Source organism: Lepisma saccharinum, chromosome 20 (assembly GCF_977018435.1).
Source record: "Lepisma saccharinum chromosome 20, izLepSacc3.1, whole genome shotgun sequence".
Classification (NCBI taxonomy): Eukaryota; Metazoa; Arthropoda; class Insecta; order Zygentoma; family Lepismatidae; genus Lepisma; species Lepisma saccharinum.
The window spans coordinates 9,334,360-9,911,075 of record NC_139248.1 but is presented as its reverse complement, the minus strand read 5'-3'; the positions used below and the strand labels follow the sequence as shown (position 1 = coordinate 9,911,075).

Below are 576,716 nucleotides of genomic sequence, written 5' to 3'. Positions count from 1 at the left end.
GTTTTAATAAACCACTCCAATATCCGGTACTGCTGAAATGTTCACTTTAGAGAGAGAAAACCAAACTAGCACTACACTGAGGCCCCGGAAGTTCTACTGTCGTCAATGTCTTCATTTTCGAATCACTATATCTTATAAAGCAACCAGAGGACGCTGACTGATCTGATCACCAATCGACTGTATGAATTGTCACACTTACCTCTGAAATCTCATTAACCGATTCTTTGTACAGATCAACCGAAAAAATTGAATCCGTGTATTTATATCCTCATTATATTCTAGAACGTTCCGCAGATAAAATGATTCGTTAATATTGCCAGTAGTTGACTCCTTCTCTCATTCAAGAACGTACCCTCTCCCGCCTTCCAGAGATTAGAAAATACAACGAATCACCCTACGTGTGGCGCTACCTTTGTTGTGCAGCTTCCAAATGCTGACAAGTCTACATAGTGCTCAAGTGTGCTGCGACAACACTGAAAGCGCAAGAAAAGTTTACGTGCAATATTATCAACAACAGGGTTATAGAACATTCTGTCTTGCCTCAATAATTGTCTATCTCCTTAAATCATGGTCACATTATTCAAAAAGCCAAAAACCTAATTTTATCTAGTGTAAAATAAAAAAAAAATCATGGCGGTGGGGGGCTCGAGCCACCTCAACCCCACCTTGGATACGTGCTATTAACAATAACAGGGTTATAGAACATTCTCAGTCTTGTCTCGATAATTATTTTTCCCAAATTATCATCGCATTATTCAAGAACCCAAAATCCTAATTTTATCTAGTGTAAACAGAAAAAAATCCTGAAAGGGGGGGCCTCGAGCCTCCTGATTCCCACATTGGATACGTGCTATTGACAATAATAGGGTTATAGAACACTCTCAGTCTTGTCTCGATAATTATTTCTCTCCTTACATTATCTTCACATTATTCAAGATGCCAAAAATCTAATTTTATCTAATGTAAATTGAAAAATTTCCTGAGGGGGGTGGGGAACTAGAGCCACCTCATCCCCACCTTGGATACATCCTATTAACAATAACAGGGGCATAAAACATGCTCAGTCATGCCTCAATAATTATTTCTCTTCTTACATTATTTTCCCATTATTCAAGAAGCCAAAAACCTAATTTTATCTAGTGTAAACCTAAAACTTTCGTGGGGGGCCTTGAGCCCTCCCCCCTCTCTGGATACGTGCCTGATCCATGAGTAAGATAAATGAATTATACAGTAGGGTTTGCAACTCTTGCAGATACCCAGTCAGGAAGGCAAAAGATATTTCTTGACCATATCTCATCGACAGAGCCCTGTGTCAACTTATGAGGCAAAAACATGGAAAAACAGCATAAGTCCATGAAGGGTAGGCTACAAGAATAGACAAGGAGCAAACACAAACAGTGAATCGCTTCTCTCTGACTGAGAATCAGCGAAGTTGAAAAAGAAGCATAATCATGGCTTCAGATTTTAAAAACAAGTTATACTTTCTTAGAACATGCAGAAAGCAAGAAATATGCCAGGAAGACTTCGGAAAATTCTACACAAGCGCCACTTATCCTGCCTGCCTATCTTAGCACACACACTACTGAAAATTGCATAATAAAATTCGGAGCTTTAGTATTACCATATTTGGAAATATACCTGTGTGAACTGCAGTGAATAATCGATAACGAAAGGTAAGAATTATAAATGAAACATGTACAAATAAAAACAAATATTCAAAGTCAGTAACTAAAATTTATTTGCAACTTAATAATCTGAATGGAAATTTCACCATGACAATCACAAATATCAAATAACATTTTTTTTTACTTACTACAAAATATGAAAACACCATCGTTCAATATTTTTTGTCAAGTTTGCATTGCAAAAAGATATTTGTCTTTGATTGCCATATAAAGTCAACAAGTAAATATGCCAATTTTTACATCTTATTAAAAGTTTAAACTTAGCTTCTTTCTTCCAAAATTTAAAAAACAAAATGTGTATTCTAATCATGTTTGTAACTATCAGTATGCTTTACCCCTACAATATTTTGAAAATATACTTTCTGCATTAAGTACTGTCTTGAATTTTCTGCAAACCACAATCTAATGTTGGGGAAACACTGATACATGGACAAGAAAGGGGCAAAAATATAAAATAATAAAGTACATGCACCCAGCAAGCTTGGCTTCGACATCAAAGCTTCAAAAAATACTCCCCCCTCACTTTCCACTTTTTGTTACTTGCCTAACACACACACACATACAAAAGCACACGCTTCAAGACACTCATATGAGAAGCTCCATAGCCATTGATAGTGAATATCACCATCAAAGGCATTGAACTATCAAGTTAAAACATATAACAGTGAGAAAATGCATTTATACCCAAATGCCAATCTTTATTTATATCAAAATTGCTGACACTAGGGAGCTTGCACACTCAAGTAGCAAGCTACATTTTCATTAAAACTTGCGGAAACAAACAAAACATTCAGACCAAAGTCCTTACGGACTTCAATGTAAATACTTTCATTTGTTTCTACACGTTTCAAACGTTCAGAAAGACAGCATTGCACCATGATGTTAAAGCTCCCTAAAAACGAAAAAAAACTTGAGAAATAATTTTATAATAAAAAACAGTTGATATATAAATATGACAGTATTGTTTGCACCCGTCTTATTACATTATCTGTATTATATATTACGCCAATATTCGTGGTATTGGTTTTAATAATTTATTTCAGTTCCACAGTATTATGCATATAAATGAAATCTGAGCTACCTTCAATCTTGTTTTATTAATGCTACAGATTTCACACTTTTTTAGTAAGAAATTTGAAAAAAATGTGAAAATTATGTTGATAACCCTGTGAAAAGTTACTGGGCAGATTAAAAAAGAATAAGAAAGAAAATTAAATGTTACAACAAAAAAAAAATAAAGCTATCGTGCATATGAAGAGGGCAATGCATTTCTTTTCCAAAAGATAATTTTGCTGAATTTTTCAAAGTTTAACAGCACTATCTCTTTTTAAAGTTTTAAATTACAAACATTCGGAACTTGTAACACATTAAATTGTGCATGGCTGGTATTAATGTTAATGAAAATAATAGAAATATGTTTGCACAACACATTAAGTCACACATTTCAACAAGTTACTTCCCAAAGGGGAAAAAATACAAATGTAACATTCTTTTACCTCCAATAACATTTGTGTAAGAAACATTTCTATATATAATGGATTTTATGTATACATAGTTAAACATTGTAAAACATAGGCAAAATAAGTTCACTGAACCAATCTGGACCTGTATCTTCAGATCAAAGAAAAATAAATATTTGAGGTGAAAGTAAAAATAGTCTCACTGAACCAAACCATAAGTACATCCTAAATGTCTCAATTAGCCAGTAACATTGACATGTAAGGAATATCTTTTGCATGTGTATGTGACATTTAAAAAAATTACTGCATATGTTACAATGATGTAACCGGTCACTTATAAAACTTTTGCACTGCTACAAAGTCACATAAACATATTTGAATTTCGGAAAACTCATGTATTAAAAAAAATATAAGTCTTTGTATTTAATAATATATGTTTTAGAGAATTAATATTCCCACATATACTGATGTTCTCCATAAAAAAACCTTCAGCTTTTGCATATTGTTAAGAAACAAATTGCACTACTTAATGAAACTAAAAATATATATATGTACATTTTTAAATATGTCTTTTATGAGAAGTTATGTCTCTTGGCATTTCTCAGAATCATCATACTTTTCCTAAAGTTACATACTCATCTTGTGATGCAAGAAAAATAGTTGAGGTAAGCTACAACACATCACCTCTTACCAAAGCGACCACAGTCATGTCGTTTAACATGAACAATCTACAATGTACTAAAAATGATTCCAGAAAGCCAGCTGGAATCCTATCTACCGCAGCAAAGGAATGTTAGAACGAGAGAGAGCATGAAATATTCAACCCTCAAAATAAAATATCACCTCTTCTTTTATTTATTAAAATAAAATTAAGCCAAACACAAACGCTGTGTGTAAGTAGGATGTGTTGAATGATGGTTCTACTCCTAACGATAATTAAATTAATATTTAATTAACATATTACCATAACTTATCATCTGCAATAAGATGAGAAGATGCAATGTGTGCCAGACACCCCAATCCACAGTCTTCTGCGGACCAATATACATCTGTATTCTTCTAATACAAACATGCCCATATGTACGGAACACACATTCCAACAGACAAGCAGAACATGTACTAACATTTAATACATATACAGTTATTATAAGTATTTATATATATTTATATATTTGCATGCTAACAGCAGCCACTTCATGTTTCTTTTCAGAATACTTTTCTTCTCTGAGTGATCAGAGATTTTAAAAATATATTTACAAATAAACATGTTAGTTTGTTTCAAAGGGGATGTTTTGGCAAGTCACTCCGAGTGACAATTACAAATATGTACAGAACCTCACTTGAAACAAATTAACATTTTTTGTTACCTATATACAAGAGCTGGATAAAAAGTGGTGGCAACACTGCTGTCACATGTGAGTCTGTGAGCTACGGAATTGTTGTAGCTGATAACAGAAGGTGGCCAATGTGTGGGACAATTACATTGAAGCAATGTAACTGGTGTTCCCGCTGCCAATAAAGCTTGGTGTATGAATTGAAGCAGTGTTGCCACTAATTTTTATCCAACCTATGTAGGTTCCAACATTAAGATTTTGAGAACATTCCAAGGATTGCAGCACAGATCTTCTGAGGGTTTGTTTCATCTGGATAGAGCTGCATCGCAGCTTGTACTTGTTCTGCAGGGAACAAAGACGAAAGATGGTAATACAAGCGGTTGCGTGCCTCATCCGACGTTGACCTTGCTGTCGGGAACGGTGGCTGAGGCCAAGCAGGAGCTCTGCTAGGTACAACTGGCGGAGGAACGGGGGGCCAAGGGCTATTCTCAAATGGGTCTGACACCAGATGCGCATCCGGCATGCCAGCCCCGTACAGATTCAACTGAGGATCCGACGTGCTGCTCAATCTCTGCATATGACGAGGATTTTGAGTCGGCCACTGACGGAAGGAGTCTGGATCAGATGATATTCGAGTTACATTTGGATGATGTGGAGCAGGAAGGTGGTCCCATCCAGGTGGCAACCCAGTGTACTGCGGTCCCGCGCTGTCGTGGCGAACTAACGGTTGACGCTCTGTAAACTCTGCACCACCATCGGGCCTTGGCCCCGAGGAATCATGCATGGGCGGTGGTCCATAAGGTGGTATAAACCCACGCATCTGATACAGCCGTGGATCGTACGAGGGATTTAGAGTCAGCTGTCGTTGTAGTTTGCGATGCAAGTTAACACCTCCCATGGCATCCATACCAGAGTTATTGTCAGAATCAGATATACACTTGGCGACAGCGACATGTCCACTCTGGTCACCGTACACGAGTCCCGTGCCTTGATTTTTGTAGGCCGCATGTTGAGGCCAACGCTCGGAATGACTCCAGAACTGCTGTTGGTTGTATTCCGGGACCGGTTGCGCTGACGAATACGTAAAAGGACCAATATCAACGGAAGCAGAGAGCTTGCCTTCTCCGGCAACATTCTCAACACTTTTACTCTTCGAAACTTGCATGCTAGGCACTGAGAGGTGGCTACTCTCCGGCACATTTGACTTGGTCCGTGACAGTGGTGTCTTTTTAATAGCTGGTCTACCTCCATCCTTGTCTGTCGACGTGCAAGGAAGAGGCAGACTTAGAGATTTTCCCTTTAGATGTTCTCCTGTTAGTTAAAAAAAAATAATATCGAGTTAAGAGTTTGTAGAAAGAAGAAATTTTTAGTTTTACAGGGGCACCAAGATGAAATCTTGAAATGTGAGAAAACTTAAAATACAGGAAAATTTTATAACATGATATATTGCAATACATATGGTACAGTAGATTGCTTTTTAAAAATATATAAACTCTTGTGAGCATGTGTAGCCTATGTAATTCAGGACTTCAACATCGAATAAATATCACAATATAACACTAGTCCACAGGTAATTATAGTATTCATAAACTCTAAAATTTACTGAATTGTGATTCAATTTTTGTAATTGTTTTTCGGCTCTTTTGTCTAACTGCAACAATGAGGATGAGTGATGATATGAAGAAGCGACATTCACAAAAAACACCTACGCTTAGGCATGGATTCGAATCCAGGACCTCTTGTATTGTGCCACGCTGTGCTAAGAACTGCACCACAGAGATCGGCACTTAGTAATTAAAAAATAATAAATAAAAAGTGTGTACAAAGATTGAAAGTATAATGTACAAAAATGTAAAATCCACGTTCAACTGTATGCAATATTTCAGGAGTTCGAGACTACATAACAAACTGCAGGAAAATGTAAAACTTAAATGCTTTGCATAATTAGAAAGTTCAGTTATCTAAGAATAACAGAACAATTTTTCTTGTATGTACGTATTGCTTGCATTCTATAATAATTTCTCTTGTAGTCTACGGTTGTTACAAGCATAAAAAAAACAGTTTTTTGTTGTGACGTTTCAGAACACATGCTCCCCTTCATCAGACATTTATTTTTAGTTTCATTAAATATATACTAGTTATAACAATGGTTACAAATTTTTAACAAAACAGAATAATTCATGATGGATGTGGTAAACGTGGTTTAAAATTACTTACGTGGAATTTAGAAATTTCACGTAAGTTAAAAGAATGAGTTTACAATGGATATTGTCATTATGTAACATAGTAACTTAACTGTGAAACAAGCAGTCTGTTTTATTATTATTTTAGATGAAAATTTTTTACATTTTTAAAATTATAAATCCCAAATATCATCAGGCAATTCAAAATCACCTTCTATTGTACGAAGATTCTTGACGTGTTCTGTTCTCCTGAAACGTAACAAGTAGTAAAGTTTTTTCTTCTAATAATAGTAACAACCGTAGGTTACAAGAGAAATTCTAACAGAACAGTTGCATTGTAATGTACTGTTCAAGAACTATGCCAATTCGTATGCAATTATGGAATAAGAATTTACTCTTTTTTAAATATATATATTAGGGATGGGACCAATTAATCGGTACTCTATCGGTATCGGCCGATATAGGCATATCGGTGTATCGGTAAAATTACCGATTATTTTACCGATCCGATATATCGATAAATATCTTATAACTTATAATTTAGTGCAAAATTCTAACATTTTGTTGTTTTTTTTATGGATAATCTCCATGCCCTTCTTTCTAAAAAGGTAAATGTCTAAATATTCAACTTCTTTTGCACTGCAGTCACCTTGAAAACACGCATTTATTAAGGAGGTCAATGAACCTTTCAGGTTCTTCAAGGACCATTTCTAATTTTATATCGGATCGGTAGAATATCGGTATCGGTAAATTTTATATCGGTACTTTATCGGTATCGGCCAAAATTTCATATCGGCCCATCCCTAATATATATGTACGATTATATCAAAATATGAACGTACCTGGACTTGAATCCCTGCTTCGGATCCCTCTTGCTTTGACTTCTTGGATTTGTTTCTGTGCGTGTTCTACAAGACGTTCCGTGACCGATTTGTGTGGAAGAGGACCCCGCTCCGGATGGTGGAACTTGCATTTGTTACCATACGTGCACTTCTTACCATACGGGCAGGGAGCTAAGGGTTCTGTGCGTTTAGGTTGCTTGCGGAGAAAATTTTCTAGCGTTGGACCTGAACGCCCAAGCGGATCATCAGGAGGCATAAACCTAGGGGGAAAAGAACAAAAAAATATAATTTTTCACAGCCATAACAAGGGGTAGACAAAACTAAAAATAATTCACGTGCCAGTCCCTTACAAGTGATATGTAATTAGACATGAGTACAAGTACAATTCAGCAACGACGAAGAAAGGTGACATATGGTATAACAGTTGGAATATGAAAAAGGGGGTTACAACTCATGGGTACAAGCACTGCAGCCAGTGGTTGTTCATTCAAAATAGAATTTCATAGTGAATAACGGTATATGCCTGTTGCCCATCTTGCTAGACAGAATTTCTTTTTTAATTTGATTTTAAAATGTAGGGTGAGCCCCTTACCATTACAAATAACAACTCTAACGTTGCATAACTAAAATCTTAAAATATTCTCACTTCCGTTAAAAGCTGAGGATGTAAACGGGCACTCAGCACATGTAAGAACAAAAGAACAGGACAACACACAGAATTATACTGGCCACAGGGCCAGTCGCCAGAGCGTTGTTTGTCTGCAAAATGCAGTCCAGGGTGTGCTACATGGAAGATCACCCCTTACACCCCACTAGACAGAAATTGTACAATGGGCTATGCTCATTGCTCACACAGATATATAAAATATACTCTCATAATCCAATGTCGCAAATCATGGAGGAACACACAGAATTGCACTCTCAGTGCACACTGACTATTGGAAACTCGATTTTACATTTTTCAGGCGACTAAGCTGAAGGAATGTGGTAAATGCGGGAAAATGTAAAAATCGAGGACAATTTTACCTCTCTCTTTCTTCCTATAAAAGGAAGAAGAAAAAAGAGGAAACAACATCTTGCTATACGTTGGGACCATCAAGAATGAATGTATAATGCAGGAAAATGTAAAATCCAGGGATGTAAAATCGGGGTTCCACTGTAGTTACGTGAACGTGCAAAACCTTGATACAGTTGACTACAAAACATTCAAAACTACTATCAGTGACAAAAATATTGAGCCCTCGGTTTGCATGCTTGTAAAACTGTACTCCTTGGGAAGTAAAAAGTCAAATATACCTCATTGGAAAGTTACAAGTGTCTGCTTTTGGACAAAAGAAAGACAAAGTGATTGTAACTCTGTTTTCTATTCAGACAAAAATGTTTGTAAAAGTGTAGTTTTTTAGTGTAATTTTTATATTAGTCGAATTCAATTGTGTGTAGCTTCATGTAAAGTGTCGTAAAAATATGACTTTTTTTTTGGAAGCTTGGTTATGTGGAAATATCTCAGCCAAATATAATGGTACTATCAGCTGTAGAACAGCCACAATTAATGATTAATTATGATGTTGCAATCTTGGAAATGGTCAGTGCAATGGTCATGAAATGCATATCAAAATGATGGCATGGAATAAAAATCAAATTTCCATATCTCATTCTTTCACACTGTGTGAATTGAAATCAACAGAGCGAATTGTTTTTCTTGGCAGCCATAACCCGTGCGATTCACATTGTTGATATGAATGCATGTAGAGCAAGTGAGTTTTGTTGCCAAGCGTTTCCATTGCCCTTTACTCCTCGTCCAAGCAGCTTTGACACGGCAAATGAGCCGAAACAATGTGTTACGCAAAGGAAAGCATTGTAGAGATGCCGAAAGTTTCTTTTGTCACTTCTATGTTCACATTCCTGCCATTTAGAGAGAGAGAGAAAGAATGTGTGTTGCGACGTATTTCTCTACGGAGTATTAAAAGCAGATTAAAATATTAATTTATAGCCGCGGAAAATACCTCACAACTTTCCGTATCTTACGATTTGGTACGCAGCATGTCATTTCTTTATTTGCGTGCTTTAATGCTGGAAATTTCCACCAGGTGTATACTTTGCATGTTCGTTGTTTTTCCTCTGAGTGCAGAACACAGCTGATTGCAGTACATACGAGAAGTGTGACAGTAGCAGTACACGCACGAGGAGGTATTGGGTGAGGAACACGGCAACCGCTTCAGTTGCAAGAACAAATGGAAGAACACGTCTCTGATAGCATTGCCAGAATTCTCGCATGAATGTTTGGTGAAACAAGTGTATTGAGATTGCGAAAATGGACAAGTACGTGTTGGTTGAATTGTGGTTGAAATGGTTGTGCACTCATGAAAGTACTCTTTAGATCGTCAAGGAAAGAGTCTGAACATTTTTGAATTGATTTGACTTGTGCCACGTTTTCCACGCTTTGCCTGTGTAGCGTTGGAGAAGCATCAGTTATCTCCAAGTCTGGTGAAACCACGTGGAATCACTGATAGATGAGAAATTATTTCTGCGATTTTGACGAAATTCAACGATGTTTTTGATTGTGCCCTATTAGAAGAATTTCTATTGAAACCACTGGAACTTACGCTTGCAGCTTTCGGACTCACTTCATGTGCATGTATGGCAGGGTATGCACGAGTGCCGTAGATTAGAAGAAAAGTTCCTTTTTGACATCATGAAGTGTTATGACAGGATGATGTTTGTGGGTTAAATGACAATCGACGAGTCTTTCGTGAAGAAATCGACGAGTCTTTCGTGAAGAAATGGTACCTTGGTAAGTAGTAGACGAATCAAGAGATTTTCCATCGCATCACAGAGTCAACCACCTGTAACTAAACGGAAGAAGTTACATGGATTTTGGAAGTGACGCGTCCATTTGATGTTGAAGTCCGAAGTCCATTCCAGAGTGTGTTGCCACGAGGAAGTTTTACATGTTGTCACACATGATTGATAGAAGACGAAGTATTTGGACGAAAATAGTAATTCCGTTTATCTTCCAAGAAGAACGAATTTAGGTATGTACCGTGAATAATAGTTTAATTATTCTTGGGATTTAGTGAAGTGAGGAAATATATTGACATAGAAGAATGAACAAGTTATTGTGTGCGACTAACCTCTTTTGGCTAGAAAAAGGTTGGCTACGTTAAAACGTTGTCTTTCGAGAATTATCTACGTACGTGCAAGCCGTCACGGGTCATCTAATTGTAAAGAGAGCATACAGCGTGTAACGATAAAGCTGGATCTTGAGTCGTTTCTAGCTTTCGTTCAGCGGGAAACAATTCCTTTTCAGGTTTTATTAATACTCTCAAGTTGCGTATCCAATAAAAATTACATTTATTAAAGAATAACCTTTAGTAAACAATTATACAATTTAAAGTGAAAAGCCGCTGAGTTCCCGCTTGTCCTCGGTTTATAAAAGTCAACTTAATACGAGGATTGAAGTGGCACTTTGGATTGTATTTGAAAAAAAAAAAAATTTCTGCAGCTACACACTTTTGTAATGATTGAGTTAAAAATAATTACTGAATATTACTACATTTACTTACATAACCAAAGGCTAGTCTGTTTTGAGATATCTACCTTTGTTCTGAATATAGCACTTTTCCTTCCCCGTTTTGTGACAACCACTTTAATCACTGAAACTCTCTGAACAGCTGACAAAATCCCTTCGAGATGATCACGTCATCAGCTCAGACCCATGCTTCTGGGCACACGTTTCCATATTCCTCACTGCAGCTTCCGGGCCGACCAAATTAGACCCTACAGTTTTCGTGGATATTGAAAACTAACGACTGACAGTCACTGATTCAGAGTTTTGATTTCTTCTTAACGTGATCGCGAACTACCGTTCAGTCGACAAGACTACATTTTCAGACTTAACACGATTCTCTTTCCCACGAGACATATTCCACTTTCAGGAGGGGTGTTTATAGTTCTTTTCGGATATCTCAACAATCTGTTACAAGCGTTGCCAATTTGCACTAATAATATGGATTAAAATGCCACTATGAGAGTTTGTTGAAAGCGAGCTTCCCACTTATCTATGCCATACCCTAATCTTACAGACTTCAAATCATAAGTATTAAGTTAAAATGACACTCCTTAAGAGCACCATTTGCCTAAATGTAAAAAGGTTAATCGTGTTTTAGGTCATGAGGGCATTTTTTTAATACATTCTTGTTCGCAGTCTATGTTTAATCAACATGTTGAGTTAATGACGTGCTCGTATTCTTGGCTTACGTCAGAGCTGTTAATCATTGTTAATGCTTCATACAAGAGTTACCTGATACCTTGGTTGTTCTGTTGTTTGTTCAAAATGAAATTATAATATTGGATGCAGGTCGTTCACTATTCATATATTGTTAACATATTTGTTGGAAACAATAGTCACCTCTTCATTGCATACGACTGTTGTAATAAAAATTGGCAACGAAACTCAAAATTAAGTGCAATGTTTAACCTATATTCCTTATAGTATTTATATTTTATTTTAAAGACCAGCAACACATTAAAGGATAGTTTGTGTGTAGATCGTAAATTTAAGATGACAACGCTGTTTCGGCGATTGAAGTGTTGTTGACGTAATTGTATGAGAGTTCTGCGCTCATTTGACAATGACACGTGCCGTACGATTATCTGGAAAACTAGGGTTCCTGATTGTGAGTGTTCTTAAATACATTTGAGGATACACAGTTTAGATTTATTTGATATCAGAGATTTGAATATCTGGTTGACTGTTCTAATCAAGAGGTGATGCGTAAAACAACATGTCATAGGCCTCACACACAAGAGACTTGTAATTGGTTGGGTATAGGGCATATTCATTCAATATATGACCTCTGGCCACACCTTCCTAATATTATTATTTTGATTGCCCGCCTACAACCATTACAGTGTGTGTGTGTGTATGTGTCAGGCACATATCTACAGATATATTTCAAACCACGTGTCTTGGGAATAATAATAATATAGTCTTACATGTGATAAAACAACCTCTTATTCTAAGGCATAAGTTATTGTCATTCATTATTAATTACCTGTCATTGACGAAGGAATACATGAGTATCCTTTCCTCAACAACTTTCCTAAACTCCGGATTCTCTTGCGCCAGATCTCTGTAGTTGTCATTGGAAACAACAATTCCATCCACATCCGCAGCGAGTCGCAGTATGTACCTATCATCGTAGCACACCATCCGCTTTCCCTTTGTTGATACACGTGAAGGGGTGAATACAAGAAGCCTGTCACGCTCCAGTTCTCGTAGAATTTCAGGATCTGAAAAAATTAAGTTTCAAACAATTACTATCGATAACTCGTTACTGACCAATATACAATGGAGTGTTTCAAGGACCACAGTGTAAATTTATGACTTTTTACTTGCATTTACCTAGAATCAAGTCATACTATGACGTCCAGCATCTATTGGACAGAGCAAGAGTGGTGATCCTCCCACCAACCCACTGGACAGCTGTCCCTTACTGCTCCCACGCAGACAGAAGAAAATGATAATTCAATGCATTTCACATGTAATATTCAGAGGCTTATCAAATTTGTCTGCCCCTCTGAAAATTGATTTCCTCCCCCCTCCCACTTGTTTCGAGCACTGTGAATGTGGGTTGTTGAATGCATAAAAGGGGGCTAAAAGTTGACCTCGATGTTTGATATCCCATTCCTGCGCACCACTTCATAAGGACCTCTTTAAAAATAAACATCCGACATATTTATTGCATCATATCAACAGTTCAACAAACAAACATTTGTCAATCAAGGCAACATTCCCCAACTTCTTTTGGCCTCTGAAATCCCCTGACTGTAACTGGTTTTCCAGATTTGTCACTCCCCAAAATGTATATCTAAAGTGGGGATCATAGAACTTAAGACCTTCTGTAAACAAAAGCACGTGTACCTTAACTGTATTGCAGACTTATGAAAATAAAATACTCCACTTAGCCTCAAGCCACAAGGTGCAAAGACATTCCATTTGTTAAACAACACGGAATAAACAGTGTTTCACTGATGACCTGTTGGGAGTTAAATGTACGTATGTAAAAAATGAAATATCAAAATGTACATCTTACCTGGTGGCAGACTTTTGGACTCGCCACCGAAGTTCCCTGGTTCGAATCCGGGCATGGGTGTTATTTGTGAGTGTCCCTTCATCAATTTCATCTCACAATCACTCATCCTCATCATTGGAATTAGCCAAAATTGGAAGAATAGCGACGCTAAATAATAATAATCAAATACAAAATACAACTAATGACAAATATGCACGTCACAATGATTACATCTCAATGCCACACGTTCCAGTATCCTCCAGAGAGTACCTCAACGTCTCTAAAGTTACAGCATCCAAACGCACACTCGTATGTCCTTGTCACCCCGTTCGAAAATGCTGCTTTATGCAATAAAAACACCAAGGGAAACTAAAACAGCAACTTAGTAAAGCATTTCCCTGGCAAAGAAAAGTGGTGAAAGAAGTCTGTAAGATACACAAATATTTTGAGGTAGTCACATTGTCTTGTACCCTACATACAAAGGAAAATTCATATTTGGGGGTGAATTCTTAAATATTGTCACTTTTTTCTCTCCCTTGTTGAGGGGTGTTTCTTTTCATTCAACCTCCCCCACCCTGTTGGCCTGCCTCACCCTCATCGTCACGACTCACCCTCCTTCACCCACAAAAGTATTCCGGAGTGTGAACACCTTTGGATTATAGATCGGCTCCTCTGCTGAATCAAGGTAAGAAAATACATTACTTGCATGAGAAAGAGAAAGAAATATAAACAATATCTTTTTAATCCTCGGCTTATCTTTGTTTAGCTTCCGCTAAAACTGGTGGTATATTTGTTGCACAAAGGAGCAAACAATATTCTGTATGTCAACAATGTTTGGCAATAACTTGGTGGAAGGGGCAGCAAAAAAACCAAAAGCCTTGAATTTACTGAAACTATTCTCTCACTCTCTTGAAAGTTGTACTTTGGTGCTGTCATCATACTGAGAGAGGAGGGGGAAGGGGTATCTGTTAGCCCAGTGTCAGATAAATGGGACTTTTGGCGTAGAAAAATATGTTCATTCTTGAACAAGAACACGTATTTAATCACTTCTCGAAAATTTCTTATACTTCAATGTGTAGATCTATCAGTTAAAATAAAAATACGTTTTTCCATGTTACGTAAAATTAAAGGTCAGGTGAAGTCCAGTGAACAGCATATGATGGCCACGGCATTCACGAACAGCTGACGCAGAGTGATACGTTACTCAAAGTGAGACGGTTTGTTTACAGAGGGTCGTAAGGTTCGTGATTCCGACTTTACAGCCCTATGTAGTTTGCTGCACTCTCTTTGCATTCACGTGTCTAGTTGGTTACAAAGTATAACACTTGAGTAGTCTAGTTAGTTATGAACCTCTAAACTCTCAATTGAAACTGCAAATGGAATAGATTAACTGCAATTGGAATAAGGAAAGAAAGATAAAAGGGGAAAAATCCACTTCTGAAAAGCCAACTTTTCCTCATGAAAATCCATTGAAAAACCAGCTTTTTCACATCTCTAGCATAACGTGACCTTAAAATAAAACTCCCAAGAAACGAAATATCTTCTAATTGTCTAATCACACAATATTTTCTTGAGGAAAAGAACAATTACTACAGAAACTGAAAAAAATGATTTATCATCCAATGAATAATGTATTTCACTGTATAATTATCACATTCTGTTTTCCAGACCCAAATCAGATTATGAAACCAGTGCTAGTAGCTTAGAAGAAGATTAAAGTCCATACTTTGCAACCTGGTAATAATGTTATATTTTAACTGCACTGCACAAATCAATAACCAATGTGTTAACTGTTTTCTCAGACCGGAAAATATTTGCTAAAATGCACGAAGTAAAAAGGTGCATCGATTTGGACTATTCAATTTTAATGTATATTCACAAGTATTCCATTCATCCTAATCTTGCACCAAAGACAATTTATTACAATTACAAGAAGACACAAAAAACCTTCTACTACATGTCAGTTAAGTTTCACAATGCTCTCCCTCTGTCTTTAAGGCAACTGCCCTTTTTAGAATTCAAAAGAAAAGTACAAAAAATATTAACCGATAACTGTATATATAGGGTAGAAGAATTCTTTGAAATTAATTGTATTAGGTAAAATAGTTATGATTGTAAAACAATAATGTTAGCAACTAAATTTATGTAAGTGGTGTTACGTTTCTAAAATGCTTTTTGGATGTTGTTTTTTTTTGTAAGATCTATAGATACTTTATTTGTACATTTCTGACGATTGTAATACAAGTGATGTTCTCACATGTTTCTACAATAAAAATTATTATTATCTAGTAATAGATGATTTATGAGTACCAGTAATGCTGGCAGTTTTTTTGCACAAAAAATTACATCAAATCTGCAACAATTATACAGTGAAATACGGTGTTCAATGATAAATAAAATATACAAGAATGTAAATTGCCTCACCTGTGACACGGTTATCAGATCGTGAAGACTCCTTCCTCCATTTTGGCACAAACACAGTGATCTCTTTGTGACCTCGGGACCTGAACCAATCGACACACAACTTAATGCCCCGACATGAAAATGTTTCCTTGTTTCCATGACTGGGAAAAAAAAGAACGTAAAAGGTTAATAGTTAAGGGAAACAAATTAAATTCACATAAAAAAACTTTACAACTAGTTTACATGTCTTGCAGTTACGGAAATTCCGTAAGAAATTATTATATTTTGAAAACTGGCTTGTGATTATGCATCTAAGTCACTGTCGTCTGAAGCCTTTTTCTCACTTGAAACACTTATTAGTGAGGAAGGAAAATATGCACGTACAAAGGCGATCAAAACTAACCTGTTAGTGACATAACAATAACAACACACTAAGCATGTACTTAAACGTTGCCTAAGCTATTCATATTCACATGAAAAAATATTTCACATTGAAGATACTGTAAGTACATGGAAAACCTGTTCAGCATGTGCATATAGACATGGATGGAATTTGATTAATGTACAAAATGGAAATATAAAATGATATTTGAATTCCACAATCAGAAATTTCAAATTATAAGAAAAATGTAACATGACTGAAATAAACAATACAGAAAATCTCTGATATCAATAAACTAACCTTGAATTTATATTTAAAAATGAATAAAACCAACAGAAATCTAAAACTTTCAAAATTACATGTTCTTGGCAAAATTATATAAACATGTGACAGAATTATACACGTGCTTACCTCATGGCTACATTACTCCCATCTATCACAATAAGACGAAGATTCGAAGAATCGTCCTGAGTCGTTTGAAGCTGATCCGTCTCTTCATCATCAGCAGGAAAGTCAACAGTACGAGATTGAGCACCTAATTTTATCAACTCCTCCAACAATTCATTTTGTCCTGGATTTGGTCCTAGTTTCTGCAATGCTGCTTGCACCAGAGGTACAGTGTAACCCAATTTCAATGCAAACTCTACCCTGGCATTATAACTTGATACATACTCCGCATACTCTTCACCCAAAGTGTCTGAAACTGTTCGACTGACATCGTTGTGACTCTCCACTTCAGGATTGTCGCAGTCAGAATCATAGCTGGAATCTTCCCCTCCACAGGATGTTCTATCATCCTCACAGAGAGATTCTATGTAATTCTGTAATGAAAACAGATTTACAGACTCAAAACAGAAGCAATCAAATCAAACTAAAGAATAAATATATCACTGTCTTGCGCTTCAGTATGTTGGAAGTTGAATAGAGGACAAGGTAACAGTTAGAAAATAAGTGAATGCAACTTAAATGCTGGATCTACAAGAGGAGAGAAATATAAAATCAAAGCTACTTATATCGGAAATGCCATGGCAAAGCAAAATAATATAGCATTTGTTATATGCACGAACGATAGTTAGTTACTCCTTGGTTGCTTGCATTTGCAACCTGTAATTTCAATTTTGAAATTTCACACATTATGGCCTCTGCCTGAAATACCAGTAATGCATCATTCATCATTTTTTTTCTGTACACATCAAACTAACACAAATTCAAAGAGTAACATTTTTCTGCAGCACTGAAATTACATTTACTTACAATAAAACATTAACTGTCTAAAATTCTCCAATGTTTCCCATATTTACATTCTTTGACTTTCTAATTTCAAGGGCACACTATTCTTAAGTTCTCCAAAATTTTGACAACCTATATCCAATCAATTCATCATAGATCTATCAAACATAAATACACATATTCGTATTAAATCTTATTAAAAACATGGAACTTTCATTCAATATCGAACTTTCCATTCAAACTCCTGTAATACTGGATGTAAAAATTTGGTTTGACAGTTTAATATGTCTGGTCACGATTTGAGTCAATCTTATAACGGCTTATTTGCGTATTGAGTTGAACATCTTTTGCTTTTTGATGGAAATAATACTGAATCGAGAGAAAAATTACGAGAATGTCACAGACTTTCACAGCCCACTCGACCTCGATCCGAAATCCTGTTTGCCCTAGACCTACTATTGAACTTCAGTACATAACAATTTCTCGTTTGAAAATACGTAATTAAAATTAACAACTGACAAGTCACCAAGCACTATGAGATGAAAACTCACCTTAACTTTCTGAATTATCTCGTCTGGAGCTTCATTTCGATCTGATTGTTCTCGTTCCACATTTAGGAACACGTAATCGGAACCAGACACATCCTGTTTCTCACTTGCTGGTTTTTCGGTCAATCGCACAGCAAATAATGAATGTATTTTATCCGCATTTTCCTTAATAACCCGAAGATTCTTCCGTTTCATACGTATCCTTAAACGTTCAGATTCATCCATGTCTTGAGGAGGTAACCTCCGATCTTCAAATTACTTCATACTGGACATCTTCTTGAAAGATTTTCACTTCAACCTGCACCTCCGTTCATCCATATTGCTTTCTTGCTACAGTGCTGCCGCTGTGGGCTGCCCTCAAACGAATAACGGCAATAATTAACCTTGTCCGTCCAGCTGCTTTCTGCGAATGAGGATGATACCTTCCAGGCAAAAATTAAATTTACCCATTCATTGGGTTTTTCCATGAAGGTACATTTTTTTCCCCTTTATGAATACGACTTAACAGTTGATTCTACCCAGAGAAATCAAAGTCATACATATATATTTTAAATAGACTCCACCAGTAGCTTAAACATCCAAGCATCGTTTGATTCCTTGTTTTTTATGTAAGGTTATTGTGACAACCAGGATACAAGAAGTCATTAATATGCAAAGATAATATGATGCGGCCTCTTGTTATCACAGATAAGGAATACTTATATTACTTATAACTGAGGAACTCCTTCAGCAGGGGTGGGGGAGTTGCATAGAATTGTAAAAGATAATGAATGAAATGCGAGGTTCGCTTATCGCTTTTAATGTGAACCGGATCCAGTGATTTTCAGTTTCTTGGAAATCCCCGGCAGTGATCTTACGCGTCGAATACAGAAAAAACGCAGAGGCAAGTAAACGTGCGTTCACTGAAAAAACATTATTTTTGTAATTAAATAATCCAGGTTCGATTCATGACAATAGCGAAACGTCAATATACATAGACAAGGCGGGCAGTAAAACGCATTTTGTAATCATTTTACTGTAAGTGAGAGATAAGATAATGCAATTCACTTATGGCAAAGGTTCTTGAGCGACCTCCGCGGCGGAATCATTAGCACAGCGCGCTACAACGCCACTGCTACGGGGTTCGAATCCTGGCCTGAGCATAGGCGTTCTCTGTGATACCCCTTCATACATTTCACCACATCATGGTTAATCCTCGTCTTGCGGCTAGCCAAAGTGGAGGAAAAGCTACGCAAAATAACAAGTGTCAAACCAAATTATATTTATGCAGATAACCTGATCGGTACTCTACCAACAGTCATGGCCGGCTCTACACTGGGTGGCAAGCTCAAGGGGGCGGCAAAATGTATATAAAATGGAAGTTGCATTATTTGAGGCAGTTTCGTCTTCTTGGGCGGAGAAAATTCAAATTAAATCCATTTGCATATGCAGTATAAAGCAGAAACGGATAACAAAAGCAAAGAGTAACTGCGAAAGAAAGCGGTGCCGAAAGTTTATATTAGTTGTCCTCTTACAAAAGCAGCTATTATTGTTTTGTCTGTGAAAATGGTAAGCAACGTCTACTATGCGTGTGCGGTGCCAAGTTACAACGCTATCTGTTTCATCGCGCACCAGTCCGCCAGTCCTTCGCCCGTCGCATTCAGTGGTCGGAAATAGAGCTGCATTGATCTTTGACGTGTTAATAGCGAAAGGTGGTGATGATAGGTATTGCCGAATCGCGCAAGACGCAATAGTAAGGCCGAATATCTCCTGTTTTTGTTGCTGGTTGCACCTCATTTACGATCTTGACGTTGTAAGGATATTGCAGTTAGTGTATGTCGTGCGTGAGAACGCTCGCGCGTTTGAGTGTGACAATGTATTGAGAGACTTGTCTATTTGTGCTGTCATTAAAACAACTGGTTTGTCAAGTCGTCGTAAGAGATTTAAAAATTATTTGTTGCATTTGTAATTTTAAACTAAGGTATGCCTGATAAAAGGAAAAAAAGTGGATTTTTTTCTTTTTCATTATTGATGTTGCAGTAAATTCTGTTCAAGAAAGATTTGAACAACTGAAAGCTCACAGTTCACTTTTTCATTTTTATATAATATAGCTAAATTAAAAACTATGGACACAAGTGAGATTTTAAGAAAATGTGAAAATTTGGAGAAACGTTTAACACATGAAGAACACCGAAACATTGATGCCACTCAGTTATGCGATGAACTGAAGGTACTTCAGTGTTGCACAACATTATTGACAATTGTTTCGCTCCGAATGTAGCTGTAGCTTTGAAAATACTGCTTACTCTGCCGGTAACAGTTGCAAGTGGTGAACGTAGTTTTTCCAAACTGAATCTTATTAAAACTTATTTACGTTCCACAATGGGCGAATCGCGGTTAGAAGGACTTGCCATGATCTCAATTGAACATGAAATTGGTCCAAAATTAGACTACGGTTCTGTTATTCGCGACTTTACAAATAGAAAAGCTAGAAAAGTTCATTTGTAAGCGTTCCAACTTAAGGGGGGAAGTAGTATTACACCCTCCTTGGAGTCGATAAATCAATTTATTGGAAAAGATCGATCAAAGATCAATTGATGATGTAGGTGTGGGTGTTGGGGGTATTGTTTTTTTTTGTAAGGAGGATTTTGATTGGTTGGAGGAGGAAAAGTTGGTGAATGCGGTGACGGTTGGGTTTCTCGGAATTGTGGAGCCGTTTTAAAAGCTCGTAACGGTGATGGATGTCTGTTGGTTCCGGGAATTGTCGGTAGATGGTGTTAAGGTCGGCGTGGTTGGATGAATGGAAGGTTTCTGTGTGTGTGTCTGTTGGCTGTGAATGGCTGCATTGTTTGCGTAGACAATGTTGAGGTCTGTGATATGTTGGAGTGTGAAAGGAGGAGCAGATGTCCGGTTGAATTTCTGGAACAGTTGTGTGAGACGTTGAAGTGTTTCGTGGAAATTAAATATCATGTAGAGTGCAACACACATATCTTTGCCGTTGCGCACATACCAATTTTCGTTTCGTCTCCCTTTCTCTTAGCATCACGTGTTCTACGCTGCTCGACAACCTTCGCCATTGTTGCCATATTGTCATTCCATTCCTGGACACACTCGCGCAAACATCATTGAAAACAATTGAATAGCGCTCAAGCTCGCGGTTCACACCGTTCGGCAGGGACGGTAATGTGGCAATATAGCATGACGAAGTGGTTGCTTCTTTTATGCAGTGCATGTTCACTGGCTAGCTAGTAACTAGTGTTGCCGACTGTAATATTGAAGCAGTATTTCTGTCACGGAAGGAGAAAGGCAGTTAAAGTGACGGTGAGTTTTGTTGGATTGGAAGCACTTTATTTTTATTTTATACTAAGTATTTGACCGGTTTGACGTTGTGTGCGTGTATTGCGTGTGTGTATGTGAAAGTGTTTGTTTGTTAATGAACGTTAAATTCCATAATGCTTCCAGTTCTGTCAAAGTTGAAATCAAAAACCTTGCATAGCCAAGCTCGCGAAATTCACAAATTATTCATATTTCATAATTTTGGAATTGTTCAAAAGAAATAAATTATGTGGCTCCATGAGCATTTCAACTCTTGGCTCCGGCACGTGTTCTTGTAGAAATTGCATAGAGGAGGCTGTAATTTTTGCTGCTTAATGCGATGCATATTGTTTTCTGTGTTAAAATTGCCATGCTTTGATGGATGACAAGTTCATATATATAAAAAAAGAAAAAAAGCCGCGCAGCTTATCGTCTAGTGGCAGTAATGTACTTGTTATTGTTGTAGAAGCCGGCATCGTTTGTAAATGTACAACAAAGGCAACCGACTGTCATCGATCTCAGAGAGGCAATAATACTGCTTGAGGAGGAGTGTTGTGGTCCAATTGTCGCGGTTTAACACATTCGCATGTTATTAGTTCTCACAGCAGTGGTAGTGTCGGTCATATATTATCTGTCGTTGCAGTTCCGTACCAGGGTAGACGGGTTTTGGGAGTGAACAGTTAGAACGCCACCACTGCATTAATGCAATGGAAAATAATAAAGTGTTTATTATGTTTGAAATCACTCAAATAAGGAATCACTATGAAGAAGTCTTCTTTGCAGCATTTTTGCTAATTTTACGTATGTGTTAGTCCATATGTATGTAGCTACATACAAAGCCACTTGTTAGTACATATTAATCCTAGTTCAGGTACAATCCATGACGTTTAAAACTCAACGTTAGATAGACCTGAATTCTCTAATTTTCTTGTTGTACGTAACAGCTGTGCATCGGCGCACTGCAGCGATATTTCTATCTGCTCCATTAGCAACACTGCTTCTTGAGTTGTGTCGCGCATCGCACGGCAGAAATATATGTGTTGGGCTCTAGTTGGATGAATGGAAGGTTTTTGTGAGTGTGTCTGTTGTCTGTGAACGGTTGCATTGTTTGAAGGTGACGACAGTGAAGGATAAAAAGAGAAGATACAAGACGAACGTTTTAATGTGCATGCTACGATGGAAGAAAAGCAAAAGGAGAAAAATGTGTCGGGTGTAAAGAAAGAAAATAGAGTAAAAAAAGTACATTTCTCGGAAAAGAGAACAGTGTACAGTGTACGGGGAAGGGATGAAGATAGGAGAGGCACGTGGGCTTTGGATGCTCTGCGCGAACGAATGCGCGCAGAATAGATCGATGACGTAGATGGTAGGAGAGTATATAAAGTGGGTGCTGGTAGTACCGTTACCAGAATCACCAACTTTGTCGCCAGCAAAGTCACCTTGCACAGAGACGAGCAGCAATTCTTCCCGACGCAGAAAGACTGTCGAGATCACCATTTCGGAAGTGGAAACAGCAGAGTAAAAGATGAGAAAAGAAAAAAAAATATTACCTGTATTTATTTATTGATGCGGTATATGTTATATTACACATCATCTTCTTCGTCAGCAATATCGATGGCGGGAGGTGAACCAGGAGGGGGCGGAGGTGTAGCAGCAAGAGGGGCCGGTGCAGCAACAGGAGGGGGCGGCACAGCAGCGCCATTTCTGGCGAGTTCCAGGAGGGGCTCCGGTAGTAACCCGAAGAATTTTGTGGCTTGTTAGCCGTGGCTACGACAGAACCTGCAAAAAAGCGATGTAGTTACAATAATACTATATTATAGTTACATATAAGTCTGAAATAACTACGGAATTAGTACAGATGGGGGTAATGGTTTTAATAGATATAATTGAGAAAAGAATAATAATCACGTTTCCTGGATCTCGCCGATCTCCGCCTCCAATTCCCGTTCAGCCTGACTACGCCTGTCGATAAATTGGTTGTGTTCCGCGAACATACGGCGGAATATCTTTACCATATGTTGCGCAACGGCACCCAATTCATCGACCAGGCGATCGTTAGCTGCCCGATGCTCCACGTCGATCCACTCTGTTGTTTCCGTGAAACGCCAGAGGGCTGCCTTCAGCCTTCCGAAGGCGTCCCGCATTTCGGCGCTAGCCTGATATTGCAGGAAGGCCTCGAAAAGAGCCATCCCCCGGTTCTGAAACAGAAAATCTATAACTGTAATTATGGATTGCGTGCAAAATACATCTAACATAATTTTTGTATATTTTCAGATGACGACACTCCCCCTCGGATTCAGTTTGGTGTGTGACGATATTAAGGAGAAGACAGCAGGTCCGGAAGAAGGAAGGTGCTTATAGAGTAAAATACACGGAAGACAGGTTGAAAAACACATTGCCAACTATTGTGAATTTCTGTGAAGAAAATGGATTGGCGGAAGAGTTATTGGCGAAAATAGAAGAGACATGTAAAGATATCGAGGTATCGGTGGACTGTCTGGTTAAAATATTTACTTACATTGTTGACAAAAACAAGATGCGCCAGTGTTTGGTGATTTTATAGAAAATATACAAAAAGCGCAATATGTACCCTCCCATTTATCTTTAAAAATTTCTTTCGAATTGATGGAGTTGTTTAAAGGTGTGAGAAATGAGAAGGCTGGAAATAAGAAGACGGGAGAAACAGGGGAAGATATGCATGAACGAATGATAGAAATGTTGAAGAAAGGAAAACTGGACGAGTAACTAACACATACTAATACACTAACATCCAACATGGACTAACATGCTGTATATATAAAATAATTATAGGGCATATTGCGGACATTTTTGTAAAATCAACTTGTAACACTTCTTCAATGTGTTAATAAACAGACATCTGTATGTATGGTAACCATTTTTTGTAAAATAAAACCTGCGATGTTTCTATAGATTTTCAATGCGTTAATAAAAGTTGTTGCACAGAGAAAAATGTTGTGTTTGTATGTAACTAGTATTGTGTTAGGATGCCGAAGACGCAGGGTACGAATCCCGAAAGTAACTACATTTTTATGAAAGAGGTACCGGATTCGAAACCCTGCCAGGCATGTTTGCTACTTCTGCCTGAGACCCCTGGCTCGAATCTCGGAATTGGCTATGTTTTCATAAAGAGGACCCGGATTCGAATCCCGCTCAGGCATGGTTGCGAATTTTGGCGGAGACCCAGGGTTCGAATCCCGGAATTAACTATGTTTTCATAAAATAGGTCCCTGATTCGAATCCCACTCAGCTATGGTTGTGAATGTCTATATATCAATTTTCTATCTTCGCAAATTAGTCAAAAGACGCAGAATACAAAGTAAAATATATTAAATACACATTGGGTACTTAAAACACGGAAGAAATCTTCGTTGTTCATGCTGCTGCAAAAAATTAAGAGGAAATGAACTGGAGCGAAGAGTTCTGCAAAAGGAATCTATCCGCTTTCTTATAGGGACGCACATCAGCAATCATATTTATTATTTCTTGCAAAGTGATTTCTGCATATGAGATCATAACGCTCTCTTGTGTGAGTCACAACAGTTCCTTGTCTGATTTTCACAGGCCGTCCTTGACCCACTTGGTACAGATTCTTCAGCGAGGCCTTTTTGAGGGGTCCGATCGAGTGACTGATTGAACTGATGTTTCAAATTCGTTTTATGCACTGAGGCTAATCGGAACAGAAATATACGAGGGCATGGTAGAAAAGGCGCATCCATCATGTCAGTCCGGTCCTGGTCCAGGCACGGTCGTCCGGACACTAGGGCCGGCATCCATCATGTCAGTCCGGACACGACTTGGACACAACCGTACACTGTCCGGACACGACCAGAGGTTACCGAGTTTCCTTATTTCTGACCCTAGAGCGGTGGTACAAGGTGGTTATAATTAAAGTGACGGTGTTCAGAGTGGTACAGCACGGGCTGTAATGAGAGTAGCAGTCTACTCTCATTACAGCCCGTGCTGTACCACTCTGAACACCGTCACTTTAATTATAACCACCTGGTATATGGCTTGTTGGAAAGCCCTTGACGCACAGATTCTAAATATGTAATTATATTCGCTCTACGTCGATTAGGAGCGGAGTTATAGCGATTTGAAAATGTGGTGTTTTTCTTTCGTTATTTTTAAATCGCTATATCTCCGTTTCTAATTGAGCTAGTAGGATGGTTCGAACGTCATCGGACTCAGAATAAAGTCCTCTTTCCATTGAAAGTGGTTTCATTGTTCTAGGACCAACGGTTTCCTAAAAGTAAAGTAAAAAAACAACAACTTTACTTTACTTTTAGAAAACCGTTGGTCCTAGAACAATGAAACCACTTTCAACGGTTTCCTACTTCCTTTATTTTTGATCGTAGAGCCCCATTCCGACCACTCTATTGAAAGGTCTCGTTTGCAGATCAGACAGTAGAACCGTTAGGAACAGAAATAATTGTCATGCCTGCGTATATATAGAACGGTGTTCTCTCCACAAGACAGTCTTCGTGAAATAGTCATCATACAATCATGGATGTACAGTTATCCGCTGACGATCTGTTAGTACTATATCGTGATTGATATTACACAGCACCTAGACAGTTGCGGGAAGTGTTGATGAACATTGCGCAGAAAATCATCGCGGGAGAAAGTATCTCCTTAGTCGAGGAATATGACCGATTACTATGGGCCGTGACATCATCCGTACCCGATCTTTCCGGAGAAGGATGGGAACATATTTCCGAAGAGTCCCCAGGCCAGTCATCGACACCCGATCCTGTATCCAGAGTTACCAAGGAGAAGCGATATCCATCGCATCCTACTCCGTCACATCACCAGGAACTTCTAAGAACACCGCATCCGGATCATACCCAGAACCTTTACCAGGACCGTCATGGAGACCGGATCCGTTACCAGCAGCAGAAGAATCATCCCAGAATGGTTCTGTATCAGATGGGAAAAGTAAGAAAAGAAAAGGTGTTACAGTGTCTCGTGAACAGATAGGAAATATAATATTACACAACATTCAAGAACGTGAATATCCCAAATTCCGTTTCAAAGGACGACGTGTGGGATTCAGTTTCTCGCACCCTCCAGAAAATGTCGATCCTCGCACGTGGATCCGTGAAGGTGTTGAAAATCTTCTCACCTATGTTAAGAAAGACACCAAAGACGAAGACCAAATAGGTTTAACTCTGTCTAACATATCTGACCCAACTGTGAAAGATAGTTACATCGGGTGGCATCGATGTGATCAGTTGCAGAGTGATATGGTGTGGAACATTATGTAAAAAATATTGCAGAGTGCTAAAACATTCACAGCTACAGACCATTTAATTATCCGAGCAGACCATGTCAACATATCTGTCGGAGGTGGGGGTAAGCGAACATATTGTTTATCTAATTACATGTTAAGCACGCAGAAATGAAGCATGGTCGGTGTGCCAAATAGAAAGAAACCACTCTGATAGGTTAAGCTTTGGTCATAGGGAAATCCCATGCTGATAACGACCCGTCCTATACTCAATATAGAAGAAATATAAATCTTCTTAAACCTGTTTTCGAACTTATGCGGAAAGCAGATGTAGATCTGACAGACAATACGTGTGCCGGAAGTAGAATTCCAGATCTGAGAAAATTTCAGCAAGTTCTCACAGAATATAAAATTATTGTGTGCAACAATCTTCGTGATGTTAAAGATGCTTTGTTTGAAGGACAGGTTGAAAATGCTTCAAAATCTATATACCTTCTGTATGATAATACCAGACAGCACTATGATGTGATAGTGAACCGGGTTGGAGCATTTGCGGCAAAACAAGAATGCCATGAACATGTCAGACCTGCCACCGAAATTTCAGAAATGAACACTGTTTCACAAATCATGTTTCTACACCATTCCAAAACGGTACTGTCTGTAGCGAAATCCAACAGTGTCCCCGATGTTTCAGAATTATTCTCACAAACAATAGATATGAGAAAGTACATAAATGCAACATGAAATATTGTACTGTATGCAATTGTGTGAAACCTGTAAATCATTTCTGTTACATGCCTATACCGAAACCCAAACAGAACTCAAAATTTCTATTTGTGTTTTGCGATTTTGAATTCTACACTGATATTCCTTATCTTCAGAAAGAAAAAACTTTTCTTCGTGTTCCGAATCTTATTGTGGTGCAGACAACATGTCACGCATGTTACAAAAGAGAGGATTTAACAGTTTCATGTTCTGTTTGTGGAGCAAGACAGTTTATATTCTGGGATGACACTGTAGACACATTTCTATTACGAAGAATGCTGGATAGAGAAATGAAACCTCGTGTCATCTTAGACGGAACCTAAATTGTCAGTTTGACATACCAAAATCTTCATTTTGTGGACAGTCTCAACTACGTTCAGTCAAATCTTGCAGGATTTTCAAAACTGTTTGGTTTACCTGTGCAGAAAGGATATTATCTGCATTTGTGGAACACTTACAAGAATAGAAATTACATAGGACCGACACCTTCTCCTTCTGCATACGGATATGAGTATATGAAAACGGTTAAAGATCAACACCATTTCATGCCTTGGTACAACATTGAATGTGAGAAGAATATACCTTTCAACAACAGAAACGAACTTCTCCAATATTGCGTCAAGGATGTCTAAAGTTGATACAGAATTTTCTAGACATATGCAAAATAGATGTTTTCAGGAATTGTATCACAATAGCATCTGCCTGTCCACTAATTTACAGACAGAAATTTATGCCGCCTAACACTATAGGGATAATTGCTAAAGGAGATTACCATCATGCAGATCAGATGTCGAAGTTTGCATTGAAATGGTTAACCTATGTTGAAGAACAGAATCATGTAATAGTTCTTCATGGTGGACGTACTCGTGAAAAATATGTCATAGGAGGACGTTACAAAGTGGACGGTTATCACAAAGAGACGCTGACAGTGTATGAGGCGCTTGGATGCTACTATCACGTTTGTCAACGCTGCATATCAATTAACAGAGATATCTATCCGAAAGATGACGAAGAAGATGAAACCGATCAGGAGAGTAAGAGCCAGACACATAGTGACATGTTGAACACTGCAGCCTTCAGATACGAGACAACATGTCGTAAACTTGCAGCTTTACGTTCTGAAGGATACAATGTCGTCACAATGTGGGAATGCGATTTCAATAAAATATTGAAAACAGATCCTGAACTCGATAGATATCTATCGACACATCCTATCGTTTGCTGAATTCCTTTAAATCCGCGAGACGCCTTATGTGGAGGAAGAGTTGAAACTGTCAGAACTTATTACAAGATCAAGGAAAATGAGAAATTACAGTACAACGATTTTATATGTGTGTACCCCTTATGTGAACAAATACTGTGCCTATCCTGTCGGACATCCTACCATACTTCTAGGAACTTCCATTCCTTCGGTAAATGAGGTTTTGCACATAGAGCGACTCATCAAATGTACTATTCTGCCACCAAAAACAATTTTACATCCTGTTTTGCCTACAAAAATGTATGGAAAACTCATGTTCGTATTGTGCAAGGAGTGTACTATCAAATTGAAATGTGAAGGCACATGCCACCATTCCGATGAACAACGCGCACTTTCGTGGAGTTGGGTCATCGCCGAGGTGCGTAAAGCTTAGTTTAGGCTACAGAATACTGTCAGTGTCGGAAGTGTGGAAGTATGAATCATCGATGTACGACCCTGTCACAAAAACTGGAGGACATTTTGCTGGTTATGTCAACACCTTCTTGAAAATAAAACAGGAAGCGAGCGGCTGGCCTTCATGGTGTCAGAACGACAAGGATGAGAAGAAGTACATACAGGAATATTTCGATAAGGAGAGTATTCTATTGGAAGAAAACAGTATTGAAGTCAATCCTGGAAAACCTACTCTGACTAAACTCTGTCTGCCTTAATTCTTTATTAGGCAAGTTCTGCCAACGGGACAACCTTTTCCAGGCAACCATCATGAAGCAATCGAAAGATTTTCTCGATAAAATTCCTGACCCAAATATAATGATCGGAGGAGTCGTACTCATCAATCAGGACACCGGTTTAGTAAACTGGAAATATGTTGAAGAGGCTGTCAATCTGAACAGGAGAGTAAATGTTCCTATCGCAGCCTTCACAACATGCCATGACGTATTGAAATCTATTTATTCTACGCACGCTGTGTGCAATAACGTCGTGGATAAAAAAACCTATATATTCAAATACTCCAATCTCATGAAACAGCAATTGGTCGGAGGAGAAGTGGTACGTCTTTTACGTCTTACCCGAAAACGGTGTTTGGAAACAGATACATCTTGCACAGTACCCGTAGCCCATCATACATTCAACTCGATACCTTACGTTTCTCTGGATAAATGTTCTTTCGAAACAATAGAAATTGCGTTGTACGATAGAAAAGGACATTTCTTGCCTTTGAGAAACGGCTCCGTACCCACAATTGCTGTTTGACATTTTGGTAGAAAAGCAAAGTCCTTTTAAAAAACAGTAGACAACTATTTTTCTCAGTCTATGCCAAAGAGAGTATGAATCACCATGAATTCGCAGACCGAATATTACAGTAATCAAATCCTTGGAGGAATTGGACCCATATACCGTTCAACTAGAATTCAAAAAGGGAGAGGATTGGGGGTCTCTTTTCGCAGGACTGTTTAGAATGGTAAAACCTCTAATCTGGAGCGGTGCAAAAGCAATTGAAAAAGAAGCTTTAAAAAGAGGCGCTAACATTATCACCGATATTGCAACAAGCCAACAAACCCCGAAAACTATCGTTCGTCAACGGGTACGTGAAGCCGGTCAAAATCTTCAAAGTAGAGCACAACGGAAAATCGACTCAGGTGGGTTCCGGCATAAGAACAAGACCTGCAAATAAAATTGCTCAGTTGATGTTAAAACGCTCATCCACCCGTATTAGAACATCGGCAATCCGTAAAAAACGCGCATGCAAAAAACGAAGGAAAACATCTACAAAATCTAGAACACGTAAAAGAAGCACCATAGAGAAGACTGCAGGAAAAGATATTTTTGGATAATGATGGAGGGTAACACGTGTATGATCTCGCAGTTCGGGCTCTTCCAGAAAAAAAACTATTCAGCAAAATGTCGAAAAAACTTACACGGTCGCCTACAAATCTATTGCTTCCATCTATAATTAGAGTATCAAAATATAGTTTATCATACCGGGGGCAGGAACTGATTTTCTCGATCTTGCATCTGCCTATCTCCGTCTGCAAACGCAGATGGTCAAACAGGATGGAAGTCCCATGAGTGCCTCCAAAACAGAAAATGCCCTCACAAAAAACTGTGGGGTCGCAAATTATCCTCTCCATTCACTATTTTCGCAATGTACAACGACTCTCAACGGCATTGCTGTAAGGACTGCCGATAACAATTACGCATATAAATCATACTCGAAGCAACTATCAATTACGGTAGCGATGCTGCGAACACGCATCTTACAAATGCCTTGTGATACTTGGACACACCTCAACACCAAGATATAATCACAGCCGACAACAAAGGTTTCACCACCAGAAAATACTTTTTCCAGTACGTCCCGACAACCGGAAATCCTACGGAAGTGACAGCCGTAGTCGAACTTATGGGAAAACTCCCACCAGTCTAAATACCTGATCAACGGCGTTGAAGTACGTATCGATCTAGCCAGACGCTTTTTACATCTGGGGAGACCAGACATCACCTACCACCAGAATAAAAATTTTAAAGGCTGTTCTTGAAATAAACCACATCATTCCTACTCCTACCACCAGTTTGGCCATAGACAGAGCATTCTCTTACGCTCCTGCTCATTATCCGTTCACCAGAAGCGTTATCAAAGCTTATTTTTACGTTGCCGGTACGCAGCAGATTTCGATCGATAATGCTTTTCAAGGTCCTTTTCCGAATGTTGTTATTTTTGCTATGGTATCCACCGCCAACTTTCTAGGAGACAGTAAGAAAAATCGAGTTCGACTTTAGAAGTTATAATCTATCTTCTTTCCATCTTGTGAAAAATGGAGAACTCGTACCTTCCGAACCCTTGCGGATCACCACAGGAAGAAACAGCGGATTGATAACACGTGCCTATCAAACTCTATTTTCCGGTACAGGCATTCAGCAAACCAATTACGGATACCAGATCACACGAAAAATGTTCGAGAACGGATCCTTTTTCCTGATTTACGACATAACGCCAGACTCTTCAGGAAACGACACGCACACCAATCTCCAGGAACAAGGTATCATCGGAACCTAGATGCAATTTTCTCCCCAGCTGTCGGAAAATATAATATGCCTTTTGTATGCTGAATTCGAATCTGCAGGAGATATAACAAAAAACAGAAGTGTTATCGTTCATCAGTGAGTCCGAATTCTCTATAAATATGTGCGCTTGTTTCTGCCTCGCAGTGTTATCGAGACAGTTCTGAGGCAGATATTACACTACCTATGATGGAAAAACCCACCAAACTGATAACCCGTACTATTAATCATAATAGAAGATTTTACCCAGGGACTGTAGAAATAACCAAAGACATACACATTATTATACATTATTGAAAACATATGCAACATGAACACGTCGCAGAACAGACAGATTCTATCTCGTAACTGTTCCACCAAAAACATTTTCTACTGTTTACCCGAGAGATCTTCTACCTCGGACGTTTCCTACTCCTGCCTTGATAACCGCAAACACTGACACTTCCGACTTCCGGGGTACACACTGGGTGGTCTTCTATTTTGACAAAAACAATGTGGCTGAATATTTCGATTCATACAGATTTCATCCTTTCTATCAAGAATTCGTAACTTTCCTGTACCGTCATTCCTCGGTTTGGTGTTGCAACAACATTCTCTTCCAGGAAGTATTTGCCACAACATGCGGACATTACTGTTGCGTGTATGCTTGTTACAAAGCACGCCATGTTACAACCAAGGATTTCATTCAAACATTTCCACCCGGTGTCAGTAAAGATGGATATATCCTACACCGTTTTCGTCAGATCTTCAAATGTTTACCACATTCCAAGTGCCCCAGAGGGGAACAAGTGTGTTGTTCTATCCACGCAATCCGGTGTCGTGTCATGAAAAAAGCTATATAAAATGTGTGCTGCTGTATCTTTCTCTCAGTGTCATCAAAAGAGCTCTAGTGAAAACATCATGGAACCTACTGGCGATTCTACAATGGAAAAACACGATAAACTAGTGAAACGTATGACCGATCAGAATGTTGCTTCCAAACGTAAAACTTGCAAACGTGTGCAACCCATCAAAATCGAAACTATGGACGAGGGAATAGATGTGACTACGGACTGTGATTTCATAAAAAGACGTACAGAAATAGAATTTTCCACAGATACAATCGAATGTCCTGAACTACACGACGTAGAGGCATGTTTAGATCTCTATATTGCTAACACATATTTTCTGAACAAGGAAAAAAACAAGTACGTAGCAATAGGATTCGAAAAACAATCCCCTTTTAATTTGGTGTGGGAATTTTCTCAACAGGGGAGATCACCCGTACGCATAGATTCTAAGCAAATTAGAGAACTGTGTGCTTTGTAATCTGACTTACTAAATTACGTCGAAAACGGTCGACGATTCTCTTATATGGTTAGAGGAAATACCACCGTCAGTGGTGTAAATTTTTTTCGGGAAACGTTGTATTTCTATGTATCATCATTATTCACCGGATGCTTTTCTGTTCACAGCATTTAAACTACACTTATTTTTGTGTAAACCTTTTAGACCTCAGCCAAACTTAATGAATGAATGGTATCATAAATTGCAACCCGAAATGCTGGCTTTTGTTTATTGTATATATATATAAAAAAGAAAAGTACCGATTTAATGAGATATTTGTATGCTCTTTGGTACAACGAATTGATGATTGAAATATATCTTCAGAACCATCTTTGTCACACATTGACATTGTAAAAAAGTTCTGTTACTTTTATGTATTTAATGTTGTAAATTATCCATTTGTATTTCATAAAGAAGATGAATCATTGTTATTTTATGTATTGTAATATAACCCTTCAGGTATTGTATACCTTCCATATTATCAATTGTAAATAAAACATTTGTATTATTTTTTATGTATTGTTATATAACCATTCAGGCATTGTAAACCTATATTATCGATTGTAAATAAAACATTTGTACATTTTTTAAATATTTTATTTCTTATAATTATTACAATAGAAACTGTACATCTTCCAGACATTTTCAACAGCATAGGTTTTTTTACATTTTCATATTTGCTATGTTCTTTGCATCTTCCCGAAGTCTTTTTCACACTATCCAATTTTGGACACTCAAGTTCTTCGATGTTACGTACGGATATTTTACCCATAGGTTTTTCTCCAAGTAATCTTTTGAGCCATTTTACTTTCTCCGTACCTTTGACGTACACTTCCTGATTCACAAGCACAAAATATAAAAAGCCTCCTAATTTCTCATACGGCACCAACCCATCGCCCCAGTTGAGACCGTGTTTGTTGGCACGGAGCCAGTAATTCACTCAGCGATACTTTTCACTCAAAAGTGTAAACCATATGGGGATTTCACTAAACAGCCAAATGTATTGTCAAAAGGAAATTTTAAAATTCCGACTTCTTTCCACACAAATTCTCCTTCTGCTCCTCGAAGACCTTGAACGTCCAAAAAACAAACATCCATTTTGTTCAACAGGTGAAAACAGTCAATATATTTTCAATGCTGCCCCGGCATAAGGCAGATGGCACACTTATGCAATTGAGAAGCACAGAATCCGCAGGAAACAAAATGTCGACACGGAAGCATTAAAACACAGCAGGGATTCTCAAAACATATTTTGCATACTGTCACAGAATCCACACTAGGTTTATCGGAGGTGTTCTCAGGCGTTTCTACACTGTCGCAATACTTGCAACTCTTTGAGTTACGATGTAACGTCGCAACACTCTGCATAAAGGGACATCGCCCTGTCTCTTTTTGAGGAGCATTTAGGGGTTCACGTAAGCAACGGTGATTTGTGCCGTACGCACAGGGTAGGTCCGAAGTCTCCCGGGTCGCACAGAGGCATCATCGTGAAATTTACTAATTACAGGGCAAGGTCGCTAGTTTTCAGGAACAAAAGAAAACTAAAAAAAATTTGGAATCTCCATAAGAGAAGATCTCTGCAGTGCACGGCTGCAGCTTCTCAGGAAGGACATCGAGAAGTTCGGTCTCAAACAGGTGTACACGGAAGATGGGAAAATAGTGATCAGGAAAGGTAACACGAAACACTATGTCACATCGTGTAGACAACTATCAAACCTGTAAAACGATCTAGCCGTAATACGCGAAAAAAAAGAAGAAAAAAACTCTGGGACAGCAGCAAGTGCCTCCTATATCGCTCGTAGGAAGTGTATTCTACAAGAGCCATGAAAACTAATAATCTAAATATGTTTAACTCTATTTTGCCATTAAAATATTATGTGTTTGTGTCTTCGTCTCAAGCAATAGTGTGTGTGTAAATGTGTGAGTGATTGTGTGTCGAAGTTTGTGTACTCGTTTCCACCCGATGAAGACCAGAAATAACCTGGATGCGTGTCTTAGAAAATTTCGTGTAAGTCAGGTAAGTGCTTGCCTTGATATATTGTTCGCTTTTTCGATCAAAGAATCTCCCCACAGCTACGTATTCCGATCGGTCGCAGAGAGAGGGGAGGGAAGGAGAAACAGTAGCGACTTTTTCTTTCAAGAAGGGGTGAAAGCGTCATGAGAGAGAGCCACCCCTACCCGCCTGACCATCAAACAGTTTCAACTCCCGTTACTCGGACAAAGACTCACGACGACCATGGTTCAGAACCAGAGGTTGCCAAATTTATACGACCTCAGCATAGCACACGCAAACGTTCGTTCTTTAATCCCGAAAATAGACGAACTGAGGTTCGTGGTACGCCAACGTGCTTTCGATATCGTAAAAATAACGGAAACGTGGCTCTGTAGCGCAGACGGGACGAACGAAATCAACATCCCCGGTTACTCTGTTTTCCGTAACGACAGAAACAAGAAAGAAGGCGGGGGCATATTTATCCGCTCGGCGCTGGCAGTAAAATTCGTAGACTTCTGACCATCCGAAGCCAATGATATTGAATATATTAGCATGATAGTTAGTGTAAGTGACTTAAAACTTGGTATTTGCGCGTTTTACCGTCCACCAAATGTACCCTATACAAATCTCGCCATCATGGAAGAACTTATTTCAGATAACTATGCCAGTGTAGACACTTTCCGTATGCTAGGCGATTTTAATTGCGACATGCTCAGCACACAAAATGCGGAGACCCTGTTTCTTAAAGATATTATAAAATCGTATAGTTTAACACAATTGATTGATAAACCCACTAGAATAACAGAGTCTTCCGAAACATTGTTAGATTTAATAATTGTTGACAACCCCAACATTGTATCTTCTTTCGAAATCGCGAGTCCAATCGGAACCTCAGACCACTGCTTGACGAGCGTGTCACTGCATTGCGCAAAACCCAGGGATAAAGCCAAGTACGTTACGTACCGAGATTTTAAGAAATTTGAATATGAAAATGTTTGTCTAGATGCTGTAAACATCAATTGCAATGAAACGTTTAAACTTGGAAACATCGATTCTAAAATAGAATTTCTTGAGAAAAATCTCGTCGAACTGTTTAACGTTCACGCCCCATTACGAACGGTTAGGGTGAAGAAAGAGCCAGCGCCGTGGCTAACGGATAATCTTAAGCTGCTCATGAAACTGAGGGATGGTGCGCTGCGTAAATACAAGCGAAGCAGATTAATTTTACATTGGGACGAATATAAAAGATTAAGAAATTTTACCACCTCTGTTATGAGGCAAGAGAAAAAAGCTTATTTTTCTTTTATTGTAAATAACAATAAGAGAATTTCAAAGAATATGTGGAATACCCTGAAAACAATTGGTATCGGTAGCAAACGGAACGCGGGAGAAATTCCGCCTCACCTGAGCAGTCCCTCTGAAATTAATAAACATTTTGCAAATGTCTACGACAGTGTTCCTCGAGACAACGCCATTATTGCAAAGGAGTGCAAGTATTTCTTGGGGAACTGCTTTCGAAACGATGCAAAAGAATTATCCTTTCGCCAGGTTCAAGATTCTGAGGTTGAGAAGGCAGTATACAGCATTCGATCAAATGCTGCAGGAGTGGACAACATTACGTGCAAAATGCTTAAACTGGCCCTTCCCTTCATACTTCCGGCACTCACGCATACTATAATTTTTTCTCTGAAAACCAGCCGATTTCCAAATGCATGGAAAGAAGCTCGAGTTATTCCGCTCCCCAAAAAGCAGACGTTGACCTCTCTAAACAATTTAAGACCAATCAATATATTTAAAAGTTACAGAAAAGATAGTATCTATACAATTAAAAGAGTACATTGCAAAATATAAAATCTTACCTGGTTCTCAATCAGGTTTCCGTACTTCTCGTAGTACAACCATGGCATTATTATCTGTCACGGACAATATTTTACGTTCGATTAACGATAAAAAAACTAACTATGCTAGTATTATTAGACCTTTCTAAAGCTTTCGATCTTGTCAATCATAACCTTCTCCTAGCAAAAATGAAATACTACAGTTTTTCGAAGCCTGCAATAAACTGGTTTCATTCATATCTACACGAAAGAAGACAAAAGGTTTTTTACCCTGCCGACACCGGATCATCACCGATAACATTAAATGGAGGAGTCCGCAAGGTTCTATTCTGGCCCGCCTTTTATACACCTTATACGTCGCTGATATATCAAACACCATCTGCCATTGTAATATTCATTGTTACGCGGATGATATGCAGTTGATGATATCGTCATCACCATCGGATTTGTTAAACAAGATAGATAATCTAAACAATGATGTACATACCCTTAACAAGTGGCTCACTGGAAATGGGCTCGCAATTAACCAGAATAAATGCGTATACACAATTTTAGGCTCTAACTATTATCTTGAAAAAGTAAATTATGATACAATTAACATAAAAATTAAAAACCAAAACATAATTTATGCATCAACGGTTAAAAATCTAGGCCTTACTTTTTATCCCAAATTTTCCTGGGCAGGGCATATCTCAGCGCAATGCACAAAACACTAACAATAATGAGCTCACTCTAAAGGAGGAAAGACTTTTTCACTAGAGAAACGAAATTATACCTCATCGAAACTCTAATATATCCTATTTTCGATTACTGTGATGTGGTGTACGGATTTACAACGTAAAATATCGAACAGAATACAAAAAATAGAGAATTCTTACATTCGTTACGCTCTCTCGATCAGCACATCCTACCCTTGCTCAATATATACAAAATCCTTAACATGTCTAGGCGACGCCTTCTGCATCAGTGTTCTACAATATATAAGGTATTAAAATTGCAAACACCTAGCTATCTCCACGAGAAACTGGTATTTAGAAATTCCATACATCCATACAATACTAGAGGTAGGCGAAAAATCGGCATTCCCCGCCACTGTGCTGTCAGTTTCGAAGGCTCCTTCTCCCTCTGGTCTGCAAAGGTTTGGAATGCTCTTCCCGATTATGTTTCTTTTGCTACAACACCCAAAAACTTCAAAGAAGAAGTCGTATTATTTTTATTGCAAAGACAACAATTGAGCATTAGCTCGTACGGCTAAGCAACAGGAGTCAAGTAAAGTAAATCTATGTATTTTGCAAACACTTATCTGACACAACGAATATTTCAACCTGTGTGCATGCTATTTTAAAATCGATTTGGAAATTGCGTATGTACACGTGTGTATGTGTGTGTGTGTGTGTTAATGTATGTCATTGTATTTTCTTATAATTTTATTATTTTTCATTTATGTCAAATTCATTCATGTTATGTCATATATTTGATTTCAGTATTATAAATATATGCATTGTAACTTTTATTCGCCAGAATTAGGTGGTAGAGCAGCCCAAGGCTGAATCTCGCACTGTAGTAAATAAAAAGACTTTTCAATTCAATTCAATTCAATCAACAGGTAATGTCCTAGAATCGGACAATCTTTGGATGTTCAATCGCAAAGTCCGTACGAACAATGAAAACACAATGCTCTGTCGCTAAAACTGAAATAGTAAAAATCCTGCAGTCACTAATTCTTCAGGAGTCTGACGTAATTCTATAGGCCACTTTCTGTACGTTCTGTATCTCGAATTCACTGATACGTAATGGATACCATACGGCTCGGCGCGAATCCAGCAGTCGTGGTAAGTTAATACTCTCATATGTCATAAAAGGTAAAGTAATCGGATACTGTAGGTGATGGCGTCCCTGGGATCGGCGATAAAGGTACAGCCAGAATATCCTCAGGATCGTCGGGGAACAGTCGTCTGCGAACACCAAAACCTTCTGGAGGAACCACAGGGGAACAGGGATGTCCTTCTAATTTACGTAACAAAGGACGATCACAGCCAGAACAGCACAAGGAATTTCTGTCTGCCAGCAATGAAAGCCACTCTTTCACTCTCTCCTTCAAATCTTCGCCGATCTTGTCATCTTCCTTCCTGCGATGTAGTTCGAACATACACCTGTAACTTGGAAATCCTGTTCTCTCGTCCGCTCTTCTTTTTCTCTCTTCTATCTCCTTCAACGTCTCGCAGTGATGATGAACTTCTTTTCCTAATTCGTTGAACAGGTAACATCCACACCAGGGAGATTCAGGTATCGCTACATACATAAACGGGAAATAACTCAGCACCCAATGCAGGTCGTTGTCCAGGTCGCCTCAAGATCTAACAAGTTCCCAGAACTCCTCGTAACTAACCTCGTAGAAATTCACGCCATTATCAGACAGCCCTGTACCGCACACATCCATCCTCACATGATACTCTTATCTTGTATCCCTTCTATTTATACCTTCTTTTTCCCTACGTCACGATTTCCGTGAAACATACATCAAACAGTCCTCCTCCGTAGCCGAGCGGGTTAAGGCGTTCACTCATCTTGAGATCGTTCGCTGCGGGACGGCGTAGGTTCGAATCCGGCTCTGGTCGGAATTTATTCGGCCTACGTATAGGGCCGGTGGCAACCCACCATCGTGAGGAAATTGGGGAGCTCCGAGTGAGTGAGCGCAATCCGGTCACGGAGACCTACTATAACGGCTGGGGATACGTCGGGCTGACCCCCCGACTATTCCAATACTGGTTGAAGATCTTCACGCTTAGAGGTGACGAAGGAAAGCGTGGGATGGAGACCGGCAGTCGTTAGGTGTGCCTAGGCCGTTCATGGGCGGTTGCGCGACGGATTTTTTATTATTATTATTATACTTCAAACAGTCACCGTAGAAGGCTACGCCCAAAACATGTTCGGACACGTTCCTTTCAGACAGAGAAACCGTCACACCCAATTACTGGAATTTCAAACTCATAAACGGCAGCTCCTCAAACCGGAAACGCATATCACAATTCAAAGAAAACCAACCGTCATGGAAAAACACCCACCTCCTCCCCCAGAATGACTCATCAACGCCATCTCTCCTCAAACACCGGAAACACGTATTACAATTCCGAGATTTTCAGACTCATAAAGCCATCTCTCCTCAGACATCGGAAACACGTATCACAATTCCGAGAAACCCACCGGCCACTTTTCCTCCTCCAACCAATCAAACTCCTCCTCACAAACCAAACCCCGCTCATTTTATGACGTCACACCCATCAAAATCAGCCTTACAAAATAAGCCACGCCCATTTTATGACGAAAAAACAATACCCCCAACCCCCACACCTACATCATCAATTGATCTTTGATCGATCTTTTCCAATCAATTGATTTATCGACTCCAAAGAGGGTGCAATACTACTGGGGAAAAGGTACAAAGTGAATAGTGTAATCATGAAGAAATCGTAGTTTACGAGGCGTACATAATTGTACAGTCACGGACACTTCTGGGTTGTAACAATTTCATTGAAAGTCAATGTGATTATTACAACCCAGAAGTGTCCGTGACTGTACATACATAGTTTATTGCAAATAGTGATGAAGTGAAGATATGTTACTTCATTACAAGTTCTGGAAAATGTACATCATTATGTATAGTATAAATAAATAGTCATGAATAGAGTTCTGCACGTCGGCAGAAACTATGGTGAGTAAATGCAACAGATGTTTTATTGTTATTATGCTTAAATATATATATATATATATATATATATATATATATATATAATTTATTAATAACTTATCTTCTCACATTATTATATTATTTCATTTTATTATGTTAAGAATTGGTTATACCATGTGAAATTGCCTCGGATAACAAACTTAGTTGTTCATACATTACGTTTTCTTTGTACATATTTTGGGGAGGGGGTGGCAAGAAGTAAAATTGTGCGGGGCGGCAAAAGTTGTGTGCGAATCACTGCAAATTCTGAGATGGGGTGCCGGCGGGTAACAGAGAACACAGTGCCCCAATGTTTTAAGGAAAAATATACTATATTCCGTATTAGCTGTCAAAGCGTCAGATAATTCTTGTGCACATCTACATGTCACTCGAGCCCCTTGGATCATATATATATATATATACATATATACAGGGTGATTCTAAAGGTATAGTACAAACGAAAACCACAGATACCTCCCATGAAATAGAGACGAAAGTTCCCCTTCCACTTTGCCGAGAGATGCCTCCGTGAGGAGCTAGACAACGCCGAACACGTGTGAAAATGAACTTCACACCTCTGTACACCCAGTACCAGTGAAGATATAAAGGCGGAACAAACGAAGTCAAAAGGAACACTAAAGTCGCCCATCCGAAAAACACTAGGCGGCAGCTGCGCAACGCATGCGCATGGGGTTCCACAAAGGTTTGATTGATTGATTGATTTGGTGTTTTAAGTCCACTTTATGCACAGTAAGGCTAATCAGGACTGGACCTACAGTTTAAAGTGGGATCCGAACCACTATGTGCCTCCACCGGGTATCGAACCCGGGACCCCTTCATTACAAGGCGAAGACGCTACCACTGCGCCATCGGGGAGGCACCACAAAGGAAATTGGAGTGTCCCGCAAGACAAGTGAAGGGAAAGGGTAGCGATCGACAACGGTAGGGACAAAAGAAGCAATGAAGCATGAAGTAACAATTGCACAGCGGGAAACAAACACATGCAGCGCGTGGGGAGTCCCCAAACACAGTGGGGAGACACCGCAGCAAGAACAAAGCACGGTTCAACAAAAGAGAAAGAGGACCGGACGGGGAATGGTACCTGTCAAGGAGACAACAAATGCGGGACGAGGGATTCCCCGTAGCAGCACCGAGGGGATGTCACACAGAGGTCGTGCGCCAGGAGGACAAACACAGCAACTACGGGCACAGGAGGTTTATTGCCACGCAAAGGTGCACTTACAGATAGGAATAGTACGTAGTACGTAGTCGTACCCCGGACTGACGTTGTTACAAAAGTTGCTCAAATTGACAACCACCACATTCAATGCAGGCATTGCAGCGTCGCAGGAAATTCTGGCGAACCCTATCAAAAATCCCTGGCATGGTACACACCTCGGCCGATGCTGCAAGTATCCGCGCTACCAATGTTTCCTTGTCAGGCACCGGGGTCTCGTAGACGAGTGTTTTCACATGGCCCCACAAGAAGAAATCCATTGGTGTGAGGTCAGGCGAACTGGCGGGCCGGGGGACGGGGCCCTCTCTGCCGATCCAGCGCTGTGGGTAGGTACGGTTCAAAAGGGTTCGCACTGTGCCATCAAAATGTGCAGGCGCTCCATCCAATTGAAACCACATACGATGTCGCACGTTGAGGGGTACATCTTCTAGCAGCTCTGGAAGGACTGATGCAAGAAAGGTGCGATAGAGGCGGCCATTTAAACGTGGTGGCAGCAGGTATGGACCGATAATCTGTTCATCGATGATACCTGCCCAGATATTCAATGCAAACTGGGTCTGATGGTGCACCTCGACTGCTGCATGTGGATTTTCATAATCCCACACGTGGCTGTTTCGGCAATTGAAGATGCCCTCACGGGTGAATGTTGCCTCGTCCGTGAAAAGCACATGGCGCAAAAAACGGGGATCGTCGGTACAAAACTGCAACAGTCGTTGACAGAATTCCACACGTCGTGGGTAATCCCCAGCCTGCAACGCGTGGACTCGCTGTGGATGATAGGGATACAGAAGATCATCATGAAGGACACGCCACACTGTCGACTGTGATACTCCCATTGCACGTGCAATGCTACGGGTGCTAGTGGACGGTGTGTCGTCCACGCGAGCAAGTACGTCCTCCTCGACCGCCGCGGTGTGCACATGTCTTGGGTGACCGACATGATGGCCTGCACGTAACACACCCGATTCACCAAGGGTACGATGCACGTTCGAAAACAACCTGCTGTCGGGTTGTCGCCTCTCCGGATACCGTCCGCGATAAAGGCGTGCAGCTGCTCGGCCATTGCCATCTGCATCATTACACGATTGTCCCCACGCAGTTTATCTGTCCAGCCTTGCTCGGCCCGGTCTCAAACCCACGCGGCAGTGTGCGGCTGCGGTGGTGTGAGGCCACGCTTGGTTTCGGAGCGGAAGGCTGCGGCCGAGGAGGGACTCGAGTTGTTCGGCTGGGGTTGCGCTCGGAAGCAAGCAGCCGCGTCAGGTCTGGGAACGGTGGACCTGGTGATCGGCATGGAAACATTCCGACCTCGTCCATTAGTGTCGTCCACCGTACGGAGTGGTGGGGTCCGTACGACACTCCAGCAGCCTTTCGCCCGCTCCCACCCAGCAATGTGCCTCCGGCTTCATTTCTAAGAGGCTGATTGGGCCCCCATCACGACGTTTGTTACAACGTCAGTACGGGGTACGTGGTCCTATCTGTACGTGCACCTTTCATTAGCTTAACCTCCTGTGGCCCGTAGTTGCTGTGTTTGTCCTGCTGGCGCACGACCTCTGTGTGACATCCCCTCGGTGCTGCTACGGGGAATCCCTCGTCCCGCATTTGTTGTCTCCTTGGCAGGTACCATTCCCCGTCCGGTCCTCTTTCTCTTTTGTTGCACCGTGCTTTGTTCTTGCTGCGGTGTCTCCCCACTGTGTTTTGGGGACTCCCCTTGCGATGCACCGCCAGCGCCGCCATTTCTGCCCCGAACCATGTACGCGTCTGTTGCCTGTCGAGTGTCACGGACCACTTTTCTTGCATTCTCGGTGTGTTTATACATCCTACGTCGTCCTCCCGTGGTTCTGCAACCCCGCACTACTTTTCTCGACTGCACTGCTTCAGTCATGGTGTTTGTTTCCCGCTGTGCAATTGTTACTTCATGCTTCATAGCTTCATTTCTCCCTACCGTTGTCGATCGCTACCCTTTCCCTTCACTTGTCTTGCGGGACACTCCTATTTCCTTTGTGGAACCCCATGCGCATGCGTTGCGCAGCTGCCGCCTAATGTTTTTCGGATGGGCGACTTTGGTGTTCCTTTTGACTTCGTTTGTTCCGCCTTTATATATTCACTGGTACTGGGTGTACAGAGGTGTGAAGTTCATTTTTCACACGTGTTCGGCGTTGTCTAGCTCCTCACGGAGGCATCTCTCGGCAAAGTGGAAGGGGAAACTTTCGTCTCTATTTCATGGGAGGTATCTGTGGTTTTCGTTTGTACTATACCTTTAGAATCACCCTGTATATATATATATATATATATATATATATATATATAATATATATATATATATTATATATATAATATATATATATAATATATATATATATATAACCTTTTTACTGTGTCTGTCGGGGAGAGGGTGTGGGAGAGCAAAATAGAGTTTATGGCTCCAAAAATACAGGTTTCCTTTTCTTCTTGAGAGACGAAAACAACCTGATCGGAAGGGTTTAATGATTTCTTTGCCCCGTCTATCTTATTTGCTCCCGTAACAAATAATCAACATTTCTGTGTGGAATAGACAAGTGAAGTGTGTGTACAGCTCCACCGCCTGGCCTGTCAATTAGTTAGTATTGTTTGAGAATTTAATGGATCAGGATTCAGTTTCGTGTGAATTAAGAGAGCCTGGGACTCGTGGTGAATACAAGTTTCCAAATTTGAACCAAACCAGACCACTTGAAACTGATATCGAGGCTGTATGATCGTGATATACGGCAAGCGATTGCCACGTATTTTAATTACTTCTACTTTTCCTCATGGGATGTACCCAGTGCCTTGCAATAAGTGGATTACAGACAATGCAAGGTAGGCGAATATCATGTGTTTCATTATTTAAAGTAAACAGTTCTAAGATACCATGACCTCCTCCATCTTAAAAGGACATCTGATAGAATTTGATTGACCTAAAATCTTTACAAAATTGAATTTTTCTACATAATTGTCTGCCCTATATTTGGAGCTTATCTGAGCAAGTGGGTGGGTGTTAAAATTATAGATTCGTATTTTGCAAAAGTTATCAAGACCTGCCAAGCACCTTTCATTGGATGTTCAGATAGTATCGTGACGAGGCGAGACGAGACTTGGCAGACTTGGTCTCGGAGTGGCGGTGTCAGACTTGCTGATCTCTTGTAAAAGGCGGATGCCATTATGACGTCCCGCTTTTAACCTAAGGGGAAAACTACAATAATCCCCATTGTTCATTCAGTGCCTCGATATTTTATTTCTGCCTCGGTCTTGATTCCAGTTTGAATGATAGGTAGCCATCGACCAGGGGTGCTCATCCTATTCAAAGCCAATGCCGCACTACCCCGAAAATCATGTAATGCGTCCCCCCAAATCATATCATTCGCGCCCTAAAACGGCTCCGTTACTTTGTAACCCCACATTTTTGTACCATCAAAACCTCATTTGTTAAATTTTGTACTATTTTTGTACTACTCAAAAATGCTAAAAATAATTTTTGTACCACTCAATTTACCGTCGAAAAACAATAATCAATTTTGGGGTTACAGAGTAACGTCTCAACCTCATCATCAGTTTCCGCTAAGTTATCCACATCAAAATATTGTACTATTTATGTACCATTTTGTACCACTATTTAAAAATTTTGTACCCATCAGAAACAGCCAGAAAAAGGGCGGGAAAATTTGTACCTTACAACCATATATTTTTGTACCGTCTCGAGTTGCTTCAAATAATATTATGCTATTTTGTACTAATTTTTAAAATTAAACGTTATACACACTACTTTACAACAAGTGGATATCCGATTTTTATACCGTTCTTAAAAATCCCCCCCAAAATTTTGAAATTTGTATTTATTTCTTAGAGGCAGCAATTCACGGAAAAAAATGGACAAAATGTTATCTAATGTGTGAGGTTTTTGCCTGCTTAATATTTTAATAAAATCTCTAGAATGAGTACTTTCCAAAAAGCCCCTCTATTATTTTTGTACCGTTACGAAAAACCCGAAAATAATTTTCAAATTTTGGATTTTTCACATCAATGTACTAATTCATATGAATACATGGACAAAATATTATTATATTGGTGAGGTTCGGAGCTCCCCAGTACATTATAGATATGTACTTTGTATCAAGTCCCTTTCCAGTTTTCGTAAAGTCACGAAAAACCCGGGAAATATTTTATAAATTTCACCTTCCTCGCATAGACCCGCACTTCACAAGAAAATATGAACAAAATATTAACGAATGTGTGAGGTCTATATCTGTTTAACGATTAAATAAATGTTCTAAATGAATACTTTCTATTAGGCCCCTTTTTCATTTTTGTACCGTCACGGAAAAACCCAAAATAATTCTCATATTTTGATTTTTTCACATCGATGAACAAATTCTATCGAACCCATGGACAAAATGTTATTATATTAGTGAGGGTTAGAGCTCTTTAATCCTTCAAAATAACGATATGGACTCGAACTTTGTATCATGTCCCTTTTTTATTTTTGTACCGTCACTGAACACCCGGGAAATATTTTTCTTATTCTTACTTCTTCGCTAAGGCACGAAGTTCAAAAGAAACTATAAACCAAATTCTATCGAATGTGTGATGTTTGTATCTAACTATTCTGTAAATACAATTTTCTATGTGATTACTTTCTATTAAGCCCTTTTTAAATTTTTGTACCGTCACGGGAAACCCAGGAAATATTTTTGAATTCTTACTTAATCATTCAGACACGAAGTTCACAAGAAACTATGGACAAAATATTAAAAAGTGTGTTAGGTTTGTATCTAAGTAATCTCTAAATAAAATATTCTATATGATTACTTTCTACTAAGACCGTTTTTGACTTAAGTACCGCCACGAAAAACCCGGGAAATATTTTTGAATTCTTACTTCTTCGCTGAGACACGAAGTTCACAAAAAAAATATAGACCAAATAGTATCTTTTCTCTGAGGTTTCTATCTAGGATATCTTTCTATAAAGTCACCTATATAATTACTTTCAATTAAGCACGCTTTCGATTTTTGTACAGGCACGAAAAATCCGGGAAAGAATTTTTAAATTTTACTTCTTTGCAGAGAAACGAAATTCACAAGAAATTCTAAACCAAATATTATCGAGAGTGTGAGGTTTGAATCTAAGTAATCTCTAAATAAAATATTCTATGTGATAACTTTCTATTAAGCCTATTTTTGATTATTGTACCGTCCCGGAAAACCCGGGAATAATTTTTCAATTTTTACTTCTTCTCTGAGACACGAAGATCACAAGAAATTATAGACCAAATTTTATCGAATGTGTGAGGCTTGTATCTAAGTAATTTTTAAACAAGTTCTCCTATATAATTACTTTAAATTGAGCCCGTTTTTTGTTTTTGTACCGTAACGAGAAAAACCCGGAAATATTTTTTAATACTGATTTTCTTCCCTAACACACGAAGTTCAAAATAAACTATGGATCAAATATTATCGAGTGTGTGAGGTTTGTATTTAAGTAATCTTTTTATAAAGTCATCTATACAATTACTTTCTATTAATGCTGTTTATTATGTTTGTACCGTCACAAAAAATCCGGGAAAAATTTTCTACTCCTTCCTTCTTCGCTGAGACATAGAACATACAAGAAGCTATATACCAAATTTTATTGAATGTGTGAGGTTTGTATCTATCTAATATTTATTTAAAGTCATCTTTAGAAACACCTTCCATTAAGCCCGATTTTCATTTTTGTAAAGTCACGAAAAATTCGGGAGAGATTTTTTAAATCTTACGTCTTCGCTGAGACACGAATTTCACAAGAAACTATGGACCAAATATTATCGAGTGTGTGAGGTTTGTGTCTAAGTAATTTTTATACAAAGTCATCTATATAATTACTTTCTAATAAGCCTGCTTTTGATTTTTGTACCGTCACAAAAAATCCGGGAAAGATTTTCTAATACTTACTTCTTTGCTGCGACATGAAATACACAAGAAACTGTAGACTAAATATTATCGAGTGTGTAAGGATTGTATCTATCTAATATTTATATAAAGTTATCTAAGTAAATACTATCTATTAAGACCGTTTCTTTTTTTGTACCGTCACGAAAATCGGGAAAAGATTTTTAAAATTTTACTTCTTCATAGACACGAAATTCAAAAGAAATTGTAAACCAAATATTATCGAGTGTGTGAGGTTTGTATCTAAGTATTCTGTAAATAAAATATTCTATGTGATAACTTTCTATTAACTCCGTTTTTTATTTTTGTAGCGTACGGAAAACCCGGGAATATTTTTTGAAATCTTACTTTTTCGATGAGAAACGAATTTCGCAAGAAATTATATACCAAATTTTATCTTGGGTGTGAGGTTTGTATCTATCTAATATTTATATAAAGTCATCTATGTAAATACTTTCTATTAAGCCCGTTTTTAATTTTTTTACCGTCAAGAAAAATCCGGGAAATATTTTATTAATTTTCTTTCTTTGCTGAGACACGAAGTTAACAAGAAACTATGGACCAAATATTATCCACTGTGTGAGGTTTCTATCAAAATAATTTTTATACGAAATCATCTTTATAATTACTTTCTAATAAACATGTTTTTGATTTTTGTACCGTCACAAAAAATCCGGGAAAGATTTTCCAAACCTTACTTCTTTGCTGCGACAAGAAATAAACAAGAAACTTTAGACCAAATATTATCGAGTGTGTGAGGTTTGTATATATCTAATATTTATATAAAGTCATCTACATAAATACTTTCTATTAAGCCCGTTTTTGATTTTTGTACCGTCACGAAAATCCGGGAAAGATTTTTTAAATCTTACTTCTTCGCTGAGAAACGAAATTCATAAGAAATTCTAAACCAAATATTATCGAGTGTGTGAGGATTGTACCTAAGTATTCTGTAAATAAAATAATCTATGTGATACCTTTCTATTAAATTCGTTTCTTATTTTTGTGGCGTCGCGGAAAACCCGGGAATAATTCTTGAATTCTTACTTCTTCGCTGAGACACGAATTTCACAAGAAATAATTGACCAAATTTTATCCAGTGTGTGAGGTTTGTATTTATCTAATATTTATATAAAATCATCTATGAAAATACTTTCTATTAAGCTCCCTTTTTATTTTTGTACCGTCACGAAAGATCAGGACAATATTTTATTAATCTTACTTCTTTGCTGAGACACGAATTTCACAAGAAACTATGGACCAAATATTATCTAGTGTTTGAGGTTTATAACAAAGTAATTTTTTAAAAAAAGTCATCTATATAAATACTTTCTAATAAGCCTGTTTTTTATTTTTTACCGTCACAAAAAATCCGGGAAAGATTTTCTAATCCTTACTTTTCTGTTGAGCCATGAAATACACAAGAAACTGTAGACCAAATTTTATCGAGTGTGTGAGGTTTGTATATATCTAATATTTATATAAAGTCATCTATGTAAATACTATCTATTATGCCCGTTTTCGATTTTTGTACAGTCACGAGAATACGGGAATTTTTTTTTTTAAATCTTACTTCTTCGCTGAGACACGAAATTCACAAGAAATTCTAAACCAAATATTATCGAGTGTGTGAGGTTTGTATCTAATTATTCTGTAAATAAAATAATCTATGTGATACCTTTCTATTAGTCCGTTTTCGATTTTTGTAGCGTCGCGGAAAACCCGGGAAAAATTCTTGAATTCTTACTTCTTCGCTGAGACACGAATTTCACAAGACATTATTGACCCAATTTTAACGAGTGCGTGAGGTGTGTATCTATCTAATATTTATATAAGATCATCTATGTAAATACTTTCTATTAAGCCCGTTTTTTATTTTTGTACCGTCATGAAAAATCAGGGAAATATATTATTAATCTTCCATCTTTGATGAGACACGAAGTTCACAAGAAACTATGAACCAAATATTATCGTGTGTGTGAGGTTTGTATCAAAGAAATTTTTATACAAAATCATCTATATAATTACTTTCTAATAGGCCTGCTTTTGATTTTTGTACCGTCACAAAAAAATCCGGGAAAGATTTTCTAATCCTTACTTCTTTGCTGCGACATGAAATACACAAGAAACTTTGGACCAAATATTATCGAATGTGTGAGGTTTGTGTCTATCTAATATTTATATAAAGTCATGTATGTAAATACTTTCTATTAAGGCCATTTTTTATTTTTGTACCGTCACGGAAAATTGGGAAAGATATTTTAAATCTTACTTCTTCGCAGAGACAAGAAATTCACACGAAATTCAAAACCAAATATTATCGAGTGTGTGAGGTTTGTACCTAAGTATTCTGTAAATAAAATATCCTATCTGATACCTTTCTATTAAGTCCGTTTTTTTATTTTTGTAGCCTCGCGGAAAACCCGGGACTAATTTTTGAATTCTTACTTCTTCGCTGAGACACGAATTTCACAAAAAATTGTTGACCAAATTTTATCGAGTGTGTGAGGTTTGTATCTATCTAATATTTATATAAGATCATCTATGTAAATACTTTCTATGAAGCCCTTTTTTGATTTTTGTACCTTCACGAAAAATCAGGGAAATATTTTATTAATCTTACTTCTTTTCTGAGACACGAATTTCACAAGAAACTTTGGACCTAATATTATCGAGCGTTTGAATTTTGTATCAAAGTAATTTCTTTACAAAGCCATCTATCTAATTACTTTCTAATAAGCCTGTTTTTTATTTCTGTACGGTCACAAAGAATCCGGGAAAGATCTTCTAATCCTTACTTTTCTGATGAGCCATGAAATCCACAAGAAACTGTAGACCAAATTTTATCAAGTGTGTGACGTTTGTAACCATCTAATATCTACCTATATAAAGTCAGCTATGTAAAAACTTTCTATTAAGCTTGTTTTTTATTTTTGTACCATTACTGAAAATCCTTGAGAGATTTTTTCAATCTTACTTCTTCGCTGAGACACGAAGTTCACAAGAAACTCTGGACCAAATATTATCCACTGTGTGAGGTTTGTGTCTAAGTAATTTTTATACAAAGTCATCTATATAATTACTTTCTAATAGGCCTGTTTTTGATTTTTGATTTATGTACCATCACTGAAAATCCGGGAGAGATTTTTTCAATCTTACTTCTTTGCTGCGACATGAAATACACAAGAAACTGTAGACCAAATATTATCGACTGTGTGAGGTTTGTATATATCTAATATTTATATATAGTCATCTATTTAAATACTATCTATTAAGCTCATTTTTTATTTTTGTATCGTCACGAGAATCCGGGAAAGTTTTTTTAAAATCTTACTTCTTCGCTGAGACACAAAATTCACAAGAAATTCTAAACCAAATATTATCGAGTGTGAGAGGTTTGTATCTAATTATTCTGTAAATAAAATATTCTATGTGATTGCCTTCTATGAAGTCCGTTTTTAATTTTGGTAGAGTCTGCGGAAAACCCGGGAATATTTTTGAAATCTTACTTCTTCGCTAAGACACGAATTTCACAAGATATTATAGACCAAATTTTATTGAGTGTGTGAGGTTTGTATATATCGAATATCTATATAAAGTCACCTATGTAAATACTTTCTATTAAGCCCGTTTTTAATTTTTGTACCGTCACGAAAAATCCAGGAAATATTTAATTAATCTTCCTTCTTTGATGAGACACGAAATTCACAAGAAATTATGGACCAAATATTTTCGTGTGTGTGAGGCTTGAATCAAAGTAATTTTAATTCAAAATCATCTATATAATTACTTTCGAATTAGCTTGTTTTGGATTTTTGTACCGTCACAAGAAATCCGGGAAAGATTTACTAATCCTTACTTCTTTGCTGCAACATGAAATAAACCAGAAACTTTGGACCAAATATTATCGAGTGTGTGAGGTTTGTGTCTATCTATAATTTTTATGAAGTCATCTATGTAAATACTTACTATTAAGCCCGTTTTCGATTTTTGTACCGTCACGGAAATCCGGGAAAGATATTTTATATCTTACTTCTTCGCTGAGACACGAAGTTCACAAGAAGCTATGGACCAAATATTATCGAGTGTGTGAGGTTTGTGTCTAAGTAATTTTTATACAAAGTCATCTATATCATTACTTTCTAATAGGCCTGTTTTTTATTTTTTATTTTTGTACCATCACTGAAAATCCGGGAGAGATTTTTCAATCTTACTTCTTTGATGCGACATGAAATACACAAGAAACTGTAGACCAAATATTTTCGAGTGTGTGAGGTTTGTATATATCTAATATTTATATATAGTCATCTATTTAAATACTATCTATTAAGCTCATTTTTTATTTTTGTATCGTCACGAGAATCCGGGAAAATTTATTTAAAATCTTACTTCTTCGCTGAGACACCAAATTCACAAGAAATTCTAAACCAAATATTATCGAGTGTGTGAGGTTTGTATCTAATTATTCTGTAAATAAAATATTCTATGTGATTACTTATTATTAAGTCCGTTTTTAATTTTGGTAGAGTCTGCGGAAAACCCGGGAATATTTTTTGAAAACTTACTTCTTCGCTGACACGAATTTCACAAGAAATTATAGACCAAATTTTATCGAGTGTGTGAGTTTTGTATATATCGAATATCTATATAAAGTCATCTATGTAAATACTTTCTATTAAGCCCGTTTTTAATTTTTGTACCGTCACGAAAAATCCGGGAAATATTTTATTAATCTTCCTTCTTTGATGAGACACGAAGTTCACAAGAAACTATGGGTCAAATATTATTGTGTGTGTGAGGTTTGAATGAAAGTAATTTTAATTCAAAATCATCTATATAATTACTTTCGAATAAGCCTGTTTTTGATTTTTGTACCGTCACAAAAAATCCGGGAAAGATTTTCTAATCCTTACTTCTTTGCTGCGACATGAAATAAACCAGAAACTTTGGACCAAATATTATCGAGTGTGTGAGGTTTGTGTCTATCAAATATTTATATAAAGTCATCTATGTAAATACTTTCTATTAAGCACCTTTATGATTTTTGTGCCGTCACGAAAAATCAGGAAAATATTTTATTAATCTTTCATCTTTGCTGAGACACGAATTTCACAAGAAACTATGGACAAAATATTATCTAGTGTTTGAGGTTTGTATCTAATTATTCTGTAAATAAAATATTCTATGTGATTACTTTCTATTAAGTCCGTTTTTAATTTTGGTAGAGTCTGCGGAAAACCCGGGAATAATTTTTGAAATCTTACTTCTTCGCTAAGACATGAATTTCACAAGAAATTATAGACCAAATTTTATCGAGTGTGTAACGTTTGTATATATCGAATATCTATATAAAGTCATCTATGTAAATACTTTCTATTAAGTTCGTTTTTAATTTTTGTACCCTCACGAAAAATCCGGGAAATATTTTATTAATCTTCCTTTTTGATGAGACACGATGTTCACAAGAATCTATGGACCAAATATTATCGTGTGTGTGAGGTTTGAATGAAAGTAATTTTAATTCAAAATCATCTATATAATTACTTTCGAATAAGCCTGTTTTTGATTTTTGTACCGTCACAAAAAGTCCGGGAAAGATTTTCTAATCCTTAATTCTTTGCTGCGACATGAAATAAACCGGAAACTTTGGACCAAATATTGTCGAGTGTGTGAGGTTTGTGTCTATCTATTATTTATATAAAGTCATCTACGTAAATACTTTCTATTAAGCCCGTTTTTTATTTTTGTACCGTCACGAAAAATCAGGGAAATATTTTATTAATCTTACTTCTTTGATGAGACACGAATTTCACAAGAAACTATGGACAAAATATTATCGAGTGTGTGAGGTTTGTATGAACGTAATTTTTATAGAAAGTCATCTATGAAATTACTTTCTAATAAGCCTGTTTTTGATTTTTGTACCATCACAAAAAATCTGAGAAAGATTTTCGAATCCTTACTTCTTCGCTGAGACACGAAATTCACAAGAAATTCTAAACCAAATTTTATCGAGTGTGTGAGGTTCGTATCTAAGTATTCTGTAAATAAAATAATCTATGTGATACCTTTCTATTAAGTCCGTTTTTGATTTTTGTAGCTTCGCGGAAAAGCCAGTAATAATTCTTGAATTCTTACTTCTTCGCTGAGACACGAACTTCACAAGAAATTATAGACCAAATTTTGGCGAGTGTGTGGGGTTTCTATCAAAGTAATTTTTTTACAAAGTCATCTATATAATTACTTTCTAATAAGCCTGTTTCTGATTTTTGTACCGACAAAAAAAATCTGAGAAAGATTTTTTAATCCTTACTTTTCTGCTGAGCCTAGAAATACACAAGAAACTGAAGACCAAATTTTATCGAGTGTGTTAGGTTTGTATCTATCTAATATTTATATAAAATCATCTATGTAAATACTTTCTATTAAGCCCGTTTTTTATTTTTGTACCGTCACGAAAAATCAGGGAAATATTTTATTCATCTTACTTCTTTGCTGAGACATGAATTTCACAAGAAACTATGGACCAAATATTATCGAGTGTTTGAGGTTTGTTTCAAATTAATTCTTTTACAAAGTCATCTATATAATTACTTACTAATAAGCCTGTTTTTGATTTCTGTACCGTCACAAAAGATCCGGGAAAATTTTTTTAATCCTTACTTTTCTACTGAGCCTTGAAATACGAATGAAATTGTAGGTCAAATTTTATTGAGTGTGTGAGGTTTGAATCTATCTAATATCTATCTATATAAAATCACCTATTTATGTAAAAACTTTCTATTAATCCCCTTTTTTATTTTTGTACCATCACTGAAAATCCGGGAGATATTTTTACAATCTTACTTCTTCGCTGAGACACGAAATTCACAAGAAACGATGGACCAAATATTATCGAGTGTATGAGGTTTGTGTCTAGGTAATTTTTATACAAAGTCATCTATATAATTACTTTCAAATAGGCCTGTTTTTGATTTTAGTACCATCACTGAAAATCCGGGAGAATTTTTTTCAATCTTACTTCTTTGCTGCGACATGAAATACACAAGAAACTGTAGACCAAATATTATCGAGTGTGTGAAGTGTGTATACATCTAATATTTATATAATGTCATCTATGTAAATACTATCTATTAAGCCCGTTTTTGATTTTTGTACCGTCACGACAATATGGTTTCTTGTGTATTTCATGTCGCAGCAAAGAAGTAAGATTGAAAAAATCTCTCCCGGATTTTCAGTGATGGTACAAAAATGAAACACAGGCCTATTAGAAAGTAATTATATAGATGACTTTGTAAAAAAATTACTTAGACACAAACCTCACACACTCGATAATATTTGGTCCATAGTTTCTTGTGAACTTCGTGTCTCAGCGAAGAAGAATAAGATCAATAAAATATTTCCCTGATTTTTCGTGACGGTACAAAAATCAAAAATGGGGTTAATAGAAAGTATTTACATGGATGATCTTATATAAATATTAGATAGATACAAACCTCACACACTCGATAAAATTTGGTCAACAATTTTTTGTGAAATTCTTGTCTCAGCGAAGAAGTAAGAATTCAAAAATTAGTCCCGGGTTTTCCGAGAGGCTACAAAAACAAAAAACGGACTTTATAAAAAGGTATCAGATAGGATATTTTATTTACAGAATACTTAGGTACAAACCTCACACACTCGATAATATTTGGTTTTGAATTTCTTGTGAATTTCGTGTCTCTGCGAAGAAGTAAGATTTAAAATATCTTCCCGGATTTCCGTGACGGTACAAAAATAAAAAAACGGGCTTAATAGAAAGAATTTACATAGATGACTCTATACAAATATTTGATAGACACAAATCTCAAACACTCGATAATATTTGGTCTAAAGTTTCTTGTTTATTTCATGTCGCCGCAAAGAAGTAATGATTTGAAAATCTTTCGCAGGTTTATTAGAAAGTAATTATATAGATGATTTCGTATGAAAATTATTTTGATACAAACCTCACAGAGTCGATAATATTTGGTCCATAGTTTCTTGTGAACTTCGTGTCTCAGCAAAGAAGGAAGATTAATAAAATATTTCCCGAATTTTTCGGGACGGTACAAAAATTAAAAACGGGCTTAATAGAAAGTATTTACATAGATGACTTTATATAAATATTAGATACATACAAACCTCACACACAAGATAAAATTTGGTATATAATTTCTTGCGAGATTCGTGTCTCAGCGAAGAAGTAAGATTTCAAAAAATATTCCCGGGTTTTCCGCAACGCTACAAAAATCAAAAACGGAGTTAATAGAAAGTTATCACATAGAATATTTTATTTGCAGAATACTTAGATACAAATTTCACACACTCGATAATATTTGGTTTACAATTTCTTTTGAATTTCGTGTCTCAGCGAAGAAGTCAAATTTTAAAAATCTTTCCCGGATTTTCGTGACGGTACAAAAAACGGGCTTAATACATAGTATTTACTTATATGACTTTATATAAATATTAGATAGATACAAACCTTACACACTCGATAATATTTAGTCTACAGTTTCTTGTGTATTTCATGTCGCAGCAAATAAGTAAGGAGTAGAAAATCTTTCCCGGATTTTTTGTGACGGTACAAATATCAAAAACAGGCTTATTAGAATGTAATTATATAGGTGATTTTGTATAAAAATTACTTTGATACAAACCTCACACACTCGATAATATTTGGTCCACAGTTTTTTGTGAACTTCGTGTCTCAGAAAAGAAGGAAGATTAATAAAATATTTCCCTGATTTTTCGTGATAGTACAAAAATCAAAAACAGGATTAATAGAAAGTATTTACATAGATTATTTTATATAAATATTAGATAGATACAAACCTCAATCACTCGATAACATTTAGTCAACAATTTCTTGTGAAATTCGTGTCTCAGCGAAGAAGTAAGAATTCAAGAATTATTCCCGGGTTTTCCGTGACGCTACAAAAATTGAAAATGGACTTAATAGAAAGGTATCACATAGATTATTTTATTTACAGAATAATTAGATACAAACCTCACACACTCGATAATATTTGGTTTAGAATTTCTTGTGAATTTCGTGTCTCAGCGAAGAAGTAAGAATTAAAAAAAACTTTCCCGTATTCTCGTGACGGTACAAAAATCAAAAACGGGCATAATAGATAGTATTTACATAGATGACTTTATATAAATATTAGATATATACAAACCTCACACACTCGATAAAATATGGTCTACAGTTTCTTGTGTATTTCATGGCTCAGCAGAAAAGTAAGGATTAGAAAATCTTTCCCGGATTTTTAGTGACGGTAAAAAGAAAAACAGGCTTATTAGAAAGTAATTATATAGATGACTTTGTAAAAAATTACTTTGATACAAACCTCAAACACTAGATAATATTTGGTCCATAGTTTCTTGTGAAATTCGTGTCTCAGCAAAGAAGTAAGATTAATAAAATATTTTCCTGATTTTTAATGACGGTACAAAAAATCAAAAAGGAGCTAAATAGAAAGTATTTACATAGATGACTATATATAAATATTAGATAGACACAAACCTCACACACTCGATAATATTTGGTCCAAAGTTTCTGGTTAATTTCATGTCGCAGCAAAGAAGTAAGGATTAGAAAATCTTTCCCGGATTTTTTGTGACGGTACAAAAATCAAAAACAGGCTTATTCGAAAGTAATTATATAGATGATTTTGAATTAAAATTACTTTGATTCAAACCTCACACACACGATAATATTTGGTTCATAGTTTCTTGTGAACTTCGTGTCTCATCAAAGAAGGAAGATTAATAAAATATTTCCCGGATTTTTCGTGACGGTACAAAAATTAAAAACGGCTTTATAGAAAGTATTTACATAGATGACTTTATATAGATATTCGATATATACAAACCTCACACACTCGATAAAATTTGGTCTATAATTTCTTGTGAAATTCGTGTCTCAGCGAAGAAGTAAGTTTTCAAACATTTTTCCAGGGTTTTCCGCACACTCTTCCAAAATTAAAAACGGACTTAATAGTAAGTAATCACATAGAATATTTTATTTACAGAATAATTAGATACAAACCTCACACACTCGATAATATTTGGTTTTTAGAATTTCTTGTGAATTTTGTGTCTCAGCGAAGAAGTAAGATTTTAAAAAAAACTTTCCCGGATTTTCGTGACGGTACAAAAATCAAAAATGGGCTTAATAGATAGTATTTACATATATGACTTTATATAAATATTAGATATATATACAAACCTCACACACTTGATAATATTTGATCTAAAGTTTCTTGTGTATTTCATGTCGCAGCAAAGAAGTAAGATTGAAAAAATCTCTCCCGGATTTTCAGTGATGGTACAAAAATCAAAAACAGGCCTATTAGAAAGTAATTATATACGTAGATGACTTAGTATAAAAATTACATAGACACAAACCTCACACAGTCGATAATATTTGGTCCATAGTTTCTTGTGAACTTCGTGTCTCAGCAAAGAAGGAAGATTAATAAAATATTTCCCGGATTTTTCGGGACGGTACAAAAATAAAAAACGGGCTTAATAGAAAGTATTTACATAGATGACTTTATATAAATATTAGATACATACAAACCTCACACACAAGATAAAATTTGGTATATAATTTCTTGCGAGATTCGTGTCTCAGCGAAGAAGTAAGATTTCAAAAAATATTCCCGGGTTTTCCGCAACGCTACAAAAATCAAAAACGGAGTTAATAGAAAGTTATCACATAGAATATTTTATTTGCAGAATACTTAGATACAAATTTCACACACTCGATAATATTTGGTTTACAATTTCTTTTGAATTTCGTGTCTCAGCGAAGAAGTCAAATTTTAAAAATCTTTCCCGGATTTTCGTGACGGTACAAAAAAACGGGCTTAATACATAGTATTTACTTAGATGACTTTATATAAATATTAGATAGATACAAACCTTACACACTCGATAATATTTAGTCTACAGTTTCTTGTGTATTTCATGTCGCAGCAAATAAGTAAGGAGTAGAAAATCTTTCCCGGATTTTTTGTGACGGTACAAATATCAAAAACAGGCTTATTAGAATGTAATTATATAGGTGATTTTGTATAAAAATTGCTTTGATACAAACCTCACACACTCGATAATATTTGGTCCACAGTTTTTTGTGAACTTCGTGTCTCAGAAAAGAAGGAAGATTAATAAAATATTTCCCTGATTTTTCGTGATAGTACAAAAAGCAAAAACGGCATTAATAGAAAGTATTTACATAGATGATTTTATATAAATATTAGATAGATACAAACCTCAATCTCTCGATAACATTTAGTCAACAATTTTTTGTGAAATTCGTGTCTCAGCGAAGAAGTAAGAATTCAAAAAATATTCCCGGGTTTTCCGCGACGCTACAAAAATCAAAAACTGATTTAATAGAAAGGTATCAGATAGGATATTTTATTTACAGAATACTTAGTTACAAACCTCACTCACTCGATAATATTTGGTTTTGAATTTGTTGTGAATTTCGTGTCTCACCGAAGAAGAAAGATTTAAAATATTTTTCACGGATTTCCGTGACGGTACAAAAATAAAAAACGGGCTTAATAGAAAGTATTTACATAGATGACTTTATATAAATATTAAATAGACACAAACCTCACACACTCGATAAAATTTGGTCAATAATTTCTTGTGAAATTCGTGTCTCAGCGAAGAAGTAAGAATTCAAGAATTATTCCCAGATTTTCCCCGACGCTACAAAAATCGAAAACGGACTTAATAGAAAGGTATCACATAGATTATTTTATTTACAGAATAATTAGATACAAACCTCACACACTCGATAATATTTGGTTTAGAATTTCTTGTGAATTTCGTGCCTTAGCGAAAAAGTAAGATTTAAAAAAAAACTTTCCCGTATTCTCGTGACGGTACAAAAATCAAAAACGGGCATAATAGATAGTATTTACATAGATGACATTATATAAATATTAGATATATACAAACTTCACACACTCGATATAATTTGGTCTACAGTTTCTTTTGTATTTCATGGCTCAGCAGAAAAGTAAGGATTAGAAAATCTTTCCCGGATTTTTAGTGACGGTAAAAAAATCAAAAACAGGCTTATTAGAAAGTAATTATATAGATGACTTTGTAAAAAAATTACTTTGATACAAACCTCAAACACTAGATAATATTTGGTCCATAGTTTCTTGTGAAATTCGTGTCTCAGCAAAGAAGTAAGATTAATAAAATATTTTCCTGATTTTTCGTGACGGTACAAAAATAAAAAAGGAGCTTAATAGAAAGTATTTACATAAATGATTTTATATAAATATTAGATAAATACAAAGCTCACACACTCGATAAAATTTGGTCAATAATTTCTTGTGAAATTCGTGTCTCAGCGAAGAAGTAAGAATTCAAGAATTATTCCCGGGTTTTCCGCGACGCTACAAAAAACAAAAACGGACTTAATAGAAAGGTATCACATAGTTTATTTTATTTACATAATACTTAGGTACAATCCTCACACACTCGATAATATTTGGTTTAGAATTTCTTGTGAATTTCGTGTCTCAGCGAAGAAGTAAGATTTAAAAAATCTTTCCCGAATATTCGTAATGGTACAAAAATCAAAAACGGGCTTAATAGAAAGTATTTACATAGATGACTTTATATAAATATTAGATATATACAAACCTCACACACTCGATAATATTTGGTCTACAGTTTCTTGTTTATTTCATGTCGCAGCAAAGAAGTAAGGATTTGAAAATCTTTCCCCGATTTTTTGAGACGGTACAAACATAATAAACAGAATTAATAGAAAGTAATTGTATAGATGACTTTATAAAAAGATTACTTAAATACAAACCTCACACAGTCGATAATATTTGATCCATAGTTTCTTTTGTACTTCGTGTGTTAAGAAAATCAGTATTAAAAATATTTCCGGGTTTTTCTCGTGACGGTACAAAAACAAAAAACGGGCTCAATTGAGAGTAATTATTTAGATGACTTTATATAAAAATTACTTAGATACAAACCTTACACATTCGATAAAATTTGGTCTATAATTTCTTGTGATGTTCGTGTCTCAGCGAAGAAGTAAGAATTCAGAAATTATTCCTGGGTTTTCCACGACGGTACAAAAATCGAGAACCTGCTCAATAGAAAGTTATCAGTTAGGATATTTTATTTACAGATTACTTAGTTACAAACCTCACACACTCGATAATATTTGGTTTAGAATTTCTTGTGAATTTCGTGTCTCAGGGAAGTTGTAGGATTTAAAAAATCATTCCCCCATATTTAGTAACGGTACAAAAATCAGAAACAGGCTTAATGCAAAGTATTTATATAGATGACTTTATAAAAATTTTAGAAAGATACAAACCTAAGAGACTATAATATTTGGTCTATAGTTACTTGTGTATTGCATGTGTCATCGAAGAAGTAAGATTTAAAAAATCTTTCCCGGTTTTCCGTGTTGATACTTAAGTCAAAAACGTTCTTAATAGATGGTAATCATATAGAATATTTTATTTAGAGATTACTTAGATACAAACCTTACACAGTTGATAATATTTGGTTCAAATTTTCTTGTGAATTTCGTGTCTTGGCGAAGAAGTAGGAATTCATAAAATATTTCCCACATTTTTCGTGATGGTACAAAAATATAAAACGGGCTCAATTGAAAGTAATTATATAGATGACTTTATATAAAAATTACTTAGATACAAACCTCACACATTCGATAAAATGTGGTCTATAATTTCTTTTGAACCTCGTGTCTCAGCGAAGAAGTAAGAATTCAAAAATTATTCCCGGGTTTTTCGTGACGGTACAAAAATCAAAAACATGTTTAATATAAAGTAATTATGTAGATGACTTTATATAAAGAATACTTAAATACAAACCTCACACACTCGATAATATTTGGTCCATAGTTTCATGGGAATTTCCTGTATCAGCAAAGAAGTAAGAATTTGAAAATATTTTTTAGATTTTTCGTGACGGTACAAAAATAAAAAAAACGTGCATAGTAGAAAATTATCACATAGCATATTTTATTTAGAGATTACTTAGATACAAACCTCACACACCCGATAATATTTGGTTTATAATTTTTTGTGAATTTCGTGTCTTAGCGAAGAAATAAGAATAAATAAAATATTTCCCGGATATTTCGTGACGGTGCAAAAATGTAAAACGGACTCAATTTAAAGTAATTATATAGGAGAACTTGTTTAAAAATTACTTAGATACAAGCCTCACACATTCGATAAAATTTGGTCTATAATTTCTTGTGATCTTCGTGTCTCAGAGAAGAAGTAAAAATTGAAAAATTATTCCCGGGTTTTCCGCGACGGTACAAAAATCAAAAATAGGCTTAATAGAAAGTTATCACATAGAATATTTTATTTAGAGATTACTTAAATTCAAACCTCACACTCTCGATAATATTTGGTTTAGAATTTCTTGTGAATTTCGTTTCTCTGCAAAGAAGTAAAATTTAAAAATTCTTTCCCGGATTTTTCGTGCCTGTACAAAAATCGAAAGCGTGCTTAATTGAAAGTAATTATATAGGTGACTTTATAAAACGATTTCCTAGATAGAAACCTCAGAGACTAGATACTATTTGGTCTATAGTTTTTTTGTGAACTTCGTGTCTCAGCGAAGAAGTAAGAATTCAAAAAATTTTCCCGGGTTTTTCGTGGCGGTACTTAAGTCAAAAACGGTCTTAGTAGAAAGTAATCATATAGAATATTTTATTTAGAGATTACTTAGATACAAACCTAACACACTTTTTAATATTTTGTCCATAGTTTCTTGTGAACTTCGTGTCTGAATGATTAAGTAAGAATTCAAAAATATTTCCTGGGTTTCCCGTGACGGTACAAAAATTTAAAAAGGGCTTAATAGAAAGTAATCACATAGAAAATTGTATTTACAGAATAGTTAGATACAAACATCACACATTCGATAGAATTTGGTTTATAGTTTCTTTTGAACTTCGTGCCTTAGCGAAGAAGTAAGAATAAGAAAAATATTTCCCGGGTGTTCAGTGACGGTACAAAAATAAAAAAGGGACATGATACAAAGTTCGAGTCCATATCGTTATTTTGAAGGATTAAAGAGCTCTAACCCTCACTAATATAATAACATTTTGTCCATGGGTTCGATAGAATTTGTTCATCGATGTGAAAAAATCAAAATATGAGAATTATTTTGGGTTTCTCCGTGACGGTACAAAAATGAAAAATGGGCCTAATAGAAAGTATTCATTTAGAACATTTATTTAATCGTTAAACAGATATAGACCTCACACATTCGTTAATATTTTGTTCATATTTTCTTGTGAAGTGCGGGTCTATGCGAGGAAGGTGAAATTTATAAAATATTTCCCGGGTTTTTCGTGACTTTACGAAAACTGGAAAGGGACTTGATACAAAGTACATATCTATAATGTACTGGGGAGCTCCGAACCTCACCAATATAATAATATTTTGTCCATGTATTCATATGAATTAGTACATTGATGTGAAAAATCCAAAATTTGAAAATTATTTTCGGGTTTTTCGTAACGGTACAAAAATAATAGAGGGGCTTTTTGGAAAGTACTCATTCTAGAGATTTTATTAAAATATTAAGCAGGCAAAAACCTCACACATTAGATAACATTTTGTCCATTTTTTTCCGTGAATTGCTGCCTCTAAGAAATAAATACAAATTTCAAAATTTTGGGGGGGATTTTTAAGAACGGTATAAAAATCGGATATCCACTTGTTGTAAAGTAGTGTGTATAACGTTTAATTTTAAAAATTAGTACAAAATAGCATAATATTATTTGAAGCAACTCGAGACGGTACAAAAATATATGGTTGTAAGGTACAAATTTTCCCGCCCTTTTTCTGGCTGTTTCTGATGGGTACAAAATTTTTAAATAGTGGTACAAAATGGTACATAAATAGTACAATATTTTGATGTGGATAACTTAGCGGAAACTGATGATGAGGTTGAGACGTTACTCTGTAACCCCAAAATTGATTATTGTTTTTCGACGGTAAATTGAGTGGTACAAAAATTATTTTTAGCATTTTTGAGTAGTACAAAAATAGTACAAAATTTAACAAATGAGGTTTTGATGGTACAAAAATGTGGGGTTACAAAGTAACGGAGCCCCCTAAAACTATATCGTAATCCCCACAAAGTGGGGAAAGTAACTTTTTTCTTAGCTTCACTGAACAATATACTTGATCTGCCCCTCCTCCCTAAACAGGTGTGGACCCGTCACTCAAGTTGGGCCCCTAAAATCGTTCATCGTAATCCCCCAAAATAGTTTGGATGAATACGTAATAATTGATGTGTCTATTTGAATTAAATACCATGTCAAACTGTCCATATTTTTTAATTGTTCGATGTTCGAAAAAACTTGAAGCTAGCACGTTGATTGGTTAATGTAGTAAATTAAATTAGGTAAACATGCATATAAATAGTGTTTGTGAGTGGGTTTATAAAATTCACAATTTGAGTATTTAACGCAAATTTTTACCCAACTTAAGATAAAGGTAGAAAATTCAACCATGGCAAACCAAATAACATACTCCAGTCGAATTCAATTATTGTTTCACCAGACCTTACAGAACCCTAGCTAGAAATTCTTAAGCTCAGGGCGATAATATAATACGGTTCCTCTTTTAAAGAAATCACCTCTCCCCCACCCCCGTTTTCTTGGAATTATTTTAATAATCATAACAATAATTAGGTGGATTTTATCTTTAGTGCAAATTTAACGGTTAAAGTAAAGATTTCCTGTGACAAGAAGTTAGATATGGGGATTCGATATATTTTTGTTCGAAATGATGCACCTGCTTTAAATTAAGCAGTATACCAACACTATGCATTATATTTTAAGAGGCGATGTTATTAATGAATATTGAGAATATCGCTTATGTCTTGTAATGCAGCTGTAGCAGGGTGCGAAATCACTGCAGATTGGTGGGAGGGGGGGGAGGAACAGACAGACACTTTATATATATATCAGTGACGTGCACTGAGGAGTAGCTAGTCTATAGTGGAACCACAAGGAAAGAAACCTGCGCAGACCCCATCGCGCTGGCGGGTGGGGGAAAAAGACAGGAGGAAGGAGCCTCCAGAGCGGCCAAAGTCAGTGTTGCCAGACCTATTGATTTCTCGGTAGGATTCCATAATAAACTATTGCTATGGCACCTCCGACGGCCTGCTCAAAAACAAGTTTCCTTGTCACCTTACTTGAACATGGAGGGGAGAGTGGAACTCCACTCAGCCATGAAAAGTGCTGTTTGAACTGTGAAATTATGCCAAACGATGTGCTAGGACATTATTATTGTTTTATTACTATTACTACATTACCATGGGCGTCCGGAAGGGGGTGGGGGCGTGGCCCCCCTGGAAAATGAAAGTCAACCAAAAATTATATATTTTTCACATATAATTTCATTTCAGCTGCAATAATGTGTGTTAATTATTGCATGAATATGATACATTGAAATTTAAGCAATGTTTTTTGAGAGAACAACACTATTATTTGAGAAAATGTGCCTTCTTTGCCCCCCCCCTGGAAAAAAATACCTTTCTTGCCCCTGCCTGGAAAAAATCCTGCGGACGTCCATGTACATTACTATTTTTAGATGGTTGTATTTTATCCCTCCCGAAAATCTATTTCTATTTTAGTTATTTTACGTCGCTTTTGTGCCTCTACGGGTAAGTACGACAACAAGGATGAATGAAAAACTGATGAAATGAATGACGTGGCACAAATACAGTGAAACGTCCTTGCCTTACGTTAGAAATACTCACTGCGTAGCGTGGGCAAATTATTTTATATTTGTATGTGTGTGTGTCTATTATATATTAAATGCAGCAACATAGAGGCAGCATAACTGACGAATAAAACATGGGAGTGTTAATAACAAGAAATTTGCTAGAGAACGAAGCGGCATAGTTCAATTACAAAGGAAATAATGCACTCCCTCCCCCGTAGTTGCTTCCAACTTTCATCGGCTTGAAAATACTTAATTTTCTATCCTTAATACACTATTCTATACTTAAATACTTAATTTTCTACAAAATTATAAAGTGGCATGGACGTCCAGAAGGAAGTGCAAGGATGGTCGCCACCCCCTCCCCTTCTGGAAAATGAATGTTGATATAAAAGTACTTATTATTTCAGAAATATGAGTTGATTTCAGTTACAGTAATTTACATCCATTATTATAATAGGGATATAGGAACGTGATAATTTCAAACTCAAGTAGTGTTTTCTGAGAGGGCAACATTATACGGGGTAATATGCCTCGTTTACCCGCCTGATAAAAATACATTGTTTCCGACTCGCTGGAAAAAATCTGCAGACATCCTCTTGTCCCCCAGTGTGCACGCATATGCCGCCCCCGAGAAGGTCGTTCATCTGCTACTATTAGATCATCGGATTTTGTAGCAGATCTTCTGGTTTCCCAAGGAACAATCTCCCGATTTTTTCAAGTCTGACCTGGCAACACTGCCCCGAGCACCGATAACGGCAGGGAAGATGCGCGAACGCTTTTGAGGGAAGGTTTTTTTCCTTGTGGTCGAGCTATAGCAGAGATAGATTAATCAATCTCTCATCTATAATTATTTTCAAATCACAATATTTATTGTCTTGTTAAAGCCACAGTTCACATTCAATACTTTCTTTCTCACGCGCTTCTCGTCCCTCGGTGTGATCCGCGGGCAAAACTGGCCTAGCTTGCTCTTCTTCTGCCTTAGCAGTTCCAGGTAGAAACGGCCGCCCGAAGAAAAAGGGAAGATTTCTGCCTCTACTTCCCTTGTCCCCTTGCCCCCGCTGCAATGGTTGAAAGCCCGTGCTTTCAGGTACCCCAGTCTATCTCCTATAGGACAGATAGGGGATTGGTTTCCCTTGATTCTTTGTAAATCCTCTAAAGAACTCAAGTGAAAATTTTCTGCAGTACTTACGTATGTTCTCTGTATTTACAGAATTTTATGGGATGTAGTTTTATTATTTATGAAATGGGAACGTGTTATGTGCAGACAATAATGTTATGCTTGCTTTCTTTTATTTTTTTTTTCAAATATGGAATATATAATGATTAAATTACAAATATTTGCTCAGGCTCTCTCTCGCTCTCGTTTTAGTAGTGTTATTTAAATATACTAATCTTTTGGCCTCCAACGGATGTATTTATTTGGGCAAGCGAACGCACGTTCATATTGTTGTTGGGTTGGTTTATTTTACTTTGCTTTTCTGCCACATTTGGTTATCGCGAAAATGAGGATCAGTGATGATATGATGAAATTGATGAAGGGACCTCGAACAATCCAAGCCGGGATTCGAACGTGTGATGAGCGCGCATTCTTGTTCCTGTGTTGTACTCTGAAGTGAATAATGAAATAATTTGAAATGTATCTCAGAACTCAAGAAGCCAAATGAATATTATTGAAGAAACTACAAAAAAGTGTGTTTTGTTATCTGTTTTGTTTCTGTGCATAAAGTGGACTTAAAACACCAAATCAACCAACCGTGGGGGAGTGGTTATCACAGCGTTCCGGGTTCGAACCCCGACCTGGGCAGGGGTGTTCTTTGTGTTTGTCCCTTCATTAATTTTTCGTATCATCTTCGCAATTAAACAAATATGAGAAAAAAGCGGCGCTAAGTAACAAAAATCAAGTCAAATCATTGATTGATTGCTTGCTTGATTTGGTTTATTTTACTTCGCTTTTCCGCCACTTTTGGCTAATCGCGAAGATGTTACAATATAATTGATGAAGAGACACACTCAAAGAATACCCATGGTCAAGCCGAGATTCGAACCCAGGATCTCTGGCTTAGTAGTCAAATGAAATCTTTTTTATTTTCGAATGGGGGTGGAGGTTACGTGTACTTTTTTAGTACTCATTCATCATTTTGCAATATTTTCCTTTTATTGACGTTCTATTTTTAAAAATACTGTGTCCTAAAGGGGGGAGGGGTACACACCAACCCGACCCCCTTGAGCACGCCTCTGATTGGTACCCCAAGTGTCGACATCACCGCACGTCACTGATATATATATATATATATATATGCGTCAATTATTAAATAATCAAATTATATGATAAAATATACAATATATTATATCGACTGACTTTCGTTCAAAATGTAATTGCAAATTGAAGATTTTGATGTACCACTGATGCTATGAAATGATTTGCGTAAGAGAGGAGGGACAAAAATTAAAAGACATTAAGATAAGATAATAGTTTCCTGTATAAAATTCACATATAAGTGCTATTACGTGTTTTAGTAATATATTTATATCGTGGTTGCTAACGAAAGGCGATGAGAGAAGGAATAACAAGTCGGTCTAATTTCTGTTCTGAGGATTGCTGGGTTCAGTGTCCTAAGAGATGAGGCTCTTTGTTGTCCGTTCTTTTTGTATGTTATCGATATTATTCCAGTCAAGTATATTCGAAACCCAAACTAATTGTTTATGTTCGTTGTTAAATCAAAAACTCTCCCCCCCGGAAGAGTTCTTTTTGCATCCATATCTTTGCGGCTTTCAACAATATTAATTTAATGGGGTGTCAATACTTTCTTAGAATCCTGAGATATTTAGTCTTTTCCAGCTTCTTTTTCTTGGCACTTTCGGGGTCGAGAACGTGTCGATACCATATCGCTAAATACAGTTTCCAAAGTTTAATGTTCGAACTCTCTCTCTCCACTACAGAAATCCCTTGACAATCTAATATTTAAAACTTTATCAAGAGCTTCCCATCTCGCCCTTTAAATTTAATACTCAGTCCTACCACCAAGATTTTCATGCCAATTTTATACTTACTGTTGATATTGAAGAGTGGATATTGCCTCCTCCAAAAAATTAATTCTCAGTCTCCACACCAGAATTTCCGCAACAGTCTAAGACAAGAATAATACATACTGGATATCTCCCTCAATTTAATGCTCAATCCCCTCTAACTAAAATACCTGTCATAATCTAACACCTAGAGTTGGATATTGTCCCCCCAACTTTTAATTCAGAATCCCCCCCCCCAGAACCCACGTATCAATTAAGACCTCATATGTAAGAGTTGCGTGACCGTGCGTTCTAAGGCACCATGCTTTGGACGGCAGCAGCTTCGGGACGGCATGGGTTCGATCCCGGGTTCAATCTCCGGGAATTTTCGGCCTGTGTATAGGCCTGGTGGCAACCTACCATCGTGAGGAAAATTAGGGAGCTATGCTTAAATTATTATTATTTTTTTATCTAAAGTAATTTTTTTTTCTAATTTCATCTATCATCGGCGTCACAATCAGCCCAAAGAACAGAAAAGTGCGTCTTCATATCATTGTGGTGCCCATTTGCCTACTTATTTTAGGAGTTTTAGTTCCTACAAATCCGCACACATGCTCATTACTTTCTAAAACGAGAGCGTTACGTGCTTTGCACTACTGGAGTATAAACACTTGAAGACAGTTTCATATTAGCGGCAGAGAAACCTTGCTGCGGTTGTAAACACGGTGGCTTGAAAAGAGGCCAAGGACTCTTATTTTCATCTTTTCTCAAATTGGCCAGATCGTAAATTCCAAACGCGGGGCGGCAGACCCTCAAATGTGTTGTCCCTCAGCTTGAAGAGTAGGCAAATAACCATTTTATGGTGCCTGTCCTCTATCGAGCAATAATATATGACAGTAAATCGAGGAAAGTTCGATTCACAAATACATCTCTGTCCCTTGTCTGCGAATTGTGACTGATGGCTTGTCAAAAATGGACACTGTTGTCCGTTACGAGATATTCAACTTTGTTATGGTAACATTTTTCGTTTCAAAGGAATTATGTTTTTCTTCCTTCTCTTCCCTCTATTCAAATGCAATCTCGCTTGCACGCACAAGAAATTAAAGAATTACTGATTTAGAAGCGCGAGGCCCCTCAAACCGCGAGGCGTTGTGCAGTGGCACGCGTCGCACACCCCCAACGGCGGCTCTGATTATTATGTAAGTGTTGGATATTTCTCCCCTCCTCTTTCGATAATACCCTTAAATACTTTCTTTTCTTCATATAATTGATAAAATATGGTGCATTTAAGGTGTAAAGCTTTTATATATATTTTGGAAATATATATATATGTTAAATTTTATATTATTTCAAGGGAAAAATCCCCCCGAAAATGTAAATGACGCAGCCTGCGCCATAACCCCCCACACCCACCCCCCGCCTGTGGGCACCCCTGCCAACGATGCTCATCGCGTTGCTGTTTTAGAGTTATTGTTTTAAGTCTACTTTATGCACAGATAGACTAATCGGGACTGAACCACAGTTTAAACTGGGATCCGAACCACTATATGCCTCCATCGGGTCTTGGTAAACAAGGGTTAGCGAAGACCTATATTCCTTTCCCGGATTCTCTGGAGTAAGAGAACGCGAACTCGTTCTGGGCGCATGTTGAAGGGTGTGCGCCTCGTCCAATGAACGCGCGGAGGGGAGGGGCATCCACGGGAGGGGGCGACTCGACTGCTCATTCGTGGTCCAGTAGTTCCGTAGTAAACATGTCAGCTCGCAAGTCTAGGAGAACTCTGCATTCAGGAGAGCGCCGCATAGTGTTGAATGTGTTCGAGAACAACTTGTTTGAAAAGTTTAAAACACATGGCTTTGTTTTTTTTACAAATGTTTAAAACAAAGTGTTTTAAACATGTTTTTCAGACTTATTTAAAACACTTTTTGATACATGATGTTGCATAGTTTTTGGTTATTTGCATGTTTTTTTGAAAATGTATGTTTAAATTTGTTTTAATTTTTTTCTGTTCTTCGTAGCATCAAGAGACAAATAAACGTGCAATATTGTTTGTTATTTGTGTAAAACAATACACTGGCCATTGTTAAGAATAAAATAAGAAATTGGCAGCAGAAAGAGTTTTGCTTTACGGCCATTACACCGCGCAGGCGCAGCACTTCGTTGCTTTCATCCCGCAAATTTTCCACACCTAGTCTGGCCCCGTCCACAAGCTTTCCCCTCTGCGCGTCGCTACTCCAGAGAATCCGGAAAAGAAGTATAGTGCAGATGCAAAAGTGGAGAAAAGGGGAGGTAACTGTCTCTCATGACCCCTAATCGCTGCCACTGCTGGTAGTCCTGCATCAATGGTTATAAAACTAACTCTGCCCAATATTGCAGATTGCAGACTTCTGGAGCCTACCTCTCTACTTAACATATACATTCATTTATGCAAGGGCAAAACTGATTTTTTTTTACAAATTTGTATGTTTTCATAACTTTTTATATAAAGATTTCATGGCTCCAGGGGAGGATGCCCCTTGGCTCCTCCCATGGGTACGGGGCTGGTTACAATGCAACGAGCTTACCACTACGCCATCTAGCCATCCATCTCTGCCGTTATCTAGCTTTCTTGGAGTAGCTACGTTACGATTTCTTCACCTCAATTTCCTTTTCTTTGTTGCAAATTCGTGGATCACATCGTCGTAGTCTAGTTACTGGATAATGTCAAAGAATTATACAATAATAAGACGTACAGTGGGATCCATGAGTATTACCGTGCAAATTGTCCATCACCATGTTCGTGCACTTTATTTGGCCCAATAAGAGCTTCAAGAATTAAGAGAAATCAAAACAAGCTATTGACAACTTCTGCACCAGCATACATAAAAATCCATCGCATAAAAACACATAGGATGTAAAGGAAAAATAATGAAAATAGTCATGGACAATTTGCACGGTAATACTCATGGATCGCACTGTACAGTGGGATGCATGAGTATTACCAAGCAAATTGTCCATCATCGTGTTTATTCTCTTTGCTTTACGCAATAAGAGCTTAAAGACATAAAACAAAATGCTAAAGAAGCTATTTGTTACCTCTGAACCAGTCTACATACAAATACACTCCTTAAAAACACGCAGGATGCAAGAGAAAGAAAATCATGAAAATAGTCATGGACAATTTGCCAAGCAATACTTATGCATTCCACTGTACTTGCTTTAAAAGCCCCATAGGAGTCTAGGCCTAAATACGCCCCTGAACAACAGAAACTTTAGAGTTTCCCTCAGATATCGAACCAAGGACCTCTCATATGAAAGGCAAGAGCCCTAACCGAGAATTGGTTACATTGGAACACGTGATCAGACCACCGTACCCATTTACATCCTGAAATGCAGTTAACAATAAAACACCAATCAATTCTCATTGTGAGAAAAGTCAACCTTTTAGCCAGAACCGAACCTGTTTACTTCATATTGATTCTACACTGTTTCCATTTTCATTTGCCACCGCCGGAGTACTTTTTACATGCACTTTCATGTGTTGATGAATAATAACCAACTCCATTAGCTATACTTCTAATGCGATTCTTAATCGAGATATAATGCAAGGGAGGTGCCACAATGCACGTCACGTTGGAGGTTCTCTGCTTGTATTGTGTGTTTGACGCGACACGATGACGTCTGCCAAAATTTTAAGAACGAGAAGAATTTTCAGAACCATACAAGGTTAGCAAGATTGCTTGGTTCATGAATCAGATTTCGTTACTTTTGAGAGTAAATCATACTTAGGAAATTTAAATAAGCGTCAGGTACGTATTCACCATAACATTTTTTTAAATGAATTTCATGCTTTTCATTTCTTAATGGTTATTGTTTTCGTGTAATATTGGGCATTTAAACTAATTTCAGTCATTTATTTTTCCATTACGTGTTACCCTTTTAAAAAACTCATGTATAAACCGAGTCAGAATCACATCTGATTTTGATTTGATTTGGTTTATTTTACTTCGCTTTTCTGCTAATTTTTGCTAATCGCGCAGATGAGGATGAATGATGTTCGTTTGATTTGCTGTTTTCGAAATTGAAACAAACAGCAAAAATAAAAATATCAGAGATTTATATAAAGGTGTAAATGAATTTAGAAAAGGGTGGCAACCTAAAGTAAACTTGATAAAAGATAAAGACGGTGATTTTCTAGCTGACCCAAGCGATATTCTAAATAGATGGAAGAACTACTTTAATGACCTTTTAAATGTCCATGTAGGAGATAAATCAGAAGTAAATGAAGTCTACACAGCAGAACCTTTAGTTCCAGAACCTAACTTGACTGAAGTTAAAGATGCTATTAAAAGGCTAAAGAATAACAAAGCACCTGGCATTGATTTAATACCAGCTGAGTTAATTAAATATGGTGGAAATTCATTAATATGTCAAATTCATAAATTAATTTGTTTAATATGGAATAAAGAAGAAATCCCTCAACAGTGGAAAGAATCCATAATTGTTCCTGTGTTTAAAAAAGGTGATAAAATGAACTGCAGTAATTACCGTGGAATTTCTCTACTCTCAACAACATACAAAATATTGTCTAACATTCTTTTAACAAGACTAACCCCATATGCTAATGAAATTATAGGTGATTATCAATGTGGATTTAAACGTAACCGATCAACTACAGATCAAATTTTTCACATCAGACAGACACTTGAAAAAAAGTGGGAATATAATCAAAATGTCCATCAGCTATTCATTGATTTCAAAAAAGCATATGATTCGGTCAAAAGAGATAAATTATATAATATATTAGTAGAGTTTGGAATACCTAAGAAGCTTGTTAGTATGATAAAAATATGCACCAGTGAAACAGAAAGTAAAATTCGTGTGGGTAATAATGTGTCTGACAAATTTACAATTCATGATGGGTTAAAACAAGGAGATGCATTATCTCCATTGCTCTTTAATTTTGCCTTAGAATATGCTGTAAGGAAGGTAAGAGAAACTAAAGAAGGACTAAAATTAAATGGTGTGACTCAGTTGTTAGCATATGCAGATGATGTAGACTTACTGGGAGATGATGTGAATACAATTAAGAATAATGCTAAAATATTTTTCAAAACTGCTAAAGAGATAGGTTTGGAAGTTAACAAAGAGAAAACTAAATATATGCTTACAGGCCGAAACCAAGTGTTAGGTAATAATCAAAATCTAATTATTGATAACAACTCGTTTGAACCAGTTTCCAAATTCAAATACTTAGGAGTAATATTAACAAATGAAAATTATATTAAAGAGGAAATAAAAAGTAGACTTAATTCAGGAAATGCATGTTACTTCTCTCTTCATAAACTATTGTCTTCTCGTTTAATATCTAAGAAACTAAAAGTTAAAATATACAAAACAGTAATTTTGCCTGTAGTATTATATGGGTGTGAAACTTGGTCCCTTACATTGAAAGAGGAACATAAATTGAGAGTATTTGAAAATAAGATCCTTAGGAAAATCTTTGGACCTAAAAGGGATGAGGAGACAGGTGAGTGGAGAAGGTTACATAATTTAGAACTACATAATTTGTACTCGTGTCCAGATATTATTAAAATAATTAAATCAAGAAGACTTAGGTGGGCAGGCCATGTGGCACGAATGGGAGAGGAAAGAGGAGTTTACAGGATTCTTGTTGGGAAACCAGATGGTAAGAGACCTGTAGGAAGGCCAAGACGAAGATGGAGGGACAACGTTGAGATGGACCCAAGGGAAATCGGTAGGGATGGGAAAGAGTATATAGATCTTGCTCAAGATAGGGACAGATGGAAGGCCTGTGTTGCTGCAGCCATGAACCTTCGGGTTTAAGAAGGCTAGAGAGTTAGTTAGTTAGTTATGTCCATTTTATGCACAGATAGGCTAATCGGAACTGGACCTACAGTCTTAAAGTGGGATCCGAACCACTGTGCAATGTGCCTCCACCAGGTATCGAACCCGGAACACTTGATTACAAAGCGACCACGTTACCATTACCCCATCGGGGAGACCCAAGGGATGAGTGATGATATGACGAAATTGATCAAGGGCCACTCACAAAGAACGCGGGTTCCCTGCCGTCGTAGCGCGTTGTGCTAACCACTCCGTCACCGGGGTCGGCAGAATCAGATTTGGAAGTTAAAAATTAAACGAAGAATTTCTTTGATTTTCAGGGGTTTTATCCAGAATTTTGGAGTTACATTTTAGAGGCGGTATGAGGGATGGTCAATACATTTAATTCCATTGCCACTATTCTCTGGGTATTTTTGAACCTTTGGAATAAAATCATAATAGCTTTATTATGCTATACCATTTAAGAAATGCTAATTTTAAATGCAATGCACTGGCAGAGAGAAAGATTACCACGTCTTTAATACGTAACTCTAATCGAACGTCTGTCTCCCCTATATTACATAGTGTTGCCCACGAGACGAGACTTTGGCCTGTCTCGTCTCGTGGAAGTCTCGTGGAAATGCTGTCTCGTCTCGAAAATATTCGTTTGTCTCATGACACATGGTCAATCTCGCCTCGTCTCGAATTTTTAAAAGCCTGTCCCGTCTCGTCCCGTGGACAACACTAATATTACAATAATTACAATACTTATGGTGTAATTATTTGATTGTATTTGGTTTATTTGTATTTCTGGTTTTATGTTTGTCCGTGTAGTTCGTCGTGGCGATGAGGATGAATGTGAAAGAACAGATAGAATCGAAACCGGACAGAACCGGGACCGGGAGTTACAGGATTACATTGTACATACCCCTTTGATCCTTTATGTACCCCTTGTATCCGCGCTCAAATAATTTGAAAGACACAATATGCTGTGTTTACTTTTTCGTAACAAAACGTAAAAAGTGTATTTTGTCCACATTATCTCATTATCCAAAAGAAGGTGAATCACTGTGGACCTTTTATGGCGCAGTGGTAATGCCGATCTATTCTAATCAAGTTCGATGCAATTATATTCAGGGCTCGGAACGAAAATTTTCACGAAACGAAATTCCTTTTTCATTAACACCCTTTTCTCTCTTTTCGTCTCTGGTTATTGGTTAATACTTAGAGCACGAGATAACGACTAGTGAAAACGTGCACTGTATTACAATTAATAATACAAGTTAATATTATAATATTTTTAAAACACAAATATTATGAAGAACGTTTGACACGAGTCTTCTGGAATTTTCTTAACTTTTTAATATTTAAACGGACGGAAATCGTGAATGGTAGTCAGTTCGCCAAACTGGGGAAAATAATCTGAAATAAATGTACAATTTTACATTTTTTAATGATTTTTCTAGCATAAAACATGGTAATATTTTGTATTTTCCTTTCCTTCTTCCAGGTTGAGAATGCAGTTCGTGAAAACTTTACGTATGTTTTACATAATTGGCACTCTCGTATGCAGTACAAAAGAATCTTTCACTTTTCATGAATCTAATAATAGTTTACCAATCACTAGATGCATGCGAAACTTTGTTGGACGGTTTTCAAGAAAAGAAAGCGTCCTTCTAGTTGCTCAGAGTAATGTGAATATGGAATCAATCCTTATCGACTTGAAGAATCTTATCTCAGGGTCATTGATCTTGATAAGGGACTTGAGCTTCTATAAAAGCAATGAAAGAATTTATCATCATGCAAAGTTGATTTTGTTCGTATATTCGGAATCCAAAGTGTTAATCAATGATATGGGCGCAATAAAGCAAACCACACTTTCGAATCCGAAATCCGAAATAGTTGTTCTGCTTCCCAATAGTGCAACCTCTGTGGAATCGTTGAGATCACTGCTCATTCACATGAATACAATGCAAGTTATCAATATAGTGATTGGTCTCTATTCCAACGATGAAGTCTCGATATTCACGAATTTGCCATACACAAATGTTAGTTGCAGTAACGGTGGTGACATAATTCTACTAGATACATGTAACGAACAGAAGAATTGGGGAAATACTATCCTATTTCCAGAAAAAGTCGTGAATTTATATAACTGTCCTCTGCGTGTTAGCACATTTAACGTTATGCCGAATGTGATATTGTTACCTGACAATAGTAAGCTCGGTGGTGTTGAGGGTAAGCTAGTTGAAACTTTGGCAGATGAAATGAACTTTACTATTATCGTAAGGCCTCCTGAAGATGGCATAGGATGGGGGCATAAAGTCGACAATGGAACGTACGTGGGAACTGTTGGAGACGTAGTGTACAAGAAGGCAGATATTGCAGTAGGAGCTTTCATGCCAACAGTAGACAGGTATGAAGCTGTTGATATGGTGATTCAATACGAGTGCCAACATCTAGTGTGGGCCATTCCGAAAGCTTTGAGATTACCGCTGTGGAAAAATATATATTTGCCGTTTGAGACCTGTACGTGGATCGTAGTTGTCTGCACTCAGTTATATTTCGTCACGTTTCTGTATATCACAAGAAGAATTTCAGTGAAGAAGGATGATTTCCTACTCAAAACACCTTTCATGTATTCCTTATGCATTCTTCTTGACATATCAGTTCCGAGACAACCTAAATCTACTCTGCTACGAGCTGTTTTCATTGTTTGGGCTTTCTACTCACTTGTGGTAAGCACGGCGTATGAAACATTATGGTTTAGTTTCTTAACTTCACCCGTTTATGGACAAGACATTGACACAATGGAAGAAATGCTAGCATCAGGTATCAAGTTCGGAGGTACTGCAGTTCCTCGAGATCTTTTCAAGTATTCGAACAGTTCACGTTCAAAATCAATTTTCAATAAATACATTGTGATATCGCACGACGAACTTGGTTTGCGACGAGTTGCGACTAAGAGAGATTTTGCAGCTCTGTTAAACTCCTATGTCCTTAAGTATAATGTAAACGCCAGATATATTGATTCAGATGGTACCTCAATGGTTCACGTTGTGGATGAAACAGTGCTTACTTTTTACAGAGTGATCCTTTTACAGAAATATTCTGTGTTTCATTACAGAATTAAGTTGGTAGTCGGGCGAATTTTTGAGTCAGGTATTACACGTTATTGGGAGAGCATGTTTTTCTTTAAGGTGGCTCTTCGAAGAAGAGTGTCCGATCACGAGGCATTATCTGTGATGCATTTAATAGGGGCTTTCCTTGTTTGGCTTCTTGGATTTTTTATAAGTTCACTTGTTTTTTGTGCTGAAGTGTTCTACTCAAAACATCTAAAATTATTTTTGAAGTAACGATTTCGTGGCCTTCGCTGAAGGTATTGTATGAGCATTCACCTGTGATGACTGAGGCAAACTCCATGGAAGAAAGGACTTTAAGTAGTGAATTTATATCTGAAGTATTTGTATTTTTAATAAATAAATAAATTACTACTTACTATACTCTTGACAATAACCATACTTATTAAGATCATCGAGCACCATACCTAGATATTTTGGCACCCTAGGCAGGATTGTGGTTTGTGCCCCGCCTGCCACACACATACCACCAAACACCGATATTCTTCTTATGGCATAGGTTCGAATCCTGACCTGGGCATGGATGTTTGTGAGTGTCTATTCATCAATTTCATCATATCGTCATCACTCATCTCCATCTTTGCAAATTAGACAAAATGTGCCACAAAAAGCGAATTAAAATAAAGCAAGTAAATAAATAAATAAAATAAATTCTTATGGCATGGTTTGTGACATTTACATCCTACAAATTTTGTAATGAGGAAGCTCATTAAAGGAAAGACTCCTAACGAAAAACTCTAAAAATAATATAGGTTATTTTTGAAGATCGTAGTTGGCATTTCTGATTTTAAAATAATTTGGCATATTTAAGATTTTGATTGATTGATTGATTGCGTTCGTGTTTTAAGTCCACTTTATGCACACTAAGGCTAATTGGGACTGGACCTACAGTTTGAAGTGGGATCCGAACCACTATGTGCCTTCACCGTGTATCGAACACGGGACCCCTTGATTACAAGGCGACGGCGCTTTTAGGAGGTGCAGTCTTTCAGTTATATTTTAGTGTGTGAAGAAGATCTTTAGAAACGTATTATTGTTACTACTACTATATTGCGAATCAAAATTCCAGCAGTGTGTTAGAACATAAGCCTACAACAAGTATCGTACAGTGGGATCCACGAGTATTATTGTGCAAATTGTCCATGACTATTTTCATTATTTTTTATCTCACATCCTATGTGTTTTTAAGCGATGGATTTTTATTTATGCTTGTGCAGAAGTTGTCAACAGCTTGTTTTCAGTTTTTCCCTTAATTCTTGAAGCTCTTATTGGGTCAAATAAAGTGCACGAACATGGTGATGGACAATTTGAAAGGTAATACTCATGGATCCCACTGTACCAGGCTCATAAATTGAATAGGATTTCGTGATGGGCTCGAACGGGAAACGTCATGTACCGAGTTGAATAATGACATCTATTTTCACGTGGTGACCCTCCAAGGAAGTATCTAGGGCCACTTCATCAAAATATTTAATGGAAACAAGGGTTGAGTAACAAGTGTAAATTTCTCCGTTGGATATTCTGAAATAAATGAAAAGAAAAAGAAAAAAATGAATGACGTCCTCTGTACATGGCGCCCTAGTATTCACCCCCCCCCCCCCTTGCCTACCCCTCGCTATGAGCCTGCCATCATATTCATCACTGGCCAAGCAAGTTAGAATGGTTGTATCATGATCTCGTCACTTAAGGTACTGTGTTCAAGTTTCCGCAGGGCTCGAAATGGAAATTTTCGACAAAACGGAACGCTTTATTTTCAACACGGTGTTGTTTACCCCTCCCCCCACTCCAACACTCTTTTCAATATGATTACTACAGCGACGAGATTAACGACTAGTGAAATGGCGCGCTGTATTACATTTAATAATAATAATAATAATATATTTACATAGACATCAAATAATATAAAATACATTGGACATAAGTCTTCTGGAATTTTCTTCCCTTTTTAAAATTTAATTTCATTTAGGATGTCCAGCTCACATTATACTTTTAGGTTAATCAGGGAAAATATAAAATTTGAAAGTATGAAAGAAAAAGTAAAGTCCATGAAAAGAGAACACGAATTTGTGTAAAGATATTGTGCAAAAGTCCCCATACATAGGGAATGTCACTTTAGAATTGCAATGTCACATAATGTGCTCGATGTGGCGACCTTCGAGAGCCAGGCGCAAGTCGATGCATTCCTGCCATTAATTTTTTTAAGGTGGATGCGCTCGGTATGAGTCAGTGGCATTTTTGCGTCTCACTTGCAAAGAAATAATGTCATTCCCAAGTATGGAGACTTTTGAGATATCCTGTATGTGTGTGTGTGTTTGTGTGTGTTTATGAGTGGTCGGAAGTAGCGCCCTACTTGTAGCGAGCTACAAAATTTGTAGCTGTAGCTGTAGCGAATCTACAAAATTCCTGTAGTTGTAGCGAAAATTTCGCTACAGCCTCATTTCTTCTCAGCATTTTGAGCCTTTGAGGTAAATTTTGAATGTGGCAACATCGTCCAAAAAAAATCGATAATAACTCGTTTACTTTTGCAGGAGGTTCATAATGTCAGTCTATAACATGGAAACACAGATCGTCTAGATTATCAATATATTGATATCGCAGATTATAGATATCCACGTAATTTATTTCACTAGTATCTGAATACTAATTCTAATATTCAGAGAACTAACTGACAAATTTTAATATATTCCGGGTAACAGCTACGTTTTGTTGAGCACATACAGTGCAAAAACGAGCTATCCATTTTCAACTAAATGCAATAGTGCTAGCAATCAATGGCTCAATACGTTAACAGCATTGGTCATTGTCAGTATGTAGGATCTCACTAGCAAGACATTATTGTTACAAGAACGATAACCATGCACTTTCTGGAATTACAATTATTTTCATCATAATATTTGTTCACAAATTTTAAAATTACAACACGCTTAACACACTCGGGTTTACACATCACTTTCCTGAATATATTTTATGATACTGTACAAAGTACGTAGGAGTTATTGACTTTCCTGCAGAAGAGACAATTTTCTTTAGTTAAGAGACAGTAAAGTTTCCAAATTTATGTATTTCCCTACATTTATGTCGCTTTTCTGTAACTTTTGCTAATCATGACAATGAGGATGAATTATTTATTTCGTATCTCTCTTATCTAAGAGTCGCTTTCTGTCACTTTTGGCCAATTGTGAGAGTTAGGAACAATGATGAATGATGATGACCAGTATGGGGAATGGAGGAGCAGGATGTTCCCATCCTCCCAACTAGGCGTCTTTCTTAGTTTTTGTTTGGAGTCCACTTTATGCACAGATAAGCTAATTGAGACTGGATCCGAACCTCCATGTGCCTCCGCCGGGTATCGAACCTGGGGGGCCCTTTGGTTACAAGGTGAGTAGATTTCCACTGTGTCTTCATGGAAGCATTCCCAACAGGAAAACTTACGTAAAGCATCACTCCATCCGTTTCTCATTTACAGAAAACATAGAAGCATGCCCCAGCTATCCCCAAGGTTCGAGCAAACACCTTCCCTTTCCTTCCAAACTAACATTTCGTTTAAGGACTAAAAAGAACAAATTGACAAATATCACGTTTTTATCTTATTCACCTTTTGCACAACACGTGGGCAGCAGGAATATTTAAAAAGAAAATGATAATTACAATGCATAGGTCACCCTCCAATTCATGCTCCTTTTCTCATTATTTCATTATTTAATTCTGCACAGATGGTAAAACTGCTCCACACGTTGTCTTTCAGTAGTCATAGTAAAATGCAAGGTTATTAGAAGTATAGGTTGGGCCAATCCGTTTTACTCGTGATGACGAAACGACGGTAAGAGGTGAATTTATCCATGAAATGAATTCCAAATCTATGCGCTAGTGTTGCACTATGCAGATAGGAAACCATGCCAGAAATAGAACACACGAAATCGAGTACACAAACGAGCAATATCACCCATTTACATTTTGTGGCTTCAGACAAATTGAAAATAAATGTCGATAGGTAGCGAGACCGAATATTATTGATCGGAACGGGAATTTTTTTAAATCCCGACATTCGGGAAAGGAAATATTCGCAATTTCTCGACTAGTCGGGAAATTTTCAGGACGGGAAATTTCCCGAGGCTCTGGAAATCTCAAATTCTACACGTCATTTTCACCATAAGTGATTGTCTTTGCATTTCTGGAATGAAAACTAACAATTTCCGATAAGTTCCAGACACTTGCAATGTAGTAAACGTCAAGAATTAATCCCGACTGCTCGGGATCAAGAAAAGTAGGAAAGTCATTTGCTGAAGTTGTGTTGTTATGTTATTTTACGTTGTGATATTTCTTTAGTTTAGAGTGAGTGAGTGATACTAAGGACAAAACACAGGACAGCACACACAGAGTCCTACGAGGATTATACTGGCCGTAGGTCCAGACACCAGAGCCTCGTTAGTCTGCAAAATGCAGTCCAGCATGTACTCCGTGGACGTGAGGTTGAGAATTGGGTGTACTATGTGGAAGGGCTATCCCTTCTTTAGTTTACGCTCGACGATAAGGATGAACGATGATTTGGTTAAATACATTTCACAGCAAATACAAATTCACTGTGCCATGTTTGTTTGTTTTTATTTTAACAAATGATGATACTTGCATTGCACTTACGTTTCTGACAAACTGTTGATTGTTATAAAATGTAAAATATATTCACATTCTCATCCGCTAATCATATATTTATGCCGTGCAAATAAGCAATACATTTCATATTTCATATTTCATAACTTGAAAACATAACTTGAACATTTGAAGTAATGATAGTATCATTCATTTGCATGTCAGAAGTTAAGTTTAAGATGATACAAGGTATATTTATTTAAACTCATCCTCATACCTATGTGGGAATTATGTAGAAATTAATGAAAATGAACAGTAATATTAATCGTGACAATAGATAGAGTGAATAATTTGCGATATCAAGCCTCGCAGCAGTGGTCCTTAACAATCATATGAAATATTATTTGCTTGTGGTTCCACTATAATAGTAATGTAAAATTGTACACTCACCTCACTTATTTCTCCGGCAGTTTGTTTCTTTATACATCATATTTGGAGAACATACAATTTAATCTATAGGTGTACACTATATATAACACACCTTATTACTGACTTCCTTGACCCTGGATGTACAGGGTCAAGGAAAACAAAGAGATGAGCATAATTTTTTCTTCGGAGAAGATGTTGAACGTAAATGTAAATTGATGAGATTTAGTAAATCATTTGATGAAGTGAACTAATTCTGAGTGGACTAATTACAAAGGACATAATCAGCTCAGATCCTATTACTTCTTCATGGTATGTGACGTAAAGTTCCCGCCAAACCGTTTGACGGCGTTAGTGGCTAACGTGTAACGAGTGCACTCACGGTCCCCGAAATGACGTGTCAATCATACCCCGGCACGGGGCCAAACGTCGTTATGTGTACGGGAGACCGGTCGTGACTCTCGGTCCAGGTTTTGAAGTTCGGTACTGAGACGGTCGTTTATTGTCATACTATTGCGAGGCGGAGATTAATACCTTGAAAAGTTACACTGTTTTGTTTACCTTTGATATGTAGATTCGAACAGTCATAAAACACTAATAGCATAATATCTGGTACCTGAAAAAACGTCAAATAACAACACTGACGAACGGTAAAAAAAAGTGAATATATATTGTAACAACAAAAAAATATTGCAATCAACAACTGTTTACAAAGCCTCCTCACTCTCACAACATTCACTCTATCTCTCTTTCACACACATGAGGTATTTTTACATGTGAAGTATGGATACAAATCATGGATCTCATTAACATATCATTCCTTTTAATTTTTAAACCTTTATGTGAATTTAGGGCATTTGTCTGCCAGCTCCTGTGCTCTTTTAAATTAACTTAAGTGCCAGCCCTCGGAAAGCGGTTAACTAAGACAATTGGGTCGGCGTGGTTAAATCTTTCGTTCGAATGAACGTATGCATCGAGTCGTAATCACGACATTATACAAGTTTCTCGGACGGGGGTATTACCTATAAGCCTCTCTCGTCCAATGAGAACAACTACTCAATTACATAGTGATGCAAAAACTTAATTGGCTCCAGCTGCCGGAAATACACTAATCAATCGTCGGCGCGAGCAAAATTTACATCAAAAACCACTATGCAACAAATAATACTACTTCATGCGCACGACCTTGCAATAAAAACAACTACGCTTTCCACAATTAAAAAGGACTCATCAGTCAAGTATTGACAAATTAAATGGGGCGACGGGGCGGTCGGTTACACAAGAAATGGAGCACACTTTGACAATTTACACTAAATATTAAAGAAATGAAATGGAGCTTCTAACCTTGAATGCAGACAATTAAATTAGCACATCAGAACATGAAATGACTCTTTTTTATAACAATACCAAAAATTATCAGATGCGGGGATTAGGTTCGGGGTTTCCTGAGTAACTTTGCGAATAAGTGAGACTTCGGCGTTAACTGTACGGTGTTGATACTAACGACGCACGTTTACATGTACATGAGACCCTCTGAAGTATACTGTACCAGACTCTGCTACATGGCGTGGTTATTCATCTCTCCTGGACGCGGGACTTGCACACGGTTCCTTTGTGGCGAAATTGTCCTCCGAGGTCGATCGCGACGAGGAATAATTGCGACGACATGGTGTACTTGCATCTCCTCAGTACTTCGGGCGTTCCTCTTGTCACTAGCGTCGGGTGTACGTGGTCACGCGCCGGTTCGGAATATCTCTAGTGTCGGGCATCAATTGGACGTCGATCTGCAATCATCTCTCTCTGGTGCCGGGCTTCGTTTGGGCGTCGTTCTGGTATCATCCTTCCCTCTCTTTCTCTGGTAACTAGCTTCGGTTGGAACGTCGATCTGGAAACGTCCTTCGGGCTTTGGTTGGGACGTCGATCTGAAAGCGTCCTTCGGGCTTTGGGCAGTGTTTGGTTTTGGCGTCGTCTGACTGGCTTCGGCGTCGTTGCAGGCGTCAGGGAAGCGACGCCCCCCCTTCTCTATCTTCTTTAGCCCTCCATCCTTATGTGGTCCACGCTTGGCAAAAACAAATCACCGCGTAATCTTCACCAAAATAAGGCGCACACTGGTAACTCCCTATCCGCAAGTCGCTCACAGTACGTAAGGAAACAAAGTTCACGGACACAAAACAATAATCACGCGAGAGTGTAGCGCGGAGATGCTCTCTCGGTGAAATCCGGGTAAAAACTGTGTCTGGAATCATAGTACTGCCTATATATAAGAGATTCGAATTTTTCCGTTGAACAGGACGCTCTAGTGGCTTGGCTTCGCTTTCTCAGGGAATGGAAATGACCTCTGTCCATTGTCTTGAAAGGCGCGGTCAGCGACGCGTCCTGGATCCTTGCAGAGTTGGGCTCCAGCTGGTTCTCCTGGTCATCCGTGAACATGGGTTCGAACGCCTGCTGCGACTCAAGCCCGGTAGCGGCGAAAATAATCTTTCCTTATCTCCGCGTTGGTGCAAACATGTCATGTTCTAGGCGGCGGCTGTCACTCAAGAAAAACTCGTCCCCAACTCCCGACGTCTGGCTCGGATACAAGTTTATTCACAAAATAAATCAAACCTCACACTTTCATGTTTGTGCATAAAATGAATCAATATATATATAAAAAAAAATATATCGAACTGCGTTTCACATGTCACTAGATACCGTGACATATCGCCCTCCTTCCGATCAAAAAATTCTGTAGGCGAATAAAATTTTTTACTACCCTGGGGCATGAAATTTTGACTACAAATTTTTTTAACACCCTGAACAAAAAAAGTCAACCAGTTCGATAACACAAAACACATGATATAAATGATACCTCCAATTTACATAATAAATATACATTTTATACACTCTGGGTATGGCACAATGTTATTTTATACTTCTAAAATGGCGCGACGTCGCTTAACCATGTTTCGCCATCCCATTCCTCTCTTCGGCGCTGACGACCTGACGGCCCCGGCTGTGGAGATGTGTTGCTGGGATTCGGCCCGTTCGCGTTTCGCGTCGGGCTCCTTTGAACCCTCGGCGGGCTGCGCCTTGTGGGCCCATTGTCAGAACGCGGGCTCTCTGGTCTACTGTCGGGGTGACGCTGATAATAACCATTGTTCACTCGGCCGTTGGAAAAGTTGCTGTCGTTGCTGTTGCCATGGTGACCCGGCGAACCGCGAGTCTGACCACCTCGACGTCTCTGTCCCCGATACTGGCGTCTCTGTCGTGGCGAAGGCGGAACATCTCGAAACTGGCGAACTTCGGCTCCTGGAGCGCGTTGCTGCCCATCGTACCTCCTATGGACGAAATGGACGCGTGGGTGCTTGTTTCCCCGGTTTCCTTCATCCTCCGGTCGCCTCCTTTTGTTCCATCTGTCACTCCGTGTCCTCTCGCGTTCCTCTTCGCACTGGTTTAGGTTCTCGAGCGTGAGCGACATGGCCTCTGCATCGAAAACGCACGCCCCGTTGAGATGCCGTCTTATCTCTTGCGGGTAATGATAAATTAGGGCCGCAATTATCTCCGACGTGGACATCTGTGGCTGGAGAGCTTGGAACTCATTGAACTTACGCCAGAAATTTTGCGAAAAAGTAAGTCCCCCGTTCCTGTCGTACCTCTCGTTCCTCAGTTGGATAAGCATCCTTTCCACTTGCATGGGGCGCTGAAAGTGTGTCAAGAACGCTTCCCTAAACGCCGAGTATGAATGAAAGTGTCTTTCATTCCGATCCAGCCAGTTCTTTGCCCGATCTTGCATTAGGCCTTTCAGCACGAGTAATCGCTCCCCATCCGCAAGTCCTAACTCCCGGGCTGTTGCTTCAAATTCCTCGATGAAGGCAGACGGCAATATCCTGACGTCCCCGGAGAACTTCTTGAAGTTTTTCTCATATTCGGGCGGGAACAAAGCTCTCCCCGCGGACGGTGGTTCAGGCCGTATGTCGTCCTGGCTTGAAGTTTGGGCTTCGAACGGTCGCGGCGATGGAAGATGTAGTCCCGATTCCACTTCGCTTCCTCGGCTGACACATTTAGTCGGTCTTACGTCACTCGTGCTCCATGAAGGCGAAGGAACTTCAGCTGGCTGCGATGACGTCATAGCTGTCGGCTCTCGCGGTGATCCCGGAACGTCGGCTACGTTCAATTGTTGTAGTTTTTCCTCGATTCCCTTTATCTTCTCGGGATTCCCTTCCGCTGGGTTCGCTGCTCGCCGCACTTGTCGCTCGAGGGCATCGTTGCTCCGATTGCAAAGGAACTCCAGCTGTGCACCTTGCTGGCCGATGTGTTGCAAGGTTCCTTCTCGTTCACGTACGCTCTGCGCCAGTGTTGCCACATTGGCTCCTTGATCCATGATGCGAGCGTCAGTCTCCTCGGTCCTGGGTTTGATTTGAGCCTCGGATTCTTGGATCGTGGGGAGAAGTTGTTGCGTCATTTCCTCTCCGGAGGCGCGAACTGTTCCTTGGAGGCATTCTTCCATTCTTCGTACGTCGGTCTGCATCTCGGTCTGCAGCATCCCCTCGACGATGGTTTGTACTTCTCGAAGCGCCTGGAGGATTAGCTGGAAGTGGTTGGCACCACTGCCACTTCCTACGTCATCTTGTTCCTTGTTGTGGTCGCTGTCCGCACGTGACGATGTACCCCCCTGGGCACTTGGTATCTCCATTTCGCTTTCTAACGGGCCCTTGCACTGGAGACAAACCGGTCCGGCTCCCTCGCTGTAGACTTCGAAATCGGAAAATTCCTGTCCACAAACTTTGCAAACCATCATGACGTCACTCTTGTTCAAACAGTCTATACGACGATTTCTTAATCTCATGAAGGCCTTTCGCTAATTATCTGCTCAATCTTCTGTCGCACTTAGGAACAGTTACGCAAACTTACGCGAGCTCACACAAAATGTGAATTACAAATCGATACATAAAAAGAAAAAGGAGGTCCGTCGGGAATCCCTTATCCCGCAACTCAGCCTGATGCCATAAATTACGCCAAAAACCAAAAAAAAGTACACAAAAAGTACATAAAAAATGCCCTATGCAGCTGCCCTTGCTGCTTTCGCCGAAAAAATATCTGCCCTATTGTTACCAATTACGCCCAATAACGTGTCCTTACACGTGAACCTACGACAAATACATCAAAATAACCCTCGAAATACAATATGAAAAACACACAAATAACCAGGAACCTAACACAAGAATTTTATGCGTGACGTATACAACAATGAAATTTCTACCGCTCTCGCAACCTGGCTTTCCTGGAAAGACATGACAAAAGTTGCCGTCCCATGTTCGCGGCGCCAAATGTAACGAGTGCACTCACGGTCCCCGAAATGACGTGTCAATCATACCCCGGCACGGGGCCAAACGTCGTTATGTGTACGGGAGACCGGTCGTGACTCTCGGTCCAGGTTTTGAAGTTCGGTACTGAGACGGTCGTTTATTGTCATACTATTGCGAGGCGGAGATTAATACCTTGAAAAGTTACACTGTTTTGTTTACCTTTGATATGTAGATTCGAACAATCATAAAACACTAATAGCATAATATCTGGTACCTGAAAAAACGTCAAATAACAACACTGACGAACGGTAAAAAAAAGTGAATATATATTGTAACAACAAAAAAATATTGCAATCAACAACTGTTTACAAAGCCTCCTCACTCTCACAACATTCACTCTATCTCTCTTTCACACACATGAGGTATTTTTACATGTGAAGTATGGATACAAATCATGGATCTCATTAACATATCATTCCTTTTAATTTTTAAACCTTTATGTGAATTTAGGGCATTTGTCTGCCAGCTCCTGTGCTCTTTTAAATTAACTTAAGTGCCAGCCCTCGGAAAGCGGTTAACTAAGACAATTGGGTCGGCGTGGTTAAATCTTTCGTTCGAATGAACGTATGCATCGAGTCGTAATCACGACATTATACAAGTTTCTCGGACGGGGGTATTACCTATAAGCCTCTCTCGTCCAATGAGAACAACTACTCAATTACATAGTGATGCAAAAACTTAATTGGCTCCAGCTGCCGGAAATACACTAATCAATCGTCGGCGCGAGCAAAATTTACATCAAAAACCACTATGCAACAAATAATACTACTTCATGCGCACGACCTTGCAATAAAAACAACTACGCTTTCCACAATTAAAAAGGACTCATCAGTCAAGTATTGACAAATTAAATGGGGCGACGGGGCGGTCGGTTACACAAGAAATGGAGCACACTTTGACAATTTACACTAAATATTAAAGAAATGAAATGGAGCTTCTAACCTTGAATGCAGACAATTAAATTAGCACATCAGAACATGAAATGACTCTTTTTTATAACAATACCAAAAATTATCAGATGCGGGGATTAGGTTCGGGGTTTCCTGAGTAACTTTGCGAATAAGTGAGACTTCGGCGTTAACTGTACGGTGTTGATACTAACGACGCACGTTTACATGTACATGAGACCCTCTGAAGTATACTGTACCAGACTCTGCTACATGGCGTGGTTATTCATCTCTCCTGGACGCGGGACTTGCACACGGTTCCTTTGTGGCGAAATTGTCCTCCGAGGTCGATCGCGACGAGGAATAATTGCGACGACATGGTGTACTTGCATCTCCTCAGTACTTCGGGCGTTCCTCTTGTCACTAGCGTCGGGTGTACGTGGTCACGCGCCGGTTCGGAATATCTCTAGTGTCGGGCATCAATTGGACGTCGATCTGCAATCATCTCTCTCTGGTGCCGGGCTTCGTTTGGGCGTCGTTCTGGTATCATCCTTCCCTCTCTTTCTCTGGTAACTAGCTTCGGTTGGAACGTCGATCTGGAAACGTCCTTCGGGCTTTGGTTGGGACGTCGATCTGAAAGCGTCCTTCGGGCTTTGGGCAGTGTTTGGTTTTGGCGTCGTCTGACTGGCTTCGGCGTCGTTGCAGGCGTCAGGGAAGCGACGCCCCCCCTTCTCTATCTTCTTTAGCCCTCCATCCTTATGTGGTCCACGCTTGGCAAAAACAAATCACCGCGTAATCTTCACCAAAATAAGGCGCACACTGGTAACTCCCTATCCGCAAGTCGCTCACAGTACGTAAGGAAACAAAGTTCACGGACACAAAACAATAATCACGCGAGAGTGTAGCGCGGAGATGCTCTCTCGGTGAAATCCGGGTAAAAACTGTGTCTGGAATCATAGTACTGCCTATATATAAGAGATTCGAATTCTTCCGTTGAACAGGACGCTCTAGTGGCTTGGCTTCGCTTTCTCAGGGAATGGAAATGACCTCTGTCCATTGTCTTGAAAGGCGCGGTCAGCGACGCGTCCTGGATCCTTGCAGAGTTGGGCTCCAGCTGGTTCTCCTGGTCATCCGTGAACATGGGTTCGAACGCCTGCTGCGACTCAAGCCCGGTAGCGGCGAAAATAATCTTTCCTTATCTCCGCGTTGGTGCAAATATGTCATGTTCTAGGCGGCGGCTGTCACTCAAGAAAAACTCGTCCCCAACTCCCGACGTCTGGCTCGGATACAAGTTTATTCACAAAATAAATCAAACCTCACACTTTCATGTTTGTGCATAAAATGAATCAATATATATAAAAAAAAATTATATCGAACTGCGTTTCACATGTCACTAGATACCGTGACAAACGTATCTCCTTTTCCACAGCCTGTAGTGCACATCCTCATCTAGACATTGTTCTTGTTCTGGTGTTTAATATCTGCATACTGCAACACTGTCGTTCTGTCATTTCACGTGCATTTACATTGAAGTGATGCATTCACTTGGCCGGTTACACGTCATCGCATGCAAAAACTTCAACCGTTACCATGGATATGGGCCAGGGCTGGTAAAATGGACTCTCGAAGAGCAAACGAAAAAACAGCCACGGACCAGCGGCGTATCTACATGGTGGATTGTGATTTGAGTGTCCTACTGGCCTCACAACTTTGGATGTCTCGTTTTTTACTGTAAATTGAACGGACAGAAACCGAGAATGCACAGGGGTCGTGTTTCTATGATGTAGTTTTTAAAATTGTTGACCATAAACTTTTAGTGGAAATGTGAGTTATACTGCCTTCATATCAGTCTATTAAAGAAAATGAAATATTTATTCTCAAGAAAAATAAATAATCATACAAAATTGTATTTGTGTGTAGTTGTAATCATTATGAGAATTATGATTATAAATAACAGATTATATTTTCCAGTAAGTGCAACTATCATACTAGGGGTTTGTTTTGCATATCCATATGGTTGTTTTAAGTTTCTTATGCAGAAGTAGCGAAAAAGTAGCGAACAGGAGTGACGTAGCGAGCTACTTTTTGGTAAATGTAGTTGTAGCTGTAACGAAGCTACATTTTGGAAGAGCTGTAACGAAGCTACTTTAAAATGTAACGTTCTGATCACTGGTGTTTATACACGCACGCACGCATATACGTATATAGTTCATTTGTGGGTATTCTTTTGTGCGTGTGTTTGTGTCTGCCAACTTAATCCTATCATCAATCCTATTCATCTTTATTGTTGTAATTGGCTAAGTGGCAGAAAGCAGCATAAAATAAGAAAAAATCGATAATGACATAATACATTTACAAGCAGTTTTAAAAATATATTACATACTTACTATACTCTTGGAATACTCATATTCATGAAGATAGTCACTATGACCATCTCGCCGTCGCCGTCTCGGTGATTCAATTATCTCAACTCAACTCAACAAAGATTTATTGGACTTACAGCTTTACAGGTGGCTGTTTATGCCCAGCATACATCAATTATCTCACCAACGATTACTCAGTTCAGACTAGTTTTGGCTGGCGCAGGGATGTTCATTTGCGTGTGTGAGAGAGTGTGGGTGCTCACATTACTTTAGCAATGTCCTATTATCATCATTGATCTTCTTCGTCGAGACAGATGACAGAAATACCAGTAATTACAAAATGAAATTATTAACAATATTATTAGTAATGGCGGCGGCGGTGGTAGTAGTAGCAGTAGCAACAGCAGAAGTAGTATGATATAGCTTAAGTTGAACGGTTCGAGTGCTGAAGTCACGTTCTGGAAATGCTACACACGACGTGGACGTCATGTTGTGCATAACTTCGTATATATTGAACAGAAATACTAGTTTGCGGTGAAATAATTTATCAACTTCGGGGTAAGTGAAACGCGAGCTGCAAGTGAACAGTGTCTTTGCTTGGTGATTTTCCTCCATGGTAAGCGCAACGGATTTGTAGTAAAATCATAGATCTATCGTAAGGTTCGATCTCCACCACCGGCAAAAATAAATTGTTCACCTGAAGTCTGAAGACATGAGAGGCGCTCTTTCGAAACGTAATAACATGGTAATAAGTATAGACACAGACTAAACAATGGATATATCTAATGAACATTGCATCCTGATGAAGAACCATTGTTACTAACATTCAGATAAATTCAAACTATGTTGATTGGGGGCCAGAATTGTTTTGGGAAAATAATTTCATGTTTATCCCTCCCTGGAAAAAAATAATCCTTTGCGCCTATGATCATTAACATGAAATGTAAAATATAGGACAAATAATACGGAATACTTGAATCGCCAGTAATAGAGGGAATAATATTTCTTTGGAAGTTGAATGAGAGATCCACCTCATTGCCCCTCACTTGGATGTGTACCACGACTACCGATTATGCCATGGAGGTAAGAAGGGGGATTATACCCTCAGGAATGCGAAAATGTTGTACAAAGTATAAGACATCAGAGTTGGAAAAGTAAAATATGTTGCTGTATGTATGTAATTGACCTAGGTGAGAGTGAAAACGGCAAGATAACTTTTCTAGAGATAGCTGATTAGATTTTAGTTAAAAATACAGAAACTTGCACAAAATATTAATAACATGGAATGTAAAACAAAATTGGGAAAGGAAACCGTACCGCAACTTGGTAGGAATTATGTGTAAATTTTAGTTTTCTATAGTACTTGACAACTCGTTGACCACATTGGCAATATGGTATGCGTACAATATGGCAGATAAGTGGGTCACGCTGTCGCACCAACTTATATGTAGTTGACACTTAAAGTTGCTGTTCCTGTAATATCGTAGTGACTAAATGAAGTACTTCTAGCTGTACTACAAGTGGTGAGTATCATTAACTTCACACAGTTATGGGAATGCTTAATTTCACTGCGGATTTTATTGAACCTGTCACGTCATCTGCAATGCATGCTTGGACGTAAATTCCAGAAATTCCCTTTGGGAGCATAATGTTCAGTGTTAAAGTTAGAAGCATGTACGTACGGCAAGAAGTGTTGTTCCTTATGAGGTAAGTGGTTTTCATTATATATATTCTGTTGTAGGAACAAATAAAGTTCTACAAACAAAATAGAAATTCTAATTACCTGTAGGTGTAAAGGCCATTACCAAACGCCAGAACATACCATTAAGAATAACCTTGAAATCATAAATATCACACTACAAATTACAAAGATTACTGAGAAATTTTGTAAGCTTTTATGTATTTTTATTCTTACCAACAGTTCTTTGTAACAGTATGGTATAGGGAAAACACATTTCACTCGTTCAGTTCGTCATTTTTTTACATTCGTACTTACCTATTATACATTGCGAAACATTGTTTGAGATGGGATTTCGCTTTTTTCACGAAAATAGCTTCAATTTTCCACATATAGAGTAATTATTGTTCGTTCCTCTCTCTCTCACAATATGGCGGAGAAATCTTGACTAGCGTTGATCAGTGGGTTTGCAGTGTTGCAACCTTCTTCACCGAAAAATCCTACTTTAGTGTTATTCATTTTGTATTTTTTCTGGGTTCGAAAACCCCACGAACCATGCACGTATAGACCACACACCATTTTACAATACCGGGAATTTCTCCATTTTCTTTGAAATTCGGCATACTCACTAATAATGGTCCCCTAATCACGAATCTGCAGTTAAAATTTGGCGTTCACGTCTCAAACTTGCAAAATTTAACTATGTTTCCTAACCTAACCACGTGCCAATGGTGCGTGGGGCTAGCACCAATGGTGTGTGGGGCTAGCGCCAATGGTCCGTGGGGCTAGCGCCAATGGTGCGTGGGGCTACGAATATTTTTTTCGAAACCAATTTAACTATTGTAACCATTGCGTGGCCCTACCTAACCTAACCTTACCGGAAATGGTTCGTGGGGCTATGTACGAAATCTCTCCGAAGGATAGTAAACAAGTACCCAAATTTCAACTGCACAGTCATGATTACCAGAACAAAATTAAAGTACACCGAATTTCAAACAAATTGCATATATTTCACTTATTCTAAGTAACGTAACCTATCCTTACCGTCAATGAATCGTGGAAGAAACATGTAATCCACACTTTTCAAGACACCATTTTCTCACATGCAAATGAACGCTCCATGCAATTCACAGATTACATGCAATTGGTATAACTATTCGTACAACACTCTAGGAACCGCACCGTTGCCAAACTTACCTCTATTGGAAGCCGCAATCCACAACATCTTCTCCCTCCACACTGTCATCGTCACTATCGCCATTCTCCTCAGAGCTTATTGGATTATACAAAATTCCAGCAAGTTTAAAAAATTCCAAAGTCCGATCCGTTCGTAATTCAAGGCACATTTTCATAAACATGTATTTGGCAAGATATCCAGCGAAAAAAATTTTCTTCGTTCCAAATGCATTCAAGGTTACTTTGGCTTTCCTCCACGTGGACTCTATAGTATTCGTGTGCGCTCCAGTGGCTTCATCAACGAAGTTGATGCTGTGGTTAACCTGTAGGTGTTGGTAACCCTCATTCTTTAGCTGGTCATACGCTTTCCAACAGTCCGAAATTATGGTCGTTCCGGGCAAAATCCAGTCCTTAATAACTGATATTAAAGTTTCAGCATCTCTCTTTTCTACAGGCACCAAAAAACATCGCCCACTTCCTCTTTCCACGCCTCCAAATACCCATTGTCCTTCCACTCGATGTCCACAATGGTATTTTCTTTTTCCGAACTTAGATTCATCTATCTCTACAATCTTCCCCACACCTCCAATCTTTTCACGTTCCTTATAAAAGTAATGTTCCACCACTTCCCTACAGAACGATGCCCAATCAACACCTGTTTTCTCGGACATTTCTGCCTCCTCGAATATGACATTCAAGGCACAATTAGCAACCCATAGCCTTACAAAAATGCATATTTGCAACAAGGTCAACTTCGACCTTGCAAAAAAAGTTCCTTTTCGTATTGAAACAGAGTAATTGCATGGCGTGGATTTCTTCTTCCTGCACTAAACCTTCGTGCTGCACTTCCATTTGTACTTGTCAATTGTCGTACTGTCTTTATATAATTGCAGAACGTGTCCCCTTGGACACTTGTAACTCCCTTCTTTCGGAAGAACCCCAAAACCCATTAATTTCTTTATCAATCCACATCCATCATCTTCCGTACTCCATTTCAATAATTGAACCACATTGACGATCTTTTCACTCCTTTCCGCCTCCATTCTGCTACGATCAATGATCCCCAAATGAGAAAGTTACAATGCGGCAACGCTGTAGACACAGCAACAAGTATGCAACGAATTCCGAACCTCACTTGTCAACATCAAACATGGCTACCACAGGAGTGTATTGACAATCATACCGGTGTTAATTCCACATAATTCAGGAATTTCTATACGTGAGCACCAAATTTTAAGTGCAGATTCGTGATTAGGATACCCAAATTAGTAAGTATCCGAAATTTCAAACACATAGGAGAAATTCCCTGTATTGTTAAATTATACCGTGGGTTTGCAGTGTTACAACCTTCTTCACCGAAAAATCCTACTTTAGTGTTATTCATTTTGTATTTTTTCTGGGTTCGAAAACCCCACGAACCATGCACGTGTAGACCACACACCATTCACGGATAGCCTCATGAACCATGCACAGATAGCCCAAAAAACATATTGTACTCTTTACTTAAAAAGAAGGTAATATAAATTTTTGGAAAAAAGAAACCCTCAATTTAAAGTTTCTGGTGCCCAGTGGAAATTTTCAGGCAACCAGGTACCCTGTATTTTCCACTCCTGTACAAACTAAATAATGTTCACAAACTCGCAGTAGAGTTTTGTTTCTTTCTACTTGCCGTTTCATATTTTTAAATTTTCCCAGTAGGGCTAGGTACATCTTCTGGGGTAGAATGGTATTATTTTCTATAATATTTTATGATGTTCTTTGTCAATGTGATGGAAAGTTCTATGAGGCAACTCCTTGGAAACACTTTGATCTACTTTTCGCTCACTTGGTAGAAATAGCAATGTTCTTTTTGTACATGCAAAATAATCAAACACAGTTATTTTTAGTGCTTTTTATTGATTTTATCTGCGACGTCTCGTTCTAGTTTCCGAGAACTTTCTCAAGCTACACTAAGATATACAAACAAAACACAACCTCACATGGCTAGTCAGTCATTCTAGGTAACGGTTCCGTGAGTTTTATGATTTCTCCTAGCACAAAGACTAATTATCGTACAATTTTGGAAATCATTGTCACACGAAATTTGAACCTTCCTTAAAGTAATAAGCACTGTTTGGGCTCGAAAAAAGTTATTTATGTTGAAAAAAACAACTTGAAAATTACCTTACGCACTTCTCATGGACAAGATTTTCTCCATCGACAAGTGACAGTAAATATCGTAGAAGCGTTGGAATGAATGTAGAAGTAAATCAGTACCTTAGTTTAATGCATTTAAGGTCTTTATTTTAATGCTAAGGGAACCAAACCTAACCTGTGTGGTGTTTGCTTATAACGAGTATAATTTTAAAACCTCCACCACATTCTCCTCGTTAAATTAACAAGGAGTTTTGCGTCAGTGTGTTCCTGATGCTCGGCTCTAGACGTCGAACAAAGTAAATCTGGCAACGCTGTTTCCCCTAGCGGGAGAACCTTGTAACTCAAGGGAGAAAGCCACGGCTACGGGCGAGGTTTTCTCCCGAGAGAACAGCAGTTGCAGCTGAGGCATTCGTACGATAAGGAGCTTGCTTCTTCTTCCTTGAACACTGGCGAGGGTGATCGGATCCACGTCGACACATGAATTTGACTGTGCCTTTTGACTGATGGCTGGACATGGAACTAGGTATACTAATTTAACTCATTTCGGTTTATGTTAAAGTTAATTGACCGGTCATTTTAAGTTCATTATGATTTTCAGAAATAGTTTTGAATTATCCATTTTGTGCATTGAATCTTAGTTCGTTTATTCCATGCCAAGCTCAGTACAGTTAAAAATTTGTCAGATTGATTTTTGAGACTCGTCTAGAAGCTGGCAAGGGGAGTGGGAAATTCGCCACAGACCAACCAGACAACAGGGATGGCTCCGAGAGACATGTGGTGGAAATAAGTACTACGTGAACCTCGTTCTACAGGCTGCTGCATTCCTTATCGTGCTGGATTGGTCACTTCTCCATTTCCCTTGTTAGCTTCTAGAGCGCCCGCCGTAAGAACTGAAATCTCCATCAGAGATTTATTTTTAAGATTGTTTAAAGAAAATAGTGCTGGAAAGTGAATGATTTTAAAGTTGTGACCTCCATTTTTTCCCCCCAGGTAATTGATCTCAACAGTAAAAATGGCAAAGAAGAAGCGACATCAGCAACAACCTGTCAACAATGGCGGGGAATCCTCTGAATCGTGTGATGAAAATCAAGCTGTTGGAACAGGTATTTGAATTGTATTGTAGACTGTGGAAAGGGCTGGTATACAGGATGTTTCAAAATAAAGGTAACTGAAACAACACTCAAAACAACATGTTCAGTCACCTTTTTTTTAAACACCTGTATTTGTATTTACATCAGATTACCTTAAGTGAACTCATGTCTGAACTCAGGATCCCATAATAACAGAAACTTAATTGAAATCATTTATCATGGGAGATCTTTAACTAGTATTGATGCTCCAATACAGTTCTTCAGATGTAATTCATTTTACTACATTTTGATGGTATTTCACTGCAGATTTAGTAATAAAATTGCTCTCTCTTTCTCAAGCAACATACAGTAAGATAAATATAATACCTATGGTTTTATGAAGAATAAAGTAGTGTAGATGTCTAGGGATGCGGGTGCAGAACGTTTGCTTCTTGGTATGTACTTCACATCCAGTTTCCTCCGTCTCCTGGATTGCTCCAGCTTGCTTAGGAGAATTCCACAGGAAACGGAGGTTGAAAAGTACAGCGGAACTGGCTACTATATAAGCTAAGCATGGCCTGTAGCAAGCCCTTTTTAGTTACGAATTAGTTGGTGCATCATTGATAGTGGCAGCCAGTACCGCCGCCAGGAAGCAGAGGTAAGTGCTGCTTCTTCCCTCAGCCACCTACTCGTATTTTGCCCAGTAAACAGTAAACATCAATCGATAATAGTAAAATAGACTATTAAAGGTAGTATAAGTAAGGCATTTTTTCCTTTACATGAGTTTATTTAATTGCTTCACTTGTTTGCTTTCGTGAGAATAGTCTCAACTTTACTGTGCCAAAACATGTAAATGCATCCATATATATGTACATACTTGAACATGAATACATTAAAAGCCTACTTGCAAGAGAAGTTGAAAAAAAATATGCTATAGGATAACTATGATACATAATATATAAAAAGTACAAAAAGGAATTTATATAAATATAACTGATTATGTCAGACTGATTCCAAATCGAATCACCCAGAAAAAATTTCAGAATGACACGCACTGATTCAGATTTCAATGACACTTGGGGTATTTGGTAATACTACAAGGTATGAACACATGCAAGAATTTTCTTCTCTAGACCTTACAGTTACTGAGAAACAAAAAGGCAATAAAGTTTCAGAATTTGGCACTGATTGGGCCTTGCCGAGACCATGGAGATAGCCTGCAGTGGTTAACAGAGAAAAATATATATCTGTGTCAAATCGACATATCACTTCGAAACATTCTTCTTAAGTTCATAAACATATATATGCTTCGTAAAGAAAGTTGTCACCAAGATTCCTTCGCATTGTGCGTCAGACAAAATTCTTGTAATGTACATAATGTTGTATTTTTTGTGTCAAAGTCTCACATTACTAAATTTGCCATCTGCCTATGAGGCACTGCAGTTATAATGCAAATGCTTTTTATATATATTATACCGTGCGTTCATTTCGATCTGCAGCCGAGAGATCGGGAGAAGCGTGGCGGGCGGCGCTGACGGAGATGCCGACATTTGCGGCCTGTAATGCCCGCTTATTTTTATAGACATATGCAGACATTTATATAAATATTGCAAAACGATCACTAACCTGTGTTATAACACGCAAAAGTTCTTCTGTAATTCATCCAAGTTCTGCTCTTATATACACAAAAAAATACGCTTTAGAAATGATGTTAAGAGCCACAGATAATAAAACATTTTAATCATAGTTTTGATCAGTAACGTCCTGCTTAAGTTTATATCCTTGAAAGAGTTTTGTGCCGATGGGGATCGTTTGGAGGTTTTGAATGTGCAACACTGTATCAAGATTACGCTGCAGACGAAACCGATAAAAGTGAATGGTTTTCATGAGCTTCCTTGCAATCCGAAATCTCCGAGCTCGAGTTTTTTGTTCCTTCGCGACTAGATGAAGACAGAGTTGTAAATATAGTGGCGAGCAATGTAAACCAAGAGCGTGTTAAATTCGTACTGTGCGCAAGAGTGTTATTCTTGGTTACTTGCAGTTACTTGTTTGTGTTATTGTAGTGTGTATGTGTGACGTGTCAGTGAGACGATTGGAATGCCAGCCGTGAGATTCACGTTAGAACAAAGATTTTTTTATGTATGACACGTACCTACGTGAAAACAAACTCGTGTCGAGACGTGTGTAGGTAATTTGTACAGAAATTCCCATGCGTTTCAACTCCACACAGAGATACGGTTAGACATCTTGTCCTTAAATTACGAGAAACTGTATCGTTAAATTTTAAAACACCTAAGCAAAAATGACGGATTCTAACCGAAGCAAAACTCGATGATATTGGTGCAGCGTTAGAACGTTCTCCAAACAAACCTCTACGCCGTGTTTCACAAGAGGTGGGCGTGTCAAAATCATCGGCACATACAGTCACTAAGCTACTAAAATTAAAACCATACTCTAACACAGGTTAGTGCTCGTTTTGCAATATTTATATAAATGTCTGCATATGTCCATAAAAATAAGCGGGCATTACAGGCCGCAAATGTCGGCATCTCCGTCAGCGCCGCCCGCCACGCTTCTCCCGATCTCTCGGCTGCAGATCGAAATGGACGCACGGTATATATATATATAATTGAAGCTTAAATTATGTTCTGAAAGCCTTTGAAGTAAAAGTAGTGGCATTTGCTGGAAATATTCTTCAATGAAGTTTTATGTACAGTCGCGGACATTTCTGGGTTGTTACAAACCTATTGACTCCATGGAATTATTGAGTCAATAGGGAATTAGGGTTGCCAGATTTCTAAAATAAAAAGACGAGACATACAGATTATATAGGCATGGATATAGTTAAATTTATTTTTTATAACATTTTTACAAAATATATGAGTGTTTGACTGAACTCTTGGCATCCTTTAAGAGGACATTTTTTTCCAATACATTACTATAAAATTCAGAACATGACTTATTCTCATTCACTTATTATTTCTTTAGGTAAATACAGGACAAATGGGCATCCCGAGAACATTTTCCGGGATACCCCGGGACATTTCTTTAAAAAGGGGGACAATCCCGTATATGCGAGACATCTGGCAACCCTACTGTACATGCATATCGTGTCATTCCATGCCAAATAACAACCAGAAAATGAACTTTTAACCCTACCATTTTCATGAAATTTGGTTGGATGCTAGAGGGCATGAATTACATGTGTAAAGTTTTAACCCTCGGTGATACACGGTATTCATACATCAGGGTTGCCAACATTATCAAAAATTGTAAAAAAATTTCTTGCAAGGTCAAGTTAAACAGTTCATAACTTTGCTTCTAATTATGGGCTTGTTTTGAAGCTAAAGGAGGATAGTTTTCATAAAAAAATACTTTGCATGATACTTATACATGTGATATGATAACAAATACTTGAGTGTTTTTCCGAGGGTCACAAAGTGTTTTACCGAGGGTCCAGTCCCTTTCTTTTCTAACCTTCCTGTCTTCATCCCTCTCCCATGTACAAGCTGCTGAACAATGCAGTGACCGTACCCAGAGGAAGGTTGGCTGCTGATAGACGAGAAGAAGGAAAAGATGTGGCAACACCTAGTTTCACCCTGCATAGAGCTGTAAATTGCCGTAAGATTTGGCACACAACGGATGTGTATATTTTCAGTTACATTGTACATCACATTTTTGTATTGGGTAATCTTGCGATTGAATTTTTACATAATATGACTACTTATTTGTAAGTTGTCTAAAGGAGTGAATTTAACTTTATACCAAATGAAGTCTGTGTCTTTTCTTGCAGGGAAGCACTGTCCTCATATTGTGAAGTCTGTGGATATTTCTCGTGTGCGAAAAGCTCTGAAATTAAGTGGACTAATTCAGGTTTGTGCCTCCTGCAAAAAGGTGAAGAACACTGATGCATCAGAGGAAAATGTGAGTTTATTATATTTTATGAATTGTTTTATATATTTTTTTCATGTGATTTTTACTGAATTTAGTCAAGGTTCAATTGTTGAATTCCGAATTAATCATTGTACATTTTATGTTGTTTGATTTCTATTTATATCTATTAACACATACTTCAGAGACTTGGAGATTACTTACTGCATGTTTCTGGAGAACTATTTTTCTTTGCGTGGACTCATATGATTAATTGTTTGCAGTGGCCATTCGTTTACTGTTGCCTTGGACAAAGACTACTACTGTCATCTACTTTATGTGCATGGGGTGCTTTGAGGTATTACATCACGAACTGCTTTCATTGTTAGCGTAGTAGAGGAAAATTCCTTGTTACGCTAGGTGGTTGGGTTTGCATGTCCGATTGGACTCCCAATTAAAAATTAACCAGGAGACCTACATAAAAACTAGTTACATCAAAATTTAGCTTTTTCAATTCTGCGTTAATCTATACTAACCATTTTTTCTTTCGCAATTTTTAATTGTGAGAACAAAGAAAGTGCCAGTTTTTTTAGTTTTGCAAATGATCGCTTTCTCTGAAATTCTATAAATATAAAACTGATTTGTCCAATCGTGATGAAATTTTTGTACAGTGCAGGCAGAAAGGTTTTTAAATACAATTCTCAATTTTCATATATTTTTTAAAATCGGTCAAAAAACTGTTCTTATCAGTTGTGCAAAACAGCTTTTTCGTAGCATTGGGTAGCTACAAGTACGACATTTTTCTTGTTTTGAAGCTGTTTACATCTGTTTTTAAAATTCATTATCATTGTCAAATCACATTGCGAAACCGATTTTATACAGATTTTTATTCAACGGAATCGAGATGTACACGGAACGTGGGAACACCTCACGCACTGGCTTGCTGTGACAGCCCACGGTTTCCATGGTTCAACGGACATTGCTGTGTGTTGTGTCTCATGATACATAAACTGCAAGTGTTTATAACTCATCTAACTACCTTTCAACACTCTTTGTCATGTTTTTAGCTTGAATCTTGTCCAGTTTCCGGAGTGACAAGCCAAAAGTGTACATTACGTGTGTGAAAATGTTTTTATAAGGTACTTTTAGTACATTTTGTATCATCATGGTTGCTGTTTGTGTTTGAATGCTTTTGTCATAGTATCGTTTCATTCCAGCTATTGGGTGAGGATGAACTTATGCTGTGTCTTCAGTGTGGTGACCAGTCGTGCGGTGCAAGTCAAAGAAACCATGCTTTGAAGCACTATGAGACTCCTAGATCAGATAAACACTCATTGGCAGTCAACACACAATCCTGGAATGTTTGGTGAGAAGTTCTCTTAATTGCTTACCATTTGTTAGTATTGCACATTTTGCAGCATAGGTGAATATAATCTGTGAAGAGTGGTGAAAATGAATATTCATATTATATGTAATTGAAAAACACAAGCTTCAAAAGCAAAAATCGTGATAATAAACATGTCTTGAAAAAAATCATTTTTGGACTGAAAAACCTGCAAATGTCAGGGAATTTGATAATCAAAAATTCGTTGCAACCCTGCATTAGTTTTCCATTGCAAGTATAGCTCAGTCGACCAAAATTTTGCTTTTAATTTCCCAAAGTATTGAATAAATACTTCAAAATATTAAAATATCTATGATTTAATTTTGTAATTCACTTTTGTCAATTTAATGATCATTAATTTCAAACCAGTATGTCCTGATAGCAATACATCAGTATTGGCTCAGTGTATGTAAAATCTAAGCCTGTATTTTTTTTGTTAAATGTTTCATTATATGAAGGCATATTGATGGTCAGGCATGTTGAGTGTTCAGCTCATTTGTATTTGTTGTATTATTTTTGAACTTCTATTGGTTAATTGCTATGATGAGATGAATGATGATTGTTGATGCCCGAGTCGTGCCTCTCCGAGACTCAAACATGGAACCTTCGTTGGCGAGATTGAGATGACCACTCACAGGATCTTGTTACCATCCAGTAATAATATTAGTCCCAAGCAGAGCACATTGTGCTTGTTCCACCGCCAATTTCATCTATGTAATAAATTGTGAAATACATTCATGATGGATGCAGTAAACACTGTTTAAGTATTACGTATATGAAGTTTTGTGTTTCCGCATTGCAGAATTCGGTAGGTTTTTTTTTCTGATTAATTTTGAAGGCTCATGAAGGCTCACTGTCTTCATTCACTAAGGGTATGGCATCTGGAACGGAGAAGGAAAAGAAAAAATGCATTCTCACTGCTCCACCTTTCTTCACCAACCGAAAGAACAGGAACTTTACCACACTGAGCAACACAACGCAGCAGATGGCCCAACCCCTCAACCACCACCTGGCAATGCCACCTGACGAAAAGGGGGAGCACAGCAGACGACACAAGCACACCAGCACCACCAGATGGGAGAAAATGCAACTACCGCCGCCTGGGAACAAAGAAAGAAGTGATGTGCTACCATCTCCGTCCCAGATGCCCTATCCTTAGTGAATGATGGCAGTGAGCCTCCAAATTAATCTGAAAAAACTATCCAATTTTACAATGCGGAAATCTGGAACGTCACATTTGTAATACGAAATACATGTCTAAACAATTGGGCCGGCCCCCGTGGTGGAGTGGTTAGCTCATTGCACTATGATGCAAAGGGTCCTGCGTTCAAACCCTGGCTTGGGCATGGATGTTTGTGTGTCCATTCATCAATTTCATCATCTAATCACTCATCCCCATCTTTGCAAATTAGCCAAAAGTGGCACAAGAAGGAAAGTAAAATAAAGCAAATCAATCAATCTAAACTATCGTTTCACAACCTATGGGCTGGGTCGTGATGGAGCTTTTGGTGGGTCGCGAAGTCGGGCTCACAAATTTATTTAGTGTTTATTGAAAACGTATTACATTTAAATTACTAAGATATATTGTTTTAACATTTTAAATTCAACCCGTGTTGTACGCAGTCTAAACTCTACATTTCTGTTATTCGTGTTGTATCATTACTTTTTACCAGCATATCTCTGATGTTTAACTCGAGGGGATCCGATATGTGTTGAGCCTTCCCGAATGGCACAGTGGTAGCGTCGCCGCCTTATAATCACCCAGTAAAGGCACATAGTAGTTCGGACTCCACTTTAAACTGTAGGTCCAGTCCCAATTAGCCTTACAGTGCATAAAGTGGACTTAAAACATCAAATCAATCAAATGGATATTTGTCATTTTTGTTTCGGTCGCAGCAGTGAGTTCTTAATTATCTGTGTGTCATACGTGTGGACTTAAGTTGCTTGATATTTCGAACTGTCTGTGTGTGTGTGTGTGTGTGTGTGTGTGTGTGTGTGTGAGTATGCAGTTGCCGAGAGGTGTCAACTGTCATCAGTTCACATTTCTATCACATTGTGTTTAGTTAGATGTTAGACTTGAGAAAATTAGTGTTTTAAATCACATATTTACTTTTCTAGAATGAAGTATGTGTAATTTGTCTAAGCAAGCATAAAAGAGGGCTTCTTAAAGTACTCCATGTTAGCAAAAATATGATTATAAACTGGGTGCACACCCCTACAAGTAATTCTCTCGGTGTCCATGCTAATGGGTCCCATGAAGTGTAATATCCTTCAAGGTGGGTCCCGGACTGAAATATGTTGAGAACCACTGATCTGAACAATAGGGTTCTATCATTTATGATGTTAAGGACAGGTGTCATGACTTGCCTACAATTTCATCAAATCATTCATCCTTGTCTTCACAATTTACTGCTAGGGGCAGTGGTTAAAATTCAACTTTAAATTGTTAGACCAGTCTTGATTGTACTTGGATGCATAAAGTCACTTAAAGCAAACTTCGAATCTTCTTGTTACAGGTGTTATGAATGCAGCAGCGAAATAGAGGCAGTCAACAAGAAGTTGAGAGAGTGTGTGGACTTTGCAAAACGACAGGGAAATTATGTTCCATCTCCAAAAGCACAGAATGTTGGCAAGTATTTTGTTTTGTGTGTAATTTTTTTCTTTTCATTGTCATTTTATTTGTAATTGACACGTAACTTCTATACAAGGTGAATTTATTTAAATATCTATTTTTTAAAAAAAAATTGCTGATTTAAATCACAAGAAATAATTTATAGAATAGTATACATGGGGATATGGTAGATATAAGAATCATTTTTCTTGTAAGTACATTAATCTCATAATCATTTAATGGTGTTTTTTAGGCTGTTAGAAAGGAAACAAAATATATGTACTGATGCTCATACAAAATGATGTGTAATATGTAAACTGTAAAGACACTTAACATTTCTCTTGATTTGAAATTCAATAGTTTTTATAGGCTAAGGTAGCGAAAATTTTGTGTTGAATATTATAGAAAATACCAATCATGTTAAACCTTAAATAGTGTCATTATCATTGAACTGTAGATAAACATGACAGCTCATATTTTCCAAACTATCATCAAAAAATTTGCCAAAATTCATCTACAAAGGCTGTAAGAAATAAGTTACAATTATATAGTACTTGTACATCCAGAATGTTTTGTTTTCACCGGAATAAAAGTTTATTTATTTATTTAATAAGAGATTCCAAATACAGCGTTAGTTACTGAAATTATTACAGTTTCATTAACACACTCAACGAATATTTCCATAGTAGGTTCTTATACACAGTATCTGAAACCGAAATATGTATGTTTTCATATAATTTTTATTTGCTTTAATCAAACTGTTGAAATATTTTACAGGGCTCTGTCCGGGTAAACAAAATAAGGTGGCGAATAATGAAGAACAATGCTTGATATCTATTTGTCTCTCTTCCATGCACTTTCATAGGAACGTTTTAGTCACCTGCTTAGTTGACATGGGCTCTAATAGAGACTTTTGTTCCTTAGTTTGAAGTACAAGTGTTCTGTGTGATCACAGATTAAATATTATTACTAGGGCCCAGAACTTTATGTCCTATAAAACTGTAAAATATGTATGTAATTATGTCAGAGAAAGGTAGAAATATTCCCGGCAAATCCAAAAATATGCACAACAGTACTTTCGAATTTCTCATAATACGGGATTCAGTATCTTCCAGGGAAGATCGACTAGGGTGGGGGTGGAGTATTAAATGAAGTCAGAATCCTGCACAACAATGAGATAACATTTTCCCTCAATAATGTTTGCATGGCTTTTAATTGTCGGCGGGAAAAAAAGGGGGTATTATTGTTTTATTTTTAGTTGTTAAGAAAATACTTCATCTGCTTTTACATTCTTCATTTGTAATTTGCTTATCCTAGCATCGATAATATGAACTATCAGTTGCGCTAAATATATGAAGAAAAATTATAAAATAACAGAGTATATGCAAGACATTGCGAAATTATACAGAAATATGTCTTATTACGAGAAAATTGAAGAAATATGTTGTAAAAACGTGAAATTGGTAAAATATATATGCTTTATCAAGTTGGTCTATTTAGGCTGATTTTCATCAGATATGTAAAGATCTCACCCCAGTACACGATCGGATGCCAAATAAAAAATATGTTATAACATAAAGTCCCAGGCCCTAATTATTACAAATGATCAATATGCAGAATATTTAAAGGTTTAAACCAATAATTATGGGAGGCTAATCAAAGTTTCTAAATTAGTTTTTTTTTTAAAAAAAATTTTTTGATGTACCAATGGTACATCATTCATTACTTTTATTAGGGATTGGCATATATGAAATTTTAGCCGATACCGATAAAGTACCGATGTAAAATTTACCGATACCAATAACCAATATTCTACCGATCCAATATGAAATTACAAATGGTTCTTAAAGAACCTGAATAATTCATTAAACTCCTTAATAAATCTTTGTTTCCAGGCGACTGCAGTTCAAAACAAGTTGCATATCTAGACATTTAGTTTTTTAAAACGTAGGGCATAGAGGTTGTCCATAAAAATTAAACAAAATGGCAGAATTTTGCACTAAATTATAAGATATTTATAGATATGTTGGATTGGTAATTTTACTGATAAACCAATACACAGATATAGTACTGATTAATGTGTGCCGTATCTAATATTTATATTTAATTACAAAACTCTGTATCTATCAAAGTGGCAATTTTAAATTTTTAATCATATCCAATATATATTTTCACTTCATAATTTCATTCTATAATTAAACATAACTAATTTTGACTGAAATGTTTTAAATCTATTTTATGTAGCACTTTGTAATTTGATATTTTTAAGTGTGTCAAATCAATTCATGAAGTCAAGAAAAATCGAATTAGTTGCTTAATCGGAACCCCCAGTGTCATATAAATTGGTACAGGCATGCATATTTCGTTTTTGATGAAAACACGAAATGTGAAATAACATAGTGTAATATTAATTTTTTCATGTTTGTGAAAGGTGTGAAGTGCATTTTTCTACCATCTTTTGTCATGAAAATGACAAAATGCAAAATAGACCCTTAAACACAAAATTTAGAGTTTATTCACCGACACGATACCTTTTGATTTATGCAATTCACGGGGAAAATGATTAATTCTGCTGTAAATATTTGAAAAGCAAAAAGGGACCCTTTGTACAGGAATAAACTTATACTCTGGTAACTACATAATTAAGCTATTCGATGGGATATCTTTATTTTGTGTAATATGAGCAGTTTTGAAATCAAATTTAGGATTATATTCACAATTTTAAAGACAAAATGTCATTTGATGTACCACTTTTGATCCAATTATTCACTGCTATAACACCGAAATTTTATTTTATTTACCAAGAATATGTGCCTCTATAAACTGATAATGAACCGTACAGAAACAATTGTTCTCATCTGCCTCAGGGTCTCTAAACCATGGGGCCTCGGGCAGGTGCCCCTCCCTAGTCCTAATCTTCTATCGCTTTAAATTCAGAACCAAACATATTCTATCAGTTATTAAGAAGTTGAAAATAGGTTTACTGTGACACAAGGGAATTCTGAGTAGATGTGACATTTTAGAATTGGTAATATCACAGTGCTTTTTTAAACAGGAATTTTCAAAAATTATTATTTTCTACTGCAAACCAAAGGTTTAGTATGGTCGTTTCTCATGTGAACTTTTATCTCCGCACAGAGAAAGTGAGAATAGTTCAGAAAGAGACACAAGAAGACGATAAATCACCAGAGAGAGGTACAAATGCAACAAGTGAAGGACTCAAAGTGAAGGAGCAAGGAGAGCAGAAGATGCTGCCTCGGGTCAGGGTGAGTGAAGATTTTACAGGACTTGTTATACAGGGTGGGGCCAAATTAGGTAACCTCTTTTGGGATGCTGTAAGTTTTTTATAAATTTAAATATGTACCGTTTGTTTTGTTTAAGCTTGAAAATACTTGTTGACAAGATATCAATTCAAGATGATTACCAAATTCGAAAGGGAACATCGTGTGTTCGTTGCAGAAAAGTGTTTTGAGTATTTCTGGGGGAGGGGAAGGCCAGATGACCATCTTGAGATCTCTTTGCAATCACCAAAGGCTACTCTTTGGTGTGGATTTTGCACTGACATGCTCTTCTCCAAGAATGATGATGGAGACTGTCATTGTCGCATTGCAACAATACATGACTATGCTGCAAGGCTTTGTCATCCCAACAATCCAGCAGAATTCGGATACACACACGATCTGGTTCCAGCAGGACAGGGCCACTGTCTCCACAGCTAAGAGCAACGTTTCTGGGGAAGCTAATCTCCCTTAAACGAGACATCAAATGGCTGTCGAGGTTCCCTGATCTTATTCCACTTTACCTCTTCTTACAGTATTTCATTAAGGAAGGCATTGTCAATACAGCAGCAGTGTGTCCCGGAATTGAAGAGCGAGATAACTGACAGTGTAAACAACATACCGATCAATGTTCTCTCAGCACTAAATGCCGCAGTGCACATTGGCAAGTGTGTGGAAAAGGAAAGTTCCGAATTTCAAGCACATATTTTACTCGAGCCATTGAGCAGCTTAAGTGAACTAAAAAAATTTTGAGTTATTGTTCATTACTAAACCAATAGTTTAGTAATATGGATTTTAAGATTTAAAGTGTTTACTTAATTCACCCCACCCTGTCGATCCATAGTTTCGTGTTTCATACGAATACAGCGTCTACAATTTCACATTTTCTTTCCCTTTAACAATCCATTTATTCCTTGGATTTCAGAATCCGTTATTGATTTTGCACATAGCAACCACACATTTAACAGTAGCACTTTCTCATCACATCACAATTCTTGCCACACTGCCCTTGCAGTGCGAGTCTCTTGATATGCACCAAATACAAGTACACAGTGTTATTTCTTTTTTTGTTTCCCTGACTGAAGAATACAGTGAAAAGATGACAGCAGGAATGATTGAGCATACTGAAATGATATTTCTCCAGCTGCTTCAAAAACCTTCAGAAAAAGGAGGTGCCCACTTTGAAGTGGACTATGTTCATTAATTGTTAAGTTTAGTTCATTTTAGTGTGTATTACCTAGAGAGAACGAGTGTCTCTGCTTAGTAATAACTGGGGCTCGGAAGTTGATGGAAAATCATATTAATTTCTGAGCCTTGAAAACAATGCTAATCAGTCAGTTTCCCATAAATTAGAACCTAAAAACATTGTTTTTATTTTGAATTTTTCAGTATCTTTTGCCATCTTTATTGCATTTTTCTTCATTTTTGAGGTTTATATTTCTTCTCCCCTGTTGTTTCATGAATTTTATATGCATTTCCTATCATAATTTATGTATTTAAATTTTTGGACGTGCTCTTTGTATCAAGTTTGCCATACAGTCAATGGAAATTGCACAATATTATTTTTAACTGCAAGTTTGGCAATGGTTTAAATAGTTAATTGTGGTACATTTATTTTTCCTCCAGCGCTTAAAATACTTTGTGCAAAGCCTTCTTTGAGGTTTCTTGTTGGCCACTAGGATTGCTTTAATCTTGGGTTTTAGTAACAATGTGAAAAAAATTACGAAAAACACATCTCTATTTTCAGATGCTGAACGACTACTGTGCAAGACCCACTATGAAAGGAAGTGAATAACTTGCACAGAAAAAACTTGAAGTAAAAATAAAGAAAATCTCATTAGCACTTAATTGCTTTTCTCCCTTTGCTTCATTAGTTTAAAACACCAAAGAACGGGATTTGTCAAATTATTCAACTATAGAGCGACCACAAGGAAGAAAACCTTGGACGAAAAGTCCCCGTGAAGCTTTCCCTTCTTCCGCTCAGCTCGGGCCATAAGGAAGCACTCTCCCCCCCCCCCCCCCCCCAATCGTCACAGGTCTGTGCAGGTTGTTTTGCTTGTGGTTCCACTATACTCTGTTGTAATTTATGAAAAAATCAAGCTATCATTTCAAGAGCAAAAATAAATTATTTTTAGATAATTTTTTTTACGTAATAATTCTCAGGTCATTCTGCAGGTCATCAACTTCCGAGCCAAACCTAGCCAAATTGGATTATTCTTTGGACAGTGTTCCTAGTAATAACAGGGCCCAGTTTTGATGACATGTTATCTTTCATCTTTTTCCTTGTGTAGTGTGCATTAAGTATTAAAATCCTGAATACAAACCTCTGCTTATAAAAATCAAGTTTTATGTAATTTTTTTGGTCAATTTTCACGTTTTACGTCCTTTTTTTTTTTTCGTGTAATTGCAAGAAAAGTAATGTTTGCATCTGATTTGAAAAGTGACTGGGAAGAAGTTGTAAGAAAGGTATCAAAGAAAGTGGAAAGCGCTCTTGACAAAAACTCTGGATACAAAACTTTGTGTCGCATTTCTTAAGTTCTAACCAGTGAACCATTTCAAGTATGCTCCAGTCATGTCGGCAGATGTGGAAAGGACTTTCTCCAAGTACAAAAATGTGTTGTCCACCAACAGGCGTTCCTCACTTTCGAGAACCTTCGCCTGCTGATTGTACCTAATGCAAAAATCCTAAATTTTAAAGATTTTTATGCCTAATATTCACATACACACCTTGTAATTTCAGGTGTAATCTTACAGAAGTAAGAACTGTCGTACTAACTGTCCTACCCTGAAATAAAGACAAAATTTGTCATTCTTAGGTCACGAAAATCCGGGCTCTGGTAATAACACGTTTTTCTTGTTGCAGGGATTGTCCAATCTTGGCAACACGTGCTTCTTTAATGCTGTTCTGCAGTGCTTAGCCCAGACTCCGTACTTGACAACAGTTTTGGAAGAAGAAAAGGAACCAGGCAAAACAATTCATCTTCCTGGCGTAGAGCATGAGGATCCTGAGCAAGCTCTTGTGAGTGGTGGTTTCAACTAATTTAAGTTTAGGGTGTGTAAGGGGAGAACTTTGGGTAAGGCACCCAAATGACAATCTGGCACACCCTGTAACTTCTCCTTGCAGGCCAACGAGGCCTGTATCTGAAATTAAACCAGTCTAATCCTCTGTAGGTATGTGTGTGTTCTCCTGGAATTTGTACTTGTGTGTGCTGAGAGCCCATTTACAACCTCAGCTTTTAACACTAGAAATCGGAGACAATGTTGATTTAATACTATTCTCACTGATACCAATGCGTGAATATTGTAGCAATTAAAAGTTGTTGAAAAGTTTTTTCTTCAAAATATTAAATATTTGTTATATTTAAGTCCGAGTCTGAAGAAGACCTTGCTAGAAGGTTGAAACGTTACGTTTAGTTTATGTTTTATAATAAAAGAAATTTCTGCCTTGGTCAGCATATTGAGTTTTTGTTATTAATGTCACTAATATTTGATTTGATACAAATGTTTTAAGGAACTACTTATTAAATTAATTTATAAACTTTACCTTCTGCCTGTTTATCGCATACTTGCCATATATTTTTGCCAGAAAGTTTCTGGTCTGCTTATTTGTTTACTTACCCTCCATGGCAGAGTGGTTAGCACATGATGCTATGATGCCAGGGGTCCCAGGTTAGAATTACAGCCTGGACAATAACGATCTTTGTGAGTAGCTCTTCATCATATCATCACTCATCCTCATCTTCATTAGCCAGAACTGGAAGAAAAGCAACTTAAAATAACCAAGTCAATCAATCAGATATTTACCTTGACATAAGAAATTATATCCTTTATTCATGTTTGGTGAATAAAACATGCAGTTGATAATAATTAGACGTAAGCAAGTTACTAACTTTTTCCGCGAATCTTAGTTGTAGAGGTTCTATTAAATTCGGTGGTCTCTGCACCATCTGCTTGGGAACTCGTTGCTTCCCCGTGTGCTGCCAGGAGTGCTAGTGTAGCCAGTACGTCTGCTGCGTGTGATGGGCTTAAGGCTTGCCTGGACTTTTGGCTGATGCCAGGGAAGTTTTTGTTTTCTGAATTTTCATCTTGGAAATAAACATTATGATGTTCCAAAATGTGAAAAATTGCATCCTTCTAAAACATTCACGTGAATTTTTGTATGGTTTGCTTTTGGTGTTGTTTAGGTATTATCAATAGTTTTGTGGCTGTGTAAGTCTATTAAATTATTGATAATATGTAGATAACAGCAAAGCAAACCACATGAAGATTCTTGACGGAAATCGAAGCAGATGTAATTTTTCATATTTTGGAATGTCAAGGAGACGATTATTCTAAAGAAACTGCCCTGGCGTCAGCCAAAGGTCCAGCCAAGCCTTAACCTTTTGAGTCCCGAGGCCATTTTCACATGTAAGCCTCTCGGTCCCGAGCCGATTTTGAGCAAAATGCAGAGTTTCAATGAAATGAGTGTAGATCGGAGACTAATTGCCCTAGAGAGATGAGTGATATACCGTTGTACGCGGAATGAACCAGAGATTCAGACTATATGAAATTTATGCAAATTCGGCGTATATGTGGTGGGGGTGGGGGGGGGCTAACTCTTAAAATTCCAAAATTTCTGAAAAAAAAGTTTGGTTCCCCCACCCTCTTCCCAAGAAAAAAGTACATGACAGTGTCGACATGCACATGGAAATGATCGCTGACATGTAAGGAACACAAAAATATTTGCATTATTATCATATGACCAATGTAACTTGAGTTGTACCCCCAAAAGGAATGGCCACTGATTCAATCTTCAAAATGCAGCGGTACCTTGAAATGACTTTAGCTCAGAGACTATTTGCCCTGGAGATATGAACAATGTACAGTTGTACGCAGAATGAATCACAGATTCAGACGATATATAATTTATGCACATTCGGCGTATATATGGAGGGGGAAAGGGGGGAAATCCCCTGAAAATACTTTTTTTTTAAAAAAAATGGGGTTTCTCTCCCCCGAAAAAAAGTATATGAAAAGTTCAAAATGCACATAGAAATTATCGCTGATATGTAAGGAACACAAAAATATTTGCATTATTATCATATGACCAATGTAACTTGAGTAGTACCCCCAAAAGGAATGGTGGGCACGCCACTGATTCAAGCTTCAAAATGCAGTTACATTGAAATGACTATAGCTCAGAAACTAAATGCCCTAGAGATATGAAAGATATACCATTGTACGCAGAATGAATCACAGATTCAGACGATATATAATTTATGCACATTTGGCGTACATATGGGGGGGAAAGGGGGGGAATACCCTCAAAAATACTTTTCTTTAAAAAATAGGGTCCAGGGGCCTCCCCCATGGCGCAGTGGTAGCGTCATTGCCTTGTAATCAAGGGGTCCCGGGTTCGATACCCGGTGGAGGCACAAGTGGTTCGGATCCCACTTTAAACTGTAGGTCCAGTCTCGATTAGCCTTACTGCGCATAAAGTGGACTTAAAACACCAAATCAAACCAAACCAAAAAATAGGGTCCCCCCGAAAAATGTCAAAATGCAAAATTTATGCAAATTTGGCGTATATATGGAGGGGGAAGGGAGAAAAACCCCAAAAATTATTTTAAAAAATTGTCACCATCCAAAAAATGTCCTCGCACTTGGGCACAAAACGACACCTACGCACAACATTCACGGACGAAAAGCTAGAACGCAGTGAAAAATGAGCGCCGATTCTTGCAGCTGCTTGAAATTCTATTTTTAGACAATGCAGGGTAACCCCTGTTGCAACTTGTGCTAAAAAAACAAAGGTTTCCTTCAATGCACTTCGAAATTCCATTCTCACAACGCAGATTCAATAACCTGTCTTCCCCCTCCCCTGCTTGCGCCCTTACGGAAAACTTTCATTTTGACATCGGATACTGATAAACAAGCATCCTTCAAATGCAGTTAACAGGAGGGAGTGAAAAAGCATTGCTTTAGAACAACAAAGCCGGTCTTCCTTTGCCGGCAAAAATTTGACCTTGAAAAGAGAAGCAAAAGAGAAGTCCCCTTTCCCGCCTTTTCCCCTCCATTTTCATGAAGACAAACAAAAATGCAAAAAAACATGTGTTAGGAACAATTAAAAAAAATCGAAATTCTAGCCAAAAATAGAAAAGTTATAACGTAAAAACTACGACCTTGACACAGCGTCTCGATTGATATGTTTGGGACCGTGAGGGTTACATTTGGGTATCTCGATCAAGACGCTTGGGACACAAAAGGTTAAACCCGGTGCATGCAGGGAAACGACCGAAACTGGAAGCCAGCCCAGCAGTGAAGCAATGAGTTCCCAAGTGGATGGTGCAGAGGCTACCAAATTTAATAGAACCTTTACAATTAAGTTTCATGGAAAAATTTAGTAACTTGCTTACATATAGTTATGTCCTTTTTGTCCTGGCTCCTGTGATGGAGTGGTTAGCACATAGCGCTACGACGCTAGGGGTCACGAGTTCAAATCCCAGCCTGGGTGTGTATGTTTGTGTGTGTGTCCATTCGTCAATTTCATCATGTCATCACTTAACTCAATCTTCGCAAATTAGTCAAAAGTGGCACAAAAGGCAAAGTAAAATAAAGCAACTGAAAATAATAAAAAATAATGTCATTTATGTAAATAATATGTCCTATTTTTACTCTAGCCACCAATTACTGGCGATTTAGGAAAGGGAGGAAGCTTCATGGAGACCGTGTATTGTATGTTACGGGAGCTGCAAACCGGAAAAGCTGGTGTGCTGAATCCAAAGCCTCTTCTAGGAGCGTTACGACAGCGGAATGCTCAGTTCACGTGCGGCGAACAGCATGACTCACATGAGCTACTCAGACATCTTTTGGAGTGTGTTCGTGGTGAAGATCTCAGGGTAAGTTTCTTATGGGGAAAGAAATAAGTGTAGCTTCAAATGATAATATTATTGTGGAAATCCCCAGAAAATCGCATAGCTTATGGGTTTCAGTTACAGTTTAGTCATCAAAAAGTTACGTAGAATTTTCAGCGAAAAGTACAGGCTCGACCGCGACTCGAACTCGGGGTCTCTGGCATACTGTGCCATTGCTCTGACAATGAGCTACTCAGCAAGCCTGGCTTCGCCTGACTTTTCACTGCCGCTGTTTTACCTGTGCGGAATCGTCTCTGTCAGTGCTACCACAACGGGATCTGTTGCCTTTGAAACACTGTAGACGTCGATGTTGCCTGGTTCTGTGTGTACAGGAGATATACTATGTAGAATTGGCAAAGGCCCAGTATGTCAGAGACCCGGGTCCAAGTTCTAATCAAGCCTGCATTTTTCACTGAAAGTTGTATGTAGTTCCTCTCCTGTGTGTGCCAATTCTTCATGTCCTCAAAAAGTTTTCATAATTGGGAGAAGAGAGACGTGGTAGTAGATAAATATGGATAAACTAGTACTCACTTTATCCGCGAAATTGTTTTTTTCTTCTTTATTCTTTTAATTTCAGTGGCCACTGCCACCATCCTCTGAACTTGTTGCACTGAGGCTAGATGTTGAGTACAACAAGTTCAAATGAGGATGGTGGTAGTGGCCACTAAAATTAATAGAACAAAGAAGAAGAAAACAGTTTGGTGGATAAAGTGAGTACTAGTTTCTCCGTATTTATCGAAAAGTTGTCAAAATTTGTTTCGGGTTCACTTTATGCGAAAGAAGGGTAATTGGGACGAAGGACACCTGAAAGTTGTGGTGTTCGGGGGAGGGGGGGGGGGGGGCTTGAGATATCTGGAAGTGTTAATGTGGTTCAAGTGGTGAAATTATAGCAATATTTTATTGCCAATAATATTGTTTTCTAGGAGCTAGAGATGTCCGGAATGGAAAATATTTATAATCCTGGCATTTGGAATGTGAAATGTTTTCAAGATTTCCCAACATTATGGAAATTTCAAATTCTACATACAATTACCAAATATTAACTAACTCTCTAGCCTTCTTATAATCTAAAGTTTATGGCTGTAGCAATGCAAGCCTTCCATCTGTCCCTATCCTGGGCAAGATCAATCCAATGTTTTCCATCCTTACTGATTTCCTGTAGACATCTCTCAACGTTATCCCTCCATCTTCGTCTTGGCCTTCCTACAGGTCTCTTACCATAAAGTTCCTCAACAAGAATCCTGTAAACTCTTCTTTCCTCTCCCATTTGTGCAACATGGCCTGCCCATCTAAAGTCTCCTTGATTTTATTATTTTAATACATGCAATTACCCTCTCAAGTAATTGTTTTTGCTTTTCTGGAATGAAAATTGGCATTTTGCATGAATTTTGACACTTAATAGTGCGGAAAGAATAAAAAAGTAACCACTTTTAAAAGATTATAATTTGCAATCTTTCAGAGGGCTTTAATTTAATTTTAGGTAAAGGGGGAGGGAGAAGTGTGACACATTTACCCTCCCCCTTTATCCGCCCATTCTGCAAAAGAGAAACTGTCAAAGTGGCTTTTGGTTGTAGGACACAAAGATGGCATAAATATAATTGATTCTTCTCTTTCTTTTTTCCAGCGCTATCACAGGGTGATTCTCCATTCTCTTGGCTTGAGCGAAAAAACTGATCCAAACCAGGTGGAGACTGACCTGAAATTCAAAGTTAAAACTTACGGAAGACAAGCCTCGGAATTGCCTCTGTGTCCGGATCAAGTTTTCAAGGGGTACTTAGTGAGCACCCTGGTGTGCCAGGATTGCCAACACACGTCTCGAGTGTCTGAGAGTTTTCTTGATCTGAGCTTACCGGTTTCTCCCGACAAGGTGAGGTTCTTTTCGTAATGACCTGTGAATTTATCACTGGCCTTATTTTGTTCATGTTTAGTGTGCACCAGGGTCACCACTCAACAAAAATAATATTCTGCAATATACACCTTGGCATGTTGTAAGCCACACTTCCACAGGAACATAATTTGAACCTGCATGTTTTACATTTTGTGCTACAACTAGGGCTGAGCCGATATCACTTGAAACTGATACCGATTCCCATGGAAACCGAAGCTTGAAAATTGGAACAGTTAAAAGTTGTTCTGATACCTTCTTGTAAAGAGTAAGACCAATCCATATTAGTGTTATGTGGCCCTAGAGTGTTTTTAGGCATTGTTAGTGAACTGTACAGTTAGTAAGAAATATATATGATGTCAGGCATGCTCTGATTGGTGCTACAAGTTATGAACTAGAGTGTTCAAGACTGATCTAGAAGCATCGTCCACTCGAGTTCTGGGTAGCACGCCGTACACATACACTGCTCGAATACACTTCAGGTTTTGGGTTGGTCTTTTGGTAAATAAGGGGCAAAATTTCTGTTAGTGACGCACACATTTCATAGTTATTGCACGTTCACACATGCCTTAAATTTGTTGTTATTGAGTTCGCTAGATACAATTGGTAAAACTGTTTAAGGTGAAGATGATGTATGTTTTGTTTGTGTATTAAGGTTAAAGCATGTAAATTTATAATGGAACTGCATAGAATGGTTTAAAGGGACTTTATTATATTTAATGGACAATGAATATACTTCAGGTGAAAATATTTATCTGTTTAATTGAAAGAAATGCTGGTATTAATATTAAGATCTTCATTTACAAGGAACGTCCTCGAGGTGCATAGGGTACTCTCTGGGATGTTTCCACTACGTGGTCACATCAGCCTTGATTCCGCATGGGAGTGTTTCCTTCAAGGAATCGAGGGTGCTGATAAGAACAATAACTCATCCAATGGGGAAGGAGAAAATGACTTTGTTCTGCATCCTCTGATAAGCAATGCTGTAACTTTTTTATTTTGCAGCTGACACAATAATAAACATGATGAACACTCAAGAGCAGATCTGGATGCAAATGCACACAAAGTTCATTAAAATATGATTTGTGCTTTTCTTCAAAACCATTCTCGTGCTACAAATAAGTAATTCACATAATGCTCAATGTGGGAATGGATGCTGAGACAGACTAAGAAAAAAGAAAGAAAAAAAGTTATTCAAGGTGAATCGGGTGTTTCATCAGAGTACTCCTAAATCTAACTTAACATTAAATCATCGATTAACCTGAGCGTGTGTAAGGATCCCTTATTTTGGTATCTAAAAATGTGCAAGTTCATAAAGCGTGTTTTGAGTTCATTTTAAACTGATGGGCTGATTGGGACTGAACATACAGTTTAAAGTGGAATCCAAACGATTGCGTTTCGCTATTGAAAACTGAATTACACACGCTTTGATTGCGGTACATCACATCTTGTCGTTTCAATAAGCAATGTGTAGAGAGGCATGCATATTTCGTTTTTGACAAAACACGAAATTTGAAATAACACATTGTAATGTTAATTTTTCATGTTTATGAAAGATGTGAGGTGCATTTTCCTACCCTGTCTTGTCACGAAATAATGCGAAATTGACTTAAACACGAAATATAGAATTTATTTACCGACGTGACACTTTCTGAAGTCAGAATTATCCTGCGAGCTATGCAATTCACAGAAAATTGATTAATTCTGCTGTAAATATTTGATACCTTTATACAGGAATAAACTTAATATTATGGTAACGACATAAATGTGCTAGTTTGTGTAGTAAGTCAAGTTTTTAAATCAAATTTAGGATTATAATCACATTTTTAAAAACAAAATGTCATTTTATATACCACTTTTTCATCGCTATAACAGCGAAATTTTATTTTATTTACCGCTATTGAACCCGAAATTGACTCTGTTTTTGTACCGAAATTTTGCTTTTATATTTACCAAAAATATGTGCCTCTAGCGATGTGGTGCAATAAAAGATACACAAGGCTGCCTACATTGTAAACAAATGGGTGGGGAACCACTTGGAGATGGGGACAGTTCTACTGCATTTCTTTCATATAAAAAAATGAATGTTTTGTTTTATTTCCTTTGTATGTTTAAGCTAGACCAGCAGCAGTCTTAATTGAGTGTATATCGAGTGCGGCACTGTTAATGTGTCCTCAGATCCATATTCAGTGCAAGTTGCCTCCTTCCTTTTTCAGGATGGATTACAGTGCAAGTTTATGAAGGGTTACATTTAACTTTGACTACTCACTGGAAAGGTGGAGGAATATGAAGTTGGTTGAGGCAAAGAAAACATGACTTTTTTAATGATGAATTATAGACGGCCGAACCAGAATAAAAATTTACAGCCAACGAATGTGTGGAGATGGGAGAAGGAATTAAAAAGCTTTATTGTCCACTTGACCCTTTCCCCAATTTTATGTTTGTCTGATGCCGAGAGAGGTTGTATCTCATAAGATATATTATCTCACCAGTTAATCCTTTAAGGAACAGTGATATCCCTCCATCGTCATCTTGGCCTTCCTACAGGTCTCTTACCAACAGGTTTCCCAAAAAGATTCCGTAAACCAGTGGTTCCCAAAGTGCCCTGGGGGTGTTGTGGCTGGCTTACACTGCGAAATTTTTGAATGCTTTCACTGAAATGACACAAATATGCACTTATTTAGTACTTTTTACATATAGAATGTTTCCGAATTTGAAATATGTGTTTATTTTTTAAGTTGAGGCAAGCAACGTAATCACACTAACAGCATTTGTAAGTGTTAGATAGGTTTATATTCTGACTTGGGCAACGTGGAAAAATCTTGAAACACTAAGGGTGCTGTTAAGGGTGCAAAAATGTTTGGGAACCTCTGCTGTAAACTCTTCTTTCCTCTTGCCGGACCCTGTGGCCGAGTGGTTTGCACATCTCGCTGCGACGCCAAGGGTCCTGGGTTCGAAACCTGCTCGGGCTTGGTTGTTTGTGAATGTCCATTCATCACTCATCCCCATCTTTGCAAATTAGCCAAGAGGCACAAAACGCGAAGTAAAATAAACTAAATCAATCAATCAATCTTCTTTCCTCTTCCATTCGTGCCACATGGCCTGTCCATGTAAGTCATCTTGCTTTAAATTGAACAGAATGCAAGATTGTAATTCAATTTTCTCTCTCTCTCTCTCTGTAGCCTCAGCCACCTGCAATGAGACGAAAGGCTTCCAGTGATGGAACGTTCGATATGCATGGCAACAGTGTCGAGAGCCCGCCGTCAAAATATCAGCTGAAGAAGGAGAGGCGGATGGCAAAGAAAGGGAAGAAGAATGTAAGGATGGTGTCTCAGATCAGAGCTACCATGGAAACGTCGAAGAACGAATGTGAATCAGGTAATTTCAAATTTCGGAGTATGGATGGAATTGATAAATTTGTTGATATAATGGCAGTTTGGGCCTCCCTGATGGTGTAATGGTAAGGTTATCACCCTGTAATCGAGGACTCCCAGGTTTGATACCCGGTGGAGGCACATTGCACAGTGGTTCATATCCCACTTTAAACTGTAGGTCCAGCCCCGATTGTTCTGTGGACTTGAAACAATTTTTTTAAAAAAATTGTGTTTTTATCAGAAAATTTTCAAGCAATCGAATTGTTACGTTTAGGTCATTTGCCTGAGCCAGATTTGAACTACTAAACACTGATACTTAAATTATTAGTGTCATCACTGTACCTGCTCTGATCCGACGGCTGGGTTGCATTGCGGCACCATGTGGTCCGCTGACAGTGTGTACTTTGGACACTGCCCAATTTTCACACAGGCACACTAGACCAACCGCTCGCCTTGCCCACGTGCTTCACTCTCTCCTTGGTGACCTCTCGTCAACAGGGATTTGGCTGGTGTTTGCTGATTTAGCATTTAATACCGGCTTGTGACACAATATTGTTATAAATTAGTGATGTAACAAGACACGAAACATTTTTATTAAAATGTACTCGCTGATCATTGGATATGTTCAGGGTAAGTCAAAAATAATGCAACAACTTTACATGGTTATTACGATGTAACTATTTGATAGAAAATCAAACAAGGCGTGAATATCGTAACGACCTGCAAGGTTCGTGGGATCTTACCAAGAATCTTAACCATTTTGCTTGGGTGATGTAGCTTTGTCATTCATTCATCCTCAGCTGGTGATCACTCGCCCTTGGCAGATAACTTGATGGTAATGGGCGAGAGGTTACTTTTCACACATGAAATGGCACAACACTAAGAATTTGGGTTTATATCTTCTAGTTTAGATCTACATGGTTAGAGAAGGATGTTACCTGTCTACTCGATGATGAAGAGTTCCTCGGAGAAGGCTCTTAGAATTGTGCTATGCAGGCTCGCTCAAGCTCCCCGATGTTTCTCGTTCCTCGATCCAAAGCAAAAGACCCCACGTTGCCCGTTACACTCTAACTTATCCTTTCTTCCACCACCTGGTTATTGCTCCCTAATACAATTTTATCAGCAACTTAATTCCAATCAACCAGGAGGCTTGATTTAATACTGACCTAGCATTTTTTGAATGCTTGAGAGAGTAACGGCCGACGATGAAGGTTATTGCTTTTGGCTTGCTACTTTTCTCTAATCAGGGGAACCTGTTACGATATAAAAACTGTGGATTTTTTTCCCCATATAGTGCACTTATGCTGCTTTACTGCCATTTCGCCAGGATCGATTTCACACCAAAATGACAAGTCTTCACTCGATTGATGAAATCCTCAAGTAATATGTCTTGCTTTGGTGTGGAGTCACCCTAAATTTTTTTGGAATTGATTTAAACAGTAGACTGATAGCAGCTCCGGTATTCCAATTTGAGCTAATATTCATGAATATGCATCATTGTATCCCTAGTTCATTTATTTTTGTCGTCATTTCAGAACACAGCGATGCTGACGTTGAGGACAATGTTGAACAAGAGAGCAAACTCAACGAAGCATCTGAATCAGGATACGGCTCAATGAACGGTTCTAGTCCCGCAGCGAATGCATCCCCAGGTGTTGAAGACGTGGACGCGGAGACGGTCAACAACTCGTCTTCAATGGAACTAGCATCAAGAATATCAGAGTTGAGTTTAATGCGAGAAGACAGTGCTGAGGAAGACGTGGAAACTGTCGTGACGAATGGTGATGCAGGTGTTGGAACATCCAGGGATAGCGATTGTGCTGGGGGCAGTGGTAATAGTGGTGAAATTGATAAGGAGTTATGTACAGATGGGGAGGTTGATAGTCAAGTCAGTAATGTTGTAGTTAATGGTGTCGATAGCAATAATGAAGAACAGGATGATGGAACTAATGCTGTAATTAATTCCGAAGAGGAAACTAGAATAAATGCAGCAGAATGTGACAACACTAATGTCGTGATTGAGAAGAGCGATACGGGTGAAGTTTGTGATAATGTGAATGGGGTTGGAAATAGCTCACTTGTCAACGATGTGGTTCACTGTGAAGGGGAGGCCAACAGAAAATGGAACATGAAAGCATTTTCTCCAAGATACCAGTGTGAACCTGGAGAATATTCCGTTCTTTCTTGCCTCAACCAGTTTGCGGCTATTGAACTTCTGGCTGGAAACAATCGAGTTGGGTGTGAAAACTGTACGAAGCTGCAGAATTCTTCTCTCGGGCCTGGTATGTACATTAAACTCTCAAAAAGAATAATGCATAATACTCATGGTGGATGCGACAAATGCGGTTTTATATTGTGTATATGTAAATTTTCATCTTTCCATGGTGCGAATTGGATAGTTTCTTTCCGATTAATTATGAGGGCTCACTGCCTTTGTTCACTGAGGATACGGCATCGGTGATGGTGATTAATCGAAAAAAAAAAACTACCCCATTCGCAACACAGAAACACAAAATTTCATGTATACAATACGTAATATAGTTTTGATGGAAAGTCAGCTTCTACCTTTTTTTTTTTTTTCAACTTAAGTATTTTGGGAGTCAGGATATGCACAAATGTCAAATTTTGCTATTTCCTCTTTTCACTTTACTTTCAAGATGAGTAAAAATTTATGATGGAATCTTATAATTGATTAAAGACATTTTTTATGTAGCTTTTGCATAAATGTGAAATAGATTTTTCAGTCATGGTTCTGATTGTGTAATAATATTTACAAGTTGTAAAGAAGTATCTGCAATGCAATTAGAATACCAGATATCATAGTGGAAGTTAGTTTGATGTTCAGAGAAACAACTTTGTTTGTCTTAAGATACATAAAGTATTAACATATAAGTAGAGGCATGCAATGTTCATTTTTCATGTTTTTGAAAAGTGTGAGGTACCGTGTTTTGTCACGAAATGATGAAAAATGAAGTTCAAAATGTGAAATAATCTCGTAAACACGAAATTTAGAGTTTATTTATCAACATGACACTTTCTGAAGTCTAGAATATTCTGAGAGTTTTGCAATTAAAGGAATATGGATTTATTCTGCTGTAAATGTTTGAGAAGCAAAAATTAACTTCTTGACACTGAAATCAGCTTAATACTCCGACAACAACATGAATGTGCTATTAAAAGAGCATTAAGCATTGCTATTAAGTCCTCCTCCTCATCCATCACCGTTTCCTGCCTCTGGCTGGGTTGGCATAGAAGACAAGCCTCTCCATTTTCTTCTGGCCTTCCACCATTCCTCTCTTCTCATGGTGTTCCAATCCTGTCATCTTCTCCTAACACTCTCCACTATCTGCTCTTTCCACCGACATCTTGGTCTCATCCTTGGCCTTATTCGCACTCCTTGTACATTATAAGTTCTTACTGGTAGTCTTTCTGCATCCATCCTATTCCCGTGTCCAAATCATTTCTGTCCTGGAACTTCATGTGTAATAAGTATAGTTTTTAAATCAAATCTAGGGTTGTATTCACGATTCAACCACCGAAATGCATTTTACTAAATACCACATTTGATCCTGAAGTGAGGGCAGTTTTTGTACCGAAATCATGATCTTTTATTCACCATAAATAAGTGGCTCTACTTACAAGTAATTATGTTGTGAGAATTACTAAACACACAGCCATGAAATTAGAAGTTGTTCTGTTGCCACATCGGAGCTCAACCCCATGTGTTTGGAGGATCAAGAGCAGTCCGATGTGTATAGGACTCCATTTCCGGGGCCTGTAAGGAACTTTAAGTTCACACACACTCACCAGCTCTGTATTGAATGGGACTCAAAAGTGCCCAGAGAGAGAGGTCGGTCCGACGCTCGAACTAGGCAACGCAGCCCGGTTGACATTGTCAGACAGTGCGTGGAATCAGCGACTGTTGTTCTGCTCTTGCTTTGCTTTTCTCATAATTGGCACCAGTGCAATTCTGCCCAGCTGCTTATTTTCATATCCGTGCGTTTAGATTGTGCAAGTAATCGTGCTTGTAATTCGCTTCATTCAGAAGATATCTTTTCACATGGAAAGAGACGTGCAGAAATGAATGGAAGTCTGGGAATACTAAGACAATCATAACTTACTTAAAATGCATAGTAACGTGGTCAGCATGGAGGAGCGTAATTATAAGACCTGCCTAATCTACTAAAGTTGACATATGGGAGCACGATGGGAAAACATTTGTTCACGGAAAATGTTTATGCTTATAGCCATGTCTAGAATCTGATTCATGTCGAAGATGCATGTGCATCACAATATATCAAAATGACGCAGTCAGAACTTAGGCCAAGTTTCCACAAGCCAAAAGAACTATTTGGTATTCTATTGTAATGCATTAATTTGCTAGTATCATATTTGCTGACATATAAAACACACTTTTTACCTTTAAAATTAGGTCTGAAAAACAGAATGCATCTTACATGCCGATAGCCAATTTTTGATTACCTTCATTTCTGGAAAGTTTCTGTTCTGAATTAGATGATTTCTTTCTTGCTTTCTTGCATGTGACGAATATGATTAAAATGCATTCTTTCCTAGTTATATTAGGTAAGTTATTTGTTGAAAGTAGATCTTCATATTACTTTGTATTTGAAATACTGTAAATTAATTATAAATTCAGTGATAAAGCTTTTTCCTCAAAAATGTGTACGAAAAATGGGATGAGTCTTTTTTCTATTGCTATTCTTATTACACACACTTGCTCACGTAACTCGCTCATCTGTTGCAAGCTTTCTCACATTACAGGTGACAGACAGAGTTTGGCATTTCAGAGACTGCATTAGTTGTAGAAAACATAATTCTTACATTTAAAGATTGTTGAGAAGATTTTCTTATTCTTTCAGAAGAAAAGAAGAAATTAGTGTACACAAATTCCACCAAGCAACTCCTGCTCAGCTGTCCACCGGCAATATTGACACTTCATTTGAAGAGGTTTGAGGTGATGGGGTCGAGGTTTCGTAAAGTTTCTCGTCATGTCACCTTCCCATTTCTCTTGGATCTGGCTCCTATTTGTGCAGCTATGACTCAGGTAAGGCTAAATTATTATTATTATTAGTTCATATTGAAAAATTTACAAATACATACATAGTCCAGGCATTTGTTTAATTGGTATTCTGTTACTTTTTGATCAGACCCATCGAAGTAAATCAAATTCCAAATAAACCAATGTACAGCTAATGTAAATATGTTAGGGATGTGACGGAGCTGAAAATTTGCCGATGCCGATATTTAACCGATTCTGATACATAAGACTATTTAACGAAAATAGAATGTTATTTTGAGCATGACAAAAATAAATTTCCTTTAAACAATTATATTTGCATATTATACACATACATATGTATTTTCAAAGATTTAGCATTAGTACAAAAGCAGTTCTTATTAGGCAAAGGACTTCCTGTTCTTAATAATGGAAGTTCAATTCTGGAAGATTCAACTTTAAAAACACGAGTTTTTGCAGCACTTATGGAAGTAACCTATTTCTTTTCTTGTCACAAATCTGCCCAGCAACACTAAACACTCTTTCACTAAACACTGATGCAGCAGGTATGCTCAAATATTTCCTTGCCACTTGCTTGAGGTTCGGATACTCATATTTCAATTTCCAGTACAATAGCGGATCCTGGTCACGTGGAATGGTGGGTTCAGCAATGTACTTCTCAATTTCCGACTTTGATGTAGGTTGCGCATCTGGATGCGAGTTTGCAATAATCTTGTCGCAAAAACTCCACAGTGATGAAGTTTCAGCTGGTGTACTTGTATTTACGGTTTCTGCTTCTATGCTAGGCTGCTTTTCAGTGGAACCTTCAATTTCATTTATCAGGCAACGCACTGCCCTGTTGGCGGCTACTGGAGATGAAAACAGCCTGAAATAATAAAATAGGATTACTCTTCTGATGATTAAAAATATATGTATGCAAACGTTAATAGCATTAAACTGATTTTACTGAATGTAAATTATATTCAGAATTTTTCTTTTAAATTCACTTTGTGCACAAATGGACTAATCAGAAAATTTATCTTTGAATTTAATATATAGATTTCAATGTTTTACAAAGACTGAAACTTGAATCAAGATGTGGAAGCTACACATAAGCTGCATATTTAGCCACAAAATGTGATAAGTTAGCATCAAATTCCACGTATTCCAGACCACTTTCTCCACTTTTTAAAATATGATTTAAAAAATATGTAAAATGTAAATAAACGCAGGTATTGCTTACAAAATTAAATTTATAATGAAGAGACAGCAGAAAAATCACACCTACCTTGTTTTGTATTTAGGATTCAAGCATGTTGCAACCAAATAATGGTCTGTTTCTTCCAAGTGGGAAAACCGAGAATTCATTGAATTCATCATTTCACTCATCATGACCTTCATGTTTCTGCACTGTTTGAATGCTTCAAGTGCTTGGCTAATTGATGTTGTCATGGGAATAACATCAGCAATCGAAGCTTTTTCAGAGCTTAAGAAAAGTGTAGCCTCATGAAAGTAGCGCAAAACTGACACCACGTTTTCAGCTAGTGTCCATTCCTGTGAAGTCAATTCTGCAGGTGAATTTCGTATTTTGCTTTGCCCTACAGTAATGGCAAGTCTTTGTTCAAGTTGGCGTTCCAACATCAAAAATGTGGAATCCCAGAGAGTTGGTTCGTCTTGAATAAGTTTATGTTTTGTAGACCCAGGCTCTCTTGCACTTCTTGCAATATTTTTGAGTCCTTGACTGAGGAATGATAATGGCTTACAATCCTCCTGGCAACTTTGCACATATTTGAAACTGCAGTTTGTTTTAGACACGTTTCGTTTACTACCAGCTGAAGAGTGTGCTGTAAGCAAGGGACGGACTCTATCTCTAGTTTGTGAACAGCGCTGATCATGTTTGGTGCATTATCTGTTACAAGATACTCAACATCTATGTCCCATGCATGAAATGCATCATTCAGATTACTCGCAATTGCACTACCAGTATGAGAGATGCCATGGAATGGCAAAACTTCAAGGATTACATGGTTAATTTTCCAGTAATTATCAATAAAATGAGAAGTTACACTTAAAAAATCACTCCCTGAGCAACTACTCCACAAGTCTGCTGTAGCAGAAATATGCATTCCATCTTTGAGAATTGTTTTGACTTTCTCTTTGACTCTTGTCATAGTCTCTTGGAAGATGGGTGTACCGAAGTGATTGTCTTGACACCATCTGATATCTGTGGTCCAAATGATTAATAAGTCTATTGAAACCAATGTCCTCTACAACTGTGAAAGGTTGCCCATCAACACAAATAAATTCTAGTATTTTCCGATCAATTTCCACAGATCGTGGGTCTGATGTAGCGTATGGCTTGGTGTTGTGTACATACTCCTTGAGTGTGATCTGTTTTGATTTACTCGTGCTTGGGGCACTTGAACTGCATAAAACACTGTCACTGCACACGATATTTTCCTCACTACATGTTGAAGCAGAAGATTCCTCAGGACATGCAGAACTTTGATCGGTAGTTTCATTTGGAGATGATCTTTGCGATGTTGTTGTGTCCTTGCTTGAAGATACGAATTTCTTAAGCGTAGTAAATTTTTCAGGCTCAGACACACTATGCATTGGTTTACTTGTGCATCTTTTTATGTGCTGCAATAAATTTGTTGTGCTGTAAGTTCTAGTTGATTTGACGCCACGTGAAATTACTTTATGGCAATTTATGCAGATAGCTTTACTACGATCATCTTCTTTTATTTTGAAGTATTTCCACACGTCACTTTGCCGACTCATCGTTTTCGTGGATTATTACCTTTTTTACAAACTATTTGCAGGTGTAAATCTTCAAAAAAAACACAACCAACAAAGAAAACGTTATCGCTTACGTCGTTGTTTCATGCACAGATTACTACTTACTTTAATGTGCATCAATAAGAACAAGAAGGTAAAAGTAAAACAATTTTCACTTTCTTTTCGGAATGAGGATCGATTAGGGATAATAATTTTCCAACACATCGGAATTTTTTTTTCAACGCGCAATATCTTCCTGTCGCTGATATAATTGTCATTTTTTTCCCTCATATACCAACAAAAACTTGCACATTTAAAATATTCCTTACTTCTGATTTCCCGACCATTCGTTAATATGAAGTGTGTGCGAGACAATTTTTTTAATAGCGATGGAAAATGTTTTTTTAAGTCACCGCTTTCGAAAAGAGAAAAACTCATAATTTCCCAAATAAAATGCCGAAAACATCGATAATTAGCTACTTTCAATCATGACTATCTGGTATTATTCCGAAGTTCTTCCCGGTTCCTATTTATCAGGATCCCGCATATCCCTAGCTTCTGATATAAAAACTAATTTGTAGGACTGTGCGGGATCCGGAAAAGTTGATACCGGGATCGGAGAAAATATTGCCCATTTTGATATCGTCTTCCCAGGATCGTGAGCTGTGAGCAAATTCGAATTTGTCATGTTTAACTCTGATTAATTCTCCATTTTTTTCCTTGGTATGTGTTTGAAACATTCCAGAAATGCAAAAAGAATCACTTCACAGGAAAAAGGCACCTACAATTTGAGATTCCTAGTCAGGATAAAAAAAAAAAAAAGTCCTAGTGCCATTCCGATCAAAACATTTCTATCCCACACATCCGTACTAATTTAAGGAAATTTCCGATAGTCAAAGTGAAGAAAGCATCGAGAATTAACCCCTTTTAATTCGACAATTTCACACTCCGGGATCCCAAAATGTTGGGAAATTATTTCCCGAAATCGTGATCGGGATCTCTTTTCAAATCAATTAACCGATTTTTCGGAATCACACAACTGAATGCTGATTAGGGATCACATGAAGCATGTGAGAATAGTAGGGGAGTAGAGGCGTGCCGGACAATTTTATTTTTTTGTCGGGACGGGAAAAATTCGTAATTTCCTGACTAAGTGGGAAAATGTACGAAATTTTGTGAACCTCTGGAAATCTCGAATTCTACACGTCATTTTCACCTTAAGTGATTATTTTTGCATTTCTGAAATAATTAAAAACTAACAACTTCCGATAAGTTCCAGACATTTCCAATGCAGAAAATGTCGAGAATTGACGACTTTTTAAAACAACCTTTCGGTATTTTCTGACTGCTCAGGATCCCGAAGTCGAGATCGGAAGGGAAATGTTTTTTCCGGATCCTGCACACACCAAGAAGAGGGGCGATATTACACTTTATCTGGCACCAATGACAACTTGACTCGAGTTAGTAACACTGGTTACATACACAGGTTCATACTTCATTTTATAACCTGTGTATTAACCTTTTTCTTCTTACGGCGTACGTGCTGTTGCAATGTATGTTAAAATGAGATTATATCATTCAAATAATAATAAATATATTTTAGTTGTCGATGCAAATATAATTTGGCTTAACATTTGCTGATTATCCAACCTAAAACACATTAATCATAATAAAATGGAAGAAAGAACTGTACACAGAAGCTCTCGGAAGCAAGTCGGTATGTTTTTTTTTTTAATTCGTTCATCACCGGTATTGTACTTCAGTTGGTTTTCTGTTGTTTATGTGAACATTATAACTACAGTCTTGGATTTATCTCAATTTAACCTAATTTTTAATAAATCTTACAAAATTAAAATATAAAACTTATTTGAAGGTAAAACTCTAGTATAATCGGTACCGGTTTAAATATCGGACTTTTGCCGATGCCGAAGCCGATGTGTCAATTTCGGCCGATATTCGTACATCGGTAATCGGCTTCGGTACATCCCTAAAATATGTGATACTCTTTATCGCTGTCAACTGATATAGGTTCATTGTTGAATTTTGTTATTTTTTAATGAATATGATGACACGCACCTTCTGCCTTTAGGGCTTTATGTTAGTCTTGTTATAACCCTTTTATCGGACTTCTCAGAGGCTTCTAAGGGTTAGTAGGACCAAGCCCTTGCGAGGTCTGTGGTGTAGGATTTAATTTTAATTATCACCTATACAGGTTGAAATGAAAGATCCTTAAGATCTTTTACTCGAAGATTTATTTGAACTTTCGATGTTATACAAATACTTTTCCAAACAGACAATTCACCAGGTATAACTTGTAGGCCTAAACCTATTAGTTATACCGAAGTTTATAACCCTGGTCTTTTGATGATGCAGGAGAACACCTTATTCAGAGTTGGGTTTGTGAATATCCGCCAAAATGGAGTACAAGTACACCAGCCAATCCGAAGATTGAAGCAAGATATTCCCCAACGTCCCCTGAACCATCAACCTTTCGGCAACCAGGAGAATGTCCAGTAGACCTACAAAAGTCTAGCTCTTTTATATCATATTGTTGTTTACAATTTACCATGGTTATTACATAGTTGTTTAATATTTCTATAGTTTCAACATTTAAGTTAAACAATTCATTACCCATTAACAATAACACATTTTTAAAGAAAAGATTCCAACATAGATTAATATAATACAGATTGAATAGTTTTTTGCTTGAAAAATCATGTGTTGACAGGGGCGACACATAGCGTTCCCCCAGAAGAAAATAAAATTAAATATAAGTGAACGTTATTTAATTTTGTTTTATAACTTTTTCTCCTTTTTGTATATTTTCATTTTTCTTTCACTTCTTCTTCTTCATGATGTGAGGCGATGTTTCATTTGGGATCGTCTTCTTGGACTTCATTCTTCATTTGCATGTAGCTTCTGGAGAAAACAGGAAATGGTTTTACATATTGTTTAACACACTCCTTCGTAAAACTTCTTGACGTCAATTAGCCAGGTCTTCCATCCATTTAGGTCTTCTTCTAGATTCTTCTCTTTTGGAATGGGAGATGGATTTTGTAAAGGAAATACAGGTTGTTCTGCACTTATCTTGCAGATTGAAGTATTTACAAGTCCCTGTTTGTCAGAAAATAATGGGCAGTGTAGTTTCTCCTCATCTTCTTGATTCAGCAACCCTGGAGCGAAAACCTTCTTTCTTATATCTTCCTCGGCGGCAGACCTATTGTCTGAATGCGATTCCCTTTCAGCCATCGATAGTTTAACACGCGAAGTCTTACCATTAATTGCTTCAAAACTATCTTCTTGGTCATCTGGAATCAAACTTTCTTCAACGACTTGTCCCTTCACCGTTAAATATAATTTATTGGCACCTGCATCCAAATTGACTCTATATCTCTTGAAGAAGGGATATCCAAATAACAAATCTGCCTCTAAATTCTTCACTACGTAGACTTGATCTTCAAACATGTGTCCTGCAATTTCAAAAAGAATGGTTCGGCATCCTACAATACGGGACCTCTCATGTCCAACAAAATCCTTTAACCTTATTCCTGGACATCTTTGCAGTTTCAAGCCTGGTAATATCTCTCGGAGCTTTACCCAAACATTATAATTCATTACTGTGCATTCACTTCCTGTATCCAAAGTACATCTTATTTTTAATCCCAAAACTTCTATTTGAATTTCTGGCTTCTTGCTGCAATTCCCAGTTACTTCGAAAACATTAAACAAATTCTCCTCTTTAGAATTTGAACAAGAATTTAGATCCAGATACAAAACATCTAATTTTTCATTGGTAATAAATTTATCCTCTTCGCTCTCACAAACATCAAGATTGTGTCGCGTTGTAGAAGGGAGAGCTTCATCTACAACGACCTCAGGTTTAAATTTGTTCGACTGGTAGAGGGGATTTCCCAAGAAGGTGCTTTAATAGTGGAAGGAATTTCCCATACAGATGCTCTAGGGTTCAAAACACAGTCTTCTGGACTTTCGTCAGTCTGTGTTCCACATTCTTTCTTACGAGACTGGTTCCAGTTTCTTTGATTCTGATTCTTATTGCAGAACGTCCTTCTATCGGCATCCTTCCTTTGGAACCTTAGATTTCCATTCAACCTTTGGTTGATCGGTGTGGGCCTCTTATCTTCTTCTCCTCCATTCCTCCTGGATAGCTCTAGATTCCTTATTCGAGGTTGAGGATTTCTCCGTTCATCAGTTCGTTGGTGATCGGCTTTCCATCCTTCCATTTGTTCAGACGCTTCGAACTTTCCCAGGAAATTCGTGAGTTGGTCTATGTTGGCGGGATCTCGAGTTAGTACCAGTTGTCGCACTCGTGAAGGTAATTGGCCAATGATTAAGTTCAGCACTTCTGATTGGTTGATGGTTTCCGTCAGATTGCAGTATGCTGCATATACCTTCCAGCAATATTCTTCCAATGATAACCCTGCACCTTTGCTATAATGTTTATTCCTCAGGGTATTCATTTCCCTCTGTTTTGCTTCAGGCGATGCGTATTGCTTCCTAAATGCAGAGCGGAAATGTTCAAAAGTTTTCCATCTTTTTTCGTTTGCCATAAACCAAGCCTTGGCTTTACCCACCATCAGCGAAGGGAGGACTTTTAGTCGATACATCATGGGCATTTTCATTAAATCCATATAAGTATTTATCTCTTCCAGGTACCTCTCAGCAGATACTGAATTTATTTCTCCATTAAACTTGGTGAGGGAATTGACGTCAGACATTCGGAGAATCCGATTGGATGAATGGTTTAAGTAGGAATTATCTTCAACCATTTTTTCCGTAGCGTAGTCTCTAGTTCGTCTCGTTCCGCCACTCCTTTTTCGTTTCTTTCTTTGGCATGGCTCAGAATGTTCGGGAGATTCGGAACTGGAAGAATGAGAGGAGCAAGAGGTTCTTACACATATCTTCTTTGGCAGAGTTTCCATCTCTTCATTCCTATTCTCTTTGCCTAGCTGTAAGTTCTCCAACTTTGAGTTTATCGTTTTTATAATTTCCACTTGTTGTGTTTGGACCTCATTCGTTTTTCTTATTTCACTTTCCAAATTTACGGATATTTCCCTCTGACTTTCCTTCAGCTCGGTTAGTAAACCGCAGTTTTCATTATCCTTGTCCTCTCGATTCTTTATTTCTTGGTTGAGACTTTCTTGTAGCTGTTTAAAACGGTCATCATCTATCTGCCTATCTTCTCTCCTTCTTTCCACTAGTTCTTCATATTTTTCGTCTCTCTCTTTTCTGATTTCAGCTATCGCTTCGGATATTTCTTTTCCTAGATTTATTTTAAAATCTTCAAACATTTTCTTACTCATTTCTCGTTCCTTTTCTCTTTCTGCTTTCTGTTCGGTATCTCTTTCACCCAAGGTTTCAATCAAACGTGCGAACTTTTGGTCACTTATTTCTCGTTCTCTTTCTCTTTCTGCTTTCTGTTCAGCATCTCTTTCACCCAAGGTTTCAACCAAACGTGCGAACTTTTGGTCACTCATTTCTCTTTCTGCTTTCTGTTCAGCATCTCTTTCACCCAAGGTTTCAACCAAACATGCGAACTTTTGGTCACTCATTTCTCTTTCTGCTTTCTGTTCAGCATCTCTTTCACCCAAGGTTTCAACCAAACGTGCGAACTTTTGGTCATTTTCTTCCTTGAAATCAGTCATAAAGGAGATCATCATTTCCTTCCAACTATCATCTGTTGGGGTTGGCGTAACTTGTTTTTCCACACACTGTCTACATTTAACGTCTACCTTCGCTGCTACGTCAGATCCTGGGGTTTTATGTGCGCAACTTTCATGAACGTATCTGTTGCAGCCGGAGCATGGCAATAAGGTTTCCTCCTTCTTTTCTTCATTCGTACAGCAAACAAGCCTCTCCTTTTGCTGTCTGGTCAAAGGTCTCTGGGAACCTATCATCTTTGCTTCTTTTGTTTCTGGAATAGGCTTCTTCTTCTGTTTCTGGAACAGACTTCTTCTGTTTCTGGAACAGGCTTCTTCTTCTGTTTCTGGAACAGGCTTCTTCTTCTTCTGCTGGGCCACGAAGATCCACAGGTGGTTGCTTCGATGGTCCTGGTCACGGTCGCCAAAAATCACTGACACGCACCTTCTGCCTTTAGGGCTTTATGTTAGTCTTGTTATAACCCTTTTATCGGACTTCTCAAAGGCTTCTAAGGGTTAGTAGGACCAAGCCCTTGCGAGGTCTGTGGTGTAGGATTTAATTTTAATTATCACCTATACAGGTTGAAATGAAAGATCCTTAAGATCTTTTACTCGAAGATTTATTTGAACTTTCGATGTTATACAAATACTTTTCCAAACAGACAATTCACCAGGTATAACTTGTAGGCCTAAACCTATTAGTTATACCGAAGTTTATAACCCTGGTCTTTTGATGATGCAGGAGAACACCTTATTCAGAGTTGGGTTTGTGAATATCCGCCAAAATGGAGTACAAGTACACCAGCCAATCCGAAGATTGAAGCAAGATATTCCCCAACGTCCCCTGAACCATCAACCTTTCGGCAACCAGGAGAATGTCCCGTAGACCTACAAAAGTCTAGCTCTTTTATATCATATTGTTGTTTACAATTTACCATGGTTATTACATAGTTGTTTAATATTTCTATAGTTTCAACATTTAAGTTAAACAATTCATTACCCATTAACAATAACACATTTTTAAAGAAAAGATTCCAACATAGATTAATATAATACAGATTGAATAGTTTTTTGCTTGAAAAATCATGTGTTGACAGGGGCGACACAATGAACATATTCATGTATCATATTTTGTAAATTACTAAATATGCAGTTTTTCCAAACTAAAAACCAGAGTTGGAAATGATTTAATCGCTGATTAAATCATAAAAAAAATTATAATTTTTTGATTAATTTGATATTTTAAGAACTTTTTTTTGTGAAAGATCAAACTTTTTAATGATCCAACATGTCAAGTATTAAAAATATACCAATGCAGCAGGTAGTCTTAATTTCATTATTTTGTTGAAATGTGGAGGGTCTGTAACATTTATGTCACTAAGTACACATTAAAACTTATTGAGTACCTTATATTATATTTGCACCATTCCAAATTATTGTTTTAAAAAGTAGGTTTTACAACACAGACATTGAGTTTTAAACATTTGTAAAATACTTTTATTTACTTTGCATGTTGTAACTAAAGACTACGGTATATTTTTTTAAAATTGCTCCAGATCAACAGCTTCAATAAATTTTAAATTATGTTTGCACCAATCCAAATCCATTTAATAAAAAGTAAAGTTATCTCCTGTGCTTGCACTGAAGTGTGAAGGCACATAGGGGGTGAAGGGATAGGGATCTGCACATTCTTGATATCAGCTCTAGTGGAGGTGATGTGATTGGCACTGCACTCTGGGTGCTTTTACTCCCCAGGGTTATTTATTGATGAGAGGATAGGTGAGCCCCAGAGCTGCTTATGCATGGAGATCCCTTGGGAAATTCCAACCTGGAATCCAATTTAATAGCAACTAGAATTTAATACTTTGACTCAAGTCACCCAACAAACAAAAAAAATCTTAATTTTCTTTTTCTACATTCTATCCACTTCATAAGAATTTTTCTTTTTAATGCCAAGAGATATGCCTACTTTTTTCACTGACCAAACCATAAATGGATACACCCATTAAGCGTTGTACTGAAGAAATGTTACAGAACCTGACGAATATAGGTCTAGCCTTAAAAAAATTGCAAAGTGACTTGCAATATTTGGATATGCCACTGTGTATTTGGAAAAAATTCAATGGAAACTGGTGGAAGAAGGTTTGGGAAAAGAAGCAAACTTCCATAAACGTATGGCTCTCGCTAGAACTCCAATTCGCATCCTGACAAACATTATTAATGAATCCTGTGTACTTCAGGAATATTTTAACAGATGACAAAGTTCATCTGGGCATAAGAAGCACAAATATGAAATATTCTTCTTCTGAACCTGTACTCCCAATTTCAGCACAATTTCAGCTGTTGCCCCCCCCCCCCCCCCTAATCACGGATATTCGCATATTTTTTCCACGAAGGGTCAAACAAGGTATTTTTCCATGGGGCATATTACCCTGATAATAGTGTTGTCCCCTCAAAAAGCACCTCTTCAATTTGAAATTATCACATAATAATTATAATTACTGTAAATTACTATGGCTGAAATCAAAATATATATATACTTTTAGGTTGACATTCGTTTTCGAAGGGGGAGATGTGGTCTTCCTTGCTCCCCCTTCCAGACATTCCATTTAACTTTCACTTAGAAATTTAGTGTAGAGTAATATCATTGCTGTTATTAACAATATTATACTCTTAATGAAATTGAAGTATTTTCAAGCCGATGAAAGTTCGAAGCAACTACGGGAGAAGGGCGTTCAGTGGCACAACCACAAGGGGGCAGGGGGGCATTGCATTTCCAACCTTGGATGGAAATCATTTCTAGGGGTGGGGCAAACATTGAAGTAAAAGAATGCAAGTCTAGCAGAATGTAAGAGTAGAAAAACAAAAGAATACTGAAGATGAAATTAGTTTTCACGTCTTTCTTGCATTATTCCTTCCAGATGGCCAGGAGCACCTGCAGGGGAGCACAGAGGGGCAATTTTTTACAAATAAAAATTCATTTCGTAATTCGCTTCGCTCGCAATATCTGCTCTTCTTACATTCTTGTCAAGTTCAGAGCAGTAGTAGCTAGGGGGCTGCGAGAGTTGTCCATCTATGTCGAACGATCTGAATGAGGAAAGTTGTAAACAAGAATGCCATGGCATCCCATGATTTCTTTCGCGTGCTATTAAATCAATACGGTTTTCAATTTATATAAATTTGGATTAAAAAATTTTCTAGATCGCTTCGCTCGCATTTTCTTCCTTTTCTGTAATGCATTGTGAATTACCAGGTGAACAAGTAAGAACAACTAAGTACTTCAGACAGTTCCTGCTATAACAGTTTCGTTTAGAGGAAAAGCAGCATGCACTTTTTACAAAAGACAATTTATATAATTTTTGCATTAGGTTTGTTATGGGGCGGATGAATTGATTATGTAATGTAATTAAATAATATGTTCTATATAAACACACACATACCCATGAATGTATTTAAAACTAAAAGAGTGAGATAAAATGAGATTTTTCTTTCCCGACCGAACTTTCATCAAGGCTTTGCCCCCCCCCCCCTAATCACAGTGTTTGCGCATGCCTATGTGTACTCAACCAATTAATTTGCAGTTCAGGACTTGTAAAGGAGCATTTGCTTCAAACTGTGAAATTTCTAATTACATATGTACAGACACATTTACTTATAACTAAACAGTTAGTCAGATTTCATATAACTATTAAACTTCATTTTCTAAAGTTGTTACCTTTTACTGATGCCCATTCATTGAACTTTGTTTTAGAATATGGCAGTCTAGGTGAGATTTCTTGTAAAGGACATTACGTAGTACATGACAAGTTTTAAATTTTATATGATCATTATATATTGAAAATGTGATAAATATAATGAAATAGTAGTTTTGGTAAAAAAAAATCATGATTTATTAAAATAAATCAACAACACTGCTAAAATCCCATTCTGGTCATCCAGTTACAACCATTCCTGTTCCTCAAGGAACATGCACAACTTCTTATTGTGAGTTTTTAATATTTTTTTGCACAGATAGGGTAATCACAACTGGACTAGTGGCATCGAACCAGGTATCAAACCCTTGACTCTGTGATTACAACATTGTGAAGGTCCACAACCTCGCATTGTATTGGTAGAATATCATCTATTTGTATCAGTACTATTGTCAACAATTTCATTCCTATCTTTTACACATGAGACCTCCCCGATGGCACAGTGGTAGCATCGTTGACTTGTAATAAAGGAATCCCGGGTTCGATACCTGGTGGAGGCACATAGTGGTTTGGAACCGACTTTAAACTGTATGTCCAGTCCCGATTATCCTTACTGTGCATAAAGTGGACTTAAAACACCAAATCAATCAATCAAAATATGTATCTTATCTATCTTTTACACATGGAATTGAAAGAAATTCCCACTTACTGTTACGCTAATTAGTAGCTTAGTTATAATAGTTTTAGACAAGTTGGAAGAGGGAATATTCTCCCATCCACCCCTCCTCCTTGATCTCCCGTGCATGACTGTAATAATTGCTTGACCATGTTAATTATAATTTATTTGTTTGCTGAGGAATAGTGCTTGTCTTGTAGCCTTACAATTCATATAAGCAATAATAAAATCATAGTATTCATAAAATTATCAACAAGGCACTGTTCTATTATCTGCTATTAATAATCATCTTTTGCCTACATGCATGGACTTTTTTCGTAGATATGCTCAATTTAATTACAGAATCACATATTTTTTCACACATGTGCCATTGTAACATATTTCAAATATGAATGCTTGTGTCATTGACAGGAGGAGAGTACTGAAGGAGTGAAGATCCTATACTCATTGTATGGTGTGGTGGAGCATAGTGGAAATTTATATGGTGGACACTACGTTGCTTATGTTAAGGTGAGAGTAAAGCTTTGGATGTTAAGGTGAGAGTAAAGCTTTGGATTTGTTACCCTAACATTGATATATGATAGTGTGTGTTTCGTTTGATTAAGCATATACACCATAAAAGTTATCACTTAGCTTGCAATGTTAATTGGACATTGTCTAGTGGTTTTAACTAATTCTAACACTAAGTTTCAAGATAGCACCTCTTCTCTCAACTTCAGATAAAGAAATTTCTATTTGATAAGGCATTACATCACATGCCAGCTGCACACCAGATCCAACACAATATGACACGACGAGTCATTTTTGTTGCAAACTGTCTCGGTGAAGGTTTAGCGTTAGTCTCTTATGGATGGCCGCACACTGGAAGAAGCATTTGACTGGAGTCATGTTGCGATGATTTGCAAAAAAAACAACGAAGGTCTGTTGAATTTGATATGTAGAGCGGCTTGCGACAAAACAGCATGAGTCCATTCACTTCAGCCACAAAACATAAACGGGGGAGAAAAAATCCTATTAGAATTTTGAATAGTTCCTGTGGCCACTGCAATAGACAATGCCGCAGTGCAAGGGTAGTAGCAGTATTACATAGATTCAATTCAAATCATATAAATGGATACGTTAATTCTACATGCATCATTACCTGCTTCCAAAATTATAAAAGACCTATTGCATACATGGGCAAAATTTGTAATCAGATTTAAGCTAAGAAACAAAATGACTCATTGTGTCCCGTCATGTTGCTTCGCATTATGTCATGTCGGAACCAGCGTGGTGCTTGCCTAAGTAACTAAAGTCTAGTTTTGGCATGCACTTACTGTTTTACTCTAGTTTTCTCCACATCGTGTGGCTTCTGCAGGAGTTCAGTTTAAAAACATGGGAAGGTAATTTGGTTTAAAAATTGAAGGTAAAAGCAAAGCAGTGCGCCCTGTCACTGCTTCCTACTCCATCTCACGCTGGCAGCTGGTACTAGCTCTATTTTCTGAGGAGGCTTGCTTGAATTGTACTCTGGGATGATTTATAGGGTTTTCGACCTTGACTACTAAGACTTTTTCTTTGATTCTCCATAATCTCCAACTTGGTTTGTGTAGGACTGTTACGCTGATCCACGGAATTTATTCCATGCATGTTTGGCCATTTTCGACTTATACAGGGTGAACAGAAACTGTAGGGACAAACTTCAGGAGGTGATTCCTGACAGGTAAAGGAAGAAAAAGTTCATATCAACATATGTCCGGAAATGTATATTTGACATGGTAGATGGCACTGAAGAATGACATCATCCTCTCATAACAACACTCACAGTGTGGTTTTTTGTGTTGGAGATTGTGTGATTGGAGCTACGTCGAAGCACCATGGTCAGTTATTCATACCAGGAACAAGCCGAGATGGTCTTCGTATACGGTCAAGCAGATGGAAACTGTCGAGAGGCCCGCCCGCATGATGTAAGTTAAGCAACGGTGTTGTGTATCCTATATGAAAACTGCTACTATCCCTATCACCTGCAACGTGTGCAGGGATTATCAAGCGGATTTTCCTCCAAGGGAACGGTTTTGTCGCTGGTTTTTGCAACAGGCCATCACCATATTGGGATTTCTGTCGTCAGTCCTTTTCAACGATGAAGCGGCCTTTGGTAGAGATGGTATCGTCAACCTACACAATCGTCATCTGTGGGCTACAGCCAATCCTCGGGAAATGTCATCAGCAACGGTTCAGCATCAATGTATGTGCAGGGATTATTGGCGACAACCTACTTTGAACATTTGTTGTTCTTCCCCAACACCTTAACGGACAGATGTATCTGGATTTCCTGCAGAACACTCTGCCTCATTTGCTTCAGAATGTGCCTCTGGCAATACAACAAGTAATGTGGCTGATGCATGATGGAGCTCCAGCCCACTTTCGCATTATTGTTTGTCAACAACTCGACAACATCTTTCCCAGAAGATGGATCGGACGAGAAGGCCCTGTGGCATGGCCCGCTCCATCACCGAACTTAACCCCCTTCATTTTTATACTGTGGGGGCATCTGAAAAGTGTTGTGTATTTGTGTACACTGAACAACTTCCTCATGTGCAGACCCTTGAACAGCGTGTCCGTGTAGCCTGTGATGCTATTCGGATAAAGACTGGAACATTCGAAAGAGTGAGGCAATCCATGATTCGACGTGTTGACGCTTGCATTTCATCCCATGGAGGCCACTTTGAGCACCTGTTGTAACATGGATGAAAGTCGTGCCATGTAATGTGTACCAGTACTAATTGCTTTATTACAGACTCACCGTCCATTTCCGGACATATGTTGATATGAATTTTTTTGTTCCTTTACCTGTCAGGAATCACCTCCTGAAGTTTGTCCATATAGTTTCTGTTCACCCTGTATATTTCACTTTTGCCTGTGTTCTGCATTTGTCCGTCTATCTGCTTCTCTTTAGACCATCCATATTCTCCTATGAACAAAACCTAGCTCTAAAGATAGATAATTCATTCTAATGAGATCATGTTTCATTTTTTGTGTGCAGCTTTTGTTGGCGGTCGATTTTACCGCCTGTCCGGTGGCTTCATCAGGCAATCTAAAGATACAATGAAACATCTGACACTACCTGGTATACAACATTTCTCCGACAGTTTGTGTAAGGTTTGAAAATGGTTAGAGTGAGTCCCAATTCAGTCAACCACAAAGTTAGAAAGACCGTAAAAGAGGATGGGGAAGAAGACAACTTCCTTGAAAGGAGGGGGGTGAAACATAACATTTTTGAGCTTAGTTCCGCTTCTCTCAAAGTCTATATATCACAGCCTACATCCTGTGCAGCAGTAATGAAATAAGCAATTAAAAGATAGCCACTTCCTGCTGCAATGATGCAACACAAAGGAAGCCACCCCTTTTCATATTTAAGCAATTTCATATTAAAATACGTACAGAAATTGAGGACAATTGCAGAGCTACTCGAAGTAAAGAAGTAGCAGGTTCCGATCTCAGAAAACAGCAGCAATGGGACACTAATGCACTGCTAATGCACCACACACTGAAAAGCCGCGTGGCACGCCTTTACTCTCAAAGGGCTGATCCACCGTAGGGTTTAGTTAATTTAGTAATTTGACATTTTTATCGTTATTGTTTTTTATCCCTATTTTGAATTGTAAATATGTTATAAATTAAAGGTATTGATTCCCTTTTTCAGGTAAGAGAGCCATTAACAAAAGATAGTCCAAGGTGGCAGTTTCTGCTGTCTGAGGATAAGAAGGCAAAACTCAACTTTTGCGTTGACGGAGCAGCTCAAGTAGAAGTTCCCTCTGGCAAATGGTACTACGTAAGTGATTCACAGGTGTCTGAAGTGTCGGAAGATCGTGTTTTAAGAAGTCAAGCATACTTGTTATTTTACGAAAGAATTTTGTAAATTGTAAATGTTGGGTTGAAACATAAAAAAAATATTGTGAAAGCAATTGTGTGTTGTATAATGTAACAAGTAAGGAATTGTAAATAAATTTCAAGATTATGATATTTGAATTGTTTTACATAGCCTTGTTTATTTCTGTGAAGTCCTTTTCATGATGCATATGAAGTACACCTCTTCGACACAAATGGTCGTTGTTTTGAAATATGACACTCAAGTTATGTGCCAACAACATACTTGTTAAAAACATCTAAGAGTTTGTCCAAGCTTTTGATTCCATCTCGAAATCTTCATCAAGGCTGGTCGAGAGATGGCGAAAGGGACGCAATTGTAAAAAACAAAATAATCTCAGACAATTTATCAGGTAATCTTTATTTATCAATGTATAACACAGTCAAACTTTGAGACCCATCTTCCTCAGCCATAAATCTCAACAAACAAGAGCTTACCAACACTGCAAGACCGCAACAACATCTTCTGGCAGACACAGTGAGTAGCATCAGCGAAACCTCAACCGTGTCCCCTTCGCTCTCTGAACAAGCCCTGATGATTATTCCAAGATGGAATCAAAAGTTTGGACAAACTCTTAGTGTTTTTTATCATGATGTTTGTGTTGTTTTTAACAAGATTGTTTTGAAATGTTGAATAGTAAATAAAGGAAAAGGTATAGTTTTAATTAACGTTGAATTCCATGGAACAAACAGTTGCAAGTATGATGAAAATGGTATTACAGTGAAACCTCGATTTTACGTTTTTCAGGGGACCAAGCTGAAAAAGACTTAAAATGTGGGAAAATGTAAAATCGAGGAAAATTTTGTAACATTTTGCTATGTTGGGAACATCAAGATTGAATGTATAATGCAGGAAAATGTAAAATATGGGAACTTAAAATCGGGGTTTCACTGTATATTTCAGCATACACTTTACAGCAAGAGTATAATTCAACAAAGTGAAGGTAGAAGTCATAAAGTATCCAGTGTCGTCGTTTTTCCATGAAAGTAATTTCTTCATTAAATTTGGATAAATAAAAGTCTGATGGGGGAAACATTTCCTGTCATGAAAATTTAACTTATTCAGCAAACTGCTAAGTTTTCCCTGTCCAGAAAGTTGGGATTTTCCAAATTCCATGTCCTGCACACCCCTATTTTTTGTGCCTCCATGCAACAAATCGGAAATTGGATTAAGAAACTAGGGAGGAATTTTAGGATTCTATATGTTCGATTTGAAATTGTTAGGTTTTCTCCACTTGGAGGAAAGTACCATCAAATTTCAAAAGGAAACAGTAAATTTATGAGGAATTTAGGCCACATTTGATTTACAGTACCTTGCACAATGTTGAGCAGCTCTCTGTGTTGGATACACAGGCAGATGAGTGTTTTCACAAACATCATTTTTTTTTTGCAAGAAGGTATTATAAAGCAATTGGAAAGTGGCTGGCATCCTTATCCTTTCTCTCTCATTAGCTGAGCAGACTGTTGATATTTAGGAGGTACCAGGGAAATATCTAAGAGCACTAAAATTATGATTCAAGGGAATCTCCTGTGCAATTGATATTTAGCTATTGTAATGAGGTGGTTTATTTTTATTTTAAATGTTAAACACCTCAAAGTGGCCAATAAAACTTATCAGGGAACAATTGTCCTTGTTTTCTGGACATTTCTGTTGAACAAGTTACACTGTATTTTCCAATGTATTATGAGTGTTTTTTTTTTCTCTAATGTGGTGCTTAAGAAAGGGAAGATAGAACCATGAATTCGTGTGCTCCCTCCTCAGGCTAAACCGTGGGAAGTAGACAAAAATCGCAATCTGCATTCGGTCTATGAAGTATTCCCATTGTCCCATGGGATATTCCGATTGCTGATTTTTGTCCAGTTTTCCATGGGGATGATTTCAAAATGGCCGATTGTCGCTTGATTGTGATGTATTCTTTAAAAAAATGCCTTGTGTCATTTAAATGTGTGAGAAAAATATGTTCAATGGTACACTGAAAAGACAGGGCATTGTATAAATTGTGATTAAGAACATCAAGATCCACTAACATTTAATAAAAGTGAATTGCGTGTCCGTGAGGCAAAAAGCTTTTGAAGGTCAAATCGAGTCTCATCGCTGCTCTACTTCTAGAAGATGTCAGTTAATCTTTTGATAGTGGCTCAACACAGACTATCTGTAGGTCGATTCCAATCCCAAGAATTGAAATGGTAAATTTGCTTCAATATATTAGTCACTACAGTGTCCTGTAAGCTAATGTGATGGTGATTTTCCATTAAATCTTGGACTGGAGCAGTCACCCACCGCAAAGTCCAAAAGAGGAGTGTTGACTATCCTTTAACAATTCTCCAAAGTAGTATTTTTTTGTCTGCATATGTATATATGTAACCTTATTGTTTTTTAAATGTATTAAGCAAAAAATACAAAAGATCATACCCTAAATATTTGGTTGCATGAAGCCTCCCTCCTTTTTCAAGAATGAATCCTGGTTGTGCTACTGAGTTGAAGTAAAAATAATATATCCAGTTCTTGCGGGAGGTAAATAGTGTACATCCATCCACCCTCCTGGCATCTTCAATGCATATTATTCTCTATTTTTTTTTTTTTTTCATTAATGGACCCAAGTATTGTACTTGTCGAGCACAGAAAACTGCGCTATGCCACTGATATCCACTATGAAAATAGTAATGTAGTCTTGGACACTTCTGTGTTGTAGTGAATACATTGACTTTCAATGGAATTGTTACAACTCGGAAGTGTCCGTGACTGTAAATCATGGGGGAAACAATCACCCCTTGGAGGCTTCTCTATGGGGTGATGAACAAGCCAGGGTTGAACATCATGCTTCCTAGGGCTGATTGAACTTCATGTTGCTGTTGCACCATCCTATGTGAAAAGATTGTGTGGTATGGTTGTCTCTCCATTTAATGATGTCCCCTCAAAGCCATTACCGGAACCCGGTCGTCCAGATTCAGGAACCAGGGAGGGGGGGATACGCTTCATCCAGAGGCCAAGATGCTTCCTAAAGAAAGATCATCTCATGAATCACCCTCTCTTGGTTTGGTAGCATTTTGCCTAAGCCAAGGGTTCCCAAACTTTTCCTTTCATGATGCCCTTAGTGTTTCAAGGTTTCTTCGCAGCACCCAAGTCAGAATGTTTGCCTATATGATACTTGCAACGCTCAGTACATATATTTCAAATTTAGAAACATTTTGTAAAATTTTTTAAATCTCAAATTTGGAACAATCATATTCATAACAATCACTGTCATTTCAGTGAAAAATATTGGAACATTTTGTGGCTCCCCTGTAAGCTAGCCACTTTGGGAACCACTGGCCTAAGCTTTTGAGCATTTTGCCTCTTTTTGCACAAATGTGAAGGCAATCTCTCTCAGATGGAGCAAAATAAGTTCAGTGTTTCAAATTTCCCATAAATTATCTTTTTTTTCAATTTCTGGATCGGTGAAGATTTGTGATTATTCTCCAACATTGTTAATTCGATTTGCAATTTGTATTATCTTATCTAATAATTTCATATTTTGTTGGGCATGACGATTAACTGCTGCAACTGACAGCCTGTAAAATGCAGAAAACAATGTTCTTTGTAATACAATATCGCTATAATTTCACCATTTGAATTACATTGAGGTGAGCTTTCTCTAGATATCTGAGGATGGCAATGACGTCGAATGACATGGGTACTTGGGGGAAACCCTAGGGGGTAAAGGCGGTCAGGGGCATGATGCTGATCACATCACCCCCACTCACGACCGGATCAAGAAAGTGTGGGGTGTTACCCCCACACCCCCTATACGCATTCATGGCATGGTGCTAAGCACAGGGGTGGGTAAAATGTCTATTGGAGACATATTAAAATCGGATATTTTGTGTTTCGGATGGTTCCAATTGTGTATTGCGGAACATAGTTGAAGGTGCCATTATGCTTTTTACACGAAAATAACTTCGATTTTTCACATTATGAGTAATTCTTTTGGTTCCTTTCTTCCGTTATGGAACATACAATATGGCGCGCACAGCTGTGGATCGTCGTGCTTGTGTTTTGTCGATTTGGAGTGGGAATGCAGTGTTTCCAACTTTCTCAACTGAAAAATACCTACTTTTGTGTTCCTTGTCATCACAAACCATTGACGGATAGCCCCAAAATCCATTCACGATAGCCCCACAAACCATTGACGGATAGCCCCAAAAAACATTCACGATAGCCCCACAAACCATTGACGGATAGCCACAAAAACCGTTCACAATAGCCCCACGGACAATTTCCGGCAAGGTTAGGTTAGGTAAGCATAGTTTTAAAAAAAAATCGTGAAAAAAAGGCGTTTGGAAACACTGGCGAGACCGCGTGACTATCGACACTCGCGCCATCTGCAGGTACATAATGGAAACAACGACATAATGTTGTCGCTTTGCACAAAATGCAAATTTATTATATCAAAAGTGCTTATTTCTTGTTGTGCAGCATTCTACGGTGAGAAAATACTTCCATGAACTTTCAAAATGCTGCAGAAATTCATTTCCGTAAGTAGTTCCTTCTGTAATAATGAAGAAATGTGTCTCCGATATAACAGACATTTACCCCGCGGAGCACGGAAAGTTTGTCACCACAGCTTTTTTCATGTAGCTGTTCTTCGACTTGTGACGTCACAAAAATTGAAGAGGACTAAACGAAGGCCGAGGCTTGACCAAAAGGTGTTTGAGATTTTAGCGATTAGTTATACGACTACATAAAAATTGTAAGTACTCTCTGGTTATACCCTTTCCGATGCGATGTTTACGTTCACCCTCACTTACGACGCCCGACCCTGACCTGACACACTGCACATGAATCTGTGCACACATGAAACAAGCTGTAAACTATCAACTAGGTAGCACACCTTGACCTACTAAACATCGGACCTTCTTTCTTTTGAAATCTGAGGCCCTCTCCCATACTTTCCAGTTTCCTCAAAAATTCGAAATTCGAAAACTTGAAACGCGCCACCTTTTTTGGAGATTATACAGTGTTGTGATTTTTTCTTAATTATTACCATAAATTGATAAACATTCTCAGCAGTTTTCTTGTATGAAACTTGAGTACGCAATGATTTATTAAGAATTTTTCATCAGGGACAGTGTAACTTCATTTATTTCAAGTACGAGTCAATGTATTACCATTACTACAACTTCGCTTTTCTTACTACCTGATTGGCGGAAAATTGCTAACAACACTGATATTTTACATGTTAAAATTCACAACCATGTCAGTTACAGTCAATTGTCTGTCAAGTTTGAGATGGAAAAATGGACGAGTGAGAGAATGTTTGTTGCATTTCGTACAACTTAAAACAGGTTCATGCGAGAGTATATTTTTTTCCGTTAAAGAAAACCGCGGTACGTTAATAGTTTGGTCTAGTCAGGTGCATTCGCAACTTTTTCATTACAGAACACACTATTTTACCCGAAACAGGTGGACCGCGATGAGTGTGGTGTCCAGAACGCCAGGTCCTCCTGGCCCTTGTTTTTCGCAAATAATGTGCCGACTTTGTGCTAAAGACGAAAAATTCTGTGTGCAAATATTTGGAGATGAAGGTCGACGCCAGCAGTTAGAAATGAAGATCAGAAAATGCCTTCCGATAATAGTGAGTATTGTAGATGGTCGGCCAGTAAAAGAATGGTAACCGGTTGAATTGTAGCTATTTGTAGGTAGTAAATTAATGTAGGCCAAATTCTAAGATAGGTAATCTGAATAATAAAGAATGTGTTTAGTGGTATAATTTAACAGTTTACTTCTTTAACTGGTTGGATATATATAAACACTGTTTTAAAGGCATGCAAAAATTAACACACTTTCGTGATAACAGCTCGCCAAAACGTCCCTAGTAACCTAAATTTCATATTTTAAGTAATAAAGTTCGCTAGCCATCGATATGTACCCTTCCTATTCCTCTTATGTACAGAGAAAAATGTTAAAAGTATCGCTCGAACACCTCGCTCATATAGTGCTGAGGTTGCAAAATACAGACCAGTTGTGTAATTCAGGTAGTTATCATCATGATACACATAATCAACATTAATATAATTCAATGCATGCCTATAAGCTTATACTAAACAGGTTTTCTGATTTCTCATTTTGTTTTTTGGGCAGAACTATTTTTTCCATCTCCCTCCTATGTTTTTGTGATGTACGTTAGGTGGTTAGGTTTGGGGTAACAATTCCAGTACTACTTTACTATACCGGAGACACATATCAATGATTTATTTCGCAATTTTTTACATTGCTAACGTGCTATTCTGCATTGCGGAACATTTCTTTAGGTGAAATAATGAATTTCTAACGAAAATAATGTCTATTTCTTACATTAACGAGTACTTACTGTTGTTCCTTATTTCCAACAAACCATCCACGGGTAGCCCCAAAAACCATTGACGTTAGCCCAAAAATTCACGATAGCCCCACGAACCATCACGGGGATGAGGTATGCCTACTAGGTTCGGTTAGGCCTGTTAGGTTAGGTTCCATTAGCACTCCTTTCGTTCAATTTAGCATATATGGACAATACGAGAGCGTATTGTGCTCTCGAGCAGAAAGCAAATGGCGGCACCAGCAATAGCGCGTCGGAAATAGATTTTCGTAGAAAACCACATGCATTCGCATTAAAATGGATCAAAACTACATTACCGAACATCAACAACGCTACAGAAAATGATTTTTCGTAAGTACTTTCTTGTGTAAATTTGAAGAAATCCGTCTCCAGTATAGTAAAGTGTTACCACAATTCCGAATGTTGGGACGACTTAAGATGAGCAGACCCCTCTCCGATTTTCTTCATATTTGGCATACTGACTAATTGAGGCCTCCTAATCACGAATCTGAAGTTAAAAGTTGTCAGAAACGTCTAGAAATTGTAAAATGGTTTTTTGTACATGGCTTGTATTGTAATCAAAATAGAGCACTATTTTTCAATTGCATTCGCTGTAATACAACATGGGTAATTATGCGATATCACCCGAACACCTCTCACTCGTTTATTACGTTAATTTCAGCATTGATACTTGCCTATTCTGCATTGCAGAAGATTCTTTAAGGTGAAGTTATGCCTTTTTTCATAAAATAGTGTCAACTTTTCATATTACGAGTCATTATTTGTCTTCCTTGTTCCGCTTGGGTAACAGACAATATGGCGTGCATTCGTCATGGATCATCGTGCGTTGTGCTTGTGTTTTGTCGATTTGGAGTGGATATGCAGTGTTTCAACCTTCTTCACTGAAAAATACCTACTTCCGTGTTCATTATGTCATCACAAACCATTGACAGATAGCCTCAAAAAACCATTCACTGTAGCCCCACAAACCATTGATGGGTAGCCCCAAAAATTATTCACGATAGCCCCACGAACCATTTATGGATAGCCCCAAAAACCATTCACGATAGCCCCACGGACCATTTCCGGCAAGGTTAGGTAAGCATAGTTAAAAGGAAAAAAAAAATCTTAAGAAAAAGGCACGTTTGGAAACACTGACGAGACCGCATGACTTTCGACGCTCGCACCATCTGCAGGTACATAATGGAAACAACGGCATAATGTTGTCAGAAAATGCAAGTTCCTTACATAAAATCTGATTATTTCTTGTTCTGCAGCATTCTATGGTGAAGGTTTCAGTTTCTGCGAAAGAAAATACCTTGAAGAACTTCGACAATGCTACAGAAACTGATTTCAGTAAATAGTTTCTCTTTTAAATTTGAAGAAATCCGTTCGGGTTATAGTATTAACATTTATATGCTTGTTATGACAAAGTATGTCTAATGACTAATAAAGTATTCTATTCTAAAATAAGCGAAAATAAGTCGTTAGTTTTCGGAATGGAAACCGTCGATTTTCGCGAAATTTTTTGTTTCACAAGCAAATATATATATTCCTGATACTACCACGATACCAAGTTTTAACTATGTTTGCCTAACCTAACCACACGTCAATGGTTTGTTTTGCTAGCGTCAATGGTTCGCAATTATTTTGCAATTTCTAGACATTTGTGACAAATTTTAACTTCAGATTCGTCATTAGCAGGCCTCAATTAGTAAGTATGTCAAATATGAAGAAAATCGGAGAGGGGTCCGGTCATCTTAAGTCATAACCGAATGTTTAATGTTTTTTTTTTTTTGCAAGTGTTATATGACTATCTGGAAGTGCTTTAAAATACTGGAAACGATCGTGGAAAAATCAAAGTGTGGAGAAACTAATTAGCACAATTAAAAGCTTCATTAAGTATTATTTACCAAAGAAATGATTTGAAAGTAGCTGACACGAGCATCTGTGGTTTGCAGCAAGCTGCAATTCTTGGTTTACGGCCATCTCAGACACATTGTTTTAGCAGATTTTCATGTGGGGATTGAAGGTTGTTTTGTGCTCGAAGCCAGATATGACTGTATTTTATCACATAATCGTCGCAGATTTTATGCAAAGGTTTTTGCACTAGAGGAAACCGTGTGTGACAATTATGTCAAGCTTTTATTTTTAAGAAAACTGTGCTCGTGTTAGTGGTACTTAAAAATCATTTATTACTAAACTGTGTTTGGTGCAAGATTAGGATGGGCCCAAGTTCCTTTTGTTTTATTGTGATTTCGTCATGTTACGTATGCAATTTTTACATGGTTCTATTTCGATTTGCGTCTGTTAACACATACTGCAGAGTTTTAGTGATTACTTACTGCATGTTTCCTTGACACAGGTTTTTCACTTCTCAATACGTGCTTTCGTAGTTAGGTTAAGGGGGTCAGTTTTAGTTACCTTAGCATTTTAATAATAACCCTAAATGCTTTCCTTGTTAGGTGGGTCAGGTTCAGTTCTCTTAGTATTAAAATATGATCCCTAAATGCTTTCTACTGCTGATTGCGACTAGGGCTGAGCTGATACCAATGCCGATACTCTCACCCGTACCGATATTTGTAAAATTCGATTTTAAAATAACAAAGGCTATTTACCGTTTCATACTAACTCATCACATTCCTTTAATGACATTAAATAACTCCCAAATTCTTGTCATGTAGAATTATAAAACTTTAAAACGTCTTGTGGCATTTGGTATTTTTTTCGTGTGAACTTCTCTGTATATCCAGAGAATGCAAAGAAAGAGTTTTTTTTTATTTTTTATGTTCAAGGCTTTCTAAGGTTTGATTTTGATGTAAGTCTGTTAACACATACTGCGGAGTTTTAGCGATTACTTAAGATTTTGTTCAATATATGCTTTTCTAGTTAGGTTAGGCAGGTCAGGTTTGGTTCTCTTAGCATTAAAATAAAGTCCCTAAATGCCTTCTACTAAGGTTGCGATTTACTTCTACATTTATTCCCACTCTTCTACGATACTTACTGTCGCTTGTCAACGGAGAATACCTTGTCCATGGGAAGCAAAAATACTTGCGTAATGTCATTTTGAAGTTGTTTTTTAAACATAAATAACTTCTTTTTTTCAAATCCAAGCAGTGTTCATTGCTTTAAGGAAGGTTCAAATTTCATGTGACAATGATTTCCAAAGTTCTACTGTAATTAGTCTTTCTGCTGGAGAATTTGAAAACAATCATAAAACAATCTGAACCGTTGCCCTTTGTAACGTGTTGCAGTTACAAGAAAAATAATTAAAAATCTGTGGATTGTATCCCTTCTTCAGTTTCATGTAAACATTATTCATTCTTGTGGTTTGGGTTAACATGGAGAAGGAGAAGAGCAACATAAAAATGTATGCAAATACAGTTATTAAAATAATGCCTCTTTATGATGTGCTGCCGATCATTCTCTGTCATATGCAATAAAAACAAATCGCTGCGGTATCGGTTGATACCAATAGTCACGTGGGAGACTTACACAGATGGGAAGAGTACAGAAGAAATTGTTGAATCCACAACCCTTCCTCCCTGCTTGAATGTAGATAAAATAAAACAAATTCCACAGCAACCTTCACCCGTCTTGCCAAGAACTCTGCAATCATCTGGTCTGGAAACAGCCCAGCATGGTAGTAATGCTGGTTTTAGAAACATCCACCTTTCTTACCCGAGTTTGTGAGCAGGAATTGGAAATGTGTGATGCCTTCCAGAAGTTTGGTCTCAGCTTTCCCTTTATGCCTTTGATCTTGTCAATCATCTGCTTCCAAGGAGGGTTGGAGTTTGTTCAGCATTTCTCCGAAAAACTACACGTGGAACTTCTTCCAATATGGCAAGGAAGGTTGAACGAACTTTTAAAAAGGACAAATAATATTGCTCTTGGTCCTGGTTCCAGCGACTCAAAAACAATGATATCGGTGGGAAAATTTCAACCGATATTTACCGATCCCAATACATGAGTATCGTCTCAGCCCTAATCGCGACCAAGAGGTTTTAGCTCTCGCTTCTATCAGTGGAGAATGCCTTGTCTATGGGAAGAATGCATGCTTGCGTAAGTTTTTTTTTTTTTCCCCCGAACACAAATAACTTTTTTTGAAATCCAAACAGTGCTCATTACTTTAAGGAAGGTTCAAATTTTGTGGGACAATGATTGTCAAAATTTTACGATAATTAGTCTTTCTGGTAGGAGAATTTGAAAAAAATCATAATTCAGTCGGAACCGCTACCTTAGTATGCACGGAATACTTGTGAATGTTCGTTAAAACTGAATAGTTAAAATCAACTGACACCCTTTCTTCATGTCAGTTTAGCAAGCACTTTTCTGGTCTGAAAAATTTGTTGTTACTGATTTGTGTGTTATTGTCGAAATATTACACTTGAGAAAATTTACTACAGTGTTGTGAACTACAAAATTTAATCTTCTGTGTCCGAAGATTCTGTGTCGCTATCACCTGTTTTGTCATGTGACATGTCGATGCGACGATTACTCAATGAAAGGTTATAAACCAATTTTTGAACTAAAAGAAACAGGTACAATGCTTATGCAGTGAAATACAGTGTGTGATCAGGTGTTAGAAGCATTTAGGGGTGTTATTTTAATGTTAAGAGTCCAAAAACTGACCCACCTAACTTAGCAATGAAAGCATATTGGGATATTTTATTCATTCTGAGAGCCGTAAACCTGACCCATCTACCCTAACAACGGAAGCATTTAGTGATGTAATATCTCTTTGTACCCCACCCATGTGCAGTACGTAGATGACAGCAACACTTCATATCCAAGACTACAGTAAACAAATGATTAGGGGTAGAAAAATACATGGCGATGGAATTTTTAAATCCAGTCCTAAATAAATATATTTAGTATTTCAAGTTTAATTAGGAAAAATGTGTTTTGTGAAGGCCACTGCCACATGAATTAATTACATTTAATCCAATCTTGTATTAATTAATAAATTTAATATTGTAAGATTACATTTTGTAGTTTATCTTACAGTAGTTAGATTCATGGCTTTCTTAGCTTGTATTTGAGGGGGGGAAATGGCTCCTGAATTATTTGAAGGGCTCGGGTGTAAAACATGGTAAGTAACATTTTGGTAATTTTTGAGTTACAATGTAGAATGTACCATCCTTCAATCTCCAAGTGAAATTGGTAAACACAGCATGAAAACAATTTATCTACAGCTATAGCTATAGATTCTAATAACTTTTTTTATTAATGAACTCAGAAATGATCAAAATGTCACTTACCAGAGCCCTTCATTTCTAGATATAGTCTAGAAACACATAAACATAAAGAAAACACATATTATGCTCATTATTTTTTAAAGAAGGCAATGAAAAAATTTCATAAGTGACCTCGGAATATTTTTTTTAGGAACTGAATTTGAAAATGCAGGTGCATGGTGACCTGCTGCACTATATTTTTCCCCCTACTGATCCTCATTACATGTTTTTTTTAAACAGATTAAGGTAAAATATTTGCAGTCCAACATGGATTTTCTCCCTGATTACTGATTGGAATCAAATGTTGTAAGTATATTTTATTGATCCAATCATGATTTTCATTTAAAATATCTTCTTTTTGTTGTTTATTTTAGGTTCGAGAAGAGGATAATTTACCAAAACAAGTATGCCTAACATGCCTAAGTAAATTGGATGTTTCTTATGATCTGTTCGATACCAGCCTGCAAGCTGAGTTTAAGATGAATCAAATCATGGAGGCAGCTAGGAAAAAGAATATGGTAGATACAGAGAGGAAAAGACCGTCTACAGCAAGCATGGTATGTTACATTATTAGATCCTAAGTAGGCATGGTTGTTTTGAAATACATATGAACACGTGTATCAGGCATGTATTTGGAAGTATATGTCGGGGCTCTTCGAACCAAGTGTCTGAGAAATAATAATAATAATAATTAGATAAAAGTAATTATATTATAATTAATTTAAAATATGTAAATGAATTAATTTTCTATTGTTATTACTAGGGAGCGGAAGTTGATGAAATGTCATCTTTTTTCTGACATCTCGGACACGATGCCCATTAAATATACACAATATTACACTTCATCTAGAACCCAAAAAAGGTAATTTTAAAGTGCATTTTTTTTTTTGCATTCTTTTGCCAATTTTCAGGTTTCAGGTCTTTTTCCCCGATTTTCGGCATTTTCCATCATTTTTTGCAATATTCGGTGTATTGTTTCGTCATATTTTGTCACTTCTTTCATTTTGGTAATATTCTTGAGTCTTTTCACCAAGGTGAACATAGGCCTGTATAGTATATCTCACAGGATTGCAATTTACGAGCAAAAGAAATGCTGAACTGGTGACAGTCCTTGTTGTGTCCAGGGAAACCACCAGGTGCCCGTCTGGGGCAAACTCAGATATTTCAAACAATTTCTGATGTTAAGAATTACTTTTCCAATGTACTTTTAACTTGGGGTGGGGGGTGCGTGTCTATGAACACTTTCCCGGATGCGTCCCCGATTTTGGATCCCCTATTTTTTATACAATTTGTTAAATTTCTAAACAAAAATTGTCTTACGTGGATCGTGATAATTTCTTTTTCTTTACAGTGCCACAGAAACACACCACACTCAATCACCAGGCAAAGATGTGGGAAATTAATGCTTTATACACCAATTCATTTAGTCTATATGACTTTTTCATTAAATTGTTTTAAAATTATTCGGTTGATTCCATTGGAAATCTTCGTTTCATATGTTAATTGAATGTGTATGTGGTATCATTTTGTCCTTTTTTTAAAAAAAAACAACAAGATTGCATCCTTTTCATTTCAATTTTTAACCTGAAACTAACAAATTTAATGGTAATTTTTGCATTTTTTACGTCATTTTTTTCCTATTTTTTAGGACATTCTATAGGTCATATACCTATAATTTTTAGGTCATCAACTTCCACTCCTTAGTTATTACATGAATAGGCAAAGATACATTATAATAATAGAGATATAACAGCACGTATTCATTATCTCGCTTACATGTAGTTGAGGCTGGACTGGACCTTTGGCAGCCGTAAGGGCAATTTTTTTCAAATTTTCCCCTCCACTCAAAAAACCTCATTGATATTCCAAAATATGAGAAAGTACATATGTTTAGAATTCTTTCTAGAGCATTGACGTGAATTTTCGTGTACTTTGCTTTCACTGTTATCTAGATATTGTCAATAATTTAATAGACTTACGTAATCGCAAAAGTTTGGAGAATATCTAGATAACAGCAAAAGCAAACTACACCAAAATTTTCGTCGGTGTTCTAGAAAGAATTCTAAGCGTATGTAATTTCTCATTTTGGAATATCAAAGCGGTTTTTCGAATTGAGAGGAAAATTTGAAAAAAAATTCGCCCTTACGGTTGCCAAAGCCTTAAGATCGCTAAAATTTGTATAAAAGCAGCTGCCCTGTCAAGGAAATAATGTCAAATAGATAAAGGTAAAAAAGGTAAAGTGCTCCCCTGTGCATAGCACTACGCCATGAAGGCGTATAGGGGGTGTGGGGGTAACGCCCCACACTTTCTTGATCCGGTCATGAGTGGGGGTGATGTGATCAGCATCATGCCCCTGACCGTCTTTACCCCCCAGGGTTTCCCCCAGGTACCCATGTTATTCGACGCTGGGTGGGCGGCGGGGCCGCTTCCATCGTTAGAAAATTTCCCGGATTTGAACCGGCCGGGGATCGAACCCGGGACCTTTAGCATGGTAGTCAGACGCGTTACCGACTGAGCCACCGCGGCCATATGTCAAATAGATAAAGAAGTGAATAATTATTGAATTACCAAATTAGGATGTTAGGTTGAGTTGACTAAAAGTAAAATTCCTGATTAATATATGATGCATATTATCATAAGTAGTAGTGATAAATTTTCTTCGGGGCTGTCCTTCAAAGACGTATGATCCCAATATAATTCTTGCTTTCCATTAAGTTCAGAGGAGCTAAGTAAGCATCGATTATGCAACACATGCTATTGAAAGTATATTTTCAGTATTTAATTTAAGCACTTGGTAAGTTTTTCCAGACCCCCTGGACCCCTCCCCTAAATACACCCTTGACGAGTGTGTGTGTGTGTGTGTGTGTGCACGTGCCACACACACTCGTTTGTTTTAAGTTCACTTTATGCACAGGTAAACTAATTGTGACTGGACCTACAGTTGAAAATGGGATCAGAATGACTACAATGTGCCTCCGACAGGGATCTAATCTGGCACCACTTGATTACAAGGCAACAGCATCACCACTGTCTAGTCTGGAAATCCTGAAATAGTAACAAAAGTTACATTTTTGATGGAAATGTCAGGGAAATTCACTGTTTTTATGTAAAATTTGACATATTTGTGGGTAATGCACTAGAAGTATATTTTTCAACATAGGAAAAAGAACAAGCAATTTTTTTATTTGGACAAACTATACTTCAGTTTAGTATACGGATTATTATGTGAAATTACCGGAAGTTGCATATGAAATACTCTAGCAAAAGGGAGTCATTGTTTAAATATATTTTCAACTAGAAATCTACTACAGTAAGTTAAGCGCTATTGAAGGAGCTTTCAGACTGAAGTCTCAGATGCCAAGCGAGTAGCGGCACATCTCTTCTTCAATATAAAGTTGGGATGGGACCGATTAATCGGTACTCGATCGGTATCGGCCGATATTGGTGTATCGGTTTATCGGTAAAATTACCGATTATTTTACCGATCCGATATATCCATAAATATCTGATAATTTAGTGCAAAATTCTGCCATTTTGTTGTAATTTTTATGGATAATCTCCATGCCCTACTTTTTTAAAAAGTAAATGTCTAAATATGCAATTTCTCTTGCACTGCAGTCACTTTGAAACACACATTTTTTAAGGAGGTCAATGAACCTTTCAGGTTTTTCCAGGACCATTTCTAATTTTATATCGGATCGGTAGAATATCGGTTATCGGTATCCGTAAATTTTATATCGGTATCGGCCAAAATTCATATCGTCCCATCCCTAGTATAAAGTAAACATTCACAGTGCATGCATGAATAACAGACTGAAGCGGCAAGATGCAAGTGACATGTTTAGCTCATTGTCGCACTTCAGATCAAAAGATTGAATGGATTGCTAAGGGTCTGCTTCCAAGTGACACATGTCACTCAAAAGGTTGCAATTACTTCTAAGGGTTGGTTTCCAAGAGCCACGTGTTGCTTTCGTCTCAAAGCTCCGTTAAACAGGATATATATATACACACATTCACGTAATATGTATACTTCTGCATGTGTGTTACGAACAGTAAAGATTTTTAATTGTCCCAAAATGCCGAAAGTTTTGATATTATCATCTGTTTCAGATTTAATGATATCAACATTTAAATTGAGACACAAACATGTAAAAGTTTGTTTTATGTCCATTTCATGGTCAGGTGTGCTGATCAAGACTACATTTTTTGTTAGCATTAAAATTTGAGAAACTGTTTTATTATTGAATCACTGGTTCTTTTTCTGATTATATATGTGCAGTTATTTATTAATTATAATAATTACAAAAATTACTATCATTCACTAAAACTAAAAAAATCCATAATAATTTTTATTGATGCTCTTTTGTTTGTTGAGGTGCAGTTGTTTATTAAATGTAATAATTACAATCATTACACTGTCACTGGCATGAGTGTCTGAAATGAGACACATTCAAGGATGGCACCTGATATGCACACCAAGTGCATTTTGCCTCCTAATTACATACATTTATGTTTTCATGAACAAAAGTAATACATAAATATTGGGAACACCCTAGGGAACAATGTAATTTATTTTTAAAACAGTTGAAAAATCTAAAAAATAGGGATGGTGTGCCTGGAAGCCCCACCCTCTGTAAGCTAGGATTAAAATTGTATTTGCAATATCTGTCCACTGGGATTGGCCAATATCCGTTTCTTGGCTGCTACATTATGTGAATTTTGTTAGCTTGTTGTGAAATATGTCACTTCAAACCTGTAAACTCATAACAGTAACTTCAAGTGAAATAGGTTAGCTGTAATTGATAAAAAGCCAGAATTTCCAGTTTTTATTAAAAAAAAAGCTAGCTTTTATAAAAAGAAATATGCCCATTCAAAAAACCCAGTTTTTTTGCAACTCTACGTAAATATAATAATAACCTTCACGCACATGTTTTAAAACATGAAATGCCATAATGCTTTGGTCTGGAAAATGTTCGTTCTTGGTGTGCAAAAACCAGGAAAAGTCAGGGAATTTTGTTTTTACAAATTTGTAGAGACCCTGACTGTGCCATTAGGGATACCACGTGCGTGGGTGTGCCAATGGACCATATTAGTGGTGATGTCAGCAGACGACGGACCAAGATTTGAGTCTAAACAAATGTGGCACGCGTTTCTCTCCTATTCAAAAGCAAATAATTTTTCATCCGAAGGGGTAGCTTTATTGATTGTGACATCAGTTATGAAACAAACATTGTGATGTGTGTAGTACATCCATGTAGAGATGAGATTTCAGACAATACGTCTATCTCAGGAGAAAAGTTCTTACGCTTCCCCCAGGAGACTTGAACCTGCATGCATCCTGTAGATGGAGCCGAAAGCATGATGCCTTAGATCTCACAGCCACGGTGCGAGACAATATTTTGTTCCCATCTTCAATCTTGAAGTTGCTACATTGACTATAGACGGTGAGGTCAGATTTCAGTTTTCATGAAAAGGAATACCGTGTGAAATTTCTTTTTCTTCACTTATGAACATACATGTAATTTATGAGCATGGTTTTATAACCTAATCCATACTGATGAAAACAAGGCATTATTCAGAATTCTACCATTCTTAGCTTCTGAGATATTAAATTTGATTTAGAATAGCACTTAACATTCTGGCAAGTTTGAAAAGTTTCCATCCTAGAGGCTACACACATGGCAGAATCTCCCGTCCACTAAGGGCTAATTAGGTGTGTCTGTTTAGCGTACAGTTTGACTAAAATAACTAGCAAAATCAAGAACATCATTTTGATTTACCCTGTATGTCATACTGCGCAAGTTATGCTTTTTTTTATTATGGATAAATCTTGCATGCAGGTGAATTGTTTCAAAGTATGACGTATATTTCATTTTTGCAGGTCACCATACCATCGTTCGAAGCGACACCACCACCTCCCAAACCCCCTTCACAACACCCTCCACCACAGGTACTGCCCCAGAGTCTCCCAGTCAAGAAAGAACCACAAGACATTGTTGAATTGACTGACGAACCCAGTTACGATACTGCCAAAAGAGCAAGACTTGATCAAACGTACGCAAACAATGAGCAGTTTCCGGTACACCAGAGAAATGTGGAAACATTCTACAAACCTGTTTCTCAGCCGCTTAGGACGTACGGAAAAATGAATTCCCAGCGGATGCCAAACGTGGCGACTAGTCAGCAACAGTCTTTCACAAATTCCTCGCCAGTTGACAGAAATCACACAGCGCAGAATTTTCATGTGAATAACAATATGTCGCAGGATAGACAAATGATGCAGACACAACCACCTTCAAATTTGGGCAGGGGTAGAGTGTCTGCGATGGAACATTCTTCAGTGCCTCCTAATTCGAACAGTGCAATGGTCAATCACGAGTCGAATCCCCAACCAGTATTGCAAGCAAGTTCAATGATGCAGAGGACAGTGTCATATCAACATAGAGAACCCCAGCTGGACAGAAGGTAAGAATTTCATGTGTGGAATTTGATGTATCCTAAATTGTCGCAGGGTGTTGACTTTTAATGTAATATTTGATCTATTAATCTATTCCTACCTTTAGGCCAAGTCCAGTTTTTGAGCCTGATCACTTTCGATACTTAACAGGGCCACTCCACTCAATCTCACTTTTGTTGTTGTGCTTCTCAATAATTTTTGTCCAGGTAGGGAATGGTACTAGCCAGAATTTTGATTTCTACCAAGATGAATTCTGCAAGTCAGTGGGCCATAGAAAGGTGAAGCTTTCTTTCATTTGTTTCATACTCTGAAATCTATTGTTTACTTGATTTATTAAAATATCAAGCACGGTAGAAACTCTTTACTTTAAAACAATTCAATGTGTTGAGAAAGCCAACATCTTTTGTCAGTTTGTCAAAAAAGTTTTTCACTTTTCTTTTCTGTTTAGTAGAAATTGACGTTTCTATTTGTCTGGTCATTTCTCAAGCTTCATTTTCTAACACTCCAAAATTATAACACCATTAAGCCTTGTTTCCATGATTATCAAAAAATATAAATATGCTGACCAAGGCAGTAATTTATTTTATTAAAAAACATAAACTAAACGTAACGTTTCAACCTTCTAGCAAGGTCTTCTTCAGACTCTGTATCAAGTACAAAAGTAACAAGATACAAAAACAGGGTATTATATATACACAAACATTACTCCCTCCAGACTATTTAGAAAGTTGTTTGGAACTTTCTAGCAGGTGACTTTCACTTGCCAACTTTACTTTCACCTAAAAGGCTAAACACAATTACTTCCATATAGAATGTGGTTGGACTTTTAATCTCACGCTCTTTTCACTTCATTTTTCTTCCTTCTCCTTCCTTTTCTCTTTCTCTCTTGTCCTTTCCACTCTTTCTAACATCTTCTTCCATTCTTTGTTTAACTTCAGTCCCCCATTCCAGTTCATTGTGTCTTCTTCACCTTTCTTCTCTATTACCTTGGCTTCCTTCCATTTTCTCACTAGCATTCTCTTCTCCCTTCCTATCTGCTTAGCCTCATCCCACTCTATGTCATGTCCTGTTTCTCTCGTGTGTTTAAATATCGCATTTCTCTCTCTCTCTTAAGTCATACATGATCCCTATGTTGTTTCAACAAGAGAGAAAGAGGAGAGGAGAAGGAAGAAAAATGAAGGAAAAAGAGTGTGAGATATAAAGCCCAACCACATTCTAGATGGAAGAAAATATGTTTAGCATTTTAGGTGAAAGTACAGTTGACAAGGGAAAGCCACCTGCTAGAAAGTTCCAGAACAAATTTCTAATAGTCTAGAGGGAGTAATGTTTGTGTGTATATATAATGCCCTGTTTTTGTATCTTGTTACTTTTGTACTTGATACAGAGTCTGAAGAAGACCTTGCTAGAAGGTTGAAACATTACGTTTAGTTTATGTTTTGTAATAAAATACATAAATTACTGCCTTGGTCAGCATATTTATATTTTTTCTCAAAATTATTTGGAAGTTCATTAAGACAACATGCAGACTTTTCTAGAAGGTTGCATATCTCTTCAAGGAATATGCTGGATTTTGTAAAGTTTTAGAAACAACATTTACGAGTTCCAAGATTTTACTTTGGAATACAAGCATTAAGGTGAGGAATTACAGTTACACACCACGTGTGCATCTATTTCCATATCGTCGAAATGGGCAATGCTACTAAAAAAAAATCTGAGTATGAGTTTCTTCCTATGTTGCAAGTGGAAGTGTTTTTTTATGTCTGTTATTAAGCTAGACACAATACTTGAAAATATGACGAGTGAGAATTTCCAGAATCCCATGTATTCCTTTTGTTGAAAAAAAAAACAAAACAACTCAGCAACAAGTTGCAGCTAATCAAATGGAAGTTTAGACTTTTCCGCTGGTCAAAAGCTTCATCAAACTGCCCTCTTTCTGTTGATATATTTTTCTATGCAATCGGAAGTTTGATATTCTGAAGCGAACAAATCAAATAATACTCGCATATGTGCAAAGCATGTCTCCTTGCCTCCTACAGCCATCCTGGCAGTCTTGCCAAACCTGATGCGCATAAAAGATCTAAATTTCACATAAAATTGAATTAAAACTGACTATCAGGGTGCTAGATTTACGAAGGCTGGATAAAGTGCCTCCTAGGCCAATTATGATTTTAGGTGTCAAAACAGTGGGGCGCTGCTATAACTTGACAAGTTTAAAAACAAGACGCTGCAAATAGTTGTTGCACATCTCACGCCACATTTCCCCACTCCATTCTCTGCAGCGACGTTGGTTTGCAGTGTTGCAACCTGGAGGGAGCAGAATGGTCTGAGGATTTTCAATGAACTTTGTATTAGCTTTTTCCTGGGCTGTTTTCTACCTGTTGGAGTACAGAAATTCTGCTCACCTTTCGCCAACAACTCTTTTCCTTCTTTTAAAACTTGGCCTCCCCGATGGCGCAGTGGTAGCGTTGTCGCCTTGTAATCAAGGGGTCCCAGGTTCGATTCCCGGTGGAGGCACATAGTGGTTCAGATCCCACTTTAAACTGTAGGTCCAGTCCCGATTAGCCTTCCTGCGCATCCTTTTAAAACTTGAGAAACCATCCATTTAGATACTCCCGTGGAGCTTGTGGACTCGACAACATTATACTTAAGTTTATGTAACTCCTTCTGATTTCGCAAATATGCAACATTGTAAACAATTTATCTGGCCTGTCCTCTAAGGAGCTTTCCAGAGCAGATTGTGGATTTCGTTGGACCCGGCATGATTTGATTTTTGCATTTCAAAAATATGCAGCCAAGAGTAAAGAGCGAGAACATTTCAATGCTTTAAAAAAGAACACAGGCAAGCATGTTATCAAATTGCCTTCTCGTAGGGATTGTTGTACGATAAACAAAAGAACCCCCACCCCACTCGGCTTTAAAAAAACAGTCCACTGCTCGATGTCATATTCAGAAAATGAAGTCATTCGCCCAGTAGTTTCTCTTCGTTATAAACCTTAACGCACGTGCGTAATACTACAGTTTATGATCCGCACACCGCATGCATTTTCAAAGACCGGATTAAATCAAATGAACCACTGATAAACTGATATGAGCCGGCATCGTCAATCTACACAGTAAAAATCGTTTGTCATATTTGTTTTAGCTTAATTTTGCTGAGTTGGCACCACTCTTACTCTAAAGTCCAGAGTAGTACGTAGTGAGTGTAGTAGGGAGGATGACATACTAGGAAGTGCTCCGCAGCGATCTGCGCATATCGGGACTTAACTTGTCAGGCTATATTATTTACCGTTTAAAGCAATAACAATTTCTTCTAAGTTTTCCGGTGGCATCACCCATCTCAATAATCCACCGATGGTCATATGAAATCAAAAATAAAGGATTCCCGGATAACAGTATTATGTCATCTCCACGGCGCTATAAAAAACTAGCTGGGAAGGCAAGAGGGAGTGGTTCGACGCAGCCAATATAACAATATCACGTCACATGCAAAATGTATTCTCATAGCAAAGTTGGAGCATCATAGTGAGGCATGAGGGTGGGTAACCCAGTTCACAGCCAAACGAGTGCACAAAAGAGCCAGATATGGTCACAAAAGTGCTAAGTTGGCAACACTGACTCAGAGGGAAGAGCCTGGCGGAAACTCTTTCCGCATGCCCTTAAGACAAAATGCAATGAAAATATTTTCTTTCGTAATGCAGATGCTTCGAAAGGAAAACTTTTGTGGCGGGTCTTTCTTAATTTATCATTCTTACTGTACCCCCCTTCTTGCGCCGTTGGAGTTGTGGGGGTATTGTTTACACCCCTGTATGCAAGGTAAAATGTCAAATCGGCAATCACGGGCTGGCAAAGATGTACAGCACATTCAAAATAATTCTGATCCCATAGAAACTCGCAAACAAGAAATATTCAAAAATCCAAGCTACCTTAAAATCAGGAACAAAGAAAGGCAATGAAAACATAGGGCCATTCCATGTGAAGAGGCAATTTTTAACCTGACATATTTTGATTCATTTAAAAGTTGCCATACTGAAAGGACCACCTGAAGTACGAAAATATGCAAAGTTACAGATCCATATCTTGCGTATTTCCAAAATTACAGTGTTGCAAACTGCGATTTTGACCATTTTTTCATCTTGTTAACTTTAAATTGCAATATTTTGACAATCAGGGCACCTATGGAAGTGAATCGAATGGCATAGGAAAGGTCTTAAAAGGCTCTTTCACACGTGATAGCATGCCTATGTCAGGGTAAAAAAAACAATTGAAGGTGGTGTAAAGAAAACTTTGGTAGCCAGTTTCTCAAAAAGTGTATTTTTTTACATATGTGTCATACATACACTATTACTCAATAACTATACAAAATTTCAAAATGGGATGCCAATTGGATCTGGAGTTATGTCAGATGTAGGTTAGTTTAGGGTGTGTATAGTATGTTAGGTAATGCATGATTATTTTGATAGACAAATTCCTATAATTTAAAAGTAAGAGTCAAACAGAAATGAAATACAATATCGTTTGAATTAACATACATGAATATGATGTTTAAATTCGCAGTTATTAGAGCCGGCCCTGTGGCGGAGTGGTTAGCACATCGTGCTACGATGCCAGGGATTCCGGGTTCAAATCCTGGCCTGGGCATGGATGTTTGTGAGTGTCCATTCATCTATTTCGTCATCCCCATCTTCACAAATTAGCCAAAAGTGGCACAAGAAGCGAAGTAAAATAAAGCAAATCTTTCTCTTTCCCAGTTATTAGAAATACAGGGTGCCAAAAATTCTGGTCCCATAGGCAACTCTTTTATTGGTGCACATAGCGGAAAATGGAAAGAGGAGAAAGTTGTAAGTGAGTTTCAATCTAAACTGCTGCAATTTTCATTTCCGTTTGACTTTTACTTTTGAATTGTAGGATTTTGTCTATCAAAATATGTTATCATGCATTACCTAACCTAACCTATAGAAGACCCATTTTTGAGAAACTGGCTACCAGAGTTTTTTAACACCACCTTCAATTGTTTTCCCCCTTCCCTGACAGAGGCATGCTATATTTCTTGTTAAAGAGCCCTTTGAGATCTTTCCTACGCCATCCGAATCACTTCCATAAGCATCATGATTGCCGAAATATTGCAATTGAAAGTTAAGAAAATGTTGGGGAAAATGCTCAAACTCGCACAGTTTACAACACTGTAATTTCGGAAATACAAAAGATATGGATCTGATGGCCCTTCCACTGTGCCAAATTTCAAATGAATCAAAAAATGTAAGGTTGAAGACCTTGTTAATTTCACATGAAATGACCCCATGAGTAAACTCTAGCTAGACCGATTAACAATGTGTTAACAGCAAATGTTCATGTACTCGTGATCTTCAAGTAATAATGGGTGAGTTTTGACTTAAAATTTTGTGGAAAATATATATTATTTTTTACCTCCACAGAAGGGAACAACAGCCACAGCCACAGCAGCAGCAGCAGCAAGTACAACAACAAACCCCAGATCAAAGCAGCACTTGTGGATATTGTGGAAAGTCCTTTCCAGAGGATATAGTAGATCATCATAGAGCACTCCACCTCAGAGAAACTTTCTATTCATGTTTAGACTGTGGAAAGAACTTCCGGACTCAAGTCGGCTTAGAGACCCACAGAAACTGTACAGGAAGTACAACTTCTAGGAATGCAAGGACGTGATTTTAGTTTTAACATTCATATCACCAGATTGAAATTTATATGTGACTATTTTGTTGCATGTGACAGTGTGTATAATGCAAATATTTTTACTTTTCTAAATTCACATGCTTTACTATTAAAGGAATGATTTTGGTACTCGGCATTGACTGGTAGAAAGCCTTAGCACTACTCAGTCGAAAATAATGAACATTGTTCTGTCCTTCAAATAGTATTATTACTGATTAAAGCCATCAAATGTTAAGAAAGGCTTGACAATGGCAATACTTTTTTTTCAGGTTTCAGTGATGTATGATTTTTACAAGAGTTGGGTTATAAAATTAAAACAATTCTGGTTCAGACAGCATTCAGATTGATACAATGTTATAACATGACCTAATTCTCCACTTGTGCTCTCTCGTAATGTTTTTTTTTTTTTTTTTATTCCTGATCATTGTGTAGGGTGGTAGAGACAGAACTGAAACCAAATTCTTCACTTTCTCTGTACGTTTTCCTGATATTTACTTCTAAAACATTCTGTAGTAATGAGATTTTGGTTTTTAATGCCTGGTTTTATTACTGTATTTCTCTTACCATTCTCTGACCACTTTCGTTGTTGATGTAACAAAATATGCTTTTTCTTATGTATCAATCAATTCGTGTGCATGATCAAAGAACTTCGAATTGTAACTAATTCATATCATGTCTCTTCAATATTTGTGATCGATGGGAACAACAAAATCATTCCATTAATGATATCCTATCAGCATACATGCAGCTTTTAAATTAATGATGTGCACACATTTTCTACAGGGTGTCCCAAAAGTTCCCATACATAGAGAATATCGCTTCAAAATAGAAATATCACATAACAGCAGCCTTCAAGAACCAGACATGGTCGATGCGGTCCTGCCATTAAATTAGTTCAGTTCGATGCATTTGTTACGAGTAAATGGCATTTTGCAAAGAAGAACATTATTTCTTTGTGCGGGGACTTTTCGTAACACCCTGTAGATTGTAACACCGAACTTTTCAAATGCACTGCTTGAAATGTGACAAAATACTTTAGCTTGAGAGTTGATAGTGTTACTTGAATACAATTCAGGATTAAAAAAATGTGAACAACGCAGTGATGTTCATTTTTTGGTGTTTTTCCATCTTCAGCAATAGAAATGTAATAAAGGAGATAACTGCAGTGGAAGTTCATATTTATGTTTTTCGGGTGCCAAGATAAAAAAAAACAAAATGCAGGAAAATGAGACGTTCGGAAAAATTAAATCAGTGAACAGCTGACGAAATTCAGATTTTTCAAAATTAAGGGGAGAACTGTTGCGTACCCCCTTTTGCTTGTTATTATTGGTGCTGTTAAAAGCAGTGCGAGCTCTGGAAAATGTTGGTAACTTCCTGCAGCTTTCGTTTGCTTGTGTGCATGTGTGTGTGTGCTATTCACTTCACAAAACAAGTCAACAAAAGTTGAATGTTGCCACTGCTGTTTTCTTGAAATGACTTTGGTCAGTTTGCGTATATTAATTTTGCAAAGAAGCAATTATTCCATACATTGTACAGGTAAGCGTTTATGTGATTTTTAAATTTGTCATCTTCATGTTAAAAGAGATACACAGTAGTGAAATGCTCTTGTACCTTATTATTATACCAAAGGATGTACATTAGAGTACTGCATACGACCACTTTTGCTCGCTTGTACTCATTCAAGTTCCCACCCTTGAGCATGCTACGCTTGAGCCCATGCAACATTTATCTGTGACAATAATCGTAGACACGTGTAAAATGTTCATCCTGGTAGTTTCAGCCCACAATTATCTGTTTCATTTTCATTTATCACTGAGTATTATTGGTAAGATTGACTAAACTACATTTTAACATGGAGGTGATGACTCTGTTCATTTAAGTTTCAATTTCATTGCGTCTTTCACGTCACGATCCATATTTGAGGGCCTGCTACCACAGACAAATTACTGTTCCACGTGTCCTACAGGGCTTCGAGTGTAGACCACTTTTTGCCTGATCGAGCGAAGAAGCTCTCAATTCCGTACACTATCTAGTGTCGCCCGTGCAAACTATTTGCCACTCAAGTGAAATCCCCTCCCTGCAACACTCTAATGTACATTTTCATTACTATGATAGTGCCACAGATGTAGCAAGAAACTATATCATTCCGTTCCCAATGTTCTTTGATATGTCATGTCTCTTGTAATTATGAACTGAGTTTATTCTTTGAACTCCACATCCTATAAATGTTCTTTGTTAATGTGTGACTGCAGATCGCATGTAAATAATTATCTCAATCATTTGCACGGAAGTAATTAAATAAATATCATTTGAATGTAATTTTTTAATGTATTGGCCAGTTGAAGTAAAGACTTTACCTTCATACAGTTTTTTCCGTGGTTTTTGATGAACGCTGTGCATATTAAAGACTTTATGGAATGAAATTTCGGTCCAGCCAACAGTAAACTAGTTTAAAAGTGTGATATCTAGTGGCAAAGTTATGAGAGAAAAAGGAAGTTTCAGGATCTGTGTCATCCATTGCTCATTCGTGATTGTCTTTGGAAGAACTATTGCTTTGTGATTACGATGTGATTGTAATCATTAGATTGAACTTCTGATATATTCTTGTTAATGCTTACACGATATAAATGATTGTCAAGGTGATAAGTGACTGAAGTGTTAATGACTTATTTTACTGAATATGTGAAGTATTAGAGAGCAAATATGATATAATGCACGACTTTTTTGTTATTTTCAATCATTGCCAGTTGTGAGTGTGTGACATTCATTTGTTTCGTGTTGAAACAATTGTGGATGAGTGTCTTTGATTAAAGAAATTATAAGACAAGGAATGTGCTGTAATTATTTCATTTATCCTTGCACGTCTTTAACAGGAGCGGCGCCAAATTTTTGACCGGGTGGGCAGAAGCTGTATGTTGATAGATTAAGGTGGGCAGGTATAAATGTAAGGCCGTGTAAGTGTAAGTGAGTGTAAGACACATACGACATACGGACATATGTATCCCCTTCTCTCTTACACTCCCAATTTCTTTCATTTATTTTCCCTTTCCTTTTCATATTTTCTGTTTTACTCCCTAATGCCTTCTTATATCTTTCTTTCTTAGCTTGTTACCTTTCTCCCTCTCTCGTTCCATTCTTCACATGTTTCTCTTTAACTGCCATGCACACACACACATCACATGTACGTGTGTGTTGGTGTCTTTCCTCTTTCTTTTCTAATCTATTCTCGCATCTTCTTCCACTTCTTTGTCTCCAATGGACACAATTATTTCAAGGATGTGTTTGTGTGTGCGCAGCCATACATTCTAATCACATTCTTTCCTTCATGTCAATGTAGTGAAATAAATGTTAATTGGCTGCATCACATTTTATCCTTGAAGTGCAAAAATACAAGGCACATACCTATTCCACTTTATATATTAGGCGACAGTGAAAGAAGTTGTGATGGTAGACAATTGATTAGCTTTATTTTACTTCGCTTCTTGTGCCACTTTTGGCTAATTTGCGAAGATGGGGATGAGTGATGATCTGATGAAATTGATGAATGGACACTCACAACATCGATGCCCAAGCCAGGATTCGAGCCCGGGACCCCTGATGTCATAGGGCGATGTACTAACCACTGGAAGACAATGGTGAAGGTTTAAATTTAAATGCATGTTCCCGATCATAAGTGGCCGCGGTGACTCAGTCGATAACGCATCTCGACTACCATGCTAAAGGTCCCGGGTTCGATTCCCGGCCGGTTCAAAACTGGGAACTTTTCTAACATTGGAAGTGGCCCCTACACCCACCCAGCGTCGAATGACATGGGTACCTGGGGGAAACCCTGGGGGGTAAAGGCAGTCAGGGCATAATGCTGATCACATCACCCCCACTCACGACCGGATCAAAAAAGTGCGGGCATTACCCCCACACCCCCTATACACTTTCATGGCATGGTGCTAAGCACAGGGGAACACTTTACCTTTTTTTTTACCTTTGTTCTGATCATATAATTTTAATCATATGAGTTTTTGACTGAAACTTGGGGGTTAATGATCACTTTTCTTGGCTTACAAGGTTATTACAACTGACAAACGTACGAGTATCTGGATGTTTGCAGTAACCGCTATCGAGTGCCAAAACTTGGGGCCAAGGGGAATTTACTTTTTTGGTAGAAAAGTCTTAGCATTAGGAGGCCATAGTGGGGTGCTCCTCCTAATCGCCGCCACTGGATATTTGGATTAAAATTAATGTCTTATTGGGAATGTAAACAAACAAACACGTAAAAACCAATTCTTTGTTCATTCTGCATAAAGTATCCCCAGGTTTATGAAAGGCTATTTTGACAAAATATCATCCAAAAATCTGTTAGCTAAGTTGTTATTCGCTTTCTGAAGTAAGCCTTCGTTACTCATGCGGGAGATGTGATGCACGTATGGTTTGCATTGAGGTAACAAATAGTTTACATTTTGTAGAATGTGATTTTGGACACAAGGAATTCTTCGAAATTGATCACTATACCCAGTAATTCATCTCTTTTTCACAGAAGACTTGGGTTGTATGGCGCGACCTTTTCGAAAGCGCTCAAATGTCAACCTCTATCCTGCGCAGTATACCCTGGAAACTTTAATCTTGCAGGTGAACCACAGTAAAAATAATAATTTGTAGGGGGTTGTATTTTCAATGTCTGCGTGTATTTGTTTTCCCCCCTTCGTCACTTTCATCTAATCACCATTGAACTTCATTGTCACCATTAGCCAAAATTAGCAGAAAAGTGACTTCACATAGAACAAATCAGTCGAATCAGCAACAACTTACTCTTCCAAAAATGGAGTTTCATTAGTTCATACCACTTCGAAAATTCAGGTGGTAGTTTCAATTTCACAGTGTTTCATTGTTGGATCAAGGCAACTCCGTGATCATGGTGATAATATAACACGTTCCCTGTGAGTTCTCCCTGTATATATGTTTTCTCCAATGGCATAACGTAGTCGCCTTATAATGAAGAAATTCTGGTCTCGACTGCCCCATCCCCTGGTGGAAGCACAATCCACATTGGTTCGGACTCCTTTAAACTGTAGGTTTAGTACCAATTAGCCTATCTGAGCATAAAATTCAACTTAAAAACAAATAAATAAAAATTTCTTATGGATACTTCATGACATACCTTTTCTTCTTTACTTCATCTGCATGTACAGATTCTGTAGACCTTTTTGGCTGAACCTCTGATGCTTCTAAAGTTTAAACCATTCTTATCGTGATTAGTTCTCTGATGCCCTCAAAACAAAGCTCTCCTTCCAACCCCTTTCTTCTTTTAATTCTACGGAAGTTATTCACAAGAAAAGTCGCATGATTACGTAACTGATTTCTAAATAGAATTAGCCACCCTTTATCAATGCAGTAATTCTGTTGCTTTTTCCAAACCCACAAAACTGTTACATCAAAATTAATATACCTCGGTATTGTAGTGGTTATTGTGATTGCTTCTTATTAGTATTGAATAGTAGAACGAATACAAAGTTGTTATTTTGTATACCATGTCGATATTTGAAAATGACAGGTATGTAAAATATAAACATAAATATAAAAATTATAATGAAATAAAGAAAGAGACACTTCTGGAATTTCAATGTAGACCTAATTAAAAAGTCGAAATAATTTATTGTGTTGCTTGAGGAAGCAACGCTGAGGTTTTTATTTATTTATTTGGAGATTACTTTAATAATATGCAGGCTGGGATTTATATATGTGAAGACCCGGAGCTTACAACACCAAGACCTCACCCCAATCTCCCTCCTCAGTTTCAGTTATAACTTTTCGCCAAGCTACATGAGGTGGTTTGTTATATGTATTTCTACATTTTTCATCACATCTGAAGTACCTAATTATTTCTTTATGTAGTACTTTTCAAAGCAGTTTTTTTTTTCCCCTGGTGAAGGCCTGGAGCTGCAGCCCTCAAGCTCACCCTAAATCGTGATCTCATCTTGACCATACGCTGCATAATTTTGTGCCTCCTAAGCCCACTAGCTGCTTCTAATCATAGAAGTATTCAATTGGTCACAGTTTTCTTGTTTCAAGAGCTCTAGTAATTCCTTTTGCTTTCTAATGACAAAGTTAAACCAGTTTTTTTTATGGGATGATGATATGTGAACATTTCTAGTACAGATAATATTCATTAGTAAAATTGCTGACAATATCTACACCATAATTCAATTTAAAAAATATGTAAGAAGGTAGCAGAATGAACGAAAATCGTGATGGGCAATTGGACTGGCAATATTTTGGGGGATTTTTCTTAAGTTTCATTGCAACACTGCATGACATGCACAACATTTCTCTTTCAACTGCATTTTGGTAAGGTAGCCTACTTCAGTTCCGTACTTTGATTCATAAACGTGTCATTAATATGCGTTACGTTATCACTATATATCCACGACTTTTCATTTCACTCCAAAACACTACTTCAAATACGTAATTTTAGACTGAGATGCATTTTCCAAGAGGGGACACGGCAGATTTATCCACACACCCCAACACCCTCCCAAATTTTGACAAACACCCCCAAGCACAAAAGTGGAACATCCCCCCTGCAGGGGGTGTAAATATGGATTTTTATATCAACAATAGAATGACAATACTTCAATATAAAGGAACCATTTGTAGATCTACAAGAAACGAAGTCCAATGTACCTTTCGATCAACTACAACCAAAGTGTCAAAGAAGGAGGGTGGAATGTTCAGCATGGTCATTTCCTGTAAACACCAGCTCCCTTGACAAGGCTTCGCTAGGAAAGGGACACTGCCATCTGGAAAATGTCAAACTGGCCTCTAGCCCTCCTTCTAGGGAGCACATACCGCACACAGTGTTGATATTTCTTAAATACGTTATAGGTTTGTAAATTCAACCCCTGAGTCAATGAAATTTACATTTCGTTTCATTTTCTTTTCAATTCTTTCCATGGGCGTCCGGAAGGCCCCCCGGAAAATCAAAGTCAACCAAAAATTATATATTTTTCACATATAATTTCATTTCAGCCATAATAATATGCGTTAATTATTGCAAGAATGTGATAAATTCAAATTTAAGCAATGTTTTTTGAGGGAACAATACTATTATTGGGGAAAATGTGCCTTGTTTGCCCCCCCTGAAAAAATACCCTCCTTGACCCTTCCTGAAAAAAATCCTGCGGACGTCCATGATTCTTTCATGTGAAAAATGTACGATAAAAGTAAGGGAAGAAATTCAAAGATACAGGTTTGACTCCTTATAGTGAATTGTGTTACTATGGTTAGCAACACTATTTTCTGTAACTTGGGCGAGATGGATGATTTTGAAGTGGTAGAGAAGAGAACAGTCAAATGCCTTAGGTCAGTCTCAGTGTAGCATCTCAGTTCGTGTGTTGTCGTTCTGCTTATGAAACAATGTCTAAAACTTTACTGCAAAATTGGCTGAAGAAGATAAAGAAATTGAAACCAGACAGAAAGAAACCGAAAGTGGCGAGTAGAAAAGCAGTGACACTATATGTAGGTATAATTTCTTCCAACGGATATTCATAAAGTACCAATATAAAATTTACTGACTGAGTATTCGATATAAAACGGCAAGTATTTCATGAAGAACCTAAGTGATTCATTCGTCTATAGTTGATGTATGTGACCAATTTTGTGGCTCTAAGAGTTCTTACCTTTGTAATAGAAATTACATTTTATAAGGAATTAGAAAGAGAGTGGTAAAAGGGGGGGGGGGTCGCGCGGGGTTTGTCTGGACGCAAAGGACAAAACAGATATAAATAGAAAAGCGTTAACGTCGTAGCGCCCTGTGAAATTACTGGCACCCTATTAAAGTTATTGCCAGTTTGCAAAGATATAGATTTAGTAAAAATTGTCTTCCTCTTTTTATCTAGTCTGTTCCCTGACATAATGACATATTTAATTTCTTTCCAACTTTTCAGAGAAAGCAAAGGAAGTAGAAGGAATTAAACATAAAAAGAAATGTTATTTACATTAAGTCCCTAATTTATATCTGACCATAGGCGCACCAGTAGGGGCACGACGGTGCTTGCCACTGCCTGCTGGAAACCGTGGAGAGAAAAAAAAATGCTTGTTTCATTGTGCTATTTGTGTTGGAAAGTGAAATAAATGCTATTCAATTTTTAAATAATTGAAAATAAAGCATTACCTCAAATTAGAAGTGAAAATTCCTTGCCTTCCCTTTGCAGCTAACATGCCATGCGTTTATTTGCACATGTTATTTCGTTTTCTTTTAAGGCAATGAGGCACAATTCCCTAGAGTCTCTTGTTCAGTATTTGAAAGATAAACTCTCAACAGCGCCAAGCATATTTTCCAAAGTTTTGTAAGGGTATAAGACTTCAATATGACATTTCTTGACCGATTTCATTCAAAAGCAATACCAGATGTCTATCAAACGTGCATCTCAACTTCCCACTATATTTTAAAGCCTTCATGACCATGCTCTATATAGAGTTCCATTATTTTATTTCAGTTTGTGAATCATTGTTTAAACAGAGATTTGAAAACACCAGCAGCATTTGGAACACACTTCCAACATAGAACTATTAAAATTATATCTATATATATGTCTATCTATCTATCTATCTATCTATCTATATATATATATGCATATTTTCTAACTGAAGCTAGAACAGGAGGAGGCAGGGGGCATGTGCTGAGGTAAAGAGGACACCGAACGAGCAATGCAAGATTGTAAAGAGTACACATGGTGGGATACTGTGAAATGAAAGTGTCGTCGCTATGTTTAATTAATAATATGCATTATCAGTTTGCAAATAAATAGATCTAAAAATGTTCTTGCTCACTTCGCTCGCAGTGGGGTCGTTTATTTAAGACTCATATTATGTCTGCAGATACATGTAGCTACTTATTACTACTACTTCAGACAGACAAGAGCACACGCACCCACCCATGCAATGCATTCTCACCGATATTTCATCAATTAATTGGGAACCCCCTCCCCAAGATAACATTAATATCTGAGTTACACCTACGATAAGAACCATACAAATACAGTAAAAAAAATATTCCGCAAGTGTTCCTAATTTCTTCATAACTAGCTTAAGAATTGCATTAAGTCGCCCTGGTAATAATATGTTATTTTTTTTTTCAATGTCATCTCTTGTGTTTGTCTAACGATTGATTAAATCAAGTACTGAACTGTAGACTGAAATGTTAACATTATCACAAAAATATATTTTCCATGTTTTTCCCTCTGAAATGTTACTTGAAGGGAAGGGGGGTTAATCTCTGGAAACATATATGAACAAATTGAATTAGGGCAAACATTTTAAAACGATCTAAAATATGCACTTAACATTCCCAACACCTCCCCAAGGGAAAAATCCTCGATCGCTTCTCACTCCGGCTGTGGTAATGGATGAAGCTGTCAAAAAAAAAAAGTGTTATCTATGACCTTTAATGGACCTGTTTTTTACGACGTCTGTGTCTAGGTTGAAACTTTTGCTATTTCGCGTGTTGCGTCACGGTGACCTTGGCTATTTCATACGATACAGTCATGGCCGTATTTAGAGGGGGGGTTTCGAGGGTTCAACCCCCCCCGAAACTTCTGACATGTTGGATTAATGGATGTTCAGAAACCAAAATCTGTAACAAATTTTAAATTTTTTTTCGAAGCATCACAAACATACAAGGAGACAATGTTGAAACGATCGAGCTAGAATTTTCATACATTTGGAATTCTGAAAGTTGAGTGAAACAGGATTTATTCTCGGAATCGCAGCCCACTGGCGACCCGTCCATTATCACTTCTGCTGTCATCTTTCCAGTGTTGTTCCTGCGTCACAAGGAATATAGACTGAAGATTCCCTTATGATTGTTCCAAAATTCCCTTTCCAGCTTTTAAATTCCCCGTCCGATAAAGTCGAAAATAAATCCCCCTTGATAGGAGTTCAAACCTAGTACCTCCAGATTCGTAGCGCATTACGTTCGCGATTGAGGTTACAATCCATGCACCAGGCTAAGCTTTTAAAAAGAATTACTGGTTCCACACTTTTCAAAATCCCAAAAATTTAATTTTAAAGTCAAACAACAAAAACTTTATGACTAAAATTTCCATCTAACTTTTTAAGTTTTTCTTGAAGGTTCTCACTGTATGAAACGTAAAAAAAAAAGAAACTTATGCTGGATATTCACTCATCTGCTGGATTGAGTAAGCCCCCTCAAGGATATAACAATAATATAATAATAATAATTATTAGTATTATTATTATGGAATAAAATTGTTTTATTATTATGACATTTTAATTATTATTGTACAATTATTATTTCTATTATTCAAATTTCTGGCGACGCCCTGGGAACAATTATGAATGAACCCCCCCCCCCGAAATTTTTTCCTGCCTACGGCCATGGATACAGTACAATATGTGTAAAAGGTTGGGGAGAGGGGGCAAAGTAACGCGGCGAAGGGAATAGTGCGTTTTTCCCTGTTGGGTAGATGGCCTCGTTTTCAACGCGTGAGACAAAGGTGAGCTGGTCACGGATGGCTGATAGTGGGTTCGCCAAGCAGGTGGTTCCCTCACGGTTGGTTCATTGTGAAGCCGACTGTCGCTAGTTGTGGACCGGGTTCAGTGTTCTCCCGAAGCTCGAATTTCGAGTCGAGAATTAACGGGCGTGTTTCGGAACTTGCAGTTCGCGTGAGTGAGTGATTGCAATGGACGGTTTTTAAAGTTTATCTAAGAAGACGTTTCTACAGGCTTCCTGCCAAACGGTAAGTTTGACAGTCATTTAAGCTTGTTTTCATCGTCTGTACTTTTAGTAACATTTGACAAGTGTCAATACGATAGACTACAATCATACAATGTTTTGCGCACAAAATCTACGGAATGTGATTAAAACAACGAGATTTTTTAAGGTTTACAAGTGGAAAATACGAAAATAAGTAGTATAACAAATGTTTGTTTTGGCTAAAAGTGATTAATTCAGTTTCAATATGTATTATGCAGGTGATAAGGCAAAGGCAACTTCCTTTATGTAAAATTTTAGGTGAGTTCTGCACAGGCACGTAGCTAGGGGGCTGAAGCCCCCGAAATCCTACAAATATCTAATTTAAATAGTGCATAGTGGTAATTAATTTTACTTGTTTAGCAGGATTAAACATCTTGTAAAATAAGTTTTAATATAATGAGAAATTAATCTTCAGGAATTCAGCCACCCCAAATAAAATTCTAGTTCTGCAGGAAAATTGAGGAGAGCGGCTAATAGAAGGTGCAGATAAATCATGGAATATATTGAATAACAGTGTAGCAGAGGGATAATCTTCTCCTCCCATAAATAATAGTAGCATTTGCAAATATTTCCCCATAAACTTGATTGATTGATTTGGTTTATTTTACTTCGCCTTTCTGCCACCTTCGGCTAATCGCGAAGATGAGGGTCAGATGATATGGTGAAATTGTTGAACGGTCACTCACAAGAAACACCAATGCCCAGTCCGAAATTCGAACCTGGTCCCCTGGCATCGTAGCGCGCTCTGATCGGCCCCAATATAAACTTCATACGTTTAAAGTCGTTTCATAAGAGAACACGATTGATGACAACTCATCTAAGAAAAGCGATATTGATGGATTTGCCCATCTACTAATAAAGAAATGATTAACAATATAATAAACTTGCGTTATTTTTGACAGAAAACAGTATTAATTGATATAAATATAATTCAAGACATTTATGAGACTGGGATATCTACACCATTACAAGAGGGCGAAGTTGATGTACTAATAATAATAATAATAAAATTTTATTGTCATTAGGCCAAGTACAGCCAAAAGACAAAGTCAATAGTTAAGATATGAACATAATAGTGTGAAATCTATAGGCTATGCAAAGCTAATTAAATTATGAACCAAAAACTAAATCATATATCTACTAAACATTCAAAACACTCATTAATATCATAAAATGGGTGTAAAACTAACCAGTTGTACAATTTGTTTTTAAACCCCTGTAACGATTCATTATGCAAGTAGAATGGAATTTTGTTGAAAAGTTTTTGGCCAATTACTTCAAAACTATTTAACGACTTAGACAATGTATGATGAGACAAGTAAAGTTCTCAGTTATACCGTGTATTGTAATTATGTACATTTGTTTATATTTCAATTCAGGCAACTCTTCTCTAAAAATGTATTGTACATCAAGAAGACAACTATAAATGTTTTGCAAAATTAAGTAATTCGGGGAAATTAAAAAAAAATAGTGTAACATTCGGCAGGAGTTGTTACATACTGCCTCATATAATATTAATAATTTTTATTAATACATAATAAGAATTTAGTAATAACTGGAATTAAATAATAATCATGCATTTTTTATCAAGAATAATATAATATTATTATTACATGAAAAAGTAAACAGACTATGTAAAATATGTTAAAATACGCCTAAAGTCATGAACGTCCTAGCGCTTGTAATCAAAAGGCTGAGTTAGTTCACTTCCAATTGTCCTATGGGTATAAAGCGAATGTGAAGTTGAGAATGAAATAATATAGGTTCAACACTGTGGCAACAAGAGCTATTGGGACTTTCCGGGGAGAAGAACCGGGATTTTTTTCTCCTGGCCAAGCGGCTCCGGCGCCCACCTAGCGTCGTGTAAAGTGGGTGGGTACCTGGTGAAAACTCTGGCGGTTAAAGGCAACCAGGAATGTGGTGCTGATCACATCACCCCCACCTTCGGCCGTGATCAAGAAGGTGTAGGGCCATAACACCAACTCCCCCCTATATGTCTTCATGGCGTGGTGCACTTTACTTTTTTTACTGGAACTTCTCGGAGATACTGTATTATAACAGATCAATAAAAACAGAATAGACGTAAATACTCGATACCAACCGTTCGTATTTTGAATGTACAGGGTGTACCAAAAGTCCCATTACCGCCCTTTGAATTGTAGACAAACCTGCAAAATGTTATTGTAACAGCATGCGTATGATGAGAGGATGGTATACCATTAAATCAGACCAATGACCACCATTTACTCCAGATGATCTGTGTGCACACCGCCACTTTCATGGCACAGTATTATTCACCTCCAGATGGGATATGAAATCCTCCGTAGCATAAGATGTCAGATCTGGATTTCAGGTGGCCATTTTAAGAGAATACCTCAATCGCACCAGAGACAAATGGATTGGACGAGGATCGCCAAATTTACCAGCACCTCTAAAATGGCCACCTCAAAGTCCAAATCTGAGATCTTGTAATAATGCGCTCTGGGGACACATCAAACAGAAAGTCGCCCATAATCGTTATCAGACAACTGGGGAACTTCAAGAAGCTGTTCGCAATGCGTTTGCTTCCCTCACGCCAGCCATGTTATGGAGGATTTCACATCGCACCTGGAGGCGAATAATACTGTGCCATGAAAATGGCGGTGTGCACACACATCCTCTGTAGTAAATGGTGGTCATTGGTCTGATTTAATGGTATACCATCCTCTCATCATACGCATGCTGTTAAAATAACATTTTGCAGGTTTGTCTTCAATTCAAGGGGGGGGGGGGTAATGGGACTTTTGGTACACCCTGTAGATTCAAGAATGCTTCCAACGTTTTGTCAGGGATTTACACTCCACCACCTAATATGGTTCTGATAAAATCAATATTTTGATTGTCTTTTGCTTGAATATTCCAGGCAGTAAAAGTAGCGATTACACGGGGCTTTGGCAAGTAGACTGTTATTGGAAGCATGAATGGACCAGTGTATGCATATTACCTCATTAAAAACTCCAGCACGCACGCTTTCACACTTGGTCGGCAGATATGGATATTCGCAGTATGTGTTCACTGCAAACACTCTCTCCGCAGTCCGCACCTATATTACAATTAATATTCCGTTCCAGAGATTTGCATATTATATCTATCTGTTAATGACCTTGCACATTAACCTGTTTTCGATTTCTTTCAACGCTGGTGTTATTCAATGCGTTCACCCTATGATTTTCAAAAGTAGTTTTCGAATGGGGAGATTATACTCGTATTTCAATACAATGAGAAATAGTCTGAGACTGGTTGGTGGTTGTACGGGGGAATAGGAATATGAAGAATCATCCCCCCCCCCCCGAATACTGCATTTCCTCTCGTTTCAAAATTTTAACTTCTGGCGGATACTACAGAGAAAAAGTTTGCTTGGAAAACCAAATATGAATTTAAATAGGCAACAAACACATGCTTGTTTAACTGCAACAAATGACTTAGAAATAGTGTTTAGAGTTACCAAATAATTTATCAAAATTACCAAAGTTCGTAGATTACCAACTTCTTCTTTGTATAAAGAAATCGGTTTTTTCTGTGTATACCTAACTACCTAAACACACACATGTATACACTCACCGGCAATAAAAAATGGGACACCTATATCCTGAAACACTCACTTCCCTGCAAGGCGTTATGTGTGTTGCATAACTCTACGGCGGTGTTAGAAGCTGCCATTGAAAATTTTCCTATCAAAATCCACTTATCGCCGTACAGTTAGACAACACATTACGCTTTGCAGGAAAGCGAGAATTCAGGATCTATTGTCCCATTTTTATTGTCGGTGACGATACATGCCGCCTTGTACTCAAGGAGTATCGGGTTCGAGCCCCGGTGGAGGCACATTACACAGTGGTTCGGAAACCCACTTTAAACTGTAGGTCCAGTCCCACTTAGGCTACCTGAGCATAAAGTTGATTTAGCTTTCACTTAAATATTATAATAACGTAAAAAACACTTCTTAAATTGTTTTCCTGTGCACGCTCGTAATAAATGCTATTGAAAACATCTGATGTAAGCTACTTCGGGGGCAAGAGGTGTACTAGACTCGCCCCTGGCTACGCTGCGGCTGTAAAATTATGTTGCTTGATAACAAGAAGCGAAAAGGTGAAGAAATAAGGCAACAAAACAAACTTACTGGACAGGTTTTTCGTCTTTTCATTACTTTTTTTAAACAGCTGACAGTTGACCAGCTTGGACTTCACGCGAAGTGCTTTGCAGGTGCAGGGAGCTTGTTCACTTTCCAGCACAATAATATGAGCGTGTTGTGTTTATTATACCGGTCATAATATAGGTGTTGACATGATGTACATTTAGACAAACTTTTCAAAATGCAATTTCAGTGTGTTCAAATGTCCTTTTAAAAAATGACTGTCCTTTAAAACTGTGACTGTTGTTTATCTATAATTTATTTTCAGTTCTGTTCTTTTTTTTTTTTTTGCTTCATTTATGAACACTGCTAAAAGCTTCCCTAAAAATTAAACTCGATGAATTGTCCACATGCTGCAGAATGTTGATGGCACAAAGCGCATTGATGAATACTTGGTAGAAGTACTAGTCAAACCTTCAGAGATATACAATACAACTCTTCAATGCTTGGTCATGGCATGTTTGACTTATACGTCATGGTAACAGTGATGTGGAACGAAGTTTTTCAGTTGCCAGATATTTTGATTTATAAAACAATTCTGTATACCTATAACGTATATTATTTTATGTATAAGTCAGTTATAAGTGTAGATAATAAGATTTTAAAAATGTAAAAACAGAATAAAAACTGTGAGAAAAACGGAATGGCTATGAGGGGGGAAGAGGAGACCATTTTGAAAACATCTGTCACAGTTTCATCTACTTCTGAAATTAACTAGTTACATTTACAATTCCTAAAAAAAGAGAATAACTGTTACTTTAAGTAGTTACTTCCAAACACTGACATAGTAAACATGCAACAAGTTGTATTTATTTATTTTGGGATTATCGCTTTTCGCATTTCTCCCATGGCTATTTTTGTACGTACAATACATAATGTTTCATAGTCCTTTGTTTCTTGTTTACATTATTTATAACAAAAACATATTCTATTATTGCCAAATTTTGCTACACTGAAATTCCATATTTTCTAATAAATGATAGCAATATATATATCCCACAGTAAGGTTAGGTTCGAATATCAACGATTGTAAACATTGTGAGAAAGGAATTGTGCAGTAGAATGTCTCTCTATCTTGTATATATCTATCGCACTCAATTATAATACGAGGGTCACTATTTATATTTTGAGCCTTGGCAACACTGATTCAAGTTAGACGCGATTTGACGTTTGCATGGAATCGTCTGGCATTATTGACCATAACGCACTTCAAATGTTTTGTCAATAGCTTGATTTGTGTTGTTTATGTTGCCTTGGAGATTGCGGGACAACAATAAAATGGAATTAACTCGTGAACATTTTCGTGCGATGATTTTTTTACGATTTTCGACGTGGATTATCAAGACAAAAGTGCATCGATCAACTTACTTCCACATTTGGCGATGAAGCCCCATCCTTTGCCACTGTGAAACGCTGGTATAAAGAATTTAATCGTGGCCGCCATTCGCTCACCGACGAGATTCGCGAAGGTCGTCCAAAATCAGTTGTTGTTCAAGAAAACATTGATGCTGTGCAAAACCTAATACTGCAAGATCGTCATGTGACATACTGTGAGATTGAGGCAACCATAGGCATTAGTTCCACCAGCATATATAAAATATTACATCATCATTTAGGTGTGAGAAAGGTATGTTCTCGTTGGATCCCACACAATTTGACAAAAACTCAAAAAGACGCTCGCGTCAATTGGTACAAACAAATGCTCAATAAATACAATCGTGGTGCTTCAAAAGACGTATATAAGATTGTAACAGGTGACGAATCATGGATATATGCATATGAGCCGGAACGTAAACAGCAGTCGACTGTATGGGTGTTTCAAGATGAACCCAATCCAACAAAAGTTGTTCGCGCTCGAAGCACATCGAAACAAATGGTCACCTGTTTTTTCGGGAAAACTGGTCATGTGGCAACTGTGCCTTTAGAGGAACGTAGAACGGTCAACTCTGAATGGTACACAACAATTTGTTTGCCAGAGGTCTTCGGTCAAATACGGAAAACAAACAAACGCCGTCGGATCATTCTTCATCAAGACAATGCCAGCTGTCACACATCTCGTCTAACAACCGACTTTATGAACAGTCAAAAAATCGAATTGATGGGTCATCCGCCGTACAGTCCTGATTTGGCACCCAATGACTTCTTCTTTTTCCAGAATGTCAAGAATAAATTGCGTGGACAACGATCTTCGTCGGCGGAAGACGCCGTTGATGCGTTCAAAAACCATATTATGGAGGTGTCTCAAGAAGATTGGAAAAACTGCTTTGACAAATGGTTCGAACGAATGCAAAAGTGTATTGACCATAAAGGAGAATACTTCGAAAAACAATAAAGCAGATTTCAATGCCAAATTCCTGTTTTTTCATTGTTAGGCTCAAAATATAAATAGTGACCCTCGTATATGCCTTCTTTATTTCCGCACATACAAAGTGCAGAAAGTACATGGTATGAGAACTTCTTCATTGCACCATATTCTAAGTTGCCTTACATGGTGTGGATTCGCTTCCAAAGGCGTTCTGCCTCACACCTATTTCTATTAATGGCGGCTGTTACAAATGGTTATCGTGTAACAGTCGTAAGTGCAGTGTAAGCTGCTGATTTCCGTTCCTTGAACTCTCATTTTTCCACATTGTTTAACGAAACACTGGCTGCACACACCGGTCTCTCGCTCAGGCGAATCTCGCGACGTTGCAAGAACGAGGGGTGCAGCGAAGACTGGCTACGTTGCAAGTTGCATTGGAAATTCCGGCTGAAAGTTTTGTAGCAGGGAGAAAATCAGTTTTAGAAGGGTATTCATGTCTGCTAGACTTGTCTTTCTTCTCTATTTCCATTTCCCATATTTCTCTTTCCGTCTTTCTTTCCACGTTTCTATATTTCTTGCTATATCTCTTCTTTCTTCATGTTTCCATCTTTCTTCGTTTTCCATCTTCCTTTCTCTGCCTTTCTATATTTCTTTCTTTCTTTCCAGGTTTTTTTCTTTTTTATTGTTCCTCTCTCTCTCACTTTTCTTCCACTGTTCCTTTCTCCTTTTCTCTCTTTCTTGCAGTCTTTCTCTCTCTATCTGTTCAAGTTTCTATATTTCTTACTCTATCTCCTTGTGTCTTTCTTTTATCCTTTTTCTTTTTTTTCCCTTATTGTCTCTTTCTTTACACTTTTCCATATTCTTACTATTTTTCCTTCTTTCTTTTATTTTTCCTCTCTTTCTCGTACACTGTTTCTTTCTCCTTTTCTCTCTTTGCACATTTCTATCTCTCTTGTGCTCTTTCTTTCTCTCTCTCTCTCCTTCTTTTCAAGTTTCTATATTTCTTACTATCTCTCCGTCTTTTTTACATTGTTTCTCTTTCTCTACCTTCCTCTGCCTCTATTTCCCTTTACTCGTCTTTACTTCTCTTCCTACCTTTCTCCCCACGCAGGGGCGTAGCGAGACTCATGGGGGCTTCGGGGTGACTACTCAAGTGGGGCCCTCCAGTTAGTGCTATAGCAGTGACTGGATGCCGGCATCCGTGGCGGAGTGGTTAGCACATCGCGCTACGACGCCAGGGGTCCCGGGTTCGAATCCTGGCCTGGGTGTTTGTGAGTGTCAATTCATCATATCACTCACCCCCCATCTTCGCAAATTAGCCAAAAGTGGCACAAAAAACGAAGTAAAATAATGCAAATCAATCGAACAGTGGCTGGATTTATGACTTCAAATAATGCATAATTTTAGCATTGGGGGGTGAACAAATAAGCTGTGATTGTGCTTAAAGATGTCTTAATTTGATTTTGACACATTCTAGAAACTAATATAATAAGAATGTGTACAAAATAACTAATAAAATAGATATTGTAAAATACAATAAATTCTTTACTCTTTAACAAATTAAGATTACTGATATGTTACAATGCTTATCGTATTGATTGATTGATAATAATTTACAGTGTTGGTCTGGAATGACGTTTTCCTAATTTTGACTGCATAAGCATTGATTGCTTTGTTAAAATTGATTTTCTTCACTCGGTCATTTTCAATTGAAAGTGTTGCTTACTCATATAGTGCTGAGTAAGTATGTTTTTATAATTTTCAGTTTAGAAAACTACCTCTCTGTCTTTGCTACTGTGACAGGCACATGTAACAAGCTGTGCAAAGCGACATTGCCAGAGGGAAGGCAGGTACCCCCAGTCAGATCACCCCCCCCCCCCAATAACTTACGTTACCGAAACATCGAATAGAGTATGGCGATTTCGCTTGCGAATAATACGTACTTGCACCAATAAATAGTATCCGATAGTGACTCTTGGCTACACTGTGTACAAAACAAATATTGTCTCCAATAGTTACCCTATGGAGAAAAGGTTGTTTTTTCATTGGGTGAACTTATCTAATCTTTCTTTGCAATTAGAAGGAAAGGAAAGAAGCAACATTGTTTTGTAAGCACTCGAGCGTTAGAAACTCATAAACACGTCCGCCTTGGCTCAATTGCTTTCACATCAGCTTTAATTTGTCCTGATAATGTTTCGTATTCGTTCGGAAGCAACCAAGCGATTGAAACTAGCGTAGCTGGAAGTAGAACCAATTTAGAACCTCAAACTGGCACAATTAAACCGTACAATACTGAAAATGAATTTTTGAAACTGCTCCAACTCATGATAAAAGCGTCTATTAAGAACTTCTATGGTCCTATGTTGCCAGAACCAGAAATCATAATTTCCCTTTCAAAGGTACAAATTACCCCTTTTCATCCAATTTTCATTTCATATTATAAAAATTGAAATTGCAATTATAAAACTCCATTAACAATTATTATTATTATTAGTAGTAGTAGTACAGGGGTATTAACTTTGTCTACGTAGGTTTTAAAAGAGAAAAACATTCAACAAGAAAACGATTCTCACATAAATGTTCAGTATGGAGAAAAAGTGACATTTCGGACATCTGTAGTTGTCATGGCTGTCAATTTACCCACGAAACATGTTATATGACTTATACAGGGTGAATCAAAGTTACCATACATAGCATACAAAGCAGTTTTATAGTTACACGTGTTCAATATGACCCTCCGTTGTTGTGAATGCACATGTCAATGCGTTTGACCTACTCAGCTTGCACTGCGTGCAGTGTCTTGTCAGAGATCTTAGAACTTTACCTGATATAAAAGAACAGTGAATGTGTTGTGTATGTATGGCGACTTTTGAATCACCGTGTATTTTCTCTGGAGTAAAGTAACTGTAAAAGTAACAATGCTACTTTTGAAGTAGTCATAACTAACTGCGAGTTACTTTTCAAACTGAGTATATTTACTTATGACGGAGTTACTTGTTGAGTGGTATAACTGTAATGCAGTAATTTTAAAGTCTGGCTTGGTTGCTTAGTGCGTTAAGTGATCTCGCCACCAAGGTTCCTGGATTCGAGTCCCGGTTTAGGCATGGGTGTTCTTTGTGGATGTCCCTTCATCAGGAGCGTATATTCTAGGCTAGCTAGGCTATCTGAGAAGCCTTAAGTCTAGAGAATAAAATACAGGAGAAAAATCGATCAGAAATTGTAAATGAAATTATTCATATCAGTGAGATGATGATGGTGATTTCTTGTGGGTTGGCAACGTGATTTCGTATGAGTTGGCAACGTGATTTCGTATGAGTTGGCAACGTGATTTCCTATGAGTTGGCAACGTGATTTCGTATGAGTTGGCAACCTGATTTCCTATGAGTTGGCAACCTGATTTCCTATGAGTTGGCAACCTGATATCCTATGAGTTGGCAACCTGATTTCCTATGAGTTGGCAACCTGATTTCCTATGAGTTGGCAACCTGATTTCCTATGAGTTGGCAACCTGATTTCTTAGGAGTTGGAAAACTTATTTCTATTCATAGCCTAGGACCATGTGACATACTGAGATAGCACATACCTTGGACTCAGTATAAGCCACTGCCCTTCATCATTTCATCTAAAATCACTCGCTCCCATCGTCGCGATTAGCCAAAAGCGAGGTAAAATAACGTAAAAAACAATTACAGTTACATTTAAAAAAAGGAAGTTTCTGAAGGTTGAGCCTTCTCTGAAGCATTTTACTGTTGGACTCGGTCTGCGTCAGTTCCGGTAACATCCGCCGTATGTGTGTATTCCCTGTGCCTTACAATAGCTTGTTAATCCTCCCCTCTCCTAATTTTTTCCTTTTTGTTCCGTTTATCCTTTCCGCTACTTTTTGTTCACACAGGAAGGAGAGGGTTTATGCAAAGTCCGTCATACGGCTTTGCTTTGCATTTACCATTCTCCTTTCTTTCTTTAAGTCAAATTTGAACACACGTCATCTTCTCTCGCATGTAGACTATAGCGTGCGTGTGCTATGCTAGAGTGACTCCCATGAAAGTGGAACCTCTCAAGTTCTGATTTAATTCAAGAGGGTACAAAGGTTGTGTGAATATAGTTTTGTGCATATGCATCTACGTAACACAAAATTCCCGAACACACACACACACAAAAGCGTCAGGCAAACTCACCTGTTATGTATCTATTGGTTTTGATTGATTGATGAATTGTTTTATTTTACTTCGCTTTTTGTGCCACTTTTGGCTAATTTGCGAAGTTGGTGATGAGTGGTGATGTGATGAAATTGATGAATGGGCACTCACAAACATCCATGACTAATCCGGGATTCGAACCCAGAACCCCTGGCGTCGTAGGTACCTGTTGGTGATGTATTAATAGGGATCTGGTGCGGGGCATCCAACTGCTAGAAGTCAACTCATGAGTTGGCAACCTGATTTCCATATTGATAGACACAAAGAACTAAGAAGGTCTAAAATTAGACAAGAACGCATTATGAAATAAAAAGGCTTAAAACAGATTGAACATGAACCTATTATTTCAATTTTCTATATGTGAATTATATTATCATTGGATATTTCTCTAAATTTTATACAGTACTAGACAGTGGCGTATACATAGTCCAATATCTGGGCTAGCTCACTATGTCACTTGTTCTAGGCTATGAATAGAAATAAATTTACCAACTCCTAAGAAATCAGGTTGCCAACTCATAAGAAATCAGGTTGCAAACTCATGAGAAATCAGGCTGCCAACTCATAGGAAATCAGGTTGCCAACTCATAGGAAATCAGGTTGCCAACTCATGAGAAATCAGGTTGCCAACTCATGAGAAATCAGGTTGCCAACTCCAGAATCAGCATCATCGTCTCTCTGATATGAATTAATATTTACAATTTGTGATCGATTTTTCTCCTGTATTTTATTCTCTAGACTTAAGGCTTCAGAGATAGACTAGCTAGCCTACAATATACGCTCCTGGTACATGAGTATAGGCTATATTGCTATTTTGTGAGAAAGATAGTTTTACTTCACAGGAAGTTGAGGTACATTACTTGAACGTACAGTACAGGACACAGGGGCGTAACCAAAGAAAGAATTCAGTTGGTATTTTGAGAAGGTAATTTTCATGAACGGTACGGTACACACACACACACATTGTTAATAATTCAGAATTGACAATTCCTAACATACACATGTAGAAATACTGCCACATACTATTTCTGCCTCACGTGACTGTTTTTTACATTTCTGGAATAAAGGACTGATATTTGGAAGACACTTTCGACACTGATGCACTTATAAATAGAACCATTTGAAATTTATCTACTGTTCAGGATCCAGAAAAATCAGAAAACTATCGACTTTCGATTTCGACACCCAAGTTCTCGAGTTACAAAGCTGGCCTGTGACTCTGTGAGTGTCCCTTCATCCGTATCATCTAATCATCCCTCATCCTCAGCAATGCGATAAGACAAAAGTGTCACTAAGACACTATTTAAATTAGATTGATTGATTGATTTGGTTTATTTTACTTCGTTTCTCTGCCACTTTTTGGCTAATCGCAAAGATGAGGATGAGTGATGATATGATGAAATTGGTGAAGGGACGCTCAGAAACAAACATCCCCAGGCCGGGATTCCAACCCAGAACCCCTAGCGTCGTTGCGCCCTTTTAAATTAGATATTTGTAGGATTTCTGGGGGGCTTCAGCAGAATCAAAAAGTTTCTATCCAATAATAATAGCGCCCAGAACTGTATTTTGCTAAATAACTGTTACATTTGTGTAATCCTAAAATATACTCATTATTTGGGGGCCCTTTAAGCCGGGAGGTTAACAAAAGTGACATTAACTTGTAAATTGTAATAATTATAAATTTTGAGAGGGCAATTGCCCCGTTACGCCTATTAACACAGTCAGTCATGGGGGAAACAAATGTGCATATCCCGAGGCAGGGGTGCCGCCCCCCCTTCCCCCCACCGCTGTGGACACTTTCCCCAAAAGTCGTTCATCAAAATATCCCCAAAAGAATTGTTCATCATACAAATATAGTTCGGATAAACACGCAGTTATTGATTTTTGCTTGAATGTGGATAATTTGATTTGATTTTTTAAAAATTAAATTTTCTAAATACGTAAGCTTTAGACAACGAAAACTGACAGTATTTTACAATTATCCAGCCAGTCGTAGCACAGAAACACTACAAGCAAAACTAATCGTGCCTGAGATCATCCAACAAACTGAAAGAAAACACCAGGAATTGTTTACCACTGGCCGAGATGCCAACAATCGAAAGGCGCATGACATTTGAAACATAAAGTAAAGAAGTACGGTTCACATTCATGTTTCCTATAGGAAATAGTATTCTTGTGGAAGTTGTTAATTCATGAAGTAGATGCTGAACATCTAATAACCATAACTAAAAATCAATAACAAGTCAATCAAACGAAACGATTCCCCCATTTTTTGTGTAAAGATATGTAGAACTGGTAGGTAAACTATGAAATGTTGTCCCCCCACCAAAATTCCCACGACGCAGGAGCGTCATGAATCTCCCCTGTGTGCACCCCTGCCCCGAGGGGCATCTAGTTTGCAGCACCTGCCCGTTTGACGAATGGGTTCACGTTCTTGAGGAAGTCAAAGCTTGCCCGGGTCCCTTTGTAAGTATGTGCCTCCGAGTGGAATATGTGGTCTGATAAGTGACTGCTTTCATACAGCAATTAATCAGCGGCTTCTCTACACGGCCTCAAAGATTTCACGGATGGAGAATCAGTGAGAATAAGGACGCCCGACAAGGACGCGACGAGTGCCTTCGTGGAAACTGGCACAGGATTCCCAGCCTCTTCCTACCCGACCTCCCATGTTCCCCGTTCAGATAGACATCTGACGATTTCCAGGTGCGAGGTGTTGCAAAGTTGTGTACACCTTGAGAACGCATCAGAGGCTGGGTACATCCTCTTACTTCCTTTTCAAGGACAAGCTGTCTCGCGAATCTTCTTTTCTCGAAGGTAAAAGTGACGATAACGAAAAACTCACGTATGCAAGGGGGCCCGTACAGGAGGGGACTTGCCCCTTCTCCCCCCTACCAGATATATCTGAACGTTCTTCATGTAACTGTAATGGTGGAATTGTAGCGTGAAAATATTGACGAGGAGCGCCATGAAAGACAGCAGATTGTGGTCTCTCATAGGCATAACTAGGTGGGGGCAGGGGCGACCTGTCCCCCAAATTTGCAAGTTTATTAAAATTTACAAGTTAATTGTAGTTTTGTTAACCCCCTCGGACCTGAGAAGCAATGTGATGAGTAGTTTTTATAATTTCGTAAATTTAACAGTTATTTAGCTAAATAGTCCTGGGCGCTATTTTCATTGGATAGAACTGCCCCTTCTCAAAGTTAAGACCCAAATTCGATCGCCTCACCCCCGTTAGGTTTACAGAAGACTAAGACCTGTTCATCAACAAAGTGATAGATGTTAATGGAAAGGAAGCAAGTCAAATCTGGACTCGATTCTGAACTTGTCAATAACGCCACGGTATTTTCAATTCAGTTTCAGTTTAATGATTTGTAAAATAATAATAATAAGTAAAATGTGAGTTTTTATGACTGAAGGGGAAGATATGAAATCTTACTCTGTCCCCCAGTGCTCGAATTGGAAATTCCTCTCTGGTGGATGCTTTGCCCAGTTTGATAGAAGGTGGGGGGGGGGTTGCTTGTGTGGGTCACCATGAAGTAAATGCAGTGGGTGGATAGATGTCTATTCAAATTATCCTAGTGGTGGGATACTTTATGACAATTTTCTTAATTGGGGGGCATCACCCCACGTCTCCCCACCCCCCGAGAAAAAGCCCTGCGGACGGCATTGATTGTACGTTGTATCCTTAAGGAATACTGAAAGTAATAATTGGAAGATGAATAGTAGGAAAGAATTAATCATACGATGGAGTACATTAAAAAAATTACTATAGATTTAAATTGTGAAAGTTACGTAGAAATGAAGACTATGGTAAAAGGCATTTCCAAAATTAAGAAAATGCAACAAATAAGAACAGAATGTACACCAGCATGCTGGTAGCTCCAGCAGTAAGGTCTGCCTTCCTCAAAGGGCACTGGAAAGAAGGGAAGAAACAATTAAAACGAGAAAAGATTAAAGGACAAGAGAAGATACGGAAAAGAAAAGATGACAATAAAAGACCTAGGCAAATATGTAAATTAACTTTCCGTCATTCGGAAGAAACTAAAATATGCAAACCTATCTTAGGTTTGACCACTCAAAAACAGGATACGTGATTGAAACTGCATTGAACAAGTAACATTTATACATAAACACTTACTCTTGAAGAATTACATTAAAAGATAGATATGTTGTGTCATGAAGAAAATTATGGCATGCAGTTTGCTTGTCCACATACAGCCACGACTCATTCACATCTGAAAAGGACCACCTTTATGTTGTCGTTATATCCTTGAGTATTACAAGAAATATTAATTTGAAAATATGCGCTACCAGTGCAGAGATTCTGTTATTTATATATCTACCCAACTTCTTGTGGGGAGAGGGGATAGGACAAAGTTAATCTCCCTTGTTTCGTTATCGTCCACAGTGGTGAGCCCAGAAAATGAGCCTAGTTTTAAAGGTTCAATTAAAGATAAAGTAAATTCAGATATAATTATAGATATAAAAGGAGCAGCCAATTATTAACTTATTGCTATTTAATAAATTTACAATTATTACATCAATATAAAAGTAAAATAACTGTTCTCTTTTCTTCCATTGTCTCATACTCGCACCAACGCTATTGTTACCTTCCTAGTTTTGTACAGTGAAGAGTTAGTCATTTTGTCCCGTACCGTGTAAGATGTCCTTCATATACCACCTTGAATTTACTGTTCTATGTAATTTTTGCAACTTCCTGACGAAAGCGAAAACAAATGGCCACAATGACATCATCTGCATGCAGAGAATGCTAAATATGACACAAACTTATTACTATTAGTCCCTTTATATGCATAAGTTACATATAAATGTACATTCTGGGTTCTTCAAATGAAGAAGACGTCAGGTGGGAGATAGTCTGTGAAATGGTCGTGAGAAAAAATGACTTGTTTCATGTTTTAACTTTCTGCAGCAACTGTTTGGGGCTTTTCAGCGAGTGAGCAAGGCCATGGGATTCGTTCCAGAAATATTACCTCGTTCCACTCACTAACATCTTCATTTCCTTCCTTCCTCTTCAGAAAATGGGCGGAAGAAGGGAAGAGTAAAGGACAAGATTTGTAATGATTTATGTATCGGACCTTGAAGATACTTCTTACCTTTCCGTTGCAGGTAACCTCAAAAACATAATAGCTCCTTAGAACGATCTGTCTTCAGCCTTTCCACCGAGAACTGAGCCTGATGGTAATGGTGTTAGGGTTTATTACTCTTTCTTACCGTCGTTATCAGATTTGAACGTTGAGCGAACAGTGTTCCATGCGTACGAATCCTTGGGAACTTTTTCCTCTTTCACAAGATACGTAAAGTTGCATTTTTAGTTTGTTTGTTATGCTTTCATGGCCGCGACCATGCAGTTGAAGTCCACTCAACGAATATTATTAATAAATTAATTTTCGGGAGTGATTCCCCGGAACTAACAGCATCGTGAGGTACTTTTTAATATTATTTCAGATATGAATTTTATGTCACGTGGGTATGTATTTATATTTTTGCCAAAATTAAAGTACCTTTTCTTTTTTATTTTGTGGCCCTTTTCAAAGCAATGAACGCCCTCTCTGCATGTGGAGGTTCGGGGCTGTAGTCTCTCAAGACCCCCCCCCCAAATCATGTCCTGGGTTAAACTTCTCTTAATATAGAATTGAAAAATCCAGGGGGAAACCTGACAAGTCGCATTTTTCTGTTTGTACAGAACTAATAGAATATCCAATACTTCCCTGGGTTGGCCACTTTTGCCCCAGCACTATGCTCAACCTTATCGGTAAACTGTCCTTGCTGCCCCAACCCCCCCCCCCCAGTTTTGTTACCTTGCCCCCTAGTTTTGGAACCCAATCGCCGCCTCCGTTCCCTTGTATACCATCTTTAAACTTTCACATTTCTCAGGACTTTCCGAGTTTTTCGTCTGTACAGATACGACATACAAAAGTATACTCGGATAAAGCAGGTTTCTCCCCTGTGCTCTTCAATTGTTATCCTACTAAGAAATTACTGTGATTAAATTTATCGAATTTACTCATATTCTCATGAGTTGATAACCGGATATTCATTTTCATTGCCAAAGTGAATCCAATTACTTCATTCATGTACAATGAAAATTTATTTTGCCTCTATTCTCATATTTATAATCATGCATAGGCAAATTTAAAAGTGGTACAGGTGTAACTGTTCCCTTGACGTTTGTCTATTTATGCCATAGAGTGGAATGAGTTTTGGGCGAAAGAAAGTTATTGATGTTACAATAAAATCTTCTGAACCGTCCAATAATTTCTCGATATCGGACAATACTTCGAGTAACAATGACATTCTCATTTGGTTTTAGGGTTTTTATTGAAACTAATGAACTATAGTCTTCAGTAGCGTATGCTGATTCAAAGACCTGGACTAGCTTACTATGACACCTGGTTCTAGGCTATGGAAGAAGGGAGTCTTGACGTCTTCAAAGAAGTCACGTTGCAATCCCAACGGCAGTCAGGTTGCAAAATTATAAAAATTCAGGTTGCCAACTTCTAAGAATTGAGGTTGCCAACTCATAAGAATTGAGGTTGCCAACTCATAAGAATTGAGGTTGCCAACTCCTAAGAATTGAGGTTGCCAACTCCTAAGAATTGAGGTTGCCAACTCCTAAGAATTGAGGTTGCCAACTCATAAGAATTGAGGTTGCCAACTCCAAAGAATTGAGGTTGCCAACTCCAAAGAATTGAGGTTGCCAACTCCAAAGAATTCAGGTTGCCAACTCCAAAGAATTCAGTTTGCCAACTTCAGAATCGCCATTACCTTCCTTCTTAAATCAGGTTAATTCACAGTTTCTAATCGATTTTTCTTAGGTACTTTACTTTCTAGGCTTCAGCCTTGCCTAGCTAGCCTGCAATATACGCTCCTGATAGTCTTCCAAGAAAACTATATTGGATTCTTGCCGTCTCCAATGCAGTTTTTTTGTTTTTTTTTTAGATTTGTTTAGGTTTTGCTGAGTCTGGTTGTACAGAACATCGGATTATCGAGGCTCTGTCATTCAATCTTGCCGCTTCGGTGAACGATGGCGTAGTGTTCTACTTTTGATCTTGCCGCCGAATGTTCTGGACATGGGTGCTTCATGGTGTTTGCTCTTTCATCCCTTACTGTTCACCCTCATATTTGCGATTACTGTAAAGTGGTACGGAAGAGGGTTAAACAAATACAAACAAACCGTTATAAACCTCTCATATTGCCGGAAGTATCTTGTAAGCATGTAACTTAACGGAAGGAAAATCACTTCCTCATGCGTGAGAAGGAATTTACTTACTTTGTTTAATAAAACAATATTGCAATAAAACTCTTATCTGGGAAAGCGTCGTTTATAATCTTTCACATAATTCGCGGCAGATTTACATATCTTTTCTCTTAACGTCATCACCGAAACTTAAAGCAAGTGAAAAACTGGTGAGACTTTCGTAACCAGAGATGCTATACGTATGCTGCTGATATCATCTCGTCAAATTGCTTGAAAGTATTCACGAATGGGGATATGGAACACTGTCTCCAAGAAGCTGTTAACACCGAATAATCTCTGAATCATTAAAAGGTGAGATATGCTTGAATGAGATTTATTATCCGAAAGAGAACTGTGTGTATGGATCACAGACCTCCAGGTACACGACCGGAAACGTGTGTCAACTTGAAGCCAGAAGTTTCGAAGCTGGGGAGACGGCGGCGAGCATACTTTCATATTTCCACTTGTAACAACTATTTTGAAGATTGTGAGTCATTGTGCCACACACTATTGCAATTTTTAAGTTTATTAAGAAGGATATAACTCTACATATTCCTCTCCACAAGTCAGTACCAAAATTCCTTCATAAAAATAAAAACCATAACAAGCATATTTCACCTTTACTTTTGACGAAACACGCGACTCCTATGTGATTCTAATTGTGCAAGTGACTGTTCATGCAGTTATACAGGGAGTCCATAAAGTCCTGCAAAAAACTAAAACTCTATAACTTTTTAGCTGTTGCGTTTAACAATACACATTTCTTAGGTGAGAAGGGTGGAAGTTTAAGGTTTTGTTCTGGCCACACTGCTCAGTGACGCTTGCACTGGTAATCACGTGATCATGTGACTTAAGATGGCGTCCATCCAGGAAAAGGCACAGTGTGTTCTGTGGTTTGCAGAGTTAAAATCTTGTGTTTCAGTGCAGAGAAAGTTCCAGACAACATATGGGAAACCACCCCCAGCAAATTCAAGTATCAAGAGATGATATGAAAAGTCCAAGGCAACGGGAAGTGTGTCAGATTTGCCACGCAGTGGAAGGCCAGGATCGAGTGACGATGTGATTCAGTCAGTGCAGGACAGCGTGCATCGGAGTCCAATGAAATGGCTGAAACGAAGATCACTGGAACTGGGAATACTTAACAGAACTTAATAGGTTAGGCAACATCAATGACGTCCACATGCAACAAGATGGAGCGCCGCCGAATTTTGCCCTTGAAGTTCGGCAGTTTCTTAACGAACAATTTCAAGGTAGATGGATTGGCCGAAGAGGGCCCACACCTTGGCCTGCAAGATCACCAGACTTGTAACCTTGCGATTATTGGTTGTGGGGACATGTAAAGACCGAGGTGTATTCACAGAAACCAGCTAATCTGGATGACCTAAAAGAAAAAATAAGAGATGTGATTCTGAATATCCCAGGAGAGCACCGTCAGCACGCAATTCTCGGTTTCACAAAAAGACTGCAACAGTGTTTCGACGTGATAGGTGCACAATTGGAGGTTTGGCGATGAACCTAACAAGCAGGAAATAAACTTTGAACCTTGCTGTAAGTACACACAAAATATTTTGTTAATAAACTTAACAGTTTTCAAGTTATAGAGTTTTAGTTTTTTGCAGGACTTTATGGACTCTCTGTACGTGTGTAATACGTACATTAACGATTACCATAAGGACAATAACTAAATCGAAAGAGAAGTTTTATTATTCAATATAGAATGAAGAATAGCAGGCTTAAGTCCGCATGACACGGAACTGGAAAACCAGTAGGTATGCCCTAGTTGGCGCTGGACTGGCTACCCATTTGCTACTTTTCGCCTCACACGATACTTATCAGCGTACTTGTCGATATACTTTTGTTCCCATCTAGGTCATGAGTGAAGTCGCAATGGCGGCCGCGTGAGATGTAAACAATGTATCACTTCACATTTTTAAAAGCCGATAACTATTCAACCAAGAGGAATAACGTTTCGTATATAACGTTATTAGGTACAAAACAATGGCGCTGCTTAAATACATACTCTACAACGTTTACTGTACACGTATGGAAGCATATTTTAGTTGTCTCAAATGTAAACACAGTGCACTCACAACAGATGGTGTAACTCGACGTGCCTTTCGTGTTGTATACGTTATACATTGCAATCACAAAAGCTAGCCGGGAAGCCTTTATGCTAGCAAAAATGCTAAAGGAAATGCTTTCGTCTTAAAGCCGGCTTAAAGATGGAGGAGCAATTTGAAGAATATCGTAGGAGAAATACTGCTTTGTGCTTTTATTAAAAAATTTTTAAAAAAAAGTATGGACTAGAAATTTGTTCGAAAAAAATATGGTAATCAATGCATACTGAACAAGCTTTTTGATAAACTGTGGTATGCATGGGCGTCCGGAAGGGGGGCAAGGGGAGGGGGGCCGTGGCCCCCGCTGGAAAATGAAAGTCAACCAAAAAATATGTATTTCACACATATAATTTCATTTTAGCCACAATAATATGTGTTAATTATTGTATGAACACCATAAATTCAAATTTAAGCAATGTTTTTTTTTTAGGGAACAACACTATTTTCGAGGAAAATTTACCTTCGTTTGCCCCCACCCTGGAAAAAAATACCTTCCTTGCCCCTCCCTGGAAAAAATCCTGCGGACGCCCATGCTGGTATGCATATTCGTACATGAGATTCGCACGATTCATTCACACACAAAAAAGGTCAAACATTTATTAACTAGTCTGTGTTTATTACATTTGAATGGCTTATTGCAGAAAGGGACCTGAGTCACTTTTGCACAATTCTGAGAAAAAAACAAGAAAAATCGTATAAAATTGATAGTGTAAGAAAGAAATGTGCCGTTGTTGGCTCACATTTTCAGCATAATGAATAGTTAATTTTGCAACCCTCAATGCGCCCCCCTGCAGTATGCTGCTAGCGACAGTGGAGATGAAAAGGTTGTAACTCCGATACCTCAAAAATGTGACTCAGGTCCCTTTCTGCAATAAGCCATTCATTTGTAATAATAAGGATTTTAATTTTTAGCTAATCATATTTGTCATGTACACATCTCATCGCTTTGCATGCATAAATACCTGTGGCGCTAGTGAAGCCTGTGGTTCGCATATTTTCAGAGATTTACGAGATCATGGCGCTAAGCCTCGCGTCATTTAAGTTTGCAGCAGGTTTTTGCACATGTAGATCCAAACAAAATGATACATCCATTAGCAGGTATGGACTTGGTCGGTTCACTGGTCCAGACGAACTTGAATCCGCAGATTCGCCAACTGGGCAGTCGGTAGCGCTGAAAGAACACAAAAGCTCAAGAGCGAGTCGAGTGAGACTGATTACGTTACGTTATCGTGGTTCATTGCTATTCGTGCTGTACAGCGGCGAGAATTGCTGAATCGAGGTCTCCTGTTCAGTGTCCGGCTTTGCCCGAGTGTTATTTTGAGCATCATCCAAAGGAAAAAGCTCTTCAAAGTCAAAAAAGTTGTTTCAAATACATATTCCTCCTTACGGCAACAATACCAAAATAAAACAGGGCGTGAGGTGATTTGCCGTCAATGTGCGGACGAACTGTCTCGGATGTTGAATGATTTGCGGTTGAGTTTAGGAGTAGAAAACGACTGTTTGTTGTTTGACGACAAAGGAATCTCCGCGGTATTAAAAGATATCGCCGTGAAAAAAAAGTTAATTATTTGGAGGAGGCATGCGTCAACGCGGGTCTTACATTGATTCAACCGAGGGAGCGTGCAAAACCACCGCCAGGGCTGAAGCGACGGGGGAGGCTTATTGTTTCATGCACTGGCGGCAATGAAGGCTTTGTTGAAGACGCATGTTTATTGTTCCGTGCAATGAAAGGGAAGGGTGATTATCACCAAGAAATGGAGAGACCAACCAACATTCGGCTCCTGGTTTAGTGAAGTGATTCATAAATAGAAACCAAACTGAGAAATAGTAGCAGACAATTCACTACATTGTATACAACTAATCATGCTTTTTTGGTAGTATAAATTTGAAGGGCGTGTATCCTATAGTAACGTATGTACTACGAACAAAGCAACCAAGATTTTCATAAATTTATTTATTTCTAAACGAGAAACAATAACTCATTAAATTCAAGAGGGGCTTGTCGTTTACTTTTACCTTTGTTTATTTTTCTTTTGCGCGTGCTCGACACATACACACGTGCCCTCATGTTTCGAAGATATTTCGCGATTTATATCAAGTAGGGACACATTTATTACATAATCTATGCGCAGAAAGTACTTTAAAAATTGTATGGTTCAGGAGGCAAAAAGAAGCAACAATGCATTCCGCTTGATATGCATGTACGGGTTTTGATATGTTAAGGGGTTGGCAATATTGCAGATTCGCTCATTGTCTGCGATACGAAGAGCTCGGTGGTTCAGGCAAGACTGGCACGGATGATTCTCCTGCTGCAAATTTAACCTGACGCGGAGCTTAGTATAGTACGAAGCAAGAATCGAACTTTAATATCGTTGACTGCAGAGAGATTATGAGCCGCTAGACTATCAAAGCCTGCAAGCACGCAATATATAAAAGCAACCTTAATGGACTGCCAGTTAGCTGCTACTTTTCCAAACAACCGTGTGAATAAATTTCTCTCCTGGAAAGATGTACGTGAGAAAGTCGTTAACATGGAAAGATCCATATGGTCTCTTTGTTATGTAGAGCTTGCTGGTGAAAAAGCAAGAGTAATTAGCATTTACACTGTAACCTGGCTTCGCGGGTAGTACAATAGATAATAAACTGATTTTCAACAATGAGGCACATTAAATTCAATCGCATGCCAGATCTATGTAGGATTTTGGTTCCGAAATTTCTCATAAACTCAGCAAAATGGCTTATTTGTTTTGTTCGCATATAACTTTGCTTTACTTAATAACGTCATGTTTTGGAGCTCATGTAGACAGTGCAAGGGCAAGACTTGAAGCCGTTTACTTGCATGCTACAGAAGCAAAATGTGTATTACGTTGTTTTATTGAAGGTAATTGTTTATTTTCCCAGACAGAATGAAAATAAGACGCTTCTTATTGAAATATTTGTCTCGGAGTGTTTTACTTCGAGTTCAATAAACGTTAAAGGGAGTTAATAAGAACTGGAAATGTGAAGCTTGTAACTTTCAGAGATTAACAAGCTTTGTCTGAATCCTTTTCTTTATGATCGAACTACTTCATACTTGACCAGACTGGTTCTTAGAGTGAGAAATGCTACACACCAACTCAGTTGGTCGATGTGCATCTTGTTTTGGGTGGGAATTAAGTCAGTCTTGTTCTTCTTCTTAATCTCCTTATGTCACATCCATTTTAATATTCATGAAGTTTGACAGAAAGGTACAGAGAATTACATGGGAAATACCCATCCTGGAATTATCGTTATGACGTTGTTAGTAAACGATGATGAACGATGAAGTATACTTATACCACAGATAAAGGTATATACCTTTATCTGTGCTTATAAGGCAGTTTGTTACAGTGCGGAACGTTGACTGCTTGTAGAATATTTTGTTACAGAAAAATATTTATTGTACGAAAGGATAGATAAATTTAGCGTTATTATGGAATTATTGAAACGCACGATGGAAGTTAGACAATTCATATCATTTTCCAAGAATACAGTCTGGAAAAGTTTTGCTATATTTTAGCATAGGACCCATTGCTGATCTAGATATGTCGCATATTTGTAATATCTGTCCTTCTTGAGGAAATTTGTGGGTCAGAAAATGCCTCACCCCTCCAAAGCCGATAGTTATGCACTACGAGGGTCACTATTTATATTTTGAGCCTAACAATGAAAAAACAGGAATTTGTCATTGAAAATTGCTTTATTGTTTTTCGAAGTATTCTCCTTTATGGTCAATACACTTTTGCATTCGTTCGAACCATTTGTCAAAGCAGTTTTTCCAATCTTCTTCAGACACCTCCATAATATGGTTTTTGAACGCATCAACGGCGTCTTCCGCCGACGAAAATCGTTGTCCACGCAATTTATTCTTGACATTCGGGAACAAGAAGATGTCATTGGGTGCCAAATCAGGACTGTACGGCGGATGACCCATCAATTCGATTTTTTGACTGTTCATAAAGTCGGTTGTTAGACGAGATGTGTGACAGCTGGCATTGTTTTGTTGATGAAGAATGATCCGACGGCGTTTGTTTGTTTTCCGTATTTGACCGAAGACCTCTGGCAAACAAATTGTTGTGTACCATTCAGAGTTGACCGTTCTACGTTCCTCTAAAGGCACAGTTGCCACATGACCAGTTTTCCCGAAAAAACAAGCGACCATTTGTTTCGATGTGCTTCGAGCGCGAACAACTTTTGTTGGATTGGGTTCATCTTGAAACACCCATACAGTCGACTGCTGTTTACGTTCCGGCTCATATGCATATATCCATGATTAGTCACCTGTTACAATCTTATATACGTCTTTTGAAGCACAGCGATTGTATTTATTGAGCATTTGTTTGCACCAATTGACGAGAGCGTCTTTTTGAGTTTTTGTCAAATTGTGTGGGATCCAAAGAGAACATACCTTTCTCACAGCTAAATGATCATGTAATATTTTATATATGCTGGTGGAACTAATGCCTATGGTTGCCTCAATCTCACAGTATGTCACATGACGATCTTGCAGTATTAGCTTTTGCACAGCATCAATGTTTTCTTGAACAACAACTTATTTTGGACGACCTTCGCGAATCTCGTCGGTGAGCGAATGGCGGCCACGATTAAATTCGTTATACCAGCGTTTCACAGTGGCAAAGGATGGGGCTTCATTGCCAAATGTGGAAGTAAGTTGATCGATGCACTCTTGTCTTCATAATCCACGTCGAAAATCGTAAAAAATCATCGCACGAAAATGTTCACGAGTTAATTCCATTTTATTGTTGTCGCGCAAAATCCAAGGCAACATAAACAACACAAATGAATCTATTGACAAAACATTTGAAGTACGTTATGGTCAATAATGCCAGACGATTCCGTGCAAACGTCAAATCGCGCCTAACTTCAATGAGTGTTGCCAAGGCTCAAAATATAACTAGTGACCCTCGTAATCATTACAGTACCTACAATTAACTGAAAACAGTATAAACGTTCCCCAATTTAATCATGGGTGGATTAAAGATGGGGGGGCGGGTGCGACAGTGTTTTATCTTCAGCAGTAACTCAGTGACATTGTTGGTCATTTTTTAAGAACTTTATTATTGTAAAAACTGTCTCTTAACATATCGACCATATTCTGTATAGATAAATTATGAAAAATAAAACTATAATAAATGAGGACCTGGGTGAAGCCTGGAGGGCAAAGGAGGCCGGATGAACACCAACTTCACAAATGGCCGAGATTGGGAATGTGTGGAGCCCTACCCCGCCCCCCGATATGCCTTCAAGGCATGTTGCAATGTGTAAGTGGTAGCTTTGCCTTTTTATCTTTTATTGAATTTCCCGCATTTCTGATGATTAGGTGAAATTAGTGAAGGGATACTCAGGAAAAACAGCCGGTACTCGAACCCGGAACACACGGCCACCAAAATGTCTTTAGTTAAAAAAAAAGTTTTGGTAAGCATAAGTCAGTGATTAGTCCACAGCAGTGGCGTGCCCAGGATTTCGAAAGGGAGGGGTTATGTACACTTTTTCTGGTAGTCAGCCCACATTTCGCCATCTTTTCCTACCTTTGACGTTCTATTTTTAGGGCGAAAGGCGGGGTTATAACCCCCACCAACCCCCCCCCCTTGGGCACGTCACTGGTCCACAGTTTTAATTATGGTAAGAATACATTAAACACGAGTAAGAGGAAGAGATGCAAACCACAGTTTCCGTTGTTACGCAAATTTTTCGCATCTTTTATCTACATAACCTCTTCCTTTGTAAGGCTCCTCTCTCAAATCCATTGAAGCTACTTAATCTCCTCGCATCACACGCGCAAATTTATGTGACATTCCCTTAAGAGGAGCGACAGCAACTTTCGAAAGTAAAAATGGCTGGATGAAAAAAGCTGACACAAAAACTGACATGCATCGGGAACCAAAATCTCCCACGGTGTAGGCAGCTAATAATCTGAGAAGCGCCAAAATAATATATGTCATTTGTTCTGTAAATTTTTCTTCATTCAGAACTCTAAAGGTCACAAGAAGAAAGGGTGAAAGCATAATACTTTGCTTTCTCTAACTTCGATAAAGCAAAATCTATGAGAAACGAACTCTTAGGAATTTCTTGGTTCTGATATTTAGCAACATTTTGAAATCTTCCATCTGCCTTCGTGTACCCATAGGTTTCATTTCATAACTCTTATTATCAGTTTTATTTTAACATGCCAAGTGAGTATAAAGTTCATTTATAAATTAAGAGTCTCCGTGGTTCAGTGAGTAGGATATGTGTAACGCAAGGTTCGATACTAGAAATAAGTAAGATTTTGCTGTCGATAAAAAGGAATTGTCTTGCTCCTAACGTGATTTATTATTATTATTATCTACTGATTACCCAATCTTCTATTAGACACGAAAATAATGAATTCTAACTATAGTGTAAAATGTAACTAATTTTATATACAGGCATTTAAAAGTATAAGTTCAGTATACAAATTATAAAGCAAAATCTTTTACAAATTCACTATAATATGAATTTAACTCAAAACTTGATTATAAACAGCATTTTTAGTTTCACTTCCAGGAGCAAGAATAATTTAATTGAACGGCATTGGGATTGTTACTGTTCATCTTAGCGACCCCGAAAGCTATGGATTCCACACTAATATCGGTCGTTTTCGATTCTTTTTACATGTCACCCCCTTCCCATCTCCACCCCTAGGGATGCTAGGGTGTCTTACCCCCACAGTATCTCTTTCCAGATTGTAAGTCATATGTGTACAAAGTTTGGTTGAAATTGCTCCAGGCGTTCGAGAGTTATGCCGGAACAAACAAACATACATCCATTTTTATATATATAGAAGGTAGATTGTGACATTTTTAAATGTTTATGTTCCTTACTTCATGGCTCGATTGATTGATTTAGTTTATTTTACTTCGCTGCACTCTGGCTAATCGCGAAGATGAGGATATGAATAGTGATAACACAACACGAGCCCCACATAGAATTATACTGGCAGTGGGTTCAGGCGCCAGAACCTCGTTAGTCTGCAAAACGAAGTCCAGGATATACCACGTGGAAGAGAGGCTGGTATTTGGGTGTCTTTCTTCATTGATTTTTAACGCGCGTTCGTGCCATGTGTTTTAGCATAAAAGTCCTGTGTCCAGAAAAGATTTGTTTTCGGCACTGTAAGTAAACACACAAACATTTCCACTGAACAAGAAAAGTGACATATTTGGGCCTCCCCGATGGCGCAGTGGTAGCGTCGCCGCCTTGTAATCAAGGGGTCCCGGGTTCGATACTCGGTGGAGACACGTAGTGGTTCGGATCCCACTTTAAACTGTAGGTCCTGTCCCGACTAGCCTTACTGTGCATAAAGTGGACTTAAAAACACATTTTATAGTGTTATTGATACTAGAAAAGAATAAAATGTGATGATTTTAAATCATTTCAGGAAATTAGACTTAAAACACAATTCCTAGTTTTTTCTTTACATGAGAAATATGAACATAAACTTTCAAGAATAAGGAATTTGAGAATTGGAATCGGTTAAATATCATTTAGATATTCAGCCGACAGTCGGAAACGGACTTCGCAAAATCCTTACTTTTTGCTGGTGTAACATGATATGCTGGAAACTGTGAAGAAAATAATCGGCCTGTACACCGGAGTAGAGATTTCCTCCTCTGTCCCATCACTGTAGCGACTCTGTACTTTTGAAGGCAGAACACGTTGTAATTAGCTTGATTCGCGAGTGCTTTGTCCTACATGTTAAGCTTCGCTAGAATCGTTCGTATAGAAGTAGCGTACACCTTTCAGTCTTCCTCATGTCGCTTGAATGGAAGCATGAACCATGAACTGTGTAAGAGGCACACTCGTTTCTCACAACTCGAATTACTCAATCGTCCATTTCTGCACGTGGATGTGCAAGGGGAAAAATCAAGATTCCTTAAGTGGTAAGTTTAGGGAGCATTGAAACAGTAGTAACTTTTCTATCGATTTTGGTCAAGGTTATCTGGGAATTTCTTACCTGATGTAATCCAATCCATGCGAATGGATGGTATTCAGTGAACAACTTCCCCCCACATTTCACCGCGCCATATTTCTGAAAAATAGATCGGATCCTGCGTTGAAAACATTTCCGGGTAAGTATTGTGGGTATGGTTGAAGCGATTCAAGGTATGATTATTGTGATCATATGAGGAATGTGTACTTTTTACGTTTTCCAAAGCCCTCCAGAGACCAGTTAAATGCAAATTTTCTATCTGTAAGAAGTATTTTCATACGCTTTCCTTGTCATGTGAATCTGTTGCCTGATTCATTACCAGAGTACAATGCCTGATGACGTCAATTTGAATATCATACATTAAAGATGATTTCAAACTTGACGTCAAGGATTTCATTCGCCGTAAGATAAATAAAAGTTATTAAGTTAGAATTCTGGACCATTCATAGTTCAGTTTTGAAGATCAATAATTGAAAAAAAAAATAACAAGAATTGCTCTGAGAAACAATAAAATGCTATTTGATCTTCTACGAACTTTGAATGAAATTTGTTTAATTTTGAATCTAAAGAAGCCTAACGTGTTTTGAGAAGATAATATTAAACATTTAAAAAAGAAAATACGTGTTACGAATTGTATTTATATATTTTTACTTATATAGTTGCTTTTCTTCCACTTTAGGTTATAATTGCAACTTTGTGGATGAACAATGATTACATGAAATTGATAAAGGGATACTCGTAAAGCGACATCTATGGCCAGCTCGAGGATCGAAATCAGACGCGAACGCACTCGAGCTGACAAAATTATATTAAAGTTCCTATGGAGATTTTGGTAATGGTGTTCACCATGTTGAAATTCATAATTTCAATTTTTTAAAGGATCTAAAATGATTTTTTTTCCATGTTGAGCTACATAAATATGAGTGAAATTCGTCACATAAAGGCTCACATCACTCGTTCATTTGTATCGAATGATCCATATATTGTGCTACAATTGTTATTTTAGAACACTATACTATATACAATATGTGTTTAGATGAAGACACTTTTTAAAAATTGTTAGTAGGCTGTGTTCGAATTGGAGTGTTAATAAGATGTACCTCGGAATTTGTATCACGACAATTGAGACTTTTGACGCTGAAATCCATTCACAAAGATTTATAACACAAGACTTGTTATTATACTTTTATTGATGACCCTCATGGAAGCGAATTTTGAAAACAAAATATTGTCTGGAGTAGACGTTATATTTTTTCCAAAATAGTTTAATCATGAAACAAAACTGTGCACTTTTATCATATTGGAAGCACCTATTAATCACCATATGCATGATGCTGTAAACACAGATTCACGTTTTCATTTAGTATTATTATTCCGGCACGTTAACCTCCTTTATTACCTACGAAGACAGCGTTCTTCATTGTTGTCCGTTGACCAGATGCTAAGAGGATGCCCGAGTAGCCAATGGGTGCCAATTACGACCTACTTTGTTGTTCGAACTTATGTTCGAAGTGCTGCATCTAAAAATGTCCTCTTTTTTTAGATTATGAAATCTAACAATGTCCTCATTTTTAAAAGTTTGTCATCTGGTAAGCCTATGATTACATTTACCAAAAGAACTGTCTACTCTGCAGATGCTAACTTGACTTGAAAGGTCCTTGCATTTGTCCAACACGAACATCATAGCGTTTCGAGCAATGATGATTATAGGGTTACAAACGATAAAGATATCACGCTGCTGAAGATACAACAATGATTCTTCTTACTGTGCCTAACCAGTATTGTTGACATATTCACATATAAACAATAGGGGCTGAATACGTATTATTACCATGCGTGTTTTGGTGGCAAAACCTTTGCTGATGTTTTCTCTGAAACACGTAACGGTCGTGTAATCTGTCATGGGCGTTGCTCTTCTGTCAGTTGTTGGGAGTTTGGAAGAAGATTCCATTAAGATCGTCTTTTGTTCTGCTACTTAACTGTTCGGTTAATTATGGGACAGGCGTTAAACACGTGGAATTAGAAGCACAGACGACTGCCAAAATCTTTGACATCTTTCTCGTGGACGTCCATTGTTCTTGAAACAAAACATTCTTCACGAAAGCTCTCCCCCTTTTCTTGTGAAGCTACTCGTAAGCGCATATGGTGTTTTCTTTGGTGGAAAAACAAGGCCCCTGAATGTGAAAGACGTCTCACTGGTTGGAGGAATTTGTACCGTTTCCTCGTCATTTTGGGCACGTTGTACTCACATTGTAACTGTGTTCGTAACAGTTGTGGGCTGGGATTAAAGTTTTCTGCTTCCTTCCTTCCTGGTTTTTGTGTGTGACGAGTGTTGTGTGTGTGTGATTTTTTGGAACGGCGGCGTCTCAAGGGCATGAAGACATTCCCCTAGGAAATACTTTCGAAATACTCATGGTCGTATACAATGGCGGCGATTGGGTTCCAAAACCGGGAGGGGGGCAAAGACAGTATATTTCCCTTTGTAGATGAGGTTTAGCATAGTGCGGGGGCAAAAGTGACGAAAAGTAGGAGCAACTGCCCCCCCCCACGCCCCCTAATCGCCGCCACTGGTCGTAAATACAGCGTCAAAATTCAATAAAGTGGATATGCATTACAATTACCACTTTAAGACGTAAAATAATAGTTTTATTTTTAACACACCCAGTTTTGTAATAAAATATAATGAACGTTGCACCAGTGGCACGTCTAATTCATGGTTTTTAACCTTCAATATGTTCTGCTTATTGCTCTTAAATGACAATAAGAAATATATAAATTAATTGCAGTGAAGTTCATATTGTGATTACGTAGGACACCTGTACTTCAGACCAAGAAACAAAAATCTCAATTTTTTTCAGACCCCGCGTATTTATTGACAACTAGCTGATTGTCCGGCGTTGCCCGGGTATTTATTTATCCCAATCTTCTATTAGATAGGAATATAATGAATTCTAACTATAGTGTAAAATGAACTTTGAGTTGAACGGCATTGGGAGTGTCGCTATTAATATTAGCGACCCCGAAAACTATGGTTTCCACACTAATATCGATCGTTTTCGATTATTTTTACATGTCACCCCTTCCCACCCCATCCCTAGGGGTGCCAGGAGTGTCTTACCCCCACAGTATTTCTTTCCAGATTGCAAGTGATACGTGTACCAAGTTTGGTTCAAATTGCTCCAGGCGTTCGAGAGTTATGCCGGAACAAATACACACACACATCCATTTTTATATATATACCTAGGTAGAAGAATAAATGATGATGCCGGCAGGGCCAAAAACAAACGATAGCCTACTGGACCAAATTTTATAAATCCCCTCTCCCCTGGAGAGCACCTTTCCTAACTTTCATTTGTTCGAATTTCTTCCGCAGCTCGTCTCACGTAACGACCACCAGAGGCAGCACCATTGTCACACCCGTTCTCACCCTCGTTTCCTGCATCATGACAACCGTCCATTAACGACCTCGGCGCGGATTTTGGCAAACGGTACTCTGGTATTGTTTCGGGTAATGGCTGATGAAAGTCTTTTCCACCCTCTTCACAACAGCCACCAAAGGAGTTCACGACTTGGGAGGATCTCAAACAGAACACTGAGAGAAAGTGCGGAGATTCTTGTGTTGTGACTTTCATTTTTAAACTTGTTTTCTGTTTTTCTTCTTTAATTACATGTGAGAACCTATGGCAGAGACACAAAGATCAAATTTCAGCTTTCAGACTTACACAAACACACTTGTGTTGATTTGGTTTATTCTACTTCGCATTGTTGCCACTTCTAGCTAATCAAGGGTCACTCACAAAGAACAGTCATGCCCAGACCGGGATTCGAACCGCTGTGCTAAGCACAGAGGCCGGCCGGCATGGGTGTATGTGTGTGAGTCGCGGTGTTCAGTCGGATATGCAACGCGAGAAACCAGAGTTCGAATCCCGGTGTAGGGGATCTATGGTCGGAATTTTCCGGTCGTGTCCCTGCGTAAAGCGGCTCCGGGGTTCAGTCAGCCTCAAATAAATGGGTTAATGCATACCTGGGGTGGGGGTTAAAGGGCAAGCAAAAGTGGTGCTGATCACACCTCCAAAACTCAAGGCCTCCCCGATGGCGCAGTGGTAGCTTCGTCGCCTTGTAATCAAGGGGTCCCGGGTTCGATTCCCGGTGGAGGCACATAGTGGTTCGGATCCTATTTAAACTAGGCCCAGTCCCGATTAGCCTTACTGTGCATAAAGTGGACTTAAAACAACAAATCAATCCAATCCAAAATTTAAGGAAAAAGGTTAACCCCACTTTCGCGTATTACAAACAGTAATTGTAATGTTGCTCTGGCGTTTCGACCTTACAGCCAGGATAATACTTTTTTGGGCTGCTGTTGTGTCGTCTATATGCATCTGTGATCCCTTCTCCCATGTCATCTCCTCCCCATCGTCAAAAGTGGCAGTAAACATACGTTAAATGAACGAAATCATCAATCAGACACGACAAAGATGTGTTATTTGCCATTTCCAGAATACCACGCGGACAACCTGGGTTCGATTTCAGGCGGGAATTTTTTTCCAGCATTGTCTCTGCATGAAGCAGCTCTGGGGTTCACCCAGACACTAATAAATCTATACCTGTAGAGCTGGGCACAGGCGGTCGGAGCTTGGTGCTGATCACATCAGCTCCAGATATGACAGAGGTGTTGCAACGTGCAAGAGTACTTCTACCATCTCCCTGGGGGGTAAAGGCGGTCAGGGGTGCTGATCACATCACCCCCACTCACGACCGGTAACGCGTCTGACTACCATGCTAAAGGTCCCGGGTTCGATCCCCTGCCGGTTCAAATCCGGGAACTTTTCTAACGATGGAAGCGGCCCCGGCGCCCACCCAGCGTCGAATAACATGGGTACCTGGGGGAACCCTGGGGGGTAAAGGCGGTCAGGGGTGCTGATCACATCACCCCCACTCACGACCGGATCAAGAAAGTGTGGGGCGTTACCCCCACACCCCCTATACGCCTTCATGGCGTGGTGCTATTCACAGGGGAGCACTTTACCTTTACCATGAAAGAATTCACAGCAAAAATGGAATCACTTTGTCTCAATGGCACGCCCCTGTTCTACAACAAAATTCTTTAGTCTCTAATCGGTAGGAAACAAACTAAAAAAGAAGTTCGAAATGCATGTTTGTTATTATTTGTGATAATCTGTAACTGAGACTTTTACTTGCTTCTATTTTTAATTTTTTTTGTAACAGTACTTAGTCACAATTTATTGTTTCAGGAATCTGAGTGATTTCTCCTGTACGAGGAAGCAAACCAAGGGGCCTTCAAAAGTAAGTAAAAATTAAATTATTTCAGTTGTAAACAATTAATGTTCTTATCCAATTGGAACGAAGCGTCTTCATTCACCTCTCTTTCGCTTATTTGTTTATTTATTTACTTAAAGTTTCAGACGCAGTACTGAACGACCATTTTCGTACTGAAACTGTAACAGCAGGACACACAAAATCTACACTATATGACACAGGAAACAAAAATTTTTTAACATTTAAAAGTTGCACGTACTTTCCTAACGAATGTTGGAAACTGTGTTCTGGCAAGAACAGATCAAATTTTCCCTTTTTTGGTATTTTTTCCTCTTCATTTATAAAATTGTATAATAATAAACTAACTAACTCTCTAACCTTCTTAAACCCGAAGGTTTATGGCTGCAGCAACACAAGCTTTCCATCTGTCCCTATCCTGGGCAAGATCAATCCAATCTTTTCCATCCTTACCGATTTCCTTTAGGTCCATCTCAACGTTATCCCCCCATCTTCGCCTTGGCCTTCCTACTGGACTCTTACCATCAGGTTTCCCAACAAGAATCCTGTAAAGTCTTCATTACTCTCCCATTCGTGTCACATGGCCTGCCCACCTAAATCTTCTTGATTTTATTATTCCCATAATATCTGGACAGGAATTCAAATTGTCCAGTTCTAAATTATGTAACCTTCTCCACTCACCTGTCTCCTTATCCCTTTTAGGTTCAAATATTTTTCTAGGAATTTTATTTTCAAATACTCTTAATTTTTGTTCCTGTATTAATATAAGGGATCAAGTTTTACATAAGTATTATTATTAGTAGTAGTAGTAACTCCCCGCTTGCGTAGTGGTAACATTGTCGCCTTGGAATCAAAGGGTCTGGGTTCGAAACCCAATAGAGGCACATTGCACAATCGCCTTAACGCGAGGACAGCATCCCCCGCGTTCCCCCTCTTGGCAGACTTATACAGTCGAGAGGAAATTACCCACATTCCTCCATTATTCATTTCATCTGACCCAGCCAGTGCCAAACGATTACACAATACCAGTCGTTCCATGTTCTCCAAAGAAATTCAATCTCCTGTGTTGGACAACGAGGGTTTCCTGTGCAGTAAGACACCCCTTGTCATTTTACAGATTTCGTGCTGTAAAACTTTCTAGTACAGGGGAAAGGTGCCTGCTCTCTCTTCTGCAAAGGAGACATGACGTGACCGTCTTCCCAGCATGCAACTCTGGGAAACAGATTGTTCCAAATACCATTTCCTGACACTACTCCTCCCTTCCAGTTCATCTACAGCAAACCCATAAGTATCGCGTGACTACAAACAGGAGTGTGTGTGCAAAAGGAAATTTGATTCAGTTTAAAACAGGTGCTAATTCGTAGACCCTGAAATCACTGTAGTTATCTTGTTGGAGATCATAATCATATCTTTCGAACTGAGTGATGAGTTATTTAGATTTTGTCGAGAAAACCCTTCTTCATGTTGGATGGAATCATGTTCTTCCTGAGATGTAATTATGAACGGTTGGAAGGCCCGATGTGAATAGAGTTCATGATGTTACCCTCCTTCATAAACACAGGATCCTCTACTTGCTGTGGGTTATAGTTTCGTTGAAATTACGCATGCAAATCGGACATTTAAAAAAAAAAAAAAAAAAAGTTCTAAAAATACGAAATATATTGTCGTGTATTCCGTCCCCCCTAGAAAAGAAATATGTATTTTTTTTTGTAATCGTGCACATTTGCTTAGAGTAACCAAAAATATTTAGTCAAAATTACCAAATTTGTTGTTACGGTTAACAAAAAGCTTAACCACGCGTGTTTTGTTAATTCAAGAATTTGAGTAAAGAAATGAAGCAACAAAGCAATGAAACAACGTCCCGTGCATACGTAACTTTCAAACCTAGGACATTTTAGCTCGGTAGACACTATGCCAATCATTTCGTCACGAAGGATGACTGTTTTAACTAAACAATTCTTATAAAATATGAAATTGATTAAACTTCCTTAGTAATATATTTCATTAACTTCTGTAGACATGTTTATTAAGTTGCTTTTTTTACCATTACCGCAAACACGAAACTTGCAATGGCATGAGCGTGCAGGAAGATAATTTCACAGATGGCACGATACTTTGTTCCACCTGTAAGTATAATACTTTCTCCTTTGAACGCAAAGAAGCAAAGGTTAAGACACCTCCACCCGAAAGCTGGCCAACGCGACACTGCTGCCCTCCGACGCCTGGATGGAAACTGGCAATTTTGGAGTGCTTGCATTTTCCGGTGAAAGGTTGTGGTTTTTTTCACTTTCACGTGTCACGACTCTTCTTCAGAACGGGTAGTGAGGGTGAGAAATCATTTCTTACATACTGACGCTAGATAGAAAAGGATTGAAGAATGAAACGAGACAATGGTAACACAATGCGATGAAGCAAGATAATTGCCACATGTAAAGTAAGGCACTTTGAAGGTATTCTTTACCTGATGCCAAGGTGACGCACTGAAGTGTTCATTGTTTTGTGAAAGGGAATCTGCTTATGCACGTATCCGGTCATTTATCTGTAGGGTTGCACTTTCTGTCCACCCATCTTCTTCTCAACTTTCACCAAGGATTTGATACGAAGGTGAATCCCATCTTTTTATCTTATATACAAGGGCCGAGATTAGGGAGAACACGTATTGAAAATTACCCATTACAACACAAGTTTTCAAGTGTAGGCCATTTTCTGTACTTGTGAGCTATTTTTGTCTGTGGTGTAATCCTATGTTTTTAGTGGGATTTGGGTTGTCTGCCAAAATGGATGCGATGCTATTTCTCAAATAAAAACACAGGATCCTCCGTTCGAGCTAAAAGAGTTTGGAGAATGTCTAAAAAGTACCAACAACTGCTGTTTTTCAACCTCCAGTGTAAGAATTAGCCAGCCATTTCGTCTTTATACAATTAGAGAAAATCGATAATAGTAAACTAAACAATTTATTTTTGAGCGCCGGAAATCTTGGAAATATATGTGTATATACTCTTTGGGAACGTTGTTAAATATTTAGAACTTTTAAAGAATTTTGTTACTGAGTTATACAGGTGCGGATCGTGACAGCAGACTTGCCTCATGCAAGAACTATTCTTCATAAAATACACTTGGAACGGTTAAATCCACGATCCCGAAAATAAATCAGTCTATACTTTGCACTCAACTAACTTGTTCGGTGAAAAATAGTTTAATGTTGCAGATTTGAAAGAAATGCAACTGTTGGTATTTTTCATGTTGTATAACTCTTTCTATCACAGCAGTATGCAGAGCTAGTACTCAATGTAATATCAATAGAACAAGCAAGAAAATGTTTTTACGGTATTATTATTTTTGATTGAGCATTGGTGACCAAATATGCTTTAAAAACAATGCATTTATGATCTGAAAAACTGAAAACGTCATAAAAATATTTTTCCTATATTAAATATGCTAGAATTAAAGAATTTGAACCAGGAGACTCATAATTTACGACCTAAAAAAAAAAACTCAAATCAAAAAAATTTAGGACTAAAAGTGGTAAACATTGTAAGTGCCTAAAGCGAAAGTGTCCGTACGAACGTTCACACTAGTGCCTTTTTACATGTCCTTTGAACTACTTAGAGGGCTACCAGCCACTTTTTCACGTTTACCACATTATCAAGCATGGCACATTTCACAGTTTAATGTTGAAAACTGTGTTTGAATTCTTGTGGCACTTACAGCGTTTACCAATTTTAGTCTTCAATTCTTATATTACCACTCCAGATACAATCAGGTACAACTATGACTATTATCTGAATTCTGCGTTTAACGTTGAGTTGGTTACAAAAAAATTCTGCAAGTTTTAAAAAAGAAATGATAATAAGGAAGGGACAATAAACAGTACACTTTCATTTCCAGGAAAGTTGGACCATTAGGCTAAATGCAGTAAAATATTTCAATAATTTAATAAGTCATTAAATATATACATTTCAGATTCAGTAGTAAGAAAATGACCTAAAATGCCAAAATATGCCTTGTTGGTTCAAGAAAGCTTTAAAACATGCACAGAATGAATTCACATTAAAAGCCATATTTGTCACCAAACAAGGTATTACCAGAAAGAGCGTGCAAAGTCATTAGAACCCAAGCCCTACTGAAAAAACCAACGCGCATCACCAAGAGAAATCACACAGATCAAACAAACCGAACATCAGGCACGCGCGTTATAGATTCGATTAAGTGACGACAGTGGCAGAAAACTAATCACATGTTAAGAACCCTAAATGTGTGAGTCACGTACTAGGCCAAGCCAAGAAAAACTTGTTTATCAAGCGGCAGTGTTTTGTCATCTCTGCTGCCTCCCCTTGCAGCATAAGCTCTCGCGTGTTGCGGACCGGAAACTAAAGCAGGAAACCGAACACAATGGTGGACTGCTCGCATTCCCCGTGTGTGAATCCTGCCACGCTCTTCAATGCACGTCGACTGCGGGACGAACGAGTGTGTTTTATGGAGTCAGCCCTACGGCCACTGCCCTCTGTTGGTTCACAAGGAAGCGGCGATCGTTTATTTATGACGATATCTGTAAATATCACTGTAGCATTGACTTTCATGTACACATTTTTTCCAGAGTGCTTTTATTTGAGCAGGAATGTTTCGGTCTGATAGTTCGCTGCTGTTATAAATCCTGTTTGTCATTTGAGTAAGGAACAAGGAGGGTGCATAACGGGTGTCAGTGGCGTATACGGGGTTAAAAACTCGGGTTATCCCACCCAGGCACGTATTTAGATTTTTTTTGTAGGGGATCCGAAGCAAGTATCGCAGAAATTTTGTGAAATATTTATATAGGCCTATATACGAGAATAAATATAAAACTTCTACCTATTTTCACGATTTGAAGTTCGGGGCCTCCTCGTTGGCGCAGTGGTAACGTTGTTGCCTTGAAACTAAGGGCTCCTGGATTCGATACATAGTAGTTCAGATACCACTTTAACTGTAGGTCCGATCCCCATTAGCCTATCTGTGCATAAAGGGGACAAAACAAAAATCAACAACAATTTGGAGCTTCAAAATTTCCCGTTCCTGAAAAAATTACATGATGGAAAAAATTGGTTTGCAACATTGACCCAGACTGTTGAGGAAGTTCAGAGAGAATTTTCCCGACATATACAACACTTTTCCCTCTCCTGTAACAGTTTGGCTGCACAATTCCCCGTTCCTGGTGTGACTGTCATCTTTTTATAACATTCACAATTAAGTTGTATTAATGATAAAAATCTTTGATAAGAAGAAAGACATTTCATTATCACTGTTACTGTTCTAATTATGTATTATGGGATATAGTGTAATATATGCCAATTGTATTCTGTATTTTCTTTCATAAAACAAATAATATATTTTTACTAGTTGCTAATACAAAACTAACAGCAACACTGGGGAAATTAGATGCTGGCTAAAATTGGTTTGCAACATTGATCGGGTGATCCTTAAGGTAGCTCTGTGACGCTCGCCCATCACACCCTGGAGTTGGCCGCCAGAACGTTTCGCGAATTCAAAGAAAGCGGGCAAGGTTACTCCTAAGAAATCAACTTGCCAACTCCTAAGAAATCAGGTTCATCGTCTTATGGAAATGAACAATTTTATGCACACTGTCTGGTAGATATTTTTTCTGTATTTTGGTCACCGAGTCTGGGCTTTGCAGATAGCGTAGATAGCCCTGAATGTACGCCCCTGACAGGTGTGCCATGTGTCTAGAAACTTTTGACGTAGATTGAAATATCTTGCAATTTTTAAAAAATGTTGGCTCTGAAGTTTATTTTACCATGCTACGAAAGTTGATGTACAATCACCCGCAATAAAAATGGGGCACTTAGTTCCGTAAATATGGGCTTCCCTGCAAGACGTTGTGTGTGTTGCCTAACTCTAAGGCGGAAGGTGGATTTAAATCGTAAATTTTCAGTGGCAACTTCTACCATCGCCGTAGATTTAGGCAACACACATAACGCCACTATTTCAGGATTTAGGTTTTACATTTTTATTGCCGGTGACTATACATGCTATGACTTGAGTTTTTTCGAATAAAAAGCAGGAAATATAGTAATTTAAATTACAGTAAAACCTCGTTAATCCGGACCCCGATAAGCCGGACTTCGCTTAATCCGGAGAAGCAAAAGGCAGAAAGAAAAAAAGCAGAATGCAAGGTTTTAAATGTGAAGGAAAGACATTCCAAACCTGTCCCAACAGAATATAGGCATGTACTTCAAACCAAGTTCCACAGCAAGAGTTTCGAGTGATGCAGTACCAGGTCCGTCGGGCACATCATAATATGGGTATCGCGTATGTACAGTGGGATCCATGAGTATTACCGTGCAAATTGTCCATCACCATGTTCGTGCACTTTATTTCACCCAATAAGAGCTTCAAGAATTAAAAGAAAACTCAAAGCAAGCTGTTTACAACTTCTGCACCAGCATGTATAAAAATCCATAGCTTAAAAACACATAGGATGTAAGAGAAAAATTAATGAAAATAGTCATGGACAATTTGTACGGCACTACTCGTGGATCCCACTGTACGTACTGCATTGTATGCACAGTATTGCTTTACATTTCACTGTACTGTATAGTGTATTTAGGCCTATGACCTTTAAATAAACCATAATATACTTGTTTTGTTGCTATAAACTGAGTTCTAATGCACTTTATACTGTTCCTTCAGGTTATTTCAGTTAATCCGGACTATCGTTAAACCGGTCAACTTAACGAGATTTTTCTGTACTTACATAATAAAGTCAAATGTGCTTGTTTTGCGAAATATTCAGTTTCGAATGTAAGAACTATCGGTCTAGTCATAAACTGACTATGGTATGTGAGTATAGGGCTTACCGCTATGGCGCCAGGGAACATTAGATATGAAGATTGAATTGATATGACTATTGTTGTGCGAGGTTCAGTTGTTGTACCTTCGCTGCCCAGAGACGTCTCGTGAACGCATGCGGTGCGCATACGCCAATTGTGGGAAAATGGACAGCTTGCTCTGCGACGACATTCATGAGCATTTCTACATTCTAATTTCTTCATATAGGAGAAGTATTTATTTTACACTAGAGCGCTGAACTAAGCTTATATTACATTTCTTGGATCTGAAGTGACGCATGCATTAATTGTGGGGAAAGAATTATTACTTTGTTTCACTTCAGATCGAAGAAATGTAATATAAGCTTTTTCAGCGCTCTCGTGTAAAATAAATGCTTCTCCTATATGAAGAAATTAGAATGTAGAAATGCTCATGAATGTCGTCGCAGAGCAAGCTGTCCATTTTCCCACAATTGACGCATGCGCAACATGCACGGCATGCGTTCACGAGACGCCTCTGTCGCTGCCCCTGTTGCGGCCTCCCGTTTAGACAATAATCTGTGACTTTGACGCCAAAGGCCAAGAGCTCCCAAGTTTTGGGAACGAAGGGGAGTTTTATTGCTTCGGCTGGGGGTGGAATGTACGGTAGGCACTATGATTGAATATTGTGCATTTTTTCTTGTATGATATAAATATCCGTATCATCAAAAGTAGTATGGAGTGTGTAGTAAGGAATGATGTCAGTGGCAGTCAATTAACACTTCAAGAGATGTTTTAGAGGATATAGAAAAAAAGCTGCAGTATTTGTATGATATTTCTATATTAACTTAATGACCTTCCCCCCCACATAAGTTACCTTCATTTAATACTGTTAAAGTTTTAAAACATTGACTTGATAACTCACGAGCCCCCCCCCCCCCGCCCAAACCCGAGATCAGTTCTAGCTACGGGCCTGGGACGATCAGTGGTGTACGTAAACAAGTCTTTTAGAATCTTTAAATAATTTATCTAAATTCTGGTTTAGAAGCTTGTTTTAATAGCTTGCACAATATGTAATAAGTAAACCTGGGATTTTTACGATCTAAAAAGTGTGCTTTTAGGTTCCTAAAATAGGCTCTTAAAATCCTAAAATAGGCTCTTAAAATCCTAAAATAGGTCCAAAAACCCTAAAATAGGTTCTAAAAATCCTAAAATAGTCCTAAAAATCCTAAAATAGGATCTAAAAATCCTAAAATAGGTTCTAAAAATCATAAAATAGGTTCTAAAAATCATAAAATAGGTCCTAAAAATCCTGAAATAGGATCTAAAAAATCCTAAAATAGGTCCTAAAATCCTAAAATAGGATCTAAAAATCATAAAATAGGTTCTAAAAATCATAAAATAGGTCCTAAAAATCCTAAAATAGGATCTAAAAATCCTAAAATAGGTCCTAAAAATCCTAAAATAGGATCTAAAAAATCCTAAAATAGGTCCTAAAATCCTAAAATAGGATCTAAAAAATCCTAAAATAGGATCTAAAAAATCCTAAAATAGGTCCTAAAAATCCTAAAATAGGATCTAAAAATCATAAAATAGGTTCTAAAAATCCTAAAATAGGATCTAAAAATCCTAAAATAGGTCCTAAAAATCCTAAAATAGGATCTAAAAATCATAAAATAGGTCCTAAAAATCCTAAAATAGGATCTAAAAAATCCTAAAATAGGTTCTAAAAATCCTAAAATAGGATCTAAAAAATCCTAAAATAGGTCCTAAAAATCATAAAATAGGTCCTAAAAATCATAAAATAGGTCCTAAAAATCCTAAAATAGGTCCTAAAATATTAAGTTAGGCTCGAAAAATCCTGAAGTAGGTTGGAAAAACTTAAAATAGTTCAAAATTCCTGAAAAATGCTGATTAGATATAGTCATCGGCAATGAAAATGGGACACCTATATCCTGAAATACGCACTACCTTGCATAACGTTATGTGTGTTGCCTAACCCTACGGCGATGGCAGAACTTACCATTGGAAATTTGCTATTAAAATCCACCCTTTGCCGTTCGTCGTTGAATTCTTTCGTGACCAAACAAAGCAAATGCCTCTGTGTGACATAAAAGTCATGTAAAACCTTTTAAGAATATATAAAAACAAAAAAAAAGGCTTGAATTAGGTGCATAAACCTAAAATAGTTTCTAACAAGCAAAATAGATTTTTTAAGGCACTATAAATCTTCATCAGTCGTTAACTAAACGCTGACATAACTTATAATTTCTTACATACCTGTAAAGGAAAAAAAATGTTAAAAACCTAAAATTTGAGGTGTAGTAATAAGCCATTACCCACATATTAAAGCTTAAGTGTATTAAAAATATATTAATAAATCTGGAGAATACGCCCCTGCTGTTCCCAACCTGCACCTATCCAGCAGGTCAAGGCAGCCTTCAGCTCGTGATGCAGGGAACCCAGACAGGTCGTTCGGTGGACTCCGGCGGATGTTAACACGCGAAGGAAGTCGCCGACGACCGGGGGCTAGGAACCGGTTGCATTCCTGGCTCCCTGCTCCGGGCTGCACAAGTTTTGAATGAACGAACCCGGGTCACGATCTCACCTCCAGCAGCCCCGTCTTTTGGCGAAGGACCTGTCGCAGCCGAGGTTAAGATAACAGTCGTCCTGGTTGCAGGGAGAGGAACAATCGCTGCAGATGTCCTCCTGGCGTGTTCTTTTGTTGGCAGGAAAATGCAATTAATGCTGGAATGGGAAGATTACGAAGTATAACGGTGATGGCTGCCGATTGTTTTCTTCTTAATCTGAAAAAAAGCAATGTTTTCTTGCACGCTCTAAATCACGATACGTGGTATCGATTCTCCTTGTGGGCATGGAGCGCCCCCAGAAAATTTTCGAAAGCGGGGAGGATGGAAAAGTTACACAAAAGGAGAGAGAGAAAAGAACAAAGAAGAGGCCTCTCCGATGGCACAGTGGTAGCGTCGTCGCCTTGTAATCAAAGGGTCCTGGGTTCGATACCCGGTGGAGGCACATTGTCGTTCGGATCCCACTTTAAACTGTAAGTTAAGTCCCGATTAGCCTTACTGTGCGTAAAGTGGACTAAAGCACCAAATCAACCAAGAAACAGAGAGGAGAGAGAGAGGTGAGTTGATCTTTTAAGTTCACTTTATGCACAGTAAGGCTAATTGGGACTGGGCCTACAGTTTAAAGTGGGATCCGAACCTCAATGTTTCCAGAGGTGGTCACCCTTCGGACGGCGATCCTCATGAGGGCAGACCTCACCTCCACCCTCACCCTCCGAAGACTTGTGACGATGAGATCGATCCGTGAGGGTGAGGGCATGTGAGGGCGAAGTCGAGTCGTGAGGGTGAGGGCGTGTAAGGGTGAGGGCTAGAGGCGAGTTGTGAGGGCGAGAGATGAGTTTTGAGGGTGAGGGCGACTGGTGAGTCGTGAGGGTGAGGGCGAAAGGCAAATCGTGAGGGTGAGGGCGAAGCCGAGCCATGAGGGTGAGGGAGGATGATCGAAAATGACCACCTCTGAATGTGCCTCCACCGGGTATCGAACCCAGGACCCTTTGATTACAAGCCGACGACGATACCACTGCGAAGTGAGAGAAACTAGGAGGAGAGAGGGAAAGAAAGAAAGAAACAGAATCCAGAGAGAGGGGGAGAGAGAGAAGGATAAGCGAAAGAGCGAGGGAGAGAGATAGAAAGAAATAGAACTAACTGTAGAAGCAAGACAGGCAGAGACACTCTGAGAATAGCAGAAGATCGATAGAGAGAACTAAAGAATAAACCAACCGAAAACGTTAGGAAAGACAGAAAAAGAATTGTTCAAAAAGAGAGGAAGTAAACACGAACGAAGAGTATTAAAACTGAGATAAGAAGTTCTAAAGCTAGATAGATGTTGCAAGGAAAGAAACAGACAAGAGAGGGAGGAACGAGAATCAGGCAATTTTTCCTTATCCTGCGTGTGCCCGTGGGCATCTACTCCCCTAAAGTTATGGGAAAACATTATATACGAATGTGTTTTAGTATTAGAACTTAATTTAAAGTTGTGAAAATGATAATTACACTACTGGCATGCCAATTGTATACTTTTAAATATACTCTTTACGCCAAATTTCTCAATCCACTCCCCTTACTTCGCGTTGAATTAGAACATTGGTTGGCACATATTAATGATTGATTGGAGTAAAATATTGTCGATGAAGAAAAATTTGCTAATTATTTATTTAGTGCTTTCCAAGATATACGAACATTCGTATATCTCCACTCAATTTTTTCTTGCATTTATTTCCCTCATTATTTGGAAGGCTGCATCCTCATCGACCCCCATCTGGGGTACGCCCTTGCTGTGGAAGTCCGTTATGGCCGTTCGGAATATGAAATCTTCACCCCGTTCCGTGCTCCAACCTCCAGGTGGTTGGGAGTGGTTCAGAACTGGTTAGCACCGAAACACGCGAATGTCCAGCTTTTTTGGAATGGCCACACATGTCCTCAATAAGTGCCACGCTCCTGCGTGACTGTTTGCATTCACTTCCTTGCAAAATGTGTTCTTGAACTTCTATAGAGGCTAAGAGCTAAATATGGCAACAGGCAGACTCTCAGTGTTTATTAATTATTATTTTATTATGTCTAACTTTAATTCATAATATAGTTGTAATGCGCAAATTAAATTTTGGCTTTGATAACGATAGGGGGGCCATACATGGTTAGGCTTATTTCTGTCTTTACAGGAAATAATACAAATATCTCTTCGGAATGATAAATGAACATTATTATTATTAACAATAAACTTGAATAAAACTTTAACTAGTGTAAAAACTACACATTCATTTTCTTACACACAACTATCACCCCTAGCATACGCAGTTGGTTCTACTGAATTTTCATATTTCCTGAATTGTTATCACCAGGGAGTCCGCGTTATTTCCGCCGTGTCAATCCCGCCGGAGCGTCTTATCAGTTCAATTCCACCTGACACAATGTGACAGTTTCCTTGACTGATTTTTCCTGCACGCCAGAGTTTCAAACCCGCCGTGTGCACATGTGTTTATAGCACCTGTTATCTTCGATTGAAAAGAAATATGATTGGTGAATGGATATAAGATGAAAGTATACAAGTATGTATAAGGGATTTTACTTTGGGAAATTAACAGTTCTGATTGTGAAAGAAGATAGATGAAAGTTAATTTGAGTAGGTGAGATGGATGAGAATATGCAAATTATAGAAGCAACACATGGAAAGCTGTGCCATTATTGAGGAATGTAAGCAATATAGCTATATATATATATATATATATATATATATATATATATATATATATATATATGTGTGTGTGTGTGTGTGTGTGTGTAGATATATATAATATGTGTGTGTGTGTAGATATGGGTTACTTACAGAATTTTTGAGGGATTTTAATAACGCTATACTTTTTAGGTTTTTAAACAATTTTTGTAGTGTATAAATGATTAATAAATACATGTAATTGAGTAAATAATAATTAATAAATGTATTGGACTTTGTGTTGCCTTAGATGAAGCTTTGAGTTGTAATTTTTGGAACTCAATCTTTGTTATGAGAATCACACTCCGTAACTTTGATAAAAGAGAATGAACAATGTGTAACAATGAATACAGACGCATTATTCATTGTTTTAGGTAAGAAAATAAGTTATTTCCGTTACCATGGCTTCAAACATTTTATTATAATTTGAAGTGCCTGGAATCAAGCACGAAAATCCATTCGAGTCTCTCATGAAAATTGACAAGCACTCTGTGTCCGAGATGACCACAAATCAAGAACTGCTCCTCGCTGGTAAGCTACTTTTTTAATCATAATTTCTCCGGTAAATATAACTTAGTGAAGCTTTTAACTGTACTAATTCGTTTCTCCAGGCTTCGAACTTACTTTCACTACAGTTTCTAGCATTCTAAAACACTTCGTAGTATTGCTATAAAGGTTGAGAAAATCACTGAACTCTCGGAACAGTTACCTTACTACCTTGTAACTTTAAAAAGATCAATTCGATCGTCATATGTTTTCATGCTTGATTTATTCTACAACTTACTTCCTACTACAGAATATGGTTGCTTCATGGATATTGCCACATTGCTTATGATAATTTCAAGTCTTGTTATTGTACATGTTGACAGCTGTTGTCCTCGCAGTTGTGGCTAGTTTTTAATATACAAAATTGTGTTTTCGTACCATACATTCCTTTCTGTGCGTTTTCACACGATACACGTATAATAGTGTGCAACAATTCCTTACGAGTTGCCAATGGAAATTGCAGAAGAATTCTTGGTTTTGAATGTAGGTCACGCGTCGGGGCCCGAAATCATTGAAGACTGGTTGTAACTGATCCTAGATTAGAGTGAACTACTGTTTGATCCTCGGTTGGGGTAAATTGCTCGTTGACCCTAGATAAGTCAACTTTAGCCTAGATTAGTTCGAACTGCTCCTTCATCCTAGATTAAACTGATAGCTGATCCTAGATTAGGATAAACTAATATCTGATCTTAGATTAGGGTGAATTAATTTTGAAGCCTGATTAAGGTGAGCTGCTTCTTCATCTTAGATTAGGGTAAACTGATATCTGATCTTAAATTAGAGTAAACTGATAGCTGATCCTAGATTACAATAAACTAATATCTGATCTTAGATTAGGGTGAATTAAGTTTTAAGCCTGATTAAGGTGAGCTGCTTCTTCATCCTAGATTAGGGTAAACAGATAGCTGATCCTAGATCAGGGTAAACAGATAGCTGATCCTAGATCAGGGTAAACAGATAGCTGATCCTAGATCAGGGTAAACAGACAGCTGATCCTAGATTAGGGTAAACAGATAGCTGATCCTAGATTAGGGTAAACAGATAGCTGATCCTAGATTAGGGTAAACAGATAGCTGATCCTAGATCAGGCTAAACAGATAACTGATCCTAGGTTACGGTAAACTGATATTGATACTAGATTAGGGTGATTTTTTAAAATCCCGATTATGATAACTGCTCCTTCATCCTTGATTAGGGTAAACAGATAGCTGATCCTAGATTAGGGTAAACAGATAGCTGATCCTAGATCAGGGTAAACAGATAACTGATCCTAGGTTACGGTAAACTGATATTGATACTAGATTAGGGTGATTTTTTAAAATCCCGATTATGATAACTGCTCCTTCATCCTTGATTAGGGTAAATTAGTAGCTGATCCTAGATTATGGTAAACTTAAAGCTGAATCAAGATTAGAGTAAGTTGATAGCTGAACCTGATTAGGATAAACTAATATCTGATCTTAGATTAGGGTGAATTAAGTTTTAAGCCTGATTAAGGTGATCTGCTTCTTCATCCTAGATTAGGGTAAACAGATAACTGTTCCTAGATTAGGGTAAACTGATAGTTGATCCTAGATTGGGGTAAACTGATAGCTGATCCTACATTAGGGTAAACTGATAGCTGATCCTAGATTAGGGTAAACTGATAGCTGATCCTAGATTAGGGTAAAGAGATAACTGATCCTAGTTTAGGGTAAACTGATATCTGATACTAGATTAGGGTGATTTTTTAAAATCCCGATTATGATAACTGCTCCTTGATCCTTGATTAGGGTAAATTAGTAGCTGATCCTAGATTATGGTAAACTTAAAGCTGAATCAAGATTAGAGTAAGTTGATAGCTGAACCTGATTAGGATAAACTGATAGCTGGTCCTAGATTACGGTGATTTTTTAAAATCCCGATTAAGATGAACTGCTCCTTCATCCTTGATTAGGGTAAACTAGTAGCTGATCCTAGATAAGGGTAAACTGATAGCTGATCCTAGATTAGAGTAAACTGATAGTCGGTTCTAGATTAGGGTAAACTAATATCTGATCTTAGATTAGGGTGAATTAAGTTATAAGCCTGATTAAGGTGAGCTGCTTCTTCATCCTAGATTAGGGTAAAAAGATAACTGATCCTAGATTAGGGTAAACAGATAGCTGATCCTAGATTAGGGTAAAGTGATAGCTGAACCTAGATTATGGTGAATTACTGATTGATCCTAGATTAGCGTGAACTACTTATTGAACCTAGATTAGGGTGAACTACTCCTTTATCACATTAGTATATATATCAGAATACAGAAACAATTTCATGACATTAAACATCTTGACCGGTGTATGGAAGGAATTTCAGCAAGTGAATTAGGGCCCGGGACTTTATATGTTATAACATATTTTTCATTTGGCTTCGGATCTAATATTTCGGTGAGATCTTTACATATCTGACGAAAATCAGCCGAAATAGACAAACTTGACAAAGCACATTTTGACATATTTCACTAATTTCGCGTTTTTACAACATATTTCTTCAATTTTGTTGTAATAAGACATATTTCTGTATAATTTCGTAATTCTCTCGCACATAATCTGTTATTTCATAATTTTTTCTTCGTAGCTTTAGCACAACGGATAGTTCATATTGTCGATGGCAGGATATGGAAATTACGGAGGAAGAAAGTGCCGTCTTCTTAGTACAGAACAATATAATACCCCACTTTTTTATCCCGCCGACAATTGATAGCCATGCATGTTGCACGGGAAGTAAAGAAGTTTCGTTCTCATTTCTTTCCCTTCTTCGCTTTTCACAAAAATCAGTAAAAGTAAAAATAACATTCGGTACATTACAGCCCCTACTCTACTCTATCGGGTATGGGAGAAAATCGAGAGTACTGTTGTGCATATTTTTGGTTTTACTGGGAATATTTCTGCATTTTTCTGACATATTTGTAATTTTTCATGACATATTTTCCAATGTATATGACATAAGTACATATATATATTTTACAGTTTTATAGGACGTAAAGTCCCGGGCCCTAGAAATAAATAATAATAACAATGTCTGCTGGGTTTCTGGCGTTTCAGTGGACATGAACGTTGATTGCCAGCCAAGATTATGTTTAGAGTCCCTTCATCAGTTTTCTCTCATCATCATTCATCCATCGTCAGCATTAGCCAAAAGTGGCATACAAACGAAGCAAAATACTAAAAATTAAAAAATAATTTGGGTTTACTGTATATACGTAATTAAGTACACACCTGAATTTGATTTCGTAAAACCACCGTTGCTTTAGGGCCACAAAGCACTTGGTGGCTTACTACGTATTCATCCGAGGTTCCAAAAACGCCCATAACATGGCGCCCAACGGCTGAGTGAGGGAAAACAAAAGAGAATCAAGTCAACAACCGAAGTTCCTCGTTGCGTTTAACTGTCACAGGTAAACAATAAAAGTGGAAACACGTGGTAAGGATGTTTATAGTTAAGTCCACATTGGCTGTAACAATTAATTACCTGTTTTGTAAGATAACAGAAAAGGGGAAAGTTCGCAGCGTTTCGTTTTTGAAGACTTCTTTTTTTGATTTGTTCCTTGTCGAGATCTCTACCAGCACTATGGCACAGAGACGAGACATTCTCGTTTCGTCTCGAGCTTGGAAGTCTTTTCGAGTTGACGAATGCCTGCCCTGTCCTCCCTTATTTTTGTATTCTCCTGTTCTGTCCCTCTACCCATTTTTCTGTGACTGTAATCCGCTCCTTCTGTCTTTTAATTTCCCATTTTCTCTTCTCTCTCTTCTTCTGTCCTATACCCTATATGTATTTCTTTCTTTCATTTCCTATTTTCCCTTTCCTCTTTATCAGTTCTGTTTTCTCTTTATTTCTGACTTTCATTCCCTTCCTATCTCCTTTTCTGTTTGCCTCAATATCTCTACTTGTATCCTTTCTGTGTCTCTCCCCCTTCCTTCTCTTTCTAATTCGATCTTCCCCATTTTTCTCTTCTTTATTTTGCTCAATCTATCTTCTCTCTTTTTCTGTACATCTATTTATCTGTTCCTTTTTATCTTTGGACGAACACATCACTTGAACGTGTGAGTTGAGCGAGCGAAAGGCACTTATGAAAGAAATATAGTTAACCTAATTTTTATCAATTGCCTATTTATCGTCATGTGGGCGTAAATAAAAATAAACTTAAGGAGAACAAAATGTCCAAAGATTATTTATTCTCACGGAAGAAATGTAAGGAAAAATGCATTTGGTTTCTTTATCTCTTTCGAACCGGTCCTTTGAAAATTGGCATCGTTCATTCCAAGTTACAAAAAATGCAGGAAGCTTTTAATGGTTTTTTTTATAGTTCATAATACAGAGCATTCCCTGACATTCGCTACGGGACTCGGCGTCAAGCGGCCCGGCATCAGCGCTAGTCTCTCCCGGTGAACGGGTCCGCGACAGTCGAACTCTACAGTCCGTTTTATTCCCTCTCCCTGACTTCGCTCTCTTTCCCTTTCTGTTGACGTTGCAGACTGACGCCAGTATAATCCTCCCTCGGAAGTTGTGTTGTGTCGTGTCCGTGTGTTGAAGATTGCAGCTTAATATGGCACCACAAAAGTTTACATTACAACAAAGGATTTATCTTGTCGAGTGTTACTTCGGAAAGAGGAATTGTGGAGAAGTGCGACGACGTTTTGCAACGAAATTTCCTGGTGTTCCCGTTCCACATAGGACCACTATATTAAACCTCGTAAAAAAGTTTAGAGTAACAGGGTTACTGAGGAAAAACTCGAAGGTAAAGGTAAAGGTAAAGTGTTCCCCTGTGCATAGCACCACGCCATGAAGGCGTATAGGGGGTGTGGGGGTAACGCCCCACACTTTCTTGATGGAAAAACTCGAAGAGATAGGACAAATGTTAGAACAGTCTCCTCGGAAATTTATCCTCTCACAAGAAACGGGTGTTTAAAAAACCACAGCATTTAGAGCTGCTAAAATTCTTAATCGGGAGAATTACAGTAGACGAACTTGCACGTGTAAGTGCCAATTTCCTTCGGAGATGCCAGGAATGTGTTGCAGCAGAGGGACATCATTTTCAACACCTTCTGTAGTCAAGGTTAGTACACAATATGAAAACTGTAATTTTAATAGCCGACTCTAGCGACTGTCGTGTACCCCGTTCACCGGGCAAGATAAGCGCTGATGCCGGACCGTTTGCCGCCGAGTATCGTAGCAAATGTCTGTAGAATAAAGTTCAGTTAGTATTCGGAACGACTAACCAGAGTAAAATGCGTTAGATCGAAAAGAAAAACTGAGTGCAAAATACAGGAACTAGATAATGTTTTACTAATATTTCAGACATGTCCAACTTCAATCCAGTAGTGATCTACTTTTTACTGTCACAACAGGCGGTGAGCTACTACATTAATCGTTAAGCACCGTAGGGAAAATATACAAATAAAACAATAAATAATACAATAAAAGTAATATGTGTCGAAATGAAATGGCTTACTTTTTGGTTAGTGAGACGTCTGACTACCTACTCAGCCACCTGACATCAATGTGAAAAATGATATCAGGTTGCAGTTCCTTTTTTGCTCTTTTCAGGAGCACTCATTTTCCAGCAGTTCAAACAACGATATTACTAGGGAGCGGAAGTTGATGACCTAAGAAATATAGGTATATGACCTATAGAATGTCCTAAAAAATGGGAAGACATGACGTAAAAATGCAAAAAATGACCATTATATTTCTTAGTTTCAGGTTAAAAATTGAAATGAAAAGGAAATTAAACAAAATGCAATCTTGCTTTGAAAAGAAATGGTACCAAATGATAGCCTACCACATGCACACTCAATTAAAATATGCAACGAGGATTTCCAATGGAAACAACCGAATAATATTAAAACAATTTAATGAAAAGTCGTATACACTGAAGCAAGAATATTACCAAAATGAAAAAGTGACAAAATATGACGGAACAACACACCGAGTATTGCAAAAAATTACTGAAAAATGACGGAAATCGGGGAAAATGACCTAAAACCTGAAAATTGGCAAAAAATGCACTTTAAAATGACCTTTTTTGGGTTCTAGACCAAGTGTAATATTGTGTGTATCTAACGGGCATCATGTCCGAGATGTGAGGAAAAAGATGACATTTCATCAACTTCCGCTCCCTAGATATTACACACGCACATACACGCGTTTGAACCTCAATCACACTGTAACACACTCGCAAAAGCGCACTGTTTTCACCTCGTCGACAGGCAGTCACACAGACTAAACCCGCGACCACAGCAAGGCGGTGGTATCGGTAAGGGAGCAAGAGACGATGGTGGTTCAAAACTGCACCACTTAAAAAAGGGAAAGAATAGCAGTGATAAATATTCAGAGTTTGAAATTTGAATTAAAAATTGATCAAACCATTACACATTATAGAGGTTGAATTCAAATAACGTATATTCGTATAAGTACAATAGATAACTGCGATCGACGCGTTGCACATGCCTGTATTATACCATTCAATACAAATAATAATCGAAATGGTTCCAGAGTTTTCACAATTCCAAAAATGGGATTTTTTCGTCAGAGGTTACACAACATAAACATTATTACTTTCAGAGATTTTCCTTGAGCAAAGTACGTGAAAGTGAATAACAAACTATAATAACTTTGCATATTAGTACACTAACTGTATGAAATGCAAATAATAATAATTGTAATAATAATAATAATACTGTGAAAGTTGCGATTGATATTTACTCATTTGATGGACTGAGTAGAAAATTCTCCCCCCCCCCGCCAAGGATATAATAATAAAATTTAGAAAATGGTTTAATTTTTATTAGTTTATAATGGTTATTACATAATAATATTATTAATAATAATTTTACTGTTCAATTTTTCTTGTCAAATCCTGACCACTAGAAAAATTTCTGGCTACGCCCTTGGTCTGCAAATGACACCTTTCGGCCATTTTTGTCGTCATGGGCGGAGACTACGTACACATGAAACGTTACATTGTTAATTTTTTATATTACTTTCTATCTGTGCATGCACATTCCCGCACTTCCGACTAAATGCACAAAGGTATTTTCTGAAAACTGTTCACGGTTGACGTTTTTGCCCGAAGTTCACCGGTATGCCCAGCGCCGCCTCTACAATTGCAGAATAGCGGGGCTGCGTGCTCTACCAACGCAGGCCTTGTTTGCGGTTCAGCCTGCAGTGAAGCAGAAAAGCCGCATGGACGCCGAACCTTTTTGTTCTGTTTTTTCAGAGGCCTCTCTCCATGCGCAGGCCGCAATTGGTGGAACGAATACGTAACATGATGAACCGGAAGATAACGCTCGGCCGCTGCACCGTATCCTTTGCTGGAGTTGATGAGATCAGCAATGTTTTTTTTCGTAACCGTGATCCAATTGCTGTTGGAACCCAATCATCAATGAGGAAGGGCTATCATGCTTTTCTCGTTCACTCCCCTCTATCTATTTTTCTCTAGAAGAGCTTCGTTTTCTACATCTTCTCATACCTTTCTTTCTCTTTCCCTCTCTATCTGCGTCTTCCTCCCTTTTCTCTGTTTCTTCCAGGGTCGTTAAAGGTGCTGGAACCCATAAATTCTAAAGGGTTCTGTTGGGTTCCGCTGCAGGAGCGGACCTTTTTTCTCGCACAATTTGAATTCGGTCCAAGTTGCGTGTTGTTACATTGAAAAAATGTTCCTGGACCGTATTGAATTTCATCCGGAAAAAAGGTTCCTGGACCGAATTGAAATTCATCCGGAAAAAATGTTCCTCGACCGAATTGAAATTCATCCGTAAAAAGGTTCCTGGACCGAATTGAAATTCATCCGGAAAAAGGTTCCTGGACCGAATTGAAATTCATCCGTAAAAAGGTTCCTGGACCGAATTGAAATTCATCCGGAAAAAGGTTCCTGGACCGAATTGAAATTCATCCGGAAAAAATGTTCCTGGACCGAATTGAAATTCATCCGACAAAAAAGGATCCTGGACCGAATTGAAATTCATCCGGAAAAAATGTTCCTGGACCGAATTGAAATTCATCCGGAAAAAATGTTCCTCGACCGAATTGAAATTCATCCGGAAAAAGGTTCCTGGACCGAATTGAAATTCATCCGGAAAAAGGATCCTGGACCGAATTGAAATTCATCCGGAAAAAGGTTCCTGGACCGAATTGAAATTCATCCGGAAAAAGGTTCCTGGACCGAATTGAAATTCATCCGGAAAAAGGTTCCTGGACCGAATTGAAATTCATCCGGAAAAAGGTTCCTGGACCGAATTGAAATTCATCCGGAAAAAGGTTCCTGGACCGAATTGAAATTCATCCGGAAAAATGTTCCTGAACCGAATTGAAATTCATCCGGAAAAAATGTTCCTGGACCGAATTGAAATTCATCCGACAAAAAAGGTTCCTGGACCGAATTGAAATTCATCCGGAAAAAGGTTCCTGGACCGAATTGAAATTCATCCGGAAAAAGGTTCCTGGACCGAATTGAAATTCATCCGGAAAAAGGTTCCTGGACCGAATTGAAATTCATCCGGAAAAAATGTTCCTCGACCGAATTGAAATTCATCCGTAAAAAGGTTCCTGGACCGAATTGAAATTCATCCGGAAAAAAGGTTCCTGGACCGAATTGAAATTCATCCGGAAAAAGGTTCCTGGACCGAATTGAAATTCATCCGGAAAAAGGTTCCTGGACCGAATTGAAATTCATCCGGAAAAAGGTTCCTGGACCGAATTGAAATTCATCCGGAAAAAGGTTCCTGGACCGAATTGAAATTCATCCGTAAAAAGGTTCCTGGACCGAATTGAAATTCATCCGGAAAAAGGTTCCTGGACCGAATTGAAATTCATCCGGAAAAAATGTTCCTCGACCGAATTGAAATTCATCCGTAAAAAGGTTCCTGGACCGAATTGAAATTCACCCGGAAAAATGTTCCTGGACCGAATTGAAATTCATCCGGAAAAAATGTTCCTCGACCGAATTGAAATTCATCCGTAAAAAGGTTCCTGGACCGAATTGAAATTCACCCGGAAAAATGTTCCTGGACCGAATTGAAATTCATCCGGAAAAAATGTTCCTCGACCGAATTGAAATTCATCCGTAAAAAGGTTCCTGGACCGAATTGAAATTCATCCGGAAAAAATGTTCCTCGACCGAATTGAAATTCATCCGTAAAAAGGTTCCTGGACCGAATTGAAATTCATCCGGAAAAAGGTTCCTGGACCGAATTGAAATTCATCCGGAAAAAAGGTTCCTGGACCGAATTGAAATTCATCCGGAAAAATGTTCCTGGACCGAATTGAAATTCATCCGGAAAAAGGTTCCTGGACCGAATTGAAATTCATCCGGAAAAAGGTTCCTGGACCGAATTGAAATTCATCCGGAAAAAGGTTCCTGGACCGAATTGAAATTCATCCGTAAAAAGGTTCCTGGACCGAATTGAAATTCATCCGGAAAAAGGTTCCTGGACCGAATTGAAATTCATCCGGAAAAAATGTTCCTGGACCGAATTGAAATTCATCCGACAAAAAAGGTTCCTGGACCGAATTGAAATTCATCCGGAAAAAATGTTCCTGGACCGAATTGAAATTCATCCGGAAAAAATGTTCCTCGACCGAATTGAAATTCATCCGGAAAAAGGTTCCTGGACCGAATTGAAATTCATCCGGAAAAAGGTTCCTGGACCGAATTGAAATTCATCCGGAAAAAGGTTCCTGGACCGAATTGAAATTCATCCGGAAAAAGGTTCCTGGACCGAATTGAAATTCATCCGGAAAAAGGTTCCTGGACCGAATTGAAATTCATCCGGAAAAAGGTTCCTGGACCGAATTGAAATTCATCCGGAAAAATGTTCCTGGACCGAATTGAAATTCATCCGGAAAAAATGTTCCTGGACCGAATTGAAATTCATCCGACAAAAAAGGTTCCTGGACCGAATTGAAATTCATCCGGAAAAAATGTTCCTGGACCGAATTGAAATTCATCCGGAAAAAATGTTCCTCGACCGAATTGAAATTCATCCGTAAAAAGGTTCCTGGACCGAATTGAAATTCATCCGGAAAAAGGTTCCTGGACCGAATTGAAATTCATCCGGAAAAAGGTTCCTGGACCGAATTGAAATTCATCCGGAAAAAGGTTCCTGGACCGAATTGAAATTCATCCGGAAAAAGGTTCCTGAACCGAATTGAAATTCATCCGGAAAAAATGTTCCTGGACCGAATTGAAATTCATCCGACAAAAAAGGTTCCTGGACCGAATTGAAATTCATCCGGAAAAAGGTTCCTGGACCGAATTGAAATTCATCCGGAAAAAGGTTCCTGGACCGAATTGAAATTCATCCGGAAAAAGGTTCCTGGACCGAATTGAAATTCATCCGGAAAAAATGTTCCTGGACCGAATTGAAATTCATCCGACAAAAAAGGATCCTGGACTGAATTGAAATTCATCCGGAAAAAATGTTCCTGGACCGAATTGAAATTCATCCGGAAAAAATGTTCCTCGACCGAATTGAAATTCATCCGGAAAAAGGTTCCTGGACCGAATTGAAATTCATCCGGAAAAAGGTTCCTGGACCGAATTGAAATTCATCCGGAAAAAGGTTCCTGGACCGAATTGAAATTCATCCGGAAAAAGGTTCCTGGACCGAATTGAAATTCATCCGGAAAAAGGTTCCTGGACCGAATTGAAATTCATCCGGAAAAAGGTTCCTGGACCGAATTGAAATTCATCCGGAAAAAGGTTCCTGGACCGAATTGAAATTCATCCGGAAAAAGGTTCCTGGACCGAATTGAAATTCATCCGGAAAAATGTTCCTGAACCGAATTGAAATTCATCCGGAAAAAATGTTCCTGGACCGAATTGAAATTCATCCGACAAAAAAGGTTCCTGGACCGAATTGAAATTCATCCGGAAAAAGGTTCCTGGACCGAATTGAAATTCATCCGGAAAAAGGTTCCTGGACCGAATTGAAATTCATCCGGAAAAAGGTTCCTGGACCGAATTGAAATTCATCCGGAAAAAGGTTCCTGGACCGAATTGAAATTCATCCGGAAAAAATGTTCCTCGACCGAATTGAAATTCATCCGTAAAAAGGTTCCTGGACCGAATTGAAATTCATCCGGAAAAAAGGTTCCTGGACCGAATTGAAATTCATCCGGAAAAAGGTTCCTGGACCGAATTGAAATTCATCCGGAAAAAGGTTCCTGGACCGAATTGAAATTCATCCGGAAAAAGGTTCCTGGACCGAATTGAAATTCATCCGGAAAAAGGTTCCTGGACCGAATTGAAATTCATGCGTAAAAAGGTTCCTGGACCGAATTGAAATTCATCCGGAAAAAGGTTCCTGGACCGAATTGAAATTCATCCGGAAAAAATGTTCCTCGACCGAATTGAAATTCATCCGTAAAAAGGTTCCTGGACCGAATTGAAATTCACCCGGAAAAATGTTCCTGGACCGAATTGAAATTCATCCGGAAAAAATGTTCCTCGACCGAATTGAAATTCATCCGTAAAAAGGTTCCTGGACCGAATTGAAATTCACCCGGAAAAATGTTCCTGGACCGAATTGAAATTCATCCGGAAAAAATGTTCCTCGACCGAATTGAAATTCATCCGTAAAAAGGTTCCTGGACCGAATTGAAATTCATCCGGAAAAAATGTTCCTCGACCGAATTGAAATTCATCCGTAAAAAGGTTCCTGGACCGAATTGAAATTCATCCGGAAAAAGGTTCCTGGACCGAATTGAAATTCATCCGGAAAAAAGGTTCCTGGACCGAATTGAAATTCATCCGGAAAAATGTTCCTGGACCGAATTGAAATTCATCCGGAAAAAGGTTCCTGGACCGAATTGAAATTCATCCGGAAAAAGGTTCCTGGACCGAATTGAAATTCATCCGGAAAAAGGTTCCTGGACCGAATTGAAATTCATCCGTAAAAAGGTTCCTGGACCGAATTGAAATTCATCCGGAAAAAGGTTCCTGGACCGAATTGAAATTCATCCGGAAAAAATGTTCCTGGACCGAATTGAAATTCATCCGACAAAAAAGGTTCCTGGACCGAATTGAAATTCATCCGGAAAAAATGTTCCTGGACCGAATTGAAATTCATCCGGAAAAAATGTTCCTCGACCGAATTGAAATTCATCCGGAAAAAGGTTCCTGGACCGAATTGAAATTCATCCGGAAAAAGGTTCCTGGACCGAATTGAAATTCATCCGGAAAAAGGTTCCTGGACCGAATTGAAATTCATCCGGAAAAAGGTTCCTGGACCGAATTGAAATTCATCCGGAAAAAGGTTCCTGGACCGAATTGAAATTCATCCGGAAAAAGGTTCCTGGACCGAATTGAAATTCATCCGGAAAAATGTTCCTGGACCGAATTGAAATTCATCCGGAAAAAATGTTCCTGGACCGAATTGAAATTCATCCGACAAAAAAGGTTCCTGGACCGAATTGAAATTCATCCGGAAAAAATGTTCCTGGACCGAATTGAAATTCATCCGGAAAAAATGTTCCTCGACCGAATTGAAATTCATCCGTAAAAAGGTTCCTGGACCGAATTGAAATTCATCCGGAAAAAGGTTCCTGGACCGAATTGAAATTCATCCGGAAAAAGGTTCCTGGACCGAATTGAAATTCATCCGGAAAAAGGTTCCTGGACCGAATTGAAATTCATCCGGAAAAAGGTTCCTGGACCGAATTGAAATTCATCCGGAAAAAGGTTCCTGGACCGAATTGAAATTCATCCGGAAAAAGGTTCCTGGACCGAATTGAAATTCATCCGGAAAAAAGGTTCCTGGACCGAATTGAAATTCATCCGGAAAAAATGTTCCTGGACCGAATTGAAATTCATCCGGAAAAAATGTTCCTCGACCGAATTGAAATTCATCCGTAAAAAAGTTCCTGGGCCGAATTTAAATTCATCCGGAAAAAATGTTCCTCGACCGAATTGAAATTCATCCGGAAAAAGGTTCCTGGACCGAATTGAAATTCATCCGTAAAAATGTTCCTGGACCGAATTGAAATTCGTCCGTAAAAAGGTTCCTGGACCGAATTGAAATTCACCCGGAAAAATGTTCCTGGACCGAATTGAAATTCACCCGGAAAAATGTTCCTGGACCGAATTGAAATTCATCCGACAAAAAAGGTTCCTGGACCGAATTGAAATTCATCCGGAAAAAATGTTCCTGGACCGAATTGAAATTCATCCGACAAAAAAGGTTCCTGGACCGAATTGAAATTCATCCGGAAAAAATGTTCCTGGACCGAATTGAAATTCATCCGGAAAAAATGTTCCTCGACCGAATTGAAATTCATCCGTAAAAAGGTTCCTGGACCGAATTGAAATTCACCCGGAAAAATGTTCCTGGACCGAATTGAAATTCACCCGGAAAAATGTTCCTGGACCGAATTGAAATTCACCCGGAAAAATGTTCCTGGACCGAATTGAAATTCACCCGGAAAAATGTTCCTGGACCGAATTGAAATTCACCCGGAAAAATGTTCCTGGACCGAATTGAAATTCATCCGACAAAAAAGGTTCCTGGACCGAATTGAAATTCATCCGGAAAAAAGGTTCCTGGACCGAATTGAAATTCATCCGGAAAAAGGTTCCTGGACCGAATTGAAATTCATCCGACAAAAAAGGTTCCTGGACCGAATTGAAATTCATCCGACAAAAAAGGTTCCTGGACCGAATTGAAATTCATCCGGAAAAAAGGTTCCTGGACCGAATTGAAATTCATCCGGAAAAATGTTCCTGGACCGAATTGAAATTCATCCGACAAAAAAGGTTCCTGGACCGAATTGAAATTCATCCGGAAAAAAGGTTCCTGGACCGAATTGAAATTCATCCGGAAAAAGGTTCCTGGACCGAATTGAAATTCATCCGACAAAAAAGGTTCCTGGACCGAATTGAAATTCATCCGACAAAAAAGGTTCCTGGACCGAATTGAAATTCATCCGGAAAAAATGTTCCTGGACCGAATTGAAATTCATACGGAAAAAATGTTCCTCGACCGAATTGAAATTCATCCGTAAAAAGGTTCCTGGACCGAATTGAAATTCATCCGGAAAAAGGTTCCTGGACCGAATTGAAATTCACCCGGAAAAATGTTCCTGGACCGAATTGAAATTCACCCGGAAAAATGTTCCTGGACCGAATTGAAATTCATCCGACAAAAAAGGTTCCTGGACCGAATTGAAATTCATCCGACAAAAAAGGTTCCTGGACCGAATTGAAATTCATCCGGAAAAAATGTTCCTGGACCGAATTTAAATTCATCCGGAAAAAGGTTCCTGGACCGAATTGAAATTCATCCGTAAAAAGGTTCCTGGACCGAATTGAAATTCGTCCGGAAAAAGGTTCCTGGACCGAATTGAAATTCATCCGGAAAAAGGTTCCTGGACCGAATTGAAATTCATCCGTAAAAAGGTTCCTGGACCGAATTGAAATTCATCCGGAAAAAGGTTCCTGGACCGAATTGAAATTCATCCGTAAAAATGTTCCTGGACCGAATTGAAATTCGTCCGGAAAAAGGTTCCTGGACCGAATTGAAATTCATCCGTAAAAAGGTTCCTGGACCGAATTGAAATTCATCCGGAAAAAGGTTCCTGGACCGAATTGAAATTCATCCGTAAAAAGGTTCCTGGACCGAATTGAAATTCGTCCGGAAAAAGGTTCCTGGACCGAATTGAAATTCATCCGGAAAAAGGTTCCTGGACCGAATTGAAATTCATCCGGAAAAAGGTTCCTGGACCGAATTGAAATTCATCCGGAAAAAGGTTCCTGGACCGAATTGAAATTCATCCGACAAAAAAGGTTCCTGGACCGAATTGAAATTCATCCGGAAAAAATGTTCCTGGACCGAATTGAAATTCATCCGGAAAAATGTTCCTGGACCGAATTGAAATTCATCCGTAAAAAGGTTCCTGGACCGAATTGAAATTCATCCGTAAAAAGGTTCCTGGACCGAATTGAAATTCATCCGGAAAAAATGTTCCTCGACCGAATTGAAATTCATCCGTAAAAAGGTTCCTGGACCGAATTGAAATTCACCCGGAAAAATGTTCCTGGACCGAATTGAAATTCACCCGGAAAAATGTTCCTGGACCGAATTGAAATTCACCCGGAAAAATGTTCCTGGACCGAATTGAAATTCACCCGGAAAAATGTTCCTGGACCGAATTGAAATTCATCCGGAAAAAAGGTTCCTGGACCGAATTGAAATTCACCCGGAAAAAAGGTTCCTGGGCCGAATTGAAATTCACCTGGAAAAAAAGGTTCCCGGAACGTATTTAAATTGATCCGGAACTGGAGCTAATTGAAATGCTTTAAATATGAAAAGGTTATACACTGTCTAGAACTCATTTAAGTTTGCTAATTTTCTCTCCCAGTCCGGGATTGATATTATTTACAATTCCTGGACCAGTGTTGACCGATAAAAAGTTGCCTTCTAAAAATGTTTGCAAGTACGTTTTACATTGGAATGTCACGCTGCTGTTGTAGAAAGCGTAGCACAGGGAATAAATAATAACGCTGTTGTTCTCTCGTGGGCCAGGTTCAAAAACTCCCTTGTCGAAGAGTTACTGTACATAACGCAATGGACTATATTAGCGTGGTGTCACATTGAGCTCAAACAAACCCGTTACGTGTTGCTCCGGCATCCGATCTAGGAACTGCAGCCAATAGGAGCCGCCCAGCAGATATCACAACAGGGACAGGTAGTGTTGCCAGAGGTGTTGCTACAACCAAGTGAAGGAACGCGCACGAGAGAATGGGGCTACATGGAGAGGGGTAACGTAACTGCAGCGTTTGCGTTTCGCCCATTTCTACCTTGTACCTTAGATTCTCGAGGCAGTCAGCACCGGGATTGTTCTTTCATGCTCACAAGTGGATAATTGTTTATCGTCAGGTCCGTAATCGATCCAAGTTGGGTATTGTTTCATTTCAATACGGAAATATATTTCTTACATCTAACCATAGAGTTCGCTAGTAACCTCTAAGGCAACTTAACAATAATGTTGAGTGGTCTTAAGTCTTTCTCCATTCTTCTGTTTCTATCCCCCCCTATGTCTGTCTATCTCTCCCTCTTTTCTCCTATTTTATTCTTTCCTTTCTTCATTTCCTCTCTTTGCCCTCTCTGCGTCACCTTTCGCCATTTCTCTCTCTCTCTGTCTACTACTTTTTCCCCTTTTTCCGTCTCTATCTCTTTCTATCCATTTTTCCTCTGCCTGTCTTTCTTCATCTTCCTTATTTCCTGTCTTTACCTCTCGTTTCCTCCTTTCTCTATTTTTGTTTTCTTTTCAAGCTCTCTCTCTCTCTCTATCTGCTTATCTTCCTGTGTTTGTATACCTCTATCTTTCTCTTCCTCCATCTTTTTATATTTCGTATCTTCACTTAGGTTTCTTTGTTTCTCTATACACTCCATTTCTTTTTCATTTGCTCTTCTATTCTTTATCTTATCTCCTCTCACTGCGGAGAAAACACAATGAATTGCAGCAAACAATTTCAGGACCATAATTCAGAAGAAACTCAACTCTATGTTTTTGATGTCATTGATGACTTTCAATCAATGATTCCACTCCCCAGATTAGTGTATTAAGAAACTATTGGTATTATATCTACTAAAATGTTACGTTGTGAAAACGTACTGTGTTTAATTTTTATAGGCTTCTCAAATGTTTACATAATAGCCATAAATTTTGTATACACGTATCCCTGTATGTACCTTTTAATACATGTGCATATATATGTCCATGTGTGTCATATACTCTGTACCTAGTAAACAATACCCAAACGGCATTTATTTATTTCGTCTTCTTTTACATGGCGAAGTTAAGGCTGTGGAGCCTTTTCTTCCACTTGACCATGTTTACAAAAAAATTGAATATGAAATAATTAAAATATTGAAAAAAAGGAAGAAAAAAAATATATAAAAAATTACAGAGAAATAAAAAATACAAAGAGAAATTACATATAAGAGAGGTAATCTAACCTATAGATACGGACACACACACTCACACTCACACATACATATTTTTGCCCTTACACACGTACAAGCAAATACATAACACAACACTTACTTAAGCACAGTCCATTATTACACATACTTAAAACACAGTCCAAAACGGTATACTTTGACGATAATTCATCTTAACTATTACTCTAATTCATTTTAGTGCCTTACGTCCTTCTATCATTCTCTGCACCCGCCATATTAATAGGGAAATCAAACATTTAATTTTCATTGTATAATATGTGTAACTTTAACAATTTTTTGAACGTCACAATTGAGGAAGAGACATGAATTTCAGGTGGCAACTTGTTCCAAAGGCCTGCTGAGGTAACAGTAAAAGAATTTGCATAAAAGTTGGATTTGTGGAGTGGAATGGACAGCAGAGACCTTTCGCGCGATCTGGTGTTGTGGCTGTGAAAGTCGGAAAGATGTTGAAATCGGTTATAGAGATATTGCGGGTCTTTTATTTGGAGGATTTTGTACAGTAAAATTAACTTATGAAAATTACGTTTATCGCTTAATTTAAGCCACTCGACCTTCGCAAAGTACGATGTCAAATGGTCTGAATATTTTAGGTCGAAAACGAAACGAATGCAGGCATTTTGAATTCGCTGCAGTCGTTTAGCTTGCTCGTGATTGACATCCAAGAAAGCAATGTCGCAATAGTCAACAATGGGAAATACAAGAGACTGGACCAGTTTAATTTTTATGCGTTCAGGGAGGAAGTTTTTGAGCCGATAGAGTGAATGCAATGCACCGACAGCTCTTCTAGATACAGAGTTAACTTGCTCTGCCCAGGTGAGATGTTGGTTGAGTATCACACCCAGATTCTTAACAGTAGTGGAGAAGGGCAGATGAATATCATTTACGTTGAGTCTAGAGAGGCTAGATTTATCTATTTATCTATTTATTCATGTTACCATAACTTCTCGTCCGCCTGTGTGTTAAACAAAGTTTGTACTTGAACACTGAAAGTCAAACCAAAGGCGAGAGAACGGAAGAAAAACGTCGAATTAGTTTTGGCTCGAAACAGATGCGAGAGTTCATCAGTTTCACACAGCTCTCCCCCTGTTTGACCCCTTCTCGAAATTACTTTCAGATTCGCTCCGCATCAACTTGATCACGCACTCCGTTCCAACCAAAACAAGAACGAATCGATCTATTGCGATGCATGACAGGCGGAATTAACTGCGCGTTATCCCTCCAGTGTTGATTAACCCGGGAATCTCGACAGAAATGAACTACTGATTTTAAGCCTATGCCCTTGTAGTACACTCGAGAAAATGAATCAGAGATGGCGCTGCTAGCAGCAGGAACGTAACAAAACCAATATTGAATGGACAAAAATAGATCGAATTAGTACAAGCAAAATAATGTTGTTAATATTTTCAGTATTTCATACTATTCTACTTAATAATTGTGTTCTTTTTTATGGAATGGCATTACGCGTAAAATACGTAGAAACCATATGAACATTAAACTTAAAATAGTTTTAAGTAGTTATAGTATTTGATAGATTTTGTCATCTTGTTACATCCATGGGTTGTGAATGTATGCATGAAATTTTTAGACTGAAGTACATCCACAACGCATTTAACACCATCTCAGAAAAAAATGTTTAGGAAATGATCAAGATACGACCATTTCCTAAAGATCTCGTACATTTCGCTTTGGTTTTAAATAAAATTAAGGAAGGCAAAGTAGTCCGAGATGAGGAGACAGGTGAGTGGAGAAGGTTACATAATTTAGAACTACATAATTTGTATTCATGTCCAGATATTATTAGAATAATTAAATCAAGAAGACTTAGGTGGGCAGGCCATGTGGCACGAATGGGAGAGGAAAGAGGAGTTTGCAGGATTCTTGTTGGGAAACCTGATGGTAAGAGACCTGTAGGAAGGCCTAGACGAAGATGGAGGGACAACGCTGAGATGGACCTAAAGGAAATCGGTAAGGATGGAAAAGAGTATATAGATCTTGCTCAAGATAGGGACAGATGGAAGGCCTGTGTTGCTGCAGCCATGAACCTTCGGGTTTAGGAAGGCTAGAGAGTTAGTTAGTTAGTTAAAGTAGTCCGGGTGCCAAATGCCTAAAAGTGGCATTACCATGATTAGAGCTATGAATAAAAGTTTTGACTGTTTTTGAAAGCTTACGTTATGTACATTTCAGATCCGATTGATGCCACTCTGTCAACCTTGAGCAATTTGAGTAATTCAAGATGACGTCCAATATGGCGGACTTTCTAGTTAATTACCTATATCTCAGTAACCAATGGTCGTAAACAGAAAATATTTTTTTAGTCTTCATCCTCATTAGATGGACTACGAAAAAGATTGTGTTAAGTTTTCGCTAATGTCAGTAGTTTTATCGTAATTTTAAAAAATAATCCTTAAAATATGTATAGTATGTAACATTCTTATTCGTACACACGGATTTTCAAAGAAAATGCTTTAATATCTGAAAGGAAATACACTCTTTTGAATTTGTTTCTTTACAATTCAATAACAAATATAATTAGGAACATAAAATCTTACCCAAATTCTGTATAACCAATGACAATAAAAAATTAAATGAAACTGAAAGAGAAACATGCCATTTTTTGTACAACTTTTCTATTCGTACACTTAATAATATAAAAGAAAATAGTACATTCAGAGCAGATTGACTGACAATTCTAATACTTTGATGCGTATCCTTTGGCTTGAATTACTGCTTTGGCACTTGTTCTTCATAGAATTAACCAGTTTCCGACATGTTTCAGAGCTTATTTTATTCCACTTGGCTTGCACAATAGTTTTCAACTCTTGTTTTGACTTGACGCCTCCTGCTTTATGGACTCGCCTCTTCAAAGTTGCCCATAAATGCTCAATGGGATTTATGTGTGGCCTTTGAGCTGGTGTTTGTAGTAGTTTGGGCACATTCCATGTTAGCCAATTCATGTTAACTCGCGCCTTATGCTTACTGCGAATGTAAAATTCATGTTTTTCCTGAACATCAAAGTTGTGTATGAAAAATGTTTGGGTTAAACCTGTGTTGCAATGTAGATTTATTGTACGTAGCCTACACCCAACGGCGAAAGAAACAGTAGGCGAATTGTCCATCACCATTTTCATTCGGTCTGTATTACACAATGTGATGACAGTGAATTGAAATAATGACGTCAATAAGCAGAGAACAATGCCTGCTTCGAACCAACATAGTTTCATTCCTCAAAACAACACAGGATGTAGATAAAAAGTAATGAAAATACCGGTGGACAATTTGCCTACCATTTTCTTTGCCGTTGACTGTACTGAATTATGTTTAGTAAATGGGAAAATATTACTTTTTGCCCTAAAGAAAACATGTTGATTGCAATTTTGAAAGATACTGTACTTTAGTTTGTTGCACTAAAACATGGATAGTAATGTGTAACATAGTGTTTTCCTGTCTGAAATAATATATTGACATTGTAATTTTAATTTCTTGTACTAAAGACTCTTTCATGAAATGAATAAATAGATTTTTATCCGATAGAATATATTTGCCCCGCAATATTGAAACTTCCTGCAATTTTACATTTTATACGAAAACTTATATGACAAAATTTAACACAGCGCTTTCCGTTTGGAAGGAGAAAATCAATGTAATTTGAATTTCTGGCACTAAAATAAGATTAATAAATTGCATGAAATTGATTTTTGTCCAAAACAATTTTTTTTATTACGGAATATGTAAAAAAATGTACCTGGGTCCAATAGACCCGACTGGTACTAGATGATATAAAATTTTACTTGGAGTTCCAGGGTTAAAAATACTTTCACCCCATATTCTCATATGTAACACGTCTTTCTACATTCTTCACACACGTGTTTCAGTTTTCTCTCAGATACGCAATTGGTGAGTATATTCTTTTTATTTTTTAGCTATAGTTAGTTATCGTGCAATCGTGACGTCACATGGAAACCTTTTTCTGAATAAATTTTAAGTTTTATGCACTTAATTGCCGATATGTGTGTTAACGAATCTTGAAATATCATTACCTCGGAAATCCTTAATCGAAAAACATTCTAAAACTGTAGTTTTGTGTAATCTGTGAACGCCTCCAACCTACGGCACATGAAAATTCCCGAAGAAATTAGTGACTGCCGGACTCACCTATATAAGTATCACCTTTTTTATTGATTGTGAGGGATAGACGCGAATCTACTCTTGGATTTCTGTGAATTAGCAGATAAAATGACTTTACCTTGTTGGAAGCATAAATCAAAATCGGTATTCTAGTCTTTACTCTTGACTTGACCCAATACGTGTATATTCTTGCCCCCTCTTCTTCCACAACAAAGGGAAAAAACAGCAACTCTGCATTCTCGCGTTGCCTGATGAACTACGGAATGCAAAGCTTGGACATTCGCGAGTCTTCCTTTTGTACACTTTCAAGAAGACCGATGTAGCTCGGGTTTCTTGAGGAGAATTCGCCTCTGGCATTCTTTCTGTTACCAGAGGGAGTATTTGCACCGTTCTGACGTCATCAGCTACTTACATCCCGTCGTCTTTGGATCGTCACGTAAGTGCTAGAGTGGTATCAACAAGAAGCCAAGTGTTTCTTGTTAGTGGTTTTTTCCTGTTGTCTTTCTCTAAGTAAACCTGTTCCATCATTGGTTGATTGTTGTGCATGGTGTTTCGTGCAAGGATTGAAAGGTTAATTAACTGTTATTTTTTACGTGGCTTCACATTCTTGTAAAGACTAGTGTCAGTCTCTTAAATTGAAACCTGTTTTTTTTTTTTTAATCTATTGAAACCTATCTGTTTCGCTACTCTAACCAGTGGCAAATCCTTTTGCATCCTTGGCCCCACTGACGACTGATTGATTTGGTTAATTTTACTTCGCTTTTCTGCCACCTTTTGCTAATCGCGAAGATGACGTTGAGTGATGATATGATGAAATTGATGAAGGGACACGCACAAAGGACACCCATGCACAGAACGGGATTCGAAACCGGTACCACTGAGCTTATTCAAAATTGTATGGTTTCTGTTTTGTGGGATTTGGTCAAGTGTAATTCAAGAAAGGTTATTCGAGATTAATATTGTTAGGTATTACCTGATTCAGTGTTTTCCTTTTAAGTGGAAGTTATATGGAACTAAGATGAGTGGAAGCTGTATTTAGTGTTAACTGACACGACACATGTGGCATGGACGTCCGGAAAGGGGAGGGGGGCAGGGAGGGGTGTGAAAGTCCACCTAAAAATTATCTATTTCACACATAATTTCATTTCAGTCACAGTAATTTGTGTTAATTATTATAAATTCGTTGAAGAAACATGATAATGTCAGACTGAAATCGTGATTTTTGAGGGGCATCACTATTATGGGTTAAAATATGCCTCCTTTGCCCCCTTGGAAAAAATACCTTGCTTGCCTCTCCTTGGAAAAAAATGCTGCGGATGTCCATGTGTGGTAGTGTGTGTATTTGATGTTTAATCGAATACCGTAAGGTTTGCCCCAGATCTGAGGTGGCCTCACAGTTGGCTGTTAACGTCTTGTTGTTCCTCGAAAGGAGGTAAGGTACATTTTAGTGATAAAGCCAGGCAACGTAACAATGCTTACTCGAACTTTTGGCGCTGTGAAAACAGCTCTTTAATAATAATAATAATAATAATAATAAAATGTACAGGGTTATAATTTGGCACGACCAGTGTGTCGGAATTCCTTTTCTGAAAGGGGTGGGGAGAGATTTATAAAATTCGGGCCCCTACTTAGGCTATCGCTTGTTTTTGGCCCTGCCGACATTATTAGTTATTATTATGAACAGTTTTGTTATTACGGTACTTCACTTCCACTAATTTATGCTCTGTATTCATAACACTTCAAAACTAAAAATTATTCATGAAACTTCTATATAACAATACCTTAGATTTTACAAGAGAACATTCAGTTAGAAGTGTTTCCGTCTGGCTTTCATGCCAGCAAACTGATGAATGAGAGACTCAGTCAATATTTTGCTAGTCATCAGCATTCGCTGTGAAGGATGCCAAACTAGAAAGTCTGCTATCTGAGGGCAGTTTTAATTCTTTTTAGAACCACTCTCCCCTGGCATTTCATGGTAAAATACTCACAAAATTTCTCAGAGCAATATCAAGATTTGGGAAAGCACTGTTAAATGTTTGATGTAACTAACTAACTTTCTAGCCTTCTTAACCGAAGGTTTATGGCAGCAGCAACACAAGCCTCCCATATGTCCCTATCCTGGTCAAGATCAATTCAATCTTTTCCATCCTTACCTTTCCTTTAGGTCCATCTCAACGTTATCCCTCCATCATCTTCTTCGTCTTCCTACAGGTCTCTTGCCATCAGGTTTCCCAACAAGAATCATGTTAAACCCTAGAACCTCCTTCTTTCATGAAATAAGCAACTAAAAGAACTTTGCATGTTGTTTTATTTTGCTATCATCACAATATTGAGGAATTTTAATAGACGATGGTCTTTTGTCATGTCTGTCCCTTCAGCGTCTCGTTTCTGTGTGTTCGCCTTGGACTTGTGGCCCTTAGGAGTTAGCTTAGGATAGCTTCTATGTTCCCTATCCTTCTATGTTCCCTATCCCTTTCCAATATTCTGATTCTTGGGAATATGGCACAGCGACCGCTCACCAGTCGCACGATTCGGAAGATAACTCCGTCCGCCAGATGGCATTGCCCTCGTGACAACAGGCTTTCATTGTTTTTGCCCGAGATCGTGAACTTTAACATCTTATACTTCGTGACAATCTGGAGCCCGATCGGTTCTTGCAATTATGAACTCATTCCTCCACGTACATCATCTCTGGGAGCCGATTCCCCTGAATGGCTTCCCATAATTCAATGCTTTGATGACGTAGGCGGAAGGTAAATTGAAGTGTAAGACGAAATCTGTGGGTTTATCTTGGGAAAGAAGTTTTGAAATCTGATTATAAATTCCGCTTTCTATATCGGGAAGTTGGCATCAAGTGATTGTGAAATATTCAGTGTGCGAATTGTGTAGTTGTTAGGTAACATGGAAAACAAACGTGTTTATGACAGTTTCTTAGCAACTTAACTGATGTACGAACAGAACATGGTACAAGCTGTAATGTTAATTTTCATGATTTCTTTCATTTTCCTACCATGTTGTGTCACGAAATGATGCGAAATAAACTCTTAAACACGAAATTTAGAGTTGATTTGCCAACGTTACGCTTACTGAAGTCTGAATTATCATTTTAAATATGTAATTCACGGAATGTTGATTAATTCTGCTGAAATATTTGAGAAGCAAAAATGACTCCTTTGCACAGGAATAAACTTAATACTCTGATAAATACAAAAATGTGCCATTAAAAGGGAAATATTTATTTTGTGTAATGAGCGTAGTTTTTAATAAAATGTAGGGTTATATTCACCATTTTAACACTGAAATGCCATTTTATGTGCAGATTTTGATACCGAATTGTACGCAGTGTTTGTACCTAAATCTTGAACTTTAATTCGTAATAAGTATGTGACCCTAAACATGGGTTACTTGACACCCCCACTCCCCGGTATGAAATCCTGGAATATGGAAACACTTCTTACTTATTTGGTAATTATCTTTCTTAAATTTTTTCACCTTCCTTCCTATATCGTAGAATCTATTCGTTCTCGTAAAGAGGAATTATAATTTTCATAGAACCGAATTTTCGAAGAAAATAAATAATCGTAGAAAATAGATTATAACTTGCAATTGTTGTAGTAGTACAAATTAGTCAGTGCTAATATTTATTTTCTCTTGTATTTTCCCCGCAGTAAGAAGATTGGCGAAAATTACTTCCATCGCAGAGACATCCGGGTAAGTCCCGTCATTTGCTAATTTGCTTTGAAGCTACCAAATGCGAATTTGTGGCAGTATATGTGGCAATTTGTTGAAAGTTATAAATACGGCAACTCGAGAGCACCAGGGCACAAGCGAAGGGGAACATTTTAGTCTGCAGTAACTGCGAGCGGGGTAAAGAAACGACTCTGAGCATAGGCATCAACATTATTTTTTGTAGGAGAGCGGGGTCAGCCTATTCTACTAAAAGTAGAATAGTAGAAATAATAATAATATTAATAACAATATTAATGATCATTGTTGTGATTATTATACAATAATTATTATAAAATAATACAAATACATTTTATTCCAACTTATTTTTATTATTATTATAATTATTAACATATCCTTATATCCCTGAGACTCTTCTACTCCATTCGATAAATGAAAATCTGGCACAACTGTTTTTCATTATTTTTTAACATTTCATTTAATGTAGTACTGAAAAGCATATTTTTTTCTATTTTGTTAATAACATCTAGACACAAAAGTTAAGGAAATATGTTAGTCACAAAGTCTTAATTTTTGGAATTTGAAGAATTTTATTCTTTGAATTAAATATGTTCCCGTATTTTACAATAAATATTTTCGATCCAACGCAGATTTTACTTTGGTTATTCTGTTCCAATACTAGGAACTGAACCTTATTCTGTTATTAACAATAAAAATAAAGTTGTTTTTTTTTACTCGAAATGAACGATGTATACATTTTCCGGGTGACATAGCATGTGACAATTTTCGACTGCCTTCCTGTAGTTCTTCTTTACATAATGGAGTGGACCTTTTCCTGCAAACTCTGCACGAACTGTTGTCAGTCGTTTACGCTGCTCTTCCAGCGAAAACTCTCGCAGTGTCGATTTCTGGAAAGTTAAGAGTTGAACGCGATTCGATTTTCCGCGTCGCATGAAGGACTTGTTAATTTCGAATGACTGACATATACGATATGAATGGGTTACGGACGTAAGCGAGCGAATATAAAGTTCGCGAAAGTTCTAACACGTGCTCTCACGCACAAAAGTTTCACGCACATGAATGATCTTGCAATACCTACATGACTAAGCGTCTCTTTTATACCGCAACAGGCGTTGACAAAAACAAGTGTGCATGTCGAGTAAGATTTTCGTGTTACTGTCTCTTACGTAAGACTATAGGGATTCCTTTCACTGCAGGTTTGATGTCTTGTATTCCTATTATATTTTCCGTGTAGCTGACAACTGTGGCGAAGAGGTTAGTACCTACAGCAAGCTACGACGCTAGAGGTTCCAGATTCGAATCCCGGCCTGGGCATGAGTGTTCTTTGTTATACCCTGTCCCAGACATCTCTCGAGCACGGCCGCGCATAACGGCAGAGAAGGGGGAAATCGAGTGGGCAGAGTGAAGCAGTACAAGCTGCTGGGAAGGCTGGTAACGGCAGTCGCTTTCCCCCCTCCACGCAATCCCGTTCCTCTCACGTGTTCATTGGTGGAGCCATCTCGTTCGACTGCTTCAGAAACAGCTGGGACAGAGTGTAGTGTCCCTTCATGAAATCGTTATCCATTCCCATCGTCGCGATTAATCAAAAGTGGTATATAAGCGACGTAAAATAACCTAATAACAATAAAAGAAACCATACCAGCGACCATATTCGATCCTAGAGTTGACCTGACCCTCGGTCATATAGAGCGGGATGCATAAGTATTACCACACAGAGAGAAAACGTTTGTTTGGAATAACCAAACAAATAGTTTCTCGTACCCCAACTGGGCAGGTCCGTAGCCGGAGATGGGCTTGGGGGGGGGGGGGGGGGGCTGAAGCCAAGGGCGCCATACACAGAGGGCGCATTCAAAGCTTATTATTTTTTTAGACGACAAAGTAAGAATATGCTACGGAGAAATTTATACTTGGAGGTCGTATATTCTGGTAACACACTGCTGGAATTTTCTGTTTTCCAAAGTATAGTAATAGTAAGTTTTCTCGAAGATGTTCTTCAGACTCTAAGTCATAACTAAAATATTCTTAAACATGATAATCAGAAATGCAAACTGAATCTTTAAATATAACCTATATTACTATTTAATGAGTTTTTGTCTTTCCACATTTCAAAATTTGTAGGAGGCAAGCCATGGTAAAATAACAAAATATCGCAAGACGCACATAAAATGTAATGCTTGGTAGTGTGGGATGCACCAAACCACAATTCTGCCTAGGGCGCCAAAATTTCTAACTCCGGGGCTGCAACTGGGTAGTTTAGCTCAGATATTGAAACCAATGAGACCGGCGCAGAATCTTCGGATACAGAAAGTAACATATTTTAAGTCCGTACTTGGCAACGCTGCAGTAAATTTTCTCAAGTGTAACATTTCGACTATAATGCACAGATCGATGACAACTAGTTATTGTTCAGGCCGTAATAATGTTCGCTAAACTCTCACGAAGAAATGAATTGTGTTAATTTGATCTACTCAATTTTAACGTACATACATTCACGAGTATTCTGTGAATCCTAATCTTGCACCTATTAATAAATTATTTTTAACTACAGTTAAAAAAAGGCTTCACATAATCATGGGATATAGTGTAATACAAGAAACTCGTAAGTTGATTTCTGTATTTTATTTATTACAAGAATTTATAGATTTTGTGCTTGTTGCTAATTAAAAAAACAACAACAGCAAAACACTCCACTATGTTGCAGAAAAAAATGGCATAGAATCTGTGACGATTATACGGTGAAATACGATATTTGCATTCACATATGAAACATATTAATTAACCCTTATACCTGGTTGTCCTCCCCGATGGCGCAGTGGTTGTGTCCTTGCCTTGTAATCAAGGGGTTCTGGGTTCGATACCCGGTGGAGGCACATAGTGGTTAACCGTAGGTCAAGTCCCGATTAGCTGTGCATAAAGTGGACACCAACTCAGTCAATCAAACTTTATACTTAATTGCTGACTTAACTGTTAATCACATACAATAAAAAGAACAGTTAAGATCTTCCCCGATATTTACAACCCACAACTTACAATCATGACGGAATGCGCAATCTGCTTTTTTCAGAGTCTGTATTCGGACACGAGTGAAAGAGATTGGAGGAGAGTGAATGTAATAAATGACACCGTCTCCTTTCAAGCGTACCTTCCCGTCTCTTACAATCGATTGGGTCGATATTCACAGGAGAAATCGTGAGAAATCATTTCTTCCATCGACTTTTACTTTTTCTCCCGCTTGGTGCATGTTGCCAATCACCCTCTCCGTATTTCTCATACTTCTCTTTATCAGGCTTGACCCCCCTTGTCTCCCGGAAAGTACTCGAACCCACTTATTGACTTCAAACTTCTTATTTAAAGCATTGTGAATGTCCTGAGTTCAGTCACGGACACCTCCAGGATTGCCTAACGACGTCATCGACTTTCAATGGCATCGTTGAAACCCAAAAGATAAATTCTAAAGCTCAAGGAACTTAGCACCCGGAAATAAACTCGCAAATACGCCACTGGGTTTATTCAGAGTGAAAGTAAGGGGGAGTTGAGATATCCTAGAGCAGTGGTTCTCAACCTTCGTGAGTCCGTGGCCCGATAAATTCATATCTTAAAAGTCGATGCCCTGTTCCCAACAATTCTTCTGGTAAATAAATAGCTTCCTTATTTTATCCTTGAAATTTAATATTAATAAATAAATTATGGCATAATGATAGAGAATATTAGTTCGATTATGTCTAGGCTTGCTGACAAATGTAACATTTGGTCTAAATTAGTTGACAACGACTAGTTCTAATGGAATCTTTTAGTTTCCTCCGGCCAATATCATTTGGTAAGTGTTGATTTTCATTGCATGTCCCATTTCGGACACCGAAAAATTCCAATTAATCAGAATATTTCCACTTCAATACATTTGTTAATGAAAATTGCTTCGCACACTAAATTTACCGCGGTGTCCGTCCGTCAACCTCCAAATTTGAAGGCGGGAAGCAAAGCGCCCTCTAATTTCCTCATCGCCGATGAGCCCCGAACGAAAGGTCATCTTTCCAGGTAGTTGCCAGCTCGGGCTGCAAGTCGCAAACTACAGGAGAATCTCTTATGGCCTGGAATTGACGCCAGGCCGCGGCCCGACGGTTGAGAAACTCTATTCTAGAGGAGTTTCAACCCTCTATCCACCCCATAATCTCGCTGAGACGACACTTACGATAGTTTACGCGAAGATTTGATTTGGTTATTTTACGTCCCTTCTCTGCCACTTTTGGATAATCGCGACGATGAGGAAGAATGGTGACGAGATGAATTGATGAAGAGCCACTCTGAAAGAACACCAATAATCTGGCCAGGATTGGAACCCAGTTTACGCAAAGAGTAGGCGTCGTACGAATATAAGTCTGGGTCTCAACTCGGTCATGCGAAATTCGAGACACGGGCGAGACTTCGAGATTTACTGACAGGAGAACGAGACCTGAGACTTCGAGATTTCTCGAGAGATTTGAGTAGCTGATACCTCATACCAAGGGATAAACGTTACAAAGGCAAGCAACTTTTATTAATAACATTTTTCCTGTTTGACGCTAAAATTTATCCTCAACATAGATGCAACCAGTACAGGTTCAAATTTCCAATTGCTATAAATAAAATATAGACTTATTTATAAATATTCAAGATATACGACTGCCTTGTCTGAAGAACTCTCATAGTAAAATAAATATGGCTTAGGTATTTATTTTTAATATTGTACCAAAGTCTCGACCTAGGCCTAGAGTGTACGTCCAAAGAGTCTGTGGAACAAGGTGGCGCATAACGGTAGAGAGAGGGAGAAAGCGAGTGGGCGGAGCAACCTGCGAACGGCTGGTAGCTGCCGTCGCGTTACCCCCTACATGCAGTCTCTTCACATCTCAAGCGTTCATAATCGAGCACACTCGAGTCACAGTTGCGCAGATGACTTATTTTCGTTCGCTTGCTCCACAGACTCCTGGTAACCCTACCCATGCAGGACTCTATCCCAGATGTCATGTCCTACATTTTAGCCTTCTGTCCGGCGTCCGGGAGGAATTTGTAAAATATAAATGTCCTACATTTTGAGCGTCACATAATATTTATTAGGAAAATACCTGTCTCAGTTAAACAAAGAGAAATCATGCAAGTCTATGGATTTCGCTCCCAAACTCTAGTGAAACTTGTTTTGATTCAGTCATTGTCCAAAATTAAAATAAAAAGTTTATGCTAGAACAAAAACGCAAGCAATTAACGAACAAATCTTTGGGGCCACATTCTGATTATATCTGAGTAGAATTTCTTGCCTTGTGGTTTATACTGATGGAACAAGGTGTTTCCCCATTCTCATTCAATATTTTGATTTTAAAGCAGAGGGTATAGAGAACAAAGATGTTGAGTTGAAGTAAAAACTAGCCTAGATGAAACTTCTAGAACCATTCCAGGTCATAATGAGAAAGTACTTTCATTACCATCAGCACAGCGGAGTCATGAAAGAAAAGTTTTTTTCGAAAGGTCTGTAAAAATTTGGTACTGGGGTTTAGTATAATTTCAAGGAGTGTGACTGTTCAGTCTATCATAAATATATATTGACTAAACCTTAAATTTTGATAAATATTGGCTCCTCTGAGAAGTATCAGTCAAAACAAGTAGCAAGAAGTGTATTGTTTAGTATTGATTAGAAGTTTGGAAATTTTGCATTTAAGAATTCATTAAGAAATCACACATTCTTTAAGTTGAAAAGTCTAAATTTTTAATTACTTTCTAACATTTTCTGGAAATCTTAAAAGTCCAACATTTTGGGATATTCTGTCCTACATTTCCCTGACAGCGATCTGATAACCCTATGCATGGGTCCACTTTCGCTCGCTTGTACTCGTTCGAACAACACGCTCGAGTGTTTTCATTCATTCCTTTATTTTGAACCTAACAGCTTTTATGCCGTTTTTTGTCCATAACAATACACATATAAAATGTACACAATTGTTTTACATTAAAATTATCAGTCTTTCCCCCCTATTTTACAGAAATTAAATTTTAAAAAAAAGAACATTTTGCCTTTTACAATTGTATGTTACACTTCCTTAAAAATAATAACAGACTATAACCAATCCGCACATCTGGATTAACAACTAAACTTAACAAATTTGTTGGAAACTGAACCTTTAGATTATTTAAAGTTTTATACAAGGTATTTCTCTCTCTATTATATTTTGAGCATTCCAGTAGCATCTGCACTTTCCCAGCCACATTCACATTTCTTATTGTTCGTTATTCCAATTTTGGATAAATGTTGCCTACTACACAAATGGCCCGTTCTCAGTCTATTAATTAATACAATTACATTTCTTGTAGCACTTAAGTAGTGGTATTGATACTACGGACAGCGCGAGAAAGGAAGAGCACCTCTCCAGCAGCTTTGGCCATACTTAAAACAAGCTCAACATGAGCATATGAGCTTTTTGCTCTAGTGTGGAACCTGCCTAACCCAAGGATTTTTGTAAAAATGCCCTCATGGATTCCATGAGAAAGGAAGAGCTCCCTCAGATTGTTTTGTCTATACTTACAAAAGGCACTTCTGTGAGATTGTTGTCCATAAACCTGTCAAAAATATGCCCCTCTTGATATTTTTTTTGGCCACACTTAAAACTAGGCCACCCACACCCATACACACCCACATACACCCACACCCACCCACACATATTTACTTCCGGTCCACTTCCGGTCCACTTCCGGTCTACTTCCGGTCCACTTCCGGTTTACTTCCGGTCTACTTCCGGTCCACTTCCGGTCCACTTCCGGTCCACTTCCGGTTTAAGTTCAATTGGACACCAGGCTCATCTTGCATATCTAGTACTAAGACAATGCAATATGCAGAGACCCTCTAGAATTGCTCCGTGACTCTCTCATTTCTTACGTCATAAACATATGATTTTTCACCTATAAGAATAACACTACATATAGTGTCTTCAGGTAAAGCCTCGTGGAATTCACAGATAATTTTAATGTTTGTCCTGTTATTAACCACAACTTGTTTTCTTTTTGAAGTGTTGATTACAAACATGGGTCTCCGTGTCTTGAATTCATCTGGTGTGTAATACATGTCAGTACTGCCAGTAGTGACACGCTTGAAAGCCGAAAAAGCTTCATATAATTTGAGAAAATCATCCTTGGAAATGTCTAAATTATAATTTTCTCTAGGGAATACCTCATTTCTGCCATTTTTAAGATATATATTTTTGATGTTGCAGTTATCAAATTTACTTGAATTTTTTTCCTGATTGTTGTGTCTCCCAGTCTGAAACAGTACCACCACAAAATCAGGCATGTCGTATTGTATACTAGAGAATGAATTTGTAGCATCAAATTCATAATATGTGCCAGAGGCAGGCTTCTGTACACATTGATATGTATAAAATTGCAGAGGAACCTGTGGATTTTTTAGGATATCAGCTTTGTATTTAAGAGCATAGCTGGCCTCATATTCAACAACTGGGATTCTTAGCTCCATAGTCTGAATAATGCACTTGCCTTCATCAGGTAGGGTATTGGGCAGAGCTTCCCCGGTAGAGTTTATTGTACTGTACCTCATCAAAGCATTGTTATCATTTGCAGCTCTTCTAAATGTAATTCTTAAACCACCCTTCCACATGATATCTTTGTAATCTGAGAAGAATCCTGGCAACAGGCGCATGGGAAACAGCACTGTGTGGCTCTTGGTTAATATCTTATCACCAGCCTCAAATCCACCTATTTTGTAGTATGATGCCTCGGTTTTGGATAATTTTAATGTGGCCAAAGCTGTGGAGGTAATGCCGGGATAATCCACTCTGTTTATAACAACGCCATGCTTTCTGATCTCAATTTCAGAGAACAGATGCGGCACAAAATTGTCTACCAATCTTATGTTTGAATTTGCCGGATAATCTGTTCCATCGAGCTTTACAACATCAAATTTGATGTATAGATCTGCTCTGTGGGGGTGTATAAAGCCGTCCCCTACATCAAGATCAACCTCGATTTCTGTGTTGGGTTGATTTAAATTTGCAAAGGTCCTCCTGTTTGGGGGGAATGATTGTAGCTCATAACTCTCAATATTTTCCATTGTATGTATTTTTATTTAAATGTTAATCTCTATGATAGCAGTTGTTGTGGCTCCAGCAAAATCAACTAATTCTTCTTTTTCATTAGTGACCATCAACTCAATATAATCTATTCTGTTATGGCACACAGGAAAATATAATGTTGGGGATGGATTGTAGATGATTGGCTCCATGAATTCGGAATTAGGTTTGAATGTTGCAATGATGCCGGTTTGTTTGTGAGTGCCTATGCCATTTGATTTGGTGATCATACCCTCGGCCACATTACAGTGAATATTCAGAGTCTCTATGGCTAAGAATTGAGGTATATTCATAGCAGTGTGTTTGATGGCTGCTTCAAGTTTTGTGTTGTTCTCAAAGCCTAACAGCTCTCCTATAGTACCCAGATCCACTGTCTCCGTAGCAGATACAATCTCTACTCTGTGAGTGACAGAATTTTGACTTAAAACTACACCTCTGGGTAATTGAGCATTTAGAGTGGACAGATTATACTGCCCTGGAGTGATGACAATTTTTTGATCCCCTACTGCAATTGTATTGTTGTGGCGTGTAATATTTGGGATCAGGTACATGCCGTAAAATGCTCTGAGAGCTATTGTTTTGGGATACACTATGTCATCATGTAATTTGAGTTTCAATATTGAATTTTGGCTGGTAAGATGGAATACCCCCATGATGTTTCAGATACCACAAGGCTTTTTGAAAATTTTCAATTGATGGTTTATTTATTTGAGACATATATCTGAGAAGAGATAAACACAAATGTCCGCAATTAACATCTTTGAAGTTTTGAACACGGGCATTATTGTAATAAAGATTAGCTGATTTTAGATATTTTATTAAATTTTCAGGTGGAACACCTCCAAATGAATCAAACATAAATGCCTTATTGTTTAAATATTTAAGATAACAAATCCAGTGTGTGCCCTGATTTTTGTACTCATCCAAATTAACAATGCCACACTCTTTGTTGAGTGGTTGTTCCGGTAAAGAATCAGACATGTACACACCTCTAAAATGTTTGATGCCCAGTGGCTTGATTAAAGCTTCAATATCTTGGTTTGTAAGCGGCTCTTGTTTTTTTTAAACTTATTCATGGCTCTCTTAACACCTTTGCCTTTTTTCTCCATGGCCAGGTTATGGCGCCTCTGCTCATCTAATTCTGCCCTATTCTTCTTGGCATCTATTACTGTTTTTGCTATGGCAGCTGATCCCCCAGCCAAGCTCCCAACAGCCCCGAGAGCAGCTAAGATGGCCGGGATGGTAAATATGAACCCCCCCACATGTGATTTTTTTCTTGATTGCTGTAATTTTTTTAATTGGGGGGTACTAAGCAACAATTTCATACCATGTCCCTTTGCAAGACAAGAGCTTTTTTTCTTGCGCTGCTTTTTGGTCAAGAGACTGTCAATAGTTTTAAGAGATTTGAGACCTGCATAAGGTATTTGATACATAACACCCTTGGCCTTCATTGTAGGTTTATTATATACATATTCACAACCCCCACCCCAGTTTTTGTTTGGTGCTCATAGCTATGGTGGTTCCCAATGCTGCTATTTTTTCACTCAAAGAAGCATCTTTGCTTACAAATCTGCCAAATGCAGCCTCTTCTAATTTCTTGTCTGCAACATGTCTCTTGTCAAGATCAGTATGTGTGTTGTATGCTATGTCATGGTCTCTGCAAGCAGCATCTAGGGGATTAACACCAGGATCACCTCTGTTTAATCTATGATCCAATTTTGTGCCTGGACCACAATACTGATAGCCTGGAATGTGTAGTTCAAATGGCAGCTTGTTTATAATGTCATTAACCAGGCCCCGACCCTCAGAAATATTCCAAAATTTAGGTGGTAGAGTATTAATAATTTTTATAAGATATCCAATCCCCTTAGGGTCATTCACTATAAAATTAGACAATTTTGTGCTTATCATGTCCATAATTCCAACCTTTTCATTGTAAAAATTGTGGTTGCCAGCATTTTCCTCCCCAGCTATCACCAATAACCTATCTACAAGTTTCCTGACATCATCAACCCACACAAATTCTTTAGGCAGGGTGTTGTATTGTTTGATTCCACTACCAGTCTTGATCTGTGACCATATGGGCTTGATTAAATTATTGTATTTTGCCCCACTGCTAGACTTGACTCTTTTTTGTGTGGGATCATTGTTCTGGTATAGAGCATCTGATTTTATTAATATTTCTTTGTAATAATCATAATCTTGATCTGTATAGCTGCCAGGCCTCTTCCTAGTCATCAGTTCCCACAATCCAGGTGTTCCGGGGTACTTAACAAAAGCACCTTTTTCTCCGAGACGAGATTCTGAATAAACAATCAGATCATCCCCCATAAAAGTTACTCTGAAATTACCAATTCTATGTATGATACTGCCATCAAGCTCTGTGTCAGCATATAAGCCAAAGACCTCATCTTTGTTGTCTTTAGGTGTGGTTAAATATTTTTGAGCAAGAAGACCCAATTCAATAGGATCCTGAGTAGCTTCAATTCTTCTAGGAGCAACAGGACTAGGTGTATGAATACTGGAAAGTGGGGTGAATGGATAATCTAATATGTTCCTTGCAGCTACAGGTACAAGCTCTGTGATCAAATTTTGATTTTGCTCTGTAACAGTTTTGATATTCTTACCTAAATTATTAATAGCATCAATTACAGGCTGTTCTGTTTGTTTGTGTTTTTCATAAATTCCACGGTTCTCTGTTTTCCATCCCTTAAATCTTTTTACAAGATAATCTCTTAACTTAAGATCATCAATAACTGGCCTTTTCATGGTTATTTATATATGTCTCAACGTCTAGAAAATCGTTGATTTTATTTCTGTATTTGCCACTATTGGGTGTTCTTGTCATATCAATTGTGACAAACCCATAACTGTCCTGGTTCCAGCACTTGCTGCAAAACTTGGAAAAATCATTGTAGCTCAAGTCCCCACCTACATATTCATCATGTATGTGTTTGAGGTTGGTATGATCTTGATGAAACACACATATAAAATTGCTGTTGTCTCGGATCAGCTGCTTCGGTATTTTAGAAAAAGTCTGTGCCAGGTAGAAGCAATCAATGTTTTTGTGTCGGCCCTGTGTAAAGAAATTTCTAACCTTGTTTTGATTATCCAGTATAATGTCATCAAACACAACAACAGAATTATCGAGACATTCTTGAAGTGGCTTAACATCTGGTTCAAAAGTGGCAATATCCAATCCATCATATAGTTTCATCAACTGCTGATATTTTAATTGTTCCAAGCTCTTAGAGAAGACATACAAGTGCCTGTTTTTCCAGTCTAACCAGTTGGGTGCTAATAAAAAATTATCAACCATTAGTGTAGTTTTACCACAAGCTGATGGCCCAACAATAAGACATCTAATATTATCAGGCAGCAAGTTGCCATTTCTCTTATTCTGTTGTTCAGGTTCTGGCAGCCTTTTTATAACATCCCAGGTGCTCATATTATCACTTTGTCTGCATCGATCCAGCTGTTTTCCGGATGACCCAGCCATTTGACAAGTAACTTGTTGCCTTTTCTGCGGATGATTTTTTCTATGAGATATGTGTCAGGCTGTTTAGTTTTGCTGAGCTCTTGTTCATAGAACCTGCCTTTGAGAATTTCTCCTCGATGATCTTTTATTATATATGTGTTAAGGGTCCCGGGTTTAACTTGAACCACTGTAAATAATTCGGTGCTCCAGTTTCTTGTAAAGCCTCTCTTGAATAAGTGCTTATATTTGCTGATTCTTACTTGTTCACCCACCCTGTATTTGGCCTTTCTTGTTGTTGGCTGGTATCTAGGATAATAAACAGTCCTGATCAATTTTTGCTCATCAGATGAAGTTACTTCAGAGGGTTTCATGTTGATTGTGGAATGGACCGAGTTGTTATATTTATGTAGAAGTTCTGGAAGAATATTAATCCATTTATAATTACCTTGGAGGGTAAATTGTTTATACATAAGATTTTTTAAGGTTCTGTTGAATCTCTCTACAATTGAGGCTTTGAGGTCACTGTAACTCGAATAATGTTTTATTGACTGGCTTTTAATAAATTGTTGAAACACTGAATTATAAAATTCCTTGCCATTATCTGTTTGCAAATAGCGCGGTGATCTTCCTGAATGATTGATGATTGTCCTGAGGGCTTCTGTAACACATTTTCCAGTCTTGGATTTGAGTGGCACAGCCCAGGTAAATTTTGAAAATGTGTCTATCACAGTGAGTAGATACTTGTAGCCCTTGTTGATTTTGTCTAAGTTTTTCAACTGCCCACTTGACAACTCAATCAAGTCGCTCTGCCATAAATCATCTATGCCCTTTGTGACTACTGGGAGTCTCTTAAAATTATGTCTGGCTTGTCTGTGTAATTCATCAACAATAATTTGTCTAGACATAATATGTAAACAAGAATATTGCAACTATGGGGTGTTCAGCAGCTGAGACTGCAGGATTTTCTAAATATAATTTGTCTCCTATTTGTATTTTAAATTCCAGAGTGCCATCATCTTCAGTATAGGCTGTTTCTAATGTATCGGGATCTGTAAAATCCTCTAACTCTACACTGGTGATTTTTGGTTTGTTATCAGCATTTGTTATTGATAAGGTAGGGTAGTGGTGTGCCTGTGGTTGAAGCCAATATTTGATCTTGATTGGTCTCAATGTGCCCCCAACAAAAAACTGGTAATAAAATTGTGCAGGGGATAGCATATATATTTTGCCACCCGGTGTAAATGGTGAATCATATTCTTTGTTGGGGATGCTGTACAATTCAAGAATTACTGTATGTTTTGGATTCTCGATTATGCCTGTTATTTCTTTTTCTGCTGTAAGCAATCTGCTTGTTACAGATTCAAGGTGCTCATTGATAGTCCTAACAACATCATCATGGCCTGGCTTAATTTTTACGTCCACAACAAGTTTCTTGTATTGTTGCACAATCTCTTGAAGCTGGGTGGCAAAAACAGACAGAGCATTTGCTTGATTGGATTCCATGGTCCCTAGCTGTTGCTTGATATTAGCTACAATTTGTTGCAAATTTTCAACAACTGCCAATTTTGAATTTTGAGCAGTAAGATCATGGACCTGTCTTCTGATATCCTCAAACAGGGCATGCAGTTCATTAATATGTTGATTTGTTGGTAGAGTGGCAACTGTCTGAGTAAGTTGTTTGATCTCTGTCTGGATATTCTTGATATCTTCTGATTTCAATATCCTATTCACTGCCCTCTTAATATTTTTAAGTTCCTGTGATGTAGGAAGATTTGATACTGTATTTTGCAAAGATTCAAGTGCCAATTTTACATTGTTTAATTCAGAAGCATCAGCCACATTTTGCATAGCATTTTGGAGCAGGGCTATATCTGCCTGAGAGGGTGTGGATTGTTGTAAAATTTCAAGCTTTGTTTGGATATCATCAATCAAGTGATGAAAATGAGATAGTTCAGATTCAGTGTTAAGGTTTTCAAGCTTTGTGATCTGTTGCTGGACACTGACAAGTGTGTCTACAATACCGGGCAGGCGAGATTCTAGTACATTTGCCAAATCACTTTGCACTGCTGCTATTGTACCCTCAAGATGGGTTATGGTACTTTGAATTTTTCCAAAATCTTCATATGTTTCAAGTTGCAGCTTAATATTTGCTACACTCCGAGTTATTGCATTCAAAGCATCAGAAGATGGCAAATTGTTCATAAAATTTTCAAGTGTCTCAATTTTTTCTTTAACCTCGGCTATGGCATTGTGCAGAGGGTCCAGATTAGGTATCTGGAGTGACTGAATCTGTTCCTTTAGAGTGGAAATGACTAGATCAAAATCTTCCTGTGATTTTATGCTTTTGACAATTGTTTGGAGTTGTGTCTGGACATTATTTATCTGTTCCTCTAATTGCTGTTTCAATTGCTCGGAGTTGTTAGCCTGGGTCTTAAATTTGGCTTGAAGAGCTGCTACAGCTTCTTCCAAACTTTGAAAATTATCTAATGTTGCAAGGTCAGTATATTTCTGAAGCAGCAATTTGAGTTCAGAATCAATTTTAAGAAGAGGGTCCATGCATTGTGATTGTAAATTTGTAATTTCTAATTGAAGACTGGCATTGAGTGTGGTTTGTAAAGCTTGTAAATCACTTCTTAATTTCTTGACTCTGACATCAAGCATCAGAATCTCATCACTGTGATCTTCATGTCTTGTGTGGCCAAATATATCATTAGGCATTTTTGTTTTACTGGTTATTTATTATTGAATATCTGATTCTTAATTCTATAAAAAAGGGTATAAGCTTGTCATATGATCCAGGGACCTCAATATATAAGCAGTCACCAGCAGAAACAGTATATACAGTGCCAGAAATCATGTTTGAGTGCTTAATTCTATAAATATTTCTCCCTACTGAAATTTTAACATCACCCTCAGGGGTTGTAATAAATTGCAATTGCCCACCTATAGGTAATTGGTAATGATTTAAATTATTGTTAAATATGTACAATGTTTTACCTGTTTCATCATCATTATCTGTAAGTATGCTGTTCAGATGAATAATTAACAAGCCACTCAGTTTAGACAGCATATCAGAAGAGGGTTGTGGTGTTGGCAGCTCCATAATAGCCTGTTTTTTGAACCCAAATAAGTTCATAGGCATGTTTATTTATTTCAAATCATGCTCTGTAATTGGGCATTGTTTGCCACTTTTCAAATCACAATGCCCCCATGGTAGAGTATGTATGCCACATGATAAAATGTATCTCTTATCATCATGTGGGTCCAGGGCCACTTTTGTTACAATATTTGAAGTCAGCAAGTGATCCTCACTCTGAATTCTATTTTCTGATGTTTTGATTGAACTCTGGGATTTGATGCAATTTTCATAATCTTCAAATTGGAGATCTTTTTCAACAGTTACTCTGCCAATGCCCTTGGCCTTTTTGGCAACAGCGCCACTACATGTTTCAAAACTGTACATCTTGGCACTTAACCCAGCAAATTTCACAATAACATCACCACATGTCTCATCTTTTAACTTGCCAGGCACCTTTTTGTTGTGGGGTTGAATTCTTGCATGTTCACTGGTATCAAAGTATTGAAACAATTCAGGCTGTGCCATATCTTGATAAACATCTTCTGTTTGAATATCAAGAATAAAACTATCCGTGTCCATGTACAATAATTTTACACGATCACCATAAAAAGGTTTCAGCACATCATAATACAATGTTAACATATGTAATTTGGACGATTCCAATATCGCAGCCCCTACATAAATAGGTTTATCAAACTTAATCTTTGTTTTCATCATGTTGAAAAGTGCCATGTGTTCATCATAAATTCTTCTGTAATTGAAGTTGGGCTTTGCAACCAATTTTTTGCTCAGGCTGGGGTCAGTAATTATTTTAACATCGGTATGTTTTCTGACATTTTCAATAGTTTTGCCATATACTGAATTCACCATCAATTTAAACAAGCCCTTATCAAATTGGCTCTTTGCAGATGTTCGAAGCTCCGTGTTTGTATCAATGTATGGCTTCAACCATCTTGAGTGCCTGAACCTTAAGACTTTGCCAAGTTTGGTCACTTGGACACCATGTTTCATCAGGAACTGGAGGTTTTTGTAATATGTGACATATCCCTGTTTCGGCTCCAGAGTCATCATGAGCTTCTTCTGTTTAGAGCCAGGTGAACACTGAACCTCAGAAATTGGGGGCAGATCAGAAAATTTATTGTGCAAATGATCAGGAATTGCCAGATCAACCTCTAAGAATAGGCCATATTCACTGTCATCAAAATTCTTAAGATCCTCAATATTGAAATCTTCGACCCATTCAAGCCCTGCATATGGCAATTTATCCATCATAGCGTGACCATAGAGGCTGTTTGCATCTACATACAGTATATAATTTGATGGCCGTGCTGGATCATAATCAGGCATATGCTTGTTATTTGCTCTGGCATATCTCTGGGAACATTGCACCATCCCTCCTCTTATACATTTCTCCATAAACAGATACATATCTTGATCGTGGATCAGATCCAATTGCATTTTAGTGTTCAAAAACATTGCAGACCATGCTAGGCCCGGGGCACTGTAAAAATACACTGGGTCCAGTTTATAATTTTGCATGGAAGATTTTCTGAATGCTTGCAATATATCAGCTAAGAGGGTGACGTCAAGTTTCAAATATGCCATGTGATAATCACCAAATGTCTTGCATTTTAAATTGTTCCACATCAACTGAGCATGGTGATAATCTTCATCACTGATTCCAGATCCTCTGATTCTGCTGTAAAACGCTTCTTGTGGTGGCAGGGAACACTCATCAAATTTAGAAAAATCTGTGACATAGTCATATGGATATACACCCTTCCGCCTAATTAATTTCAGGTCCTGATTTGGAAACGAGGCACTTGTGATTTTGAATTGATCATCAGATAATTGATTTGCCAGTGTAGGCAGGCCAGCAGATAAAAATCTGTAAGAATCAAGAAATCTTATGTGAATAGGAACACCATCAACTTTAATTATCTTGCTAATAGATATATATTTTTCATCATTTTCAGCTAAAATATTTAAATTCTGCTTCTCAAACCCCTCGTACCTGATCAGATGATGGAAATCATAATTGGATGCTCCATGGCAAAATATGGGGACAAATCTTGGTCTCTTGATCTTAATATTGCAGCTATTACACAGGGCCTGTTTATATCGACCATCTGTATGAGAATGGTGATGAACCTTGATATTTGTATCTGAAAATTCACAATCACATACCGGGCATTTTTCTGTATTGTTGAAATCCTCAATCTGTTTCTCTGTTAAAGGCAACATAGGTTTTGATTTTAATAAGATGTTAGATGCTATGTCACGGCACACATTTTCTATTATATATGCAAATATTTTGATGGCATTTGGTCCCCTGTATGAATATTCTTTAATAACAACACCATCCCGTATAACCACACAACAAAAGCTGGAAGGTTCATGCAGCTGGTATGGTATAATTGAAGATTCTTCGGGATCTGGATTGCAGAATGCAAGAGATTTGAGATTTGATTCAGAATCCCAGACAATATATGCTGGGTGTTCCAACAAGGCTTCATACTTTTTGAATTTGCAATTTTCACTTGGATTGGGCATCACCATATGAACAGGTTTATGGTTGCCACAGTATTTCAGATGCTCAATTAACTTGTTTTTAGCAATTTCTGCATTTTTTTCACGAATCCCATTTACCATTTTTTGACCATCAAATACAGTTAAGCATCTTCTGCACAACTTGAATATTGTATGAGTTTTGTCTAGTTGTGTTCTCACTAAAGCTTCAAGATTTTGTATCAGAGTGTAATGATAAGTGCCATCCCCTTCAATTAAGAGCAGATCAATCGGAATAGCAGAATCATCATCAAATGTACTGATTCTGAGAGGTTCTATCAAAGAATTGCCATGGCCAGTGGAACAAATAAATACATTAATAGATAATTGTTTGCCATTGATGTGCCTGGCCTTTTTTTCAAATTTATCAATATTCTGAACAGACATTGGATATTCCAAACCCTCCATTGCATCGTCAAAATCATGTTCATGTTGCTTGTAATAAGTTATTCTCTGAGGATCCCTTGAAACTGGATACAAAGCAGCTAATATACACCACAAAAAGCATTTCTGGTCGGTGTTTTTTATATTGACCACGGCTCTTTTATTTTTGATATTAGCAGGTAATGGCACATATGTAGATCCTTGTAATGGGCTGAATTCAGAAATATTAACATATAGCTTGTGCGGAGAGCCGCATAGGCTCCATCCGGACTCTTTTGCCGCAAATTCAGAGTGTTTGATATTTAGTTGATCCATCAAACTGCTTATTATTGTGTCTAAATTTGGATTTGAATATACCGGTACAGTTTCTGTTACGTGGGGGTGTGTAAATTTTGTAGCGTTTGGTTTCTTATATTGTACAAACAATTTGAGGGAGAGCTTATAAGAGCCATTTTGTGCATTTAGAATTGCCTGCACTTTAGGATTTATACTGTTCAAGAAATTCTCAATGCCGCATCTTGGCTCTGATACAAACCGGTGATCTCTTAATTGGCCATTAAAACTGCTACGGATAGGTTCATAGCGTGGCTGCTTTGCTGCTCTGGCATTAAGAGGTGCTTCGTGCCTTCTTTTCAGACCAGATGTTGATGGTTGAGGGGGCAATGTTGATGACTGTGCAGAGCAAGTATCTTTATGTTTATATGTGAAGTATTCCATGTTATATTTTCTATTGCATTTGGGGCAAATTTTTGTGGGAGTTCTGTATTTGTCTGGGTTACAAATTTTTTGGTGTCTGGCCCAATTAGAGCTGGATATATTTTTATTGCACTGATTGCAATATTTTTGATTCGGCATTTTTGCTGTTGTTTATTATATACAATTTCCTGGGTTTCAATTCAAAACTTTATACTGGATAAAAATATCAGTTGGGTTCAACACTGTCCTTTGTGTGTGTGAGTGTGTGTGTATGTGTATATACACTTAATATTTTTGGCTTTGGTATTTATATACAATTTCTTGGGATTCAAATCAAAACTCTATGCTGGATAAAAATATCAGTTGGGTTCAACACTGTCCTTTGTGTGTGTGAGTGTGTGTGTATGTGTATATACACTTAATATTTTTGGCTTTGGTATTTATATACAATTTCTTGGGATTCAAATCAAAACTCTATACTGGATAAAAATATCAGAAATAGGCCACAACTTGGCCACAAGTGGACCGGAAGTAGGCAAACCGGAAGTGGACCGGAAGTGGACCGGAAGTAGACCGGAAGTAAACCGGAAGTGGACCGGAAGTAGACCGGAAGTGGACCGGAAGTGGACCGGAAGTAGACCGGAAGTAGACCGGAAGTAAATATGTGTGGGTGGGTGTGGGTGTATGTGGGTGTGTATGGGTGTGGGTGGCCTAGTTTTAAGTGTGGTCAAAAAAAATATCAAGAGGGGCATATTTTTGACAGGTTTATGGACAACAATCTCACAGAAGTGCCTTTTGTAAGTATAGACAAAACAATCTGAGGGAGCTCTTCCTTTCTCATGGAATCCATGAGGGCATTTTTACAAAAATCCTTGGGTTAGGCGGGTTCCACACTAGAGCAAAAAGCTCATATGCTCATGTTGAGCTTGTTTTAAGTATGGCCAAAGCTGCTGGAGAGGTGCTCTTCCTTTCTCGCGCTATCCGTAGTATCAATACCACTACTCACTTACATGATGAAACCATGGTTTGTGTGTTTTGAATTCAGCAAATGGTCTGTATGATTCTCGAACTGTTGTAAGTTCATTTCGACGCCAATGAAACCATTTATTCAGAATTTTCTTCTTTACTCTAGAGAGAAGATCCGTATAGTATAATGATAAGTTCGTAATATTTGGAAGACACGCGGCTTTCTTTGCACATTCATCTACATGAGAATTGCCTGTAACATTACTATGAGCTTTAACCCAAGAAAACTCAATGGATTTTCCAGATTTTTGTATTGTTTGAACTAATTGTATATAATTTATAATATAAGGGGATAATTTGTAAAGACTCTTGTAAGAAGATTTAAGCGCCTGTAATACACTTTGCGAGTCAATAAGTATAAAGAACTGTCGTAAATTTAATTGTTGGACATATATTAAAGCTTGGTAAATTGCGTAAGATTTTACTGTAAATATTGGACAGTCTTGTGGAAGCCGAAATAATAGGTCTGTTTTATGTTGTGGATCGTACACTGCACATGCAACTCCTGACTCACTTTTAGATCCATCTGTGTATATGAAATAAAAACTTGGCCATTGAGTAAAATATTCCGATATGTGCGAATAATGAGGAAAAGGAATATTATCCAGAGACTGTTCAGGATAATCTAATGAAAAAACAGGCCGTGAACGCATCTGTAGAACATCCTGGTATTCTTGACATAACGAATTATACAATTCTATCCACATAGCAGCTTTTCTGTTTGGTATTTTTCCTGTTTCATGTAGTGTATCATCATTGTTGAAAGGATGCTCACAATATGATTTCACTTTGAAGATCATATTTGCTGCTAACATCTTCTGTCTACATGAAATGGAACATTCACCTGCTTCCATGTATACTACTACGTTTGGAGTGCTGTTCATAACGCCTAAACATCATCTCAAGAATTTCCTTTGTATATGACATCAATGGAATTCAATTTTCCTTCTGTCAAGTTACACATTGCCAGTAGAGAATAATCTATCATAGGCCGAAAATAATTCTTGTGAAATAAAAGCATAACTCGAGGATGACATCCCCACTGAGTATTTGCTATTGCTTTGAACAAATTAAACACTTTTTCTGATTTGACTTGTATTGCTTTAATTTGGTCCTTCTAAGTTAGTTTTTCATCCAAGATGACACCTAAATATTTTACTCTGGATGTAATGGGAATTCTTGTTTTTCGAGACATTGAGTGAACTATTGGAGGTGTTCCCTTTTTACTAAAAATTGTAATATTAGATGTTTCCATTGAAATCGAGAGTTTTTTACTTCCAAGCCACTTATGCACTTCCACTATTTGTTCCTCTAAAACAGGAAAATCAGTATGAATTTGTGCCGTGGACATATAGATACAGATATCATCTGCATATTGAAGATAATTGACTGTTGGAATTTATTTCCTTTTCATCCCAATCATATATATGTTGAATAACAAAGGACTTAAAGGACTTCCCTGAGGTAACCCTTTGCAGGCTGAATACGGTCCTCTACTTTCACTGAAAAAGTGGAAATATACAGATCTTTTAGTGAGTAACTTCCATAATATCAAAACATAGTTGTGAGGTATTTTTAGCTGTTGTATTGTTTGGATTAGGATATTAATATCTACATTATCATAAGCTGCGCTTACATCTAAAAATGCAGCTAATACAATTATGTTTCTTTTCAGTGAGTCGAAAATATAAGAGGAAAGAGTGATCAATCCGTCCTGGCATCCTAATCCCTTTCGAAATCCTATTTGTTCGAACGAAATATGTCTTGGCTTTCTAAAAAACGTTGTATTCTTTTTTGTATCAGTTTCTCAATTATCTTTCCTATAACTGACGTCAAAGCTATAGGTATATATGATTTACCTACTTGAGGGGTCCTTGCCTGTTTTTAAAATTGGAATAATCAACTGTTTGGACCAATCTTCTGGTACTTTTCCATGATTTAAGAATTTATTACAAATTGTGCACATCGCCGTTAACGCTACATCTGGCAGGTGATTAATCATTGAATAAGTAATTCCATCCATCCCTGGAGAAGATTCTTGACTGTTGCCGATGATTTCATAGATTTACTCTCTTGAAATTGGAGTTGCAAAACCTTTCGCCGAACGTAGTTTTGATGTGTAACTACATAATTCATTTGGTGTTTCAATTACTCCGTCTGGCACTGTAGGTATGAGTTTCTGAATAAATGCTGTCTTCCAATGTGATTTCAAAGGGACTACATTTGCTGTACGAGGATTTTTGAGCGACTAAACTTTTTCCACGCATATCCTAATTTCATGCTTGGGTGTAAATTTTCACAAAATAATTTCCATGATTTTCTTTTTGCTTTTATGCATAATCTCTTTGATTTGACCATAGAACGTCTGAGTGCTATCCAGTTCTCCGGATTTTGTTGACGTGAGTATATTCTTGCTAATTCGACTCTATGTAGTTTTGCTTCAGCACACTCTTCTGTCCACCAGTATATCTTTGGGAAGTGTTGCTGACTACTTTTTATCACCCTGGCACAACTCAAGTCCATCGCAGCCGAAATGATTTTTTACAAACTCCTCATATGTAATATTGGGTGACGGTTAGTTGCACCCCGAGAATACCTAAATGGGCGAGATGCACCGCTAAACCCTTCGGACCAAGGGGTAAGTTGCACCGCTTACCCTTTCTCCGCTAATTTTCCCTTCACACTTTTCATAGGCTTAGGACTGTCATGGCTAAAAGCTCATGGCGTGTTTAAAAATTTGCGGATGGATTTCCTTTGTCTAATTTTACCTCTATGTTTCAATTTTATTTCTTCTTGTCCTTCTTTGAACTGTAGTAGGAAATAGTTTTTAAGAAATCAAATCTTGTTAGTTCTTTATTCTTATATTTCTGGTTCATTTTCCCCATATTTTCCATTCTCTGTTTCAGAAATTTACTAAGTTTCTTTGTGACATCTGTATTTTTTTCTAAAGCATATACATCAACTTGGGTCTGCTTAATCACTTCAATAGAAGCATAACTATTTGGATTAGGTGTACTGAAATTGGAATTGAATTTCGCATGAAACGATTCACAAACATTAGTTGTTCGCTCTGTCTACTTTATCTGAAGCCCATAGTAGCTATTGGTGGACAATTGGCATCTTCCGAAATGTATGTATCTACCAAGTAATCAGTGAATTTTTCCAACTTTTCATCCTGAGGAATTTCCGACATGAAGCCCCTCTACAAAACAATCAGCAACATCCTCATGATTGAAATATAGCAGACCGAATGACCAACGTAGCCACTTACCAATATCAGAATCCTCCATGGTTTGTTTTAATATCCAATGAAGTTAGAGAAGAATGCACTTCTTTTGAGTTTTAGGGAAGACGTGGTAACACTGCATGCATCCCGTGCTCAGTACGTACCTTCAGACAACACACGTTACTACAGCACATGAAACGCCTGTTTGACTAGAAGAGAGGCGGACACTGGCTATGACGTCATGTATCCGGAACCGGTGCAACTCGCTTGTTTGGTCACGAGGAAGTCGGGTGCAAGTAGCTTGTTTGTACACGAGGAAGTCGGGTGCAATTCGCCCAGTCGTTTGATTGACATGTTATGCTAGCGGTGCGACCCTCGTGCGTAATATTATCAGGTTTTAATCCATCATCCTCTGAGAAATAAATATTTAAAAGTTTAGTATAATTAGACCAATTAGCTTTGAATACTTTCCATTTACGAATAGTCAATATTGTTTCGTTTGTTGCAATTTTTTGCGATGTATAGGAAGATGGTATATAGATCGAGATAACGGTAAATATTTTATTCAAAATTTGCACTTGTATTCCCACTACTTCCACCTGATATTCTCGAAGAATCACTAAATTGGGATTAAATGATATGGGTTGGAATGCCAGACTTTCATGTACAAATATACCCACTCCTTTTCCGCCTTTTTGATTAAGTACTGCGTGATAATTTCTTATTTCAATTGAAACTCTTCCATCCTCCCATACTTCACACACACATATAATGAGAGGATGATGCTCTTCTATCAGTTTCATGAGTTCAAGTTTTCTTGAAGGAAACTAGCATAAATTCCATTGCACAAACAAAAACATATTTTGCATGTGATAACTTACTGGTTATTATATTTAATGTTGAGCATCTTCATATGATTCAAGCTCTTCAATTAGTTTCAATAACTGAAGTAATATTTGCACAATCGACTAGAATATTTTTGATTCTCTGAAGATTATCATCCACAGTTATGTTCGAGTTAGTTTCCCCATAATTTGTAATAAACTAATCATTATTTGCTTTTGAGAGTCATATTGTGGGATGCTAGTCCGTAATTTTCGTTTTTCCGTTGTTGTTTGAATTTGAATTTGAAGTTAAAATTTTGGGAGCGTCAGCACTTAGGCTATTTTGCTCCCGTCACATTATACGGGGTCCAGCCCCTTATCTTTACAAAGAACAACTCTAACGTTGCATAAATAAAATCTTAAAAGCTTAAAATGTTCTGACTTCCGTTAAAAGCTGAGGCTGTAAAGGGCCCTCAGCACACAAAAGGGCAAAAAACAGGACAACACACACAAAATTATACTGGCCAGAGTGCCAGTCGCCAGAGCCTCGTTCGTCTGCAAAACGCAGTCCAGGGTGTACTAACGTGGAAGTGAGGTTGACAGTTGGGTGTTCTACGTGGAAAATCACCCCTTACACCCCTTTTCCGTTGTTGTCACTGACGTTGGACTGCTTTGGGAATTTAGTAAAATATAATCTGGTCTCTCTTGTTCGTTTTGGATTTTAGGTTTGTCACACGACTTTAGATTTTGCATACCTTTATTTATCGTAACTTCTTTACTTTTAAATATCTTCCCAAGTCTTCGATCAGCATAATTATTGTTCATGTTGTAAAGTTGAGGTTGAGAAGATTTCCAAGAATATAAGTTTCTTGATGTCCCTGATTCCTCATCTCTTAGAGTGGCCAGCACCTCATATCTGTTACCTGTTGTAATTGCTGAACTTTGAGCTTGTACAAAGGAAGACTCTGCTTTAGTTGTTTTTAACACTGGGAAATCTTGTGGTACTCATGGCTAGTGTTGCCCACGAGACGAGACTTTGGCCTGTCTCGTCTCGAAAATATTAGTGTGTCTCGTGACACATGGTCAATCTCGTCTCGAATTTTTAAAAGCCGGCCACAATTAACTAGCGAAGCACAATATCGATTGGTCAATGATATGTCGACGAAACTGTCCAAAAAAAATTATCTAATAATCCATGCTCTTGCATGATTCAATAACATTCAAATTTCCCAGTGTTTATGAGGATCAGAATTTCATGGCGACTTGATAGATTCAGTTAGATTTCAAACGAAACGTGGCAGTCGCATTGCCACCGCTATTTCGGACACTGAAGCAACGGAAAGACCCAGCTACATTTCTCGTCGACACGCCACTATATCCAGCAGTCATTGTAATTGGAAATTCAATGTTGAACAGATATGAATATTTTCGTTGAATACATACACACACCATCCTTTTTTCTAACATGTACGTATGTAATTTGATATTGTTTACGTTGCTTTCCGGTGTTTTAACTACATGGGGAAATATGAAATATATTATTTTCATACTGCACTGTTTTTTTCGTCTTCATCGAAATCTTCAGAAAATCTGCTAGAAAGTTCTTCCGCAAGAAGAAGAATCGTACAGCACACCGTTATCTATCACAACAGTTCGTCTAGTGGTTCAAAGGCACTTAATTGACCCTAAATTTCCTCTTCCTTTCGAATCCCATCTGTCAAGTCAGACATTTTATTCAATTACACACAGCACGATTGCTGGTGCTGCCATCTATTAACTGGTCGGAAGTCCTGCACGCTTTCCTGAGTGTCATTTCCGAAAACGATTCACGTACAAATTCAGTTGCAGGCGTGACTAGCAATCAGATTACATTGCGTACCTTTCAGTATTTGCATCTCAAGCCATAAAATAAATGTTTCGTTTGTTACATAAGCAAATACACACAAATGATCGAGTGCATTTTAATGGTTGATTGATTGATTGATTTGATGTTTTAAGTCCACTTTATGCACAGTAAGGCTAAGCGGGACTGGACCTACAGTTTAAAGTGGGATCCGAACCACTATGTGCCTCCACCGGGTGCATTTTAATGGTGAACAATGAACTGTATTATACATCAAATCATTGTGTTTAGGTAATTACACATAGATGGCCGTAGTGCATCGTACATAGCACAAAGCAGCCAAAATCAAAATGGCAATCACTCAAGGAAAAAGATGGCACTGTTAAAAGATTTCTTTATGTGTGTGTTTGGAAAACCATATTTATGAAATAAAGATTCGTGACATTGTTGAAATAAACAAAATAATAACGAAAATCACTGGAACAATAGTGGGTAAAATTATGAGGAATTAATGATACCGATTAAATATTGTAGATAACCGTAAATTAAGAAGCATAACTTGGTTTGTTTTAAAAGTTTGTATAGATGTAAAGAAAACTGTTTAAGCTACTCTGATTTTCTGTATAATATAGTTGCATCCGTTCTTTGGTTGTATTACTGGTCATCAATTAAATATGCTCAATAATATGTGGTCACCCTGAAATTGTAAAGGAGGAATGTTTATTTAATGAGATATTGTGTAACCAAACTGAAACTGTACTTTTTTTTTGTAACATTAGTAACCATCAATCTGACCTACAGATATTTCTGTCTATGAACCAGTGCCTGATGTTTACAAGAAACAACTTTCATGCAAGTACTACGTATATTTACGCAGCGCCATTGCTTTGTACCTTATACAGTTTCGTAGGAAACGTTTTTTTCTCTCGGTTTAATAATTGTCGGATTTTAAAAACGCGAATTGATAGATTTTTAACTTTACACTGGGCCACCATTGCATGTGACGCAGAGCTAGTTTCTGATTGGTTATGCTAGGAGAGACGCTAGGAAATGGACTGATTCTCTCTGCGAAATACGCTATAAATTTTTCCACATTATACGGTAGAACTTGATCGTTGCTGAAATGTTAAGAATGTCAAGGAAATGCTTTTTCTCTAAAGCGGATCTAGCGGTGTTCAAGTTCAGAAGATTCAAGAAATGCATTCCAATGTTTCATTCAACGTTCATTGATTGGTTAGCACGTACCACGTGACATTCACCACACACTACACCGCTCCAGAACATAGTGCAAACGTTGCATACACCAAATCAACGAAGTAGAAGACTCGGCGTTGCACTTTGTAACCAACCAGACACGTGAGTGAGTAGGCTAAAGAGTGCAGCGAACTATTGAAAACAATTACAATACGAGTACAAGAGAAAAATGAATTAACATTTATGTGTTGCAGTCTCGCTGGTTAGAAACTCCTTTACATTATATCTCATGTACATCTGAACTCTAGTTTTGCACAAAAACATTCAACTCAGTATTGAACTGTGCACGTATTGCTCAATTTCAGGTTCTACTATTGTCCAAAAGCAGCCCCATATTTCACCATGCATCGTTTCACATATTCCCATTGTTCGATGCCGCCAAACAGCTATCACTCTTTCACGCGTAATACGCAATATAATCGCACTGTGAACGTAATTTCATGCCTACATTCTACGTGCATTTAGATTAATAAAATCAACAGGCGTAGCGAAGTGTCAGTAAAATTAGCTACTTCTTAACGATGAGAATACACGCCGTGCTCTTAAGCAGAGCATTGTATTACGAGCTAAGACTCCGCTCATGGACAACTTGTGTCGACAGATTTCTTACGCAACTTGAAAAGTAGCTCGCAAATTCACACAGAAGCATTTTTTTACTTCCCTCCCCCGAATAAATAACAAAAATATGGCACTCATATATTATACTTTTATTTTCCTGACTAGCTACAGCTCACGTCGCTGCTTGTCATGGTTGGAAAAAAAGAAAAGTTTTAAACATCATGTTTTTAATGTTAAAAAAAAAGAGAGCGCGTGTTTACATTGTTTACATCTCACGCGGCCGCCATTACATCTGCACTCGTGATCTAGAGCTTGCTTCTGATTGGTTATGCTAAGAAAGGTGTTGCGTTCCTCCTCTTACCCTTACTCCAGTAGTTGTGGACATCAAGACTGTTAACGGTCTTCAATGAAACCCATCTCAAGGTAGGCTTAAGAAGAATCCAACCAAGGTTGTATAGTTTATAGGTAAATGTTTATTATTTCACTGGGATACTTACAACGGGTAGGTAGGTAACACGAAAACCGGAACTTCGAGTATGGTTTCTCATAGATAAGATTATACTAGCTTGAAGATCAACACTAAGGTGGCCCAAATCTAAGTTTTACAGAAAAGCGGTGTAAACTGTTTCACTTCTTCCTAGACTGGAACTGAGGAACTGACCTCTCTACAAGCCAAAATGCGTAGTATTTATACTCAAGTTTCCAGCCTCGAACTCCGGGCTTTAAGTAATTTTCTGATACAATATTCTGAATTATAACAGATAGAGCAAAATTATGTATATTCTAAATATCTGAGTAATTTACAAAGAACGTTTACATATTCATTTGAGTAAACAATTATTTCTTTGACGTTGATAAACTTCTTACATTTTGGAAAATTACAAATTTAAACGTTCCGCCATTACCTAATCAGAATCTGGTTAGTTCATTATCATTGGTAATCTTTGATTTGCGAGTTTATAGTTACATCACAGTAATATAGCTGCATGTTGCGTTAAACGAACTGACTTCATTAGTATATTACATAAAGGTTAATTCATTAGATCATAAACACCCTGATTGGTGAGTTCACGTTTACGTCATAAACTGAGTCATACAACATGTAAATTTACAAACATTATTAAGAGATCAAGGTGATACTAAATATTTTTCCTTTCAACATGTACATTTACAATTATAATGCAAAGTTACGAAAATGTGTAAGGACGTAACAAAGGTGATGCGGAAATAGAACTGATTTTATCCTTGAGAAATGCCATGAAATATGCTATGGCATCATCTAAAATGCCATAAGATTTTTCACTTTACACATTGTGATCATGGCATAAATGCTAAGGAAAATGCTTTCCTCACAAAAAAAAATGATTTATGCAATATTGTCATATATTACTTTATGTAATACTCCAGCGAGACACTCCTCCATCTTACAGACACCTGTCTTGACAAGTCTCTGGAAAAGTGTAGTTTTGTCCTTGTCTCCTACTCGCGTCGTGTCGAGATTTGTCTGCTTTAATGGCCCATTTCTTCCTATTCCCGAAACACTTATCACCTAAAACAGCTCGAATGAACATCGTCATGGACAATTTGCTCACTATTGTTGTGTTGCGCACATTAGACGTTATCCTAATTGAAAAAATGATGCAATTAAAATGTCATAATTCATTTCATTGCGGAATGTCTTAAAAATTAAAAATTATGTTAACAAAAAACGAATTTCTTAAATGCCTGAATTTATCGAACATTTCAGTGAGAATGTTTTATTACAAAATGAAGTCTTGGTGTTCGAATGGTTTTCATCCTTTGTGCGTATTCGTTGAAAAACAATGCTCGGGAATTCGATCTCTTGTTTAGCTTCCCCGGCTAACCATTGGCTGGGAGGTGGAGGAGGGAAGGGAGGTTGAAATCGATCCTACTACCATTTCCGGTGCCACTCTCACTTCCGGTTTACTCCAAAATCTTTTCGTCGCATCGCGTCATTTTTTTTTTTTTTTTTTTTTTTTTTGCAACCTGAACGCAACGTGACGTGTGAGACGGGATGCGTTTCCATTTACATCAAGGCCACGTCTTTAATCGTTCATCCACTTCCCCTACTTTTTTGGGGGGGAAAGGGGGACTTTGTAGGTTGTTACTCTGGGGTATCGATACCCGGAGGAGGCACATATTGGTTCTGATCCACGATTTAAACTGTAGGTCCAGTCCCGATTAACCTGTCTTCCGATTGACGTAGTGTAAACAAGGGATGAGGTGGAAGCAAATGGTGGTTCGGATCCTTCTTCAAGCTGTAGGTCCAGTCCCCTTCCGATCACCCTATCTGTGCGTAAAGTGGACTTACAACAATGGTAGATTTATTTACGTGATTTTACTTTGCTTTTCTGCCACTTTTGGCTAATCACGGCGATGAGGATGATGGTATGATGAAATTCATTAAGAGACGCTGACAAAGAACACCCATGCACAGGCAAAGATTCGAACCCGGGAACTTCGATGGCGAGATCGAAAGTCGACCACTTCTTCGATTTGTCCATCTATCTCTGTGTTATCTCTTTCTACGTGGGTCGTTCAATATATAAGTTTCCGTATGCTGTAAAAAAAATATTTTTAAGATACATTAGAAAACTATACATAGATGTGTAGGAGGATCCTTCCTCACTTCTCCACATAATCCCCATAGAGATTCAGGCATTTGTCCCACCGTTGCACCAATTTGTCCATACCCTTTGCAAGAAAATCAGGGCTCTGGCTATTGAGCACTATTCTCACATTCCGCTTCACTTCTTCATCTGTTTCGAAACGGTAACCTTGCAATTCAGACTTTAACACCGGAAAAAGATGGAAATCACTTGGCGCTAAATCGGGGCTGTATGGAGGGTGGGGCAGCTGTTCCCACCCCAATTCTTCAATTTTGTGTTGTGTTTGCACTGCTGAGTTGGGCCGAGCGTTATCGTCAAGAAGAATGACACCAGCTGACAGGAGACCTGGTAGCTTATGTCGAATTGCGTTTTTAAGTTTATCCAATGTTAGACAGTAACGGTCAGCATTAATTGTTCTTCCTCGTTCCAAAAAGTCCATAAGCAGAACGCCCTTAGCATCCATGCTTCTGAACTCCTTATGACGCGAGCCCGCGTTTTCCGAACAAGCATTCTTTTCGCCCTTGAGCGCATGTGCCTTCACGTCTGATAACGAATCGATTGTTGTTCCTTGTAGACGAAGGATGGCGCTTGTCAACCATGTGCTTCTTTTTAATGGCATTGCTGTATACAATATTTTATAGCACAGGGAAACTTATATATTGAACGTCCCTAGTATGTGCCTGCCTGTTTCCTCCATCCAACTTCAGTGGCATGCCAAAGGGGGGGTTCGCGGGATCACGGCCCCCTTCTTCGGCCCACAATTCATAAAAAAAAAGAACGTGAGAGACAGGAAAAGATGGTAAAATGAGAAGTGACTACTAAAAAAAAAAACTATACGTAACCCCCCTTTTTGAAAATTCTGGGCACTCCACTGCCCCAATCGCCTTCTAATGGTATCTCCACATCTGAATTTCCTCTCAGCTGCTGTGTACTGTCCGATACCCCAGCATCAAGAAGGGACTTTCACATTTCGTTCGAGTCGGCCGAGTATAGTGATTTCTGCCAGGAAATATGTTATTAACGAACGGCAGTTATTCGCAACACGCGCTCCGAATGCAGAAGGCCCCGGAGACCTTGAACCAAAAACCCCGCCGGAAATTGGGAAACTGTACTTGAAACGGGATCCGGTAGTTTGGCTAAAAAAGCCTGAGGCTGTGTCGACGCTCAACCACGCCTCCGGGAGGACATCGTTTAATGATTTATAAGTCATTCTCTCCTCTCGTAATAGAAATGGTCCCCCACTCCCAGGGCATGCGCAAGGCCTCACCTTCGACCCTCTGGTGGGGGCATTCTTAATGGTCTTGGAGGCATGATCAATGGGTTCAGTGTAAAAGTGTCATTTTAGGTACATATCTCTGTAGCTGGCAACACTAGCAGGTCGAAATTTTGTCAACAGACTCGGGCAACATGTAGTAGTAGAACTTTCAAGTTTTTGTTTAAAGTCCACTTTATGGACAGATAGGCTAATCGAGACTGGACCTACAGTTTAAACTGGGCGATGACGTTGCCACTACGCCATCGTGGAGGCTATTTGAAGGCGTGGATTCCCAAAAGTCCATGTTTATGCAGTTTCGACATTAATTCGGTCGTTCCAAGTATTATTGTTAATTTTCCGTTTATTTCATGATGTCAGCAACCATATGCGACACCTGGCGAAAGCAGGGGTTGTGTTTGTCTGTTGCATTGTTAATCTGTGGCGAAGTCCTAAAATTTTTCACAGAGTTATGAATCACATTGTATGACAGAGCAGTGTTTCTCAACAGTTTGCGATTTGCAGGCCGAGCTGACAACCACTTGGATAGATGGTTTTACGTTCGGGGTTCGGGGGAAGTTCTTTCTCGTCACTGTTGGCGAGGAACCAAAGCTCCTGAGAAGGCACTGTTCCCGTCCAGCCTCCAAATTTGAATTACAACCGTAGGACCGTTCTCGAGTTAGAGCCGAAACCGACTTGCAGCCCGAGCTGGCAACCACCTAGAAAAAGAGTTCGGGTTTCGAGCACGATTCCCATATGAGGGAATTCTTTCGCGACAATAGCGGTGAGCGATCAAACGATCTAACCGAGGGGCGCGTTGCTAGGTCGCCTGAACTACCGCGAAAGGGATTAAGCGCGAAAAGGATTAAGCGCGAAAATGAAATTTTCGCGGTTGTTCATTTTGCGCTTGTTTCTTCGCGGTTATTCCGTTCGCGTTTAATCCGTTAAGCGCTTAATCTTTTCGCTCTTATTCCGCTAGCGCTTAGTCAGTTTCGCTCTTACTTCTTTCGCGCTTAATCCCATTCGCGGTTGTTCCTTTCGCGCTTATTCCAGTTTTGAATTTTGGTTTCACGCTTAATCCGTTTCGTGGCTGTTCCTTTCGCTCTTATTCCATTTCGCGCTTAAACCTTTCGCGCTTATTCCGTTTCGAGGTTAAACTTTTCGCGCTTGTTCCTTCGCGTTTAATCCTGTGTTACGTTTCGCGGTTGTGCTCTTTCGCGCTTAATCCCTTTCGCGGTTATTCCACCGCCCCGCGTTGCTTCCCGCCTCCAACCTTGGAGGTTAACGGACGGGAACCACAGTCAATTTAGTTTGCTCAGCAATTTTCAGTAACAAATATATTGAAGTGAAAATATTCGGATTAATTTGAACTTTCCGGTGTCTGAAATGGAACATGTCATTAAAAATCAGAACTTACCCAATTAATTTAATGATGTTTGTCAGAAGAAACTAAAATATTCCATTAGATTCAGTCGTTGTCAACTAACTTCAATCATTTTTGTTTATTTGTCAAGAAGCCTAAACATAATTGAACTAATACTCTCTATGATTATGCCAGCATTAATTTATTAATATTGGATTTCAAGGGTACATATTAATTAACGTATAAAGTTTTAAAAATTAGAAATCTATTTACGAGTAAAATTTTTGGGATCTGAGCGTCGACTTAGAAAACAAATTTACCGGGCCGCGTGCTAACGAAGGTTGAGAACCACTGTGAAAGGGGAAGGGAGAGAAGTAAAAATAGAAATAGACAGAAGGAGAGAGAGAATCGGAAAATGGAAGAACAAGAAAGGGTGGAGAAAAAGAAAGAATATTAAGTAATGTAGAGGAGAAAGCAAAAGAGAAATAGAACTTCTATCTCTCTCTCTCTCTATATATATCTCTCTCTCTCTCTCTCTCTCTCTCTCTCTCTCTCTCTCTCTCTCTCTCTCTGAAGGAAAACCTAAAATACAATAGCTCTGTTCATAATGACGTGTTTGAAATAATATCCTTGAGCTTGAGGTCATACGTATACTTGATTGTTGATTGGAACCCAGCCCGCAGTCTCCTTCACAATGCCTTGTGTGATGCCCATTTGTAAGGCGAATGGAAGAAGTGGGTCGTTCCCAGGATATTTTGTAAAAGAGGAGGGATACATGGGCATTTCACCACGGAGGGCGGTTGCAGCTCCATTGCGACTTGCGTCAATAACCTCCCAAGTGTACGCCGATGAGCCACTCCGTCAACCCCCTCCACCGCAACATGCGAACTTCAATAAAAAATTCCCATCTGTTTATCATCAATGTTGGGAGACGACGACAGTATTTTAGCAAATCTTCTTAGCTATTTGATAAGAGCGGGTCTCTTACATTGTGTCGGAGGAAGTTTTCAGACTATGCTTACTTTTTAAATACGCTGTATGCGCCCTCCTTTACAATCTTTCTCGTTTAACCGTTCTCGAGCGGGTTTTTATACCCCTTTTTTCACTCTTAAGGTAAAGGTTTTAGACCAAAGGAATTTTCCTCGTACACTTTGAAGGGTTCAAAATAGCCATATGGCGACGCAACACCAAAATTTAAATTCATTCAATTAAAATTTAGCCATTTTATTTGGCAATGGGAAGTTACTTTTATGACTTGTTTGCATGTTTACAACAATAGCAGCGTATTATTGTTGCTTAACAATGAACTACATACATGTTGCCAGTTTCCCAGCAATCAAGTACATTGTCAGTGATCGTGCTGGTAATATGGCTAGCATAAATGTTGTGATCGATTTGAAAGATGTATTACTCACGTATAATGAAGTCCAGATGCACAAAATTGGTATGAATGGAAAGATATACTGAAAAAAAAAAATAGTTTTGCCTACCTTGCAGGGACGTAGTATGCACTGTTTGCCACCAGAAGCGACACCAGGAAAGATGGTTTTTCATCGAAGACCTTTTCCTACATTAATAAATCTGTTATATAGGTCCAACGACATTTCCGTATCAAGTTTGCTGAATATCCATACAGTGGATATGCAGTTCGTATAAGTGGTATTCCGAATTTAAAGGAAGAGGCTTCATCTGCAAGAAAAAGTCTTCAGAAACCGCTTGTACGTACAGGCAGACACTAAGTTATCCTGTCTTCTATGCAAGTCATTTTCGTAGGTCGCTCCTGGTAGCAAACAGTGCATCTGCAAGATAGACAAAAATAAACTTTTTGAGTAGGTATACCTTTCCATCATACCAATCCAAACAAGTTGAGAGGATAAAATTGTAGGTTCTTTGTCAATCCACTTATTTTAATTTTCTTTATTTTGCAGATTCAACTACTTACTTCGTGTTAAGTCTCAAGAGATAATCCAGCACGTAAGTAGTAGAAAATAGTTCGATTAATTAATTTCTAAAGAATCTTGAAGTGTATCTTGTTAAGTATTATTCTCTGGCCTCTTTAAGAACGAATCAGTGTAGACAAATTCGCTTGGCTTGTGAGAAATTCTATTGGCTATTCAAATGTCAGCTGCGCAGGAATTTAGGAATCTTGCGCGTAGGGATGAAGTGAATGTGGTAAAGCCACAGCACTCAACGTAGTTGCTATATTGAAGTTGCCGGACCTTACATTATGACATGTACACCTACGACCGATGTATTCATGGGCAAAATAACACCAGAACTAACACATAGGAAATGAACTATTTATTTCGAGAAGTCCTATTGGTTGCTCGAATTGCAGCTGTGCAGGAATCTTGCGCGTATGAATACAGTGCATCTGATAAAGCCCTGACACTCAATGTACCTTCAATATAGCAGCTGTTGGACCTTATATTAAGAGTTGTACTACTATGACCAATATATTCATGGGCAAAGCATTACCAGAATTCACAGGTAAGAAAGGAACTACCTAGTCTGGCCATAAATACTGTTACAAACTTTCGGCTTGGACTGTATATTTGGTAGTCAGGCTCATGAACCATGCTTGTGCTGAAGTTCACTCCTGACCGTTGTGTGTTCAGCTGTGAAAGAGCAAGCGGGTATCTTCTTGTGCTTAGCATGGAGTGGGGCGAATATGAAAACAGAGTAGCCGTAATTGCTCTGCATATGGTTGGAAAATGACTCACTGAGATTTTCCAGCCACTAAAAATACCGAAGATCAGCAAAAGGTTTGTGTATCAGACAATCCAGAAATTCACTGATACTGGTAGCATGAAAGATCGCCCAAGAGTTGGTCGACTTCACACCGTATGAACAGCGGCGGCTGTTAAAGCAGTGATGGCTCGCATCCGCCGAAATCCCATCTGGAAGCAAGTGATAATGCGACAGGAGCTGAACATTTCACAACAATCAATGTTCAGGATACCTAATAAAGACCTTGGAATTGAAGCTTACCGGTGGAGTACTGGAAATTTCCTGACGACACAAGTGAAGAAGCAGAGGGAACTGAAATCGTGACGGCTCCTAAAAGGTAAAGGTAAAGTGTTCCCCTGTGCATAGCACCACGCCATGAAGGCGTATAGGGGGTGTGGGGGTAACGCCCCACACTTTCTTGATCCGGTCGTGAGTGGGGGTGATGTGATCAGCATCACGCCCCTGACCGCCTTTACCCCCCAGGGTTTCCCCCAGGTACCCATGTTATTCGACGCTGGGTGGGCGCCGGGGCCGCTTTCACCGTTAGAAAAGTTCCCGGATTTGAACCGGCCGGGGATCGAACCCGGGACCTTTAGCATGGTAGTCAGACGCGTTACCGACTGAGCCACCGCGGCCTATTCGAGATGGCTCCTGCAGCGGTACATTGCCAATGGGCATTGCAGGATTCTCTTCACTGAAAAGAAATTGTTCACCTCTGAATAGAGTTTTAACAGCCAAAAAGAATGGGCGTATGCTTCAAAGTCTCGAGAAGTTTGTGAGAGAGTTCCCAAAAATCAGAGATGCCAACAGCCCTCCTCAGTCATGGTTTGGTGAGGGGTGAGCTATGAGAGTTCCACCAGGCCTCATTTTTTAGAAATAGGGCTTAAAAGCCGTGCAAAAGCATATGTGGAAAGTGTCCTGGACCCTCTCGTGACACTGTTGAACCAAACAATGTTTCACAATGAATCCTGGATGTTCAAGAAATATTCTGCCCCAGCTCATAAGGCAAGGATGAAGCGACAGTGACTGGAGACCAGTGTACTCGATTTCATCTCCACGTTTGATTGGCCATCTGATAGCCATGATCTCAGTACCTTGGACTACAAACTGTGCCCAGAGCTAGAGGGAATTGTCTGAAAGAAGAGGCGCCCTCGAATTGAAAGTTAAAAGCGCTCCTTCATAGCATCAGGGGTGGACTTTCCCATCAAGACTGCAATAGATGCCTGGCCAGAGAGACTTCGAGCCTGTGAGGGCGTAAAGTGTACATTTTGAAAACTGATTGGCGTGTAACTAAAAGAACATTTAAAAATCTGAAACCATATTAAATGTATTCACAAAATAGTGTGTAACAGTATTTAATGGCCAGACTAGGTATTTCTCGAAAGTCACGTGTTTTTGTTTACATGAACTCCATTCTTTTAGTGGATGGATAATAGTATATTGTCATAGAAAACCAGTACCTGAGCTTGTTATTGGCTTGATTGTTTTCCTGCAGAGAACACAGACAAAAAACTTGCTTAAGCTTTTCATCAATGGATGTCGCTTTGGGCCCGGAAAAAGACCGGTCTCGTAACCTTCCCACCAGTGCTGTTGAATGGTGGCCCACGCCTCAAAAAATTATTAAGGGAATTTTTTTTCTCGGGAAGCAATTAGGTGAAACGGCCACACACCGTACAGTAAAGCGGATTGGAAATGCGATTTCTGCACCAGTGTGTGGTACTGCCGACATCTGTGACCTAGAGTAGCGGTTACTTCATAAACCAAAGTTATGAATATTTTCCAAACGTGCAATCGGGATATTTTTATGAAAATCTGTAGAAACGTTTCTTGGAGCACTGGCGTACGCATGGGAAGCTGATGGGGCTACAGCCCCTCCCGAAATATTCAGAAAATGAACATTTTAATATTAAGGCAGTAAAGTACTCGGAAAAAACCAAAGTTGTGAATTCAACCCGCCCCTGAACAATATCGTATCTGTGCCCATCTTTTATGTGAAAGTTCGAAAAGTTATTTTTCAAAAGTGAGTGAGTTAACAGTTACTCATTTCAAAGAGTAACTGAAGCACTTGAAAAGTAACTAACTTACTTTTACAGTTAGTTTCTTCTGGAAATTTTATTACAATCAAACCATATACTATAAATGATCATTAATTGTAATGAAATAAATATATGGTTTTATTTATGTTTCTGCTACATAATATAAGTCTTCATATATTAATATTATTACAACAAAAAATAAAATGGAACAAAGCACCCAAGACCTCAAGTGCAATTAGAAATGACGAATTGCAATGACTGTTCTAAATGTGGTATGCATTGAAACCCAGCTTCCTTGCCTTAGGCGATTATACGGAAATCCTTTCACCTTAGCATCTAGATAAGACGCATGTTTGGAAACAATATTGCCAAATTCAGCTCTTCCCCCACTTCAAGTTAATTTTTTAAGTGGTGCAAAGTGACCGCTGACAAAATTATTTCAATTGAAAAAAAAGCTACTCTGTTACTTACCTTTAAAAGTAGCTAAAAATAGCTTGAATTTATGCTGGTTACTTCCAAAGCCTGAACTAGGGAAGTTTACGCTTTTCAGAGCTTCATGTTTTCCAATGACAGCCTGTCAATATGATCGTTTCTTTATTTCAACTGTATTTGCTTGTCACTGGGACTTTCTGACAACCATCACGTGGAGAATCGTGTTATTGTGGTTTGGCTTTTGCGAAACAAATGAAAATCGAACCAAAAGAAATAAAATGCAGGTCGTTGGTTTCGTGGATCAGCAAATCGTTTCCCCTTCTCGTGAAATACGCTAAGGAGTCGCCTGAACAAACATAACGGTCCCAAGTATTGGATCAGGCCCCGAGCTGGATTCTCACGTTACAATTTCTGCAGACGCATAAAGCACCGTTAGAACGAATTCGCCGATAGAGGCGCTGCAGGGAGAAAAACAATATTATATCATTTAGGATTGCGGAGATTTTTGTCGCTGTGGTTCCCCTTTTTGCATTATCTAATGGAAGATCACGATACTTTAGTAATATTACAAAAAATCTGAATATCATGTTTACCATTCATTGTGAAATATAAATGTTTTAAGAAGCAGAGACGGGGTGGGGGTGGGGGGGTTGGAGATAGAAATAGAATAATGATATGAAGATAGAAATCGGTGTGAATAAGAGGCAGAAATACAAACTAGTGAGAGAGGAAAACATAAAAGAATTATGTAATATATAGAATAGAAATTGGGCGAGGATAACACAGAAATAGAAATAAGCTAGGAAAGAAAGGAAATAAGATAATGATGTAAGCTGTAGATAGAAGTCAGTGAACATTAAGGACATAAAAATCAGTGAGAGAAAGAGAGAGAGAGAGAGAGAGAGAGAGAGAGAGAGAGAGAGAGAGAGAGAGAGAGAGAGCGGAATATCAAAGAATAATGTACAGAAAACAGATAGAAATCGGTGAGAATAAGAAACAGAAATAAAACCGAGGGGGAAATAAAATATTAATATACAGGGTGATCCGTTCGAGATGTCAGAAAGTAAACCGTTATATACAAGAGGTTAATGTACGTATCTCCGAGCAGCTTGTTGTAATATAAGCAGAAAGAATGTAAGTTTCGAGTGAGTAGAGGTTTACAGACTTCAGCCACATGGCGGCGCTAATGTGCACGGTAACAAAGGTGGTGGTCACGTCACAACAGCGCAAACAGTATGTCGTATGGTATGCGAAATTTTCGAGTATTACATGCATGCTACTGCCGACACGCAGCTGAAGACTGTAAACCTCCACTCACTCGAAACGTACATCCGTTCTGCTTATATTACAACAACTACTCACATTAAGCTCTTGTAGGTAACTGTTTATTTTTGTGGCATCTCAATCTTATCACCCTGTATAGATAGAAATCGAGTGAAAATAAGGGATAGCATAGAGAAACAAAAGAAGGATGAACAAGAAGTGAGGCAGAGATATCAAGCGTATAAAAGAAACCAGGAAAAAATGAAGGGTAAAATATACATTATTATAGTATTGTTTACATATAAAATAATTTTCTAGGTATCATTACTATTTTTTTTAAAAAAAATAAAAGTTACTTCATTAAATTTATCCGTGGACACTATTACCCTTTGGACTATTCCGATGAAGCTCTTGTCACGTGACTATATCCTGATCCATCTACATTCTGTTTTCGTCTCTTCTGATATTTGAAAGATTGTCCCATCACAGATTCGCGTTTTCTCTTCTCTCCACTCTGTCGGCAGTAACCGTTTCTTGTTTATCGTTCGGCTGCAGATCCTGCTGCTATCGCAACTGGATTGCAAAGTATACAAAATCGCTTGTGTAATACTTGGTGGATTGTTGAGCGTGATAATTGCAGCTCTGGAAGCAGTGCTAACTGTCTCAGAGGGACCACAAGCAATGTACCAGATATGGGTGGTTCCAACAATGGGAGTCGTCATCAATTTTTGTGTGTGGGGGTGGGGGTTAGCCTTGGATAAAACTAGAATAGTAGAAATAATAACAATAGCAATTATTATCACGGTTATCATTATTATTATACAATAATAACTATTATAATGAATAAATTGAACCAGTTTTATTCCAAATTTTAATATTATTATTATTGTAAACTTCTCTATGGATCAATCAGATAAGTGAATTATCAACAGTTTTTATTTAATCTTTTTACATTTTATGCATACTTATTCCACTGTTATTAACTTTAATACACTTCGTTCAAGATAAAGTTTGAGGAAAATATTAGTCATGTATAGTTTATATTGAACTAATTTTTTGGAATTTTGAAACCTGCGGAATCATTTAGTCTATGAATTAAATGGTAGATTTATAAAAAATAACTTATAGACACATTTGTTTCTAACCAGCGCAGTTTTTACTTTGGTTATTCTGTTAGAACACTAAATAAACTGGACATTGTTTATGTTATTAACAATAAAAAATAACTTTCTTCTTTCTTGCAACTTTCCAATTTCCAGCCTTAGCTTAAGGGATCCTTGAGTTTGCTTTTTGGTCGTCAGTGCCACATTTTAGCATTTTGTATCGGCTTTTTAATTTTTCTTTTATTTTTAAGGAAAGAGGGAGGTTATGCCCTCCTCCATGGCTCGACGTATACATAATTAATGGGCGAGGTTCAACGTACCATCCAGCACATAAATGTCATAGTTACAATTTAATTTTTACTATTTATTTATTATGAACAATAACTTCTAAATTACACACAATAAAATTTACTCTATACAAGTTTCTTGATGTACAGTCAGGGACACTTCTGGTTTGAAACATCATCAATGTGATTATTACAACTCAGAAGTGTGTGTGTGTGTGTGTGTGTCGTGACTATACATATGAGAATATTTTCTTTACATTTAACTTTATTAGAATTGTCCTTTTTTTATATAGCACTTCCTTTGTGTGCGATATGAAGAACTTTCAAATCCTTTGCAAGACAATGTAGTGTTATAACCAATTTTGAAATTTGTTTATTTGTTTATACAATCAGTGCAAAACGTTTGCTAATCCAGTGAGAATGGTGTGGACCCATTAAACTATTCCCTCACATAGCCATGTCTCTCACCAAGATTCCTCGTTAGTTACGTTCATGACCTTATGGTCTTGTTGTCTGGTTATTGGTTACATAAACAACAAACAAGTGAAATACCGATAACGTTATCAATGTAACACATCTCGGGCTCCGTCTTCCTGCATTTCTTCAAAGTTGGGAACTTCTTCAACTTCTAGATTGCTTATCAATGCATCTCCTTTCTTTCTTTTCTCCCCATAGCATATCAAACAAGCCGCTTGCACACTTACCAGGCGGTTTGCCTGTTTCGAAAGTAGTTCGGCCTCTTTTGGAACCATAAAACGAGAGGATTCGCCTGTGTGATTGTCTATATGCAGACGATACAAGCAACGCGCGCATTAAAATCCTTGCTTCGGGGGCTGCCATACATTGATAGATTCAGATGCAAACAAGAAATGTGTAACAATGAAATCGGTCTCTGTTTGAAAGATAAACACAAGTAATTATTATTATTTATTAGGGCTGAGCCAATACCAATACCGATACTTAAATATTGCAATAATTAAAATTTGTTCAAAATATTGATCAATATTGGTGTGTAAATATTCTTCTCCAATTATATGCTTCAATTTGCCAAGAAATTTGATTTAGAATATTCAAGAATTACACCATGATATTGAAATAGATGTTATGGAGTCAAAAAAACACATTTTTTGTGCAAAGTAAAAGTTTGAATTTTGCATAATTTCCAGGATAATTTGAACTGTGAAGTTTTCACTTGGCATTTTTGCAGACCCCGTGAAAGACTAATATGCTGGAAAAGTATCGGCTGGTATCGGTAGATGAATTCCAACCTATACTTTCCAATACCGATACCGATACATCGACATTGGTTCAGCCCACTTATTTATACAACTAACTACAACGAAACATTTAATTATTGAGTGCCACACAATACCTCATTCATTTCATCACACAGATATATTTCTTGTTTTTCAAGCCAAAGTTAAGAATGTGGAGCCTTTTCTTACGTTACGCAAATATGCGAGGGCGTATGTGTTTCTTTGTGTGCCCTTGCGTATAGCTTAGGTTTTTATTCTTGTAATTTTTTCGTATTTTTTACACATATATATATTTCCTTTTTTTCAATATTTCTTTTCATATAATGACTTAAATTTTGCCTACTAATTTTCATTTACAAAACATTTTGATCCAAACATGATTAAGTGGATGAGAAGGCTCCATACTCTTAACTTCGCCAAGAAAAACAAGATGAAGACAATAAGTAAATAAATGAATACCATCCCTAAATACATCCGCCGACCTTCATTAATTTCATCACTGCTCCTATCTTTGCGATTAGGCAAAAGTGTCAGGAAAGGGAAGTAAAATGAGCCAAATCAATCTAGATTTGGTTTTTGTTACTCAGCGTCGCTTTTCTGCCACTTTTTGGCTAATCGCGAAGATGAGGATGAATTGAAGAAGTGACACCCATAAAGAACACCCAGGTCGGGATTAGAAGCCTGGACCCCTGGTGTCGTAGCACGGTGCGTTAACCACTCCGCCACAGGAGTCTGCTGCGAGGTAGGTAGATACAAATCAAAGGCATTAGTGTACTATTGATTGATTGGTTGAATTAAAATTGTTTTGGTGCATCCACACTTTAGGCCATTTTGCATCCTTCAATGTACACGAGGAAATATCCCTTTATCTAAAATTCCTACTTAAAACTTTAAAACAAGGGGTGTAAAAAGCCCCTTGGGAAAGTGCAAGGTTATAAAGGGATCTGCACAAGACAAACAAGGCCCGTAGCCAGAATTTTATTTCGGGGGGGGGGGCTCATCCCTTATCAGAACGGACGTCACCAGAAATATTTGTAGAGGGGCTTCAGGCCATAGACACAACTTGATTAGCATAAAAAAATAATGACAGTAATAATTAATGTTATTTTACAATATTAACTTATAAAAGTTAATAAAAATATACCAATTTGAATACAAATTTATTGTTATTATTACATAAATGGAGAGACATTGCTACTCGATCAGTGAATACCTAACACAATTGTTGTCCATTATTTTTCTTATATTTTGTACAGTTAGTGTACTGAAAATCACAGTTATTGTATTTTTTTTAACTTTTACACAATCGTTCAAAAAGATGCTTTAACAGTTAGTGGTAAATTTTACTCATAAAGTTTATATTCTGTGACTTCACAAAGAAAACTATAAGTTTTGGAAGCTGTGGATCCATTTATCCTTTGGATTTAATTGTAGAATATAAAAATATAACTGCTTCCTCTATTATACACTGAACCTTTTCGATGTGATGGAGTTTTTACTATGGTTATATCTTTATTTCTGTTATTAACAATAAAAATAATATTTAAATTATATATATGTAGGATTTCGAGGGGGGCTTCAGCCCCCTTAGCCCTCCTCCTAGCTACGTGCCTGAGACAAACGCATCACATTAAAAAGTAAGAATGAACTAAAAGCTTTCTTGTAGACAGTGGAAGAGTCCGGCTCTTCGTAATAAGCTAAAAACATTCGATACAACTCGGTCGTCATCTCCCAACAGGTATAAGTGCATTAGTGTACTAGCCTGTGAATCTTACTCGTACACTACATCCCCTAAACTTCGTGAGAGAATTCCGGAGGACGTTTGCGGTTGGAAGCGAGGGGAGGAGGATCACGAATTGTATCCTTGACGAAAGGTCATTTGCGGTTTTGAACAAAAAAGCCCCATTCCATCACACACAAAACCAACTCCTATGTAAATATGCAAAGAAGCCACAATACAACTTCTGTAGCGATGAAGGTCACTCATGCGTAGACAATTTCGTTGTGCGTTCCTTATTTTTTTTCCTCATCTGATATATAAAACAGAGCTAATGACCGCAATTTTCGCAAACACGTGAGCATCGAATTCTTAATTTATCACGTCATGATTCCCTTATACTAAACACACACACACACACACACAAACGCACAAGGCGGTAACCTGACTATACACGCTTATGAATTCCGTCTGGTTTCCCGCAATTACATTGTACTATGATGTGGTTACAACTGGTTGGGATTAGTATGCTACGGCGGTGTCTGTGGGAGGACGAGGGAATTCATTACTATATCGGGATGCCCTCCTCGATAGCGTAGTGGTAACGTAATGAAGGTGCCCCGGGTTCGATACCCGTTGGAGGAACATTGTGGTTCGGATCCCACTTTAAACTGTAGGTCCAGTCACGGTTAGCCTTTCTGTTTCTGTGGTATCGAAGCTACGAGACCTTACATAGTGTTGTCTCGTGATTGAGGATTCCAACCTCTGTGCTGTGCTGGTTTACACAGCGCGCTACGACACTAGGGTCCCGGGTTCGAATCCCACCCTGGACGTTCTAAGTGTGTGTGTGTGTGTTCTTTCATAACTTTCATCATATCACCACTCATTGTCACGATTAGCCAAAAGTGGCAGAAAAGAGACTAAATGGCAATCAAATCAAATTTGATTTTATCTTAGGGTTTCATCTCATGCATATGTTGAAAAGCTTTCTTACTGTGAACTTGTAAATGATGTCTAAAATAAAAGTACACTTTGGTCTAGTGTACATCAAGAACATTAGACGGAACTGCAACATAAGGAAAAATTGAAACATTGCGGTTTATAAGTTAGGAAATTGCAGTCGTGTGCGCATTTTCAACCTCATCGGTATTTGTCAACACTACTCAGAGTTATGTCATTTCTAAATCCCGGATTTCAATGTGTACTTATACGTAAGCGTGTTTAGTTGCACGAGAAGCTAAAAAGTTAACAAGATCCGAATTATTTTGCTTTTATTTTAAATATTTCAATGAATTCTAAATATTCGTGAAGATTTTATGTAAGAACATTTATTTTACTTGTAATTTGTAAAATATTCTTCGGCATCATAATTATTATGGATGCACCTTAGTTTCAAACTTGTACACTAGTACAAATTAGGGATTTTTTTCCATTCTTTGACTTTACAAATTTAAATATTGTGTAAACTGTGCTAGTTTCATATACTGCATCCTTGAATATACCTTAATATATTCTATAAAATGATCGAGAGCTTTGTTCCGTCTGTAACCACAAGATTATTGTATTTACCATAATAAAATATTACTAAGTCCACAAGTTAATAAGACAAATGCGTATGTGATTATACACTTTCAAGAATTTTTGACCGGAGACACCTATCCAAGAGAGAGATGCTCGAAAATGTACACATAAATACTCCAGAAGCATGTTGATATATTGCAGATATGAAAAATCTGTATGTCATAAAAGGACAGCTGATATGTAGTATCCCACTTCACGAACTCTCCCTCAGAGTACCTAGACATAAAACACGGAGCAAGGAAACGTTCCACACTGCAACTCCCAGCCTATCACTTGTTCAACGTTACCAAATCAGTTTAACAACATCTCAAACCAAGTAGATATTTTCAGCTGTTATTAGTCTTTATCACCAACCTACAAAAAATGTACATAAGTTTGTGAAACTGAGCTTTGTATATCTTGGTACTGTTTTGTTTTCTGTTTTATTATTGTTGTTTCTTTCCGGTTTAAAATGGCTTACGCTGTACTGGAAATTTAAAATAAATATACAGTGTGTCCGGGCTAGAGGTATAAAAAAATACACACATATATTTTAGCAATTGTAAAGTTTACTAATTTTCTTTTCCCAGTTTTGTACAATGTAACTCAGAAAGTTTTTATGTACGCTGGTAAACCTCAATGTGGTCACCATTGTAGCTCGATAGATATCCAAACGATACTCAAGCTTGTGCCAAGTGTTGACCTGCATTTGAGGCGTTATTAGCGCAACGATATGCTGCTTCAAATAACCCAAATCGTGAACTTGCCCCTTTTACATAACATCTTTAATGAAGCCCCATGCAAAAAGAAATCAAATGGTGTTAAATCTGGGAATCTCGGTGGCCTAGCAGTTTCTGCGCATGCGTGAGTCAACAGCACTATTGATCGTACAAGTGGTCTATCGGCTGAGATTCACTACGAGACAATATAAGGAGTAGTTTTCGCATAATAAGCAGTCATTTTTGTACGCCTCTAGGCAGGACACACTGTATTTTGTGTAATGTAAAATAAATCTGTTAGTTGGTACCACTGGCAGCTGAAGTAAAGTAGAAATTGTCGCCCTGATTGCAACTGTACCGCGATGAAATGGACCATGTAAAACAAATGGCTTCCTAGTCAGTCGACTCCGATATAGTATTCTGCTCGCGACGAGGGTAACCAGCTGTGAATGAGAACGGTTGGAGAGGACCTGTAAAACGCATAAACTGTCACTTATCCTTTCGCTCTGCCCTAGAATCAATGGGCGGATTTAGGTCGAGTGGCAATTTTTGCTTTTCGGAATATCGCTTTACGCACTGCAGCGTACTTCCGTTTGTTTCTCTCCCTTTTTTAATTGTTTGCGTTTCCTTCTACTTTTTGGCACATCCTAGCAAATCCTTGGAAAACGAAACGTGCGTATTTTACCAGGCACGTATCTAGAATTATATTTCGAGTGGGCGAACCTTATTATAATTATACATATAATAATAACAACAATAATAACGTTTATAATCAATAGATTAGTAAGATTAAATTAATAATAATGATATTTAAATAAATGTATAATAATAATAATATTGCATGAACAGAACAATACAGATCTGGTTTATGTGCTGTTAAGATCAGTAACATTTGTATCAAAACAGCTCTTAATTATTTTTGGACTTTGTTAGTCGTTCGGGTAGGTCTGTACCCCCCTGGACCCCCCTAAATACGTCCTTCCTACTCTTCACACACCGCATCTCATGAACTAGATCAGTTAGGGAAATAACCATTTGTAGTTACTGAAGTTACACAGTGGTAAACCATTGTTATAATCCACAGTAGTGTACACGCATAATCGTAAATTGTCTGTGGTAGTGGGATCTCAAATATAGATCGTGAAGTTAAAGGCGCAGTGAATAATCACATTCTCCATGTTAAAATGTAGTTTAGTCATCTTACCAATAGACAGTGATACGTGAAAATGAAGTAGATGATTGTGGGCTGAATCTACCAAAGCGGATATTTTACATCGATTATTGTCACATTAAAATGATATTCCATTGTAAACGTTCGAGGGTGCAGGAAGACTGGAATGAGTACGAACCAGCGACTCCTGTGCACCGTACTCCCGCGTGGAGGGGAGGGGCAGAGTGGCGCATGCTTCCTTATGGCCCGAGCTGAACAGAGGAAGGGAAAGCTGAGCGGAGATTTTTCGTCCAAGGTTCTTTTCCTTGTGGTCGCTCTATAGTTCTAGAGTTACCAGTCAGATTAATCCGGCGTTAGGATCCTGTAATATTGCTAAATATTGCTACCTTCATTTCTTACAGTGTCTAAATATACACATTCACTAAGAAGAATGAAATATAGATTGTATGAAAGGATTAAGAAGAATATGACTGCAATTACTTACAAATATGCTGTAACGATGAGACATTTGCTTTGCAAACATGCTGTATAAAGAAGAGAATTGCCTTAGTAATAAGGGAGGAGAGTGTACGTACTAGTGCCAACCTCCGTAGTGGCGGAGTGATTAGCACAGCGCACTACGACGCCAGGGGTAAGACACGGATGTTTGTTTTTGTTCTTAATCAGAAAAACTAACAATATATGTTAAAAACCGAGAAAAATAGAAAGATGGGGGAAACTACTGCTTAGGGGTTTTCTCTTGATTAAAAAAAGTAATGCAGAGCAGGAGGAAAGGGAAACGGAAATGACGTCACCGAGGGGTTGAAATATTAGTAGGCAGGTGTGCAAATGCCTGATACGAACCCCTTCTTGTTTCCTGTTGTTTGTCACGCACTGCAGTGCATGTGAGGGGGAGCACGTAGTGGATGGTTTTATTGAATAAAGTGCGACATGCAATAAAAATATAAAACCTGTACTGCCATACGAAATATGAACGGAAGTAGCAAGGGCTTTGTTATGGACTATTTCTTAAAAGTATCTGAGGACGGATAAGTTAAAAAAGATCCTCCCCGATCGCCTAGCAGTACAGTAACGTCGTCGCCTTGTAATCAATGGGTCCCAGGTTCAATACCCGCTGGAGGCACATAGTGGTTCGAATATCGCTTTAAACTGTAGGTCCAGACCCGATTAGCCTATCTGTGCATAAAATGGACTTTACAAATACTCAAATACTCGCAGGATATGTTAGAAATTTCCTTAAGGAGTAACTGTGAATGAAAGAAGAATAACCTTTATCCAACAACCGTGAAAAACAATAAGCGCTATTGCAATAACTTGAAGAATAAGCGCGATTGGAACATCCTTGAAGAAGAATAAGCGCGATTGGAACATCCTTGAAGAAGAATAAGCGCGATTGGAACATCCTTGAAGAAGAATAAGCGCGATTGGAACATCCTTGAAGAAGAATAAGCGCGATTGGAACATCCTTGAGGAATAAGCAGGAAAATATTAACCGTTCAAGACAATAATATTCCTCAAACAAATTCTTATTTACAAGGTTTGTCTTACCACGTTACGACACATTTCTGTGCCAGGTCCCAGTGAAGTGTTGCATGTGCCGAGGACTCATTTTATTTAAATGTTATAGCCAGAATTTTCTTACAAACCCTCTCAACGAAGCAGATTTTTTTTTTGTTTCTCAAATAACACAGCTACACCCAATAAGTCGATGGCAATGGCGTGTTGTTAATGCCTGTATGTGTGAGGTGTGGAGGGGCACTCAAACTCGAAAAACCAATTCTAATAATATAGCATGAAACTCGCTAATATTTAAATCGCAAAGCGGTTCCTTCCTTGGACAAGGAAATAAAACACGGAATATTGAGGTTCGTAATATTACCTTTCATAAATTCAAATATCACTAATATTCGTAAATTACAAATTCATCCAAAAAAATATCCGGATACTAAAACTATCCGATAGCCTCGTTAGCTAGTCCTAATATTAATTTCTTTGTTTCTACATTACAATCAGCATCTAAGTTTCGTTTTACAGTTTCCACACAGCTCCAAATTTTTAAGCGACAAATTGCATACGAGCGTTTCCTGGTATTAATACGCAGGCACATCGCGTTGATTTTCCCGCGATAGCAGAGTTTGATTTACTCTTGTGAGACAACGTAATTTAGTACCGTCAGTGCATCATAGAGGACTCTTCTGTGGGGAAACACTTTCTTTTCAGTAGCGGTATTTACTTGGCTACACTGCATGATTAAGGAAGCTATTCTCGCGAATGAAGCTTATTATTGTAATGACCTGGTGTGAAGATTGCAAAATGACGTATTAACATGCCCGCGAGGCTAACATCACTATCTTTCTTAGCTGGAAGAGTTCACACGTACATTATTATAACGTTCCGGAGTGCTTTTTGTTTTAATAGAACTGATTGTTATCGTTTAGTTTGTTAACGGTCAAACAACGGTTGTCAGCTTGCAGCTTGCATCATAACCTTTGTTTCCTTTTCTTGGCCAAGGTGAAATTTACACAGGTGAGTCTCTCTAAACATAGACGTTATCACGTCCTGGATTTTTAGAGTTGCGGATCTCACTACAGAAAAAAATAAAAACATACTTTCAGGACAATCACTAAAAACGCCCAGGCCAGGATTCGAACCCGGGACCTCTGGCGTCATAGCGCTCTGTGCTAACCATTCCTGCACGGATATCGGCTTTCTTTCATGTAATAGTAATAATTATAATAATAAAACAGGAATTATTATTATTGTTATTCTCTAAACTTTGCCTGGTCTGAGGAAATAAAAAAGTTTTCGAAAATTTGTTACTAAGGTATTTTGATGACACCAAAAATAATCATGAGGATTTTTTTTACACTAGAAAAAGTGTATACATAAAGTATTTTTAACAAACCAGAATATATTTTTGTTAATGTTCTTAGTTACAGGTGGCTTCACCAGATTTTGGGGGTTACGGACGCCTATGACAATAATAATAATGATATATGTAAGTTTTGAGCACGATATGAGAACCAGGTACATCAGTATGTCAGAATAGTGATAATATTAATAGTAAGTATTATCATTGACCGATTTGAAATATTTTGCTTCCATTTTATGCATCCTTTGGATAATTGCGAAGATCAGGATGAGTGATGATGTGATGAAATTGATGAAGAATGTCCATTTGCAGGCCGGAATTCGTACCCGGAACTCCTGGCGTCGTAGGCTGCTCCACAACGGAAGTGGGCATCAATTATTATTATTATTATTATTAACAACAACAACACTAATAATAATATACGTGTGAAATACCTGGTAAGTCTGCGAGTAACTATCCTAAAATATATTTCCAAATATTTACCTGGAGTGTTTTAATAACACTAACGCAAAAGTTCAAAAACGGTCACCTAAGCGAAGTATAGGGGTTAATAGAGTATAAAACGCCTGTTACAGCTACCCGGTAATTTACTTTGGAAACCGGCGGCGATAGCTTCCGACCGATGTTCTCTACCTGGGTCAACCGCTTCTTTACCCTTGGCACTGGGTGACGTAGGCAGCGGCTTCCTGTGACACACTTAATTACCCTCCCCGTTGCCTCGCAGGGAAGTGAGGAAACCGCTAATCCTCAATGGCGCTGCTGACAAAGCGCGGAAGAACGAAATTACAGAGATTACGGCGACAGCTACTTAGCAAAACGTGTCCTTTACGATAGCGTAGTGGTTAATGTCCTCCATGGGCGTCGCGAGAATAGAAGGAGTAACTCCCCTTTGCAAATAATGGAGATGCAAATAATGGAGATGAAAAAAAAATGTTTTCATAATCAATTACTGTACATGTTTATTTATGTATTTAGATATGTTTTCTCTTGTATTACACTCAACTATAACATGTTTGTGACGTCCACTTTATGCACAGAAAGACTAATCGGGAATGGACCTACAGTGTAAAGTGGGATCCGCTGAACCACTATGTGCCTCCACCGGGTGTCCAACCCGGGATCCGTTGGTTACAAGGCCATAACATTGTGTATCTACATTAGATCGTAATATAATTCACAGGAAACAACATAGTATTATACCCTTTACAATGGACAAATCCCAGTGAAAGAATAGCAATCCGTAGACGTACACGAAACACACATGTCTCAGGTTCGAATCCCGGTCTGGGCATGGGTGTTATTTGTGAGTGTCCCTTCATCAATTCATTTATGTCATCATCAATTCATCCTCATCATCGCGATTAGCCAAAAGTGGCAGAAAAGCGAAGTAAAAAAAACATACCAACGAAACACACACAGACTTAAGTGAAGGATATTAGACTATTGTTCTAAAAGGCAATTGAAACAAAATTATCAACTAATTTGTTTGTAAAAAATCGTATAAAGAGTAATTTACCCATACAAGCGCGCGTGTAAGGTGTATTATGTATACAATAAAGCAGGCCATGACAGTTAATAAATAAATAAATTGAATAAATAACCTAATGAAGAATGGGTTAGTTCGAAATATTCAGGACATAATTTCACGTTTTAACATTATACCATTTAATCCGAAGAATAAATGGTTCATGCAAAATTAATTGTATAAAATGTAAAAAATAAACATTTGTCACGATATTCACTTATCTGGTGTATCGGCTAGAATAGTTTCTCCAATAATAATAATAATAATTTAACAATAAACAATTGTTTATTATTAGCTTTATTTTATTATTATTATTATTATTATTATTATTATTATTATTTATATTAGTCACAACTAACACACCCTTGAAATGTTGTACAAATAATATCTAGGCTAAAAAGAAGCTTGTTTCATTTTTCCGGGGGAAAGGGGGGGGGGGGGCTGGTAGATCTTGCTGTGTCCATCTCTTGCCTATTGGTGTCAACATTAACTTTAGGTCCAGTTCCGATTAGCCAAGTGTCTTCAAAACAAAATTTCTGACCATTCATTTTCGCAATACGTGGTTTAGAATTGCCAAACAAGTGGGAATGCGTGCAAATTGAAAGTAAGCACGAAAAAGTAGACGAATGTACTGATGGATAAATTGCGTGTGCACGTGAACTGTAATATGAAGTATAGCCTACCTGTTCTTGTAACTTCTTTTATGAGTAAACAGTCAATATATACCTAACAATTCTAATCATGTGGTTGTATAGGTACTCTCAGTGGCGCCAATTTATATAGGCCCGTGGGACCCGAACGCACACAATAATTTATCATGTTGTTGTTGTTATTATTATTATTATTATGTATTTGTTTCGTGATTAGTGGTGGATTTCGTATTGAAATCAGTAAATAACAGATTAATAATTAAGTAAGGATGCATTGTTGATGTGCATGAATACATGGGAGGATTTATGAGATTTTTTGTGGAGTTGCAACACAAGTGTTTGAGCCCACCCAATGTTCTTCAAAAGTTCTCGCTCGTGGAGAAGATAATAAATTGCTGTCGCGAATTGTGGTAGCACTAACAGAAGATGGATGCTGTTAATGTTAAAGCAAGTACGTCCTAACCTCAATAAATCAGTCAAAGAACAAGAACTAAATGGAAACTGTTCAAAACATCCCCAAGGCTCTTTTCCCTATCTTTTTCTGGCTAGAAACTCGGACAAGTGCTGCCACCTATAAACGAGTACGAGCAGATCCTAGTTCTCGCACGATTTGACCCATCCGCGTCTTAGCTCGTTAAGAAACGTAATTAGATTATAAGGTTGTGTTGTTTACGCCAGGAGCAACAGTAATTAATGCCTAAACAAAAAACGAGTCACCTCTGAGCTCATTTGAGGGGAAAAATCCATGGAGACTTGTGAACGAGCCGGAAATTAAAACATAATTAAGATCACATTTCGCATTCTTAGCGAATGTTTTTTGATCTCTTCTATTTTATTCTTATCTTAATTTACTATCTGTGTTTACTCTATAGTTTTTCGGCATATTTATTGTTAATGGCGTCAATAGAATAAAGTTCTAAACATGGGAAGATTAAAAGACACTAAAATCTCAGTCAAGTAATGAAAAACCAAATACAAATCACCCATCTGATATGCAGAACCTACATTTTGTTCTAAATGCTATATTTTGTTCTTTGAACAGATTCGTATGGCTTTCAGTGCAAAAGTTCGTTTCAGGGTGCAAAAAATTGTTTATTTCAACTGTCAGTGCCTAAAATGCTTTTAAAGAAAGACAGAGAATAATGTACACTCCTATTCACATAAAGTGGCACATCTTATAAGGTTGGACAGTTGAAGGATGTGCCACTTTATCTGAACAGGACTGCACGTACTGTCGAAAATGTGTTTTAATGATATCATATTTAGGTTTTTCCTTGTGCGGAATAAGGGGGCACTGAAAGTTGAACCTTTTGAGAATAATTTGAGAACTGTAAAAAAATGAAACTACAATAGCTTCTTATGAAGTTGAGAGAACTTTTTCTGAGTATAATTTTAAAAAAAAAGGTTTCATGACTACAGTGCTGATATATACATACAACTATTCTATTATTTCAGAAGATTACAGAACAGAGAATTTTAAACATTTTCTGTTCTAAAAACAGTAAATAATGTTTAAAAGTACAACTGTTTTTTTTTCTGTCAGTTCAAATTATATATTGAAATTTCATCTTTCCCTTGCTCACAATATTACCCATTGTATGTTTTTCGTGCCTTTTCATAAATATTTAGTGCCTTTTCCCTGCCTATTTGGTGCTTGGAAATTCAGACTTAGGTTTCATTGAATGTAATGAATGGTATTTAAGCAATTGTTAAGTCGTTAATCTGTCACTGCTGCGAGAGCAGTGGACTCGTGTTCAGGATGATAGGACACACACACATACAAACACACACATTCCAAATCTGCTCAGATGTAAAGAAAGATGGCGATAATGTTAGATACTGTGAAACCCTTGAAAATTATACTACTCATACAAAAAGGATTAAAAACAAAGTTTGTTTGAAGTCCAATTTGTATTCTGATAAGCTAGTTGGGATTGGATTCAAACCGGGATTCGAACAGCTACACATCGAACCAAGACTCCTTCCTTACAGGATGGTAAACATGGAACCATTCCTCATTTATGAAAACCCTAAGCATGCCACTGATCAGTCGTGTCTTTCGACTTGTGTCAACTATTGATTCTACAAAGATGGACAGATCAAAATCGTAGCTTCTGGTTTTCTTTCCTCTCTAGGTTAATTGATCACTATCATGAAGATGAACGATGATAATATGGTTGAAGGGTGCTTTAGCTACAGTCGAACCAAACACCTTTTTGACTTCTCAGCAATTTACACTAATCGCTACGTCTGGAAGGTTATCTAAGTGCCCCCTCCGATTTCGATGAAACTTGGCAGGTGTATAGAGGGGCCCAAAGAAAGAAATACGTGTTGTTTTTTTTGTTTCAGCTAAAAAACTCTTATAGTGAGCAAAAAAACCCTCAAATGTCAAGATGAGGACAAATTGACGTGGGGATCTGACCCCTGTGTCCCCCTCCGATTTCCATGAAATTTGGCAGGTGTATAGAGGGACCCTATGCCCCCTGTTTCTTCCTATCTGGTTTCGGGGTCAGATTCCCACTTCAATATCTCCTCATCTTGACATTTGAGCGGGGGGGGGGGGGTGCCCCCTAAAACTGTATTTTAGCCGAAACAAAAAACACGCACTTCTTCCTTTGGGCCCCTCTATACACCTGCCAAGTTTCATGGAAATCGGAGGGGGACACTTAGATAACCTCCCTTGTTAGTTTCACTATATATATCTCGAGTGACAACACTTATACTTCCCTGTAAGTTACTGAGGGTTTGTCACAAAACGTCGCTACCAAAGATTATGGGTTAAAAAAATATTAAGCACGCCACTGAACATATCATCCAGTTGGAGAGCTCGCAAATACATAAAGGTGTTTTTTTTACATGAAGTTTTGTATTATAAACAATCTCTATTATTATCACAGGCAAAGACTGCTGTTCTAAATAGTAGATAAGTCACTTTAAATAACAAAGTAAAGAAATAGAAATGAAACCTAACAGAATATATAAAATTATTAATGTTATTTAATATAAACATTTCTCAGTATCTTAAAGCATTATCATATATTATTATTAATCATTCTTATGGCAATTTAAGTGTAAGACGAAATCCACAAAAGTTGAATTTTGTTCACAGTTTTATGTAGAAAACAACTTTAGAGTATTTATCCAATCACATACAACACTGAACTCTTCACACAGAAGACAGTCTTGGCAGGTACCACGTGTTTTTATTTATAAAAGTTTTTGTGTGTGTTTTCTTTCTGCATGCCTGGCTAGTACGTGCTGTTTCAAATCCACAGACCGTGGATTCTAGACGTTCAAATTTTTCTTCTTCCTGCAAAAATATGCGGCTTTGTGAACTTTTTTTTTGTTGTTATTATGATGAATAACCATATACCGTTTCAACACTCTTAAATTCTTCTTGCGACAGCGGTTCGCCAACAGTGCAGAAAGCGTGTTTGTTTTTGTATATTTGCTGCATTTCCTTTTCTAATTTGCGTCACTATTTTTTAATTGTGGATGTGTTTGAGTTGAAACGGCGATAAATTTACTCGCACACATACACACACCACATTTATATACGTGCCAGTTTTCCAAATTAGTTGTTGCATTGTTATATTTAGTTTGGTGCCTATCTTAGTCTATTAAATTGCTATTTCTGGTGACTACATGGTTCTTATCCTTTTAAGTAGTAAGAATTGCTAAAATTTATTGGATCTTTATAATGCTTGTCTGTTTGAGTTTGAATTTTGTGTTTTAAGTCCACTTTATGCATAGGTAGGCTAATCGGGACTGGACCTACAATTTACAATAGGATCCTAATCACTGTGCTTCCCCACTGGTTATCGAACCTGACACCCTTTCGATTACAAGGCGGTGACGTTACACTACGCCATCGGAAAGCCCTTAATGATGTAGAAACGTGGAATGTTATTGATCCCAATTAATTGCGTAATGGGCAATTTCATCTACATTTCTTTGGCCAAGAAATTTGTAACCCATTACACTTAATACGAGATGGATATTTTTCCGCCTTTCTACCTTCTTAGTTTATTCGCGACGATGAGAATGACTGGTAATTAGTTGAAATACGTGAGAGAACCGTCACAAAGAATTCTTCTTTCTGGATTTTAACCCACGACCCTCGCAGTACTAGTCAGTCACTGTGAACACTGTCGAACTTGACCAAACTGTTTCACAATTCCGTCCATTATTTCAACACCTACCAACGCAGAACTGAAATATGAATTCAAACTGCAATATGTATATTTTCCTCTTCTGTGTGAACCGAAAATAATCTGAAAAATATATAAAGCTTTAATAAATGTTTTTCGTATACCTAGTTTTGACGTTTGCCTTTTTGCTATTGAATAAAATATTAGCGTCTTATTTATCAGCTATTACACCTAAAAATCGAAGCTCAGTTTCGCAAATCCCTGACCAGTGGCGGCAATTAAGGGGAGGCGGGGAGGGGCAGTTGCCCCACTTTTTGTCACTTTTGCCCCCGCACTATGCTAAACCTTATCTACAAAGGGATGTAAGGACGTACCCGATGGCGCAGTTGTAGCGTCGTTGCCCTTTAATCAAGGGGTCCCGGGTTCGATACCCGGTGGAGGCACTCATGGCACAGTGGTGCGGATCCCACTTTAAACTGTATGCCCAGTCCCGATTAGCCTTACTGTGCATAAAGTGGACTTACAACACCAAATCAATAACAATAACAAAGGGATGTTAACTGTACTTGTCCTCCTCGCCCCAGTTTTGGCACCTGCCCCCCTCCCCCGGTCTTGGAACCCAATCGCCGCCACTGACCCTGACAAGTACATTACATGTAATACGTACAGTGGGATCCATAGGTTTTGCTCAGCAAATTGTCCATGACTATTTTCGTTGGTTTTTATCTTCATCTTACGCATTTTTAAGGACTGTATTTTTACGTATACTGGTTCAGAGGGTGTAAGCAGATTGTTTGGTGTTTTGTTTCAGTTCTTGAAGCTCTTATTACATAAAACAAAGGGAGTAAACCTGGTGATGGACAATTTGCTTTATAATACTTGTGGATCCCACTGTACATACTTGCTGAGAGAATATATTCAGAGGTATTAATATAATAGGTATTTCCTATATTCGCGCATCTGTATTTTGTATTGGTTTCCAAGGAAAATGTCAAGTGGCACATTTAGGGGATGTGGAGGTAGGGCCCCACATATTCTCGATCTCGGCCATTTTGGATGTTATTGCGATCAGCACCACGATCCGGCTGCCTTTACACCCGGGGTTGCCCCCAGGTACCCATTGATTTGAGGCTGGGTGAGCCCCAGAGCCGCGTTATACGGGGAAAAGGCTGGAAAATTTCGACCTCAGATCACCCATCTTGGGAATCGAACCCGGATCTCCTGCGTGGCAGTCAGGCGCCCTGTCAACTGACTAAACTAGGCTTTTGGTTGGTTTATTAATGGCCTAAATAAAATAGTTATTTTTACCTGCATGCAGCGATGTCATCCAATAGCATTGCCCATATCATTGACAATCCAAGTTTTATTATTATTCTGTAAGCCCTATAACAATTGTAAGACTAGTTTTTTAATGCAACCCACAAATATGTAACTTTGCATACAACATTTTAAATAAAATTTTGTAAGAATGTCCAGTATGGACTCATAACCAGTAAAGCCCATCTTCACAAGTATTAACCACAAATAGAAATAATATTGCACTCACGTAAGTATTTCTAAATTAATTGATTTGTATTAATTGTTCGTTATTTTAGTTTATAATTTATGATTTTAATGCGCTTTTGCACGAATTGTTTATCATATTTCTGATGGTCTAGGAATTTTCACATCAATGATAAAGACAAAATACGTCAGCAATCTTGTCTCGATACCAACGCCATCTGGTAGCTGGTTGGAATGTGTGAAATCGCTAAAAACTTGACGCAAGGGAGGAAAAGTGGAACGCCTGTTTCTGTTGGTCATTCAGTGTCTGGAAGAAAACCATAACCGACTGCAGGGGAGAGTTTTTCTCAGGAAAAAATCGTTTAAGAAACATAAACTTTGACATTCGTAAATGACAGTAGAACTACATCTTATTTCATGCTTTCTGCCTCTCCCCAAATCGTTACGAATTTTACTTCCTTCGTTTCTCGTGCTCTGTTTCCTTGCTCTTGTTTGCTTTTTTTTGCATTTTAAAACGTTTTCTCTTTCACAGCCTTTCTGTATTGCTTTTAAAGTTTTAAGTTCACTCTGAAGAAATAACATAGTATTGCTATTTTAATAAGATATTTCAAATTAGGTGACAAGACTTTCAGATCTGGAAATGAACTCTCACATCACATGTCCAGAAGCCTACCCCGAATGGTTAGCAAGGGCGCTACGACGCCAGAGGTCCTGCGTTCGATTCCAAGCCTAGACATGGATGTTCTTTCTTCATCGATTTCATCACATCATCATTCATCCTCATCTTCGCGATTAGCCAAAAGTGGCAGAAAAGCGAAGTAAAGTGAACCAAACCAATCAATCAATCATAAAGAATTAGTAGATATTTGAAGTATTGAGAGCTGAAATATTAATTTACGAAGTTACAGTGGGGAGTATTCGTATTATTTCTATTTTGACGTGAGACATTGGAATGAAAGAGGGACATGGTAAGTTTTAACTTTTCAAGTGCTCGTAACTTAGGACTTAGTTTGTAAGTGATACGATATAAGTACCAACAATTCAACAGTAAAAACAATTCAAGAGCCCAAAATTACAGTAAAACGAAGTAAAAAACCCAAATCAATAAAACCTTCACGAAATATCTGAAGTTATGCTAGCTCTCAATGATTTCTTGCTTCACAAATCTTCCACTGTTGTTTGAGCGATGTGTCCGGGTGAGCCTACTGTTGCCAGGTCCAGTAATAATTCAGGAACAGAAGCCGAGAGTGAACTCTGCTGCCTATGCTTATCTCAAGTAATGGAGCTTCCACCTTAGGAAGGGCAATTTTCTTGAGCAACAGATAAGACCTTCATGGTCTGTTGTCCTCCAGGCAACGGATAGCTTCCAGTGCAATGACCACAAATTAGAGGAAGAGAACTTCCAAGCGTCGTGGTCCGTAAATTGCAACACGTGAAGCACGTCAGGAGGTCCGGTCCGGTGTCAAGAAATCGTGTGCAAGGAAGATTGTGAAGGTATACGCTCGGCATCGAGATAATTCTGGTCAAATAAGATAATGCGAGGTGCGTATTAACCTTCACCCCTTGAGCGAAACGCATAAAAAAATTGAGAATACCGCTGTACCCCACGCGAAGTTATATGTATATACGAGGTCTGTCCAGAAAATTTCAGCCACATAATATGAAACATATGTATATTTATTAAAGAAGATACAAGAAACCTTTTAAATAGGACAATGACACCAAATTAGGTACCTTCGAACCTTATACATTTCTCCCAACGCCTCTTCCATTGTTAAAAACACTGCAAATTCCTTTGTCGGAATCGCCATCAACTGCCTCGTCGTATCTTCCTGAGTCTCATAATCTCTTCCCTTTCATAGGTGATTTTAGTTTTGCAAAAAGCCAGAATGCGCCAAATCCTGGTGTTGGGGGGCTGAGTCATTGAAGTAAAAGCAATTCAATCAATCAATGAATGAAAAGAGTCAAAACCATAGTGAACTACATTGTGATATTAAATACCTTACTGTGCTCTTGGAAAACTTCATGAGGAAGTAAAAATCGGATCCAGAATTGTTGTTTGTATAAAACAACATGTGAGAATAAATTACAGGCCCAGTGAAGTACGCAACTGAATTATTTCCCTTTCTGTTCCAAATGCAACTTCTGCACCCGCCACTGACATAATAGTCACTATATTTTCAGAGGAAGTTTTAAGAAGTGAAGCAAGTCGATAATGTACGCAGTACAATACATAGCAGTGATTGAAAACACGGACTAATAGACGCTTCATTATATTGTATTGATTTCTGCAACTTTTGACTAATTGCAAAGATGGGGGTAAGTTATGGCGTGATGAAGGGACTCTCATAACACCCCTGCTCAAGCCCGGATTCGAACCGGGTACCTCTGGCGTGTTAGCGCGCTGTACTAATAGACGCTTAACTATAACGAAATAAAGCAAATAAGGAATTTGTATAAGAAGGAAGAGTTAGTTCGAAATGTACTTTGTTGTCGTAGAGGTAGTAACAACACAACCTAATTTCCACGGGGTAAGAAGAAAAAAATTCATTCAGAAATCTCACCTTGCGGCTAATACAGCAAAAATGAACCACTAGTAGCAATGGGGGACAGAAGCCTTGAGCACAACAATACCATTCCGGTATAAATTGCTTCATCGGTGCAATCCAATGACAATTACTGAAGAGAAGAAAACGTTTGTATCCTGTCCTTGGTGAGCCTTTCAATAACAGCTTGCAGAGGTGGCATTTTCTTGCTCGAGAGATATTGTAAGCCGCGTCTGGGATTTGGTGGTTATTTCAGCAATTTGTAGGAACACAAAGAAATGCCCAAGGACCGGAAGACGCCAAATAACATGGGAGCATTCATTACTTCCAAATCTCTGTGTTTGACCACAAGAAATAGAAACGGAGATTGCAACAATATGGTTTCATTGTTCTGCCGTCAACAAGAAATGCTGAATACTCAACTCGTAAGCTGTAATGCAACACAGGCATGAGAATGATTCCAAGGTGCTTATAAAGAAAATTATGGAGCTTGAAAGTAATAGAACGATTTGAAGGCGCCAGCTTCCCATTGGACACAACTATACTTAGTGATCTAAGTAAGTACAGAGGTGAATAACCACACGGTAACAATGAAACCGAAAAAGAAATGTATGACACATATAAATCATACATATTAAGGCTTGAGGTAAAGTTGTTTTTCTTTCATTGTGTCTACAGATTTGGTACTCAAGAATTCATTTCCTCTTCTTTCTTCCATACAGTCGTAGTTTTAAGCAATTGAAACGCACATGCGCGTTCGATGCATGACGACATGCGCAGTAGCAGTGGCGTGCCCAGGATTTTCGAAAGGGGGCGGGGTACCTATACATTTTTTTAGTAGTCAGCCCTCATTTTGCCATCTTTTTCGGCCTTGATTTTTTTAAAGGAATACTGAGCCAAAGAGAGGTTTTTGACAGGGTTATTAAAGGTCCAGGAATTTTAAATAAATTCAGATCCGGTCCAGGAGAGAAATCAGCAAGCGTAAATAGGTCCTGGACCGTAAAGAACCTTATTATCTGTAAAGTATTTCAATTCGGGCCAGGAACCTTTTTTCAATGAAATAATACGCAACTTGGACCGATTTAAATTGTGCTAAAAAAATGTCCCGTCCTGTTGCGGAACCCAATCGAACCCATTAGAATTTATGGGCTCCTGTGCCTTTAACAACCCTGGTTTATGACCCCCACCAACCTCCCGTTGGGCACGCCACTGGACATGCGCAGATAGTGTGGCTATAGCCGGTGTCAAGGGATGCCTGCAAACTCCTGTATTCAACTCAGTACCACCAATTTTCATCTCCGTAGGAAAACAATAATAGATTAATATATGTGAAAGCAAGTTCACTCTAGTAGCTACATATTGAACTAAGCCCCGCGACAGGTTAACCTTGCAGCAACTTTTCGCATATATAGACCCAAACGTGCGCGCAGAAAATAGTTCCGCTTCAATACTGCGGATTTTCTCACTGTCTGTGATATGAACAGTTCAGCGGTTAAGGTGAGACTGGCACGGGGATGCTGAATGTCGCTCTAGAGTGGATTGATACATACAACCTGCTGCAAACTTAACCTGTCGCGGGGTAGAGGGATCTGCTCTGCTCCTCCATTTTCTGTAACGACAAACACGTTCAAAATATAGGTCCAATCCCGATTATCCTATGTGATGTATAACTGTCATTCAAGAACAATAAAATTTAAAGCAGTCAGGAACGTTCTTGTCTTTCTGTTTCATACAGTAACCCCACATAAACAATTTATTACATATTACTTATGTGTTTTTTCTGATTGTTACTTTTCATTATATCAGAGACGTACGCAAGGGGGGGGGGTTGCCGGGTTTAACCCCCTCTGAGCGTTTGAAATATAATGGAAAATGCTGTGGAAAAAAAATAAAATGTCAAATTTATCAAGAGTCAAAGAACTGTGACAATATAATATTCGCATATAAGTTTTTTATTGTTATACTTGTAATGTGTGAAGGCTAGTGTACGAAAAGTTAAGCCCGCATCACACGGAACTGGATTTCCAGTAGGTATGCCCTAGTTGGTGCTGGACTTGCTATCAATTTGGTAGTTTTCGCCTCACACGATACTTATCAGCGTACTTGTCGATAGACTTTTGTTCCCATCTAGAGGTCAAGAGTGAAGTTGTAATGGCGGCCGCATGAGATGTAAACAATGTATCACTTCACATTTTTAAAAGCCGATAACTATTCAACCGAGAGGAATAACGTTTCGTATAAAACGTTATTAGGTACAAAACAATGGTGCTGCTTAAATACATACTTTACAACGTTTACTGTACAGGTATGAAAGAATATTTTAGTTGTTTCAAATGTAAACACCGTGCACTCAGCATAGATGGTGTAACTGAACGCGCCTTTCATGCTGTATACGTTATACATTGCTGGAGTAACACTCGGAAACCACAGACAAAAGCGCTCCTTTGCACACTCACAGATTATCTTCACATGGCGAAACTTTGCTCTGATTGGCTGTTCCACAGAATCCAGTCGAGGAAAGCAAGTAGCAATTAGAACATGTCCTATTCCTCCAAACCAGTCAAGCAGTCAGCCAGGCGGCCAAGATTGCTACCTAGAAAGTTAGTTCAGCGCCAACTAGGGCATTCCTACTAGAAATCCAGTTCCGTGTGATAGGGGCTTTACTTATTCAAAATAAATTAGTTACATTTTAAACAGTAACTCTTACAGTTACTGGTTGTTTTGCTCCATGGATTCTAGTTATATTGACATTTCTAACTCTTTGTGAAATTGAGGAGAGATCCTGTAGAGTCGCTTATTTTTTTTTCTAAGATTTCGTCTTACGAGGGTTTTGCCCCAAGCTTAAGTCATTTACCTCTATCGCAATCATTGCGACATTAGGTTTAATCTTTATCGTCTTTTTGCCTCCCCTACCAACGCATAAGTGGAGTGTCAGATTAAAGCTGATAGCAATTTGCCAAGGCAGCAAGAACTCCACAGCCCCACTGTGGTTTCTCCTGGCGTTATGAAAGCGTGTTGTTCTGTCGGCTCGTGTTGTGTCTGCGTCGCCGCTTGCCAGACAGTTGTCGCGAAGTGCTGTGACATCTCGTCCAGACTCGGTAGCAACTGGGAACCGAAGCGTGAGTACGTGTATTGCTCTTTATCCAGCATTTCCGCTTCGCTTTTGTACGCTGCTGTAGCATGACACATCTTCCCCCTGTTTAAACAAAGTCTTCGGTAATTCAAGGCTACGTTCGTTTGTCTGTGTAGCGGTTCATTGTTTCGCTTTACTGATTGGGCATCGAATGGTTCGCGTTCTTCTTGACAGTTTTAGCAAAATTGTATGTCCTTGATCGCTTGTGCACTCAGGAATTCGCAAGGGGAGTATATAACTGTGAAGGCTTCTTTTCTCAGCAGGCAACAGGGTGTGAATTAACTGGGATACTGCCGGAGTAACCCCCAATTACTGTGCGAATTAAGTTTCTAGCTTTGGAGAGTGGGGGTGCACAATTGTGACGTATTTGTTTTTTTCATTTCTGGAGGTAGTTTTTTTCGGGGGGGGGTAATGCCAATTTGTGTGTTACCATTCAGTAAACTGAACTATGCCTTGAGGTTCTAAGTAGGTATCTTGGAACATTGGTTTTAACATAGGTCATTAAATCTTATGGTAACATTTTACATACGTTAGAAACCCTTAGTGTAGCTACAGTAAAACCTTGTTAATCCGGACTAATGGGGGGATAAGTTGACCGGTTTAACGAAAGTCTGGATTAACTGAAATAACCTAAAAGAACAGTAGAAATTACATTGAAACTCCGTTCATAGCAACAAAACACGTTTATTATGGTGTATTTAAAGGGCATAGGCCTAAATACACTATACAGTACAGTACAAAGTCTGCGGGAAACAGAATTTTATCAGTTGTGGACTGCATTTTCTTTGGGAAGTTCTCTTGATGACTTCTAGCCACATTTAAAACGTTGCATTCGTTTTTGTTTTTTTGGCCTTTTGCCTGTCCGGATTATGCGAAGTCCGGCTTATCGGGATTCCGGATTAACGAGGTTTTACTGTATTTATATTCCAAGACAACCCAAACTCGTACACAAAAAGAGCTATCGATCTGGTAACAAAACAACGAAAACTGGACCAATCCAGGGGTGCCCATCCCCCCCAAGGCCAATGGCTCATCCCCCCCCAAGATCGTCATGCGTCCCCCCAAAAATCAAGTCATGCATCCACCCTCCCCCCAATCATATCATTCGCGCCCTCAAACCATATCGTAATCCGCACAAAGTGTTTAATTACGACAGCGTGTCTACCGAAAGTAACTTTTTTCTTAGCTTTACTGAACACTATCTATACTTGATCTGCCCCTTCTCCCTAAACAGGGGGCCCATCAATCAAGACCACCCCTAAAATCGTTCATCATAATCATATCGCTTGTCTTGTAATGCAGCTATAGTATAACAACTTCACATTCAACTCATTAAAGCGCCAAACACGCATACTAATAACACATCATTGCGAGCGAAGCGATCAAGAAAATGTTTACATCCATTTCTTTGCGGGCTTTCAAGAATATTAATTTAATAGGATGTCAATACTTTTTTAGTCTTTTCCCAGCTTCTCCTTTGGCACGTTCGGGGTCGAAAACGTATGGATACCATATCGCTAAATACAGTCTCCAAAATTTAATTATTTCTCCTTTACAGAAATCCCTTGACAATCTAAGATTTAACGCTTTATCAATAGCTTACTATCTCCCCCTTTAAATTTAGTACTCAATTAATTTTATACTTACTGTTGATATTGAAGACTGGATATTGCCTCCTCCAAAAAATTAATTCTCAGTCTCCACACCAGAATTTCCGCAACAGTCTGACAATAGCAATACACAAGAATTGGATATCCCCTCAATTTAAGCTCAATCCTCCCCATAATCTAAGACCTAGAGTTGAATACTGTCCCCCCAAAAATTTTATTCAGAATCCCCCCCCCAGAACCCACATGTCAATTAAGGTCTAATATGTAAAAGTTGGATATCTCCCTCGCCCCCTCCTTCGATAATGCAATTAAACACTTTCTTTTCTTCATCTAATGGATTAAATATGGTGCATTGAAGGCGTAAAATCTTTACATATATTTTGGAAAAAGATATAAATGTTGAATTTTATATTATTTGAAGGGAAAAAATCCCCCCGAAAATCTCGATGGCGCAAATTGCGCCATAATCCCCCCCCCCCCCCTGTGGGCACCCCTGGCAAGTTCAGACTTAATGCCAATTCAATTCCTACCTACAAGTTTCAATCTTTCGTGAACATTTTAATACATGTAAAATATCAGCACTATACGACGAAAACTTAAGTGGCACCTGGCAACAGTGCTGTTGTTTTGGCTCTGTGAGATTGGTCAGTTTCAGAATGATATCTTTCTTGATTCCACAAGGCTGCATACTTTTCGGCAGGGAAAACTTTGATGACTGGAACATTAATGGACACGAATAATTTTTCAATTGTGTTTGTTAAATAGTAAAGAAATGATATATCAATATGTTTATTCATCATTAAGCATTACAATAATGCAATAGATGTCGTCATTGGTACAAATATAAAACATAATACAAGAACAGTAGAAACATACAAATATAAGACATACCTAATACATGAATAGTATAAACATACAAATATAAGACATAATACAAGAATAGCATACATATCTAAATATAAAACTCAATACAAGAATAGCATAAACAAGCCTACATAAATAATAAATACATAGGGTGAGTATGGAGAGGATAGTATTGCATATACAGTATTAAAAGTTCTAGAAATTTAAATCATCTTTTGAGTGCAGAATAAATTCATCTATTAAGTAGAAAACCTTTTCTCTTAGCCACTGTTGCAGCAACTGTATGCTTTCAGTTCAATTTTGCATTGAGGGGATGAGAACTTCCCTGGCAGGGATAAAAATAATTATATTTTGTCGGGAATATTTTTTTGTGTGGGGGGGGGGGCACAAGAACACCAGCGAACGCAGTACTTTTTTGTAGGTGGCGTGCGTTATACACTATAAAATATTTCGTAACTACAATTTTCAAATCTTCGTTTTAGAAGTTGTTCAAAGACAAAAATGATTAATTGGGGTAATTTTAAGGTCGGTTTGCCTTTACCACTCTTGTTTTCCGGAGTTAATTGGAGGGGCTGTAGCCCGATTAGCTCCCTCCTGCGTACGCCAGAGGGCAGAAACAGATAAGACTTCCGTTCCGCTGTTGCAGGAGGAAGGAAAACAATGAATAGGTTCTTCGATAAACCTGTCAAGGAGCTAAGTAATCCGCCCTGACATGTAGCTGTAACGCCAACTACGTTAAGTAGACATTCAAGTTATTGCAGTTAATGGCATTGTCTTGAAGTGTTACGAAGAGAAATTAGCGGTACGCAAAGGCTTTCCGGACCTCCCCGAAAGACCTACAAAGTACTATAATTAAATAATGTCCGATTGACTTGTTGTTTTAAGTCCACTTTACTGAACCTACTGTTTAAAGTGGGATCCGAACCACTGCAAAATGTGCCTCCACCGGTTATCGAACCGGGGACCCTTTGATTACAATGCGACGACGTTACCACTACGCCATCGGGAGGCCCTAAAATGAAATAATGGAAATCTACTTGTTTAGCATTTGTTGTATAATCGAGCGTTGTTTATTAACTCCGAACTTACTGGAAGGCAAGGATTATACCGGTTTTGAATGACAGTACAAAACAAGATTTATGCACAGTGCCACTTGTAATAATATGCATAAAATATTAATCAGGGACTATGTTTTTCGTCAAATGGATCTACCAACCTTTATAGATATTTAATAAATATTGTTTATCTTTTTGACATTAAATTTCCTTGCCAGGACAAATTTTGTCTCTTACCGTAACTTTGCGTAAGCTGGATAATGAATACGTACTGTTATATCTATTCTTATACAGTCTTTTTACCTATTCATGTAATACTAATACAATATTATTTAATTTGCATGTCATTATGAATAGCCTAGACCTATACATTATATTAACGTATTAATTTAAACATTTATATGACTATTTCTGACACACTTGGTTCGGACACCCATTCCCCTGGAAAAGAATTCTAGAGACGTGCACAGCGCGCTGCGACGCCACGGATCCCGGGTTGGAATCCCAGCCTGTATGTTCTTTTGAGTGTGTCCCTTCATCAATTTAATCACATCGTCACGATTAACCAAAACTGGAAGAAAAGCGACGTATAATTACCAAATCAGTCAATCAATCAATTTCTAGATATGTGTCTGGCGGGAAGAATATAACATGCAAATCTTGAGGAATGGGGGGGCGGCAAGGGGGCAGGAAATAGCTTCGTTCCTCTCAAGATTGGCATCCAAACTTCCAAACACTGATGTAACTATGTAATTCTTATAAAAAGCTTTTCTAACCAGAGTCAACTGCGGCAGTCGCTGATATGAACTTAGGTGATTCCCTAATTGTGATGTTGGTAGGAAATGCCCGACAGCTAAGCGCAACGAGGAAATAACGCTCGCGCGAAGTCAGCGGTTTAATGCGCCCACGGACGATGAACCAGTTCCCCTCCTTGATGTCTGCCATCGCCCTGCTCTCTGGACCGAACTTCCGGATCCGGTCTGCCGAGTCGGACTTACGCTCGTTACTCTAAAAGTGGATTCAAGAAATATTCATCGCGTAACTCTATTGGGAAGGATGCGTGTGCGTGTTTTCCTTTACCGCCGACACGCTAGTATCCAACCACTTTTTTTTTTTTTTTTTTTTTTTTAAACATTTGGGGCAGTAATTCCCAAAGTGTGCACCGCGGCGTCCTGGGGCGCCGTGAAATGTTCCAATATTTTCACTGAAATGACACTTACTTGTTAGTCTACATGGTTTTAGTACTTTCTACGTGTAAAATGTTTCTGAATTTGAAATATGTGTTCATTTTTAACTTAAGCAAGCAACCTAACAACACTAACTGAGCGTTACAAGTGTTAGATAGGCCTACATTCTGACTTGGGCGCCGTTGAAAAATCTTGAATCACTAACGGCGCCGTGAAACGAAAAAGTTGGAACCCCTGATTCAGGGTAAGCTGACAGATTCTGAAAACAATAAAATGGGACATTTTCATATTTTCCTAAAGGAAAACTGTACAAAACGGGACGTGTACATCTACACATTTAATATAAAAACTGTTTAGTCATAAATACGTATGCTTGAAAATAAATTAAATAAATAAGTAAATATTGTGTAAATAACTTAGAAAATATGGCGATATGCACTGCACTTCGACCAAGCAGTCCTTTAGAATTAGAAGTCTTTCATTGATATTTTGATGATGAATTGATCCTCTTCAGTACCTACATCCTTCTTTTCAAATAACATTTCATAAAAGTTTACACACGTGTGATTAAAGTTCACCTTATTAATCAACATACCTTTCAAAGTTTGTACTGAAAGAACCTTTTTGTCACTTGTCCACAAACCATTCACGTACGAAAACACCCGTTCAGTGGGGACATTAGTTCCAGATAAACAGAGAAGAAAATCGAATAGCTATTTTAAGAAAATTGGCACATTGTTGTTGACATTGAAATGTGAACTAATTTCTACCCAACAATTCCATAGTTTATAGTAATAGTAGCGTATGATACGGTAGAGAAGGTGTATTGTTGCATTAATTCTATACCGATATGTAAAAAAGGAACATTATAGCGTCTCGTTTTACGTTAAAAAAAATGACAGAGGCTCTTATACAGGCTGACTTGTAATTAGATGTATTCCCTGAAAGGGGTTAAAGTAGACACAATTTGCAATAAATTTGACCATATGAGCTGGGCAGTCATCATGCTGGTAAATCATGTCACGTCTTGTAGCTAGAGGCATATCCTCCAACAACATTGCCATCCCGTTCCTCAAAAAATGTTCATAAGTGATGCAATTTAAGATTTGGTGCAGGAAAAATGGCTCGATCACCCGATTTGCCGCCTTGCGACTTTTACATTTTGAGCCACATGAAAGACTTAGTTTACAAGACACCGGTAAACTCGCAGGAAGAGCTCAGGGAGAGGATCTTAACAGCTGGTCAACACATCAAGGACACCATCACATCACGAGTTACAAGACCAAATGTCCGTAAAAACCTGCGTGCCTGCATTCGTAACGGAGCTCCCCACTTTGAGCAAAACGTGTAATGTTCTTTAATTGTATTGTTCATTGATTCCATTCACATGAAGATGAATGAAGTATTATTTCTTGTTCACAAATATGAATGTTAGCAACATTTGTACCTTGTTATAGCTGATGACACAAGGAAGTAATTTAAGTAATTTGTATGCTTCGTGTCATATCATTTTTGTTATTAATACGTTGCCAAGTAAACTAAGAGTGCATTTTTTTATCATCACTTGTAAGTTTAGACCCACCCATTACTTACATGTGATTGTAAGTATGTGTTAGCTATCAGAAAACGCTGAAATAAGTGCCATACAATGAGCTGTTTTTTCTCAATTCGTATTTTTATGTGGAAAATTGTCATTTTTTTAAAAAAAAAAACAATAGAAATTCGATTATCTCGAAAACTACTAATTTTCGGACGGGGTATCATATGGTCAAATTTATTGCAAATTGCCTCTACTTTAACCCCTTTCAGGGATACATCTAATTACAGGTCACCCTGTATATATATAATGTCTTTAGTTGATGATTGTAACGACACACACTTGGGGAAAAGAAACTTCTACTCTCAATCCACTGCAAGAACGAATTTAATGTAAACAAAACCACGTGACATCTGACAGTGGTGTAGGAACTTTTTTGATTTGTGGGCGCAACTTCATATTAAAAAAAACAAACATCATTCACAAAATGATTTCCTTCTTAAATCTGCTAGTTTTTAACAGGGTGTTTATAACTTGTACAATTTCAGAACAGATAAACAGGTCTCGGGTCCACTCATTTTAAACAGTTTTTACTTCCCTACAAAGTTTCCCAGACAACAGATCTAGTGAGGTACCAAATATAATATAATACAATAGGTTCACGGTGGTTTGAATTATTTTGGATAGAGTTAATGTAGACGAAATGAAAGTTTTCTGCGCTTATCAACTAAAAACGAGATCGAAGATCGATAAAATCCGTAGCGACAACCCCTCTATCGACGCCCATGACTGTAGCTTCAAGAAATACCAACAAGGATTTGAAAAATACCTGAAACATGTCTTCCTAGCTAATGACATATTTGTGTAATCAAATATTAGGCCACTGAAATTTTTAGGATTACTTTGTGTTCACAAGTATAGAAATTGTGAATGGATTGTCTTTTTTGTTCTTACGTAATAAGTGTTATTTTCGTATGTAATGCTGGGAACAGCGTCGTGACAGATTATGACCGAGTTGGTACTTTTATTAAAAACAGGCTACGGACGTTTTCTCACAGTTAACTCTACTAGCTATATTAAGCAAAGTTATTTAAATCAACCATGTAAAATGCCCAACATGCACAGTTTTATCACTATACAATGAGATTCAGTTCATTCAAACTGTGTGTGCAGTCTGATAGGGTATTTATTAACTTTACATTAATATAATATGCATTTTACAGTGATTATACAAAAATAAGATGAGTAGGACTAAAAACTATTACGTAAATTATAAAAGTAGCAAACTACCAGTTAAATTTGATATTTGAACAATCTCTGCTGCTACACGTAAAACCCCTTTCGAAAATCCTGGCCACGCCACTGACGCTACGGTACAGTATGTTTTTACACTAGTTCAAAATGTAGCACACAAATGCTTAGCTGCTTTGGTTAATATATACATTCTTTTGTTTCTGTTGCAGGAAATGGCGAGATGACACAAAAGGAGAAAAACTCGCAAGTGGCGATGTGCAAAGATGCGTTACCGATGCACTATCGGGGACGCACGTCAATCAAGCGACACCTGAATGAACTGTAAAAGCAGCTCTTCAGGACCATGTCGAGCACAGACTCACGTACAGAGGGCAGCACGAAGAGGACGCGATGGAAGCGCCGTTGCGGCTGGACCTGGAAGCTACGGTTCTTTCTTGCCGTTTGCACCGGTAGCTTCTTGCTCGGCAGTGTGTCTGCCGACAGGAGTAATAGCCCGCCAAGGTTTCTCATCGACGGACAAACTGAAATTGTGCTCCGGCTCAAAGAAGGAAAAGAGACACCTGTTGGTGAGAATGCATATTATGTTAAAAACGAGTTTTTCGAGTCTTCCTTGGATCATGCCCAAATATGTGTGATGTAAATTTTCAGTATGAATAACATACAGGGTAATTCAAAATGGTTAGTCAAATTTCAAAATGCAGACTGCATGGCACTCATCAACATATTTTGAGAATATGTTAGTAATTTTCGGCAGCAGTGCATTGGAATTAGCTTTTATGAACTTAGTTGTGTCCAAACAATCATACATTCCAATGAAGAAAGGAATCCCCCACCCCCTTCAAATCGCATCCTGATGAATGCACACAGTGGTGCTGTTACATCACACATACAGAAAAATTTACACCATTGAAGCTCATGGTGACATCACTTTGTGACAAATTGTAAATTGATCATGCATTTTAGAATTCATAGAATGCCAACCCCATTTTATTTTTCAAGTTGTTTTTTAAAGCCCGAATCACACGGAACTGGATTTCCAGTAGGCCCTAGTTGACGCTGAACTGGCTACCCATCTGCTAATTTTCACCTTGCATGATACTTGTTACCATACTCATCGGCATACTTTTGTTCCCATAAGACATTGTGCAGAGCAGACAACCTAAAAAGATGGACGAGCAATTTGAAGAACATTGTAGGATAATTATTGCTGTATTTAAAATTAAAAAGAGAAAAGTATGGATTAGCAATTGGCTCGAAAGAAAAAGTTTTTAATGAAATCTGGTATGCATATTCATACACAAGATTCGCAGGATTTATTTTAAAAAAAAAAAAAATGTTCAACTAAATATATCAAACATTCAATACACTTGTAACATAAGGATTTTCATTATCGGCTAATCATATTTGTCATGTACAAATCTCATAAGTACCTAATGAACTGAACATGAATCTGAATCATCTGTGCAAACTTCGCTCTGATTGGCTGTTCCATAGAATCCAGTCGAGGAAAGCCAGTTGCAATTAGAACATGCCCTATTTCTCAAAACCAGTCAAGCAGCCAGCCAGGCAGTCATCACTTCTGGTCAGGTAGCCAGTTCAGTGCCAACTAACTGGAAATCCAGCTCCATGTGCCTTAACTCATGCACAGATAGGCTAATCAGGACTGGATCTACAGTTTTAAAGTGGGATCTGGACCGCTGTGTAATGTGCCTTCACCGGATATCGAACCCAGAACCCCTTGATTACAAGGTGACAATTTTACCACTATGCTATTGGGGAGGTTGGTCCAACCCCAATAGAACAATTGTAATAATCTTTCAATATTTGTAGCTGAATTGTGCTGTGCAGCCTACACATGTACGTACTACAGTGTCATTGAAAATACTAGCAACAGACAATTAAGTCATATTTATGCAATCCACTGAACTTCTGCAAGAAAAAAATAACTAATTTGCTAAAATATCAGTGACTGAGTTAAGTGCATGTTAATGACTTTAACAATCAGCTTAACAATTTGATTATTATAACGTATTGTCTCTCAACAATTATAGTGTTCCTAAGAAAGTGCAGTCTTTTCATGAGAAAGATTTTTAGTTTGTAGTTAAGTTTCAAACATCTTTGTAAATGAAGGGATATAAAGCAAAAAATACTTGGCAAACGGAATAGTATATGTTGTGGCAAAACAGTGTTCGCACAAAGGTAAAAGAAAGTACTTTAACATAGAATATTTTTTCGTTCATATTTTGTAATAACTTCGCTTATTTTTTACAGGGAGCCTCATATATAGATTACGAGGTATAGATCCTGATGGTGATCCTCTAACATTTGGTGTAAGAGAACAAATTGGTAATGAATTACTAAGGATAGAAAATTTGGATTCAAACGAGGCAAATGTCTACTTAAAAAAGGAACTTGACAGAGAGGTATGTTTCTATTTGTATACCCAGATGTTTATTATTATTAAGTATTTCTTGTATGAGTTTCTTCCAATTCATCACCATTTCCTATCGTTCTGTATTACATTTTATTCTTTGATAAGTTCCAGACATAGGCTCCAACATAAGGGGATATTTTAAATATTCTTACTCATACCTATGGATAAGTATATAAATATAAGAGGAACATTTTGCCACTTTGAGCCTTGACTCACAATGGTCTTCAATAATGTAGCCCTGGTCTCAGAACAGAAAAGATTGCAGTGGAATCTTGATTTTGTGTTTTTCAGGTGATCAAAGTGAAAAAAACTTAAATTGCGGGAAAATGTAAAGTGGAGGAAAATATAGCATTTTGCTACATTGATTGGGACCATCAAGATTGAATGTATAATGCAGGAAAATGTAAAGTAGGGGTTCCACTGTATTTATAAGGTATGCCCCAATGAAAAGAAGACCTTTGCTGTAGCGGCATTGTATCTAATCGAAGAAGGTAAATATATTTGCCGAGAGATGGTGCGGTGTCTGTCCCAGTTTGCAGGTGTGGCGAACTGCTTTGCCTGCCATTTCATCAGTTGGCGAGAGTTGTTTTGCGTAGACGGGTGCATTATGGATTCCTCAAGATCAGCGCAGAGAGCTGTAATCCAATTTGGAATGAAGGACCTCTACTCATCAACTGGCTGGAACGAGGTGAAAGAGTGAACTCTGAATTGTACTGCAACACGTTGTTGAGGCTTAAACATGCATCAAAAACAAGCACAGAGGTAAGCTCTCGAATGGGATAGTGCTGCTCCAGGACAACGCTAGGCCACATGTGGCCAAGAGGACCCTCGACCTGCTGAGAACATTTCAATGGGAAGTCCTCATACATCCTCCATACAGCCCCGATATTATCCCATGTGACTCCCATATCTTCAGCCCCTTAAAACAATCACTGAAAGGTCAACGATTCACCTGTGACAAGGACGTGCAGAACACCGTGGAAAACTGGATCCGTAAGCAACCCAGGAGTTTCTACACTGGAGCCATCCACTCCCTTTCTACGCACTGGGATCAGTGCATCAATTTCAATGGCAATTATGTGTCGGTACCATGTTGCACATTAACTGTACTTCAAATATTATGCAATGCAAATATTCTGTAATATGATATTCTTTAGATATAACTGTAGTCTCCTATTCATTTGGACATACCTTATGTTTCCAACTACTTTTAATTGTGTGTCAATAAAACCAAAATAATATTTTTCTAATTATGGCTTCATTTGATAAATATAACATTACTAATGCTGTATTTATATTTTTTAATATATAATAATTCTAGTAAAATTGTCTTCAATTTGTATTGATTCATTGTTTTCTCTCCAAGGGCAGGTCTTTCCTTGCAAGCTCCATGCTATTCGATCTTCAGCCCTTCGCTTAGTATCAGTGTAGGACCCCTTTACTTTGATGTAATCAATCCCCGGATTTTCTTTCCATTGACGATTCCTTCAATAGCATCCCTTAGGATACAGTTTCTTCTCATCCAGTGACCCAACCAATTTCCTTTTCTCTTCACGATTATCTCCAGCATTGATCTCTTCCCCTCCCCCGAACTCTTTCTAGCACTGTTTTATTTCCATCTTTTTCTGTCCATTTCACCCATTCCATTCTTCTCCATAGCCACATTTCTAGAGCTTCCAGTCGCTTTTTCTCACTTGTTCTCAGATGTTTCCGCTTCATGTAGAGCTACACTCCATGCAAAGCATTTTATTTGTCTTTTCCTCAGTTCTTTGTTCACAGATCCACAGAAAATATTTTTCTTTCTATTGAAGGCTTCCTTCACCATTGCTATTCATTCTTACTTTTATTCCTTGACTGCACTTCATGTCACGCTTATGATGGCTCCAAGATATTTAAAGCTGTCTATGTGATCGATTTTCTTACCTCTTATTCTCACTTTTGCCTTCCTCTGCTTTCTTCTGATCACCTTTGCTTTCGTCTTATTCACATTTATTTTCATCCATCCTGAACTGTTCAGTGGGTATTCATTTCTGCTAGGATGGCATTTATGGTCATTTCATTTTATGCTAACAAGGCCATGGCATCTACAAATCGTATAAAAGATATTTTCCTTCCTCCTACTGTTACCCCTCCCTTGCTGTGGAAACAGTTTTTAACTATTTCTTCTTGAATAATGTATGGGAAACATAGGCGCCAACTCCATGGGACTTGGGGGGGCTCGAGCTCCCCCCAATGTTAACAATGTGGGGGCAGACCCCCCAAATAATTTTGCTTAAGAAGATTTAATGTATTATGTTGCTTCTCTTGTAAAGTTTACTTTGAATTGTGCCACATGAACTTAACTTTAAATACACATTTGAAATGTTCTAGACCATCAACGCTGGGGTTCTGAGACCGCTAAACCATCAACTATGGGGTGGGGGGTGGGGGCTATGACCAAAGACAGCAAAACACATTCTTATTACTATATACTAAGTATGTAATTATGAGTATTGTTAAAATTTTTACTAAAAGAGTTTCAAAAGACGATGTGCATGAACTAGGGTAGTGGATGGGACATTCGGGCTACAAATGGCTCTCACATGACATTCAGAACGAAATCATTGATATACACTCATGCTCATAAATTAAGGATAATGCTGAATCTTGTACAAAGAAATGTTTGATGTGCACGTTGCAGCTTGAAATGATGTCTGGGTACTGTACCAAAGAACCTGTGTTGTCTATGACCTTGATCCAGTGTGTGGTGGCGCTGTAAGCAGACCAATGACGCACAGGAGCAGAACTGCTGACCCGGGTACAGTGCCGATAGGAAGTGTGCAGTGTTCGGTTGTGCTAATGGTGAGTGTGTGTGATATATGGCTCAACGAACACATATTGATGATGTAATGAGGGGAAGGATACTTGGGTGGCTAGAGGCGGGCCAAAGACAGCAGGTCGTGTCACAGGTGCTCCATGTGCCACAAAGTGTCATCTTACGATTATGACAACGATTCCAACAGACTGGAAACGTGTATCGGCGCTACAGCAGTGGACGTCCACAGTGTACAACACCACGGGAAGACAGGTATCTCACCGTAAGTGCCCAGAGACACAGATGGAGTACTGCCGGGGACCTTGCTCGAGACCTTACAGCTGCCACTGGAACAGTTGTTTCCAGACACACTGTGTACAGACGACTCAACAGGCACAGTTTATTCGCCCGGAGGCCTGGAATTTGCATTCCACTGTCACATTGTCACAGAGTAGCCCGGAACAACTGGTGTAGAGAACACAGGACATCGACAATGGAAGAATGGTCTCAGGTACTCTTGACTGACGAGTCCAGGTATAGTCTCAACAATGATTCTCGTCGTGTAACCATCTGGCATGAACCAGGAACCAGATACCGACCCGGTAACATCGTCGAAAGGGACCAGTATGGAGGTGGTGATGTCATGGTGTGGGGTGGCATTATCCTGGGTTCATGTACACCCTTGCATATCTTCGACAGAGGTACCGTAACAGGTCAGGTGTACCGGGATGTTATTCTGCAAGACTACGTTTGTCTTTTCAGAGGTGCAGTCGGTCCTACGTTCCTCCTGATGGATCACAATGCCAAGCCACACCAAGCTGCTATTGTGGAGGAGTACCTTGAAACAGAAGACATCATACGAATGGAGTGGCCTGCCTATTCCCCCGACCTCAACCCAATCAAAAATGCTTGGGATGCTCTAGGGCGACGTGTTGCCGCACGTCTTCCAGCTCCTCGGACTTTTCAGGAGCTCCGACAGGCACTGATGCAAGAATGGGAAGCCATACCCCAACAGCTGCTCGACAACCTCCTCCAGAGTATGCCTAACAGTTGTACTGCATGTGTCAATATGCATGGGCATCACATTCCATACTGAAACCTGTGCACATGCTCAAAGAACTGTGGAACAACAATTTACACTCTTCCTTGGTTTGTATCATATGTGCGCTCTTTGGTTTTTCACACGTTTTCTGCAATATACAGGGTTAAACAGGGTATGTGGATATCTTTCTTGTGTGTTCAACATGTGTCTGTGCTACCAGAACTCGTTTGTTTCAGTGCTGTATCGTGGGGCATCAAAACCTCTATTATCCTTAATTTATGAGCATGAGTGTATTAGGGAGATCTGTTTTGTGCTCCGTGGTAGCAGATATTAAAAGTCGGGAATATTTTGCTATTATCGTTGACGAAACTTGTGACATATCCATCCGTGGACAATTAATATTCTGCATTTGAACTGGGAATAAAAAATTTGATATTTTTGAGGAATTCATGGGCTTTTATAACATTCCGAAGACTGAGGCCAAAACTTGAAAAAGGGAGAGAGTGAGTCATTCATTAATTTATTTCAGTGATCAGAGTCCCCCCCCCAAATAATTTTGACAAGTCTGCGCCCCTGATGAGAAATGCAGCAACCTTGTCATACCCCTCTTCAAATTTCACATCCCTGGCTAATTTCTTCTCCTATTCTCACTTTTGTTTCATATATAGGTTGCAGATAAGCCTCCTTTCCTTTCAATTTGCATGTTCTATACAATAAACTGCCACTTTAAATATAATGTGTTTTTCATGATTCTATACATGGATGCAATAACATATTTTGATGCAATTTCAGGTGAAGGACGAGTACCCACTTGTACTCACACTGACAGATGGGAAATTGGGGGAAGGGAACTTTATCACACAAAGTCTTCTGCTGCTGGTGGAAGATGTTAACGACAACGAACCTATCTTTAGATCCTACCAGTCCACTCTCACCGTTCGGGAGGATAGCCCTCCCGACATTCTCACCACTGTCGAAGCCACGGATAGAGACGAAGGGCCATACGGACAGGTAAGTTACGAGGACATGCTTGTCTCATAAAATGGTTAGATTATTTAAATAATTCTTGAGGGTTTCGGCATAATGTCATTCATGGATAGGCCTTCAAGCATCGCCAGGGATTGATTTCCTCTCAAAAGCTTGGAAGCGTATTCAAAACCGACCTGCCTCTTATCCCAAGAGAATCACTTCAGTTTGATATTGCGTGATTGGTCATTTCTTGCATCAGCATAAAAATACACGTTTTCTAAGTCAAAGCCCATTACTATTTATTTTATTTATGTCCTGCACCATGGCCGTGTAAGCTTTGGCACTGGCTACACGATGCATGCAGGATTGAGTCTCCGGGGGTAAAGCATAACAAGTTTTCCTGCGATTTCGTCCTGTGTATGGGCCTGGTGACCACCCACCATCGTGATGAAACTGGGGAGTTACGAATCAGTAGTGTAACCCGGCCATCGAATAATGACGACTGGGGGTTTGTCGTGCTGACCATATGTCACCCACCCCGTAACTGCTTGGATGATCACTCGCCTCTGGTGCGAGTGAAGCCGGCAGTCAGTAGGTAGGCAATGACCCTCACGGGATGTTAAGCTATGGGTTGTTAGTATTTATTTATACTTTTGTTGTTGTTTAGTGTCTTCTTTACCACCTTTTATCTAATCATGATGAGGAGGGTGAGTGGTGATTGGATGAATTCATGAGTGGACACTAACAAAGAACACACATGTCCATGCTGAGATTTGAGCCGGTTAACTTCAGTAGATGGATCGAAAGTCGACCACATAATGAACTCAGCAACTGATGTGGCCCGTTACAATTGGTTAGTTACATTACTAGGGTTGGGGCATAAGTCATGGCCAAGGACGTATTTAGGGGGTAGGTCCAGGGGGTCCAGACACCCACCTCCCACCGAAAGACTTACCAAGACATTAAATAATCAAAATATAATTGCTTAGCCAATTGTTATATAATTGATGGTTATTTATTTCCACTGAACTTATTGGAAGGCAAGGATTATACAGGGTGATTATAAAGTCCCATGACATTTTTGGGAAATGGTGACTAATAACAAAATAAATGGTACTACAGTACAGAAGACACACCAAAACACAAAATTAACACTTTTCCACATGACCTCCATCAATTTCAAAACAAGTGTCTCAACTGGACAAGGTAGCATTAATCACCTTCTCCAACATAGCTGGAGTGATCATCTTAAAAGCATTTCGTATGCATTCTTTCTACACTGTGCGATTGGCAACCTTAGTTTTGTAGACCTTCTCTTTGATAAAACCCCAAGAAAAGAAATCCAGTGGGGTAAGGTCAGGTGAACGGGATGCCCACATACGAAGATATCCTCTTCCTATCTACCTGTTGGGAAAGGTGGTGTTGAGGTACTTTCGAACAGTGGTTGCAAAGTGGGGCGGTGCACCTTCTTGTTGGAAGACCACTGTACCAAGGATACCATCATCCAACAACCGCGGCTCTAGGAACAGTTTTAACATGTTGAGGTAAATGCCTCCATTGATCGTTTGTTCCACAAACATGAATGGCCCATAGACCTCTTGTTTGGTCATGCCGAGTCAGACATTCACTTTCGGAGTGTCCCTTTGCCATTTGATGGTATCATTGGACGGCTCATTGCCCATATTCGACAATTATGATGGTTCACATGTCCACAAACATTGGGACACATGTTTTGAAATTGATGGAGGTCATGTGGAAAAGCTTTTATTTTGTGTTTTGGTGTGTCTTCTGTACTGTAGTACCATTTATTTTGTTATTATTCGCCGATTTCCCAAAAATGTCATGGGATTTTATAATCACCCTGTATTGGGACCATGTTCTTTGAAGGACAGTACCAAAGAAGATACTATGCATCAAATGTCAATCAGCAATTTTTCTTTGTCAGCTAGGCAATTAAAAGTGATCACCGCACAATTATTTTTGGCTATTACAATTGGATCTAACTCCTTTTTTGTTATTCAAGAAATATTTAATTCATTCTCTATTTCCTTGCAAGGGCATTTGTTTTTATACGAATTTTGGCAATCTTAACTACACGTAAGCTAGATAATTATTACATGCTGTTATATCTCTATTCTTTTACCTTCTTTTTACGTATTCATGTAATAATAATACAATATTAATTTATATACATATTTAATTAATATTATTTAATGGAATTTAATATAATAATTATTATAATTCCCACACTTGGTGGGACTCTCCTCCAAAATGCATTTGTAGATACATGCCTGGTTATGGAAACTATTTTTTTTTTTTCGCTAGAACACAGGACTGGCATGAAAAATCGAAATGTACAAATGGAAGGGAATACTGTTTGAGCTTTGGAATGTATGAACAATGCATATCATGTATAGGATAGGGAAGGGGGCAAACATCCATTAAAAACAGCATCATGCTACATATGGTTATTCGAAAGTATACATTACAGTAACAAAAAAGGCTAATTGAAGTGGGAGGCACCAAATACCATCCACCTCACCATGTGTCCTCACACTCACAGGTCGCCCTGACCATTACCTACCTCACGACAGTTTGGTACAGTAGGGCATTATTCAAAACAGCTTCCACCAGCTCCCTGTAGTATTTTCTGGTATTTCTCCCCCTAAAGAGCGACTATATAGATATATGAACGTTGTCCATGCCGGGCCACGTCCATTCTTCACCATGATTGGCTCACCATTGAATTACCACTGCCTTTTGTGAAATAACTTTATCATACTGCCATCTAGTGATGTGTCCACATACTACAGGTGCCCTGTTCTCTGCGACATCATTTTTGATGTTTTAAGTGTTTGGCATATTCTTGTTGAATGTTCTGATTTTGCTTCCCTCAGGCAGACTTTTCATTTTCCCAACTGCTTGTCATCCCTGTTTGGAGATGACAATAGTGTTTTAACAAATGTTTTTAGCTTTTTACGAAGAGCTGGACTCTTCCACTGTCTGTGAGAAAGTTTATAGTTTATTCTTAATTTTAATGTGTTGTGTTTGTATTGCGCAGGTCCCTTCATAACCTTGCACTTTTAATCTTTCTCAAGGGGCCTTGAAAAAGTAGAAGGTTTATACAAGGGGATGTTTCCCTGAATACATGGGTGCAAAATGGCCATATGTGCCAACACACCCAACAATTTGAATTCAATCAATCAATGAAAAAATAGTTGCCATGTCTTACACTCCAACGCTTGTATTAATTGTGGTGAATGAACCATTCAGGTTCTTAACCAAATATTTTCAATGTAATATATCGGTATATTTCATATTGACATTTTACCTGCAGGTCCATAGCCAGAATTTTATTTTGGAGGGGCCACCTAAAGGCGAAAATTGCTGAATTTCTCAGTATATTACAACTTATTATACAGATGTTTATTCGTGCTAAGGAAGTAAAATATATTACCACTATACACTATATATATTAGATATTTGTAAGATTTCTGAGAGGCTTCAGCCCCCTAAGCCCTGGCTACATGTCTGGGCCCAACCCTATTATTAATGAATTTTGTCATACAATGCAAAATCTTCACAAAATATTATTCTTTCTATTAACTTGATTTACCCCTGCAAATTTCATGATGAAAGTGCTCCTGAGGCAGTGATCGAATTGGGCAGGTAGGTGCTGACCGGTAGTAAATTAAGATTCCAAAAAGCATACCGGCAGTAAATTTTTAAGATTGGGACTTATTTATTGGAACTGATCGCACAAGTAGCACTGAGAATGTGCTAATAAGTTCTAAACTGAACCAAATATAGGAATCAATTAACCAACTCAATCAAAAAGGCTTAGAATCAACCAGTAATGTGTTTATAATTGTATATTGGTAAGAAAGGACGGCTTTTTACATATTTACCACATGACATAAATTCCAATGTATTAAACAATGCATCAGTTGGCAGGATAATTTTAATTGTGGCTGATTCTTGTGGTATAGGAACTTCTGCAGTACCTGCAATAATTTATTTCCAATTTGTCCACTGCCCTCACGTAAGAAAAAGTTGCACCAATCTGAACACCAAATAACTCATGATCCAAACAATTAAAAAATGCTATTACAATTTATATAATTGATTTTATATTCTTTTTGGAATATTTTCAGTCCCATTACCAAATATAATTTTCCTGACTACATTTTTTTAAAATTAAAAACCTAAATGTGATTTGATCTTGAATGTGTAAACGTATAAAGCTTCAGTTATCAGTGATGAAATTATTGTGAAATGTTCTTGAAGGAAACAATGTGTCTTGATGATTGTCATTGTTTCACTCCTATTGTAATAAAGTGTTTATAGTGTGAATATTCATTCTAATAATTTTTTGTACTGTATACATAAATTGTGCTTGTGTCATTGAATTATTTTATTTCAACAGGTTGTTTATTACTTACAAGAACTGGATGGAGAGGACGATATGTTCTCAATCACTACAACAAATGGGAAAGGTGTCATTCGGTTGGTTGGGCAATTGGATTACGAAAAGAAATTTTTATATCAGCTGAGAGTTCTAGCAGTTGATCGAGCCAACACTGGGAAAGTAAGTAAATTATTATATTAAGTTATCTTTCTCTTGTGTATTTAAAGTTTAAAGCATAACATGGAAGCAGTAACTAACAACACTTTATGCATGAAATAAATGTTATTAGGGGATGTTATAGGATTCATGTTTAAATTAGCTTTAATTGAAGTTTGTTTTTTTATTGGGGTAGCTTAAACAAATACAGTAAAATGCATTGGATACATAATTTTAAGCTACCCAATAATAAAACAAACTTCAATTAAATATAATTTAAATGCAAAATGTGCTACAATTCTTTCAAGGTTTTGCACTGTCTTCATTATACTGAAGTAATGAAATATTATTTTACTTCCATTTGGAAAATGTGTTTCAGTACTTTTATGGTCAGCCAGGTTCCAGTAGAGATAATTCCCTAACTCCCCCTTTCCATGGATACATAGTTGTCATTAACAAGAAATTCAGCTTTTGTTATGATGGACAATTTCTTTTCAGAACATGTTTTCATAACAATAATGTGTGTTTGATTATTCCCATGTCTTGCGGTTACCATTTGAATCTATGGTTTCCTTTTTCTATAGTGCTATGATGATATGAAGCTGTATTGTTAATGTAGATTTCTTTTGAAATTTGTGTGTATATATATATAACATAAAACTTTGCTACAATAACTGACAAAAGCACAGGCGTTAGTATAGTTTATTTTTGCCATGTTGTAGTTAGTTGATTCATATGTAAAATATATCATAAAAATATGAATTTATATATTAAAAATGGAAACACACTACAATACTTTAGAACTCTTCCCACACACGAACAAATACACTTTGATCGCAACAATAGCAACTTGAGAGAAATTTTAAATTTCTGAACATTATCAGTTATAGAACTCCTTGTATCTCTCGACCCCCATGTTGACCGTTCGGGGGAGACTTTGATTCCATCGGTAATGAAGAGTAATTTACAACAAATGTTTGAATCTCTGGTTTCTACGAACTTGGGGCAAGGCAGAAAGATTACATGATTTTCATTATAAATTGGTAAGCAACAAAAGGGTGGAAATTTTGGTGTCCTATATTTGCTTTTGATGATTTTCTTCAAAATGAAAAAAATTGTTCCCCATGTAGTGGTCCAGCTCTGATATAAATTTACCAAAAAGTATATATTGAAGTGTGACTCAATTTAACCTTGGGATTGAGAGTCACTGGGATGTAGCAAATTATAAAACGAGAGGTTTAAGGTTCATAATTACTGTGAAGGGGCCCGCCCCGGTCAGTGAAGAGAAAGATTAGTTATAACTGAGTGAGAATGCTCTCTCAACACTTATCATACCTGCTTGCTGTTCTTGAAGAGTCCTGTCCTAGACGAATATGCAAGTCGTGTCCATAATTTGTCAAGAGTCTTCACTTCGGCTCTGACTAATGCTCCTCTGTTATCCTGCGCCAAGTGTATCGAATGAATTACGGAGATAATTGGGAGCAATGTCCTTCCGGACCTTTTTTTTTTTATTCTTCTGCCGGACTAGAGGTTGTTACTCCTCAAGTCCTCTACTGGAGAGGTGTACTTTCGTCACCTCCCATTTAATTTCAGCACGGAGGCATTAGGGAATGCAGCACATTCCTGGGATAACTTAGAGGCAGTTGACGGAGACGACAGGTTAATGAACTGAACAGTGTAAAGAGAGCATTAAACGAACCTCTTCTCTATTCACTCATTATACCTCATCAATATAGTATTAATTTAGGATAATTTTTAATAGATCAACATTTTATTTGGGGGGGGGCATAATTGCAACTGGTGGGGCCAGGGCCCCTCCCCTAACAACAGTTCCGGAAAGAATAAATGCTTCAGTAACATTTCTTGTGTTTCAAAAGTGCAAGTCTTCATATGGCTTTACATCCCAATGAAAGGAAATGGCTTGGCTCCTTGGAACAGATCTAACAGAGTTTATTTCTGTAAATTGCACATGTGATAACTGATGCACTGATTAAAAGATGTCATGTATATACGTGTATGTGTTTGTAATACACATTAATCATTGAATACTTTCATTTACAGGTAAATACTGGAACTGCTGCCATATTAGTTAAAGTACAAGATGTGGAGGACCAACCTCCAGAATTTCTTATCGTTTCTCCGGTGACTCGAGTCAACGAAGACGTTCGCATTGGATCAGCGGTGCTTCAAGTGAAAGCTGTTGATGGGGATCGTGGCATTAACAACCTCATAACATACTCCATCACCAGGGGATCTCAGGGGATTTTCGATATCGATGCTACTTCTGGTGTTGTGTTCACTCTACAGAAACTCGACAGGGAAAGTCGGACAAGCAACAATGGGGCCTATATCTTAGAGATAATGGTAATTTTTCAGTCTCTTAACGTCAAATATACATAGGCCCATACACAAGGGAGGGGCCTTTCCCCCAATATCGAACTATGAAATATTTTAATGTGAACCTACAAAAAAAAACACAAAAATACGATTCACGTTTTTCAGATTTTGTAGATTTTGTCATTGCATAAATAAATGGAGGAGAGAGGTAAGCTCAGAGGTATGCAGTCTACTGTTTTTGATTGTTTTAGTTTTATAACCATGGCTACCAACCATATGTCCCTGTTCAGTCAGGACAGTCCATTCTTTTTAATCTCTGTCCCACCTTATTTTGGAACTGCAGAGTTGATGTTCCTTTTTCAAAAACTTACATTCAGAGATGTTATTCATTATAAGAATCATTGCCAATACATATTATTTAATTTATAATGTTATTTTCTAAACATAGAATTATGACTGTTCAATGGTGCGTTGTAAGAAAATTAAAGGATATTTAAAAACATTGTTAAGTTGTGCAATGCACTACTATTTGAATGCTTCTGAGAATTGAATGTAAACTATGTGCACCAAGCTGCATGCTGTATAACAGGAATCAACCGTGTTACCGATTGTTGGGTTGGAAGGTCTGTCAGCGAGTTGAATTTTTCTTTTAGACCATAATGTTGCAACTCTACAATTAAACATCTAGCTGCATGATGATCATATGTAACGACATTTCAGACATTTTCCTCCCACATTTTCAGATTTGAACCTGCACCCCCCCCCCTAAAAAATTCTTGGTACGGCCTGCATATTCATGTTATGTTAATGCAAAGTCTATTCCAAACTTGAGCTCCTGCAATAACGTTCATAATAACAGAATATCATGCTTGTATATGTTGACCTTATTAAAATGCTGGTTAATTTTTGATTGCAGGCCAAGGAAGAATCGCAGGCTATTTTTCCACCTCCAACAGTAAAAACTGAGGTCACTATCATCATTGAGGACGTGAATGATGAGATTCCAACCTTTCGCAGCAAGGCATACTTCACAGAGGTTAATGAGAATGCACAAGCTAACACTCCATTGACATTCCTAGGAAATGCAGTTCCGGAAGTTTATGACTATGATCAGGTATGTATCTCCTAAGTGACATATACAGCATAAATGGGCATTTTATGCTGAAATCATCCTCCCCATCCAGTTTTTAAGGGTGGGAGGAACAGTTTGTATCCAGCCAACTGCAAGGACCCTAAATTGCTCCTCTCCCATCAACCTTACCCCATGGCAGGCTGGGGAAACAGAAGTCTGTGCGCTGGATGGTCATAGGAGGAGGAGAAAACTTAACATTATGCTTATGGGAGTATTATTTTACTTGTTCTCTTGGGAATACCACACTTCTGATGGCATAGAAAAGTGAATGAATGGGAAGAGGACATGTTGAGGATTTGATTTATTGTAGGAAAACGTAAAACAAAACTCCCATTTCATTAGCCGTAACTTGAAGTTGTTCCTTTTTTCTTCACCATGAGGAATGCATGGGAACTTGGGGTCTAATTTTGAGGGGGCTAAATCAAACTTGGGGCCTAATTTTGAGGGGCTAAATCAAACTTGGGGCCTAATTTTGAAGGGGCTAAATCAGACTTGGGGGCCTAATTTTGAGGGGGCAGAATCAAACTTGGGGGCCTAATTTTCAGGGGGCAGAATCAAACTTGGGGCCTAATTTTGAGGGTGAAGAATCAGACTTGAGGTCTAATTTTGAGGGAGCTAAATCAGACTTGGGGCTAAATTTTGAGGGGAAAGAATCAAATCTGGGGTTTTACTTTGGGGCAAGAGGGTCGAAAAGTTTTCCATCTCATAAAAATAGCATCCAGGATTATTTGCTAAATAACTGTGACGTTAGCGAAATCACAAATATTACTCTTTATTACTTTGCTCCCCTAACGTGTAAATTTTTAAAAAAACTGAAAATATTGGGTGGGGGCAAGTGCCTCCCTTGCCCCCGCCAAGTTACGCCTATGTCCAGTTTAATAATCTACTTGAAAAATGCTTCCACTTGCAACATGGGGAGAAGTTCATATTCTCTTGGTACATTCTGGTTTCCTTGTAGTAGCAATGCCCATTCTGACGATATTGAAATAAATGCACACCTCGTGCCCTTTGTCACTCTTCGCCTCAAATTTCCAGTCTAGGTTTTTCTGTATAAATGAGATGTATGTGTTACATATTTTGCACTTCCAGCCGATTTTACCATTGACAGTTCTGTAAAGATAATAGAGACCATTCAACAAGTGGTGCTGATAGAAATCCGTACATTCAGTATTAAACTGGGAGCAGGCCTGTAGCCAGACAGGGGAGGGGCTCAGCCACCCTGGAACTGCCATCAGGTCCCCTTGACATTAAGTAAAACTATTTTGTATAATTTGTTTGCAGTGAAGAGTGAAAATTTAGACAGCTCACAACTTTAAGGATAAATCCACAGAACATGAAGAGCAGCTATTACATTTGCTCATCTTGTTTATGAGCTGAGTCTAAGTAGCTGCAAGTATTTAGAAGATTATCTAGACTTTGTAAGTTCTTTCATGCGGCAGCTTCCTTATCTGTACCTTCACTGTCCCTGTTGCGACCTCCCGTTTAGACAGAGATCCGTGACTGTCATCATGCAAATTCCTTTAGCATCTGCATCAAAGGTCAACTGCTCCCAAGTTTTTGGAACGAAGGGGAGTTGCATTGCTTTGGCCGGGGGTGATATGTACTGTTGATACTGTGATTGAATATTGTGCATTTTTTTGTGTGATATAAATATCTGTATCATATAAAGTACTATGGAGCATTTATGGGATGATTTCAGTATAAAAGATTTAGAGAAATGTAGTATTTGTATGATATTTATAATATTTTTATAACTTAATGCCCCCCCCCCCCCATATACATAATTTACCTCATTTAATACTGTTAAGTTTTTTAAAAAATGGACTTGGTTTACAAAGCTCCCCCCAGATAACCTGTGAGCCCCCTGGAGATCAATTCTAGCTACGGGCCTGCCTGGGAGTAATCATGGTATTAGAATAATGAAGCATTTGCCCTTCTTTAGTCATCATTTTGTTTTCTCTTGAATGTTGCTTCAGTTATTTCTGAAATAGTTTACCTAATCCTTTAGTGATGCAATCACATTATTGATATGGGTTACATATAGGGCTGAGCCTATACCACTTTGAACCAATACCCGTACCGATTCCCATCAGTACCGATGCTTGAAAATTGTAATAATTAAAAATTCTTCAAAATATTCATAAATATTAGTTGGTGAGTGTTCCACTCCAATAAGCATCAATTTTTGTAATCACAAAATAAAGTTTTTTTTGACATAAAGCTTTGGTAAAAGATCAATCGAAACTTCGATTTTGCATAACTTCTACGATAATTAGACTCCATGAAAGTGTTGAATTGCATTTTTGTGGATCCCGCAACCAATCAAAATGCTGGGAAAGTATCAGGCAGTATAGTTGAAAAAACTAACTGATACCACTGTTATTACTTGATACTGATGCATTAATATCAGCTTTGCCCTAGTTACACACACGTTTGTTACATGATGTTCAGTTGCAAACATTAGTGTGAATGATCTGCACAAATGGCATGAAACACTTAGTGATTTTAGAAAATTTATTATGTATATGATTTTTTAATAAAGTCATGAAGACGTCTGAAAAACTTCCTTAAAACATCAAGTGTTAACATTTAATCCCCACAAAATGTAGTTTTAAAAATCATGTAAAAGTCTTTTCACCGAACTTTCCATACTCACACTACCATCCCTGTATATATTAGAATGCCTCTTATTTGTAAAGCACAACATCAAAAACTTCAATAAAAATAATAACATACATAATCATAACACAAGAACAAAGACAAATATACACATAGGCAACCATAGATTAAACCTATACAAAAGGAGTGCCAAAAACACAGGAATACAACTATACAATAAACTTCCATATGAAATAAAGGAGGAAGAAATCTTAAGATATTCAAAAATAAGATAAAAAAATATGTCTTGGAATCATCACCCTACAACATAGAAGAATTTCTGCAGCGTATCTAAAACTACCTACTCTGTCTCATCCATGTACATAATCAATTTGATACAATATATATATATATCAACATGTATGAATCTTTAATATTATTACGCTGTATGCACCACATATATGTAATCTAGTGGATGCAATATATATTTGTAACTCAATTATGCTGATCTACATTCCAAATATGTTATCAAGGGTATGTAATATTTGTAAGTATAATTGCTATATGTCATGTATGTAATCAAACCGATGTAATAATATATACTTGTAACTTTAAATATGCTGCATCCCATATACATATGTAATCAAGTGGATGTATTTATACTATAATCATGCTAATGTTATATGTAACAAATGATGTGTTCTATTCTACTGCAGATAGAAATATCAACAATGTAGTCAACAGAACGAGGATAAATTACTGTTACTACCATTACATGCAGTCAATGCAATGCAAGGTTAATAAGAAAATCAACTTTTGTCGTTCAGTATTGGCCCAGAATTTATGCATTTTACACTATTCTTAGGATGCCTGGACTGCACAGTGAGCTATTCCAGAATTTTACATGCTCTGTATAGTCTGGAATTGTAATGCCTGCCAAGTTATAAAACATAAATATTGATCAACTTGTCGCTTTTCTCTTACAGGGGAACAATGGAACCTTCCAGATGTTCATAGAGGGGGATGGTGGTGTGTTTGAGGTCACCCCACCAGAGGGGATTAACGAGGCTTCATTTTTGATTCGAGTAAAGGATCCTACAAAGCTGGACTTTGAAAAAATTACAGGTAAATTTGCTCTTTTGTGGTTATTAGAATTATGGCGCTGTATATGTAATCTCAAATATGCTGATTTGAGAATTACTTGAACAACAAATGATGCACAAGAAAATTTGATTGATAATTTTTTATGTTTTTCCAATTAAAAGTAATTTTTAACTAGGTACTTATCATAATTCATACATTTTTTATGGATGTGCCAATATGAATTTTTACCAATGCTGATTACGTACCAATAGTGTTCAGGTTCTATGTAGAAATTTAAAATTTTGCAAATAACTTTAATATTGCATGTGAATATGATGGATGTATTTTACTTGAAAAAGGAAACTTTATGCAGTGGAACTCCAAATGTAAGTCCCTAGATTTTACATTTTTCCCACATGAATTTTTTCCACTCTGATCCCCTGAAAAATGTAAAATCGATGTTACAAAACCAAAGTACATATAATTTGTGTTTATGGTGATACTAGGAATGAACTAATATGATTTTTTTGTCAGTACAAATAAAGTATCAATGTAAATCTTACGATAGCAATACCAATAACAAATATCCTACCGATTTTATATGAAATGACAAATTTTTTTGCAGTGATGAATTTTACATTAGTTGCCAAAGAAACTGTGCCAAAAAATCCAAAATACAGTACTGTGCCTGTAACCTTACATATTAGAGATATGAATGACAACTTTCCAGAATTCATGGAGTCTTATTACGAGGTGAGTCAGAAGCATTTAATTCTTGTTTTCATGTATGTATTGCTTTCATTATAGAGTTTCTTTCAATTGTTTCAAGCAAGTTAACATCACCTTTCATGATGTAATATTTCAGATTAACATGCACCCACTTCAGCATTTATAGTTTTAATTGTTTAATGTTTAACAAGGCAATTGACATTATTAGCTCTTTTGTTAAAATGTTGGAATTGTTTGAAATCACCATGGAAATAGTTTGTAAGCCTGTATATATTGCTTAAATATATTACCAATGCATATCTCGAATATATATATTCATTCATTCATTCATTGTTTTCTGCCTAATTGGCAGGTTTTTCACTGCAATCTCCAGCTTTCCCTGTTCTCTGCCTTACGCTTCGTAATAGCATACGACCCAGTTAATTTAATATCATCCATAAGCTGATATCTCTTTCTTCCATGGACTTTTCTTCCTTCAACCATTCCCTCCAAGGCATCTCTTAGCAGGCAGTTTCTTCTTAGTGTCCTAACCAGTTTCTTTTCCTCTTCTTGATGGTCTCCAGTATAGATCTTTTTTCACCAACTCTTTTTAGTACGGCTTCGTTTCTTACCTTGTCTGTCCATTTTACACGCTCCATTTTTCGCCATGTCCACATTTCAAAAGCTTCGAGTCGTTTCTCTTCATTTCTTCTCAACGTCCAGGTTTCTGCACCATATAGTGCTACACTCCACACAAAACATTTCACTAATCTCTTCCTTAGACCTATGTCCATGGGTCCACAAAAAACATTTTTTCTTCTGTTAAAAGCTTCTTTTGCTATTGCGATTCTCATTTTCACTTCTTGGTTGCAGCTCATGTCACTGCTTATAGTGCATCCGAGGTACTTGAAGCTATCCACTTGCTGGATTCTTTCACTGTTTGCTCTCACATTAATATTCCTTGGTTTCCGTCCTATAACCATTGCCTTTGTCTTCTTTACATTAATCTTCATTCCATACTGCTCACATCTGCTGTTTAACTCTTCTAACATACTATTTATGGTTATTTCATCCTCAGCGAATAATGCCATGTCATCAGCAAATCTTATGCAGTTTATTCTTCTTCCTCCCAATTTGACACCTCCGCAAATATATATAAAAAGTGAAAGAGGAGAGAGGAAACACTCACCGGACGCAGAAAAACTTCAAATTTTCGTGACGGTATGTCACATCTTCAGGAGTAGAGAAACGACGTAGAACTTTTGTGAGAAGAACGAAGAGTTAGCATGACCTGCAGTGTTGCCAGGTCCCGAAAAAAGTGTTGACAGTGCCACAAAAAATATAGGTGGTTCTTTCGCCAGGCTTGTCGAAAACTGTGAATGGTGAGGGTGAGGATAGGGGATGAGGTGCATTACTGGGTCACCTTGTTCAGGCCTGTGGGTCTGGTTGCATTCATGATCGATATGTAGGCCCTCTCCCATCTTCTACGTATTGAGGTGTTGGTGGATTGGGGCAAGGAGAGGACGATCGCTACCTGGAAGCAGTCATTAAAAGGAATATTGTGGTGATTGGTGTGAATGGCAACAGCAAAGTCCAGGTTTTGAGTGGAGGAGCGGTGGTTGTTGATCTGGAGGTTCAGGGCTGTGGATGTTCCCAAAGGCAGAAGCTCCCACAGATGTTGCAGGTGAGGATATAAATTAGGTTAGGGCTGTAGCAGGTTCCTTTGGTGTAGAGGGTGAATTTGCCAGTGGCAGTGTGGATCTGGAGGGTGTGGGAAGTGACAAATATGGGGCAGGTTTTGCACCTTGGGTGGTTGCATTTGTGGGTGGGTGCGAGTTGATTGTGTGTAGGTGGATTGTGGTGGACCAGGATGTTTTGGAGATTGGCAGGGCGTTTGAAATCCACAGACACACATTTGTAGCAGTGAAATATTGAGAATATAGAAAAATTATACCACAGAAGGAACACTTGTTTTAAAAACTGTTCACCAAGAATTATTATAGTGTGTTATTATTTGTTTCAGGCAACTGTCCCAGAAAACTCTGGAATTGGAACTACTGTCGCTTGGATTCAAGCTCTGGATGAAGACTCGGGAATTTATGGGACGAAAGGAATACGTTACACCAATGTTGGAGGAAGTGTGGCAGACTTGTAAGTAATAAGTAACAATTGCTGTTACAGCCACCCAGTGCCGGATCTACAAATATTGGGCCCCCCCTCAAAATATTACCAAAGGTCCCCCTCTACCTACCATACCTTCACACACAGATTATATATATATATATACACGTATTGTGCGTGTGTAATTCTTGATCTCATGTTGACAAAGTCACATATGAGGGCTTAGAGGGTGATTGCCTATAAAAAGTAAAGGAGTTAGGTTGGGTACAATTGGTCATTATAGATACAACAGGTTAGGCTGTTCCAAGTGGACGTCCGTCATATTGAGTTCAACTCAATTCTTTTTAAATGGGAAGGGGTGATGTGCATTTCTTCAGAGATGGGGGGAGGTCAAAGCTAAGTAAAGCATAAATACTGATTTATTTCTGTTTGCGGGGGAGCAAAGGTTTTTTTTTTTTTCAAGCTGGGACCTAATGCACTTGAATTAACCTTTGAAAAATTGTAATTACAATAGCTTTGACAACAAAACATATATATCAGGTACATCGAACTTTATTAGCCGGACAAGAAATTTGCTGTAGTACTGTGATTATGTTATTATACAACATAATACTTTACATGTAACTTTTGACTGAGCATTCGATTATCATATTCGGTTTATAATACTTATTCCTACAATAGGAGTTTAATATCTTCACACATATTTACATAAAAAAAGGAAGGCCTAAGATAAAATTTTCATCCAGGTTTAATCGATTTTTGGCACCCAAACTGTCCATCCTGTCACCCCCGCCTCAACTTTCTACCCTGACCCCACTACTTTCCACCTTCAGCCAATAAATAACATGGCCTTGCTGTATATTTACGGTTTTAAAGATGATAAATAATAGCCTTGTATTTTCAATGCCTTAATGTCAAAGAACGCATATATTGTAGGTTGATATCAAAATAACAGTAGTCTCTTAAATTGCTACATGATTTTTCAATATACATTGGTCATTGAGAAGTAACTTCAATTATTTTGTCTCTACACAAATCCAACTCTTTATAAAACAAATATCCAAATTTATGTAATCAGAAATAAGGGTTTTGCTCTACTAAATCGGGACACCCTGGTCTGGTGCCGTTGAGGTGCTGGTGCCCCGGTTAAAGGCCCCCCCCCCCCCACATGCACACACACTTATTGTTTTGAACGTTGGTTAAGCATTGGTATAAATATGTAACACTGCAACTTTCAGCCAAATCAATACAGTATGAAGTAGCACACACATGTTTACAGGGACATGTAAAAAAAATATTAATCCTGATTATATAAAGCAGTGGCATATTGAAAATATTTTCAATATGCGAAAGTTATGTATTATGTTGAAAGTTATACACTGGGTCCCTTATAGGTGCAGAAGGGAGGGGTGAGAACAGGCATGGCCCCTCCGGTTTCGGCACCCGTGGTGATGTGATATATAGTATATATATAACTGGTTTCTCACCCCTGGAAAATGATACATGTGTTACAATCATGCAGCCATAACTTTTTCCGTATTAAAGATAGGTTGAAGAAACTTCACGACTTCATTTCTCATGAAATTTTAGCCTGACTGCCATGCAGGAGACCCTAGGTGGGTTATCTAAGGTCAGAATAAGGACACATAAAGCAGCTCCATGGCCCACCCTACCTCAAATTAAATGGTACCTAGTGGGGAGTAAAGGCAGGCGGAGCATGCCACTGATCGCATCACCTCCAATATGTCAGACATCGGAAATTTGTTGGGCCCTATTCCCACATACCCTAAATGTGCCTGCATGGCTATATGCACAGGGAACTTTACCTGTATATATTGTATTCGTTTCTGCACCCCCGAGGAACTAGGTTTATTTTTTACATACGCGAACCCTATACTATGTCAATGGCTGAGGGCCCCCTAAAGGCTTATTTGTCTCCGGGCCATTTTGCAGATTGTAGATCCGGCACTGCAGTCACCAATAGGTTGCTCCCATGGGTGTATGACTGATGTGATTGTGAATCTGAAAAACTGAATTTGTTTTTGAAAAATTATGAAGTTTCTAATCCTTTTAAAAAAATGCACATTGTTTTTTTTTTAAAAAAAAATCATGTATTTTTGTGATATCAATATACTTTGAAGCAAGTAAAGAGCCATGATGGTCTAGTCGGTAATCTGACTGCCACACGGAAGACCTGGGATCGATTCCTAAGGATTGGTGATCTAAGGTTGGATTTTTTCCGGCCTTGTCCAATCATAAAGTGACTATAGAGCTCACTCAGCCTCAAAAGATGGAGTGTGGTGCTGATCACATCACTTCCAAAATGGCCAAGCTTGTGAATGTGTGAGGCCCTTCCCCCACATCCCCTAAATGTGCCTTCATGACATGGTGCTATATGCTTTACCTTTACCTTGATGCAAATAAAATTAACTTTCATATATTATAGTGTTTTTTAAAACTGTTTTGAATTCCAAAATGTCTTGTAAACAAATTGTTGCACCTGTTGCTCAATGTTTGTGGTGCTTGTAATCTCAATGTTAGTTTTTTTAGAATAACTAATGCATTTTTCTTTCCATGGACAGGCTTTATCTGCACCCAGAAACTGGAGTTATAACAATCAAGTCGGATGGATACACTTTTGATAGGGAAGTTTTATCGAGGCATTATTTGACAGTCGAAGCAAGGGATAATTTAGGTCAGGGCAACAGGTATGTAGTGTACGGTATTTTATATGTCGGAGGATAATTGCTTTTTACTCTTATGCTGATTGACATTTTGGATTGGGGAAGGGACATCATTATTTACTCTAGTGTTAATTGACAAATTATCATTGTTTTGGATGTCTTGGGCAGGGGATAACACCCTACGCCCACGTTTACCCATGTGGTGATGAGAATCATAATTCAATGTTCTGTGTAGTATATTTCAATATTATTATTTTGAATTGGCACATTTGTTCGGTAAGGTCACAGTGTATCGGCAGGGTGTCCAACTGCCACTGGGAGACCCAGGTTCGATTCCCAGGGTGAGTGATTTCAGGTGGAATTTTTTTCACCAATATCCCTGCATGGAGTATCTCTGGAGTTCACCCAGCCTCTATAAATGGCTATCTCTGGGACAACCTTGTGGAGTAAAGTTGGCCAGAGTGTGGTGCTGATCACATCACCCTCACAAGTGGCCAATATGGTGTATTTGAATTTTGAATTTGAATTTAAAATTTTGGGTGCGACAGCACTAAGGCTATTTTGCACCCGTCACATTATACGGGGTCCAGCCCCTTATCGTTACACATAACAACTCTAACGTTGCATAACTAAAATCATAAAATATTAAAATCTTCTGACTTTCGTTAAAAGCTGAGGCTGTAAACGAGCACTCAGCACAAATAAGGACAAAACACAGGACAACACAAACAAAATTATACTGGTCATGGGGCCAGTTGCCAGAGCCTCGTTAGTCTGCAGTCCCGGGTGTACTACGTGGAAGTGAGGTTGACTATTGGGTGTACTACGTGGAAGGAGCACCCCTTACACCCCTCAATATGGTGTATGAGTGGGAACCTACCTCCACATTAAGAGCATGTATTCCCTTTCCGAAGGGAAAAGACTTATTTCTTCATGGTATGTTGTTATGCAGGAGATACTTGTATGTTTACACTTGTTTGGCACTGTCTAAAAATTTATTAACCCCTTTAACATTCAAAAGTTGACTAACTGTTTGGAACAAATGGGATTCTAGTATTGTTATTAGTAGAGGCACATATTTTTGGTAAATAAAAAAGCAAAATTTCAGTACAAAATCAGTCAATTTCGGGTTCAAAAGCTGTAAATAAAATGAAATTTTGATGTTATAGCAGTGAAAAATTGGATCAATAGCGGTATATGAAATTACATTTTGGTTTTAAAATTGTGAATATAATCCTAAATTTGATTTTAAAACTTCATATATTACACAAGACAAACATATACCTTCTAATAGCACATGTATGGAGTAACCAGAGTATTAAGTTTATTCCTGTATAAAGGGGTCGATCTTTTTATCTCAGATATTTACATCAGAATTAATCAATTTTCCATAAATTGCATAACTCGCAGGATAATTCAAATTTTAGAAAGTGTTGCGTCGATAAATAAACTCTAAATTTCGTGTTTCAGAGTCTATTTCTCATTTTGCTAATATTTCGTGACAAAACAGGGTAGGAAAATCACCTCTCACCTTTCAGAAACATGAAAAATTAATATTACAATGTGTTATTTCACATTTTGTGTTGTCGACAAAAACTAAATATGCATGCGTCTATTTATTAGTAGGGTTTTCCTATCATATTGCATATGCAAATGCATACTTCTTGCATATTTTAGAGCCATCGACCACTACTAAAATTGTATTTTACACCTGTGTCTGAGAACAAAACTATTCTTAACCAAATATTGAAAGAGTTTCAACATTAAACATTTGAGATATCATGTAATCAAGTGCAATCATGATCTGTAAGGAGTGTAATTTTTCTTTAATTTATAAAACTGCAGTGTAAAGTAAACAAGAGTGTGTGGAAGAATTCAGAACTGCAACTTGTACATTTATTACATGCTAATTTGTATGTCCTGAAAAAGAACAAATATCTGCTTACATGTAGGAGTTTTGCAGTAACTGAAAGAAAAACATTTAAAAAAAACTTAATGTATTTTTCTAAAATTCAAATTTATGTGCATATTTTGCACCTTTTTAGTTCATAATTACAGCAAGTTACGAAGAAGCTTTGTGTTACAGGAACACTGTGCAGCTCACAGTCAATGTGGAAGACGTGAATGATAACCCTCCGGTATTCTTGCAAAATAAGTACGAAACCAGATTAATTGAAAATCATGCAGATTTTGAATCACCTTTGATTGTGGATGCTCACGATATGGATCTCAATGGTAAGTTCAGTTTGAAATGTACTAGATTAACTGATGGAAGCCAATTTGCTTCGATATTCAGTTACAATTTAGAATATTCAGTGTACTGAATACCATTATTTTTTTCGTAGACTTAATCACAAGTTAAAATATTATCTTAATATCTTTACTTGAAAATTTATATTATTTTACTTAACAGCAGTGATATCATATCACAAAAAAAAGAAAATATCAATTAATGCATATATATATTTAACCTAGTTGCAAGTATGGATTGGCATGATTCAAGTAGAAAATTCAAAGATTCAAAATTTTGGTAGTGAATCAACTAATCCAAATTTGGATAGTGAAACCAAAATTTGAGATTCAGGTAGTGAGTCCTATATTTGAGATTTGGGTAGTGAATTTTAGATTTCAGATTCAGGTAGCAAATCATAGATTTAAAATTCAGGTAGCAAATCATAGATTTTCGGTTTGGTTAGTGAATTCTAGATTTGAGATTTGGGTAGTGAATTCTAGATTTGAGATTTGGGTAGTGAATTTTATATTTGGGTAGTGAATTTTATATTTGGGTAGTGAATCCTAGATTTGAGATTCAGGTAGATTTGAGATTCAGGTAGCGAATCCTAGATTTGAGATTCAGGTAGCGAATCCTAGATTTGAGATTCAGGTAGCAAATCCTAGATTTGAGATTCAGGTAGCAAATCCTAGATTTGAGATTCAGGTAGCAAATCCTAGATTTGAGATTCAGGTAGCAAATCCTAGATTTGAGATTCAGGTAGCAAATCCTAGATTTGAGATTCAGGTATCAAATCCTAGATTTGAGATTCAGGTAGCAAATCCTAGATTTGAGATTCAGGTAGCAAATCCTAGATTTGAGGTTTTGGTAGTGATCAAATACTTTAATTGAAATTTGGACGATGAATCCAAGATTTTAGATACAGCTAGTGAATCCAAGATTTCAATTTTGATTCCAAAATTTTAGAATTGGGTGTCAAGCACAAGATTAGAGATTGTGTAGTGAATTCAAAAGCCAAAGTTTTGGTATCAAATTCAGTATTCAAAATCTAGGTAGTGAATCCTAAATTTTGATTTTACATTTGATCACCTATCCATAATTCCACCACTCATATTTGAACCATTCTATGAATAGTCAGTGTAAGTAAAGCTATTGTACACACTATTGATTGCAGGCACCAGAAATAGCCAAATCAGATACAGCATAGTGGACGGAGATCCTCAGGGAAATTTCTCCATCGACCCCGAAAGGGGAGTCATCCACCCAACCAGTCATGTCGACTTTGAGCTCCTGACCGGCAGGGGTGGCGTAAAGACCATTAACTTGTTGGTGAGAGCCCAGGACCTCGGAAGTCCAATGCTCTATTCTGAAGTACCTGTTGTGATCTACATACAAGATATCAATGACCACGCTCCAGAGTTTGAGAAGAACCATTACAAACGATCGATTCCAGAAGATATGGCTGGCGGAAGTTCAGTTATAGAGGTAAAGATATATTTTCTCTAGTGGTAACCCATCTCTGTTCATTTTCACAGAATCTTCTACTTTTGTGTTGTCAATTGTGTATAGTGAAACCCCGATTTTAGATTTTGCATCATTTTAATATTTTTCACACTGGTTAATCTAAATTTATTTAAAATAATCGTTCACTTTTGTGTTGTTAGATGTGTCTTCAAAGGTGAAATATTTTAATCAATATCACACTTTAATGTTTCACAGTCATGATGTTGATTGGTGCTTCGAAGTCGGAGGTTTCAGGTTTGAATTAAAAATAAAGCATTCTTTTAGATGTTCTTTCATGTATTTTTTCTGATTTTCACACATTCTCATGGTTTCAATTAAGTTTACATCATGAGACCCCTTGATTACAAGGCATTGATGTTACATGATGCATGTACTATATATTGTTGTAATCCCCCTTTTACCAGGGATCTGAGGTCACAGGGATGCTTCAATAACACAATTAGGTAGATCTTAAATATACTTGTGGTTTGAACCTGCTCCGACTAAGAAAAAGGAGATATGGATGATTGAAATTAGGTTATTCACGCTTGTTCATACCTGGTAGATGAATGATGTTCTTGTCCGGATGCTTCTTGCTGACCGTATTGTGACTGATGCCAAGGTTCGATATCGTGACCCTTGGCTCACTATTCCGAGCAATCCTGCATGAATGGCTGCAAGGCTTATGCAGCCGTAAACTTCATACAACGATGTTGTAGTCAGTTTCTTGTAAATTGTATGAGTAAAATAAGAGAAATGAGAGCGAGCTCTGGAGCGAGCTTGCTTTTCTAATCTTTTGCCTCAAATGGTTATTACAGCTTTCGAACATGCTGGATTACATTAGATCCACATATTTACCTCTCAGTCAAAGCTCTGAGGAAATAACGATGCGTGCACATTCTTGAGATTGCTCGGCGGTCGGACAATTCCAGTGAATGAACAAGCATAAAATAATCTCTTGATGAGGTTTTCTCGTACTTTTAATCACCATATCTCTACAATATATATGTTTATCCTTGTTTTTAATATTGTGAATAAAATGTACAATTTATGTAAACTTCTTTATCACATATGTGCAGCATGTAAAATTTTTGTTCTTATACTGTAATAGCCTGTATACCATAGCTTTTATTATATTTTCATATATCTGACGAAATCCATACCCACGCAAAATGGGTCAACGGATGAGTAAAGATTATGATTATGACCACTATGCCACTGGTGGAAGAACCCTAATTTTGAACAATGGTGTATGAAGAAAGCCATTTCAAATTTTCCATAGGGAAGATAATCAGAAGGCTTCGACAGTGCCCAATAGGTGACATGGCTTTAATCCACTGTCCTTGCATTTTGTTTACCTCCAAATGTTTTCACATGAATCATTATGAAAGAGTTGAATTCAGTAGGAGCTATAACATTTTTGTTAGTAATGAAACCAATCGAACAATTTAAGTTGTAACTAATTGTGGTTTTCTTTAAAATTCTATTTCTAGGTGAAAGCCTGGGACAAGGATGGTTCTGCACCAAATAATGTGGTGGTGTACAGAATACAAAGAGGAGCTGAGGATAAGTTTGTGATAGATGCCGACACTGGCTTGATAACGGTGGCATATGGTGCAAATTTAGATCCCGATAGGACAGACCCAAAGACTACAGTATACTCTTTAAAAGTTGTAGCTTTAGACGGTGGCATTGGAGTCGAGCAATTGCAAGCGATGGTGTATGTAAATATTTCCATCGTAGACGTAAACAACAAACCTCCTGTTTTTATTGAACCGGGAACGATTAAAGTGAAAGAAAATATTCAAGTGGGTCAATACGTGTATAGGGTAAGGGCCACAGACTTGGATGCCAAACCAGTATTAAGGTACTACATAGATCACCAAAACTCGGAGGCCAGAAGCGAAGAAGGGACGATTATAAGGAGCACAGACTACAATTATTCTGCAGCCTTTGATTTGAATACCGTGGATGGCCTCTTACGTGTTGTGAAACTTCTGGATAGGGAACGAGTGGAAACGATAAAGTTGACGCTTCGAGTTGAAGATTTGGGAGCCGCAAAAGGAAGTCAGTCTGCTACAGGTTTGTTTAAACTCAAATAGTAAAGTAGCATAAGAATAAAGAGTAGTGTGCTGGCCCCTGGTGGAGTGGTTAGTGCATCACGATATGATGGCATAGGTCCCAGGTTCGAATCCTGGCGTGGGCATGGATGTTTATGTGTGTCCATTCATCATATCATCACTCATCCCCCCATATTTGCAAATTGGCCAAAAGTGGCACAAAAAGCGAAGTAAAATAAAGCAAATCAATCAATCAAGAGTAGAGTATGTGGTATATACACAGGGTGTTCCAAAAAGTTCCATATTGTAGGGAAAATGCAAGATCTACTCTGGGTGTGAAATCATTGACAACTAGTGGAGGAGAAAGAGTGTGAGTGAGTGAGTGTGTGTGTGTGGGTGTGGGAGAGTGTGAGAGCGAGGTTGCAAAACTCACTCACAAACACGTAGACACAAACATTAAGCTTTATTCTTTGTGTTTGTTTTTTCGATATTATCCTTAGTAAAGTATTATTTCAAGCCCAAATTAATTGCTTATATTTGCTGTTACAACAAAAACTCCTTCCTCCCCTTAGAAATTTTTGGTTGGAGCAAATTCCCCCCTGTCCCCCCTAGGATTTTGCACACTGCATCTGCTCAAGATGCACCTGCATTCTCCTAATGGTCTACTACTAATGACATGCAATCATCCAATTTCCACAAATTCTGTCATTTCCCTATGATGCAGACTTTTCTGACACACTGCACACTTGACTTCAAAATTTTCAAGGTCTGCAACAACACAAATAGTTGCGAGGTGCTTTTTACATTCCCAGTGCTCCATAACAGTGAGAGTATGTTACAGAATTACTGTTAAGGGCAATATTAGATTGAGAGATTTCATGTTATAATTTTTTCAATTGTTCTAATATCAATATTTACACATTGCATTACTTTAAAACTGGTCAGCACGTTGGAATATAATTATTAGGTTGCAACAATTACATATCAATATTCCAGATTTTTGCTCGAATCTTCTTACATTCACTTATTAAAGAGTTTTTAGATCTGTTACCAATTAATCAAAATAACTATTTTTTTTAACCATACAAGAATAAATATATAGAATTTTTCATAATTACGAAGATATTTAGACACCCCAAAAGTGGTAAATTAATATTTTCTGTTAACTGTTATATTGGTATTATTACTGTCTCGGCTATAATAATATGTAGTATACATTAATAAGTGTGCAAATGAACTGTAAATTTTAGTTTGAATGGTACAGTAGGATGTCATTGTATTGCTCCAGTAATGCTTCATGTTAAGTATTTTTGTCTTTAATATTGTGATTAGAAGTTGGACATTGACAATAATGTTGGGAGTATGGTTACCAGATGCCAGTGATCAGAAGTAGCGTCGCTACTGTAGCTAGCTACAAAATTTGTAGCGACGCTACATTTTGAAAATTGTAGTTGTAGCGGTAGCGAAGCTACAAAATGTATGTAGTTGTAGCGAAAATTTCGCTACAGCTACATTTTTTCTCAGCATTTTGAGGTGAATTTAATGTGGCAACAGCGTCAGAAAAAATCGACAAATACCCTTAATTTTGAAGGAGGTTCATTAAGACAGTCTATTACATGAAGACACAGATTATGTAGATTGTAGATTATAGATATCTGCATAATTTATTTAATTAGTATCAATAATTCAGATATCCACATAACTAACTGACATATGTGAATATATTCCAGCTAACAGCTTCGCTTTTTTAGCTGCATCGCTATTTTGGAGAGAAACATGCCTCTTTTGCTGCACTGCTGGAAAAAGTGCCTCATTTGCTTCACCCCTGGAACAAATCCTGTGGATATCCATGGTGTAAGAAACACCAAAAATGTCATTAATTGCTGTGTAAAACACAACTTGCAGTGCAAAAATGAGCGATGGATTTTCCACTGCACTGACAAAGGAATAGTGCCAGCAATAAATATCTCAGTACGTTAACAGCATTGATCATCGTCAGTATATAGAATCTCACCAGGAAGAAATTATTGTTACAAGAATGATATACAGTTTCTGGAATTATAATTATTTTTGCGATAACTTTACGTTTAGAACACTCAGGTTTACACGACAGTTTCCGAAATATATTTTATCATATTGCAAAAAGTATACATTGTTTTCAAATTTATGTATTTTTCCTACTTTTGCGTCACTTTTGCTAATCATGACATTCTCATCATCATCATCCTTTGCCGTTTCCTGCCTCTGGCTGGGTAGGCTTAGAAGTCAAGCCTCTCCATTTTTCCTGGTCTTCCACCACTCCTCTCTTTGCACGGGGTTCCAATCTTGTCCTCTTCTCCTAACACTCTCCACTATCTGCTTTTTTCACCAACATCTTGGTCCCCCCGTTGGCCATATTCCCACTCCTCTTGCATTATAAGCTCTTACTGGTAGTCTTTCTGCATCCATCCTCTTCATGTGTCCGAAACATCTCATCTGTACCTGATCTATTCTGTCCTGAAGCTTCACCCCAACCACTGTCACTGTCTGTCGGATCTCCTCATTCCTTATTCTATCCCTTCCTCCACTGCCTGCATCTTCTTTTTGTTTCTCTATTACATTGTCCAAGTCTCTGCTCCATACGTAATTACTGGCACATAGTATGTGTTATATATTACCTTCTTGCATTTCATAGGTACACCCCTGTTCCATATTAATCTTCGAACGCTTTGGTATAGTTCACCACCCATTTGTCTTTTTCTGTTTACCTCCTCATCTATTCTTCCACTTCTCTCAATCATGACAATGATGATGAATGGTTTATTTAATTATTCTCTTATCTAGTCTCTTTCTGCCACTTTCGGCTAATTGTAAGTACGAGGAAGAATGTTGAATGGGAATGGAGGAGCAGGAGGATCCCATCCTCCCAACTTGGCATCTTTTCTAGTTTTTGTTTTGAGTCCACTTTATGCATAGATAAGCTGATCGAGACTGGATCCGAACCACTATGTGCCTCCGCTGGGTATCGAACCTGGGGCCCTTTTGTAATCAAAGGGCTCTAGTTACTTTTCATTAAAAATGCTGCCTTCCTATCAGTCTATAAAAAATGAAATATTTTTTCTCAAGAAAAATATGTTGATGTGAACATGAATACATAATCCTTCCAAATTTTATTTGTGTATAGTTGTAATCATTAATTTGGGTAACACCCTAATTGCAATATTCATATATCAAATTTGGATTGATATGCCACTTGCATAGGTATGTTATTCTCAAAAACTATAGTAAAAATAAGTAACTGAAATAACAATGCTATCAAAATTATTGAATGATGGGAACCATATTAATAAATAACAGAATTTATTTACCAGTAGTAGAAGATTTTTAATACCCATATGGTTGTTTTTAATTTTTTATGCAGAAGTAGCGCAAAAGTAGCGAAGTAGCGAGTAGCGCACATGAGTAGCGTAGCGAGCTACTTTTTGGAAAATGTAGCTGTAGCTGTAGCGAAGCTACATTTTGGAAGAGTAGCTGTAGCTGTAGCGAAGCTACTTTTAAAATGTAGCGTTCTGATCACTGCCAGATGCCCGCTTTTTCCCAGACATGTTCTACATTTTAGCCTTATGTCCGGCGTCCAGGAGGAATTTGAAAAATATCATAAATGTCCTACATTTTGAGCGTCACGTAATATTAATTTGGAAAATACGTGTTTCAGTTGAACAGAGAGAAATCATGCAAGTTTCAAGTCTATGGACTTCACTCCCAAACTCAATAGTGAAATTTATTTTGATTCAGGCATTGCCCAAAAAGAAAATAAAAGTTTCTGCTACAACAAAACGGAAGCAATTAATGAAGAAAGTTTTGGGGCCACATTCTGATGATGTCACTGTTCACTGCCTGAGTGAAATTTCTTGCCTTGGGGTTTATACTGATAGAACAAGGTATTTCCTATTCTTAAAGCAGGGTGTATAGAGAACAAAGCTACTGAACTAAAAACTACCCTCGATGAAACCTCTGGAACCATTTTAAGTTATGGTAATTGCTGAATATTTGTTTATCATTCCAGGTCATTATGACATTATGAGAGTGTACCTTTATTACCAGCAGCATAACAAAGTCATGAGAGAAATATATTTTGACTAAACCTGAAACTTGAATAAAAATTGGTTTCTCTGAGAAGTATCAGTTAAAACAAGTACCAAGAAGTGTATTGTGTAGAATTAATTACAATTTTGGAAATTTTACATTTAAGATTTCATTTTTTTTAAATCTGAAAACTGTAATTTTTAAATTACTTTCTAACATGTTCTGGAAATGTGTATTATTTATTGTGAATGTTTTGTGTCCTACATTTTGGGACATTATATCCTACATTTACCTTATAGCGATCTGGTAACCCTAGTTGGGAGCGATTTGTATTTTTTTTGCAAGGCAGTTGTTAAACAAGCCAGAGGTACGCCACAAATTCTCAAATTGTCAGTTTATGCCAGTTAATACATACCACAAAATTTACAAATCTTCAATACATCTTGTTTTATTTCAGCCATTTTAACCGTAATTGTTGAAGATGAAAATGACAACAATCCAAAATTTCGTCGTCCATTTTATCGCCGATCAATAACAGAAAATAGCAAAAATGGAATCACTATTATAAATGTAGTTGCTGATGATGCTGACAAAAATAGGACCATTTCTTATTCTTTAGAAGGTAAGTATTAAATTGGTTACATTTCTTTTATTTATACTGGTTTAAAAGATAAAATTATCACACATGAACAGTACATTTACATAAACTACTGTTTTTGAGTGATCATTTCAAACGCAATGAACATGTTATTAAAAGTAATATTTAGAATTTTTTTGAGTGTTTGTTATTCACATAGATATTTAAGCATAAGAAAATAAACCAAACCCCAAAAAATATGTAGCGCAGAACACTTCAAGGAAAGGTACATTTGGCATTTGTACCAGTTGTTTCTATGTCTTGTCATGAAAACAATTTTACCCTGAGTATCAATTGTTGTGGTGTGTATTTTTGACGGATGAGACAAATTAATCAGCACTTTTATCAGTATCAGATGATGTAGGCATATTGGTGTGTAAGTTAATCAGTAAAATTACCGATAATTTTACTAATCTATCTATATAAGTAGCCGGACATTTTGTTTCAAATTAAGTCATTTTATTATTATTTTAATGAATATAAGTGTGTATTTCATCTGGAATCATTAAGTAGTAGAATATGAAAAAGACATACTGGTTCCTGCTGTTTACTCTATTTTTTTATGGTTTAATACAGTATTTACTTTGCTTATTCTGTTTGAATACTAACTCACTGGGTTTATTACTGTTAATAACAATATAAATGTAAAAGCTTTGTGCTTTTTTGAAATTTGAAATGAAGGATATCAATTTCCGTTTGGGAGGGTCAATGGACTGGTTTGACCTATTTCCAAGATAAGAAGATATGTTAGCAGCTATTGTTGTGAAAGCCATTTTTTTTAAATAATAACTGTTGTTATGGTAACAGTGCTCCATTATAAACAGTTGCTATAGTAGCTTTCATTCATTTTCAAAATCCCCACCTTTATTGGTAAATTTTAAGTTTTCTGTAATGGAGCAACTTTTATTCAACTCTGATGTCTATGTTTTTGTCCTTCCTTACAGGACCTGATGAAATAGACGAGCTGATTCATCTGGATCCAGAAACTGGTGAAATTGTTGTCGCAAGTAAAATCGACCGTGAGCAATTCCCATGGCTTAATTTCACTGTACGAGCAACTGACTCCGGCATCCCCAATCGTTCGACACTAGCAGAGGTTTTCATCCAAGTTCTGGATGAAAATGACAATAACCCTTACTTCATTGGGGATGTGGTCAATATTACTGTCAGAGAGGATGCCCCTGTTGGTAAGTGTCAGTATTATGGCTTGAAACGTAATCCTCATAAACTCATTTTTAGTGCTAAGTAAGAGTGCCATTAATCAATCAAATAGATTTCATTTGTTCAGACCATTAAAGAAAGAAGTTGGCAATGAAACCATAGTTTCCGTTAATCTGCGAGTACTATCTTGTATTAATTGATGACATTATGTTACAGCATGGTAATGGCAATCATGCACATCTTCAGTTGTTTAATCAACCCCCAAAATAATATATGCCACAGATTCTCAATACAATTTCCAACACTTGTACACAGTAATCAAACACTATTCCATACACCATTGCTGTAATTGCAAGGATTTAACTATATGTTATATGAAAATAAGAAACAGTTTTAAACTTTCAATACAACTTTTATTAACCACTAACCATTAGCAACAAACCAGAAAATACTCAATATTAAATAATTGTATTTTAAAAATAAGTGTGTTGCAAAAGTTTAACTTTACATATTTATTGCAAAGCATTATTTCTAACGTGTATGATTTCATTGTTGCCAGTGTGTATTTTTTCTATCAGTTTGATATTTGAATATCATGTAGCAGTCATCATATAATTCATTTCAGGTACTGAAATTGCACTGATAGAGGCCAGAGATGCTGATTCTGGTGATTATGGAACAGTTACTTACCTCTTGGACAGAAGGTCATCACAGGTAAATAAATAATTCAATAACTCTTTGGCACCTAAATATGTTGAAGCCGGTAAAGGTTTTTCATTGGCTAGACATATAAGTTACTTTGAGGTTTCCAATATTGTATAACTTCATAATATTTTAAATTAAGTGCATATTTCAAAAGTCATGCAAGTTTAAATCAACTTATGGCTAGGGGCATGCATATTTCGTTTTTGACGAAAAAACTAAATGTGAAATAACACATTCTAATGTTAATTTTTTTTGTTTCTGAAAGGTGTGAGGTGCATTTTCCTACCCTGTTTTGTCACGAAATGATGCGAAATGAACTGCAAAATGCGAAATAGACTCTTAAACACGAAATTTACCGTTTATATACCGATGCGACACTTTTTGAAGTCTGAGGTATCCTGTGAGTTATGCAATTCACGGAAAATTGATTAATTATGCTGTAAATATTTGAGAAACAAAATTGATCCCTTTATACAGGAATAAACTTAATATTCTGGTAATGATTTAATGTGGTATTAGGAGGGATATGTTTATTTTGTGTAATAGTGCAGTTTTTAAATCAAATTTGGGATTATATTCACATTTTAAAAACCAAAATGTCATTTTATATACGGCTTTTTCACCGCTATAAAAGCAAAATTTCATTTTATTTACCGCTTTTGAACCTGAAATTGATTCTGTTTTTATACCGAAATTTTGCTTTTTTATTTACCAAAAATATGTGCCTCTACTTATGGCCATTGCCCATTCCTTAAGTCCTGAAGTGAAGATTGTGAAGTTCATTATGGCATTCCTTAAGTTGATTTTTGTGTGATGCTTGAAGTTCGTTCTCACATGGACTGCAAGTTTGGTTTGTTTATTCATTTGGTACTTGCAGACAATACACATGCATGATGGCTTTAAACTGCACTAGTTCAGAAAATATAATTCCTTCAGAGAACAGCATGAAGACAAGTGTTCTTCAAATGTGAATAACATGAGCATGAATGTCTGCAGCAGAGTTTGTTTCTGCTAGAAGGACATATCGACCATTGGACGTCTCCCTTGACTGGGAGATTTCAGTTTTCACATGGTGCCATTGGCCGTCTATTGTCTGACTGCATAATATTGTGATGCTCTGGCACGAGTCAATGGCGACCCTCACTGGACTGTCGTCTCAGTGGCTGCTGCATCTCCTGAAAGGAACCTGTTCAGATGAACATGCCCACTGCCACAATTTGTGTCTGAACAGGTGAACATTCCATGGCAATCTGATTGTGAGACTTCCATCTGCCTAAGCATGCGAGACTTCTGTGCATGTGCCTGCATTCCAACAAGGTTGCCAACTGATATTGGTAGATACAATATTCACTACTCTGTTTGATGAAATTGATGAAGGGACACTCACAAAGAACATCCATCCCCAGACCGGGATTCAAACCCGGGACCCCTGGCATCATAGCACACTGTGCTAACTTCTCTACCACAGAGGTCAGCATCCTAAGTTCAGTCGATAGAAATAGCCATGGATGATCTCAAAACACATGAGGAAATGAAAAAATAATCTACTGTAACTGCTGGATTCCTATTAGAAATGGGCCGATATGAAATTTTAGCCTATACTGATAAAGTAACAATATAAAATTTACCAATACCGATAACCGATATTGTACCGATCCGATATAAAATTAAAAATGGTCCTTGAAGAACCTGAATGGTTTGTTAACCTCCTTAATAAATGTGTGTTTCAAGGTGACTGCAGTGAAAAAGAAATTACATATTTAGACATTTACTTTTTTAGTAATTAGGGCATGGAGATTATCCATAAAAATTACAACAAAATGGCAGAATTTTGCACTAAATTATCAAATATTTATCGATATATTGGATTGGTAAAATAATCGGTAATTTTACTGATACACCGATATGCCTATATTAGCAGATACTGATAGAGTACCAATTAATCGATCCCATCCCTAATTTCCTATTAATCTCCAACCCAGACAAAAATATTTATTTTTGAAATGTTGTAAGTATGCACAATTTTTTTTTCAAAGAAGTTATTGCATATCAATAAATATAAATATTATGAGAAGGTAATTGAATATTCTGTGTTGTATATCATATTCAAACTAAGTGTTTGTTTTCCTATCAGGGAAGATTCCAAATAGATCCAGATACCGGCGTCTTGACAGTGAGTGATATATTGAATAGGGAAGAGAGAAGTTCGTATATGCTAATCATAGAAGCTTGGGACAACTACCATTTTGGCTATGCCAGCGGAGAGAGCAGGAATGCATTCAAGCAAATTGGGTATGTATGGGTGATGCGCATGCAAATATTTATGGCACCAAGTTAGAAAAAATAACATGATTTGAAAGTAAGAATTGTAGCTTTCCTGGAAACGTGATTTTAATAAGTTGAATTTTCATGCTTTTTTGGTTTTTATTTTTTAAAGTGCAAGCCAGAGAAACATTCAACAATACAAAATAATATACCATATGCATTGTTACCTGTTACCTGGATAGAACAGTTCTTTTCCTCATAGTTTTCTACTACATGTAGCTAGCAATTTAATCAGATTTCTTTCTAACATGTCAAGTTAATACAATCTTCGTCTAGATGCTCATGTACTTGCAAAGATATGAAGATTGCTGAATGAATGTTGAGATAGGCCTAAAGGAAACCGGCAAGGATAGAAAAGATTGGATTGATCTTGCCCTGTATAGGAACAGATGGAAGGCCTGTGTTGCTGCAGCCATAAACCTTCGGGCTTAAGAAGGCTAGAGAGTTAGTTAGTTAGAACAAATGTATGTTACATTCTGGTAAATTTATTTATGCTGAGATAAGATATGCTTCAGAAATTGTTAGTCACATTTTAACTAGAGCACATCACAGATAAACAAATATTTCATACAGTTTGAATGAATATCATTTGTTTTGTTTACAGGGTGAATATAGTGGACGTTAACGATGAGGCCCCTGTTTTTGAGCCAATTGAAGGCTGTATAACCATCACAGAATTTCATGAGCTTCGAGAAGTTGTGACTTTCATCAAAGCTAAGGATGGTGATGACCCTTATACTCCAAATGGCCGGATAGCATTTTCACTTGTTGCTGGAAATGACATGCGTAAGTAGAATTTGCAGCATTGTTTAAATATTAACAATAAAATTGAAAAAAAAAAAAATTGGCTGATAATTGTACTGGAAATCAAATTTATTGAATTTTTTTTTATGTTCTCATTACATCTGTTTTAGCATTTTTTAAATATAAAATCAGAATCATCTTAGAATATACAAAGTAAGCAGTATGTAATAACATAATTTGAAAACAAAATGTTTTTTTTATCTTCAAGCTTTTTATTTGCAACATTTTTGTATTTGGTTCATCTCCAAGTAACACAAATTTAATTTGTCCAATTTAAAGTACATTTTCTTCAGTATCAGATTCCATGAATCATTCTACAGAAATGACTTGAAGAATGGGTACAGGCCATACGCGTAGCTGCAGGGTGTGCCGGGTGTGCCTAGGCACACCCTAATGGGCTGCTTTATCAAAGATAATTAAAGACAGATATTTCAGTAAGAGAGAAAATAAGCGGCAGTTTGTAAGAAGTTGAAAATGTCATTACTTGGTACAAACGTGTGCATTATCGCTGATGAAACGAGTGTCTATAGATTTTCGATTTTTTGATGTCATTGGAGAAGGAAGATATTTACTGCATTCTACTCTGTACTACAGCGCTTTTCTTCTATACCTGTCACAAGCTGCACGTGTGAGAGAGAGCTTTCTCCAAGCTTACCCAAGTTAAAACTAAATTAAGAGCAACTCAGAAGCAGGATGGATTGGAAGCCCTGCTCTTGCTATTTGTGGAACAGGAAAAAGCTTCGTCTATTGATGTAAATGAAGTTATTGAAGAGTTTAAGAACATTGTACCTTTTGAGATACGTCTCTTGTTATAGATGACGTGTATTTTGATGTATTTGTTTGTAACATTTATGAACATTTTGTTTGTGTGTAATTTCTATGCAATTTGACTTGTGTCTACTACATATATTCAGAAATTTTCAACACTGTCATTTAGTGAATTTATATTCCTTTACAAACATCAGTGCAGTTAAAGAGCCAAGTGATTGTGTTGCAAAATAGGCTATTAAAAAGGTACAATACCTCATTTTTTTCTTTGTGCACACCCAAATATAAAGTTCTAGCTATGCCTATGGTACAGGCCGAGTTAGATTGGCATACCACAGTACCTGATTTTTAATAATTTTGCATTTTTTAGTGTACTAGATGAAGACAAAAGTAAATTCAAATTTGAAGTACAGTAGTAAATAAATTAAATAACTATTTCTTTTGTGGTAGAGAGCCGCAGTAGCTCAGTCGTTAGGGCATCTGACTACCATGCGAGAGATCTGGGTTCGATCTCTGGCAGGTAGAACCAGGATTTTTTCCACCTGTTCAAGCGGCTCTGGCGCCCACCCAGTGTCGTATAAAGTGGAGAAAACTCTGGGGGGTAAAGGTGGCCAGGGGCATGGTGCTGATCACATCACCTTTGGCCGTGATCAAGAAAGTGGAGGGCCCTAACTCCACACCCCCTATACGCCTTCATGGCGTAGTGCAAAGCACAGGGGAGCACTTTACCTTTTTATTTCTCTTATGGTCTACCATTGTTACAAGGATAAAAACACACTTTTTTTGTAATGTTTCAGGAGAACACACGCTCCCTTCATCAGACATTTATTTTTAATTTGATTAAAGATACAACAAAGTTGTATAACATATTCTTTTTTAAAGATTTGTAACCATTGTTGTATAACTGATTCTTTTTTAAAGATTTTTAACCATTGTTGTATAACTTTTTGATTTTTTTGATTTGATTTAGTTTATTTTACTTCGCGTTTTGTGCCTCTTGGCTAATTTGCGAAGATGGGGATGAGTGATGAAATGATGAAATTGATGAATGGACATTCACAAACAACCAAGCCTGACCGGGATTCGAACCCGGGACCCTTGGTGTCGCAGCGCGATGTGCTAACCACTCGGCCACAGGGTCGGGCCATTGTTGTATAACTGATTATTTTTTAAAGATTTTTAACCATTGTTAAAAACGTATCTTTAATCAAACTAAAAATAAATGTCTGATAAAGGGAGCATGTGAGCATGTGTTCTCCTGAAACATCACATCAAAAACCTGTGTTTGTTTACTTGTAACAACTGTAGACTACAAGAGAAATAATTCTACAATGCAAGCAATGTGTGCATACCAGAAAAATTAAATAATTTTAAGTATTCAAGAATACATGGTACACGTATTGGATAAAACATAACACATCATTGGCCTTTACATAAAGGAAAAATTATTCCTTTCTAATGTATTGTTTAATATTTTTCAGGTCTCTTCAAATTAGATAACATGGATTTTACAACTGCAAGAATAATTACCATGCAGTCACTGAAGGGTCTCTATGGAAATTACACACTGGTCGTCCAAGCAGAAGATATGGGAAGCCCACCCAACACTGTGACAATGGAGGTGTCCATTTGTGTAACAGATTTCAATGATAACCCACCAAGATTTATCAGCCCACCTCACAACTTCACAATTCGGATTCCAGAAGTAAATAAAATTATTAAATATTATATTTTGATTTGTTGATCGGTGACACGGTCGTGCCAGAGCGAACCATATGATATTATTAATAGTCATAAGAATATATTTATCTCAATACAAATTGAGAATGAGCAACATGAAACTATATTTTGCTATACGCGTGATACCTCCCAGGGCACGGGAAAACATTAAGATTTGCAGTAAATAGACAGGAAAACATAGAACTTACGTTTTAACATATGAACTCAGAATCTTTATCTTGATTATGCAATTTAAAAAGAACCAAAGCTGTACATCATAACGAATTCACAAAAAGAAATCACAGTAACCGCACAATCTCTCTCTCATGCAGTTCCATTAATCTCGTAACTTCCCCCACAAGATTCATATCTATCAGGGGGGATAGTGTACTTCAACAGTCTGTTCATACGTCCGGGAAGGACATATCAATCACCCCGCCCCCTCCATTGATAAACAAAATCGACGACGACTCGTGGAAGCACTCACAGTCTAGGAGATTTTGGAGTCAACCCTCTAAAAGTATTTTCCTCATGTCTGGAGAACAATTAAAAATCTTCAGATTGTCAAAATTCACCTTGCACACTTCCTTACGAGTTTTTATGTCCAATAACACTGCCGTGTTGAATTTCACTTGGGTTGCTATGAAAGGTCCTGTCCACAAATAAAACAACTTAGAAATGTTTTTTTAACAGCTGAACTTGGACAATGACTTCTTAGCAGCACCAGGTCATCCTCCTTCAACTGCAAAGCATGGCACTTCTGCTTCAGTTTCCGCCTCTGCACAGCATATTGTCCTTGTAACCGCACTTGAACAACTTTACTCTGCCAGTCTCTCTCACCTTCTTCAGATTCGGACTAGAAATTTAGTACAATCTTGGATAGAACTGCACGTACAAAACAATTTGTAATTGTTATCAACCAATGAGGCAATTTCGAAGATCCTTTTGAACAATATCAGGTAGACACACTGGCAATACACGTGAAGAAAACTTAAGAATTTCTGCAACTCAACTGGATAAAGTCTTTGACTCACTGGAACATCACTGGATATATGAATCTCACAAACTAAGCCCTTTTCCGTGCCAGGCCTCTCTGAAAACACCTTACTATGTGCAATAAATATCTCGAACAATTCGGCTCTTTGTTCCTTAGCCAATAATTCACTGGAGTCAATCTTCTCCCTTATATCCTCTAGCGGTGTAGCCCATTTATCGTAGCTAGCTTCAATCCTCCGGACGCTCATTTGCTTATCAACGGAATCATCATCATCTAGCGTTTGCTCAATTGGCTCTCCATCCACCATTAGATACAACTTTTTATGCTTGAGATTGATCTCTGCTTCATATTTCTGCAGGAACGAATAACCCAATAATAAGTCTGAAGGCAAATCCTTCACAACAAAAATTTCTAAAGGTATGGTGCTCTCAGCAATTTCCAGCACGATTCCGCGCTTTCCCACAACTAGAGTTCGACTTTTTCCAGCGAAATCAATAAGTCGCACCTCTGGAGTAGCTTGTAACATGACCTCTGGCAAATTTTGCTTTATTTTCTTCCAAATCTCTAGACTCAGAACAGATATTTCAGCTGCAGTGTCCACTATACAAGTTATATCAACATTTGCTACATGTGCCTTGAACTCAGGTGCTCTTCCAAAGTTTTTAGACTGACTAGCCTGACACAATTTGTAAAGAAACTCACTCTCTTCTTGATTGATAACAAACACCAGCTTCAGATCATTATTTACAGACTGGGAAATATTTTCTGCAGGCCTCAGTTCTATCCGGGACCGCCCTACATCAGAAGGGGACATTTCTATGCCAGGCGTGGGGTAAAATCCCGCACCTGGTCGAGATTTGCTCCATTCTCCCAGCAAAAATTTCTGGTCAGCTCGACGCTCTGTTGCTGCTCGTTACTAGGGTATGACACTGCAGCATCTGTTTGTAAGCCACTGTTCGCCGCTTGCAATCGTGGAGAGCTACGACCTTCTCTCAAAGGTTCACTGTGCTCCGGTGAAGATAAATGGTTCTCAGTTCGTGGTCTCTCACAAGGTTCGTATCTGGCAGCAGTATACTCACGTCTTTGCCTATTTTGGCTTTGTTGATGATAACGATTGCCGTTTCTATATGGACCTGCAGAGCGATTTTCACGGTAATTATTCTGCCTCTGGACCATACGAACCCTCGGGTTTCTGTTTGCCGAGTTGCCTGGAATATCTCGGTTGTTCTGGTGAGTAGGATTCTCCTTCCTCCACGCAGTTCGCCAAGCATCCTGCTCTTCCGCTTGCTCGTATCTCTTAACAAAATCTTCAAGCAAATCAACAGTTACGGGAGCGTGGGCCATACACACTTGCTTCACTCTATAAGGAAATTGGCCGATTATGAGGTTTACCACCTCATGCTCTGTGTAGTGGCTACTCAGGTTTCTGTAAGCAGAGTATACAGACCAAACATATTCTTCCAAACTATTGTCATTGTTTTTGTTGTACCGTTTGGCCCTAACAGATGCCAACTCCCTTTCTTTTGCCTCTGAAGACGCAAAACACCTCTTAAACGCCCTACGGAAATCTGAATATGTGTGGAAATCATTCTTATGAGAGTAGAACCAATGATAAGCCATGCCCGTTAGCAAACGAGGAATAATCTCCAGCCTGTATCTATGCGGGATCTGAAGGATCTCAAGGTTGGTATCTAATTCTTTGAGATAAATCTCAGCCGAAGTGGCTATAATATTTCCGTCGAATTTCCGCATGGAATTCAGGTCAGCCATCCGGGGAGTCATCCCACCATACGTAGCATTGGTTCGAGATTTTCTTTTTTTTCTATTTTCCGAGAAAGTCGACTCGCTGCCTGAAGAACTGGAAACGATCTCTCTGTGGCATCTTTTCTATACATGTGTACGGTTTCGTTGCCCCGAAGAGACCTCAGAACGACTTGGAGACAGTAACCTTCAAAAAGGCATGTCCAGCTGGTCCACCCGTGGTAAGTCTGATTCACCGGAGAGTGGCAACTTGCTTAAAGTGGTTGAAATTTGGGCTACTTCGTCACAAAGATTACGCATGTCTGAAGAAAGCTTCCCTTGTTTGGATTCCATATCATTTTTCCACTCTTCAACATTCTCTCTAGGACCCTCCGTGCTGCTTTTAAGGTTTTCCGCCACCGTCTCTACAACTCGCAAATTCAGGTTTTCTCTCAGCTGATATGCCATACTGGTCACCTGTTTGTCCAACTCTCTGGACATTTCTTCCCTGAAACCGCTCTGTGTTTCAGTAATTTCCTTTCGGAAGTCCTCCATGGTCTGCTCAGCTTCTTACCTCAACAGAACAACTGTTTCATGGAGTTTAGATTCCAGCTGCTGAGAATTTGACTGGCATGCTTGACGTAAGCTCATAATCTCAATTTCAAGGCTTTCGTTCAATTTCTGCTGATTCCTCAGACATTTGCAGAGTCAAAAAGAAATCACAGTAACCGCACAATCTCTCTCTCATGCAGTTCCATTAATCTCGTAACTTCCCCCACAAGATTCATATCTATCAGGCGGGATAGTGTACTTCAACAGTCTGTTCATACGTCCGGGAAGGACATGTCATCGGTAATTGCTGTTCTTCGTAAATATTTGCATAACCGCTGTTAAATATTACAAACTGCACTCTGGCCATGAAATCTCTGGAGCAGATGAATAATACAGGGTCTATCCAAAAAGTATCAGGACTGATTGTTTCTAGCCAAGGGGAAGGAGTGAAGGGTGGTCTCCAATGGCATGGACGTTGATGGAGGATGTCAGGTATACGACGTGACCTGGTTCAGTTGCCTCTTTGTCTTTGTAGAGTGTGGATCGTGCCCAGAGTGACCAGTTTTTGTTTTTTTTTGAATCAAGATGCCGTGCACGATTGAACAATGGCATGCAATCAAGTTTTGAGTTAAACTGTTGGAACGTGTGCAGCTTGAACCTGATTTTTTGGACAATGTGATAACCGGTGATGAGACATGGGTGTTCGAGCATGATCCTGAGACGAAAAGACAAAGTGCTGAGTGGCATACAAGCAACTCTCCTTGCCCAAAAAAGGCCCACATGAGCAAATCAAAATTGAAATCAATGCTCATAGTCTTCTTTGACTCAAAGGGTGTAGTCCACAAGGAGTTTGTATCTGCCGGACAAACAATGAACGATCAATTTTATGTGGAAGTGCTCGAGCATTTGAGGTTAAGGGTTTGTCGCGTCTGAAAGGAGATTGCCTATTCCTGGATTCTCTACCATGACATTGCGCTGAGTCACACGTCGCTAAGTATAAGTGCACTGAGTCACACGTCGCTATGTGTAAGAAAGTTTATTGTGCTGCCTCAGTCTCCCTACAGTCCAGACCTGGCACTGCCCGACTTCTTTCTCTTCCAAGGGCTGAAACGAAGCCTGAAAGGACATCATTCTGGGATGGTGGAAAGAGTGCAAGCAGCTTCAACACATTGCCTGAAGGAGATTCCGGTTGCAGACTTCCAGGAGACCTACCAAGTGTGGCAGGAGCACTGACAACATTGTATTGACGCCAAAGGATTTTAATTTGGAGAATTTTAACCCATTGTACATATATATCTGCAATATTTTTTTCCTGAATGTAGTCCTGGTACTTTTTGGACAGACCCTGTATGATTTAATTTTTTGTTAAATTACGCTCTCATTTCTGCCACTTTTGGCTAATCGTGACAATAAGAATAAGTGATGATACGTTGAAATTGATAAAGGGACACTTCCAAAGAACAGGATTTGAACCTGGGACCCCTAGCATTGTAGCATTCTGAGCTAGCCACTCTGCCAGAGAAGTCGGCAGCAGACCAATAAAAAAAAAGTCTGTCCAGGTAGTGACTTGAGAGGGCTTGACTAATGAACAGATGAACACATTGTGAGGGCAACATGACTGCAGCTACCTGCCTTTTTCAGCAGAGTGCACTGCTTTACTCTGTCCACTTGCATTCTCCCCTTCTCTACCATTATGTGCAACTCTGCTCCCCAGATTCCTGGAGCAAAGTCCGGGGCTGAGCTTATACCGATGCTGATATATCAGTATCAACAGATTTCAATGGTATTGGTTGGAATTTATTTACTGATGCCATCCAATACTTTCTGGCATTTTGATATTCATTGGATCTTCAAAAATACCATGCACCACTTTTAATTATGCTGTCTATTATGCAAAATACAGGGTGTCCAGAGAGTCACAAAAAGAAAGGTTGATTAACTTTTTGTAATGATAATTCAACTGTTTTCTTTCATGTGGATATTGATTGGGTAACATAACCTGGTACTGTCTTCTGACACGACCAATGTTGCCAGTACTTTTTCATTAATATGCCATAATTAACTCCACAAATCATCTGTAATGCATAAAAAATTATCATTCTTTTATCAGTTCGGAAAAATACCCACAGAAACCATCGATACACATTGAAAGTTTTTGCAAGTGACTTCACAGCTGTCTTTTACCCAGGTTTATTCTTACTTTGTACAAAAATATTTTTACACCTTTAGTAACTTTCTGCATATAATTGGGGTGGAATACTTATACAGCAGTATTAATCAGGGCTATACTGCATAAGGGACTCGTGTGTTTTACCATTTCGGCGTAAAAAAAATATTACCTCTTAGTACTTAATTCATGCTTTGAATTGGCACTGTGCATTTTTCACTTAGAACTTCCTGTTTTGTGTAATAATATAATTTTTTTTGTACATTACTTAACGTAGCTGATTCCTGGATCGAAATCCATATTGTAAACACACAGTATTGCCAAGTCGAACTTTTGTTTTTAACGTGGATATGTATGCGAATTTCCACTAGGATTCAACTTTCTTTATTTCGTGTTTTCATCTGTATTTATGAGTTTCATTTTATTTTTGGATGTTGAAGTTTCTATTTTTAATAACTGTAAATTATTTTAGTTAATTTAAATTGTTTTTCTTAAATTTGTTTCGGAAATATATGTTTTTTTATTATATAATTGTTCAAGGTTGTACTAGCGTTATGCGACAAGTGATACCATGACTACACTTGTCTCCCTTATCGCACAACATGAGGACAACCTTGCATTGTGACATCACCTACGTTGTTAGGTTTGGTCAGTGAGGTTTGGTTCTCTTAACATAAATACACTGCAAATGTATTATTTATGCTAAGATAACAAATTAGGAATTTAACTTACATCTGCACATAAATTAGGCTCATTATGTTTAATTTATAATGGAGGTTTCTCAGACTTAATACTATGTTTTTTTCCACTTCCAATTGTTACCTCACCATAAATCCTACATTTCTGGAATCCTTGATTTATACCCTTTCCAATGATGTTCAGATTATACATATTTCTATTAGGAAGGGTCGATTCGACATCCTTACCTTAATCACTATTTTGAACAACTTTTAATTACTGCAATTTTCAAGCACTTGTATTGGTGATTGATTGAATTGCTTTATTTTACTTCGCTTTTTGTGCCACTTTTGGCTAATTTGCGAAGATGAGGATGAGTGATGATATGATGAAATTAATGAATGGACACTCACAAACATCCATGCCCCAGCCAGGATTCGAACCCGGGACCCCTGGGTGTCGTAGCGTGATGTGCTAACCACTCTGCCACGGGGACCGGCACTTGTATTGGTGAGAATGTGTAAGAGTAATGCCATCAATATGAGTGACATCAGCTCAGCTCTGCACAAAACACTACAATAATTTGTACTTTGAAAGTGGTTTTGTTTTTCTTTTGCAAATATAAAATTGTATTAATTGAGAAGAAGTACAAACTGAAAGGATGACTAAGTGTTTCTTCTTTGTTGTTTGCATTGCATTTATCTGTATATGGCATTTTAAACTTATAATTCCTAATTAAAATTTATAATTTTGTAAGGTACAGTACTAATATTACAAATGCTCCAAGTAAACTATTCAATCTGTAATGATTTTTTTGGCTCAAGAACATCTGGGGGACCTGAGACTCAGTAGCGCCCCCCAACCTTCCTTAAATATGCCACTGGTTCATTGCAGAGTATGAGCGAAAATATGACTTAGGTTCAAAATTCTAGCGTGCAAGATTGTAATAATTTATTTTGGTACTCTTCATGTATATTTATTTCTTATCCAGAATGCAACAATTGGAACAGACGTCATACAGGTTCAAGCAGTGGATGATGATATTGGTGTGAATGGTGCCGTCAGGTATAGACTGAGACAGGATCCAATGGGCCACTGGAGGACTTTCAGCATTGACGAGAAAACTGGCATTATTGAACTGAGGCAACATCTTGATAGAGAGAGACAAAAATTATACGAGGTATTCACTGATAATCAGCCATTCTAATTTTCTTTCAATTAGGAATAAGTTTTTTACATCTAGGTCAAGCTGCACCACTATGTTTGAAATCCTGGCAAGAAAGCAATGGCGCTAGTGTCATTAGTTAAAGTTATGGGTGCAGTAGGGCTGTTGCTTTAACGGTACCAGGGTGTGAACGGCAGGGGTGAAAGAAAGTAGAAGGGGAAGCCTGTAGTTTGCATATTGGGGTTCAAATATTTTGGTGCTAGTGTAGTGCATTCAGTACGCTTACTGAATGTTTTAGTAGTAAATTTAGCATCAATTTCCAATGACTGGTATTAATTAACTTATGGGTTGTAAGGGGAGACCCCCCTTACCTTTGCGCTGCAGGCAAAGAAGACTCTGGTACCTGAACCTTCAGCTAGTATAATCCTCTGTGGGGTTGATTATTGTCGTGCATTTGTCCTTATAGGTGCTGACTGTTTATTTTCTATTGGTACGGAGATTTTAGTCCTTGGACGCAAGCTTTGGTCCCGCACCATGGCCATGCGGTCTAAGGTGTCAAGCTTTGGGCTCCGGCTGCAGGACGCATGCAAGTTCGAGTCTCCTGGGAGAACCTTAGCAACTTTTCTCTTGAGATTTCAGCATGTGTATGGGACCGGTGGCCACCCAACATCGTGAGGTAATTGGGGAGCTACGAATGAGTAGTGTAATCCGGTCATGCAACCTACAATGACTGGGGGTTTGTTGTGCTGACCACACATCACCCCATAACTAGTTGGATGACATTCTGGCAGTCAGTAGGTAGGCTCTGCCCCTGCACCACGGGTTATTACACAAGTTTTGAATTTAGTATGATAAGGGGCTTGACCTCATGAAATGTAATGGCACCCCACAGTTTTTCATGTCATTCATTCATTAATAAACTTACACTACGTGTCCAGAATCCTGCACAAATTTTGCATCTAAAATTGACATTCAACTAATAACAAATATAAAAGTTTGCATTCATATTCTTTATTTCCGTTGACCCATGCCCATAGGTATGGAAATCATCATATAACAATACATACAGTAATAAAATATTAATACAATTATAGACAAGAATTACAGCAATGATTTGAAGCATTTCTACATGAAGGAAATCCAAATAAAGGAAGAATACACTATGGGAGTGAAATTACATACAATATTTAAGGCGGGCACAATAATAAGCGAAGAAAATTTTTTAGTGTAAAAATAAAATGTAAAAGTAAATATGTAACTTATACAACATGGAAGAATGCAATATATATACAGAACCGATTAATGATCATTTAGGCACAATAATAGCATATAGTGAATACTTCATACACGATAATATGAATAGTATAATTCCATTTTCTGTACAATCAAACTCTGCGTTGTTGACAATTTATGTAATTTAATATTTACAAATTTAGAAATTCATTTATTGAATAAAAACAATGTCGTAATAAGAATTTTGTTAATAATAATAATAATAATGAAGTTTCAGTATTTTTTTATTACATTATCATAATTTTATTCTACTTTTTGTTTTTTTCCATGCCTAACTTGATTTAAACATGTCTCTAGCTTTTAAGAATGCTGTGGCTTAAATGCATGTCTGTCTCTAAAGTTTTAGGTCATAGAAATCCTAGTCTTAATGATAATTTTATAATTTACTTTCAGGAAAGTCAAAAATAGACAGAACATTCATTTCAACTTTTGCGATTTTTCCTTTTTTTTTCAGATCAGAGTAGAGGCATTTGACATGGGGATTCCAACACCCTTGTCCTCAGATCTGGACTTGACTGTTTATGTGAGAAATGTAAATGATTATGAACCCCAGTTCATGGTGGATGAATTCGTTGTTAATTTCACTGGTAAGTGTGCATATATTTATATATGATATGATATGATTTATTTGCATTCAAGGACCAATTTTGTACAAGTATATATCTGTAGTATAGGACATGTCAAACAGAAAGACATGATAATAAAGTTTGGTAATTTTAACATAATATACACACATATATATTGGTGTATTATAACCCTTGCATACAAAGATATTATATTGACAATTTGAGTTTGATGTGCAACACAAGTTCTGCATGTATGGTAACTTAACCATACCTTTTTAACATTTATTCTGATTACACATACACAAGACCTTGAGTCCTTCATACTCTGTCCAATAGATATGTCTGTATGCATTCAAAAGATGAGTGTTGCCTCTGTGTAATCTTGTGTGCTGTAAAATGAATGTTTAATTAGCATGGTTTTGATTTTATTTTTAAACCTTTACACTTTTGGTTTGTGTTTTAACACTCTGGGCAACTTGTTATAGAGATCAACTGCCGAGTTTTTAGGTCCCTTCTTGTAGAGAGTAAAAACTTGTCTTCACTCGAATTTTATCTTTATTTCTCGTGTTCAGGCTATGGATATCTTCATTGGTTTCAAAAGTACTAATATTTAATGATGTTGAACATCAGAGTTTTCTGACCTTGTATTCATTACTTTGTTTTAATCATCATCAGCTCTCATAAAAATCCTTATTTATGAGAGTTTCTTTCTTTTTAGATTTTTTTAATGCATTTTATAATTTATTCAGACCTTTTCTTTGCCGATTTTAATACCTGCCTTCCTACTACTATTGTCTCTTCTTACTGCAACAACTATCACCACTACCATTAGTACTACTACTACCACCACTAGTACCACAACTAATACTACCACCACCACTAGAACCACAGCTACTAACTACTACACCACAACATATTACTACTATCACCACTAGTACTACTATTACCACCACCACTAGTACTACTACCACCACCACCACTAGTACTACCACCACCACCACCCACTAGTAATACCAGAGATGGTCATTTGACTTCGGCCTTGCAAGGCCCATCCTCAGAGTTGAAGATCAGCCTCCGGCCTCACAAGGCCTCAGTCTCCGAACTCCATCTTGGTGTCCAGCTTCGCATGGCCTCAGCCTCCAAGCTCAAGGTCGGCATCTAGCCTCAGCCTCCAAACTTCCATCTTGGCCTCCAGCCTCACAGGGCCTCAGCCTCCAAACTTCAACTCGGCAGCCTCACTTCAACTCACACGGCCTCGGTCTGACAAGGCTCCTGGAGGCTGAGGCCCAGCTTCCGGAGGTTGGACATCTCTGGTTTGAACTGGCAAAAAGTTGGCCAATTTCTTCAACACTTCATGGGAAATACTGTGTGTGAATAGAAGGGGCTAATGATTACACAATATTAATAATCATGTTAGATTTAACATAGAACTTTGAGGTATGGAACATGTCTATATTTTCACTTTTTTCAGAACATAAGCACCTCAAGTATAGTCTGCTCTCCTCGCGTTTTCTAACAGGGGTGGTGAAAAGGAGTATACTTTTTCTTCTCAGGAGGTAGGAGACAAACGACTGTACAATTTCTGGATGTGGTTTATAGATAGTCCACAAGTTACGGACTTTCTATCCAGAATACCCTCAACAACATCTAACAATAGTAAAACAGAGAAAAAGGAACAGACTCCAACCTACGCAACAGAGACCCAAGCGAGATGCCAAGTAAAGGAATGCAATCTACCGTCGAGGACAAAAGCACCTCTGGCATGGCTGATATCAACAACTGATAGAAGGTGGGCTTCCTTTCTGAAGGACAAAGACAGTTTCACAAAGTTCGAACTTCATGATATTACCAGATTCAATACATTGGATGTGAGATCGGATTCTGCTATCGTGTATGGAGAGCTGTTCATTTCATATGCTTGCAAGGCCCAGCCTCCATCCTCACATGGCCTCAGCCTCCAAACTTCATCTCAGCCTTTGGGCTCACACGCCCTCAGCCTCCGACCTCCAACTTGGGCTCCAGCCTCACATGCCTCAGGCTCTGAACTAAAACTTGACCTTGGCCTCACATGGCCTCAGGCTCCAAGCTCAAACTCAGCCTCACACAGCTTCAGCCTCTGAACTCCAACTTGGCCTCAGCCTTGCAATGGTCCTGGAGGCAGAGGCTGAGGCTGGATATCTCTGAAATACTACCACTAGTACTACTACTACCACCACTAGTACTACTACTACTACCACCACTAGTACTACTACTACTACCACCACTAGTACTACTACTACCACCACTAGTACTACTACTACCACCACTAGTACTACTACTACCACCACTAGTACTACTACTACCACCACTAGTACTACTATGACCACCATCACTAGTACTACTACGACCACCATCACCAGTACTACTACTACCACCATGACTAGTACTACTACCACCACCATGACTAGTACTACTACCACCACCATGACTAGTACTACTACCACCACCATCACCAGTACTACTACTACCACCTCTAGTACTACTACTACCACCACCACTAGTGCTACTACTACTACCACCACCACAACCACTAGTACTACTACCCCTACCACCACTACTACCACTAGTACCACAACACCTACTACTACCACCACCACTAGTGCTACTACTACTACTACTACCACCACCATCACCAGTACTACTACTACCACCACTAGTACCACTACTACCACCACCACTAGTAACACTACTACTACAACTATCATCACCACAACTAGTAATAATATTACCACCACCACTACTACTAGTTCTACTAGTACTACTACCACCACCACCACTAATAATAATACTACCACCACTAGTACTACTACCACCACCACTAGTACTACTACTACTACCACCACTAGTACTACTCAGTGGTGGATTAAGCTTCCTCGCCGCCCCTAGGCACAAACTTAATGTGCGCCCTTCTCAAAAGAAAAGTAGTAACTTATTTGCAGTATTTTTACAGGCTAATATAAAAATTTGTGAACATACTGAAATAAAAAACAAAGGATAAAAATCAATAACAAACAATTCATTTTCTGTATGTGCTATACCTAAAATTATGTAATGTATTGAGAAATTAAATTCACCACTCACCAGTCATAAATGAAGCCGCTTCCGCCTCACTTTGGTTGCAGCAAACTCGTGTGTAAGTTCTTCAAAGTTGATGTGTCCATCAGTCAAGATGTCTGCTTAGATGTGGAGAATAGATAACTCGTTCAGTCTTTTATTACACATGGTTGAACGGAGATAAGTTTTCAGTCTTTTTAGGACCGAAAACGAACGTTCAGCTGAACAGTTTGTTTCCGCAGTACACAAAAATATTCTTAATGCATTGTCCACAATCTTGTCTTACCTGCTATGAGTCTTTGCGATTTAGAAAAATCGTTTTCAGCATTCTGATTAATTCCACGTCTTAGAAGAATGTCAATTGTAGACTCATTCAGACACCACTCGGCAGGATCGTCACTAACGAAATTTGCACTCACTGTCAAAATCAGGAACTCCTACGAACTGAGGGGAAACTACCTCAGGTGTACTTTCTTCCTCCACTAAACCCACAATATTTTCGACATTTTGCGTTTCACAGAGTTCACTCGATGTAGCCGCTTCCACTTCAATTTTTGAACTGCTTTCGGAAATCACTTGTTCCTTTCGCCTAAAAAACATGTCCACTGTACCAAGCTTTTTCTGTAAGGTTGCTTCTCTTTCACGCTTTTCGTTTGCAAGTTTACGATAAGCCGCCCCACTTTGTTCGCTTCATGCTGCCTGCTGCATATAAAAAAAAATGCAAACGCACTAGCAACAAACTGAATGCACCAGCCAGAGAATGCAGTAAGACAGAAACTAGTTGCGGTCCACGCGAAAGCTGCACTCACTCACTCACTCACTTATCAGCAGTGTTTATGTGTTGTTTTTTTTTTTTTTTTTTTTTTTAAAGACTGGCATTGTTACAGATGCGAGTTTCAAACAATCAGTCTTCTTTCCTGCCTGGCCATTAACAAACGCTTAGTGGAAGATCGAGGGGTATGTATTTACAAAAACAAACCAACAAAGACTGGGCGGCTTGCATTATCATTGTAAGCGATAAATGCCACAGCAAGGGTTAAAAACAAATTGATTGGCGCCTGAAGGAGGCAGAGCAGACGAAACATTTGTTGATAACACATAAATCCGATACATCAAGGTTTCTTTCGAATGAAGCGAAAGTGTTGCAAACCGTTGATTTGAGACATTGGTTTCATAAGTTTAAATTGTCACTGTGTACGTAAGACACTTTTTATTAGTATTGATATTCTGGAAAAAAGATTTGCCGCCCCCAAGAGTTGCCGCCCCTAGGCACGTGCCTAGTGGGTCTATTTGGTAATCCGCCACTGGTACTACTACCACCACTAGTACTACTACCACCACTAGTACTACCACCACCACTAGTACTACCACCACCACTAGTACTACCACCACCACCAGTACTACCACCACCACTACTACTACCACCACTACTACTACCACCACCACTACTACCACCACCACTAGTACTACTACTACCATAACCACTAGTACTACTACTACCACCACCAACACTACTACCACCACCACTAGTACCACTACTACCCCTTCCCTCCCTATAATAAGATATCTGCAATATGAAATGAGACAGAGAGGGGTGGGTGCATTCTAGGGGAATGCAGAAATACATTCAACGTACCATCAATGTTCATGGAAGTCTAGCAATAGAATACCTGACATTTCTTTTTAATTCCCAGAACACAAGTCGCCAGGGAAGGAAAGGAGGAGAATTATAGATGCAGTCGACCAAGACGACGTAGATGAGCTTGATGGTCCCCCGAGTCCAGTGTGCTTCTTCATTGTCGGAGGAAACGAAGGAGGATACTTCACGATGGATGCATTGAGGCATGAGCTAATGGTGTGGAAATGCATAATTTTTACTCTAGCTGATTATCAATTTTGTTTCACTAGCCTTACAATATAACAGAGATACTTTAGTCAGTGTATATTAATGATTATGTAAAATAAAATATGTTAGACATACATTAATTTCCATTGCTTTGAAATTGTCTTTATCAGATATTATTCATTGAAGGTTAACAGTAGAATATTGTTATAGTTTAAGGGCATATTTAGGAGGATCCAGGGGTCAGGACCCCACCTGAAAGACTTTTAAATAATCATAATATAATTGTTTAGCATTAAGCATTATTTAATATAATTATAGCATTATATACATTATCTATTGACATTGTATAAATTATATATTAGCATTATATAATCGATGGTTATTTATTTCCACTGAACTTATTGGAAGGCAATGAATTTGGCTCATACAGCTTTGAAGGACAGTTCCAAAGATTTATGCACACTACTCCTTTTGATAATATGCATAATATATTAATCAGGAACTTTAATTTTCATCAATTGGATCTCATTTTTGTTATTCCATAAATGTTCAATTCTTTGTCTATTTGACATTAATTTCCTCGCCAGAGCAGTTGTTTTTATAGAAATTTTGGAGATGTTAATGACACCTAACCTAGATAATGAATATAGATCTATTCTTTTACCATCTTTTTACCTATTCATGCAATAATATAGTATTAATTCATTTACGTATTTAATATACATTATTTTAATTTAATTAAATATAATTGTTTTATTATTATTATCCTCATCATAGAGACACTTGGTCGCACCCTTCCTGAAATATATTTCTAGATATGTGCCTGTTATAGTTAGTACTAAATGTAAGACGTAACATAATAATTTTGAGTTTTCTGTTATAAGACACACAGGTGAATGATTACATTAATTGTTTACTTAAACTTGAGAGATACTGTTAGGGTTTTTCAATGTTCAGTTAAGGTTCATGTTAGCACGTAACTGGAAGTTTGTAAAAATTTCAGTTTTTCAATGTACAGTTAGCTCGTAACTGGAACTCTGGTGGCTATTATCTTTACTGCTACTGCTTCTTGCAGTTGCGAAGCAACATGGCTGCCTCAAGTAGCTATCGAAGTTCCACACTCTCAACTTAAATTGGTACAGAAGAAGACTTGCTTTGTTTGGCAGAACGTACCAATGTCCATGCAAATATGAAAATTAAGCAGCGTAGTTGCTAGAATTCGCTTGGCAAGGCTGTGTTGGAGAATATGTGACCAGGATATCCGGTCTATCAGTCGGGACAATCTCCAAATGGTAATTTGGTGCAGTGGTTGGTGGCACCACCTTTCGGAGCATGTTGTGTTTTGTAATACGAGTTCGAGTCCTGCTCGCAGATCTTTTTTTTTTTCTTATTTCGTAAGCATGCAGAATGGATACTCAGCCATTGTTCCAATTGTTTCCAATGCAATAACGTGCTTTCGAGCGCAGCATGCTTGTAGTTATATATTTAAATGCCAGGCTGTGTGCCAGTCGATGCACTTCGAAACTGTACTGACAGATGGCGCACAGATCGATTTCCTGTAATTTCCATCCTTCAGAGTTGCCAACACTGAAAAACCCGGTGCTGGTTAAGACTGGCTGTTATATCCAACTGGCAGTTAGTTAACAGAAAGATTAATGGGTCATTGAAAAACCAGCTCTTAGTAAACCTGAGATGCTAAGCAACATCGATAAGCAGACTTTGGATATCACTAGTGGTTGCTTGAGAAGATTAGATTCCACAACTTCTTTATTATGATTGTAGTAACAGATGCTTTTTTAAATATTTCACTACATCTTCCTTTTCAGCATGAACTAAATTGTTAATACTCTTTAATAGTACATATTATAGCATTCACATACACTTTACCTCTACGTAGAGATGCGTTGTTACCGCAAGGGGTCTTAGGAGAGTATGACAGCATCTATGTTGCCTTCTCTTTATATAAATTTCCTCTACACAAATTCAGGTTCTCTTTTATATTGTCATACTTTTATCAAACATTTTTCCTCAGTTGGGCGAACTGATTAGCAGTTTCCAAAAATTTGGGGCCAAGGAAAGTTTACTTCCTCTTGGTAGACAATTACCATTCACAATTTCCGCCTGTGGAAATTTTAAAAAGGGAAGAAAATTCTATAAGACTAATGTTCAGTGCATTTTATATTATTTGATGTTCATGTAAATATTGTAATATTCACTGTAACACAGCATGCCATTTCACTAGTTGGTAATTCCGGCATTGTAATATTCAGAGACAAAAAATAATATCAGGTGGTTATAATTAAAGTGCGGTGTTCAGAGTGGTACAGCACGGGCTGTGATGAGAGTAGCAGTCTGAAACTTCGTAGATATGCTAATGAAGCAATGCGCTCGCGAAAAAAAAAAAAAAAAAAAAAAAAAAAAAAAAAAAAAAAAAAAAAAAAATAGTTCCAATTCTCGCCACCAGGGTAAAAAATGGCGCTGTAAGCAGTCAAAACTTGGTATAGTTACAGGAAAAACACTATAAATCGCAGAAAACAATACTCTTTGTAATAAAATATCGCTACAATTTCACTATTCGAATTACATGAACATTACTAAAGGAAAAAGCAACAAGCGTCGCCAACAACAACCAGGGAGCTCACACAATGGTTAGGCAATTTCACCGACTTTGACGTCAGAGTTATGGAAAATTCCACGTTTTGACTGCTTACAGCGCCGTTTTTTACCCTGGTGGCGAGAATTGGAACTATTTTTTTTTTGGCATAATTTGCGAGCGCATTGCTTCATTAGCATATCTACGAAGTTTCAGACTGCTACTCTCATTACAGCCCGTGCTGTACCACTCTGAACACCGTCACTTTAATTATAACCACCTGGTATAATGTTTCATGTTAATGAAAGTAAAGCTTTCTATTTCGAGCCCCGATGTTACAGCAAAAGATATTTGAGAACATTTTAGATGCATAATTTAAGACATCAGCTGTTACAACCAGAAGATACAAGCCAGAGTATGGAAAGGATAGATACAATAATTATACCAACTTAAGAGGTTAGGTAATTCAAGTTTGTACTGTGAATTTGTAACATTTTTCAGCATCGAATTTCTCCTTTTCAGGTGATAAAAGAGTTGGATCGTGAGGAGAAAGAAAACCATTTACTCCTGGTGAAAGCTTCTGAGGATTGCCTGAATCAACCACCAGATGTCAGCTTCTTTGACCCGAAGGATGACACCCTTTTGAAAGTGATCGTGTACGTGAATGACATCAATGACAATGCTCCGAGGTTCGTGAAGAGGGTTTTCACTGGGGGCGTAACGACCGAGGCAGATTTTGGGACCGAATTCATGCAGGTTAAGGTAAGTTTGGATTTCAGGCAGAAAAGTTTTCATGAAGCATAGGTATAGGCAACGTGTTTTCGGAACATCTCTGAGGTGTTCTTATGCGCAAGTTGAAAGTGAGTCGCACAGAAACCGAATCAGCTGGGAGGGAGTTGCAACACGTGACTGTTGGTGCATGTTTACACTTCTCGAGCAGTGTTGCAAATGAACAAAGAAATGGTGGGTAACAATGACCCAATGCAGAATTGTACAACAACAATACAATAAGCTTACCTTATGTGTTGTAAAGGGAAATGAAGAAACCAATGATTTATTCCAGGTCTTCGATTCAGTCAAGTTCGGAATCTAAATCGGATATTTTGCAACATGAATCTTCTGCACTCGAGAATGAATCGTCCGCTCTGCTGCTACTGTCGCCAACACTGAAAGCAAGATGCTCTATTTCTGGTTCCAGCAAACCCTCCGTCCGAATGTATTGTTCCTCAGTTTTTCTAACATTGCTACAACATGATTCTTCCTCTCCAATCACTGAAAACAATTCTGACACGTCATTTAATTTGAAAGTCACATTGCGATTTGCAACTCATTGTTTAGAAATGCCCCAAATTTTCTCTATAGCATTTAAATAGGGATGATTTGCAGGCAAGCGAAGGACAATATGGCCATGTTCATTCATCAGTTCATCTAAAATGTAAGATTTCATCTTCGGTTTGTGCAGTTTTATAAGGCTTGAACATATCATCTGTAAATGGTATATTGTTTTTTAATAGCCACCCGTGCATTTTTTTTTCCTGGTGCAAAGGGCATCTTTCTTTCTGAATATTATGGTAGGATGCGTTGTCGATTACGAAGACTGAATTCGGTGGTAAATTTGGAATGACCATTTCTTTTATCCACCGCATATAATTTCTGGAATTCATCTCCATGTGGTAGTCTCCAGTTTTCTGATTTCATTTAAATATGAGAAGGGCATTAGGGATGAACCCCTTGTCGCTGCCTGCATAGACAATAATGAGACATTGCCCTTTGGATATTGAACATTTCAGGCCCTCGAGACTATCGTCGCACCATGTTTTAGTGGTTTTGTGGGAACTATGGATGTATGTTTCATCAGAATATATAATAGGACGGCCTTCCTGACGATATCTACTGATGGCCCGTAAATAAGCAATCCTTGCATTCCGAATGTCATTCCTCTCAAAAAGCACACGTCTATTAGTTTCCACTTTCTTCCCCCTAAACCCAAGTTTTTTGAAGATCTTCAATAAACTGGTTGCCTGCCCTTTATATCCGATGGTTTTCCTTAATTTTGCAAGCACAGATTTTACTGTTGGGACTTGCTTGTCTGCAGTGTAAAATTCATTAATTGTTCTCCGAACAATGCAAATGTCAAAATCATCTATATCTGTACATGGCTGCAGACGATTTTTATTTCTACAGGGTATGCTGTATAATGACGATGATCCAGCACGAACCGCTGAACTTTCCTTCTTAATTGATTTTACCGTGCTTAAAGGTACACCTGTTGCAGCACAAACACGGTCAATAACTTTTTTAAGAGGCAACTTCAAATCAATTCAGTCAGCCTCTTCTTGCATGAATTGCAAGATGTTTGCCACAACTTCACGCGTTTGTCCCCTAAGCATTCTACGTTAAACTTTGGAATGAACAGAAGGCATATTTTATGTGTGGAACACATTACAAAATCACACTTCTAGACACTCAGCAGCAAGCTCAAACCTAGCACCAGATCCTCGCACCAGATCCTCATCACAAGGAGGAAAACCATCTTAGGCTCGCTGACTAGCGAAGTGACACAACTCAGAGCTGTTCCAAAAACGTGTTGCCTCTACCATCTTTTGTTAATGTAATAATTAGGGTGTGAATTTATAGGCACTAAAATAAACAATAACATTAACTTGTTATTAATTTTCTTGGTCATTTGTATACTTATTGACTTGAATTGTTTGAATTTGGTTTTTTACATCATCTTTGTTATTTTTGGTTAATCACAATGATGATGATGAGTGGTAGTTCGATGAAATTGATGAACGAATGTTACATTCTACAGTGTACTGTGGAGAGAACCAAAGTAAAGATGTGTAAGAGGTGACCCTTTTCAAAGATGCCCATATATCAACCTCCCTTCCACCGAATACACCCTGGACTGCATTTTGCAGACTAGCGAGGCTCTGGCATCTGAACCCACAGCCAGTATAATCCTTTGTGAGGCTTGTGTTGTCCATATATGTTTCAGCGTTGCTACACATCTGGAACACTTGGAAAACAGGGAAAAATCAAAATGTCACAGAATTTTGCAGATCGTCTGGAATTGACGTGCATTTTGGAGTGAACAAGCAGTTCACTTCCACTTCTGGATTCAGTTCAGAAACTTGTGCAAAATTATGCTTCCTTCAAATTTCTGTAATAAATTTTCACTTTTATAATACTGGAAAGAATATCAAAGTAAAACTTGCAGTCCAGCTATCTGATTGATAACTGAAGTACATTGAAAATATGATCATAATTATCGGAAAAGTTGATGGAGATGAGTTTATCGTCTATTATTTTATAGATCTTAGTCTTGTTGGCATTTCCTATAGAATTTCTATATGCAAGAAAAATTTCTCCAGATGCTATGTACTTATAACTGTAAGCACAAAACCAGCATTTTCTACGACACTATAAATCTGCCAGAAAATGAAAAATTGTGTATGGTTTATGAACTTTTTCCGTTGTTCTGTTATGGTGAAATAATGTACCTTAGCCTGAAGGCAAGATGCACGTGATTGTAGCACCCAATACATTTGATGCCGATTGTAATTTTACATTTTACTATTGGAATTTTCACGTGTTCTTGTGTGTGTAGAATAAAAGTTGTAAAAGTGAATATTCATAATAATTAACGGATTATATATTTAATTGAGAATACAAGGTTCAAAATCAATTAATCATGCACAAAATACATCTGGAAAAGTTTCAATTGAGACTGGAAAACCTGGAATTGTCAGGGAATTTCATAATCAAAAAATCGTAGCAACCCTGTGTCTGTTTTGTATGTTTTAAGCCCACTTTATGTGCAGCTAGGTTAAACGGGACTGGACCTACAGTTTAAAGTGGGATCTGAACCACTGTGCAATGTGCATATATGTTTGTGATTGTCCCTTCATCAATTTCATCATATCATCACTCATCCTCATCTTTGTGATTTAGCCAAACACGGCAGAAAAGCAAAGTAAAATAAACTCAATCAATGTGTGTATGTGTTTGAAACTGTCTATTGATGTTGTGTTTACCTTCCAGGCTGTTGATTTGGACAATGGGCCAAATGCAGAGATGAACTATTATCTGATAGGAAGGATTCAGAAGACGTTAACAGAGGGCTTGGAAAACATTCAAAGAGCACCCTTCATAGTTGATCAAAAAACAGGAGGAGTGATACTAAATTTTGATCCACAAAAGGGGATGAAAGGCTATTTTGACTTCATGGTAAGGAAAAATAGATTTTATAAATGTAGTTGTTGTGTTTGTCCATTACATTCATGTTTATCATTATATTTTTTTTACGGTGTCAACAACTAAGGGTCTGTGGTAGTCAGGATGGTAAGGTGTCTGACTGTATCGTGGAAAACCAGGGTGTCTACTCACTGGAAATTCCTTGAATTTCTGGAATTGTGTGTGAATTATTGGCTCTGGGAATTATGCAAGAGTTTTTTTCATCAGACGTGAAAAACTGTAACTTTTAGTAATCCAAATCTCATTGAATTTATACATATTTACCAGGGTATTTTTTCACAGTTTAGCATCATCCATTTTTATCAATGTAGAAAAAGAAAGCTGTGTGCAAAATATAACAGAATTCTCTCAATCTGTTTACTTTGATAGTGTCCTTTGCGGAACCATCTATCTGACGGACAGAAGATTATTGTTTAGGGAAATATGAGTTTGAAATGCTTATAGCTACAATTTTTTTTTTTTTTTTTGTAAATTAGTATATCCCGTAACATTTGTGACTTGTATTTGTAAATGTATTTCATGTCTGAATGTGTGAAATGGAAAATCTAAACTCTGCACCTTGAATTTTAGCATTTTTTGATACATTTGAATTACGCAGACCATTTACACTGTTAATATATGTGTATGGGTGGTGAGAGGTGGTAATGCATAAGGTTTAATTGGCAAAAACATCTGCTTGTACCCTTGAATTTTTGGAAAGTTAACCTTGAAAGCTGGGAATTTATACTTGTCTTATCGTGTTCCTGGAGTGGCCTGAAAACTCAGGTTTGATCTCGGGAACTTTTCTTGTAGATGTCGAGTTCAGGCAGTACTGAGACTACCAAGCATCCTCAGAGTTGAAACTGGAGAATCTCTGTAAAGTTAGGTTCTAATGTTAATTTACTTACAGTTTCAGGCATAGGACTAACTTACTCCAGACGTGACTGGAGGAGGGGGAGGGGTCCATTTTCAATCGCAATTTCTCATAATACTCTGAATGTTAGTGACAATGGTTCTTTATTAGCATGCAATATTAATTGGTCATTATCCATTGTCTAGTGCTTCAAACTATACTTATTCCAACACTATGTTTCGAGAGAACATCTTCAGGTGAACAAATTTCTCTCAGCCAGTGGCGCCATGGAGTAGTTAGTTAGCACACTGAATTTATAGAAAAAATCACAGGTCTATCATAAGTTTGATCCCCACCACTGGCAAAAATAAATGAGTTCACCTGAAGACGAGAGAAGTGGTAACTCAAAACATAGAGTAGCCAACCCTCTAGCTGCCTTAAACCCGAAGGCTGCAGCAACGCAAGCCTTCCCATCTGTCCCTATCCTGGGCAAAATCAATCCAATCTTTTCCATCCTTACCGATTTCCTTTAGGTCCATCTCAACGTTATCCCTCCATCAGTGTTAGAGTAAGTATAGTTTGAAGCCTTAGACAATGGATAATGTCCATTGCTTGCCAATGAAATTTCTCAGTTGACACAAATAAAAGTTGTACATAATAACCAACAGACTTAGACTCCTCCCCCCACACACACCTCCTCTCCCTTGATAATATGCTTCTGATTAAACCTGATGTTTCAGATACTCGTTTTACTTTTCCCAAGAAATGACTGTTACTGTCTGTTACTTTACAACAGTTATTTTGTACTGAGATTTGCTTGAAATGTTATTTTCTTTTTCATTTATGATACCAACATCAGTATCAGCTCAACCCTAGGGTCTCCACGATGGTACAGTGGTAGCACCGTTGCCTTGTAATCAAAGGGTCCTGGGTTCGATTCCCAGTGGAGGCACATAGTGGTTCAGGTCCCACTTTAGGTCCAGTTGTTACGTACCCAATAGGACCAAGTAATGTGAATAGTTTGCCAAAGACGAATAGAGATGGCAGCACCAGGCGTGCAAGGTTAAGAATTGGCATAATATATGTGAATAACTTTATAAATAAGAACAAAGCAAATTGGAAAGATGAAAAAGAATAGAATATATTATAAGAAGACAAAGAATAAATATGAAAGAAGTAAATTAATATATATATCTTATAAATCAAATCAATGATCACATGTAAGTTAATATGAAAATTAAGGAAGTCAAAGCACTGATACAAGTTTGTGTCTTTGAACAGATATTGCATCTGTTTGGTTGATTTACCATTCCCGTAGCGGAAATTTTGTTTACATCAGTGGCGAGCGCGTTCCGATCGACGCCCCACAGCACTTTTTGGTTGTGCAGTTTAACTGTAGCACCTACTTGGATGCGCATGTCAATCGGCTGCACCAAGTATACACTCTGTTGTACCTAGTTAGTGGTGGCGCGTTCCGATCGAAGCCCCAAGGGAGGATATTAGTATTATTCCCAAAGCTTGGAGGAAAAAGTTGGAAAAGGATAAAGGCATTCGTTAAATAGTCAAAACCTAAATTGAAATCCAGAGGGAAGTTTACAAAGAAGATAAGAAGGAAGTCCCGATCCAGAACGTCCATTGAGAAGGAAGTCCATATCCTCCATATTAAGAAGGAAGTCTAGATCCAGACCGTCCATTGAGAAGGAAGTTCCGATCCAGGCCATCCATCAAGAAGGAAGTCCCGACCCAGAACGTCCATTAAGAGGGAAGTCCAGACCGCCCATTGAGAAGGAAGTCCCGATCCAGATCTGCCCACTACGAAGGAAGTACATATAGAAGAATATCCAAATAAAGAAAATAAATAATAAAAAGAATATTGAGATGAAAATTGACTGTAACAAGAAAATTATAGAAGAATGTAGCTTATCATGTAAAATTCTTACTCCATGTATCCTGTGTTTAAATAATATATTCGTTTAAACGTCTCCATTGGAAGGCATCCTGTCTGGTTTCGTTGTCTACAAAGAACCCTACCCTGTAGATAAGCTAGCTGAGTTTTAAGATTAAGGTTTATGAACCTTTGCACCAAATGAAGGTAGCACAGTCCCGATTAGTCTTAGTGTGCATAAAGTGGACTTAAAACACCAACTCAAATCAAAGTTCAACTATAATTGTTTTGCTAATCCACACAGAACTTCTATACATGAAATAAAGCATGCAAATGAAATCCTCAGAAGTGTGTCATATTTAAGATACTACATTTCACTGCAATGTTTTGCGTGAGTACTGGTTCAATTTTTGCTGCTATTTAGCACATCTAATTGTTGTTCTACTTTCCAGATCTCAGTGTAATATCATCACACTTATTTCTTAATCGAATCTGCCTGTCTAGTTTTAAAATAATTTATGTCCACCTGATATTCTGTCTGTCCACCATCTGTTTCCATTCCATATCCAATTCACATTATCTCTATTGCTCCCATGTAATATGAAGGAGTAAATTAAATAAAATGCACTAGAAAAGTGTGATTATTTTTTCACAATATTACATGATTGTTACCATGGATAATCATTGATATAAGTTGTGATTGTTGGCCCTTCAAAAGCTGTTGCTTCATTGTTAGTTCAACTACATACCTCTATCAATAAAATCAGGAAATGAAAATTACAAAATTTCAGCAACTACGTGCTGAGCTTTGAATTCCATTTTTCTCACTTTTTTTAGGTGTTGGTAAATGACACTGATGGGCTTCAAGACATGGCTAGAGTTTTCATATATCTGCTGAGAGAAGACCAAAGGGTGAAGTTTGTCTTACGTCAACATCCACCAGAAGTCCGAGACAGGATAGAAATATTTAGAGAGTAAGCTGTTTCTCTTCTTAAATTTATAAAAAAAATTGGTACATTGGCGAATTATGGAATTATTAACTGAATCAAATAACTGATGTTGTAGCTAATTCCACATAAAATACTAGATGTTTAATTCATGTCTGAACTTTATGTTCTCGGTTTTACATTTTCCGACATGCATTCATTCTTCGTGGTCCCATTAAAGACACATACTATATAAAATTTTAGAATTTAAGTTTTTTCATCTATGTCCTTTGGAAAACATAAGAAAATTGAGGTTCCTGTAAACATTCACATGATAACTGTGATAACAATGTATTGGAAATGTAAGAACAGTACACATGATTTTTCTGTATATGTGTAATAGGAAAGGGACAGTATTGGTAAAATTGCAGATTAATTTTTAATTAAATTAATTTCTGTAAATAGTCATGGCCTCCCCAAAACTGTAGTGGCGACATCACTACCGTGTAATCAATGGATCCCAGTTTCAGTACTTGCAGGAGTCACATAGTGGTTCGCACGGAAAAAAAACAACTCAAACACTATAAATAGCTTGTAATTGAAACTGCCACTATGCTCAAATTCAGAAAAATTACATCTGTTTGGAATATCTTCTAGAGCATTCAAGTGAACATTGGCCTGGTTTGCTCTCAACATTGTTTGAAATAGATTTGTAGTGCCCTATTTTCTATCACATATATCTAGTCAAGAGTGAAAGCAACCACATGAAGATTCAAATGGATAACTTGGAATATTGTGGTGTTTTTTTTAAAAATAAAGATTAATTTTTGGAGGAAAAAAAACGCCTCTTTTTCTGACACAGTTCAAAAGTCCAGTGACACTTTCAAATCAGTTTTATTAGTAGTATTTATAATTGTTATAGATAGATAGATAGATTTATTTCGTCAATGAATCACTTATTTACATTTACATGCTGTGATATCAGACATATCAATTTGTGTTTACAATATCATAAACATTGCAATATAATAATACAATGAAATACAATAATAACAAAGCACCTGGCATTGATTTAATACCAGCTGAGTTAATTAAATATGGTGGAAATTTATTAATATGTCAAATTCATAAATTAATTTGTTTAATATGGAATAAAGAAGAAATCCCTTAACTGTGGAAAGAATCCATAATTGTTCCTGTGTTTAAAAAAGGTGATAAAATGAACTGCAATAATTACCGTGGAATTTCTCTACTCTCAACAACATATAAAATATTATCTAACATTCTTTTAACAAGACTAACCCCATATGTTAATGAAATTATAGGTGATCATCAATGTGGAGTTAAACGTAACAGATCAACTACAGATCAAATTTTTCACATTAGACACACACTTGAAAAAAAGTGGGATTAATGTTATAATCAAAATGTCCATCAGCTATTCATTCATTTAAAAAAAGCCTATGATTCGGTCAAGAGAGAGAAATTATACAATATATTAGTAGAGTTTGGAATACCTAAGAAGCTTGTTAGTATGATAAAAGTATGCACCAGTGAAACAGAAAGTAAATTTCGAGTGGGTATTAATGTGTATGACAAATTTACAATTCATGATGGGTTAAAACAAGGAGATGCATTATCTCCATTGCTCTTTAATTTTGCCTTAGAATATGCTGTTAGGAAGGTAAAAGAAACTAACGAAGGGCTAAATTAAATGGTGTGACTCAGTTGTTAGCATATGCAGATGATGTAGACTTATATGGGGATAATATAAATACAATTAAGAATAATGCTAAAATATTTTTCAAAACTGCTTAAGAGATAGGTTTGGAAGTTAACAAAGAGAAAACTAAATATATGCTTACAGGCCGAAACGAAGTGTTAGGTAATAATCAAAATATAATTGTTGATAACAACTCGTTTGAACCAGTTTCCAAATTCAAATACTTAGTGAAAATTATATTAAAGAGGAAATAAAAAGTAGGCTTAATTCAGAAAATGCATGTTACTTCTCTCTTCATAAACTTTTGTCTTCTAGTTTAATATCTAAGAAACTAAAAGTTAAAAACTAACTAACTAACTAAAACTAACTAACTCTATAGCTTTCTTAAACCCGAAGGTTCATGGCTGCAGCAACACAGGCCTTCCATCTTTCCCTATGTTGAGCAAGAAATAGTTAAAATATACAAAACAGTAATTTTGCCTGTAGTATTATATGGGTGTGAAACCTGGTCCCTTACATTGAAAGAGGAACATAAATTGAGAGTATTTGAAAATAATATCCTTAGGAAAATATTTGGACATAAAAGGGATGAGAAGACAGGTGAGTGGAGAAGGTTATATAATTTAGAAGTACATAATTTGTATTCATGTCCAGATATTATTAGAATAATTAAATCAAGAAGACTTAGGTGGGCAGGCTATGTGGCACGAATGGGAGAGGAAAGAGGAGTTCACAGGATTCTTGTTGGGAAACCTGATGGTAAGAGACCTGTAGGGAGGCCAAGACGAAGATGGAGGGACAACGTTGAGATGGACCTAAAGGAAATCGGTAGGGATGGAAAAGAGTATATAGAACTTGCTCAAGATAGGGACAGATGGAAGGCCTGTGTTGCTGAAGCCATGAACCTTCGGGTTTAAGAAGGCTAGAGAGTTAGTTAGTTATGAAATACAATATATGGATACAGTGAAATATAGTAAAATATAGTGGACTATAGTATAATGTGATGAAATACTGCAATGCAAATGTTACCAATTTGTGTTTACAATACCATGGACATTACAATACAATAATACATATGATTTGTATATATTAGTTTGTTCACAATTTTAAGGACAGCAATAGAATAACAGTTATCATTGTGTCTGAGCACATTAGGTGTTATACTCAATAATGGCTTCAGGTTCTGTCTACGTAATAGGTGTTTTCAGTATTTCATTTTTCATCTATTTTATCTAATCATAATTCATCCTCATTTCTGCAATTAACATAAAGACAGAAAAGCAAAGTTGAATTTTAAAAAAACACAAGAAGCACAGTCTCTGACCACTTATGTAGAAACGTCGGATCTGCAAAATTATTGACAAATTTACTGCATTGTAATTTATGCCACTGATGCACTTGTCTTGTGCCTTTCAGGGTTCTGGGAAATGTAACGGGTGCCATTGTTAATGTGGATGAATATAAGATCCACGAGAACCAAGATGGATCGGTTGATAAGACCAAAACGGATCTGTACCTTCACTTCGTAAATCACAGAGATAACTCCATCATGGAAGTTGGCGAAGTTTTGAAGTTGGTGGATCAGAATATTGAAAGACTTGATGGTCTTTTCAAGGTAATTCATTTTAAATAATACATGTATTTGTGTGTGTGTGTGGCAACATTGACACTGCTTGGCTTTTAAGATGACCACAGGTTAATTTTGATGTTTCTTCTTTTTCTTTTCTTTCCTGGTTTCTTCTTTTATTATACAGGGTGGTTTATAAATCAGTGAAACATTTTAGAAATTCACTAATCAATGATACAACTGATGGTGGTAATTCTGATGCCGATAGAATGACGCATCCTCCCAAGTTCTTTGTACTCACTCACAAATGCTCTGTGTGTCCACCTTTGCTGCTGAGGCAGATATCTAACAGATAACTGCATTTTGTCCCACACGCGTGTTAGCATTAGTCGATTAGTGCCACAGCTGCGATGATACTGTTGGAAACTTCTTGGAGATTAGCTGCTAGTGAGGGCTCCTTCTGACATTTTGCTCGAAATCATCCTTGTACAGTCATGGCAGACAAGGTTCTTGCATATGCCAATGCACAAAACACCTTCTCATGTGTACCTAGCACCATATTTGCTATTACTGCCTTGTAGTGGCAAACCATGGTAACTATGTGCTTGTGCAGTTTAATAAAAATCTTGGAGAGTTTATTGTTCTTTTGGGATCAGAATTACGATTACCCATTGCATAATTTATCTGTGGTGAATTACAATGCTTCACAGACTTACGACTCATAGTGTACATTGTTTCTTCTAGAATGGTTATGTGTTGAAGGTACTACATATTTATTTATTTTGTACAATAATAAACAATGTTGCATATTATTGTATATCCAGTTTTAATTTCAAGTACTGAAGTGCTGTATTTTTCCATTAATTTTCTAACAATAATAATAATAAAGCCATTCTTGATGTAATGGATGTGATGTGATGGTCAAGTTATATTTTGTGTTGAATTCTATATTTCCTTTTCAAGATAACTTTTTCACCTTTTCGTTTTACAATTATTCCAGAAATAAGTTAAAGGATGCTTTGAATGGCATTAATCCATGATGAAATAAAAATAAATGATATGATGAGACAAGTTGAAGGGTTTTATTTTTTCACTTAAAGGTGAATTGGTATTTGTTTATCTCAGGATTTCAATGTGCTGGACACCCAACCAGCAGAAGCTCAGCCTGTAACAGAGGACACGGAAGGGTTGCTCATGATGTGGTTGGTCGGATCGACTATTTTCCTGGGCCTGCTGCTTATTGTCGTGATTTCAATATGCTTGTCTCAGAGGGCCAGGTATCAACGACAGCTGAAAGCAGCCACTGCCACTGCCTTTGGTAAGATTTTGGTGAATATTCTGTGACAAAATTACTGAGCACAGTAAATATTTTTGTATGTTTTACTTAGGTCAGAAGACATTTCTAATTGCACTCATACTGTAACCTATTCTTGCTGACGTATCACCATTGTAACTTAGTGTCTAACTTTGTGGAGCAGAACATGAACCTCAGGTTTCAGAAGGTTAAAAAAAAAATGACACCTAACAGGTAAATTTTAATAAACATGGAAATTTTTGGGTGGGGTGAGTGCCCCCCTTGCCCCTGCCAAGTTACACCTGTAGAGGTCTCTGGATCAGAAAGTATCAAAGGAAAGCTTGTTGATGTTTAGCCAGGAGTTTAGTTGTGTCGTTGTCAAAACTGAATTCTTTTGAAGTTGCGCATGTTCCAGGTTTGTTACTATATTTGTATCATCTGCAAAAAGTATTGTTTGAGAGACTGATAAAGTTTCTGGAAGATCATTTATGTAAAGTATAAATAAAACTGGTCCTAGAATTGAACCTTGTGGTACACCTATTTTGAGGAACAATACTTATCTGTAAGCATTTGTTAATATTCAGAACAACTTTAAATTGATGCAATTTTAACACTTTAACTGCCAGGACGAAGTTTGTATTTCCTTGTGGGAGGCCAGAATTCTTAAGTAAACCAGTTCTATAGAAGGCAGTACAAGATAGTTGCTTTCAAAAGTTGTCTCCCATGCCATCTGTGAGAAAACTCAGAAACCAAGACTGCACAATCTTTCCAAGAGGCCAGAGAAAACTCTTACTACATTTGTTTTAAAAGGAGCTGTGTGTAAGAACTATACTCACTGTTTGCAAGTTTTGTATGAATCTGATACACACAACCTGTAACAGGAGACACCCTGTGTGTCAATTTGGTACACTTGGCAGCTACGAGTGTTACAGTAGAACCTCGATAATCTGATGTTCCATATAATCCAGGGCAATAAAAATATTAATCAGTATTTTGAACAACTTTTAATTGTTACAATTTTCAAGCATTCATTTTGGTGGGAATTGTTCAAAGTGCCGATACTCATAACAATATGTGTTATTTATACTAATTAGTAGTTTGGTACCCCTCTTTAGCCTTTTCCTTGCCACTCCATGGTGAAATAAAATTAATCTTATTTTTCCCTTCCTCCTTTTAGTTCCATTTTCACTCATTCTATTTTTACATGCCTGTACCTTCCTTCTATATACTAAACTACTTTTGCCGGTCAATGGCAGGGTGCGAAATCTTGGGGGAGATGGGGGGATTTGACCCCCACCAACAATCTTGGCCCCAAAAATCCCCCACCACCAAAAATTTCAAGGGGGCAGAGTTTTTGATACAACAAACAAAAGATAAGCAATTACTTTTAATTTCAAATATATTGAATTAAGAATAATATTGAAAACATACACAAATTAGTGTAGTTGTCAGTGTTCAATGCTTTTTCCCTCAAGAGATCATTAACAAATCTACATCAGTATGCACAATGAAAGTAAAACAAGAATGCGAACCAATAATAACTGTGAAATCTAATTGATTTATATCAACATAAAGCAAAAACTAAGGAAAAAAAAACCTTACACACAATAAAACCACTTCAACGAATTCATAAGTTATTAACTTCTCAGGTAGTAAAGGACGTAGTTTGCTACTTTATAATATGATATATATAAAAGTAACAAATTTATTTATTTTGTGTAATTAATAATAATAATAATATTTTTAATTTAGTAATTTATTATTACTTTTAATAACATTTTAAATATGTATGTTGTATAATATATATGTATGTTTGTGGGGGGAGGGGGTTTGCAGATTGAGATCTTTCTCCCCCCCCACCAGTCTTAAATGATTTCGCACCCTGGTCAATGGACAATGGAATTTTTATGTTGCAGGTTCCAATGAGTCTGATTTGAACAGAGTAGGCGGTCGCGTCCCAAACACCAACATGCACAGCGTGGAAGGGTCCAATCCAATTTGGATGCAGGCGTACGAGAATGAGTGGTATAAAGAGGAGGATTCTGTCAGGTATGGGGATAGGTAATGAACTATTCACTACTTTCTAGTTATACTCTAACAATTGTAGATATATGCTAACAGTTTCCTGCATTACCGCACTTTCCACCAGTATCAGAATAATTAGATGCCACTCACTACGTTCATTGAAGACATCACATTGCTTAACCCTGTAACGATGGACAGGACTTTTAGACATGATTTTAATTTATTTAAATGTTTTAATTTTTTTTTTTTACTGAGTCAAAGAAATGAGCCATGATTCCATGTTTTCATGAACTTTCAAAGCTTGTTTGTTGGCTTTGTTTCATAAAAATAAATAATAAATAAAATATATCCAGATTGTTGTCAAACGCTAGCCACAGAGTAGCTTTTTCAACAACAATTCTGTTGTTTTTTTGTCAGTTTGATTCTTGAAGAGCACGTATTTGGTAAAAAAAAATAATATGACAAAAATATATTCTTTACGCCCCTTTTTTAACTTAAAGTAAGAATTTTAGATCAGATGATTTTTCGTCATATAAATTGAAGGATGCAAAAATTCCAACTCATTCATTCATTCATTATTTTCAATAAGTGTTCAAAGTTGAATCATATAAGAAAACTGAGTATTGTCACACTGGGTATGATGGACCAATCTGTCATTAACATATAGTTTTATTTTAACATAACTTTTGTTTTAGTAAATCAGTGTTAATAATAGATAACATAGAAACTTTATTTTTAATGAGAGTTCCAGATTGCTGATATCTTTGGTGTTGTATGCAGAATCATAAATAATATGCATGTACTGAAACACAGTATGCCGTTTATCATAGTGTGTGATTTCAGCTGTGTATTCTGATATCTCATCCAAGAAATTTTCTCATGATATCAACCAGGGAAGTTATGGAAATGTTTCCGAGCTTTTGGCAGGTAATGTCAATCTCCGAACTTGATGATAGTAAAATTAGCTGTCGAATGCTCGGAAGACTTCCAGAACCTACCTGATCAATGCCCCATGAAAATCTCTCATCATTTTTCACCAGGTGTATTTCAACTTAGCTAATTGTTTCAATCATGACTTGTATGGTAGAATAAAGTATTAAAGTTTTAATTCATTTGTTCAAAACTAATACATTTTAAATGATTTTCCAGCCAAACGTCTGAGAGAGATTCGCTTGATGAAAATGCAATTGCCACAGAAGAATCTTCCCCGACGGCAGAAAATGCAAAGCCATATTATGATCAACAATGTGTATATAGTGAACCCTGTAACAGGTAATTATTACATTTTTTATCTTAATTTGTTTTAATTAGATGTAAGCGAGGTACTAACTTATTTTGCTAAAAGTTAGTAACTTACGTCTAATTACTATCAACCACATATTTCATTCCCCAAACATGAATTAATTTGTTTAGTAGTCTGTCTCGTATAATACAAGGGTTGTAAATTAAATAGGGGCAACATAGCTAGTATAATTAATTAATTTATTCATCTCGCATGCTCACATGCACTATTCCATTACATCCCTCCAATGTAATCATTAGCAAAGTCCTGGTCCTTTTGTCAAAAGTGTTGGAGCTGTTGTATGCCGTCAGTGAGGTGATTTCTGTTATCTTCTTCTTGGAGTGCCCCACTGATGGTAAAACCCTGAGGGGGTTCTTTCAAGTGTAGAAACTTGACAAAACCATAAGGAATGATGTCAGAGGAATACAGAAGATGTTCTAAGGCCTCCCAATGCCACTCACGCAACAAGATGGTCACTGCTTCTGTCACAAGAAAGAAACCATCCGATACTGTAAAGCATTGTTGCCACAAGGTGCCACGTAAGCCTCAATGATATTCCCGTACATATTTTGCCATGGGGCATCTGGATTTTGATCCACAATTGCTGTTCTACCTTTGAAATCGTGCATTAGGCCAGTACACGACACAATATACACCTCAACCAAGGTCCATCGAATCATAGTATTCCTGCCTGAGAAGGTCCCTTCGTAACAGCAACCCCTGCAGCTGTAATGTCACGTGGAACAACTTGCCTCCCTCTGCCAGTATAAATGGAAGTGCATTGGAGACAGGAGTAGGGAAGAATGTTTTCAATTAGTATTCAAACCTATATGCTTTCAATTGTTTGTATGCAATGACATATTTAGAGGGAGGGTCTGTGGTTCACCCTTCTGACTCGAAAGAGCAAAATACTTGATCATAAGGATAAAATTGGGATGAATTAGTTTTGTATTGACAGACTGTGAAGATTAATGCATGATAATAATAATACTCTATAATAATATACACAAAAATAATATTCAGAGACTTATAATTTCATCACTCAAAACTGAAAACATTTTTGTTAATCTATAAATCTCCAATTTTGCTATTTATTATGGCATTAATTTTCTTGGTAAAACACCCTTTTTTGATTTCAAAAAATTGTGGTCTTGACTAAATGAACTAGTTTAGTAAACTACAACCTTGCACTTCAAACCTTTCGGAGTGGGCTTTTTACACCCCACTTTTTAACTCTCAGGTAGTGGTTCTTATTTACCTGTTATACAGGATGACACATGTTGTATCTACCAACTTCAAACGACAACGGAAAGATGGTGAGTGCTTGTAGTGACTTAACATGGTTACAGAATAAAAATATACACATGAGCATTTAAACAGTGCATAATATAGACAATGCAGGCATCAGTGCACTTTGAAAATAATGTCATCTAAATGTCCTCCTGCCTGGATGCACTGTTGGAGGCAATGAGGGAAGTCTTTCATGACACGTGGCTCAACATGTCCTGTGGAATAGCACGTATTTCACGGCGACTGGCGGTCGACAACATTACCCGTGGCTCTCCGCAGAACGCTGTGTCTCTCTGGAACAGGTGCATGGCGATCTTCAATGTTCCGCTGCAGTGCCCTGTGCCTGTTTGGATGAAGGCTTCCACCGCCGTAATCTGCATCCGGCCAGCACTTCATGGTGCACTATTTGAAAGACTCCCAACTCTCCACGGATGGAGGTGTGCCACGTGCATTCTGGCAGAGTTGCCAACTGAAACTGGTAGATACAATGTGTGCCACCTTCTACTTTGAAGAATGCAAAATGGCCATATGGACAAGAAAGTTTTGATTATTTAAGTCTTTCATTTAAAGCAAAAGTCTTGTAGATTGATGCTTTGTTCCAGTAGAAAACTTATGGGATAGATTAAGTATTTGTGTAATTGTTTTGAATTGTTACAATTTTAAATATCGGTATCGGCTCAGCCCATGGGCATCACCATAATTTTTTTCCGGGGGGTCAGGCAAATGATAAAAGTTGAATAGTAGAAAAATAATTAGTATTATTATCATGGATATAAATGTTATTATACAATAATAAATATTATAAACTAACAAAAATAAACTTTATTCGAAATAATAATAATAATAATAGTTATTTATTATTATATAAATGGGAATTCGATCCACCAAACGAGTGAGTACGAGGACAACCATTTTTCCATTATTTCTTTGTCATTTTATGCATTTTGATAACTTTTACACGTCTCGTTCAAGAAAAGGCTTTAAATGTTAGTTGTTGTAACTACAACTGTAATTATTAGAATTTTGAAAACTGTGAAACCATTTGTTCTTTGGATGAAATGGTAGAATATAACCTTGATCCTGTATTTCTCACTCAGTGTTTTCGATCCAATGCATTTTTACTTTGATTATTCTGTTCGAATACTAACTAAATGAACTTTATTTCTGTTCTTAACAATAAGAGTAACAAACAAACTTTCGACTTTCTTGTATCTTTTAATGTTCTATGTCTATTTCCAGGAGGGGGGGTCCATCGACCCGTTCGACCTCCCCCTCCTCCCGATGCGCATGGCTCAGCCATAATATTAATGTAGAAAAAATTACAAATGCCAAAGAGTGCACACTGTAGGCAGCGAATAACCATGCTAGAACTGTGAAAGCACGGAACAATGTAAATGTGCTCATTTTATTTTTCCTGGCAGATCAAATATGCCCACAACGGAAGAAGCCATCAAGGAACAGAATGACCTGAACAGAACAGGGGCGTACCACCACAACCTGTACCAACACCTGGACAAACTCAGCAACCCTCTCATAGCCAAGAAACTGGAAACAACAGAACTGTGACATCTGTGAAAAACTTACAATTTTTGTACATTTTCCGTAGCAAGTGCAGTGTTTATTATTTTTATTAAGCAAAGTGTACATTAAACGGTAGATTTTTAGGGGCCAAATTTTAAACACTGTCAACAGGTGCATAAAAAATATAAACATGTTTAATGCAGTAGATATGAGTAGCTAATAATGACAAATTAGAACATTTTACTTGGAGGTTGGAATTTGCAATATTCCTCTGTTCAGGGACAGTGTGCAATTGTTTTTTATTACATGCATGCAGTTTGTAAGGCAACTGTTGGCCTCATACTGCTGGAAATCAGAACATTTTACATTAATACATCGAATTTTTATGTACATAAATAGTATATGTCCTATTGCATGTTTGTGTTTTCTACAGCGTAGCAGAGTATTTTACATTAAAATGCTCAAGTGTCATCATAAAATGGTTTGAGACTTCCAACTTTTGTAGATAAGAATGATTATTTGTGTAACAGACCATGATCATTTGCTCCTGAAGTAGTTTTTAATAAAAGTTTCATAAAATATAAGTATAAAGCCAGTATTAAGGATGAAAAATTAAAATTAATCTATTACTAAGATTTGCACACTCTATGGTTCAAAAGAATGAAAGTGTGGTTTTCTATGGGAAAGGAAAGACATTGAAGAAGAAATGGAATTTTACTCAACACATGGCACTAGCAACACTTTGCAGAATTTGAACTGACCTTACTCCTGCCTCCATAATGTATATGGGCCCATGGGGCTCAAGCCCACCCAATAATTTGTTGTGTTATAATAATAATTCTTATTATCATCAATAAATAACATTTTTTAAATGAAATAAGTGAGGATGCATCGTTGGTGTGTATTAATATCAGGATACATGAAGAGAGGATGATTTTTTTTTTCTGTGAGATTATAAGTGTGTGAGTCGACCCAATGTTTTTCAAAAATTGGCGTCCCTGCCTGCCTCACTCCCAGTAAAGTCACAAGACTTTCTTTGTATTTTTTCTTCTTTAATTTCACATCTAAAAGCTGTTGCTTAAGCTGTACAACACAAATATATGAAGAGAATCCTAAAATAATTAATAACAACCCGTGGCTCGACAGCCCTCAAAGGGCCTAGGCCGATCTCCCGACTTCCAGTCTCCCTCCCACAATCCTACCTAGAGGTGTGGAGATCTTCAACCGGTAATGGGGTGACGTGTGGTCAGCACGTTGAACCCCCAGCCATTATACCTGTGACCAGGTGAGGCTACTCACTCGTAGCTCCCCAATTTCCTCACGATGGTGGGTTGCCACCGGTCCTATATGCAGGCCGAGAACCCAGAGACTGAACTCAGGCAGACTCAAACCCATGCCAACCCACAGTCAGAGCCCAAAGCACAGAGCCTTAGACACTGCACTGCCCCGGAGAAGGACTCCTAAAATTATTAGTGTATTAAATATCCAATTGGAGTTTTAAATATAAAATATATTGTAATGATGGTTTATATGCAACAAAACCGCTAGTTCAGTATTACAGAAACTATTTTCTGCCAAATGATCTCTTGAATTTATATAACAGAAGAACCAATAGTTAAATTAAATATATATATTTATTACACCTGTGATATATTCTTAACAAGTAAAATATTTTTAAATTTATATAACTATATGAATAAACAAAAATTCCAGTATTTATACTTCTTCAGAAGCAAATGGCCATATTCCAGTTTATTAAGTTATAATTTATTGATAGTGTAGAAGAAAATATGTCATCTTTGTAATAATTTGTGACATTTATTTTTCTTTTTTGTAAATTTGGAATAAAAGTTTTACAGAAGTTTTACTTTTTTGTGTCCTTGTACAATGCACATTTTTATTATAAATTTTTGTAAGACAAAAACAAGTAAATGTATTCCCTGCACATTACGCTAAGCCATGGAGGCAAATAGGAAGTTTGGAGGCCGGGGCTCCATCAGTGGCATATTTTGAAAATTTGACCTTGTTTACCACGATAATTCTTATTGTATATATTAATTATATATTAATTAGATAAAGTATATATAAAATACCAATGCAGGCATGCAAGTAAAACAAAATAGAAGTCCAACAGCTTTAAATTTTCTGGCAATTTCTATATACGGGGTGTTTCTGTGACCTTGAATCAAACTGGCAGGGTGGATGGAGACTGCCTCAAGTACCGATATGAGAAGGAATTCCAGTCTGGAAACATGCCGTTAAAAAGTTTTAAGCCAAAACTAGTGGGGCTGCCTACGACAGTAGAATATGATGTGGTTTGTAGATTTAATATGGACTTTACTGCAGTGTACTGTAGCACTCTACGATGAAAACGCTACAGTGGGTGTTCAAAATGGCAGCCCTCTGCATCGATGCAGGCATGACAGGGTTGCAATAAGTTCTGTCGCATCCGCTCTAACATCCCTGGAGTCGTTCTGATGATATCGTACGCAGCAAGGTCTTATGTGTGATGCTGTTATTATTTTCCTGAATACACAACACAAGGATTCTTGCCAGCAGGCCCTCTTCACCCTCTACCAGTGTCTCATAGACAACACCAGTAAATCAAATGGGGTCAGAGCTGTCCAATGAACAGGACCTCCTTGTCCTATCCACCATTGAGGGAAAGTCTGATTCAGATTGTCACCAGCACCATGATCAAAGTGAGCTGGGAGTGTTAGTTTCTTGGGGTGAGATGGGTCCGTCTTAGGATTGGGGTTTGACCAATGCTGCATGCAGCAGGGTTGCCATGGTGGATGAGATTTGTCCAGAAGGTCTGCATCAGTCTTGCTGCTTGTTGTCTTAGTCTGGAGTTTTAAGTCTTCATGGAATTGCTTTATCCTTGTGTGCCTGCTGACGATTCAGGCTTCTGTCCTAAAAACTCAATATGCTGACAAAGGCATACAGATGAAACAACAGTTGACAGGAGAAGGCCACCTGCTGGAACACCTGGAAATGAATGTTCCAGATAAACAACTTTCTAATAATCTTGTGTCTGGAGGAGAGTGATCTATATATATATATATATTCCTGTTTTGTACCTTATTTCATTTGTATTTTGGTTCAGAGTCTGAAGAAGACCTTGCTAGAAAGTTGAAACGTAACGTTTAGTTTAGGTTTTAAAATAAAATAAAATTCTGCCTTGGTCAGCATATTGAGTTTTTGGTTATCATGGAAACAAGGCTTAATGGTGTTCTCTGTTCTGTAAGACTTTCAACTTCTGGAATGTGGATGGTGCTACTTTGTGCCACGGTGAGATGACTTAGAGTAAAAATGGCTGTATACATGCATTATAGACATGCAGCCTGGTCTCCATGGAGAGCGAGTTCGCCCGGAATACTGTACTGCATAGATGTCCATGAGGCAGGCTCTGCCCTCTAACCAGTGTCCTCCACATGGTGTCGGAAAGTTAATCTCTTGCCCAGATATTTTGCATTGTCTTTGAGGGATATGGCTCACCCAGCGATGGTAGTCTCTGCTGGTTTTGGATTCTCTGGGGCCTCGCTCTTGAATATTCTATCTGAACATTCAATCAACGAGGGCCATAGATCAGATTTCAGCAACACAGGAATCATAGCCAAAACTTCAAACTACTGGGACCTCATTATGAAGCAATAGCCATTCATGAAGAAAAAGAGAATCTTAATCGCGACACGGGGCTTGAACTGGACCCAGCCTAGCTAGCGATATTTAACCAGAACTGTGGACGCAGCAGACACGGCACCCAATTTGACCGCCAATTTTACCGGGATCCCCCTTTCATGAAAATATATATGCACTGGGCTTGAAAAGGTTTTATAAGGACTGCACTTCAACCCTGAAGATGAGAGTGACGTTAGTTCTCGAAAGCTCACAACTCACCTGGTCGATAGCCTGAGAGAATCTTTTAATCAGTTCTTATAAGTCGTTCATTTTTTACTTGCAGATATAGTTTTACAATTAATATTTCTTCATTATAATTTGGGCTGCATTGGCGTAGCAACATAATGCGAGGCCCTGGGTGAGATTAGAATGCGAGGCCCCCATTCGTTCTTTAAATTTGAAATCTCAATGAGAATCGATACAGAGTCTTCAGAGCCACGTCAGCAAATTATATTTAAATAATAATAATAAATTTCTGACGATGTAATAATATGCGATGGAGAAATTTACACTTGGCAGAGGTATATTCTTTTAACATATTCCTGGAATTTTCTATAACCAAAGTAGTAGTAATTATATGTTTTTGAAGATGTTCTTCAGGCCCTAAGACATAACTGAAATATCCTTAAATATGCTCAACTTTTTTTAGATAGTTCTTCTGTTGTGACTGTTACTGCAAGAGTAAGAAACAAACAGAAGGCAGTACCCAATCACATGCCGGTCCACTGGAAGCTAGTGCAGAGTTATGAAGGAGAAGAAATGTTGCCAAAATACGAATAGATGTTGTTGATTTATAGGTATGGATTGATTTCAGATATAAGCACATTCCTGAAACTTGCAACTTGATCAGAAAATTCGGAGGATTTGATAAATATTTTAGTACTCGAAACAGAGGACAATTCAGGGGCGATTCCTCCATGTAGGAAGTGAGGAACTACCTACAGTTCATTTACACTTATTTCCAGCCTTCTACATTTTTAAGAGTTTAATGTGCGTTATAAAATTATGAGCACAATGTGCGTACATTTGACTAGGTTCGCTACTGTTGGCTATCACTCGCTCCAGCTGACAGTCAAAAACGACAGTCTTCTCTGCTGCTGAGGAATCTCGATCTTCCACCTACAGCACGATGGGCGAAGGGTGTGGAAGCGAGCGGGGGGGGGGGGGGTGCTCGGTTAAATGGCGAGCGAGAAAGGATCGAGGGTTTCCTCATCAGTGATACCAACCCTAGCATTATGGTTCTATACCTAGCATAATTTGAACTTTGCTGGCATCTTGCACCCTGTGTTCGGCATGTGCTATTAATGCGTGTCCTTGGGAGACAGATACATTTAATTAAAAGGAAGATACTTTGAGGAAATAGCAAATATGTTTTATATCGTATTTAAAGGACAAACTTTTACAATCACATCCCGGTCCATCATCTTGTTTTAATATTTTCTTTATCCTCCCCGATTTTGAAATGAACATTTTATGAAAGGAAATCTGTAGAAACTTGGAGGTCACAAATAAAACATACTGGTCGCCGTTCCCAATCGTCGAATTTTCTCCAACTTTTTCAAGCACATAATACTGAACCCATTTCATTCATACTGAACCCCCCCCCCCCTTTCACAGCCAGTCAAATAATCAGCAACAAGACCAAGGTTGTCACACAGAGTACAGTTTTGGTTCTTATTTACACTCAATTCTGTATTCCGCAAATAACCATGTTTTCAAATTTCCTATAATTTTCTTATCATTGAACAGCCATGAAAATTCGGATATCGGGACGTCTGGTAGCCTCCCGTCAATGCTTATAAACAGTGACGGCGATTGGGTTAAAAAAACGGGGGGGCTTTGTCCCTACGTAGATAAGGGTTAGCATAGTGCGGTCGAAAAAGTGGCAAAATGTAAGGGGTAAGTGCCCCCCTAATCGCCCCCTCTGGTCGAAAAGTTAAAACTATCAAATATTGCAGACTGCAGACTTCTTGAGCTTGCCTATCTCCACAAACAACCCATTCATTCATGAAAGAGAAAAATCGAAATTCTATCACAATCTGAAAAATTGTCAATGTTATTTTCGTATGTATTTTTAGGATCGCATATAAATATATTTCATTGTTAGAGGGGCATGGCTCTCTTGGGTACAGGTTGTAGCTAATGTTATGAATGCAATGGATAGTATGCCCAACGGCAAAAGAAACGGTAGGCGAATTGTCCATCACCATTTTCATTCGGTCTGTATTACCAATGTGATGATAATGAATTGAAATAATGACCAGAGTTAGGAATTTTAGGTGCAAAAATTTGCCAATAAAGGTGCAAAAAAGGTGCCATTTTTTGTACAAAAATGGTGCTAAAATAGGTGCAAATTTTCAGATGTAAAATTTATTGTGAGCAGTGCATACATATATGATTCAACTTGTCTGGATAAACACATAAGAGTATTCTCTGGTTTTAAATCGTTTAATATAACTAATCAAAGAAAATTATTTGATACATTAGAAAGCGACATAAAGGAAAACATGCTTCTTCTTACTTGCTTAGAATTAGTCATCTCGAAATCTGTTAAAATAGATTACATTCAAAATTTCTATGTTCTTCTGAGTAAGGCTACATCTGTGGTCACTAAGCAGATACTTGTAAGTTGAAAAAGAACGTTCAACGTCAACAGACACAAGTGGTGCGTATTTTGTCTTCAACCAGTAATCCACATCCTTGTTGGTTGCGACTTCTTGAACATCAGGGTTTTTGGCTAAACTTTGTTCTAAATTCCTTTCCCGACCCCTTGCAGCTCTCGTTGCACATCCATCAAAACAGCCTACTGGGCTTCCTTTTCAGGACACTGATTGCAGTAGTAAGGAAAGAGAAGCCATGTACAATATAGAGTTCATCTTGCAATTCCTGTTTAGTGCAAGTTTTTTGGCTTTTTCTACAGCTGAGGAATCACTAGGCAAAGCATCTAAAAAGTTTGTTATTGTATGGAAATGATTGCAAATAAACACTGCAGCTTTTAACCATGTACCCCATCTAGTGAGGATGGGAGAGAGTGGTAGTGGAAGTTTCGTAATTTCTACGTACTTCTGTATTCTATTCTAGAAGGAGCCTTTTTCAATATTTTCTTAATGCTAGAAACAAATTCGTTCACATATGTACGTATATTCATCTTTAAGAGCTTCACAAACTCTATGCAAAGCATGAAGAATGCAGGTCACATGTTTTAAGTTAGAATACATATTCTTCAGATTAGAAAATGCAGCTAACATGTAAGATGCTTTGTCTGTAAGAACTAATCACACTATCATATTTTACGCCCTCCGGCCACAATACAAATCATGCATCATTGAAACTTTGCATTACACTTGCATTATCTGTTTTGCCGAGAAAATAAGTTTTTAAAAGCATGGGTTTCACTTGATGTCCATTGAGAGGTGCTACTAAAATTTTCAAAACGTACCTGTTTTGCCTATCTGTGGTTTCATCCAGTATGAAATAGACTGGATGGTCAGCTACTACTTGCCTGATCTGCGAGATTTTAGCTTCATAAAGAGGTTGAAGGTAAGATTTCCTTAAGGTGCTCTCATCTGGAACTGACTTCCCAGTATATTTTTGCAAATATGATTTCATGACAGGATTGTTAAGTTTCGAAAGAGGTATTCCACATGCTATAAATGTCCTTGCTGTCTCACTGAAAAATTCATTTGTATTTCTGGAACTCGAAGATGCAAGTGCCTCACCAATGAATTGCTGTCGCTTCCCACCTTTACCATCTCATAGTTCTTTATTCCTGACGTGCTTCCCACTTTGTAGATGCTGCACAACCCGAGTGCGTTGGTGTTTGTCATCTACAGCTATAGAAATATCACACACATCACACACATCACACCTCAGAACAGATCCATCACTCTGAATGCCATCACCGCTAAACTGTTTAACAATGTCCTGCAGTTTCCCAACATTTACTTTATGTTTTGGCATGGTGAACAAGCAAATCCGATGCATCGATCAGTCGATCACAGACTGCAGTTACCTTGCTCACTGAGACGGGAGAAGGAAACTAAAACAAAACAGCTTTCCTACAACAATTTGTAAACAATACAGCATAGGACAAAAAGAACACAACTTCTAGCAATTGTAACGCGTCATTGTTGGCACTGTTTAAAGTCTGCGTGTTTGCTACATTAATGTCCAAGAACTGAAGAAAGCCGATTCATTGTTGTGTGGTAAACAAGAAGCCGCGCCTCGAATGTGGGTGGGGTTAAACAGCGCGCAAGTTGTATTTAAAAAAATGATAAAGATGCAAAAAAGGCGAATAGGTGCAAAAGGTTCTGAGATTGTGAAAAAGGTGCAAAAAGGTGCAACCGAAACACCATCAGTAGAGTTCAATACATGTTTATTTTGGGGATGAGTCACTTTTTTACTCATTTTCACACAAAAAATTTAAGGTGTAGCACCTAAAATTCCTAGCTCTGATAATGACGTCAATAAGCAGAGGGCAATACCTACTTCGAACCAACATAGTTTCAGTCCTTAAAACAACACAGGATGTAGAATAAAAAAAAAGTAATGAAAATAGCGGTGGACAATTTGTCTATCATTATCTTTGCTGTTGACTGTATACAAGTGACCCGTGGGCCTATTTAATTGAACGCACTTTCGAAGCCTCTCCTCGGTCTGTTTACTATAACTTCCTACACCTAAGAAAAGCCACGAGTCGCCACTGGGACAATCACTGCATCTGAAGCTGTAAGGAGGAAGGAAGAACTGCTAATATTATCCATACCCTTCTTGAGTAGAAAACAACTCAAGCATTTAAATGCCCCACGCCTTGCTTCTTGACAATTGGAGGTGTTTTGTTGTTAAGATATTATAATCGGGATGCATGGTCAAGAGAAAGAATAAAATACACGACAAAGTGCTTTTTATCCAAGAAAAGAATAAAGGGATAAAAATATCCAAGCATGTTATCGTGAATTTTTGCATAAATGTATCACATCAGAAATACGACAATAATTCTGACTTTTTCTGGCCCCTTTAAGCTCAGTGCCTGTATGTTACGCCTTTGATTTAACGTATTTATTCAAATTATAACAAAGTAGAATTTAAAACCAGATAAAAACAAGATGTTTAAATTTTATTACCCACAAGAATTAGCCTTTCCATCTATCTTTCTCACTTCCATTTATTACATTTTTCGTATGAAACCCATGGGACGTGAGGCCCCGAGCGGTCGCCCACCCCTTGCTACGCCACCGTTGGGCTGTATTAACGTATTTACTCAGTGATCTATCCACACATCTTTTTAACAGTTTCTCATTTTCCCCCAGACAATCCCCAATATGTTATCGTGAAGGCACAATTTTTAGGCGCTAAATTTGCACCCCTACTATAAAACCTTATAATTACTTCCAAATGAATACATTCTCGATAAATCTTTTCACACACACTCGTTTTGCGAAGGAAGTTTATTTTCGGAAAATGGATGTGTGTCACAAGCCTTCTTTGAACCACCAGAAAAACATTGCGAGCTGTAGTTGATTTGCGTTGTGCGTTTGGTACTGCTTGCTGCTTTAAACGTTCATTTGATTGGCTAGCACGCACCACGTGACCATACACTACACTGTCCATCTAATCTGTGCTGTCCATTTGTGTCCATTGCTGCGAAGAGTGCGGACCTCTTTGAGTGCGGACGCCAAATACACTACGTGACACCAAAATCAAGTCAAAAAGTGTGGCGAAGTAGACAGGAGCTGTAGAAAACGTACTCTTCTAGCTTGGGTAAGTACACTGTACGAGGGTCACTATTTATATTTTGAGCCTAACAATGAAAAAACAGGAATTTGGCATTGAAAACTGCTTTATTGTTTTTCGAAGTATTCTCCTTTATGGTCAATACACTTTTCCATTCGTTCGAACCATTTGTCAAAGTAGTTTTTCCAATCTTCTTGAGACACCTCCATAATATGGTTTTTGAACGCATCAACGGCGTCTTCCGCCGACGAAAATCGTTGTCCACGCAATTTATTCTTGACATTCGGGAACAAGAAGAAGTCATTGGGTGCCAAATCAGGACTGTACGGCGGATGACCCATCAATTCGATTTTTTGACTGTTCATAAAGTCGGTTGTTAGACGAGATGTGTGACAGCTGGCATTGTCTTGATGAAGAATGATCCGACGGCGTTTGTTTGTTTTCCGTATTTGACCGAAGACCTCTGGCAAACAAATGGACATTTCCACTCAATTTTTTTTACAACAATTTTAAAAACTACACCCTGGAAAAATGACCCCTGCAAGTTCTCGCGTTTCTCTGCGTCCAGTTTAAGGCAGAAACGAGACTTCCAAAGTTGCGAGGCTAGCGTTGCGCTGAAAACACGCCGCCGCCATGTTAATACGTCACACCTTAGAGAGGGCTCGTTTGTCGTCTGCTTCGAGCGTCCAGTTCCGGATGGGTAGCCCTCGGTGAGCGAACACATGCAGCAGTTTTACAAATCTGTACCGATTTAAATAATGGAAGAAGGAGCGATAGGAGAAAGGAAAGTTATGCTTTGTAATGATCATTCTTCTATGAAATATCAGTGCTGCTCACGTGCAGCTGCGTGTGTATTCTCAGGCCATGCGAAAAATATTGCTTATAAAATTGGTTGCTGACCAGACACTCAAAAATATTTTTTAAACTTATATTTATCGAAATTTACCGTAACCTATGTAGTGCAAAATAAGAATTTTCACATTCTTCACTTTATTTATAAAGCCTAATTAACTTTCTTTTCCATAAAGCAATTTCAGTTTGTGTTCGATTTCTGTTGCGCAAATTATGATCAAATATTTTTGTGCAGATAAGAGAAAATACACTGAGAAGATTACATTAGTTGCACAGTACATATCTATACTTAGTTTATGTATAATTATTACAAGGAAATAATATGTATAACCATGGGCATATTTAAGGGGGATTCAACGGGTCCAACCCCCCTCTTTTTTGGTTCAATAAAATTACCAGAGTTACCTGTTCTATCCGCTTGTTCATAAAAATTTCTTCGTACTTATTTCATTCTCTTAAATTAGAGACGAATAGGACGGGATACGGATGGGAAGGAAATTTCGTAATTCCACACACCAGATGGGACTGCAGACCAATGTCTGCAATTTCCTGAAAGTTTCATAATTTCTGCGATAAGAAACTGCATTGAGACTGTCAAATCAGTAATTTTTCCCCCTCGAGTCATCTTAAAGATATTTGGTTTTTAAAAACGCAGTGACACAAGATGAACAGAAAAGTATCAATACTAGCGTGACTTTGTGACTACATACACACAACTTTGTCGAGTCCAGCACCCCCTGCTCCCCAACAAGCTTCCAGCCAGCAGTGTCCTGGATTTTTACTTACGAAATAAAGCAACCCTAATCATACCAAAAGTTGATCCACCCCCCCTTCCCGTGAACTATATATAGGCCCATGTGTATAACAATATCCCATACTGAAATGGTACGATATATTTTGAATTTTGTTCTGCGAAAAAAGCAGCCTCATCTCGTTACCCCGAACGTATTAATTAGTTGGTTCACAACTTCACCACTAAGGATCCTATCGAGACGAGACATGGTCTCGTTCTCGTTGAGATTTGTAAATGTCTGTCTCGTGTTTATTTGTAAATATCTCATTGACAGTCTCGTCTCGATTTATAAACATCCGTCTCGGTTTGGAAGGGCAATTGTCGTTCTCGTCTCAAGTCTCGAAAAATATAGAATTAACAACGTATGCATCATTATAAATACAAAAAGAAAAAAACTTTCTTCTTTTTTTTTTACTCCTCGTTTCGACGATACGAGCCCTCGAAAACTGAATATTATCCTGCTTATGTATGCAAACCAAACTGCAGATTCAGAATTACCAGGAATGAACTGGCGTTGTAATTATTATACACAAAATTCATGATTTATCTGAGGAAGTCGCATGTTCCAGGTTTAACTCTCGACCTGGGCATGACTGTTTCGTTGTGAGTGACATTTCATTGAACTGGAAATTGTTGCACGGGAGGATGTTTGCTCGAGACTTTGGGGACAGCAGAGGGAATGCTTCTATTCTTAATGTTAGTGTTGCTCACGAGACGAGACATTTTCCGTCTCGTCTCATAAAAGGAGATGGGACAAGTGAATGTTTTCGAAATGAGATGGGACAGAAGAAAAAGTTCGTCTCGTATCGTGGCAGGTTGGGTGATACTTAGATTGTGCAGTTGGTGGTAGTGTGTGTGTGTGTGGTGGGTGTGTACTCCTGCACCCGGACTTCGAATACTCTTGTAGTCATTCATCTTCATTGGTGCGATTAGCCAAAAGTGGGAAGAAATGTGATGTTAGAGAAGATACATACTAAATTAACCATGCGTTCTCATCGTTGCGGTTAAACAAAGTGAACGGAAAAGCGACGTAAAAGTAGTCTAAATACAAAAATTTGCAATATATATATATTAACTGAAGAAAACTGTCATTTACTGCAGGAAATTAAAAAAACACCGTTCCTTTTTATACCGTATCACCTCTTCTATTGCAGAAATTGGCGTGTAAACCAGTGTTCTAAAAGTATTCTCTTAAAATTTGTGAAGAAAATATTATGACGAAAATAATTGTAATTCCAGAAAAGGCATTCCATAACATTAAGTTCTTGCCAGTCAGAACCAACCTATGTATTCGCAATGAACAAGGCTGTTCACGTGTTCAGCCATTGACTGTTACAAGCAGTGGCGGTCCCTCCATGGAACAGGCTGTTCCCTTCTACTTATCGCCCTTTTTAGCTATTTAAATTATCTATAATAACATAATAAGAACACTTCTTTCTTCCGAAATCAACACGCCGAAGAAAAACTTTCACCCTGACTGGAAGTTTGTTTACTTCTGGTTTACTTCACCTACCCTCGTCGTCCCACTCTCTGCTCTGACACCGAGTATTTCCGACCACGCGCGAAGGTAAACGATCCTCATGGAGCCACTTGCCACCGCGGAAGCTGAACTCTCAAGCTGTTCCCTAGGAGAGACATATCGAATTCGTTTTCTTTCGAGTTTTTGCTATGTGCTAAAGCTTAATTGCGTCGTAGTGATAGTTTGGAGTGTAGTAAGTCTATAGTTTCCTAATCTCATTGCAAAATTGCGTCTGCCAGTCATAACGAACTGGAAAAATCTTCTAGAGTCTAAGCGTCTGCTAAATACCTTGGCTAAACGCTGCAAAATAGCTTCCGAGGGAACAGCTCACATCCACCTGTTCCACCAGCAAGACAAGCACAGCGCAGGACAAGAAAGCGAATGTTGTATGATCGACCGGCTGAAGACGAAAGCTTTTAGTACATTGAACTTTACAGAAAAGACAGTAGATATACACCTATCCTAACCTAATTTGAAACTAAAACGAAATCGTACACAAGGCATTTTCAAACAAGTTACAACTCTGTAAAATTATTAACTGGATACTCTTCCAGTGGCAAATTTTTGTTGTCCTTGTTTGTTCCCGAGAGGGAGTTTGGAACAGTTCGGATTTTGTCACAATTTCTACAAATCTAGCGGACGTCATGAAAAATCTCGGCCATCTGATTGCCATTATTGCATTAAGGACGTTTGAATTACAATGCTCAACTCTAGAAAAAAAATGTCAACTTAATCTACAAACGGAGATATGAAACCGGTTTCGACAAAACATTTTTTTTTCTGATAAATCATAAATTGCTTTTATTAATTTTTCCTTTGTTGCGCATCAACAATTTTGTTTTTAATGTTTTGTTTACATTATATCATATTTGCTTTAACGTTGGTATTTTCATAATTTTAACGTGCTTCATATATGTCACTTCTGTAAATTTTTAACATATGTTTCGTACGTTTATTTGGTTCATTTCAACAAGGGTTGAATTTTACTTGGTTTACTGTACGACAGGTATGGGAGGGGAGGGGGCAAGTGCAGGTCACCCCTGTTCCCCTGCCTGATTTAGCACCGCACGCCACTGGTTACAAGGTTTGCTTTGTCACCCTAATGGGAAAACCCTCTACCGAATGGCTGAATTATAGTAAATACTGCTATACTGCTAGGGCATAATTCATCTCCAAGAAATGGAGCATAGATTTTTGCACTGGAAGTTGCAAGATACTTGTTTTACACAGTAACAAGTGAGTTTGCCGTCGCTTCCGCGGCTCATGCTTTGTAAGTTGACGGGACGAGCAGAAGCATAGGCAGAAGCTCTGCCTGCACGCATTTCTATGTGATGACGTCAGAGGACCTCCTGTCTGTGGAGAGGACGTTTTCAAATCCGTGAGGTAGGAGGTGAATTTCAGCTGTGTTTGAAGGCGTGTTTCTCGAGAACCAAAACAAATATCGCCGAGACATTTTGCACATCCCATGTTTGTGTCATTATCTGTAAAATGAATGGATTTAAAACGTTTTTCATGTCAAAGTGGTAATGTCCATTGTTGTGTACCATTCAGAGTTGACCGTTCTACGTTCCTCTAAAGGCACAGTTGCCACATGACCAGTTTTCCCGAAAAAACAGGCGACCATTTGTTTCGATGTGCTTCGAGCACGAACAACTTTTGTTGGATTGGGTTCATCTTGAAACACCAATACAGTCGACTGCTGTTTACGTTCCGGCTCATATGCATATATCCATGATTCGTCACCTGTTACAATCTTATATATGGCTTTTGAAGCACCACGATTGTATTTATTGAGCATTTGTTTGCACCAATTGACACGAGCGTATTTTTGAGTTTTTGTCAAATTGTGTGGGATCCAACGAGAACATACCTTTCTCACAGCTAAATCATCATGTAATATTTTATATATGCTGGTGGAACTAATGCCTATGGTTGTCTCAATCTCACAGTATGTCACATGACGATCTTGCAGTATTAGGTTTAGCACAGCATCAATGTTTTCTTGAACAACAACTGATTTTGGACGACCTTCGCGAATCTCGTCGGTGAGCGAATGGCGGCCACGATTAAATTCGTTATACCAGCGTTTCACAGTGGCAAAGGATGGGGCTTCATCGCCAAATGTGGAAGTAAGTTGATCGATGCACTCTTGTCTTGATAATCCACGTCGAAAATCGTAAAACATCATCGCACGAAAATGTTCACGATTTAATTCCATTTTATTGTTGTCGCGCAATCTCCAAGGCAACATAAACAACACAAATGAAGCTATTGACAAAACATTTGAAGTACGTTATGGTCAATAATGCCAGACGATTCCGTGCAAACGTCAAATCGCGCCTAACTTCAATCAGTGTTGCCAAGGCTCAAAATATAAATAGTGGCCCTCGTATTCTCTTTTGCGAGTTAAATGTTGTTTATTTTGATTGTGGATTGCACTCATAAGCATAGGCGTAACTTAGCGAGGGCGAGCCTCTCCCAAAATTTTCAGGTTTGTTTAAATTTACAAGTTAAGGATTGTTAACATCCTAAGACCTGAGGAGCTAAGTACTCGTAAATATATTATAATATTTATGATTTTGCAAATGTAACAGTTATTTAGCAAATAATCCTCGAAAAACTTCTCTGCTCCCTCCCCCCGAAAATGTAGGGTCAAGTGCCCATATTTCGGATAGGTTCCTAATTTCGGATACCAAGAAATTTCCACCTTAGAACATCAGCGCTGAAGTGCAGATAGTGCCAACTAACACGCTACTTCGTCCCCCAGTTTCACCCTTGTGCGTGACCTTGAGCAATGTTTCTTTAGTGTGTGGCTGATATTTCTGACTTTTCCGGAGTTTTGATGTAATATTTTACCATCCAAACTTAAGGCCTACAACTGGAAGATTAGTATTTACTCACTTCTCTCTAAATTTTATATAATCTTGAGAGATTCAGCAAACATTATTACGTAGTTTCAGTCACATTATTTCAGAGGGGGAACACACAGAATCGCCATAATGAATATGCGACTGGGTTTCCTAATTTCGGATGCTACACGGGTACCTAATTTCGACTATCCGAAATTGTGCACCCTTTCCAAATACTCATTAGTAACCCTATCCGAAATTAGGAAATACCCTATCCGACATTAGGCAACCTTTTTGTCAGACTAAAAATATGCATACAAATCTTTGTTTCATAAAATATACCAAGTATTTCTTATATATGTTAATATAACTTTCAGAAACATTAATAAATATATGTTCAATGTTTATCAACACAGTTATGGCTTATTTTGTTTACATTTAGGTACTGAAAATCTAATTTGAAATTAAGTATCCGAAATATGGGCACTTCACCCTACTTGTCTATGGCGGGTACCTCATTGAATGGTCCGAGTGAAAACTCTCAGCATTCAAGTTCCTTGGGTAAGAATTCTTGAGATGAATATTAGTTAAATACGGCGACAAGACAGAGCCCTGTATACATTTCCAAAGTTATGTGTTTAGTAGGACACAAGGATGCACAAAATATGAGGGGCAATCAGGTTGTTCTGACCCTAACACAGAAAGAGCGGCAATAGGGTTTCAATTTCTTTTTTTAACATACTCCCCTGCAACTCCAATGCACTTATCCCAACGGTGCTCGTGCTTGTGCTTCGTGCTCGTGCCACTCGTGCTATGTGATGATACAATACGCAATATTGACTGACGTAACTTTACCAAACTCAAATATACCATTTCTTAATGACCATTGCATTGTATAATTTATCGCACGAAAAGCGATGTGCATTAAAAACTAAAAGATCAACACAGCTTTTGTCAAGTAAGTTGGTGAAGTCCTCGTGGTAGAAATTCAGCCTGTGCCTGCTCTACCACTTAACCCGCAAAACTATTCTTTTTTTTTTTATTATTATTTTTTCGTTAGTATATAACTGCTTAATATTGTGTCAATGGAAATGTCTAGCATTCATTTGAAAACTCGTAACATCGAATGGTCTGTGGACAAAATTATTTTAAAATGTTTATCACCATTCCAAGATGCAATAAACAGTGGTCTGAATTACTAATCGGCACTGTTACTTCAGTAGAGTGTACGATAGTTGGATCATCCACCCACCTCCGTGTCAGAGTGCTTTGCACAGCCCACCAAGATGACAGAGGTCCCTGGTTCGAATCCCGGCGTTAGCACAGATGTTCTTGAGTGTCCCTTCATCAATATCATCACTCATATTCATATTCGCGATTAACCAAAAGTGGTAGAAAAGCGAAGTAAAATAAACCAAATCATCAGTAGTTGGATCATCCACAACAATGACGTCTACTGTTGTGCAGAGGCGCTTGTGATTCAGGTAGGTTTTTAATTACTTGCATCATACAGAAAGGTATATAAAAAGATATAAAACACCAGAATTCAAAACATTTGTTGCATAGTGAGGCATCTCATTTTCTAGCTAAAACATGCATGGATGATGTTTTATTGAAAACCCAGCTGACTTCAGGCAAATGAACAATACCTGTGGCGACTAATACCATAAGTAAGTTATTAAGCAAGAAAGGGCCGACCCTTCCTTCAGACTTGGCGTTCCCACCCGAAATGCCCATGTTACGCCACTGGTAGTATGTGCCAGTGATGGTTTGACCTCTTTGTAGATAGTCCACAAGAAGGACATCCTTGCAGTCCCAGAAAATTGAGGCCATCACCTTCTTGGCTGACGTTTGCACCTTGAACTTCTTTGTTGGAGGAGAATGTGGGTGTTTTCACTCCATGCTTTGTGATTTTGTTTCTGGGTTGAAGTGATGGACCCATGTTTCATCCATAGTTACAAATCGGGCAAGGAAATCGTCTATATCAGCACGAAACTTGTCAAGAAGTTATTGACTGATGAGCACTCGGGTGCGCTTCTGATCTGGGGTGAGGTTTCGAGGAACCCATCTTGCAGCATTTTTTTTTCATTTACAATTTCTGGGTAATTATGTTTTGCACAGTGCCATATGACAGTCCACACATCTCAGCAACATGACAGTGACTCGACGATCCTTCAGCACGATATCATGGACTTTGCTAATGTCTCCGGTCGTCATGACAGTTTTTGGTGCTCCACCTGCATGTTCATCCTCACACGACTCTCCCCCATAATTAAACTCACGACACCATCTCTTCACCATACTGTATGAAGGGGCAGTGTCCCCTAGTGTATCCACCAGTTCCTCATGAATTTTGGATACCGTCCACTTCTTTTTCACAAAATATTTTATCACCGCTCTCACCTCAGTTTTCTCCATTCTGGCATGTTGACACAACTTCACTCAGTTAAACTCCTGTAAAAAGAAAACTGTTCGTTACTCAGACTTGCAATTCAGAATGAAAGCATATAAAGGATGACTTTATTTATTTAATTTTGGGAAGTAGTTTTTTGGGTGTGTAAATTTGTATATATGTTACCATTGCCTTGCGCTTCTAATTACCTTACAACATTGGTTCTAACCCAAGTCATTAAATCTTACTTAATACATTTATGACGTAATTTAGAAACAGTGTATTTACATTCTAAGAATGTACATGAAAGAGCTATGGAACGAGTAACATCGAAGACTTGTCCAAATTCCCATTGCCAGGTTGGTCAGTTACAGAATGGTCCTTCTCTAATCCACAAGGCTGCATACTTTTCAGCATTCATGACTTGACCATTAATGGACAAGAATGATTTTTCAGTTGTTTGCTCCATATGGTACGTACAGCTACGGACAGTTCCGGGTTGTAATAAATGCATAGACTTTTAATGGAATTGTTTTAACCCAGCAGTGTCCGTACAATGGTTTATTATAAGTAGAGCCCGGAAGTTCAGGCATTTATTTTCGTTAAAATAGGCAGGCAAAAAGGCATTTATAATGTGGAAAATAGGCACTAGAAATGGGAAAAAAGGCAAAATAAACTGAAAAAGGCACATTTGAAAGTCACTTACTTTTATCTATAATTTCTGGCAAAATGTTAATGAAGCATACATAAAACAAGCAAATGTAGCTGGAGTCATTTCGATAACAGCATTTTCACCTTTTAGAATATCACAAACTGTTTTCAATTGTTTCAAGTCATCATTTGTACTCACTACCCATTTGCACTTTTCCACAACAGCTGACCCCTTTTCTCCTGACACTTCCATCATCTGCTGCATAGATTCCTCGAAGATTTTCATGAATGCTACAAGACTCTCACCTCTTTTTTCTAGCTTTGTAATTGTCTCTGGCAATGCACCATAATGTGCAAAAATAAACGACAGTTCATTCTTCAGTTCTGAATAGCACAGGAGTTTTTCACTTCACGAATTGAAGCTGCTTCATTTTCTGGAAGAGAATCGATCACCTCACTGATTTTTTGAAGGTGGTTAGCATAATATATAGCTGCTGATATCCAGGTTCCCCATCTCGTCAAGACTGGTTGCGGAGGTAAACTAAGATCAGGCACAACTTCCTAAAATGTTCGGGTTCGAGAGGAAGATTTCAGAAATATCTTCTTTGTGTTCGAAATCAAACTGTCGACTTCTGGGTGCAACACTCTCTTTTTCGGCGATTCTGTGCATTGCGTGGGCTATACATGTGATATGAAGCATGTTCGGGAAGAGAATTTTCAATGCTATGGCAGCCTTCTTTATATAGGGAGCTGCATCACTGATAAAAAGTAACATGTCATCATGATGTACACCATCTGGCCAGAGCAGAAGTAGGGAATTTGAGAATAACTGAGCTATTGACCAACCATTGGCTCTCTCTAGTTGTTCTGACGTGAGAAGAAATGACGAGGATTCTCCGCATGTTGGTTCCATAGTTCATATGATGACGTTGGCTATTCAGCGTCCCATAGCGTCAGTACTTTCATCTGTTTAAATCCAAACCTTCTTTCCACCAACTTCAGCACGAATTCTTTGCAGAGCTTCTTCGTAGCAGATGCTTAAATATGTTTTCTGCAGCGTTGATTCCGACGGCACCGTTTCTTTAGTGTATTTCTCCAGGAATTTCCTCAGTGACTTGTTTTGCACTTTCCAGAAAGGTATCCCTGCTTCCATGAAAGCTTTGCACAGTTCAAGAGAAAACTGAGATTGCCTGTTGGATGAAGTGCCCACTGTTGAAATTAGGGATATCTTCTTCTGTCCAACCTTTTTGGCAACTGCAGATTTATGTTTTGCTGTTGACACATGCTGAGATATAAAGTATTTTTTCTCATGGTTGAATGTTTTTTCACATATCTTGCAGAGAAGAATAGTACCATCTGTCAAAAATGTGCTTTCACCAAATTCATGCACGTAACCATGTAACTTACCACTTAACAGTTGGGCTGAAAAGTTCGTAGGCTAACATAGTAAAAAATATTTTTTTGACAAAATTCGATTTTATTATTCAATATAGTTGCCTTCGAGGGCGATACAACGATTATAGCGGTCATACAATTTTTCGATGCCATTTTTATAGTACGATTTCTCTTTAGCCTCAAAATAGGCCTCAGTTTCGGCGATTACCTCTTCATCAGTGCTAAATTTCTTTCCAGCGAGCATTCTTTTAAGGTCTGCAAACAGGAAAAAGTCACTGGGGGCCAGATCTGGAGAATATGGTGGATGGGGAAGTAATTCGTAGTCTAATTCATATAATTTTGCCATCGTTTTCATTGATTTGTGACACGGTGCATTGTCGATTGTGAGCACGCGTGGCACCCATTTTGCACACAGCTTTCGCATGTTCAAATATTCATGCACAATATGTCTAACACGTTCCTTTGATATTTTTGAAGTCTCAGCTATCTCGATCAACTTCACTTTACGATCATTTAAAATTATTTTGTGGACTTTTTTGATGTTTTCGTCGGTAACAGCCTCTTTGGGGCGTCCACTGCGTGCATCGTCTTCGATGCTCATTTCGCCTCGTTTAAATTTAACAAACCACTTCTCAACGGTTGATTTTCCTGGTGCAGAGTCCGAATAATATTTATCAAGCCAAGCCTTGGCTTCAACAGTATTTTTTTTCGCCAAAATGCAATGCTTTATTAACACACGAAATTATTTTTTATCCATTTTTTCACAATAAGAAAAGCTGCTTCACTCACAATGCTATATCTCTCGAACTAATTATCCGGCAGCTGTGAAATTTATACACGTATCTTTTGAAGGTTAGTACTAAGTAAAAATGACATGGATTTAATTCTAGTAACGACATCTATGAGTCAGCCTACGAACTTTTCAGCCCAACTGTTAATAGCACACTAAATTTCGGCATGATGACAACTACACGATCCTTTCCTTCCAAAGTGCAGAACTAAACTAAAGATAGAGAACTTGATTTTGGAATCCATGCAAAGGCCCTTGGGCATTAGTGCTGTTTCTTGTCAATCGGACGCTGGACGTGATGACGTAATTGTGCAGGTGTTCTGCAACAGGTTTTCAGCAGTCAATCATTCACAAGGACATGTTAACGGAAAGGCAATATCTTAACTCAGCATGAAATACTATTTTTTTTTAAAACTCTTTTCTCCTTCAGCAATGTTGAAACATACGTGAGTTCAATATTACTTAAATAAGGCGAAAATTATTCACATAATAAACGGAAGAAAACTAAATGCCAAAAACGTTTTTTGGGAGAAAAATAATTTATTTACACATTTTTTTAAAAAAAATGTTCAAATTTCATTGAAAAAGGCAAAAAAGGGCATTATAATTAAAAATAGGCAGTGGGATCCCAAATAGGTTAAATAGGCAAAATGTAAAGGCTTCTAAAACATTCAATACAACATAAAAAACGTATATCCGGAAAATTTTTATCAATATATGCAGTAGATAAAAAGAGGCATTTTGCCAAACTTCCGGGCTCTAATTATAAGCTTTCAATTGCATTTGCTTTGAGAGGATATAAACACCCCTGGCAGGGATAAAAATAATTTTCCTTGGCCGGGGTGGCAACCTAAAGTAAACTTGATAAAAGATAAAGACGGTGATTTTCTAGCTGACCCAAGCGATATTCTAAATAGATGGAAGAACTACTTTAATGACCTTTTAAATGTCCATGTAGGAGATAAATCAGAAGTAAATGAAGTACACACAGCAGAACCTTTAGTTCCAGAACCTAACTTGACTGAAGTTAAAGATGTATTAAAAGGCTAAAGAATAACAAAGCACCTGGCATTGATTTAATACCAGCTGAGTTAATTAAATATGGTGGAAATTCATTAATATGTCAAATTCATAAATTAATTTGTTTAATATGGAATAAAGAAGAAATCCCTCAACAGCGGAAAGAATCCATAATTGTTCCTGTGTTTAAAAAAGGTGATAAAATGAACTGCAATAATTACCGTGGAATTTCTCTACTCTCAACAACATATAAAATATTATCTAACATTCTTTTAACAAGACTAACCCCATATGCTAATGAAATTATAGGTGATTATCAATGTGGATTTAAACGTAACAGATCAACTACAGATCAAATTTTTCACATCAGACAGACACTTGAAAAAAAAGTGGGAATATAATCAAAATGTCCATCAGCTGTTCATTGATTTCAAAAAAGCATATGATTCGGTCAAAGGAGATAAATTATATAATATATTAGTAGAGTTTGGAATACCTAAGAAGCTTGTTAGTATGATAAAAATATGCACCAGTGAAACAGAAAGTAAAATTCGTGTGGGTATTAATATGTCTGACAAATTTACAATTCATGATGGGTTAAAACAAGGAGATGCATTATCTCCATTGCTCTTTAATTTTGCTTTAGAATATGCTGTAAGGAAGGTAAAAGAAACTAAAGAAGGACTAAAATTAAATGGTGTGACTCAGTTGTTAGCATATGCAGATGATGTAGACTTACTGGGGGATGATGTGAATACAATTAAGAATAATGCTAAAATATTTTTCAAAACTGCTAAAGAGATAGGTTTGGAAGTTAACAAAGAGAAAACTAAATATATGCTTACAGGCCGAAACCAAGTGTTAGTTAATAATCAAAATCTAATTATTGATAACAACTTGTTTGAACCAGTTTCCAAATTCAAATACTTAGGAGTAATATTAACAAATGAAAATTATATTAAAGAGGAAATAAAAAGTAGGCTTAATTCAGGAAATGCATGTTACTTCTCTCTTCATAAACTTTTGTCTTCTCGTTTAATATCTAAGAAACTAAAAGTTAAAATATACAAAACAGTAATTTTGCCTGTAGTATTATATGGATGTGAAACTTGGTCCCTTACATTGAAAGAGGAACATAAATTGAGAGTAAAATGGGAGAGGAAAGAGGAGTTTACAGGATTCTTGTTGGGAAACCTGATGGTAAGAGACCTGTAGGAAGACCAAGACGAAGATGGAGGGACAACGTCGAGATGGACCTAAGGGAAATCGGTAGGGATGGAAAAGAGTATATAGAACTTGTTCAAGATAGGGAAAGATGGAAGGTCTGTGTTGCTGCAGCCATGAACCTTCGGGTTTAAGAAGGCTAGGGAGTTAGTTAGTTAGTCGGGGATAAAATGTTTTGTGGGGGAAAATCCCCGGCATCCCCCCCTCCCCATTAATTCACACACTGGTTTTAACGATTCTCTGTTCGTTGTAATAGGGCAGTTTGAGAAAGCAGGCAAGATGACGAATGCCATCTGCGGTGACCGCGTTCGACGTCAGAGAATGCTCTTGAGATCATACGAAATACTCAACTCCTTGCAGCTACAGTGGATGGAAGGAACATAGCAAGTTGAAGAATGAAGGGGCGCCACTCTACTCAGGATGACGAAAGTTGTAGCCCAGATAAGATAAGTGGAATATTTATTTTTCCACACTTTGATTGAAACAAAACATTCTTGAAGGTAATTATACACTCACCGACCTCCCTCTAGCAAAAGAAGCACAACACCGAGATCTAGGTATTCTCATAGATTCAAAACTAACTTTCGATAATCACATATCAACCATCACAAAAAAGGCAATGCGTATGCTAGGCCTACTTTACAGATTCACCGAAATCAATAACCCGAAAGCACTTTTCATTTACTTCAAGACATTTGTGTCCCCCATTCTAGAATATTGTTCACCAATCTGGAACATGGCTGCCCATTCTCATACCTCCAAGATCGACAGTGTTCTCAGCTTTTTCCTCTCCATCGTTCGATATAGAGTGCCTGTCCTAAGACACCTGCCTAAGAGAGATCTGCTTGTAAATCTGCATAATAATACTCCAGAAACTCGTAGATACATTGCAGATATGGAATTGCTATATAAGATCATAAATGGAAACTTAAGATGCAGCATCCCACTCCACAAACTCTCACTCAGAGTGCCTAGACATAAAATACGGAGCAAGGAAACTTTCCACACTGCAACTCCCAGGCTCTCACTCATACAGTGGGGTGCATAAGTATTACCAAACATATTGTTCATCACAATATTCATGCACTTCGATTTTACCCAAGGAGAGAGCTTCAAGAATTAAAACAAAATGCTAAACAAGCTACTAATAGCCTGTGCAACATAAAACTTAAAATTTTATCCTTAAAATACGTGGGATGTAAGAATAAAACTAACGAAAATATAGTCATGGTTAATATGATGAGCAATACTTGTGCATCCCACTTATCGAGATTGGCTAAGCAGCAGCGTCATTTCTGCCTTAGGCCTACCTGACGATGAGAACAATGACTGACTAGACTATCCACAAGATTCATTATTATATTCCTTGTACACGCAACAGCAAAAGTAACAGGTAGTAGACGAATTCTCCAGTGCAATTGCTAAGTACTGTCTTAGGTTATTTTCCTTCTTTCGTGAAAGTGAGAGTTTAATCAAACTACTATTTATTACTAGAAGTCAGAAGGTGATGAAAAATCATCTTTTTTTTCTGACCCTTGAAAGTAATTCTAAGCCTGATATCAGTTCGTTTCCCTTCAGAAAATATTGTTTTATTTTCCATTTCATTTTCGGCCTTTTAGGTCACTTTTCAGTATTTTTTCATTTTTCTTATTTTTGAACTTTTTTAATATTTTCTCCTCGCCTGTTCTTTAGTGAATTTTAAATGCATATATTTAAATTTCCTGCCATCGTCCTTTTAGCAACTTCGCCAGTATTAATCGAAAATACGGGCAATCCTAGATGAACACTATTATCGCTTTAATCTGTGGTTTTAAAGTAAAATTAGTCACAATATTTACGATATTATAATGTGATTTACGCGAAACAACACTGTGTTTTCAACTACATCAGCACAAATTACATTTTCCCCTGTGCTTCAGTAGTTTAAACCACCAAATTGTTTCATCGAGTTATACAACTATTGACTTGAAGTTTATGAAAAATAAAGCTACTTCCGTGCCCTAATTATTACATTGCCTTAATGTTACTTCTCCCCTAGAGATACTTAATTTTTCACTGTCTGTTGTGCTAGAGTCAGCTGGGAATTCAAGAAATGAATGCTTAAACACCCTTACTCTGTAATTCTATACTTATTTTAGATCGTACGTATTATATAACTGTCGATAATTCACTTTATTGCGACTTTAATAAACTATTTATAATCCAAAATGTGTACAAAATCGGCTTCGTACGATCGTTCAGAATCAATGCCATCTATTATTGTTATTTGGAACTCTTCTCTCGGGTGAAACAGTGGCGCCAATGTATATAGGATCGTGGGGCCCGAGATCACCCAATAATTTGTGTTATTATTATTATTATTTGCTGTTATTCATGGTGGAGTGTTTATTGAAATCAGTAAATAACAGATTAAACAAAAAGGTTAGGATGCATTGTTGGCGGGTATTAATATCATAATATATGATATGAGATTTTTGTAAACCTATAATTCAAGTGTTTGAGCCCACGGAATGGTTTTGAAAAGCTGGCAACTTTTGGGCTGGAATATAAACTTGTACTTGTAGAGAGTCTTAGAAAATTCCATCATAAATAACTACTTTGACAAATGTCTTACCAATCCTTCAAACTGAAGGATATATATGGAGGACGAAATTTGTAACCCCAGATGAAAAATGTTCCTGCGCCACTGAACGCACCTATGCACTATCAAAGTTCCCAAAAGTTCTCTCCCCGGAAAAAAAATCCTGCGTACGCCAGTGCCCTCGTGCATTATTGTACTAATTTCTCGTAAAAAATATTTAAAAAACTGTGTAAATCGTTTCAGAGCTTTTTTTTTAATTCGCCAACAACGGCGACCACGGATTACGAATAGGTTCATTCTGTCAAAGGAGCACCAAACAGCTACAGCGCTATCCCACTTTGCTAGCTCCAATTACCATTTTAAAAGTTATTCAAACACAACAGTGGTTATCGGGGGTCATTTTAAGTTTTTTCAAGACTTCATTACTGCCTTCATTTGAATTTATTTTCTTCTACAAATTTCGTACGCCAGTGCACAAGGGCATGTAATAGAATGAAACTAATTTGCTTTCGACAGTTGATAGATGGATAGAGATATTTCTGGGGTGTCTGCTGTTCTTCTTGGAAGGGCCTGATGCTCCTTGTTTATTTTGTTTGTTTTTGTAATTGACACTGCATAAATTCCACTCATGTTCACGTAATGCCCTGCACAGAATTTTCGAGAGCGGCATGCAGGCACGTATCTAGTCTAGAAATACATTTCTGTTGGGGGGGGTTCGATTTAAGTGGGTCAAAATAATAATAATAATAATAATGTTTAAATTTTAAAAAATATATAATTATATTTAATTAAAATACATAGTATTAATTGAAAAATATTCAAATTAATTAATATTATTTTTATTACATGAATAGGTAAAAAGACTGTTTAAGGATTGTGATATAACAGCACGTATTCATTATCTATATGTATAGTCAAGGTCGGCAAGATTTGTAAAAAAAATGCTCTGCCAAGGAAATTAATGTTAAATAAATAAGGAATTCAATATTTATGGAATATCAAAGAAAGGATTTACGATCCAGTTGACGAAAACTAAAGTTTCTGGCAATATTTTATGCATATTATTATAAGTAGTAATAAATCTTGCATAAATGTTCTTTGGTACTATCATCCAAAGTCGTATGATCCCAATATAATCCTTGCCTTCCAATATGTTTGACAGAAATAAATAACCCTCGATTAAACAACCAGTATGTTTAAACTATTTAATTTTAGTTATTTTTTTATATCATTTCATTTTAATACTGTCTTTCGGGAGAGGTCCGGAACCATGGAGCCCCCCCAAATATGTCCCTGGCAGGGTTTTATGTAGACCTGTTTTTATTATTTATATATATATATATATATATATATAGGAAGTTTTGGTAAACAGATCGAGGGAAGACTTTGAACATGTGTTCAATTAAATAGGCACACGTATCAGTTGTAATATCCATTGCATTTGGCTGCAACACTGTACCCACTACACTTTTGAATAGACTTGCGTATAATACGTGTATCTATGGTTAAACGTTTGTGGAGTCCTCTCGCAGCCTGTCGTTTGTTTTGCCAATCCCATGACAAGAATATTGCTTCTCCAACTCTTAAAATATGCTAAATGCAACTAATTATGTAGTTTTAAGTTCAATTTATGCAGTTATTTTGGTGTTGTGATCTTGGTTTATCCATTATTTACTATAGTTAAGCAATATTTATTTGAGAATTTCGCCCATCAAATCAATTACAATGGTTCAACCAACCAATTAAATGGATTCAGTATAGTGCTTGAAAATGTTGGGAGAAAATTCGACGATTGGGAACTGCAGGTTGCATTTCATTTGTGACCTCCAACTTTCCTTTCATAAAATGTTAATTTGCTAAATCGGGAAGGATAAAGAAAAGATGAAAAGAAGAGGATGTACCGGGATGTGATTGTAAAGGCTTGTCTTTTGGTCGGCATGCTTCCTTTTGTTTGAAACAAGTCTGTTGAAGAAGTGCAAATAATATAGAACTTTAAAAAATATACTTCCTCAAAGTATCTTCCATTGAATTTGATTTATCTGTATCCCAAGGATGCGCATTTAGAGATAATGCTAGATTTTGCCCTTATGCCAAACACAGGGTGCTAAGTGCCAACGAAGTTTAAATTATGCTAGGTTTAGCATCACTGAATGAAGAAGCGACTGCTTCTTGCTCCCTGGCCATTAAACTGAGCAACCCCCTCCCCTTCCCTTCCACATCTCGCTGTAGGTGGAAGATCGAGCTTCCTCAGCAGCAGGGAAGACTGTCTTCTTCGGCTGGCAGCTGAAGCAAGCGAGTCATGGCAAACAAAATCGAACCTAGTCAAGTGTACGCACATTACGCTCATAATTTTATAGTGCACGTTAAACTCCTAAAAAGTAGAGAACTGGAAATAAGTAGAAATTAACTCTAGGAAGTTCCTCACTTCCTACTTGGAGAAATCACCCCTGATGTGTGCCCACTGCGTTCAAGGAAAATATTCTCAAAGGGTTAATTTTAGTCGTAAAGTTTATGTTGTATTACCTCTCACAAATATGAAAAAATATGTTTTTGCATTTTAACACAATTTTTCCGATGTAACGCATTTTTTTACTTTTGTCATTGCCATCCCGAGCTGCCTTTCATTGCAAATAATCCACATTAAAATCTCCTTGATATTTCAAACATTACATTCAGATCCAAGGCAAAAGCCATGGGCACAAGAATGGCCCCCATCCCACCTTTTCATGGGCAAACTCGAACAAGATTTTCTGGAGATCCAACCCCTGAAATTACTCCCGATTGTTCATCTTATCGACAACACAGGTTTCTTGATGGAAGTGTATGAGGCAGCTCAGGATATTTGTTTGGTAACCAGGCTGAAAGGATGTCACAATATTAATAAATATATAATCTGATATATCCAAATATCGGCTTCCCCGATGGCGCAGCGGTAGCATCGTCACCATGTAATCAAGGGGTCCCGGGTTCGATACCTGGTGGAGGCACATAGTGGTTCGGATCCCACTTTAAACTGTAGGTCTAGTCCCAATTAGCCTTACTGTGCATAAAGTAGACTTAAAACACCAAGTCAACAATATCCAAATATCCTGAGCTTCTTCATACACTTCTATCAAGAAACATGCCACCAACCACCCTGTACTTGTTACTCAATACCACCCTTACCTCAATGAAATCAGGCACACCCTACTACGTTCCCTCCTGCCCATCCTCCACAGTGATCCTGACACCCCGAACATCTTCCCTGTTTTCAAAGGTACGCAACCTCCAAAACATCCTGGTCTACAATACTCTTTAACCCCACAACCAATTCCCCCTGCTCACAAATGCAAGTGCCCTAGGTGGAAAACCTGCCCCATTTTTGTCACTTCCAATACCCTCCAGATCCACACTGCCACTGGCAAATTCACCCTCTATCCCAAAGGAACTTGTCCCACCTCAAACCTCATCTATATCCTCATGTGCAACTTCTCCTTGAAGGGAAAATACCAACCACTACAATATATCCAACAACTGCTTCAAGGTAGCATTCATCCATCCTTTACCACAATATGCAGATGGTATAGGACCTACATATCAGCCATGAATGCAACCACAAACTCTGGTCTGAACAAGCACACCTAGTAACCTTCTCCATCCCCACCCACTTCATACAATACCACTCATGGTTTTTGACAATCCTGGCAAAAGAACCATGCTCTTCTGTAACATCTAGAACTTGATCTGGACCTGGCAACTTTGTAGGTCGAACTTGAACTTTCAATTTCACCATCTTTCTTTTCTCTCAAGACTGAAGATGCAGCCTGTGGCCATGGAAATGTATATATTTCCAGTCTGGTGACAGTTTCCTTTTTCTTCTATTTGTAATGTATATAATGTGTTGAAAAAAAAGCAGCCCTTGCTTTATACTTCCAGGCCCTTAGATAGAATTGATCTCCGGGGGGGCTTTGTAAACAAAGTCCATTTTTCAAAAGTTTAACAGTATTAAATGAAGGTAAATTATGTGTGTGTGGGACGGTCATTAAATTAATATAAAATAAAATTTAGAAATATCATACAAATACTAGTTTTTTTTCTTCTATATCACACTGGAGTGCAACTGACATCATCCCTTACTACAACTCCATACTACATACCTTTGATGATACAGATATTTATATTGTACAAGAAAAAATGCACAATATTCAATCATAGTGCCCTCTGTACATTCAATCCCTGGTCGAAGCAATAAAACTTCCTTTTGTTCCCAAAACTTGGGAGCTGTTGACCATTTATAGAGATGCGGAAGGAATGTGGATGATGACATCAAAGTCACAGATTTCTCTCTAAACGGGAGGCTGCAACAGGAGCAGCGAAGGTACAAATAAAGAAGTTCCACTATGAAAAAAGTTTCTAAAGTCTAGAGAATCTTCTAAATACTTGCTGCTACTTAGACTTCAGCTCATGAAAAAATGTACGAATATATTAATAGCTGCTCTTCATGTTCTGTGAATTTATCCTTCAACAAGTTGTGAGCAAAATAATAGATGCTGTCTACATTTTCCTCCTCACTACTAACAAATTATACAAAATAGTTTACCTAATGACAAGTGGGGGGGGGGGTGCTGAGCCTCCCCTGGCCTGTAAATTTCCAGATAAATACAATATTACCCCCAAATGCTCATACGTTATTTTGTTTCATGGTCCTGCAACTAACTGTTAACAGTGTCATGTACTTTAAAATTCATTCCTCGTCTGTTAATAGTTCATAAATATGAATGCTTTCGAGAATGATCCCTATTAATGTTACAAGTAGGTCTTAGGTATGTGTGTGTTACAAATCTGACATATGCAGACTTCTATAGGCCTTGCGTGATAACTTGAGCTTTGGGGAAAGTGGAATTAGAGAGCTCATGTAGCTTTGTCAACAAAAAAGGAGGCTGGTGCAGGAAAAATCCAATGTTGTCACCTAACAGTTGTAAACAATTATCTGGTCACTCGTTTAGACATAGCATTTAGTTGTGGGGGTGTGAAACGGAGTTTTCTTTTTTAATAATTTGGTGTAAAGAAGTTCCGCATTGCGAAGCAAGACAAGAAATGTGGTTCACAATGAGTTAGTTATCTTTCATGCAGGAAGAAGCACAAGTCTAATTTCCAACATCATCTTTGAAGCTAAAGTGTAAATCACCAACCCTGAGACCTTCTGTAAACAAACCGTCTCACCGATTCGATGTATCACTGATCACGGAGACCTTCCCGCATGCATAGAACTCACCACGTTGAAAGTGGCACTACTTCCTTGCTGTTCACATGATTATTTTTAGAAAATAAACAAAGTCAGGCTCGGGTACCCTTTTCTACACCCTCGATTTTACGCACATTTCAAATATTCTCGTTACGAAAATTAGTTCTTCATAAGAAACGATGTTTCTAAATAGCGCGGAAAGTAATTTTTTTAGATCTACGTGATAGGAAACTTACGTTTTTCAATATTTAGATTCCTTATGTAACGTCGAAACGGTTTTGCAGGGATTTGATCATGGCGCATCTTGGATTCATGTCACAGGCGCATGTCTGAACATTTTCTTTTTCTTCTTATCTTTGACTTGTAAAAAAAAAAAAAGGTAAAGTGCTCCCCTGTGCATAGCACCATATAGGGTGCGTATAGGGGGTGTGGGGGTAACGCCCCACACTTTCTTGATCCGGTTGTGAGTGGGGGTGATGTGATCAGCATCATGCCCCTGACCGCCTTTACCCCCCGGGGTTTCCCCCAGGTACCCATGTTATTCGACGCTGGGTGTGCGCCGGGGCCGCTTCCATCGTTAGAAAAGTTCCCGGATTTGAACCGGCCGGGGATCGAACCCGGGACCTTTAGCATGGTAGTCAGACGCGTTACCGACTTAGCCACCGCGGCCACTATCTTTGACTTGTGCAATGGGATAATTTGCAATTTTTTCTTGTTATGAATGACTTGTGCAATGGGATAATTTGTGATTTCAGTATATTATTTATGTAATTTATTGGCGGATTGGATATTTGAGACATTGCAATTGTTTTGTGCGACTTTAGACATTGGAATTGATTTGTGTGACATTGAATTAAGACAAAAGGACTAAATATGATATTGACACACGTTCAACGGATGAAGGACATAGAGGACTTTGTTCGACGAGACATACGGGACATTGTACTTGACTTACAGGGAGATGGTCTGCTGACCAACGAACCATTGGTGCTAGCCCCACGAACCATTGGCGCTAGGCCCACGAACCATTGGCGCCAGCCTCACGAACCATTGGCGCTAGCCCCACGAACCATTGGCGCTAGCCCCATGAACCATTGGCGCGTGGATAGGTTAGTTCAGTTAGGTTGAGATCGATAGTTAAAATTTGGTGTCGTGTTAGTATCATGATCTAGAAATTGGAAGTAATTGTGAACCATTTAAAACGACAAAATTTCAACTTTAAACGGCTGTACAGTCGTAAATACTTCTTTCCGCGCTCCAATTTTTTTTATTCACAAATAGGATCAAATAATGTTCATAATGAAAAAAAAAATATTTCAAAATTCGAGGGTGTAGAATAGGGTACCCGACCCCAAAGTCATCAAATATCATTAAGTACACAAATCTCTAAACTCATTGAAGGTTACAATCAATATTCCCAAAAAATGTTCACACTTATCTTGCCTTGCCATCTCACCAAGTTATTTTACGAAGTGCACTATATTTGGCGGAACAAAAATCATTATTAGGATGTTTGTCAAAGTTTCCAACCGCAATAAATTTACCAACTTTCTTTGTCTTGTTTTGATCATCATCATCAATATATTTATTGGACTTATAGCATTGCATATGGCTGTTTATGCCCATTATATATATTATTTACATAAGATACAAGATACAATTTACATAAAATCTACAAACAAATTTCAAAAACACTCCGATCTATATCAAACCTTAGAAATATACATTACGATTGCAACGTCCTGCTCGAGAAAAGTGCCTACTACACCTACACGAGCACGTCAGCTGGATGCAAGTCTACTAACTTGGCCACGACCAATCAGTAGCACCATACGCTCTGCAAAGTTTTACCCATTATGCTAACCTTTTCTCCAGCGGTGGTATGAGACTCTATTTCACTCAGGGTTCGGGAATAAGTACACTGTCCAACGTTAGAGAAAGTTTAATGAATGTAGCTGGATACACTTATGCAACTATAAACGTTGTACGTTTAGCACACGCCCGTGTAGGATATTATACTCACTTGGCCAATATATTGCCACACAATGGGGGGAGAATGGCTTCTGCAAACTGCCGTAAACTGGGAACAGATACACTGCTGCTGCTGCTGCCCTCTGGGGTCGTATCCTTAGCTCCAACAAACTTCAGGAAGTGCAGTCCTTTACTAGCGCCGACTTCTGTAGCTGCAGGGAACTGTTGGCTTTCGGGGAACAAAGGGGCATCAATTAGGGTCACCCTCACGATAACCGTAGTATTTCACTGACCTGTAATTTTTCCTTCTGGGCGGTTGCCTAGAAACCCCACGCCACACTACCCTGGCGGGGTACCGCAGGTTGATATGGGGAGAAACCTCTCGCAACAAGCGGAGCGGGTCCTCTCACTCTAAAGTGGAGTTTTTCTCTCTCGCCAATAAGCGGAGTGGGTATCTCACTCGAAAGTGGAGTGGGTTCTCTTGCCAAAGGCAGAATTCAACCTCTCTCGCTGGAAGGCGGAGTGCGGCTTTTCTCGGGTGCTTGGCCTCTCGCAAGAGCGGAGTGCACCTTCCTTCCTTCCTTCCTTCTTTAAGAAGCTTGGCCTCTCGCAAGAGCGGAGTGCTCCTTTCTTCCGGGTCAGTTGGTAAGAGAGATCTTATCGTGAGCCGACCTGAAAGCCAACTGAAGAAAATCTGCTCCGCGGCTGGTTATATAGCCTCGGTTCAGGTAGCGCCTCTAGCGCCGTTCACGCGAACTACGTGGAACCGTGCTAGAGCAGGCAAGGCCATCTCTACGGCAGACGATTGAACTACGTGCTCAAGGCACAAACGATAAATACATATTATAATATTAAACGTGTGCTAAACGTTAATATACAATTATAAGAAATATTACTTATTCTTTGCGACCACGCAGGGCCTTATTAATAGAATAATAATACATCACTACTGATAAACACAATTATCAAAGCAGGTATTAACACATGTAACATTGAACAAGTAAATAAAATAACTTTGAACCTAATAACAATGGTTACATATACACCGAGTAAATAAACATTAGCGTTACTAATGAGAATGATCTCTCAGGATCATTACACGATGTTATATCATTTTGTCTAAATACAAGTAAAATATATTCAATTCGCATGGAAGAAAGAAGCCAAATTTATGGGAAATGATTACTGGTGCAAAGCAGTGGCGTGCGGTGACATTTAAACTAGGGTACATTTAAACTAGGTAAAATATATGTATGATATTTTATATTCGCAAATATATTCTGATGTAGGTACGTAGAGCCCAACAATTCAACATTGATTATTTCCTTCATGCAGTGCGATGAACATTGAACGGGAAGGAAATGGCTCAATCATTTTCCGTCCTTTCAAACTTCATGTAATAAATTTGATAAATCTCAGTATCCTCTACTATTTCACAATACCTTTCGCAGAGGAAACCAACGAATAAGGCCAATAATAAAGTTTCACTTTTTTTCTACTCAGTCAATCACTCTGTAGAGATATTTTTTCTTCTTGTCAAAAATCAAAATGCCTAATATACTGCTTACCATCCTTCACAACTCCTGCCTGAAACAATTTTTCCAAATCAGGAACAGACCTTCCATTTCGGATTGTTTACACTTTTTTTGTAAATTCCGAAAATCCCTTCTCCAGTATGTCATCAATAACTCCTGGTCCCCCTATTTTATCACTTCACGGCACCAACAAACAATAGAGATCCTGTAATGTAAATAATATGAACGAAACACTCGCTGCAAATTTCACACGACAGAAGAAAGCAAAAGTCAACCTCGCACGGTACGTTGTGTCCGGTCCCGCTATGCCCGAAAACCACGCGTTCTTGTGGACGAATGAATCGGAGTTGCCAGTCGACAAAGTATTTTGTAGAAGGGAGATAATTAAGGACAAGTAGAAAATACGTCAGCATACATCCCAGAACACTTCAAAAGCTAAACTACCGTACATCAATTTGCAATGTCTTGCGGGAGGGAGGGGGGCCCATCGAATCCCATTGTAAGCATTGTGTTTTATTATGTTTTTCTTTTATCATTCATTCATATCGTTGGGTCAACAATCAACACCCATGCTATGGAACTCAAAGGAAATGTTGATCCCGAAAGGAGATAAACAGATACTTTCATACTCTGAGAATTGTGCGAAACTTGCAAATTGTTCACATATTTTCCCCTCGACACAGTGGCAGTCCATTCTGGTCCTCACCTCCCTATACGAAAAAAAAACTTGCTAGCGTAACTTTAACATCACATAAATATTTTACATGTGATAGTTTACGCTTATATTAAATATGATCTTCCACCACTACATATTCTTGACCTCCTGTCTGATTCCTGCATCACTTTTTATAATGTATTTTTATTGCAACCCAACAGTGATCTATCTACGCGTGGCTGCTAAATGCTAAGTATTCCAGAAAAAAAATATGTTGACTACTGTCAACACTGCATACGCTGTCAAAATCTTGGGTACCCTCGATGCTTAGAACCGGGAAAGAAGTGAGAGAGAGGGTAAGCGTGGGCAGACCCAAACACGTGGTCGGGGCTGATATGAGCCAATGGGGTTACCTTCCGAATTTCTAGAGTACCAAGCAGAAGAAACAGCGTCTTTCTGCGGAAATCGGCAGGGACGCGGATCGGGTGGTTGCCGAAGTCACAATCGGGATCATTCGGGACTGCCTTCAGGAAGGCAGCAGCATGTTCGTGCGGAAATCGGAATTTCTTGCAGTGGAACTGCTTTCGGAGCGATAATTGTTGAATTTTCATGTTCGGGGAAGACGAAAAAATGTTTATTTTTTCTTACTGTGTTGTGGGTACGCAGTGTGTACCTTGCGTATCCTGAATGCACGCCGCTGGTGCAAAGAGTTAACCATAAAGGTGAAGCAATAAGTACAAAAGAAAGAGCATTGGGTTTAAAGTGACGTCACTTGCGGCAGCGTATCCCATACTACAAATTGGCCATTGTTTTACCTTACGTAATGAATCCTTTAACAACGCTGGATTTTCCAGCCCTGGCCCATATCCATGGTAACGGTTGAAGTTTTTGCGTGCGATGACGTGTAACCGGCCAAGTGAATGCATCACTTCAATGTGAAGTCACGTGAAATGACAGAACAACAGTGCTGCAGTATGCAGATATTAAACACCAGAACAAGAACAATGTCTAGATGAGGATGTGTAGTACAGGCTGTGGAAAAGGAGATGCGATAGCCACTAACGACGTCAAACGGTTGGGCGGGAACTTGACGTCACATACCATGAAGAAGTAATAGGATCTGAGCTGATTATGTCCTTTGCTATTAGTCCACTCAGAATTAGTTCACTTCATCGAATGATTTACTAAATCTCATCAATTTGCATTGTCGAGTTCGTTATTTGTGTTCTTCTTGGTTTAGGTTCAACATCTTCTCCGAAGAGAAAATTATGCTCATTTCTTTGTTTTCCTTGACCCAGTACATCCAGGGTCAAGGAAGTCAGTAATAAGGTGTGTTATATATTTTGTACACCTATAGATTGAATTGTATCTTCTCCAAATATGATGTATAAAGAAAGAAACTGCCGGAAAACTAAGTGAGGTGAGTGTACAATTTTATATTACTATTATAGTGGAACCACAAGCAAAGAAACCTGTGCATACTCACGACTCCCGTGCACCATACTCCTGTGTGGAGGGGAGGGGGAGAGTGGATCATGCTCTCTTATGGCCTGAGTTGAACGGAAGAGGAGGAAGGTGCGCGGGGACTTTTCAACGAAAGTTCTTTTTCTTGTGGTCGCTCTTATAAGTAAGGGGAACTGTGATTGGTCATTCATCTATTTTATCACTTCTTCATCATCTCAATTGACTTAAATGGCCGGAAGAGCAAAGTATATTTATCAAATATAAATGCAAACGCGTACAGTTTAATAAATAACCTAAATAGAATGAAAAATTAGCAGTTTGTATTTTTATTGCTTTATGTGAATATGTAGGGAAAAGCGAGAGAAAATTGTACACCAATGGCAAAAGAATTGGTAGGCGAATTGCCCATCACCATTTTCCTCCAGTCTGTTTTGCCCAATCTGGTGATCACAAATTGAAATAAGCAGAGGACAACTCTGCTTTCCATTATTAAAAACAACACAGGATGTAGAACAAAAAAATGAAAATAGCGATGGACAATTTGCCTACTATTATCTATCTCTTCAAGAATAAAAATACATCTAAATTTAGAACCACACTAAAGAGTTTGCTAATGTAACATTTGTTTTATAGAAGATTATTTGGGTCACATTTTCCATTAAGGAACATTAACTTTAAAACTTTTTCTTATTATTACAAAATACACTACATTACTTCTTAACTTTCTTAAAGTATTATTGTTTTTACTAATTTAATAGATATAACTAGACTATAGGTTAATTTCCTTGTATTCAAAATCAGACATTAATATTATTGACATATCCCATATCATAGTGAAATTTATACTTGCATGATCAAGTGAATGGAAATCAATGAATTGGCTGTACGCCTTTAATTTTGTTTTAAATTAATGTTTCAAGAAAACTATATTTCTGCCCTGAAGGAAAAAAGTATTGACGGATTGAAAGTATTCCAGTCGAAATTTATGTGTCTTTACAATTCGTTTAACTACATAACATGCCCGGCGGCCATGAGTAATTGTCCTTGGGAGCACACAATTCCTCCACCTTTCTCCAATTCATATTTCATATGATTGTTAAGGACCACTGCTGCGAGGCTTCATATCGCAAATTATTCACGCTATCTATTGTCACGATTAATACTACTGTTCATTTTCATTAATTTCTACATAATTCCCACATAGGTATGAGGATGAGTTTAAATAAATATAAATATAACTTGTATCATCTTATACTTAACTTCTGACATGCAAATGAATGATACTATAATTGCTTCAAATGTTCAAGTTATGTGTTCAAGTTATGAAATATCAAATTTATTGCTTATTTGCACGGCATAAATATATGATTAGCGGATGAGAAGATGAATATATTTTACTTTTTATAACAATTAACAGTTTGTCAGAAACATAAGTGGAACGCAAGTATCATCATTTGTTAACATAAAAACAAACAAACATGGCACAGTGAATTTGTCTTTGCTGTGAAATGTATTTAATCAAATCATCATTCATCCTCATCGTCGAGCGTAAACTAAAGAAGGATAACCCTTCCACATAGTACACCCAATTCTCAACCTCACGTCCACGGAGTACATGCTGGACTGCATTTTGCAGACTAACGAGGCTCTGGCGTCTGGACCTACGCCCAGTATAATCCTCATAGGACTGTGTGTGCTGTCCTGTGTTTTGTCCTTATGTGATGCACACAAAATTTTATAATCACTCACTCACTCTAAACTAAAGAAATATCACAACGTAAAATAACATAACAACAACACAACTTCAGCAAATGACTTCCCTACTTTTCTGGATCCCCAGCAGTCGGTATTAATTCTTGACGTTTTCTACATTGCAAGTGTCTGGAACTTATCGGAAATTGTTAGTTTTCATTCCAGAAATGCAAAGAGGTTAAAATGACGTGTAGAATTTGAGATTTCCACAGCGTCGGGAAATTTCGGAAATTTTCCGTCCTGAAATTTCCCGACTAGTCGAGAAATAGTGAATATTTCCCGTCCCGAATGTCGGGATTTAAAAAAATTCCCGTTCCAATCAATAATATTATGTCCCGTATAACAATAAGTACCTATCGATTTTTATTTTCAATTTTTCTGAAGCCACAAAATGTAAATGGGTGGAAATGCTCATTTGTGTACTCGATTTCGTGTGTTCAGTTTCTGGCATGGTTTCCTATCTGCATAGTGCAACACTAGCGCATAGATTTGGAATTCATTTCATGGATAAATTCACCTCTTACCGTCGTTTCATCATCACGAGTAAACAACGGATTGGCCCAACCTATACTTCTAATAACCTTGGGATTTTCGTGTGGATTATTTTACTTCTATGAGTTTGCAATGGTTTCTGCATGCACGTGGTTTTGTTTACAGAAGGTCTCAGGGTTGTTGATTTGAATTTTAGCCTAGTAGCCACAACAGGTGTCATTGGCCACTGTTACAAGGATTAAATATTAATTAAAGGGGGGGAGAGTTCAACTCTTGGGAAAGAGAGACAATGTGCAAGGAAAGTGATAACCGTCACTGCGCTTAAACTTGCAGAACGATTATCAATGCAAATAAAATTGCGTAATTAATGATAACCGTTATATTTAAAATAAATAACATACAGGCGAAGAAAATCTCACAACTTCCATCACCATTTTTATTACTTATTATTTCTCGTTACTATGGTTACAGCAATTTGATTTCTTGTATTTTATACAGCGTGATAAGATTATTATAACAATATATATACACTGGTCAAAACAATTAGGGGAGCAAGCAAGAAATCCCAAAACCAAAGTTGGAAAGTCAAAAATAGCAATGTATGTTGATGAAGTGAGTGTGTCCTCAACCAGTACAATTCATCTGTGATGAATCATCAGCATGAAGAGCTCTCTAGTGACACCATAAGGCACGTGGCAGAATTTGTGATATGAGGAGCAATCACGAGGTCACTTGGGAACACCGGATGTGTGGTGCTGGCAGACCGTAAGTGCAGGTGGGATTCAGTTGAGTAGTGTTGAATAGGAACGATGGCAGAACAACACAATTTAGGGGAATCTCCATTGGGAGGATGGAAGCAGGGCAAACACAACGTGAGGTGGCTGCAGCCCTTGGTGTGTCACTCAGTGTCATTTCCAGAGGCCTCATGTTGTCCCAATGGCTGCAGATATCTGTGATCGTTTCATTTTTGTGGACGATAATGCCCAACCTCACCGAGTACGTCTGGTTGACGCCATGCTATGGGATGAGGGTATCGAACGAATGGTATGGCCAGCATCCTCCCCAGACTTGAATCCCATTGAACATGTGTGGGACACACTCGGAAGACGCATTGCTGCTCGGCCAGCGCCACCTACAACTTTGCAACAGTTGGAAATGGCCCTTCTGGAGGAATGGGTGAATATCCCGCAGGCTGTCGTTGATAACCTTATTGGTTCCATGCAAAACAGATGTGCAGCTGTCATAGCAGTTCATGGCGACCACACGCCTTATTAGAGGTATGGATCTGTTGCGTATCTGTCCATTTCTGTTGTCTTATCACCGTGCTGTTCTCCTGATTTTGTGCAGTACCTTGCAGAAATCACCCCTAGAACTCTGTTGTGAAAATGACTCAATAGACATGTATTGTACTGGTTGAGGACACACTCACCTAATCAAAATACATTGCTACTTTTGACTTACCAACTTTGGTTTTGGGATTTCTTGCTTGCTCCCCTAATTTTTTTGACGAGTGTATTTAAAACAAACATACAAAATTTAAAAAAACATCAATAACATAAATAATATTAACTTTGAACATGACAATTTGAGAATAGGACAGTCTCGATCTCTCCCCTTCTCCTGGTAAAAAAAAAATGAAGATAACATTTTTTTTATATATATATAATATATAAGATTTGAGTCCTGCTTTTAATATACACTTGTCAGGATAATGAGAGAGTTCACTTGACATAATGAACCAATTCACAAATTTACAATACTCTTTTTACTAAAGTTCTGAAAATGTCATCTTAGTGTTCGAATTTACAGCTACTTATGCATCACTTCATAACAATTACATTAGTTTAAGCAACTTTTCTTTTTTCTCATCAGAACAATTAAATTTCTTGATATTTGACAAGTTCTGCTTTGTTGTTGTCTTCTTTCCGTCCATAGACATCAAAATTGTATAATTGTTTTTCACAGCATTAACTATATAGGGTCCAAGCCATAATTCCATAAACTTATGAATTTTCTTGTTAATTGCACTACTATGCTCATGATTTTTCACTAAAACAATATCACCTGGGACTATCTTCAATTTATTTGCATCACAGTCAATAGGTTTGGACTTATATCTTTCCTTAATACGTGCTTTGGCGATAAAACACTTGTGTTTCCAGGGCACAAACTTTAAATCATCTGGCCAGTTAATTTGATTGAGAATTGAATCCTTTAATTCGTGATGAAGGAAAAGTTCACTAGGTGTGAAACTTGTTATTTCCGAAACTGAATTATTAAGAAGTCCTGATGATTTTGCGAAGTATATAATTGTAACAATCGTATTAACTCTTTGTTGTACCTTTCCACAGGATTTGCGAAAAGCGAATAAACTGACGTGGTGATATGTTTTATGTTACAGTCATCCATATATAACTTCCACTCTTGTGATTTAAATTGGGAACCGTTATCTGATAATATTATCTTACATGCTGGATAGTGGTAAAAATACTGGAGCTTGAATTTGTTAATTATTTCACGTGACGTTGCCTTCCTTAACGGATATGCCATTAAAAATTTGGACATCGTGTCAACTATTGTTAATATGTAACTATATCCTTGTGATTTGGGTAACGGTCCAACAAGATCTATTGATAACATATCATGTGGAGTAGTGGAATATACATGCAATTCATCCTTACTAATTTTTGTGTGAGCTTGTTTAGTTTTTGCGCACGTTAAACAGTCGTTCAAATACTGCTTGATACTAACTTTCATTTTAGGCCAATAATATAAACTTCTGCACTTATTAAATAATTTATAGTATCCAAAATGACCTTGTAAATCATGTAATTTATGAAGAATTTTGGGTACAACAACAATAGGTACTACAGGTTTCCACTTGTCCTCTTTCAAATGTTTCAGGAATAATATATTATCTTGAATCGAATATTGCCTTTTTATATTCTTCAACAAATTCCCATTTTGTAACTTTTGTACAATGGCACTGCAATAAGAATCCGAATTTTGACTTTCTTGCCAAAATGTTACACTATCTTCGTCAAGAAAATCAAGACTTATGTTATTTACATATAGTTCCGATATAGTTGGAAAACCTGAACTTAAATCAGGATATCTGCTTAAAGCATCTGCAGCTTCATTAGATTTTCCCGGTACGTGATGTACGTTATAATCAAACATTTGTAATTTCAAACTCCAACGATTTAATCGTGGATTCAAAGTTTTAGTAGATTCTAGCCAAGATAAAGATTGGTGATCGGTAAACAATTTCACCTTAGTTCCAGCTATGTAAATGTAGAATTTTTCAAAAGCAAATATTGCTAAGCATTCAATCTCGTGAATATTGTATGATAACTCATTGCCTTTAAGAGATCTGCTAGTGTATTGAATTATACGTGGTGCCTCTTCAGATTTTTCAGTTGAGTCTTGCCATAGAACAGCTCCTATTCCTTTCTTCGAACCGTCTGTGTTGACATTGAAAGGCTTCGTGAAATCTGGTTGATACAAAGCCCTTGGAGATGTCAGTAACTTGCGGAGGTTTTCAAAAACTGAAGCATGAACATCATTCCATTGCCATTTTGATTCCTTTTTCAACAGATCATACAAAGGCTGTGCCATTTCAGCAAATCCTTCAATAAACTTTCGCCTCCAATTAGCCAATCCTAAGAATCTTCTCAAGGAGCGTTTGTTAGTTGGAATTGGAAAATTAATAATTGCTGAATTCTTTGCAGGATCAACCATAATTTTATCACCAGACACTATGTGTCCAAGGAAGCAGATTTCTTTGTAAGCAACCTTACATTTGGAAAATTTAATAGACATATTGACACCCTTTATCTTTTGTAAAACTAGTTCTACATGTTGCATATGTTGAGACCAATCTTTGCTAAAAATTAGAATATCATCCAAATAACAAACAACAAAATTTCTGTAATCGGTGGAGAATATTTTATTCATCCTGTCCTGGAACACTGAGACTGCTGATCGAATCCCAAACGGAAGATAGCGGAAAAGATATTGTCTGCCTCTATTAGAAAAAGCTGTGTAAGGATATGAATCTTCAGTCAACGGTATTTGAAAATAACCACATGATAAATCAATTTGAAGAAAAATAAACACATCCTAGGAACCTCTGTAACATTTTGTTAATTGCTTGTACCCTCACTTGTGGAGAGATAACATGTTGATTAAGTTTCCTAAAATCGATCACAGATCTCCAAAGACCTCCTTGCTTTGGCACTATATGTAGAGGGTTAAGATATGGTGAAGAATCCTGGTAAATAATTCCCCATTTCTCCCACTTGGAAAGCTCTTCTTCTAAAGGTTGTCTCCTTGATATTGGTATGGGATAAGGTGTGCTTGTAATAGGTGTTACGGTATCTAGTTGAATCTTGTAAGGTTCAACAGTTGCTTTTCTAGGTTTATCTGAAAATTGTACGTGATAATACGACAGAAGTTTGAACAAATTAGCTTTCTGCAAATTGTCTAAATTATCATTTCTAAAAACAGACTCATAAATGGACTTCTTAGATGGCATATATTCTACATCATCATTCAAAGTTGGCGCATCATGTAACAATCTACATGAATAACTTTGTACAATACTTCGAATCTTCTGTAGAAGAACATTGCCGAGTTAAAACACAGGAAATTTCCTTTCCTTTATCATTTAGCAAACTTACATTCCCTTCTTTAAAATCAATTACAGCTTTATATTTCCTCAAAAATGGAACTCCTAAAATGACATCGGCATTCAACTCTTTAAGAACAAAAAATTCCATAGGAAAGTATTCGTGCTTTGTCTGCAGATTAATAATTTTACTACCAACAATTTTACACTTCTTGGATCCAGCAAAACCGGTGAGTTTTACATCTTCCACATTATCCAGTTTAATGTTGCCAATCAGAGACGATAGTTTACACCAAACGTCAAAATTTAGAACATTTGCCTGACTTTCAGAATCTATAATACAAACTACAGGTATTTGACAAATAATTCCATGAATAACTGGAACTTCAGTTAATGGAACCGGAATATCATTATCACTAACAGTCCACTCAGGTTCTTCTTCAAACCATTCCAATAAAAAATTCACTTGTAGTGGTTCCGATATTAAGTCTTTATCATCACGTACATTCATAATTTCCTGTGTTTGAAATGAATTTCGTTTGTTCAAATTTAGCCTCTCTGAAAGAAAGCAGAGTGAACGAGGCACTTCCATGCGCTCCTTTAATTTAAATTTGTTGTTGATTGGTAAGATGTTCCAATACCAGATTGTCGTGTAAAGGTCCTTGATACATTTCCAGAAGGAGAATTTGATATTCCAGAAGTTGTAGATGCATTTTGTGGTTGTAATGAAGTCACATTAACAGGTTGACTGTAAGTAGGAGCGAGAGCAGGCTCACTTGTATACTGCGCTTGCCTATTGTAGAAAATCCTTCCATTCTGACTACTGTTAGGTAACTGAGAAATTACAGCATCCTGATTATAATGCCTATTTGTAATGTCACCGGAAATACCAGAGTATGCATTATTTCTTTGGAATCTGAAATTATTTCTGTTATTATATGAAAGTCCTGAATAACCTCGATTATTTCTACATCCTCTAAAGCTACCATTGCTACCTCTAAACGGTCCATATCTTGAATTAGCATTGCGAAATTCATTAGTAAAGGGTACTTGAGCATCCATCGACGAAGTCTGAGTAGAAGATGAGCATGTGTTTTTGGTGTGTTTAACATTAATTTGCTTGACACTAAATTTTGATTTCATACTGTCAGGATTCTTGTTGGGTTTAACCTTACTACTATTAACGGTTTCTTCCGGTAGGAAAATAAGTCCTCTTCTACTAGTTCGGACAACGTCTAATTTCCTTAACATAGTTGTTAACTGGTCCATAGAACGTATCTCATGACAAGTTATGTTATTAGCTATATTATTTGGTAACTGGCTAATAACTAATTGAATAACATCCAATACGTTTGGGTTCTCAACTAAATTGCAATAATTGGAATATGTTTTCAATGCAAAACTTTCTAAATCACCATGTACTGTAGGATCATACTTCCTGTTCCTTAATACTGATAACTGAGACTGTATTATTTCCGGACTTGCAAATTGTTTCATGAATTCCCTTTGAAAATGATCATATGAAGAAAACATACGTTTGTGAGTTCTATACCAGTACGCAGCTCTGTTGGTGAAACACCGCTGAATACTCTGTAGCCTTTTGTTAATTGGAATGCCCAAAAGATCAAGCATGGAATTAAGATGTTCTACATATTCTCGAGCCGATTGGTCTTCTATTTTCCCAGAAAATTTGGGTAAATTAGACAGTTCATTTATTTTTACATATCTGTTTCCTCTATACCCAACAGTAATTACAGGTAAAGACGTTGGAGAAATACGACGATCAAACTGACTTTGTGGATTATCACAGTAATGGTTATTTGTATTTGGCTCAATAACACCAATTTTAACATTTGGACAACTTGTGCCAGTCATTAAATTTGCATTAAGCCTTTCACCTTGAAACCATGGTCTGCAAGCTTCATTCTGCAATGATGAAACATGACAAAACCCACACGTTTCGCCAGGTACATTACTATGATGAACGGCAGGAAGGTTAGGTTCTTGCGAGTATGTAAACATTTGATTTATGTAACTATTTTCACCATAAGCAGAACAACATTGTTGAACATTGGAATGTTTATCAATATTTGTAACGGTAGAATTCAATCTAGAAGTTGTCTGCATACTGTTAATCGCATAATTACTTTTATCCTTAAACTGTACAGTCTGAGAAAAAAATACCTGGGCCACGGGACGTAGAATTTCGTAACGTCTTAAAGCCTGTTGTTTATGCAACCCAAATAACAAAATATTCGCTTAAGTTTGCCTGGTGATTCTGACTTCTCGGGAAGGATTGAGCTTTGATAGCATGAGTCACATGACTCGTGCCCCAGCCACAACAAACAGCTGGGTGCTACGATGCCTCCAGAAGAAAATTTCAGGAACTGGTTTCTTGACAAGAGCTACTCGTAAGGAAATACTATTCTATCAAGTGATATTAGAGTCATTGTCAAGAAGGTTCGCTGAAATGATGGTTCTCATCACAGACCACATGCCACACGTTAATTGTTTAAGTCTAGTCCATGCACTGGACCTACAGATTAAAATGGGATTCGAACCAAAGCCTCTCTACTTGGTATTGAATTCGGAAGCCTTTCATTACATGGCGAAGACGTTACTACTACGACATCAGAGAGGCAATGGAACCCCTTGAGAAAGAGATAAGCGAAAATTGCTACCTGACAAACCATATTTGCCCGTAAATTTTAAATATAAGACAATATTTTGTACTGACAGTTTCGAACCGTGGGAGAGGCATATATTTTTTTGTACCATCGTCCATTTCACGAGTTTATAATTCTTCCTCACCGACACGAGTAACGCGAGTGGTAGAAGAAAAGCGAAGTAAAATAACTGAAACAGAAATAAAAGGAAAAAGCGAAATAAATTTTATTCATAATATTCTGCAGTCACTTGAGTTGTATTCACGGGATGCTATCTTTAAAGAAAGCCGTGGTGTCTTCCTTGTCTCTTTCGCTTTCTTTGTGCTCTTGCTTCCCCCGTCACGATTGGTCTAAAACTAATTAATGCGACGTTAATTAAACAATCCAAACAACGAAACAATGCACAATCAACTGCACAAGACAACATTCCAAATGTTTTCGAATCGGAAAACAATTGAGATGCTGTAAAATGACTTAAGATGCAGTAATAAAGTGGGAATTCGGTACCGTATAGAATTAAATCGGTAGAGATGTTCGATTTGATTGGATGTTTGTTATTTAGATTTGCTATTCTTTCACTTTTGGCAAATAGCGACGATGAAGATGAGTGATGCTATGATGAAATTGATGAAGGGACACTTACCAAGGACACCCACGCCCAAGTCGAGATTCTAACCAGGGACCCATGGCATCGTAGCGCGCTGTGCTAACCACTCCTCCATGGAGTGGACATTATAGCATATTTTGTGTGCTCAATTGGGATCAATCAATGGAATGAATAGGCATATTATATGATATATAAATTCATATCATAATACCACGTCATATTATTCGGCACGAAGTAACATCAGAGACATTCAATCTTGCATTTTTGCCTTTCAACTAATTCTTTGAATTCAGGTTAATCACAACAATAAGATAAATTATGAAGCAAATGATAGTGAATGTGGGATATTATTACGAATTTCCTGAGAGAAACAACATTAAGCAGGCTCGGTGGTCAAGCTCATTAAGTGATTGACATTCGATATCGTCGCCAAAGTTCCCGGTTTTGAGTACCGTCCTTGTCGGGGGTGTTTGACTATTTCGTCATCAATTTCGTGTAATGGTCACTCGTCCTTATCGTCGCGATCATCGAACAGGGAATAAAAATTATAAAAATAAATACGATGGAAGAGTACTTATTTCATCTCTCACGAAATCTCCTACAAAACCGGAATATATAAAATACATGTATATTCATTCACATACATTTTCGATTTCTATATTTAACTAATCGAGACCGAGAACGGGAGAGCAATTTTCAATTCGACAAACCGAGAGACGGAGAAACTGTCAAGTCTCGTTTCTTCTTGGCACCTCCGTAATCGAGTTGTTCTGTTTGTCATTGGCTTTGTATTGGCAATTATTGCCAGTATTCTTCCCCTGCAGGTAAACCATAACGATGAATTATGATGAAATGAAGCAGATAAAAGGGCAAGAACAAGAAAGTCATGCCTGTTCGGGACTCCAACCCAGAACCTTATGTAACGAGATTTGAAATTCTGGAGAAGGCATCCGTGTTTCGCTTGGTTTTCTCTTTCCTCTACTTCTCTTATATTATCATACATGTATAATAAAAATGGATCTGATACGATATGTTGCGATTCATAATTGTGCTGGTTAGATGCTACAGATGTGAACTCCAACCTGCAATATATTATTCCCTTTTGTTTCGTATCTGGTTGAACATGAAATTTTCTTACACTGTGACAATTTATTTCTTAGTTTTGGTTTGGTGCACAGATATGCTAATCTGGACTCGACCTTCAGTTTAAAGTGGGATACTAACCACTATGTGCATCCATCGTGTATCAAACCCGGGATCCACTGATTACAAGGCGACGACGTTATCACTACTCCATCGAGGAGGCCCCATGACAAAATGTTATTCACTCGATCTCTACCATAATTTATTTCAGCATTTACATTTTCGTTTTCTTCTTCTTTTTTCCTTTTGTTAACTACTCTTATACAACTCTTTTTGCGTCTTCGAATTTCTTCTTGTTTCAGGAAAAAATAATACATGCAGGCTGTATAAAAATCCCCCGTTCAAATAGATAAAACGTTCACTCTCGAAAACTAATTTACATGTTTATCACTAACGTAACCATTAGGAAGGAAACTATTGAAATGTTAACTGATATAACTGCAGATGAAACAATACTTACAGCCACTAACGAAATATCTATTCTTGTGTAGCCTCACAGACAACAAGTATCTGGTGAGTCATTCACTCTTGCTGACTACGGGCGAAGGTCACTGAACTAAAGGGTGGTGGCAAGCAAGCAGGCTTGTGCTCTACCAAAGACGAGGTCACGTGTTCCAGTTATCAATGGCGTACGAAATAAGGAGGAACACAGCTATCTGACGTATGTTTTGGTCCCGTCATTGCACGTAGACAGTGGCGTATGCTGGTTCTAACGAGTGGGTAATCTCCGACCTTTTGATCCTCAAACTCCAAAAGTTTCCGTGCAATTTATGTCACGCTCCATATTGGATTTAGGAATATTGTGTCGGAATGTTTGTCTTATTGCTACGATCACAATCAATTAATTCTCGTTATTGCAGTTTACTATACGCGTAGAATTTCAAATAATAAAACAAGACAGTATTATAAAGCTATAAAAAAACAGCCTGTGAAATATAAAAATGAAAGACGTGCACTAGTGAAATAAAAACCCGCAATATTAATTTAAGTGCAAAATTCAACTTACTCCAGGACCCGATTACTTGTGCTGTACTACATCCAAAGCACGCTGTTTGTCCAGTTGCACGTCAATACGTGTCTGGGCGAAAGATTGCAGCTTAACAAAGGAAGTTATGTGACTTTTGGATTTTTCATGTTTGGCACAAGTGTTGCAAAGATTACAGTCACGCGTCCATACATTCTTTTCAGCCCCGAAAAGTAAGCACGGCGAACAAAAATGCAAAGCTTATTAACACTTATACTTCCTGTCAACCATGGTGTTTTGTCATAATTTGCTTGCGAAAATGCCTCACATATTCCCGATTTTGTCTTTGTGTGTAGAAATAAGTTCAAGCGATGACACTGGCCTACCTGTATTAACAATTTGCAACTTCTCCTGAAAAGATCTTGTTCCAAAAGGTTTCACCAGCAAATCTTGTATCACATCCATTACCCTTTAACACAGCACTATCACGACAAACACTAACACCTAAATAAATAATAAACACGAAGCACAGCACGACGCCAACGACTACACGCATTCAGTTTCACGCGCCAAACTTCTGTTGTTGTGTTCCTGGCTCAGAATGAAATTCCCTATGAATAATAAAAAAAATCCCTTTCCGAGCTCGAATTGACAGGTTTTTAAAAGTTCGAATCATTGCAGGTCAGAGTCAGAATTTTAATTCGGGATGAGGATCATCCCTTATTATCAGCCGCCACATAAATTTGAAACAGTGGGGTTAGAAGTCCTGAAGATGAATCTCAGATTATTAGAACGTATTAAGCAAAGTGTTTAATCCTGCTAATGAAGTAAAATGAATTACCACTATACACTTTTTAAATTAGATATTTGTAGGATTTCGGGGAGGGGGGTTTCCCTTTAAAAAAATATTCAGTTCCGTGAGATAAGTATTCTCGCTGCTTTTGAAGATTAGAGAGGAGAAACAATCACTATTTTTGTAAATACAAGGATGGGGGGAGTCAGCAAATAGGTGCTTTAATTGCTTAAGCCTTGAATTTTAATTCAGTTTGCTTCATCTTCAATATTTAAGCTTTTCCCTTTTGATAAATTTATGTTCAAGTAACAGAAATCAGCAAGACAGAAGCAAATGTAAAGTGAAAATTAGCGTAGAATTGGTTTGCCCATGTTATTCAGTTTTCCTGTTCTTCGCACTCTTCCGGGTATGTTTTCCCTAGTTGAGCGGAGGGAACGGTAAAGGCTCTCAAGGTTGAGAGTGCGACCGGTGGACTCTCACAAGAAGGAGCTTACCCTGGGCACGGAATCACCGCGCCTGAAAAGCAGTGTTTCTTCCCCCTCTTTCCTTTCTCCTCCCTCCTCGCCAAGGGTTGTAAGGAAAGCGGGAGGAATGACGTCAGGGTGAGATTCCCTGAAGTCATTCCACCGGCTGGAGAAAGGTTCCCGGACATTCGGTGGCAAACGATTGGAAGTATTCGCGCGCTGGAAGCAAGGAAATGTATGCATCGAAATTGGTTTGGAAGAATATTGCGAGGAAATGTATATATATATATAAAAAGAAATACAGCCGGGTCATCTGCGATTACCTAGATGACCCAGAGTATACGCCGCTGCACGTAGAACACTTTATCGTAGTGGCCTTGAAGTTCCCTCAGGGCACTCCTACGTAAAGGCTTCTGAGCTAGAAGGATATCTTCCCCATTGAGTGGAGGAAAAGTGGGTGCGTATAGAGGTCCCTCAACTTTCGTATTCTGTTTCATTTCAGAACCCGTGCTGTATCGTCGACTTAATCCAATCTATCCGATGTAGGTTTTAGGTTCTGTTTCTGTTCGGTTATTTCATGTTGTCTTCCTGCTTCTGTTATTCGCGACGAAGGCTCTGGATTCGATAATCTGGACAATAACGGGATTGTGTTGGTTGCTTGATTTGGTGTCTTAAGTTCACTTTATGTCCTGTTAGGCTAATCGTGAATGGACCTACAGTTTAAAGGGGGATCCGAACCACTATGTTCCTCCACCGAGTATCGAACCCGGGATCCCTTAATTACAAGGCGCCCACGATCCCACTCCGCCATCGGGGATTGTGTTCGCAACGAATGAATCAAATTTGAGTGATATGATATGCAACCATTGGAAGACTATTGAAAGAAAAGCTACGGGAACCTGCCAGTTTTTCTACTGCAGACAGGAAACCATAAACATGCAAGAGAAGCTTATATTCTATGAAACCTGACGCTATGTGCTCGAATACTGGCTATATATAATCCATAGAGGCATAGCAACGTTAAACAACCTCTTATATGATACATATAGGTTTAAAAAGGTCGAAATACAAAGATTGTGTGCGCCTCACTGATCGCGTAGTGGTAAGGCCTTGTAATCAAGGGGTCTCGGGTACGATACCAGGTGATCGCACATAGTGGTTCGGATCCCACTTTAAACTGTATGCATTTCAGATTAGTCTATCTGTGCCGGTGACTCAGTCGGTAACGCGTCTGACTACCATGCTATAGGCCCCGGGTTCGATCCCCGGCCGGTTCAAGCCCGGGAACTTTTCTAACGTTGGAAGCGGCCCCGGCGCCCACCCAGCGTCGAATGACATGGATACCTGGGGGAAACCCTGGGGGTAAAGGCGGTCAGGGGCGTGATGCTGATCACATCACCCCCCACTCACGAACGAATCAAGAAAGTATGGGGCGGCGTGATGCTGATCACATCACCCCCACTCACGAACGAATCAAGAAAGTGTGGGGCGTTACCCCCACACCCCCTATACGCCTTCTTGGCGTAGCGCTAAGCACAGGTGAGAACTTTACCTTTTTTTTTTTTGCATAAAGTGGACTTACAACAAAATTTAAAATTGCGATAAAGATTATGATAAGGTATTAAAGAATTGGGTCTAACACATTTTTTTATTGTTTACCAATGACCTTGTTAACGGTGGAAGCGGTCCCGGCGTCTACCCAGCGTCGAATAACATGGGTACCTGGGGGAAACCCTGGGGGGTAAAGGCGGCAGGGGCGTGATGCTGATCACATCACCCCCACTCACGACCGGATCAAGAAAGTGTGGGGCGTTACCCCCACACCCCCTATACGCCTTCATGGCGTGGTGCTATGCACAGGGGAACACTTTACCTTTTTACCTTGTTAACTAATATTCTTAATTTCAGTTTCAAGATGAAATCGGCTACGAAATAAAAGGAGTGGGTTCATATTTCTGTTACGAAATTCCACTTTTGTAGTAGACCTGTGCCACACTAAGATGTGACATAATAAACAAATCTGAGACACTTTCAAAGTATTAAATTGCTATCTACGTATTTGGGAACAATCTTTCAATATAATACTTTTTTTGGACGCGTCAAATCATAGTATTTAATTCCTGTTTTAGCAGCTTTAAGAAACCTGATTTTTTGGGGGGGTTACAAATGCCCTTTCTGCTCCCGTCAAGTTACGCCTATGAAAAAACAGGAATTCAAAGTAAAAGACTGTCCCGACTAAATCGGGAGACACGTCTGATAGATTTACAATTGGGAAAATCATAATTAAGCGTGTAGTTGAAAACAACCTATTTTCATATATTGCATGCAGCTCTACTTTTTCTGCAATGTGGATCAAGAACTGGGGACGTGGAGAAGCACAACACTCCACGTAACCAATAGTCACGTGACCCTCTTTGCTTTCCTGTCATGTTGACCTTCGCGTGGAACACATTTCTCGGTGTTAAGACAGGCAAAATCACCCGATCATCGAAGGGTGCAATATGTGTTGCCTACCCTCCTGCATTACTTGCTCCTATTAAAGCCTTATGGGGAAGAACTTTTTTCCATGACTGTACACTATTAGGTGACATATTATTTCGATAATGTTCCTCATTGCATGTTGGAATAAATCTTTTGTTTCGCTTCCAGCGAACACAATTTCGAACATGCGGTTCATCGAACGTTGTTTTCACATAGGTTGTTGAAGATTCATCAGATGAATAAGTAGATGAATTAGTCACCCCCGAGTCAACTGCATTTCTAGACCTTTCACGTGATGTCTTAGTTTGAGAACTATTTTGTGCAAGGGGAGGTTTCAGATTTCCCTTTGTGTTGCGTTGAGAATTTGCATAATTAGTTTGTAAAACATCAACACGAGATTCTATATGTTGCAACCTGTTATTACAATCAGTAATATACATACCAATATGTACATTTTCCCTACCAGCAACTGCCAACGATGATAATCTATTATTAATATCAGTTATTTTGGATGAACATACTGTAATAGATTTATCGTATTCACTAAACAAATCTTTATTTATTAAAATTTGTTGCCCTTGAACGTCTTGTTCTGTTCGGATTTGAGAAATGTTGCTATTTAAAATACTTCCCAAATGTTCATTTTTTTGACACATTCGGAAGATATTGAATCAAGTTGTGTTTTAACATCTGAAGTCAAGTTGTCTAATCTTTGATTAACAGTATTAATTTCTTTATGAACCAATTCAAATTTGGAAGTTAGGTTACTATAAATATCCAATTCCAATTGTTCAAACTGAGACTTAATATTCTTATTAAACTCTGCAAATTCTTGATTAGATTGCTGTAACTGTAATTTCATATCTTGATTAGCAAGATCCATTCATGTTTTTAGTTCTTCATTAGATTGTTCTAACTGCAATTTCATTTCAGCATTAGACTGTTCTAACTGTGATTTCATATCATTTTCTAACTGAGATTTCATTTCAGCATTAGACTGTTCTAACTGCAATTTCATTTCAGCATTAGACTTTTCTAGTTTCGTCTTGAGGTCTTCATTAGAAGCTACCATAAGCAATTGAATACTCTTAACAGCACTTAACAAATCACCAAAATTCGGGTTAAGAGTTTCTAGATAAGCTGTCCAACTAAAAGGATCATAATCTGGTTTGTAACAATCTGGTTTGTAACCTTTACAATAATAATTTTCTAGTGTAGTCGAATAAATTGTCCAGTGAGTGACTAAGTTTGAGACAAGATATATGATGCCATGACGAGCACTGTGTACACTGAACATACCTCAAATCATTGTCAGGATCATTACAAGAAGATAATTTATCAGGTTTTGTAGAACAAACATCATGTTCTGTAGTATTCGCATTACTGGAAGCGACTACGGGATTACCAGCATCAAAGTAAGTAGTCATTGTATTAGTCTGAATGTTTGTTTCTTTACGTGATGATTTAGATTTACTTTGTTTTAACTTATCAGCCATTGTGATCTTCACACATATGACGATTCACTTAAAAAGTTACGTTATACACACTGAAGATTGTGACATAAGTCTTACTTCAGCATATGACAAAAATTCTGTTCCATTACAACAGACATTCTTACCACTGTCAGAAGACTGCACACTTTTTTAACAATCCTGGCTTCTGGGTCGCCACTCTTGATAACCGTCGCTGCACTTAAACTTGCAGAACGATTATCAATGCAAATAAAATTGCATAATTAACGATAACCGTTATATTTAAAATAAATACAATACAGGCAAAGAAAATCTCACAACTTCCATCACCATTTTTAGTACTTATTATTTCTCGTTACTATGGTTACAGCAATTTGCTTTCTTGTATTTTATACAGCGTGATAAGATGATTATAACAATATATATATATTTAAAACAAACATGCATAAGTTAAAAAACAAAATCAATAACATAAATAATATTAACTTTGAACATGACAATTTGAGAATAGGACAGTCTCAAAAGTTATAATCGATGATTTCGATAAAGGAGTTAATAGAAGGCTTTTACCTAATGTAGTATACCTTATACAGAAGTTGTGAGAAAAAATCAAAACAAAGCTTCAGTGTTAGTTTTAGATATCTTGAAAGATGTGAAGCTACCCCTCCCTAATATGCTAAAAATGTCAGATGGAAAAGTTAAATAAAGCTTTGTACGTCATCATATGAATGTCATCCAAAAATCTATCTTCAGGTATTTCAGCCATAAATTAACAGACTAGTAAGAATAAGGCTGTTGTACTTTATTGTAAATTAAAACAATATACTGGATATGTACAGCATTGTTGAGAAATGCACTTGGTTATCAGGCATTCTGGTAACATTTATTGGGATTAGTGAGAAATTAGTGTGGTTGCAAACACTACTTTTGAAGGACTGTTAGTGTACAATGAAAACAACAATGGGCATTCCAAAATGTTTCCTTTATTAAACTTACACAATAACATGTATTTCATGTTAACATGAGTCTGCTGCTACAAGATTCATATTTTCTGAAAGAAAACACATGACAAGGTGGAAAAAAAACAACGTATGGCAGCGTAATTTGTCTGGGAAAAAAAACTGAGCACTTTTCAAGTTACCTATCTACACAGAATCCAGAAATGACACTGAAATGATGGTGTCACATTATAACACAATCTGATATCTTTTAAATACATAATGTAATGTAAAACATGACATTCTAGAACTATGGACAAAAAGTTAACCACAATTTGATGAACACCACATACAAGACACTCTTCACAGACTATATACATTCTTATATACACACACACACGTATACTTTTGTATACAAATTCTTGAAAAATTTATCAAAATTTGCCACATCTTTACTGTCACACAGCCTATTGCAATCATATCTATGCAAAATATGGAAGCAATCAATACGCCTCTGTACCAAAAATATGGAAAAATACAATTTTGATACATTTATTTCTTTCATAAAAAATAAATTGAAATATTAAGATCTCCACAAAATTAAGAAAAAAGCTGCCAGTATCATGAATGCATACTCAATGTTTATAATTTCTGTTTCACAGACCAAGACAATACAAATGCTTGCACACTTTGCAATTTTCCTAACAATTACTATATATCTTTATATTCTAACTCACATTCTGCAAGTAAATGTAATTATCAGTCTAAAATTAAATATAAAGTTTAATCAGTACACGGTAAATCAGTCTACACTTGAAAAGAAAAAAAAATATTTCTTTGGACAAAGTACCAATTCTAATGAATGCTGATTTCTTGGATACTACAGTTAGAAAAGATTTTTTATTTTATTTCAGGAATGATGACCCTGGCAAGAGATTAGGAGAGGTAAAGCAAGGTTATTAGAAAATATAAAGGTTGAGTAGATGGATTATTTTCTTCATGATGATGTACCAAGGGTAGAAGATGCATTTATCTACGAAACAAATATGAAATCTATACAATATGCATAGAAAAAATATAGGAAAACTGAACACACACACACACAATTTAGTGCACAAATGTGCATTTTCTGATGGCAGTTTCTTATCTACCTTATCAGGTAAATTAATATACTGACGGGTACTTATTGTACATAGCATGAAATAAAAACTATTGTGCTATGTCTAAAATGAGCAATAATTTTTTTTGTTTCAATATTTTACAAATAATATACTCTGCAATGCAATTTGATGAAATTTAGTACATTACTTGTCCACGGTTTTGTGGCGAGTAGCTAGAGCCAGCTATAGCAACTTGGAGATACATGCTAACAGCAAGAAACCTGACCTGCCTAACATATTCATGTATGCATCTAAAAGCACAAACAAACATGTGAATAGGTTAGGCAGGTCAGGTTTGGTGCTGTTAGCATGTATCTCCAAGTTGCTATAGCTGTTGCTAGCTGCTCATGTTTTGTGTCAAAGTTGCCATCCCACCTTTTAATGGTGCTAGTGACTTCTACATTTATTTTTCCATACTCTATGGTGAACTTCCATAGTGGAACCACAAGCAAAAAAGCCTCCATACACCCGCGACTCCTGTGCACCGTATTCCCACATGGAGGGGAGGGGCAGGGTGGAGCATGCTTCCTTATGGCCCGAGTTCAACGGAGATTTTTCGCCGAAGGTTCTTTTCCTTGTGGTCGCTCTATAGAGATTGTTCTTGTTCAGGTGTTCACTATCTGCATATTGCAACATTGTAATTTCATTGTTTCACATTCTAGTGATACATTATCCTTGTCACCTACACGTCTTTGCACACAACAAACTTCAAGTGGAGCCAGGCTGGGGTTGGGGTAAATTTAATTTAGTATCACAATATTGCCATTTCACTTACAACTTTTTGGCAGTGTTATTGAAAACATGCATACTCAAACTTATATCTCTGTTCATCGTTACATACAAAGGTTGATACTTGCATCATATAAACATTTAAAAAATTTCAAATTTAATGCAAGAATTATCTATTGAAAAAAGTATAGGAAAACACAAACCAGTATCTATTATCATATGCATATTGCAATGCAAAAACGAATACCGTACATCTTTCTTCAAATGTGGTTCAATCTAATCTAGAAAATATAAATAATGTCAATATATTTTCACTATCTCACTTGAAATTCTCATTCTAAAATAACTTTCAAACAATGCCCACAAAAAAATTACAGCGTCTCCACATTCCTAAGAGGAATATTGTCAATTTTTAGGCAAATATGAACAAAATATGTACAAGAGAATGCTGAATTTCATGTAAAAATATAGAAAAAAGTGTGTGCATTCATGCAAGAACAACACAAATAAATTGGTGTTAAACACAAGATTTCAATAAATGCCTTTGTACAATGAACTAGAGAAGCTTTTATGTAATTGCTGAATACAGAAATTGAAGAGAGCATTTCTAATGCAATTATTTATATCACAAACATTTTGGAAAAGAAACCTATTATGGTTGGTTTCCTACTATTTTCTCCCACAGAGCAAAACCAACTTAAGATCCAAGAGGCAATATGCTGAACCTTTGCTCATAAAAAGAAGAAAATGTAAATAATGTAGTAGAACCAGCAAGTTACTTCTGAAGTTATCTGAAATATGTTTATAATTTGTTCTTGCCTAGTGATAAATTAATAGGCCAAGGTTGGTAATGTGGACAATGATAAAATTATGACAATAATCATTAATTGTCATGAGACTAGGAGATTACATACGAGTAGCTCCATAGCTATATATTTTGGTGGCCTAGGCAGGACTGTGGTTTGTCCCCCTGCCCCCAATACTATTGTACCAATTTGCATAGTGTTTTGACTTTTTCCCGAAATTTGACTTTTTTCCTCTATACCTAGTGTGGCCATAAATATTGTTACAAACTTTCAGCTTGGACTGTACATCCAGTACTCAGGCTCATGAACCATGCTTGTGCTGAAGTTCACCCATGACCGTTGCATGTTCAGCTGTGAAAGAGCAAGAGTATGGAGTGGGGCGAATTTGAAAACAGAGTAGCCATAATTGCTCTGCATATGGTTGGGAAGTCACTCACTGATATTTTCCAGCCACTAAAAATACCGAAGATCAGCAAAAGGTTTGTGTATCAGACAATCCAGAGATTCACTGATACTGGTAGCATGAAAGATCACCCAAGAGTTGGTTGACTTCACATCGTATGAACAGCTGCAGCTGTTAAAGCAGTGATGGCTCGCATCCGCCGAAATCCCATCCAGAAGAAAGTGATAATGGCACAGGAGCTGAACATTTCACAGCAATCTATGTTCAGGGTACTTAATGAAGACCTTGGAATTGGAGATTACCGGTGGAGTACTGGAAATGTCCTGACGACACAAGTGAAGAAGCAGAGGGAACTAAAATCGAGATGGCTCCTGCAGCAGTACATTGCCAATGGGCATTGCAGGATTCTCTTCACTGATAAGAAATTGTTCACCACTGAATAAAGTTTTCACCACCAAAATGAAAGGGTGTATACTTCAAACTCTAGAGAAGTTTGTGAGAGAGTTTCCAAAAATCAGAGATGCCACCAGTCCTCCTCAGTCATGGTTTGGTGGGGGGTGAGCTATGAGAGTTCCACCAGGTCTCATTTTAGAGAAAAGGGCTTAAAAGCCGTGCGAAAGTGTGTGTGAAAAATGTCCTGGACCCTCTCGTGACACTGTTTAACCAGACAAAGTTTTACAATGAATCCTGGATGTTCAAGAAATATTCTGCCCCAGCTCATAAGGCAAGGATGAAGCGACAGTGACTGGAGACCAGTGTACTCGATTTTATCTCCACTTTTGATTGGCCATCTGATAGCCATGATCTCAGTACCTTGGACTACAAACTGTGCCCAGAGCTAGAGGGAATTGTCTGAAAGAAGAGGCGCCCTCAAATTGAAAGTTAAAAGTGCTCCTTCATAGCATCAGGGGCGGACTTTCCCATCAAGACCATCCATGCTGCAATAGATGCCTGGCCAGGGAGACTTCGAGCCTGTGTGAGGGCGAGAAGTGTACATTTTGAAAACTGATTGGTGCTACTTGTGTGCAATATATGTACGTGTAACATACTAAAAGATCATTTACAAATCTGAAACCATATTAAATTTATTCACAAAATAGTGTGTAACAGTATTTATGGCCAGACTAGGTATAGTGATGTTCCTGAATTTACATCGACGTCCCTGTAGTACTTTATATTAACTTGCAAACATAATTTTTTTGAATTCAAAATTTCTTCACATAAAAAAAAAAAAAAAAAATTCTTCACATACCTCGTTAAAATGTAATTAAAAAAAACAGAAACTTTCCTCAAGAAATAAATATTTCATATGGCAAAAGAATTAACACATTGTTTCCATTTCGGTAATATTATACCCTTTTCTGTTTAATGATTTGCAATGTTTGCACTTGCATAACACTTTTCAAATCACCATATTATGCTTTGGTCTATTGCATTTTGTGATGAAACTTTAATGAGTTTTGGAACATTCTAAGTTTACAATTAATATCTGGAATAGACTGCTCTACCTCTATGAGGATTAAAACAAAAATATAAATTAGAACAATCCAAAATTATTATATCGTCCCACCAATGACATAACCATGAATGTGCATATTTGACTTTTTCACCCATGGTAGTTTCGGACTACTTTTTGTTGCTAGATTCCTATGGTGACTTATACGACCTAAAACAGACATAACTAGGTACACATTTTAATAATGACAACATTTATAAATATAAAAACCTGTTTTTCCTAGGACAATGAATATTAAAATGTTTTTATCTCAAATTAAGAATTAGCACATTTGTGGTTTTGACAGTTGTGCAACGATTTTTCCACATGTATTGATTGCTCACCAAAAACTCAATATATCCCTTCAATATCATAAAAATCAACAAAAATATTTGTGTATGGTCAATCCACATTGCTTTTTTTGGTCCTCATAAAAGGGGGGACACTAAAGTACACAGCAAAACACAGAAAAAAATTGTAACAGTCACTACTGGTTTTCGTTAGGTGCAATTTTCCTCACAAGTAACTTTATATTCATGTTTTGAGAAATGAGACACAGTAGTAGAGAACCTTAAGTTCTTTCTGAAACTTGCTGTAATATTGCCTGGTGTGATTCTGCAGTGGCCACAGAAATTAATAGAAAAGGGGGGGGATAATAATAATAATAAAAAAAACCGCTTCGCAGAAAAGTGAGTATACCCTGTCCCAACTAACTGTGGAGCAGGGAAATCGAGTGGTGAAAGTGTAGCGTTGCCAACCGTATGGTACTGACTACACATGTAAGGAAAGTTCATGGCATGTACGGACGTATGGTACAGACCTTAGTCCGTACGCTAAATATACGGCTTATCAAAATGTGCACTTGCTGTTTCATCCCTAATATTTCCCTAAGAAATTCTTAAACCAAGTGTATGGATCTGGAGATAAAATTACGGTCCGTTTGCCATATGTGTACGGTATTGTCACTTTCAAAAGTTTGCAAAGCTTACAGAGCAAAGCAGGGAAATTGGGTAACTCCAGTTGCTCATTATGCAATCCTGTTTCTCTCACGGTTCATTGGTGGAGCCGTCTCGCATCACCACTTGCGCAGACTTGTTGTCGTTTGCCTGGTCTACAGAAAGCTGCTACTGGGTATACATAAGTTTCTCTTTATTTCTAGGAGTTTTCTAGTTCAAGATAACAGGAACTATCTTGCAAACTGCTGTTTCGTTTCCTTAGTATTATCTATAATGCCCATTATAAATGTATTTTTGAAACTAACAAATATTTTAGGTATCTAATTTGATATGGTTTTATGTTCACAAACAAAATGGTTTCCTATGATGGAGAGACTGCAATGTTGTAAGTATTCTCCCATCTACTTCATTACTAGTGGCCATGGGCATCCACAGAATCTTTCCAGGGGGAGGGGCAGAGCAAGGAAATTATTTTTCCAGGGGAGCCCAAAACACTGCTTCAGTTTGAAATTATGACATTCCTGCAGCTACTGTACCACTTTAACTTGTAATTATCAGTCTTTTATAATAATTAATGCAATTTATTGTAAGAAAAATGAAATTATATGTGTGACATTCATTTTCTAGGGGGATGCCTCTTGGACCCCCACTGGACATCCATGCTAATGATAACAAAAATTGTAAAATAGAAAATGTAAATTGAACATAACAAAACATAAATGTAACAATTCTTCCTTCAAACGAGCATCTAACAACAACTTCACACCAAAAGAAACTTCAGTTGCACACTCTTCATCTATTTCAATTCACAACCCAACTCTTATGCACAAGGAAAATAGAGAGCTCATTATTTTTTTAGAATAGCATCTAGTTACAATCTCCGTATGAGAACAACTCAAGATTTGTGTATTCCATTAATAACTCAATATATATTATACTTAAAAGTACCCCCAAAAAAGAAACAATATTTTAACAAATCTCACTTCTTGCTTTTTACCAACAATTAACCAGATAATGAGATACTGGCAAAAAAATAAATGAAATAATTCACTATGATTATTCTGTTCTAACCTCAATGACATTTTAAATTAAACTAGAGTGAAAGAATCCTAGTAAGGTCTACAATGATCACATTACTAAGTAAATATATATTATAAATGTATATAAAAATTTCTAACAAGAGAGTACAAAAGGTTATTTGAACTAAACAAGAAAGTACAACTTTAAAAAAGTATGAAGTACTTTTTGGCACAAAACATCATCAAATAAAAACTTTTTGACTTCGACTCAAAAACAAAACACAACTTCTTGGGTGTCATATAATTCTACACCACAAGCCTCGAGAGTATTTGGATTGACGTAAGAATATATCTACGCGATATTTCATGTACAGTGGGCACCCTCTTAACCAGCCTCGGTTCAACGAGTCATTGGTTTAACCGGCCGCTCAACTGAGAAAATAAAAAATATTGATTTGTTTCTAGAATACAGTACAGCCTTCTTTAAATACATGTAGTACTGTATGTATTTTTAAAGATGTAGTCTACAAATGTTTACATACTGTACAGTGATACATATACAATAGTGTTCTGTGCTTTTTTCTGCTCATCTTGTGAAGTGATGTTTACCGTATTTCATTACATAATTCGGTTTAATGAGCCATTTCATTATCTGGCCAAGGGTCTGGTCCCGTGGTGGCCGGTTAAGTGTGTGTCCACTGTAATGGGATACTGGTAAATATTTACTGGAACAAATATAACATATTTAAGGTACGAAAAGTAGTTATAGCATATAAGATTAATCTGGAGAATTTCTGAACATTTGAATTTGCATGCCAACAAAAGCAACTAGTTTAAAGCTGCAACCTAACAACACTGGCCTAGAAAATATTGTAACTTGATAGTGTGCTAGTCATTGTAAAGAGTGTTTCTGTCCACAGTGTGGGATGCATCTGTTGTAGTAGATATTTGCAAGAAACTCATTTCTGTGACTTTGTTGCACACTGGCGGAAACCTTTACAGAGACATATCAAGTGGTGCACGTATTATTTGAGACCAAGGCTTTAGGCTGAGCTATAACGTATGAGATGTGGAAATGTGTCAAAAACAGCTGTCGATGATGATTCTTATTCAAGATAACCATAAACATCAGTGGTGGCAATTAGGGCCCCCTACTTTTCATCACTTTTGCCCCCGCACTATGCTAAACCTTATCTACAAAGGGAAATATACTGTCTTTGCCCCCCCCCCCCCCCCCCAGTTTTTTGGAACCCAATCACCGCCACTGATAAGCATCCAAAATTTTGAAATTGTTGCAACAAAATTTGGACATTCATTCATTCTAACCTCCATTTAAGGGAGATTTCACACACACCGAAGTGACAAGTGATACGTGTCACTTGGAAGCGAACTCTTGCTAATCAATTGAACCTTTCAAACAGAAGCAACAGGACAAGCTGCACATGTCACTTTCACTGGCCCGTTTTCTCAATATCTTGCATCGTGATGCCTCGTGCTCTTGTTTGCGCATGAGCGGTGATGTTTTACTTTAGACTGAATGTGCTTGTGTCGCTTGCAGCTTCGGTGTGAAATCTCCCTAAGTTTTTGTGAGGTGGCTGAAGTGAATATTAAAAAAGAAAAACTGTCTGTCATGAGATTCTGATGGCAATTTTAGGAATGCGTCAAAATTAGAACAAAACAGGAGTGAAATTCACTGGATTTTAACATTGTACCTGAAACATTGTTATTAACTGTCAGTTTTTCATGATGAATTATGCAAACTGCTTATTGCCTGACCTATCCACAAGGTCATCATTTTGAGTTGATTCACTCAATAATGAAAAATTCACTAGCAGCCCTGCAGATATTTCAACTAAAGGAAGCAGTAGTGAATACATAGTGGAAGGGAGCATTTTGAAGCCAGTAGGTCAAATAAAAAATTCACAGTGGAAAATATTTTATGTACAAAGTTCAGAAATTTTCTGGACAGATCTCGTATTGCAAACAAACATCATTATATTTATTGGCTTAGAATTCTTTAAAGTTTGTAATCCTTCTCTGATGCTTGTGGTCTAGATGATCTGTAACGTTTTACAGAAACACCCCATATCGTAAAACTAATTTCTAAGCTGCCAACTTTCATGTAAACAATGTATAATCAAAATTTCTGTAGATTCCAAAAATAAACTTTCCTGGACATATCTTTATCTTAATGCCCATTAATAACTACTACATTACAAAACAATTTCTCTCTATTATGTACTACATTGTAGCTTTCTAAATAATAAATATGAAGTTGTATGGTACTCACATAAGGTCCAAGCAAAAATGGGGAAAAATCATTTTTAAAAATATATACTGTTATAAGTTACACAATCACAATATCACAATGGTAATTGTTGAAGAGATTAGTTACACTAGTAATGTAGTATAATATAAATGACTAGCTTGGTACTAAAATGTTTTAACTGTCGTCCAATTAAAATTGGACTGTTAATACAAACACTAAAGTCGTAAACATAGATTCCTACTGTAACCCTTCTCTTTTCTAAAAGAGGAGGATTATATGAAAAATTTAATATATATATATAATATGTATTAAACAATGTAAAGTAATACAAAATAATATTGCAAATTATGACACTTCATATTGTTCTAAGCTGTAGAACACAAAAAACAACATAATTAACACTACGTGGAAATTTAAGAATAATATCACATTTCAATACAACCACACTATTGCAATATGTTTCGAGAAAAATGTTAGAAGAGAAAATGAAACTATTTTTTTTCTATACAGAGCTTACAATTCTATTAAAGATACTGCTGGATCGGAGACTATATAGTTCATGGCAACACAAGACGTGCTTGTAATACAATTACAATTCGTATTCTACACGGCACATATATATTCCTTCAAAAGTCTTATTACCAAATCACATATTTTCATTCATCACATCACATCACATGAGACTAAAAATATATCTTACTGAAAACTATACACCAGACTTTATTATTCGTACTAATGTATCCCCTCACAATATTGCATAGATTCTTTTCTGACTCGTCTTCACTCTTCTCCTTCAAAAAATTCCCACCTCATTTTGGTTTAATCTACTGGTTACTATATTGAATACAAATATCACAATAACAACATACAATCTCGTAAGAAATGCAATGTATTAATGCCCTCTAATGCTAATTGAGCTTGTTAGACTTATAATATTTAACATTACTTATACAATAAATAAAAATATCTATTTTTTTATATCACTGGCAAGTATGGAATCTTTGGCAAACGAAAGAGAAAAAAATCACTACACTCACAAAGTATTGCTGATGTGTACAATCATGGACAAAATTTATCGCTGACTGCCCTTTTTGTATAGATCTATACAGAACAGTCTACTTACATTACAAATTCATGTTACCAAGTAGCTGTAACACTATAATAGTGCAACGTAACAGTCTCCTACCAAAAAATACTCAGGAAATACTGTTGTTCATGATGTACATAATCTGAAACACACTTTGAATTCTTACCTTGACATACAAAACAATGGTAAGGAATTCCTTGTTATTATCTGTCTTGACAACTTTTCTTAACATGTTAAAGATAATAAAATTATTGTGAAAATATATGTTCTGTGGATGGTTCGTTTGAAAGTCGCTTGAAAAAACGATGCCATCTTCCATGCATCCAACAGTAATTAATGATAGTGTCACTGCAATTGTTGCAATTTGCGAAAATATTTACTTGAAAGACTATAATGACTTCCTCCATTGAAAAAATAATAGTCACATTTCTGCAGCTGGCATTTCATTGGCAGATATGGACACAAACGACTATCATTTTGGGATGAAGGTGGTAGATATTATATGGCATTCTTAACATTCTAGTCCAAGTTTAACATTTAAGTTTTGCATGCAAGTATTCTTGTTGTAATTTGCAATATAATAATAAATATTGATCAAACTTTCATGAATAGAAAAGTTCACTTTTGACACATGATACTGCTGTGGATTAATTTACAGGGAATCTATTTCTGCTGGTACTTGAATGTTTAAAGTGAGATATAACAAGAATATGAGGCAATATCACAATATGAAAGTAGCAACTCTTCCACAACACTATCTTTTTTTTATGCTTTCCTTTCTTGCTGTTTGTCATGATGGAGTTTACCTGTGAGCAAAGTTTTTCTACCTTCTGTTTTAACCAATGAAGACTTACTCGTCATTGCACAAACAGGAACTATCCACAGAAGCTATATTTTTACAATACTTTATAGTTTTTTTAACATAAGGAATTAATTAGTGTTCAAGTGGGTCGTTAGATGCTTGGACAGGTAATCTGCTCTCGCAAAACACTTTCCGCATATTTCACAGTGATAGGGTCTCTCCCCTGTGTGGATGCGGAGGTGGCGATTCATGTCACTTTTCCCACCGAATGCCCGTCCACAAAATTCACATTCAAAAGGTTTCTCGCCTGTATGCTTGCGAATATGCAACTTCAAATTCTCCTTTGAGCGAAAAGATTTTTGGCAGAAGGGACAAGTGAACTGCTTCTGAAACTCATCCAGTTTGAACAAACTGAACAGCGACATCTCATGAGATCTTACGGAGTTGCTTCCTAAAGACAGAGAGCTACCCAGAGAATCAATCGTTTCGTCTTGCTCTTCCGACGACTGATGCTCGGACTTCAACCCCTTTCCGTCCGCGTTGCTGTCCGGTAAAGATTTATCACATGTCATCACAGAATTAGACTCACCGTAACCGAACTTCTCACCTGTAGAATTACTGACGAGAGCTTCGTTTGAGCTAGTGACTTCGTCACTGTTTTCTTGAGATTCGGTGCAGTTATTTGCTTCCGGCGTTGTTTCTTTTGTTGGAGCAACCTCTTCGCATTGCTTTGCCTTTGATTCCGTATCCTCACTTTTATTGGTGGACGATTCCGGCATGTCGCTAGTGCGCCCAGATTCCTGAACTTCCATATCTTCACAATCTTGATCCTTGTTTGCAGTAGGTGAAATTTCCATGTCTGCATTATCTAATGATGTTTTCGAGTGAAGCTTCTCAACCGTGTGGTTGAGCCTGTGCTTTTTGAAAGACTTCAAGTACTTAAATTGCATTCCGCAAATCTCGCAGCGGAATGGCTTTTCGCCAGGTAATTTAGCTGTGTGATTCTGCTCCCGGTGTTTCATGTACGCTGACTGGTACTTGTAGCACTGGCCACACTGTTCGCATTTATATGGTTTCTCGCGCGAGTGCAGGGACATATGCTGCTCTAGAATGCTTAACGTGGGGAAAAGAGCCAGACATATCTGGCATTTGTAAACGTCTCCGTTTGAGCTGCTCTGAAGCTGCGAGTTGGCAGGATCGTGCTCGGGCATGAGAGGAAGTCCATTGGCCTGCGCCGAGGCAAGAAACTGATGCAAGGGCTCGTGTAGCAAATTGGTCAGTGGGTTGTCTTTTGATGAGCTGTCACTTAGTGGAAATGTAGGTATTGAGCCTATGCTTCCGAATGGAAATGAATACGGTAGCGATTTAGAATTATTAAAATTCAAGGAAGTCAAGCCTTGGCCAGGAATTCCATTCATTGGAGAAACAGGAGAGTCGTAGCTTCCTTCAATAATCATCACTTCTGGGGCAGTGATATCCTAGAATAAGAAACATAATTCTAATTAGGATTATTTACTCGTATTTTACAGCATTCTGTCTTTACCAGAAACTTTACTACAATACAAATACACCCACTATAACAATGTTCATACTCAGGGGTTGACAAATACAGGGTGCCTGGTTGGCATAGCATCAGAAAATTTTCACCTGATGCCTGGATTTTCAAATTCAGTTCAATTTTTTTTTTTTAAAAAAAATTTTGAGCTCGCTTGGTATGTGTTTTTTAATGTTTGTGTGCTTTCTGTATCACATGTTTATCATTAAATCAGAACGATAAACATGTATTACAAATTTTTGCACTGTTGCTAAATGAATTTTAAAATCTGCAGCGATATGGTAGTGAGCCATATATTGGAATGTATTGCATAGTTATTTATGCTGTTGCCAGTAGAGCCTTCTATAGGAAAGCCACTCAAGCACAAGAATTATTTACTCTTCATGCAATCTTGTATTAATTAATAAATTAAATGTTCTAAAATCAACACACTATACCTTCATTGGAAACTTATTTGTAATTTAATCAATGCAAGCAATATACTCATACAAGAATTACTTTCTGAATCTTTTATTATAATCATCTGTGATTCCTCCCAAGTTCCCTTCGGGCTCTTCATGCTACAAAGACGAGTCGAAAAGAGGGTTATCTGAAAATAATTCTTCATTGCATTTTCTTATTATATCTAAAAATTTACTAAAAAGTGTAGGGTTTTCTTCCATTTTGCAAGAACAGGGAACTTAACACCATTCAGTTCATAATCAACTGTAGATATAATATTGGGATTATTTTGTACTTGAAGACAGATTATTTTTGCACCTCTGTAGAAAAGTCAAAGACAGATCCATCCTCACTAAGCCAAGCGTCAGGTTAACCTTGCAGCAGGTTTTCGCATATGTAGATCCAAACGTGCGCGCAAGAATATAGTTCCACTGAGACGGGTTCTATTCCGACACAACTGCATACTTGCAAGAAAACAGTTATTTAATTTGTAAAATACAGACAAAATAATACATCCATTAGCAGGTGTGGACTTGATCGGTTGCAATCACTGTGCAGACGAACTTGGATCCGCAGATTCGCCAACTGGAGTTTGTATTGAGCTGAGGAATCCCTAAAGCCCAAGTGCGAGTCCAGCAAGACTCAACACGTTGCAGAGCGCGTGGAGTCCGCGATACCAGTGTTGCACATCCCACTATTTTAACCCTATGTTTATTGTGATTAATAATCGTGCTATACAGCGGCGAGAATGGCTGAATCAAGCAAGGTCTCCTGTTCAGCGAGTGTTATTGTGGGCTTCATCCGAAGGGAAAAGCTCTTCAAATCAAGCAAGTTGTTTAAAATGCATAATCCTCCTTACGGAAACAAGATCAAAGTAAAACAGGGCGTGAGGTGATTTGCCGTCAATGGGCGCACGAACTGTATCCCGGGTGTTGAATGATTTGCGGTTTGAGTTTAGGAAGAGGAAACGATTGTTTGTTGTTTGACTACAAAAGAATGTCCCCGGTATTAAAAGATATCCCCGTGAGAAGAAACATGTTTATTATTTGGACCAGACGTGCTTTAACTCAGTGAGGGGAGGAGCGGGGGCGTACATTCAATTTTTTTTAATATATATATACCACCGTGCAAAACTACAGCCAGGGCTGAAGATACCGACGAGAGAGGGGAAGGAGGAGGCTTATTGTTTCAGCCACTGGCAGCAATGAAGTTTTTGTTGAAGGCGCATATTTACTGTTCCGTGCAAAGAAAGGGAAGGATGATTAGCAAGAAATGGACAGACCAAAATTTGAATCCTGGTTTAGTGCAGTGATTCATAAATTGAAACCAGACTAATAGCAGCAGACAATGCACCTGATTGTATATATCACCAATAACAAATCATGCTTGTCTTTTTGCTGGTATAACTTGAAGTGCGTGTGTCTTACAGTAACAAAGGTTTTCATAAACGTTTTTTTTTATAAACCAAAAACAATAATTTGTCATTAAATTCAAGAGGGCCTGTCGTTGTTTACTTATATCTTTGTTTATTTTTATTTTTGTGTGCTCGAAATATACACACATGCTCATGGGCGTCCGGAAGGGGGGGCAAGGGGGCCGTTCCCTCCCTGGAAAATGAAAGTCAACCAAAAATTATGTATTTCACACATATAATTTCATTTTAGCCACAATAATATGTGTTAATTATTGCATTAACACAATAAATTCAAATTTAAGCAATGTTATTAGGGAACTACACTCTTTTGGGGGAAATGTGACTTGTTTGCCCCCCTGGGAAAAATACTCTCATGTTTCGAAGATATTTCGCATTTATATTAAGTAATGACACATTTTTTAAAATAATTTATGCGCCGAAAGTACTTCTAAAATGTTATGTTTCAGGAGACAAAAAGAAACACAAATATATTCCGCTTGACATGCATGCGGGTTTTGATGTGTTGTGCTGTTGGCAATACTGTGGATTTTCTCAGTGTCTGCGATGTAAGCAGCTCGGCGGTTGAGGCAAGACTGGCACGGAAGATTCTGTGCTCAGTTCCCCCGCGGATTGATACATAAAACCTGCTGCAAACTTAGCCTGACGCGCGGCTTAGATACCTCAAAAATGGAAATTTTATGAAATGAACAATCTGGAAATGTATAATTGCAAATTCAAAGATATTGTAAAAAGTCGTTTATATAACACATTTAACCCAATTCCTGAAGTTTGGCGTGTGTATGTCAAGGATGACCACAGATATTATTTATTATTTACCACTCCTAATATGATAAATGCATGGATGACGATATTTGACTTTTTCCCTCCCATGGAGTACAGATTTACAAACATGTAAACTAGGGATGGGTCGATATGAAATTTTGGCCGATACCGATAAAGTACCGATATAAAATTTACCGATACCGATAACCGATATTCTACCGATCCGATATAAAATTAGATATGGTACTTGAAGAACATGAAATGTTCCTTGATCTCCTTAACAAATGTGTATTTCGAGGTGACTGCAGTGCAAAAGAAGTTGAATATTTAGACAATTACTTTTTTAGAAAGTAGGGCATCGAGATTGTCCATAAAAATTACAACAAAATGGCAGAATTTTGCACTAAATTATAAGATATTTATCATATATCGGATCGGTAAAATAATCGGTAATTTTAGCGATAAACCGATATGCCTATATCGGCCGATACCGATAGAGTACCGATTAATCGGTCCCATCCCTGATATAAACAGAAGGCTCAATATTCTGATACATATAAATGTTAGGGTTGAAAACCTTGTAACATCACTTGATGGTACAGCGAAAGCATGAATTTCTGTTTAGTGGTATGCTTGTCTAAAAGTTTGAGAGTTTCTGATCTAAAAGGTTTCATAGTTTGTGTTTGAAGTAGCCAAAAATCAGACTTGTTTTAGCATTGCAAAATAATTTCAGATTGGTTAAGCAGGGCTTGAAGAAAACGTGGTGAAAAAAAAATTGAATGAAAGGTGCACAAAAGGCATGAGGGGTAATAACCAATATCATCTATTGTGTTTTGGAATCTTTGTTCAAAATTACAAGAGAAAATTTATTCTGAATCATTATTTTAGCAAAATGATTATAGCATGACAGAATTATAATTACTTTCATAAGGTCAGTTTTCATCTGGAAGGCCCCATTCTTGTATGTTCCTTCCAGATTATTAAGCGTCTAGACTTATTAATACCCAAGATTATAATAGTCGAGAGACACTCCTTGCACAAAGAAAAGGAAAAGAATTGTAATGACAGGAAGAGGGCATAAAATAAAGTGGAATTATAGTATATCAATGGAAATTGGATATAAATGGTTAAAATAAGCACAGCAAGCGTACAAAGCACAAAACACATGGCATGTAGTCAAAATAATAAAAATTCAAATGGTAATAAGTAAGTATCGTTTGAAGAGACTCATCACATTCTTATGTTAAGATGTTGGTGGAGATTTGATTTGCCTCAGCAGGCACACTTTCAAAAAATTCCCTCATTTAAAAAACCCACTACGATATTCCAATTTTGAAAAATTACTTCTGTTTAGCATTCAAGTGAACTTTCATGCAATTTGCCTTCACTGTTGTCCACATGCTGGTAATAGTTTCATCCAGTGCTAGAAATGGAGGGAGGTGCAGGGGGGGGGGTTCTCTAGCTAACAAAACTTACACAAGGCATCCACCAGTTATTCCCAGAGCTCAAACGAACATCTCCCCCAATGACAATTTCCACTTCAAGCACCAGTTTCATGGCACTGTGCCTATTTTCTATCAGACATAAATAATAGCAAAACCAAGTAACATGAAGATTTACTCAACTCCTCTACAAAGATTTCTAAGCAAATTAAATTGTTCAACATGCGATAACTTTTCCAAAATGTCTTTGTTGAAATAGCTCGAAGGCCTCACCCTTATCGCTTCTTTCAAATAATTATTTATCAATTTCTTTGTGGTCAATGGCCTCTTCTGGTATATACACATTTCTTTACTTTTCGTGACCCAACATCTATGCATCACAATTCTCAACTACAAGCTATTTATAGAAATATTGCACTAGCCAAATTATCAGATGCTGATTTGCCCTATTATCAGCCAATACTGTTCAAATACCAATAAATCTGTCAAAAGTAACAACAGATTTTGAACGTACATAACTTTTGTACAAAAAGCGATACATGAAACTGACAGTGGGTATTAACTTTGTCTATGTTGACATTTGTTAAACATTAAACAAGAAAATCTTGCTCTACATGAACGTTCAGTATGCGGAAAAAGTTATTAAGGTGTAAAAAAGTTTTTGAACAAAGTAAAAACAAACATGGATAAAAGACAGCTGTGGAGTCGCTTGCAAAAAAAAATTCGATGTGTAACGATGGTCTGTGTGGGCATTTATCGAAGTAATAAAAGAACGATAACTGTTTATGCATTACAGACGATTTTATGGTGTTACTTATGGCATATTCATAAAAACAGTGTTTTTTTTTTCAATTTACAAGTTGTACTGGCAACATTGGTCATGTCAGAGGGCAGTACCAGGTGTGCGAGACATTTACCTATGTTATTCAGTCAATGCCCAGATGAAACAAAAGATTTTAAATTGATCGTACACAAAACTAACCTACCTATGGGTTCAATCTTGATACACAGGACCAGCATGATGAATGCCAGAACTAAAGTAACTGTGAAGTGTACGGGAGCTTTCACACTAAAGTGACATGCGACAGGTGGCATGTTACTTGAAAATTAACACTAAGAAGTAAATGTAATCTTTTGCACCAAAGTGATTACAATATGCTGGAAACGTCACTTTGGTGTCGCTCTAACCAGAAAGTTTTTCAACATGCACAGTGAATGCTTTTTTGGAGGGTGGCGGAAGTGTTTATTCTGTTGTGTGTGCAGTTTGTGGTACAATATCGTCGGTTGTTACTTTGGTGTGAAATCTCCCTAAGAGACAGGGAATCCTAGAGTGAATTCTCGCATAAAGTTCATATGCTAACTTTTTGAGCCACATGTTATTTTATATAGCTAACTCATTATTTTTTTAAGAAGTGTTCTCAATCAACCATCAGCATCATTTATATAAGAGGGACAAATAAACTAATTGTATCCCTCAAGGCAAGATAACATAAATGAGTATATTCAGGAAAACTTATATTGATGGCTGTTCAACCCACTGCAAAGTGCCAACAGCAAAGATAAACTGTTGGAACCAGTTAAACATGACAGCTTTGAAATTTACTGTCAGGGAAAGAAAATCCTGCTTGTTCATCAATGTCTTCACAAGTCTAGCATGACCAATGTCTGGCTTATCATAACTTGCAACACGAAGCTGGACAAAATCTTGTTAGAACACAGTAGCATTAGTATTTTTTTTTCTTTTGCTTCCGATACTGAACTTAATGATGCATGCACAGAATTAACCTGTGTTGCCAATAATGAAGATGAAGAAAATGAAGGAATTCCCATGGCAGAGAGTATGACTCAACTGTATGGCAGTGACATTATATGCACAACATTTTTAGAGGACAAAAAAATCATTTTACAGGGCAATCAGGAGCTCAAAAGAACTTAACAGTGTTAACTATTGTTCTGTAATCAAGAAATGATAAACAAGTGAAGACATATAAATGTGAACAACAACATATACAGCACTGCACATGCAAAGAACTGAGCGATTTCTATATCACTTAGGGTATAGCATGCCGGGGTTAAACTCAATTCTGTGGCGCAAGAGTCCATGTCCCACAGTTACTTTTCCTGGCTCACAACTGGACATAAAATAATCAAGAAAATAACATTTCTGTTGCATCGTTCACCAAAAGTTTGCTATTTTATACAGTTTGTTCAACAAGTGTGTCTGCAGTGTGTATAGTTGTCGTTCTCATTCCAACCTCACTTTACTTCAAAGAAAGTTCCGAAAGATCAGTTTTCCCCCTAAGAACAACATGTCAGGTTCACATGGAGTCCAATAAATCGTCCCCTGAAACATTTCCCACCAATAGTCTCTGTCCAAGAAATGACAGCTCTTGTCAACTTTATATGGAGTAAATGAGATGTTGTTAATTCAGAATGAACGTGAGGTTGCAGTTGCGTTATCTTTGATAGGATGTGTTATTGTGTTGTGCTATTTTTTATACAATATAAACACCATGGGAGTAAGTGGCCGCGGTGGCTCAGTCGGTAACGCGTCTGACTACCATGCTAAAGGTCCCAGGTTCGATCCCCGGCCGGTTCAAATCCGGGAACTTTTCTAACGGTGGAAGCGGTCCCGGCGCCTACCCAGCGTCGAATAGCATGGGTACCTGGGGGGTAAAGGCGGTCAGGGGCGTGATGATCACATCACCCCCACACCCCCTATACGCCTTCATGGCGTGGTGCTATGCACAGGGGAACACTTTTTTTTTCTTTTTTTTTTTTTTTTAACACCATGGGAGTAAAACGTCGCAGTGAATGAATGGATGTGTAAACACTGCAGGCAAAAGTTACAACAGTGCTTTGCAGAAAAACAGGTGGTGGCTTGAAACCAGATACGTGTCTGGTCGACTTTCTCTGCAGCTGTCAAAGATACCGAACTGGTGATGCTTCCAAAAATTCATTTTTTCTGTAGCTTATATTCCAACAAAAACATATTACTTGAACCTGCCTTTATTCTTTGTCAGTCAGTAGTGCATACCGACTGCACATTTTTGCCATCTGTACTATTCTCCAGATCAGTAGAGTCAGTGGAAGATGATGTTCTCGATGTTCATTGTGTATGGTTTGAAAACATGTGTAAAAGAGTTAGGTTATGTATTGCACATGAAGGATGGGTAGGACCGAGCAGATACAGATACTCATGTATCGGAAATTACCGGTTGGAATTTATTTACCATCATCAACTGATACTTTTCCAGCATTTTGGTCTTTCATGAGGTCCACAAAAATGCAATATGACTCTTTCAAGGGTGTCTAATTATCCTGGAAATCGTGCAAAACTCTAGGTTTCTTTTTTGCACCAGTTTTGCGACAAAAATGAAACTTATGAAAAATGATTACATAACATGTATTTTAAAATTCAAGCAAAACTCTTGGTAAATTTATGCATGTAACTGGAGTGGAATACTTAATCACTTATGGGGTGTAGAGTGACACTTTCTGAAGACACCCAAATCCAAATGTCAACCTTCCTTCACCTAGTACACCCTGGACTGCAGACGAGGCTCTCGTGTTTGGACTCGCAGCCAGGGGGCTTGTGTTGTGTTGTGCCTACATCTTTGTGATTAGCCAAGAGTGACAGAAAAGCAAAGTAAAATAAATCAAACACAAATATTAATATTGTGAATGACTTTCAAGCACATGTATCGCTGGAAATATATACGAGCATCGGTATCGGTTCAGGCCCGAGTTTCAAAGATTGATTTACTTTCCTTCTTGTTCTGCCACTCTTGGCTAACTACGAAGATCATGATGATTGGTGATGAGACAGGATGGACAATCACAAACATTTATAAATCACAAAACATGAGCCCTAGAGAGAATTATATTGGCTGCGAGTCCAGATGCCAGTGTGCCTCTAGGGTGTACTATGTGGAAGAGAGATTTACATTTGGGTGTCTTTACAAAGTGTCACCCCGTACACCCTGGCTCAGACCTAAGGATGACAATTTCAACTTTTTACTTCAGAAACTGAATTATGGGGTAGATTTTCTACACTGCTCACCGAGACACTTATTGAACACTGTATTAGGAGAAATGTTCACATTGTGATTCCTGAACATACTTCAGTAACAAGATGTAATACGTATTTTTAACCTACGGTATATGGAACTGTCACAAATCCCGTTTCCTGCTATGGAAGTTCCTGGGTTCAAGCTTTGACTTGTATTTTTTTCTTTTAGTTGTCTCTTCATCAATTTCACCCAGTCATCCTTCATCATGGCAATTAGCCAAAAGTGGCAGATGCACAAATACAATACAATCTGACTCATTACTACAACCTTGGTGACAATGAAGTTCGACCAGAAAGGAATACGTGATTAAATGCACAGAGGCATAGGCGGTGGAATGGGTGACCCGCAGAAGTGACGCATGTGTGTAAGAGGAGGTGTGTGAGCAGGCAAGAATCCTGATCCCAGCATGTTGCACCCAAGGTCACGTAAAGAACGAAAACGGGGAACTATACGCGTTACATTGAACTTCAACCAGGCAACAGACCCATACGGAAAATTCCAGATTGTGGCGCATTCGACGGAAGCATGACGTCACGGACACGATAAGGGAGTCCGCCGTATATAAGCGCGGGCTGTGCACCGAGGAACTGCAGTGCATCATCACCATGGCCAGGGGCAAACCTATTGACAACACCGTGAGGAGAAGAGTTGTGGAGTTGCAACGGGATGGACTCAGTGAACGGGAAATAGGGCGCCAACTGAACTTACCCAAGTCAACCGTCCACTGCATCATCAAACACCACCAAAATACGGGTACTACAGAGCCAGGTAAGGCCCCCGGGCGAAAACGCCTGCTGAGCGTGCGTGACCTACGGATATTTAGGCGCTATATCCAGACCAACAATCATGTTTCTGTGGCCGAATTACGACTGTGGACTCGAGAACGCTTTCACATTGAAGTGTCAACCAGAACCAATCGCCGTTACCTACAGCGATGCGGTTACCGAGTGTACAAGGCGAAACGTAAACCCTTGCTTTCCATGTTGAACAAAGGCAATCGACTACGGTGGGCACAAATGTACCGGGGATGGACATTTCGGCAGTGGAACAGGGTTTTGTGGACGGACGAATCCAATTTCAATGTTGTGTACGGGAAAATACGGAAAACAGTCATTTGTCGGAAGGAGAAACAGAATAAAGCAAAATGTTATGCACGTCGGGTACAGAAAACTGCGTCAGTGATGGTATGGGGATGCATGACGCCATCTGGGGTTGGCCCACTACACGTCTGTGAGGGCATGGTGAATGCACACGCCTATACACGTATACTGGAGCGGCATCTTCCCACAGTGCGAAGGCACCTGTTCCACAGGCGGCGTCTCATCTTTCAACACGACAATGCCAGGCCTCATACAGCGCGGTTGACAAGAGAATGGTTGACTCGCCATCACGTGCGAACTCTGCCATGGCCACCATCGAGTCCCGACCTCTCGCCCATTGAGAATGTGTGGCGTGTTCTTAAGCGACGTGTGCAACAGAGGGGACCCACGACAGTGGCTGCTCTTATCGCCTGCCTGCAGGAGGAATGGCACCGCATCGATGTGGAATACCTTGAACGACTTGTCCGCAGAATGCCCCGACGCATTGCCACAGTTATTCGCTGACGGGGCGGCGTCACACCATGGTAAACAGGATCCCCTCTAACAGTGGTCGAACTTCAATGTCACGTGTAGATGGACGAAAATGTTTTATTTTGTGTGGACACCATACATTGCTGCGTTGCAGCGGAAATTTATGTTTTCCTTTGTTCCATGTAGCCTGCTGAATAAAATATGTTCAGCATATGCACGTGTTCTCCTTCTTTCACAACGCACTCCTATATTTGTGACTGGTCGAACTTCATTGTCACTAAGGTTGTATAAGAACCTTACAATGTCACAAAGTAGTGAAATTAGAACATTTCCTTTTTAAACATGCAAATACTTCTTTAAAATATCATTACCTAGGGTTGCACTGGGAAAGTTTTGGTTAACATTTCACACAAATAATCTGCCTAGAGCATTTATTTCTCAAAATTTATACAGCTATGATATGCATTTTGTTTGAAAGAGCATAAAAATAAAGCAATGCAGAATGGCAAACATATAACTTCTATAACATAGTGTCTGAAAAAGCAAATATCACATAAAAAATAGATATAAGCACAGGAATATGCAACTGACTTAGAATAAATAAGCAGATCTGTACTAGTGCATTTTAAGTAGCACATGGATTTGTCTACAATTAGGAACATGTAGCACTTTTTTTCTCCAAATACTACTAAACTGATCTAGCACAATTTTAAAAAAAGACAAACTGTTTTGCCAGAACTATTTTCATCATGAAAGGAAAAGTTACAGGAACTTTTGTCACAACTATGACAAATAAAATACCATTTTCAAAAAATGGTAGTAACAAAAATTACCTTAACCAACCATACGAGAAGGAAACCCAGCTTAACACTATGGCAACAAGGTTATCCATTCATATTGCATAGCAACCAATACAATGTATCACTGGCATTTTATGGAATCACGCAAAAGTCCAAATTCACTAACCCAAATGAAAGGAAAACAAAACAGCTGCTGCTCTACATAAAATAATAAAAAAGGCACCATCATCAGCATTTCTTATCCATCACACTACCTTTTACATTTTTTATTTGCAGTTTGGTTTTACCTTCATAAAAATAATGCAAAATAACAACAATAATTTTTCATATCCAATTTTGCAGTTTAATATTTATAGGTGGATCAATTTTTCGGAAAAAGTTTTGTGAAGTAAATATGTATCTTGGACAGTGAACAGAGCAAGAAATGCTACATTCAATGCATATATGTGAAATTCTTACATTTTTAATCTTGGCTAAAAATTTGTAGTAGTAATTTGGTGTAGGTAAAACTTGTACGTCAATACTAAAAACAACCTTGTTATTAATTTTCACAAACAGATTCAAAATAAGGGCTCACTGTTAAATTTTCCATCACAACCAGTAACCTTAAGCCTTAATTTTGTTGAATTCTTTATTTATATTCTTCTGGATCCACAGTCATTTGAATAGTTTATATGCATATTCTAAGGCAAGTTTAACTTATCGCTGGACCAGAAGTTGCCAAATTCTGGAACAAAATATGTGCATCATGCCTTCCTTTTTTTTATATCCTTATCAGCTGCATAGATATTGAAAATAAGAAAAAAGTTCCTTTAAAAAAAAGAGGAACAGAGTATGTGATACTGTGCACGATGGAATGAGGCAATAATAGACGATTTGCATGGATACTTAAAATATTGTCTACGTTACTGCATTGAGTCTTGTGGAGAATATATTTGAACTGACCACCAAGCTCTTGCAATGTTAACTGCACAATATCTTCAGGAACAAGAAATGCTGCTGAATGCCTGTTCATTTCTTTGTGTCAAAATAAAAAAAAATGGAATGGCACACCAATGAACATGGTTACAGAAAAAAAGTAAAATTATTTTAGAATGTGACCATTCTTAGGAACCAACATCATCTGGCAGACAAACTTCATTTTGCATGTTGAGATTCATCAATAAAATTTGACGTTTAATCCCCCACCGGAATATTCACGTCGCAAGGATGTCCATTAGTTATTTCAGTTCTTCATGCTGTTCACGTGTGCTTTTAAATCTTTTTGTCATTTTAATAGTGTCAGGGATCAAGCTGTTACATGTAAGAGATGCCAACATCTGGAGTATTTTAATGTGTAGAAAGTTGAAGGCCACAAACAGAAAAAGTGAGTCATGAGTTCATGCTGATAACTACCAAAATTGATGTGAGAAATATATTTATCATTATTTTTCGGGATTAAGGTGTTTCCTATGTATTTGAAATAGCACCATTTTCATCTTTTGAGTTTGTTTTTAAGCCACAAGGCTAACTGAGACTGTGCCTACAGTTTAAAGTGGAATTCAAACTTCACTATGTGGCTCTACTGGGACCCCTTGAATACATATCACTATGCCATCATGGAGGCAATTGTCCTCATGGAAAAAACAAAACAAACAAAAAAAAAATATATAGTTGTCTCAGGAATCAACTAAACACAAATATTACATTTCCATGTGGGTGTTTACAATTCTTAAAATAATTCGAGGTCTTCTGTAGAATTTTGTTCATAATACTTTTATGCAGATAAATGCTAGCATGGGACAATACTTCCCACCATTAACATAACTACTGACATACCACAGTTCCCTGCATAAAGATTTTGAAAGGACAAATCCCAATATGAGAATAAATTGTTTTTCTTTCCCCCAGTCCGTGCTCACAAATATATATGCTTCTTTATATCACCTTTTGTCACATGTCATAATAATTCATGCAATTCACAGCGGCTGACATCTCTACATTAAGTATGTGCAAGAAAACACACAGCTGCTTTAAAATTGTATAAGGCATATGTGTGTCAATTTTAGTATTAGAAATACTGCCTAGTTCCTGTTGAATTAAATTTTAAAGAAGGTTATTTGGGGGAGGGCTAACATCATCACATTACATGTAGACAATTTCTGGTGGATCTCCTGGTCTTGGACTTTAAGAGCACCAAAAAACAGACTTACTTCTAGAGAAGTCTCGGTTGAGCAATTAATTTGTGATCTAAAGATTCCAACCCTGTATGTTTTAATTCCTAGATGACAGCCAAAGGTTGTATTTTTTTATGTTCACGAAGAGGAAACTAGAAAGCTAACAATTATAACTAGGACTAAGATTTTTATGAGCTAGAAATCATTAGGATATGAAAAATTAGGGATGGGGCAGATATGAAATTTTGGTTGATACCGATAGAAGTACAAATATAAAATTGCAAATGATACTTGAAGAAGCTGAATGGTTCATTTACCTCTTAATAAATGTGTGTTTCCAGGTGACTGCAGTGCAAAAGAAGTTGCATATTTAGACATTTACTTTTATAAATAGCAAGGTGTGGGGATTATCCATAAAAATTATAACAAAATGACAGAACTTTGCACTAAATAAGATATTTATAGATGGATTGGTTCATACTGATAAGAGTACTGATAAATCTGTTCCATCCCTACGGAAAATAAGAAGTACTCATGATCTAAAATTTTTAGAAATAAAATTTTTAAAAAACAAGAGAAACAAATATGAAATTTGAAAGTATGTAAACCTATTTATTTCTCAAAATATATATATCATATGCAAATCCTCACCGTACACTCCACAGGTGACAGGTCGGATAGCTGAGAATACATATGTCGAAAAGATTCAACAACTCGAGTGACAATGAAAGGATGCATACATATGCCCTAACAAAGCATGTGTTTTCATAACGTAGTCATGAAAATCTTAGCCCTAATAATTGTTGAATTCAAAAGGAACTGATAATGTACGGATTTTTAATTAATTCACAATTTTTATTCAACTTGAAGCTAACAGTTTCACACCTGCACTTTTAACTGAGCTTATGTTAATCAAACTTGTTTCTCATACCAGTGCAGGCAATATGGATAACTTTCTTTTTAAAGGTGGCTTCCTGGTTATAAAAATTCCTGTCCAATGGGTGCTGTCGGTCAAGTCATGGGGGAAAATAAGAGAGGAGCACTCGCTATAAGATGCATTGCTATATCACCTGCGGAATACATTCCGGTTAAAATGATGTGCTGGTGTGGCGTTTCTTGTACCGCGTTAAAAGCAAAATTGTGTTGATGTGATGTTATATGTAAGTGTTGCCTCAATTCAGAAAACTAAACGAACGTTCACCTGAAAATGTATATGTCCTGAAGTGACTTTTCCCTTTTTAAATTACTTGCAATTTTTTCAACATCTCTTCAAGTGATAACAATGTAGAAAAAAAAGGTAGCGGTAATGATGAAAAACAACATGCACGTTCACTGTCTCCCTCATACTGCCATCATCCGTTAAAAACCCTTCATGTGAAATTAAAGAATGTGACGTTGTTTTCAAAACAATGTTAACTATTACCTGGGAGTGATATTTTTTGTAAAACCGAAACACATACATACATTTACTTTGCTTATTTTGGTTTCATCCACTCAAAAGATGCATACGATAAGCAGGTAAGACGTAATTGCATTAGAATCTTTCTTGAATCAACAAATGACAACCAATAAACAATTTTTTCCACACATACACTGGAAGTGTCAGTCAATAGACCCTGAGCTACGCCTACTGTTTGGAACAGTACCTTTACATAGGTTCAAATATTGCAAAAGAAAGCACACATAGCTGGGCCAACAAAACAAAATGTCATTTTCTTTCATTTTAAAACGTTCACAAAGTTTCTATTAAATTGCATACAGTATGTGGGAAAAAAAAGTCAGAAAGAGAGTCAATGAAAGAAATAGTGTTCGTCTACTTTTGAATCAATGTGGATATTAACAGCTTGTAGTATAAAATCCTTAGTGATTATCCATAAAACTAAGCTGCAATAGAGGAGAAATAAAAGCATCACAGACTATCACAGTTTTACCTGCAATTACAGTAGTCATTCAAGGATACATACTTCAGGTCATACCATTAACAAACTCCTTTCTCTTTTTACAATATGCATTTTTTTTTTTAACATTAACTATCCAAACTTCTTAATCTTAGAAAAATACTATTCACATTCATGACAATTCTAACAAGGCAACCACAGCCGATACAGTCCTTTGCACATCCCAACGCGAGGACACAATTCCCTGCATATGCAATGCAAAGGCTGTTGCACTCATTCCTCATTTCACATAAACGCATAAAAAAAATACAAGTCTTTAGTCACTGCACTGTACAAACATGCAGCACTTAAAAAATTCTGGTAGAATTTTACAGCAAAAATAAAAAAAAATAACACTATAACCTGCTGCAGGACATTTTACAACAGTCACGTATTACAACAGATGCAATAATAATCACTTAAATTAACTGCAAATATCTTGGAAGAAATCCCCCCTTTTTCGCCTCCGTATGCTTGGGATGTTTCCTACGAGCGCCAATGGTTTGTTAAGATTAAGGGGTGAACAGATTCTGTTTACACTTGAAACTTAAAGAACTACATCACGAAACTGGATATAATTAATTTGGTTATCACTACAGCAAATTTGAATATAACAGAAACAATGGTGAAGGGAACCATGTGTTCACACACGTGAAAATTGTTAATGATGCATATTCATACAAATACAACATGTGAGTAACAAGTAGTTGTAAATAGTACTAAAATCACGGCCATGAAATTAGGCAGGTGGCAGAAGTTCGTGTTGCCATCGGAGCACAATCCCGTGTGTTCGGAGGTTTAAGAGAAGTTTGACGTGTAGATATGGAATTCCATTTCTGGGGCCTGTAAAGCACTTTTAATTCACACGATGACCAGCTGGGTATCAAATGGGACTCGAAAGTGCCCCGGAAAGAGGTTAGTCTGATGCTCGAACTAGGCAACGACTTGTGTTCCGCTCTCTCTGTGCTTTTTCCATATGTGGCACCAGCGCAATTCTGCCCAGCTGCTTATTTTCACGGCCATGTGTTTAGTTTCCACAAATATATCTTCCCCCAATTCTGAATGCGAACTCCATGCTGTGGTAAAATATGGAAGTTAGGTTTGTTAATGTTCTTTGAGCACTTCTCAAAGAAACAACACTCAACTTGAACCATGCTCAAAGCAGAAACATTCCATCACAAGCTAAATTTTCATGGTGTACACACGGTCACAGTCACCAAAATGAAAACACAGTAAACACTGACAAGATTTAACAAACTGAACAAGTTCCATAAAAACCTTGTGCAATTAGAGGAAAAATTCACACATACAAGCAGATCAAGGATTTTATGCCACGTGAAAAGCAATCGCAGGATATGAATTCTTACAAAATCACCCAATTTTCTCACTTTTCTTCTAACACATACAATCCAACAACTCTTCAAAAATTAAATTTCTACTGAAAACACTCAACTGTTGCATACTATTGTAAACATTGCGTTTGTATTTGCTTGTGTGATTTTTCTTCTACAAAATCGATAAATTTACCAGTTTTCAACTTGTATAAAACCTAGGCCAGAAATGAATATTCAGTTACTACACAAATGAACACACTAAAGTCAGTGTTGGTAACTCTGCAGTAAAGTTTCATTCGAAGGCTACTTAATGACAGTCTAATTGGAAGCAACAGATGTAGTAAGGTATAAAATAGTAACCCTGCTTATAGCAATAGAGGAATTCTTTATGGGGTAACCAATTACCAACTTAAAAAAGCAAAACATGTAGTAACATAGATTCTGACAGTGGTAACCGTGGATAAAATTTGGTGATTACTATGCACGCATCGGTGATGGTATGCAAGTTATAACAGATTTGATGGAACAATAAGGAGATTTACCCAGCTAAAAATATTTTTGTAAAAAATTATCACAGCTGATGTAAACTACAGTGCCACAGATATTTTTTCTGCAGAAACCCCACATAGGTAATTTTCTAGCTAAGCTATGTCTCACGGTATGCACTGTAAGGCCTTATATAAGTTTACGTATTCAATAGGCAGATATCACCTGTTATACAACCATCATACCTGCAGCCTTGGAAAATATGCAAACTAAATAACTTTCCTATTCTTTTTTCAACTGTGACATTTAACAGGCTCTATTGGGGCTCTTGCCACAGTGTTGCCGTTTTTACTGTTTTCTTTTTATGCTGTTCAGCAGAGTTTTATGGTTTTTGGCAACAGAAATAGTGTTCTAATCAGCTAGTTAATCTGTGGATTGGTTAAATCTTTAATTCCAAATAACAATGAATATTGCGGTAACACTTCCTAATATGCCCACGTCTAGATTTGGAAACTAAAAAGAAAAAATACATGTTCTAACAGTCCCTTTCCCAGGTGTTAATACATTACGCATTTTTCAAGTCCATTTTATGTACAGAAAGGCTACACGGGACTGGACCTACAGTTTAAAGTGGGATCCAAACCACTATGTGCCTCCACCAGGTTTCAAACCTGGGACCCAAATCAAGGTAATCTACCCCCAATTAACATACCAATCAATTTTTTTATGACGCTCTCCTATAAAACTGTTCAGGAAGGCCTAATTCGAAGCTAAATTTGCCTCATAACCCACTAAAACCATTCTGCACCGTACCTAGATTGAAATCTAAGGTTAAACCCTTAAGATTTTTCTTGTATTTGTGAAAGAGGGAGTTTTAAGGTCGAGAACTGAAATTTCTGGAATACAACAGGGAAATTTTCATCTCACCTTCCAGGGAAAAAAACTTTCTTTAGCTTCTGCTTAGTATACACAAATGCAATGAGCAATAATTGGCCAATTTTCAACATGAACATGTATCTTGTCAGCATACCAAACAGAATACACACAAGCAAATACAAACAAACAACAGGCAGCATCAGCATCATATGACACTGTTTCATCAGGGGGGAGGGGAGATTGGGGAATGCATAAAAGGCAAAGGAACCAGTACACCTCTAATCAATATCAACAAGATATCAAGGAGAAGGTGGTCTCATGTTAACAGTCAACGGGGTTTAGTAACCTGTAACAATATTTCTTTGTGGCAGTGACTGCTGATGCTACGTACAAAATTGGCATTTATCCTGGCAGTAAATAATCAAACCATTTAACACCAGCACAAGTTGTAAGCAAACATGGCAAGAACATTAGCAAAAAATAAAGGCTGTCTTATAATTTTGTCTTGTAACATGTGGAGGTTAGGAAAATAACAGATTGAAATAACATTCTTTTTCACTCCGTCTCACGATAACTAGTTTTGTTACATGCTGTACCATCTTTTGTACTGACATCATAATTTTTAAACAGAAAAGTAACTGAAATTAACAAGATAAGAAAAGGCTTACTACACAAAAGGCACTAGTTTCTTCTTGAAATTTTTGAGCTGTTCAAAAGTTCTATTGTCTTTACTACCGTGCATCTACATCTGTGCATTAAGGGCCCTGCAATAAGAATTAACTAAAATATATTCACCACACTTTCCTTGCAACATCCTTTCACACTTAATGCACATTTCAAATTATCTTATTTTGAACTGCCCAATTGAATGTTGCAATGCATAATTGAGCAACTTGAAATCACAATTCCTGTATGTTTGTCTAACATATTGTGTACACCTTCAGTTCAAAAATACATCACACTTTTTCATTGCAGGTTTCAAACTGGAAAACATCATTTACTATAAAGGAAAATGAATATGTACATGCTGCAAAATGTATACAGCTTCTTTCTTAAAAAATCAGTTGAAATAATTGCAATACATTCTAGGATATGCATACAATCTTACCCTGTCAAAAATTTCTACATGCAGCGAAACTATATCATTCTAAACTTGTTTTAACAATGGAAAATTTAATTTCTACACAATTAAAAGGTATATCAGGAATATTCTTCACAAGTGTGTGTGTGGGGGGGGGGGATAATGAGTGATAAACTATAGTGCAACAGATGCACAAGCATTAATTACATTAGCACTTTCCAATCTGTCCACTATTGTTTCAGTAAAGATGGTGCAACAATGTATATACCAAAACTAGTTATCCAAATCAAAACTCAATTATTTACAATACATATGTATATTTTTCAAAAAATCTTATCTTTCAGTAACAATCACATTGCATACCGAAAATAAAAGTTTATGGAAATGTTACAAACTTATACTTCTTTTGGAGGTATGAGTACTATACAACAATACATTTTTATCGTATGAAATGTCGAGTAAGCCCGAGCATTATATGAATAAAACTTCACAACCATTTTTAAATTTTCTCGATTTAACTTATTTTGCTTTGACTTTACACATTACATGTGTATGATATGATCCAACTTTTGAAGTTGTTAGGTTCTTGCAAGCATGAACTTATCTGCACCTTTTTTTGATTACGTTACTTCAATTACCAACAACAAATAGCAACAAGTAGCCTAGTAGTAATAAAAATCTTGCTTATGCTAGGCATGAAAGTCGCAGATTTATTTTCTTGAGTATGCCGTCACAGAATCTACACTACAAATCATCTTCGGTGAGGGAGTGCACACGCACACACAAAAATACATCCACAGTTTCCACACAATTGAAAGTAGTTCCTAATTACATAAATATTTAAGTGCTAAGTCACTTGAGGAATGTTTCCATTTTTTTTTGTCTTCTATTGAAACATTAATGCACTGCAGTTAGCAACTAGATCACAAAAATGCAATCCCCTATGGCCAATTTCATTTCTAACTTGGTCATGTTCATTGTAAACAAAGCCTTATTCACACACAACATGAGCTGATTTCAAACATCACATTTGTCCAATAGCATTGTGCATTTTGAAAAACAACCCTAACTGAAGCTCATGAGAGCAAAATTGGTTTGAGAAGAATGGAGCTGTGCTAATTACAAGTAGTGTCCTTTGTGAACCACAAAGATCCCAACAGCAAATGATATCTACGTAGCCTGATGTCGGACAGAGGCTAGAATTTTAAGGGTGCTTACAAGAAGTATGACAGTGATCTAGGAGATAATAGTTTCCCATGCACCTGTGCCATGCCATGAAGACACACACATAAGGGGTAGCCCCCCCCCCCCATTAATGATCTTGGCCATGTTTGGTTGTGATGTGATCAGCACCATGCTCTGGGAATTAAACTTGGGTTTCCTGCAAGGTAGTCAGGTGCCCTAGCAACTAAACCATGGCAGCTGCAAGTGATCTGGAAACATGTTGCTTAATATAGCTGCACAAAGGACAAGAAGTTAGAAGAATATTGGAACAAAAAATGCCAAAACAATGTTCTTAAAACTGTAAGTTACAAGCTGGGGTTTCATGCAGCACAGAAATGCAAGGGCATTATCAGAAAAATTCCCACTGTGAACATCCCCACTGGAAATCAGTCCCTATACAAGACACCCTACAAACGAGACCATCATCCGACCTTACAAACACCGCGTAATAAAAAGAAAAATTTACGTTGTAAATTATCAATATTAATGTAATTTAAAAGTTCAGAAAAGTGAAACGTTACCAAATATTACGTATTTCTGTTTATTTTAAAAACAGACAGAGTATATTTGACCTATTCCTTTGAAAGTTGATGCGTTCGGACAATTTCGTATGTACAAATTTATACTGAATTCAACAACTAGATGAGTGCCACATGTATAAAGATCTGAATTAAAACAATCATCTTGTGCATGTGTGGGTACTTTTTGTAAACGAACTTGAGCCAGGTATTTTCAAGCCAATCCATGCACATTTCATATTTATTACTTCATTCAGTTTCTATTTAAAACACTGTTACTAAGGCATGTTCATGTGCATATAAAATATTTAGATCAGGATGAGCTAACTGGACATTTTTATTTTATTGCCAATGAGAGGATTACAGAGAGAGAGGATGTTAAATATAAATTCTCCAAAATACACAGGAATTTTGAAAAATAACGTACAAAATTCTAAAATCTTGAGTATGTAGTAATTATTATTTTGCAATAATTTCACAGTGTTCTGTGTACAATATGCTGATATTTCCTCTGATAAATACAGCAGATTTTAATGGATAAAATAATTGGGACTAGTACTTTGAGTGAAAAAACTGATTTTAGAGGAAAGATTCTGTGTGGAGACAAATATTAGTTTTGCTGTTAATACACAGGGGAGGTGTTGCATATTTCTTCATTGTAAATAAGTACTCTATCAAATGTTGCAGGCGCAAGCGACATAAACAATCCAAAAATACACATGGCGAGACTAGTCAATTTAATCGAAGTTTAGTAGGTAAGAATATACCTATAAATTCAATTTCATAAAATGTCAATACAAATCAACAACACAAATAGCAATTAATGCTAGATTTCAACAGTATAATAAATTATAACTCTCCCTTTCCTTTAGGGAATTCGTCCAATGCTGAAATGGGGACAATAAGTGGGACGGACTATTCTCTTTCAGCCTAATGTTATACTTAAAATGACAAAGAATAAGGTTCTTCATTTGTATCAATCCCATAAATCAACATTAATTCATTTACCCAAAAATTAATTTATCTTCATGCGCAATAATCTCTTATTAACAGTTCAGTATTTCGTCAAAATATTTTAAGGCACGTCATTCATACAGTGGTTTCAAGAAGATTTTACTGCAATATATTTTTTTTTGTTATGGTTTCAAATCCGATCAACTTTCTGTGAAATGTTTACACTGCTCATACCTCCAAAAGATTTTTCTTTTAAAAATCCTCATTTAAAACAAAACAGCACAAAAAGCAAAATTATACCAAATACGTAACAAATTAATATGAACTCAAATAACAAAGATATGTTACATCTACTTTAGGCACTGACGTTTGCATGCTTTATTGACATTTGAAAGAAACTCAACTTTGTCTGGAATACATCCTACCAGTCTCAATTGTCAATCTTCTACAAGAATAAATATTTGCAGTTACTTCCTGTGATACTCCATGTGGGGAATTCTACTCTAGTACTAGGTGAGAAAGGGAAACACTTATTATTGCCTCCTCTTAAGGAATTCAGGTGATGTAGTCGTGGTGGCGAGTACATGTGTGAAATTCAATACATTACTTGCCCATGTAAATTATGTGACCAAGAAACCACAGAAATTTGAAATCTTGGCAGCATGACATCATTTTTGCCTTATCAAAAGTCTCAACTGCAAATTATCTACAATTTCATTATACAGGGTGGGACAAAAGTCAGGTTACATCGGTGAATTGCCACCACAGTCGCCAGATCTAACACCTCTGGATTTTTTACTTGCGGGGACGCATAAAGGCCAGCGTGTACGTTAAAAAATTACAAGCCTGGACCACCTAAAAGCAACCATCACAGGCATCGTTTCCCAAATCATCCCCACCACACTAGCAGACATCTTATGCAACTGGAAGCATCAAATTGAAGCATGCAGATGGTGCACATACTGTACTGTAACTGTAACCATTACATATCAACCATGTGTTATGTTTGTATGCACGTATGTGTTCCGATGTAATCAGACTTTTGCCTCACCTTGTAGTACCCAGTCTTTGGCTATCATTTCCATCACATATGAAAAAAATAATCATATGTAAATTACAAATTGTTTCATACAGTTTGTTTGTCCTTGCAATGTAGCAAGGAAAATGGATACAGAGTAATTTGAAATTACAAATTTTGTAACAATAAAGAGTCCCAAGAGTTTCAATTTCATTAGTCACATCTTTATACTGCAATAGGACAAGTCATGTTTACAAATAACGATATTCGAATTTCACAGATCTTCAATACTTTGTGGGAAATTCTTCGTTTCCCCTTTCAATATTAATAAAAATTAAAAAATAATAATACTATGTTCACTAGAAAGAGTATTTTACACACTAAACTGTTTATCTACAAATACGTACGTTATGGCTGCGGATAAAAACTAAGAAATTATGAATGCCTTTAGTGTTTATCTTATGATACCAAATGTAATGAAACCAATATGCTGAAGATTATAAGCTTTCCTATGTCTGTATGAGTGGGCTGCCTATTGCTAATTAACTATGGTGAACAAAGGCTGTACAAGATATTTACTTCAATGGGAGATTAGTTCGCCTACTTACACGAGTTTTTTTTTATGTCTTAAGTCTACCATTTCTAGGGATTCTGAATGAAACACATCACATCACACATTCACTCACCGAATTTCACACACACTAACAAAAGTGCAAACTAACAAGCACCACGTCATCAGCTATTACAAATCTCAGGAACTTTGTAAGTTGACTAGCCACACACACATGACGTATGTGACGACACCGATGGCAGACGTACCATCATAATAACACCTCCCCGCTTCACAAGCAGGGGAGATTATTTCTTATAATAATAATAATTATATAATATTACAATAGTATCACATCACACTGCTGCTGATGTGTTCACAACACTTAAAAAACAGCAGTCACTATTTCTCACTCCATCTCTCTTTTTTTTAGAGTAATAATACTGTAAAATAATCTCTACAACAAAATCAACATGATGACAGATAACTATCACAATGAAAATTATTTTCATTTATAACATTTGTTCCTTTTTAAGTGTCTTCAGCAAAAGAGGAATGCTCGCGTACGGCATCTTCTCCAACCTTAAAAAGTCTGGAATTATGTTACTATGGAAGATCACTTGTTTTGATATTAACTGACACAATTAATACAACCGTATTTACTCACTTGCAAGAACAAGTTTTTTTTCTGCTTTGCATTAACAACCTTATCTCCACAAGGCATTTCGCAAGGAACTACATTATATCTTACAATTTTTTTCACTTCACAGCTCAATAAAGGAAAAAAAAATGGTACAGAAAAATAACATTTTTTAATTTACATTATTTTTTAAAAAACACAATTTGAGATCTTATATCAATAAATCACACAGTCCTCTTCTTTTTAAATGAATGTCATGTTAAAAACAAAAAACACTGACAGTTGTTACACACACACACACACACAAATATATATATAATTTAGCATCCCTCTGCAAGAATATTTGCTACTTGTACTGTTCACAAGGAAGCAAGCTATTCCTGCTCAACAACTATTTTGTTTCTTTTTTTAAAAAAATGCCACAACAAAGATACTTTACTGCAAATTACAAAGCAGCGCCCAGGACACACTACAAATTTCTAACTATAATTAACCCTATCACAGCTCAACAGTTGCCCTGGAAAGTGAAACTAAAGGAATATGCTTACCCACTGTGCTTACTCTAGGAAACATATGCTTGTACATTATTACTGTGGATAAAACTTGCATACTGCATAGAACTAGTATCAGCAGTATGTAGTCTTATGTATACTTTTTTCTTCAACCTTCCATAAACGTCGGTTTCATTTAAAACACTCATATTTCTTGGAAATGAGCAAATACGGTAGCCATAATTTTGCTTTTTTTCTTATTAGAAAAACTGAACTGATGTATTTGTGCTAACGTGTGTTGTAAATATTAGAATATTATTACCATGCCTATGTAACAAGCACATGAAAACTTCACATCTGAAAATATGTATACAGTTAAAACTGAGCGGAAAGCAACCTACATTGTAATAGAAGCACTACAGATTACGATCTGCTAATGTTACGGTTACCTATCAACAACAAAATTATTATATGACTGCTACACGAGCATGGAATTTTGACGCCAATGAGCGATACAGTGACTTTATATATATATTCCTAGGCAAATTATGGCAAGTTACAATTTTTATAACATTACTTTAGAGTGCATTATATTGGTGAGAGATTCCAGACACGTTTGTCTCGCATACGCTGCTGTCATTTGCTATATATACACACATTCAGGTTTACACATATGGCCACAATCTAACACAAACAGAGCATTCTGTTCTAACTTTAATAATTTTCATTACAAAAAACCAATGCCATACTAATTGGTAAGCGAATATGTTGGATCGACATTATAATTTATAGTTACTACGTTAGCTCTTCGAAGCTACTGCAAATAATTTTTACATGCTCTATTTCTAAAAATACATTATACTGAATGCTCACTATCTTTTAAATAATTCTTTATCGAATAGCACTGGTTTCACCTAGAACCTCACACCGGAAATGCACTTTGAAATAAAATATATGCGTGTATATATACTTTTTCTCTCTTTAACTAAATGAAATACCACAATGGTTACCAAGACTAGAAATTTGCTCTAACTCCAATATTTCTGGAAGTTTTCTTACATGGCATTACTATCTTTATAACAGCTTTCTTTTTTAAGTTATTTACCACAAGCACCAATAGGCAGAAAAGATATAAGACTCTTTTTTTAAAGCACTCTGACAATTTATAGTGTTCAACACTGTCAATAAATATATATTTATATATATATAACCTTTCCATTTCTTTACTTTATAATCAACAAAAATGTATAAGTTATTGCTGAGGCGCTTCCGTATCAACAGGACTAGGTGGCAAAAATTTTCTCATGTATTTTGGAAAATGGGTTTTCTCGTGAGCTTTCAGGATGGTGCTACGAGAAAACGTCTTCCCGCAGAGGCTGCATTTGAAGGGACGCTCTCCCGTGTGCACGCGGCAATGATCTTTCATGTGATGTCGGAGCTTGAACGCCTTCCCGCAAAACTCGCACTTGAAAGGGCGGTCCCCGGTGTGCACGGGGAGATGCGTGATGAGAGAGCTTACGTCCGGAAACGACTTCCCGCAAAATTTGCAGAGCACTATGTTCGACTGCCCCTCTCCTCCCGTCGTGAAATCCACCTCCATCGACGCGTTGTCCGGCTCGAGAGATTCGATCGGCGATCGAAAGTGGCAGTCCAAATTAAGCGGTTCCATTACTGGCACTAACGGCTGGGTCTGTTCTCGATACTTCAAGGTTTCGAGACTGTGCGATAAAATGTGTCTCGTCAACTTACTCTGGTGGGGGAACGTGGCACCACAATACATACAGGAATACAGCTTTGGGGAACTCTGACCTCCTTCCTGCTCCCCCACTGCCTCCTGGAATGAAACAAAAGAACATCAACTTCTTGAAGACATCCTGTCCAAACAGTACAAGAAGTTGACGCTCATTTGTCCAGTGGAGGAGATATGAAAAGAACATCAGATTTCCCCTTCAAACTTCACCCAAACTCCACATCTTCCACTCCTTCCCCCAAACTATTAACATTATGGCAAATGAAGGTCAACTTCTTGATGCAAATAACATTTGAGTAAGAGCATGCACTGGTATGGAATCGTAAGTGGTAGGTTACTTGCAATGCATATTTATAAAAAAAAAAAAAAAAAAAACAAAGCACGGCCAAATACTTAAATTTACATGAAAAAAGCATGCAAAAGTAACAACCATAAAAAAAGAAGAAAAATGAACTAGATTATTAAACTTATTACAACAAGAGAGGATATTTAATCTGAGACATCAAATGCAACATACATATTAGAAAATAAGCTTTAATACAAAAGTATTAAACTAGTCAGGCCTGATACATATTACACATAAGCCAGAGAAGGTGATTTCATATTAAAGAGCACCCAATACAAGAGAAAATATAAATAATTCTGAAATTTTTACAAACAATATTTTTTAAAAAATAATGAAGATAAATGTCACCAAAAGGAATGCAAATATACACAATAAATTAACTGAATAATACATATATATAAAGTATATGCTCACACACATTATCTCTTAAAAGTATGAATGATTAAACATTAAACTAAGGATTGATTAACAAATTTAAACTGCCTACAATTAACGACACTTAAATTCAGTATTTATCTAAGAATATACCTCTAGATTGTCGTTAAGTAGGGGAGCAATTAGAAAACAAAAAAGGGGGAGGGGGACAGCTTCACCCGTTTGGAACATTGTTCTCTTCAATTCCCCATGTAATACAATTCTCATACTGTTTTCTAGGTTTGTGCTTTAAAACTTCATGAACACAGTGTATTCCACGTAAAATTTGTTTTGATTACAATACAAATTACTGACAAATGGAAGAATAATTGTAGACTGCTCATAAAATAGAAATTGTATAGGGCCAACATTAAATATATGTTAACCCAATTCATTAGTGGATAACACTTTCTCATGTAGTTTTTCCATTCAACCAAATTACTAACACTCATTCTGTTTAATTTTTATTGCCAACATGGAAATAAGTAGGGTTGAGTATTACCAATGACAGTTGTATCGGTTCGAAACTAAATCAATGATATTGGCTGATGTGTGTTCAGTCTATAAATATCCTGAGAATTATGCAAAATGCATAATTTTCATTAATTTTGCACCAGTACTGCATGGATTTTGTGATTAACAACAGCTATTTTAATTCTTCCTTAATGGTGAATATTGCTTGTTGCACTTTACTTAAAAACAATAAAAATTTCATACGTTACATAAACAAATAGTATAATTTTTAAATTGACAATGTTTCAATACTCTCAGGTTACTTTTGTTAAGTTCTGTAATTGATGTTTGCTACAATTAATACATCCTAGTAACAATAGTTGTAATATAAGATGATAATTAGTAATAATTAAAAAATAGTTTATTTCAGAATTTGAAAAGAAACGATAAGATGTAATCTATTTCACCAGCTTCCATGTGCCTCATATTATTAGAATAAAATTTGAAATTGATATTTTTATTATTTTTTTTTTACTTGTAGCAAATATCACTTATTGCCACTTTCCAATTTATTGCTTATGTAACAGGTGAATTTTATTGTCTTGAAGGTTGGTTTTTTTAATGTTCTGATTATCTCCTGTGTTAACTAATGGATATTTTAAAATAAAGCTCTGGTAGGATGGTATGACGTATAGTTCCAATGGAATACGTATGTATTAATATTTATCAATCTGAACAACTTTCAATTGAAAAAAATGTCTATGGAACAGTCTCGATGTTGAAGTTTCTCTTGTGCATTTTACTGTTATGTTCCAAAACTAAGAACAACATTTTAATGCATGTTTGCTGGATGCTTCAATTTCCTGTGCTGACTTTAGAGTATGTTCAAACATTGTACACGATTTTAAAGAAAGAGGAAAAATCTATCTACTACAGACTTCATATTAATCAGTGGTACAAAAATTCCTCATGTGACTAAGTTTAAAGAAATTGGAATGTTGGTCAGCAGTAATGTAAATCGTGATACTGCAAAATAATACAATCACTATTAAAGTGGTGCAACGTTCATTCTAGTTCTCCAGAACACCAAGATATACATGAACACAGAACCTACATTAGTCAGTCTATATTATGGAAATATATTAACGAATAATGCTAATGCAATGTTATGCAGCAGCCATGTGCCTTGTGCTGTAATTGAACCTTATTAATTTCATATGCAAATAAGGATCTCTTCACATGGAGCAACAGAGTGGTATGTTTCATGCACAAAGAAAGCTAATGTATGTTTAAGGCGAGGAGGGACAATTTCCCCTAGGTCTTTCTCGATGGGGCAGCTGCCGATCATTGTTGCCAACTTCACTCTTTTGGAGCCAGATCTGGCTCTTTCGTGCACCCGTTTGACTGTGAACTGTGACACCCGCCCTCTGCCCCACCATGATGCAACCACTGGCTCTGGCCCATAAAGACCAACCTTTGCCATAGAGTGTACATTTTGCATGTGACGTGATATTTATATATAGGCTGCGTCACCCATACCCTCTTTCCACCCCAGGTATTTCTATATATATATTGCTGTGGCCAAGGTGAATATGACATTATTATCCAGGAATCCTTTATTTTCGATTTCATATGAACATCATTGGATTATTGAGATGGGTGATGCCTCCAAATCTAGGCAGTGAAAATTAAGAATAAATTGCCATCACTTTAAAGCTAACGGTGATAGCAGTGTCCCCACCTCTCTGACACCTAAAATTATGAACACACTTTATGCAGCCTTAGTTAATTTAGCTCCTTGAAAGTCATCTTCAGCTCTATTAATGGTGAAATGTAGCTCCTTTATGCACACTGCACATCAGGTTTGGCAACACTGCGAGGATGGCCATATGAGGCAAGGAGAAATGAATTAGGTTTATGGGACCATTATTTTATTCATTCTCTCAGGAATACCAAATATCCAATGACGTAGAAAAGTACATGGGACGGAAAAAGGACACGTTGAACTATGTCATAGTAGTAGGAAGAGTCGAAACTCCCATTTGATTAGCCATAACTTGTAGTTGAAGTTGATATCCCATAAGGAATACATGGGATTCTGTAAATACTTATTAATCTTATTTTTCAAACATCGTGTCTAGCTTATTAATCAACTTGAAAAACAGTTTCCACTTGCAACATGGAGAGAAATTCATACTCTCTTGCATACTAAAAACTTTTTTAAATAGCAGTACCTAATCCGACGATAATAAAATAAATGCACAATTAGTGCGTAATTGTCCCTCCTTGCCTTAAGAACCCTAACTTTGATCAATTCTAACATGAAAACAACGAAAGATATTCACTTTGTTCTTTTTCATTTATTAAGAAGCCTCATCGGTTAAGATATTTTTAAAATAATTTTTATTGCTAGTTACCATAAAGGAAATGCTAGTAGAGTGAATTTGTTTTTACTACAAATTATAGTTTTGTGAAGAAACCCATGAACATACACAGTTGCATAAATTAAAACACAGAAAGTGGTGTCAAAATGTCAAGATGGAAAAAGAGATCATCACGTTAAGTATAACATAATTATTGCATTAATAATTACTGCTTCCATGAGATATAGACTTTGCAAGACCCGACTGAATCAGATGTTTCATATATCAAGTTTTGTGATGTGTTCTGTATGCCATTTCATTTGAACAGCAGTGCATAACTAAATTTCATAACTAAAATTAATTCCGATGCAAAACGAGTATAATAGATTTGTCGAAAGCTCTATTTTTTTTTTTTTAAAGAAATTCATTTTAATATAAAGGTGCAAGTTTTTCAAATATGTTATGCACATCGAAGAGAACAGGTTGATGCTTGATTTATTCATGGAGGAACTACAAGGACTTCCACCACAAGAACTAAAATTTTGACATTCCGCCTTCATACAAATACAACTGGATTGGACCATACTGACTTGTCAAATGAATAGATTTGTGTAAAGTTTAAATTTTCTTCTCCTTCATCTTCGTGTTTGTTGGGAGGGAGGATGAAAATATTTCACTTTCCAAAGGACTGAGGTCTTTTCCCAGAAACAACAAAACCAACTCTAACTCTCTTCACAGTAAGTAGTTTCCCTTCTGTTTTTGCATGAGGTGCATCCAGAAAGTAAGTTCTGATGGCATCCATATGTGGCACTAGTGGTCGGAAGTTGCACGAAGATATATGCGGCTGTAATCTGGTGCAGCCGCAGCATTGTGAATGCAGTTGTTTTAGGACAGCGCTAGGAGAAAGATGGCAGCTGTCATACAGTCTCCCACTGATTGCGAGGTACGTGTTATAATCAGATTTGCGGCCTATTCTTACAGCTGAGAGTTCTTTTGCATCACTTCACGTGGGAGATCTTTGACCCTCTCCGTACACCCCAACCTCAAGTGTAGCAACTCTCATCCCTTCCTTCAGCTGCAGTGGTTTCTGACACAACATTACAGCAGTGACACTGCAGTACAGGCAGTTCAAGACATTGGTGGCAGACACACATAACATGGACACACAAAATTTAGTGTCACAATACGACAGGATTTGAGTCGCTAACAAAATAAATGTCAATTACTGATTTTTGTCTATGGGAGGCACGCAGGTTTGCGTCTCCTTGGGTGAAGCATAACAACTTTTGTTATGAGGAAATTGGGGGCTGCAAATGAGTAGTATAACCCGGTCGACAACTGGGGGTTTGTCCTGCTGACCACACACCCCATAACTGGTTAGATGATCCCACCTCTGGTGGGAATGAAGCAGGCAGTATGTAGTTAGGCTCTGGCTCTCAAGGCTTACGTCACGAGTTATTATTTCTACTGATGTTCTCCTTTTATATTATGGCTAATCAGAACTTACTTTCTAGACATGCCTCGTACATCACTGAATGTTTGAACAGTACGCACCTCAAAACCTCCTATCCAGAAAGGGTTTACAGCATAAAAAGGTCCCCTCCACTAAAAAATAAACCACCTCAAATATTAACCCACATAATCTTACAATCAAGACATCAATATAGGACCATAAAACAAACTTCAAGATCTCAAAATACGTATATTATGAAATTGAACACATTACTTGTACAAGTCTCAACACACATAAAAAATGTGATAAAATCGTATTAAGGCATAATGGTAAATGAGAAAAGAAAAGGCCAAGACTGCAACCATTCACCCAAAACATTTAATTTACTAATTTCTTGGATAAAAATATGTCCATTACAATAACAACAGGAGGAACATGCAAGAATAATGGACATGCAAAACAGACAATAAGAGAAACCTCACTGCAAAATTTATAAGCTGACGAAATAATTTATTAAGCTTTGCAGATGTAGTTTCTGCTTTCCACTGCAATTATGTTTGAATAAATAAACAATTAGAAGTACTGAGGCAATATTAAACGTACCAGCTCTCATGCCTGTTCTTCACTCTGCCAGCTGTTACGTCCAGCACCTACAGCAGTGTGCTGAGTGCCACGTGGACAGAGCTAGTTACGACAAAGTGTCTGTGTATTTTCAAACTTGGAAACACAAAATGCCCTACAAAGTAAAAGCTACTAATTTCAGGACTCCTACACTTTTAATTTCATTAAAATAATTCAAAAATATCTTTCTCTTTGGCAAAATTCACAAACTTGGAAGGTTAGGTTCTATTGATAATGTTGTATTTTTTAAAACACTTTCCTTCCAATGCAACAATGAAAATACACATTTTTAGGGAAACAAATACAATATTTGCATCACAAAGTAAGTGTTGTTTTGAAGGTAGAGCCCAATTAAAAAAAAACATTAAAACAGTTTGCAGTTAACTTACAGTAAAGTATCATGGCATTAGTACTTTGAACAGCGCATCACATTCACATTACCATTTAACAAGATTTTACTAATGACAATCTTTGGCTTAAAAGCAAGCCTGCAAGTCCCCATAAAGAATAGCTTCGGAAACCTGCTTAAATCTTAACAATAGATGTAAAGATACCATTAGTAGATGTGACATTTCATATAGTCTAGACAAAAGAATATTTTTAATAGAAGTAGCAATTTATATAGTAAAAATTACCGGCTACCATTTACTTTAGTAAGAAAGTTCCGTTTAACCACAGGTACTTTATGTTACACCACGGTACTTGTGAGGGTGGGTGCAGTGATCAGTGAGAAACACTGTAATATTATTGCAAATGTTTTATAAATTTGTACTTTGTAACACTGTAAAATCATTGCAAACTTCAGCACTATTCATATCATTGTCTCCACTAAAAAGAACACTCGAGTCGAGTGCATTGGTGATTCAATTTGAGTCAAAGCATCAAGTATTTTCTTTGTGTGTGTGTGTGTGTGTGTGCTTGACAAATTGATTACAAAGGTGAACACAGACATTTTATGAAAATTAAAATAAAACAGCTATTGCACAACTGCATACATTTACCAATGGGACCAAATTAAAATTTAAAAAAAGTTTTGAATATAGAGAGAATGTCGTGGTTGAATACAAGGACAACAACAGTTTCATACTGTTGATAAACACCAAGGACTTATGTTGCTGAATATTAATAAAATATCCATGAAAAATGTATCTGTCTGTTGTTCTGCCTGCACATGTAATGGCATTACAAAAATATCATATGCTCAAATGAAAGAAAACAAGCATATTCTTTTTGTGCACGAACAAGCAGTAGTGCATAGCAAAATATGCAGTAAATGGTAAGATTTTTTTTTTGCCAAACCTTCGATTAAGTACGCAATAATTCATTACATTCTTGGTGACACTTCCACGTGTAATGGCATTATGAAAAGAAATGTACACTGCAGTGTTCTGTACCAATATACATCAACAAATATTATGTTCTTACATGTTGGGTGTTTCATGCAATATGGCAACAAAAGATGAAGTGATTCTATTGAGATATCGACCGGGTGAGTATCGAAAAAGTTCCCAGTCACTCGATTGATAACCTGATCAAATATATATCTCTCCCTCATTTGTTGTCACAAAGAGCTTCAGGATGTACATACTTTATGGCATCAAAATGGATGTCATGCAAATAATGAAGCATTTAGTGCCAAATTCTAAAAGAAAACATAAAACTAAAAGAAGTTTTAATTCAAACTAATGATGGGTACTTCATTTGTTATTATAGTTATGCAACAAATGCTAGAGCTAAGATTCCTATACTTAAAAAGAAAACTTCAACTTCGTTCCTTGGAATACAGACATATTCCTAAATAAATACAAGACATATTTCTTTGTATCATGAGAACGTGAAGAACACATATGGGAAGGAAAGAAATTTATTGCACAATCAGTTAAATATTCAAAGTTTGACACGACTGTGTTAATAACATGGAACTGGTTAAACCAACAATAGTATCAAGTACACATAGTAACTGTCAAATAATTTAAGTTACAACACTAGGGGTGTGCAGGATCACGAAAAGGTAGGACCGGGATCAGGAAAAAAATTTCCTATCCCGATCCCGACTTCGGGAAATGACTTCTTGACTTTTCAGGGTCCCGAGCAGTCAGGAAATACCGAATGGTCGTTTTAAAAACTCGTTAATTCTCAACATTTTCTGCATTGTAAATGTCTGGAACTTGTCGGAAATTGTTAGTTTTTTGTACCAGAAATGCAAAAAAGAATAACTTAAGGTGAAAATGACATGTAGCACTCGAGATTTCCAGAGCTTCGGGAATCTCAAACATTTCCCATCCCGAATGTCAGCATTTAAAAAAATTCCCGTCCTGACGCAAAAAATTCTGTCCCGCACACCCCTACACAACACTATACAATGTGAACAGAACACTTCTTACAAGTTAAACCTTAACTCATTTCCGTCTCTATGGAGCACATTTATAACATGGACATTCAGAATGCAACTTTGTTTTGCAATGGTTAAGAATGACTAGAAATTAATTAAAGCTTTACATTACAACTATATTATAAATTACACTACCACTAAGATTTCCAAGCAAGACGGAATAAAGTGCTACCTATTTTCTACATTAATTGTTAACCTTGTTCTAATAATCTAGCACACTTTTAGGGTACACTATTCTTTTTAGTCTTACTCTTTACGTGATGTAAATTTGTCTACAGTTTATGCAGAGCAAAGAAAATGAATGTAATATGAAAATACAATGTCCTGGAAGCTCTTTATCCTCTCGACTATACCATACATGTACGCATATATGTGAAGAATTAAGATCATATGTGGTTGACACTTAAGTAAAAGAACTATATGGATATGTTTTACTGTAGAATATTAAAATGAAGACAAAATTGATTTTGTAGTTAATCAACAAATAAGCATGCCAACCAAACCATCACATTCGCTTCAGTTGGGATGAAAATAAGTAAACAAGTAAAATAATCTACATGTTGCCATCATAAAATAAACCAAGACAAGAATAACAACACATGACTTCTTTAGGATGTCCAAATTTTTGATCGGCTATGTTCTGGATTTCCTAAAACATGGTAAAAGGTTAAAACATCAGTATTTAGTTGGGATGGTTGATGCCGCTGTAGTAAATTATAATGGATCATGTTTTACACCTTTTAACCAATTTTATTCATGTTTTAATAGTTTATTAAATTTTCCTGTTAACCTTTCCAGCTTCGAAGAGGGATCAAGGTACATGCAAAAATTTGGACAGCAAAAACAAGGTACGTGTGTTGTCTTGGTTACATTTATGGAAAACAAATATTAGCAAAGTGAAATAAAATGAAAAAGTGGAAAAGGTTGTAAATTGAAGAAAAATAATATGATTCAAAGTGTCTTATTTGATAAACTTTTTAAAGCAGCTTAAAAGAAAGTTATACTGAAGCACATAAGCAGCAAGTACAACAAAGAAATAGAGAACAATGTTAGCTAATGGAAACAAAATGAAAAGTTAAAATTCTTGATAGCAAAGTTTCTTATTATCAAAGCTTCCCTGCTGTTGCAGCATGAGCAAATATCTAAAATCAAATATTTCTTAATATGCAATAGGGTTGAGCCGATGTATCGGTATCAGAAAGTATCGGTTGGATTTTATTCACCAATACCTGTCAATACTTTTCAGTCATTTTGATATATTTTATTGGGTCCCAAAAATGTCATGTGGTACTTTTGCAGAGTCTTAATTATCCTGCAAATTAGAAGTTTCGATCCATTTTGCACCAATATTGTGTGGAAAAACTGTACTTGATTATATAAGAGGTATTTTAATATTCTGATGTCATTCTTGAATATTTTGAAATAAAACACTGACAAATTATTCATTTGTAATAGGAATGCTATACTTACATACCTATATTCATCAATATTTTGAACAATTATTAATAATTACAGTTTTCAATCATAAGGATCTGGGAGAATCGGTAAGAACATCTACATGGATATCAGTTCAAGTAGTATTGACTCAGCCCTGGTGTGTATGCATGGCCCATGTGGACAACAAAATGACAGAAACTTAGGGTGCATATCGTCATATGAGAACCAGAGGGACAGAACTCCAATTTAGCAGGTTTGCAGGAGACAGGAAAGAAGGTATTCTTAGGAATATTTTCTGCATTTAAACAAAATGGCAAGAGCTTTATTGAAAAAAGCTTTCTGACATTACAAAATTAGTTTCAGTAGCAATCAAATGACTAGAAAAGCATTCATATTTTGTTTTTTGACGGAAACACGAAATGTGAAATAACACATAATGTTTATTTTTCATGTGTTTGCAAGGTCTTTTCCTACCATTTCTGTCACGAAATCACGCGAAATGGACTGCAAAATGCAAAAAAAACTCTTAAACATGAAATTTAGAGTTTATTACAAATGAGACATTTTCTGAAGTTTGAATTATCGTGCAAGTTATCAAATTCACGGAAAATTGATTAATTCTGCTGTGAATATTTGAGAAGCAGAAAATGAACTCTTTTACACAGGAGTAAACTTAATACTCTGACGACTGCATAAATGTACTATCAGAAGGGAAAAGTATATTTTGTGTTTAAAATCAAATTTAGCATTCTATTCACCACTTGAACACCAAAATGCTATTTTATATACTTCTTTGGATCCCGAAATATGACTAGTTTTTGTACAGAAATCTTCACCACAAATGTGTGGTTCTACAAATGACATTATAGCTTCAAAAGATACTGAAGTATATAAGCATTAAACATTCTTTGATAATGTGATAAGGAGATACGTTCTTCGAACTCTACACAAAACAAACTTACATTGTTAACAATGGTGATACACATGCAGCTCTTAGAGTATAAGAAATGGAAATGAACAAAACAAAAATTTAATTCATCAATCTAGATTGGTTAAACTCAGCACCGATTACCCTCTATCAGTTTTCTTTCGTGTTTCTTTACGCAATATCAACATCATCATCTGTAGCACCGTCGTTTGAAACTTCAACTTTCTCTTCTATAAGACTTATAGCAGGCACGGTCCTGTTCCTTCATTATTTCGGAAGAACACAGATCCATAACATCTTTCATTTTTTCATTCTGTAATTGAAGAGCTCAGTGATATTTGGGTTCAAGCTGACAGATGGTGTCTGAATTTCATGACTTTCAGGAAAACTTCCAAGTATTGGAATTTTTGTTCATGGCAATGTTTGAAAAACATTTTATTAGCATCACTTTTGTGATATTTTAAGTGGACTACCTTAAGCCACTGTACTTTGATTTGCTCAATGTCAACCTTCTTCTTTTTCAGTTGCTCTTTTTGCAGTGATGTGACACAGAAATCCAGAAAGTCCTTCTGATCCATTTCAATGATTTTGTACAATCTTTTCTTTAAGGCAGTCTGGACAACAGCAAACCATCCTGATGGATCCTAGATGTTTATCTTTTTGGCGGCTCTCTCTATATTGGAACTGAATCGCACTTCATTACAGAATGGCCACATTCAAAGAAGCACTGATCTATCACAGAAATATTTGGAGTTTGGATACCATGAAGAACCAAGGTACACATATTGGCATTCGGTTTTGTCCTCCACAAGTATCAGAGAACAGAATCATCAGCAATTTTTTTGAGTTCTTGATGCTATTTCAATTGACCCTCGCTTAGCCACAACATAATTGTGGATCTTTTGCATCGAAAATATGCATAGCTAGTAGTCTTTCATAGAAAAAATAGCCTGTGCATTAATAGCTGGGCAGTAACTTACAGCTTCCAAATCAAATTCCAGCAAAATGACAATCTCCCGCTAGGGGCTGGCCTTTAATTTTACTTTTCAGATTGTGGACTGGCTGTTTCCTAAGTGTTCAGAATACTGTTGTTGCTGTACCTCTTGCTCTGTTGTGGAGAGATTTTGAAAACTGTGTAACAGTGGTCACATTGGTCAATCGTTGTACAGGCCAAGAAGGCAACAGAGTATGACTAAGTTTGAGGCAGCTGATACATTCCAACACCACATTTAGAATCGAACCTGATACATTTCTATTAGTCCATAATTTCCTGACCATACAATATGTCTGGCTGACCCTAAACAAAAATAGTAAATTGGATACGTGACTCCACTATACTGCTAAGGAGAAAAGATGATCTGGCATCGAATAGAGCACTTTGAAGTAAGTCGATATATAACAAAAACCGAAAATTGGATTTTTGGAGTGGTGTTCCTCGGGTTCCCATATGACAATATAACAAATGACACACACATTTGTAGATATGCATAAAAACACATTCAGATGGACAATGTAAGGATCTGCAATCTACATGGAATGCCACATACAGGGAACTTCATAACTGGAAATGTGCACCAAATTTAGTTGACTTGGGTCAGCCTCTTGGCAGAAGTGGTTAGCACAGTGCTATGATGCCAGGGGTTCTGGGTTTGATTCCCAGCCTGGGCATCAGTGTTCTTTGTGATTGTCCTGCCATCAATTTCATCATATCATTAAGTTGACTTGCATCACACAATTATATTCTCTCTGCACATGCAGTAGTGTCATGCTGGACACAATATGTATCTAGTCTGATTGACTGGGTTTATTTTACTTTGCTTTTCTGCCACTTTTGGCTAGTGGGGACGAGTGATGATATGATGAAATTGATATATTGACACTCAAAAACACCCATCCCCAGGACTGAATTTGAACCTGGGACCCTTGGCGTAATAGCACAATTAGCTAACCACTCTGCCACGAAGGCCGGGATATCTAGGCTGAGTATATTGCTTGAGCAATATATACGTTTATCTCATGATTACATTGAGCAGTGTGGTTATGTATGTAATAAATATGTATACTATATTTTATTCCATTTCTGTCCATTTTATTTTACCATCTCATTGGAGGTTGATTTCCAAATAACTCTCACATACATAATGAATAGTGGCAAATGGGAAAGAAAAATGCAAAATAAAGCAAGCAAAGTACTCTATTTCTACTTTTCACATCTAAGTTCAAGAAATGATAGTGTTCACATTTCAAATACAGTCTCGAAAGCATCTATTCGCATGCTGAAGGGGGAGGGGGGATGGGCATTACTGCTAAACAAGTGCGTCAAACATTGCTAGCAAATAACGATTGTCTGTGCTTTTTCAAGTGGCATCTACTAGAATGTGCTGGCACTTTAAATAAAAATGAATGAATGCTTAGGAATTCATAATGCACACGCACACACAGAAAAAGAATGTAAACACTATGCAGTTTCTTACTCTTCATATATGAGGGGAGAAACAGCGGAAGCCTGATTTTACGTTCCCGGATTGTACATTTTCCCACATCATACATTCAATTCTCAGTCTCAATTTTACGTTTTCCTGCAATTCAAGTGTTTTCATCAGCTTGAAAAACGTAAAATCAAGATTCCACTGTACGTGGAGAACAACACAGCTATCAACAGATAGTCAAGCGGAGGTCAGTAAATTTCCACTAACGTTACCGATGCAGATAAAAGAATTAGTTACAGGGCTCCTAAGAATTACACAGTACTTTTTGTGACACTATTGTCTTTAAACAGCTTGAAAGAAAGGAGAAAAAAATCATCAAGGTCTCTCAAAAAACCTGTTTGGCCCCCATTCCTGATGCCCATGAACATATCAGCAAATGGGTTTAGATGCTTGTTGGTACTTGAGACATTAGTTTCCAAACTGCTGGATTGGCAGATATGGTTCAACACCATAATCTCCGCGTTCTCCTGATATTACACCTCTAGACTTTTTTTCTGCGGGGATTTACTAAGGACAAAGATGTACAGATTGCCAGTTCCAGATGTTGAAGGTGAGAATAACGGTAGCGTCAGCGATGGTGACCGAGGGGATGCTGTCTCAGTCACAGGGGGTGGCAAAAAAAAGTTTTAATCTGGTCATTTTAACTACAACAGTGGAGAAGAGGGACAAGATGTGGCAATGCTTTCAGATTTCAACTGTGGCAAATGCTCTGGTTCCAGCATGATAACGGATAAGGCAGGGATGCCTAAACATGGCAAGGACATTAACAGAAAACTTAAAACATTTACAAATATAATGGAAAACTTTATTTGCTACTATCTTCAAGTATTATCAATGACAGGAATTGCAAAGTGTAACATCAATGGTTCAAATCAGTATTGGCTAACCTCTACTTATCAATATTGTCACAATTGTAAGAAAATGAAACAAACCCACTTTGTCATCTTCCATGAGCACAAATCATGTCTTTTTAAAATCAAATTTATCAACAAAATATCAGCTGAAAAAGTGTTCATAAACGACTACTGTTTCTCTATACATTAAGTGCATTACATAATGGTACTATTTAGTTTCATGAGGAAAATAATTAATAACAATCTGTCTATTCCTCATCCACAAATTGGCATCGAAGTAGTGAAAAAAAATAACTAACCAACATACTGCAATGCAAAAAACTTCACAAAGAGAATAATAAATGTATGGTACTTACAGGGTCATGGGAATGCCTGTAGTCTGAAGAACTTTCACCAGCATTACTCCTATCGTCTACTGTTCCCCTATCCCAGTCTACTTCTTTTTTCAATGCCTAAAAATATAGTAAACAAACTATTAACAGGTTGGATTAGGGTAAATATCACCTGTGAATGAAGAAAGTTAAAATGAGAGGACAACCCCTGTGTACTGTGAAACATTGGTAAATATGAAACAAACACTAACATTGTCTATACTTATATCTATTTTGATGGTTTCTGCCACTATCCAAAGTTCCAATGGGGATGCTGGCAGAAGCTACTAAAATTAGGGAAATGACAAATAAGTAGCTGTGAACATAAGTACACTGCAGATATTTAAGTGAAAAATACAGGGCTCACCAGAACTCGAACCTAGATCTCTGGCACACCTTGCCAATAACAGTTCTAAACCGCAGAAGCACAAAATCAAGAAATGGCACAGTATGACATAGCCTCTGGATTCGAGTCCTGGTTGAGCCTGCATTTTTCAGTTAAATTTCTCCGTAGTGTAACTCCAATGTCTATAAAATTCTCAGGGAACTTAAGTAGATGTTTCACCTATTCAAAAAAGGGGATACTACAAGATATATTAGATAAACTTCTCTGCAATCCAGCAGAACTCTCACTAAAATGAAAGTAAATATGCTGACCAAGGCAGAAATTTATTTTGTTATAAAACATAAACTAAACGTAACGTTTCAACCTTCTAGCAAGGTCTTCTTCAGACTCTGTACCAAGTACAAATGTAACCAGGTACACAACAGGGCGAAATATATATATATACACAAAAATACTCCCCTCCAGACTATTAGAAAGTAGTTCTGGAACAATCTAGCAGGTGGCTAGAGGAACAATACATTCGGATGGAGGGTTTGCAGACAATTCATTCTCGAGTGCCAAAGATTTTTGCGAAATGCCAGACTCAGATTCCGAACATGATAGCATCGAAGCCCATGAATAAAACAGTTATTTCTTCACTCGATGTATTTCAGTATTTGCAGCATTTACCGGTACAATACATAAGGTAAGTTTATTGAATTGTTTTGCTAGCAAGCTTTTCTTTATGTAGATTTCTCCAGTGTTGCTGTCACCCACCCTTTCTTTGTTTACTTGCAATGCTACTCGAGGATTGTAAACATGCGCAGTGTCCCTCCTCAGCTGATTCGATTTCTGTGAGAATCTGGTTTCAACTTACGCATAAGAACTCCTCAGAGATGTTCTGAAAATGATTTGCCTCTACATGCATGGCTCCAGGGCTATTCTGCAATCAATGTCTGCATATCCCCCACCAGTGGTGATCACGTGACTCACTTAATATGCAGCGGAGTGGTTAGAACAGTGTGCTATGATGCCAGGGGCCCCAGGTTCAAATAATTTGAATAAACCAAATATCGGATATCCAGGTAATCTGCATATCAAAATATTTGAAATCCGGATAAATTTTTATCCGGATTTGACCATCCCTAGTGTGAACATGTGTTTTACAATAGATCCTGCCAAAAGATGAAAATTTCAATAAGTCCTTTTGTTTTGAATGACAGCGTGACCGCAACTGAACACTGAATGAGTGTTGTTTACAGATTGAACTTTATGAGCGGTAAATATGGTCGGTAGTGGTGCAGGTGGTTTCATGTGGGCAAATGCATGTGTATGATGAGAGGGGTCACAAATGATGACTATTAGTAGTGGAGGTGTGTTCAGTTTAATAGCAATGATTACCCTAACTTATAACTGCAAGTGGGGACTGAGTTGATACCGCACGTATCAGAAACTATCGCCTGGAATTTATTTACTGATACGAGCTTCATTTTCCAATATTTTGGTCTTTCAGTAGTCCACAAAAATGTCATGCAATAATTTCATGGAACCTAATTATCTTGGAAATTAAGCAAAATTCAAAGTTTATTCTTATTTTATACCGGTATTGTGTGAAAAACTGGATATTGTGATTACATAACATCTATTTTAATATTGAGATGTAATTCTTGTATGTTTAAAGCAACACCCTTGATAAATTGATGTATATAATTAGGAGTGGAATACTTACACACTAATGTCAATCAATATCTTGAAAAACTTTCAATTATTACGATTTTCAAGCATTGGTATTGGCAAGAGTAATTGGTGGGAATAATTAAAGAGTATCTGCACAGGTATGGGTTTGAAGTGGTATCAACTCGGCTCTAGCTGCAAAGTGTACTGAATACTCCTTGGAGCTGTCAAATGCTAGGAATAGAGCAGGTTTTGTTGACATAAATTGAAGGTAAAAGTCTTGCCTATGGATTTCTGCTATCAAGCGAAAGAACAAAGGTACCACTGGCTTGTGCACTCAAGTATTTCCAACGCTCCACAGACCATCGCTGTCACTGAAGTGGGAAAATTAAGTAATTATGCTAATTTATTATTTCAGATTCCATGCAGATATGAGCCGGCCCCCATGGTGGAGCGGTTATCACATCGTGCTACGATGCCAGGGGTCCCGGGTTTGAATCCCAGCCTGGGCATGGATTGTTCGTCAGTGTCCGTTCATCAATTTCACGATATCATTACTCATCTCCATCTTCGCAATTAGCCAAAAGTAGCATAAAAGCAAAGTAAAACAAAGCAAGTCAATCTATGTAGATATGATACACCTTTGCAAATAAAGTTTCGACTTGCAGCTTTTACCACATTCTGTTGGTTTTTGGTGAGGATTTCCACTGCAATTTACACATGCAGAGTATACCAGATTAATAAATGTCTAGTGGGACTTTTAATTCTACTACCACCTTACTTTTGCTAAGCAGAGGTTCAATTTGCTACATGCAAGAACCTGCATCAGCCATTCTAGTGACATCTATATTCTTTGACTACATACGATGTTCTGCTACAGTGGATTCATTGGAATTTACTAGACCCTCCTTTCAAGATTATTTCAATCTCCCATATGAAATATTGGCTAGGAAATCAATACTTCAATGTAAATGACCTACACTTTGAGGAGGTTAATTCTTCAATAAAAGTATACAGAAAATCATTTCATTATACGAGGGTCATTATTTATATTTTGAGCCTAACAATGAAAAAACAGGAATTTGGCATTGAAAACTGCTTTATTGTTTTTCGAAGTATTCTCCTTTATGGTCAATACACTTTTGCATTCGTTCGAACCATTTGTCAAAGCAGTTTTTCCAATCTTCTTGAGACACCTCCATAATATGGTTTATGAACGCATCAACGGCGTCTTCCGTCGATGAAAATCGTTGTCCACGCAATTTATTCTTGACATTGGGGAACAAGAAGTCATTGGGTGCCAAATCAGGACTGTATGGCGGATGACCCATCAATTCGATTTTTTGACTGTTCATAAAGTCGGTTGTTAGACGAGATGTGTGACAGATGTGTCTTGATGAAGAATGATCCGACGGCGTTTGTTTGTTTTCCGTATTTGACCGAAGACCTCTGGCAAACAAATTGTTGTGTACCATTCAGAGTTGACAGTTCTACGTTCCTCTAAAGGCACAGTTGCCACATGACCAGTTTTCCCGAAAAAACAGGCGACCATTTGTTTCGATGTGGTTCGAGCACGAACAACTTTTGTTGGATTGGGTTCATCTTGAAACACCCATACAGTCGACTGCTGTTTACGTTCCGGCTCATATGCATATATCCATGATTCGTCACCTGTTACAATCTTATATACGTCTTTTGAAGCACCACGATTGTATTTATTGAGCATTTATTTGCACCAATTGATGCGAGCATCTTTTTGAGTTTTTGTCAAATTGTGTGGGATCCAACGAGAACATACCTTTCTCACAGCTAAATAATCATGTAATATTTTATATATGCTGGTGGAACTAATGCCTATGGTTGCCTCAATCTCACAGTATGTCACATGACGATCTTGCAGTATTAGATTTTGCACAGCATCAATGTTTTCTTGAACACCAACTGATTTTGGACGACCTTCGCGAATCTCGTCGGTGAGCGAATGGCGGCCACGATTAAATACCAGCATTTCACAGTGGCAAAGGATGGGGTTTCATCGCCAAATGTGGAAGTAAGTTGATCAATGCACTCTTGTCTTGATAATCCACGTCGAAAATCGTAAAAAAATCATCGCACGAAAATGTTCATGAGTTAATTCCATTTTATTGTTGTCGCGCAATCTCCAAGGCAACATAAACAACACAAATCAAGCTATTGACAAAACATTTGAAGTACGTTATGGTCAATAATGCCAGATGATTCCGTGCAAACGTCAAATCGCGCCTAACTTCAATCAGTGTTGCCAAGGCTCAAAATATAAATAGTGGCCTCGTACAGCAAAGGGGCAAAATACAAAAGGGGTCACAATGAAAAGTAGGTCACTTTTGTTTGTAATTTCCAAATAACACTTGTTAACTACAAGTAATAATCTAGTGACCCTTGCAAAATACATTTTACCTCATTATACAGTGTACGGTTTTAGAAGCGATATCGGGTAGTGCCACACAGAGCGTGTCCATGGCAGCCAGCCAATGGCAGGAGTGCAATGCTGTACAGTTAGAAAACTGCGGCACACAAGCTAAATGCCATGTTCTATATTTTTCTTGCACACAAGAATTTTTCATAAAACTCTCCACTTTAAGGTTCATCATAAGATGGGGCAAGACATTTTGAACCTGACTTTCCAAGTCCCATAAATTTCAGTCGCCTACAGCCGGAGTTATAGTTTCTTGAAGAAACACTGGGAAACAACATGTCTCAACACACACATACAATGACCCTTTTAGTTTCCTTCCGTCTGCTTTTTCGTTGCCGCTATGTTGACAGCTGAGATGTTGTGTCTTGGGAAAACAATGGGTGTTACATTTGTCTCAATATACACAATGACCCTTCATTGTCGTAGGCGTTCTCCAACATTGTGAGTCTGAGTTCTTATATGCTGCAGTGATACGATATCATAATCATATGTAGAAATATTCACTATATACTGTGTATGCATTATATACAAAAAGGTTGAACATTGAACACAGCGAATTCTGTCTTTCCCTTCTGCTAGTAGTTAGTTTGCCAACAGCGCAATAGTAGTGGTTGCATATTTCCTGAACTCATTTCCTTCTAAAAGCGTACACCGTATAACAAATAATAGTAATCTGTCATTCCTCTATTATCACCCAGTAGTCAATGTAGACCTAGTGGAAAGTTCACTAAAATACCCTCTGCTAATTGTTGTAGCAAACATTGATAATGGCACCAGTTCAATAACAGTCTAACAAAGCATATGTAAATTGTCTTATGATCATCTCTGATGATACAAACCAGAATAAAAATTGCCGGACCAGAGAATGAATGTCAAGTAATGTCCAAGACATATTTCATGTAAGTCAAAAGGAAAATTATTGTGGCAAAATATGTACATTGTAGGTTTGATCCTCCACAACCAAAAAAAATATAAAAGATTTGTTCACCTGAAAACAAGAGAAGGGAAGAGGTGCTCTCCCAAAATGTAACTATCCAATTAAAATCACATGCTAATAAGAAACTGGATTGCATCATTTGTTTTCTTAGGTCATATGTATTTGGAAAGGCCACTGGCTCCGGAATCATTTTAAGATTTGTCTATCCCTGGTTGGACCTTCAAGTTATATCTTCATTTCAAACAGCAATAATAATATTCTACATCATAAAATTTGATTCATTCAATTCCTTTTTCCATATAATCTGGGCAATCTTTATGTAGATGTATATTTTGTTGCCTGGAATTTTACATAGAAAAAAAAGTTTATCTGCCAAGAATGCATTGTCTACATCAGGGCTGTTGTAATTTCAGACGTTAATCCTCCAATTTCACCTAGTCTGTTGCATCACTAGGGCAGAGATGCCCAGCCTCCGGAGGCTGAGAGCCTTGCGAGACTGGGGCCGTGTGAGGCCAAAGCCGAGATGGAGTTCGGAGGCTGAGGCTGCAGGCTGATATAGAGTTTGGAGCTGAGGCAGTGTGAGGCAGACCTTGAGCTCGGAGGCTGAGGCTGTTGGAGGCCAGAGTCCGATTTGGAATTCGGAAGCTGAAGCCCTGTGAGGCCAAGATGGAGTTCGGAGGCCAGAGTCCGATTTGGAATTCGGAGGCTGAAGCCCTGTGAGGCCAAGATGGAATTCGGAGGCTGAAGCCCTGTGAGGCCAAGATGGAATTCGGAGCCTAAGGCCTAGTGAGGCTGGAGTATGAGATGAAGCTCGGAGGCTGAGGCTGGAGTCTGAGGCCGACATGAAATTCAGAGCCTGAGGCCTCATGAGGTCGAAGTCAAATGGACATCTCTGCACTAGGGGAAGTAGGCAATGTGATTGGTCACACACAGAGTTATCCTTCCTATGGCTGCACTTTAATGTGTAAAAGAAAAAGGTTATCCAAAATATTATATGAAGAATTTTTAACAGACTTAAATTATTTAACAATTTGAAATCCTCACGTTCTTTAACATTTTAGGTGACTTAACTACCTTTCAGAAAAGGTAGGAGAATCAGACCAATTATAATCTTGTAGTTTATGGTTCTTACAAGCACATAAAGCAATTTTTGATGTAACGTTTCAGAACACACGCTTCATCAGGCATAAGCATAAATGTCTAAGGGAGTGTTGTTATTCTCTTGAAACGTCACACATTAAAAATTGTGTTTACTTGTTTCTACTTCTAAGAAATGTAAACTACAGGAGCAATAATTCTACAATGTAAGCAATATGTAGATATAACAAAAATCAAATAATAATAATTACCAAAGGAACTTGTTGAACTGGAAGTAACCCAGATGGCCCAGGTAAAGGTTCTGGTTTTGGAGAGGGAAGTCCACCTGGAGGGTCACCTGGAACCGATGCACTTTCTTCTATATCGGGAGTCTCTCCCCTGTCACTGCTGCCACCCGACTCGTGCCTCTCTCGAGATCTCTTGCTCTGTGGTGAAAGATTGGAAGTTGGGGTTTCTTGTGAACCTTCTTGAGGGCGATCCCTTTTATCGACAGGCGGCGTTCCCGTCGTCAAACACTGTCCTTCTTTACTTAAGCTTGTCATTTCTGCCAAACCTTTAACTTTTAAACTTTCTGCAGTCTTGAGCAATGTGGAAAGCTGACTGTATTCAATGTTCACTTCGCCTTTATACATAAATTCTAAAAGTGTTTTTAGTTCTATAAATTTCATGTCCTTCAGGATCACAATGGGGTGTCTATCTGGATGGTCAACGAAAAGGCTTTGAAAGTAAGACGAGCAAGCAGATAGCACAACTTTGTGGGCTCTGATAGAATGACCTTCGCAAGCTAGTGTCACGTCAACAAGGGTCTCATCCTGAAGTAGCTGGCTAAATACTCCTAATAAATTACTCTGATGATTGTTCCACCTTAGACAGTAATGTTCACTCCCCATGACTATAATGTGACCCTGGAGAGAAGAAAAAAATATTGTCAGTAAACAGCATAACTAAATTTGCAACAAAATTACAGTCTAAATTGAAAAAAAAAAAAAACCATGGCTGAGCCAACACTAATGCTGATGTATTGGTATTGGCAAGTATCGGTTGGAATTTATTTACCGATACCAGCTGACACTTTTCCGGCATTGTGAAAAGTGCACAACAACATCACGTGGAGTCTAATTTAATCATTTTGGAAGTTATGCAAAATTCGAAGTTTATTTATATTTTGCACAAGTTTTGTGTGAATATAACATGTAATTCTCAAATATTTTGAAGCAGAAATTGTGGTCAATTGATGTGTATAATTAATACTTACACTATTAATATATATTTTGAACAACTTTTAATTATTATAATTTTCGAACATCTGTATTGGTTCAAAGAGGTATCGGCTAAGGCCTAAAAAAAATTAAAATACAGGTACTATCAATCATCAACCAATACATCAGTAACATCCTCAGAAAAACAATAATGACACGTACACTTTGATTTTTGCTACTTTGGCAAATCGTGATAATAAGAATGAATATTTGTTGCATGAAATGAGCACTCACAAAAGAAATCATACTTGGATCAGGTCTCAAATCAGAATCCTTCAGTGGCAATATGACAAATGGATCACTTGACACCCTTACAAGGAGAGGGTACGGCTTGAGACACTGGGATTGATATGGAACTTCCTACAGTGGTAGGGTACCCTATACGTATTGATCAACCAAAATTGGAATTGTACCCAGAATAATTCAGCACATGAAACTTACATGCTTCCACCGGGACACACGGACAATATATTTGCCTCATGACTACACCTTGGATTTTTAGGTTCCTAAAAATCTGAAAATAGGTTCTAAAAACCTTAAATTAGGCTCAAAAAATCCTGACATAGGTTGCAAAAGGACTTAATTTGGTACAAAATTCCTGAAAAATATTGATTAGATAAAATCGTTACAAACAAAATTTCACAAGAACTGTAATAACCAAATATTAATCTGTGAAATCGCAAAATGCACAGCTCATGCTAACGAAGTAAAATTAAACTAAACTAGGTGATACGATATCTATTTCAGGGCCAAGGCCTTCTAAGCAGCTTTTCAATAAGCTGTATGAGGTCAGTGCACCAAGAGTAATCACCAGTTAATATGGCTTAACTTTTCTTTAGCACCCTATATATTCTCAAGCTGCTTGGTCATTAATAGACATAACCTTTGATTTTTCTTCTATCTTTTTATGTTATGTTATTTTATTCTCTTTTATACTTTTTAATATGCTTAAGTATGTATTAATTCCGGAGCGAATTTACAACACCGGGAATTTCTCCATTTTGTTTGAAATTCGGCATACTCACTAAATTAGGGCTCCTAATCACGAATCTGAAGTTAAAATTTGGCGCTCACGCGTCAAAATTGCAAAATAAGAGGGTCAGTCATCGCAACCGACAATGCACAAGCTCATTATTTATCGCAAGATTCTCCGTTTCGAATACTTAAAGAACGAAATATATATATTCCTGACATTACTACGACCCTAAAATTTAACTATGTTTCCTAACCTAACCTAGCCTAACCACGCACCAATGGTTCGTGGGGCTAGCCATAATTCAGGAATTTCTATACGTGAGCGCCAAATTTTAAGTGCACATTCGTGATTAGGGGACCCAAATCAGTAGGCCAAGTATCCGAAATTTCAAACAAATTGGAGAAATTCCCTGTATTGTTAAATTATACCTTAATTCCTTTGTACTCATACGATCCAAGTGGATGGAAATATATAAAATATAAACATTACAATTTTGGACAATTTGTGATCAAACTTGGATCCCTCAGACATCAGTGTGAAAAATTCAGCTATGTGGAAACACATCAGTTGTCACAAAGAATCTAAAAACCAACTTTAAATCGTATCAATCAATAACAGACAAGGAATGATGCATTAAATAAAAAAAAAAGTGTAAATCAAACCAAGTGGCTCGGGATATAATTTCAAAATTCATGTAAAAAATTAATAAACAATCATGGCTACTTTTGATATTTCTTTCTAGGAATGAGGTGTGACAATATCAAATTTTCTTGTAGCTATTTTTGTTATGAGGACTTTTAATACTTGTATTCTACATTGGCTGACTTAAGTGTTCAATACACCTTGGTAACAGTTAGATATAGTGAAAACAGATTTCTTCAAATTTACAGGAGAAATGACGGGAAAGTACTTACGGAATTGAGTTCCTGTGGACTTTTGGAAGCTGGGAATAGTGTTTTTTCCATTCGTGCAACTTATTCGGCCGGTAAATAATGTCATTTTCGACGTTAATGTATCTCCGTTGCACGATAGCTCGTGCCACCATTACCGTCGACTATGTGAATCAAATGTTCTGTGCGTTCGAATATGTAAGCCCGTGTCAGTGCAGCAACCACGTGGTAGTTTTACAAGATGACGTGTGAGCATTTTTTATTTTTTCAATTTAATTTTCTGTTTGCCTAACTTAACTGAACCTAACCTTCCGTGAATGGTTTGTGGATCAATGTTAGCCTAAAAACCATCATTTTTTTGGTTAATAAGTGTTAGTGTAGCAACCATGCGGTAGTTTTACAAGACGACGTGTGAGCAGGTTTTTTTTTTCCCCCAATTTAATTTTCTATGTTTGCCTGACCTAACCTTCCATGAATGGTTTGTGGATCAATTTTCGCTTAAAAACATTTTGTGAATAGTTTGTGTGGCATTTTTTGGTTCATAAGTTTGGAAACACTGCATATCAGCTGATGATAGACAACGTGAGTCAAGATTTGCCCGCCATATTGTGTGTAACGAAAGTGAATTAGCAACGACCAATCAATACTTGTAATGGCAAAAATTAAGCTTTTTTCAGTTAAAAAAACATAATCCCGAGTTGAAAAATGTTCCGCTATGCATATAAGGTAAGTACAAATGTAAATAATTCGGAAATAAAAGAGTTAAATGTGTTTTCACCATATCTAACTGGTACCTACATCTTCAGTTCAAACCCCTAGCAGTATAGTGGGATGCATAAGCACAGCAAGCAGATTGTCCAGCCCATGTTTATTCCATTTATTTTACACAATGAGAGCTTCAAAGATTGAAACAAAACGTCAAAACAGTGGCTAACAACCCTTGCACCAACATACTTAAAAATCAATACCTTAAAAAACAAAGGATGCAAAACAAAAATTAATGAAAATAATCATGGGCCAATTGCCGAGCAATGCTTGTGCATCCCACTGTACAAGAAGAGCTATGTGCAGAAGGTGTGGGGTTTCCAGATGCCCCGTATATACGGGATTGTCCCCCTTTTTAAAGAAATGTCCCAGTGTCCCGGAAAATGTTCTCGGGATGCCCATTTGTCCCGTATTTAGCTAAAGAAAAACAAATTAACATTTCAAAATCATTTTATACAACAAAAAATTAATAACAATTTATAACTAACCTAGGGATGTGCCGAAGCCAATTACAGATGTATGAAAATCGGCCGAAATTGACACATCGGCATCGGAATCGGCAAAAATCCGATATTTAAACTGGTACAGATTATACTAGAGTTTTACCTTCTAACAAGTTTTATATTCTAGTTTTGTAAGATTTTTTGAAAATTTGGTTATGATTCGTCACTATTGTAGAGTTTTTGTAATAAAATTATTGCAAACTCTCATTCAGAGGATCAACCTACCTATAAATCGGAAATAAAACAGTACATTGCTGAACCAGGATCTGCTGTTGTATTGGAAATTCAAAAGTGAGTATTCAAACCTGAAGCAAGTGCTGAGAAAATACTTGAGCATACCTGCTGCATCAGTATTCAGTGATTGAGTGTTCAGTGTTGCTGAACAGATTTGCGATAAGAGAAGAAGTAGGTTACTTCCTGAAGTGCTTCCAAATCTCGTGTTTCTGAAGTTGAAACTGGCAGAACAGGAATTAATTTTGCATTTCAAAGAACTGCTTGTGTACTAATGTTAAATCTCTAGGTTCACATAACCTTTTGAAGATGCAAATGTACATTCGCATCTCTTGAGAATATATATGTATATACATATGATATGCAATAGAAATGTACATAGCAAATCTATTTTTGTCATGCTGAAAATAACATCCCATTTCTGTTTAATAATCTTATGTATCGGAATCGGTTAAATATCGGCATCGGTATCGGTTCCAAAAATTATCGGTGAGTACATCGGCATCGGTAAATTTTCAGCTTCGTCACATCCCTAAACTAACCTAATTGGATACCAATTACAATTTACCACTCAATCCTCATATTAACATTGGCGTAGAACTGTTCATTGTCAATATATAGAATAAGAAGTGACTCACGACTGGAAAAGGCAGTTCTGGTTCTAATACAACTATCACTTGTTCATTTTTTTTGGTCAATGGAATCAGAGTGGAGTGGATAATATTCAGGGCTTAGGTGATGAAAAAAAAGTTTTCTTTTATTTTGTCATGCCAAAAAGAAAGTGTTCTTATAGTAGTGATTATTCTAAACAAAGGTCCTCTTAATGGACGCCAAGTTTTCACTCAAATATTAATATATTTTGTCAAAATGTTAAAAATTCGGCATTAACAATGCTTTAAACTGCAATTGATTTTGTAATGTTTAAAAATAAATTTAACTATATCCATGTCTATATGACCCGTTTTTTTTTTATTTCAGAAATCTGGCAACCATAAGAAGGTGTAGACTGATCCAGCTGCACTTAAGCAATTTGAGCCAGTCTCTGTACAGTGGGATCCATGAGTATTACCATGCAAATTGTTGATCACAATGTTCGTGTACTTTATTTGACCCAATAAGAGCTTCAAGAATTAAGAGAAAACTCAAAACAAGCTGTTGACAACTTCTACACCAGCATACATAAAAGTCCATCGCTTAACACACAGGATGTAAGAGAAAAATAATGAAAATAGTCTTCGACAATTTGCATGGTAAAATTCATGGATCCCACTGTATACCTGGCAACTTCAGTAGGTATCCATGTAACAAAATTTCCTTTAAATATAATGGTACAAAATTTGTCCATAAATATACAGGCTAATGTAATTATAATGGCTTAGACCTTAGCAAGCAACAAGATGCACTGGACCCCATATTCTTTGAAATGTCGTTCATAATTTCACTGAAAGAGCAAAAATATGTGAAGCTGGAAGTGACAGATATTTGAAAGAAACTGTATACAATATTTCAAAGATAAAATCCAGGGGACATCCAATGCAATAGGACACGATTTTGGAAAGGGGAAGGGGTTAGGTATACTTTTCTCAGTATTCAGTCCTCAATTTGCCATCTTTTCCTGCCTTTGGCGGTTATTATTTTTTTTTTAGGAATACTGGGCCAAAGATGGGGGTGGGGAGTTATGACCCTCACCAACATCCCCCCGGGCAGGCAAAAACAATCAATGTAACCAAAAAATCTAATTTAAGCCACTTTCACCTGTCACTTGGGACTCCCCGATGGCCGCAGTGGTACCGTCGCCACCTTGTAATCAAGGGTTCCCGGGTTCGATACCCGGTGAAGGCACATAGTGGTTCAATTCCACTTTAAACTGTAGATCCAGTCCCGATTTGCCTTATTGCGCATAGAGAGAGCTTAAAACACCAAATCACCTGCCACTTATAACTGTTCCCATGTCATCATTCATTAAAATTATTTCGCTGTGTATGTAACTAAACAATCGCATCACAATCTAAAAATACGGTAACTTTCCCTTGTCTAAATTCCTTACACCCTGAAAAAATGTCGAATCTTGATGGTACGTGTATTTTCGCGTTGCTCCGCTTTCATTTTTTTTTCCTTCTTGTAAATTCGGTTTATTTTACTTCGCTTTTCTACCACTTTTGCCTAATCGCGAAGATAACGATGGTGGCGATATTATGAAATTGATGAAGAGACAGTCACAAAGAACACCCTTAAACAGGCCGGGATTCGAACCTGGGACTCCTGACGTCGTAGTGCGCTGTGCTAACTCAGTTTTCAAGTGTAATATGTAATTTCTTGCTGGTGTCCACACAAAAATAAAAACCTTTATTACTTTCAGCTCCTAATTACCTCTCGAGCTATTCACAAACAAATACTGACAAAAAATAGCATCAATAACGAATGGAAACATCTATACAAGATTCGAGTTAACGGCGGTAAGTAGCCGGTACTGTTGGATACGCAACGCATTTTTTTTTAACACAAATTGCACAGCAGGCGCAATATCAACAGACGTCAATGCTAATTGTAACATCAGTACTGATATATGTTCGCATTGAAAAACTACGTGCTAATCCTGAAATCTTGCCCATAGCTACACCAGAATGCGAATAGAATTTGTAAATACACGCATCAAACTTACACGCGCAGATTTCGCGATTTGCCAACTGACACTTAATTTTGGAGAGAATGCACAGCAAGATGCAATTAGGAATTTTCTTTCGTTAAAAGTCACATTAGATTATGTAACTGCAAACGTGTACTTGTGTTAATATATTCTCAGATTAGTAAGCTGCATTTGGGTAAATGTCAATACGCAAAAATGCAGAATAGGCTTATCAAAGGAGCTGGCCTACTTTTCAATTTCGCACATGCAGAAAATAATTACTGTTGTAACTCGTATATTGAATCCTATTTATTACATGATTCAACAAAAGACAAATATAATCTTCTGTTTCATCAAGTACAAAATCTTATTATCATAGGCCTAGGTAATCAATCTCTTCAAAATGGCGGAAAATTTCTGCAAAGATTCACTACAGCAATTTGGCAGATTGACCCTTACAATTGCCGATGTGAAATTTCAAATATCAAGCAGTATTTTTGAGCGTGTAGCACTGCAGTGTTCAACCTTAATATCAGAACTATTACTAGAAATTATAAATGGACTACTATATTTGGTTATATATTCAAAATTTCTTACCTTGCTACATGAACTAGAACAAAGCCTACCACTTCTGCAACGGCGGCTTACCCGGCCTACTATGACGTCGGCGGCCTACTGTCAACTGCGAGTGAAACGAGTCAACATAGAAACCCTGTACTTGAAGTGTTAAGTCCTGCCCTTTTCGACAGAAAAATCAACGGGTAAACATTTCAGAGTAAAATAATTATTATTGTGCACAGCGTCAAATAATATGAAAAGGTGTTACATGTTACAATATAAATTAATATTTGGAATAAAGAATATAGTTGGTAATTTGACTAGAATTTCGCGGAGTGTGAAACGCTCACGCACGTATTTTGCACGGGGTATTGACACCATGCCGCTCGATAAGAATTGGATGCGTGAAAGTAAAAGGCTATCAAGAAATTGGAAGACGTTTTCGAGTGAAGTAAAGATTAATCCCTTCTCTTATCCTGAAGAAATCTTTGGACGAGCCTAGAATACCGTCGAATTGCATAATATAACAAGCGCTTCCTCCGAAAATGAGAACAGTTCAAATAATCGTAAATAATGATAATTTATCGGGTTATACCAATAACACACGCATAAAAAACACAAAAAAATCTTACATAATAATTTAAATAGTATTTGATATTTCCGGAATATTTTTTTAGTGTGCTAATTGCTGTAAAATATTCGGAAAGCAAATTAACGCACTGTATCCAAAGTTTTCAATTATCTTCTAGATAGAATCTGATAGAGTTCTTAAAAAGCGCACAATTTTTCGTATGAAAATAATATATTCCTGTGCACATCTTTTCTATCGATGCATTTCCCAAGGTGGAATTACTGCCTTCTAAAAAAAAATGGTTTAGTGGTAACGTAGTGAAGGAGTCCCAGGTTGAGGTTCAATACCCGGTTGAGGGGCATAGTGGTTCGGATCCCCCTTTAACTGTAGGTCCAGTCCCCATTAGATTTTCTGTGCATAAAGTGGACTTAAACTAAACCAATCCAAAAAATAGTTGTTCGGTTCGTCGGATAAAAGTAGGCACATCATATCATTTTCGTAAAGAGTTACGATGTGAACGAGTTTATCCCTTTCAAAAAATGGGGGGGGGGTAAACCACTATATCATGGGCAATGAGAGGGGAATCGAACAATCTGATTTATATTATTAATGCAAGAAATTGATTGCAGTTAGTATTCGAACAAAGTAAAACTGCGTTAGATGAAAAAGAAAACGAGTGTAAAATACTGGAAGCAGTTGTTTTGTTTTCATACACCACAATTTAATCCGGAGAGCAAGTGGCTCCACAGTTATCAAAATTCCAAATATTAGAGTGAGAGAGAACAACAAACTGTATGACTAAAGTTTTCTTGAACGCGGTATGTAAAAGTTAATACCTCTGTTGGCTCTATTCAAAAAATTAACTATTGTAACCAGTGGCGGCGATTGTATTGCAAATCTGGGGGGGGGGGCAAAGACAGTATATTTCCCTTTGTAGATAAGGTTTAGCATAGTGCGGGGGGGCAAGAGTGGCGAAAAGTGACGCCCCCCTAATCGCCTTGCTGCTTGTAACTTATTCCTCTCAAACACTGGAAACTGAGTTCTGTACAAAACTAGGCCCAGTACTGTCTTATAAGGATGGAAACGAACTGAGACGAACTCCGTAGCGTAGTGGTTAGCACAGCACGTTACGACACCAGGAATCCCGGCCTGGGTGTTTTTTTTTTCGAGTGTCCCTTCATCAATTTCATCATTTTATCACTCACCCTCACCGTCGCGATTAGCCAAAAGTGGCAGAAAAGCTACACTAAATAATGAAAATCAAATGAAACGAGACTTGAGCCTCGGTCTCGACTAGAACTTGTTTCGAGTCTCGAATTACACAGAGCGAGTAGAGGTCGTGAGGGAAACAAATTTTCTTGATAAAGATTTTCTATTCGCTGGCGCCGTGTTTCAAAGCTACAAACTCCAGAAGAACGTGATTTTATCCTGAATGTATACAACCACGCAGCACAGGCTCGCAAGTGTCCCCAATGGATGAATTTTGTAATTACCAGAAACTGACGTATATGTAAATACATATCATGTTAAAACCAATGTTATTTTGTATTATCTTTGCGAATCGTAGTATGCAATAGCTAGAAAAATGCTATTTTTATTTTCCATATTTTGCATATTTTAGTCATTTGTACACGTAAATTCCATACTCTTGCTTTTACTACATTTCCCTTGTGTTAAAAATTGCAGTTTTCCGTTCATCTGTATTCTGTTCGTTTTGTACTCTTTTAAATATTGACAGTAGACAATGTATCTGTTATTCCAACATGTTCTTGTCAATAATAGAGAGTGCAAGCTCGAGCTTTCGTGGTGAAATCCATTGCATATTTTAAATATAGGGTACTCCCATTAGCTGCTTCATGCGATATTGAACGCAACTTTAGTCAACATAAATTTGCCTTTAGGGACAACAAGACATCCACGTTAAGCACTTAAAAGAAAATTTGGTACTCGGCGTTCTCCATTGTTTTGGTTAACAAGAAATAAAGCACATTTTGTGTTCGAATTTTGTATTATAATTAACGTCATGTAAGGCTAATGCATTTTATTTAGCTGGGTCAGCCACTTTGACACGTCCTTTCCCATTGCACAAATATTTATTGTTAATATTTATTGTTATTAATTATCTTTTCTCTTGTGAAAATTATTGTTCTTAATTTCTGTAATTTACCTATCACTGATAATGTCAGGATAGTGACTAACCTGCATATACTTATCTTGTAAGGGCTGTTACCACGGCAATTACGAGTGTCTTTTGTCTTAACTAAAAATAGTTCGGGCTCGGTTTTTGGAATAGAGTGATCAAGTTGAATTATAAGAAGTTTAATTTCTTTGAGTGACATGGATTATATGTTAGGCATATAAGTCTTTAGTTTGCAAAGAAGTAAAATAGACTTCCTTTTTCTTAGTGCAAACTTAACTTTGATTTTTATTTGGTTTGGTTAACGAAAAGAGATATTACCCCATACCCTGAGAAGCATCAAGTGTATGCTTTCGAGTCTTTCATGTGAATTTATTATTTGCTCTGGTAATTAAATCATGTTCTTTTGACCAAAGAACATGTCAACTTTCTTAATGAAAATTGATGTTTTTCACAATTGAGAGTCAATATTTAATTCCATATTTTGATTAAAGTAATTAAATGTATATTTACATATTCAACACTTTTTTTTAAATACGTGCAAATCCTTTAATTGTAGTTTGCCAAAGTCTCGAAAGAGAACGAGAGTCTCGTCTCGAACTATCTACTCTCGTTCTCGATTGTCCTACTGTCTTGGCTATGCACACACGGAGGGGTCGGCAGGTGGGTGTGGGGCCTTGGCAGCTTATAACCAAACTTTTTCAGAATTCTGAAGAAATGACATTTTTGTTTCTTAGTCTGAAGTATAGGTGTCCTACGTAATTATAATATAATATTATTACAGTAATGCATATATTTTGTATTATTATCTAACCAGAACACTGTGAAGGTAAAAACAGAATTATACGAGGCCAATAAGTTGTTTATTTTTTCTTTCTCATCATTTCCGACATACCACTGTTAGGACGCACATTATATTTAATTACAAAACTCGGTGTGGTCAATATCAAACTGTTATTTTAGCTATAAATGAATTTACATTGATTAATATACAATAAATATATTGCTCTAGCACCAAGAAAATACTTCCAATTTAAGGCGCACAGATAGATCTACGCTCCTGTTCAGATAAAGTGGCACATACTTCAACTGTTCAACACTTTAAAGAGTGCCACCTTATGTGAACAGCAGTGTACATACCAGTAATACTGGTAGAGTTAGATTATTTCTGTAACATCTTTGGCTGTTATGCATTTGAAGCTTCGGAAGGAGTCACAACTCTCGAAGCAGCCTATTAACCAAGCGAGTCGCTGACATCATCACAACCCAGAACCTATCGCTAAGCCCTTGCTCAGGTTCTACACACCCACTAGGCTCGCTAGACAGACTCGCGCAGTCCGCTGGAGATGTTCCGAAAGTAATTCGACTATACTCTATTAGAACAGCATCGTTTAGTTTGACATTCACATTGTTATTGCATTTACCATTAACAATACTTCAACAATAATTTATTTTTAAGGGTGACTTTTATCAGTACCGCAATTTCGGTAAAGAAAAATTGATTATTGAAACTGACAAATACACATGCTCGAAGTGAGGGGGATGCGGGAGGATGGCATCCCCCAGCTAGCAAACGTTTGCGCTAAGCATCCCTCCAGTTGCTTCATAAAACCATAGGAGCATCCCCCAGCTAACCCCAAGGTCGACCAAACATCCCCCAGATAACATTTCCCACTTCAGGCGCTGCATTCTACTCCATTCCATATTACACTAAGGCCGTCGCATATTTCGGTTTCCCATATCGCACAACACTAGGACAACGTTGTGTTCTGACGTCAGACGAGGAATGCCTACGTTATTAGGTTTCGTTCTATTAGCATAAATACACTTCAAATGCATTATTTATGCTAATAGAATTAAACCTAGCTAGCCTAACCTAACAACTTAGGCATTTAACCTAACAATATAAGCACTCCCTGGTGACGTCAGTACGCAAAGTTGTCCTAGTGTTGTGCGATAAAGGAGACCCAGTATACAGGGTGTCTCATAAGTAATATCGCAAACTGACACAGGTGAAAGTACACGATAATAGAAGCAAAAAAGTCCCAGTAAACATGGGTCTGCAAACGAACCGTTTTCGAGATAATCGCGAATGTGTGATTGCAAGCCGCCACTGACTTCATTGTTTGTAAACGTCGTCCTAGTTGCTAAAATTCTAATAATGTGTGAGAATGTGTGGTTAGAAGCCGTCATTGACTGCATTTTGTAAACATCGAGTGCTTTACTCCTTGCGCGGTTTGATCTTTGTTTACAAAACAGAATATTTCCGAGAGGTGGCGTTGTAATCAAACAGAACATTTCCGAGAGGTGGCGTTGCAATCAAACATTACAATCCGTCTTGTACCCACACATTCGCACACATTATTAGCATTTTACCAACTAGGACGACGTTTACAAACAATGAAGTCAGTGGCGGCTTGTAATCACACATTCGCGATTATCTCGAAAACGGCACGTTTGCAGACTCATGTTTACTGAGCCTTTTTATCTTCTATTATCGTGTACTTTCACCTGTGTCAGTTTGCACTATTACTTTTGAGACACCCTGTATTTATGCATACATACTCAAATTTAAGACGCCATCGAATCCGAGGCGCATCTAGATTTTCAACATCCACAAACTGGAAAGAAAAATGAACATTAGTTTTGAAGAAATACGGTATGTGGAAAGTTTCTCCTGATAAAACCTACAAGCTTCAGATAATGACTATTGAATGAAAATAATGATTCACTGATTTGGTTTATTTTACTTCGCTTTTCTGCCACTTTTGGCTAATCGCGAAGATGAGGTTGAGGAGGAAATTGATGAAGGGACACTCGCTAAGAACACCCGTGCCCAAGCCGGGATTCTAACCAGGGACCGAATGAAAATAACGAGAAGTAGATACGTGGTTTTTCTCACAGAACTTTAAACAAGGCCCCAAAACATTTCTATTAATTTTTTTCGAGCACATGAATAAAACAAAATTGAATGGCTGATTTATAAAGATAATAAATTCACTTGCCCAGCGTGAAGAACCACTATATATGGAAATCTGTTCCTAATTACAGGAACAAAATAGCGAGCTAGTTTAGCCAATCAATGACTCCATGGGGAGGAGAGGGTGGGTTGGGGAAGACCTCCAATCATCACTGGGCAGAAAGCAATTGAACAAATATAAAAACATTATTGTAATAAAGTCTGACCTATTCCAGTGGCGAAATGACGGAAATGTGTGTGTGTACGTATGAACTTGCGTCCTAACTTTGGGGGAAGTGGGGGCAGAATCAAAACGTTGTTAATCATAAAAATAGCGTCCAGGCCTATTTGCTGTTACATTTGCGAAATCATAAAAAAATACTCGTTACTTTGCTCATCAGGCCCTAGCAAGTTATCAAAAGTAGCATTAACATGTAAATTTTCAGAAACCTGAAAATTTGAGGGGCAAATTCTCCCTTGTTCCCGCCAATTTATGCCTGTGGGTATGAATAATGAAGTCACCAACCTTGATACTAAATCCGAACTAGAGAATGATTACTTGTTACTTTTGGCATTTGCATTTCTTACTTTTACGTCGCTTTTGTCAGTTCCGGCTGATCGCAGCGATGAGAATGAAGTATTGTTAGGCTAATTGGAATTGATCCCGGAACTTTTTGGTAGGCTCAGGAACCGAGAGGACCCGAATTAGGAAAGTATCTAGTTAATTGTGACACTAATGCGTTATGTTTTCGCTTTCGGATCCCTGTTTCCTGTTCGCATATATATATATAAACACACACACACATACACTCGCAGAGACGTGTGGGTGGGTGTGTCTACAGGGCGCCCAGTCGCCGTTGCGCCTGAATTTTGAAATTCAGCTCTATTTTTTTTAAATATATTTGGAGTTGCTTACGAAAATTCCATTGCCTTGTTTAAAATTACGACTACAGTATGTATTTTTTTAATGTTTGTGTGTTTTCTGTATCACGTGTATCCTTAAATCAGAATAATAAACATGCTATTATAAATTATATCTATTGTTTATATATATATATATATATATATATATATATATATATATATATATATATATATATATTATAAATTTTAGCAACAAGCTCAGAGTGCGAAATCAGTTAAGACTGGTGGGGGGAGAAAGTTCTTCATCTTCAAACCCCTCCCCCACAAACATATGTGGTGTATATTATACGACATACATATTTGTAATGTTAATGAAAGTAAAAATAAATTACTCAACTAAAATATATTATTATTATTTTATTATTATTAATAATATTATTATTTTATTATTAATTAATTATTAATTATTATAGCTTAATTATTAATTATTATTATTAATTATTTTATTATTATTATTATTATTATTTACTATTATTATTATCAGCTATAGCAAAGAAGCTAATTTCTTTACCAACTGGTTGAAGATGTTAATAAATTATGAAATAATTCAAGTGGTTTTATTATGTGTAAGTTTTTGTTTAGTTTGTACTTTATGTTAATATAAATCAATTAGATTTCACAGTTACAGTGGAACATTGATAACTCGAACCTCAACATCTCGAATTCCTTGATAAGTCGATTTTTTTGTAATCCCCTTGAATTGTCCATAACACTCAATACTAATATTACCTTCAACAACTCGAATAAAGCCTTCATAAGACGAATTTTTGTACAGCTTATGGGATGCCGTTCGAGTTCAATAACTCGAAGGTACAGTATGAATAACCTCTGTGAGTCGAAGTTAAATTCTAATCTCACCTATAACTCGAAGTTTTAGTCGCACGGACCTCAATAAGTCGAAGTGTAGGGTAAGTACGTAGAATGTCAGGTGATCAACAATCGTGTCGGGACATACGTAGTGCCGACGTTCAGAAGTGTCAGTAAACTTTAGACGTCTATAACTCGAAGTCGTTGATTTCGGCCCTCATTAACTCGGACGTTGGTAAGTCGAAATCCTTGATATCTCGATTTTTTTATTTTTCCTCTGAAATTCGAGTTATCAAGGTTGCACTGTATTATTGTTTTGCATTCTTGTTTTTCTTTTATTGTGCGTATTGATGTAGATTTGTTAACGATCTCTTGGGAGATAATGCATTCAATACTCACAACTACACTAATTTGTGTGTTTTCGATATTATTCTTAGTAAAGTATATTTGAAATTAAAAGTAGCTAATTGCTTATCTTTTGTTTGTTATAACAAAAACTCTCCCACCCGGAAATTTTTGATGGAGGGAATTTTTCAGGCCAAGATTGTTTCCCGCCCATGATTTCGCACCCTGCTGTTGCTATCCGAATATTAAAGTTTGCAGTGATATGGCACATGGTCATGTATTAGAATGTATTGCATAGTTATTCATGTTTCGTTGGGAAGGCTACTCTGGTGTTAGAATTATTTATTTATTTATTTGTTCAAATTTCAGATACAGCACTTGTAAGGCCATTTTACACTGAAAATTCTAATAAATCAATAAGAACAAGTCAAGATGGTTTTAGGTAAAAACAACTACTTTTAATTAGTATTAATTAATAATTTAATGTTTTAAGATCACATTTCAAAACGTATAGCTTTATCTTAGTTCGATTCATGGTTTTCTGAGCCCGTATTTACCGGCCCCTTGGCGGAGTGTTTAGCACATCGCGCTACGACGCCAAGGTTCCCGGGATCGAATCCTGGATTGGTCATGGATATTTGTGAGTGTCCTTTCATCAATTTCATCACTCATCCCCATCTTCGCAAATTAGCCAAAAGTGGCAGAAAAAGCGAAGTATAATTAAGCAAATAAAAAAATCTTAGCCCGTATTTTGAAAAAAAAAAGGGGGGCTGGCGGCTGAATTATTTTTAATTTTGTCTCCTCCTGTCTATACACAAACACACACACACACACACACACACACATACATAGGTATATATTGGGAATGAGCCGATACTCTCGCCGATTATTTGAGAATTGTAATAATCAGAATTTGTTCAAGATATTGATTAATATTGGTGTGTAAATATTTTTTCTCTAATTATATTCATCAGTTTACCAAGATATTTCCTTTGGAATGTTCAAGAATTACATCAGAATATGTTATGTAATAAAAAATATAGTTTTCGTGCAAAATGTTTGAAAGTTTGAATTTTGCATAATTTCCAGAATAATTAGATCCCGTGAAACACCAAAATCCCGGAAAAGTATATCGGCTGGTATATATATATATATATATTATATAAAAAAGGTAAAGTGTTCCCCTGTGCATAGCACCACGCCATGAAGGCGTATAGGGGGTGTGGGGGTAACGCCCCACACTTTCTTGATCCGGTCGTGAGTGGGGGTGATGTGATCAGCATCACGCCCCTGACCGCCTTTACCCCTCCAGGTACCCATGTTATTCGACGCTGGGTGGGCGCCGGGGCCGCTTCCACCGTTAGAAAAGTTCCCGGATTTGAACTGGCCGGGGATCGAACCCGGGACCTTTAGCATGGTAGTCAGACGCGTTACCGACTGAGCCACCGCGGCCACATCTCCGTAGCCGAGCGGGTTAAGGCGTTCACTCGTCTTGAGATCGTTCGCTGCGGGACGGCGTAGGTTCGAATCCGGCTCTGGTCGGAATTTATTCGGCCTACGTATAGGGCCGGTGGCAACCCACCATCGTGAGGAAATTGGGGAGCTCCGAGTGAGTGAGCGTAATCCGGTCACGGAGACCTACTATAACGGCTGGGGATACGTCGGGCCGACCCCCCGACTATTCCAATACCGGTTGAAGATCTCCACGCTTAGAGGTGACGAATGAAAGCGTGGGAGGGAGACCGGCAGTCGGTAGGTACGCCTAGGCCCTTCATGGGCTGTTGCGCGACGGATTATTATTATATTATATATACATAATATTATTTTTATATTATATATATATATAAATAACTGGAATAAAATCTCACATTAATTATATAAATATTACCGCAATGCTCTGTTTTATGTGGAGCATAAGAAATAGAAAATCTGTTCATAACGAGACGAATATAATAGACCCTAGTTCCAGAGTGTGTAGGGGAAGGGGTGGAGCAGAGTATTCCCCCTCCATAACGATTGTGCTGGTGTGTGCCTAGAGGTGCACGAACGAGACGGCCGTCCGTGGCTACTTCGGGAGATCCTGTTCCGTGGCTATTCTCGTTGGGAAAGCTATTGATTGCGTCTGACGGACCTGCCCGTCACGAGGCTTGAACCCCTGCTCCAGATAATAGAAGCCGGTTTCTCGTCACAGCAGACGCTAGCCGGCTGGGGGGCGGGAGGGGCATGGGTCCACCTCCTAGCACAACAGCTGGCCTAGTTTTTGGATTGGTAAGGTAAAAAAAGAATGATAAAGCAGTGTGCACAAGTGCCATGAAGTGAAGTGGAGGTAGAGCTCCACATATTCTTGATCTCCGCCATAGTTGGATGATGTGATCAGCATCACGCCCGGCCGCCTTAACCCCTCCAGGGTTTCCCCAAGGCAGTGGCGGCGATTAGGGGAGCGAGGGGGCAATTGCCATCCACTTGTTGCCACTTTTACTCCCACACTATGCCAAACCTTATATAGCAAGGGAAAGTAAACTGTTCTTGCTCTCCCAATTTTGGCACCTTGCCCCCCTAGTTTTGGAATGCAATCGCCGCCACTGGCTCCAGGTATCCCTTGATTCGAGATTGGGTGGGTGGGCCTGAGTTTCACACAGAAACACGGAAATGACTGGACAAATTCCTGGTCCAGATTAACCGTCCCGGGATTCGAACGCAGGTCTTCCGCGTGGTGGTCAGATGCTCTTCCAACCTCTTTATACTGTATAAAGGAATACCTCTATGCGGTAGTATCCCCCGTCATTCACACATTTTCTCAAGTTTCACTCGTATCAATTTTACTATATTCTCGGTTTTTCTCATTACGGACAAACACAAACATCAATGTCCTAACCGGGATTCGAACCCGGGACTCCTGCCATCGAAGCGCGCTGTGCTAACCACTCAGCCACGGAGGTCAACAAGTCTGAGCTACCGCGGTTTCCGGATTGGCTTTATTTAAATATAGCTACAGAGAAAGCATACTGATATATGTACAGTTATTTTTGAGTGGTTGATCGGCCTCCCCAATGCCGTAGTGGTACCGTCGTGGCCTTGTAATCAAGGTAGTCCGCTGGAAGCACATGGCACAGTGGTTCGGATCCCACTTTAAACTGTAGGTCCAGTCCCGATTAGCCTATCTGTGCACAAAGTGGACTTGAAACAGGAATTCAATTGAGTGGTCGACTTTAGATCTCGCCACCGAAGTACCTGAATTCGAATCTCGGTTCGGGATTGTGGGTGCAGTGGCTTATCCAGAATTTTTCATCTGGGGGGCGGTGTAAGTATAAATTGATAGGCAAGATGATTATAAACTGGGCTCTTGTGAAACATTTAGGCGGCGTTGAGAAAATTTTGGCTGTGGTGTTATGGGGGTGCGGTGGAACAATCACTGCGTGGGTGTCTGTTCATCAATTTAATCATCACTCATCCACATTGTCGCGATTAGCCAAAAGTGGAAGAAAAGGACGCTAAATATCAAAAATACAAATTATATCGTTCCTTTTATGATTATGAAAATATACCTTAAAAATTTCGTTTACTTAAACTATCAGAAAGAAAAGTGGGCATGGATGTATCATTTGATGTTGATTGATTGGGTTGGTGCTTTATGTCCACCTTGTGCACAGTCAGGCTAATCGGGACTGGACCTACAGTTTAAAGTGGAATCCAAACAACTATGTGCCTCCACCGGGTATCGAACCCCTGACCCCTTGATTACAAGGTGACTACGCTACCACTGCGCCATAGGGGAGGCCCTTGATGTTGACATCGTGCTTTCTTTTTGAGATTTCCTACATGTAACGATACATTTTTGATCATTTACAATGTCTAAGCAGTACAACAATAAGAGGTCATCCCTACATCATTTAATAGCAACTCCCATGGTACAGTAAGATGCATAAGTATTACCAAGCAAATTGTCCAATCATTATGTATATTCACCTTGCTTTACGCAGGGAGCTTCACAAATTGAAACAAAGCGTCAGACAAGCTACTGACAAAATCTACGCCAGAGTACGTAAAAATCTATACCTTAAAAACAGGCAGGGTGCAATGAAAACTTATTGAAAATTGTCATGGACAATTTGCCAAGCAATACTTTTGACTCCCACTTTACAGATAAAATTACGAAATGAAGTCATTTTATCGCATTATCCAGGATATGAATTCTGCAAACTTTTATAACAAATAAAATATAATTACTATTATTATTAAAAGTTGACATTATTATTAACAATAATGATGTAAGCTTCCGGCATTGCAAAGTAACCAAGTCCAGCAGTGGCGGCGATTGGGTTAGAAAACGGGGAGGGGGGGGGCAAAGACAGTTTACTTTCCATTGGTAGATAAGGATTAGCATAGTGCAAGTGCAAAAGTGGCAAAAAAAATGTGGGAGCGGGGAAAATGCCCTCCATCGTCCCTTCTTGTCGCAGCCACTGCATTCCAGTTATAATATTAAATAAAGTTCAAAATACACTCCCCTCACACTCGCAAACTACGTCGAATCATTACACATGCGACGAGTTTTGATAGAACTTACATGCTACCGGTAATGATGACGTTCTGTTAGTTCCGGTTATTGCAGACTCCAACTTGTCCGAGAGTTGGTTTATTTGAATTCAGACGCCCCAGCGTAAAACTGGACTAGTTCGCTTTGCAATACATGAAAGGTTACATCTCTTGTTTGACTTTTTTTGATGCGAAGTTCTGTACCCGGAGTTAATCCATGTCTGTGTTCTACCTGACGAATATTTAAACTGACTCTCTACGTGAACCATTCTTTTTTTGTTTTGTTTTGACGTGGAAACTGGTAGAGATTTTTTTTTTTAGCTGCAATAGGCAGTGACATTACTATTGAATGAACATAAATGTTTGGAAAGTAACGAGTTGCATACTGATCTGCTTATTTTCAGAGTTTTAAGCACATGTGTCGTGCTTTAGAGAGGCACGTTGAATGCAGAAATATTCTGATTTGCAGAGACGTAAAGCAAGGGCGTATTTATAAGCCCCCCCTCCCTAGAAAGACTTACCAAATCCAAAATGAAATAAGCAAGCTACTTGTTTACTGTTGTAAAATATGGAGTTGATTTGTTTCCGCCGAACTACAAAAATTAGAGATCCACCATCGTATTTAAAACCCTGGCCTGTAAGCAAGAAGTGGCGCTAGTGTCGCTCGTATAAAGGCCGAATGACATGGACTGGATTTCCAGTAGGAATGCCCTACTTGGCACTGAACTGGCTACCTGGGTGGATATCATGGCCCGGGCTGGCTGCTTGACTGGTTTTGAGGAATAGGCCATGTTCTAATTGCAACTGGCTTTCCTCGACTGGATTCTGTGGAACAGCCAATCAGAGTGAAGTTTGGCCATGTGAAGATAATCTGTGACTTTGCCAAAGGAAAGTTTTTGTCTGTGCTTTCCGAGTGTTGGTTGTTTTTGTTCGTTTCTCGATTAAATAAGAAGTAATGTGCATTCGTGTTCAGTTCATTAATATTTAGGTTAGATGTGGGAAAAACTGCTTGGAGCGGTAATCCCAAATAAAAGTAAATAAAAATAAATTAATTAATGTTTAGGTATTTATGCAAAGCGATGAGTTAGGCCATTCGGTTGAGCTTGAGCTCGGACCTTCAGCTGTGCAGAAGCCTTCCGTCAGAGCGACGATGCGAGAGTTCCACAGAGAGCAGAGTTGCTAACTGCCTTAACAATTACCTATATTCATAATCTGACTTCAGAACTTATTGGTAGGTGTGTTCGGTACTTACTGCACATTTTTAAGAAGTGACAGTTTGAGAAGGTGATAATTCAAGGAAAAGAATGACAGAAGATTCTTTTTGTCAGTGAAACCCCCTCGGCGAAAGAGGCATCCTTACTCCCCCCTCTTCCTCTCCAGCCAGCGAGGGAGGGGGGTAATTCCTGTTATCACTAGTAAGGTGATTGTTGACCTGTGTGGCAGTGTGTTTTTATTCAACGGAAGCTAGGGTGAAAACTGGAAAAAATATTGGAGAATGCAAAGTGATTCAAAGTCAGAGTAGAGAAATTATCTCAACGTGCATAAGTTTATGAAGAAAGAAGCTGACAGTGATCTTGGGTTGAATGTTAAACAAGTGCAAAAGCATGTTTCCACTGTTATTGACGTGTCATTAAGTACTTCGAAATGCAACTAAAACGAAAATGATCGCAACAAAGTAACTGGGAAGAGATTAGTAACGCCTAGCGAACCACGCAGAAGAAAGGAATTTAAAGTGATGTGGACAAATTTGGCAAGTGTGTTATTCGTAGAACAATTGACGAATATCATGATCATGAAGGACAGAGTCCTACTTTAGATTATTAAGTTTTGTAATTTTTTATTTTTCTTATTTTTTTGTGAGACAACAGCATATAGCCTTTGCAGTTTCATGTCTAGTAGAATTATCACTTCCGCGAATTGCAACACTGCTCCTATGAGTCACGTGACGTCACGTCCAGTACGCATTGACTACCATATTTTCTTTCGAGCCATTTTCTAGTCCATTCATCTTATTTTTTTAATTTTTAATAACAGCAGTAATTCTCCTACAAAGTTTTTCAATTTGCTCCTTCATCTTTTTAGATTGTCTGCTCTGCGCAATGTCTTATGGGAACAAAAGAATGCCGACGAGTACGGTAACGAGTATCGTGTAAGGAGAAAACTAGCAGAAGGGTAGCCAGTGCAGCCCCAACTAGGGCATTCCTACTGGAAATCCAGGGACAGCTTTAGCAACTTGGGAGACCTATGCTAACAGCATCAAACCTGATCTGCCTGCCTAACCTAACCAGCAACTCAAAGTAATTACTTAAATTTCTAGTAAGAAACTTTTGTTGCTGACTGTACAGCCACCGGCAAAAAAAATGTCACACCTAGATCCTGAAATGCTCGCTAGCCCGCATGGCGTTATGTGTGTTGCCTAACTCGACGGCGATGAGAGAAGGTCGTTACGAAGCATTCTTTTTACACTCAAAGTGAGAAACCTAATGTGCAATGTTTCAAACGTCACGCAATAGTCGCAAAATATACTTGCACCAGGATTTTTAAGTTTCTACATATTTCTAATACTTTTATTTCCAAATTTGTGCAGTAATCCCCAGAAATTAATTAATGAAAATATTTAGGATAGTTAGAATAGATATTTGTCCAATATGTAAATTTCGGGAGAGAGAAAGAATTTACCATAGGATCGAAATTGGAAGTTTGTGAGTGACGTGGAGAACTTTAAGGGTTTTGGGATATCCATTTCGTGAGAGAAGTAGCCATATTCGGTTATCTTGTAACCAGGGTTGCTAAAGGTCCAGTAATTTTAAATAATTCAATTCCGGTCCAGGAGAGAAAATCAGCAAGCGCAAATTGGTTCTGGACCATAAATGAACTTTTTTTAATTAAGTATTTCAATTCGTTCCAGGAACCTATTTTGCGGACCATTTTAAATACGGTCCAGCAACTTTTTTTTTTTTTTTTAATCAATTTAAATACAATCCAGGAACCATTTTTCCGGATGAATTCGTAACAATCTATAGAATCTTGGAAACTGTTAAGTACAAAGAACTCCAAATTCCAGACATTTAGCCATCACTTTTCCAGACAGGAAATATCTAGAAATATCTGAGGAATGTCGTGCCAGACATTGCCGAGCTTTTTTGATCGCCATCGCCATGTTGATACAGTCTTTGGGGGTTTAAAACTCAGGTATTGTGCTTTGCCATTCATGTGTGTGTAATTAGTAGGCTACCTCTCGCACGTTACCATCAAGCTTACCATAAACAGCTAGTTTGCCATTTGTCGAGGATGAATGATGATGACTGAGCTACGCCCAATAGAATCGGTCCCACATACCGTAGGGTATGTTACGAATTTAAATATGGTCTAGGAAACTTTTTTAGGATCAATTTAAATTGGGTCCAGAAACCTTTTTTTACGGCTGAATTTAAATACTGTCCAGGAAGTTTTTTTTCAGGATGAATTTAAATGCGGTCCAGTTACCCATATTCCGGATCAGCTTAAATAAGATCCAAGTTCCGTATTCAAATGAAACAATACGTAACTTAGACAGAATTTAAATTGTGCGAGAAAAATTGCCCGCTGATGTTACGGAACCCAATAGAACCCATTAGAATGTATGGGTTGCTGGATCTTTAAAAATCCCAGGATTGGTTAAATTTTAGGTTTTGAGGTATTAAGTCCGCTTGATGTAAAGAAAGGCTAATCACGACTGGACCTACAGTTTAAAGTGGGATCCGAACCACTATGTGCACAGCTCAGCCGGATATCCAAACCGGGACCCTTTGATTACAAGGCGACGACGATACCGCTGCGTCATCGGGGAGGTCCGGGAATTTTAAATAAATTTAATTCCTGTTCGGGAGAGAAAATCAGCAAGTGTAAATGGGTTCTATACCGTAAAGAACCTTTTTGTGTTTAAGGTATTTCAATTCGGTCCAGGAACCTTTTTTTCCGACTGAGTTTAAACATTTCGATGCGATTATTTGGTTATATGATCAGTAATTTACTACATATTCCCTCCCCAGTTTTAGCAATAAACCACAGGTTATCATGGAGCCCGTCACGATATTTTGAATTATGGCTTAATTACGATTTGATATGACTCAAGTGTTTAGTGTTTAACTATTCTGGCCTTCATAATCATTATTTGCGTTTTGTTATGAAAAAGTTAGTATGAAATGAATTGGTACTCAAGAATTTTAAAACATCTTCAAAGGCATTGAATTCGATGGAACTGTCTCTTAAAATGTTCATGTTACAACGACAACAGTTGGCTTTCAAAACATTCTCTGTATATTTATTCTAAAGACACCAAGTGTATAATGTCAAAATGCTTTATTTGCAGGTTAGTAGTGAAAGTTATGCGCTCCACATGCCCATAGGAAACATTTCATGCTACAGTGACAAGTGGCATTTTACTTGAAGACCTTAGGAAAGAAATGCAATATCTTACAAAGGTTTAAGGTTTCTCTCTAGATACGCCTATAGTTTACGAATTGATCCCTCTTTAATCTTGCTTTGTAACGCATACGTTGTAGCAAATACCCTGAACATTTTGTGGGTTAACCTCGCACACACTTAGATCACTAAGCTCTGTCTTTCAATACACCACATCATAATGTGAGTCCTTCACCATATCATAAAGCATCGTTATATATCCTAAAAATGTAGAAACAAATGCATTATTAAATCGCATTGCTTATTACAGGATCCAATCGATAATTATAATTTGAAAACTCACATATCTCAATACAGTGAGACTTCAGCACTGTTAAATATACAAATTCAGTTTCTTTACTACTTCATTAATTGATCGGCGAAAGGTACACAATCTCACCCTTCTCTATAGGGCAATCAGTTCAAAGGAACCGGCTTATCTCTCGAGCAGATTCTCAATGCTTTCCGAATCACACAGCCTTGACACCAGATCGCGAGGGAGAACTCAACTACTCATCCCCCTTCATAACTCAAATTTTTATTCAAAATCTTTCACCGTTTCTACTTCTCGTCTTTGGAACTCACTGCCCCTCGAAATCCGAAACTCATCTTCAGTATATGTCTTTAAGACGCAATTAAAACATTTTTTATTGGGCACAAATAGTTAGCACATTATATTTTAGTGATAAATTGCATACAGTTAAGCGCAGAACAACACTGAAAATCCTTATTCACCTTAATATTTCAAATCCCTGACTACTGTCATGAATATCTGATTGTGTGTGTGTGTGTGTGTGTGTGTGTGTGTGTGTGTGTTTTGTTGTATGTTCGTGTGTATAGGTTAGGATTTTATTCCCGTATGTATTTTTTTCTTATCATTTTTTTTTGTAATTTTTTCTTTGTAATTTTATATTTCTCTTTTTATATTTTAAAATTTACCTTTCTATGTAATGGTTTAAATGTTGTTGTAAACATGGTTAAGTGGTAGAAAAGGCTACAAAGCCTTAACTTCGCCATGATAAACAAGACGCAATAAATAAATAAATAAATAAATAAATGTCACTGAACATTGCCCGTTTTGGATAAACTTTGGACTGTTCAATAGTTTATCAACACAATATGATGATACTATATTTATGGTCCACGCATTTATTTTCGTGAGTCTAAGTTTAAGCACGTATGTCCAAGTGAACCAGCGATCGTTAGTTGAGAAAGTGCTAGTCTTACGTACAGTTTTAAATCGTAGATTGTTTAGGAAATATCGCAACAAACAGTTGTTTGCAAAAGTGAATTATTTACTACTCATTTCACAACGATTTGGAAACACATGTGATTCTCCAAGTACTTCTGTCTTACCAAAGAAAGTATATTTCAGTGATTTAAAAGTACGATTCAACAAAATTCGAGAGGAAAAGAAACGTTCTTGTGTGATAATCCTGTAACATGTCTGCGCCTCTGTCCCTCCGTCCTTGAGAATTATCGATATCTCACAAATTACAAGAGCTACGAAAAGGTTGGTGAACTGATGGACATACCAAATAATAGCTCAAGGTGCCATAAATTATATCGATCAACTCGTCTGGCTGACCGGGACATCAATTGACCTAAAATGGCCTGTCAAGATATCGACAAGCAAAAAAACGTAAATATCCAAAATTTTATGAAATTTCAGCGTGAAATGGTGCTTTAACAAGATATGAATTATTTCGATTGCCTGTCCTTCTATCTGTGACAGTAAAATAAATGAATGTCAAAAAGCTATGAATTTGTAATGTTGCAATATACTTCATACTACTCACGCTTCAAGTAAGAGTGGACGCGCGCATCATTGTGTCTGACTTAACCATTTCATCAGTTCCGGACTGGATATTTGTTTGAATACGCCATTGGCTTAAGGTGACTTTTATTTTAGTCGTCGGTTTCTTCCTCGATACAGACAGTCCAGGCAACTCGGTCAGGTGTTCAATGAGCCTACGTTGGCCTTGCAAGATATCATAGATCAGCATCAGGCTCATACGCGTATTTACAAACCCTATAGTACTGCAGAACCTCCAGCGATATTTGGCTACTGATTGGCTGCCATTCCGGAAGTTGATGCAGCGTTCCTTCAAGTTAACGCTAGATGGCAGGGTTCAAATTAACAGAGTAGATTTCAGATATTCATCCCAACTAGATAAGAAACACATTTACAATAAGGTTCATTTTTTAGCAAAATTATTTAAATTAATGTTTTAGAAGACAGAAATTAGAACTCTTTTTGAAGTGAATGATTTTTCTATTTAAAGTCACATCAGTGCAAAAATTGTAACTACCAATGACTATTGAGAAAATTATGTATATCCAACGTATAGCATTTTAAACATTATATTTTATTATATAAACGTATATTTATTAACATAATTTCGACAATCTGTTTACAAACTTTATTACTATATAATCAATCACGTCTAATATTTTCCATACTTTTGCTGTAAATGAAGAAACAAGGAACAATGGACACGGAACATAATCACTTCCGGTTCACACACCCAATAAGAAAGTGTTATATACCTCTGGTTCTGCAGCACTATAGGGTTTGTAAATACGCGCCGTACCCGGGGAGGGGGCAAGGGGGCTATGCCATGAAATATTTTGAAGCAAACCTATAAAAATAACATGGATAATTTTTAAGATTTTGCAAGAATTTACATTTTCTTCTTGTATAAATGAATGAATTGTCTCTGGAGACAGGCAGACTCCACAAGTCTGCAGTCTACTATATTTAGTAATTTTAGTTTTACAACCATTTATGCGAAGCTACTAAATGTTCCAATTCGGTCGGGACAGTTCACCATATTTACTCCCTGTTTTGACTTTTTTTCGAACTGCAGTCTTGATGAGAAAATGTCCTCTTTCACTGGTTAATTCACATTCAGACATGTTCTTCATTATAAAGATAATTCCATAGCGTGGTGGTCACATTCAGGGTACGAATTCCCATAGCGGAAGGAGGATCTCCCACTTTTTCCCACCAACGATCTTCTTCGATTAAAATTTCCCCCATTAAAATTTTCCGAGGGTAAGAGTTTGTGTTATAACAACAAAGATATGCAATTAGTTTGGACTTCAAACATACTTTAATAAGAATAACATCATAAACACATACAAAGAAGGAATAACAAAGAATGATGTCTGCCTGTGTGTGAATGTTGCATACATCTTTTGTTCTCTCTCTCTTTAGGGCTGGTAACAGCATGGGGTAAAAACATACTTCCACAGTCATAGATAAGATTTTAAAATTATATCAAATTGGACTAGTAAAAGTTGAACCGTAGCTGCGAAGGTGGTTGTCATTGTCACCCTAGGCCTCTGGAACATAGAAATTAGACCGACCTGTCATTTCTCCTCCATTTCTCACCTCCTTTCATCGGAAATAAAACATAGCACTTACATGTTAATTTAATAGGAAACTAACGTCTTTTTAAAGTTTCTCATTTTCTGTCCCTCCACCTATTATACAGGGTGTCATTTTAATGGCACCCACGAACCACAGATTCGTATAGAGGACATCAAAACAAACAACTTTTCTCAGTAATATTTTTCTCGTTGGTGCGTCGATTCGACGCTATAGTCGTTCAAAAAAGACCGTTTTGCCGACTGAATGCTGGCAACCCAACACAACATTTGATCGTATCTGTGACGTCATTTCCTGCGGCGAAACAGCACACGGCAGGGTTGCAAGTAACACGCAAATTTTGTGAAAAATGACAAACTACCAACCACATTATTAGCTGTAAATCGAAGCGAGAAACGCGTCCAGAAGACCGAACATCACAGCCTACCTATATATATATATATATACACGTAATTAGGGGGTGCTTAGGGTTCGGACCCCCCCCCCCCCGAAAGATTTATCAAGTACTAACATTAAATAATGAAAAATATATTCGTTTAGCATTTGTTGTATAACTTCCTATGAACTTATTGGAAGACAAGGATTATATTGGGATCATACGACTTTGAGGAACAGGAAGGACGTATTTAGGAGGGGTCCAGGGGTCCAGGGGTCCAGGGGTCCAGACCTCCCCCTAAAGACTTACTAAGTACTAAAATTAAGTAATGAAAATATTAGCATTTGTTTCATAATCGATGGTTATTAATTTCTTCTGAACTTTTTTTAATCAGAAACTTACTTTTCTACAACTACATGTGACATCATTTTTGTTATTCGATAATATTCAATTATTCATCTACTTGACATTAATTTCAATGCCAGAGCACTTGTTTTTATGAAAATTATTCCGACCTTAACTAAAGGGTCATTCCATGTCAAATCATCCAAAATTTTGTGAAAATGTCACCCACCATCTCCGATTTTGATGAAATTCGGTATACTTATAGAACTTTTGATGCTGATTACAAAAATGACAACTTCTTTGAGATTCATCAAGATGTTCAGAAGTTATACGTTTTTAAACATCTCCGTGTACGACACTTGCAGCTCCGCTTTGAATGACACGCATTAGGTTATAAATGATAGTATCTTCTCTCAGATTTTCCGTAGAATCTTCAAGTTTGTTTTCTTTTGCTCAAGATAGTGTAAGCTTTCATTTAAATAAGGTTTCAGATCAGTGTATCAATAAGCATGTATTTTATGTATAGTTTCATGTATTTTTTTAGAAAAATAAATGGCTAACTTCAATTTTTCCATCAGGAATTAGTACACACTCTGAGCTACCTGTATATAAAATTTGGGGGAAATTGAAGGGGGGGGGCATTGTACGAAATTCGCTGTTGAAGTTAGCCATTTATTTTTCTAAAAAAAATACATGAAACTATACATAAAATACATGATTATTGATACACTGATCTGAAACCCTATTTAAATGAAAGTTTACACTATCTTGAGCAAAAGAAAACAAACTTGAAGATTCTACGGAAAACCTGAGAGAAGATACTATCATTTATAACCTAATGCGTGTCATTCAAAGCGGAGCTGCAAGTGTCGTACACGGAGATGTTTAAAAACGTGTAACTTCTGAACATCTTGACGAATCTCAAAGCAGTTGTCATTTTTGTAATCAGCATCAAAAGTTCTATAAGTATACCGAATTTCATCAAAATCGGAGATGGTGGGTGACATGGCCTGGATGATTTGACGTGGAATGACCCTAAAGGTAAGCTACGTAATGAATATGCGCTGTTATATCTCTTATTTTTATAGCTACAGTCTTTTTACCTAATCGTGTAATAATAATAATATAATATTAATTTATGTATTGTAATTAGTATTAATTTGATTTAATATAATTATTTTAATTTAAAAATTATTATTATTATTATTCCTGAGACACTAGGTTCGGACTCCCCCCCGAAACATATTTTCTAGATACGTGCCTGATATATATATTGTATATAACCAAGGTTTCGGGCTTGCCCCCACCCCCTCAAAACAATCCTGGGTACAGGCCTGATCAGCATGACTCGTGCACTAACGTAGAGTTCCCCACACGGCGCGTGAAACCGAACAGAGGCTTGTATATTGTTCTTTGAGAGAAGGGGGAAAGGGACCAGGGAGGGGAGGTGTGGCGAGGTCCAGTGCCTGCCTGAAGTGTTTTGTTGCTGTTATTTTCGTGGGTCTTTACTTTTGCCTTATATATTTAATTATTGATTTAATTACACTTTATTTACTAAGAATTTACTGCAAAAATACATGCAGTTCCTCACACTGCACTAATTTCTTCGTTTGTTAATTTCTTCAACAAGAACAAATCTGTAAAACATATGAGGACTAAAAGTGGTAAACGTTGTAAGTGCCAAAAGCGAAAGTGTTGGGAAATCGCATCGTTCAGCACATCAGCCCGTAAGAACGTGCACACTAGTGACCTCTTTACACGCCCTTTGAACTACTTAGAGGGTTACCAGCCCCATTTCACGTTTACCACATTATAAAGCATGGCACATTTCACAGTTTAACGTGGAAAACGGTGTTTGAATTATTGTGACACTTACAGCGGTTACCAATTTTAGTCTTCATATAAACAGCTTCCATTTCTTACATAGCAACAAATTAACGAACTTCCGTTAGTTTCGATCAAAGTTCTCTCTCGTCCCTCCCCTCTCTCACACACTTAAATATACGTGTATGTTTATACACTTATACTTATATATGAGGCTTGGATCTCGAAGAGCTGGTGTTATGGGAATTATTATGAGAATGAGACTGGATGCTAAATTTCTTGTCAGAAAAGGTCTAAATTGAGTGGGCAATAGTTCCAACCTAAACTATTATAATAATATTAATAATAATAATAATTCCTTTATTTAGCGAGCGAGGTTCAGCCGTAGGCTGCTCTGCCACCTAACCCTTGTCATGAGCTACATAAGAAAATATAAGTATATATAATATAATATGATAATATATGAGTACAGTTGGAAAGCTTGATTACACTAAAGAGAAATTTAAAAAAAACACATTACCTACAATTACGAATATTCTCATTTCAGTAATATTAGTCATAAGATAATATAAATGTGAATGTTAACATAAGGTTGCATTTAAGAAAATAATAATAATAATAATAATAATTAAGTAATACTGAATAGGATTTTACTTGATTTTTGTTATTTAGCGTCGCTTCTCTTCCACGTTTGCTTAATCGCGACGATAACGATGAGTGATGATATTATGAACAGCCATGTTCATGCCAGGAATCGAACCCGGAACCCCTAGCGCCGTCACGGAGGTCCACTCTTTGTTTGTTGTGATGAAGAACAGAAACATGGAAATGAAAATAAACGGGAAAGTGACTATCTTAGAGCCGCAACTAGAAAGGAGAAGGTTGAAGGCCAAAAAATCAGAATAAATTTCCAGATCTCATCAAAACAAATTTTTATTTTAAAATGGGTCAATTTCAATGAGTGCCGTTATACAAAATTTCATATTTTTTTCTGAATCCAAGGAAAATCCTAAATTACAGTCACATTAGTTACAAGCAGTGTTGTTAAAGGTAAAAAAAAAAAAAAAATTGTAAAGGGTTCTATTGGGTTCCGCTGCAGGCGCGCAACGTTCTTTCTTGTACAATTTAAATTCCATACAAATTGCATATTGTTTCATTGAAAAAAAGGTTTCTGGACCGACTTAAATTGATCCGGAAATAAGGTTCCTGGACAGTATTTAAATTCATCCTGAAAAAAAGGTTTGTGGACCGTATTTAAAATGGTCCACAAAATAGGTTCCTGGATATGATCAGTTAACAGATAAAAAGTTCATTTACGGTCCAGAACCAATTTGCGCTTGCTGATTTTCTCTCCTGGACCGGAATTGAATTTACTTAAAATTCCTGAACCTTTACCAACTCTGGTTACAAGATAACCGAATATGGGTACTTCTCTCACGAAATGGATATCCCAAAACCCATAAAGTTCTCCACGTCACTCACAAACTTCCAATTTCGATCCTATGGTAAATTCTTTCTCTCTCCCGAAATTTACATTTTGGACAAATATTTATTCTAAATTAATTAATTTCTGAGGGTTATTGCACAAATTTGCAAATTAAAGTATTAGAAATATGTAGAAACGTAAAGATCCTGGTGCAAGTATAGTTTACGACTATTGCGTGACGTTTGAAACACTGCACATTAGGTTTCTCACTTTGAGTGTAAAAAGAATGCTTCGTAACGACAGGCTCTCATCGCCGTCGAGTTAGGCAACACACATAACGCCATGCGGGCTAGCGAGCATTTCAGGATTTAGGTGTCACATTTTTGTTTGCCGGTGGCTGTACATGCAGGAAGGCGCTTGACGAATTTGTTACGTTACTGTCTTGGTTCCTGTTTACAGTACTGTATATTGTTTACATAAAACAGTGCAAGTGTAGGTTAGAATTAATTCTCAGTGAGATGAGGTGCAAGACTGAAATTCGCCCCCCCCCCCCAACTGTTACTTCTAGATCCGCCACTACATGATATAGACAATCGTCGTTTACGCGTGGGGGCACGTCATGAAAAAGGCGCACCGCAAACCTGGAAGTAAAGTGAAAAGGTGCAGAGGAAGGGAAAAATATGTCTAGAGAACAGTGCGTGCAGAGCGATACCACCCCACCTCCTTCCCCGTCTACCAAAAAAGGCCGTAAAGTTAATAAATTGGAGCCGCTGGGGTGAGGAACTGACGTCAAACGTTTGCAGGCGAAAAGCACGCACTGCGAAGCGCCAGTGGTGCCATCTAGGGCCTAATTCAGCAAACCTCAACTTTACGTCACTGGCATCTACCTCCAGCCAATGTATTTCGTACGAGTCTTTCGAAACTCGGCGACACGGGAGACAGATTTTGGAGTGGGGTGAATTTATATATGTTTATTTTATTCATTCTTTTCCATACATAATAATAATTTATGTGTGACATTAAGTTTTATTGATAAATAATTATAGTTTTTAAAATATATGTAGCACATGGACGTCCGGAAGGAGGGGCCGTGGCACACCCCTGGTAAATGAAAGTCAACCAAACATTATATATTTCACACATATATAATTTCATTTCAGCCACAATAATGTGTTAATTATTGCACGAACATGGTAAATTCAAATTTAAGCAATGGTTTTAGAGGGAACAACACTATTATTGGGGAAAATGTGCTCTGTTTACCCTCCTTGAAAAAAAATACCTTCCTTGCCCCTCCCTGGAAAAAATCCTACGGACGTTTATGTGTAGCCACATAAATTTTCCAAAAGGGGTGGGGGATCTATATAAATTTTTAAATATATAAAATAGTGATGTCAGAAACTTATCTAGAAATACATTTCTGGAGGGGTCTGAGCCAAGGGCGCCCCCCTGAGATATCTGCAAAGACTTCAAATAATTTTGAAATTGTAGCGTGAAAACATGGACGAGGGGTGTCGTGAAAGACAGAAGATTCAGTACCTATGCAAATTTGCATCCTAGTGCTGCGGATGATTTAGCACTGCTGCCTCCCTGAGATATATCCTGCGGGCGACCTTGGACTGTACCTCGTTTATCACAAATAATAATAACAATAATCGAAACGCCTATAATAAAGGCATGAATATGATTATATGTATATTCACCATAATAAAAATTAAAACTGTAGAGTGTAGATTAATTAATATTGTTATTATTACATGAATATGTTAAAAGGTGGTATAAAAATAAAGACATGGCAGCACGAATTCATTCAGTTAATATCGCTAAAATATAAATAAGATATCTGTCCTGGCAAGGAAATTAATGCGAAGAAACAAGAAACCAAATATTTATTGAATAACAAAAGAGGAGGCGTTGTCCAGCTGATGAAAAGTACTTTTTGCTTAATATTTTATGAGTATTATTATCAAGGGCAATCGCAGAGTGGAGCAGGGCGACCCTTGCCCCCCCCCCCCCCCCCGATAGAGGAGGTGCCATGAAATACAGCAGACTAAGTGGTCTCTGTTTGACATCTGTGCATCGAAAAAATACAAGACAAAAAACTATTACTCCACAAAGTGATATATGTTTATGGAAAGGATATAAGTCGAATCCAGTTTCTATTTAAACAGTGGACTCAAGTCTGAACTTGAAAAGAAATGCCAAGGTATTTTCAATTCAGTTTCACTTTTATGATTTGTAAATATTGCAATAAAAGAATAATAATATTAATAAGATACGAAGATATCCGGTATTAAAATTGTATCAATGACATGCCCCCCGCACCCCCACCAAAAATTCCATTCGTGAATATCCTTATGGGTGTCCTCTTTTCGCGTCCTCGTGGTTCTTTCGCCGCCCGTGCGTTACTTCTCACTCGATTTGCAGCTTCCAGCGTGACACGGAATAAATCAAAGGTCGCTGGAACTGGTTTCGCAACTTGACTGACGTCCACGTGCAAACCAGCCTCCTGCACATAATGCGCATTCGTGCTCAACCATCTCAATGCAAGCGGAGCCATTCCCCAGGGCATTTAAAACTCTAAAGCCGGTCTCGCATGGTCCTTAACTCGGTCCTGAATTCAGGATGAGCCTCCAGCTTCCTTAGTTCAGGATGGTCTGAAAACTTTCTTGTCTTTCATGGTCCTTAACTCAGTGCTGAGTTCAGAATAAACATCCAGCTTCCTTACTTCAGGATGGTGTGAAAGCTTTCTTGTCTTTCATGGTTCTTAACTCAGTCTTGAATTCAGAATCAATCTCCAGCTTCCTTACTTCAGGATGGTGTGAAAGCTTTCTTCTCTCATATGGTCCTTAACTCAGTCCTGAATTCAACATGAACCTCCAGCTTCCTTACTTCAGGATAAACCCCCCAGATTCCTTACTTCAGGATGGTGTGAGAGCTTTCTTGTCTCATATGGTCCTTAACTCAGTCCTGAATTTAACATGAACCTCCAGATTCTTTACTTCAGGATGGTGTGAGAGCTTTCTTGTCTCATATGGTCCTTAACTCAGTCCTGAATTCAACATGAACCTCCAGCTTCCTTACTTCAGGATGGAGTGAAAGCTTTCTTGTCTCATATTGTCCTTAACTCAGTCCTGAATTCAATATGAACCTCCAGCTTCCTTACTTCAGGATGGAGTGAAAGCTTTCTTGTCTCATGTGGTCCTTAACTCAGTCCTGAATTCAGGATAAACCTCCAGATTCCTTACTTCAGGATGGTGTCAGAGCTTTCTTGTCCTCAAGTCATGAAAGGAATTTCTGCCGTTCTTAAATATCGAAAAGAACATTCTGAACTTCAGTCAACTACCAATCATAACTGACGATGGCGTTGGATGTTCGACTATTTACTCGACTACATATGATTGAGGGGTGAAAACGTTTTATCGATTGAATAATCTGCTAATTGTGGTTGCTTTATACAAATAGTTAACGTGTCTATATTTCCTACAATTATATTGATATGTTATTCTCATCGTGGCACATTTGGAACTGAATATACATACTCGTATGTAATCCTGTAATATGTAGACTAGGCTGTGAATAGCAGTGCGAGGAATACATTTACAGCGTTATTATGATTTGTGATAATTGTTTTTGAAATTATGAATAGCAAATACTGCATGACTTACGATATAATTTTAACATAAGTACTTTATGATCAAAGAGGAGGCAATGGAATATACACGTGATAAGCCTAAGATGAACACTACAGTTTTCGTAATTTGAATATTGTTGCGAGGTTTAATTGGTTCATTCGACTGGTTCATATTGTTAAGTTTTACAACCGTATGGAGAAGAAATTCGTTAAAAGATGTAAATCCAATCGAGAGTAATTGAACTGAATGCTACTGTATCCGTAAAGTGGTATATCAGCTTGAAATACAATTTGTTGTATACTCACACTTAGTGGTACAACCTACATAATGCTGCAGTTTTCCAACACTGCAACTGTTGTTGTTTAATTCTTTGTTGGAGAAAGCATTATTTTCCCTTTTCTTGTACAGTTATTAGCATCTAAACTTGTGAAGTGATACATCGTGCTTGTGCAAACGCCATTTTTAAGGCTGCGATTTTAAGGATCAAGTGAGAGCGCTCCTAGTATCTTCCTGAATTGAGGATTCAAAAGAAGAAGAAAAAGTCTATGGAAGATTCAAAACACACATTCCGCCCTCAGTATTAAGGATTGAGAAGTACCGTGCGACATGGGCGTCCGGAAGGGGGGCAAGGGGGGGCCGTGCCACCCTCCCTGAAAAATGAAAGTCAACCAAAAATTATGTATTTCACGCATATAATTTCATTTTAGCCACAATAATATGTGTTAATTATTGCATGAACATCATAAATTCAAATTTAAGCAATATTTTTTTTAGGAAACAACACTTTTGTTGGAGAAAATGTGCCTTGTTTCCCCCCTGGAAAAAATACCTTCCTTGCCCCTCCCTGCAAAAAATCTTGCGGACGTCCATGCCGTGCGACACTACTTTAATGGCGGAATATTTCCACCGAATGCGTAGTTTGTGCGTATACGCAGCACAAGAAGTCATCTCTTGCAGAAGCGGGTTTTAAGAAATATTTTATGTGGGGGGGGGGGCGCCCTTCATTGTGTTATTAAAAAATTACCATATTACGTAATACGACACAGCGTGTGAATGACTAAAAATTAGGAGGAGATGATGGTATATCCACTTTATGCACAGATAGGCTAATCGGGACTGGACATACACTTTAATTGAACCCGAACCACTACATGCCTCCACCGGGTATCGAACCCGTGGCCCCTTCATTGCAAGGTCGGTTGTTCCTTCATATGTAACGCGTCGTGGCCTTGTAATGAAGGAGTCCCGGGTTCGATACCCGGTGGAGGCAAATTGCATCGTGGTTCGGGATCCCACTTAAAACTGCAGGTCCAGTCCCGATTAGTCTATCTGTGCATAAAGTGGACTTAAACACAACAACTCAACGTTATAGTATGCGTAGCTAGTATTACGTATATACATATTCCGGCCTGTGGCGGAGTGATTAACAAATCGCGCTACAACGCCAGGGGTCCCGGGTTCGAATCCTGGCCTGGGCATGGATGTTTGTGAGTGTCTATTCATCAATTTCATCATATCATCAATCATCCCCATCTTCGCAAATTAGCCAAAAATGGCACAAAAAGTGAAGTAAAATAAGGCAAATCAAATCTACCGCTACATCACAAAAGCAAATTTCCAACTTTGCTAAATGGAAAACATTTCACCTGCTGCACGGTGGGAAAAGTCCACATAGATAGCAACACTGCCACAGGTGGCACGCGGTCGTTAGTTCAAGGAATGTTCGTTGGAAGATAGACGGGTTGCTGCTTCGAATCCCTGTCGAGACAAGTTTTTTTCCCCCATTGCTCTTTATTCCTTTTGTTGAATTGAATTTCCAGCAAGGAAGCCGGTACTGGAATCATGGGCGTAGTCACCGAATGGGCATAGGTGGGCTCTGTACAGACCCTCCGTGAAGGGGTTTTAGCCCACCTAAACATATGAGACGTTTATAGTCATTTTAGTGGTGAAAAAAAACACCCAGGGCAATAGAGAAGGGATGAAAGAGAGATAAACAGAAAACGTGAGACAGGGAAACAGAAAAGAAGAAATATGGAAAAGAATGATAAAGAGGGTGAGAAAGAGAGAAACAGAAGAAGGAAGATAAAACAAAGGAAACGTGAGACAGGGAAACAGAAAAGAAGAAATATGGAAAAGAATGATAGAGGGTGAGAAAGAGAGAAACAGAAGAAGGAAGAGAAAACAAAGGAAACGTGACACAGGGAAACAGAAAAGAAGAAATATGGAAAAGAATGATAGAGGGTGAGAAAGAGAGAAACAGAAACAGGAAGAGAAAACAAAGGAAACGTGAGACAGGGAAACAGAAAAGAAGAAATATGGAAGAGAATGATAAAGAGGGTGAGAAAGAGAGAAACAGAAGAAGGAAGATAAAACGAAGGAAAAGTGAGAGAGGGAGACAGAGAATAGAAGGAATATGGAAAGAGAATGACAAAGAGGTTAGGAAAGAGAAAAATAGAAGGAAGATAAGGAAAAACGGAGAAAGAGATATGTAAGCAGAAGTGGAAGAGACAGAGAGAGATATTGGGACACAGAAGAAGTAAAGATAAGAGCAGAGAGGTAATGAAAGAAAAAGATAGATGAAGAGTGGAAGAAGGAAGATAAAAAGAGAGTGAGTGATAACGAAGGAAAAAGAATCGAAGAAACAGGTAGCAAGGGAGAAAAACTGAGGTATAGCGAAAGGGGCAGATAAAGTGTAGAAGAAAGAGAGAAATGGATTTATAAACTTTTATTATACTCTAGTAAGACTGTATGTGTGCTGTGCTATATTTTGACGTAATACTGTGTGCAGAACTCCACGTGAAATTCAATACAATAATATGGATTGCGACATCCTGGGGGGACGGAGGGATTTCCCCCTCACGAACAATCTTTGCCTCAAAAATCTCCCCCCCCCCCACCAAGAATGTCCGGGGCAGAGTTTTTGTTATAACAAACAAAAGATAAGCAATTACTTTTAAATTCAAATATACTTTACTAAGAATAATATCGAAAACACATACAAATTAGTGTAGTTGTGTAGTAGTGTTGCCGGGGCCGCTTCCATCGTTAGAAAAGTTCCCGGATTTGAACCGGCCGGGGATCGAACCCGGGACCTTGAGCATGGTAGTCAGACGCGTTACCGACTGAGCCACCGCGGCCAACCAGTAAAACAAGAATGCAAAACAATAATAAGTATGAAATCTAATTTATTTGAAATTAAACAAGAACTTACACATAATAAAACCACTTGAACTATTTCATAATTTATTAACATCTTTAACCAGTTACTAAAGTTAGCTGCTTTGCAATATCTGATATGTATAAAAGTAACAAATTAATTTCCTTTATGTAATTTATAATAATAATAATATATTTTTAATTGAGTAATTTATTTTTACTTTTATTAACATTACAAATATGTATATCGTATAATATACACATATGTTTGTGGGGGAGGGGGTTTGAATGATTTCACACCCTGGTTTACACTTATTACATGATTCAATTAATACACACTTGTAACGACCCTGCGTGGTCATCACATTTAGCTATCCTGCGTAATAGCCATATTCTTAAATATATAATTATTAATGCTTGCGAAATGCCCTGCGAGGCTTACGCTTTTGATTTATCTAATTTTGAGTGCATTGTTGTTAAGCATATATTGTTATGGCACACACGTTTTGGTTAAAGAAAGCATGCTAAATACCCTGCGTGGTTTACTCATTCAGTTATCTTTTGTGCAGTAATTGTTGTTTAATTTGTAACTTGCATTGTTGAATCTCTTTATCTTGTAATTTCTTTAATGTAACGTGTTCAGTTTAGCACACAAGTGTTAAGTTTATATCGCCACATGCTAGTGGTTTTTACAATGCTAAACTTGATATTTTATAACGCACGAGTTGCATCTCGTGATTTGAAGGGAGTTTGCAACGCTGCAGCCGGCTTAGTTCCGATCTTCTCCACCCGCCTCAGTGCTGCCACCAAACAGTATATAAACAAAGCAGCGAGGACCGGAGCTCTCGCTCAGAGCAATCGTTCCCAAGGTGGATACCTCACGGTGCACAACTAAACCTTGGTCACTCACCGCTCGCGCCTGCGCAGCACGCGCCCGCGATGTCATCGATTGATCGGAACAGCGACAGATCCAGATCGCGGCACTCCAGCCGCGGAAGCACCTCCAGCCAGACGTCAGACGCTGCAAGTACCTCAGGACGGGCCGCTAACAGCTGCCCTTCGAGAACGCATCCACCAGGATTCGTCCGAACTTCAGATTGGGCCGCCATGGTTCCAGATGCACAACACCAAGATCATGACTCGAGATCTGCATACAAGCTCATCATTGATGAACAACCCCAATTATCACACTGCCTGTCTGCTCCTCCACCACAGCAGCAGAGATCAACTGTTCGAACCAAGAACAACCCCACCAAGCGGGACAAGCCACAAGGGACTCCACTTGCTTCTTCCCTCGAAGGGAAGGACATCAAGGAAAATTCATCTCGGCCTACCAAGCGAACCAGACCGGAATACGACGCAGAAGGATACCAGCTCGTGCAGCACAAATTTGCCGGGAACGAAGATTCAGTCTTACCACCGGCATTCACCGTCCAGACTTCAAACATGTTCGAAGGATTATCCAATTCCACCATCCAAGCACCCGATAAGGACAACCTTCACGATGACAACATGCAGGTCGAACCCGACGACCTGGACCTACCGCCCGCCACCCCAGGGATTCGGGTTCCACCTATCTTCGTCTATAACCAGGCAGAAGCAAATAGATTCGTAGGTGATGCCGTTGCTCGCACCGGCATTCACCCGCTACGAGTTCGCATCACCATGAACAACATTCGAATCCAGTGTCGCTGTAAAACAGACTTTGACAAACTTACTGCCTACATGCGAGAAAAACAAATCGAATTTGCAATTGCCCCTCAACGGCAAAATCGGCCGCTGAAAGTGGTACTTTACAACCTACCCATCGATTACAGCTGTGAGACGATTGTGCAGTCCCTTCGTGAACAGAACTTTGATGTTGAATCTGTCAAGCAGATGTACAAATATGACGCCAAGACAAATTCGCGGAAGCGAATGCCGCTATTTCTAGCCTCTCTCCATAGGGGCCCGAACTCATCAAGTGTATATAAAGTAGAGTTCATATCGTACTATCACGTACACATCGCACCTTATCAACAACCTTCCATCATTCAATGTTACCGTTGCCAACGGCTCGGGCATACCGCATCCTCTTGCAACGCCACCCCCAGATGTGTGAAGTGCGCGATGAATCATCCAACTGCCGAGTGCTCCAAAAAAGACCGCAAACGACCTGCAAAGTGCGTCAACTGTAATGGAGACCATCCCGCCAATTTCCGTGGATGCAAAGTGTTCATAGACATGGAACAATATAGACAGCGAAATCGTCAACCCACACCTTCTCAACCCACTCCAAGCACCTCGACCTCCGCCACAGCTCGCCCTGCTCAGATTCCTGCTGCACCTATCACAAGATCGCAGCCGCAATCCTATGCAGGGAGGGCACAAGCTGCGTTACGAGGCCAAACTAACAAACGACGAGAAGAAGAAGCTGCCTCCAATCAAGACTTCACCTCCTTCCTCGACACAATGTCCAAATGGAACCTCTCCAAAATCTGGACACATATTAAGAGGGGTCTGCAAAAACTTAGTCAGGCTTCGACTGGTATGAATATGATCACGGCAGTCATCCAAACATTGATCGAAATGCAAGAAGATGGCTGCTTTCAATAGACAATCGTACCTTACTCAAATGAACCTGCTCATCTTCAACGCTGACGGGATAAAAAACCAAACCCAGGAATTTAGTCAACTACTTAACTCCAAGAACATCACCGCAGCACTGATCAATGAAACACACCTCAAGCCTCATCTGGATTGGAGACTCCCTCATTACAGAATTTTTCGCCTAGATCGTCAAGGACAACAGAAAGGTGGATTAATGATACTGCTGCGCAAGGGCATTCCAGCCGCGCAAATAGCCACCCCTGTGATGACCTCCCTCGAAGTCCTGGCCATTCAACTCAAAACCAAAACCTCCGACCTCATCCTTGTCGCAGCCTACCGTTCACCGCGGGTGCCCTTCCACGAAGAGGACATCTTGCAACTAGAGACCCTTGGCCAACACGTAGTGATCGGGGGCGACATCAATGCCAAACATACTTCCTGGAACAGCAGAGTGGCTAACCCTGCTGGAAACAGACTTTATGCTCTTCTTCCGCAAACGGAGTTTTCCATCAGCGCTCCACTTGACCCCACCTTCTACCCAAGAGGACGTGGTCAACCAGATGTCTTAGATGTCGTCCTTACGAAAGGAGTCGGTTACAGCACCACACCCTACGTGGAAACAGATCTTCTTTCCGACCACCTGCCAGTCTTTGCTTCCATCGCACAGGGAGTTTATTGCCAGCGATTCCGTCCCCTCCAGGAACACATCACTGACTGGAACAACTTCCGTCGAGAAACACATCACCAACTCGACCTCAGTATCCCACTGCGATCCCCTCGGCAGATCGACATGGCTATTTTCCATTTTTCCAACGTACTGGTAGACGCCTGGAAGAGAAACACCCGAACGAAGCCTGACCCTGTGGCCACGACAGCATCCCCGGTGCTCTTCATCCTGCTGAAATTAACACGATGGGCGCGCCGAAGATGGCAGAGAACTCAATACTTGCCACATTATGCGGAATGGACCCTCATAGGAAGGCATCTTCACCAATTCCTTCTTCGGGATCGTGTTGCAAGATGGGACAACAAACTTCGCAACCTTTCACCAATGGATCCTTCCTTTTGGAAGCTGACGCGATCGCTGACCAGCAAGGATAAAGCGCCTCTTTCCGCAATCACCACACAACATGGTCCAGTCCTTGATCCTCAGGAGCAGGCCGAATTGATGGCTGACCACTTCGCCCAGAGTTTCACCCCCAACAGTGACTTGCGGGATGCCTCCACAACACGTTTGGTAACTGAGGGACTACACTCCCTAAAACGCATGCCACTCGGTCTCGACGTGCCTCATGTCACCCCCCGAGAAGTGTATGCAACGACTCGACTGCTGAAATCTCGCTCGGCCCCAGGCATCGATCGTGTTCCTGCAGAAGCGCTCAAACACCTGACAAGAAAAGGCTACGTGTTCTTAGCCAAACTCTTCACAAACATGCTTCGCCTTGGTTACTTCCCACGAGACTGGAAACTAGCAAAGGTAATCGCCATTCCTAAACCGGGTAAAAACCCGCAAGAACTGAACAACTATAGACCAATCAGCCTCCTGACCCATGTGGGGAAGACGTTCGAACGAGTACTTCGAACCAGACTGGCACACTTTTGCGACCTTCATCACCTGTTACCTGACCACCAATTTGGCTTCCGGTTACATCACGGTACAACGGAACAACTGTTACGTGTGGTGGATACAGTGGCGGTCAAACTCGACCGCAGACAGAAAGTACTAGGTCTCTTCATGGACGTGCAAAAGGCCTTTGACAGTGTGTGGCTCCACGGGCTTTTGTACAAACTCCACCGAATGCACATTCCGACCACCTACTGTCAGATCTTGTCCAGTTTCCTCTTCGGGAGAAGTTTTGTTACCACGATTAACGGCCACCAGTCATCTTCGCGCCCCATTCTGGCCGGCGTTCCGCAAGGTGCAGTGCTTTCCCCTCTTCTGTTTGCACTCTACGCAGCTGACATTCCACCACCTGAAACAGGCATGCTAGCCACGTATGCCGACGATACGGCAGTATTTGTCTGGGACAAACGTCTTGAAAACTGCGAAGACAAACTGAAGAAGTACACCACCCGTTTTGAGAAATGGGCCACAAAATGGAAGATCAGGATAAACCCGGAGAAGAGCTTTGTTACGGTCTTCGGCTTGGGCCCCGTACCAGAACGAGCTCGAGTCACCCTCTTCAGACGCCGAGTGCCTCATCGTGATCAAGTGAAATATCTGGGTGTCCTCCTGGACAGACGACTGAAATTTGGACCTCACACAGATGCGGCCTGCAAGCGCGCACGCATGCGTCTTGGCTACCTATCTCCACTGCTACGTGCGCACACTCTTCCTTTTGCCACGCGCCTCCATGTGTTCACTTCGATGGTTCGGCCGATTCTACTCTATGCCAGCCCGGTATGGACCCAGATGGCACAGACCCACCACAACAAGATCCAGATTGTGCAGAACAGAGCGCTACGCATGATTGGGTCCTACCCCATGGACACCCGTATCACCCAGATTCATGATGATCTGCAATACCCAATGATAGAGGAGACGCTCCAAATCGCCAAACAACGTATATGGGCCAAGGTTCGAGCCCATACCAATCCCCTAATAAACTCCATCGGGACACTCCGCCCCCGACGGCGTAAGGTCCCTCTACCTCGACCATGACACAGTGAACCACACTCAGATCCTAGGGAACCTAAGAAATCACTTCACATGGTTTTTTTTTTTTTTTAACAACTGTATACTCTGTGCACTTGTGCTTGTAATCAAATTTCATGAAAATTATCTTGATTAATTCTTATATATCTTGTATGTGTTGTTGTTGTTAGTTGTATATGTTGGGCACATACCCACGACCTGTCTCCTGCGACAGTAGCAGGAAACACTAATGAAAAAGTGTAATTATCAATGTTCCTGTACATATTCACTATGTAAAAAACCCACATCCCAGTTCAAAAATACAATATGCTGGACATGAAAAGTCCTGACTTCGAAAAAAAAAAAAAAAAAAAAAAAAAAAAAAACCGGAGCTCAGTCGACTGACAGATGCCGACTGCGAAAGACCTGGTTCCCAGATCTAGTCTGGAAGTTTCCCCTACCAGGATCCAATAGCTTCCTTGAGAAGGAAGGAGGAGAATAAAAAAAGCCGTTTTCCTACCTACCTGGTCTGCCCCATAAGAGCTTGATGTGCTACCCTTGGGTCGTGGTGGCCCAAGCCCAAGTCTCCTGGGTGCTTCCAGACCTACCCTTTGTACCTTGCCGTCTCTTGCTACTGACTGGACATGCCAAGGGACCGAACCGTTCCCTTGTCGTAGCTGGATTGACTTTGCGGCGTCCTTTCACACCAACACCTTTGTGAAACCGCGGGCCCCTTGGCCCGTCCCTCGCTATTGACGCTTTCGCATGTTGTCCCCAGACGGCGTGGCACGTGACGGCTACCCAGGTTCCTATTGGTTACCTGTACTAGTTGGTTCCCCCCCTAAATTAGATAAGAATACTAATACTGCCCAGGTACCTCACTGAGGAGGATTTAAGAGCGTATGTGCTAAACTGGTTATTTACATGCGTGTATAAATATAAATAAACTTTTACAAGTTGACCTTTGACCTTTCCATACTAAACCCCGCAAGCCCTGAGATACTTTGAGTCCATGTCTTCGGCTGGCTACAAGCTAGCATATATGGGCACACTTTTGCACCGCTCCGTGGTGTAGTGTGCATTGCTCCGGCGCGCGGACGTTGCACACTGCCACCTAAGTGGCCGAATACATTAAGTGGTCGATTCATGATTTCGTCATCAAAGGTTAAGGGGTCGAGTCCTGGCTTTGTCATAGGCGCTCCTTGCTAATGTCCTTTCAACTAATCACCGTTCATCCTCATCGTCGTTACAGGTTTAAAGAGGCACATAAGCGTGTAAAATGAGACAAATACGAAACGAACATTATCCATATGAGTTGTGCATATTAGTGGATTTAGGTTAAAACAGTAATCGCAGGTAATGAGCACTTTCCTATATGAAAAACACATTTCAATCTATCATTGATTATTGTTGAACTTTATACTACATTACGAACGTCGCACCATTGACATAATGACAAATAATATGTTTAGATGTTAACTTAAATGTACTTAAGCGGAAATCAATAACACTCTGCACATTTTTAGAAGTAAATGCGTCACTTTGTCAAACATTGACGCGAAGACTTAATGGATTCTCTCCACATCGTCATGTGAAACCATTAATTTATCCCAAACCATGATTATGGAGTAGATATTTCTGCCTGTAGGTTTAACTTTGCTCCATTATTTTCAATAACATGTTCCAGTGCACATAGAACCGTCTACGTCATTTACCATATCCAGTGAGATATTTTATGAACAAGTAGGCGTATTGAGAGAAATGCGTTCTGTGAGAAACATTGTTAGGGAAGGGTCACTACATAAAGTACGAACCCATTGAGAGAAATACAACGACCGTTTCAGCTTCCTAATCTTGAAGATTCATTTCACCCAAGGTAATCTATCTATCTTTCTATATATATATTTTATATATATATAAATTGATGTATGTGTGTATATATGTGTCTGTTTGTTCCGGCATAACTCTCGAACGCCTGGAGCGATTTCAACCAAACTTGTTACACGTATCACTTGCAATCTGGAAAGAAATACTGTGAGGGTAGGCACCCCAGGGGTGGGGGTAGGAGGGGTGACGTAAAAATAATCGAACACGACAGATATTAGTGTGGAATAAATAGTTTTTGGGGTCGCTAAGATGCATAGTGACACTCCGAATGCCGTTCAACTCCAAGTTCATTTTACACTATAATCAGAATTCATTATATTCCTGCCTAATAGAAGATTGGGATAAATAAATATCCGGGCAACGCCGGGCAATCAGCTAGTATTTTTATAGTTGACTCACTCCGTTAGTTATATATTTATCATAGACTATCTACCTTAAAATAACTTCTAGGCAATTGCATTTATATAATTTCACATTTCTCCACGGACATGATCAACTCCATCATTAATGACAAGTTCTTACTTTCCAACCCATTCAATTTGGAGCATTTGGCACAAGAAAATTAGCACTAAGGGGAGTTGAATTCCACTGCAGACTCATTTCTGTCAATCCGAGGTGTGTGTATATATGTAGCCATGCATTGGCCTATTGGACTTGAATCAACCCCAAATTCCCTAACTTGTTCAAATGTACCGAATTGTAATGAACTTTATTAATTATGTATGGCTCTAGAAATCGTATTTCAGCTATATTTCTCTTTAGTTTCTTAAATTTTGTTAAATTCTCTTTTCTGTGAAGTTATTATTACAGTCATCTAACTTTCGAAATGCTTTAAATGCGGATAAATTTTTAGATGACAGATGGTATGAAATTCTGTTCAGTCAATGAGAGAGAGTTAACGTTCTTAAAGAAATCGGGAGAAATATAGTGTATTCATTACACAGTTTTGTCATATGATCCTGAATAACTAGAGCATACATGCAAAACTTTGTACCACCTTCAAGGGGAGGATTGTTCCGTTCGTTACGTCTACAAATACCACCCTGGTGTTACATGATCACGATTTGCATACACGCCTTGTGTTTAAATGATACTTACATAGTATTTTTCTTTATAGATATCCATTAACAGAATTCTATGAAGATGCTTCGAAAGAAAATCTACGCATTGCTACTTTTGTTCTGTTGTAAGGTAACAAGCAATAAAAACACCAGGACAATATGTGACATACTGGATGCTAAAACGAATATTTTAATTGAGGCATTACATTTCACAAATATAGCCGCTGATAATATGGAAACAGTTTCAATATTTATTGACGACGGCGCGCCAACAGATATATTACTGGGTACTGAATTTGTGCAACAGTTCCTTGATATCCCTATAGTATTACATCTCATAGGTACATGGAATTCTGAAGCTTTACAGGCTAAATATAAAGAATTACACAAAACATTACAAATGTATATAATAATTACAAGTGAAGAGCATAGAATCTTGGAAATACTTGATGATAGAATGGTTGTAAGGAATTTGAACTCAAGAGCAAGATTTTTGATAATTTTAAGTCGAAATTGCAGTAAACATCAACTAGAAGCAGTTTTTCGAGGCGTTTGGACTAAACAATTGTTGAATGTTGCTGTTATATGTGGGTCTAGTTATAACAGCACAATGTGTGATAAAAGTTTGCAGAGTTCAGCGTATATTTACAATTACAATCCTTTTCCAGTGAGATTTCCTAATTCTACCAAGACCAACATATTTGTATCTGAACACACACTAGCGGAAAGTACTAAGAATATCTTCAATGCAAACGTTGTGAATATGAATAAACATCCTCTATTCATAACTTCTTGCCCAATGGTAGCTGTAAGTACACTAGTTAAGAGAGGTAAAGATATTGTAAGCTACGGTGGAATTGTGGGAAATATATTTCAGGTTTTAGAAGAGAGAATGAACTTCACGCCTATTCATGCTTACCAACATGGTAGGAACCATATAGGATATAAGCTATCAAACAATACTTGGACATATATCATGGGAGATATTGTGTCTGGCAGAGCACACATGAGTTTCAATATAGTTCCTGTGTATGCAGAGGCAACTGGTTTTGTAGAATACTCGGTGCCTTTGCTTTTTGCAGGTATTTCCATAGTAGTCCCAAAGGCAAGAATTTTACCACAATGGATGAGCTTTATATTGCCACTCCAACCATACACTTGGCTTGCAACTTTCGCCTCGTTTATAATTGTGGAATTAACTTTTGTTTTCCTCAACAACTTCTGTTCAAGAATCCTTTGGACACGGTGGGAGAATGTAGACCTGCTTTTGGATACATGGGCTATAATTCTACAAGCTTCAATCACCACGCAACCTTCAACCTTGAAAGGAAGAATTTTGTTCTTTGCGATTGCATATTCGAGTATGGTTCTAACATGTGTGTACTCTGCAGGTATAATGAAACTCATGACGTGTTCCATGTTCGAACAGGAAATCAACACTATTCGCGATGTTGCAGCTTCGAATTTAATAATAGCGAGCAATGCTGTCGATGTGAATGTCATAAAATACTCTGAGAATCCAGCTATCAGAAAGTTGCATGAACGTTACAAACCTTTGTATGGGAAGGATATTTTGGTGTACATGAAACGAATAGCTTCCAAACGCGATGTGGCTGTGTTCGGGGTAGACTTTTTGCTTGAGTACACGGCTAAGAAGATCCTTGTCAACGATGCAGGGGACATGCTCGTTCATATAGTCAGAGAGAAGTTGGTGAACATGTTTGGTGCTTTTCCTTTACCGCTCCGTTCGCCGTACCTACCCAGGGTGAACCAACTCGGAACAAGGCTTCTGGAAGGGGGAATAATCGAGAAATGGAAGGAAACTACAATTAATGGAGGAAAATGGGGCGAAACAATGTCCTCAAATCAAGGAGTTAATGTGGTGTTAACTATGGGACACCTGTCTCCCATCTTCATGCTAACTATGATTGGACTGGGCATTAGTGCCTTGGTGTTTTGCTTTGAAGTTCTATGGAGCCCAATACTCAATAGACTCGCAACGTGCATTCAGCGCAATGTTTTGTAGACTCTACGTGGAATCGGGTGATTGCGCATCAGGTTGTGATATTGACCATTCTTTGAAAACGATTGTGAATCCCATTTGTACTCTATGAAATATCATACAAAGACTTTCCTGTTTCTTTATTTTAAAAGAGTTATTTGTGAGAAAGATTATTCTAAGTGCTTAAGTCGGCACCGAATCGAGGTGGAAAGGATCACAAGGTTTCATTTTGAAGATGATTTGTCACCGACTTTCATTGTTGGTTTCAAAATGTCATTTCTTGAGCATGTTCTTCAGGTGTTCAAGGTTCAAATTTAGTTAGTTACATACAATAGTTTACTTTAGTGTAATACAAAGCTGTAGTAAGCGTTTTAAAATAAAATAATGGTAGAACTACAACTTAACCAAGATGAGGAAATATCTCTGTCACTGTTCATAATTTTAATTGATGAAATTACAAAAATTTGCAAAAGAAAGATTAAACCCTTTACTGTTGGGAATTGGCTCATGAGACCTGTACTACAAATATCAGAACTAGCTTTTGCAGACGATCTCGTTTTATTTGCTAAAACTGAAAAGGACTTACAATATAATTTAGATGTATGGAACAGAGAACTACAAAAGTTAAATATGAGAATGAACACCAGTAAAACAAAAACAATGATAATAAGTAGAGAACATAGAAGTCATACCATTAAGATAGAAGGCGAGAGCTTGGAACAAGTAACAAAGTTCAAGTATTTAGGGTCTATAATAAGCAGCAGTGGGAAAATAGATGAAGAAGTAGATAATAGAATTGCTGCAGCAGGAAGTTTATATCATGCTCTAAATAGAAACTTCTTAAATAAAAAGGAAATTACGAAGAAAACAAAGTTGACAGTTTACAAAACAACGTATGCACCTACACCAATTTACGGGTGTGAATCATGGCACTAACAACTAATTATTCTAGCAAACTTCAAGCAACTGAAATGGGATACCTAAGAAGAATAGAAAGAAAAACAAAACGAGATAGAGTAAAGAATCAGACAATTCGAATGAGCCTTAAGACCCAACCTTTACAACAACAAATAGAAGCGTCGCAGTTGAGGTGGTTTTGTCATGTTCACAGAATGAGTGAAGAAAGGATACCTAAAAAGATATGGCAAGCTAACGTAGATGGAAAGAGACCAAAGGGAAGACCAAGGAAGACCTGGGACGGCTGGATGGAAGAAGTTTTGAGGAGAAGAGGATTGGATATCAAAAGGGCAAAAATGTTAGTCAGGGACCGAGAAGGATGGAGAGCTCTTTGCAAAACCTCTACACCTGACGGTAGAAGAGGATCGACTAAGTAAGTAAGTAAGTAAGTAAGTAAGTTAATTGATAGAATTTAAATACGGGGATACGCCTCTAACTAAAAAAAATAAAAAAATTGAAGACCCTTAATACAAGGGTAAAATGTCTGTTACAAACTTAAATAATTTTCCAGAACTAATATTGTCATAGGCTTAAGGCTACTAACAACAACTAAAGCTATAATGTCTCTGAGGATAAAATCTCCATACCATAGTTAAGGCTGATAATAGATGAACCTGGTTGGTACAGTGGTCGCGAAGATATTAACGAACATTCTAGACAGTCGACCACGTCCTGTTATCGTCATTCTTTCGTTAATAATACGGGAGAAAAAATACGCGTGGAATGTTCTTGGCAACTAAATTTTTGTGTATGAATTAGGTTCATTATTATTATCATCATCATCATTTCTTTTAAAGATATACACACTGAAGCATTTGTATTTTTGATATTTACTGTCTCTTTTCTTCTGCTTTAAACTAATCGCGGCGATGATGATAATGATGATTGCATGAAACGACAAGGGGAACCCCACAAAACTTTCTTAGTGCCATCGACATGAGTGTAAGGCAACTTTCAAACCAATGGGACAAGCGACACGGGATGTTCACACTGTCACACTAGTGACACACACTTCCAGACTGTAAAATAGCATTCATTGCACATGAGGGTCCAAACAGCAAACGAAACGTTCATATGGCGTATTCGCGTGCTACTTGTTACTTCGGTCGGAAAGCTCCTTAAAGGAAGGGTGCTGAGACCGAAGCGACGCGCTACAGGGGGAGTTCCCAACTAAGTGACAAGCGACATGGTGCCTTCAGTCTATTGGCAAGCGTTGTTTGCGAACAACAGATAGGCGACACGATAAACCGCACATTACAACAACAGATCTAGGCGACACGATAAGCCACACGTGTCGCTTTGTCGCTTCTGCCTCGCTCAAACTGGGCCATTTCCTCAATACCTTGCAACATGTTGCCGTGGTTTGTTGTTCGCGCATACGCGATGCAATGAGTGTCTTGCTTTAGTGAGATTGCGCACCAAAGCGACAAGCGGCACGCGACACTTATCGCTTGAGGATTTCACCAACAGAACGCTGGCCTGTGCTTCCCGTCATGCCGCTACGATGTGAAATGTTGCTCTTGATTGGCTCCTTTCCAAGCAAGATGTGTCACTTCGGTATGAAAGTTGCTTGGACAGAATGACCCGCGTCGCTTTGGTGTGAAATCCTCGTATCGTTTGTCGCGTGTCGCTTTGGTGTAAACTCTCCTTGAGGAAACGGTGCAGTCAGAGCTTGTGTCCCTACGGTTCGAAAGGCTGCATTGATTTCCGACTGCTCGCTTTCGAGCGACATTTGTGGTTTGTCGCCTCGGTATGAAATATCTCTCAGGATACTATTTATATTCTAATAACATAGAAAAATAAACTCTAATACACAGTCCAAGACCTGACGTCCGGAATCACATTGCGATGTCTCTTCTTGTGTTACGCATGCTATTTATTTATTAATTTTATTTTACTTTTCTTTCCAAATTAATGCCATTTCGTGACTGCAAATCACTCCACAGATATAACTGTTTCCATCAATTCACTTACCGCCTTTCTGGAGAAACAAATCGACACAATATATTCCAAAAACTAACTAAGCCGCATTACTTTCATAACAAAATTAGCACCTGGGTCGATCGCACTGCCATCTATTTGTCATCGTCTCGGGGAACCAGTTTCTTGGGTCGTTTTCCACACTACGTTATTCAAGGCGCTGTAATATAACCAATGTTGTAAGGTACTTAGAACCTCAAGGTAATAGTTTAGTTTACCGACTGGTAACGTACCTAGGGAGTGGCGGCGATTGGGTCCCAAAACCGGGGTGGGGGGGGGGCAAGGTGCAAAGGGCAAGGACAGTATATTTTCCTTTGTAGATAAGATTTAGCATAGTGTGGTGGCAAAAGTGGCGAAAACTGTGGGGGCAACTGCCTCCCCATCGCACCCCCTAATCGCCGCCATTGTACCTAGGTACAGGGTGCGAAATCCTTGGGGGAAGGGGGGATTTCCCCCACCAACCATCTTGGCATCAAAAATCCCCCCCACCAAATATTTTCGGGTCGGAGAGTTTTTGTTATAACAAACAAAAGATAAGCAATTACTTTTAATTTCAAATATATTTTACTAAGAATAATATCGAAAACACCAGTGACGTGCACTGAGGAGTAGCTAGTCTAGCAGAGATAGATCAATCAATCTCACGTCTCTAATTTATTTTCAAATCACAATATTTATTGTCTTGAAGCCTCAGTTCATATGCAACATTTCTTCTCGCTCCTCGATGTGATCAGCTGGCAAGGCTGAACACCCTAGCTGGCTCTTCTTCCGCCTTACCAGATCCAGGTATAGACAACCGCCTGAAGGGAAAGGGAAGATTTCTGCCTGTACCTTCCTTGCCCCTTCGCCCCCCGCTGCAATGGTTGAAAGCCCGTGGTTTCAGGTCCCCCAGTCTATCTCCTATAGGACAGATAAGGGATTGGTTTCCCTTCGATTCCTTTGTAAATCCTCTAAAGAACTCAGGGGTAAATTTTCTGCAGTACTTATGTTCTCTGTATTTACACAACCTTTTAAACGTTGTACAATATGTATGCATAATATGGGATGTAGTTTTATTTGTATATGAATGGGAACGTACTTGTATTATGTGGACAAAAATGTTATGTTTTTTTTTTCTCTTTTTATCAAATATGGAATATATAATGATTAAATAACAAATATCTCGCTCTCGTTTTAGTAGTGTTTTGTTTAAATATACTGATAATTTGGCCTCCAATAAAAGAAATGGGTAAGCTAAATAGTCATAAATACGGATGTATTAATTTGGGTAAGAAAACGCGCGTTCTAATTGTTGCTGTTGGTTTGGTTTATTTTACTTCACCTTTCTGCCACATTTGGTTATCGCGAAAATGAGGATGAGTGATGATATAATGAAATTGATGAAGGGACCTCACAAAGAACAATTCAGGTCGGGATTCGAACCCGTGACGAGCGCGCATTCTTGTTCCTATGTGTTGTACTCTGCAGTGAATAATGAAATAATTTGGAATGTAAAATGTATCCCCGAACTAGAAAAGCTAAATGAATATTGTTGAAGAAAGTACAAAAAAGTGTGTTTTGTTACCTGTTCATCCTCTCTAATATATTTAATTTTTACACCTTTCATCACTTTTTCTAGCTGTATAGAATAAATCGCGATAAGTAGCTAATGAGCTTATGGAAGTCACGAGGGACAATCATAATAAGAGAACTCTGGACTCCTGATTTCACAGTGCCCTGCAGATGCAGTGGGGGGAAATTATTTGTATTTTATTTTTCCTTTCTTTAGCGTTGCTTTTCCATCACTTTACCTAACTTCTGCCATGACGATGAACGTTGATTAAATTAAACGGATGAAAAGTGGTTACAAAGGAACACTCATGCACAGGCCAGGGTTCGAGCCCGGATCCTTCAGTAACGAGATCGTGAGATGAAGAAATTAGGGAAATCAACCAATGCAATTTTTTTTTTTTGGAAAAACGTTAATCATATGCAAATATGGTGTTTCAAAAATCCAATTAAAATTTAGGTACCACTGAGTAAATACGCAGTTTGCTTTACCGATGCCCACGTATCCGAATAGTTAGAGCTTTCCACTCATCTTTGTTGTCGGCCGACCTACGTGGGGGAATGCAAGTGGCCCCTGATCGGTACCAGGTGGACGCACATAGTGGTTTGGATACCACTTTCAACTGTGGGTCCAGTCCCGATTAGCTTTTATGTACATAAAGTGGACCGAACACCAAATCAACCAACCGCGGGGTAGTGGTTATCACTGCACGCTATGACATCAGGAGTTCCGGGTTCGAACCCCGACCTCGGCATGGGTGTTTTTGTGTTTGCCTCTTCATTAATTGTATTGTACCATCTTCGCGATTAACCAAATGTGACAGCAACGCAAAGTAGCATAAATCAAATCATTGATTGATTGTTTCATTTGGTTAGTTTTTCTTCGCTTTTCCTACAATTTTGGCTAATCGTCAAGATGATACGATAAAATTGATGAAGGGACAAACACAAATAACACCCATGCCCAGGTCGGGGTTCGAACCCGGGTTCTCTGGCTTAATAGTCAAATCAACTTGTTTTGAATTTTCGAAAGTGAGTGGGATTAACACGAGCTTCTTTTCAGTGGTCCTTCCTCATTTTGCAATCCTTTCCTTTCTTTGACGTTCTATTTTTAGGAATACTGGACCCTAAAGGGGGGGAGGAGGATTATGACCCACACCAACCTCCCTTGGGCACGCCACTGATTGCTACCCCAAGTGTCGACATCACCGCACGTCACTGGAAAACACACAAATTAGTGTGGTTGTGAATATTGAATGCTTCCTCTCTCAAGAGATCTTAACAAATCTACATCAATACGCACAATAAAAATAAAACAAGAATGCGAACCAATAATAACTATGAAATCTAATTGATTTGTATTAACATAAAGAAAAAAATAAACAAAAACTTACACATAATAAAACCATTTGAACTATTTCATAATTTATTAACATCAGTTAGTAAAGAAATTAGATAGCTGCTTTCATGGACGTCCGCAGGATGTTTTCCAGGGAGGGGCAAGGAAGGTATTTTTTTCCAGGGGGGGCAAACGAAGGCAAATCTTCCCCAAAAATAGTGTTGTTCCCTAAAAAACATTGCTTAAATTTGAATTTATGGTGTTCATGCTATAATTAACACATATTATTGTGGCTAAAACGAAATTATATGTGTGAAATACATATATTTTATTTGACTTTCATTTTCCAGGGGGGGCCACGGCTCCCCCCCTTGCCCCCCCTTCCGGACGCCCATGGCTGCTTTGCAATATCTGATATGTATACAAGTAAAAAAATTCTTTATGTAATTAATAATAATAAAATATTTTAATTGAGTAATTTATTTTTACTTTTAATAACACTATAAATATGTGTATCGTATTATTTACGCATATGTTTGTGGGGGAGGGAGTTTGTAGATGAAGAACTTTCTCCCCCCCCACCAGCCTTCAATAATTTCGCACCCTGCCTAGGTATATACAAATTTCTATTTTTCAAAATGAAATCACGAATACGCCCCACAGCAAAAAAGCTTAATTCGCACAGTGAACCTATGCGTTAATACGATCTTGCACAACCCTAATTTTAGTCAGGCAGGGGTAGCAAGTCATGTCGGACGCACGTGAAACTTCGATTTTCTAGCGGCCTGAGCGTCTGGCCTTTGCAAGGCGCGTGCAGTCTCCGGGCCAAAGGATACGGTCTGCAAAGCACACGCAGGCCAGCCTTCGTTTTCCTGGAAGAAAAAAAAGAGAGAGGCAAGACCAAAAAAAAAAAGCCACGCGGATTTTCGTTACGTGAGGTTCCAAGGTCGCTGTGAGAAGCTCTACGCAAAAGGAAGAACATAATCGTGCAGTTGCCGCGTTCTTCTTGCCCATTCTTGTTCTTATCACTTTTACCCTTCCGCCTTCCCCCAGAAAGAGAGGGGGTTGGGGAGAGAAGAAGGGGTAAGTAGCAAGAGCGCTCGCAAGGGGGGGGGCAGAGGGGGTCTTGTCCCCCATGAGATATCTGGAAAAAGTTCGATTCGAATGGTTAAATTGTAGCAATATTGTTTCTTGTGATTTATAGGCTGCTAGTAAGTTATAATAATAATAATAATAATAATAATAATAATAATATATCTTTATTGAGCGGGCGAGGTTCAGCGTACGCTGTTCTCCCACCTAACCCTTGTCAGAATACAGTCTACAGTTACAAAAGGTATATATATCCAATAAGAAAGAAAGAAACAAAACCAATAATAATAATAATAATAATAAGTAAGAAAGAAAAACGTATGGACAATTTGAAATCAAATAAGAACTGTAAAGATACAATTAATGAGTATATGTATACACATAAAACTACATAAAACTAAATTCTAAATACAATTTTAAGTATATATATATATATATATATATATATATATATATATATATATATATATATATATATATATATATGCACACATATGTACACGTAAATGCATATTTACAGCAATTAATTACCATGTCCAACAAAATAACGAGATAACGTTTTTACCGAGTCTGCGAAATTGTTGATTTTTATTGATTTACTTCATATGACTTTGCTTCTTGTGCCACGTTTGGCTAATTTGCGAAAATGGGAATGAGTGATGATATGATAAAATTGATGAATGGACACTCGCAAACATCCATGACCAGGCCGGGATTCGAACCCGGGACTCCTGGCGTCGTAGCGCGATGTGCTAACCACTCCGCCACGAGGGCCGGCCAGGCTACGAAATCAGTGAAGAATGATGGCGGTGAGGAGGAGATCTGACTACAAACACACACTTATCAAATACAAAGTAAATTGCTAATTATGAGAAATACAGTCCTATTAAATACATATAAAGGAATTAATTTGTTACTTTTACATATATATTTATAAAGCAGTAAACTATTTCCTTTACTAACTGGTTAAATATATCAATAAATTATGAAATAGTTGTGTTGTGTTTGTTTAATTTTGCTTTGCATTAATATAAATCAATAAATTTCATAGTTATACTTGTCTTGCATCCTTGTTTTTATTCTTATTGTGCCGTGTATATTGTTATTGGTATAGAACTGCTAATGATCTCTTGAAAGAGAAAGGGAAAAAGCATTCAACAACTTTGTGTATGTTTTCGATATTATTCTTAGTAAAGTATATTTCAAGTCAAAACTAATTCCTTATCTTATGTTCTTAAACAAGAACTTTCCCTTCCCCAAAAATTTTGATTGGGGGGGGGGATTTTTAAGGCCAAGATTGCTGGTGGGGAAAATCCTCCCTGTTCCCCCAGGATTTCGCACTCTGTTCCTACGAAAGGCAGAATCATATTGACTACCATATTATCGGGACAATCGGTGAAAGTCTCGAATTCTACACACTATTTCCCCCTCAAATGATTGTTTTTGCACTTCTGGAATAAAAAACTGCAAATATCAAGACATTTAGTCACTTATAATACAGAAAATTCCAAGAATTAAGTACTTTAAATATGTTCCTTTTGAAACATCTCGACTGTTCGGGATCCCAAAAATTCTGGAAATCATTTCCTGAAATCGGGATTTTACCATTACAATTGACGCACATTAAAGAGAGCAGATTAAGTGGGCTCTGTTTGATATCTGTTCATCGTAAAAACGTACAAAAACACAAGAACTATTCGTAAATGACATATAGCTATGTTTATGGAGAGGAAACAAGGCGAATCCAGTTTCTGTTTAAATAGTGGACACAAGTCTACACGTGTCAAAAATGCTAAACTATTTTTAATTAAATTTCAATTTTATATGTAAAATAATAATAATTAATGGTAACATATAAGTTTCTATGGCTAAAGGACAAATCTACAACGCCAGGAGTCCCGGGTTCGAAACCCTGAGTGTCCCTTCATCAATTTCATTGCTTCATCACTCATCCTCACCCTTGCGATTAGCCAAAAGAGGAAGAAATGCGAAGTAAAATAAAACCAACTCAATCGACTAGAGTGCGCGTCTAATCTCCTGCATATGGCCTTGAACGGCTGAATAGCACCAGCGAATCACAGACGTGCGGCGTTGCCTAGTTCAGAACCTGTTTCACCTCGCTCAACCATGCTGTCTCTTCTCCGTGTGAGATTTCGACATGGCAACGCTGCAGTGCGCTGCTATTGGCTGTCGCCATATGCAGGAGATTTGACGCGCACTCTAAAAGGCAAAATATGTAATCTTACTCCGCCCCCCTGAGAAAGATATATGCGGGTTCCGTATTTAGCGTCAGAGTAAGGTAATATCAAAACAAATATCACGGTCTGACATCCGAGTACATGCATTTTCTTTCTCTTTGAAGCTAGCATGATTTGCAAGCTTCTTAGCCAGACAGCCATGCGTTTCATAATTAGGGCCAAGGGAGAAAGAGTTACACATTAGTAAGTGCCCTACCGTGAAAGCAAGGGTTCTTCAACAATGCTGTAGCTATTGTTGGTCCTGTATTTGGTCCCCAGTATTGCTTTACTGGAAGGAAATTAATATTTCTTGCAAACTCATTACCAGGGCTGTGGAAATGATGAGGTCGTATTTTTCTCGGAGCCTTGAAGACGATGGTACTAATAATAATAGTCATATAGTGGCGTAAACATATTTTTTTAGTATTTGTGAAGGTTTTCAATTAACTTTTAATTTCTTTTAAGGTTTTCTTAAATGCATTTTGGCTGCCTTGCTGTTCTACGTCTGAATTTTAATCCAGGAGAGTGCCCATCCTGCCCCCTGCAGCCAGAACTTTATTTCGGTGGGGTTATCCCCTACCAGTATCTCCAATCTAAAGGCGAACAAGTGAGGGGGGTAGAAGCCCTGAAAATAAATTTCTCCGTATAATAGCACTCATTCTAGAAGATGTTTAATCCTGCAAGTAAAATTAATTACCACTACACACTGTTTAAATTTGTAGGATTTCGGGGAGATGGCTTCGTAAATTCTGGATACGACTCTTAGGCCCCCTCCCTTTTTAATTGTTACGATTACGAAAAGCCTCCAAAGTTAGCTAAACGAAGATTGTTTTAAAACATGTTTGCTGCCACGCGTACCATCTCGAATTACAATCAACTTTGCATTTTCAATGTGTCTCCTATTCACAGATATGTTCTCCTTATTGGACGTCGACTTTTTACGATGTGCGGTTACTATCCGTGATAAAAATATTGAGCCCTCTGTTTACGCGCTTGTAAAATTGTACTCCGTGGGAGGAAAAAAGTCAAATATACCTCATTGGAAAGCTTCAAGTATCTACTTTTTAATAAGCGTTATCTGAAAATTAATCTTAACTTTGTTTTTTTACTATAATAAAAAAATAACTGAAAAGTGTAGTTTTTTCTTCCAATTTTCACGAACGGAAAACTTAACACCATACAGTTCATAATTGACTGTACATATAACTTTGAGATTTTGTGTACTTGAAGTTTGATTATTTTTGCAGCTCTGTAGAAAAAATCAAATGCATATTTTTACTAGATACTTCAAAAATTGGCATTTTAGGGAAACGTGCAAACTTGAAATGCATAATTACAAATTCAATGAAATCGCAAAAAAACTGTTGATATAACGCATTTGATCAAATTCCAGAAGTTTGGCGTGTGTACCTCAAATATGGTTCCAGATATTAATTATTCTTTCGCTCTCCTAATATGGTAAACGGGTGCATGACGTATGGCGGGGTGCGGCCAATCTCAGACTCCGCGGGCAGCAAGCGACTTCACAGCGTTGCCGTTTCGCTGAACTTCGCTGCGAGAATCGCGCAAGTGCGTTCCGTCGAGCCGATCAAAGGTATTGTCACAGCATAAAATAATGAATGAAATATTTCTCATATTGCAAATTGAGTACTGCTGTACTGCACTCTTTTTTTTTGGGGGGGGGCAGTTCTTTTAGCTGTTAACTTCACATGAACGTCGTCTCCTTCGATACCCGGTGGAGGTACATAGTGGTTCGGATCCCACTTTAAACTGTAAGACCAGTCCCGATTAGCCTACCTGTGCATAAAGTGGACTTGAAGAGTGAAAACAACTCAACTCGGCTTTATATGAACATAATTTTCCCAGTATTATTTTATGTCGCACATTTAAACAGATATATTGAGTGCAAGGATGTTCGATGAGGACGATTTGAATCAAGTCGATGAGAGATCCAGTCTTCTCTGTATACAATAATAACGCACCTGCTGTGTACAGCAATTTCATAAGAAAGGGAAACAGAGCGAGGTTCGTACTAGCGATAGCAAAGCATAAAAATTATATTTTAAAAATTGCGCATTTGAAACCCTCACGCCAACTAAAATATATTTCGAGCAAAAACGCATGTAAATTGTGTTTATCTCGCAAAATTCACTTAATCATCGTGTCGAGTAGTGGTGGTGGTTTCAGCATTTAACGTGTTGCTATACATTCCACCTGAAATATTGCTTTTGCATTTTGTCTGTTTCACAGCTGCAACTCTTGTAATAAGCAAGGAGTTGTGGGTTCATTAAGAGATTTGATTCTTTAAAAAAATTGATTTGATTTATTTTACTTCGCTTCTTGTGCCACTTTTGTCTAATTTGCGAAGATGGGGATGAGAGATGATATGATGAAATTGATGAATAGACATCACAAACGTCCATGCCCAAGCCAGGCTTTGAACCCGGGACCTCTGGCATCGCAGCGCGATGTGCTAACCACTCCGTCACGGGGGCCGGCCGTTCATTAAGAGGGACAGAAGGACTAAAAACTAATAATTTTTCAATAAATATAATGAGTGAAAGGTAAAAGTATAAAATGCTGTTCATAATGGATTCTGTTGAACGTCACAACGAAAAACTGCGTTTTTATGCTTGTAATAACCGTAGACTACAAGAGAAATAATGGATAATTAAAATAAAAGTCGTGTATCTTTCTTCTCCCCACATCTTGCTAAAACTCGCCCAATAAAATATTGGGTCGATGCAAATTTTTGTTGTTCCCTTTTTCTTTACATACCTTTTTCACTGTGCTGACGTAACACCCAAACACTCCGCCGTGCACTTGATACCTTGGTTTAATCATTACACAGAACCGCCATCACTCAATACTGTGTATACGAACAAACACGCGAACTTGTGAGAGGCCGACAGCCTGGATAGAATGCACCTAAGAATTATCATGGCTATGTGGGTGTCCAGGCAATATTCATGGTAGGAATGTAAACACAGAAGTAACAAATTAAAATTTCGGCATCTCTACAATGCTTTCCTTTGCGCAACATTGTTTCGGCTCATTTCCCGCGTCAAAGCTGCTTGGACGCGGAGTTTAAAGGGCAAGCGGCGACGCTTGGCAACAAAGCTCACTTGTTCTTAGCAACGATGTGAATTGCGCGGGAATCGGTTGCCAAGAAAAACAATTCTCTCCGTTGTTTTAAATTCCTTCAGTGTGAAAGAATGAAATATGGAAATTTGATTTTTATTCTACGGCCATCATTTTGATATGCATTTCATAACCATTGGACTGGTCATTTCCGAGATTGCAACATCATAATTTATCATTAATTGTGGCTGTTCCACAGCTGATAGTACCATTATATTTGGCTGATATATTTCATAAACATAAACAAGCTTGAATCACAAGAAAAATCATATTTTTACGAAGGTTTTACACGAAGTTACATACAATTGAATTCGACTTATGTAAAAAATACACAAAAAACTACACTTTTACAAACATTTTTGTCTGAATAAAAATAGACAGAGTTAAAATCACTTTGTCTTGCGTTTGTCTAAAAGCAGACACTTGTAGCTTTCCAATTAGGTATATTTGACTTTTTTCCTCCCACGGAGTGCAATTTTACAAGCACGCAAACCGAGTGTTCAATATTTTTATCACGTATAGTAGTCGCAACAATAAGACTGATGAAGGAAAGAAACGCAAAGAAAGGGAGCGATATGAAGACAGAAAAGAGTTATATATAGAGAGAGAGAGAGGAAACAAGGGTAAAGAAGAAGAAAAAGTGACAGAATAAGGAAGAAAGGAAGTGATGAAGAGAAGAATGGAGAAACACTGAAGAAAAACAGATAGGGAAAGAAATAATAAGAGAATAGGGTAAAGAGAGGAAGAAAGATAGAAAAATATAGGGAGACGCAGGTAAAAGGAAGACAGTAAGAAATGGAAGAAAAGGAAAAGAAGGAAGACAGAAGAGGAGAAGAAAATAAATAGGGAAGGAGAGAATACATGAGAGAAAAGAAAAGTATACAAATACAGAGTGGAAAGATAAAGAAACGAAAAACATAAAAAGGGAGGCGCAGAGACGAAAAGAAAAATGTTTAGAAAGAAACGGAGAAAGAAAGACAGAGTAAAGATGAAAGAATAGAGAGACACAGGAGAATATGGAAAGAGAGAGAGAGAGATTAACAAAGGTAACAGCCATGACAACCGAAGCATCCACCAATGCCTATACAATACTCTCGATACTCATGACATATAGATTCGTTCCATTATCGATTCCAGCACATAAATGGACAAGCTCATCAAGAATACTTAAAACGCATTAATTTTATAATTTTTAGATCTTTCTGCCCGATAAACTACATATTTACAGCTTCGGTTGTTTTCGAGATATCGAAGACTAAGTATGTATTGATTGTAAACTTACCATTGTTTAGCATTCATTGACAAACGGACATATGGATCGAGCTTGTTTCATATGATTTTTGTTATTTGCCTCGGATTTCTGCCACATTTGGCTAAGCGACGATGAGGATAAGAAGATGAAATTGATGAAGGAACACTCGCAAAGATCACCACATGGTCAAGCCTGGTTTCCAACATGGGATCTCTGGCGTCCTAGTACGCTGTGTTAACCTCTACGCCACGCAGATCAGCTCTGTTTAGATTCCTTGCCCAGTATGATCGCAGGAATTGATTTGGTGGCAGTTGTCCGTATACAATTTAATTCAATCATAATTGCCAGAAAATGGTTGAAAAGCGACTTAAAATAAGAATAAACACGGAAAAGTACAAAGACCGAGAATGATATTCACTCAGAACCATAGCTGCAAACCGTACAATAACTGCAACTCGCACGAAAGCTTCAGAAATACGGAAGAGGCCAGCGAAAATTCACAATCAAATTAGAAGACAAAAACGAATCGAGAACTCTTACTTCCTGTTTCGTCGCCAGAGGGCAAGACAGGTCTCATCCAGATGGCGCAGATCTCTTTCCTCAGGTCCTGGACACACTAGCAATCACACACACCTGCACACAAGCATAAACAGGTAGCCTGTACATCCCATGCGAGGCTCGCAACTACTGCAATTAGAATATCGGCTCCCTTTCCCCCCTCCTCTTTTGCCTTGTGCGAACTTGAGGCACGCAGACCGGACGCAAACTGTGCAACCTTGGAGTTAAAAACCCGGGAGTTACCTTTCACGTGTGTGTGCGTGTGGATGCATGTGTGCATTTGAAAGCCTTCTTTTATTAGGTGCGTGCAGAACGTACTTTTTTTTCTCCCTGGTCTAACTTCTCTGCGTCGGTGTGTGCGTGCGTATAAAAGTAACCCATTCGTTATCGATCAAGGCCATACTCACGCATAGAAGCTTGTAGTCTGTAGCGATATTTGACACAACGAACGCAGACGAATACTTTTGCAGGGAAACAAGCCTCTAACAAGAGCAACAGTGTTTCCAACTACCAAAGCTGCTAAACCTTCACATAGAATTCACTTTAAAACCGTCACTAAATCGAAATTGCACAGAACATTGTCCACAACTATGTTCATTTAATTTTTCTCATGCATCCTACGTGCTTTTTAAGGATTGTATTTTGTATTGTATCGTACGTATTGATTGTATTTTACCAGCAGAGGTTGATAGCAGGGCCAATCCATGAGTTTCCGGGTGTGACAACCCCACACGCTTCAAATCTAAATATTTTGTGAACAAAGCCATTGAGCTCATCCATATCAACATTATAGTTTCAGAATGATGACTAAAAATAGACCTCGGATTTTAGTTTTTCAACCTATTTTTTTTCCTTTACAGGTTTGTAAGAAATAATAAGTTGTCAGCGTTTCGTTAAAAAAATGCAACAACTGATGAAGTTTTATAGTGCCTATAAAAAAAACTATTTTGCTTGTTAAAACCTATTTTTAGTTTATGTGCTTAAATCAAGCCTTTTTTTAGGTTTCTATATATTTTTAAAGGTTTTACAGGATTTTTATGTCACGCAGAGGCATTTGTTTTTATGATATCACGAAAAAATCCAATGACGAACGTGTTTGAAACGTACTCTCTGTCAATTTACTTCCTCCAAGTTCATGGTGATTTTTCAAAAACAAAGCAAAATGTCTGGTGCCACTGTTACCTGTACAATCCAAAGTGGTCTGATCTGTGTGGTCTTGCACTTCGGTGCTTTGCGGCATTCAGGCCTTGCAAACTAACATTTCGGCATTCAAGTCTGCACCACTGACTATGTTTTTGTTGAAGATTATTTTCAGCATATAAGATGATCCTCATAGACAAAATTGCGGAGTTTGACTGTGGATAACATGGAAAAAGATTGTTGCCTAACTATACGGCTAAGAGTGGATTTTAACAGCAAATTTCCGATGGTAAGTTCTGCCATCTCCGTAGGGTTAGGCAACACACATAACGTTATGCAAGATAGTTCGTATTTCATGATGTAGGTGTCCCATTTTCATTGCCGGTGACTATACCTAATCAGCATTTTTCAGGAATTTTGAACTATTTTAAGTTTTTTTGAACCTACTTCATGATTTATCGAGCCTAACTTAAGATTTTTAGGACCTATTTTAGGATTTTTAGAACCTATTTGTGGATATTTAGAGCCTATTTTAGGAATCTAAAAATCCGAGGTCTAATGATGACATTTTTACTGCCCTGAAGAATGAGCTCTGTGAACAACGTTGTTTTTGGGCAATTCAAGAATAACGTAAGTTCCGGGTGTGACTCACACGGCGGTAAGAGCTTCACCTACCACCACACAACTTGAAAAGTGTGAATTTTACTTTTTTTTTCCATCATATTTTTTGGGGGTGGGGGGAATGTAGATTGTAACCTTTGCTCATGTCTTTTATTCCAGAGAAAACATTTTTATTTTTACGGTTCCTAATTTTTAAAGAAAGTTCCGGGTGTGACTTATGTGAAAACATCATTAATTAACTCCATTCAATATCATATTACTCACCTAATACTGTAACTGAACAATATCAAAGGGGAAAAGAAAGTCCTCAACTCATACATTTTAATAATAACCAAATTCATTTGTGAAAATTACAAATTTATTGAGCCCTGCTTATATACTCAAGCCTTAATCTAAAAAGAATAACCTTTATCACATTTTCCACTTCTCTTTGTTAATCTGTATTCTTAAAGCCATTCAAGGACATGTAAATATCAAATTAGTAACTATTTAGTGTCCACTAAGCTAAAGCTAAAGTTTAATGCTGCTTAAATAGTATTTGGACTAATTTTACTTTTTGAGGTGGTAAGACGACTTTGTCATGGATTGGCCCAGCAGCTTGTTTTTTTTTTTTTTGTTAAAATTTACTTAAGCGTGGACAACAATTGTCTGTCATTTGAGTGGATGAGTTGTTCTCTTCATTGGAAAGAATTAGAACACTGTGCAATGGAAATAATCTGTAAATTCTCCGGATTTTCATTTGCAGAAGAACACTTAAAAAGCATCGAGAGTTGCGTGTCGCTTATTCATGACTCGTCGCAAACTGGCTACACAAACCTACCAGATTTAGTGTGTTTTCGTTAAAGCTGGCAACTCTGATGGGCACACGCTTCCTTCAAACACGTTGGCGGTTAGTTTCAAGAGCTTTGGCGTATGTTTCCGGCATTCCATAAAACCCTACACGGTGCAAATTTAACCTTCCCCCTGGAAAAGAAAAAGTAATTTTCATCCATATGTCGGATGATTCTGTCTCTTACTTTCTGTTTTGTTTTATTTAACGTCAATTTTCTACCTCTTGAGTACATTGCGATCATGGGATGCATTTTTTTGTTGTCCTGCGTGCTATTCTGTCACTTTTGGCTGTCGCGGCGATGAGGATAAATTGATGATCAGGTGAAATTCATGAAGGGACGTTTGCAAAGAAAAACCCTTATGCCAAAGGTGTGATTCAGTGGCAAGATCGAACAGGCAATGATGATGGGACAAACCCATGGTGACGAGGATTCGAACCTGGGACCTCTGCTCTGGCATCGTTGCTCGTTATTCCAAGCACTCCGTCCTGGAGATAGCCTTTTGGGCACGATAATGTTTCGGAAGCTTGTTTTCGCAGACTTCCGTGGCGAAGTGGTTAGCACAGCGCGCTACGACGGGTTCGAATCCCGACCTGGGCATAGGTGTTGTTTTTGAGTGTTCATTTATCAATTTCATCTTTTTCACACCCATCCTCATTAACCGAAAGTGCCAGAAAAGCGAAGTAAAGTCCCCGATACTCAACCACTTTCAAACAAATTGATCCGATTTAATCGTATCGTTGACGTCGAACTTCAGAATCTGTCGGCTTACAAACATAATTATTGACGTGTACGTAATAAACTCAGGCCTCACAGTTTTCGCTTAAGCCCCTATCACACGGAACTGGATTTCTAGTAGGAATGCCCTAGTTAGCGCTGAACTAACTTTCTAGGTAGCAATCATGGCCGCCTGGCTGACTGCTTCACTCGTTTGGAGGAATAGGACATGTTCTAATTGCTACTTGCTTTCCTCGACTGGATTCTGTGGAACAGCCAATCAGAGCAAAGTTTCGCCATGTGAAGATAATCTGTGAGTGTGCAAAGGAGCGCTTTTGTCTGTGGTTTCCGAGTGTTATTCCAGCAATGTATAACGTATACAGCATGAAAGGCGCGTTGAGTTACACCATCTATGACGAGTGAACTGTGTTTACATTTGAAACAACTAAAATATTCTTCCATACGTGTACAGTAAACGTTGCAAAGTATGTATTTAAGCAGCGCCATTGTTTTGTACCTAATAACGTTTTATACGAAACGTTATTCCTCTCGGTTGAATAGTTATCGGATTTTAAAAATGTGAAGTGATACATTGTTTACATCTCACGCGGCCGCCATTACAACTTCCCTCGTATGGGAACAAAAGTCTATCGACAGGTACGCTGATAAGTATCGTGTGAGGCGAAAACTAGCAAATTGGTAGCAAGTCCAGCGCCAACTAGGGCATACCTACTGGAAATCCAGTTCCGTGTGATGCGGGCTTTAGAAACCATGGGAAAACCAGTATGCTACAACTGACAAGAATTGCATAATGTAATCATGCGTTGCTTGGCCATAATAGAGGGGAAACTGTAATTATATATATGCAGCCAGTTCGGTCTGTCTCATGTCCTTGGGAGAAATTCTTGTCTTGAAGAGTTTGAACTGATTCATACGCAGTTCTGAATTCCATGATATATTGAGAAGACTTGAAACTTGTACTAACGGACATTTCTAATTTAAAATTTCTTAATATTAAGCCTACCTCTGTGGCGGAATGGTTATCACAGCACGCTGCGTCGCTAGGGGTCCCGGGTTCGAATCGCAGAATGTGTCTCTCCTCATCAATTTCATTATCATCGTCGCGATTAGATAAAATTGACAGAAAAGCGACTCTAAATATAAATTTAATAAAATCAAATCCTGCACAAATACAGGGTGGTGTACACGATGCACCTCCGGGATTTTGAAGTGATGGGAAATTAAAACGAGCACACCTGCACATTTCTTGGTAATTTTATTGCAAAGATCAACTCAAAAAGTTTGTAAAAAAAAATTACCACACTTCTATGTGAGCACCTTTAGTGACACGAAGAATGTCCAGCAGGTATTCCACTTCGCGCTACAGCACGTCGTCAATGGCAGCAACAATTCGGTCACGCAAAGCATTCACGTTTGCCACCTTCGTTGAGTAAACTGCGTCCTTAACATACCCTCAGAGGAAGAAGTTCAGAAGCGTGACATCTGGGCTACGTGGGGGCCAGGGGATAGGGCTCCCTCGCCCGATCCAACGATCTGGAAAAGTCGAACTTAGTATGCGTACA

General features: G+C 37.8%; 5 protein-coding genes across 10 annotated transcripts; 3 read left to right on the top strand and 2 right to left on the bottom strand.

The window, feature by feature from the left end:
* Positions 1-1,714: 1,714 nt before the first annotated feature.
* LOC146003712 (uncharacterized) lies at positions 1,715-18,486 on the bottom strand. Its single transcript, XM_083142098.1, has 6 exons — positions 18,145-18,486; positions 16,775-17,184; positions 16,003-16,142; positions 12,559-12,796; positions 7,505-7,764; positions 1,715-5,790 (listed from the first exon to the last, which is right to left on the bottom strand). The coding sequence occupies exons 1-6, from the start codon at positions 18,364-18,366 to the stop codon at positions 4,730-4,732; spliced, it is 2,331 nt and encodes a 776-aa protein (XP_082998224.1). The 5' UTR covers positions 18,367-18,486; the 3' UTR covers positions 1,715-4,729.
* Positions 18,487-92,554: 74,068 nt separating this feature from the next.
* Positions 92,555-142,344, top strand: Usp16-45 (ubiquitin specific protease 16/45). Of its 3 annotated transcripts, none has more exons than XM_083142097.1 (14): positions 92,555-92,684; positions 97,142-97,254; positions 101,015-101,145; positions 102,309-102,457; positions 104,992-105,104; positions 108,225-108,352; positions 111,228-111,383; positions 115,024-115,242; positions 116,882-117,124; positions 120,325-120,520; positions 122,052-122,798; positions 125,400-125,581; positions 138,751-138,849; positions 142,019-142,344. In XM_083142097.1, the coding sequence occupies exons 2-14, from the start codon at positions 97,164-97,166 to the stop codon at positions 142,232-142,234; spliced, it is 2,670 nt and encodes an 889-aa protein (XP_082998223.1). In that variant the 5' UTR covers positions 92,555-92,684; positions 97,142-97,163; the 3' UTR covers positions 142,235-142,344. The 3 variants fall into 3 exon arrangements, with proteins under 3 accessions (XP_082998223.1, XP_082998220.1, XP_082998221.1); XM_083142094.1 differs by having other exon boundaries at positions 125,397-125,581; XM_083142095.1 differs by lacking the exon at positions 92,555-92,684 and adding an exon at positions 92,714-92,868 and having other exon boundaries at positions 125,397-125,581.
* A 4,821-nt stretch (positions 142,345-147,165) lies between these two features.
* LOC146003710 (uncharacterized) lies at positions 147,166-168,793 on the top strand. Its single transcript, XM_083142093.1, has 4 exons — positions 147,166-147,857; positions 154,192-154,374; positions 159,699-160,282; positions 165,707-168,793. The coding sequence occupies exons 1-4, from the start codon at positions 147,459-147,461 to the stop codon at positions 165,954-165,956; spliced, it is 1,416 nt and encodes a 471-aa protein (XP_082998219.1). The 5' UTR covers positions 147,166-147,458; the 3' UTR covers positions 165,957-168,793.
* A 7,709-nt stretch (positions 168,794-176,502) lies between these two features.
* On the top strand, positions 176,503-395,831 carry Cad88C (cadherin 88C). Of its 3 annotated transcripts, none has more exons than XM_083142092.1 (34): positions 176,503-176,713; positions 210,017-210,068; positions 247,476-247,518; positions 281,730-281,775; positions 318,172-318,528; positions 320,234-320,385; positions 325,025-325,243; positions 329,628-329,789; positions 331,827-332,129; positions 333,019-333,216; positions 336,819-336,957; positions 337,541-337,668; positions 339,647-339,774; positions 342,327-342,452; positions 344,515-344,663; positions 345,836-346,146; positions 347,658-348,246; positions 352,747-352,911; positions 353,871-354,113; positions 354,713-354,801; positions 356,927-357,084; positions 357,722-357,903; positions 360,171-360,394; positions 367,534-367,722; positions 369,455-369,587; positions 374,354-374,514; positions 377,621-377,860; positions 381,146-381,331; positions 384,913-385,049; positions 388,141-388,339; positions 389,417-389,609; positions 391,502-391,634; positions 392,760-392,882; positions 395,604-395,831. In XM_083142092.1, the coding sequence occupies exons 5-34, from the start codon at positions 318,306-318,308 to the stop codon at positions 395,746-395,748; spliced, it is 5,727 nt and encodes a 1,908-aa protein (XP_082998218.1). In that variant the 5' UTR covers positions 176,503-176,713; positions 210,017-210,068; positions 247,476-247,518; positions 281,730-281,775; positions 318,172-318,305; the 3' UTR covers positions 395,749-395,831. The 3 variants fall into 3 exon arrangements, with proteins under 3 accessions (XP_082998218.1, XP_082998216.1, XP_082998217.1); XM_083142090.1 differs by having other exon boundaries at positions 391,502-391,646; XM_083142091.1 differs by lacking the exon at positions 247,476-247,518 and having other exon boundaries at positions 391,502-391,646.
* Positions 395,832-458,254: 62,423 nt separating this feature from the next.
* Positions 458,255-571,902, bottom strand: LOC146003707 (uncharacterized). Of its 2 annotated transcripts, none has more exons than XM_083142089.1 (4): positions 571,808-571,902; positions 509,116-509,769; positions 502,361-502,456; positions 458,255-462,638 (listed from the first exon to the last, which is right to left on the bottom strand). In XM_083142089.1, the coding sequence occupies exons 2-4, from the start codon at positions 509,752-509,754 to the stop codon at positions 461,289-461,291; spliced, it is 2,085 nt and encodes a 694-aa protein (XP_082998215.1). In that variant the 5' UTR covers positions 509,755-509,769; positions 571,808-571,902; the 3' UTR covers positions 458,255-461,288. The 2 variants fall into 2 exon arrangements, with proteins under 2 accessions (XP_082998215.1, XP_082998214.1); XM_083142088.1 differs by lacking the exon at positions 571,808-571,902 and adding an exon at positions 516,712-516,798.
* Positions 571,903-576,716: the final 4,814 nt, after the last annotated feature.

Bases quoted from the DNA above. Each gene is read 5' to 3' on its own strand.
- LOC146003712 (XM_083142098.1), bottom strand. From the start codon at position 18,366: ATGGATGAATCTGAACGTTTAAGGATACGTATGAAACGGAAGAATCTT. The intron at 7,765-12,558 runs GTAATTAATAAT...TTTTCCCCCTAG, and splicing joins TATTCCTTCGTCAATGACAG to GTTTATGCCTCCTGATGATC. The intron at 5,791-7,504 runs GTACGTTCATAT...TTTAACTAACAG, and splicing joins AAGCAGGGATTCAAGTCCAG to GAGAACATCTAAAGGGAAAA.
- Usp16-45 (XM_083142094.1), top strand. From the start codon at position 97,164: ATGGCAAAGAAGAAGCGACATCAGCAACAACCTGTCAACAATGGCGGG. The intron at 108,353-111,227 runs GTGAGTGAAGAT...TTCTTGTTGCAG, and splicing joins AGATGCTGCCTCGGGTCAGG to GGATTGTCCAATCTTGGCAA. The intron at 115,243-116,881 runs GTAAGTTTCTTA...TCTTTTTTCCAG, and splicing joins TTCGTGGTGAAGATCTCAGG to CGCTATCACAGGGTGATTCT.
- LOC146003710 (XM_083142093.1), top strand. From the start codon at position 147,459: ATGTTAAAATTCACAACCATGTCAGTTACAGTCAATTGTCTGTCAAGT. The intron at 147,858-154,191 runs GTGAGTATTGTA...TGTTTATTTTAG, and splicing joins GAAAATGCCTTCCGATAATA to GTTCGAGAAGAGGATAATTT. The intron at 154,375-159,698 runs GTATGTTACATT...TCATTTTTGCAG, and splicing joins GACCGTCTACAGCAAGCATG to GTCACCATACCATCGTTCGA.
- Cad88C (XM_083142091.1), top strand. From the start codon at position 318,306: ATGTCGAGCACAGACTCACGTACAGAGGGCAGCACGAAGAGGACGCGA. The intron at 344,664-345,835 runs GTAAGTTCAGTT...TATTGATTGCAG, and splicing joins TCACGATATGGATCTCAATG to GCACCAGAAATAGCCAAATC. The intron at 392,883-395,603 runs GTAATTATTACA...TTTTCCTGGCAG, and splicing joins TATAGTGAACCCTGTAACAG to ATCAAATATGCCCACAACGG.
- LOC146003707 (XM_083142089.1), bottom strand. From the start codon at position 509,754: ATGGGGAGTGAACATTACTGTCTAAGGTGGAACAATCATCAGAGTAAT. The intron at 502,457-509,115 runs GTAATTATTATT...CTATATTTTTAG, and splicing joins CAGTTCAACAAGTTCCTTTG to GCATTGAAAAAAGAAGTAGA. The intron at 462,639-502,360 runs GTAAGTACCATA...TTCTTATTCTAG, and splicing joins ACAGGCATTCCCATGACCCT to GATATCACTGCCCCAGAAGT.